This window comes from Eleutherodactylus coqui, chromosome 4 (assembly GCF_035609145.1).
Source record: "Eleutherodactylus coqui strain aEleCoq1 chromosome 4, aEleCoq1.hap1, whole genome shotgun sequence".
Lineage (NCBI taxonomy): Eukaryota > Metazoa > Chordata > Amphibia > Anura > Eleutherodactylidae > Eleutherodactylus > Eleutherodactylus coqui.
In genome coordinates this window covers 284,031,021-284,593,569 of record NC_089840.1, presented here as the reverse complement: position 1 = coordinate 284,593,569, position 562,549 = coordinate 284,031,021, and the positions used below count along the sequence as shown (strand labels likewise).

The 562,549-nt window shown below is 45.9% G+C and overlaps 12 protein-coding genes and 2 long non-coding RNA genes across 21 annotated transcripts; 8 read left to right on the top strand and 6 right to left on the bottom strand.

The window, feature by feature from the left end:
- Nucleotides 1-5,525: 5,525 nt before the first annotated feature.
- LOC136624453 (uncharacterized) lies at nucleotides 5,526-7,607 on the bottom strand. Its single transcript, XM_066598432.1, has 5 exons — nucleotides 7,264-7,607; nucleotides 6,485-6,664; nucleotides 6,272-6,395; nucleotides 6,125-6,189; nucleotides 5,526-5,754 (listed from the first exon to the last, which is right to left on the bottom strand). The coding sequence occupies exons 1-5, from the start codon at nucleotides 7,339-7,341 to the stop codon at nucleotides 5,536-5,538; spliced, it is 666 nt and encodes a 221-aa protein (XP_066454529.1). The 5' UTR covers nucleotides 7,342-7,607; the 3' UTR covers nucleotides 5,526-5,535.
- Nucleotides 7,608-29,510: 21,903 nt separating this feature from the next.
- LOC136624346 (oocyte zinc finger protein XlCOF7.1-like) lies at nucleotides 29,511-95,987 on the bottom strand. Of its 2 annotated transcripts, XM_066598283.1 has the most exons (7): nucleotides 95,936-95,987; nucleotides 93,603-93,735; nucleotides 93,136-93,315; nucleotides 92,923-93,046; nucleotides 38,797-38,861; nucleotides 38,324-38,426; nucleotides 29,511-31,125 (listed from the first exon to the last, which is right to left on the bottom strand). In XM_066598283.1, exons 2-7 carry the CDS (start codon nucleotides 93,678-93,680, stop codon nucleotides 29,672-29,674), a joined length of 2,004 nt encoding a protein of 667 aa, XP_066454380.1. In that variant the 5' UTR covers nucleotides 93,681-93,735; nucleotides 95,936-95,987; the 3' UTR covers nucleotides 29,511-29,671. The 2 variants fall into 2 exon arrangements, with proteins under 2 accessions (XP_066454380.1, XP_066454381.1); XM_066598284.1 differs by lacking the exons at nucleotides 92,923-93,046; nucleotides 93,136-93,315; nucleotides 93,603-93,735; nucleotides 95,936-95,987 and adding exons at nucleotides 38,944-39,067; nucleotides 39,157-39,336; nucleotides 39,950-40,247.
- Nucleotides 83,823-92,881, bottom strand: LOC136625007 (gastrula zinc finger protein XlCGF57.1-like). Its single transcript, XM_066598926.1, has 4 exons — nucleotides 92,877-92,881; nucleotides 92,776-92,830; nucleotides 92,307-92,409; nucleotides 83,823-86,806 (listed from the first exon to the last, which is right to left on the bottom strand). Exons 1-4 carry the CDS (start codon nucleotides 92,879-92,881, stop codon nucleotides 85,695-85,697), a joined length of 1,275 nt encoding a protein of 424 aa, XP_066455023.1. The 3' UTR covers nucleotides 83,823-85,694.
- Nucleotides 95,988-131,786: 35,799 nt separating the features above from the next.
- Nucleotides 131,787-150,811, bottom strand: LOC136624376 (gastrula zinc finger protein XlCGF57.1-like). The gene is made up of 7 exons (XM_066598343.1): nucleotides 150,766-150,811; nucleotides 146,548-146,680; nucleotides 145,943-146,122; nucleotides 145,730-145,853; nucleotides 145,583-145,647; nucleotides 145,110-145,212; nucleotides 131,787-133,372 (listed from the first exon to the last, which is right to left on the bottom strand). Exons 2-7 carry the CDS (start codon nucleotides 146,623-146,625, stop codon nucleotides 132,267-132,269), a joined length of 1,656 nt encoding a protein of 551 aa, XP_066454440.1. The 5' UTR covers nucleotides 146,626-146,680; nucleotides 150,766-150,811; the 3' UTR covers nucleotides 131,787-132,266.
- A 16,057-nt stretch (nucleotides 150,812-166,868) lies between these two features.
- LOC136624541 (uncharacterized) lies at nucleotides 166,869-169,315 on the top strand. The gene is made up of 4 exons (XR_010792334.1): nucleotides 166,869-167,133; nucleotides 168,468-168,611; nucleotides 168,896-168,994; nucleotides 169,089-169,315. It is a non-coding gene; the product is annotated as an uncharacterized lncRNA (long non-coding RNA).
- A 2,992-nt stretch (nucleotides 169,316-172,307) lies between these two features.
- On the bottom strand, nucleotides 172,308-173,494 carry LOC136624542 (uncharacterized). The gene is made up of 3 exons (XR_010792335.1): nucleotides 173,127-173,494; nucleotides 172,848-172,991; nucleotides 172,308-172,584 (listed from the first exon to the last, which is right to left on the bottom strand). It is a non-coding gene; the product is annotated as an uncharacterized lncRNA (long non-coding RNA).
- A 23,668-nt stretch (nucleotides 173,495-197,162) lies between these two features.
- On the top strand, nucleotides 197,163-204,294 carry LOC136626735 (zinc finger protein 502-like). Its single transcript, XM_066601742.1, has 6 exons — nucleotides 197,163-197,292; nucleotides 198,074-198,253; nucleotides 198,343-198,466; nucleotides 198,549-198,613; nucleotides 198,984-199,086; nucleotides 202,441-204,294. Exons 1-6 carry the CDS (start codon nucleotides 197,215-197,217, stop codon nucleotides 203,802-203,804), a joined length of 1,914 nt encoding a protein of 637 aa, XP_066457839.1. The 5' UTR covers nucleotides 197,163-197,214; the 3' UTR covers nucleotides 203,805-204,294.
- Nucleotides 204,295-243,084: 38,790 nt separating this feature from the next.
- On the top strand, nucleotides 243,085-254,859 carry LOC136624448 (gastrula zinc finger protein XlCGF71.1-like). 2 transcript variants are annotated; one of them, XM_066598427.1, is made up of 3 exons: nucleotides 243,085-243,306; nucleotides 245,116-245,235; nucleotides 254,057-254,859. In XM_066598427.1, the coding sequence occupies exons 1-3, from the start codon at nucleotides 243,177-243,179 to the stop codon at nucleotides 254,746-254,748; spliced, it is 942 nt and encodes a 313-aa protein (XP_066454524.1). In that variant the 5' UTR covers nucleotides 243,085-243,176; the 3' UTR covers nucleotides 254,749-254,859. The 2 variants fall into 2 exon arrangements, with proteins under 2 accessions (XP_066454524.1, XP_066454525.1); XM_066598428.1 differs by lacking the exons at nucleotides 243,085-243,306; nucleotides 245,116-245,235 and adding an exon at nucleotides 253,033-253,123.
- Nucleotides 254,860-280,054: 25,195 nt separating this feature from the next.
- On the top strand, nucleotides 280,055-503,892 carry LOC136624394 (zinc finger protein 547-like). The gene is made up of 6 exons (XM_066598370.1): nucleotides 280,055-280,209; nucleotides 280,491-280,670; nucleotides 280,760-280,883; nucleotides 280,966-281,030; nucleotides 281,401-281,503; nucleotides 502,434-503,892. The coding sequence occupies exons 1-6, from the start codon at nucleotides 280,132-280,134 to the stop codon at nucleotides 503,450-503,452; spliced, it is 1,569 nt and encodes a 522-aa protein (XP_066454467.1). The 5' UTR covers nucleotides 280,055-280,131; the 3' UTR covers nucleotides 503,453-503,892.
- LOC136624439 (oocyte zinc finger protein XlCOF8.4-like) lies at nucleotides 305,491-317,636 on the top strand. The gene is made up of 6 exons (XM_066598418.1): nucleotides 305,491-305,645; nucleotides 306,260-306,439; nucleotides 306,529-306,652; nucleotides 306,735-306,799; nucleotides 307,170-307,314; nucleotides 316,748-317,636. Exons 1-6 carry the CDS (start codon nucleotides 305,568-305,570, stop codon nucleotides 317,242-317,244), a joined length of 1,089 nt encoding a protein of 362 aa, XP_066454515.1. The 5' UTR covers nucleotides 305,491-305,567; the 3' UTR covers nucleotides 317,245-317,636.
- LOC136624481 (gastrula zinc finger protein XlCGF66.1-like) lies at nucleotides 329,806-331,098 on the top strand. The gene is made up of 3 exons (XM_066598464.1): nucleotides 329,806-329,950; nucleotides 330,565-330,744; nucleotides 330,834-331,098. The coding sequence occupies exons 1-3, from the start codon at nucleotides 329,873-329,875 to the stop codon at nucleotides 330,972-330,974; spliced, it is 399 nt and encodes a 132-aa protein (XP_066454561.1). The 5' UTR covers nucleotides 329,806-329,872; the 3' UTR covers nucleotides 330,975-331,098.
- LOC136625006 (zinc finger protein 79-like) lies at nucleotides 338,702-361,789 on the top strand. Its single transcript, XM_066598925.1, has 4 exons — nucleotides 338,702-338,834; nucleotides 341,641-341,826; nucleotides 349,382-349,567; nucleotides 360,966-361,789. Exons 1-4 carry the CDS (start codon nucleotides 338,702-338,704, stop codon nucleotides 361,460-361,462), a joined length of 1,002 nt encoding a protein of 333 aa, XP_066455022.1. The 3' UTR covers nucleotides 361,463-361,789.
- Nucleotides 387,294-536,058, bottom strand: LOC136624388 (gastrula zinc finger protein XlCGF26.1-like). Of its 6 annotated transcripts, none has more exons than XM_066598362.1 (7): nucleotides 535,928-536,058; nucleotides 534,364-534,496; nucleotides 466,221-466,400; nucleotides 466,008-466,131; nucleotides 465,862-465,926; nucleotides 465,387-465,489; nucleotides 387,294-388,858 (listed from the first exon to the last, which is right to left on the bottom strand). In XM_066598362.1, the coding sequence occupies exons 2-7, from the start codon at nucleotides 534,439-534,441 to the stop codon at nucleotides 387,822-387,824; spliced, it is 1,587 nt and encodes a 528-aa protein (XP_066454459.1). In that variant the 5' UTR covers nucleotides 534,442-534,496; nucleotides 535,928-536,058; the 3' UTR covers nucleotides 387,294-387,821. The 6 variants fall into 6 exon arrangements, with proteins under 6 accessions (XP_066454459.1, XP_066454458.1, XP_066454456.1 ...); XM_066598361.1 differs by lacking the exons at nucleotides 465,387-465,489; nucleotides 465,862-465,926; nucleotides 466,008-466,131 and adding exons at nucleotides 391,438-391,540; nucleotides 391,911-391,975; nucleotides 392,058-392,181; XM_066598359.1 differs by lacking the exons at nucleotides 465,387-465,489; nucleotides 465,862-465,926; nucleotides 466,008-466,131; ... (1 more) ...; nucleotides 534,364-534,496; nucleotides 535,928-536,058 and adding exons at nucleotides 391,438-391,540; nucleotides 391,911-391,975; nucleotides 392,058-392,181; ... (1 more) ...; nucleotides 393,061-393,193; nucleotides 394,601-394,647.
- Nucleotides 422,770-424,118, top strand: LOC136624497 (oocyte zinc finger protein XlCOF29-like). Its single transcript, XM_066598483.1, has 2 exons — nucleotides 422,770-422,880; nucleotides 423,536-424,118. Exons 1-2 carry the CDS (start codon nucleotides 422,803-422,805, stop codon nucleotides 423,779-423,781), a joined length of 324 nt encoding a protein of 107 aa, XP_066454580.1. The 5' UTR covers nucleotides 422,770-422,802; the 3' UTR covers nucleotides 423,782-424,118.
- Nucleotides 536,059-562,549: the final 26,491 nt, after the last annotated feature.

Genomic DNA, 562,549 nt, shown 5'->3' with positions numbered 1-562,549 from the left:
ACATTGGTGGATGGGGCTGCGGACTGCGGAGGTAAGGGTGTGGGTGCAGACCAGGAGACGGTAGTGCCTGTGTCCTGAGAGGGGGGTTGGATCTCAGTGGCAGGTTGGGGCACAGGGGAAGAGGCAGCGGTGCAAACCGGAGGCGGTGAACGGCCTTCGTCCCACCTTGTGGGGTGCTTGGCCATCACATGTCTGCGCATGCTGGTGGTGGTGAGGCTGTTGGTGGTGGCTCCCCGGATGATCTTGGCGCGACAAAGGTTGCACACCACTGTTCGTCGGTCGTCTGCACTCTCAGTGAAAAACTGCCAGACCTTAGAGCACCTCGGCCTCTGCAGGGTGGCATGGCGCGAGGGTGCGCTTTGGGAAACAGTTGGTGGATTATTCGGTCTGGCCCTGCCTCTACCCCTGGACACCGCACTGCCTCTTGCAACCTGCCCTGCTGCTGGCCTTGCCTCCCCCTCTGAAGACCTGTCCTGAGTAGGCATTGCAAACCAGGTGGGGTCAGTCACCTCATTGTCCTGCTGCTCTTTCTCCGAATCCTCTGTGCGCTCCTCCCTCGGACTTACTGCCCTCACTACTACCTGACTGCAAGACAACTGTGTCTCATCGTCATCGGCCTCCTCACCCACTGAAATGTCTTGAGACAGTTGCCGGAAGTCCCCAGCCTCATCCCCCGGACCCCGTGAACTTTCAAATGGTTGGGCATCAGCCACGATAAACTCCTCTGGTGGGAGAGGAACCACTGCTGCCCAATCTGAGCAGGGGCCCGAGAACAGTTCCTGGGAGTCAGCCCGATCCTGAGAATGTGTCATTGTAGTGGAGTGAGGAGGCTGGGAGGAAGGAGGAGCAGCAGCCAGAGGATTCGGATTTGCAGCAGTGGACGGCGCAGAACTGTGGGTGGACAATAGCTTGCTGGAAGCACTTTCTGCCATCCACGACAGGACCTGCTCACACTGCTCATTTTCTAATAAAGGTCTCACGCGTGGACCCATTAATTGTGCGATGAATGTGGGGACGCCAGAAACGTGCCTCTCTCCTAATCCCGAAGAAGTCGGCTGGGATACACCTGGATCAGGTGCTCGGCCTGTGCCCACACCCTGACTTGGGCCTCCGCGTCCTCGGCCGCGTCCACGTCCTCTAGGCCTACCCCTACCCCTCAGCATGCTGTATTACCAGTAATTCAGAAACAGAACGCTGTAAGAAATAATGTGGCGCAAGCCTGCTGTTAAACGTAGCCGGCTGCGTATGATTTTTTTTACGTTGTACACCCAGCACACACGTACCCAGAACGCTGAGGACTGTGAGAGGCAGGCCAAATAGATTTTTTGCCCTTTTTTTTTTAAGGAAAGGCCCACTGCGTATATTCAATCAATAATATATGTCTTCTGGCCCTGCCTACACAATTCTGTCCCTGGAGTATTACTGCAGGGCGCAATGCTCTGCACGGCCGATTTGGAAAAAAAAAAAAGGGCAACACTGCAAAAACCAGCCTCCACAGTACTGCACACGGTTAGATGTGGCCCTAAGAAAGACCGTGGGGGTTCTTGAAGCCTACAATCACTCGTAACACTCTCCCTGCCTAACCACCACTTCTGTCCCTGTAGTATTACTGCAGGGCGCAATGCTCTGCACGGCCGATACACCAAAAAAAAAAACGGGTGCAACACTGCAAAAAAAACAGCCTCCACAGTACTGCACACGGTTAGATGTGGCCCTAAGAAGGACCGTTGGGGTTCTTGAAGCCTACACTAACTCCTAACACTCTTCCTATAGCAGCTCCACTAAGACAGCTCTTTCCCTCAGCTATGTCAGACCTCATGTGTGGCGAGCCGCGGGAGGGGCCGATTTTTATACTCGGGTGACACCTGATCTCGCCAGCCACTCACTGCAGGGGGGTGGTATAGGGCTTGAACATCGCAGGGGGAAGTTGTAATGCCTTCCCTGTCTTTCAATTGGCCAGAAAAGCGCGCTAACGTCTCAGAGATGAAAGTGAAAGTAACCCGAACATCGCGTGGTGCTCGTTAAGAGTAACGAGCATCACGAACACCCTAATATTCGCCCGAGCATCAAGCTCGGACGAGTACGTTCGCTCATCTCTAAGGTTCATATTATAGGTTTATGTTACTCATGTTTTACCTTTCTATTAATTTAACACTTTTTATTGTATTTTTTTCTAATTGATGCTCATAACTTTCTCCACCTTTGATTTTATAACTCTTTGCAATTTGGACGCCTTTAGGACAAAAACAGCTTTTCCTTGCCATATTCTATGATATATTATCCCATGAGGACTATAAATGTGCTGCTGGTTCAGTAATAAGCATACTGAATCTATCTGAATAACATGTCTGAATGGAGCATACGCACGGAATTAAGTCTAGAATTTACCCAAAATTGTGTCTGGTCAGGCAAGCGTACGTACATAATTTGATGGCCATTTTTCTTCGCCTACGTGTCCGTATGGCATCTAGGATTTTTCTCATGTGTGCCAATCATGGGCGCAGGCAGGTACACACTTCTGGGTGGATAAGAGCTGCTGAGGCCCCCTGCTGTAAACTGCCCTGAACTGCACTGCAACTACAGTCTGCTGATCATGTACGGCTGACCGGGGAATAAAGACGCCTTTACAAGCCCGGCACCGCCATTATCAGTGGGCACAGATATGTTTGTAGCCATTCACTAACCCAGCTGTCTGTTACTTGTACCAAGATGTGGGAAGTTCCTACTGAGCATGCCCAGTCCTTCTGGTTCCAGCAGCAGAGGAGAGGGACATGATAATAGTACTTGCACATGTGCGGAGGCAGCACTGGGGACGGGGGGTCCAGGTCTGATAGAGTGATTGGATGTTGCAGAGACCCTGACATAGTGCATGGGGTATCAGCTGGGGGCAGATGGAAGGAGCAGCTGAATGCAGAATGAGGATGGCTTCTCCTTACACAGTGCCTGTGGCTCTACCAAAACATTAAAGGGGTTGTCCGGCCATAAACATTAGGTCTCATTACTTCTGTTTGCCCAATACAATGCACTTTGTAATATACATTGTGCATTGTAAATTAGGCAAACAGAAGTTATTCACTTACCTCTTGGCTGCCCCCCCCCCCGTGTTGCTCCTCGGTTGCCATGGTTCCTGGTTCCGACAAGTCTCTAGTCCTCTTCTTGTCGGGACGACCAGGGACGCGCCTCTCCAGCACAGCTCTGCGCATGTGCAGAAGAACTTCAGCCTGGGAAGCTCAGTTCTGCCTGCAGGGGTTGTGTGTCTGCTGGCTCTTCAACTCCAAGGTAAGAATGAGAGGAGGGGCGGGCTCTCGTGGGGGGATGGGAGGAGGGAGGGAGGGAGGGGGGAGGATGGATGGATGGATGTGTGCAAGTGGCTGTCAGAAGTCCCGGGGGGGGGGGGGGGAGCGAGCGGCAGTGATGTGTGTGTGTGCAATGTCAGGAGACCCGGCTGTCAGAAGTCCCGGGGGGAGGGGGGAGGGGGGGGGGTGCTGTTAGTGTACTTGTGTGTGGGCACTGTAAAGGGGGACTCTGTGGGGGAGGTCACAGGGGGGGCACTGTATAGGGACGCTGTGGATGGGGGGCATGTGGAGGGGGGCTACTTTGGAGTGCAGTGGGGGGACTCTGGGGGGGGGGGTGGCATGTGTAGGGGGGGTACTGCGGAGGGCACTGTGGGGGGGGGAATACTGGGGGGGCACTGTTGAGGGGGGACTGTGGAGAATGCTATGGTTGGGGGGAATGAGGGGGGCTACTTTGGAGGGCACTGTAGGGGTGACACTGGGGGGCATGTGTAGGGGGTACTGTAGAGGGCACTGTTTGTGGCACTGTGGGCGATCATTAGGGGGGCACTGTGGGAGAGTGCACTGTGGGGGGGGGGTCATTGTGAGGGGGGGTCGCCGTGGGAGGGGCACTATGAGGGCATGTGAGTGTGGGGAAATGTTTTGTTTCACTTTAGCAGGGTGGGGGGCAGTAGGTAGCCTTGCAGTGGGGGGCTGCAGGAGAGTTCTCTCTGGTCTCTCCCCCGCCCCTCTCCATTCACTATACACTGTGCTGCTGTTTACACTCATGCCAGGAAATTTATCCTGACATGAGTGTATAACGCAGTCTCCCCTGGCCACACCCCCTCTGATTATAGTATGCAGCAGGGGGCGGGGCCTGGGCGGGGAGAGACTGTAGAGCAGTTCAATAGAGGTGGGCATGTCGTGGGCGGGGCTAGGACGTGAGCTGAGGGAGGCCATGAAATCCTGCCTTTTCATGTCTCTTACTACCATCGGGAGCGCGCACACAGAGGCGCCATCTTTGAAAGCTGCAGTGAAGATCAGAATCTAAGGTAAGAAACTGACATTGCAGCTGATCTGCCGGCCGGTTTGAGCCCCTGTATGCTGTCTGTTACTATCCTTACTGAAAGGAAAGCAGCAGCATTATAAAAATTTTTACCCTGTGTGGCCGGACAACCCCTTTAAGGGGAAATAACAAACTGTATATATCAGAAATACTCCATAAGGGGCCACGAGGGCCCGACGTCCTGTAGTGGAAGCTGAGCTCACATCCCAGCACCATGCAGCCTGAAGAGCATTCGTCAGACAACCCAGAATCGGCAGGTCGGCCATTGGCACCCCGTTCTCTTCACAGATGAGAGCAGCTTCACAATGAGCCCATGTGACAGACATGAAAGCGTCTGCAGAGGATGGAGATCATCCAGATCTGATGTGTGATTGAGATGTTCCCTCAGTTCTTTTTAGCAGAAAATATTGAATGTTTAGGTTTACATAAAAATATTATATAACATTTACACTTTATTATATACTAGCTGATTACACGGCTTTGCCCATGTATTTTTTTTTTTAGACACGAAAAGAATTTAAACATGTGTGTATATATATATATAGTATTAGTTTAATATATTCGTATATGAGTAGGAGGTTGTCTGCGTAATATAATGGCATATGAGGAGGTCGTCTGTGTAATATTAGTATTTGAGGACGAGGAAGTTGTCTGTGTAAAATATTATTATCTGAGGAGCAGGTGGACTGTGTAATACTGGCGTAATTAAAAATCAAAAACTCCCCATCTTCCCCTGTAATTTTTGTTGCCAATAGCAACCAATCACAGCTCAGCTTTCATTTGTTATACTGCTGAGGTAAAATGAAAGCTGCACTGTGATTGGTTTCTGTGGGCAACACAGATTTAGTTTTGGACAGCTTTTATAAGAGTGGCTGCTGGGTTCATTTCTGTGTGGTACATAGTGGCTCAGTGCTGGTGGGAAGCTGCGTGGTAGTTGGAGCAGAGGAGGAGGTTGTCTGTGTAAGATATTATCTGGGAGCAGGAGGTCTGTGCAATATATTAGTATTAGAGGAGGAGGAGGTAGTCTGTGTAAGACTGAAATAAAAACCATCTGCTCAAGTACAATTCCGGCATTCGACACCTCTCCCCCCTGGGGTAGTGGGGTTGTCTTATCCCCCCCCCCAAAAAAAAAAATTGTCAACACGGAATGACATATATGTATCAAGTTTGGTTGAAATTGTTCCAGGCGTCCATGAGTTATGGTGGCGCATACACACATCCTATTTTATATATATAGATAAATTGTGGCTGAATAAGGGAATATACAGCTGAAAACCCCGACAACACAGACTCTTCTCTACATGCAGTCTCACCTGGGGGGTCATCTGTAGGAATCTCCTCCTTACACGGCTGATACCCCCTCACATGTGTCTCTGTAGCATCAATGGGGATCAGATCTTCCTCCAGTTTCACCAGCTGTGAAATAAATATTGTAAAAGTCATCACACAGTTGGAGAAGTCGTGTGGAAGGTTTTATATGGCCAGAAAAGGTCATTAATTAGTATGAGGAGCCGGAATGACATGACAGCAGTAGTGATCTGGGCCAAATAGCTGCAGGTCTCCTGTATAACTCCAACCTGTTGCTTCTTTATTCCAACCAGAAGTCTCCAGAACCAGAAAAAAGTGATAAGATGTGGAGATCTAATGTCTGCGGTCGGCTGTAATCCTGCCATCTCCAGCTTTCTCATTACACAAGTATCAATCATATAATAAGACTAAACACAAGACCTTCCCAGCCGTCCTACAGACCAGGGGGGAGATTTCATGAGACCTTCTCTCCATCTACCTGATCATCCTGTGGAAGAAGAGGCCGGGGACATCTCTCCGCTGCTGTTCTCTTACTGGATCTACCTGCAGAAAACACAGACAGCCACTGAATTTATTCTCTACATACAAATAATAAAGGCCGTGTGGATTTAGTCCTGTCTATTACCTGGTGATGGGAGGGGTTGGTGGTCCTCCATCATGACGTCCTTGTACTGATCCTTGTGTCCTTCTAAATACTCCCACTCCTCCATGGAGAAATAGACAGTGACATCCTGACACCTTATAGGAACCTGACAACACAATGATACCGTCATCACCCAGACACGTTATACCGCCATAGTGTTACAGTATAATCTCCCAGCATTCCCAGCAGTGTTACCTCTCCAGTCAGCAGCTCAATCATCTTGTTGATGAGTTCTAGGATCTTCTGCTCATTGATCTCCTCCAGTATCAGGGGGTGAGGTGGAGGCCCTGTGATTGGGCTCAGGGGTCTCCCCCATCCATCAGACACCGGGGCCTGACAGCCATCACTAGAAGTCTTCTTCACTACAGTGTAATCCTGTTTATGAGAAGACACATCCATAAATATCCCTGCAGACATTTCTAGAGTCCTCCCAGTCTGGTCCGGCAGTTATGTCGGCTCTTCACATCTGTGTTCATCAGTTCTGTTGTTCTATTCTGTTGGCTGTTGCTGCAATAGTTTCCAGCATTCCGGCCGTCTTCACACTTGGCTGCAGCATTTACAGTACAGGCCATGCGGGGAGATTTATAAAATGTCTTTCACGCGGTGCCGGTATTTTCTATAACAAATCTACTTAGTCTTTGAGAACTGCGGCAGATTCTAAATCCACAGCGAGACTATTTATACTACGGATTTATGCTGCGGATTTTGAACTCCTGAAGAACAAAGGATAAAATCCGCAGCAGTTTGGCAAGTAAGTCCGCAGCATAATACGAGCCATTAAGATACGGATTTGGCCAGTGCGGATTTACTGGGTAATAGCTGCAGGCTACCATTGTGGAACACCCGCAGTAATCACACTTCATGTGAAGGCGGCCAAAGGACTGAATCTGCAGTAAATCCTCGGCCATAGATGTGAACATAGACTGACAGAGATAAGAATGATGGAACGTGACATCATCCCCAGAATCTCTCACCTCTCCTGTAAGCTGGAAGAGTATCTCTAGGGTGAGGGTGAATATACTCTCCGCCATCTTGTCCCGGTTCCTGTCCATCCTTGTCGGGTCAATCAGGATAATTATCTGATATAGAAGATATCAGCCGAGTATCTTGAATGGGAAGAAGACGAGACAATGTAAAATCGAAGGGTCGAGATGGAATACACCCAAGTTTTCTAAAGGAATTAAGAGACATGATAGCTAGACAGCCATTTCTTATATTGACACTATTGAGACCGGGGTCATAGCACTGGATTGATGCATTGCCCATGTGGTTCCAATATGCAAAAAGGGGTCTGAAAGAGAGACTAGTAACTACAGACTGGTAAGTCTCGCTTCAATAATTGGAAAAATATTTGAGGGATTTCTGAGAGACGCCATCCTAGATTACCTCAAGGAAAACAACACCATAACCGCTCATCAGCATGGGGGAGGGGGGGGGGGTCGATCATGTCAGACCAATTTGATTAGCTTCTACAATGAAATACGTTCTAGGCTGGACCTGGAGAGTCTATTGATCTTGTATATCCATATTTCTCTAAAGCATTTGATACCGTGCCGAATAATAGGCTGATATATAAAATGAGGCAGCTCAGTCTGGGCAAAACCGTGTGCATCTGGGTAAGGAACTGGCTCAGAGATAGAAAGCAGAGGGTGGTAATAAATGGTTCATACTCTGATTGGGCGACAGGGTGTCACAGGGTTCAGTATTAGGCCCCATTCTGTTCAATATATTTATCAATGACCTGATAGAGGCACTGCACAGAAAAATATCAGTATTTGCAGATGATACAAAATTATATACGAAAATTAATACAACTGGAGACGATCTATGGCTACAAAATAACCTAGATAAGCCGGGGGCTTGGGTAGAAAAATGGAAAATGAAGTTCAATGTTGATAAATGTAAGGTTCTGCACATGGGCAGGAGAAACGGATGTCACCAATATACACTAAATGGGGTACTGCTAGGGAAAAGTGATATAGAAAAAGACCTGGGGGTACTAGTGGGCTGTAGATTTAACTGGAGAAATCAATGCCAGTCAGCTGCTGCAAAAGCTAACAAAGTCTTGGGGTGCATTAAAAGAGGTATAGGGGCGAGGGACGAGAACATTATCCTCCCACTATATAAGGCACTTGTCAGGCCCCACATGGAATACTGTGTACAGTTCCGGACACCGGTGCTCAGGAAAGATGTTGCAGTGCTTGAAGGGGATGAAAGAAGGGCAACTAAACTAATAAACGGACCGAAAGGACTGGAATACCCAGAGAGGCATCAAAATTTGGATTATTCACCCTGAAAAAAATACGGTTAAGGGGCGATCAAATAACTATGTATAAATACATTACGGACAATACAAGGATCTCTCCCATGATCTGGTTATACTCAGGACTGCGATGGTTACAATACGGCATCCTCTATTTCTAGAGAAAAGCAGGTTTCATCACCAACTGAGAAGGGGATTCTTTACTGTAAGAGCAGTGAGACTGTGGAACTCTCTGCCTGAGGACGTGACGATGGTCAGAGGAGTTTAAGACGGGACTAGATGCCTTTTTAGAGCGCTATGCTATTACAGGATATAGACATTAGCTGACCAACGGTGTTGTTGATCTCAAATGTTGATCCAGGGATTACTCTGCCTGCCATCATGGAGTCAGGAAGGAATTTTTTTCCTTCAAATGAGCTTGGCTTGTTGGGCTTCTTCTTGCCGTCCAAGGGGGAGGGGAGGTTTGATGCAGGAAGAATTAGATGAATATGGTTTTCATTAAGCCTAACATGCTATGTGAAGTAGAAAATCCCCTATAATAATACAATTACCGGACATTAACCCCTCTTCCCTTACGCAACACTGCTGACCCCGAACACAACCCCCTCCACACCCCACTGCTCGGCCCCCACTGCTGACCCGCAGTTCATTAGCACCATTATTAGCCATCTTCTGTCTTCCTGACTGTCAAGACTGCCACCCAGCACCGCGCTGTTCACAGCATTACCCGACTTGTCCCACGAACTCCAGACACACTGGGCGCAAGGCTGGAGAGGGGGCGGAGTCAGGTGATGCTGGGAACAGAGCGGCACTGGGTGATACATAGGGGGCACTATAACTAAGTGGGCCAACAAAGGCAGCCTTATAGTATAGTGGAGTCACAAAAGGACACCTGAATTATAGGGAAAGAGACATTACTGATTTGTCAGGTCACAGAAGATGCATTAGTACTACAGGGGAGTTACTGAGAGGTTAATTGGAGTAGCGTCAGGATGGACAGCGTGTGCAGAGACTAGTCATAACTGGAAGAAGCCTTTATGGCGGTCTGGGCCCAGAGCAAGAAGATAAATGTATGACCCCAAATCAGAGGGCACATCACCTGTGATCACTGAAGGTAACTGCACTGTATTCACTAATACTGGAGGTAACTGCACTGTATTCACTAATACTGGAAGTAACTGCACTGCAATCACTATCTCTGCCGCTGTGTTTGAGAGCTGTACTATCACTCTGAAGGGGTCAGTAAGCTTCCAACACTCAAGGATATATGGAATACAAGAACTTAATGTGCGCAAGGATTTTTGATACATTTCTGTAAAATTAAAAGCTGCTGATTACACTGGTTACACTGAATAATAGCCGCACGTCTCATTTTGAAGTTATTTAACTCCTTAGTGACCAAGCATTTTCTTCGTAACTCCTTTATTTATCCATCGATGTCACTGTATGAGGGCTTGTTTTTTGCGGGACGACTTGTATTTTTCAGTGGTATTATTAAATGTGCCGTATACTGTACTGAAAAACATTTAAAAAGTGAAGTAAAATGAAACAAACACATGAAATTCCGCTATCTTCCGGTGCGCCTTGTTTCTGCGGCCCATAAACTGCGACAAAACTGACATAACTTTGTTCTGTAGTTCAGTATAATTACTACGATACCAAACTTATGTGGTTTATTTTTTGCTGTACTACTTTTATTTTTTTTCAAAATCATTTAATTTAAAATAAAATTATTTTCTGTTGCCATTTTCTGCGATCAAAAACTTTTTTTTCCATCCCCATAGTTCTGCATGGGCTCATTTCTTGCGGGACGTCCTGTAGTTTACGTTATTACCATATTGGAATACATATGAATTTTCGCTCATTTTTAAATTACATTTTTTCTTGGAGACAGAATGACCAATAAGCACATTTTTGGGTTTTTAATTGTTTTTTTGGATGATGTTCACGGTACGGGGTAAATAATGCATTACTTTGATAGATCGGACCTTTATGGATGCAGCGATACTTAACATGTATTTTTGTTTTATGATTTTGATTCTTTAATTGAGTCTAACCAATGACCTGTAAAAACACAGTTCATTAATTACAACTTACTGGTGGATGATCTGCAGTCTTTACGCCACGTGGAGACATACCCTATATGTTACACAAACCTACCGTTATAGTGTTCAGTCAGCACGCGGTGTGTACCCTATATGTTACATTAACCTACCCTTATAGTGTTCAGTCAGCACGCGGTGCGTAGCCTATATGTTACACAATCCTACCCTTATAGTGTTCAGTCAGCACGCGGTGCGTACCCTATATGTTACACAAACCTACCCTTATAGTGTTCAGTCAGCACGCGGTGTGTACCCTATATGTTACATTAACCTACCCTTATAGTGTTCAGTCAGCACGCGGTGCGTACCCTATATGTTACACAAACCTACCCTTATAGTGTTCAGTCAGCAAGCGGTGTGTACCCTATATGTTACATTAACCTACCCTTATAGTGTTCAGCCAGCACGCGGTGCGTACCCTATATGTTACACAAACCTACCCTTATAGTGTTTGGTCAGCATGCGGTGTGTAACAGTGATTGTGAAATAGTTGTGCAATCACTTTTGTTATTCTTTTTATTAAGCAAGGTTAATCGAGTCGACTGGATTAATTGTAAAGGCAAATTTCCAAAAAATACAATACAATGGCAATTAGATTACATTATTCCCATTGAAAAACATGGCAGAAAAAAACAGATATCATATTTGAATTTAGCGCAAGTAACTACAAGCCGCTTATCTGTTACAAAAATTGTGTTCCACAGTGTAATCTTCATTAATCAATCCAACTGCAGTGAGGCTATATTCAAACGTGGAGCTTTAGGCCTGTTCACACGGGTGATGCGATATTGTGGCGGGAAAAATCGCAGCGATATCACATCGGTGGTGTAAGCAATATCGCAGCGTTTTCTGGTGGCAATATCGCAATTTTGTGGTGCCATAAAGTCGCACGTGGTGCAACAAAGTTGCGCGACTTTGTAGTACTACGTGCGAGGATTTTTGGGGGTGTGACTTGAAATATAACCCCTACTTCGAAAATCAGCCCCAGCTGCTTTAAAAAAAAAACAAAACAGATTGCTGAACAGGATTTAGGCTCATACCGCAATTTTGGAGCCTGGGATAGCTAAAACACCTGGCCGATGTCCTCCTGTGCTACTGAGGATTGAATAGAGTCCCCTCTAGGGCGGATCCGTGACCACAGGCACATACGGGACCCACGGCCTAGCGAGGCCTGCACATTCCCAGCCTTGATTACTGAAACTATCCAGGCATTCACTGCAAACGAGTAGACAGTAACAGCCTCACCTGTTAGCTGAGGAGCTCGCCGCGGACCCAACCATCCTCTGGGGAGCGGTGGTGAGGAGGAAAGTCACTACGGTGCTGTGCAGCTGCTTGGTTCAGCAGGAGAGAAGGAGAGGAGAGGCGTTGAGCCTGCTCCGCTGTGGAGAGGGGGAGTCTGCCGGCTCTGAGCCCATGATGACTGCAGCAGCTCATCAATCAGGGGGACCCTGGTTCTCACACCAGAGCATCAGGATAATGCTCTCCAAGTAATAGCCTATCTCGCTCATCAACCTCAGGAGACACTACAAGCTGCCACGGTGGCACAAGATGTATCCCAATTTCTTATGCCGATGTTTGACAAACGCGCCCTCTCACTTATAACCACAAATTCCCAGAAGATTACAGAACTAGAAAATAAAGTGGGTTCTTAGGAGATCTCAAGTCTCCAACAATCAATTACCATATGTTGAGAAATGGAGCAGAAACTGAAGGAGAAGCTTGAGGATTCGGAGAATCAAGACTGCAGAAACAACTTGCGCTTCATAGGTATCCCAGGGAACATCATGGGTTGTGAATTGCTTACTCTCCTGACGGAGCAGCTCCCTAAAGCTCTACCTCCAGACATACCCATTGATAACACCTGTATAGAAAGAGTCCATAGAATTGGACCCCACAGACCTCCAGATGCAGGAAACCAACGTCCCAGATGAGTAAAAGCGAGATATCTAAACTGGACAGTTAAGGAGAGGATCCTGAGAGATTACTGCGGTCAATCAACTTTACAGATCAGAGATTTCAAAGTGCTGATTTTCCAGGACTTTTGGCGCTTGTCTCCCAGAAACACAGGACCTTCTCCCCAATTTGTCGCTATCTTCACAAGAAAAATATACAGCTCCAACTCCTGCTCCCGGCCAGGCTTAAAACGCAACATAATGTTCAATACCTGATATACGATGACCCAAGGTCAGCAGGTCGATATTTCAACCTCAACAAAGATGGTCACCTGCAATAAAACAGGCTTTGGGAAACACTGACGTTCTCCAGTAGGCAAGAGGCTTAGAGCCGGAGATCACATTGACCCTTCAGGGCAGCAGTACCTTTTCTTTCTCTTATTTCATTTTTTTTGTATTCATTTTGATCTGGTAACTATACAACTAAGAATGTTAATGGTTAATTTTGATGGTTGTACTGTTCTGACGCCAAGATGTTTTTCCTCTCCGCTGCCTCCCAGGTTGAGCTGGCTGGCGCGTGGGTTCCTGACCTGCATCTATCTGATCCTACGTTGCTCGCTGGGATGATGGGGAACAAGGTAATAAATATTAACTTGACACACACTAATCCACTCTTGTCACTATGACAAACACCAGGTATACATCACAACAAGAATACATGAGCTCCATCGACATTAAAGGGGTTGTCCCGCGCCGAAACAGGTTTTTTTTTTTTTCAACCCCCCCCCCCCCCCCCAGTTCGCCGCGAGACAACCCCGATGCAGGGGTTAAAAAAGAACACCGGAGAGCGCTTACCTGAATCCCCGCGCTCCGGTGACTTCTTACTTACCTGATGAAGATGGCCGCGGAGATCTCACTCGGTGGACCGCAGGGCTTCTGTGCGGTCCATTGCCGATTCCAGCCTCCTGATTGGCTGGAATCGGCACGTGACGGGGCGGAGCTACACGGAGCCGGCATCCAACACGAGCAGCCCCATTGAAAAAAGAAGACCGGGACTGCACAAGCGCGGCTAATTTGGCCATTAGACGGCGAAAATTAGTCGGCTCCATGGAAACGAGGACGCTAGCAACGGAGCAGGTAAGTAAAAAACTTTTTATAACTTCTGTATGGCTCATAATTAATGCACAATGTACATTACAAAGTGCATTAATATGGCCATCCAGAAGTGTGTAGACCCACTTGCTGCCGCGGGACAACCCCTTTAAATTGGTTTCGTGGAATGTGACGGGCCTCAACACACCGATCAAGCATAAGAAGGTCCTCACTCACTTGAGGCGCCTTGGACCGGATGTGGTCTTTTTACAGTAAATGCATTGGCAGTCTGCATCAGGAGCCTCCTTGAGGGCCTAGACTCCTGCTATACATCCCAGACTCGTGGCGTGGCCATTCTCTTTTGAAGGGGCCTGTCATCCCCCATAGTAGAGGAGCTAATTGATGAAGAGGGTAGACATCTGCTATAAACAGTAAATATATACAATAAACAATATGCTTTCCTCAATATATATACCCCAAATCATCCAAACAGTAATTTTTTATCCAAAATTACCTCTTTTCTACTTCATAGACAGGACACACACTTAGTTGTAGGGGGAACTTTAACACCACTATTTGCCTAACCCTACACAAATACTCACTAAATGTGTCCCACATGCAACCCTCTAAAGATCTGGCCTATCTCATGGAACTGGGAATGCTTTGTGACCTCTGGCGCATGACCAGTACCACTTCCAGAGAATATACAGTTTATTCCTTGGCCCACCAGAGCTTCTCCAGGATAGATTTCTTTCTTATTGCACTCTCCCTATTTGAAAGGCTCTCCGCCATAGAAATACTACCCATAGCAATCACGGACCACGCCCTGATTAGTATGACCCTCATCGGTAGAAACTTAGCAGTAAGGATTAGAACCTGGCCTTTTCCATTACATCTATACAATTCAGAAGATTTTCACAAATACTTAAAAACACATTGGGCTAACTATTTGAACAACGATATTGAACACTTAAATAACACCCCTCTGCTTTGGGTGATGCCCAAACCAGCAATGAGAGGCCATGTGATAAGCTTCGTCTCATTTAAGCGGAAACAGATCAGGTCTCAATTCAGTAAACTCCAACATTCCCTGCTGACTGCACAGCGGCAGCTCGCCGCTCCCCTTCCCAACAAGACAAACTAAACAAACTTTAGAAGCTTTCGTGCAATGGCAGGCAGTTTGGCTCACTAAACTGGAACAGAATAAATTTTACCGCCAAGCCAATAAACCTGGCAGATTGCTGGCACGTATAGCAAACTCACAACAAAAACACAAACCAATCACATATCACAGACCCACGCACAGGGATGAGATACTCCGAACAAACAGACATAGAGGGGACCATATGCAACTACTTTGAAGACATCTATAGGGCAACACCCACTGACATGAAGAAGATAGACTCCTGGCAACAGTCTCTTGTATTACCCAAACTCACACCGGACCAGGTAGCCTTCCTGGAATCACTGTTCTCAGAACAGAAGATACGGGAGGTAATCATGGCTGCACCAAATAATAATACCCCAGGCCCCCAATGTAGTGAGTATTACAAGATCCTGCTGACAGAGATGGCTCTTACAGCAACCAAACTATTATATATATTCCTAAAATACACAGGTTGACTTGATTCTAGACTCCAGGACCAAACTCCTTCTTAAACCCAATAAAGATCCCTACTAGTCCAGTCCTATTGCCAATTTCCCTACTAAATAGTGATTATAAATTCCTGACAAAGGCTCTAGCCAGCCGCCTCCAAAGCCTACTCTCCACTCTCATACATCCCTCCCAATGAGGATTCACAATATGCAGACACTTCCAACAAAAATATATGAACGGCCATCGCTGCAACGATAGACGCTGGTAAACCGCACGCCCCTCAGATGTTACAACTTGCCCTAGATGCAGAAAAGGCGTTTGACAAAGTGCCTTGTCCTTTTTTAAATTCTACCCTACAACATGGGAAATTTGGAGCAAATTTTTACAATTTCATACAATATATCCAATCAGAAATAAACCCCACTTTCATGGTAAACGGTCATATAACCCAACCTATAGATATCGTTAGGGGAACTAGACAGGGTTGCCCCCTCTCGCCCCTACTATTTAATTTTTCACTGGACCCCCTACTTTATCATTTTCAGCCAGTGCCATTAGTACAGACAATCCAAGCGAGCCACCCTGATATTTCGGTAGCAGCGTTCGGGGAGGACATACTTCTAATCATTAACCCGTCTAAGTCTCTCTCACTGATCCTGCGGGACCTTCGGGAACTGGGCTCTCCGTTGGGATATTTTCTTAGCCTGGAGAAATTGGAGGCTCTATTGCTGAACGGCCCATCGCGACCGAGCTGGACTCATAGACACTCATATTTACATTTGACAATTGCTTTCACTGCCGGGAGGCGGGGGTGGGTCTCCGCCATTGCTTGTGGGACTGCACGGTACTTCACAACTTTCGGATCACAGGACACAGATTCACTACAACACATTTACCGTCGGCCTGTCTGTTTAACCCGACATGGGCAATTTTTTTCCTTTTCAATAATTTTTATTGGTTTTATAATAAACAAACAAAAATAAGAGAAATTTTACATATTTGTTGCGTTAGAATTAGAGATGAGCGAACGTACTCGTCTGAGCTTGATGCTCGGGCGAATATTAGGGTGTTCGGGATACTCGTTACTCGTAACGAGCACCACGCGGTGTTCCGGTTACTTTCAGTTTCCTCTCTGAGACGTTAGGTAAGAGACAAGAATATGTCCGGATACTGGGTTCTGTTTTGAGTGCCTCTAGGCGGGAGCCCCCCGAGAAGGATATAACAGACAGATGGAGTGAGCCCTTATAATAAAACCAGGAGTACTACAAATAAGACCTGTGTCATCACCTGTCTTGAGTTCTTTGAGGTGGTATCAGCCCCAAAGAGTGTAAGACAGATGGAGGTAGACTTTGAACTTCGCTTAGTGACCCGTCGTGATGGCCTTGGGGTGGTATCAGCCACGAAGGCTGGAGACAAAGGCGGGGAGGTTCTGCCTATGTGATGACATTTGTAGGAGACACCTGAGAATTAGTAATAACCAGGTGGATCATGGGAGGCTCACTGAGAAATGAGGGGGGAGGGTAAGGATGTGTTCAAGTGCCCACTAGGCAGATAGTCCAAGAAATAGAAAGCTCTCCTGTCAGATGCACTGACTACAATAGACTGACTTATAAATATCTTGATAGCTTAGACATGAAAGACAGAGAAGGAACAGATGACAAAACATTTTTGCATACACAAAGAATTGTGGACTGGAGAAGTGTAGAGAGATGCCTTCTGGGAACGAGATTGTGGTGAAGTGTATTCAGGAATTGAATGGAGAACCTAGGGCTGATACTGTAGGGTCAGCGGGTGCAGCCATGGATGGGTGCCAGAGTCAGTGGCAGAGGGAAAAAGAGATTATAAGAGTTAAAATGGAAAATCTTCAGAAGCAACTTCACGCTAAAACAATAGATGTCCAGGAAAAGAGAAGGATTATAACACACCTGAAAGGATTGGGCGAAGATATAGGACGCCGTATGAACAGCTTAAGGTCCAGCATAATAAGTTAATATCTGAACCTTTAGTGGCTCAAGGGGGAATGAGCTCTCCTTCTTGTTATTATTATACCCCGACACAATTAGTGGGTAGACATTGCAAAATGAGTAGATGCTGTAATGGTATGACTATGACAGACCTGACAGAGCAAAAATGTAAGACTATACAGACCTTTTATGCCAAAGGGCAGGTACACTGCTCTGAGATAGTGAAACGTAACCATCGAGAGATGGCAAGAGCGGTGGGAAATATTTCAGAAGTAACATTTAAAGAATAATAGGAAGCATGGTAGAGGAAGTGATGAAAAGAAAGGGGGCATTCACTCATTAAGTTGTTACAATAGTGTAAGGGTGAGACATCTAAAGAAAAAGTGTAGAAGCCCTCCCCCTTCAAAAAGAGTTCTAATTCAGAATACAGTGTTATACCTGATCAACTATCTGAGCTGGTGACAGAATTTCCCTTCGGATTTATTAACTGCATATCAAACAATAAACTTGAAAGTCATGCGGCATCATCCTCAGAGCAGTCTCAGAATGCTGAGGTTATTGCCCAGCAGCCTATAGGCAATGAAGTACCTATGTCCCAGCTGCACGATATGACTCCTGTACAAGACTGGGATGATGATGGGTTTCAGGTAGATACAAGTATACATATTACATTACTGGACCCAGAGGAGATCCCTAAGGCTGGGTTCACACAGGGCGGATTCTCAACGGAAAACCGTGAGATTTCCGGCGGGAGAACCGCTGCTTCAAAACCCGCGGTGGTTTTGAAGAGGCCTGGCGGCTTGCTCTTCCGCTGTGGCAGGCGCTCCCATAGAGGAGAGTGCAACCGCAGCGGAAGAAAAAAAAAAAAAAGAAATCTCGTCCACATGGCTGGCTAAACCCCGGGATTAGCGGCCGCATGCGGATTTGCCGCAGCAGAATTCCGGACGGAATTTCCGCGGCAAATCCGCCCCGTGTGAACCCAGCCTAAGTATTTCCCAGACCCATAGTAGAAAGAGATATGGATCTTTAATAAATAAAGGTTCCTAATTGGAGATGAGCGAGTATACTCGCTAAGGGCAATTGCTCGATCGAGCATTGCCCTTAGCGAGTACCTGCCCGCTCAGGAGCAAAGATCAGCTGCCAGCGGCGGGCGGGGAGCTGCGGGGGAGAGCAGGGAGATCTCTCTCTTCCCCCCGCTGACTGCCGCAAATCACCTGTCACCCGCGCCGGCAGCCGAACCTTTTCTCCCGAGCGGAGAGATACTCGCTAAGGACAATGCTCGCTCATCTCTATTCCTAATATTTGTTTAGGATAAATTTGCAGTTAATAAGGGAGGGGCTGTCAGCTTTAGAGGATTATATTAGATATTATATGACTGCTGTGTCCCGTGTTAAATCATATGGAATTGTTGTATAGCATATAAAATATACAAATGTACTCCGGAAAGTGATACCTTTAAGCTATAGCATGTATGAGCCCAAGTAGCCAAGGATAAATTGTGATAATAGTGGTTGAGGTGGCTATTTGCAGCCTCTCTAAGCTATGCTTTTTAGGTAGGTTGTAGATTCCCTAGGATCTTGAAGCATCTGGGCATAGCGCCATTCTTGTCTGAGGCTTACATTTTATGATTCTGACTCTCACAACCAGTAAGTGACCACATGAAATACGAGCACTTGGTTTGAGTGTAAAGTAAGCTGGGGAGCCCCAATTGTGTTGGAAGCTCTGTATAACCAGACAGAATGATGCTTGTAATGGCCCTTGGTAAATAAGTACTTCACCTATGCTAGAAATTATTGTAAAAGTGTGTGCAAAGATAATTGCAATGTACAAGAAAAAATTGTCGGTGCACGCCGCAGGGGAGTGGGCGGCTTTATGATTCCCTGTGGTCGTGATGCGACTTCGCCCTGCCCCTCTGGGAGGGGAGTTCTGCATATATACCTTGCTGGCCCAGACTCTGGTTACCAGTGTTTGGTTTTGATTTGTTTGCCTACACCTGCATTTATTGACCTGACTTCAGTGTGTTTGACTTCGGCTTTTCATTTGACTCTGCTTCTGTTTTTTCCTCCTGTACTCTGCACGTGTCTTCTGGTTTTGACCCAGCTTGTTTCTCGACTATTCTCTGTCTGCTTAGTTGTTGCTTCCAGTCAGCTACTCGGTGCTCACCTGCCGGTCTCCCTGTCCCATCTTCTTGGGGTTCCCTGTCACTAGTGCAGCACAGGGACCATTGACGAGTTGTCGCCCAGGGGCCTAGCCCAGGGGGGCAAGTAGGTAGGGACACGGGAGAGGGCTGGCGTAGAGATCCCCTGTCAATCTGCCCCTGCCAGTCCTAACAGAAACACTAGCCCATATTGATGCTGGGTATCCGGTTCGACCTTCCCGTTTGACCCCTGATATGGAGGCTATTGCTGCTCTTGTCAATCAAGTGCAAGTCTTGACAGGTATGGTGCAAGACCTGTCCACTCAGCTCCAGCAACAGGAGCAGACCACTACCAGTACGTTGGTCACAACTCCTGCAGGTCGGGGGTCGAACCTAAGATCTCTCTACCTGATGTTTTCGATGGTGACCGTAGGACGTTTTTCTCTTTCTGGGAAGCGTGCAAGTTGTATTTCGAATTACGTCCCTACTCGTCGGGTTCTGAATACCAGAGGGTGGGCATTGTTATTTCATGGTTGAGGGGTGACCCTCAAAACTGGGAATTCTAGCTACCTCTCAACTCACTGGCCCACTAATCGGTAGATGCCTTTTTTACTGCCCTTGGGCAGATTTATGGTGAGCCAGATAGGGCAGGTTACGCCATGAGTAAGTTATTGAGTCTTCAGCAGGGAAGATGTCCAGCGGAAGAATTCAGTTCCCAGTTTCGTCAGTTTTCTCACTGAAGTAACAAAAGGTTTCAATAATGACTTGTGAAAGACCCTATGAACCCTCCATGTAGCTGGCAAATCAAGTTCATAAGCGAGCGGATTTACTACCCGTGTGATGATAAAGGGACCCATGTAAGGCGGTGCCAGTTTCAACGACGGAACCTTTAATTTGAGATTTCTAAAAGACAAATATACGTTCTGTCCCACCCTGCAAGGTTCAGATACTGACTGACTTCACTACGCAACTGCATATGAGCCCCCATTGCTTCCAGATTCTTCTGTACTTCTTTCCATACTCCCTGCACCGCATCTGTGGCGACATCAGCTGTAGGACAGGCAGACGGAGTAGAAATAGCTATAAGGAAGCAAGGATGCTGACCATATACGCAACGGAATGGAGACACCCCAGTAGAGGAACAAGTACGGTTGTTTAGCGCAAACTCTGCCAGCGGCAGGAATTCTGCCCACTGATGAGCCTTTTCGCTAGCAAACAACCGTAAATATTGCACTAAATCCTGGTTCTTCCGCTCAGTCTGACCATTAGTTTGCGGGTGGAATGCTGACTAGAAGGAAAACGACGTTCCCAGGTTCCTACAGAAGGCTTGCCAGAATTACGCAACAAACTTAACCCCACGATCAGATACAATGTTCTCGGGCACCCCATGTAGACGAATGATTTCTTTTACAAAAATCTTGGCAAACTCTATAGCAGAAGGTAGCTTCTTTAGTGCCATGAAGTGTGCCATTTTTGAGAAGCGGTCCACAACAACCAGTATCATGGTGAATTTCTGAGACTCTGGCAGATCTGTGATAAAATCTACTGATAAATGCGACCACGGACGAGACGGCATCGGTAACGGTCTCAGGGGCCCCTCCGGACGCCACTGCCGACTTGTACTGTGTGCACAGACAGAGCATCCCTTAACAAAGTCGCAGAGCTCCCGCGACTTGCCTGGCCACCAGTAGTGTCTAGAACAAAGATCCAGAGTCCCCTGAACCCCCAGATGACCTGCGAGAACAGATAAGTGAGACTCTTTAATGACCCTGAGATGTAAGGTCTCTGGCATAAACCATCTGCCCTCCAGCACCCCGAGGGAGCGTCTTACTGACAACTCCGTAGACGAGGAATGAGATCAGATTCTACAGCTGCCACCACCACCTCAGGTGCCAAGATATTCTCTGGAGCCACTGTCTCACTTTCTGGCGAACTGAAACTCCGTGAGAGGGCGTCTGCCTTCACGTTCTTCTCCCCTGGAATATATGTAACGACGAAGTTAAACACCCACTTGGCTTGAGGAGCTGTGAGTCTCTTGGCATTGGTGAGATATACCAAGTTTTTATGATCACTCTATACAGTAATGGGATGCCTTGCCCCCTCAAGATGGTGACGCCACTCTTCTAGAGCCCATTTAATCACCAACAACTCACGACTACCCACAATGTAGTTACGTTCCGCCGAACTGAACTTCCGCGAGAAGAAAGCACATGGGCTATACCCAGGTCTCCTGCTGATCTCCTGAGACAGTACAGCCCCTGCCCCTACCTCAGACGCATCGACCTCAATGAAGAACGGTCGCCGCGTCAGGCTGTACTAGTACCGCGGCAGCAGCAAACGCCCTCTTGAGACAACCAAAAGCCTCTAGGGCCTCTGGTGACCATCTCACCAAGTCGGCCCCCTTCTTGGTAAGATCGGTCAGGGGCTGCGCATTAACAGAATAATTCTTAATGAATTTACGGTAAAAATTTGCGAAACCTAAAAACTGCTGGAGAGCTTTCAGGTTATCTGGTCTGACCCATTGGGAGATTGCTGCCACTTTATCAGACCCCATCTGAATCTCCGTGGGTGAAATCGCATAACCCAGGAAAGACACTTGTTTTGTGCCAAAATTGCATTTCTCCAACTTGACAAAAAGTTGGTACTCACGCAAACGGGTCAGAACCAGCCTTAGGTGCTGCACATGAGAATCCCAGTCTGGGGAGTACACCAGGATGTTATCGAGATATATGACCAAAATACCCCCAGGAAGTCATAGAAGACCGCATTCATAAATCCCTGAAACACAGTGGCGGCATTACAATGTCCGAAGGGCATAACCAGGCATTCAAAATGTCTGAACGAGGTATTGAACGTGGTCTTTCACTCATCTCCCTCTCGGATGCAAATTAAATTGTAAGCCCCTCTTAAGTCCAATTTGGAAAACCAGTGGGCCCCTACCACCTGATTGAATAAGTCAGGAATCAGGGGCAAGGAGCACTGGTTCTTCATGGTAATTTTATTCAAAGCCCGATAATCCACACAAGGCCTCAAAGTCCCATCCCTCTTCTCTACAAAGAAAAGACCCGCCCTGGCAGGGGACCTGGATGGCCTGATATGTTGTTTAGCCAGAGACTCTGAGATATAGGACTTAAGGGCTTCAAGCTCATGTTCCGACAAATTGGAAATGGCTCCCTTAGGGATGGGACTGTCGGGGATCAAATCAATGCCACAGTCCCACTCCCTATGGGGAGGCAAAGTCTCAGACAGGTTCTTGGAAAATACGTCATGAAAATTAGACAAATACTCCGGAATAAGTATGGTATCTACTGAACACATGGATCTAGTAGCTAAGTGACTATGACAGGACAACCCCCAATGTGTCAATTCCAAAGTGGACCAATCAAATCGGGGATTGTGCAGTGCCAACCAGGGCATACCAAGCACATCAACAGACATCCTTTCCATTAGTAGGAACAACAGATTCTCTGAATGGAGACTCTTGCTAACAAGCGCACACACACACAGACGCTTACTGACGGGCACGCACACAGACGCTTACTGACGGGCACGCACACAGATGCTAACTGACGGTCACGCACACAGACGCTTACTGACGGGCACGCACACAGACACTTACTGACGGGCACGCACACAGACACTTACTGACGGGCACGCACACAGACACTTACTGACGGGCACGCACAGAATATACTTATCAGCCCGCAACAGCAGCAGACTTCTCTTCAGCAGCAGCCGAATGACATCACCCTCATTGTTGGGACCTCTCTCCTTGCGGCAGCACTCTTTGGTCTGGTGCCGCTCCGCTACCTCTGCCTGCTGGATGGATCCTTCAGCGGGCAATCTCCCTCGGTCTCCTGGCAATGGTTCCTGTGCCGCTCCGATGTCTCCCTTCTGCGCTGCTTGCTTCTGGCGTCTGACGTCACTTCTGGTCAAATGCTTCCTGTCACGAGCACTTCAATATGATACTTGCATTGACTACTAATGTACCTGATGCCAGTAAGGCTTGTGTAGTTTTCGATGCCAGGGACACCTTCACTAGCACAGATGCTAATAGCAGCCACAGACACCCCGCTGGCACTGAGTTTGGTAGTGGCTACAGACACGCCCGCTGGCACTGATGCTTGCCGCGACTATATACATCCCCGCTTCCACTGATTCTTCAAGCGACTAGAGATGCCCACGCTGGCACTGATGCTTCCAGCGACTACAGACATCCTGGCTGGCACTAATGCTTCCAGCGACTACGGACATCCCGGCTGGCACTGATGCTTCCAGCGACGAGACACCCCCGCTGGCACTGGTGCTTCCAGCGACGAGACACCCCCGCTGGCACTGGTGCTTCCAGCGATAACCAGTATGGAAATCCGCTCTGTGCTGAACACACTGGCCCAGAGAACAGCTGATCAGTAGGGGTCCCTAGTGATGGGCTCCAACGATCTACTATTCATAACTGGTCTTGAGGATCGGCCATCAATAGTTTACAACTGGACGATCCCTTTAATTCTCAAATCAAACTCCGCTACAAATCTGTAATTCAGGATAAAACAAACTGTAACCAAAACGTTTGGCTGAGTAGGTGAGGAGTAACAGGCACCGGCCAGGAAGAGGACAACATAAAACATATGGGAGTGGGTTCTTATAGGCTAGCAATTACTTAATGCTAGTCTCTTAATTCTAGGTTGGCTGGTCTATAGTGGAGTGTAGGGGACAAAACATCTGTTCTGTGCTGCCTGAGGATGAAAAGGAAAGTTCAGACTTATTCTGGTGCAGCGATATCAATTATGTTTATTTTTTATTGCTTAGACTGCTACGGAAAAAGCATAAGTAGCAACGTTTCGGTCCCGGGATAGGCCTTTTTCAAGCATGCTTGAAATGCTTGAAAAGGGCTGTCCCAGGCCGAAACGTCGCTAATTATACTTCTTATGGAGATTTAAATAAAGAAGGCACAGGTTAGTGCTGAACCAGTTTTAACAAGAATCCCTTTGTGCTGCTACATCGTCAAATTTTTGATTCCTTTTAAAGCAGTTGCTCTGTAATTCCAGACTGTTGTGCCCTCTGAGGTCCTGCAGACTGCCGTCTAAGAGGTGGGGTGCCTCGTGTGTATATTGTGTACGTATATAAGGGAGTAGGGGGTCAAATACGCTTTTTAGGATGTAATATTGATCATATATCCTTAGGACAGCAATATCAGACCAGTGGGAGCGCAACTTCCAGGAGCCCTATCATTTTAGTGTCTTTGGCCTGTGAGGTCATGCTCACAGATCACATGGCCCGTGCATCTCTGTCCCATTGAAGTGAATAGGAATGAGATGCAATACAAGCCACAACCACTATGCAATGTACAGCGCTGTGCTTTTAAACAAGATGAAGGTGAAGATAGAAATTGTATTCATCTGGAAGGCATCCAAGTAATCCGGTCTCATACTTAAAGTTTAAAAGTAAAGTTTATTTAGAATACGGTTTACTAGTTAAAAGGTAAGTAAATAAGAAATACAAACAAGGACACCCTCACAAAAAAAAAAAAAAAAAGAGCCAGAATCTAATGAAACACCGTAATTGTTGTGTGTAAGGATGTTTTCTGGTTCTCCGCCATAAAGAGTCTCAATATTAACATGAGGAATTTTCAAGAAATCGGCAATTCAGCAACAATAAACATACAATAAACTTAAAGAGCTTCTTACATCTATTAGTTAAACATGTCTGCATCCCCCCGCACCTCATCAGAAAACCTTCTGGCCTAGAACATTGCTTTATCTTTACCATTTAGGCCTCATGTCCACGGGCAGATCGGATTCCGCATGCGGATTTCTACAGCGGCAGACCTGCGGAAACCATTTTCAGGAGATCGCGGATGTAATTGTTTTTCCGCACGGATAATCTGTGCAGAAAACAATCTGCCGCCCCCCCCCCTCCCTCCAGCCTTCTCCCCTTCACCCTAATTGATTTTAACTTTCCAATTCACAGTGCCTCCACAATTGTATTTGCGGATACACTGTGGATCATCCGCACCCATTGACTTCTTTTGAGCCTGTCCGCACAGAATCTGCACTGAAATAGAGCATGCTGCGATCTATTTTCCATACCAAATGGTCCGTACATCAAATCCACACGCTTAAATTCAGCTGCGGATGCCTATGCCTCCCTAAGGGCAGATCGAATTGCGGATCTTCCACACGGGTCACCCACAAATAATTCCACAAATCAAATCCGCTCATGGACATTGGGCCTAAAAGGGTTGTCACACTTCTAGCGGTTTTGCTGCAGGAAGCAGACAGCTCTGTTGGGGTGAAAATGTATAAAAGTGGCTATTTGCAGCCCGCCATCTTGTATTCGAACAGCTATGGATGTTCAATGTATAAATTATAAGGATTGGATAACGGAGTCTTATAGACTTGCTGGAACCATGTTAATATCTGGATATAGTATCTCCATTGTCTTGTGATTCTATTGTCTAATTAATCATGCAAATCTATCATCATTGTCTTCTGACTGAACTGGGCCTTATGTATATTTGGGGGTTAGTGCTGTCAGGGTTTTAAGAATCAGTTTTGTTTCTCTGATCTGCTCCCATTTGAGGAATGGCCACTTACGGCTGTGACCTTGATATTCTCAATACAAATAGACAATTAATAGATGATACTAAGTGTAAAAGACAGGAGAAGGCTCTGGAGAGTTAGTAGCATGATGGACCTGTGATGGGGAATGCCCTCTCACAGTGGGGTTCCCAAGACGCCCCTTGTTCTCTGACTTTTCACCGCTGCTTTTCCAGTTGATGCACAAAAGAGTATACCTAAGGCTCTTGGTGATGTGATTATTGATGTAACCATTATTTAATTATTTACAAGACATATATGCAGTATCACCTATTTTAGTCTATTACTTTGTTTTATCTTATAACTAGCTTACCCGTCGCGCGTTGCTGCGAAGACAGACAGACATACATACATTCGTTTTTATATATCTAGATAACAACCAATCACAGCGCAGCTTTCATGTTACCCCAGCGGTATAATATATAACAACCAATCGCAGCGCAGCTTACATGTTACCTCAGCTTTATAATATATAAGACCCAATCACAGCGCAGCTTTCATGTTACCTCAGCAGTATAATATATAACAACCAATCACAGCGCAGCTTTCATGTTACCTCAGCAGTAAGAGAAATAACAACCAATCACAGCGTAACCTTTATTCTGCCTCAGCAATATAAAAAATAGCAACCAATCACAGCGCAGCATTCATTTTACCTCAGCGGTATAATATATAGCAACCAATCACAGCACAGCTTTCATGTAGCCTCAGCAGTATAAGAAATAGCAACCAATCACAGCACAGCTTTCATGTTACCTCAGCAGTATAAGAAATAGCAACCAATCACAGCACAGCTTTCATGTTGCCTCAGCAGTATAAGAAATAGCAACCAATCACAGCACAGCTTTCATGTTACCTCAGCAGTATAAGAAATAGCAACCAATCACAGCGATGCTTTCATTTTACCTCAGCATTCTCAATATCCAGCAATTGTCTTGTGATACGTTCGGCGGATGCATTATTTTGTAGTTGAACACGCATCCCGTTGCTCGTAATGCCTTTTGCTTTCGTGCTTGAGATGGAAATCAAACGATCTTTGTCTGGGGGGCAGAACTGTTGACAATGCTCGCACGCGCGCCACCTATCGTAGGATAGTTGTACTATGCCAGTAATCTTCCCAGGAGTGTACTCAATGACTTCCCAAAGATTCATGGCGATTGGATGAATGGTGCAGTAATGAATAACGGACAGACAGACATACATTCATTTTTATATATATAGATGACATCAGGAAGTGAGAGAATTAAGATTCCGTACGTAAAATTTGGACGCTAATTCTTTTGCGCTTAGAATTTAATAATCGAGTTGGGACCTATTAACTTTTCCTATTTATGACAATCAATGCTCGTGCCAAATTTCAAATTTTTATGACATCGGGAAGTGAGAGAATTAGTGGCAATGATGGAAATCGAACGATCTACGTGGGGGGGGGGGGCGTAACTGTCGACGACGCTCGCACGTATGCTATTTATCATAGGATAGATGTACTATGCCAGTAATCTTCCCAGGAGTGTACTCAACAACTTCCCAAAGTTTCATGGCGATCGGATGAATGGTGTAGTAGCGCATAAAGAACAGACAGACAGACATTCAATTTTATATATATAAAAATTTGTATTAATAAATTGTGTTGCATCAGCCCACTTGTCCTTCTTTAAAGCCATACCTGAACTTGTTGCCTTTCGAATTGACAATACACTCTATACATTGTGCAGTGGGCTAGATTGGTTTTGCAGGCTTAGTACAATTCATTTCAGTAGTACTCAGCCTGCAGTACCAACCCCAAGCACTGTGCAAAGTACAGAGCTGTCTGCTTCCTGCAAAAAAAACAAAACGCTAGAAATGGGACAATCCCGTTAAAAAATACAAAGAGGGTGCAAAACAATAATATATTCCAGAGGTTGTTACATATAAGCAATCGGTTTTTGCAAAGCTATTTTGATTATAAAGGGAGATTCAAAAGTCAGGGACACCCAGCTTATCTTCTGAACAAAAAGAGATACAAGTGGGTAACTTTGTAAAACAATTAGATAGGTGGGTACAAACTTTTTGCCCTAATGGTAGTTCCTATTGGCTATCTTGTTGGCAGCCGTCTTAGATTAAGCCTAAAATACTTTCATAGAATAAGGATCATGGGATGCATGATTTATGAGCAGACTTTCATCAGAAAATGATAGGTGCAGTCATTTTTTTCAATATTTCCAACCAATTTGGAATTCTACATGATGTGATGTTGAGTATTAATAAAGTTATGTAAAATTATGTAGTGTGGAGGACAATGGCTGGATGTTCTTCAGGACACAAATGTCCAAATAGTTTGGGAAATATTGTGAAAGCACAATAGTTAACAATCCCTAAAATAAGGAAGAATGGGAAACATTTAAAGAAACCAGGATGGATGAACACAGAACTTGCACACATGTTAAAAATGAAGAAAAATATGTTAATCAAACGGAAAGAGGGCGGAATATCTAAAGAAGAATATAATGTGGCCCACAGAAACTGTAGGGCAAGTGTCAGAAAAGCTAAAACTAATAATGAATTGAGGCTTGCAACAGAGGCCAAAAGCAATAAAAAAGGATTTTGGGGGGTATGTCAAAAGCAAAACAAAAGTCAAAGATGCTATTAGATGATTACAAGATAAAAATGGTGAATTGGTTAAGAATGATGTTGAGAAGGCTGAACTTTTAAATTCCTATTTTGTATCTGTTTTCTTTCAGAAAGTAGATGGAACATCAGTTGAACTTCCCTGTGCTATTGGGGGGATAAAAGAATGCAGGATATGTATAAGCAGAAAGATGGTGAGGAACACTTAGCTAACTTAAATGAATTCAAGCACATACAGCACGTATGCAAGAACTTGGATGAGAATGGAGTAATTAACCAGACCCACCATGGGTTTGTAACAAACAAGTCATGCTACATTAATCTAATTTCCTTCTATGACAGTATGTATCACCGACTGGGTTGATCAGGAAAATGTGGTGGATATAGTTTATCTTGACTTTAGTAAAGTATTTGACAAAGTATCTAATACTATACTTATTGAAAAAATGACCAAATATGGGATTGACAAGGCAACTGTTAGGTGGATTCACAACTGGCTCAGTGAGCAGACTCAAAGAGTGGTCCTAAATGTCTGCACATCTACGTGGAAGAATGTATCAAGTGGAGTACCAAAAGGCTCTATCCTAGGCCCAGTGTTGTTCAAAATTTTCCTAAATGATCTGGAGGAGGGAATTGATGGGAAACTGATCAAATCTATTGACGACACACAGCTAGGGGGGATATCTAACACTAGGGAAGAGAGAGAGAGTATTCAAAAAGATCTAGAAAAGCTTGCATAGTGAGCAGCACCAAACAGAATGGTATTTAACAAGGAGAAATGCAAAGTCCTACATCTGGGTAACTCTGCCATTCTATAATTCTACGACACTAATTGCATGACTTTTCAGGTACCTGAAGATGCTCTTAACAATCCAGGGCACAAATTAGATCATCTTGATGGTCACTAACAGAAGTTCACATTAGGTGGACGAGGCTTTCAATCAAGATAACCCAAGAGGACAGCCAGATTCAAAATATTAATATGGTTTATTCCCTACATAACCTTTCTATGGTTAAAATGTTTTGATTGTCGAGAAAAATATTTCCCACATTCTGGACATGAATACAGGTTTTTTCCTGTGTGACTTCTCTGATGTTTAACAAATTCTAATTTATCTGTAAAATATTGTTAACAGTCTAAAGAAGAAAATTGCTTCTCCCTTGTGTGAATTCTTTGATGTTTAATTAGATTTGACTTAGAGGTAAAACACTTCCCACATTCTGAACAGGAAAATGGCTTCTTCCCTGTGTGAATTCTCTGATGTCCAACAAGACTTGATTTATGTGCAAAACACTTCCCACATTCTGAACAGGAAAATGGCTTTTCCCCTGTGTGAATTCTCTGATGTACAACAAGACTTGATTTATCGGTAAAACACTTCCCACATTCTGAACAGGAAAGTGGCATCCGCATTTTGTGATTTCTCTGATGATGTTTTACTAGACTTGATTTAGAGTTAAAACACTTTCCACATTCTGAACATGTGGAAAATGACTTCTCTCTTGTGTGAGTTCTCTGATGTCTAACTAGATGGGTTTTCTGAGTAAAACACTTCCCACAAACTGAACAAGAAAATTGCTTCTCCCCTGTGTGAATTCTCTGATGTTCAACAAAATTTGACTTATGGGTAAAACGTTTCCCACATTCTGAACAGGAATATGGTTTCTCCCCTGTGTGAATTCTATGATGTTCAACAAGATTTGATTTATTGATAAAACCCTTCCCACATTCTGAACAGGAAAATGGCTTCTCCCCTGTGTGATGTATCTGATGTTGAACAAGATGTGCTTTCTGGATAAAACACATCCCACATTCTAAACAGGAAAATGGTTTCTCTCCTGTGTGAATTCTCAGATGCTCAACAAGATTTGATTTATAGTTAAAACTTTTCCCACATTCCGAACAGGAAAATTGCTTCTTTCCTGTGTGAATTCTCTGATGCACAACAAGATTTGATTTAAAGGTAAAAGACTTTCCACATTCTGAACAGGAAAATGGCCTTTCCCCTGTGTGAATTTTCTGATGTTTAACAAGATGTGATTTATCTATAAAACGTTTTTCACATTCAAAACAGGAAAATGGTTTTTCCCCTGTGTGAATTTTCTGATGTTTAACAAGATGTGATTTATGTATAAAACTTTTTTCACATTCTGAACAAGAAAATGGCTTCTTCCCTGTATGAATTATCTGATGTTTAGCAAGATATGATTTTTCCGTAAAACATTTTTCACATTCAGGACAAGAAAATGGCTTCTTCCCCGTGTGATGTATCTGATGTTGAACAAGATGTGCTTTCTGGCTAAAACACTTCCCACATTCTGAACATGAAAATGGCTTCTCCCCTCTGTCAGCTGTTTCTTCTTCAACATCTCTTCCGTAAATGTTATGTTGCTTACTAGTGTGTGATGAATCAGAAGATGGAACCTCTATAAAAGGATCAGATGACAGATGTTTGCTGGGAAGGGCTGAGGGTACATCTGGGATAATGGCAGGCTCTTCATATGTATCTTGTATGATACCATCATCTTCCACTGTAGAACCTGAAGATATCAGATGTCCCTCGGATCTCCTGGTGTCGTCATCTGCCAAGAATTAAACAGATTTTTATATTTTTGAATATAACAATTATATTATTATTTTATTACATTTCTATATAAACTGTTCATACACATTGTGAACAAGACAGGTTACACAAATCCCGCGCTCCAAAGTCTGCCGGTCGGTAATCGGTAAAGATTATGTATAAGGTTTTACTCATTTGAATGAGGGGTTCGCTGACATTAGAGATCCTCCTCCAGGGTCCATTTTAGCCTCTGAATTATCATTTGTTCCTCTAGGTTTCTTTTGGAGAGTCAGTATCTTCCGCTGTTTATTCCATTAGCATAGGACAATAGATACAATACAGGAGATGCAACACATGTCAGAGGGCTAACAGAGACATGATAACAATCTAAGGTACTTCTTATAACTGGACGACCGGAAGTGTGTGCGTGCGTGCACCTGAAAGAAAGTGACCACCAAACTACATCCATGCGCACGCCTGACAGGAAGTGGAGGGAAATTTCTAGACACAATTCTGTGGCAATGCTCCGCTCACACGTTATTCACACAGATTTAGTATACTTATTAATGAAGCATCACCACATTCCTGAAAAGGATTTTATATGCATTAATACTCCAGAAACCGCATCCTTTTGTTTTTACCGAAAATCTACAAATTCCTTAGGAACTCCCCAGGACGCCCAATCACAGCCGAGATCAGGTCTATTACCAGTAATCTTTCAGAATATGTAGACCGCCATTTACGCTTTTTTATATACCTTCTGGGGCCCGACGGGTCACTGAATGTACCCGCTTTAAATTTTTGGATTTTACAGCGGTGGTCAGCATCTAATGAAATTAATGACACCAAAATCATCCTCCTGAGGTGAGGCAAACTGGTCAGAGTGTGGAGCAGGAAAAGCCTGTAGGCTAATTTACAGTTTCCTAATAGTTAATGTGATCCGTATTCCCTATACATAAAAAAGAAATCTTGGTATTTGTATAGCACCAACATATTCCGCAGCACTTTCAGGTAATCATTATTTATTACCCCCCACCAAGCTGGGTTCTCATTTTACCAACCTCGGAAGGTTGACCCAGCTACCTGAATCATGCGGGGATTGAAATTGCAACCTTTAGGTCATAGGCGAGAGCTCCGTCAGGGAGATGTAGTGCCCCTGCCCGCCTGTGCTTGTCCACGTGTCCGTTATTAAGTGGACCTTGGCAGTAACCGCGTTGGTGAGGGCGCGTACAATGTTGCGGGAGACGTGGTCGTGCAGGGCTGGGACGGCACATTGGGAAAAGTAGTGGCGACTGGGAACTGAGTAGCGCAGTGCTGCCGCCACCATCATACTTTTGAAGGACTCCGTTTCCACAACCCTATACGGCAGCATCTCCAGGCTGATAAATTTTGCTATGTTCACGGTTAACGCTTGAGCGTGCGGGTGAGTGGCGGCGTACTTGCGCTTGCGCTCAAACACTTGCGCTATCGACGGCTGGACGGTGCGCCGACAGACATTGGTGGATGGGGCCGCGGACTGCGGAGGAAAGGGTGTGGGTGCAGGCCAGGAGACGGTAGTGCCTGTGTCCTGAGAGGGGGGGTTGGATCTCAGTGGCAGGTTGGGGCACAGGGGAAGAGGCAGCGGTGCAAACCGGAGGCGGTGAACGGCCTTCGTCCCACCTTGTGGGGTGCTTGGCCATCACATGTCTGCGCATGCTGGTGGTGGTGAGGCTGTTGGTGGTGGCTCCCCGGATGATCTTGGCGCGACAAAGGTTGCACACCACTGTTCGTCGGTCGTCTGCACTCTCAGTGAAAAACTGCCAGACCTTAGAGCACCTCGGCCTCTGCAGGGTGGCATGGCGCGAGGGTGCGCTTTGGGAAACAGTTGGTGGATTTTTCGGTCTGGCCCTGCCTCTACCCCTGGACACCGCACTGCCTCTTGCAACCTGCCCTGCTGCTGGCCTTGCCTCCCCCTCTGAAGACCTGTCCTGAGTAGGCGTTGCAAACCAGGTGGGGTCAGTCACCTCATTGTCCTGCTGCTCTTCCTCTGAATCCTCTGTGCGCTCCTCCCTCGGACTTACTGCCCTTACTACTACCTGACTGCAAGACAACTGTGTCTCATCGTCATCGTCCTCCTCACCCACTGAAATGTCTTGAGACAGTTGCCGGAAGTCCCCAGCCTCATCCCCCGGACCCCGTGAACTTTCAAATGGTTGGGCATCAGCCACGATAAACTCCTCTGGTGGGAGAGGAACCACTGCTGCCCAATCTGAGCAGGGGCCCGAGAACAGTTCCTGGGAGTCAGCCCGATCCTGAGAATGTGTCATTGTAGTGGAGTGAGGAGGCTGGGAGGAAGGAGGAGCAGCAGCCAGAGGATTCGGATTTGCAGCAGTGGACGGCGCAGAACTGTGGGTGGACGATAGCTTGCTGGAAGCACTTTCTGCCATCCACGACAGGACCTGCTCACACTGCTCATTTTCTAATAAAGGTCTCACGCGTGGACCCATTAATTGTGCGATGAATGTGGGGATGCCAGAAACGTGCCTCTCTCCTAATCTCGAAGAAGTCGGCTGGGATACACCTGGATCAGGTGCTCGGCCTGTGCCCACACCCTGACTTGGGCCTCCGCGTCCTCGGCCGCGTCCACGTCCTCTAGGCCTACCCCTACCCCTCAGCATGCTGTATAACCAGTAATTCAGAAACAGAACGCTGTAAGAAATAATGTGGCGCAAGCCTGCTGTTAAACGTAGCCGGCTGCGTATGATTTTTTTTACGTTGTACACCCAGCACACACGTACCCAGAACGCTGAGGACTGTGAGAGGCAGGCCAAATAGATTTTTTGCCCTTTTTTTTTTAAGGAAAGGCCCACTGCGTATATTCAATCAATAATATATGTCTTCTGGCCTTGCCTACACAATTCTGTCCCTGGAGTATTACTGCAGGGCGCAATGCTCTGCACGGCCGATTTGGAAAAAAAAAAAAAAGGGCAACACTGCAAAAACCAGCCTCCACAGTACTGCACACGGTTAGATGTGGCCCTAAGAAAGACCGTGGGGGTTCTTGAAGCCTACAATCACTCCTAACACTCTCCCTGCCTAACCACCACTTCTGTCCCTGTAGTATTACTGCAGGGCGCAATGCTCTGCACGGCCGAGATACCAAAAAAAAAAACGGGTGCAACACTTCAAAAAGCAGCCTCCACAGTACTGCACACGGTTAGATGTGGCCCTAAGAAGGACCGTTGGGGTTCTTGAAGTCTACACTAACTCCTAACACTCTTCCTATAGCAGCTCCACTAAGACAGCTCTTTCCCTCAGCTATGTCAGACCTCATGTGTGGCGAGCCGCGGGAGGGGCCGATTTTTATACTTGGGTGACACCTGATCTCGCCAGCCACTCACAGCAGGGGGGTGGTATAGGGCTTGAACGTCGCAGGGGGAAGTTGTAATGCCTTCCCTGTCTTTCAATTGGCCAGAAAAGCGCGCTAACATCTCAGAGATGAAAGTGAAAGTAACCCGAACATCGCGTGGTGCTCGTTAAGAGTAACGAGCATCCCGAACACCCTAATATTCGCCCGAGCATCAAGCTCGGACGAGTACGTTCGCTCATCTCTAATGTTCATATTATAGGTTTCTGTTACTCATGTTTTACCTTTCTATTAATTTAACACTTTTTATTGTATTTTTTTGTAATTGATGCTCATAACTTTCTCCACCTTTGATTTTATAACTCTTTGCAATTTGGACGCCTTTAGGACAAAAACAGCTTTTCCTTGCCATATTCTATGATATATTATCCCATGAGGACTATAAATGTGCTGCTGGTTCAGTAATAAGCATACTGAATCTATCTGAATAACATGTCTGAATGGAGCATACGCACGGAATTAAGTCTAGAATTTACCCAAAATTGTGTCTGGTCAGGCAAGCGTACGTACATAATTTGATGGCCATTTTTCTTCGCCTACGTGTCCGTATGGCATGTAGGATTTTTCTCATGTGTGCCAATCATGGGCGCAGGCATGTACACACTTCTGGGTGGATAAGAGCTGCTGAGGCCCCCTGCTGTAAACTGCCCTGAACTGCGCTGCAACTACAGTCTGCTGATCATGTGCTGCTGACGTGGGGAATAAAGACGCCTTTTCAAGCCCGGCACCGCCATTATCAGTGGGCACAGATATGTTTGTAGCCATTCACTAACCCAGCTGTCTGTTACTTGTACCAAGATGTGGGAAGTTCCTACTGAGCATGCCCAGTCCTTCTGGTTCCAGCAGCAGAGGAGAGAGAACATCATAATAATACTTGCACATGTGCAGAGACAGCACTGGGGACGGGGGTCCAGGTCTGATAGAGTGATTGGATGTTGCAGAGACCCTGACATAGTGCATGGGGTATCAGCTGGGGGCAGATGGAAGGAGCAGCTGAATGCAGAATGAGGATGGCTTCTCCTTACACGGTGCCTGTGGCTCTACCAAAACATTAAAGGGGTTGTCCGGCCATAAACATTAGATCTCATTACTTCTGTTTGCCCAATACAATGCACTTTGTAATATACATTGTGCATTGTAAATTAGGCAAACAGAAGTTATTCACTTACCTCTTGGCTTCCCCCCCCCTGTGTTGCTCCTCGGTTGCCATGATTCCTGGTTCCGACAAGTCTCTAGTCCTCTTCTTGTCGGGACGACCGGGGACGCGCCTCTCCAGCACAGCTCTGCGCATGTGCAGAAGAACTTCAGCCTGGGAAGCTCAGTTCTGCCTGCAGGGGTTGCGTGTCTGCTGGCTCTTCAACTCCAAGGTAAGAATGAGAGGAGGGGCGGGCTCTCGTGGGGGGATGGGAGGAGGGAGGAGGGAGGGAGGGAGGAGGATGGATGGATGTGTGCAAGTGGCTGTCAGAAGTCCCGGGGGGAGCGAGCGGCAGTGATGTGTGTGTGTGCAATGTCAGGAGACCCGGCTGTCAGAAGTCCCGGGGGGAGGGGGGGCAGCGGCAGTGATGTGTGTGTGTGCAATGTCAGGAGACCTGGCTGTCAGAAGTCCCGGGGGGAGGGGGGAGGGGGGGTGCTGTTAGTGTACTTGTGTGTGGGCACTGTAAAGGGGGACTCTGTGGGGGAGGTCACAGGGGGGGCACTGTATAGGGACGCTGTGGATGGGGGGCATGTGGAGGGCGGCTACTTTGGAGTGCAGTGGGGGGACTCTGGGGAGGGTGGCATGTGTAGGGGGGGTACTGCGGAGGGCACTGTGGGGGGGGGGAATACTGGGGGGGCACTGTTGAGGGGGGACTGTGGAGAATGCTGTGGTTGGGGGGAATGAGGGGGGCTACTTTGGAGGGCACTGTAGGGGTGACACTGGGGGGCATGTGTAGGGGGTACTGTAGAGGGCACTGTTTGTGGCACTGTGGGGGATCATTAGGGGAGCACTGTAGGAGAGTGCACTGTGGGGGGGGGGGTCATTGTGAGGGGGGGTCGCCGTGGGAGGGGCACTATGAGGGCATGTGAGTGTGGGGAAATGTTTTGTTTCACTTTAGCAGGGTGGGGGGCAGTAGGTAGCCTTGCAGTGGGGGGCTGCAGGAGAGTTCTCTCTGGTCTCTCCCCCACCCCTCTCCATTCACTATACACTGTGCTGCTGTTTACACTCATGCCAGGATTTTATCCTGACATGAGTGTATAACGCAGTCTCCCCTGGCCACACCCCATCTGATTATAGTATGCAGCAGGGGGTGGGGCCTGGGCGGGGAGAGACTGTAGAGCAGTTCAATAGAGGTGGGCATGTCGTGGGCGGGGCTAGGACGTGAGCTGAGGGAGGCCATGAAATCCTGCCTTTTCATGTCTCTTACTACCATCGGGAGCGCGCACACAGAGGCGCCATCTTTGAAAGCTGCAGTGAAGATCAGAATCTAAGGTAAGAAACTGACATTGCAGCTGATCTGCCGGCCAGTTTGAGCCCCTGTATGCTGTCTGTTACTATCCTTACTGAAAGGAAAGCAGCAGCATTATAAAAATTTTTACCCTGTGTGGCCGGACAACCCCTTTAAGGGGAAATAACAAACTGTATATATCAGAAATACTCCATAAGGGGCCACGAGGGCCCGACGTCCTGTAGTGGAAGCTGAGCTCACATCCCAGCACCATGCAGCCTGAAGAGCATTCGTCAGACAACCCAGAATCGGCAGATCGGCCATTGGCACCCCGTTCTCTTTACAGATGAGAGCAGCTTCACAATGAGCACATGTGACAGACATGAAAGCGTCTGCAGAGGATGGAGATCATCCAGATCTGATGTGTGATTGAGATGTTCCCTCAGTTCTTTTTAGCAGAAAATATTGAATGTTTATGTTTATATAAAAATATTATATAACATTTACACTTTATTATATACTAGCTGATTACACGGCTTTGCCCGTGTATTTTTTTTTTTAGACACGAAAAGAATTTAAACATGTGTGTATATATATATATATATATAGTATTAGTTTAATATATTCGTATATGAGGAGGAGGTTGTCTGCGTAATATAATGGCATATGAGGAGGTCGTCTGTGTAATATTAGTATTTGAGGACGAGGAAGTTGTCTGTGTAAAATATTATTATCTGAGGAGCAGGTGGACTGTGTAATACTGGCGTAATTAAAAATCAAAAACTCCCCATCTTCCCCTGTAATTTTTGTTGCCAATAGCAACCAATCACAGCTCAGCTTTCATTTGTTATACTGCTGAGGTAAAATGAAAGCTGCACTGTGATTGGTTTCTGTGGGCAACACAGATTTAGTTTTGGACAGCTTTTATAAGAGTGGCTGCTGGGTTCATTTCTGTGTGGTACATAGTGGCTCAGTGCTGGTGGGAAGCTGTGTGGTAGTTGGAGCAGAGGAGGAGGTTGTCTGTGTAAGATATTATCTGGGAGCAGGAGGTCTGTGCAATATATTAGTATTAGAGGAGGAGGAGGTAGTCTGTGTAAGACTGAAATAAAAACCATCTGCTCAAGTACAATTCCGGCATTCGACACCTCTCCCCCCTGGGGTAGTGGGGTTGTCTTATCCCCCCCCCCCCCACCCCCCCCAAAAAAAATTGTCAACACGGAATGACTTATATATGTATCAAGTTTGGTTGAAATTGTTCCAGGCGTCCATGAGTTATGGTGACGCATACACACATCCTATTTTATATATATAGATAAATTGTGGCTGAATAAGGGAATGTATAGCAGAAAACCTCGACAACACAGACTCTTCTCTACATGCAGTCTCACCTGGGGGGTCATCTATAGGAATCCCCTCCTTACACGGCTGATCCCCCCTCACATGTGTCTCTGTAGCATCAATAGGGATCAGATCTTCCTCCAGTTTCACCAGCTGTGAAATAAATATTGTAAAAGTCATCACACAGTTGGAGAAGTCGTGTGGAAGGTTTTATATGGCCAGAAAAGGTCATTAATTAGTATGAGGAGCCGGAATGACATGACAGCAGTAATGATCTGGGCCAAATAGCTGCAGGTCTCCTGTATAACTCCAACCTGTTGCTTCTTTATTCCAACCAGAAGTCTCCAGAACCAGAAAATAGTGATAAGATGCGGAGATCTAATGTCTGCGGTCGGCTGTAATCCTGCCATCTCCAGCTTTCTCATTACACAAGTATCAATCATATAATAAGACTAAACACAAGACCTTCCCAGCCGTCCTACAGACCAGGGGGAAGATTTCATGAGACTTTCTCTCCATCTACCTGATCATCCTGTGGAAGAAGAGGCCGGGGACATCTCTCCGCTGCTGTTCTCTTACTGGATCTACCTGCAGAAAACACAGACAGCCACTGAATTTATTCTCTACATACAAATAATAAAGGCCGTGTGGATTTAGTCCTGTCTATTACCTGGTGATAGGGGGCGCTGGTGGTCCTCCATCATGACGTCCTTGTACAGATCCTTGTGTCCTTCTAAATACTCCCACTCCTCCATGGAGAAATAGACAGTGACATCCTGACACCTTATAGAAACCTGACAACACAATGATACCGTCATCACCCAGACACGTTATACCGCCATAGTGTTACTGTATAATCTCCCAGCATTCCCAGCAGTGTCACCTCTCCAGTCAGCAGCTCAATCATCTTGTTGATGAGTTCTAGGATCTTCTGCTCATTGATCTCCTCCAGTATCAGGGGGCGAGGTGGAGGCCCTGTGATTGGGCTCAGGGTACTTCCCGACCCATCAGACACCGGGGCCTGACAGCCATCACTTGAAGCCTTCTTCATTATCGTGTAATCCTGTTTATGGGGAGACACATCCATAAATATCCCTGCAGACATTTCTAGAGTCCTCCCAGTCTAGTCCGGCAGTTATGTCGGCTCTTCACATCTGTGTTCATCAGTTCTGTTGTTCTATTCTGTTGGCTGTTCGACATTTTACCAGCTGCAATAGTTTCCAGCATTCCGGCCGTCTTCACACTTGGCTGCAGCATTTACAGTACAGGCCATGCGGGGGAGATTTATAAAATGTCTTTCACGCGGTGCCGGTATTTTCTATAACAAATCTACTTAGTCTTTGAGAACTGCGGCAGATTCTAAATCCGCAGCGAGACTATTTATACTACGGATTTATGCTGCGGATTTTGCACCCCTGAAGAACAAAGGATAAAATCAACAGAAGTTTGGCAAGTAAGTCCGCAGCATAATACGAGGCATTAAGATACGGATTTGGCCAGTGCGGATTTACTGGGTAATAGCTGCAGGCTACCATTGTGGAACACCCGCAGTAATCACGCTTCATGTGAAGGCGGCCAAAGGACTGAATCTGCAGTAAATCCTCTGCCATAGATGTGACCAGAGACTGACAGAGATAAGAATGATGGAACGTGACGTCATCCCCAGAATCTCTCACCTCTCCTGTAAGCTGGAAGAGTATCTCTAGGGTGAGGGTGAATATACTCTCCGCCATCTTGTCCCGGTTCCTGTCCATCCTTGTCGGGTCAATCAGGATAATTATCTGATATAGAAGATATCAGCCGAGTATCTTGAATGGGAAGAAGACGAGACAATGTAAAATCGAAGGGTCGAGATGGAATACACCCAAGTTTTCTAAAGGAATTAAGAGACATGATAGCTAGACAGCCATTTCTTATATTGACACTATTGAGACCGGGGTCATAGCACTGGATTGATGCATTGCCCATGTGGTTCCAATATGCAAAAAGGGGTCTGAAAGAGAGACTAGTAACTACAGGCTGGTAAGTCTCGCTTCAATAATTGGAAAAATATTTGAGGGATTTCTGAGAGACGCCATCCTAGATTACCTCAAGGGAAACAACACCATAACCGCTCATCAGCATGGGGGAGGGGGGGGGGGTCGATCATGTCAGACCAATTTGATCAGCTTCTACAATGAAATACGTTCTAGGCTGGACCTGGAGAGTCTATTGATCTTGTATATCCGTATTTCTCTAAAGCATTTGATACCGTGCTGTATAATAGGTTGATATATAAAATGAGGCAGCTCAGTCTGGGCAAAACCGTGTGTATCTGGGTAAGGAACTGGCTCAGAGATAGAAAGCAGAGGGTGGTAATAAATGGTTCATACTCTGATTGGGCGACAGGGTGTCACAGGGTTCAGTATTAGGCCCCATTCTGTTCAATATATTTATCAATGACCTGATAGAGGCACTGCACAGAAAAATATCAGTATTTGCAGATGATACAAAATTATATACGAAAATTAATACAACTGGAGACGATCTATGGCTACAAAATAACCTAGATAAGCCGGGGGCTTGGGTAGAAGAACGGAAAATGAAGTTCAATGTTGATAAATGTAAGGTTATGCACATGGGCAGGAGAAACGGATGTCACCAATATACACTAAATGGGGTACTGCTAGGGAAAAGTGATATAGAAAAAGACCTGGGGGTACTAGTGGGCTGTAGATTTAACTGGAGAAATCAATGCCAGTCAGCTGCTGCAAAAGCTAACAAAGTCTTGGGGTGCATTAAAAGAGGTATAGGGGCGAGGGACGAGAACATTATCCTCCCACTATATAAGGCCCCACATGGAATACTGTGTACAGTTCCGGACACCGGTGCTCAGGAAAGATGTTGCAGTGCTTGAAGGGGATGAAAGAAGGGCAACTAAACTAATAAACGGACCGAAAGGACTGGAATACCCAGAGAGGCATCAAAATTTGGATTATTCACCCTGAAAAAAATACGGTTAAGGGGCGATCAAATAACTATGTATAAATACATTACGGACAATACAAGGATCTCTCCCATGATCTGGTTATACTCAGGACTGCGATGGTTACAATACGGCATCCTCTATTTCTAGAGAAAAGCAGGTTTCATCACCAACTGAAAAGGGGGTTCTTTACTGTAAGAGTGGTGAGACTGTGGAACTCTCTGCCTGAGGATGTGGTGATGGTAAAATCCAGAGGAGTTTAAGATGGGACTAGATGCCTTTTTAGAGCGCTATGCTATTACAGGATATAGACATTAGCTGACCAACGGTGTTGTTGATCTCAAATGTTGATCCAGGGATTACTCTGCCTGCCATCATGGAGTCAGGAAGGAATTTTTTTCCGTCAAATGAGCTTGGCTTGTTGGGCTTCTTCTTGCCGTCCAAGGGGGAGGGGAGGTTTGATGCAGGAAGAATTAGATGAATATGGTTTTCATTAAGCCTAACATGCTATGTGACGTAGAAAATCCCCTGTAATAATACAATTACCGGACATTCACCCCTCTTCCCTTACGCAACACTGCTGACCCCGAACACAGCCCCCTCCACACCCCACTGCTCGGCCCCCACTGCTGACCCGCAGTTCATTAGCACCATTATTAGCCATCTTCTGTCTTCCTGACTATCAGGACTGCCGCCCAGCGGTAATGTTCACAGCATTACCCGACTTGTCCCACGAACTCCAGACACACTGGGCGCAAGGCTGGAGAAGGGGCGGAGTCAGGTGATGCTGGGAACAGAGCGGCACTGGGTGATACATAGAGGGCACTATAACTAAGTGGGCCAACAAAGGCAGCCTTATAGTATAGTGGAGTCACAAAAGGACACCTGAATTATAGGGAAAGAGACATTACTGATTTGTCAGGTCACAGAAGATGCATTAGTACTACAGGGGAGTTACTGAGAGGTTAATTGGAGTAGCGTCAGGATGGACAGCGTGTGCAGAGACTAGTCATAGCTGGAAGAAGCCTTTATGGCGGTCTGGGCCCAGAGCAAGAAGATAAATGTATGACCCCAAATCAGAGGGCACATCACCTGTGATCACTGAAGGTAACTGCACTGTAATCACTAATACTGGAGGTAACTGCACTGTAATCACTAATACTGGAGGTAACTGCACTGTAATAACTAACACTAGAGGTAACTGCACTGTATTCACTAATACTGGAGGTAACTGCACTGTATTCACTAATACTGGAAGTAACTGCACTGCAATCACTATCTCTGTCGCTGTGTTTTAGAGCTGTACTATCACTCTGAAGGGGTCAGTAAGCTTCCAACACTCAAGGATATATGGAATACAAGAGCTTAATGTGCGCAAGGATTTTTGATACATTTCTGTAAAATTAAAACCTGCTGATTACACTGGTTACACTGAATAATAGCCGCACGTCTCATTTTGAAGTTATTTAACTCCTTAGTGACCAAGCATTTTCTTCGTAACTCCTTTATTTATCCATCGATGTCACTGTATGAGGGCTTGTTTTTTGTGGGACGAGTTGTATTTTTCAATGGTACTATTAAATGTGCCGTATAATGTACTGAAAAACTTTTAAAAAGTGAAGTAAAATGAAACAAACACATGAAATTCCGCTATCTTCCGGTGTGCCTTGTTTCTGCGGCCCATAAACTGCAACAAAACTGACAGAACTTTGTTCTGTAGTTCAGTATAATTACTACGATACCAAACTTATGTAGTTTACTTTTTGCTGTACTACTTTTATTTTTTTTCAAAATCATTTAATTTAAAAAAAAATTATTTTCTGTTGCCATTTTCTGCGATCAAAAACTTTTTTTTCCATCCACATAGTTATGCATGGGCTCATTTCTTGCGGGACGTCCTGTAGTTTACGTTATTACCATATTGGAATACATATGAATTTATGCTCATTTTTAAATTACATTTTTTCTTGGAGACAGAATGACCAATAAGCACATTTTTGGGTTTTTAATTGTTTTTTTGGATGATGTTCACAGTACGGGGTAAATAATGCATTACTTTGATAGATCGGACCTTTATGGATGCAGCAATACTTAACATGTATTTTTGTTGTATGATTTTGATTCTTTAATTGAGTCTAACCAATGACCTGTAAAAACACAGTTCATTAATTACAACTTACTGGTGGATGATCTGCAGTCTTTACGCCACGTGGAAACATACCCTATATGTTACACAAACCTACCCTTATAGTGTTCAGTCAGCACGCGGTGTGTACCCTATATGTTACATAAACCTACCCTTATAGTGTTCAGTCAGCACACGGTACGTACCCTATATGTTACACAAACCTACCCTTATAGTGTTCAGTCAGCACGCGGTGTGTACCCTATATGTTTCTGTGGTGGAAGTCCAGTATTCCTATATTTTGGATCGGTGGGCCTTGGCAGTAGACAGTTATCAATTTAACATTCTGTATACATATTTTGCTTTCTGTCTTGCTACAAATATAGTTCATGGCAGTTGTGCAATAGGTACTTCCGCTCATATGAAAGTATCTGTTTTATAATTCTGCTGACATGGAAACTTCTGTACTCAAAACGCTGACAAGATAATATATAGTATAAACACGTTACATTTTCCACCTGTTTCGCAATTTTGGAGGACAGTAACCCAGACATGGACAACCGCAGAAATTACCCAAGCAATTTTACTGGAAACGTATGCAAATAACATGGGAGGTTTGTGCAATTTATAGTTCATGATGTAACATCCAATCATATCGAAGGAACCCCACGTGGCTCCAAGACAACCCACTCATTTCATCCACCACCTGATGGCCAATCACAGATGACCGGAGGATGGAAGAATTGCAAGATGCTTATCCAATAATTAAACAATACGTTGTATCTATGTAATCTTTGACCTGCCCAGATGGGCGGAAATGTTAAACTCTTAAAATAGGCTACACGCCGATCATTAAAGTTAGAATTGAGGAAGCTATGCATGCTGAACCTCGTGTCAGTGTGAAAAACTTCTTATGCGCATTATCAATTCAGAATTAATATGGAAGGGTGTAAACATTCCAAATTGAGTAAGCCGTGATTCCGCAAAGGAATTCTACGACAGTGGTGGCCCGTACGGGGAGTGATCGACAGGTTCCATAGAATTCGGACAGAAGACACGGACATATGCGACCTTGGACTTGGTGGGCCCAAAATATCATCAGAACACGGTAAGATGAATTAATTATCTATACCTGTGTGGCTAAGTTCAGGCTCGCCTATGTACCGTGCCAGGCCGAATGATTTGGATCCGCATGACGACAGGTACTTCTTTAAGTCTCGATCACTCGATAAGAACCTGTCATAAGATATAAAAGGAATGTTTGCATGCCTGTTGTCTTGAGAGTACTAGTTAATTGGTGACATCAATAGCTGCCCCCGGGAGGGCCTGTACGGGGTGTTTCCACTCCTGAGGGAGGAGGGAGCCGTTCAGGTGGCCTGTCGCAGAGACTCAGCAGTCCTGAGGCCCGTTTGGAGGGCCCAGGGAGGGAGAGACTGCCAGAGAAAAGTCTGATATGGGATTTCCGCTCCTGCTAGGCCTGCTTGTAGGGTCCGGGAGAAGGGAGCTGTCAGACACGTATCCCGAGGGGCAGTGAGACTAAGCCAGCCGTACTGGTGCTCTGTCTATTTGTGTGTGTCCACAAATATTTGTTTATCGTGTAAATGTCCACGAGTAGATCCCTCCGTCTGAGGGTAGATTGATAAACTGTATAGCGACAGAAATGCTAGAAACTCTAAGGCGGGGCATATTGTGTCTGGCGTCTGAGGAGACTTCTATAATCATAAATCTGGCAGCCATGATTGAAATTGAAAGGCAACAAACATTATTACACCCTCCAGAAAAGTGTGGAAGGGGTGGAGAGTCAAGTTATCATTGATTAATCAAGCAATCTTTCTGTGTGTCCTACCTATATAAAGTTAGTGTGCTTGTTTGTTGTGTAGAGCTAATCCTGCTGAGTTGTTATATAGGAATAGTTTGTTTGTCTACAATATAGAATTAGTATCAGTCCTGCTCAACTGTGCCCGTAATTGTTTAGAAAGGAAAAAAAAAAAGAAGCTGCTAACTACATTTAAAAAGAGGAAGTGGAACTCTTAATAGAAGCGGAGCAATTCCTGTGCTGTAATAAATAACTACTGTTGGATGTTAAAACTACTGCGGATGGCTTGTTATGTAACCTAATCCTTCAGACAAATACATCCGTCATACAAATGTAAAAAGTTATATGCCACTCACATCCTGAGGGGGCTCTTAAGAATACAGACTGCGTAGCCCACCAAATCCCAATACACCGTGCCCACAAGAAAATACGTCTATGTTTGCCAAGTCCCCAATAGGTGTTTAGTCCCCAATTCAATTGTAACCACATACAATGTTAGGTGGTCACCGCTGTGACCGTAAGGTTACAACATAAGATTTATGCATTAGACGTTAGAATTTCCCTAAGAAAAGAGGAAGAGAAGGTAGGCTAAAATGGCGTCTGTATTAATACACAAAGACACCATTTTAGTGAATAGAGAGAATTGCAGTACATTACCAATCAGATGGAGATGCCCGGCATCTAAGACTGCATCTGCCCAGTCGCCGGAAGTCTGGGACAACAACTGTCTACTGTTGTAGAAGTAAAAATTAGCCGTTCTCCCTCTCGCTAGGCTGTCACGGGAGGGAGAGATTCTAAAAAGAGGAAGTTACTTGCCCTGTAGTCCCAGCACAAGTAACGTATATTCACAGACAATATAAAACAAATAAATAAACTACAGGGAGTAAGAGACGGTAGAGAAGCCAAGGAAGAGGAAACAAGCAGGTAACGATAAGGCCAGGTATCCACAGGAGGAACGGGGCAGATTGACCCGTAATTTGTAAAATGTAAATTGTGTGGTGCATAAGACTTTATCTTTATTGGGTTGTGATGTGTACCCAAGGACTGCCAAACATTGAATGAGAGAATAAGGAAGTAAGTGATTAGCCACACTCAGAGGGGTGGAGCTTGATGATGCAAGAACACGTCTCTTATCCAAGGAGGGGATAAGAATCATAGATAGCCAGAAGAAAAAGTTTTGTTTTTTCTCCTGTCCCAAACTCAGCTTTCCACGGTTCCTTACAAATTATGGGACACCCACAAGACAGGCATAGGGAAATTGGATGTATCAACCATGATAATATATACGAGACCCAGATACACACCCCTGAGTCAAACAGTATCCCCCTAGTTTATAAAAAAAAAAAAAAAAAAAAAAAAGGGGTGAAGGGTCAGCCATGCAGATTAGGTGCTGTGTGCCGATGCTTTGGAAAAAAACTGCCAACCAGCCACAATTACACTGTTAATTTCTCTTGCAGAAGGCTGTAAGGCCTGGAGGCCTCCAAAGACTAACCAAGTTCTGCAGGCCATACCTGTACATACACCCGTTGCCAAATTCCGCACCTTTCTGGGCCTTGTTTCATACTGCCGCCTATATGACAGTATTGACACAAAAGCACGAAGGACAACCACAGCCATGAGGGTGGATCCAGTGACTTGAGGAGCTCCCTCATCTGCTTGTGCGGTGGCAGCAGTACAGGCAATGGTTGACAAATCTTCTAAGTTGGTATTGGACTACCCCCTAGTGGTCCACACTCCAAATGACACCCAGAACATACTCATGCAAGTGCAACCCAAGCACTTATCTCTGGCCTATTAGATCCGACTACAATGTGCTCTTTCCATGCCTCCCCCAATATTGCTCTGGGCTTCCCAATGTTGTAATACCTTGAATCCGGCTACTCTTCTTTTAATCAGGTATTCCTGGGGGGAGGGGAGGCATAGGTGATTTGAGTATGGCAGATCAGCTATTTTTTAAATAGCATTATTGTAGTGATGTACACACTGTTAATGATGCATATTTTGAGTTTTCTTTTGTAGATGGTATCAGGGTGAGGATTGATGATTCCGAACCAGATATGCAGAGGTCACACAACAAGATGTCCTAAACGCAGAAGCTCTGCCTCCGCATGTCTCAGGGCAAGAAGCGGAACCGGAGGCCCTCACTGAGGCGTGTGGAGTGGTAGAAGGTAAGTCGGCAACTTTTTACACTGACTCCTGGAATGCATTTGGCATAGCTCATGATTATGGCCCAATATGGAAGGCCAGACAGCTTGTTATCTCAGTAGGACAGCCAATTAAGAATGGTGCAGCGGTGCAGAGTCTCATGGAAACCCTACTACTACTACCTGGCAGTGGAGAATCCACACCGATTTCTACAACGGAGAAGCGAGAGATGACACCCTCGCCGACAACACAGCAAAGGCAGCGGCCCTCAAGCCGTGGAAGAAAGAAGAATAGATACTGACAGCATGAGTCAGTGACAAAGACTTTGGACTTTGATAAAAACTTTGGACTTTGATAAAAACTTTGGACTTTGATATGTCAAGGACTTTACAGTTACAAGTCAACGACTAAGGAAAGCAGATGGGCTAAAAGACGGGAGCGACAGAACAGGACGGCGTATGGCGAACAATCAACAGAACTTGCCTACAGAGGTCCCTGTTCCCCCATTATGGCCCAACTGGTACCCAGAATCAAAAGCAGCGATGACGGCGACACTGAACAAGAATGGGTGACACCTGGGTTCTCTGTAGCTGCTGCATCATTTGTCCAGTTAGCATGATCTTTGCCATATGCGAGTCCGGACAGAAGTAAGGTGGCCATATAACACTTGCCTTGACCACTCTACCCATTTCAGAGATTGCCAATTTGACCACATTCAGCTCACACCTGTTGGGGAGTATGAATAGGTGCTTGTTGTTGCTCGAGTCTTTTTCAGGTTGGAGGCCCACCCGGATACTAAGGTAAATGAGCAGATAACCACACAGAAGCTCATGAATGAGGTAATCTGCAGATACAGGGTACCGGAAGTGAATGAGGTAAACGAAGGTACACAGGTGTTCTCTTCCAGACTCAGAGGCAGACACTGGGACACATATCTTGCAGCCTGGGGATTGGGTGCGCATCAAGAAGTTCCCCAGGAAGCACCCTCCTGAGCCCCGATTTGATGGCCCCTACCAGGTGCTTCTGACTACTGCCACAGCTGTGAAACTAGCCGAAAGACTTACATGGATCCATCCATGCTTCATACTGTAAGAAAGCTTCAGATCTGGGAGACCAGTCTTAGTTGTGCCAAGGACATTACTCTGGATAGGGCTAGTGAGAGAGGAGGGTGGCAACTGGAATCCTTAGTCGGAAGGATATGGGGGTATGGTTACCTTCTAGTATAACTCGTTCAATGCTCAAGTAGCCGCATATTCCTTCGACTATTGTACTGTGGTCCCGTGTCTTGAACTTAGAATGTTGCTTGGTTTTAATGCGGTTTTTTCATTAACCATGGGAGATCCAAGCCGGGAGACGGGGGGACTTACAGTCTGGGGACATACCGGTACGGGAGGACAGGTCCCTTAGGGAAGTTAAAAATAAGGGGTATGGTAGATGCAGCCGAATGGAAGCCTTCACTTAGTCCCATGCCCATAATTAACCCCCCCCCGCCGTAAGATAAAGACCTTGACGAACATGATGATCATAGCCGACCCTACCTTTGAGGACACCTTGACAGTAGCGACTGGCTACTCTGACCAGAATCTCTGGTTGGAGTTGATGAGGTACAATGCTAACAGGAGCAACAAGTCTAACTGTTGCGTGTGCGGTAGTGCCCGACTACACTCGGGGATGGTCCCCCTAGATCTCCCTGTAGTTGCTGAAGAGTGGTTTATTAGTCTCTTCATGAACATTTCCGCTAATTACACTGTTCGTGAGAAATGGAGGAAGGAATACTCTATAACTACTTAAGTGTTTTGCACCGGAGAGAGTATTACTGACTACCCTGGAAACTACACCTGCCAGGCAATTAGCCAGGGTAGAGGGAGATTTTTGGGGAACTCACCAGTATTTCCCTTGTTTAAAAAAGATGAAGAGCCAGTTCCGATAATGCCAACCAGGTACGTTACCAGAAGAATGGAGAAATGTACCAGTACTGCGCCTGCCTCAGTCTCATAAGATGGACTGTCAGTGGACTTCCCATTTGCCTAGGGAAAGTGCAGAAGACCTTAGGTTCCGGCGAGGGCACACCCTGTGGGGTGTTAACTCGTACAGATAGAGGGTATGGATGCCCGGAAATAAGCCCAGGGAATCCATGGCCTCCTTCTGAGGTGAGGTAGGGATCCCTCCCCTTCTAGGAGTAGGGACTTACGGGCAGTGGGAAAACCCTGACGCAAGGGTGAGGCGACCTGGACGTGTTCACCATTAGGACTATCTCCAGGAGGGACAATGGTGTGGGTGAAGATTAGGGAGTCCCACGCCGTGCGTACCTGTGCACACTACTAGTATGTACTTCTAGTACAACACATTAGAGTGAGAAGAGAGGCTCCTGGTGATAGTTTTGATCTACACGTATACATTGACATCATAGGATAGCCAAGGGGGGTACCTGACAAGTTTTAAAAATTAGAGACCAAGTTAAAACTAGATTCGAGTCCATTTTCCCGATCATTAGGGTAAATAAATGTTGACTGGATTAATTATGTTTATTACAATTAACAGCGGTTTATAAATTATACTAGAGACGCCTTATAGGGACTAGTCGACCAATAGAACCTACCTCGACTACGACTTTTCAAAATAGAATGGCACTAGGTACGATTTTAGCCAAAAAAGGGAGTGTCTGTAAGATGATAGGGGAGACTTGTACCTACATTCCAGACAAAACGTGACCCACAGGTAAAGACGCAGTTGCCATTAAGAAGCCACTAAAAAGAGCTAACCTTAGTCTGTTTTCCTCAGTTAGGTACCTAACAGGAGAAGGGAAAAATATAGAAAAATAAGCTTTGAAACATTGTGTATTTAGAACACTGTGATAGGTTTTCGCTAAGATTTTGCTTTATTTTATCTGCAGTGCACTCTGCTTATGTCCACGCAACATACCGGTGTTACAACGCCCCTGGTCCTGTTACCTTGCCGCCTCTGGAAAAGGGAAGTGGGAATAATCAGCTTGTAGCTCTTTCCTTCCAGACTAATATATATGATAATGCACTTACTAATAAGACAGGGGTTCAGTCATGTTGATCAGTTATTAGATAGTCCTGATTTTGCACTCTTGTTGATGAATCGAGGTAACGTCAAGAAGGCGGGGTCCTATACAAGTTATGCAGTGTTTACCTGAAATAGTGAAAGTCGCACCTCTCCTAACCTGATTATATTTGTCACCTTTATAGTCATCCTAATTTCTGTTTGTCGTTGCATACAGTGTATTCCGACCCTGATGACTGCCTGGTCTACCTGTCCCACTACGACGTCCAACAAAAAGCCCACTGTCAGCGCAACCGTCGTCATCATGGATCCAGAATGTGATGATGTCGAACCATCCTATACCCCCATGGCAGTAGTAGGCCCAGTCGTCTACAAAACAATGCGAGTCTAGGGTCAGCGGTGGGGGATTGGGGTGGGACGGAGCAGGGCGAGTTTAGTGAAACAGATAGTTTCAAGGGGGGTCTGTGGTGGAAGTCCAGTATTCCTATATTTTGGATCGGTGGGCCTTGGCAGTAGACAGTTATCAATTTAACATTCTGTATACATATTTTGCTTTCTGTCTTGCTACAAATATAGTTCATGGCAGTTGTGCAATAGGTACTTCCGCTCATATGAAAGTATCTGTTTTATAATTCTGCTGACATGGAAACTTCTGTACTCAAAACGCTGACAAGATAATATATAGTATAAACACGTTACATTTTCCATCTGTTTCGCAATTTTGGAGGACAGTAACCCAGACATGGACAACCGCAGAAATTACCCAAGCAATTTTACTGGAAACGTATGCAAATAACATGGGAGGTTTGTGCAATTTATAGTTCATGATGTAACATCCAATCATATCGAAGGAACCCCACGTGGCTCCAAGACAACCCACTCATTTCATCCACCACCTGATGGCCAATCACAGATGACCGGAGGATGGAAGAATTGCAAGATGCTTATCCAATAATTAAACAATACGTTGTATCTATGTAATCTTTGACATGCCCAGATGGGCGGAAATGTTAAACTCTTAAAATAGGCTACACGCCGATCATTAAAGTTAGAATTGAGGAAGCTATGCATGCTGAACCTCGTGTCAGTGTGAAAAACTTCTTATGCGCATTATCAATTCAGAATTAATATGGAAGGGTGTAAACATTCCAAATTGAGTAAGCCGTGATTCCGCAAAGGAATTCTATGACATTACATAAACCTACCCTTATAGTGTTCAGTCAGCATGCGGTGTGTACCCTATATGTTACATAAACCTACCCTTATAGTGTTCAGTCAGCACGCGGTACGTACCCTATATGTTACACAAACCTACCCTTATAGTGTTCAGTCAGCACGCGGTGTGTACCCTATATGTTACATAAACCTACCCTTATAGTGTTCAGTCAGCACGCGGTGTGTACCCTATATGTTACATAAACCTACCCTTATAGTGTTCAGTCAGCACGCGGTACGTACCCTATATGTTACACAAACCTACCCTTATAGTGTTCAGTCAGCACGCGGTACGTACCCTATATGTTACACAAACCTACCCTTATAGTGTTCAGTCAGCACGCGGTGTGTACCCTATATGTTACATAAACCTACCCTTATAGTGTTCAGTCAGCACGCGGTACGTACCCTATATGTTACACAAACCTACCCTTATAGTGTTCGGTCAGCATGTGGTGTGTAACAGTGATTGTGAAATAGTTGTGCAATGACTTTTCACACGGGTGATGCGATATTGTGGCGGGGGAAAAAAAAATAAAAAATCGCAGCGATATCACATCGGTGGTGTAAGCAATATCGCAGTGTTTTGTGGTGGCAATATCACAATTTTGTGGTGTTATAAAGTCGCACGTGGTGCAACAAAGTTGCGCAACTTTGTAGTACTACGTGCGAGGATTTTTGGGGGGGTGACTTGAAATATAACCCCTACTTTGAAAATCAGCCCCAGCTGCTTTAAAAACAACAAAACAGATTGCTGAACAGGATTTAGGCTCATCCCGCAATTTTGGAGCCTGGGATAGCTAAAACACCTGGCCAATGTCCTCCTGTGCTACTGAGGATTGAATAGAGTCCCCTCTAGGGCGGATCCGTGACCACAGGCACATACGGGACCCATGGCCTAGCGAGGCCTGCACATTCCCGGCCTTGATCACTGAAACCATCCAGGCAGGCACTGCAAACGAGCAGACAGTAACAGCCTCACCTGTCAGCTGTGGAGCTCGCCGCGGACCCAACCATCCTCTGGGGAGCGGTGGTGAGGAGGAAAGTCACTACGGTGCTGTGCAGCTGCTTGGCTCAGCAGGAGAGAAGGTGAGGATAGGTGATGAGCCTGCTCTGCTGTGGAGAGGGGAAGTCTGCCGGCTCTGAGCCCATGATGACTGCAGCAGCTCATCAATCAGGGCGACCCTGGTTCTCACACCAGAGCATCAGGATAATGCTCTCCAAGTAATAGCCTATCTTGCTCATCAACCTCAGGAGACACTACAAGCTGCCACGGTGGTACAAGATGTATCCAGATTTCTTATGCCGATGTTTGACAAACGATTGGAAGTGCCTTACACCTCTATCAACTGTGCCCTCTCACTTATAACCACAAATGCCCAGAAGATTACAGAACTAGAAAATAAAGTGGGTTCTCAGGAGATCTCAAGTCTCCAACAATCAATTACCATATGTTGAGAAATGGAGCAGAAACTGAAGGAGAAGCTTGAGGATTTGGAGAATCAAGACTGCAGAAACAACTTGCGCTTCATAGGTATCCCAGGGAACATCATGGGTTGTGAATTGCTTACTCTCCTGACAGAGCAGCTCCCTAAAGCTCTATCTCCAGACATACCCATTGATAACACCTTTATAGAAAGAGTCCATAGAATTCGACCCCCCCCCCCCCCCAGACCTCCAGATGCAGCAAACCCACGTCCCAGACAAGTAAAGCGAGATATCTAAACTGGACAGTTAAGGAGAGAATCCTGAGAGATTACTGCGGTCAATCAACTTTACAGATCAGAGACTTCAAAGTGCTGATTTTCCAGGACTTCTTGGCGCTTGTCTCCCAGAAACGCAGGACCTTCTCCCCAATTTGTCGCTATCTTCACAAGAAAAATATACGGCTCCAACTCCTGTTCCCGGCCAGGCTTAAAACGCAACATAATGTTCAATACCTGATATACGATGACCCAAGGCCAGCAGGTCGATATTTCAACCTCAACAAAGATGGTCACCTGCAATAAAACAGGCTTTGGGAAACACTGATGTTCTCCAGTAGGCAAGAGGCTTAGAGCCGGAGATCACATTGACCCTTCAGGGCAGCAGTACCTGTTCTTTCTCTTATTTCATTTTTTTTGTATTCATGTTGATCTGGTAACTATACAACTAAGAATGTTAATGGTTAATTTTGATGGTTGTACTGTTCTTACGTCAAGATGTTTTTCCTCTCCGCTGCCTTCCAGGTTGAGCTGGCTGGCGCGTGGGTTCCTGACCTGCATCTATCTGATCCTACGTTGCTCGCTGGGATGATGGGGAACAAGGTAATAAATATTAACTTGACACACACTAATCCACTCTTGTCACTATGACAAACACCAGGTAACATCAGAACAAGAATACATGAGCTCCATCGACATTAAATTGGTTTCGTGGAATGTGACGGGCCTCAACACGCCGATCAAGCATAAGAAGGTTCTCACTCACTTGAGGCGCCTTAGACCGGATGTGGTCTTTTTACATTAAATGCATTGGCAGTCTGGATCAGGAGCCTCCTTGAGGGCCTAGACTCCTGCTATACATCCCAGACTCGTGGCGTGGCCATTCTCTTTCGAAGGGGCCTGTCATACCCCATAGAATAGGAACTAATTGATGAAGAGGGTAGATATCTGCTATAAACAGTAAATATATACAATAAACAATATGCTTTCCTCAATATATATACCCCAAATCATCCAAACAGTAATTTTTTATCCAAAATTACCTCTTTTCTACTTCATAGACAGGACACACACTTAGTTGTAGGGGGGACTTTAACACCACTATTTGCCCAACCCTTGACAAATACTCACTAAATGTGTCCCACATGCAACCCTCTAAAGATCTGACATATCTCATGGTGCTGGGAAGGCTTTGTGACCCCTGGCGCATGACCAGTACCACTTCCAGAGAATATACAGTTTATTCCTTGGCCCACCAGAGCTTCTCCAGGATAGATTTCTTTCTTATTGCACTCTCCCTATTTGAAAGGCTCTCCACCACAGAAATACTACCCATAGCGATCACGGACCATTCCCCGATTACTATGCCCCTCATCGGTAGAAACTTAGCAGTAAGGACTAGAACCTGGCCTTTTCCATTACATCTATACAATTCAGAAGATTTTCACGAATACTTAAAAACACATTGGGCTAACTATTTGGACAACGATATCGAACACTTTAATAACACCCCTCTGCTTTGGGTGATGCCCAAACCAGTGATGAGAGGCCATGTGATAAGCTTCGTCTCATTTAAGCGGAAACAGATCAGGTCTCAATTCAGTAAACTCCAACATTCCCTGCTGAGTGCACAGCGGCAGCTCGCCGCTCCCCTTCCCAACAAGACAAACTAAACAAACTTTAGAAGCTTTCGTGCAATGGCAGGCGGTTTGGCTCTCTAAACTGGAACATAATAAATTTTACCGCCAAGCCAATAAACCTGGCAGATTGCTGGCACGTATAGCAAACTCACAACAAAAACACAAACCAATCACATATCACAGACCCACGCACAGGGATGAGATACTCCGAACAAACAGACATAGAGGGGACCATATGCGACTACTTTGAAGACCTCTATAGGGCAACCACCACTGACATGAAGAAGATAGACTCCTGGCAACAGTCTATTGTATTACCCAAACTCACACTGGACCAGGTAGCCTTTCTGGAATCACTGTTCTTGGAACAGAAGGTACGGGAGGTGATCATGGCTGCACCAAATAATAATACCCCAGGCCCCCAATGTAGTGAGTATTACAAGATTCTGCTGACAGAGATGGCTCTTACAGTAACCAAACTATTATATATATTCCTAAAATACACAGGTTGACTTGATTCTAGACTCCAGGACCAAACTCATTCTTAAACCCAATAAAGATCCCATACTAGTCCAGTCCTATTGCGTATTTTCCAACTAAAAAGTGATTATAAATTCCTGACAAAGGCTCTAGCCAGCCGCCTCCAAAGCCTACTCTCCACTCTCATACATCCCTCCCAATGAGGATTCACAATATGCAGACACTTCACCAAAAATATATGAACGGCCATCGCTGCAACGATAGACGCTGGTAAACCGCACGCCCCTCAGATGTTACAACTTGCCCTAGATGCGGAAAAGGCGTTTGACAAAGTATCTTGGCCTTTTCTAAATTCCACTCTACAACATAGGAAATTTGAAGCAAATTTTAGCAATTTCATACAATATATCCAATCAGAAATAAACACCACTTTCATGGTAAACGGTCATATAACCCAACCTATAGATATCTTTAGGGGAACTAGACAGGGTTGCCCCCTCTCGCCCCTACTATTTAATTTTTCACTGGACCCCCTACTTTATCATTTTCAGCCAGTGCCATTAGTACAGACAATCCAAGCGAGCCACCCTGATATTTCGGTAGCAGTGTTAGTGGACGACATACTTCTAATCATTAACAACCCGTCTAAGTCTCTCTCACTGATCCTGCAGGACCTTCGGGAACTGGGCTCTCCGTTGGGATATTTTCTTAGCCTGGAGAAATCAGAGGCTCTATTGCTGAACGGCCCATCGCGACCGAGCTGGACTCATAGATACCCCTTTTTATGGCAAGAGAACTCCATCTCATATCTTGGTGTACCAATACCCAAATCTTACCACAGAGTATATGCACTTAATATCAAACCGTACATCACAACCCTAGAACAGACTTTAGTAAAATGGCACAAACTTCCACTGTTATATAGTTAGAGTCCCCTTAATAAAAATGGTAGATTTCCCCCACCTACTATACCTACTCCATGCTCTCCCAGTCTACCTCACCCTCAAAGATGAAAAAAAAAATCAGCTACTTGATGCGCACATTCATTTGGAAGGGAGAAATAAAATACCGTTTGACATCTTGAGACAGCCAAGACTCAACAGTGGACTTAACCTTCCCAATATAAGACTATAGAAGTAGCGCCACTAATGCATATAATTATTGACTGGGTACAACATACTTCACTATTCATAGATGCAGACATGGAACAGAAATTCCTCCATGGGATTGCACTCCCTAATTTTCTACATTTCACATATATAAACATCCTAATAGACTTGGGGTGGCATGGCAAAAAGTACGAAAACTGACATCTTCACATCCGAACTATTCTACCTTCTTAACATTACTAAATAATCCCAGTTTCCAAAGCAACGCACCTCGGGGAGAATTCCTACGATGGAGGGCTGGAGGTATACTTAACATAGGCTGCTTATTACCAAAAAAGGGCAAAAGATTGTTAACCCTTCTAGAATTACAAGACAAATACCCACAAATTCACATAACTCTCTTTTCATGCTTTGAAAAAGTGCTCACCAACGTTCGACCACAGGAGGGATTGTTGCCTGATAACATTTATCTGACCCATCCCCCACACATGCGGAGGCACACAGCAAAAATATACAATCTCCTACATACGCCCACAAATCCCACTACTTCTCCAACGGTCATTAATAAATGGACCGCTGATATTCTGGATTTAACAACGTCCCATTTATTGAAGGCCTTGAAATATAGCTTGTGGGTTCTCCCCTCAAGCCGATACGTAGAAATGACCTTACAGGTTTACCACAGGGCATACATCACCCTGCCTCGGGGGATTTAAGATGGGAATATTCACAACCGATAATTGCTTTCGCTGCCGAGAGGCGGGGTTGGGTCTCCGCTAGAGATGAGCGAACCTACTCGTTTCGAGTAATTACTCGATCGAGCACCGCGATTTTCGAGTACTTCCGTACTCGGGTGAAAAGATTCGGGGGGCGCCGGGGGGTGGGGGGAGGCGTGGTGGAGCGGGGGGTAGCAGCGGGGAACAGAGGGGAGCCCTCTCTCTCTCCCTCTCCCACCCACTCCCCGCTGCAAATCCCCACTCACCCACGGCGCCCCCCGAATCTTTTCGCCCGAGTATGGAAGTACTCGAAAATCGCGGTGCTCGGGCAAAAAAGGGGCGTTAGAGTACATTAACCAGGACGAAATCAGATGTACAATAGGCAGTCGAAAACTATTACTGTTATGGAATCCTACCCAATGATACGCCAGCCCGGGTTGCCCTAGAACTTACCCGCAACCCCTGTCCCTACCTACTTGCCTCCACTCCTGGCTAACTCCAGGCGGGCAACTGGGCGGCGGTGCCTACTCTTGCTATGGACCGAGGAGGGATGCTGGCGTACCAAGATGGGACAGGGTAGAATACCGACAGGAATGGCAGATGAACAAACCAACAGAAAATACAAGCAGACCGAGGCAGATGGGATAACCTGGCAGATATAGCAAACAAGCTGACAACAGGAGACTGACAGAAACCAATAACTGGCAGTGAATGGACCTCACTGCCAGCCTTCTAAACAGAAGCCTCCGCTCGGGGCGGAGAGAGGGAGGCTCACTGATCCCGAGAGACATTATTGCCAGAATCCATTTCTTTCATACAAAAGATGACGTAATGTCAGCCGCTCGCAAACTAAATCAACTCCCAGCACCTTATGGAGACATATTTCTTTACACAGATCTATCACTAGCCACGATGATGGAAAGGAAAAGATTTTCTGCAGCTACTATGGCCCTGCGTCGAGCTAAGTTCCCATATAGATGGGGCTATCCTTCAAAAATTCTGATCCAAAGAGAAGATACCACCTATGTGATTCGTAAGCCGGACGATGCTGATTAACTATTCAAATCCTTGGACATAAGTATACCCATGCCTCAATGGCAGCAGCCAACTTCTAGGAAGCCACGAAAGCAAGATCAGGAATGGATTAAGAAGTGAATTTCCCACTGAGGAATTAGGTCCACACCAGTGTCTATCCCAGGTGGTTCCGGAAAATTCTCCAACAGGCAAACTTTCTCCGTCCCATCCATTGATCAGGCTCATAGCCTGCTAAAACTTTTTATTTCATTTTCCCCTCCCCGAGATGATTATTCAACATTTATTTCTTTAATAATAAAAAAAAAATATATGTCTACTAAGGTAGCAGTACTGAGTTACCAGTCTTACTTGTATTGGAAAGAGCAACAATTAATATGTTCCATAAGATATGTATTGTTTTATGCTGTTCTCCCCAGTTTTAAGTTTTGGTCTACTAAGCTATTTTCTCTAAACGCTAATGGGCTAAACTCACCATTCAAGAGATCCTCACTGTGGAGAGATGCTCTTGCTATGGATGCAGATATTATTTGCGCGCAGGAGACCCCCTGCGCTGCCTCCGCCTGTCCAAAATTCTTGCACAAAAAATTCCCAAAGATCCTCTTGGTCTGCTCCCCGAAAAAAAACAAGCAGAAGTTCGGATTACCTTTACAGACTTCTTACAAATTGAGATTATATCTCAAGATGCGGATACTAAGGGTAGATATCATAATGACAGGCTCTCTGAACTGTAAACCTTTTACCCTTGTGAACCTATATGCCCCTAATAAAGCTCAAATACGCTTCTTAAATAGAATTATCAAAAAGGTAAGGAGATGCGAGGTGGTACCCTTATTATATGCGGGGATTTTCATGCTGTCCCAGGCCAAAGGTTGGACTCAACGAGTATTTCTTTGAGGGCGGCTCCCTCGGCTACACGGTCAGGCATTGTAGGACACATTTAGATGCTTAAATGTTTCTGCTAATGAATTTAATTTTTATTCAGTAAGACATAAATCGTTTTCTAGAATAGATCTGATATTGGCAAATAAGAATTCTCTACCTCTTGTAACTTCAGCTCAAGTAGGGTTAACCACTTGGTCAGATCATGCTCCTGTAACAATCGATATTTCTATGGATAGTAGAGAGGAGAGAGCTAGACCCTGGAGAAATAACATATTTTTAATGAAGCTCCCAAACCATTACACTACCATTATGAGTGCCTTATAGGAATATTTTGAAAATAACCCAACTCCCGATGTAACTCCACTTACTATTTGGAATGCCCACAAGGTCCTTATTAAAATTAGCACCCAATACAAAAGAGAAAAATGCAGACAACTTAACACGCTCGTAACACAAAGATCTGATATAGAGGGTCAATAAGGCAATGCTCCCTCTGAAACTCTGCATAACCAATTATTTACCCAACAACAGAAACTTAGGACCCAACTTTTAGATAATTACGGCAGAGAAATGAGGTCCCGAACAACTTTTTATGCTTCAAACAATAAGCCCTTAGCAAAGGCGTAACTTGAAGCTCCCGGGCCCCCCGATGCAAAACTTGTAACAGGGCCCCCAACTATAATGCTTTACTCATAGTACTGGGTTCCCTATATGGAGAAGAGAGGCCTTATGGGCCCCCTAAGGCTCCTGGGCCCGGGTGCAACCGCATCCCCTGCACCCTCTATAGTTACGCCCCTGGCCCTTAGGGACGATGGCTAATCTTGTTAAAAAAAAGAATGCAAAAGGCGAAGGTCCCTTTTATTACAGATCCTCTCAACCAAGAAGTAAAGCTTTACCACCCTACACAAATTACAGAAGCTTTTCGGCAATACTATAATAAGCTTTATACTCTAAAAGACAATAAGACTCCTCCACCCTCTATCCAATCTATTGCAGAATTTTTGAAGGCAGTAAACCTCCCCTCTCTTACAGCAGCCCAACTTGACCGTCTCAATATTCTATTATCATCTACGGAAATCATAGATCCTATAAAAAACCTTAAAACCCCCCAAAAGCTCCGGGACCTGATGGCTTTTCTAATGACTATTACAAATTATTCTCAACTAGAGATGAGCGAGTATACTCGCTTGGGCAAATTACTCGAGCGAGCATTGCCTTTAGCAAGTACCTGCCTGCTCGAGACGAAAGGTTCGGGTGCCGGGGCGGGGGAGCAGTGTAGTAGCGGCAGTCAGCAGGAGGGAGCGGGGGAAGACAGGGAGAGAGAGATCTCCCCTCTGTTCCGCCCCGCTCTCCCCCGCAGCTCTCTGCCTGCCGCGGCACCCGAACCTTTTGCCTCGAGCGAGCAGGTACTCCCTAAAGGCAATGCTCACTCGAGCAATTGCCTTTAGCGAGTATACTCGCTCATCTCTATTCTCAACTCCACCTGCTACTCATATGTTCCTAGCCTTCAATCAAGGAATTGAAGAAAGCTCCTTTCTGAATGAAATGCTGGAAGCCACAATGGTAACAATCCCTAAACCAGGAAAGGAACCTACTTCACCGCCCAACTTTAGGCCCATATCCCTTTTAAATTGCGACATTAAAATATATATGCCACGGTCTCCCTAACTTAGAATCACACTGCAAATCTACTGTATTGAGCCGATCGATATCCTGGATTCATCATATTCAAAAATTAAGCTGTCCATAGATTGAATTTAATAAGCGAAGACCGCTTAAACCTCTACTCTTCGCTTCAGCCCTGGCAGCTTCTTTTTCCAAACTTATGGAATGACTCAATATCCTAAAATTGTCCGCACCCATGTTGGTCTCCTTGGAAGCTTGGAGTAATTTGATTCTAAATGCTGAAAAACTACACTCCGACCTCTCACAAACATTCCTCTTGAAACTCTGGAATATTTTATTCCTAACCTTCAACTTAAATGATGGATCAAGAAAGGTATACGCTATATCTCTGACCTTCTACCAAAATGACCCACTTCCCTTCTTGACTCTGTTGTCCAAATATTGCTTAGCAAGTATACATACATCCAAATATGCTCCTTCCTCCATGACCACTACCTCCAAGACTTAAAGGGGTTGTCCCGCGAAAGCAAGTGGGTCTATACACTTCTGTATGGCCATATTAATGCACTTTGTAATATACATTGTGCATTAATTATAAGCCATACAGAAGTTTTCAGAAGTTATTCACTTACCTGTTCCGTTGCTAGCGTCCTCATCTCCATGGTGCCGTCTAATTTTCAGCGTCTAATCGACGGATTAGACGCGCTTGCGCAGTCCTGGTCTTCTTCTTTTCTGAATGGGGCCGCTCGTGTCGGAGAGCGGCTCCGTGTAGCTCCGCCCCGTCACGTGCCGATTCCAGCCAATCAGGAGGCTGGAATCGGCAATGGACCGCACAGAAGCCCTGCGGGCCACCGAGGGAGAAGATCCCGGCGGCCATCTTCACCAGGTAAGTAAGAAGTCACCGGAGCGCGGGGATTCAGGTAAGCGCTGTGCGGTTTTTTTTTTAAGTCCCTGCATCGGATTTGTCTCGCGCCGAACGGGGGGGCTGTTGAAAAAAAAAAAAACCTGTTTCGGCGCGGGACAACCCCTTTAAAAGTCCCTGATATAATTTTTTTGATACTAAGTAACTCCCTAGCTAAATCAGTTACTTAAATTTTTATGATAAGTTGACAGGCAAATTAAGAATATCAGGGAAGACCCATCTACTAAATTGGGAAAGAGATCTCAGACAGAAAATCTCCATTGACCATTGGCTGAAACCTTTAGATGGGCAGGCCAGGCTTCACAGGGAGCTAATCTGGTTGAAACCCATTTAAAGCTGATACACGTTGGTACTTCACTCCATCTCAATTGGCTAGGGGAGGTTTGGTTGTCAATGATCAATGTTGGAGAGACTGTGGGCATCAGGGTTCTCTGCTACATATTTTTTGGACATGGCCACACGTAATTTCCTTTTGGCGAGAGGTCTATAAACTCATCCATGAAGTTTCGGGTCTGAGTATTCCATTTAATCCAAAAATAGCTCTATGGCTATTAGATCCAGGAAATATTCACCTACCTACTAAAAAATTATAGGACATGTGATGCTAGGCGCTAAACGTCTAATTGCCAGAAAGTGGAAATCTGAGTTAGTCCCAACAATTTCGGAGTTAATAAAATTGATCTCAGACCATAGCATATATGAAAACGTGTTAGCCCTTCGCAATAATGCCGTCTCAGAATATAATGAAGTGTGGAGTTCTTGGTTACTTCTCTTTCCGTATGAGGAATCTTTTGTAGACCTTGTTGTTTAGGTATACTCCTAATCTCCTTTGATCTCGCCCTTTGTTCCTTTCCAAACTCCCCCTCCTACCCTACATCCCTCCCTCCCCTTGACCCCCCTCACCCCCATCCCAGGCAAAATGTTTAAAGCATTTAAGTCTATTTAATACAAAAAATAAAATTTAAGGTCAGTTTAAATTTTGACTCCTACTTCCTGAGGATATGCTAAATAATAGACTCCTGCTAAAGCTTGTTATTACTTGAGATGTATTCACACGTTTTGTATCTACAGATTTATGCAAAAGACCAAGAAAAAATTATTGTTGAAAAAAAAATTAAATAAAAGTAATTTTTAAAAACTACAGCGTTTTTTGATGCAATTTTCGGCTGTGGTTCACAAACGTATCAAAATGATCCTCGGCGCCGTGTGAGATCGTCGCCTGAGGGCGTATTCACACCAGCACGCAGGTTTTATGTGATATGAGTCACACGAATATGAAAGCCGTTGTTTGGAATGTTGTATCTGTGAGAGTTTCCTTGTGACGCCGCACCCACTAAAGTTAGCGGGAAACACCTGTGATCCTTACACGTGGCTGAGTAGCGCAATTTCAAAGAAGCCGAGACCATCAGCCTCCGGAGAAGCATGTGGCACCAATGAGGGGGGCAACGTAATTACCGGCTTGTGAGATCAGTGGGTTCTATTCATAGAGTATTGTGCGGCAAATCTTCCCACAGATCCCTCGTGTGACAGCGGAATGGGAAGATTTGCCGCACAATACTCTATGAATAGAACCCACTGATCTCACAAGCCGGTAATTACGTTGCCCCCCTCATTAGAGTCCGGATCATGACTCACCAAGTAATCCTACAGAGCGTATAATCCAGGCAGCATCAGATGTATTCAAACAGTATTCATTCCTCCATAAAAAAACTGGCAACGTTTCGACCCGTGCAAGGGTCTTTATTAGAGATGAGCGAATGTACTCGTCCGAGCTTGATGCTCGTTCGAGTATTAGCGTGTTCGAGATGCTCGTTATTCGAAACGAGCACCACGCGATGTTCGAGTTACTTTCACTTTCATCTCTGAGACGTTAGCGCGCTTTTCTGGCCAATAGAAAGACAGGGAAGGCATTACAACTTCCCCCTGCGACGTTCAAGCCTTATACCACCCCCCTGCAGTGAGTGGCTGGCGAGATCAGGTGTCACCCGAGTATAAAAATCGGCCCCTCCCGCGGCTCGCCACAGATGCATTCTGACATTGTTCAGGGAAAGTGCTGTCTTGCTGGAGTTGCTATAGGGAGAGCGTTAGGAGTTATTGTAGGCTTCAAGAACCCCAACGGTCCTTCTTAGGGCCACATCTGACCGTGTGCAGTACTGTTGAGGCTGCTTTTTGCAGTGTTGCACTTTTTTTTTTTTGTATATCGGCCGTGCAGAGCATTGCATCCAGAGCATTGCGTCCTGCAGTAATTTTACATAGTCCAGGGCCAGTAGTGGTGATGCAGGGACAGAAGACATATACAGTCTATATAGGCAGTGGGCTTTTCCAAAAACATTTGGGAAAAAAAATCTATTTGGGCTGCCTTTGACCGTCCTCAGTGTACTGCGTCTCTGCTGGGGGTAGTTGTCCTAATTCATATGCAGCCAGCTAAGTGTTACAGCAGGCTTGCGCAAAATTCTTTCCTGGCTCTGTGTTGCCTGTTACATCACTGCTGTATTCCTGTCCACAGTGAAACAGTCTGCAGTAATTTTACATAGTCCAGGGCCAGTAGTGGTGATGCAGGGACAGAAGACATATACAGTCTATATAGGCAGTGGGCTTTTCCAAAAACATTTGGGAAAAAAAATCTATTTGGGCTGCCTTTGACCGTCCTCAGTGTACTGCGTCTCTGCTGGGGGTAGTTGTCCTAATTCATACGCAGCCAGCTAAGTGTTACAGCAGGCTTGCGCAAAATTCTTTCCTGGCTCTGCTGTGCGTTCCGTAAGCGAAGTCCCCCTTCAACCACAGGCCAATAAGCGGCACATTTAATTACAGCGTTCTGTTTCTGCACTACTGGTAATACACCATGCTGAGGGGTAGGGGTAGGCCTAGAGGACGTGGATGTGGACGCGGGCGAGGACGCGGAGGCCCAAGTCAGGGTGTGGGCACAGGCCGAGCTCCTGATCCAGGTGTATCGCAGCCGACTGCTGCGGGATTAGGAGAGAGGCACGTTTCTGGCGTCCCCACATTCATCTCACAATTAATGGGTCCACGCAGTAGACCTTTATTAGAAAATGAGCAGTGTGAGCAGGTCCTGTCGTGGATGGCAGAAAGTGCATCCAGCAATCTATCGACCACCCAGAGTTCTGCGCCGTCCACTGCTGCAACTCTGAATCCTCTGGCTGCTGCTCCTCCTTCCTCCCAGCCTCCTCACTCCATTACAATGACACATTCTGAGGAGCAGGCAGACTCCCAGGAACTGTTCTCGGGCCCCTGCCCAGAATGGGCAGCAATGGTTCCGAATCCTCTCCCACTGGAGGAGTTTGTCGTGACCGATGCCCAACCTTTGAAAAGTTCCCGGGGTCCGGGGGATGAGGCTGGGGACTTCCGGCAACTGTCTCAAGAGCTTTCAGTGGGTGAGGAGGACGATGACGATGAGACACAGTTGTCTATCAGTGAGGTAGTAGTAATTTCAGTAAGTCCGAGGGAGGAGCGCACAGAGGATTCGGAGGAAGAGCAGCAGGACGATGAGGTGACTGACCCCACCTGGTTTGCTACGCCTACTGAGGACAGGTCTTTAGAGGGGGAGGCAAGGGCAGCAGCGGGGCAGGTTGCAAGAGGCAGTGCGGTGGCCAGGGGTAGAGGCAGGGCCAGACCGAATAATCCACCAACTGTTTCCCAAAGCGCCCCCTCGCGCCATGCCACCCTGCAGAGGCCGAGGTGCTCAAAGGTCTGGCAGTTTTTCACTGAGAGTGCAGACGACGGACGAACAGTGGTGTGCAACCTGTGTCGCGCCAAGATCAGCCGGGGAGCCACCACCACCAGCATGCGCAGACATATGATGGCCAAGCACCCCACAAGGTGGGACGAAGGCCGTTCACCGCCTCCGGTTTGCACCACTGCCTCTCCCCCTGTGCCCCAACCTGCCACTGAGATGCAACCCCCCTCTCAGGACACAGGCACTACCGTCTCCTGGCCTGCACCCACACCCTCACCTCCGCTGTCCTCGGCCCCATCCACCAATGTCTCTCAGCGCACTGTCCAGCCGTCGCTAGCGCAAGTGTTGGAGCGCAAGCGCAAGTACGCCGCCACGCACCCGCACGCTCAAGCGTTAAACGTGCACATAGCCAAATTTATCAGCCTGGATATGCTGCCGTATAGGGTTGTGGAAACGGAGGCTTTCAAAGGTATGATGGCGGCGGCGGCCCCGCGCTACTCAGTTCCCAGTCGCCACTACTTTTCCCGATGTGCCGTCCCAGCCCTGCACGACCACGTCTCCCGCAACATTGTACGCGCCCTCACCAACGCGGTTACTGCCAAGGTCCACTTAACAACGGACACGTGGACAAGCACAGGCAGGCAGGGCCACTATATCTCCCTGACGGCACATTGGGTGAATTTAATGGAGGCTGGGACAGAGTCAGAGCCTGGGACCGCTCACGTCCTACCCACCCCCAGAATTGCGGGCCCCAGCTTGGTGGTGGTATCTGCGGCGGTGTATGCTTCCTCCACTAAACCACCCTCCTCCTCCTCCGCAACCTCTGTCTCGCAATCAAGATGTGTCAGCAGCAGCACGTCGGCAGCAGTCGGTGTCACGCGGCGTGGCAGCACAGCGGTGGGCAAGCGTCAGCAGGCCGTGCTGAAACTACTCAGCTTAGGAGAGAAGAGGCACATGGCCCACGAACTGCTGCAGGGTCTGACAGAGCAGACTGACCGCTGGCTTGCACCGCTGAGCCTCCAACCGGGCATGGTCGTGTGGGACAACGGCCGTAACCTGGTGGCGGCTCTGCAGCTCGGCAGCCTCACGCACGTGCCATGCCTGGCCCACGTCTTTAATTTGGTGGTTCAGCGGTTTCTGAAAAGCTACCCACGCTTGTCAGACCTGCTCGGAAAGGTGCGCCGGTTCTGCGCACATTTCCGCAAGTCCCACACGGACGCTGCCACCCTGCGCACCCTGCAACATCGGTTTAATCTGCCAGTGCACCGACTGCTGTGTGACGTGCCCACACGGTGGAACTCTACGCTCCACATGTTGGCCAGGCTGTATGAGCAGTGTAGAGCTATAGTGGAATACCAACTCCAACATGGGCGGCGCAGTGGGAGTCAGCCTCCTCAATTCTTTACAGAAGAGTGGGCCTGGTTGGCAGACATCTGCCAGGTCCTTGGAAACTTTGAGGAGTCTACCCAGATGGTGAGCGGCGATGCTGCAATCATTAGCATCACCATTCCTCTGCTATGCCTCTTGAGAAGTTCCCTGCAAAGCATAAAGGCAGACGCTTTGCACTCGGAAACAGAGTCGGGGGAAGACAGTATGTCGCTGGATAGTCAGAGCACCCTCCTGTCTATATCTCAGCGCATTGAGGAGGAGGAGGAGGAGCATGAGGAGGATGAGGAGGAGGGGGAAGAGACAGCTTGGCCCACTGCTGAGGGTACCCATGCTGCTTGCCTGTCATCCTTTCAGCGTATATGGCCTGAGGAGGAGGAGGAGGATTCTGAAAGTGATCTTCCATGAGGACAGCCATGTGTTGCGTACAGGTACCCTGGCACACATGGCCGACTTCATGTTAGGATGCCTTTCTCGTGACCCTCGCGTTACACGCATTCTGGCCACTGGGTGTACACACTGCTCGACCCACGGTATAAGGAGAACCTTTCCACTCTCATACCCGAAGAGGAAAGGGGTTCGAGAGTGATGCTATACCACAGGACCCTGGCGGACAAGCTGATGGTAAAATTCCCATCCGACAGCGCTAGAGGCAGAAGGCGCAGTTCCGAGGGCTAGGTAGCAGGGGAGGCGCGGAGATCAGGCAGCATGTACAGCACAGGCAGGCCAACACTCTCTAAGGCCTTTGACAGCTTTCTGGCTCCCCAGCAAGACTGTGTCACCTCTCCCCAGTCAAGGCTGAGTCGGCGGGAGCGCTGTAAAAGGATGGTGAGGGAGTACGTAGCCGATCGCACGACCGTCCTCCGTGACGCCTCTGCCCCCTACAACTACTGGGTGTCGAAGCTGGACATGTGGCCTGAACTCGCGCTGTATGCCCTGGAGGTGCTTGCTTGTCCTGCGGCTAGCGTCTTGTCAGAGAGGGTGTTTAGTGCGGCTGGGGGAATCATCACAGATAAGCATACCCGCCTGGCAACCGACAGTGCCGACAGGCTTACACTCATCAAGATGAACAAAGCCTGGATTTCCCCAGACTTCTCTTCTCCACCAGCGGACAGCAGCGATACCTAAGCAATACGTAGGCTGCACCCGCGGATGGAAGCATCATTCTCTATCACCATCAAAAACGGGGACATTTTTGCTTCATCAATCTGTGTATAATATTCATCCTCCTCCTGAAACCTCACTTAATCACACCGAACGGGCAATTTTTCTTAGGCCCACAAGGCTCAGTCATATAATTTTTGTAAACAATTTTTATACGTTTCAATGCTCATTAAAGCGTTGAAACTTTCACCTGAACCAATTTTTATTTTAACTGGGCTGCCTCCTGGCCTAGTTACCAATTAAGCCACATTAACCAAAGCGATTAATGGGTTTCACCTGCCCTCTTGGTTGGGCATGGGCAATTTTTTCTGAGGTACATTAGTACTGTTGGTACACCAATTTTTTGGGGCCCTCGCCTACAGTGTAATCCAATTAATTTTTTGCCCACCTGCATTAAAGCTGACGTTACATCAGCTGTGCTGGGCACTGCAATGGGATATATTTATGTACCGCCGGTGGGTTCCAGGGAGCCACCCATGCTGTCGGTCCACACAGAGTTGTAACTGCATGTGTCCACTTCTAAAGAACCCCAGTGTGACCGGGGCATGCAGTGTGGGCCGAAGCCCACCTGCATTTAATCTGACGTTAGCTCTGCTGTCCAGGGCACTGCAATGGGATACATTTATGTACAGCCGGTGGGTTCCAGGGAGCCACCCATGCTGTGGGTGCACACGGAATTCCCATTGCGGAGTTGTACCTGCCTGTGACTATTTATAAAAAACCGCGGTCTGACTGGGGCATGCAGACACCTTGACAGAATGAATAGTGTGTGGCACATAGGTTCCCCATTACTATGCCCACGTGTGCAGCTCCTGATGGCGGTGGCACAGGATTATATTTCTCATTGCTTCTGTACAGCATTGTGGGCTATCGTCCTGCCCCTTTTAAAGAGAGTCACTGCCTAGCCGTGCCAACCCTCTGCAGTATGTGCTTGCGCTTCCTCCTCATGGCAGACGCACTTATAAATAGACATGAGGGTGGTGTGGCATGAGGGCAGCTGAAGGCTGCGCAGGGACACTTTGGTGTGCGCTGTGGACACTGGGTCGTGCAGGGGGGGTTGGTCAGCATGTAACCCAGGAGAAGTGGCAGCGGAGTGTCATGCAGGCAGTGATTGTGCTTTGTTGGAGGTAGTGTGGTGCTTAGCAAAGGTATGCCTTGCTAATGAGGGCTTTTTAGAAGTAAAAATTGTTGGGGGGGGGGCCCACTCTTGCCGCTATTGTGGCTTAATAGTGGGACCTGGGAACTTGAGATGCAGCCCAACATGTAGCCCCTCGCCTGCCCTATCCGTTGCTGTGTCGTTCCCATCACTTTCTTGAATTGCCCAGATTTTCACAAATGGAAACCTTAGCGAGCATCGGCGATATACAAAAATGCTCGGGTCGCCCATTGACTTCAATGGGGTTCGTTATTCGAAACGAACCCTCGAGCATCGCGATAATTTTCGTCCCGAGTAACGAGCACCCGAGCATTTTGGTGCTCGCTCATCTCTAGTCTTTATCAAACTTGATAAACCTCACCTGTTATATACGGCTTTTGAAGGCATCGGGGAGTTTGTGCTATCCCTGAAGTGCTGCTGTTGACATAACCTGTGACTGTAAAAGGCAAACCAAATCTCCTGGCCTCACCCTCCCACCTTGCTTATCGCATACGACCTCCACCCCCCCTGCACCCTCTTACCACCCCCTGCTTCCTAATAATTTATCTGCACATGTAACTCCCAGCCTCCATAAATCTGCCCCCCAGTGCTGGTGACCCCACATACCTCCACCTGCAGCCGGACAGGAGCCGTGGGGTTGTTCTGTGCTTACAGGACTTGTGATGATGTCACCGTCATGTGATCAGTGTGTGGGAGGAGACAAGGGGTCACATGACCAGGTCTATCTGCTCAGTGGATGCAGGACTCTGCTGTGTGAGGATGTATTCAGAGAGTGGATGGAGCAGAGCCGAGCGTGTGTGAGATGGGGGAGTGGAGCCGAGCGTGTGTGTGAGACGGAGGAGCAGAGCCGAGCGCGTGAGACGGAGGAGCGGAGCCGAGCGTGTTTGAGACGGAGAAGCGGAGCCGAGCGTGTGTGAGATGGAGGAGCCGAGCGTGTGTGAGACGGAGGAGCGGAGCCGAGCGTGTGCGAGACGGAGGAGCTGAGCCGAGCGCGTGCGAGACGGAGGAGCGGAGCCGAGCGCGTGCGAGACGGAGGAGCGGAGCCGAGTGTGTGAGACGGAGGAGCGGAGCCGAGCGTGTGTGAGACGGAGGAGCGGAGCCGAGCGTGTGCGAGACGAAGGAGCGGATCTGAGCGTGTGCGAGATGTAGGAGCGGAACCGAGCGTGTGTGAGATGGAGGGGCGGAGCCGAGCGCGTGCGAGACGGAGGAGCAGAGCGCGTGCGAGACGGCGGAGTGGAGCTCAGTGTGTGTGAGACGGAGGAGCGGAGCCGAGCGCGTGTGAGACGGAGGAGGGGAGCCGAGCGCGTGTGAGACGGAGGAGCGGAGCCGAGCGCGTGTGAGATGGAGGAGCGGAGCCGAGCGTGTGTGAGACGGAGGAGCGGAGCCGAGCGCGTGTAAGATGGAGGAGCGGAGCCGAGCGCGTGTGAGACGGAGGAGCGGAGCCGAGCGCGTGTGAGACGGAGGAGGGGAGCCGAGCGCGTGTGAGACGGAGGAGCGGAGCCGAGCGCGTGTGAGATGGAGGAGCGGAGCCGAGCGTGTGTGAGACGGAGGAGCGGAGCCGAGCGCGTGTAAGATGGAGGAGCGGAGCCGAACGCGTGTGAGACGGAGGAGCGGAGCCGAGCGCGTGTGAGACGGAGGAGCGGAGCCGAGTGTGTGAGACGGAGGAGCGGAGCCAAGTGTGTGAGACGGAGGAGCAGAGCCGAGTGTGTGAGACGGAGGAGCAGAGCCGAGTGTGTGAGACGGAGGAGCGGAGCTGAGTGTGTGAGACGGAGGAGCGGAGCCGAGTGTGTGAGACGGAGGAGCGGAGCCGAGCACGTGCGAGACGGAGGAGCAGAGCCGAGCACGTGCGAGACGGAGGAGCGGAGCCGAGCGCGTGCGAGACGGAGGAACGGAGCTGAGTGTGTGCGAGATGTAGGAGCGGAACCGAGTGCGTGCGAGACGGAGGAGCAGAGCGCGTTCGAGACGGCGGAGCGGAGCTGAGCGTGTGTGAGATGGAGGAGCGGAGCTGAGCGTGTGTGAGATGTAGGCCGATGTAGTGAAGTCTTCACACCTCCCGCTCTGGTTAGGGACAGAGCAAGAAGGAAAGAAGACACTGCGTTGTTTAGGGCTAAAGTGAGGATAATATATACTATCTCTTAACACTTGGTGGGGCATTACTATATATGAGGCATTCAGGTGGCCAATATTACAGAGTGGAGGTCAGGTGGGCACTGTTATTTTGTAAGGGGGCGCTCACAGTCAGAATTATTACCTTAACAAACCACAAATGGGGGCATTATTATTGTCTAAGGGGAACAAGAGGGAACTATTTCTAGGATTCACACTGGGACATTATTACTTACAAGGGAGCACTACTGTGGCTATTATTACTGTGTGTGGGCACAAAAGGGGCATTATTATCATGGAGGGTCTGGCTAACTGCCATTGAAGAGGCTTGGGTCAAAGAGGTGATCTCTACCGGGTACAAGAGAGATATTTCCGCTACCCTCTTTAGATGTGCGCTCTGATTTGCCAGTCAGCATGTAATAAACTCCCCACCATCCACGACTTTTTTACTGCTAAATCCCTAATCTGCTAGCTCTAACAGAAACGTTGATACAGCAGTCTGACACGGCCTCCCCTGCTTCACTGTCCTATAACGGCCACATACCTCAGGATCGGAAAACAGGTATGGGGGAGGAGTAGGTGCTCCTCTCCCTGAAATGCACCTACCAGGTCATCCCCCCATACCCCCACTCACTTTCCCATCTTTTGAGGTACATATGCTACGGATTTTCCGTCCGCTTTCCATGTGAGTAGCAGTTTTATACCGCCCCCCCAGGTGCTCCTCGCATGTTTCTGGACCACTTTGCCACCTGGCTCCCCCAATTCCTCTCCTGCAAAATTCCAGCCCTCATCTTAGGTGACTTTAACATCCCCACTGATGATCCCATCTCGCCATCTGCCTCTCAGCTTCCTACACTCACCTCCCTTGGTCTCTTACAACTCACAGCCTCAACCACTCACCAGGATGGCAATACTCCTGGATCTGGTCTTCCTCCATCTCCGCTCTGCTTTCCACTTCACTACCTCCCCTATACCGTTCTCGGACCATAACCTCCTCTCTTTCTCTGTCAAACTCCCTAACGTCACTCCAGACCCACCTACCTACCGTACTTACAGGAACCTTCAGGCCATTCATACCCAGGACTTTGCCGAGTCCCTACAGTCCTCTCTGTCCCCTATCTCTCTTCCCTCCTGCCCCAACCTGGCTGCCGCACAGTAGAACACCGCCCCCTGGATGAAGCTGCACCTCCCCATGACACAAGCCATCTGATGCAGACCGCTGCAACCCTGGCTCACACCCCAAACGCTTTTCACCTGACAGTGCTTGAGAAGTGCTGAACGGTTGTGGAGAAAGTCGTAAACTCCACAGACTGTCTCCACTACAAATTCATGCTCAGAACCTACAACCTCTCCCTCCACCATGCCAAACAAGTCTACTTCACCTCTCTCGTCTCCTTACTATCACACAACCCTAAACGACTCTTTGATACTTTTCACTCTCTTTTCAGCCCTAAACCGCAAACCCCCCTGTAACAGAGCTCAGTGCTGAAGAGCTGGCTGCTTACTTCACAAAGGAAATTGATGACATCCGTCAGGAAATAACCTCCCAATCCCAGACTAGCCCTCATCCTAGTCTCATCAATATTGCTCCTGCACACCGACCAATGACAGAGGAAGAAGTCTCCAAATTGCTTTCTTCTGCTTGCCCCACTACCTGCGCTAGCGATCCCCTCTCCTCACACCTCCTCTGGTCCCTCTCCCCGGTGGTCATCTCCCACCTCACCACTATATTAAACCTCTCTCTGATCTCTGAGATCTTTCCCTCTTCTTTCAAACGCACCATCATATCCGCACTGCTAAAGAAGCAGTCTCTTGACGCGACTGATGCTGCCAAATACCGACCCATCTCAAATCTCCCCTTCACCTCCAAACTATTGGAATACCTGGTTTACTCCCACCTTGTAAGCTAGCTATCAGAAAACTCTCTTCCCGACCCCCTACAGTCCAGCTTCTGACCCATACACGTGACAGAAACTACCCTTACAAGGGTGTCAAACGACCTCCTGACAGCCAAATCGAGGGGCGATTACTACCTACTGATCCTCCTGGACCTCTCCGCAGCATTTGATTTTCTTGACCACAAACTCCTCCTCGGTATGCTTCGCTCCATCGGTCTAAAGGACACTGCTCTCTCCTGGTTCTCCTCCGACCTATCTGACCACTCCTTTAGCGTCTTCTTTGCTGGCTCTACCTCCCCTCCTCTTTCCCCTTGCTGTTGGGGTCCTGTATGGCTCAGTCCTTGGCCCCCTCCTCTTCTCCATCTACACAACCCCTATTGGACAAACCATCAGGAGATGGCCTCCAATACCACCTCTATGCCGACAATACCCAGTTATACACCTCTTCCTGTGACATCTCTGCACCTTTCCTCCAAAACATCACCGACTGTCTGTCTGCGGTCTCTAACACTATGTCCTCTCTCTACCTAAATCAGAACCTCTCAAAAACTGACCTCCTGGTGTTTCTGCCCTCTAATAGCCGACCTCATTCTGACATCTCCATCTCAGTGTGTGGCACCACCATAACTCCCAAACAGCATGCCTTGGGGTGATATTCGACGCCAATCTCTCCTTAACCCCCTACATCCAATTGTCTGGCCTGAACATGTCAGCTACACCTCAAGAACATCTCAAGAATCCACCCTTTTCTCACTGCGGACTTGCTAGAAACGCTCACTGTTGCTCTCATCCACTCTCGGCTTGATTATTGCAACTCGTTACTGATCGGCCTCCCTTGCTCCAGACTCTACCCCCTCCAATCCATCCTGAATGCAGCAGCCAGGCTCATCTTCCTGTCCAGCCGCTACTCGGACGCCTCTGTCCTGTGCCGGTCACTGCACTGGCTGCCCGTTAAATACAGAATTCAATTTAAACTCACTACCTTCATCCATAAAGTTCTCCACAGCGCTGCGTCACCTTACATTGCCTCCCTCATCTCAATCCATCACTCAGCCCCCACCGTCCGCTCTGTTAACGAAATCAGACTAAGTGCCCCTTTAATTGGAACCTGTCATTCCCGCCTCCAAGACTTCTTCAGAGCAGAAGTCTTCTGGAAAGCACCAAAGGCTATCCGGGCAATGCATGATTCACAAAACTTCAGGCGCGCTTTAAAAACATACCTCTTCAGGGAGGTATACCATATCTCCTAAATCAAACCCCTCTGTATGCCGCATGAGAACATGCTCCCTGACCTATTGACTGCAATCCCTGCTAGCCAGCATTAACTGCCCCCTGCAGTCACACAGTTTCTGCCTTCACACAGCATAATGTCTGACCATTGCTCTGGTTCCCACTCAGGTAAAGGTTCATGGAGTTCTGTTTGAACCTGTTGATCATCTCCAAGAAGGATGGCTCAGTCCGCCCCATGATGAACCAGAAATGCCTGAACCAGTATATCCATCCTCGCCATTTACAAATGGGTTCCCTCTGCTGTGTGATAGCTTTCACAGAGGACAATGAGTTCCTATTCTGGGGAACATTTGGGATAGTTACCTGCACATTCCCATCTCCTTACTATAGGGTTCCTCCACCTTGTGGTTCAGTCTGATGATTTCCAGTTTGTGGCGTTTCCATTTGGGTTGGCCATGGCTCTTTGTGAGGAGCAATATGTTTACATATCTCGTCAAACAAGAAAGTAAGAGTTGCCCTGCCCCTTTTATAGCATTTTAACCATGCCCCCACATTTTTTATATAGATTAATAACCACGCCCCCACACCCTTTTATAGCATAATAACTAGGCCCCCACACTATTTTTAGGTTAATAGTACCTTATATAGTCAAATTACATGCCCCTTCCACACCCACATTAGCATAACTAATTGTTCCCACCCCACAGCTGACCCACCCACAAATTAGCATAACTTAGCAGTTCAGTCCCAGCTTCTGGTGATAACCCCTCCCTATGATGTATTATTATACTTTGGAGTTATGCAGCCATTACATCCGCCATGTAATGTTTGGTAATGGGATTATCCAGCTCCAAGGCTTCTTATATGCAGCCCTCTCCATTTTTTATTCAGCTGTTATACTTTTATTGAAAATTATTTACTTCTGTGTCTTATGATTGAAATTCACACAGCAGACGAATAGAAAGGTTTAAAATCTTTATTGATCACTCAGCAGGATACAGAATAAAACAAAAGGTAATTGCTGTTCATAGAGGCACTTATACCGCCCAAATATCTAGATGTTCAGTATAATTTACAATGTTAATCGTGTTGTTTGCAGTAATGGAAGAGTTCTTTCTTTAGGTAGTAAACTTTCCTGTGTTATTCTGGGAGATGCAGAAGGGAATGCTGGGGTTCTGCGCTGCGGCTGGGCGGATTCAGAAGTAGTATTCAAATCTCGAGGTATTACAAGGAAGCATGCACATCTACCCTCAGATCTGGAGAAAGATTAACCAGGAAGCACAGATAAGATTGGCAAGATAATGTCTTACCATACAACTCTGTTTTTCAGTCTGTGGTTCCAGGTAGCTCTGCTCCATCGTCTGAGAATCGCGGTACAATGATCGTCCTTCTGTCATCCCAATCCCCACAGTTGGGCATCAAGTTTGTTAGGGAAATTCAACGGTTTCCTGATATGCTGTCGGGCTCCAAAGTATAGAGGTAAGTGACCGGTCAGGAGGATGCAGACACACACAGACCATGATGTTATGTGGTTTATTATGCCATATGCTAATCCTATATAAGATTTTACAAAGTGAGTGGCTTTATGCCAAATACACTTAAAAATACAATTAATAAGTAGAGATGAGCGAACGTGTTCGGCCACGCCCCTTTTTCGCCCGAATACCGCGAACTCCGAGTACTTCCGTACTCGGGCGAAAAAGTTCGGGGGGCGCCGTGGCGGCACGGGGGGTAGCAGTGGGGAGTGGGGGGGAGAGGGAGAGAGAGAGGGCTCCCCCCTGTTCCCCGCTGCTACCCCCCGCACGGCCACGCCTCTCCCCGCCCCCCGGCGCCCCCCGAACTTTTTCGCCCGAGTACGGAAGTACTCGGAGTTCGCGGTATTCGGGCGAAAAAGGGGCGTGGCCGAACACGTTCGCTCATCTCTATTAATAAGTATACATAGCAGTTTCTTAATACACATCAGTATACTATGGAAATACCCAATTTCATGTCCATGCATGGAAAACTATTGCGATTTTCCACTCATGGAGGAGAAATCATAGCATGTGGCAATTCTGCACTGGCTACGCATGGACAGCTTTTATTGAAGTCAATGGAAGCCGTCTGTCCCGTGGCCCTTCTGCAATCATTGCAGAAAGGTCATGGGGTCCACCTCCTCGCCTAGCGATGGCGCGGAATAATCTGCACTGTGCATGTGCGCCGACAGAACCACCTGCTCTCTATAGCCCTAGATATTCCACTTCTAGGACTAGATGATCAATATCCTTTATGGAACAACCATTTTGACTGTTGTAGCTTGCGTTGACAGTTAAACACTCCCATCTCCAAGACTTTTCCCAAGCTACACTAGTTCTATGGAGTACACTACCCCAGATAATACACACTTTTATGGGTATCCTAAAAACAAAACTCTTTACCCTAATTTAATGCCTCTCTCCTTACACCGCTTCTACATTCTCTGGATTTGGGCTTACACTTGCAATGTGTATCCATCAATGAATCACAGACAGCGCTCAGCTGTCATTCAATGGCTGAACGCTGCCTGTGATTGGCTGAGCGCTCAGCCAATAAGACCAGCGCTTTTTGGGGACGGGGTTTTATCAATCCCCTGCCTGCAGAACACAGAAGAAGGCTGCCATGCCAGAGAGAAAAGCTGGACTCATCTTCTAGGTGAGTATAATTTTTTAAAACTTATTTTTACAGCTAGTGCTGATTTTTTGGGGAAAGGCTCATATTTTAAGCCCTTCCCTGAAAAATCATTGCTGCGGGGGTTGCCTGCAATCCACTTCTTTCAATGGGGTCGCAGTAGTGCTGGCCCCATTGAAAGCAATGGGATAGCATCACGGACTTCTGCCATAGCTGTGGCAAAGGATTCCTTCATCCCCGCGGTCCCCTGTAACAGAAGTCTGCAATGTACTCCCTATGTTTTCAATGGGGCTGACGCTGATTCAGATATTGCTGATTTTTTTCTCAGCTTTGCGAAACTTAAGAATAAAAATCGCAAATGAGTATGGAACCATTGAAAATCATTTGTTTCATAATCATCGCCCTCGTATCGCAAGAAATAGTATCGCTAGTGGGTAGGCACTAGAGATGAGCGAGCATACTCGGTAAGGCAAATTACTCAAGCGAGTATCAGCATTTGTGAGTAACTGCCTGCTCATCCAAAAAGATTTGGGGGTGGCGGGGGGTTTTGAAAGAGCAGGCAGTTACTTGAAAATGCTGATACTCGCTCGAGTAATTTGCCTTACCGAGTATGCTCTCACATCTCTAGTAGGCACCCTTAAACATATGTGAGTGGGTTTCTTAAATGCTAGCAATTACTTAATGCTAGTCTCTTAGTTTATCATTCTAGGTGGGCTGGTCTATAGTGGAGTGCAGGGATAAAACATCCCTTCTGTGCTGCCTGACGATGAAAAGGAAAGTTCAGACTTTTTCTGGTACAACAATATTAATTATGTTTATTTTTTATTGCTTAGTCTATGTTATGGAAAGAGAGGGCTTTTTTAAAATTTATTTTTCTTTAATTTGACTAACTCCACATTTTTTAGTCCTCTTAGGGAACTTGATCTTGCAATTGTTTGAGCACCTCTACAATATACTGCAATACTTCAGTCATTGTAATTTTAACATTCACATATTAATTAAACAGGAAGGGCTTAATATGGTCAACTACATGGCAGCTCTGCAAACTTCCCATATACTCAGGGCTACCATGGCAAGCATCAGCACCCGACAACCACATTAAGGGGGTGATGGTGAATCCAGCAGACATTTACACGCCGCTGTTAGGATTGGCAGTGTAAGTAAACTGTTAACCAGCTGTGATCAGAGCTAGATGCGATCATGTTTGTTTGCAGTGGGTGTCAGCGGTTTCAGCCCATAAGTTTAGCTTATAGATCTAAGGCCTCATGTCCACGGGGAAAATCAGGCCAGCGTGGGTATTTGCTGTGGATTTCCACAGTGGATTTACTGTGTTTGAGCTTTGAATTTCCTTATTGGCATGTGGGAGACCGCGGGTTGCGTTTTTTTTTCATTCGCGGATGCACTGCAAATGGAAAAGAAGCCAAACCCCAAATAGTTGTCCAACCCCCTGGCCAATGCCTAGGAGCCATTTTACTTTACTTTCAGCATTGTACTCAGCAGGATGGCTGTCTCTAATGCCACTAGAAAGGCCCTTATTTCATGGCTGCTCTACTCCACATTTGTGGAGGATGACTCAGTAACAGAGGAGGAGGAAGTGTTGGCGGCGATACCCAAAAAACGCCGGTTTTGGGTGCATCCAGTAGTTAGGCAGCACCCTGAAGAGGGGCATTTTGCCACGCTATACCAGGACCTGCGGCTGGACGAAGAGAAATTTTCTGCTTTCTGCAGAATGTCAGTTGGCATATTCGACTCCCTTCTGGAGCTGCTGCATTCCCATCTTTCGCGTAAGGACACTAATATGTGGAAGTCCATATGTGAATATTTTCATTTAAATTAGGTGTTGTCCTATTTACCCTTCCCCATAGTATTTGCATGACCGCAGCCAGGTAACGCAGGTCGGCATCTCTAGTTGTGGTAATGCAGGTAAGCATGCCTAGGTGTGGTAACACAGTAAACATGCCGAGGTGCGATAATATAGCTAAGAATACCTAGGTGCGCTAATGCAGGTAAACATGCCGGGCTGGGGTAATGCTTTTAGGCATGCTACCTGCATTACCATTGTCCTTTATGCTTTGTTGACTTACATGCTTTCTCATTCAGCTATTTTCACATGTCTAAAATATTATCTTTCTTCTTGTTACAGATTCCTGGCCACAGGCAGCTCGTTTGCTGCCATGCACTTCAAATTTTTGCTTGGCCATCGTGCAATTACCCGCATTGTGACGGGGATGTACAAAGTCATCTGGGAACATTTAAAGAGAACCCAATTTCTGCCTCCCAGCAAGCAGCAATGGTTTGCTATTGCTGACAGATTTCAGCAAGCTGCGCAGTTTCCTAGCTGCATTGGGGCCTTGGATGGAAAACACATTTGTGTTAAGAGGCCGCCTCATTCAGGGTCCCGATATTTTAATTAAAAACATTACTGTGCGCCACATGGTGGTTGGCGACAGTGACTACCAGTTTGTAATGATGGATATCAAGGCTTATGGAAGCTCTGCTGATGCTCGCATCTTCAGAGCTTCCAGAATCGGCCAGCAGCTTCTTGCCAAGCAGCTGGCCCTGCCAGAGCCACAGTTGCTGCCTGTTTCTTCAGGTCTAACAGCCCCATTTGTAATGGTCACGGACGAGGGCTTTGGGCTAATAGAAGCACAGCTGCACCCTATGAGACAGGAGAAATCTTTAATCAAGAGATTAGTTATCTGGCTCTACATTAAGCCATATTAGAATAGGATTTGGCCTACATCGGCAATTGATAAAGGATTGAGACACATGCGTTAACATTATATGCATGTCTCTCTTATTTATCCCTCTCTGTGTGCTGACATGACACGTCGATAGAGGTCAATATAGTAACCAAATCGGACTGAGACTTATGTATTGACAATGTATTCATGAGTCTCATTCTGTCTATTGTGTCTAGATGATAACACATTGATTGAAGTTGATGATTCTATAATCTGCCTCATCACACATAGGAGCCTTTAAACAATTATCAATCATTGACTCAGTATCTAATTGTGGCTCACAAGTGAGAAGCAACAGGCTCTTCCTGAATCTCCCTGCTATGTGATGATTTAAAATATAAAGCAGAGTGATCTATTGTCTAAACCAGACTATTCAGGAGGGCATTAGTGCTCCCACTTTAATGCTCTATCATATCATCAAGCCCACTTATTGATCCATCCCTGTGTTACGGAGGACATCATTGTCCGTGTTTGAATAAATCAATGCAGATGATAGGCCTTCTCTATCTATTCTTACTAGCATAGATAATATTCTAACACATCCTATCACGCACACATTTTTTTACAACTATATTGAATAAAAGCTAAGTTTTATTTAGTGGTTCCCGTCGGTGAAAAAGGTCTCATACTGAAAGTTTAAAGAAAGTAAAGTTTATTTAGAATAAGTTTTACAAGTTCAAGGTAAGTAGGTAAGAAATATTTTGTGGAAATAGGAGACCCTCACAAAAAAGACAGCCAGAATCTAATAAAGCACCCCAATGGTTGTATGTAAGGAAGTTTTCTGGTTCTCCGCCATGAGGAGTCTCAATGTTAACATGATGAATTTTCAAGAAATCTGCAATTCAGCAACAATAAACATAAAAAAAAACTTAGAGATTATTACATCTATTACTTAAACATGTCTGCATCCCCCCGCACCTAATCAGAAAACCTTCTGGCCAAGAACATTGCTTTATCTGTACCAAGGACATTTAGGCCTCATGTCCACGGGTGGATCGGATTTCACACTCTCGGAAGATCACAGATGCAATGGTGTATCGGCACGGGTGCACTGCAGATCATCTGCAAGGAAAAAATCCGCAACTCCACCTCCCTAATTGATTAAAAAAGGCATTCAAATCCACAGTGCATCTGCAATAGTATTTGTGGATGCACTGCATATCGTCTGCACCCATTGACTTCTATTGAACTCATCCAGATGGAATCCGGGCTGAAAAAGAGCATGATGCAATTTGTTTTCCACAACAAACCGTCCGCAAATCAAATTCGCATGCTTAACCACTTCCCTACCGATGACGCAAGGGTATGTCATGGGCGTGAGGTACTTCCCGCAAAATGACGTACCCTTACGTCATAGGGATAGCGCAAGATCATGACAAATCTCACGCTATCCCGCAGCGGGAGTCGGCTGTTAGTGATAGCCGACCTCCCGCTGCAACAGAAGGGGGGGGGGGGTTAGGAGATGAGTCCCCCGCTGTTAACCCCTTCCCTGCTGCGAACTATGTAGATCACGGCATGGGAAGGGTTCACAGAGGGAGCGCGCCAGATACCGGCGTCCTGTATTGCCAAAGCCTGTGATCGTTCTATAAGCGATAAGGCATGGCAGGACAAAAGTCCTGCCATGCCTTATCACAGCGATCATCAGTGCTGTGCTTTAAGTTCCCAAGAGGGACACAAATACTGTAAAAAAAGATAATAAAGATGTACAAAAAAGTAAAATGTAAAAAAAAAAATGCAAAAAACATTTAAGATGCTTTTTCTCATATTAACATAAAAATGGTTAAAAAAAATTTAAATCCCACATATCCATAACTAATTTTTAGCATTCTGCCTCCCAAAAAATGCAATAAAAATGATCAAAAAAGTTATATATTCCCCAAAATGGTATCAATAAAAACTACAGCTTGTCTTGCAAAAAATAAGCCCTTACAGAGCTCCGTACATAGAAAATTAAAACAGTTACAGGACTTTGAATGCAGTGATTTAGAAAAAAAAAAAGATTTCCAAAAAAAAGGGTTTTTATCACAGAAAAGAGGAAAAACCTAAAAAAATACAAGAATTTTGGTATCGTTGTAATCGTACCGACCCGCAGAAAAAATGTATTGTATCATTTATGCTGCATGATTAACGCTGTTAAAAAAAAAAAATCTATGGCAGAATTGATGCGTTTTCTCTCCCTGTTATAATAAAAAAAATTAAAGTTTTACAATATAGTCAATGTACCCAAAAATGGCACCATCAAAAACTACAGTTCGCCATGCAAAAAAACAAGCCCTTATACTGCCGCTACGACAGAAAAGTAAAAAAGTTATGGCTTTTGAAAAATGGATATAAAAATCCGCCAAAAATCGTTGCATCCTTAAGCCCAAAATAGGGGTTAAATTTAGTTGCGGAAGCCTATGCTTCCCTATGGGCACATTGAATTGTGGATCTTCCGCGCGGGTGACCCGTGTGGATACCACAAATCAAATCCGCCTGTGAACATTGGGCCTAAACTTGTAGCTGTTTTGCTGCAGGAAGCAGACAGCTCGGTTGTGGTGAAAATGTATAAAAGTGGCTATTTGCAGCCCGCCATCTTGTATTCGAACAGCCACGATGTTCAATGTATAAATTATAAGGATTCAAGAATCAATTTTATTTGTTTGATCTGATCCTATTTGAGGAATGGCCACTTACGGCTGTGACCTTGATATTCTCAATACAAATATACAAGCAATAGATGATACTAAGTATAAAAGACAGGAGAAGGCTCTGGAGAGTTAGAAGCATGTTCAAAGAGTTGGAAGTGTTCAAACAAAGGCTGGACAAATATCTGTCTGGGATGATTTAGTAAATCCTGCACCGAGCAGGGGGTTGGACCAGATGACCCTGGAGGTCCCTTCCTACTCTACCATTCTATGATTCTATGTTGGACCTGTGATGGGGAATGCCCTCCCACAGTGTGGTTCCCAAGAGGCCCCTGTTCTCTGACTTTTCACCTCTGCTTCTCCGTTTGATGCCCAAAGCAGATGAAGTATACCTAAGGCTCTTGGTGATGTGATTATTGATGTAACCATTGATTAAGAATCGTTTACAAAACATATATGCAGTATCACCTATTTTATGTAACTTTATTTATTTTATCATTTATTTACTTGTATTAATAAATTGTGTTGTATCAACTGTTGTATGCAGGAGAAATCATTGAAGATGATGGAGGGAAGGCAAACCTATTAAATAGTTTCTTTTCAAGCGTATTCACAAACGAAAAGGAAATGCCACACGAGATGCAGGAGAATAAAATGAACCCCTCTAAAAATATCTCACACCTAACGAAGGAGGAGGGGCGGAACTGGTTAAAGAAGATTAAAAATCGATAAATCGCCAGGCCCAGATGGAATACACCCCCAAGGGTACTAAGGGAACTAAGTGATGTGATAGCTAGGCCGCTATATCTAATATTTGTGGATACTATCAAGACCGGGGTTGTACCATTGGATTGGCGCATTGCCAACGTAGTTCCAATTTACAAAAAGGGGGTCCAAAAGTGAGCCTGGTAACTACAGGCCGGTAAGTCTCACTTCAGTAACTGGAAAAATATTCGAGGGGTTTCTGAGAGACACCATCGAAGAATACCTCAAGGAGAACAACGGAATAACTCCTCACCAGCATGGATTCATGAAGGGTAGATCATGTCAGACCAATCTGATCAGCTTCTACGATCAAGTAAGCTCTAGGCTGGACCTGGGAGAGTCTATTGATCTCGTATATCTGGACTTCTCTAAAGCATTTGACACCGTGCCGCATAATAGGCTGATATATAAAATGAGGCAGCTCGGACTGGACGAAAACGTGTGTATTTGGGTAAACAATTGGCTCAGAGAAAGAAAGCAGAGGGTGGTAATAAATGGCTCATACTCTGATTGGGCCACCACTGCTAGCGGGGTGCCACAGGGTTCAGTATTAGGCCCCATTCTGTTCAATATATTTATCAACGACCTGATAGAGGGGCTGCACAGTAAAATATCAATATTTGCAGATGACACAAAATTATACAATATAATCAATGCAACAGAGGACAAGGTGCGGTTACAAATGGACCGAGATAAGCTGGGGGATCGGGCAGAAAAATGCCAAATGAAGTTCAATGTTGATAAATGAAAGGTTATGCACATGGGCAGGAGAAACGGATGTCACCAATATACACTAAATGGGAAAGTGATATGGAAAGGGACCTGGGGGTACTAGTGGATTGTAGACTAAACTGGAGTAACCAATGCCAGTCAGCTGCTGCAAAGGCTAATAGGGTCTTGAGGTGCATTAAAAGAGGTATAGGGGTGAGGGACGAGAACATTATCCTCCCACTATATAAGGCACTTGCCAGTATGGAATACTGCGCACAGTTCTGGTCACCGGTGCTCAGGAAAGATGTTACAGTGCTTGAGGGGGTTCAAAGACGGGCAACTAAACTAATACATGGAATGAAAGGACTGGAATACCCAGAGAGGCACCAAAACTGGGATTATTTACCCTGGAAAAAAGACGGCTAAGGGGTGATCAAATAACTATGTATAAATACATTAGGGGACAATACAAGGATCTCTCCCGCGATCTGTTTATACCCAGGACTGCGACAGTAACGAGAGGGCATCCACTTATTCTAGAAGAAAGCAGGTTTCATCGCCAACACACAAAAGGGTTCTTTACTGTAAGAGCAGTTAGACTGTGGAACTCTCTGCCTGAGGAGGTGGTGATGGCAAAATCCATAGATGAGTTTAAAAGGGGACTTGATGTCTTTCTGGAGCGGAAGGATATTACAGGATATAAATCTTAGGTTAATTGTTAATCCGGGTATACAGCTGGTAGGAACTATTAGGTTGATCCAGGGATTAGTCTGATTGCCATTAGGGAGAAGGAATTTTTCCCCCAAAAGGGTTAATTGGCTCCTGCCTCTTGGGGTTTCTTGCCTTCCTCTGGATCAACAACACAGGAGGATAAACAGGCTGGACTAGATGGACATTGTCTTCATTTGGCCTTACATACTATGTTACTATGTAACTCACTTGTCCTTCTTTAAAGCTGTATCCAAACTTGTTGCCTTTTAAGTTGACAATACACTCTGTACATTGTGCAGTGGCCTAGATTTATTTGGCAGGCTTAGTATAATTAATTTCAGTAAGACTCAGCCTGCAGTACCAACCCAAACCACTGCGCAATGTACAGAGCTGCCTGCTTCCTGCAAAACAAAAAAAAACACCTAGAAGTAGGACATTCCCTTTAAGAAATACAAAGAGAATGCAAAACAATAATACAATAATATATTCCAGAGGTTATTCCATATAAGCAATTGGTTATTGCAAAGCTATTTTGCCTATTGATTATAAAGGGAGATTCAAAGGTCAGGGCCACCCAGCATATCTTCTGAACAAAAAAAGAGATACAAGTAAGAAACTTTGTAAAACAATTAGATAGTTGGGTGCAAAGCGTTTTTCCCTTGTGGTAGTGCTTATTGGCCATCTTGTTGGCAGTCATCTTAGCCTAAAACATTTCAATAGAAAAAGGATCATGGAATAGATGATATAAAGGCAGACATTATCGGAAATTTGTAGGCGCAGTCATTTTTTTCAATACCTCCAATCATTTTGGAGTTATGGATGATGTGATCTTGAGTATTAATAAAGTTATGTAAAATTATGTAGTATTGAGGACACTAATTGCATGACTTTTCAGGTACCTGAAGATGCTCTTAACAATCCAGAACACAAATGAGATCATCTTGACGCTCAGTAATAGAAGTTCACATGAAGTGGCCAAGGCTTTCAATCAAAATAACCGAAGAAGACAGCAAGATTCAAAATATTAATATGGTTTCTTCCCTGCGTAACTTTTTTCTAAGCTCAAAAGGTTTTGATTTCCAAGGAAATATTTCCCACATTCTGAACATGAACACGGGTTCTCCAATCTGTGAGTTCTCTGATGGTTAACAAAATCTAGTTTATCTGTAAAATATTGTCAACAGTCTGAAGAAGAAAATGGCTTCTCCCTTGCGTGAATTCTCTGATGTTTAACTTGAGTTGATTTATGGGTAAAACACTTCCCACATTCTGAACAGGAAAATGGCTTCTCTCCTGTGTGAATTCTCTGATGTTTAACTAGATAGTTTTTCTGAATAAAACACTTCCCACACTCTGAACAAGAAAATGGCTTCTCACCTGTGTGAATTTTCTGATGTTCAACAAGATTTGCTTTATAGGTAAAACACTTCCCACATTCTGAACAGGAAAATGGCTTCTTTCCTGTGTGAATTTTCTGATGTTCAACAAGATTTGATTTATAAGTAAAACACTTCCCACATTCTAAACAGGAAAATGGTTTTTCCCCTGTGTGAATTTTCTGATGTTTAACAAGATGTGATTTATCTATAAAACATTTTTCACATTCAGAACAAGAAAATGGCTTCTCCCCTGTATGAGCTATCTGATGTTTAACAAGATTTGATTTCTCTTTAAAACATTTTTCACATTCAGAACAAGAAAATGGCTTTTCCCCTATGTGAATTTTCTGATGTTGAACAAGATTTGTTTTACGGCTAAAATACTTCCCACATTCTGAACAAGAAAATGGCCTCTCTCCTGTGTGAATTCTCCGGTGTTTAACAAGATTTGCTTTATCTATAAAACATTTTTCACATTCTGAACAAGAAAATGGCCTCTCTCCTGTGTGAATTCTCTGATGTTCAACAAGATTTGCTCTATCTATAAAACTTTTTCCACATTCTGAACATGAAAATGGCCTCACTCCTGTGTGAATTCTCTGATGTCTAACAAGATGTGATTTTTGGGTATAGCATTTGCTACATTCTGAACATGAATATGACTTCTTCCCTGTGTCAACCGTTTCTTCTTCAACATCTCTTCTGTAAATGTTATGTTGCTTAGTATTTTGTGTTGAATCAAAAGATGGAACCTGTATAAAAGGATCAGCTGACAGATGTTTGCTGTGAAGGGCTGAGGGTACATCTGGGATAATGGCAGGCTCTTCATATGTATCTTGTATGATACCATCACCTTCCACTTTAAAACCTGAAAATAACAGAAGTCCCTCTGATCTCCTGGTGTCGTCATCTGCCAAGAATTAAACTGATTTTAGTATAACATTACAATTATATTATTATTTTATTACATTTCTGTATAAAATTGTCATACAAATTGTGAAAAAGACAGGTTACACAAACCCCGTGGGACTCCAAAGTGTATCAGTGGCTATCCGGTAGCTATTATGTATAAGGTTTTACTTATTTGAATGAGAGATTCGCGGACATCAGCAAACCTCCTAAAGAATCCAGGTTAGCCTCTAAATTAGCACACGTCCCTCCAGGTTTCTATTGGAGAGTCGGTAGATTCCGGTGTTTATTCCATTAGCATTGGACAATAGATACAATACAGGAAATGCTACGCAAGTCACAGGGCTCACACACAAATCTGCCTCCTTTCACAAGCATATGACACAGAGCCATGTTAACAGTATGAGTTACTTCTTATAACTGGACGACCAGAAGTGCATACATGTGTACATCCAAAAGAGAATGGCCACCAAACTATATCTGTGTACACGCCTGACCGGAAAGAGAGAGGGAAATTTTTAGATGCAATTGCGTGCACATGCTCTGCTCGCACATGTTATTCACACAGATTTAGGATACTTATTAATTAAAAGCATTTTATATGCATTAATACTCCAGAAACCGCATCCTTTTGTTTTTACCAAAAATCCAAAAATTCCTAAGGAACTACCCAGGACGCCCTATCACAGCCGAGATGAGTCTGATTGCCATTAGGGAGTCGGGAAGGAATTTTCCCCCAAATGGGCTAATTGGCTCCTACCTCTTGGGGTTTTTGCCTTCTCTGGATCAACAACATAGGAGGATAAACAGGCTAAACTATATGGACATGGTCTTCATTCGGCCTTACATATGATGTTACTTCCCCCCCACTCCATGCCACTTCGCTCTCTGCCCCACTCCATGCCGCTTCTCTCTCTCCCGCACTCCATGCCACTTCTCTTTCCCCCTCTCTCTGCCGATTCTCTCCCTCCTCCATGCCACTTCCCTCTCCCCCATCTCCCTCCATACTGATTCTCTCTCCCTCCCCCTCCTTGCTGCTTTTCTCTTCCACCTCCATGCCGCTTCTCTCTACCCCCTCACATGCCACTTTTCTCTCCCGTCTGTGGCGCTTTTTCTTTCCCTCTTCTACATACCATTTCTTTCTCACCCCTTCTCCATACCGCTTCTCTTTCCCCCCTCTAGACTGCTTCTCTCCCCATGCCACTTTTCTTTTCCCCTCCCCCTCTCAATGCTGCTTCTCTCTCCCCCTCCATGCTGCTTATTAATCCTCCCCTCTCCATGCCACTTCTCTTTCCCCAGCTCTCCATGCCCCTTCTCTCTCCTCAGCTCTTCATGCCACTTCACTCTCCCCTACTTTCCATTACGCTTCTCTCTCCATTGCTCTCCATGCCACTTCTCTCTCCACTGCTCTTAATGCCACTTCTCTCTCCCCTGCTCTCAATGCCATTTCTCTCTCCCCTGCTCTCAATGCCATTTCTCTCTCCCCTGCTCTCAATGCCACTTCTCTCTCCCCTGCTCTCTATGCCACTTCTCTCTCCCCTGCTCTCTATGCCACTTCTCTCTCCCCTGCTCTCTATGCCACTTCTCTCTCCCCTGCTCTCTATGCCACTTCTCTCTCCCCTGCTCTCTATGCCACTTCTCTCTCCCCTGCTCTCTATGCCACTTCTCTCTCCCCTGCTCTCTATGCCACTTCTCTCTCCCCTGCTCTCTATGCCACTTCTCTCTCCCCTGCTCTCTATGCCACTTCTCTCTCCCCTGCTCTCTATGCCACTTCTCTCTCCCCTGCTCTCTATGCCACTTCTCTCTCTCCTGCTCTCTATGCCACTTCTCTCTCTCCTGCTCTCTATGCCACTTCTCTCTCTCCTGCTCTCCATGCCAATTCTCTCTACCCAGCTCTCCATGCCAATTCTCTCTACCCAGCTCTCCATGCCACTTCTCTCTCCCCTGCTCTCCATGCCACTTCTCTCTCCCCTGCTCTCCATGCCACTTCTCTCTCCCCTGCTCTCCATGCCACTTCTCTCTCCCCTGCTCTCCATGCCACTTCTCTCCCCTGCTCTCCATGCCACTTCTCTCTCCCCTGCTCTCCATGCCACTTCTCTCTCCCCTGCTCTCCATGCCACTTCTCTCTCCCCTGCTCTCCATGCCACCTCTCTTTCCCCAGCTCTCCATGCCACTTCTCTTTCCATGTCCCTTCTCTCTCCCTCCCTCGGTCTATGCTGCTTCTCTCTCTCCCCCTCTCCATGTCCCCACCCCTTCTACATGCCACATTTTTCTTCCCCTCTACATGCCCCTTCTCCCCCCCTCCTTGCCACTTCTCTCTCACCCCCTTTCCCTGCCAATTCTCTCAGCACCATCTCTCTGTCACTTCTCTCTCCCTCCTCAAAGCTACTTCTCCCTCCTCGCTGCTTCTCTCTCCTTTCCTCTCTATATCGCTTCTCAACACCCCATGCTGCTTTACTAGCTCTCCATGACGCTCCTCTCCCCCCTCTCCATGCTGCTTCTATCTCCCACCTTTCCATGTCGCTTCTCTCTCCTCCCTCTCCATGCCGCTTCTCTCTCCTTCCTCTCCATGCCGCTTCCTTCCCTCCTCCATGCCGCTTTTCTCTACCCCATATCCATGCCGCTTGCCTCTCCATCCCTCTCCATGCCTCTTCTCTCTCCCTCCTCCTTTATGCCGCTTTTCTCTTCCACCTCCATGCTGCTTCTCTCTACCCCCTCACCATGCTGCTTTTATCTCCCATCTATGCAGCTTTTTCCTTCCCTCTTCTACATACCATTTCTTTCTCCCCTCCTTCTCCATACCGCTTCTCTTTCCGCCCTCCAGACTGCTTCTCTCCCCCATGCCACTTTTCTTTTGCCCTCCCCATCTCAATACCGCTTCTCTCTCCCTCTCCATGCTGCTTATTACTCCTATCGTCTCCATGCCACTTCTTTCCCCAGCTCTCCATGCAACTTCTCTTTCCCCTGCTCTCCATGCCGCTTCTCCCTCCCTTGCTCTCCATGCCGCTTCTTTCTCCCTTGCTCTCCATGACGCTTCTTTCTCCCTTGCTCTCCATGCCGCTTCTTTCTCCCTTGCTCTCCATGCCGCTTCTTTCTCCCTTGCTCTCCATGCCGCTTCTTTCTCCCTTGCTCTCCATGCCGCTTCTTTCTCCCTTGCTCTCCATGCCGCTTCTTTCTCCCTTGCTCTCCATGCCACTTCTCTCTCCCCAGCTTTCCATGCCACTTCTCTCTCCCCTGCTCTTTCTGCCACTTCTCTCCCTCGCTCTCCATGCCGGTTTTTCCCCTTCCCCTCCAGTGTGTGCATCTCTGTGACGGCTAACCGATATCGGGTTGTGATTCACAGCCTGTTATTGCTCTCGCAAACCATCAAAAACCCCTGGATGCGAGGCATTTTCACATGGAAAGAGCCTCAAATGAAGAAATACCACATAGCAGAGAGAGAGAGAGAGAGGCAGAGCTACAGGGGATCTCCTATTTATCTTCCCATATTTGGAGATATACGGGTGAGCCTAAAGGATTTTGCCAAAAGCGAGGGTGATAGTGGGCGGTGCTATAGGGGGTTCTCATAGTGTTTCCTTTTTAGCCAAGAGAGGGAAAGGGAACTAGAAGGCAGATCTCTCTAACTCCACCCACTCTTTTGGCCAGAGATAAATCACTGAGAACCTCCTTTAGCCCCACCCCTCTTTAACCCCACTCCCTCTTGCCCCTGCTCTCGGGGACACACTTTAGCTCCACCCCTTTATATCTCCAAATATGGGAAGATCTCGAGAAGATTCCCTGTAGCTCCCCCCCCCTCTCCCTTCATTATGGGGGATTCCTTATACAGCCCTGTCCACTCCCGGCTGAGCTCCAGCCCAGAGGTAAGACAGGGGGGTGGTGTGTGTGTTGTGTGTGTGTCAGCAGCTTCTTTCATAGCAGCGCTCCAGCCAGCAGTGACCTTCATACTCTCCCTAGAGAGAGATGCCACAAGAGTGTGAACCTCGCTTTGCAACACTTGAATCTGCATAACGGTGCTGCTGGCTGAAACGCTTCTAAAATTACCATAGGGAACTTTAACAGGGTCCGATGGGTCACTGAATGTACTGAATCAAATTTTTAGATTTTATGGCAAAGGTCAACATCTAATGAAATGAATGACACCAAAATCATCCTCCTAAGGTGAGGCAAATAGGTCAAAGTGTGCTGCAGGAAAAAGCCTGTAGGCTTATTTATATTAGATTTACAGTTTCCTAAGAGGTAATGTGATCTGTGTTCCCTACACATCCCTCATACTTCATCCTGCTGTAGTGTATTTTAATGTATTTTTAAAAACCCTCACCAAATGGTAGAATTGCTTTTAATGCAGCTTTACTTAATATGATAATATGATTGAATACTTGTATTATTTAATAGTTTTATAATTATATACAGTTTTATATAATTTTAGAATTTTTTTAATATCTTGGTATTATAGGTTTATTTTACTCATTTTTAATATTTCTATTAATTTAACGCACTTTTTATTGCATATTTTTTTTAAAATGATGCTCATAATTTTCTCCACCCTTGATTTTATAACTCTTTACAATTTGGATGCCTTTGGGACAAAAATAGCTTTTCTTGCCATATTCTATGATATATTATCCCATGAGGTTTATAAATGTGCTGCAGCTTCATTAATATGTATACTAAATCTGAATGTCTATTCAGACCGGCGTCTAGAAATGACCCGGAATTGAGTTTCGCCAGGCAAGCGCACATATATAATTTGAAGGCCATTTCTTTCGCCTAAGTGTCCATTATGTGTGTGGGATTTTGCTCATATGTGCCCCCAAGCATGGGCGCAAGCATGTACAAACGTCTGGGGGGAGCTGCTGATGCCTTCTGCTGCAACTACAGTCTGCCGATCATGAATAAAGACGCCTTTACAAGCCCGGCACCGCCATTATCAGTGGGCACACATATGTTTGTAGTCATTCACTGACCCAGCTGACTGTTACTTGTACTATGATGTGGGAAGTTCCTACTGAGCATGCCCAGTCCTTCTGGTTCCAGCAGCAGAGGAGAGGGACATGATAATGGTACTTGCACATGTGCGGAGGCAGCACTGGGGACGGGGGTCCAGGTCTGAAAGAGTGATTGGATGTTGCAGAGACCCTGACATAGTGCATGGGGTATCAGCTGGGGGCAGATGGAAGGAGCAGCTGAATGCAGAATGAGGATGGCTTCTCCTTACCCGGCGCCTGTGACTCTACCAAAATGCTATGGGGGGGAAATAACATAACTGCTTGTATAGCTTATTGCTGTATATTCCACGATTATTACAGAACTGCTGACTGATTTGTACTTATTGCAGCCTGCAGGCACACGGCGAAGGACCGTCCTGACCTCACTATCCACAGCATCAGGACAGGGATCTGCTCCTTTGTGCAAGGAGGAACAGGAGAAGCAGCGCCAGAACCCTACAGAATGACCCTCAGCAAACCCTGACAACACAGACTCTTCTCTACATGTAGTCTCACCTGGGGGGTCATCTGTAGGAATCTCCTCCTTACACGGCTGATCCCCCCTCACATGTGTCTCTGTAGCATCAATAGGGATCGGATCTTCCTCCAGTTTCACCAGCTGTGAAATAAATATTGTAAAAGTCATCACACAGTTGGAGAAGTCGTGTGGGAGGTTTTATATGGCCAGAAAAGGTCATTAATTAGTATGAGGAGCCGGAATGACATGACAGCAGTAGTGATCTGGGCCAAATAGCTGCAGGTCTCCTGTATAACTCCAACCTGTTGCTTCTTTATTCCAATCAGAAGTCTCCAGAACCAGAAAATAGTGATAAGATGCGGAGATCTAATGTCTGCGGTCGGCTGTAATCCTGCCATCTCCAGCTTTCTCATTACACATGTATCAATCATATAATAAGACTGAACACAAGACCTTCCCAGCCGTCCTACAGACCAGAGGGGAGATTTCATGAGACCTTCCATCTACCTGATCATCCTGTGGAAGAAGAGGCCGGGGACAACTCTCTGCTGCTGTTCTCTTACTGAATCTACCTGCAGAAAACACAGACAGCCACTGAATTTATTCTCTACATACAAATAATAAAGGCCGTGTGGATTTAGTCCTGTCTATTACCTGGTGATAGGGGGGGCTGGTGGTCCTCCATCATGATGTCCTTGTACAGATCCTTGTGTCCTTCTAAATACTCCCACTCCTCCATGGAGAAATAGACAGTGAAGTCCTGACACCTTATAGGAACCTGACAACACAATGATACCGTCATCACCCAGACACATTATACCGCCATAGCGTTACTGTATAATGTCCCAGCATTCCCAGCAGCATCACCTTTCCAGTCAGCAGCTCAATCATCTTGTTGGTGAGTTCTAGGATCTTCTGCTCATTGATCTCCTCCAGTATCAGGAGGTGAGGTGGAGGCCCTGTGATTGGGCTCAGGGGTCTTCCCCATCCATCAGACACCGGGGCCTGACAGCCATCACTAGAAGTCTTCTTCACTACCGTGTAATCCTGTTTATGGGGAGATACATCCATAAATATCCCTGCAGGTTCTGTTCACATCTGTGTTCAGCATTTCTATTATTACAGAGTTTTCGATCTACTACATGGCAGACATTATTGCCTTATAACAAATTTATTTGGTTTTAGTCATTTTACCAGAAAAACAGCACAGTAAGCTGTAATACTTTTTCCAGCATTTATGACCAAATCAGCAATAAATCGTCAGCCGTAGATGTGAGCAGAGGCTGACAGAGATAAGAATGATGGAACGTGACGTCATCCCCAGAATCTCTCACCTCTCCTGTAAGCTGGAAGAGTATCTCTAGGGTGAGGGTGAATAAACTCTCCGCCATCTTGTCCCGGTTCCTCTCCATCCTTGTCGGGTCAATCAGGATAATTATCTGATATAGAAGATATCAGCCGAGGATCCTGAATGGGAAGAAGACGAGACAATGTAACATCATACAAAACCCCTGTAATAATACAATTACCAGGCATTCCCCCTCTTCCCTTCCGCACCTCCGCTGAGCCCCAACACAGCCCCCTCCACACCCCACTGCTCGGCCCCCACTGCTCAGCCCCCAGTTCATTAGCACCATTATCAGCCATCTTCTGTCTTCCTGACTGACAGGACTGCCACACAGCGCCACGCTGTTCACAGCATTACCTGACTTGTCCCACAAACCCCAGACATGCTGGGTGCAAGGATGGAGAGGGGGCGGAGTCAGGTGATGCTAGGAACAAAGCCACTCTGGGTGATACATAGGGGGCACTATCACTAGGTGGGGCAACAAAGCCAGCATTACAGCTTAGTGAAGGCACAAAGGGACACCTGAATTAAAGGAAAGGGACATTACTGATTTGTCAGGTCACAGAAGATGCATTAGAACTATGGGGGAGTTACTGAGAGGTTAATTGGGGCAGTGTCAGGATGGACAGAGTGTGCAGGGACTAGTCGAAGCTGGAAGAAGTCTTCATGGCGGTCTGGGCCCAGAGATTGTAGATAAATGTATGACCCCAATCAGAGGACACATCACGTTTGATTACTGAAGGTAACTGCACTATAATCCCTAAAACTGGAGGTAACTCCACTGTAATCTCTAATACTAGAGGTAACTGCACTGTAATCACTAATACTGGAGGTAACTGCACTGTAATCACTAATACTGGAGGTAACTGCACTGTAATCACTAATACTAGAGGTAACTGCACTGTAATCACTAATACTGGAGGTAACTGCACTGTATTCAATAATACTGGAGGTAACTGCACTGTAATCACTAAAACTGGAGGTAACTGCACCGTATTCACTAATACTGGAGGTAACTGCACCGTATTCACTAATACCGATGGTAACTGCACCGTATTCACTAATACCGATGGTAACTGCACTGTATTCACTAATACTGGAGGTAACTGCACCGTATTCACTAATACCGATGGTAACTGCACTGTATTCACTAATACTGGAGGTAACTGCACTGTATTCACTAATACTAGAGGTAACTGCACTGTATTCACTAATACTGGAGGTAACTGCACTGTAATCACTAATACTGGAGGTAGCTGCACTGCAATCACTAATACCGATGGTAACTGCTCTGTAATCACTAATACCGATGGTAACTGCACTGTATTCACTAATACCGATGGTAACTGCACTGTATTCACTAATACCGATGGTAACTGCACTGTATTCACTAATACTGGAGGTAACTGCACTGTATTCACTAATACCGATGGTAACTGCACTGTATTCACTAATACCGATGGTAACTGCACTGTATTCACTAATACTGGAGGTAACTGCACTGTAATCACTAATACTGGTAGTAATTGCACTGTATTCACTAATACTGGTAGTAATTGCACTGTAATCACTAATACTGGTAGTAATTGCACTGTAATCACTAATACTGGAGGTAGCTGCACTGTAATCACTAATACTGGAGGTAGCTGCACTGTAATCACTATCTCTGTGTACAGCTGGTGTGTTTTAGAGCTGTATCATCACTCTGAGGGGGTCAGTAAGCTTCCAACATACAAGGATACACGGAATACAAGACCTTCTTAATGTCCTTATAACCTTCATTAGTCAGTGAGAGCAGCGGCGGCCCGGACGGCGCCCCCTAGGTGAGCACTCCTTTTCTTTTCAGGTAGTGCAGCTAGCGCTTGCGTTTAGCGGTACCAAGTTGTGCCACGTTGTCAGCAGCGCTGAAACCACGGCTTATTCATACCAATGGGCGACGCAGGACTGAAAACGGCCAAAGATGGAGCGTGCATCGCTGTTAAAGTGCAGCAATAATGGCGGTATAACGCTCCCATTGTTCTCAGCAGAGCCTCTCAGCGGCTCGAGCGCTGCGGTTTGAGTGAAGTCTGTTCTATTTTTCGGCATTTAGCGCCCCTCATCACTGATCAGGTATGTTAAACCCATATAGGGAGCTGCAGCCGAAAGCAAGAGTAAGAACAGCTGTGTGAGGGAGGCCTAAAGGTAAATCTGTCCCTGTCACCGATAGCAGCCAATCACAGCGCAGCTTATAGCACTAACTGCTCCTCAGGAGAGCTGCGCTGTGATTGGTTGCTATGGGCTTCCATAAATCTGCCCCCCAGTGCTGGTGACCCCACATACCTCCACCTGCAGCTGGACAGGAGCCGTGGGGTTGTTCTGTGCTTACAGGACCTGTGATGATGTCACCGTCATGTGATCAGTGTGTGGGAGGAGACAAGGGGTCACATGACCAGGTCTGTCTGCTCAGTGGATGCAGGACTCTGCTGTGTGAGGAGGTATTCAGAGAGTGGATGGAGCAGAGCCGAGCGTGTGTGAGACGGAGGAGCGGAGCCGAGCGTGTGAGAGACGGAGGAGCGGAGCCGAGTGTGTGTTCAGTGTCCCAGAATGTCATCCTGGTCCCTTCCATAATTGTCCTGTCATTTTCTGTATGTGTTTTGCACAGCTGCAGCATCTGAAGGGTTAACTCATTGCCTGTCAGCTCTGCTGCTGAATGTATCTATCCTACTGTGTCATTTGGTGTAATTGAGGTTATAAAAGTGGGTGTCCGAGAGCGGGAGGAGAGTCTTCTTCAATCGGTGTTAGAGCAGGGTTCCATCTTACCTGCTACGGAGACTAGCACAGAGCCGCATGGAAGCACCTTTGGCTTCCAAGTGAGTGAAGATGGAGGAAGAGGAATGACATCCCGTAGCATCTGGAGTATGGATGATATAGGAGTGAGTCCACTTCAGAGAGAGAGCGAGCACAACAAATCCCAATTCACTAACCCAGGTACCCGTTTACACTACAGGCATTATCTTTCCTGTGTGGCCATCTGCCACTAGGATCCCCACACAGAGGTACAAGATAGTTACACCCACACAGAGAACGTGCGGGGTGCATCTAGGCGAAGCCTTTTTCTTCTAAGCAATTTTCTTGCCCGAGGGTATGTGGAGAGGTTCCTGTCTTTTTACCTCCTCCGGAGTGTGTATATATATATATATATATATATATATATATATATATATATATGTCCAGGACCGGGGACCTATAGATAACGTGGACGATAGGGCCGTATTGTTCCTGTGTATTTTTCCTCCCAACCACTGAGCTTCTGCCTGTAACTGTTACCGTCAATGTACCTGTAATTACTATCGTTCCTGAGGACCCGAGGTACGATACACTTGTCCGCCGCATAGGATAATGGTGTGGGAACGGTGGCGTCACGACGTAATATATATATTCTCCCCATTTCTCTTGCCTGTTGCAAGAATCTGGCGTCCCATGAACAGGATCTGACCTGATGTGCATAATTAAGTTAATGGACTTTTATTCAGTGGGGCCACCCAAGATGTCACCCATTATAGCTTTATGCTCCCCTCTATGACTCACTCCCGCCAAAGTTGCTTGGCACCAAAATAACAATGTCCTGGCATGGCACAAAGTGGGGGGAGACTACCCCTGCTTCATGCACTTGTTGGTGCCCACAGTGGGAGGAGCTAACTGTGGCTGCAGACCCCTGGGCCCAAAGCATTATTTGCCAGACTAGCAACAGAATGGATGCGGAGAAGATTAACCCGGCACCATCAGGAAAGAAATAGTGACTCCAGACAAGATCTCTCCAACCAGCCAGACCCCAGAAAGATACTGTTCGGGACGGCCCATGCAGTTATGTCTCCAGGGTGGCATCCCATCCTACGGGGGTTTTGAGGATCCTGGGGTACAAGTTTGCAGTAGTGCCCAAGAGCACTTGCAAGTTAGGGGAAGCTGCGCCCTCCCTTGTTTAGGGCATCTGCCATGGAGAAACTTTCTCCAGTCGCGCCACTCAGGACAGTGGCACGTAACAGGTGACAGCCTTTCTTTGGTCGCGTCACTAGGGATACACTCCTGAAGTAGTGCTGCCTCACCCTCTGGCTGGACCTCAGAAGAAGAAGAGGAGATCTTTGTGGCCCAAGTGATCCAGTGCTGTAAGAGCCGCTTCCTGTTCTAAAATGGACTCTCAGCCAAAAGAACTCTTTGCGTAAGAGACACTGCTCTGTGTTTTTGTTTTTTTCATATTTTTCCTGTATTTCATGTTTTTTCTAAGAAAGACTCCAACTGGAGATGAGCGAGTAGTGCCTTAGCCGAGTATCTCCCCGCTCGTCTATAAAGATTCGGCTGCCAGCGCGGGTGACAGGTGAGTTGCGGCGGGGAGTGGGGGGGGGGGGGGGGGGGGAGAAAGAGATCTCCCCGCTCTCCCCTGCCGCTCCCCGCCGGCCCCCGAATCTTTAGAGACGAGCGGGAGGATACTCGGCTAAGGTACTACTCGCTCATCTCTAACTCCAACGTACCAGAGACATTGCTAATGTTGTCCAGAGTTGCTTTAATGCACGGACTAGAAAGTTTATAAAGTTCTGCAACGTTCATTAATGTTTCGGTAAATGTGCAGGTGGAGTAAAAGGCGGATTCCCGTTTTAAAAGTCTATGTGCTTATGCTCTCTCTTAAAGTCACTTTTTTTAAAGTCATTCTTTATGCTTAAAGTCAATTTTTCTCTTAAAGTCTATTTGCATACTGAAAGTCATTGCATATTCATACTTAATTAATGTTTATAATGCACTCAATTTCATGCTAATTCTATGCAAATCCAAGTACAGTCACCTTGTGTATGGGACTGTGTGTATGGAATGATAGATCAATGTATATGACTAGAGGTCTTTTGTCCATCCCTTAGTCCACTCTTTTTGTGTTTGCAGCCAGTCATCAGCCTCTCTCAGGGGTTGGGGCCTTCCTACCACTTTTTCAGCCACAGACAGCGATATTGACTGAAGCTACTGACTGTTCTGATGCTTTTTTCTCTTTTTCCAGGGTATGGCCTGTGTTCTTTGTCTGCTAGTCACGTCTTCTCATTTTTGCTGTAGGTCACACAGTGTGTTTCATTGGGGCATAAACTCCAGACCTCCAGCTTGCCACCACGAATCCCAGGACAAGTGTCGCTCTCAGCTCCATCGGCGACCAGAGGCCCCCTATACAGGCTGTAGTTATGGGGCAGCGAGGAGTCGGAGGTTCTCTGCTCTATTTTTCTCCAGAATCGCACAATTTATAAAACCAGCCATATATTCTGCTCCCCCAGTCTCAGTCAGCGCAGCGTCTCCTTCCCTCCATGTGGCGCTGCTGCCCGGTGCTGGAGGCCGATGTAGTGACATCTTCACACCTCCTGCGCCGGTCAGTGACAGCAAGAAGGGAAGAAGACGCTGCGCTGATCGGGGATGAGGTGAGGATAATATATATTATCTCTAGAGAAAATGTATATGGAGAGCAGCATCAAGTAGAAGCTATTTCAAAAAGACATCCTGGAATCTTCAGGGAATCCAAATCCAATTATCATCTTTATTGAGTTAAAAACTCCATCAGCATGAACAACAAAACTTGCGACGTTTCGTCCTATGTAGAGGACTTTGTCAAGCATGTTAACACAAAGACAGAGACAGGAATATAAATGAACCCCCACCAATCATACAAAGCCAGAGGGTACAACCCCCGACTGTGGTGTAAACAGGATTGGACAGAAGAAGGGAGGTTCCCAGCACATCAGGTGTAATGCATAGAGGCCGAGATTACCTGAAACAAAAGTGTCAATGATGAGACAGAGGTGCAGCAGCATTGCCGGAAGTGCCATGTCCGGCATCTAAATGGGTCCGGTAGAACACAGCCATAGAGGCCTCACCACATCCTCTAATCATTGTAACTGGATGTGTGGGGAAGCAATTAAGGTGCGGGACACCCATATATACTAGATGTACAAGTATAGTGCATCACGAAACGTCACTTCCGGTCAAAACCGGAAGTGATGCGGCGGAGCTATACAACATGTATAATGGGTAACACCAAAGAAGCAGAGGATACAGTAGTGAAATGAAAGCTCATAGAGTGCATATTATGATGGTATTCAGTTGGAAAAGGACAGTAATCCATGCGCTACATCACTTCCGGTATCAGACCGGAAAAGGCATGTCCAGGCCGCAGGCAAGTGCTTGTTGTCATGGAAACCAATATAATCACCGCAAAAGTGGAGAATTAAGCCATAGTAGAGAAATTCCTGCAAGTATCACCAATAGGTGAACAGCATAAGGAATAAAGAGCCTATTGTGTAGAAAAGTATCTATATATACACATATATACACGTGCACATGTGCATATATATACACATACACAGTAACCTATGCTGGCATAGATAGTAGCATCTCCATAGCAGTATACAAAACCATAAGTATGCAGAAAGATATTTTAGGGCAAACGCCATTTGAATGCATATTAAGTGTTTATTGAAAAGAGATGGAGACCCTCTAGCCGGGTATACAAAGATATGGCAAGATCTTGAAAGCAAATATATTGGCGCCATTAGTGCAATAATAAAGAGAGCAAAAAAGGAGGGAGAAGGCCTCATGCAGAAAATCCACCCGGAATGTATGGAAAAGGGGAACCTCCTTCTTCTGTTAACCTGTGTACAAGACAAAACAAACCAAAATGAGCGAACAACATATAATTAAAAATATAAATGTTTAAAATGTTTAAATATATACAAAAATCAATTCTTACAGGTATGGAGTCACATTGTATTCGATATTAAGGCCCTTAGGCTGTAGGGCATCTAGCTGGTAAATCCACATGAGTTCACGGTATTTTAATAAGTGTTCACGATTGCCGCCACGTTTCGACTTTGGTATACTGTCGATGACGCAGAAACGTAGCTGGCTAGGCGTGTGGCCAGCCCCATTGAAATGTCTGGACACAGGTAAATCCATGTTTTTGGTCCTGATTGAACTTTTATGTTGAGATATCCGCTTCCTGATCTCGTTTATAGTTTCACCAATATATATTAATCCGCACGGGCAGTTAATCATATAGATAACATAAGTAGAGGAACATGTATACCTATTCCGTATGTAATATTTCTGTCCAGTGCTAGGATGGAAAAAGGTGTTTCCCCTGACTAAATTGCCACAACTGGCACAGTTCAGGCAGGGGAAGCAACCTCCTTCGCCCAACGTGGTACAATGGCCAGGGGTAGGGCGTGATGGATCTCTATTGGTGAGCATGACTTTATCCCGTAAATTCGGGCCTCTTTTGTAGCTCATTAGGGGGAATGATTGAAATTCTTCAATCTCAGGATGGCAAATTTTTAAGATGGACCAATGTTTTTTGATGATGGTACCAAATTGGCCACTCAAAGGGCCAAACGTGGAAACAAAAGCAATACGCTTAGAGATAGTGTCTTTATTCCTGCCACTCAGGGCAGAGTCACGGGGGATCACTCGCACATCATCTTTGAGTTGTGTGATCAATGTCTGGGGATAACCCCTCTGCAGAAATTTATTACACATAGTGTCTAAACGTTCTTCTAGATAGGGTTCGTCAACAATCCTTTTTAGCCGGAGAAACTGGCTCCATGGGAGCGAACGTAGCATGTTGCCAGGATGGCAACTGTCGTATCTAAGAAGGGTGTTGCGATCAGTGGATTTCACATGTAAATCAGTCTGAAAACCACATTCTGTGATATTAACGGTAATATCGAGGAAGTGTATCTATTGTTTGGATAAAGAGATGGTAAATTTAAGTTCCTCATGTATAGAATTAAGCTCATGAAAGAACTCCATGAGGGCGTCCTCTGTGTTGGTCCAAATGAGGAAAATGTCATCTATATACCTCCACCAGACCTGGACCGAGGTCCAGGCTGGGGAGGTATATACATGCATTTGTTCAAACGTATCCATGTATAGGTTCGCATAAGTGGGGGCCACATTGGTCCCCATAGCGGTACCCCGTTTTTGCAAATAGAAGTCCCCATCATAGAGAAACACATTTTTTGTAAGGATTCCCTGAAGATTCCAGGATGTCTTTTTGAAATACCTTCTACTTGATGCTGCTCTCCATGCACATATATATTATCTCTAAACACTCAGTTGGGAATTATTACTTTATTTGAGGCATTCATGGGGCAAAAATATAGTGTGGCACTCAAGTAGGGAACTGTTATTTTGTAAGGGGGCGCTCACAGGCAGAATTATTACCTAAACAAACCACAAAGGGGGCATTATTAAAGTCAATGGGGAAAGGAAGGCACTATTTCTAGGATGCATACGGGGGCGTTATTACTTTCCAGGGAGCACTACTGTGACTATTATTACTGTGCATGGGCACAAATGGGGCATTACTATCATGGGGGAGTCTGGCTAACTTCCATCAAGGAAGCTTGGGTCAAAGAGGTGATCTCTACTAGGTACAAGAGAGATATTTCCTCTACCCCACCATCATTTCTTTATTTTTCCTCCTCCCCAATCTCCCTCTCTTGCTTCAGCTTTCAAGCAAACTCTTAATTTGCTTTTGGGCCCAGCAGCCATTGTTCTGGTTCCCACTCAGTAAAGGTTCATGGAGTTCTATCTGAACCTGTTCATCATCCCCAAGAAGAATGGCTCAGTCCCCCCCTATGATGGACCTGAAACACCTCAACCAGTATTTTCCCGGCGTCATCCTGACGGCAGACATGGAGGTTGCACCTTGACCTCGTAGGGACAGGAAGCAAGAGACTTTAAAAGGCTCCTCCCGTCTCCCATTCACCAGTGCTTCCTGTCCCTACAGGGACATGCAAGAGGAGCTCCCTCCAGGGAGCTGCAGGATGACAGCTGGGGGAACGGTCCATAGGGCTGTTTTCCCCCCTCACCCTTTTCCAAGCAGGCTGACTGGAGGGATTGACGGTCCACAGGGCTGCTTCCCTTCTCATCTCCCCTCCGGAGAGTCAGCGCGGACCGGGAGCACGGCGGGCCACAGGTCTGACCGCCCGGGGTTCACCACCGCAACGGTCGGAGCGGCGGACCAGAGGTCCTTGAGTCCCCTCCTTCCTCCTCCAGCTCGGAGTTGTTTTTCAGCCGGGGAGAGCGGCGGGCCACAGGCTCAGATGCCTCTCTCCTCCAGGCATGCCGGCGCGGCCGTGCGCGGCGTTGGGGGGGCGGAGCCAATGACGCGGCGTGACGCGGTGACGTCAGACGCCGTCAGCTGACCCGGAACAGCGGGAGATTTGAAAATGGAGACCCCCCGACAAGCTTCCACTGACAGCACACCTTCAGAGAAGGATTTATCTGTCTACCTGGTTCTGTCTGCGTTTCTGCATCATGACTACAAAGGAACCAGAGATGGAAGCCCTGCAAACTGTAAGTGTTACTTGTTGCAGGAATGTTATGCTCAGGAATTTAGCATTGTGTGGGGGTTTTCCCTTATGTGCATGCATGTATATTCTGCAGGACAGGGAATCCACTCGGTCTAAACAGGACCTAAAGAAAAAACACAGGAAAGGCGCTCTGTGTCTTTAAAAAAAAAAAAAAAAAACTGGACGAGGCGTATAAAAAAGCCGCTATGCCCCGATTGTACCTCCAAGATCCTTACGGATGAACAGGCTGCATTCAGGGAAGATATTATATCCCTGGTTAGAGAGGAGGTCCGGGCATCAATTTCTAGTCTTCCCCCCCCAGCTCAGCGGAAGGAAGGGCCGCTAAAAGGGCGAGCCACATACCGCTAACGAGCTCACAGTTTGAGCAATCCCGGGGCGACTTGTCAAATGGCGAACTCTTTGACCGTCCCCCTGACGCCAGGGATGAGAATAAAAAGTACTATTTCTCATCTGGGGACCTGGTTGACCTGATCAAAGCAGTCAGGGATACAAGGAAGGTCGAGGATGTGGTCGAGCAGAGGTCCGTACAGGACGACATGTCCGGCGGGCTCAGACCAAGGAACCGCACAGTGTTTCCGATTAATGATACCCTGAAGAAAGTAATCACGTATGAGTGGGCTGCGCGGACAAACACCTCTATTTGTCCCGCGAATATAAAGAGAGACTCCGCTTTGCGGAGAAAGACGTGAGCATCTACGCACGGTCCGGGAGCACGGCGGGCCACGGGTCTGACCGCCCGGGGTTCACCACCGCAGCAGTCGGAGCGGCGGACCAGAGGTCCTTGGGTCCCCTCCTTCCCCTGCCACAGCTCGGCGCAGTGGTTTCAGCTGGGGAGAGCGGCGGGCCATAGGCTCAGATGCCTCTCTCCTCCAGGCATGCCGGTGCGGCCGCGCGCGGCGTCGGGCACAGGTGGCCATAATGGCCAAAAAGACAGCCCTGCCATTCAAGGACTCCTCTCATCTTAAAAACCCGATGGACAGGGTCGACGCCTTGATGAAACGGGCCTGGCAAACAACGGCCTATACGCTGAAGTCCAAGGTCGCAGCGACTTCTGTGGCAAGGTCGATGTTCCTCTGATTGGGGGAACTCGACGACCAGATTAAACAGAAGGCCTCTAGAGATGTGTTACTGGAATGCATGCCTCTACTTAGATCAGCAACAGGCGGTCTGGCTGAAAACATGGAAAGCAGATACGGCTTCCAAAGGAAGGCCGTGTAACATCTCTGTTTCATGGCCAGCACATGTTTGGCGCGGACTTGGAGGAGATCCTAAAAAGAGCTACCGACAGGACCCGCAGTTTCCCGGACCAAGCAAGAACGGGATTTCCCCACAAACCTCAGCCATCCTTCAAGCCATACCGAGGCAAAGGAAAGACGGGGTGCTGGTCCTACCCCAAAGGAGGCAGGAGTAAAACAAAAACAACCCCTTCCCCTGTAGGCGAGTACCAGGTGGGGGATAGACTGTTGAGCTTTCCTGGCCCCCACGCGATCCCCCGCCCTGCAGGGTATCTTTAGAAACGAAATTTCTAAGGTGCTACAGATGGGGGCGGTAGTCCAGGTCCCCGCAGTAGAACAGGGCTTGGGGTTCTACCCCTATTTCTGATCAAAAAACCGAACGACAGTTTCGGATGATCCTTAATCTGAAGGGCCTGAACAGGTTGATTACCTACAAAAGGTTTAACCATCAGGTCTGCAGTAACTCTGATCAAAAGAGGGGACTTTATGAGTACCGTCGATCTAAAGGACGCGTACTACCACGTCCCAGTCCTGTCGGAACATCACAAGTACCTGCGGTTTGCCATCAGGATGGGCAGCCGTGTACACCATTTTCAATTCCAGTGCCTACCCCTCGGAATTTCAACGGCACCCAGGATATTCTCTAAAATAGCGGCAGAGATGGTGGTGCATCTCCATGTGGCAGGCATAAACATTGTCCCATACCTGGACGATTTGCTGGTAATGGCATCCTCGCCGAAGATCCTCAAAGAGGATACCAGCCGAATCATCTCCCTATTTCAGAGACTGGGGTGCATAGTTAACTTCCCTAAATCTAGTCTTCTCCCCGAGACGCGAAAGACTTCCTGGGGGTACAGATAGACTCAGTGTCTCAGATCTTGTCTTTGCCCCCACCCAGGCAGGAAAACCTTAGGCTGGCAGCGCAGAAATGCGGCCAGAAGAAACAAATAACGATTAGGGACGCAACGAGGCTCCTGGGCCTCATGACCTCCTGTATCGGCATTATTCCTTGGGCCCAGGCTCACTCAAGGACGCTACAGAGAGCCACCCTGGGCAACTGGGACGGGGCAACAACCTCTCTGGACCGCAGAATGCCCGTGTCATCAGCGGTCACAAGGTCCCTCCGCTGGTGGCGGTCAACTGGCAACCTAGAGGCGGAGTCCCCATGGGTGACAGAGCCCTTCATCTCCGTAGTCACCAACGCAAGCCAGCCTGGCTGGGGAGCGCAAGTGGGGCAGCGTTTGCTCCAGGGCAAATGGGGTCCGACATTGCATGCCTAGACCTCAAATTCCAGAGAGCTTAGGGCCATCTGGGAGCATGTTAGGATCTTCTCGGATAACGGGACCGCCGTTTCACTTATTCACCACCAGGGAGGCACCAGAAACTTTCACCTGCTGAAATTAACAGCCCCGATTTTCTGATGGGCCGAGTCCACGGTACAGTCCTGACAGCGGTCCATCTCAAAGGATCCCAGACCCTGACAGCCGACTTTCTAAGTCAAAGAGGCCTAGACCCTGGGAATGGTCTCTGAATCAAGAGGAATTTCGTCTCATTACAGAAACCTGGGGCAGTCCACAGGTGGACCTGTTTGCGAGCAGCAAAAATTCAGAATGTCCCGGCTATTTTTCCCTAGATCCGAGGGACAAGTCCGAGGGGTTAGACGCTTTTTCCCATAGTTGGGATTTCAGTCTGGCGTACGCCTTCCCCCTCCCCCATACACCTGATCCCGAGAGTTCTTCAGAAGGTCCAGCAGAGCAACATCACGCTGATCCTGATCACCCAACACTGGGGGAAAAAAGGGCATGGTTTCCGGTGCTCCTAAAGCTCGCCATCTCGGAGCCAATCCGCCTTCCATCCAGGAAGGACCTTCTAGCGCAGGGCCCAGTTCTTTGCCCCAACCTAGAGAGACTGAACCTCGCAGTGTGGATATTGAGGAACAGACACTAAGACAAGGTCTGTCCTCCAGAGTTATCGCGACTCTACGCCAGTCCCGAAAAACCTGTAACCTCAGCTACTTATAATAAGATCGGGGAAAAAATTCTTCTCCTGGAGGGGGCTGGAGGTCTCCAATCTTGACACTTTGGTGGCGGAGATTTGGACTTCCTCCAGATAAAAACCTGAGACCACGAACCCTGGAAGTACAGGTAGCAGCGCTCTCAGCCATTCTAGACCAACCTTTGGCGGATCATAGACTGATCCGCAGGTTCATGAAAGCGGCGGAAAGAATGAGGTCAGTTAGCCGTAGTACAGTTCCCCCCATGGGACCTGAACCTAGTTCTCCAAAGCCTCTGCAAAGACCCCCTCAACCTATTGATCAGATTCCGATTAGGTTCCTCACGTTTAAAACTGTGTTCCTGGTAGCTATCACAGCAGCAAGGCACGTAAGCGAGCCCCAGGCCCTATCTTGTAAGACGTCTTACCTATTAAGCCAGGACGATAGGGTCATACAAAAAAACAGACCCCCGTTTTTCTTCCAAAGGTAGCCTCAAAATTCCACAGACAGCAAGGAATTATTCTCCCTTCCTTCTGTCAAAATCCCCAAAACGATAGGGAAAGAGACTACCATAGCCTGGATGCAAGGAAGGTCATCCTATGCTACCCAGAGCAGACATTATCCTTTTAGGAAGGCTGACTGTCTTTTGTTCAATTTCAGGGGCCAGGCAGAGGAAGAGCGGCTTCTAGGAGATCCATTAGCCGCCGGATAAAATCCACCATCCAGCAGGCCTACTCCGTCCTGCAACAGCGCTATCCCGGAAGGACTCAAGGCCCATTCTACCAGGGCAGTATCCTGCTCCTGGGCAGAGAGGGCTATGGCGACCCCGGACCAAATCTGTAAGGCAGCCACATGGTCCAACCTGCACACATTCGCAAAACATTACAGGCCGAATGCGGACCTCTCCTCCGATCTCTCTCTTTCGGGAGAGAGGTCCTGCAAGCAGTGGTCCCTCCCTAAGAGTTAATTTGGTATACTCCATGTCTGCCGTCAGGATGACGCCGGGAAAAGGGAGTGAATTTCTTACCGAAAATTCCCTTTTCCCGAGTCATCCTGACGGCACGTATTTCCCTCCCAAAAATTCACACGTTTATATTAACGTTTATGCGGGCACGAATCTGTAGCCCAGAGGCTCCTATGTTGGACATTTCCCTTCATGCGGTAAATTTGTGCATATTTCCTGTGTTTAAGTCTGGGTAAGCTACCCTCTTCTTGTTTATGTTCAAATGAAACTAACCATGTTATTTTTTTCGGAGCAAATAAATATCTTCCTTGGTTAACCGCGACATGTCCATGTAAGTAATTTAGAAGACACTGGTGAATGGGAGACGGGAGGAGCCTTTTAAAGTCTCTTGCTTCCTGTCCCTACGAGGTCAAGGTGCAACCTCCATGTCTGCCGTCAGGATGACTCGGGAAAAAGGAATTTTCGGTAAGAAATTCACTCCCTATCCATCCTTGCTATTTTCAAATGGAGTCCCTCTGCTGTGTGATAGCTTTCATGGAGGCCAATGAGTTTTTTTCCTTGGTGTATATTTGTGATGCTTACTTGCACATTCCCATCTTCTTCTCCCCACATCAGGGTTTTCTCCACCTTGTGCTCCATTCTGATGACTTCTAGTTTGTGGCACTTCCATTTGGGTTAGCCATGGCTCCTCGTGTTTTTACAAAGATGATGTCAGATCCTGCAATCCAGGAATATCTTGATGGCATACTCATAAAAAGCTCCCTCAAGGGACAAAAACCTGAAGAGTCTAAAGATCACTATGGAGACTCTTGCTGGCTTCCACTGGATTATCAACTAGCGTAGGTCCAACCTCATCTCTTCCCAACTCATTCTCTTTCTTAGGATGCTGTTTGACATGCCATCTGTATGTCTCCTCCCAGCAGACAAGGGTGTTCTCTGCAATCTGGAGTTCATCTCTTGGGGTAGCGTTCTCATCATCCACTTCAAATTCATATGAGGATTCTGGACAAGATGTTGACCCCAAGGGAAGTGATCACTTTTGCCTAATTCCATGCCAGACCCCTGCAGAGGATAATGCTTGCCACTTGGGACAGGTCTGTCATCCGCTTGGAGCATCACATTCAGCTCCCAGACCACATGTGATCTCCGTTATGGTGGAGTTTGTAAAACTGCACAATTAGGAGATATTTGAAATCTTCTATTTCTACACCTTGTCACCCGAGGGACTAAGCAAAGTGCTTGAGCATGTCAATTTTAAATATCTCTTGGTTCTCCTTTGCCTGCTCCCCATTTTTATGTTTTTTTGACCCAAGTTCAAGTATTAATAGGATGGGTGAGTGATTTGACCAAGTAGTATAGCCTATATCTGACGCCTGAATAAGGGAAAGGGTCCATCTATCCACCAGAAAGAGATCTACCCACAAGAACATTTTATGACATGGGGGGTAATAGGCATATACTTTAGAAAAAAAATTCAGACATCGAAATGTGTCCTACAAGTTTTGATTGTGTCATACATTCTGATCTGACATCATATGTAGGGGCTTGGCAGAAAACATTGCAACAGATTCATAAATGTGTTTTCAGTTCCATTCCAGATCCATCATCCTTGCAAGGTACTCATAACCTACAGGCAGGTGACTGAGTGACCATACACAAGCACGTCAGAAGGGCTTTGGAACTTTGTTTTGAAAGCCATTATTAAGTCCAATTAACCATTCCTACCTCAGTAAAGGTGCAAGGAAAAGAAACATGGATTCACGCATCGCACTGCAAACAGTTTGTAACTCACAAGGACTAAACAAAAGGAAATCTCTCACTTTCCTTTCCGTGTAGTTTGCAATGATTTCCATTATGTCCAGTGATCATGCCTAAGATAAAGGATGCAGTAACAAATTAATTGGGATTGTATCTGATCGTTGTATATGCTCTCATGCCCCTGTGTCAGCTAAGGCAATGCCATGTTTAGAATTCCGTTTAACAGAACAAGAACTACTCACAACTGTATATTGGGATCTTCCCTTTATCACTCTACCTGAGGAACAAAGTAGAACCGCTATCGCATTACCTGTGACTGGATGGACTAAGTATGCTTGGTGGCAGGTTAATATAACGACTAGAGATGAGCGAGTATACTCGCTAAAGGCAATTGCTCGAGCAAGCATTGCCTTTAGCGAGTATCTCCCCCGCTCGAGACGGAAGGTTCGGGTGCCGGCGCGGGGGAGCGGTGAGTAGCGGCAGTCAGCGGGGGGGGGGGGGGGGGGGGGAGGGAGAGAGAGAGATCTCCCCTCCGTTGCGCCCCGCTCTCCCCTGCAGCTCCGTGCCCGCTGCCGGCACCCGAACCTTCAGTCTCGAGCGGGGGAGATACTCGCTAAAGGCAATGCTCGCTCGAGCAATTGCCTTCAGCGAGTATACTCGCTCATCTATAATAACGACCAGAATGAATAAGATTTTTGAGTTAAAAGATCAAGATGGTGGATGGTCCAATAGACTGCTCAGTATTCTTGAAATGGGTAATGTACCAACTGCAGATGCAGATCCGTTTTTCCTTTCAAGATAAATTGGGGATTTTACGATCAGAAACCAACCTAGCAGCTAATGTGATTAAAAAGAGCCCACCAAGTCTCCCCAGAGAATTGCATAATTCCTCTTGGAGATATACCATAAAATTTCCTATAGGAGATGCACACAGTGTAGAGAATTAGGAGGATATTATAGATCTGGGGGAGTCAGAGAATCCCGACAGGCAACCAGTGAGGAGAAATCTGAAATACTAAGTCACACAGAAGATAGTCAGCCTGCAATGACCTGAAGTACAAAAGCTAACTATGAGGACACTACTAGTGGTAAAGATTACTCTTGGTGTTTATTTCCTAATACTGTGCTGTTAGCCTATATTGCAGATGCTTTTCTACATGAAAACCAGATGAAGCTCCCTGAGGGAATCTACGCGGTATGTGGTTATAAAGCCTATAGGTGATTCCACATGGGGCAGGGGAAACATGTACCTTAGCTAAGATGGAACCAGCAACATGGGTGTGCAAAAATGGTGAATTTCCCTACCAACACATTCCCTCTCACATCTATATATATAAAGACGAAAGCCTTCACTGACTGACTCACTGACTGACTCACTGACTGACTCACTGACTGACTCACTGACTGACTCACTGACTGACTCACTGACTGACTCACTGACTGACTCACTGACTGACTCACTGACTGACTCACTGACTGACTCACTGACTGACTCACTGACTGACTCACTGACTCGCCAAAAGTTCTTCAACTTCCCGATGTCGTAGAAACATGAATTTTGGCGCAAGCATAGATTATCTCCAAAATAGGAAAAGTAATTGGGTCCCAACTCGATTATTCAATTCTAGCGCAAAAGAATTGGCGTCAAAATTTTACGTACATAATCTAAATCTCTTACTTCCCAATGTGATAGAAACATGAAATTTGGCACGAGCATTGATTATGTCATAAATAGGAAAAGCTAATGGGTCCCAACTCGATTATTCAATTCTATGCGCAAAAGAATTAGCGTCCAAATTTTACGTGCGGAATGTAATTTTCTCACTTTCCGGTGTCATAGAAACGGGAAATTTGGCACGAGCATTGATTATGTCATAAATAGGGAAAGCTAATGGGTCCCAACTCCATTATTCAATTCTATGCGCAAAAGAATTAGCGGCCAAATTTTACGTACATAATCTAAATCTCTCACTTCCCAATGTCATAGAAGCATGAAATTTGGCACAAGCATTGATTGTGTCATAAATATGAAAAGTTAATGGGTCCCAACTCGATTATTCAATTCTAAGCGCAAAAGAATTAGTGTCCAAATTTTATGTACGTAATCTAATTCTCTGACTTCCTGATGTCATTTTATATGAAGGAAACGTCGCATGGTTACCTCCATGTGGTGTTTCCTGGGTAACGCAGAGAACTATGCAAAATGGTGAACATATGTTTTTCCTCAGTATCTCTAAAGTAACCACGACTTCATAAGATTTTCCATGTGAACACCAGATAAACACCAGTACCAAATTAACTCGGGCAAAGCCGGGTATATCAGCTAGTGTTATATAAACGTGATGCACCTGTTAAGGTGGTACATTTTGCTCAAATTCTCTGGACATGGAAAACAGGTGTAGTTTTAGGTGGGCCTATAGGCATGATGTTTAATACCCTGAGAAACACACACGATAGATGGACTAGGTGATGCTTTTGATGACACCACTGATACATTATTTAAGGTGCTTAAAGTTCAAAATTAATGCATTAAACAGTTAATTTTGTTTACTAATTAACACAGTGTGGTTCTGGATTACCTTACAGCCTCACAAGGAGGTCTATGTCAAATAGTCGGTCCATCTTGTTGTCATTACATTGATCCCTCAAGAACGTTGCAGATCACATGGTAAGAAGCTATACCATAAAGTTCATCTTATGGAGAAGCAGCATGGTCGGAATGGTTATCTTACTTGAATCTACTTAATTGGTTGAAGGGTTTTAGTGGAATGATATCTGGGGCTATGCATATGCTCTTACAGATTGTGCTTCTAATTCTTGTTGTTGTAATCATTGTTAAGGTTCTCATTGTACTGTTCCAGAAGATCATGGGCACTAATTGTAGATGCTATCCAGGAAAATCTTCAGTAAAACTTGTGGAGCAAACCACTCCTGATGTGCATGTTCTGACTGGTATGACGACCGCTAAGAAGTCATGTATCTTGTGCAAGAATTTGATAATTGCATGTACTGTGGACACCTACTCTCATCATAAGGAGCCAGAGAAGCTACATACATCATACAATTACTATTTGCTCCTATTTGATTACTATTGTACTTATATTCCTTATGGACTAACAGAATAACCATATAATATGTATCCAATATTTACACATATATAGATTTTAGGAGTTGTATGTTGGCTTAATTTCTCCCATTAATAAACATAGGGATAGAACAGGGAAAGTCAAAGCCTGAACCAGCTGGAGGGAATGGGGTTGAAGAGTCAGAAGAAGATCTCTTGATAATCCTTGGTGCAGGCTTTTGTTAGGAAGGGAAAGCAAGGGAAGCAGGACTACCTGGACTACTCCTACTTTACAACGGTAAAAGGAGGGAGTTGATAGAGAAATCTAGCTGTTTTACTTAACCGTACTGATGCCTTTAAGAGTTCCGGAGAGATATCCTTGCAATTTCTCCATTTCTGCATTAAAGGCATTAGTTATTATAACATGTACTTCTCCTAGACAAGAGGAAGCTTCCTGAATGCCAAATTACCATCAGGAGACAAACTTGAAGATGGCTGTCCGTGTGGGAGAGATGTACTCTATTGTCCAATCTATTTGGACAATCCGTTTTGTGTCTCCAGATGTTGGCTTGTTCTTGCCAGATCTAATCCATGTTGAACATTCTTCAGCATGGGAAGATTACTTTATTGCCAAGAATATATGTAACTTATACTTTGAATGACATCACATTGTGTAGCCCATCCTGTTTCTATACATTAGAGATGAGCGAACGTACTCGTCCGAGCTTGATACTCGTTCGAGTATTAGCGTGTTCGAGATGCTCGTTACTCGTAACGAGTACCACGCGATGTTCGGGTTACTTTCACTTTCCTCTCTGAGACGTTAGCGCGCTTTTCTGGCCAATTGAAAGACAGGGAAGGCATTACAACTTCCCCTTGCGACGTTCAAGCCCTATACCACCCCCCTGCAGTGAGTGGCTGGCGAGATCAGGTGTCACCCGAGTATATAAATCGGCCCCTCCCGCGGCTCGCCACAGATGCATTCTGACAGAGATCAGGGACAGTGCTATCTTGTTAGAGCTGCTATAGGGAGAGCGTTAGGAGTATTTTAGGCTTCAAGAACCCCAACGGTCCTTCTTAGGGCCACATCTAACTGTGTGCAGTACTGTGGAGGCTGCTTTTTGCAGTGTTGCACTTTTTTTTTTTTTTTTGGTATATCGGCCGTGCAGAGCATTGCGCCCTGCAGTAATACTCCAGGCCAGAAGTGCTTAGGCAGGGACAGAAGACATATTATTGATTGAATATAGGCAGTGGGCCTTTGCTAAAAAATTTGGGGCAAAAAATCTATTTGGCCTGCCTGTGACTGTGCTTAGTGTTCTGGGTCTGTCTGTGCTGGGTGTAGTAGTTCTACAAAATCATACGCAGCCAGCTAAGTGTTACAGCAGGCTTGCGCCAAATTATTTCCTGGCGTTCCGTAAGCGAAGTCAGCCTCCAACCACAGGCCAATAAGCGGCACATTTAATTACAGCGTTCTGTTTTTGCATTACTGGTAATACAGCATGCTGAGGGGTAGGGGTAGGCCTAGAGGACATGCACGCGGCCGAGGACGCGGAGGCCCAAGTCAGGGTGTGGGCACAGGCCGAGCCAGTGCGGTGGCCAGGGGTAGAGGCAGGGCCAGACCGAATAATCCACCAACTGTTTCCCAAAGCGCCCCCTCACGCCATGCCACCCTGCAGAGGTCAAGGTGCTCTACATTGTGGCAGTTTTTCACAGAGACGCCTGACGACCGACGAACAGTGGTGTGCAACCTTTGTCGCGCCAAGATCAGCTGGGGAGGCACCACCACCAGCATGCGCAGGCATATGATGGCCAAGCACCCCACAAGGTGGGACGAAGGCCGTTCACCGCCTCCGGTTTGCACCACTGCCTCTCCCCCTGTGCCCCAACCTGCCACTGAGATCCAACCCCCCTCTCAGGGCACAGGCACTACCGTCTGCTGGCCTGCACCCACACCCTCACCTCCGCTGTCCTCGGCCCCATCCAGCAATGTCTCTCAACGCAGCGTCCAGACATTGCTAGCGCCACTGTTTGAGTGCGAGCGCAAGTACGCCGCCACGCACCCGCACGCTCAAGCGTTAAACGTGCACATTGCCAAATTGATCAGCCTGGAGATGCTGCCTTATAGGCTTGTGGAAACGGAGGCTTTCAAAAGCATGATGGCGGCGGCGGCCCCGCGCTACTCAGTTTTTGCCACTACTTTTCCCGATGTGCCGTCCCAGGCCTGCACGACCACGTCTCCCGCAACATTGTACGCGCCCTCACCAACGCGGTTACTGCCAAGGTCCACTTAACTACAGACACGTGGACAAGCACAGGCGGGCAGGGCCACTATATCTCCCTGACGGCACATTGGGTGAATTTAGTGGAGGCTGGGACAGAGTCAGAGCCTGGGACCGCTCACGTCCTACCCACCCCCCGAATTGCGTGCCCCAGCTCGGTGGTGGTATCTGCGGCGGTGTATGCTTCCTCCACTAAACCACCCTCCTCCTACGTAACCTCTGTCTCGCAATCAAGATGTGTCAGCAGCAGCACGTCGCCAGCAGTTGGTGTCGCGCGGCATGGCAGCTCAGCGGTGGGCAAGCGTCAGCAGGCCGTGCTGAAGCTACTCAGCTTAGGAGATAAGAGGCACACGGCCCAGGAACTGCTGCAGGGTCTGACAGAGCAGACCGACCGCTGGCTTGCGCCGCTGAGCCTCCAACCGGGCATGGTCGTGTGTGACAACGGCCGTAACCTGGTGGCAGCTCTGCAGCTCAGCAGCCTCACGCACGTGCCATGCCTGGCCCATGTGTTTAATTTGGTGGTTCAGCGCTTTCTGAAAAGCTACCCACACTTGTCATACCTGCTCGGAACGGTGCGCCAGCTCTGCGCACATTTCCGCAAGTCCCACACGCACGCTGCCACCCTGCGGACACTGCAACATCGGTTTAATCTGCCAGTGCACCGACTGCTGTGCGACGTGCCCACACAGTGGAACTCTGCGCTCCACATGTTGGCCAGGCTCTATGAGCAGCGTAGAGCTATTGCGGAATACCAATTCCAACATGGGCGGCATAGTGGGAGTCAGCCTCCTCAATTATTTACAGAAGAGTGGGCCTGGTTGGCAGCCATCTGCCAGGTCCTTGGAAACTTTGAGGAGTCTACCCAGATGCTGAGCGGGGATGCTGCAATCATTAGCGTCACCATTCCTCTGCTATGCCTCTTGAGAAGTTCCCTGCAAAGCATAAAGGCAGACGCTTTGGAATCGGAAACGGAGGTGGGGGAAGACAGTATGTCACTGGATAGTCAGAGCACCCTCATGTCTATATCTCAGCACGTTGAGGAGGAGGGGGAAGAGACAGCTTGGCCCACTGCTGAGGGTACAGATGCAGCTTGCCTGTCATCCTTTCAGCGTGTATGGCCAGAGGAGGAGGAGGATCCTGAAAGTGATCTTCCGAGTGAGGACAGCCATGTGTTGCGTACAGGTACCCTGGCACACATGGCTGACTTCATGTTAGGATGCCTTTCTCGTGACCCTCGCGTTACACGCATTCTGGCCACTACAGATTACTGGGTGTACACACTGCTCGACCCACGGTATAAGGAGAGCCTTTCCACTCTCATTCCCGAAGAGGAAAGGGGTTCGAGAATGATGCTATACCACAGGGCGCTGGTGGACAAACTGATGGTAAACTTCCCATCCGACAGCGCTAGTGGCCGAAGGTGCATTTCCGCAGCCCAGGTAGCAGGGGAGGCGCAGAGATCAGGCAGCATGTACAGCGCAGGCAGGGGAACATTATCCAAGGCCTTTGCCAGCTTTATGGCTCCCCAGCAAGACTGTGTCACCGGTCCCCAGTCAAGGCTGAGTTGGCGGGAGCACTGTAAAAGGATGGTGAGTGAGTACGTAGCCGATCGCACGACCGTCCTCGGTGACGCCTCTGCCCCTACAACTACTGGGTGTCGAAGCTGGACACGTGGCCTGAACTCGCGCTGTATGCCCTGGAGGTGCTTGCTTGTCCTGCGGCTAGCGTCTTGTCAGAGAGTGTGTTTAGTGTGGCTGGGGGAATCATCACGGATAAGCGTACCCGCCTGTCAACCGACAGTGCCGACAGGCTTACACTCATCAAGATGAACAAAGCCTGGATTTCTCCAGACTTCTCTTCTCCACCAGCGGACAGCAGCGATACCTAAACAATACGTAGGCTGCACCCGCGGATGGAAGCATCGTTCTCTATCACCATCCAAAACGGGGACCTTTTTGCTTTATCTATCTGTGTATAATATTCCTCCTCCTCCGCCTGCTCCTCCTCCTGAAACCTCACATAATCACGCCGAACGGGCAATTTTTCTTAGGCCCACAAGGCTCAGTCATATAATTTTTCTAAACAATTCTTATACTTTATATTTTTTCAATGCTCATTAAAGCGTTGAAACTTTCACCTCAACCAATTTTTATTTTTACTGGGCTGCCTCCAGGCCTAGTTACCAATTAAGCCACATTAACCAAAGCGATTAATGGGTTTCACCTGCCCTCTTGGTTGGACATGGGCAATTTTTCTCAGGTACATTAGTACTGTTGGTACACCAATTTTTGGGGGCCCTCGCCTACAGTGTAATCCAATTAATTTTTTGCCCACCTGCATTACAGCTGACGTAACATCAGCTGTGTTGGGCACTGCAATGGGATATATTAATGTACCGCCGGTGGCTTCCTGGCACCCACCCATGCCGTGGGTCCACAGAGAGTTGTAACTGCATGTGTCCACTTCTAAAGAACCCCGGTCTGACTGGGGCATGCAGTGTGGGCCAAAGCCCACCTGCATTAAACATGACATTACCTCAGCTGTGATGGGCAATGCAATGGGATATATTTATGTACCGCCGGTGGGTTCCAGGGAGCCACCCATGCCGTGGGTACACAGGGAGTTGTAACTGCATGTGTCCACTTCTAAAGAACCCCGGTCTGACTGGGGCATGCAGTGTGGGCCGAAGCCCACCTGCATTAAGCACGACATTACATCAGCTGTGTTGGGCACTGCAATGGGATATATTTATGTACCGCCGGTGGCTTCCTGGCACCCACCCATGCTGTCGGTCCACACGGAGTTGTAATTGCATGTGTCCATTTCTAAAGAACCCCAGTCTGACTGGGGCATGTAGTGTGGGCCGAAGCCCACCTGCATTAAGCACGACATTACCTCAGCTGTGATGGGCAATGCAATGGGATACATTTATGTACCGCCGGTGGGTTCCAGGGAGCCACCCATGCTGTGGGTGCACACGGAATTCCCATTGCGGAGTTGTACCTGCCTGTGACTATTTATAAAAAACCGCGGTCTGACTGGGGCATGCAGACACCTTGACAGAATGAATAGTGTGTGGCACATAGGTTCCCCATTGCTATGCCCACGTGTGCAGCTCCAGATGGAGGTGGCACAGGATTGGATTTCTCATTGCTTCTGTACAGCATTGTGGACTATCGCCCCGCCCCTTTTAAAGAGGGTCGCTGCCTAGCGATGCCAACCCTCTGCAGTGTGTGCCTGCGGTTCCTCTGGCAGACGCACTTATAAATAGACATGAGGGTGGCGTGGCATGAGGGCAGCTGAAGGCTGGGCAGGGACAGTTTGGTGTGCGCTGTGGACACTGGGTTGTGGGGGGGAGGGGGTTGGGCAGCATGTTACCCAGGAGAAGTGGCAGCGGAGTGTCATGCAGGCAGTGATTGTGCTTTGTTGGAGGTAGTGTGGTGCTTAGCAAAGTTATGCATTGCTAATGAGGGCTTTTCAGAAGTAAAAGTTGTTGGGGGGGGGCACTCTTGCCGCTATTGTGGCTTAATAGTGGGACCTGGGAACTTGAGATGCAGCCCAACATGTAGCCCCTCGCCTGCCCTATCCGTTTCTGTGTCGTTCCCATCACTTTCTTGAATTGCCCAGATTTTCAGAAACGAAAACCTTAGCAAGCATCGGCGATATACAAAAATGCTCGAGTCGCCCATTGACTTCAATGGGGTTCGTTACTCGAAACGAACCCTCGAGCATCGCGAAAAGTTCGTCTCGAGTAACGAGCACCCGAGCATTTTGGTGCTCGCTCATCTCTACTATACATTTGTAACACGTACCTTTTTGGAGTTAATAAAAGGATGACAAGGGGCAGGCCAAGGCAGAGTCTGCTATCCTACAATGCAATTCAGATCTGTCTGTAGTCTGAGTACTTGTTAAAGGGTGTGCTCTCATGCGGCTTTTACTTCTTAATTTTACCTGATCTGGTGACTTCTTTAACAATTTCCCTGATACATTTATAAAATGTCTTTCACGTGGCGCCGGTATTTTCTGCAACAAATCCACTTAGTTTTGAAAACTGCGGCAGATTCTAAATCCGCAGCGAGACTATTTATACTACGGATTTATGCTGCGGATTTTGAACCACTAAAAAACAAAGGATAAAATCCACAGCAGTTTGGCAAGTAAGTCCGTGGCAAAATACCAACCATTTAGATGCAGATTTGGCCACTGTGTATTTACTGCATAGGCCAGATCGCCTATAGGACAAAGATAGAATCACACTAAGGAGTACAGAAACAAAGAAGGAACAAGCTGACAAGGATAAACAGAGAAGCAGACAACGGGAATAACAGACCACAGAGTACACGAACAAAGAACACAGAACACAAGCAGAATGCAAGGTAACTGCCGAAGCAGCAGCTGGACATGAAGTGATGGGAATGAATCTCTCAACAACACAGCAGCATGGTCTGAAGGGCCCAGGGCAGCTAAATTGGGGGAAATGATTAGAAAAGGTGCATCAGCTGAACAGAAGGCCAGAAGCTATTAACCCTAGGAGTGCTGGAAGAGAGTGAATATAAGCTCAGGGAACAGAGAGAATGGGACAACGCCCATGTCTGCCAGACACAGAAGCAGAAGATTGTGTCTGAACAGGGCACCTAACAAAATGTGTGTGTAAATTTCGATAAGGTACAGACATGTTTCATAAAATTATATAATTAAATAATGGTATATATAAAAAAATCATATATAATTATTATATATATGGGGATATATACAAATTCATATGAACTTTTAAAACCATGTGTAAATTAAAAAAATCTTTTTTGAATATCGTAGGAAATAGATGAGTGATATCAAACTCAGAGGTTTGGTCCTCTTGGGTGATCAGATGGAATATCCAATACATGTCCTTTTTGCGTAGGTTATTGTATTCACCTTCGGGAACTTCCTCTAGTTGTGTGAGGAGTATTTGTGAGGCATCTTTGTTATGATGAATAGCAAGGTGTATCTAAACTCCATGTTTCATAAAGCCATTTATAATGTCCCATCGATGTTTGTTCGCTCTGGTTCTTCGAGTGTTAATGTTGTGTCCTACGTATCTTAAGCCACAAGAGCATTCCAGAAGATAAATAATGTATTTCGAGCCACATGTCAAGAGGTTTTTTTATCCTATATTTTTTGCCTTTATTTTCCGTATCTAAGGGGATTTCCTTTCTCCTATGGCAGATATTGGTGCAGCATTTACAATTTTTATACCGCATTTGTATTCTCTACAGATTTGTTTATACCATATTTGGTTATTATTTGTTGTTTTTTCAGAAGGGAAGGTGCCAATATATTGCCTAGAGGTTTTTTTTAAAATTATTTGTGGTTTATTTTGGGGGTGTTTAGATAGGAAAGGATCACCTTGTAGGGTTTCCCATTGTCTACTGGGAATGTTTTTGATGTCCCTATGGTGTGTATTATATTGAGTAATGAACAGATTCAGATTTTTTTTGTATTATATTTTTTTATCTTAGTATCTTCCAGAATTTGAGATTATATTTTTTAGTTTTGGGCTTTTGTTATTGCTGATGTCAGCAAACTTTCTGGATATCCTTTTTGTTGGAACCAATTCTTTAAAAAATTTGGATTGTTCGGCATAATCAGAATCTCTAGAGCAATTTCTTCTTGCTCTACAGAATTGACTGTAGGGGACATTGAATTTCCATTTTTCATTATGGAAGCTTTTAAAATCTAAATAACTATTAGCATCTACTGTCTTTAAGTACGTTTTTAGTATGGACAAAATTATCTTAAATAAAAAGCTCCAAATTTAAAAACACCATACTACCAATACTAATGGTTTAACAAAAGCCACAGGGCATCACAAGTCACATGTCAAGGGTAGAGAATATTTATTTCGTACCACCCATATTAATGGCAAGACGTCCCTCCTATAGCATAGCAAATGAATAAAAAAGGAAAACTGGAGTGCAGGACTTATGAAAAAAATATATATAAATATATATTACATATAAAAAATGTATTAAAAAACCCCCCACAAAAATGGACATAAGTATAAAAACACATTAATTCTAAAAAATCCCTACATAATATGAATCCCAGAGAGCACAATACAAATCAGAATAAATATATTAACTAAATATGTCCAGGGCAGTAGCCATCAGTGCATTATAACTCCCAGCAAGGAGGAAAAGACAAAGTGCATGTTATAGATAGTGTAGAGAGTTTTAAATACCTAATAGTCACATAAGGCTCCCCAGGGTTCCACCTTAATGTGGGGACTACATTCACACATTCTACCCCTTAAATAGTGTCCAAATAGTTGAGCACACCTGTTCATAAATCACAGCAGTGTTCCTTCATTAAGGATAGCGTATCCTATGGGTGTAGCAATATGGCGCTCATTCAGGTTAATATATGCAGGAGTGACTAAAGTGACAGTAAGGGTGAACACCCACTTGCGTTTTTCTTGCGTGTTTTTTTCACGTGATATCGCTGCGTTTTTTAACGCGATTGTCAATGGGACTTTCTAATGTTAAAAACGCATTGCACAAAAATTGCAAAGCACCAACTTGTGATGCGTTTTTAACATTAGAAAGTGCCATTGACAATCGCGTTAAAAAACGCAGCGATATCACGTGAAAAAAAGATGCAAGAAAAACGAAAGTGGGTGTTCACCCTAAGAGATACGTTTTAATGGTGCCTGAAATTTGCAAATCCAAATTATTGTCATTAATATCATGAATTACATCCTGAAGGGTATTTTTTGGATCAAAATATCATCAATGAAACACTTATAGAATATTATATGGGAATCCTTCATCTGGGTCGCTTCCAATAGCCCCATATATAAATTTGCATAACAGGAAGCAAACGTGGTGCCCATCACTGTCCCTTTCATTTGGATAAAAAGTTCATTGTTATAAGTAAAGTATTTTGGGTTAAGATGAATTTAATGGCGTCCGTAAAAAAGCATTTTTGAGTAGCGGGCATGAGAGGGTCAAAGTCCAGGAAGTGATGTATCGCTTGTAGTCCTTTATCATGAGGATTATTGGTGTATAAGGCCTTAACATTGTGAGACGCCCAAAGATGTGTGCGCTTCCACTGCAGATCCTTGATCAATTCCAGAAGATGTTTTGTGTCTTTCGAATAGGCAGGAAGGTTAGGAGACAAATCTCTGTAGCCGTCGGTTGATATATTCTGATAGCTTACTTGTAATTGATCTCATTCCAGCTATTATTGGTCACTCAGGCGGATTTATAAGGGATTTGTGTATTTTTGGGAAGTGGACAAAATATGGCGTTTCTGAGGTATTGATACATATGTATCCCTCTCAGCTTTTGTTATACATTTTTCCTCAAATGCATTATAAATACAATGAAGGATGAGGTTTTTATAAAATCAAAGCCAGGATTATTGGCCAATTTCCAATAATATTTGCCATTTTCTAGAATGTTTCTTGCTTCTAGGTCATAAGCATGGTTATTTAGAATGACCGCTCTTCCACCTTTATTGGCTCCCTTTATCATAAGATTTTATTTTCTGAAAGTATTTTTAGTGCTCGTTGTGTGATAGATCAAGATTAGAATTAAAGGGGTTGTCCCGCGCCGAAACGGGTTTTTTTTTTTTTCAATAGCCCCCCCGTTCGGCGCGAGACAAACCCGATGCAGGGGTTAAAAAAAAAAAACGGACAGTGCTTACCTGAATCCCCGCGCTCCGGTGACTTCTTACTTACCTTGTGAAGATGGCCGCCGGGATCTTCTCCCTCGGTGGACCGCAGTTCTTCTGTGCGGTCCATTGCCGATTCCAGCCTCCTGATTGGCTGGAATCGGCACGTGACGGGGCGGAGCTACGAGGAGCCGCTCTCCGGCACGAGCGGCCCCATTCAGAAAAGAAGAAGACCGGACTGCGCAAGCGCATCTAGTCGGGCGATTAGACGCTGAAAATTAGACGGCACCATGGAGAAGAGGACGCCAGCAACGGAACAGGTAAGTGAATAACTTCTGTTTGGCTCATATTTAATGCACAATGTACATTACAAAGTGCATTAATATGGCCATACAGAAGTGTATAACCCCACTTGCTTTCGCGGGACAACCCCTTTAATAAGAAGTTTCTCAGTACTAAGCTTTCTTAGATGATTCAACACTTTGATGTTATCTATTTTTGGAGGCTCAGGAAGTTAGGATACAAAAGGACCCGGGGCTCTTATTGAGGTATCCAAATCTTAAATCTGAAAATATCTTTGTAAAGTAAGCTTCCTAATACAATCGTTAAGATCTATAAAAAGGTCAAAGAGGTCCAGGCCTCTAGAAGGGCTACATGACAGGCACTTTCTTAGAACATCTAACTTACATTGAGTCAGTGATTTGAAAGGTTAAAAACTCCTGTTCTTTTGGCTTCATCGTTGGTAATTATTTTGAGGTCAGATTTGCTTTTAGTCTATTTATGGTTTCCCCCTCGTTTCCTCCGCCTTCTCCAAGGTTTCTTTTCCTGGGGGATGGGATGTTTGTTTTGAGATAGAGTGATTTTTGAAGAAATTAGAGGCATCGTTGGTAGATTCTTCATTTGTGAAGGGGAGGAGGCGAGTGTGTGCATCCTACCATGGCACCGTAAAGTGATTACCAGCCGGGCAGCTGCGGCACAACAGTTGGTAATCACTTTAATGGTGACCAAATGTCCCAAAAGTAGGACAAATGTTGAAAAAGATTAAATCCCACAGCACACACAGGCAAATCCTTATTCTGACAGGGTGGATACAATGCCACTCAGGGAACTTGAATTATAGATCCTTTCAGAAGTCCAAAAGTAGTATAAAAAATGTGGCAGCATAAATGGTTTAGATTAAAACACTAAACTTTTATTTCTCCATGTCCTTAAAGATAAAACTATGTTTTGATAAAGCTTGATAAAGACCAAATGCAGATCGAAATGTAGCTTCATCTTGAAAGACATGGAGAAATAAAGGTTTAGTGTCTTAATCTTCACCATTTATGCTGCCAGATTTTTTAATGCCAAAAACGGGACTGTCCTGCCTAAATTGGTATGTCTGGTCACCTTAATATATGTATGTATTGGACATGTAGCCGGGGAATAGGCTAGCTCTGGGGTCGGCGGTGTACACTGCAGAGCTCCAGACTGGCACAATGAATCTCTGGACAAGTGTCACTCTCATATCTATAGGCGATCACAAAACACCTATGCTTGTTAATGCTGGGAGGGGTATCAACCTATACAAGATACAGTGTAATATTACTGAGTGGGGTAATATTACTGTGGGGTTATTACTCAGGGGATTAATATTACTACTGTGCAGGTTAATAGTATTAATGAGGGGTTATTGCTGCTGACAGGGTTAATGTTACTGAGGATGTTAATATTATTACTGTGGCTACTGTGGCGTTAATATTACTGTAGGAGTTAATATTATTACTGTGGGGGTTAATATTACTGAGGCATTTAATATTATTACCGGAGCTAATATTGCTACAGAGGGGGTTAGTACTACCGGGGCCACAATAGGGGTCGCCCATTACTACCGGGGCCGCTATAGGGGTCGCCTATTACTACCGGGGCCGTAATAGGGGTCGCCTATTACTAGCGGGGCCGCAATAGGGGTCGCCTATTACTAGCGGGGCCGCAATAGGGGTCGCCTATTACTAGCGGGGCCGCAATAGGGGTCGCCTATTACTAGCGGGGCCGCAATAGGGGTCGCCTATTACTAGCGGGGCCGCAATAGGGGTCGCCTATTACTAGCGGGGCCGCAATAGGGGTCGCCTATTACTAGCGGGGCCGTAATAGGGGTCGCCTATTACTAGCGGGGCCGCAATAGGGGTCGCCTATTACTAGCGGGGCCGCAATAGGGGTCGCCTATTACTAGCGGGGCCGCAATAGGGGTCGCCTATTACTAGCGGGGCCGCAATAGGGGTCACCTATTACTAGCGGGGCCGCAATAGGGGTCGCCTATTACTAGCGGGGCCGCAATAGGGGTCGCCTATTACTAGCGGGGCCGCAATAGGGGTCGCCTATTACTAGCGGGGCCGCAATAGGGGTCGCCTATTACTAGCGGGGCCGCAATAGGGGTCGCCTATTACTAGCGGGGCCGCAATAGGGGTCGCCTATTACTAGCGGGGCCGCAATAGGGGTCGCCTATTACTACCGGGGCCGCAATAGGGGTCGCCTATTACTACCGGGGCCGCAATAGGGGTCGCCTATTACTACTGGGGTTGCAATAGGGGTCGCCTATTACTACTGGGGTCACAATAGGGGTCACTTATTATTGCTAGGGCCTCAATAGGTGTAGCTATTACTACTGGAGCCACAAAAGGTATTGCTATTACTGCTGGGGCCGCAATAGGGGTCACTATTACTACTGGGGCCAATATGGGAGAGGCTATTACTACAAGGGGCTCACCAATATAGGGGGTCACTATTACTACATGGGGCGGATGTGTTGTGGAATTTACAGTAGCTGTAGCAGCACAGTGGATAAGATTTAAAAAAAAAAAAACATAAACACGCTGTGGAAAAAATCTGCAAAAAACCTGTGCAAATCTTGACATGTGGTGCGGGATTTAATTCTGCAGCATGTTAATTTTAAATATAATGTATAGCAATAGCCCATCCAGCACTTCAGCATTCCTCGGTGTATTTTTCTTAAGTGGCCCTGTCCTTTTTATACTGATAGAGGTAAAAATCATATGTTGTGATAAGCTACGCCCCTAACCCTTCCCCTTACCCCACCCTCTGTCCCTCTTTGGGGCTCCACGAGAAACTTTTGCTTTAAAAAGGGCTCCATGGCTCAAAACGTTTGGAAACTACTGCTGTATTGTATACAGACTGGAACAAGGAACCAGACACTAGTGTGGTACACAGTGGGAGTGGAGAAAGGGGAGTAGACGAGGGGCTGGTGATAAGTCTTTGGCTTTACCCAGAAAGAAACGAGATAGGACGATGAAACTTTACATTTATTCCACATACTCTCCACTGATGTCAACACACTTCTTACATCAGTATTCCAAGTTCTATAACCTTGCAAAAAGAAGGATTTTGGTTGTGCCTCAAACCAGTCACCCGTAGCAGCCATTGCATCAGAAATGGTGTGAAATTTGGTACTCTTGAGGTGTTTCTTCAGGTTTGGAAACAGATGATAGTCGGAGGGAGCTAGATCTGGTAAATAAGGGTGGTCAACCAGCTGGAAGCCTAGCTCCTCCAATTTTGCCATGCTCACTTATGAAGTGTGTGGAGGCGCTGTCTTGCAGGAATAAGATTCCTTTGCACAGCTCTCCGCGCCTTTTGGCCTTCAGCGCTGCCTTCAATTGGCCCAAAAGTTTAATGTAACACCTTGCATTGATGGTGGAACCATTTTGAAGGTGGTCCACTAGCAGCACGTCCTCCTTATCCCAGAACACAGACGCCATCACCTTAGTGGCTGAATTTCTTTGGGCGAGGAGAACTACTGTGCCTCCACTCTTTTGAGTGCTCCTTGGTTTCAGGGTCAAGTGGACTGGGAAGTTTTCACTCTGCATGCTTTTCTGATCTGTTGTCAAACATTTGAGGACCCACTTTGCAGATAGCTTCTTCATATTGAGATGTGCATGGATAATGACACAAACACGTTCACGAGAAATCCCCATGATGTTGGTCATTCCTTTTGCTGAAATTCGCCGATTATCTAGTATGAGGTTGTGCACAGCATCGACGATCTCCGGAACAACAACCTCTTGGTCGTCCAGGACGTTCCTCATCATTGGTGCTGAAGTGGCCTGTTTTATATTTGGCAACCCAGTTCTTAAATGTAGAATATGAAGGGCATTGTTCCCCCAATGTCTGCAACATATCACCATCAATATCCTTTGCAGACTTTCCTTGCAGAAACAAGAATTTTATCACTCCTCTGCTCTCATTTGCTGTGAATATCGCCTTAGACTCCGCCATTTTGTTTTCCTGCAGGCTTAGATCACTGTTGCCATAAGCTATAAACACAAAATTTCGAAAACATATATTAGACACATAAGGCTTTCATGTGATGTAACATTCATTACCATAGAAACAGAAAAAGAACACAAAGCCAAAGACCTATCAGCAGCCCCTCGTATAGCTATTTATATTTATGTTAGTGCATGGGAAAGATGTATTGAAATGTTACAATTCAGACAACCTCTTCAAATTAAGACATGAAAAATGTACAAGTAATCACATACAAAACTAGATCTTCTAAGGCTATATCAAAAGAAAACTGGAATTATTCCATCATGACAGCACAGATGGACGATGCCCCCACCTGAGCTCGTTGGGACAGGAAGAGGAGAGTTCTTAAGGCTACCTCCCACCACCATTCTCCAGTGACTTCAAATCATCACAATGGATACGTGGCCTAGTATTTTATTGCTGTTTAAAAAACCAACACAATGCTATGTTTACATGCACACTATACATTTATTTAAAAGGATGAGTAAGTATGTGCTGCCATGATGGACTCAGGGAAAAGGAGTTAATGGTAACAATAATTCCAGTTTTACCATAACGTCCATCATGACAGCACACATGGAGGCAATATCAGATCACCATGCTTTAGGGGGGAACCACTGTCTGGAGGACCTTCCGCCCAAAGGCTAGTTCCCTATTGAAATGGAGATTCAAGCAATAATGCTTTGAGAAAGTATGGACACTAGACCATGTCGTGGTCCTACAAATCTGCTCTGTCAAGGCTCCCCCACGTTCAGCCCATTAGGAAGCAAAAGCCCTAGTGGAATGCGTTCTTATCCCCTCCGGGGCCAACGGGCTTCTGGACTTATAGGCTTCCTGCACTGCTGTTCTAATCCATCTGGCTAGGATGTCCTTTGACGCTACCTTCACTTTGTTACATCACTGGAATTGAAGAAATAAATTATCGGACTTCCTAAACGCTCGCTCGTGAGACGTGTAAGTATGTCAGGACTGCACGACGGACATCAAGATTGTGTAGGTGCTGCTCTTTATCATCTTTAAAGTTTTGACAAAAGGAAGGCAAAACTATCTCTTGCTCCATATGAAAAGAAAATATCTTGGGGAAAAAAGGAACGATCTATCCTAAATACTATACGATCTTCCAACACTTTCAAGTAGGGCCCAGGACACGATAGATAGTGCCTGTAATTCGCCAATCCTTCTGGTGAATGTTATAGCTACTAAAAAGACTACTTTAATAGATAAATTCTTAAGAGAGACCTCCTGAATTGGCTCAAAGGGAGGTTCACATAGACTTTCTAGTACCACATTGGGGTCCCAAGTGGGACCTGATTTTCTCACAAAAAGCTTAAGTCTATCTGCACATTGAAGAAAGCTCTTCACTCATCTGTTCTCTATCAGACGGACATTCAAAAGGGAACGGAGAGCTGCTACCTTCACTCGCATGGTTCTAGGGCTAAGACCCTTGTCTAGACCCTCCTGAAGGAAATCTAGGATCCTCGTATGGTCAGGATTGTTCTTATCTGGACTACCAGGTCTATACCAATGGCAAAATTTCTTTCATATTCTAAAATAAATACCGGAGGTAATGCTCTTACAACTCTTCAAGAGTGTGTTTATTACCTTATGTGATAGCCCTGGACTCTTAATCTTTGTCTCTCAGTAGCCATGATGTTAATTTCAGAAACCATGTCCTCTTTGGCCAAGCTGGTGCAATGAAGATCACTGTAGCTCGGCATTTTTGGGTGCTGTGATGATGGACGTTATGGTAAAAATAGATTATGACAGAGAAAAAAAATAAAAAATGATTATGGTTTTTTGGGGGGGTTAAGGAGGTTATCCCACAAATTATATTCTTTAGTTTAATGAAGCCTATAATGAAACATATTTTTTTATTTACACTTAAGAAACGTTTTCATCCCCAGATATTCCAGGACTAATGTTAGATGGTGCCACCTGCTGTCTATATCCCCAGACATTTCACAACTAGGACTAGGACTGGGTGATCTGTGTGGAACAACCATTTTGACTGTTGTAGCTTGAGTTGATAAGCACCTTACTAAACCTCCCACTTCCATCTCCTTGACTTTTCATGAGCTGCGACAGTTATCTGAAAGGTGCTACCCCAGACAACAACCTCAGTTTTAAGTGTACCCTAAAAATGCAACTCTTCAGGAGGCCTGTTATATCCTCAAGGCAACCATCAGCACCCCACAACAGCATCAAGGGGGTGATGGTGAATCCGGCTGACAAATTACATGCCGCGGTTAAGATTGACAGTGTAATTAAGCTATTAAACAGCTATGATCAGAGCTAGATGCGATCATTGTTTTTACAGTGGGTTTCAGCGGTTTCAAACAGCTTGCACCAGTTAGTCACCTATTTTCAGCCCACAAGTTTAGCTTATACGGCCAGAAGTACAAGACATCCCTTTTAATGCACTTGCTCTGTAATTCCAGGCAGGCGTCCACTGTGAGGTTCTGCATAATATAAATATAGTAATATAGTGGCAAGGGGGTTTCTTGCCTGCGATTCGCAGGCCTCTCCATTTGGGAAGTATCACATCACAAGTAAAGACAGATGCTCCAGAATTTATTTCAACCCTCTGCAGGCCATTCTGATACTACACTCCTACATATCCCCTTTTCCCCCGAATGAAGGCTGTAGTCCTCAAACAGCTTTCACCTCTCCGGGGTTAAAACTCCAGACTCGGGGATCTCTCTGTACGGGGCTAACACTGCACCTTTCTTTAGGGTCTGTAACTGTCCTAGCTGCCACTTCATCTCTCTAAGGCTCAATTTCTTCCTGGACTACAACTGTCTCTCATTAACTGGCCTCTTTCCAGGTCCTTGTGTAGAGGCTGTCTCTGGCTCACTTTTGCTACTTCCTGCAATTTCTTTTACATGGCTTCCTTCACCAACAACTTCTGAGGCCTTTTCCCCAGTGTCTGCTTCTTCAGTGGCTTTCTCGGCCCTAGCCTCACCTCCTGCCTTCTCTTTAGTCTCTTGCACTTTAGAAGATTTCTCAGCCTCCATCTGTTGTTTAGTGCCTTTACCTTCATTCACAGAGGTGGTTTCCTCCCTCAAGACTTTGCCAGTCTTCACAACCTGTTCACCTGTAGCACTCAGGTCACTTTCAAATAATTTGGCATACTTCACTGCTTGTGTCTCATTTTCACAATTCTTCAATGGGAACTTTTGTTTTACTTGCTGTCTGAACTAGGTCCCAGTCCTCTCTAGTCTTTGAACCTTACTTCCAGCAACACAACTATTTGATTCACAGAGTTTCACTTTTGCGCTTAACTTCTTAGTGAACTTTTGAAACACAGTGAACTTTTCCTCTGACACCATTTTCAGCGTGTGTGACATGGTTAGCACTTTGACCTCTTTCTTAATGTTCTCCAATAAGGTCCTTGTTGTACAGATTGTTGGAACATGCTTTTGAGTTTTTCTCATACCAAAGCTTTCTTTTCAGCATCCATCTTGGTGTTAATCCAGTCTTGCATTTCAGTGCACACCCGCTTGTTAACCCGTTCTTTTGCATCTTTAGCAGACATTATTTTCTCCTCAGTAAGCCACTGTTCACACATCTTCTATTTCTTCTTCTAGCTGGACACCATCTGACATTGGTAACCACGCTCCACACAAATATCTTCTACTTCCTGCTGAAGACTCACTGTAAACTTACCTTATGGGTCAAGCTCAGTAAATTCACCATCCAAAGGCCGCTTGGCCATTTCCAAGGTTTTTTTCTCTTTTTCAGTTTGCCCCAACCGTTAGGACAGTTCCCCCATAACTAGAGCATGATTTTGTTTAAACTCCTGGATTTGAGCTTCATATTCTTCATCTTCCTCCTCTAATCTCATCTGTAGCTGGGACACCAGCCTCTCATGCAGGGCTTCCAGATTCACAGAGGATCTCACTGGTCCAAACAGGACCTCAGGCTTTCACCCCTTCCAGTTCTACTGAGCTGTAACTCTCCTTTGAGAGTTGTAGGAAGTGACACTTTTAACTTTATCTTCTGCCACACCCACAGATGTTAACCGTTTCTGCAGTACAGGAATGCCTAACACCCTATGCAGGCCATTCTGATACTGCACTCCCACAATATATTATATATATTCGTAAATATATATGGGAAAATGGGTCGAATTGGTTTTCCAGGACTTAATATTGATAAGGTTTCCTTAGCACAGCAATATCAGACCGATGGGAGCCCAACTTCCAAGACCCCTATGATTTGATTGTCCTTGGCCTGTGACGTCCTGCTCATAGATCACATAACCCGTGCATCTTTGTCCCATTGAAGTGAACAGGATTGAGATGCAATACAAGGCACAACCACTATGCAATGTACAGCACTGTGCTTTTAAACAAGATAAAGGTGAAGAAAGAAATTGTATTGATCTGAAAGGTGTCCAAGTAATCCGGTCTCACAGTGCAAGATTAAAAAAGTTAACGTTTAATTAGACTAAGCGTTACCAGGTGAGAAGGTCTCAGGCCTAAATACTATTTTGTCTTATCTACCACTTCTTGACACAGCTAAACAGGATTTTCTGGGCATACTGCTAGCAGTACAACTCAGCAAAATGTACTAATAGCATATCCTATTTAGCTGGAACCATCAATGTAATGTAACATTGGAATGTGAAAACTCAAGTTACTGTTCAATCTAAGATAACATCTCCAAGCAACAATGTATGTTTATGTGAAAACAAGTTTATCAGGCATAAGGGTGCATTGCCATGAACGTATATCGGCTCGGTATTCACGCCGATCCGATATACGTTGTCCTCGTGTGCAGGGGGGGGGGAGGATGGAAGAGCGAGGAGCAGGAACTGAGCTCCCGCCCCCCTCTCTGCCTCCTCTCCGCCCCCTGCACTATTTGCAATGGGGAGAGCTGGGGCGGGGCTAATTCACGGAACTTAGCCCCGCCCCTGCCCCTCCCCATTGCAAATAGTGCAGAGGGGTGGAGAGGAGGCAGAGAGGGGGCGGGAGCTCAGTTCCTGCTCCTGGCTCTTCCATCCTCCCCCCTGCACACGAGGACAACGTATATCGGCTCGGCGTGAAAACCGAGCCGATATACATTAGTCTGAATGCAACCTAAAGCCCACCCTGCATCATGTTACTATATAAGTTGTGACATATGTAAAAAAGGTAGATTGCTTTGCACATAGACCTGTCTGTGTCCATTGGTTTCTCACGGCGGCTGCCATAACCACCTCTGATTTGGAGCCTCACAGCATATTGACGGAACTATTTCACTAACAAAAGGTAAATGTAAGTAGGTAATAGATAAGAAATATGAGCAAGGAGACTCTCACAAAAAGAGAGAACGAGAATCTAAGGAAGCACTGTAATGGTGTTATAGTGGAAAGCCAGAAAACTTCCTTATGAGGAGTCTCAATGTCGATATGAGGAACTTTCAAGAAATCTGCAATTCAGTAACAATAAACTTCACTGCTTAGTGTCCTAGCCTGTTTTCTACTTAATGACCAGGCCAAATTTTGGAAATCTGACTTGTCACTTAAACACAGAATTACTCCATTAAGGTTTTGCATATCCATATTGTACTTTATTTAGGTGGTAAAAATAGACCAAGAAATATACAAAAATGATATTAAACCCACTAAAATTATGTAGTATGGTGGACACTTATTGCAAGTCTTTTCAGGTACCAGAAGATGCTCTTAAAAATTCAAAGCACAAATGAGATAATCTTGATGGTCAGTAACAGAAGTTCACGTGAGGTGGCCGAGGTTTTCAATCAAGATAACCAAAGAAGACAGCCAAATTCAAAATATTAATATGGCTTCTTTCCAGCATAAGGTTTCTATGGTCAAAACATTTTGCTTTCCGTAGAAAACATTTCCCATATTCCAGACACAAAAATGGTGCTCCCCTGTGTGAATTATCCAATGTCTAACAAGATTTGATATATAGCTAAAATATTTCCCGCATTCTGAACATGAATACAGATTCTCCAATCTGTGAGTTCTCTGATGTTTAACAAAGTCTAATTTATCTGCTAAATATTATTAACAGTCTTAAGAAGAAACTATCTTTTCCTCTGTGTGAATTCTCTGATGTTTAACAAGATGTGGTTTCTGGGTAAAACACTTCCCACATTCTGAACAAGAAAATGGTCTCTCTCCTGTGTGAATTCTCCGATGTTTAACAAGATTTGATTTCTGCGTAAAAGAATTTCCACATTCTGAACAGGAAAATGGCCTCTCTCCTGTGTGAATTCTCTGATGTGAAACAAGATTTGATTTCTGGGTAAAGCAATTCCCACATTCTGAACAGTAAAATGGTTTCTCCCCTGTGTGAAATTTCTGATGTCTTACTAGATTTGGTTCATCAGTAAAACATTTTGCGCATTCTGTACAGGAAAATAGCTTTTTCCTTGCGTGAATTCTCTGATGTCCAACAAGATATGATTTCTGGGAAAAAGACTTCCCACATTCTGAACAGGAAAATGGCTTTTTCACTGTGTGAGTTCTCAGATGTTTAACAAGATATGCTTTCTGGGAAAAATACTTCCCACATTCTGAGCAGGAAAATGGCTTTTTCACTGTGTGAGTTCTCTGATGTTTAACTAGATGTGATTTATAGGTAAAACATTTTCCACATTCTGAACAGGAAAATGGCTTCTCCCCTGTGTGAATTCTTTGATGTTCAACAAGATAAGATTTCTGGGCATAACACTTCCCGCATTCTGAACAAAAAAATGGCCTCTCTCCTGTGTGAACTCTTAGATGGTTAACAATCTCTGATTTATATCTAAAACACTTTCCACATTCTGAACATGAAAATGGTTTCTCTTCTGTGTGAATTCTCTGGTGTAAAACAAGATTTGATTTTTGGGTAAAGCATTCGCTACATTCTGAACATGTATATAACTCCTTCCCTTTGTCAAGTGTTTCTTCTTCAAAATCTCTTCTGTAAATGTTTTGTTGCTTATTATTCTGTGATGAATCAGAAGATGGAACCTCTATAAAAGGATCAGATGACAGATGTTTGCAGGGAAGGGCTAAGGATACATCTCGGATAATGGTAGGGTCTTCATATGTATCTTGCATGATATTATGATCTTCCACTGTAAAACCTAAAGATATCAGATGTCCCTCTGATCTCCTGGTGTCGTCATCTGCTAGAATTAAACAGATTTTAATATTTTTAAGCAAAACAATTATATTAATATTTTATTACATTTCTATATGAAATGTCCGTACAAATTGTGAACAAGACAGGTAACAAAAACCCGACACTCCAAAGTGTGTTGGTCGGTAAATGGTAGAGATCATATATGAGGTTTTACTTACCATATTGTCCGGCGTATGGGACAACTTTTTAACCCAGGAAAATCTTCTCAAAGGTCGAGAGTCATCTTATACGCTGGACTAACTACCTGTAGAAAAAAAAAAATCAATACTCACCTCCCGTGGCATTCTGTGATGATCTGCGGTGGTGCTGCAGGCTGACACTCCCTCCTCCACGCCGACAGAGCATTGCTTTCTAGATGCGGGGCTTGAATGCTCCGCCTTTAGAAAGCTAATGCTCTGATTGGCTAACTCAGCGTGGCATCAACCAATGAAAGCCAGCTCTGGGTTAAACAATCACAGCCATTCAATGACATCATTGAATGGCTGTGATGGGTAATGCAGCGCCAGACTCAGGTAGTTAGTCCGGCGAAGAAGATGACAGGTAGTTAGTTTCCCCATTGAAATTCATTGGAATGCATTAATGGCGTTTCAATGTGTTTCAATAGGGAAAAGTGCTTTGACATACAAGTTTTTTGCCTTACGAGCTCCGTCTAGGAACGGATTAAACTCGTATGTCAAGGCACCACTGTATATCCCAAACTCTAAATTTTAACTGGAAAAGTTGGGGGTCGTCTTATATGCCGGAATGAGGGGTTCACGGATATCAGCGAACCTCCTCAAGAATCCAGGTTAGTCTCTAAATTATCACCCGTTCCTCTAGGTTTCTTTTGGAGAGTCGGTATCTTCCAGTGTTTATTCCATTAGCGTAGGACAATAGATACAATACAGGAGATGCAACGCGAGTCGGAGGGCTTACTGACTAATCTGCCTCTATTCTCAACCATGTGACACAGAGGCATGTTAACAGTAAGAGGTACTTCTTATAACTGGACGACCGGAAGTGCGTATGTGCATGCATTCAACAAAAGGAAGACACTTTGTTTCGATGCCCGCTGGCCTGGAAGCAGAGGGAAATTTCTAGATGCAATTCTGTGGCAATGCTCTGCTCTCACATGTTATTCAGACAGATTTAGTATACTTATTATTGTACCAGCAGCACATTCCTAAAAAGGATTTTATATGTATTAATATTCTAGAAACCTCATTCTTTTATCTTTTACCAAAATACACACAAAACCCTTAGGAACCCCCCAGGACACCCCATCACAGCTGGGATCTGATCTATTACCAGTAATCTTTCGTAATATGTAGACCGCCAATAACAAATGTTTTATTACATACCTTCTGGGTTACCTGAGAGATACAGGACACAAAGCTTGATAAAAGATATCCTATGGAAAGATACCTACCTCTGGGCCTCCCTAGATGTGAAATTTGTAGACACTGACATTCCCCATGAAAAGGGGATTTTGGTCATTCAGTATTTCTTAAAGGGCTCTGTCACTATAAAAATAGAAAATATTTACCTATTCCTACCCAGGCAGCCTTCATACCGCATCTTCTCCTGGCTCCTGTAGCCCACTCTTCCCTCCATCCTTTCCCCTAGGTAACCTCACCTCAAGCCAGCTGATTTTTCTTCTTCCGGTGATGAAGCGTACATTGCCGGCATTCTTCTTCCTACAAAACAATGTACAATCTGTCACTAGTGATGTAGCGTTCATAGCCTAGCAGGGAGTGTCTAAAACTGCGCATGCGTGCTGTCTCTCTGCAATAGTATACAAACACTTTTGGTGAGACAGCGCTCATGCACAGTTTTGGCAATAGAATATCATTCCTTGCTAGGCAGTGAACGTTACGTCACTAGTGCAGAGCGTACAATGCCCAGCAGGGAGAAGAATGCCGGCAATGGACGCTCCATAACAAGAAGAAGAGGATCCGACCGGTTTGCGGTGACGTAACCCGGGGACTGGAGAAGATCAGCGAGGAGAAGGTGCTGTAAGACGATTGCCTGGGGAGGAGTAGGTAAGTATTGATTTTACGAATCATTTACGACTCTTTCAGATGTTGCATACGAAATTGTAAATACTGCCAGAATATTTATACAAAATGAAAATAAAAATTATATTTAAAAAGTCTTTTAATCTGTGGATCAATCTACATTATTTATCTTCTTGAGTGTTCATGCGCCTGAAATATGTGGGCCGAACAATAAACACATTACAGACCTGAGTGAACAAACGCGCTTTGAATATTACCAATGGCTTTGTAAACCACACTGTTTCTTGCCATTCTTTACACTTATGTGCCTGACCCCACAGGAAAAAATATCTTATGGAGAGATTGTAAAATTGCGCACTAAGGGGATTGAACACCTTGTCACCCGAGGGGCTAAGTGAAGCACCTGAGCATATTTCTGTTTTATGCCAATTATAAATATCTCTTGTATCTTCTCCCCCCCCTGCTTGTTTTTCGTATTTTTAGGTCTTTTAACCTTATTTTTATCTTTTTTATTTTACAATTATTTTGCCTCTCAATTTTTGGCCTGTTGACAAATATGCCTTTTCTTACCAATTTTATCATAATTTACAGTTTCCTAAGAGTTAATGTGAACTGTATTCCCTATACATACCTCTTAATTAATCCTACTGTAGTCTATTCTAAAACACTCAACAAGTGGAAGATATGCTTTTAATTCCTCTTTATACATCTTTACTTACTGTACTACTAGGTACATAGCGCTCAATGAGCACTGTGTACTAAGAAGTGAAAGTGAAAGTATTACTTCCCTTGCACAAACTGGCGATCATGTGACTGCCGGGAGCCTCCTGGCACAGCAGAGATGCATGGTCCTAGCAGCCCCTGATCAGCTCTGTCAGTGACTATTGTCACTACATGGGGTTGTTTTCCCCTGCAACTGGGGCTTCTATAAATGCAAAGTTTCAAGTAAAATAAAAAAAAAAAAAATAGACAATGTGAATGATCCACAGAGGTCTTATATGTCGTCACGGGGGTGATAGATGGTAAAAAAAAAATTTACAGAATAAAATAAGAAAAATTACCCCAGACCAAAGTCAACAAAAATCGTCACCGTATGCTGCCTGTAATTGAAAACTCTACATATTATATATCAAAATGTCCAAAACAAAATGAGCAACCAATTCCTATACTTTAAATTTACCAGTTTAAAATAAAAAAGCTTTTTACCCCCAATAAAACTAAAAAATAGAAAAAAAAGTAAGTGAGGAAAGATATAAAAATATAGCGCTACAAGTCACAAAGAAAACAAAATGCAGCACAATTATTTGGTAGCAGAAAAGAAAATAAATAAGACCGTAAAACCACCACATGGGTAAAATCCCTAAAAAGTGTCTGGTCCTTTAGGTACAAAACCGCCTGGTCCTAAAGGGGTTAATAGGAGAATATGATTTTATTATTTAAAAATGTTATAATTATTTACAATTTAGTTAGATTTTTTTAAATCAAAGTCCTTTTATTTTTTATATATTTTTACACCCTTATTGTAGCATTTTTTTTTTTTTTTTTCCAAATATTTTTTATTGGTTTAGTTCCGCAGTTACATGTATATAGCAATAATCAAACAATACAATCTATATTGACATAGCATCAACAGCGAGAAAGTTGCTAGGCATCATATGAGCTTGCAGTGCGGAATAAATTTTTTTTTTTAACCTAAAGAAAACAACGTTAAAACAGTTGTAACAAATAAATTATAACAGCTGTCGTTTTTCCAAAAAGCGCATCCACATCTTCCATCTAGAATCGAAGTTACCTCTATCGTTACTGTTATTTGCAAAAAATTTTTCGTAAACATAATGGTTTTTGATGGTGTCAATTAATTCAGCAGAGCTAGGAGGGTCGGTAGACTTCCACTTTCTTGTTATTATTAATTTAGCAGTGAGTAAACAGTGACATACCCATTTTCTATGTACGTGGGGAATAAGGTTACAGTTCAGTAAAAGCAGGCCCAAATTTGGGTCTTGGGGTAACCTAATGCCAGTTACCTCTAGGATCATCTGGAAGACCTCCTTCCAGTAAGTTTTAATCGGAGGGCATTCCCAAAAAATATGGAATATGGTCCCCTCCGCTCCACAGTTCCTCCAACATTGGCTGCTTAATCCAGGGATTCTTCTAGCTAGTTTAGATGGGGTGTAATACCATCTTGTGAGTAGTTTATAGTGTACCTGGATAACATTAGCGTTTAAAGTGGCTTTATTTGCCCACTCGAAGGACGTCAGCCATTGTGGTATAGTGAATTTTTCCTTTGTGTCTTTCTCCCAGTTAAGTAAGTGGACTTTTTTCATTTCGCCCATGTCTCCCGAGAGAGTGTTGTACCATTTCCTTGTGGGCATTTTCTGTGTGAGTTGGGGTTTCGAGAAAATTAAAGACAACTCGGCTGGAACCTTACATCTTCCCATCTGCTTTTTTTCTATGAAAGATTTTATCTGGAGGTACGTGAGGGTGTCGTTTGTTGAGAGGTTGTGTTTTTTCTTAAGTATTTGGAATGGAATTATTTTTTGGTCCTCCATAAGGTCCGAGACGAACCCGACGCCTCTAGCCGACCATCCCCTTATGGAAATCTCAGGTATAAAGTAGGTAAGTGTCTCTAGCGGGATTTTGGCAAGCGTTCCCAGTGGGGATTTCCTAAGTTTGTAGGTATATAAGTTCCAGGCCTGTAAAGAAGTCATCATAGGAGGTGAGTATGACTGTAGTTCCAGGGCCAGATTGAGGTTTGGGTTGTTGACACTTAAGATTGTGGCTTGTAAAAGAGTTGCCAAAGATCTATTACGGTTAATGTTTCTTTCCATAATAGTCCACGGCAGCTTCTGCGAATCCTCGAGCCATAGGGTCGAGTGTTTTATGCTGATTGCCTGGTAATAGGACCATAGGTTTGGTACTCCCAAGCCTCCCTGCTTTCGGTTGAGATATAAGATATTGGCTGCTACTCTCGGTCGTTTTCCATCCCAGATAAAATTTAATAGCTGTTTTTGAAAAGTATCTATGGTATTATATGGGATTGGGTATGTTAGGGTTCGAAAGAGATATAATATTTTTGGTAGTATGAGCATTTTATACCATGTGATTTTACCGAACCAAGATGGGTCTTTCTTTTTTAGCAAGTCTAATTCTGCGTGGACGGATGAGTGGAGAGGGTCGAAATTCAGGGGAATGCAATCTTTTAGTGGGTGGCATATTTTAATGCCTAAGTAGGGAATCGAAGGGGGCCACTGGTAGGAAAATTCTTTTTGTATGTCTGATTTTAAATCCGGGTTAACATTTATTCCTAGAATCTGAGATTTGCTCATATTAGGGCTATAGAGTGAGGCGTTTCCAAACTCCTCAATAATTTTTGATACTTCTCTTAGGGATCTCAAGGGGTTTGACAGAGTTAAAAGGACATCATCCGCGAAGAGGCCTATTTTATGAGATCTGTTACCTAGGGGGATCCCTGTAATCTCAGGGGAAGTTCTAATTAATTCGGCCATGGGTTCCATTGTTAATATAAATAGTACGGGGGACAGGGGGCAACCTTGTCTGGTCCCGTTAGTGATGTTGAAGGGGGTCGATAAAGCACCATCCACCAAAACTCTGGCAGAGGGGGCAGAGTACAGTGCCCTGACCGCACCCAGGAACTCCCGGTCAACTCCAAATTTCCTGAGAGCGCCAAATGCGTACTCCCAGTGGAGCCTGTCGAACGCCTTCTCCGCATCCAGGGCAAGGAGGAGAGAAGGCGCCCGACAGGCCTCCATTTTTGCAACCAGATTCAGCGCCCTTCTTGTGCCGTCCGCGGCCTGTCTGCCCCCCACAAAACCCACCTGATCACTATGTATAATGTCAGGCAGGATACGTGAAAGTCTCGTGGCTAAGATTTTGGCGTAAATTTTTATGTCAGTATTCAGCAACGAAATTGGCCTATAATTTGCTGTAGAGTCTGTTGATTTTCCTGGCTTAGGGATAGCAACGATGGTTGCTTGTAGCATCTCTTTCGGGAATTCTTCTTTGGAGATGGCTTCGTTGAATGTCGTTGCTAGGTGTGGGGATAGTGTGGGCATAAATAATTTATAATATTCGTTAGAGAAGCCATCGGGGCCAGGCGATTTGAAGTTTTTTAGAGTTTTTATGACTTTGTGTATTTCCTCTATGGAGATAGGTACATTTAATTTAGGGTTGTCTATTTTGGGGAGGTCTATTTTGGCCAAGAATTTGTTTATTATTTCTGTATTTGGCTGGGCTATAGATGTATCATCTTTTAAATTATAAAGTCTTGCATAGAATTTAGCGAACTCCTCTGCGATATCCTGTGGGTGGGATAATTTTGTTATGCGATCTTCAGCTTTTGTTACGTATGGGATCTTGGACTTGATCAGTCTCTTTTTTGCTAGGTTGGCCATCAATTTAGAGGGTTTGTCAAATGAAGAGTAATAGTTTGCCCGCATGAAATCTGTGGATTTGTTGTGTTCTTCAAGTAGGACGGATTGTAGTTTCCCTCTCAGGGACATTAAATTCCTCCGACCGACCTCAGTTGGTTGGTCTTGTAGTGCTTTTTCTTGGGTTCGTATTTGGGCCAGGAGGTTGTTTATCTGTGACTGTTTGTATTTTTTGTGTTGGGCGCTCATTTTTATTAAGATTCCCCTTATGAAGGCCTTGTGTGCGTTCCAGATTGAAAAGACGCTGGCCTCCGATTTAGTATTTATTTCGAAGTATTCTTTTAAGTGATTGTTAATTGTAGACATGTTGTGCGGGAGTTTTAAAAGTGCCACGTTATTTCTCCATATTTTAGCATTACCCTGACTTTCCCCCAAATTGACTGCCAGCATTATTGGGGCATGATCCGACCATGTGGTCAGTCCTATTTCAGAAGAGGTAGTTTTAGAGAGGGCCCATCTATCAACTAAGAACATGTCTATTCGGGAGAACGAGTTGTGTCTGGGTGAGAAAAAGGTGAATTCTCTCGAGGAGGAGTTTAGACATCTAAAGGTATCATATATCGATTGTTTATGTAACCATGGGAGTAATGTAGGGGCCGTTCTTTGTTTGTATGTAGTGTCCATAGTTTTGTCCGAGATTAAGTTGAAATCTCCGGACATGATCAGATCTCCCTCCTGAACTCTTCTGATTTTCCTAATTAATTTATTCAGAAACGAGATCTGGCCGTTATTGGGGGCATATACGTTTACGAGGGTAATAGCCTTTTCGTTTAGAGTGCCCACTAAGATAAGGAATCTACCTTTTATGTCTACAATTTGTTTGGATGCTACAAAATTTATGTTTGCTCTGAAAGCAATCAGCACTCCTGCGTGTTTCTTCGGGGCGCTGGCCATGAAAATCTGGGGGTAATGTTTGTTCGAGAAACTCACTTTCGAGTTGAGGAGAAAATGTGTTTCTTGGACACATAATATGTCAGCTTTGGTGCGGTTGGCGTCTCTCCACATAAGTGACCTCTTAAATGGAGAGTTCAACCCCCTAGCGTTCTGTGAGAGGATTTTAACTGACATGGAAGATGTAAGATAGGTGTGAAGTTGTGGAAGATTGAACACTTACTGCGCCTAGGTGAGTTGTGGAAGTTGACAGAGAAAGAACATCAACGTAGAGAACAAGGTTGACAGTAGAAATAATAAAACCGTCATCTATGCGTAGTATCGTCGGCATCTTGCGGTAACTCTGGACGATAAACAAGAAAAATAAACAGTTTAACACAACAAATGTTAAGGCAGGACTTAATACCTGCATATCTCGGAAGGCGATAACAATAGTCCACCTGAGATCGGCCACCTATCAGTTAGGTGTTATCATCATATGTGTCCCATATACTTAGAGTTGGTGTTTTCCTTGCATCCACCAGCAAGATTAGGTATGTACCACCCCGCGTGGAGTTAGATCAGGTCCAGTCATTGGTATTCCTCCTTGGTTTCTGCGGGGGAGACGGGTTCTGGTTGTCAGTTGTTGATAGACCCCACTTTGTTAAGAGCTTTTTGCCGACATCGAGAGAGGATATTACATGTAGGATGCCGTCTCTGTGGATCAGGAGCTTAGTTGGGAAGCCCCACTTATAGAGAATTTTGGCTGCTCTTAAGGAAAGCGTAACCGGTAGCAAGGCTCTTCTTGCCTGCATGGTTGCAGGGGATAGGTCTGCAAATATATGAATATCTGAGTAGGGCGAAGGTAGCGGGTTCGTTTTGCGCGTAACTTGCATCAGTGCCTCCTTCACGTGAAAGAAATGAATTTTCGCAATGATGTCTCTTGGTATTTTTTCTGGAATATGGTTGGGTTTAGGGAGTCGGTGAATCCTGTCTATTATAAGTTCTCGTTGGGGGGTAGTCGGGAGTAAAACAGAAATGAATTTCGTCAGGAAGTCTCTTAATTCGCTTTGGGTAACACTTTCCGGGACTCCTCTCATTTTTATATTATTACGCCGACTCCTGTCCTCCAGGTCGGCCATTTTGTTTTTCATAGTCGCAACTTCCTCTTTCAATGAATAGTGTGCATCTATCAGGGAGTTGTGTGACGCAGTCAGCTCTTTCATTTTATTTTCCACGTGGTCGGTGCAATCACCCAGCTCTTGTAGTGAAGAGTTAAATGACGCAGACATAGCGGATATGTCATTATGTAATGACCCCCTTAAAGCCAGTACCATATTCTTTATGAATTCTTCTGAAGCGGGTTGCTTAGAAGTGGGGACGCTAAGTATAGGGTCTTCATCTGCTTCAGCAGGCTGGGGTGATTTTTTTTTTGTCTGTTTAGTGGTTGGGGACTCAGGTGACATCCTCTGTCTCTGTTTAGCTGGGCTAGCAGAGGGAGTCGTGGTGGTTGAGAGAGAGAGGCTGGCGGCCGGCGCCATTTTGTTAGGGGTATCGGGGCTGGGGCGCGCTGCTGCATCGTTAGGACTTACCCCCTCCCGGAGGGATGCTCGGTTGTGCAGGTCCCCGGTGCCGTCGGTGATGCTTGCGGCTCCCTCTGACAGGTGCAGGGGGTCGGAGCGCTCCGGAGTCCCATCGAGCGGAGCTGCAGGAGAGGGAGATCTGCGCCTCGTGCTGGCAGGGTCTCTGTCGGCGCTGCGCGCCGAGAAAAAGTCTTTCACCCGCTGCGGTTGTGGCTTCAGCGGCTTCCTCTTGGTCATGGCTCCGAGCATAGAGGTTTCTTCTTGCCGTGGACGCTGTTTTTTCTCCTCTGGGACACTTTATATGTCGCTTTTTAGGTGGATGCCGACGGAGCCTAAAGCTTTGCTGCCGTCCCGGCTGAAGTCAGGCCACGCCCCTCTTATTGTAGCATTTTTTAATATATTGGCACTACAGGTTTATGTTACTCATGTTTTATCTTTCTATTAATTTAACACACTTTTTATTGTATTTTTTTCTAATTGGTTCTCCTATTTTTTTCTCCACCAATGATTTATGAATCTGCAATTTGGACGCCTCTGGGACAAAAATAGCTTTTCCTCGATATAGTCTATAATATAATATCCCATAATGATTAAATATGTGGTGCTGGTTTAGTAATAAGTCCACTGAATCTATCTAAATAACAAGTTTCAACGGAACATGTGCACAGAATTCTGTCTAGAAATGACCCAGAATTGCGACGGGTGAAGCAAGTGCACGTATATTGTAGGACGGCCATTCTTTTTCGCCCATGTGTCCGCTGGGTGCGCAGGCTTTTGCTCAAGTGTGTCCCCAATTATTGTTCCACTCACTTCTAGTGACCCAGTTATAATAAGTACCTCCTACTGTTATCATGTCTCTGCGTCATATGCTTGAAAAAGGTGGCAGATTAGTCAGTTACCCCTCCGACTCGCGTTGCATCTCCTGTATTGTATCTATTGTCCTACGCTAATGGTATAAACCCTGGAAAATACTGACTCCCCAAAAGAAACCTGGAGGAACGGGTGATAATTTAGAGGCTAACCTGGATTCTTGAGGAGGTCCAATGAGGTTTGTGACCCAATCAGGGATATAGTGGTGGAGTGGAGAAGCGCTACACTATTATAAAGGTGAACTAGGACCAGCGGTGTGGTGGCCGGTCTGTGATGGACTGTCTACACCGGGTGAGTCATATTTCTTTGCGGTTCTATTGATTTTACATTCCGCTTCTCGGGGCGCTGTCCGAAACTAATTGGTGAATATTATACAAATCCTAGTCTACTGATAACATCATCATGGGCCAATTATCTTGGCCAATAACTTACTTTTTGTACTTCCACATTGTAGGCTGTGTTCTGCGCTGATTTCCTCCCATGCGGTGATGGTAATTTCCTACCTCCAGGGGGCACTCATACAGCTTGTAAGATTACAGAGTGCAGGAGCCGTATGAGCCGTGGATAAGAGCTGCTGACGCCCCCTGCTGTAAACTACCCTGTACTGCGCTGCAACTACAGTCTGCTGATCATGTGCTGCTGACCGGGGAATAAAGACGCCTTTACAAGCCCGGCACCGCCATTATCAGAGGGCACACATATGTTTGTAGCCATTCACTAACCCAGCTGACTGTTACTTGTACCAAGATGTGGGAAGTTCCTACTGAGCATGCCCAGTCCTTCTGATTCCAGCAGCAGAGGAGAGGGACATGATAATAGTACTTGCACATGTGCGGAGGCAGCACTGGGGACGGGGGTCCCGGTCTGATAGAGTGATTGGATGTTGCAGAGACCCTGACATAGTGCATGGGGTATCAGCTGGGGGCAGATGGAAGGAGCAGCTGAATGCAGAATGAGGATACCAAAACATTAAGGGGAAATAACATAACTGCTTGTATAGCTTATTGCTGTATATTCCACGATTATTACAGAACTGCTGACTGATTTGTGCTCGTTGCAGCCTGCAGGCACACGGCGAAGGACCGTCCTGAACTCACTATCCACAGCATCAGGACAGGGATCTGCTCCTTTGTGCAAGGAGGAACAGGAGAAGCAGTGCCAGAACCCTACAGAATGACCCCCAGCAGACTACTGACCAAACTGTCAGAAACACTCCATGAGGGGCCACGAGGGCCCGACATCCTGTAGAGGAAGCTGAGCTCACATCCCAGCACCATGCAGCGTGAAGAGCATTCGCCAGAGACCCCAGAATTGGCAGGTCGGCCATTGGCACCCCTTTCTCTTCACAGATAAGAGCAGCTTCACAATGAGCACGTGACGGACATGAAAGCGTCTGCAGAGAATGGAGATAGGGATGAGCGAGCACCCAAATGCTCGGGTCCGCGTTATTCGAGTCGAGCTTTTCGTAAAATTCGAGAGGTCTACTCGAGTACCGAACCCCATTGACTACCATGGGAGACTCGAGCATTTTTGTATGTGGGCTGCCGGGTCCCGAGCTTTTTTTTTTGCCTCTGTCTCTCTCTCGCCAGCCAGCCAAAAAATTTACCGTTGACGTACGCGCTGCGTCGCGGCGGGGAGAGGCCAACGCAGGTGCGTCACAGCGGGGAGGAGCCAAAGACTGGGCGGGGTCAAACACAGCATAATGCTCGTTCGAGTAACGAGCACCATCGAATATGCTAATACTCGAACGAGCATCAAGCTCGGCAGATTACGTTTGCTCAACTCTAGATGGAGATCATCCAGATCTGATGTGTGATTGAAATGAATATATTGAAAATATGTTTAGATAAAAATATTATATAACATTTACACTTTATTATGTATTTTGGCTGAATAAGAGAATCTACAGCTGAAAACCCCGGACAACACAGACTCTTCTCTACATGTAGTCTCACCTGGGGGGTCATCTGTAGGAATCTCCTCCTTACACGGCTGATCCCCCCTCACATGTGTCTCTGTAGCATCAATGGGGATCAGATCTTCCTCCAGTTTCACCAGCTGTGAAATAAATATTGTAAAAGTCATCACACAGTTGGAGAAGTCGTGTGGAAGGTTTTATATGGCCAGAAAAGGTCATTAATTAGTATGAGGAGCCGGAATGACCTGACAGCAGTAGTGATCTGGGCCAAATAGCTGCAGGTCTCCTGTATAACTCCAACCTGTTGCTTCTTTATTCCAACCAGAAGTCTCCAGAACCAGAAAATAGTGATAAGATGCGGAGATCTAATGTCTGCGGTCGGCTGTAATCCTGCCATCTCCAGCTTTCTCATTACACAAGTATCAATCACATAATAAGACTGAACACAAGACCTTCCCAGCCGTCCTACAGACCAGAGGGAAGATTTCATGAGACCTTCTCTCCATCTACCTGATCATCCTGTGGAAGAAGAGGCCGGGGACATCTCTCCGCTGCTGTTCTCTTACTGGATCTACCTGCAGAAAACACAGACAGCCACTGAATTTATTCTCTACATACAAATAATAAAGGCCGTGTGGATTTAGTCCTGTCTATTACCTGGTGATAGGGGGGGCTGGTGGTCCTCCATCATGATGTCCTTGTAGAGAACCCTGTGTCCTTCTAAATACTCCCACTCCTCCATGGAGAAATAGACAGTGAAGTCCTGACACCTTATAGGAACCTGACAACACAATGATACCGTCATCACACAGACACGTTATACCGCCATAACGTTACTGTATAATGTCCCAGCATTCCCAGCAGCATCACCTTTCCAGTCAGCAGCTCAATCATCTTGTTGGTGAGTTCTAGGATCTTCTGCTCCTTGATCTCCTCAAGTATCAGGGGGCGAGGTGGAGGCCCTGTGATTGGGCTCAGGGGTCTTCCCCATCCATCAGACACCGGGGCCTGACAGCCATCACTAGAAGTCTTCTTCACTACCGTGTAATCCTGTTTATGGGGAGATACATCCATAAATACCACTGCTGACATTTCTAGAGTCTTTCCCATCTCTGGTCCAGTAGTTATGTCAGCTCTCTTCAAATTTCTTTCAAACAGAGCAATTATTTTCTATAAGAAATGCACTTATCCACTATTTATGCTACGGATTTTGAATCCCTGAAAAACAAAGGATAAAATCTGCAGCAGTTTGGTAAGTCCATGGCAAAATACGAGCCATTTAGATGCGGATTTTGCCACTATGTATTTACTGCGTAATAGCTGCAGGCTACCATTGTGGAACGCCCGTAGTAATCACGCTACATGTGAAGGCGGCCGAAGGACTGAATCGGCAGTAAATCCTCTGCCGTAGATGTGACCAGAGGCTGACAGAGATAAGAATGATGGAATGTGACGTCATCCCCAGAATCTCTCACCTCTCCTGTAAGCTGGAAGAGTATCTCTAGGGTGAGGGTGAATATACTCTCCGCCATCTTGTCCCGGTTCCTCTCCATCCTTGTCGGGTCAATCAGGATAATTATCTGATATAGAAGATATCAGCCGAGGATCCTGAATGGGAAGAAGAGGAGACAATGTAACATCATACAAACCCCCTGTAATAATACAATTACTGGACATTCCCCCCTCTTACCTTATGCACCCCCGCTGAGCCCCAACACAAACCCCTCCACACCCCACTGCTGACCCGCAGTTCATTAGCACCATTATCAGCCATCTTCCTGACGGACAGGACTGCCGCCCAGCACCGCGCTGTTCACAGCATTACCTGACTTGTCCCACAAATTCCAGACACGCTGAGCGCAAAGCTGGAGAGGGGGCGGAGTCAGGTGATGCTGGGAACAGAGCGGCACTGGGTGATATGTAGTGACCTGGACTTGCACTCTTGGATAGAAGTGCTTTACTTGCAAGTTAAGAGCAACTATACTAACTACCAGTTCATTTAACAAAGGGTAGCTATGCTGGACTTCATTTAATAAGAAGGAGTCAAAAACTAAAGAGTTAAGGTTGTTTAGGCAGTGTACGGTCATAAATCAGTTAGTTAGCTGCTGAGCTGTGACAAGCCTCGGAGTGAGGAAAAGGGCGGGGGTTCTGGCTAATTTCGAGTGACCCAATTTTTTATGATTAACAGTGTTAGAAGATGGAACTGAAGGGGCAGTTAGCAGTATGGAGTGAGACAGTGAAAGGGTCAGTTGGAGGACAGAGAGAAGCCAAGATGGCATGAAGGAAGTTGACAGCCATGTGAAGACCTAGTTTCTCCTTCAATGTCCTGATGCTATTAGAGACACATTATTAGAGATGAGCGAGCATACTCGATAAGGCAAACTACTCGAGCGAGTAGTGCCTTATTAGAGTACCTGCCCGCTCGTCTCAAAAGATTCGGCTGCTGGCGCGGGTGACAGGTGAGTTGTGGTGGGGAGCAGGGGGAAGCGGGGGGGAGAGAGGGAGAGAGAGATCCCCCCTCCGTTCCTCCTCGCTCTCCCCCGCCCCCTGCTGGCACCCAAATCTTTAGAGTTGAGCGGGCAGGTACTCGAATAAGGCACTACTCGCTCAAGTAGTTTGCCTTATCGAGTATGCTCGCTCATCTCTACACATTATGTAAACTTTCAAGAAATCCTGTGAACAGCTTTTCATATATTACCCTGATACTGAGAAAAACTGGTTATTTTCCCAAACCTGAAGTCCGTTCAAGCCAACTCTGCTTTCTACTGGATAACAGTTTCAGACAAGCAGTAGAAAACCTTGAGTACAGTGTTTCAGGAATGGCAAAACGGTTAGTGGAGTTGAAAAGGGGGTATTTCCTCGTCAGATCTCTCTGTATAGCTCTTTCTTAGCTCAGATTCTGCCTTCTCAAAGTTTGTTTATCCATGGATAAAGTGTTACACAGTATACATGCAAGTTGTACATGCAATTTCTGGTGCTTAAGATTAATGCAAACAACCACAGGCCCAAAAGTAAATGGTGTGCCTGTCATTTAGCTACATACGTGTGTTAGTCTTATTTCACTACCAAGCACTTTTAATCCAGGCACTGGCATCACGATCACCTAGTTCCATTAGTTATCCAGATCCTGTTGTGTACCCTCTTCGGTGTGCAAGATTACAAAGAGCATGCTGCACTCATCGCCACCGTGACATGGCTCCTCAGCTACAGCTTACAAACTGCTCAGAGAGTGTAGACCTCGTCCCACTGGTCGCCCATTGCAGATACATAGGGGGCACTACAACTAAGTGGGGCAACAAAGGAAGCATTATGGCTTAGTGGAGTCACAAAGTGACTCCTTAAGTAAAGGGAGAGAGACATTACTGACTTTTCAGACCACAGAAGATGCAATAGTACTATGGGGGAGTTACTGAAAGGGTTAATTGTGGGAGCACCAGGATGGACAAAGTGTGCATAGACCATTCATAGCTGGAGAAGTCGCCGTGGCATTCTGGTTTGGAGAAAGAGGATAAATAGATGACCCCAATCAGAGGACACATCACCTGTGATCACTGAAGGTAACTGCACTGTAATCACTAACACTGGAGGTAACTGCACTATAATAAGTAATACTGGAGGCAACTGCTCCATAATCACTAATACTGGAGGTAACTGCACTGTAATCACTATCTCTGTGTACAGTTGGTATGTTTTAGAGCTGTACTATCACTCTGAGGGGGTCAGTAAATACCGGCGTATGAGATCAGTGATGTTAAGGGTTAATCTTGTTTCTGAGTAACATAAGAAGAGGGACTTAGAAGTTCCTTATTTTAGTCCGGGCCTTGCACCAGATAAGGAACTAAGTAGTGATAAGTTTCCTTACTGACAGTTTGTGGCCGGATGCACTGGAACATAGCAGATGTGCTTTTTCAAGATAAGTGGTTTTTGCAAGAATGGAATGTGCTAATATTCTGTTTCTCAAACTAGTCACCTGATTAAGTAATTCTTTAAAGTTGCACCCTGTGGGCGACGGCCTATATAAGCTGTGTGTTTTTCTTAATAAAGCAGAACTCATTTGATTCACTAGGCTGTGTGTATAGTGGCTTCTTATGATTCTCCTCGAGTACGTACTATAGCTTTCCTTTGAATTTGGACTCAGGCAACATCAGCACTGGTCTCCGTTGAAGACCCTACACAGTGGGTTCTATTCACAGCCGCATTACAGGAATGTTACATGTGACGGGAGGAGATCCATTCACTTATTAACCCCCGAACAGCTGCATTACAGGAATGTTGCATGTGAGGGGAGGAGATCCATTCACTTATTAACCCCCAAACAGCCGCATTACAGGAATGTTACATGTGAGGGGAGGAGATCCATTCACTTATTAACCCCCGAACAGCCGCATTACAGGAATGTTGCATGTGAGGGGAGGAGATCCATTCACTTATTAACCCCCAAACAGCCGCATTACAGGAATGTTACATGTGAGGGGAGGAGATCCATTCACTTATTAACCCCCGAACAGCCGCAGTACAGGAATGTTACATGTGAGGGGAGGAGATCCATTCACTTATTAACCCCCGAATAGCTGCATTACAGGAATGTTACATGTGAGGGGAGGAGATCCATTCACTTATTAACCCCCGAACAGACGCATTACAGGAATGTTACATGTGAGGGGAGGAGATCCATTCACTTATTAACCCCCGAACAGCCGCATTACAGCAATGTTACATGTGAGGGGAAGAGATCCATTCACTTATTAACCCCCGAACAGCCGCATTACAGGAATGTTACACGTGAGGGGAGGAGATCCATTCACTTATTAACCCCCGAACAGCCGCATTACAGGAATGTTACATGTGAGGGGAGGAGATCCATTCACTTATTAACCCCTGAACAGCCGCATTACAGGAATGTTACATGTGAGGGGAGGAGATCCATTCACTTATTAACCCCTGAACAGCCGCATTACAGGAATGTTACACGTGAGGAGAGGAGCCACATTCACTTATTAACCCCTGAACAGCCGCATTACAGGAATGTTACATGTGAGGGGAGGAGCTACATTCACTTATTAACCCCCGAACAGCCGCCTTACAGGAATGTTACATGTGAGGGGAGGAGATCCATTCACTTATTAACCCCCGAACAGCCGCATTACAGGAATGTTACATGTGAGGGGAGGAGATCCATTCACTTATTAACCCCCGAACAGCCGCATTACAGGAATGTTACATGTGAGGGGAGGAGATCCATTCACTTATTAACCCCCGAACAGCCGCATTACAGGAATGTTACATGTGAGGGGAGGAGATCCATTCACTTATTAACCCCCGAACAGCCGCATTACAGGAATGTTACATGTGAGGGGAGGAGATCCATTCACTTATTAACCCCCGAACAGCCGCATTACAATAGAAAAACATGTCAAGAAAATGTCAGTTTATTTGCTGCAGGTATTGAATTCATGTCTTATGGAAATAAAGTTGGCGCAGAACCCGGTGACTTCCATCCTTATTAACCCGTTAATGACCGGAGCATTCCAACAGAGAAAGCTGCAGAAAACTAAGTAAATCTGTCCCTGTCGTCCGTAGCAACCAATCACAGCGCAGCTTCTAATACTAACTGCTCCTCATGAGAGCTGCGCTGTGATTGGTTGCTATGGGCTTCCATAAATCTGCCCCCCAGTGCTGGTGACCCCACATACCTCCACCTGCAGCTGGACAGGAGCCGTGGGGTTGTTCTGTGCTTACAGGACCTGTGATGATGTCACCGTCATGTGATCAGTGTGTGGGAGGAGACAAGGGGTCACATGACCAGGTCTCTCCGCTCAGTGGATGCAGGACTCTGCTGTGTGAGGATGTATTCAGAGAGTGGATGGAGCAGAGCCGAGTGTGTGTGAGACGGAGGAGCGGAGCCGAGCGTGTGCGAGACGGAGGAGCGGAGCCGAGCGTGTGCGAGACGGAGGAGCGGAGCCGAGCGTGTGCGAGTCGGAGGAGAGGAGCCGAGCGTGTGCGAGTCGGAGGAGAGGAGCCGAGCGTGTGCGAGACGGAGGAGCGGAGCCGAGCGTGTGTGACACGGAGGAGCGGAGCCGAGCGTGTGTGACACGGAGGAGCGGAGACCGAGCGTGTGCGAGACGGAGGAGCGGAGCCGAGCGTGTGCGAGACGGAGGAGCGGAGCCGAGCGTGTGCGAGACGGAGGAGCGGAGCCGAGCGTGTGCGAGACGGGGGAGCGGAGCCGAGCGCGTGCGAGACGGGGGAGGGGAGCCGAGCGCGTGCGAGACGGGGGAGGGGAGCCGAGCGCGTGCGAGACGGGGGAGTGGGAGCCGAGCGCGTGCGAGACGGGGGAGGGGAGCCGAGCGCGTGCGAGACAGGGGGAGGGGAGCCGAGCGCGGTGCGAGACGGGGGAGGGGAGCCGAGCGCGTGCGAGACGGGGGAGCGGAGCCGAGCGCGTGCGAGACGGGGGAGCGGAGCCGAGCGCGTGCGAGACGGGGGAGCGGAGCCGAGCGCGTGCGAGACGGGGGAGCGGAGCCGAGCGCGTGCGAGACGGGGCGGAGCCGAGCGCGTGCGAGACGGGGGAGCGGAGCCGAGCGCGTGCGAGACGGGGGAGCGGAGCCGAGCGCGTGCGAGAGGGAGGAGCGGAGCCGAGCGCGTGCGAGAGGGAGGAGCGGAGCCGAGCGCGTGCGAGAGGGAGGAGCGGAGCCGAGCGCGTGCGAGAGGGAGGAGCGGAGCCGAGCGCGAGAGGGAGGAGCGGAGGCGAGCGCGTGCGAGAGGGAGGCGCGGAGGCGGGCGCGTGCGAGAGGGAGGCGCGGAGGCGAGCGCGTGCGAGAGGGAGGAGCGGAGGCGAGCGCGTGCGAGAGGGAGGAGCGGAGGCGAGCGCGTGCGAGAGGGAGGAGCGGAGGCGAGCGCGTGCGAGAGGGAGGAGCGGAGGCGAGCGCGTGCGAGAGGGAGGAGGGGAGCCGAGCGCGTGCGAGAGGGAGGAGGGGAGCCGAGCGCGTGCGAGAGGGAGGAGGGGAGCCGAGCGCGTGCGAGAGGGAGGAGGGGAGCCGAGCGCGTGCGAGAGGGAGGAGGGGAGCCGAGCGCGTGCGAGAGGGAGGAGGGGAGCCGAGCGCGTGCGAGACGGAGGAGGGGAGCCGAGCGCGTGCGAGACGGAGGAGCGGAGCCGAGCGCGTGCGAGACGGAGGAGCGGAGCCGAGCGCGTGCGAGACGGAGGAGCGGAGCCGAGCGCGTGCGAGACGGAGGAGCGGAGCCGAGCGCGTGCGAGACGGAGGAGGGGAGCCGAGCGCGTGCGAGACGGAGGAGGGGAGCCGAGCGCGTGCGAGACGGGGGAGGGGAGCCGAGCGCGTGCGAGACGGGGGAGGGGAGCCGAGCGCGTGCGAGACGGGGGAGGGGAGCCGAGCGCGTGCGAGACGGGGGAGGGGAGCCGAGCGCGTGCGAGACGGGGGAGCGGAGCCGAGCGCGTGCGAGACGGGGGAGCGGAGCCGAGCGCGTGCGAGACGGGGGAGCGGAGCCGAGCGCGTGCGAGACGGGGGAGCGGAGCCGAGCGCGTGCGAGAGGGAGGAGCGGAGCCGAGCGCGTGCGAGAGGGAGGAGCGGAGCCGAGCGCGTGCGAGAGGGAGGAGCGGAGGCGAGCGCGAGAGGGAGGAGCGGAGGCGAGCGCGAGAGGGAGGAGCGGAGGCGAGCGCGTGCGAGAGGGAGGCGCGGAGGCGAGCGCGTGCGAGAGGGAGGAGCGGAGGCGAGCGCGTGCGAGAGGGAGGAGCGGAGGCGAGCGCGTGCGAGAGGGAGGAGCGGAGGCGAGCGCGTGCGAGAGGGAGGAGCGGAGGCGAGCGCGTGCGAGAGGGAGGAGGGGAGCCGAGCGCGTGCGAGAGGGAGGAGGGGAGCCGAGCGCGTGCGAGAGGGAGGAGGGGAGCCGAGCGCGTGCGAGAGGGAGGAGGGGAGCCGAGCGCGTGCGAGAGGGAGGAGGGGAGCCGAGCGCGTGCGAGAGGGAGGAGGGGAGCCGAGCGCGTGCGAGACGGAGGGGCGGAGCCGAGCGCGTGCGAGACGGAGGGGCGGAGCCGAGCGCGTGCGAGACGGAGGGGCGGAGCCGAGCGCGTGCGAGACGGAGGGGCGGAGCCGAGCGCGTGTGAGACAGGAGATAAAGCCCTAATGGTCACTTCTCCCTTTTTACTATTGTGAATTGACTCCTCTATGATCCCATGGGGTTTGAGCCTCTATTTGGTAATGAGCGTTAGATTAGGGACTGAAGTACTCCATAGCCCATGCAGGATCGCTGATCTAATCAACCTAAGCTCTCCTGTTTGAGACTAGCTAACTTTAACCTATTAAGGCTTGGGTCTTTTATCTTGAGAACAGATATTAAGGACCTATGGGCTTTATTTGCTGTGAGCTAGCTCTTGAATACATCTAGAGCAGTGATGACTAACCTATAGCACACAGAGCCCTCCCTATGGCACACATGGCAGAGACAGCACACAGAGCCCTCCCTGCTGGCACTATCACTACTGTTCACACAAGGTAGAAGTGCTGCAGAATGTCCTCAGCGGAAATTTCCGTGGCAAATTTCTCAGCATTTCTGCATCCAAAAGCAGTCAAAATCTGCACCCCGTCTATTCTGAAACTGCCCTGTCCTTTTAAGAACGGAGGTAAAAATCATAAGTCGTGATTAGCCCCGCCCCCTGACATGTTGGCACTTTGGGATAAATAAGCAGGTTTTATTTTGCAGTTTGGGCACTCGGTATCTGAATGGTTCACCATCACTGATCTAGAGTAATAATAAACTTTATTTGTATAGCGCCAACATATTCCGCAGCGCTTAGAGTAAGGTTGGGACATCGACACAAAAACATTAATCACGTTAGACACTGAACGCACGACGTTCTCCTTTTCTGGACGCGACCTTCAGGCGTTCAGCGCAGCCCTCCATCTGCACGTGGAAATGCTTTCATTTAGAGATCATTGCCCACAGCCATCGCGTTAGACGCAAGCGTTCAGAGCCTGTATCTAACGCGATGAACAAACGCATGTGGATAAGGGGCCGAAGACCCCACTTATTCTGAAAGTCGTTTTGCCTGGAGCAAACCTTATTGGGGACAAAGAGTCGCCTCACACTTTCCAGAAGTTTCTAGAACTTGTTTGTAAGTTCATTAGTGCCGCGAGCAAAACTACATCCTGTACAACACAAAGGGAAGGGCGGAAAATCTGGTCACCGGACCACAAGACAACCTTAGTCTAGAGCATGCTTGACAGGTCTGATCCATTGTGGTTGAACCTTGCACATATGCTCCACTTGATATAGGCTAATTTTCTCTCAGCAAATACATTCTTAGGGTGACTACCCACTACAGTTTTTTTTTTACTGTGAAATTCGCAGCATTTTTTTTCTGCAGGAGTCTATGGGACTTGTAATGTTAAGATCATACAAAATTGTGATTTACCGCAAAATTGCAATTTTGCGCGATTGCGATTTTAACATTACAATTCCCATAGACCCCTGCAGAAAAAAAACGCTGTGAATTTTGCAGTGAAAAAAACTTTAGTGGATAGTCACACTTATGGAGACAAAAGCTAACAACTAAGGCAATCTCTAATGAATATACGCAGTGCTAACTGGGGAATCAGGAATCTAAGAGACTCCCTCATCGTCCCTGCTCCGTTACATTGCATTGAAAAGTACTACTGGCAGGTACTTGGGAAACCTCTCTAATTGCCGAGTGATACTAAGGCCTCCCTCACTCAGGGCGTTTGCAGAAATGCTGCGTTGAAAACGCTGCGTTTACTGCAGATTCCGCCCCGTTTCAGCAGCGCTGGCATACTTTATGCCAGCGTTTTGGCTGCAATTTCAGCTCGGCTGAAAACGCAGCCAAGAATGCTGAAAAGAAAAAAAAAAGTAATACTCACCTAGCCGCTGCAGTCCAGGTCGCTTCCTCTGCACTCACAAGTCTATTGCCGGAGGCCGGCAAGCTCTAATTGGCTGAGACAGTCAATGAAGGGCTGTGATTGGGCATCGAGCAAGCGCCTACAACCAATCACAGCACTCTATTGCCGGAGGCGGGGTTCTCAAACCTGGCCTACGGCAATAGACTTGTGAGTGCAGAGGAAGCCCGGATCAGCGGCAGAGACCAGCGGCCGTGACCCGGACTGCAGCGGCTAGGTGAGTATTGCTTTTTTTTTTTTTCTCTACCTAGCTGGGACTGATTTTCTGGGCAGGACTTCTATTGCAAACCCACACCCCGAAAATCGGCGAGCGGTTAACGCTGCCAAAAACGCGGCACCAAGTGTTGCCGCGTTTTCAGCAGTGCTAAAACCGCTGCCCATTCATTTCAATGGGCGACGCAGGGCTGAAACGCCCAAAAATAAAACATGCATCACTGTCAAAGCGCAGCGTTGGAAGGCACTGCATTTTCAGCCCTGTGTGAGCAGCCACATTGAAATGAATGGGAGTGTTGTACAGCGTTTAGCGCTGGGCTGAAAAGGCAGCGCTAAACGCTGTATAAAACGCCCCGTGTGAGGGAGGCCTAAGTACTCAGACGTTCACATTGGATGGGTTCAGTCAGGAATACTATCTGTATCTGACTATTGCTAACAAAGGGAGATATTATGATTGTCTGAATTGACTTATTCCTTAAAGGGGTTGTCCCGCGAAACAAAGTTGGGGTATACACTTCTGTATGGCCATATTAATGCACTTTGTAATATACATCGTGCATTAAATATGAGCCATACAGAAGTTATTCACTTACCTGTTCCGTTGCTGGCGTCCCCGTCTCCATGGAGCCGTCTAATTTTCAGCGTCTAATCGCCCGATTAGACGCGCTTGCGCAGTCCGGTCTTCTCCGTGTTGAATGGGGCTGCTCGTGCTGGAGAGCTGCTCCTCGTAGCTCCGCCCCGTCACGTGTGCCGATTCTGGAATCGGCAATGGACCGCACAGAAGACCTGCGGTCCACCGAGGGTGAAGATCCCGGCGGCCATCTTCGCAAGGTAAGTAAGAAGTCGCCGCAGCGCGGGGATTCGGGTAAGTACTATCCTTTTTGTTTTTTCAACACATGCATCGGGTTTGTCTCGCGCCGAACGGGGGGGCTATTGAAAAAAAAAAAAACGTTTCGGCACGGGACAACCCCTTTAAATCTGCTGATTTCAGATCCTTATCCTTTCCTACATCAAAATATCCATATAGGATATTGGATCTGAACAGTGTCTGGGGAATCCATATACAGGATTTTCCAATAGCTGTTTCTGTCTGAGTTTAGTTGGATGTTTAGCAATCTACGTCCTTACACATTCTACACAATTATGAGTGAGGTTAACATAATGTATGTGTGTGTCTTAAGCCCTATCTTCTTATCTATAAACACTCAGTGGGGCATTATTACAATATAAGTGGGCATTACTACAGTACTTTATAAGTTGGCATTATTGCAACATAATTTGGCTGCTGAACATGACTACACCTCCCTCAGACGTGCCCTGGAAGACGCGGCACCCTGTGACCGGAGCCGTACACGGCAGACCTCGACAACCTTGGTTCACACCCACAACATGCTTTATCCAGCAAATGCTCTAGATGTGCTGAACAACTGGCGCAAATCGCAACACCCCACAAACCCATTTCAAATTTATGCTCAAAATCTACAACCTCATTCTCCACTGTGCCAAAGAAGTTTATTTCAACTCTCTCATCTCATTATCCCACAACCCCAAATGGCTCTTTGACGCTTTTCTCTCCCACGTCAGCCCCAAAGAACAGGCCCCCATGATGGATCTCAGTGATGGAGAGCTAGCCGCCTACTTCAAAGAAAAAAATTAATATCGAAAACCTGAAAATAAATCTCAAAACACTACATGACTACTCCTGATCCTGGCCTCTTCAGCATTGCATCCATCACTAACTCACTATCTGTTCTCGAACCAATAAAAGACGAAGTAGTCTCCAGACTGCTTTCTGCTGCTCACCCCACCACCTGCACTAGCGGCCCTCTTTCCTCACACCTCCTCTGGTGCCCTTTCCCAACTATCATTACCCACCTCACCACAATCTTTAACCTCTCCCTAACCTCAGGTATTTTCCCTTCCTCATTCAAATACTTCATCATATCCCCTCTGCTAAAGAAACAGACCCGACCGACGCTGACAACTACCAAACCATTTCCAACCTCCCATTCATCTCCAAACTACTTGAATTCCTGGTCTATTCCCACCTCACTCGCTTTCTCTCTGATAACTCTCTTCTTGAGCCCCTCTAGTCCGACTTCCACTCCCTACATTCGACCGAAACGTCACACACAAGTATCTAACCACCTGATGATGTCAAAATTGAGGGACAACTACTCCCTACTAATCCTCTTCTGACCGCTTTGCTGCATTTGACACTGTCGACCATGACCTCCTCCTAGCTATGCTTCACTGCTCTCTCCTGGTTCTTCTCCTACCTTTGACTGCTCTTTCAGCGTCTCCTTCACTGCCTGTATCCCCCCTCCCACCCCCCGCTGTTGGGGTCCCCCAGAGCTCGGTCCTAGGCCCCTTTTGCTGCTCCATCTACACAGGCCGACAAACGATCAATAGATTTGACCTCCCGTAACATCTTTGTACTCTTCCTCTAAAACCTCGCAGGCAGTCTGCTGAGGATTTTTGGGAGGGGGGGATGGGCTTGAAATGTAAGCCCTACCCCGAAAATTAGTCCTAGCTGCATTAAAAACAAACAAACAAATACATCACCTAAGAAATACTGTCTGGTGCCCTGCATCCTCTCCCCAGTTTCCAGCAGTTGTCTTCAGGCATCTCTTCCTGGTAAGGAATTTTAAAATGCCTGCCTCCAGGAGGGCTGCAACTGATTGGCTGAGTGCCAGGGGGCTCAGTCAATCAGAGCCAGCACTCAATGAACCAATCACAGCCATTCATTGGCAATGCAACAGGGAAACATGGGCTACAAAACATTGCAAGTAACGTGCATATCGCGAAACCCACAAGGTTTTTGTCTCGCAATGTGGCATGCTACAAAACCTCGCAAATATGAAGGAACCCATAGGAAAGGATTGGCTTCACATACATGCAATTTGTAACATTGTCGCAACGCAAGAAAATTGCGCGACTCTCGCCCCAGCGTGCAAGAGGCCTTACAATCTTAAAAACTAACCTCCTTGCCTTTACGCTCTCAACCAGCAAACCTCCCCCCAACATCTCCATATCAGTATTTGGCACCATCATAACCCACAGACAGTATGCCTGCTGCCTTGGGGTCACACTGAATTCTAACCTCTCCTTGAATGTGGGATTCAATCTCTAGCCCAAACATGCCACCTGCACTTCAGGAAAATTGCTAAAACCCATCCATTCCTCACTATGGACACGCTAAAGACACTCATTGGCACATTCCTTCATTCCTGACTCGACTACTGCAACTCACTGCTCATTTCTCTGGAGTGTTACCTTTCCTCTGGAATGCTCTACCCGAAAACATCCGTACATGTACGGAACTTCATATGCACCTTAAAGATGCATCTCTTCATAGAAACATACTGTCATGGCATATAAACTGTTAAAGTTAACTAGAATAAATGTGTGTATTTCTCATCTTGATTGACTTAGTGGAACAGGCTTAAAATCAGGAATTATATGTAGTGTACAACTGAAACAGGAAGATACAGAAACTTAAGTATACAGAATATGTTGACATGTTATGAAAAGCTTGACTACATCTGTTTTCTTGAATCAAACTCTTGACCACAAAAGTCTTACGAGTGGTAAGACTGTTTTATCAACAGACAGCAATATCTAATGGTCAATAGTGCTGCATGCGAGGTAGCCATTATTGTCGCGTCAGTCCCTTTGGGACATTATGGGTGTGGCATTTGTGCAGACATGCGCAGTTGGGCTGTGTAATACCATAGCGATGAGATGGGAGCCATTCTGTGGACGCTTCTCCTGGGATACACACGTGAGTTCTATTTTATTCTGATTTTATGGGGGTGGTTTCACTAGTTAAGGGATGTATTGTGTTGTATGTATAAGCTTGACAAAGACCACGGTATGTTGGTCGAAACATCGTTGATGGACATGTTAGATGTTTTTTTGTAATACAAATATGGAGTTCGTTTGACCTATACTGATCTACTTCTTGGATTCCCTGGTGCTGCCTATGCTCTATTTATTTTGGAGTATACGTTTGTGGATTTTTGGTGTCCGGATCCAGATTTTGGCGTGCATGGCAAGTACTCCCACACCGATCTGGTGTATATATTGTGTGGTGCTGCTGAGTCTCTCTATTGTTGAATATCCCTGCACATGTCCCAACTTCTTACACAAGCCTTTGTGGGAGTTCTCAAAAAGAACCTGAAGGACAAACTAAAAACCACATGTTCTGAATAATGCACTTTAGATGCTCAGGCTCTCCTCCAGGTTGCCCATAGTTTGGAGCTATCTACCTGTACTACAGTACTTGTAAACCAGCACAATCATGGACCTCGCAAACCCATCACCTGCTACAACTATGACAAACAGGGCCACATGCATAGGCAATGTAGGGCACCTCTTAAGGCTCAGAATGGACAGTCCAAACCGGACTGTCCTCCTCTGGCCATTAGGAAACAGGTAATTCAGTGTCTGTGCTCTTTGATGAAATCTGCCCTTTGCAAGTTTACAAATCCAGAAGGGGCCCAGCACTTATTGTATCTTTGACTATAGATTCAGAAGATCCTCTCCCCTTTCTGGTAATCACCGGAGCAGCCACTAGTGTAATACACAGCAGAAATGTTAACGAGAGTGACATCAGTAAACAAAACCTTTCATATGTAGGAGTAGATGGAACAGCAAAAAATACTCCCTTGTCCAAGCAATGAAAGTGAATCTGATTTGCTGCAGAAAATCTTCACTTCTTTAGATTTAAGGGAGGATGGGTCAGTTAAAATCACAGGTCAGTTAGCAGAGAAGGAAACCTGTATACTTGCTGCTTGTTGTCAATCTTCAGAAACACCTATAGCCATATGCACACCATTGTTGTTGGAGGAGGAGTTGGAACAGTGCCTACAACAAGTTCCAGCCAACCTCTGGAGCAAGGGAGCAGCGGATATAGGCAGACTACCAGTTCCAACAGTTCAGATCATGTTGAAACCAGGCGCCCCCTTGCCATATAAATCTCAGTGCTCACTATCCGTTCCACAAACAGAAACCATTTATAGTCATCTGGAGGACTTACTGCAAAATGGGGCAGTAATTGCAATGAAGTCACCCTGCAACACCCCTCTGTTTCCGGTCAAAAAGAAAGTTGGGACAACTTGCCCAATACAGAATGGTGCAGGATCTCAGAGCAGTCAATGAGACAAATGTCTTGGACATGCCCATTGTACCTAACCCACACACTTTGTTGGCACAATTCCCGCTCGGACTTGTTTCTATACAGTTGTGGATTTGGCTAACGCCTTTTTCTCAATCCTTTGCATGAAAACAGCTGGTATTTGTTTGCTTTCACATACAAAGGCAAACAATATACCTGGGTTGTGTTGCCACAGAGAGCTCAGAATTCACCCTCCCCGTTCTCATAGCTCATGGGTCAAGTGTTGGAAGGCTGGCGACCTGATTCATAGGCTGCTGTTTTGTTACAGTACGTTGACGACCTTTTCCTCTGTGCTCCAGAGAAAGCCACATGTGTGGAAGCTTTAATTTCTCTCTTTCAATTCCTGGAAAAGAATGGGTGTAAGGCATCAAAGAAGAAGCTCCAGTTTTGCTGTTCATCTGTAAGTTTTCTTGGACATTGTGTAATGGTAGGAGCTCGTGATCTCACCCCGGTCCGCAAATCTGCCGTTATGGACATTAAGGTACCCACTTCTGTCTCCAAACTATGTACCTTTCTAGGACTTGTTTCTTATTGTAGACCACGGATTGTGAATGCCTCGCAACTGATGCAGCCGCTGTATGACTGTATTAATAAGGAACCCTTCCAACTTACAAAGGAGGCCACCGACTCCTTGAACTAGCTCAAAACAGCCATCTTGGCAGCCCCAGCCTTGCCCAACTACGACAAACCCTTCAGGCTCTACTGCAACGAGAACAATGGACACGCAGCAGCAATCCTCACACAGCAGCATGGAGGGCACCAACGACGCATTGCCTACTACTGCAGCAGGTTAGACCCCATTGCTAGAGGATCACCTTTCTGTCTACAAGCAGTAGCGGCAGTCTCCAGGATGTTGGACAAGTCAGCGGACCTGGTTTTGGATCATGAGGTACAAGTGTTAGCACCACAGGACATTTGTGCCATTCTAACACAGGTTCAGCCCAAGCACTTGTCTGCAGCCTATCATCTGAGACTCCAGTGTGCCTTCCTGATGCCTGCCAACATCACCATCACCCGCTGTCAAACTTTGAATCCTTCCACTCTCTTACCAGAACAGGATGACACTGACTAAGCAATGCAAGAAGAATCTCACAACTGCGTGCAGCTCATGCAGATCGAAACATATGGGTTTGACTTCATCAAGGACACTATTACTCAGTTCCATTCTAACTTTGTTTGTTGATGGCTCCAGGTATGTTGTAGATGGACAATTCCACACTGGATATGCAGTCACCACACAGACCACTGTCCTTCATCAACAATCATTACCTGCACATGTCTATGTATGTTGGCATAAGACAAGACAGCCAATATCTACACGGATTCTAGATATGCCTTTGGCATTGCACACGACTACGGTCCAATCTGGAATGCTAAATTCTTCCTTACGTGTATGGGCCCGCCAATAAAACACCAGACACAAGTTGAAGCACTAAAGTCTGCTCTTGATGGCCATCCTCAAAGTCAAGGCACACACCTCAACTAAGTCTCCTCAACCTAAGGGTAATGCCTTAGCAGACCAAGCAGCCTTGCTGCCCCTTACACCGGCAGTTCTGCCCACCTGTCAACATCTTCTGTCTTTTCAGAAAAAAAGCATCTTCCCATGAAGTGTCGGGTTGGCAATCAAAAGAAGCCACTTCAGATTTCAATGGCATGCGGATATTTCATGGGAAGCCTTGTCTTCCCAAAGCCTTGTTTTCTGTGCTAGCCTCCATAACACATGGTCCTACGCATGCCTCTAAAATTGCAATGTGTGATCTTGTTTCTCGATATTAGTTTTTCAGTAGTTGCTGCCTCTTTCACTCAAGGATGTATGACTTGTGCATTCTCAATACACTCCCATGCCCTTGTACACCTTTCAGAGGTTGAAGACCAATACATACAACTTCCTCAATCTGGACCGTTTCAATATATCCTTGTACGTATTGATATCTTCTCTGGTTGGGTAGAGGCTTACCCCGTTTCTGCGACTACCGTCAAAAATACAGCCAAAAAACTTCTTTCTGAAGTGGTCTGTAGGTTTGGTGTTCCAGAAACCATTTCAAGTGTACTCACGTTAAATCAGCAGTAATGACTGAGATGGCAGGAACGTTAGGAATAGAACCGGCATTCTACAACCCTACCATCCTCAGAGCAGTGAGAGAGTAGAGAGGTTGAAGCAAAATTTTGAAACCAATAACTGAGTTGAACAAACCTTGGCGTGAGTGTTTTTCCTTGGCTCTCTTTTCAATAAGACACACAACCACCAAACAGACAGGTCTCAGCCCTTATGAGATTCTATTTGGCGCAGCAACTTGTTTAGGCCTATACTTTCCTCAGCAATTACAGTTTCAATTTGATATGTCACAATACATGCAGAAACTGACCTCTCAAATGACTAAACTGCATGGAAAGGTTTATGCTTCTCTTCCAGATCCTAACTCAGTAGAAGGCACACACTGCCTCAAACCAAGAGATTGGGTCATCATCAAAACACATGTCCGTAAAACTCTTGAACCTCGGTATGATGGTCCTTTCCAAGTCCTGCTAAACACTCCCACTTCTGTTAAGCTACAAGGGAAGTACAACTGGATAGATGCCTCGGACTTCAAGAAAGTACTTGAATCAAAGGAAGAATGAAGTGCTTTGTCTAAGTATCCTTACTTTGTTCCCCCATACCACTCTGTGCTGCTAACTCATGGTTAAACAACAAAAATGGGCAAAAACCCATATTCATATATGTTGATACCAATTCTACCAGTGTCACTATTAAGTTTGACTATTGTGAGTCAAATGAGCCTCTCAGTTTCAGCTAGAACCCCTAAACACTCCATATTATATTTGTGTAACCTCACTAGATGATTATTATTGTTCTTCCTGGTCTCGGACAGCATGGAACACAGGTACATCTTGGGGTTACACCCCCTGGCAAGCCACAGGCAGATATGCACCTTACATTTCCTAGAAAAGGAGGATCTTGTGAATGGTAGAAAGGTAATTGTCGACCTCTATGGATAACAATCAAAAATCCCCAAAAATATATACGGGTAATGTGGAGGGCCAAGGCCAGTTTTTCCTGCATAACAATAAAACCCTGTTGAAAATCCAACAAACTAAAAATCAAAAGGAGAAATGCCTGATTAATTCTATAAGAACTTCTGACCTACCATACGTGTTAGAGGACTTTAGTAGAAAATATCACTAGCAAGCAACAAACTGCATTAGAAATAGGCTATGGTGACTCCACTATTTGGCTACGCTGGGTTAGATTTACAGCTTCCAGCAGCAATAAAGCTGACTGCCAGACATCATCTCGGCACTGTTCCACTTGCAGTTAATAATTTGACCCATCCAGGAGCCATAAGATGTTTTGAGCACTTATTTCAGAAACAGGTATATAATGACTCTAGTCTATATGTATACTCTTGGCTAATTTGTTCCGCTTTTCAAAAACGACACCTCCAGTACAAGGTGTTAAATTTTATCCTGGTCCTTACACCTGCTTCAAGTCTGAATACGGCATCATTCACTTGAAGAATCTCCTAGGAGCATTTTGCCCTCTGAACCTAGAGATCACCATAACTAATGGGTCAGGATGGCAAACTATGTTCATCTCCACTGCAGGATGTCTGGTGGATTTTTGGTGATGATAGAATGTGTGCAACCCTGTCCAAATCTTGGAAAGGTAAGTGCTCACCTGCAAAAATACTCCTCCCCTTTTAGCTGTTCCCAGACAGATGGACAGGGCACACAATCACACCCCCACCATCCATTACCAAACATTACATGGGGGATGGAATGGCTTCATAACTCCAAAGTATAATAAAACGTCATAGGGAGGGGTTATCACCGGAAGCTGGGACTGAACTACTAAGTTATGCTAATTTGTAGGGCGGGTCAGCAGTGTGTGTGTGTGTGTGTGTGTGTGTGTGTGTGTGTGGAACAATTAGTTTCTTGTTTGATGAGATATGTAAACATATTACTTCTCACAAAAGCCACAGTCAATCCAAATGGAAGCGCCACAAACTGGAAGTCATCAGAGTGAAGCACAAGGTGGAGGAGACCCCAATGTGGGGGATGGGAATGTGCAGGTAACCATCCCAAATGTCCCCCAGAATAGGAACTCATTGGCCTCTATGAAAGCTATCACACAGCAGAGAGAATCCATTTGTAAACGGAGAGGACGGATCTACTGGTTCAGGTGTTTCAGGTCCATCATGGGCCGGCTGAGCCATCCTTCTTGGGATGATGAACAGTTTCAGACAGAACTCCATGAACTTGGAACAGAACAATGGCTGCTGGCCCAAAAGCAAATTAAGTTTGTTTGAAAGCTGAAGCAAGAGAGGGAGATTGGGGAGGATGAGATGGAAAGAAATGATGGTGGGGTAGAGAAAATATCTCTCTTGTACCCGGTAGAGATCACCTCTCTGACCCAAGCTTCCTGATGGCAGTTAGCTAGACTCCCCCATGATGATGATGATGCCCGTTTTGTGCCCACACACAGTAATAATTGCCACAGTAGTGGTCCCTTGTAAGTAATAGTGCCCCCTGTATGCATCCTAGAAATAGTGCCCTTTTGTTCCCCATATACATTAACTAGCTGATATACCCGGCTTCGCCCGAGTTAATTTGGTACTGGTGTTTATCTGGTGTTCACATGGAAAATCTTCTGAAGTCGTGGTTACTTTAGAGATACCGGAAAAACATATGTTCACCTTTTTGCATAATTCTCTGCGTTACCCAGGAAACACCACGGAAGGTAACCATGTGACGTTTCCTTTATACAAAATGACATCAGGAAGTGAGAGAATTAGATTACATACGTAAAATTTGGACACTAATTCTTTTGCACTTAGAATTGAATAATCGAGTTGGGACCCATTAGCTTTTCCTATTTATGACATAATCAATGCTCGTGCCAAATTTCAAGTTTCTATGACATCGGGAAGTGAGAGAATTAGATTTCGTACGTAAAATGTGGACGCTAATTATTTTGCGCTTAGAATTGAACAATTGAGTTGGGACCCATTAACTGTTTCTATTTATGACATAATCAATGCTCCTGCCAAATTTCATGTTTCTATGATACCAAGAAGTGAGAGAATTAGATTCCGTACGTAAAATTTGGACGCTAGTTCTTTTGTGCTAGAATTGTATAATCGAGTTGGGACCCATTAGCGTTTCCTATTTATGACATATTCAATGCTTATGGCAAATTTCATGTTTCTATGACATTGGGAAGTGAGAGATTTAGATTATGTACGTTAAATTTCGACGCTAATTCTTTTGCGCTAGAATTGAATAATCGAGTTGGGACCCAATTACTTTTCCTATTTATGACAATCAATGCTTGTGACAAATTTTAAGTTTCTATGACATTGGGAAGTGAGAGATTTAGATTCCGTACGCAAAATTTCGACGCCAATTCTTTTGCGCTAGAATTGAATAATCGAGTTGGGACCCAATTACTTTTCCTATTTTGGAGATAATCTATGCTTGTGCCAAATTTCATGTTTCTACGACATCGGGAAGTTGGAGAACTTTTGGTGAGTCAGTCAGTCAGTGACTTGTGGTTTAAGTAAAAATTCTGACTGTGAGCACCACCTTATAGAATAACAGTGCCCACCTGACCTCCACTCTATAATATTGACCCCCTGAATGCCTCATATGGTAATAATGCCAACTTATAAAGTCCTGCAGTAATGCCCCTTATATAGTAATAACGCCCCACTGAGTGTTTAGAGATAATATATATTACCCTCCCCTCAGCCCCGATCAGCGCAGCGTCTTCTTCCCCTCTTGCTGTCACTGACCGGCGCAGGAGGTGTGAAGATGTCACTACATCGGCCTCCAGCACCGGGCAGCAGCGCCGCATGGAGGGAAGGAGATGCTGCGCTGACTGAGACTGGGGGAGCAGAATATATGGGTGGTTTTATGTATTGTGCGATTCTGGAGAAAAATAGAGCAGAGAACCTCCGACTCCTCGCTGCCCCATAACTACAGCCGGTATAGGGGGCCTGTGGTCACCGATGGAGCCAAGAGCGACACTTGTCCTGGGATTCATGGCGCCAGGCTGGGGGTCTGCAGTTTACCACCCCAGACCCCAAATGCCAGCAACCCCCCGGCTACACGTATATTACATAAACAAACGTATCCCTCTGCGTACATTACATGCTCGGCCCCCCACCCCCCCGTCTCGCACGCGCTCGGCTCCGCTCCTCCGTCTCGCACACGCTCGGCTCCGCTCCTCCGTCTCGCACACGCTCGGCTCCGCTCCTCCGTCTCGCACACGCTCAGCTCTGCTCCATCCACTCTCTGAATACATCCTCACACAGCAGAGTCCTGCATCCACTGAGCGGAGAGACCTGGTCATGTGACCCCTTGTCTCCTCCCACACACTGATCACATGACGGTGACATCATCACAGGTCCTGTAAGCACAGAACAACCCCACGGCTCCTGTCCGGCTGCAGGTGGAGGTATGTGGGGTCACCAGCACGCATATTAGTAGTTTACGCTTCAGTTATTCCTGCTGCCGATTCCAGCCAATGAGGTGGCTGGAATCGGCACCATGTGACTTCCCATGGTGCACGAGCAGTACAGTTCAGCTGCCGTGCACGATGAGAGCTGTGCCCGCGCCTCACGTGACCGGTGACGTCACCGATACTTGAATTTGCCCGCGAATTCCGAGCGCTGGCATCTACAGAGGAAGCTGATGGTTGGAGCCTTTTATACTACTTTCAACGTGGGAGAGGAAGATTTCTGCGCTGTGTGGTGAGTACCTACCTGAGATTAATGCGCTGTGTGCTGAGTACCTACCTGAGATTTATGTGCTGTGTGCTGAGTACCTACCTGAGATTTATGTGCTGTGTGGTGAGTACCTACCTGAGATTAATGCGCTGTGCGCTACGTCTGGTGAGTACCTACCTGAGATTAATGCGCTGTGTGGTGAGTACCTACCTGAGATTGATGCGCTGTGTGGTGAGTACCTACCTGAGATTGATGCGCTGTGTGCTGAGTACCTACCTGAGATTGATGCGCTGTGTGCTGAGTACCTACCTGAGATTGATGCGCTGTGTGCTGAGTACCTACCTGAGATTGATGCGCTGTGTGCTGAGTACCTACCTGAGATTGATGCGCTGTGCTGAGTACCTACCTGAGATTGATGCGCTGTGTGCTGAGTACCTACCTGAGATTGATGCGCTGTGTGCTGAGTACCTACCTGAGATTGATGCGCTGTGTGCTGAGTACCTACCTGAGATTGATGCGCTGTGTGCTGAGTACCTACCTGAGATTGATGCGCTGTGTGCTGAGTACCTACCTGAGATTGATGCGCTGTGTGCTGAGTACCTACCTGAGATTGATGCGCTGTGTGCTGAGTACCTACCTGAGATTGATGCGCTGTGTGGTACGTGTGGTGAGTACCTACCTGAGATTAATGCGCTGTGTGGTGAGTACCTACCTGAGATTAATGCGCTGTGTGGTGAGTACCTACCTGGGATTAATGCGCTGTGTGGTGAGTACCTACCTGAGATTGATGCGCTGTGTGGTGAGTACCTACCTGAGATTGATGCGCTGTGTGCTGAGTACCTACCTGAGATTGATGCGCTGTGTGCTGAGTACCTACCTGAGATTGATGCGCTGTGTGCTGAGTACCTACCTGAGATTGATGCGCTGTGTGCTGAGTACCTACCTGAGATTGATGCGCTGTGCTGAGTACCTACCTGAGATTGATGCGCTGTGCTGAGTACCTACCTGAGATTGATGCGCTGTGTGCTGAGTACCTACCTGAGATTGATGCGCTGTGTGCTGAGTACCTACCTGAGATTGATGCGCTGTGTGCTGAGTACCTACCTGAGATTGATGCGCTGTGTGCTGAGTACCTACCTGAGATTGATGCGCTGTGTGCTGAGTACCTACCTGAGATTGATGCGCTGTGTGGTACGTGTGGTGAGTACCTACCTGAGATTAATGCGCTGTGTGGTGAGTACCTACCTGAGATTAATGCGCTGTGTGGTGAGTACCTACCTGGGATTAATGCGCTGTGTGGTGAGTACCTACCTGAGATTTGCGCGACGCCACCTGACGAAACCTGTCTTTTTTGGCAGATTTGTGCGCTACGTGTGGAGACGCGGCCACCCGAGATTTGTGAGCTTTTTTGCAAACTTACGTGTGGAGATGATCCTGACGTTTGGACGCGTTTTGAGAAGAATTTCGCTTCGCTTGCACACAAGCTGACATAACTCGTCGAGGTAAGATGCTGCATCTGCTAAAATTTTCATTGCGTGCATCTGCTCATACGTGCTTATTTTGCGCATATTTGCAGGTTTTCGCTTGCATATGTATGTACGCACGCGTGCGTGCGTGTGTGTGTGTGTGTGTGTGTGTGTATATAATATATAAAAATAAGATTCTTGATTCTTCTGACCAGGTTGGGGGAGTAGTGGTCAATGTAAGTGGGTGGAACGGATCTAGGGATCAGTAATACTGGTGTGATGTGACTGTTAACCTGCTGATTTTTCGTCATTTCCTGCAGATCTGACGTCCTTGAGAATGGGAAGGCTGTCCGACAGTGAAGAGACCCTCGACGTTCAGCAATCTTGAACCCCTTCGTTTTATGGACTGCTTTTTGCCGGTGACTCACCTTTTTTTTGGGGGGGGGGGGGTATTTTTGGATAGACTAAGCTTTTATTTATTTTCTTGCAAACTTTTTTCCTTCTTCTTTACAGGTGAGCTGATAAGTTATTTCAAGATTACCACACTGCGTTTGCTCACAATCACTGTTGAAGCAGCAGAGAGACTGACGGTCCTCGATGTTGGCTCAGTAGGACGCTTTCAAGATGGGCATGTTTGCAAATCGAAGTGATTCTTCCATTGTTTTTTCTGTGCCTTGTTGTACTTCGTTTAAGTGGTAAAAATGGGCAGTCAGAAGTTGGGTATATTTATTAAAATTAATATTGACAGTTTTGAAGACATTGTAATTTTTTAACATTTGCAAATGTTATATCTCATATGTGCAAGCATACTCTACAAATCCTTGCCAACATATTTCCATCTGTTCACTTTATTCTAGACCCACATTTGCAAAAACATCCTTTGTTTGGAACCATTTTGGAGACATTCAAGTTGAACCTCATTTTTCCTCATTTTGCTAAATCCTTTTTCCTCCACCGAGCCAAGATTGCAAAGGCTCGTGGGTGTCAGAATACATACCCCCTAAAATGACCCTATTTTACAAAGTACACCCCTTTGTGTTCACTGAGTGGTGTGAGGAGTATTTAGATCACACATTTTCAGGAATTAATGGAATTATGATAAAAAAAAATTATAATATGGCTTTATTTTGGCTAATGTGCTATTCTAAGTTTTTTTTCCACCAAAAATCATCATTTTCATGTGCACTGACACCCCAAAATGGATACCCCTGTTTGTATTGTTTTCAGAAATGTACCCATTGTGGCCCTAATGTTATGTTAGTATGTACAAATGGGACCCAAAATGTAATCCATGCAACTAACCCTGTGCTAAGGGGGGGGGGGGTCGACAGTGGCCCAACCTAAGCATAGACATCGCCCAAATAAGAGGGCGGCCCAGCGGTCTTCGGAACTGGGCCATAGCTGATCCTAGGAGCCACAGAACAGGACACACGCATGGCATATAACAGAGACGGAACAGAATACACAGAGATAGAAAACACTGCATACAGAAGCCAAAAATGCAACCACTACTAACAGATAGGCTGATTATAAAGAACAGGTATTACTTGACATTGTAGACAAAACGTGAAGCTAGCGGGCGAACTTCTAAGCTCCTGGTTATACCGCTAGTCCCCACACTAACCATGAGTCCAGGAGACCCGGACAATACTGCCCACTTGGCCTGTAGCAGCAGCCACAATGCATACTCGAGTATAGCCGATCCCAGTGTTAGCCGAGGTACCTAATATTACCCCTTGGCTTATACTCAAGTCAATAATTGACCCCAGGTTTTTGGGGTAAAAGTTGGTACCTTGGCTTATACTCAGGTCGGCTTAGACTGAAGTATATCTGATTACATACAAAAACCTAATGAAATAAGAGCAATCGTTGCATGCAAAGCATTAACCCTTTCCAATCCATTTATTTTTTCTCACCCATTCTCCCCAGCTCCAAATAAATTGGTTCTGGGGAGAATGGGTGAGAAAAAATACATTTTCCCTGCACCCTCCTGATCTGACAGAGTTCAGGAGGGTGCAGGGAGGGACCTGCTTACCTGTTCGGCGTCTTCCGTACTCCTTCTGCCTCCCGGCTCAGCGATCATGTGACTGCTGGGGTCAGGTAACACCGGCGGTCACATGATCGCCGGCCAGAATCTATGCATTACATAGCGCTAAGTAATGTGTAAAGGAGAAGGCAGAAAGGATTAAAATCCCTTTCTGCCTTCTCCTCGGGAGTCCTCGATGAGGACCAGTGCAGGAGTGCATCTGCACCCGATGTGCCTGACGATCGGGTGCAGATCCACTCCTGCACTGCAGTGTCGGGCCTGCCCCGACATTGGAGCTGTGGAGGGAAATTATGATGTCGGGGCAGGGCCGACATTGGACTGGAAAGGGTTAACAGCGGGAATCTGTTGTCTCACCCATCCCCTCTGGCTGTGGGAGGCCAACTGTCATTAGCAACAGTCTTCAGCAGTAGATGGTGTGGGCTCAGATCTGTAGGATGCAAATGCAAGTCCATTCCAGAAAGCTGCTTCCTAACATATACATACATTCACGTGCTGCGGTGGCAAGGGGTTAAAAGTGGTCCCTGGGACTCCAGTACTGATGATCTATGCGCAGTGAAGTGGTGACCTGCCTCCCAGAATCCCTGCCAATCAGCTGATGACGAGTGCGCACCGCTGCCACTTCAGTCTATGCCAGACGCAGCACCGTACATTTCCGGCTGTACACGCCTGCATAGGATTGCATTTCAATACGCAATCCTATGCAGAAGGCCGTGGTTTGTCTACGCGAAATCACGCGCAGGAAACAAACCGCGCCATGCTCTAATTCTGTGCGGGGTTCGCAAAGCCCCGTACAGAAACGCCACTCGCTGGCTGCCGGCTCTGCGCATATGCCGTCTGCTGGCACATGAGTCAGAGCTGCGGGAGCGGGCGAGTTCCGCACTGCTCGCTGCAGGCGCTCAGGTCGGGTCCCGTTGCGAGCAGCTGGATGCGACACGGCCGTCTGCAGGCAGCCTTAGGCCTCATGTCCACTAGAAAAATACAATCCGCGTAGAATCAGCTTTCTATTGTATCATTTTTGCATGCAGATATCCGCACACATTGCTATCAATGTGATAGCAATGTGGCCGATCCGCGGTAAAATGGAGCATGCCGCGTTTTTTTCTCCCACGCATGAAAAACGCAATTCTATTAAAATTCCATCCGCGGGTGCAAAAATCAGTTTAATGGACGGGATGGCCAATGATTCCCTAGGGGAAAATCCGCTGCGGAAACAGCTATTCCATTTTGCTATTGGCCATGAGGCCTTAAGGCTCCTTCCCACAGACGGATCTATTCAACCTAATAGCTCAATGCTTACGGTGCGGAATTTCACAGCGGAATTCCACACTGTAAAATCACCCGTCGCCACCCGCGGCATGCTCTATTTGCCGCGGGTGTACGCGCGGACGGCTTCCATTGCAGTCTGTGGAAGCCGTCCATTCACGCTATTTTCCGCTGTAGCACAGCGGAAAATAGCGTGAAACCGCGTCACATGCCGCTGCGGTGCGTCACGCGCTCGATTGCCCATGCGCACTGAGGCATCATGCGGGACTCCGGAACCGGAGGTAAGTATTGGGGTCTCTTGGGGCCGCCGTGATGGGCTCCGCCCCGGAATTCCATGGCGGAGCCCATCACAGCCATGTGCAGCCGGCTTTACAGCGTGGGTAATCAGGAGTTAAAAACATAAATAAGGTAAAACAGAAAAAGAAATTCAAATCACGTTTTATTATTTATTAAAAATGTGGATTTTACACCAAGTGTCATTCCCTGATAAACCAAAGGCCGCTGTGTTTGGGGATCTTTCCTGTTTACTCAATCGGTGTAAAATATTGCGCAGTTTTTCAGGATACTCCAAAAAGCTTATAAAAAAAAAAAGGGAATCACCGGCAAAAAGCAGTCCAAAAAACGAAGGGTTTCAAGATTGCTGAACGTCGAGGGTCTCTTCACTGTCGGACAGCCTTCCCATTCTCAAGGACGTCAGATCTGCAGGAAATGATGAAAAATCAGCAGGTTAACAGTCACATCCCACCATTATTACTGATCCCTAGATCCGCTCCACCCACTTACATTGACCACTACTCCCCCAACCTGGTCAGAAGAAATATATTACACACACACACACACACACACACACACACACACACACACACACACACACACACACGCGAAAACCTGCAAATATGCGCAAAATAAGCACGTATGAGCAGATGCACGCAATGAAAACTTTAGCAGATGCAGCATCTTACCTCGACGAGTTATGTCAGCTTGTGTGCAAGCGAAGCGAAATTCTTCTCAAAACGCGTCCAAACGTCAGGATCATCTCCACACGTAAGTTTGCAAAAAAGCTCACAAATCTCGGGTGGCCGCGTCTCCACACGTAGCGCACAAATCTGCCAAAAAAGACAGGTTTCGCCAGGTGGCGTCGCGCAAATCTCAGGTGACGTCCTCACCAGACGTAGCGCACAGCGCATTAATCCCAGGTAGGTACTCACCACACAGCGCATTAATCCCAGGTAGGTACTCACCACACAGCGCATCAATCTCAGGTAGGTACTCAGCACACAGCGCATCAATCTCAGGTAGGTACTCAGCACACAGCGCATCAATCTCAGGTAGGTACTCAGCACACAGCGCAGAAATCTTCCTCTCCCACGTTGAAAGTAGTATAAAAGGCTCCAACCATCAGCTTCCTCTGTAGATGCCAGCGCTCGGAATTCGCGGGCAAATTCAAGTATCGGTGACGTCACCGGTCACGTGAGGCGCGGGCACAGCTCTCATCGTGCACGGCAGCTGAACTGTACTGCTCGTGCACAATGGGAAGTCACATGGTGCCGATTCCAGCCACCTCATTGGCTGGAATCGGCAGCAGGAATAACTGAAGCGTAAACTACTAATATGCCACCAGCACTGGGGGGCAGATTTATGGAAGCCCATAGCAACCAATCACAGCGCAGCTCTCATGAGCAGCAGGTAGTGGTATAAGCTGCGCTGTGATTGGTTGCTGTGGGTGACGGGACAGATTTACTTTTAGACAGCTTGCGGCAGCTTTATCTGTGAAAATGCTGTTGGTCATTAAGGGGTTAATAAGGATGGAAGTCACCGGGTTCTGGCCCAACTTCATTTACATAAGACAAAAGTGACATTTTCTTGACATGTTCTTCTATTGTAATGCAGCAGTTCCGTGAACAGAACCCACTGATCTCACAAGCCGGTATTAGCGTTGCCCCCTTTCCCGCCGTGGCGCCGCATGCTTCTCCGGAGGCTGATAGTCTCGGCTCAGTGTGCGGCTATTTCTGCCTCGCTCGTGAATATGTCCGGATTTCTGTTTTAAAATTCGCATTGCTTTTGTAAATTGCGCTGCTCACGCGCATGTAAGGACCGCAGGTGTTTCCCGCTGACTTCAGTCGCTGCGGCGTCACGAGGAAACTCCCAGAGATACAACATACCAAACAACGGCTTTCATATTGGTGTGACTCGCATCCCATAAAACCTGCGTCAGTTTCCCGCTGGTGTGAATACGCCCGCAGACGATGATCTCACACGGCGCCGAGGAGCATTTTGTCATATTTGTGAACCACAGCTGAAAATTGCATTTAAAAAATGCTGTATTTTTTAAATATTTTCTTTTTTTTTAAGTTGCAGACATTTTCATAAAGTACGCATGTGGACATTGCGCCTTAGGCCGGCTGCACACGGCCGTGACGGGCTCCGCCGCGGAGCCCCTCACGGCGCCACCCAGAGACCCCATACTTACCTGCGGATCTGGCGTCCTCGCTCCTGCATGACGCTTCAGCGTGACGCGGTGCAGCGTCATGTGACACGCCGGCCACGTCACATGACACTCCCACCGCCGGCCGTGTCATATGACACAACGGAGAGGCGATTTCACGCTATCTTCCGCTGTGCTACAGCAGAAGATAGCGTGAACGGACGGCTTTCATTGACTGCAATGGAAGCTGTCTGCACGTACACCCGCGGCAAATAGAGCATGCCGCGGGTGAGAACGGGAGATTTCACGGTGCAGAATTCCGCACTGTGTGCCCTGAGCTATTAAGTTCAATAGAACCTAATAGCTGCGGGCAACGCAAAGGATTTCCGCCGCAAATTACGCGGCGGAAATCCGTTCGTGGGAAGGAGGCCTTAGAGTAGGAAATCCTACTGTCAACGCCCTAAACGAAAGGCCCATTTACACACACAGATAATCTTTGAAAAGATTGAAAGATCAGGGATCATTTTCCATAAAGTACTAATAGGCACTAATTGCTATCAGTACTTTATCAGTTACATTTGCATGCAAATGAGCTTCTGAGAGCTGTTGCAGAATTCAGCAGAAGGTCTTAGCACTGTAATTTGCTACATTGCTTAACCATGGGCTGCTAAGAGAAAACAATGTAATCTCTAGCTCCCCGTGGAGAATTCGGCACCATGGACAGCAGACACAGGATACAGTCGTGCTTATCAGCTGTTCTGCTGGAGGGGCCGACAGCTGATGCAATGTTATCAGCTGTAATCCGCTCTCCTCAGCAGAACACAGTGTGCAGTCCTGCTTATCAGTTGTTCTGCCGAAAGATTGTTTTCAAGCAGAACTGAAAACCGTCGTTCGGTAAAAAAACTGAAAGATGGGCACATTTAGACACAATGATTATTGCTCAGAAGATGGCTTTTGGGTGAATTTTAAGCAATAATCATGCCTAAATGAGCCTTAAATCCTAGCAGCTGAAACTCCCCCCCCCCCCCCCACACCCCCACCCCAACAAACACATACATAACCCAAGAAGTTCTGTTGGCTTCGCCGCGTCTTCTGCCTGGCAGTTGTCTTCAGGCATTTCTTCTGGTCAAGAATTGTAAAATCCCCGCCTCCAGGAAGTGCTGCTTCTGACTGGCTGTGCGTCACAGCAATGAATGCATGAATGGCTGTGATTGGTTCATCAAGTGGAGGCAGGTATTGTCGTGGAGCTCCTTTTGCGTCCAACGACTTACTCAATTAGGAATATTTACCCCCTTCCAGATTAATTCTGAATTGATTATGCGCATAAGAAGTTTTCACACTGACACAGGTTCAGCATGTATAAGCTTCCTCAATTCTGCTTTATTGTTGGACGCGCAGCCTCTTTTAAAGAGATTAACATATCTGCCCATCTGGGCAGGTCAAAGATTACATAGATACAACGTATTGTTTAATTATTGGATAAGCATCTTGCAATTCTTCCATCTGTGATTGGCCATCAGGTGGTGGACGAGATGAGTGGGTTGTCTTGGACCCACGTGTGGTTCCTTCGATATGATTGGATACTACAGCTTGAACTATTTATTGCACAAACCCCCCGTGTTATTTGCATACGTTTCCAGTAAAACTGCTTGGGTTATTATTGTGGTAGCTGCTTCAGACTGCGGTTATCTATGTCTGATTTTTAAGATTCTAAAGTTACAAAACAGATGGAAAAGTATAGCGTGTCTATGTTAAATATTATCTTTGTCAGCAGAGTTTAGGAAAAAGATGTTTCATTAAGGAAGTAGAAATATTGCATAAATGTAAGAACATATATCTATATTTGTATCAGAACAGAAGACAAACATGTAATTTGTTATACAGAATGTTAAACGTACAAATACAGGTTCACTGTCCACTACCAAAGGTCCACAGTCCGGAATATAGATATATTGGGTTTCCACTACAGACCCCCCTTGAAACTATCTGTTTCACTAAACTCACTACACTCCGTGTCCCTACTTTGTCCCACCCTAATCCCCCACCGTTGACCCTAGACCTGCATTGTGTTGTAGACTGGGGCTATCACTGCCATGGGGGTATAGGATGGTTCGACATCATCATATTCTGGATCCATGATGACGACGTGTGTGCTGACAGTGGGCTTTTTGTTGGACATCATAGTGAGACAGGTGGACCAGGTAGTCATCAGGGTCGGAATTCACTGTATGCAACAACAAACAGAAATTAGGACAATTAGAATGGCAACAAATATAGTTAGTATCTTTTTTATCAGAGTAACCACTTGTGTAGAACCCGCCTTCTTGACGCTACCTCGATTCATCCACAAAGAGTGCAAAATTAGGGCTATCTAATGCCTGATCAACATGACTGAACCTCTGCCCTATTAGTACGTGCATGATCATATCTATCAGTCTGGAAGGAAGAAACTACAAGGTGATTATTCCCACTTACCTTTTCCAGAGGCGGCAAGGTAATAGGACCAGGGGCGTTGTAACACCGGCATGTTGCGTGGCATGAGCAGAGTGCACTGCAGATAAAATAAAGCAAAATCTTAGCGAAAACCTATCACAGTGTTCTAAATACACAATGTTTTAAAACTTATTTTTTCTATTCTGCTGTTAGGTATGTACCTAACTGAGGAAACAGACTAAGGCTAGCTCTTTTTGGTTAGTGCGGTCAGCTTCTTTATGGCAACTGCGTCTTTACCCGCGGGTCACGTTTTGTCTGGAATGCAGGTACAAGTCTCCCCTTTTTGGCTAAAATCGTACCTCGTGCCATTTTATTTTGAAGAGTCATAGTCGAGGTAGGTCCTATTGGTCGACTAGTCCCTATAAGGCGTCTCTAGTATAATTTATAAACCGCTGCTAATTATAATAAACATAATTAATCCAGTCAACATTTTATTTACCATAATGATCAGAAAAATGGACTCGAATCCAGCTTTAACGTGGTCTCTAAGTTTTAAAAACTCGTCAGGTACCCCCCTTGGCTATCGTATGACGTCTATGTACACGTGTAGATCAAAACTACCACCAGGAGCCTCTCTTCTCATTCTAGTGTGCTGTTACAATGCTAGTAGTGTGCACAGGTACGCACGGCGTGGGACTCCCTGATCTTCACCCACACCAATGTCCCTCCTGGAGATAGCCCTGATGGTGGACAGGTCCAGGCCGCCAACACTGACCCTACACTACCTAGTGACAAGACTGGAAAGAACCACCGTACCTATGCAGAAAACAAGGATAGACCAACATGACAGGATAACTACAGAACACAGCAGAGTTGGATCGAGATAAAGTAACTATTGGGCGTAACCTCATTATCCTCAATGCTGTCTGACGGGATGTGGAGGAGCATAAGGGCTTTACCAAGGCACACTCCCCTGTCCAATTACCTACCAGACATGATGTCACATTATTTCACCTATGAAGTGTGTACCTTCGTTTACCTCATTCACTTCCGGTACCCTGTATCTGTAGATTACCTCATTCATGAGCTTCTGTGTGGTTATCTGCTCATTTACCTTAGTATCAGGGTGGGCCTCCAATCTGAAAAAGACTCCAACAACAACGACAAGCACATATTCATACTCCCCAACAGGTGTGAGCTGAATGTGGTCAAATTGGCAATCTCTGAAATGGGTAGAGTGGTCCAGGCAAGTGTTATATGGCCACCTTACTTCTGTCCTGACTCGCATATGGCAAAGACCATGCTAACTGGACAAATGATGCAGCAGCTACAGAGAACCCAGGTGTCACCCATTCTTGTTCAGTGTCGACGTCATTGCTGCTTTTGATTCTGTGTATCAGTTGGGCCATCATGGGGGACAGGGACCTCTGTAGGCAAGTTCGCCATACACCGTCCTGTTCTGTTGCTCCCGTCTTTTAGCCCATCTTGCTTTCCTTCCTCGTTGGCTTGTAACTGTGAAGTCCTTGACATATCAATGTCCAAAGTTTTTATCAAAGTCCAAAGGTTTTATCAATGTCCAAAGTTTTTACTACTGACTCATGCTGTCAGTATCTTTTCTTCTTTCTTCCACGGCTTGAGGGCCGCTGCCTTTGCTGTGCTGTCGGCGAGGGTGTCGTCTCTCGCTTCTCCATTGTAGAAATCGGTGTGAACTCTCCATTGCCAGGTAGTAGTAGTAGGGTTTCCATGAGACTCTGCACCACTGCACCATTCTTAATTGGCTGTCCTACTGAGATAACAAGCTGTCTGGCCTTCCATATTAGGCCGTAATCATGAGCTATGCCAAATGCATTCCAGGAGTCAGTGTAAAGAGTTGCTGTCTTTCCTTCTACCACTCTACACGCCTCAGTGAGGGCCTTCGGTTCTGCTTCTTGCACTGAGGCATGCGGAGGCAGAGCTTCTGCGTTTAGGACATCTTGTTGTGTGACCTCTGCATATCTGGTTCGGAGTCATCAATCCTCACCCTGGTACCATCTACAAAAGAAAACTCAAAATATGCATTATTAACAGTGGATTCTAATAACAGTTTTTGTCAGAATCTTGTTGCAAAGAATTTTTTTTTTAATTTTAAAAAATAGCTGATCTGCCATACTCAGATCACCTATGCCTCCCCTCCCCCGTTTGAACCGGAATACCCGATTAAAAGAAGAGTAGCCAGGTTCAAGGTAGTACAACATCGGAAAGAAATATTGGGGGAGGCATGGAAAGAGCACATTGTAGCCGGATCTAATAGGCCAGAGATAAGTGCCAATACCAACTTAGAAGATTTGTCAACCATTGCCTGTACTGCTGCCACCGCACAAACACAAAAGGGAGCTCCTCGAGTCACTGGATCCAAACTCATGGAGTAGTATCTCAGTGGCCGTGGTTGTCCTCTGTGCTTTTGTGTCAATACTGTCGTATGGGCGGCAGTATGAAACAAGGCCCAGAAAGGTGCGGAATTTGGCAATGGATGTAGGTACAGGTATGGCCTGGTCAGCAGCCTTTTGTTCCTCTGTCAGATGTCTATTTCCCTGGCTAAACAATGATCCAGGAGAACAACCTTTCTTGCAGAACTGGAGTTTATCTTTGGAGGCCTCCAGGCCTTACAGCCATCTTCTGCAAGGGAAATTAACAGTGAAATTGTGGCCAGTCGGCAGTTTTTCCAAAGCATCAGCACACAGCACCTAACATGTGTGGCTGACCCTTCACCCCCTTTTTTTTTTCTTTTCACTAAGCGGATACTGTTTGACCCAGGAGTGGGTATCCGGGTCTCATATATATTATCATGGTGGGTACATTCAGATGTATTATGATTAGAGATGAGCGAACGTACTCGGTAAGGGCGATTTCGCAATCGAGCACCACGATTTTCGAGTACTTCACTACTCGGGTGAAAAGTACTCGGGTGCGCCGGGGGCCGGGGAGAGGCGTGGCGGGGGTAGCAGCGGGGAACAGGGGGGAGCCCTCTCTCCCCCTCTCCCCCCCACTCCCCGCTGCAACCCCCCGCGCCACCACGGCGACCCTCGAATTTTTTCGCCCGAGTACGGAAGTACTCGAAAATCGCGGTATTCGGGCGAAAAAGGGGCGTGGCCGAGCACGTTCACTCATCTCTAATTATGATGGATCCGTTTGTAAAATATCAGTGCCAATAACAGAGACATGCCTTCCATCCGGCAGCCATATTTAAAATGTGATATTCTTTAAGAGAATTCATTATTAATTTAATCTGATCCTGCCTGCAATGTCTCATCAAATTTGAGACAGGAGAAAAAAACAAAACTTTTCCTGGCTATCTATGATTCTCACCCCCATCCCTCATACAAGGGATGTCCCATTACGTATTCTTGCATCATCTAGCTCCACCCCTCTGAATTTGGCTGATCATTTGCTTCCTCATTTTTTCATTCAACGTTTGTAGTCCTTGGATACACATCACAACCAAATAAAGTCTTATGCATCACACAATTTACATTTTACAATTTACGGGTCAACCTGCCCCGTCCCTCCTGTGGATACTAGGCCTTATCGTTACCTGCTTGTTTCCCTTTCTTTGGCTTCTCTGCTTAACCTAGATCTACCTCTTACTCCCTGTAATTTATTTATTTTAACTTCTATTAAATTTAACTATTTACACTAGTTTAAACTATTTAAATTTTAACTTCCCTGGGACTGCAGTACCAATGACTTCCTCTTTTTTAAAATCTCTCCCTCCCGTGACAGCCCCTCCCTTCTCTAATACAGAATGGAAGAGACAGGATTATAAGGTAGAACGTGGCTAATTTACTTTTACAACAGTTTTTGTCCCAGATTTGTTCCTGGTCGTCCCTCCGGCAACCGGGCAGATGCAGTCTTAGATGCCAGGGATCTCCATCTGATTGGTAACGTACTGCAATTCACATATTGTGTGCCAAAGGTTGCTGAGTGACTGAGATGATATTCTATCTTCTTATTTACTGAACTGTTATGCAACGTAACTGTTATATTGAACGCTGGTGTCCTTTGCATGTGTGGTATCGACGCCATTCCAGCGCGCCTTCTCTTCCTCTGACTGACATTTAGGGAAATTCTAACGTCTAATGTATAACTACTATGTTGTAACTTTACGGTCACAGCTGTGACCACCTAACATTGTATGTGGTTACAATTGAATTGGGGACTTGGCAAACATAGATGTATTTTTTTGTGGGCACGGTGGACTATGCAGTTTGTTACAGTTTGTAACCCTTGTATTCTTAAGAGCCCCCTCAGGATGTGAGTGGCATATAACTTTTTACATTTGTATGACGGACGTATAACAAAGATTCGATTACATAACAAGACATACGAACAGTAGTTGTTATTTGTCACAGCACATGAATTTACTTTCTCCTCTATCGCTTGGGTCTAATCCACCTGCTCTAACAATTTAGTACATTACAGACCTCCACCTGTGACCCTAGACACTGGTAAAAATGCACCTTACCATACTGCCTTTTAAGACAGTATAATTCATTACATTCCTTTATTCTATTAAACAAAGTTATTTCTTATATTCAGTGTTACAGCACTTCCCCCTAGAATATAAGGAAGTAAGGGGGTCTGAGGGGGGGGGGGGGGTCTGAGGCCGCAGATTCGAGCAAGCAGCCTTTCTCTCTCCTTACATTCAGTTAACCCTTTGTATGCATTCACTTACGGGCATACAATGTATCACAGCCTATACTTTCAACCATTCAACAGCAACACAGTTTAGCAATCCGCCTTTACTAGAAGGGATCCAATAATGCACATCTAACCTATAAAGTCCAAACCCACAGCGAGCCGCTGTGTACAGTGCATCAATCTTGGCTATAACCCAGCTAATGCGCTCTCATTGCCGACAATCCCTTCTTACAGTTTGAGTAGGACTGCTACTGATTCTATATGATAGACAATCAGACTATTCCTATATAGACAACTCAGCAGGATTAGCTCTACACAACAGACAAGCACACTAACACGGACAGATAGGACATTTTGAGCACACAGAAAGATTGCTTGATCAATCAATGATAACTTGACTCTCCACATCTTCCACACTTTTCTGGATGGTGTAGGAATTGACCTTCGTACAATGTTTGCTGCCTCTCAATCTCAATCATGGCAGCCAGATTTATGATTATAGGATTCTCCTCAGACGCCGGACACAGTATGTCCCGCCCTAGAGTCTCTAGCATTTCTGCCTCTACACAGGTTAATAATCTACCCTCAGACAGAGGGATCCACTCATGAACGTTCAAACGATAAACAAATATTTGTGGACACACACAAATAGACAGAGCACCAGTACAGCTGGCTTAGTCTCACTGCCCCTTGGGATACGTGTCTGACAGCTCCCTTCTCCCGGACCCTACAAGCAGGCCTAGCAGGAGCGGAAATCCCTTATCAGACTTTTCTCTGGCAGTCTCTCCCTTTCCTGGGCCCTACAAGCAGGCCTCAGGACTGCTGAGTCTCTGCGACAGGCCACCTGTACGGCTCCCTCCTCTCTCAGGAGTGGAAACACCCTGTACAGGCCCTCCTGGGGGCAGCTATTGATGTCACCAATTAACTAGTACACTCAAGATAACGGGCATGTAAACATTCCTTTTTTATCTTATGACAGGTTTTATTGAGTGGTCGAGACTTAAAAATTACCTGTTGTGCGGATCCAAATCGATCGGCCTTGACACGGCACATAGGCAAGCTTGGAGTCAGCCACACAGGTATAGATAATTAATTTATCTTACCGTGTTCTGATGATTTGTTGGGCCCGCCAAGTCCAAGGTTGCCTATGTCCACGCCTTGCGTCCGATCTTTTTGGAGCCTATCGACCACTCCCGTACGGGCCACCAACTGTCGTGGAGTTCCTTTTGCGTCCAACGACTTACTCAATTAGGAATGTCTACACCCTTCCAGATTAATTCTGAATTGATTATGCGCATAAGAAGTTTTCACACTGACACAGGTTCAGCATGTATAAGCTTCCTCAATTCTGCTTTATTGTTGGGCGTGCAGCCTCTTTTAAAGAGATTAACATATCTGCCCATCTGGGCAGGTCAAAGATTACATAGATACAACGTATTGTTTAATTATTGGATAAGCATCTTGCAATTCTTCCATCCTCGGGTCATCTGTGATTGGCCATCAGGTGGTGGACGAGATGAGTGGGTTGTTTCGGACCCATGTGTGGTTCCTTCGATATGATTGGATACTACAGCTTGAACTATTTATTGCACAAACCCCCGTGTTATTTGCATAAGTTTCCAGTAAAACTGCTTGGGTTATTATTGCGGTAGCTGTTTCAGACTGCGGTTATCTATGTCTGATTTTTAAGATTCTAAAGTTACAAAACAGATGGAAAAGTATAGCGTGTTCATGTTAAATATTATCTTTGTCAGCAGAGTTTAGGAAAAAGATGTTTCATTAAGGAAGTAGAAATATTGCATAAATATAAGAACATATATCTATATTTGTATCAGAACAGAAGACAAACATGTCATTTGTTATACAGAATGTTAAACGTACAAATACAGGTTCACTGTCCACTACCAAAGGTCCACGGTCCAGAATATAGATATATTGGGTTTCCACTACAGTATATTCTGGTTAGAAGATGCAGTGCAGCTGACAGCGTCTCTTAGTTGATGTATGTGGGTGTTTTTTTGGGCTAGGGCTTATATTTCAAGCCCTCCCTCCTCCCTCCGAAAATCTTTGCACATGGTGCTAAAAAGTCGCGCAGTTTTATGGAATGACATAAAACTGCTATATCGCCACCAGAAAATGCAGTGCTATCGCACAGACCACCAATGCGATATCGCTGTGATTTTTCCACAATGATATCGCGTCGCCTGTGTGAAGCAGGCCTAAAGCTCCAGGTGTGAATGTAGCCTCACTGCAATTCGATTGAGTAATGAAGATTATATGTTACTATAAGGAAAAATCCTTACGCACATTAAGAAGTTCTTGTATTCCATGTATCCTTGTATGTTGGAAACTTACTGATCCCCTCAGAGTGATAGTAGAGCTCTAAAACACAGAGATAGTGATTACAGTGCAACTACCTCCGGTATTAGTGATTACAGTGCAGTCACCTCCAGTATAAGTGATTACAGTGCAGTTACCTTTAGTATTAGTGATTATAGAGCAGTTATCTCCAGTTTTAGTTATTATAGTGCAGATACCTCCAGTGTTAGTGATTACAGTACAGATACCTCCAGTGTTAGTGATTACAGTACAGTTACCTCCAGTATTAGTGATTATAGTGCAGTTACCTCCAGTATTAGTGATTACAGTGCAGTTACCTCCAGTGTTAGTGATTACAGTACAGTTACCTCCAGTATTAGTGATTATAGTGCAGTTACCTCCAGTATTAGTGATTACAGTGCAGTTACCTCCAGTGTTAGTGATTACAGTACAGTTACCTCCAGTATTAGTGATTATAGTGCAGTTACCTCCAGTATTAGTGATTACAGTGCAGCTATCTCCAGTATTAGTGATTATAGAGCAGTTACCTTCAGTATTAGTTATTACAGTGCAGTTATCTCCAGTATTAGTGATTACAGTGCGTCTTTTCATATTTCAAATGTCTATGTGCCTTTAAATTAAATGTTTGTTTATTACTGATCCTTTATTCTGCCAGACAACCTGCAGCCTCGCTCTGACTCGCTGTCAGAAGCATTATTTTGATTGGGTATTTCATCACCCAGCAACAGGTCTGTGATTGGTGGAAGAATTGTAGTCAGAGTAATTTTAAGCGTCTGTATGCCCACAGTTGAGAAGAGTGATAGAGGAGAGGATATAAAGAGTAAGGATTACAACTGGAGCACAGCTGGGGTTCCTGTACTCATATACAGAATAATTTACCTCAGGAAATGTCTTGCCTGTAAAGATTTACCTCATGAAATGACTGACTTTATTGAAGACTGTTCTCAGAAGGAATAATCTGTTGTTTGTTGTTGTTGAAGTATACCGTTCATTCCTGCATCCTGAAATCCCTTTTTCCCACAGCAACATCTGCACTACAAATACCACATTAATACCATCGTCCAGGGGAAAGGATCATCCCTAGAGATGAGCGAGCACCAAAATGCTCGGGTGTTCGTTACTCGAGTCGAACGTTTCGTAATGCTCGAGAGCTCGTTTAGAGAAACATACCCCATTGAAGTCAATGGGCGACTCGAGCATTTTTGTATGGGACCGATGCTCCACATAGATAATGACTTGTGAAACACCAGAAAACATCATAAAGTCATGGAAACACCATAGAAACGGAAAGGGAAAGGCAGGGGCAGCATGCATGGCTGCATCTGAGGCTCCCAGGTCCCACTATTAAGCCAAAATGGGGGCAAGAGCCTGGCGGTCACCCCCTAAGAATTTACTTGGGACAGACCCTCATTAGCAAGGCACACGCGCTGGCACATCTTAGCTAAGCACCACACTACCTGCAACCAAGGACAATCACCGCTTGTGGGACACACCGCTGCCTCTTCTCCTGGGTTACATGCTGGCATTGCTGTCCAACTCTCCCCACGACCCTGCGTCCACAGCGCACATAAAATTTTCCCTGCGCAGCGGTCAGCTGGCCTCATGCCACACGCTTGCTTCATAGCCACATCACCCTCATGTCGATTTATAAGTGCGTACTGGATGAGGAGGAACCGGAGGCACATCCTGCAGAGGGTTGGCAGGGCTAGGCAGCGACCCTCTTTGAAAGTGTTGGCAATAGCCCACAATGCTGTTGAGAATTGATGATAAATTGACGTACGATCATCATGCCAATCCCATGCCAACTCCGTCACTAAATTGTCAGGAGCCACAAACGTTGGCATAAAGGGGACTCAGGTGCCAGCACTTCTACACATCTCCACAATGCAGCAATACTCTGTGTGGGATGCACGTGAGCAGGCCCAGGGTCAGGCTCGGTCCCAGCCTGAATCTTGTGTGGCCCAAGGTGCCGCGAGTTACATAGCAATGGGAAATCCATGTGTCCCCACACAATTCACTCTGTGTAGGTGTCAGATAGCTCAACACCGCAATGGGATGTCGTTGAGTTCCTTGGGCTCGCCTATGCTGTCGGTGCACAAACATGGTATTACACAGGAAGAAATCAGAGTGCCCAAACATGGCAGAGTTTCACCCCGCCAAGGACCTCTGCCTCAGCCCACATTTCTGCCCAATTCATTCTTTGTATGTGTCAGATAGCTGAACAACGCAATGGGCAGCCTTTGTGCACCCACAGTATAGGCGAGCCCCTGGAACCCAGGGACAAAATTAAACAGGAAGAAAAGAGCGTGCCCAAACAAGGCAGAGTTTTACCCCGCACAGGACCTCGGCCCACATTTCTGCCCAATTCATTCTTTGTATGTGTCAGATAGCTGACCAATGCAATGGGAAAGCCTTTGTGCACCCACAGCATAGGCGAGCCCATGAAACTCAAAGACAGTATTAAACACGAAGAAAAGAGAGTGCCCAAACATGGCAGAGTTTCACCGCGCCAAGGGCCTCAGCCTAGATTTCTGCCCTAGTCATTCAGTGTATTTGTGCCAGATGAGTAAAATACCGCAATGGAAAGTCTTTGTGCACCCACAGCATAGGCGAGCCCAAGGAACTCAAACATTATATTAAACATGAAGAAAAGAGAGTGCCCAAACATGGCAGAGTTTCACCCCGCCCAGGACCTCGGCCCACACTTCTGCCCTAGTCATTCAGTGTATTTGTGCCAGATAGGTAAAACACCGCAATGGAAAAGCCGTCTGCACCCCAGCCAAGTCAGTCAGTGTATTTCTGCCAGACAGGTAAAACAACTCAATGGGAAGTCTTTGTGCACCTACAGCATAGGTGAGCCCATGAAACTCAAAGATGGTATTACACATAAAGAAATCAGAGCGCCCAAACAAGGCAGTTTCACCCCGCCAAGGACCTCAGCCTCGGCTCACACCCTCAGTAATCGTTGGCATAAAACAGACTCGGATGCTAGTACAGCTGTGAACATCTCATTAAATCAGTAACAGTTGCTTTCATCGCTCCAAAGACTGGATGAACCACAAAGAAGTTCCACAGGCCATACCTGGCACAGTTGATTCTTCCCCCCGAGGACCTTGGCCTCTGCCCACACCCTCAGTAATCGTGGGCCTCAAGCGGACTCGGATGCTAGTGCAGCTGTGAACGTCTCATTAATGCAGTAACGCTCCTTTTGTTTGGCCCAAACCACTGTCTCAGATAACTGTGGTAACACGAGAGAAAATATATGTTGCGCACCGCTTATCCACAGACCCCAAGCAGGAGGAGGAGGTGGCATAATAAGGCCGAGAAACCATGACCGAGGTAGGACCTGCAATACTCTGTGTGGGAAGTATGTGAGCGGGTCCTGGGTCAGGCTCGGTCCCAGGCTCCACCTTGTGTGACCCAAGGTGCCTTGAGTTAAATAGCTATGGGAAATCTATGTGTTCCAATACACTTCATTCTGTGTAGGTGTCTGACAGCTGAACACCGCAATGCGAAACCTTTGTGCACCCACAGTATAGGCGGACCGCAGTAACATTTCTGTACCAAGAGTATAGGCGAACCCCTCAAACCTTTCAGTAGTAAGTGTATAAGCGAACCCTAGTAACATTTCTGTAGCAAGAGTATAGGCAGACCCCAGTAACATTTATGTAGCAAGAGTATAGGCGGACCCCTGTAACATTTCTGTAGCAAGAGTATAGGCAGACCCCAGTAACATTTATGTAGCAAGAGTATAGGCAGATCCCTGTAACATTTATGTAGCAAGAGCATAGGTGGACCCCTGTAACATTTATGTAGCAAGAGCATAGGCGGACCCCTGTAACATTTATGTAGCAAGAGTATAGGCGGACCCCAATAACATTTATGTAGTGTGAGGGGTTAATTCTGGTTTATGCTTTTAAATAGAGAAAGATAAGTGTATTTCACAGAATAATTATGTGTTTATAATTTGCGTCTTCTTCTGCTAAAGGTTTAAGCTTATACGTGTAAGGGCTAACGCTTTAAAAATGGACTACAAAGACTCCATTTTGTCTCTTTGCTTGTCTGCTATAATACACATATATATCTGTATTAATTTCAACTTTGCCTTGAGAAAAATGTTAGATTTCAGTTAGAATGATCCACCTGGAAATATTAATTGGATTACCGCTAGGTTTCTGTCCTGTTCTTATCTTTAAACAACTCTAGTTGAAACTTACTAACAAGCTTACAGGAATGTACCTCCCGATTAACACCTACACAGAGGAGGACACACTGATAAGAGGCTGAGATGTTTTAAATCAATATATGTGCTTATTAATTTTAAAGGAGATGTCTCATGAAAGCAAGTGGGGTTATATACTTCTGTATGGCCATATTAATGCACTTTGTAATATACATTGTGCATTAATTATGAGCCATACAGAAGTTATTTCACTTACCTGCTCCGTTGCTAGCGTCCTGGTCTCCATGGTTCCGTCTAAAATCGCCTCTTCTGGCGATTTTAGACGCGCTTGCGCAGTCTGGGTCTTCTTCTTTCCTCAATGGAGCCGCTCATGCAGGAGAGCGCTTCCGTGTAGCTCCGCCCCGTCACGTGCCGATTCCAGCCAATCAGGAGGCTGGAATCGGTAATGGACCGCACAGAAGCCCTGCGGTCCACCGAGGGTGAAGATGCCGGCGGCCATCTTCACAAGGTAAGTATGAAGACGCCGGACCGCGGGGATTCGGGTAAGTACTATGCGGTTTTTTTTTTGATCCCTGCATCGGGTTTGTCTCGCGCCGAACGGGGGGGCTATTGAAAAAAAAAAAAACCCGTTTCGGCGTGAGACATCTCCTTTAATTGTATGTGGCATAAAGCCACTCGCTTCGTAGAAATGTATAAAGATTGAATACATTGTACATTAAACAGGCATTTCTTTAGTTAGCACATACGGTGTGGTGTCCATTGAACTCCTCAGAGTATACTCACAAGATTCCAACAGATTGGGAAGCAGACAGCATCAGCTGACGGGTCCCCTTGTGACCCCCCACAGTAGCAAGAGTGTAGGTGGACCCCTGTAACATGTCTGTAGCAAGAGTGTAGGTGGACCCCTGTAACATGTCTGTAGCAAGAGTATAGGCGGACCCTAATAACATTTATGAAACTTTGAAAAATTGTAAAAAAATTTTAAACAGAGCCTTTTGGGCTGCAGAAAAATAGGCAGTTCAGCGTGATGACATGTTGTTTTAGGAGGAGGAGGAGTAATAATATCCGAGAGTGCTTGACAAAGCTAATTCCCCCTTTTTTCGTGGTGACAGAGGATGCATTTTTCTCCTGTTGCAGTGAAAAGAATCATTAGGTTCTGCTGCTTTCCGCCGGTGGAGAAGAGAAGTCTGGGGAAATCCACCGCCATTGCCATCTCCATTCTGGCATGCCACAAGATTGTTTTGGTGTCTAGGAACATAATTTAGCCTCTGTGCCTTATTGCCTAGATAAAAGGGATATAATCCTCTGAACCATGAAGAGAAATAAAGCGGATAAGATTTTACTGTATGCCGTTTGGATCAAAAACAACCAGTCCGCTGAGTCTAGAAACAAAGAACAAAAGTTTGCACAGATCCTCTGAGCCTCTCTGAAGAGAACAAGATGCCTCCCACCCTCTGAGCCTTATAGAGGAAAGGACGAGGTTGCAGATCCGCTGAGTCTAGAAGGGAAGGACAAGATTTACAGGTCCTCTGAGCCTGCCTGTATAGGACAAGATTTTATTTAGGAGAAGAACATATGTTTTTGTACCTTAAAAAGAGACTTTAAAAAGGTAACAGCCCATAAGGGGTTAATCAGCGATCTTGTGAGATTATAAAAGAGTGTATTAAAAAAAGCATCTGTATAATGTGGTTACAAACAAGATAGAAAAAAGTGTGTTGTGTTTACCACAGTAAAGAGAGACTAAACTATCTAACACTACTTAAAGGGGTTGTCCCGCGCCGAAACGGGTTTTTTTTTTTTCAATAGTTCCCCCGTTCGGCGCGAGACAAACCCGATGCAGGGATAAAAAAAACAAAAAACGGGTAGTACTTACCCGAATCCCCGCGCTCCGGTGACTTCTTACTTACCTTGTGAAGATGGCCGCCGGGAACTTCACCCTCGGTGGACCGCAGGTCTTCTGTGCGTTCCATTGCCGATTCCAGCCTCCTGATTGGCTGGAATCGGCACACGTGATGGGGCGGAGCTATGAGGAGCAGCTCTCCAGCACGAGCGCCCCATTCAACACAGAGAAGACCGGACTGCGCAAGCGCGTCTATTCGGGAGATTAGACGCTGAAAATTAGACGGCACCATGGAAACGAGGACGCTAGCAACGGAACAGGTAAGTGAATAACTTCTGTATGGCTCATAATTAATGCACAATGTACATTACAAAGTGCATTAATATGGCCATACAGAAGTGTATACCCCCACTTGCTTTCGCGGGACAACCCCTTTAATGGATTTACAAAGAAGTGCCAAGCAGTTCGAGAATTTTAACTGCAACAGAGTCACAAAATGGCGCCAGGCAGCTGAGAATTAATTGCTGCATCAGAAAGATAGAAAATAGGGGAGTCGGAATAATGCCTCCACAGTGCCACTTATTGGAAGGCACCATTCTTTCAAGCCAAAGTCAGACTCTTTATACAAGCCTTGTAACAATGACTGGGAATTAAAAGCCAGACTCCATGCACAGACAGCTGTTTCAGAGTATTTGCGCTTCATCGGTGTAAAGTAGGAGTCTGGCTTTGCTAAATTTGGCAACTACCTTGAAACAGCTGTCTGTGCATAGAGTCTGGCTTTGCTTTTAATTCCCAGTCATTGTTACAAATCTTGTATAAAGAGTCTAACTTTGGCTTGAAGGAATGCTGCCTTCCAATAGGTGGCGCTACAGAGGTATTATTCCATCTCCCTTATTTGCAGAGTTAGAAAATGACACTGAGAGGGTCAAAGTAGGGAGGAGGCAAACCCCCGCAGTAGGATGCTTCATGGAAGAGGAGAAACCCTGCCCCTAGGCAGATACTTACACTGTGAGCACAAAACGCTCCCCAAGGAGGATCAGTTACCACAGAGAAATAAAGGAGAGAAGACCTCCTAGATGTTCCTGCAGTAGAGGCAATGGAATGGGCAGCCATTTTACCTACAACACAGATATGGCTGTACCCTTCCATCCGGATTAAAGGGGTTGTCCCGCGCCGAAACAGGTTTTTTTTTTTTATTCAATAGGCCCCCCGTTCGGCGCGAGACAAACCCAATGCATGTGTTAAAAAAAAAAACCCGTTTAGTACTTACCCGAATCCCCGCGCTGCGGCGACTTCTTCCTTACCTTAGCAAGATGGCCGCCGGGATCTTCACCCACGATGCACCGAGGGTCTTCTCCCATGGTGCACCGTGGGCTCTGTGCGGTCCATTGCCGATTCCAGCCTCCTGATTGGCTGGAATCGGCACACGTGACGGGGCGGAGCTACGCGATGATGCGTAGAAGGGGGCGGAGCCAGAACTCTGCTCGTGCCGAGACCCAAGAGAAGGGAGAAGACCCTTCTGCGCAAGCGCGTCTAATCGGGAGATTAGACGCTGAAATTAGACGGCACCATGGAGACGAGGACGCCAGCAACGGAACAGGTAAGTGAATAACTTCTGTATGGCTCATATTTAATGCACGATGTACATTACAAAGTGCATTAATATGGCCATACAGAAGTGTATAACCCCACTTGCTTTCTCGGGACAACCCCTTTAAGTTTACTGTTTATTCAAGACTGTTGGGACTTTGATTATGTTATGAGGACTTTCTGCAACTTCCTGCCGAAAATATTTTGTAATGTTTAACAATACAATGATGTATTGTTAATGATGCGGTCCTTTTTTTCTTTTTCATTTTTTCCTCCCTACATTTAAAAAAATCGTAACTCCTCTATTAATCCATCGACGTCGCTGTATGAGGGCTTGTTTTTTGCAGGACGAGTTGTATTTTTCAATGGTGCTATTTAATGCACCATATAATGTACAGAAATTTTTTTTTTTAATTTTAAGTGGAGTAAAATGAAAGAAAAAACAACATTCTGCCATTTTTCAGTGCGTCTTGTTTCTATGGCGCACATATTGCAACAAAAAGAACATAACTTTATTCTATGGGTCAATATGATTACTACGATACACACCTTGTATAGTTTTTTTCTTTTGCTGTACCACTTATTTTTTTCAGACATTTAATTTTTAAAATTATTTTCTACTGCCATCTTCTGCGCACAATAACTGTTTTGTTTTTCCATCAACGTAGTTCTTCGAGGGCTCATTTTTTGCGAGACATGCTGTAGTTAACGTTCGTATCATTTTGGAATACATACAGCTTTTTGATAGCTTTTTATTGCTTTTTTCCTAGGAGACAGGGTGACTCGAAAAAGTGCATTTCTGGTGTTCTTTATTTTGTTTTTTGGACGAAGTTCACCATGCGCGGTAAATAATGCGCTACTTTGATAGATCGGACTTTTTGTTTTATGATTTAGATTTTTTTTTATGATAGATATGGCAAAAGGGGGGATTTAAACTTTTAACACTTTTTTTCTCAATTAGTAAAACTTTATTGATCTTTTAACTTTTTCTTTTTGGCCCCCCTAGGGGACCACAAGAAACGATGCTCTGATCGCTCCTGTAGTATGATGTAATGCATTACATCATACTGCAATTTGACAGGCAGTCTATCAAGCCACCCCACAGAAGGCCACCGGCTGCCATGACACCGGGGGATTTAAATGCCGCTCTCAGAATTGACAGCGACATTTAAAGGGTTAATAGCCGCGATCTGCGGCGCGGCTGAGTGCGGCTATTGCCCGTAGGTGTCAGCTGTAATAAACAGCTGACACCAGTGCTGTATGAAGAGAGGTCGCCCTGTGATCTCTCTTTATATATACCCCGACACTGCATGACGTAAATGTACGTCATATAGTGGGAAGGGGTTTTGTCAATACAATCTCTATTTTTTTTTTCAATAAATCTGCCCTGCCTAGCATAGGCTGTTGTAAACAACACATACAAAATGTTTTTTCTTTCAGAAGTCGTACTTACCTAGGCTCCATTTTTTTACCTCCATGTTTTGTTTACATCTTCAGCTGCTCCTGGAAGAAAGTCATCTCCCAGCACCCCTTGCTATGGTGACCACTTCAGCCGTCACAGAGCTACTTCCGCCCACTTCAATGCAGTGAATAGAACTGTGGAGTCCTACTTACTAGCACAGTGTACTAAAATCTACTGGTGTTCTTCCCTCGCTGTCTCCCTGAACACCCAACATTTCCCAAGGGCTTTGAGATATTTCTTGCAATCTTACAGTAATCACTCCACATGGTAAAAACAGGAAATACATGTCTGTCTTTTTTCCCTTTGCAATGTATTGTATGTATACGTAAATTTATTCATGCGTGTATATATATGAAGGTGCGTGCATGTGTGTGTGTGTATATATGTGTGTGTGTGTGTATGTATATGTATATGTGTGTGTATATATATATATATATATATATATATATATAATTACACACTGCATTGCACATATATGTTCCACATTAGCGAGCATACATGTGCTTACACCCAGATGTGGCACAAACTTGCGCTATACGCCTTGGAGGTGCTGGCCTGCCCTGCCCTGCCGCTAGCGTGTTATCAGAGAGGGTGTTTACTGCTGCAGGGGGGATTATCACAAATAAACGTACCCACCTGCCAACTGACAGTGCCGACAGGCTTACACTTATTAAGATGGACAAAGGCTGGATTTCCCCTGACTTCTCTTCTCCACTGGTGGAAAGCAGCTTAACATAAAGTATCTTTAAGCTGGAACTGGAGAACCATGCACCCTCTATCACCCCAAAAAAGGGTAGAAGTAGCTTGATCTATCCTTCTCTGATCTTCCTCCTCCTAAACCAGCATGGCAGCACGCTGAACAGCCAATTCTTCAAAGGGCCAAAAGGCTCTGTATAAACTATTTTTATCAGAGGGCCGCCTCCAGGTTCTTGCCCCCAATTTTGAAGAGGTTCACAACTAGAGTTCAGCAAACATGCTGGTTCCAGCGTCATACACCCAGAGAGTCCACAAATGTATCCAAGCACAGTGTCCAGCTATCTAAAACCAGGACAGAATGAATTGTCTTGGTTTGGCCACTCTAATTTCTTCATAGTACATGCTGTCTCTCCCTGGGGCACTGGTTAAAAGCGGAGGAGAGGAGGGGCTCGGACAGGCGCTAGCTTGCCTGTCGGTGGACTGCCACCTGGATCCCATTAAGCAAGTACAAGCTCTATGTTAAAAAAATATTTCAGCGGTTCACCTGCACTCTGGGTAAACAAATCTTTCAGGGGTACACCTATACTCCTGGTACACAAATGTTTCAGGGGTTCGCCTATACTCTTGGTAAACAAATGTTTCAGGGGTCCATCTATACTCTTGGTACACAAATGTTTCAGGGGTTCGCCTATACTCTTGGTACACAAATGTTTCAGGGGTTCGCCTATACTCTTGGTACACAAATGTTTCAGGGGTTCACCTATACTCTTGGTACACAAATGTTTCAGGGGTTCGCCTATACTCTTGGTACACAAATGTTTCAGGGGTTCGCTTATACTCTTGGTACACAAATGTTTCAGGGGTTCGCTTATACTCTTGGTAAACAAATGTTTCAGGGGTTTGGCTATACTCTTGGTACACAAATGTTTCAGGGGTTCCCTATACTCTTGGTACACAAATCTTTCAGGGTTTCGCCTATACTCTTGGTAAACAAATGTTTCAGGGGTTCGCCTATACTCTTGGTACACAAATGTTTCAGGGGTCTGCCTATACTCTTTGTACACAAAATTTTCAGGGATTCGCCTATACTCTTGGTAAACAAATACCCTGCACTCTCGCTCAAAAAATCTCACCTGCAATCTTGGTAAAAAAAATCTTTTTAAAATGGGTTGTTTTCTTCATTAAAAATGTAGAAGTACTGGCCTCTGAGTCCCCCCTATGCTGACGTTTGTGGCTAATGAAATGCTGTGATGCAGGTGGCATGGGATGGCACTTACAATCATACATTGATTTGTCAGCTATGAAGCACAATTTTAAAAGGGTCACACGGCGTACGGAAATGTATCCCAGCACGGTGTCCATCTTTGGCCACTAATTTCTTTACAGTTCATGCTGTCTTTCCCTGGTGCACTGGTTAACAAGCCCCAAGGGGAGAGGCAAGGGCTGGGACAGGCGGTAGCTTGCCTGTCAGTGGACCGCCACCTGAATCCCATGAAGCAAGTATGAGCTATCACTCAAAAAATCTTGCAGGTTTTTACCTGCACTCTTGGTAAACAAATCTTTCAAGGAAGACTTTTTGAAGTCTGACATACACACAAAAAAGAATTCCTAAACACTCAAAAGTGCTAGAGAATGGGGGTAGTGGGACCTGGGATGTAGCCCTCTAATTATGTAACCCTGTGAAGTGCCCTTGTAGCAATAAAGATCAATGCCACATACACACTTGAGCACTTCCTGGTTAGCTAGGTCCCATACCACACTGTTCCTATAGTGTTTCGGTGATTATCCTCGAATAATCTATGAAACAAATGTTCCACTTTTGATTGTACATATACTGGATCCAAAATTTCCAGTTTAGAATATATAGATGTTGCAGGTTCAACGCGTTTCTGCTACGATACAGTAGTTTCGTCAGGAACCTATCTAATTCAATAGTAGATATTCAATGATAGATAAACCACCCTTCTTATTCATAGACAAGCTAGATAGTGCCGTCTGAACTGATAGAGAGTGAGGAGTTATATTAGATGCTATAAGGCTGGAGCCTAAGTCGTAGAGCACACAACCCCCACCCCGATCCCTATCAGGGACAAAAATAATAAACTGGCCGCCAGCCTACCACTAAGGCTGGTGACAGCTGTGGACTATGGAGTAGGCGAAGGTGTGCGCCTTACCCCGTCTGGGATGGGGACAGCTGGATGCTGCGCTGGGAATAATTTCAGTACGCTGTGGACGCAGGCTCGTGCCTGCATCCTGGGAGGCATTGGACAGCAATGCCAGCATGTAACACAGGAGAAGAGGCAGTGGTGTCACCCGCAGACGGTGATTGGCCTTAGTTCCACCTAGTGTAGTGCTTAGTAGAGATGAGCGAGCACCCAAATGCTCGGGTCCGCATTATTCGAGTCAAGCTTTTCGTAAAATTCGAGAGCTCTACTCGGGTAATGAACCCCATTGACTACAATGGGAGACTCGAGCATTTTTGTATGTGGGACGCCGGGTCCTGAGCCCGTGTCGGCAGAGTATGTTTGCTCAATTCTAGTCTTAGCTAAGATGTACCAGCGCGTGTGCCTTGCTGATTATGGTCTGACCCAAGTAAATTGTTAGGGGGATGACCCTATCCATTTCTGGGGTGTTTCCATCACTTTCTGATGTTTTCAGGTGATTCACAAACCCTCCCCTATGCAGAGCATGGGTCACCTTGAAAAATGCTCGCGTCTCCCATTGACTTCAATGGCGTTCGTTACTCGAAATGAGCTCTCGAGCATTACAAAAAGCTTGACTCAAGTAACAAGCACCCGAGCATTTTGGTGCTCGTTCATCTCTAGTATTTATGTATGTATGTTCTGTTGTTCCGCCTCTAGATATAGATAGATACATAGAGATAGATAGATACTGAGAGATTGTGTTCCATTCATTCCTGCCTCCTGGAATCCCTTCTTGCCACAGCAACATTTTATCTATTTAAAGTCTTATGCCAGTTTATCCTTTGTGGAGAAGAGCTGAGCCACCGCCATTAGCATCTCCATTCTGGCATGCCACAAGATACATTTATCTTCTTTCTCCGAGGCCAGGCCACCATGTAGACTTCTTCCAGCTATGACTAGTCTCTGCGCACTCTGCCCATCCTGTCGCTGCCCCAATGGACCTCTCAGTAACTCCCCCATAGTACTACTGCATCTTCTGTGGTCTGACAAATCACTCATGTCTCTTTTCCTTTAATTAAGATGTCTCTTTGGGACTCCACTAAGCTATAATGCTGCTTTGTTGCCCCACTTAGTTATAGTGCCCCCTATGTATCACCCAGTGCCGCTCTGTTCCCAGCATCACCTGACTCCGCCCCCCTCCAGCCTTGAGCATAACGTGTCTTGAGTTCGGGGGACAAGTCGGGCAATGCTGTGATCAGTGCGGCGCTGGGTGGCAATCCTGTCAGTCAGGAAAACAGTAGATGGCTAATAATGGTGCTAATGAACTGAGGGTCAGCAGTGGGGGCCGAGCAGTGGGGTGTGAAGGCGGTTGTGTTTGGGCTCAGCGGTTGTGCGAAAGGGAAGAGTGGGGAGGATGTCCAGTAATTGTATTATTACAGGGGGTTTTGTATGATGTTACATTGTCTTGTCTTCTCTCCATTCAGGATCCTCGGCTGATATCTTCTATATCAGATAATTATCCTGATTGACCCGACAAGGATGGAGAGGAACCGGGACAAGATGGCAGAGAGTATATTCACCCTCACCCTAGAGATACTCTTCCAGCTTACAGGAGAGGTGAGAGATTCTGGGGATGACGTCACGTTCCATCATTCTTATCTATGTCAGTCTCTGCTCACATCTACTGCAGAGGATTACCTGCCAATTCAGTCCTTCGGCCACCTTCACATGAAGCGTGATTACTACGGGCGTTCCACAATGGCAGCCTGCAGCTATTATGCTGCAAATCCACATTGGCCAAATCCACATCTAAATGGTTCATATATTGCCACGGACTTACTTGCCAAACTGTTGCAGATTTTATCCTTTGTTGTTCAGGGGTTCAAAATCCGCAGCATAAATCCGTAGTATAAATAGTCTCGCTGCGGATTTAGAATCTGCCACAGTTTTCAAAAACTATGTGGATTTGTTATAGAAAATAACGGCAACATGTGAAAGACATTTTATAAATCTCCTCAAATAGGTGAGATGGAATAATACCTCAACAGTGACACCTGGTTGAAGGCAGCATTCCTTCAAGCCAAAGTTAGAATCTTTACACAAGCCTTGTAACAATGACTGGGAATTAAAAGCAAAGCCAGACTCTATGCACAGACAGCTGTTTCAGGATATTTTCCCTGTCTAGGTACTCTCCCTAAGGAGAAAAGATTTCTGACCCCCTTAAATCTCCTCCGCATTTCTTGTACTGTAAATGCTGCAGCCAAGTGTGAAGACGGCCTGAATGTGTGGAAACTGAGAAATACAGATGTGAAGAGACAACATAACTGCTGGACCAGAGACATGAAGGACTCTGGGAATGTCTGCAGGGATATTTATGGATGTATCTCCCTATAAACAGGATTACACAGTAGTGAAGAAGACTTCTAGGGATGGCTGTCAGGCCCCAGTGTCGGATGGATGGGGAAGACCCCTGAGTCCAATCACAGGGCCTCCACCTCACCCCCTGATACTGGAGGAGATCAATGAGCAGAAGATCCTAGAACTCACCAACAAGATGATTGAGCTGCTGACTGGAGAGGTGACGCTGCTGGGAATGCTGGGACATTATACAGTAACGCTATGGTGGTATAACGTGTCTGGGTGATGACGGTATCATTGTGTTGTCAGGTTCCTATAAGGTGTCAGGACGTCACTGTCTATTTCTCCATGGAGGAGTGGGAGTATTTAGAAGGACACAAGGATCTGTACAAGGACATCATGATGGAGGACCACAAGTGCCCCCCATCACCAGGTAATAGACAGGACTACATCCACACGGACTTTATTATTTGTATGTAGAGAATGAATTCAGTGGCTGTCTGTGTTTTCTGCAGGTAGATCCAGTAAGAGAGCAGCAGCGGAGAGATGTCCCCGTCCTCTTCTTCCACAGGATGATCAGGTAGATGGAGAGAAGGTCTCATGAAATCTCCCCTCTGGTCTGTAGGACGGCTGGGAAGGTCTTGTGTTTAGTCTTATTATATGATTGATACTTGTGTAATGAGAAAGCTGGAGATGGCAGGATTACAGCCGACCGCAGACATTAGATCTCCGCATCTTATCACTATTTTCTGGTTCTGGAGACTTCTGATTGGAATGAAGAAGCAACAGGTTGGAGTTATACAGGAGACCTGCAGCTATTTGGCCCAGATCACTACTGCTGTCATGTCATTCCGGCTCCTCATACTAATTAATGACCTTTTCTGGCCATATAAAACCTTCCACACGACTTCTCCAACTGTGTGATGACTTTTACAATATTTATTTCACAGCTGGTGAAACTGGAGGAAGATCCGATCCCTATTAATCCTACAGAGACACATATGAGGGGGGATCAGCCGTGTAAGGAGGGGATTCCTACAGATGACCCCCCAGGTGAGACTACATGTAGAGAAGAGTCTGTGTTGTCGGGGTTTTCAGCTGCATATTCCCTTATTCAGCCACAATACATAATAAAGTGTAAATGTTATGTAATATTTTTATGTAAACATTTTTTCAATTCTGCCAAAAATAATTGTGGGAACATCTCAATCACACATCAGATCTGGATGATCTCCACCCTCTGCAGACTCTTTCATGTCTGCCGCATGTGCTCATTGTGAAGCTGCCCTTTTCTGTGAAGAGAACGGGGTGCCAATGGTCGATCTGCCAATTCCTCATGGAGTGTTTCTGATAAATACAGCAATAAGCTATACAAGCAGTTATGTTATTTCCCCTTAATGTTTTGGTAGAGCCACAGGCGCCGTGTAAGGAGAAGCCATCCTCATTCTGCATTCAGCTGCTCCTTCCATCTGCCCCCAGCTGATACCCCATGCACTATGTCAGGGTCTCTGCAACATCCAATCACTCTATCAGACCTGGACCCCCGTCCCCAGTGCTGCCTCCGCACATGTGCAAGTACTATTATCATGTCCCTCTCCTCTACTGCTGGAACCAGAAGGACTGGGCATGCTCAGTAGGAACTTCCCACATCTTGGTACAAGTAACAGTCAGCTGGGTTAGTGAATGGCTACAAACATATGTGTGCCCACTGATAATGGCGGTGCTGGGCTTGTAAAGGCGTCTTTATTCCCCGGTCAGCAGCACATGATCAGCAGACTGTAGTTGGATCACAGTACAGGGCAGTTTACAGCAGGGGGCATCAGCAGCTCTTATCCACGGCTCATACAGCTCCTGCGCTCTGTATCCTTACAAGCTGTATCAGCCGTGGATAAGAGCAGCAGCTGAGAGCGCCTGCTGGTTGGAGGAAATTAGCACAGAACACGTCCTACAATGTGGAAGTACAAAAAGTAAGTTATTGGCCAAGATAATTGTCCCATTAGGATGTTATCAGTAGACTAGGCGCTCCACAAATTATTGTACCTGCAGTTAATGGAAAAAACCCTTTAACAACTGAATTTTTTTACATTCCTCCCAATTTATATAATACACCAATTAGTTTATGACAGCGCCCTGCAAAGGTGAATGTGAGAACAATAGAACCATAAAGAAATAAGACTCACCTGCTATATACAGTCGTCACAGACAGGCCGCCACACCGCTGGTCCTAGTTCACCTTTCTAACAGTGTAGCGCTTGTCCCCCCCACCACTATATTCTCATGGGGGTCCGCATAGATCGGGGAAGCATATGGGGGAAGTCCAGGGTATGCCAATACCTCAGCCGCAAGGCAGGAAAAGACAGGTTACACAAACTCCGCGCTCCCAAGTGTGGGGGGAGAGAAGTGGGTAGAGATTATGTATGAGGTTTTACTTACTTTAATGAGGGGTTCGCAGACATCAGCGAACCTCCTCAAGAATCCACGTTATCACACGTTCCTTCTGGTTTCTTTATCATAGAATATGTCAAGGAAAAAAAGCTTTTTTTTGTCCCAGAGGCGTCCAAATTGTAAAAAGTTATAAAATCAAGGGTGGATGAGCATCAACTAGAAAAAAATACAATGAAAAGTGTGTTAAATTAATAAGAAGGCTAAAAATGAGTAACATAAACCTATAATATGACCATCTTAAATTCTAAAGATAATATAAAACTGTATATAATTATAAAATTATTAAATAATACAATTATACAATCATATTATCATATTAAGTAAAGCTGAATTAAAAGCAATTCTACCACTTGGTGAGGGTTTTAAAATACATTAAAATACACTACAGTAGGATGAAGTATGAGGAATGTGTAGGGAACACAGATCACATTAGCTCTTAGGAAACTGTAAATCTAATATAAATAAGCCTACAGCCTTTTTCGTGCACCACAGTTTGACCAGTTTGCCTCACCTCAGGAGGATGATTTTTGTGTCATTCAATTTCTTAGATGCTGACCACCGCTGTAAAATCCACAAATTTGAGGTGAGTACATTCAGTGACCCGTCGGGCTCCATCAAAGTTCCCCATGTCAAGTATAGCAGCGCCTCAGCCAGCAGCACCATTATGCCGATTCAAGTGTTGCTAAGCGACGTTCATAGTCTTGTGGCATCTCTCTCCAAGGAGACTATGAACGCCTCTGCTGTCTGGAGCGCTACTATGAAAGAAGCGGCTGACACACACACACCACCCCCCTGTCTTGCCTCTGGGCTGGAGCACAGCCGGCTGCGGACAGGGCTGTATAAGGAATCCCCCATAGCGAGGGGAGAGAGCAAGATGGAGCTACAGGGAATCTCCTAGAGATCTCCACATATTTGGAGATGTGGGGGGCAGAGCTAAGGGGTTTCTATGGGAGACAGAGAGAGAGGGGGGCGGGGTTAGAGAGGAGCAGGGCTAAAGGATTCTTCTCTGGCCAAGAAAAGGGATGGGGCAAGAGAGATGGCTCAAAATGAATCACTATTTGAACCTCTAGCTCAACCCCTTATCACCCCTGCTCTCAGGAAAACCCTAAGAATTTGGTCCCTACAGCAAATAAGCCTAAAAGGTGTCTCGTGTAACTTGGGTAACCCAGAAGGTATGTAACAAAGCGTTGTAAATGGCGGTCTACACATTGCAATAGATTACTGGTAATAGATCTGATCTCGGCTTTGATTGGGCGTCCTGAGGGGTTCCTAAGGAATTTGTGGATTTTTGGTATAAACAAAAGGATGCAATTTCTGCAGTATTAATGCATGTAAGATCATTTTCAGGAATGTGGTGATGCTTCATAAGTATGGTATGTGGTATGCTTTAATAAGTATACTGAATCTGTGTGAATAACATGTGTGAGCAGAGCATGCACACAGAATTACATATAGAAATCACCTTCTGCTTCCGGTCAGGCGTGCACACGGATATAGTTCATTTTCTTTTGGATGCACACATGTACACACTTCCGGTTTCCCAGTTATAAGAAGTACCTGATGCTGTTATCATGTCTCTGTGTCATATGATTGATGAAGGCCGCAGATTTGTCAGTAAGCCCTCCAACACGCGTTGCATCTCCTGTATTGTATCTATTGTCCTACGCTAATGGAATAAACACCAGAAGGTACCGACTCTCCAAAAGAAACCTGGAGGAACGGGTGATAATTTAGAGGCTAACCTGGATTCTTAAGGAGGTTCGCTGTCAGCGAACCCCTCATTCAAATGAGTAAAACCTCATATATAATCTCTACCGGTGACCAACTAACACACTATAGAGCACGGGGTTTTTGTAACCTATTTTCTTCACAATTTGTACAGACATTTTATATAGAAATGTAATAAAATATTAATATAATTGTAATTATCAAAAATATTGCAATCCGTTTTATTCTTGGCAGATGACGACACCAGGAAATCAGAGGAACATCTAATATCTTCCGGTTTTACAGTGGTACATCATGGTATCATACAAGATATATATGAAGAGCCTGCCATTATCCCAGATATACCCTCAGCCCTTCCCAGCAAACTTCTGTCAGCTGATCCTTTTATACAGGTTCCATCTTCTGGTTCATCACAGATTAGTAAACAGCATACAATTTACAGAGGAGATGTTGAAGAAAAAACGGTTGACACAGGGAAGAAGTCATATTCATGTTCAGAATGTAGTAAATGCTATACCCAAAAATCATATCTTGTTAGACATCAGAGAATTCACACAGGGGAGAGGCCATTTTCTTGTTCTGAATGTGAAAAATGTTTTATACATAAAGCAAATCTTGTTGAACATCAGAGGATTCATACAGGAGAGAAGCCATTTTTCTGTTCAGAATGTGGGGATTGTTTTACCCAGAAATCACAACTTGTTAAACACCAGAGAATTCACACAGGGGAGAGGCCATTTTCTTGTTCAGAATGTGGGAAGTGTTTTAGCCGGAAAACAAGTCTTGTTCAACATCAGAGAATTCACACAGGAGAGAAGCCATTTTTTTGTTCTGAATGTAAAAAATGTTTTAACTATAAATCAAATCTTGTTAAACATCAGATAATTCATTCAGGAAAGAAGCCATTTCCCTGTTCAGAATGTGGGAAGTGTTTCAACTATAAATCAAATCTTGTTGAACATCAGAAAATTCACACAAGAAAAAAACCATTCTCCTGTTCAGAATGTGGGAAATGTTTTAACTATAAACCAAATCTTGTTGAACATCAGGGAATTCACACAGGGGAGAAGCCATTTTCTTGTTCAAAATGTGCGAAGTGTTTTAACTCTAAATCAAATCTTGTTGAACATCAGGGAATTCACACAGGGAAAAAGCCATTTTCGTGTTCAGAATATGGGAAGTGTTTTAACTCTAAATCAAATCTTGTTGAACATCAGGGAATTCACACAGGGAAAAAGCCATTTTCTTGTTCAGTATGTGGGAAGTGTTTTAGCCGGAAAACAAGTCTTGTTCAACATCAAAGAATTCACACAGGAGAAAAGCCATTTTCTTGTTCTGAATGTAAAAAATGTTTTAACTATAAATCAAATCTTGTTAAACATCAGATAATTCATACAGGGAAGAAGCCATTTTCCTGTTTAGAATGTGGGAAGTGTTTCAACTATAAATCAAATCTCGTTGAACATCAGAAAATTCACACAGGAAGTAAGTCATTTTCTTGTTCAGAATGTGGGAAGTGTTTTACTCAGAAATCCTATCTCGTTAAACATCAGAGAATTCACAGAAGGGAGAAGCCATTTTCTTCTTTAGACTGTTAACAATATTTTACAGATAAATTAGATTTTGTTAAACCTCAGAGAACTCACACAGGGAAAAACCTGTATTCATGTCCAGAATGTGGGAAATATTTTCCTCGGAAATCAAAATATTTTGACCTTAGTAAAGTTACACAGAGAAGAAACCATATTAATATTTTGAATCTGTCTGTCTTCTTGGGTATCTTGATTGAAAGCATCGGCCACCTAATGTGAACTTCTGTTACCGACCATCAAGATAATTTCATTTGTGTTCTGGATTGTTAAGAGCATCTTCAGGTACCTGAATACCTGAAAAGTCATGCAATTAGTGTCCTCAATACTACATAATTTCACACAACTTTATTACTATTCAACATCAAAATGGTTGGGGGTATTGAAAAAAATGACTGTGCCTATCAATTTCTGATGAAAGTCTGTTCTTAAATCATGCATCTAATGATCCTCTTTCTATTGTAGTGTTTTAGGCTTAATCTAAGAAGACTGCCAACAAGATGGCCAATAGGCAAAAACCTAATTGTTTTACAAAGTTGTGTGTAGAGATAAGTGTGCATGCTCGTTCAAGCATTAGCATACTTGAATGTGCTCGTTACTCAAGCCGAGCACCACGCAGTGCTCGGGTGCTCGAGAAAATGTCACCCTCTCCTCCCCACGTGTTTTCAATGGAGCCACGGCGGCTTCCAGTGGCTCCATTGAATACAATGGTCTGCTGGCACCCCTGAATTGTTTTACATATAAGCCCTTCCCTGAAAAACAATAATTTTTAGTGTAAAAAAAAAACTTACCCTTCGCCGCTGCCATGTCCCCTGCAGGGATGAAGAACACATCTGCCGCATGCAGATGTTTCCTTTAACCCTCGCTAGTAAAAATAATTCCCTGCTGCTACATCTGCCACATCTGTGACAGATGCAGCAGAGGAATTCTTCAATTCCCTCATGTGTGACAGCTGCGGTAGAGGATCCTGCTGCCGGCCCCCCAGTAATTGGATTTCAGGGAAGAGCTTTAAATATAAGCCCTTCACTGAAAAACCAGGAAAAATAGTGTAAAAACGTAAAAAAAAAAATAGATACTCACCTCCCTTCAGCTGCCTGGGCTCAGCCGCGTCTTCTCCGCGCTGTTCCCGGCTCTGTAGTGCTGATCTATCAGCAGGCGGGAATTTTAAATTCCCGGCTGCTGAAAGAGCTGATTGCGATTGGCTGAGCGGCAGATGTGTTCTTCATCCCCACGAGAGACACGGCAGCGGCGGAGGGTAAGTTGTTTTTTTTTACACTAAAAATGTTTTTAAGGGAGGGGCTTGTATGTAAAGCCCTTCTGTGAAAACAATTCAGGGGTGCCGGCAGACCATTGTTTTCAGCAGCCGCGGCTCCATTTGAAAATAATGCATAGCATGGGGCACCTTGAAAAATGTTTGAGTCGCCAATTGACTTCAATAGGGTTCGTTACTCGATCCGAGCTCTCGAGCATTACAAAAAGCTCGGCTTGAGTAGCGAGCGCCCAAGCATTTTGGTGCTCGCTCATCTCTAATTGTATCTCTTATTTCTTCAGAAGATATGCTGGGTGGCCCTGACTTTTGAATCTACCTATATAATCACTAATCAAAATAGCTTTGTAATAACCAATTGCTCATATGTAACGACCTCTGGAATATATTATTGTATTACTGGTTTGCATTCTCTTTGTATTTCTTAAAGGGATTGTCCCACTTCTAGCAGTTTTTTTTTTTTTTGCAGGAAGCAGACAGCTCTGTACATTGCGCAGTGGTTGGGGTTGGTGCTGCAGGCTGAGTTCTACTGAAATTAATTGTATAAAGCATGCAAAACAAATCCAGACAACTGCACAATGTACAGAGTGTATTGTCAACTTGAAAGGCAACAAGTATTGATATGGCTTTAAAGAATGACAAGTGGGATGTCACAACACAATTTATTAATACAAATGACTAAATGATAAAATAAAACAGTTACGTAAAATAGGTGATATTTTATGTAATGTATTTTTTCACGCGATTGTACATTGTGCGAAAAAATACGCTCATGTAAACGAACCCATTGAAATCAATGGGTTCTATTCACTGCTGGTTCTTTTACTGGTTCTTACAGAGGGAAGTCAGGATCCAAGCGTCATTTTCCACCAAAAACACTTGAATAGTAATGTTACGGCATGCCCAAATTGTTATCATTTTAACTAAAGGAAATGGTTCGTCACTAGAGATGAGCGAGCATACTCGCTAAGGGCAATTGCTCGAGCGAGCATTGCCCTTAGCGAGTACCTGCCCGCTCGAGAGAAAAGGTTCGGGTGTCGACACGGGGGAGCGGTGAGTTGCGGCAGTCAGCAGGGGGGAGCGTGAGGGAGAGAGAGATCTCCCCTCCGTTCCTCCCCGCTCTCCCCTGCAGCTCCCTGCCCGCCGCCGCCACCCGAACCTTTTCTCTCGAGCGGGCAGGTACTCGCTAAGTGCAATGTTTGCTCGAGCAATTGCCCTTAGCGAGTATGCTCGCTCATCACTATTCGTCACTTGAAAATGAGACGTGCTGCTATTATTCAATTTTACCAGTGCAATCAGCATGTTTTTTTCATTTTACAGAAACATATCCATTACTTTCTGTTATGAAATTTTTGTTTTTAATTTGTTGCACAATTGCTTAGGCCTCATGTCCACGGGCAAAAGAAGAATTAAAATCCGCAGCGGAGTTTAACTCTTCTCCTGCCCGCAGATCCGCACCCCATAGGGATGCATTGACCACCCACGGGTAGATAAATACCCGCGGATGGTCAATAAAAGTGATTTTAAAAAAAATGGAGCATGAAAAAATCTGGACCATGCTCCATTTTCATGTGGGTCTCCCGCGGGGACGGCTCCCGTGGGCTTCTATTGAAGCCTATGGAAGCCGTCCGGATCCACGGGAGACAAAAATCAGATTTTACTCACCCGCTCCGGTTCTTCTCTTCGCCGCGGCGCCATCTTCTCTCAGTCGCGGCCGGATCATTTTGCTTCGGGTCGGCGCATGCGCGGGGCACGTCACCGACGTCATCCTGCGCATCCGCCGGGCCGAAGAAAGAAGATCTGGCCGCGACACAGAGAAGATGACGCCGCGGCGAAGGAAGGATCCGGAGCGTGCGAGAGGTGAGTTTATTCTGATTAATTCTTCTTTTCAGCCCTCATGTCCGCGGGGCAGGAGGGACCGCTACGGATTCTCCATGGAGAATCCGTAGCGGGCCTGATTTTCCCCGTGGACATGAGGCCTTAGACTGGAATTTACAACTCCTGGAATCCCGTGTTGTACTTATGAAACGAGCGCTTAGCTTATATCTCCCTTACTGATGATTTTCTTGGAAGCTAGGCTTATATCTTCAATTAATTGAACTGGATCGGTAAAATACCAGTTGTAGGGGGTCTATTGCTGATTCAGACCCTGTTAGAAAATGTTGAGATTTAAAAAAAATAGCCTTTCAATGTCGGTTTGATCGATATTAATGCTCTTGTGAAAATTGCTGACCTTTCCCGACAATTCTGAGTGCATTTAAAGTGAAGTTCTATGCCAGAAGACCACATCTGTTTCCTGGTGGATTCGGGCTTTTGTATGTTTGTTTGTTTGACCATTAACAGGTGCATGTACATACTTTAATTAGCGTTTTTGCTGTCTATATTTGAATGCTTGCACACATAATGTTTTCTCTTTAGACATTCTCTCATTAGATAAACTACGCATTTTAATGTAATACTTTTAATTTTGGAGATGGAGCTTCAAAACGACAATAACCGAGTAGACGTCGTTACTTTTACTGAATCTGAACTAGGTACATATGTGCCGCTTACACAATTTTGTTTACATTGCACATGCATATTTTTTTTGTAATTTTCTTATCTATCATTTTCACAATTTTTACGCTGACCTTTTGGAAAATCATAAATATGAACTTCGACACTCTGCACTTCACGAAGTGTGATACCGCTTGGCTCCGAGATTGCGGAGGATGTTTTAAAGTTGACGATCGGCGTTACATTTATATACCGTATTTTTCGCTCCATAAGAAGCATCAGACGATAAGACACACCCACGTTTTAGAGGAGGATAAAAGGGAAAAATATTTTTAACTCACCCAGGGACAGTGCAGGGGATAGTACCGCATGACGGAGCAGAGGGAGTAGCAAAGCTCTGAAACATCGGAGCTCCATAACAGCAGTGATCGTGTACGGGGTGCGATTGGTGGAGCGGGGAAGCAGCAGTTCCCGCTGGCACTCGCCATCAATCAGCAGTACGTAGGGGGAGGCAATGCAGAGGAGAGATAACTAGTAAATGATTGCATTATGCTAAACTCGCAATCGCGACGACCTGTTTGAATTTCAGCACATTTTCTCTATAAGACGCACTGATTTTTTTCCCCTCAACTTTGGGGGGAAGAAAAGTGCATCTTACAGAGTGACAAATACGGTAAATTAGTGTGAAGATTTATACTAAATCTGCAGGCATGCAACTAAATATCCTTTTCTCATATAGAACCAGGATTGCCTGCTGTGATAGATGCAACAGAAGCCAAAAACTGTTCTAAAGCTGATGAAAACTTAAAAACATGGAGAAAACCTACTAAAGAGGTGAAGCAGCCAAAAAACCCAAAGAATGATCACACGGCCTTAACCGCTAAATCCTCTACTAAAAAGAATATGGCATCTGTGATGTTGTAATGACTGTGGATGTGGAACTACTGTGTCAAACTACCGGTGATGATGTAGGTGATGATCCAGTCCAGCATGGTTTACTGAGAACCCTAGCGTCGGAGGTAAGAGACCGGATGTATGAACCCTGTATGCAGATGGTAACTAGGGAAGGTATCTTGCCCTAAACTAATAACCAGGAGAGGGAAACCTTTGCCTATAAGCGGAGCATTCGTCCTGATAAGGACGACCCCACGGTCTTCTTCTAGGTGCTGAATGACCCTGTCGGGACAGAACACTTTTAAAACAAATGACAGAACAATACCGGGGTGTACAGAAGCAAAGGAGGTACAGACTGACAAGGATAAACATAGAAGTAGACTCACGGGGATAACCTACAGCTGGATACAAGAATGGAGGACCCAGAATAGGAGCAGAAAGCAAGGTAGCAAGGAAACTGCCAGAGCAGTGTCTAAACATGGAGTTATGGACATGAATCACAGTACAACACTGACTGAAAGGCCCAGGGCAGCTATATAGGGCAGTGATTAGAAAAGATACATAAGCTGAGCAGGAGGCCCAGAAGCAATTAACCCTAGGAGAGCTGGAAGAGAACAAATGAAAGTTCAGTGAACAGGGAGAGCAGGACGACGCCCATGCCTGCCAGACACAGAAGCAGAGGATTGTGTCTGACCAGTTTACCTAACAGATGCCCACTACCGTAACATCAGTACCTAATAGAATGATTCAACCAGGTACTTTGTGTATAGCATTAAATTCCTAAAAATCTTTATTAATATGTGGTTTACTACACAAATATCTATATAGGGTAATTTTAGACTGTCTGCACTAGTTATGGCTATCATGTCCAATGCTTTTCTCCTTTAAAACTTTGCATAATTAAACAAAGAACAATATGCAGATCTATTCCTCTTATAACTTACACGCATTGCTACATTGTTATTTCAGACATGGTGAAATGCAGTTTTTTAGCGTCTGTCATAACCACCAATTCTAGTTCCTGAACAGAGCATCTCTTTATGAGGGAACGCAAAGCCTGGACTACATGTCTAAAAAGCACAAAATGGAATCATCACTTACCCTGGATTATAAACAGCATTGTCAAACCCCTCCATCTCTAGTTCAAGAATGCACAATTACTTTGTTGGATAACAAAAAATTTTCTGTTACATGTGACACTACAAGCCCCTGCAGGAAACAGAGTTGTACATTTTCTACAACTTGGAATGCATGCAGTAGACAGGAACGCACATACCCAATTACATATATGCCACAACCTTGTACGGTCGGGCTCCCTGGGAATTTCAGGGTAAAATGTGCACTCGTGAGTTTTTTTAGTTCTTTGCCGGTGGTGACTTGGACAAAAGATTGTACTTTTATTGCTCGCAGTGTTAGTAGATACGACTCTTATTTTATTGTTAAGGAGTTAATTAGTGAAAAACTGGGGAAAGATGATTACTCAAGTGCATGGCTTTTCTGTGTCACATTGTCTGATTTGAACATGAGGTTCATAGATTTACTCAATTTCATACCTATGAAACTTAATAAGCTATCATGGATTGTTATGGGGTGCAAAAACATGATGCTTTTGATTTTAAGGCTAAGCTAAAAGCTTACTGCAAACAATATATTGAGGTTTTGAGACAGGCTTGTGAACGTTACAGAGATTATGTAATGGAGATGACTAAAAGTGTCAGTTTCAAAATACTGTGCAGAACGCAAAAATGTTTTAGTGAGAGGGCATGGCCTGCTGATGAGCATGTGAGATGTATTGCTCCCAGCAGCAGTGGCTTCTCTGCCACACTGATAGGAAAGAGGAAAATCCAGAACGGGCTGAAGAGACCCCCCAGGGTTGCAGGAAGGGAGCCTTGAGGCATTTCTCCGTGGCCCTGGAGACATAAGAGAGCACAAAGCGCTGGCCAAGATGGAGCTGCCGCTGGAGGGGAGGACACATGGGTCACGCGATGCAGGCACCGGACAGTGAAAGGAGAGAGGCAGTGCAGAGGCTCCCGGGGTGAATGCTGGTGGCTCTGAAGTAGGAAACGTGGTGAAAGGTGGAAATACTTTGGGCTCTCCGGCTGGCCGCACACCCGCTGCAGGGAGGAGCGGACGGAAAGCCCCGGGGAGGTCCTGCGCAGACCAGCCAGTCCACTTGTGCTGCAGCAACAACTGGCCCAAGTCCCTCTCTCTCACCTGATGGTGCCACAGGAGAACGCTCCCTACAACATACAAATGAGGAACTGGGGACCTCCACATTGTGGATGATGGGGAGATCCACCTGCCCCCTCAGGACCTCTTCCCAACGGCTGGCCTGGCTGGGGGCAAAAAGGTGGGGTCCCCTGCATGGACACTCAGGACACCAGGGTCTCTAGACTTTGCAGTAACTGGGGATCCCAAGATAGATCCAGCGTCCTCTGCTCCCATCCTGCCATCAATTTTAGTGAGGCATGGCCGGATTAGGGTCATAAGATTGGATTCCACACCCTCTGAACCCCCTCATGCCAAGAAAGAATGGGACTGGAAGAAACATCTTCGTGCCCTGCCCACCAAATGTGAGATCAACTATTTATTTCAAAAGATGGAATCCTCCTATAAAAAAGATATTGCTGCTTTACAACCTGACATCCGCCATGTATGCCAGAGGGTGGAGGTGATAGACGATACGTGCTTGAGAAAGGCACATTATTACGCTGAAATGTGTTGCTGAAATGCGTTGCCGTGGGCTAATTCAGCCCACTATATGTCTGACCTTTTTTTCCCGATCTACTGAGCGCAGAAATTTTTTCTTTTTAACCTGCCTGGATCTGCCTGGTTTCACGTCCCTCACCCCTCCCAAAAAAATGGAGGTGTGTCAATAGCACTCCATAGGGAGTTTCAGCACCAGATTCTGGACTCTAAAATAGATCCAGATGGGTGTTTTGTTTTTCTGAAAATTGATATGGCTGGTTCTGTTTTAACCCTAGCTAATGTTTATCTACCTAACCACGATCAGGTGTCTTGTGCCATCAGAGTTTTGAAGGCACTGGCTGAGTTCGCAGGAGGATCCAGAATTATCCTGGGTGGAGACCTTAACTTGGTGCTGAACTCAGTTTTGGGCACATCATCAGGTAGGACCTCTGTTTTCCCAAACAGCTTTATGCTTTCTCAAAAAAGATCTATACCGGATCCTTCATCCGTTGGTCAGGGACTACACCTTCCACTCCTCTATTCATAATTCTTACAGTAGAATTGACTTGCTCCTGGTCTCTCAGAGCCTATTAGACTGCGCCCGAGATGCTCCCAGGATGACTTTATTTGGTCTGACCATGCTCCAGTATTCTGCAAATTTGCTGGCTAGGGCAATTGCCCCAAGAGCTTTTCTTAGAGACTTAACAATTTACTTAACGACCCTTTGTGTGTGATGGATATTAAAAAAGGAATCACAGATTTTTTAGAATACCATCAATCTGATCCCACAGGGGCCCCCACACAGAGGGAAGCGCTGAAATGCGTTATCAGAGGGGTCTTGATTGCTCATGGATCAAGGCTCAAAAAGGAGAGATTAGCTGGTCTGCACAAGCTACTGCTGGCTTTGCAGACCAAGGAGGTAGCTAAAAAAGTTCCCAACAGGAAGTACTCAAAGCAGAAATCTCGGCCCAGAGGCAGTAAATTCTGGGAATCCTTGACCAATGGTTCCTGGCCTTTAGCGACAGGTTAAGCAGGAGATCCTTTGAATATGGGGACAAATGTGGCACATGGCTGGCTAGAGCTCTCCACCCCAGATCGCCTCGGACTCATATTTCTAAAATACAGGTCGGAGGGGTATGGTCCACTCCACTACGGACATTCTGGAAAAGTTCAAGAGTTACTATACCAAACTCTACAATATCGAGGGGGACTCGCAGTCTGGACACTAGAGTGTTGTGGACTATCTTTCACATAATGCCCCTGAAAAGATGACAGCCGATGAGTCAGAGGATCTGGAGATGGACTTCTCCGCTTCTGAACTGTCTGAACTTATTAAAAGTTTAAATTAAGGCAAAAGCCCGGGACCTGATAGTTTTACAGCCAGGTTCTATAAACTGTTTAGGGAGGAAATCTAACCCCTGCTGTTGAAAGCTTTTAATGTGGTGGGACACGGTTGTCCATTCCCGGCCCAGGATTTACTGGCACACATCAGTGTCAAGTACGCCTCGGTGTGCGGCAATTACAGAGCAATTTCTCTCCTTAATGTTGATATCAAATTATTTGCAAAAATGATTGCCTCGCGCCTCCAAGACACCATCCCACGCTTAATCCATAGGAAGCAGGTGGGTTTTGTTCCAAGCAGAGAGGCAAGGGACAATACCATCAAATCATTGTCCTTGATTGTGAGAGCCAAACATTCAAATAGCCCTCTGTGTCTCCTGGTGGTTGACGCAGAGAAAGCGTTTGACAGGGTCAGTTGGAACTTCTTCTCTGCCACCCTGGACAAAATAGGGGTCAGACCGTGGATTTTGGCTCTTTATCATAACCCTTCTGCCATGATCAGAGTCAATGGCTCCCTGTCAGACCCCTTCCACATACGGAATGGAACTAGAAAGGGAGCCCTTTATCCCAGTTCTTCTATGTCCTGACCATGGAGGCCCTTGCCAACGTCATGTGACAGAACGAGTCAATCTCAGGCTTCTGTATAAGGGGTAATGCTCTTCACGGACGACCTCCTGCTTTATTTATCTAACTCTTGTATCGGCTTACCAGTAATTCTACAGGAATTTAAACATTTTGACAGAATTGGTAAAAATAAATAAATGCTCAAAAGCCAGAGGTCTTGAATGTGGCGTTGCCGCAGATTGAGAGCCATTTCCCCTTTTGCTAGAGACATACGTCCATAATATACCTGGGTATACAATTACCTGCGGATGTCTCGCAAGCGTTTGAACTAAATTTTTTCCTATTCATTTCGGACTTGGACAGTGATCTTAATAAGTGGAAACGACTACTCCTCTCGTGGACTGGAAGAGTTAATGTTCTCAAAATGAATTCTTTGCCCAGGTTTCTCTACCTGTGCCAAACAGTCCCAGTAAGGCTCTCAAACATCTACTTGAAGCGGTTGTGCTCCTTGGTCACAGCGTTTGTGTGGAGAGGGAGAAAGCCTCGTATGCGTTATTCCCTGCTCACAAGGGTTAAAGAGAGGGGAGGCCTAGGCCTTCCCAACTTTGCCCTCTACTATAAAGCTAGCATTGCCAATAGCATACTGAACCTACTTAAGCCTGATAGTTCCAAGTTATGGGTGGAAACAGAACACGCTTTAGTCCCAGAGTTATTGCTGGATTCATTCTAGGTAAACTAGCTCAGTGTCTAACATGTCCCACTTTCTCTGTCAATTAGTTAAAACCTAGTCGGGATTTGCACTCGCCAATGGCCTGATCTCGATCCCTGGTCTCCAATCCGCAATTTGAAGCCTCCATGCGGGGTCCCCCCGTTTTAGGGCTTCCCGTGTCTCCAATGCCTCGCTTACGGGATGTAGTGTCGTGTTTAGGTCTAAAGCCCCTAGTGGAGATCACAGGAGAGAGAGAAGCCCTCCTGGCTCGTGGCTGCAATATTTCCAACTGAGGAGCTTTGTGGGGTCCCTGACTCCCCAAGAGAATCTATCTGGACCCCTCACACTATTTGAGCAAATTTGTGTATCTCCGGTTTTTCGGAGACATATGATTTCCAGGCTATACAAGCAGTTGCTGTCTTGGGAAGCTGAGGACAAAATCCCAGTTGTTTTGCCAACTGGAAAACAACAAGTTCGGATCCGGCTTTAAAGAAGGACAAGTGGGTTGATACAACACAATTTATTAATACAAATGAATAAATGATAAAAATAAAACAAAGTTTACAATGATTTTCTACAGGTATTCTCTATATGGCAAATGATAAAACATAAACCCTTTACAATACAAAAGACTTACAAAGACATACTTACAAATACAAACTGGATCCGTTAGAAGTAGGAGCTTTCCTTAAACACTTCTGCCTGGAGTTCATCTTTTCACTGGAGAAGCCACAGTGAAAAGCAGACAGGTTTCATGGACCAACACTGTAAGAGGTCGTCTTCACCTTACATGTACAAGATGCTTCTGATCTGCATTACAATTTGACTCCTATTTTATACACTAAAATTGCTTAGTTGTATGCCATATGCTCCAAGCTTTGTAACCAAGATGTTATCAATCTGAGACCCCCACCATCTGAAGTAGCCGGCTTCATTGATGAAAGGTTCAGAATCAACAAGACTCAATTCCCTAGACAATGATGATGGTATCACAGGATTAACATCCACATGAGTGTTCATAGCATTTTGTTTTTAAGGTACAAAATGGAGGATAAAGGAACATAAATAGCAAAATGGAGGTCTACAAATAGCCAATTATATTTGCACCACACCAGCCTACATAGAGACTTGGGAGAAAGAGTTGGGTTCATGGAAGGATTGAGAGAGGGCCTGGGTTCTGTGACATAAACTTTCATCTGATTGCAAATTACAAGAGTGAAATTTTAAAATCTTGTCCCGGTGGTATAGGACCCCAGACCACCTACACAATATATTCCCTCAGACATCACCCTTATGCTAGAGATGTAACAGGGACAGAAGCAATATGTCTCACATATGATGGGGCTGCCCACTGGTGGGTGTTCTGTAGAAGGAAGTGTTGGAGATCCACAACTGTATTTGTTTTTCGGGAGTTAAATTGACTCTAGAGATGGCCCTGCTCTCAATTTTCCCAGGTTCAATTAAGGCAGCTAAGCATGGATTGCGAAGATTCTTTATGCTGGCAACCAGAAGGATCATTCCCAGATTATGGGGGCCCACGTCATCTCCTTCAAGGGTTATGTGGGTGGAGCTCAATGATCTTATGCCCGTTGAAGAAATGAGGGCAGGAGATAGTGGCATCCACGAGGAGTTCTGCAGAACTTGGCAGGTGTGGATCTCCTTCCGGTCGTTAGATAGGTTCAAGACCTGGATAGATATCAGTCAGATCTTATATAGGTTACCAATGGATCCTGCTGCGACCCGGCCTGAGCACCACCTAATAAGGGGATTCGTTACGATAACCTAGCTGTTCCCCTCCACTTCCCGTGTAACACCCCTGTCGAGTGGTATTGGCTTTTGTTTCTTGTCTAATTTATTCATTATTCTATTAGCTATGCTCATGCTGTTGTTTCTTTGTAAAGGAAAAGCCTAGTTAGGGCAGTTACTAGCTTTCAGAAGCATTAGTAAGATCATTTCCCGTTTGTTAGTGATTCTATATTGCTTATCTGTAATGTACGATAAAAGCTTGACTAAAATCCTTTTGAACCAAAAATGTTCTAACGACACAGTGTGTTGACCCCATCCAACACATCACATGATTGGGAATTGAACACCAAACCAGAATCTATACATAGCTGTTTTGAGGTTTTTGACCCTCATTAGAGATGAGCGAGCACCAAAATGCTCGGGTGTTCGTTACTCGGGACGAAATTATCGCGATGCTCGAGGGTTCGTTTCGAGTAACGAACCCTATTGAAGTCAATGGGCGACCCGAGCATTTTTGTATATCGCCGATGCTCGCTAAGGTTTTCATTTGTGAAAATCTGGGCAATTCAAGAAAGTGATAGGAATGACACAGCAACGGATAGGGCAGGCGACGGGCTACATGTTGGGCTGCATCTCAAGTTCCCAGGTCCCACTATTAAGCCACAATAGCGGCAAGAGTGCCCCCCCCCCCTCCCAACAACTTTTACTTCTGAAAAGCCCTCATTAGCAATGCATACCTTAGCTAAGCACCACACTACCTCCAACAAAGCACAATCACTGCCTGCATGACACTCAGCTGCCACTTCTCCTGGGTTACATGCTGCCCAACCCTCCCGCACGACCCAGTGTCCACAGCGCACACCAAAGTGTCCCTGCGCAGCCTTCAGCTGCACTCATGCCACACCACCCTCATGTCTATTTATAAGTGCGTCTGCCATGAGGAGGAACCACAGGCACACACTGCAGAGGGTTGGCACGGCTAGGCAGCGACCCTCTTTAAAAGGGGCGGGGCGATAGCCCACAATGCTGTACAGAAGCAATGAGAAATATAATCCTGTGCCACCGCCATCAGGAGCTGCACACGTGGGCATAGCAATGGGGAACCTATGTGCCACACACTATTTATTCTGTCAAGGTGTCTGCATGCCCCAGTCAGACCGCGTTTTTTTATAAATAGTCACAGGCAGGTACAACTCCGCAATGGGAATTCCGTGTGCACCCACAGCATGGGTGGCTCCCTGGAACCCAACGGCTGTACATAAATGTATCCCATTGCAGTGCCCATCACAGCTGAGGTAACGTCCGATTAAATGCAGGTGGGCTTCGGCCCACACTGCATGCCCCAGTCAGACTGGGGTTCTTTAGAAGTAGACACATGCAGTTACAACTCCCTGTGGACCCACAGCATGGGTGGCTCCCTGGAACCCACCGGCTGTACATAAATATATCCCATTGCAGTGCCCAACACAGCTGATGTAACGTCAGCTTTTATGCAGGTGGGCAAAAAATTAATTGGATTACACTGTAGGCGAGGGCCCCAAAAAATTGGTGTACCAACAGTACTAATGTACCTCAGAAAAATTGCCCATGCCCAACCAAGAGGGCAGGTGAAACCCATTAATCGCTTTGGTTAATGTGGCTTAATTTGTAACTAGGCCTGGAGGCAGCCCAGTTAAAATAAAAATTGGTTCAGGTGAAAGTTTCAACGCTTTAATGAGCATTGAAACGTATAAACATTATTTACAAAAATTATATGACTGAGCCTTGTGGGCCTAAGAAAAATTGCCCGTTCGGCGTGATTACGTCAGGTTTCAGGAGGAGGAGGATGAATATTATACACAGATTGATGAAGCTAAAAGGTCCACGTTTTTGATGGTGATAGAGAACAATGCTTCCATCCGCGGGTGCAGCCTACGTATTGTTTAGGTATTGCTGCTGTCCGCTGGTGGAGAAGAGAAGTCTGGGGAAATCCAGGCTTTGTTCAACTTGATGAGTGTAAGCCTGTCGGCACTGTCGGTTGACAGGCGGGTACGCTTATCTGTGATGATTCCCCCAGCCGCACTAAACACCCTCTCTGACAAGACGCTAGCCGCAGGACAAGCAAGCACCTCCAGGGCATACAGCGCGAGTTCAGGCCACGTGTCCAGCTTCGACACCCAGTAGTTGTAGGGGGCAGAGGCGTCACGGAGGACGGTCGTGCGATCGGCTACGTACTCCCTCACCATCCTTTTACAGTGCTCCCGCCGACTCAGCCTTGACTGGGGAGCGGTGGCACAGTCTTGCTGGGGAGCCAGAAAGCTGTCAAAGGCCTTAGAGAGTGTTCCCCTGTCTGTGCTGTACATGCTGCCTGATCTCCGCGCCTCCCCTGCTACCTGGCCCTCGGAACTGCGCCTTCGGCCACTAGCGCTGTCGAATGGGAATTTTACCATCAGTTTGTCCGCCAGGGTCCTGTGGTATAGCATCACTCTCGAACCCCTTTCCTCTTCGGGTATGAGAGTGGAAAGGTTCTCCTTATACCGTGGGTCGAGCAGTGTATACACCCAGTAATCCGTAGTGGCCAGAATGCATGTAACGCGAGGGTCACAAGAAAGGCATCCTAACATGAAGTCAGCCATGTGTGCAAGGGTACCTGTACGCAACACATGGCTGTCCTCACTAGGAAGATCACTTTCAGGATCCTCCTCCTCCTCAGGCCATACACGCTGAAAGGATGACAGGCAAGCAGCATGGGTACCCTCAGCAGTGGGCCAAGCTGTCTCTTCCCCCTCCTCCTCATGCTCCTCCTCCTCCTCAACGCGCTGAGATATAGACATGAGGGTGCTCTGACTATCCAGCGACATACTGTCTTCCCCCGCCTCTGTTTCCGAGCGCAAAGCGTCTGCCTTTATGCTTTGCAGGGAACTTCTCAAGAGGCATAGCAGAGGAATAGTGATGCTAATGATTGCAGCATCGCCGCTCACCATCTGGGTAGACTCCTCAAAGTTTCCAAGGACCTGGCAGATGTCTGCCAACCAGGCCCACTCTTCTGTAAAGAATTGAGGAGGTTGACTCCCACTGCACCGCCCATGTTGGAGTTGGTATTCCACTATAGCTCTACGCTGCTCATAGAGCCTGGCCAACATGTGGAGCGTAGAGTTCCACCGTGTGGGCACGTCGCACAGCAGTCGGTGCACTGGCAGATGAAACCGATGTTGCAGGGTGCGCAGGGTGGCAGCGTCTGTGTGGGACTTGCGGAAATGTGCGCAGAGCCGGCGCACCTTTCCGAGCAGGTCTGACAAGCGTGGGTAGCTTTTCAGAAAGCGCTGAACCACCAAATTAAAGATGTGGGCCAGGCAAGGCACGTGCGTGAGGCTGCAGAGCCGCCACCAGGTTATGGCCGTTGTCACACACGACCATGCCCGGTTGGAGGCTCAGCGGCGCAAGCCAGCGGTCGGTCTGCTCTGTCAGACCCTGCAGCAGTTCGTGGGCCGTGTGCCTCTTCTCTCCTAAGCTGAAAAATTCTCAGGGGGTAGGCAGTAAAGTCAAACTAGGTAATTTAGGGCCCAATTCACAGACGTGACTAGTACTAAAAGTATAGCTTTATTGAAATAAGATTAAAATACGAAAAAAGGGCACAACACTAACAAACATACATTAACCAGGTGAGATAAACCACAGAGGTAATAGTACCTGTGGTAACCTGGATTGTGACACTCAATGAGTATTTTTATCTAAAATAACAAACACTTCACAAAAGCGAGAATCGAATAGACCCTCAAAAAATACAGGGGGGGGGGGGAGGGGGGGCTCGTTTGATTATGATTATAGATGAGCCTAAGGGAGTCCTTTAGGATCTCAAAACCCCCACTCAAACCCTGTAAAGGAACGTGTTGGGTAGATATCAATTTTATGATCTACATCGGGCATAAATAGCTCGATGCAGGTGCATAAATTAAGTTTTTTTGGGGGTCCTATAAGGACAATATTTGGCACGGTGCTATAATGCAATCACCAGGTACCAGTGCTCATGGACCAACCCAAAGTACACGATTTGCAATGAAGTCACTAAGGGTCAATTAGAGCTCAATATCTTGTAGTGGAAGTGTGTTTTCTCCAGGTATTAAGCATGAGACTGTAAATAGCCAGGAGAAAGTATATGTACAGTTGTACTCTCTCCTCTGTATGCTGAAAACAGCTGAAAAGTATTAATGCAGTAATGATATCTGCTTTTAGTCATTGATACGTGAAAACAGTACTTTGAACTCTACGCGTTTCACCACACGGTCTTTGTGGATCATCAGGAGATATAGTACTCGAACTTTAGATGACGAGATTATATATAATCATAGAGTATCATAGAGATTGAAGTAAACAATGAGCTCTCAGCTATGCTTATAGAGAAAATAGGTCACCTAAGGTAACTCAGTGACCTATTTTATGAATCTCAAAGAATAGAACCTAGCACTAAATGTAATTAACTCCTGCTCTCAAAATAAAACATCACGGGCTATTTATAAAACTGAGGGACTAAGACAACGATAGTCATGCGGTTTAGGATGTTCAGCAACCTAATGCTGACATCAATGCAGCACTATAGGGGAGGACAGCAATATGTGTCTTTTAACCCCTAGTCTTGGTTGTATACCAAACAACTAAGTGCTTATTCTAGAAGATAGAGTAAACCACAGAATTTGCAGCAAAGTCTATATCCCTAAACTCAATAATAAATTTCGAGGCAGACAAGTTAGTTTAAAGCCCTCAGGTAGTAACCAATGCCCTAATAGCAAAGAAAAAAAGAGAGCTCCAGCAGGAGCATAGTGGAGAGGATAACCCTTCGCCTTGATGGTAGGCTAGGGAAAACGGGAAATGCCCGGTTGGAGGCTCAGCGGCGCAAGCCAGCAGTCGGTCTGCTCTGTCAGACCCTGCAGCAGTTCGTGGGCCGTGTGCCTCTTCTCTCCTAAGCTGAGTAGTTTCAGCACGGCCTGCTGACGCTTGCCCACTGCTGTGCTGCCACGCCGCGCAACACCGACTGCTGGCGACGTGCTGCTGCTGCTGACACATCTTGATTGCGAGACAGAGGTTGCGTTGGAGGAGGAGGATGGTTTAGTGGAGGAAGCATACACCTCCGCAGATACCAGCACCGAGCTGGGGCCCGCAATTCTGGGGGTGGGTAGGACGTGAACGGTCCCAGGCTCTGACTCTGTCCCAGCCTCCACTAAATTCACCCAATGTGCCGTCAGGAAGATATAGTGGCCCTGCCCGCCTGTGCTTGTCCACGTGTCCGTTGTTAAGTGGACCTTGGCAGTAACCGCGTTGGTGAGGGCGCGTACAATGTTGCGGGAGACGTGGTCGTGCAGGGCTGGGACGGCACATCGGGAAAAGTAGTGGCGACTGGGAACTGAGTAGCGCGGGGCCGCTGCCGCCATCATACTTTTGAAAGCCTCCGTTTCCACAACCCTATACGGCAGCATCTCCAGGCTGATAAATTTGGCTATGTGCACGTTTAACGCTTGAGCGTGCGGGTGCGTGGCAGCGTACTTGCGCTTGCGCTCCAACACTTGCGCTGACGACGGCTGGACGGTGCGCTGACAGACATTGGTGGATGGGGCCGAGGACAGCGGAGGTGAGGGTGTGGGTGCAGGCCAGGAGACGGTAGTGCCTGTGCCCTGAGAGCGGGGTTGGGTCTCAGTGGCAGGTTGGGGCACAGGGGGAGAGGTAGCGGTGCAAACCGGAGGCGGTGAACGGCCTTCGTCCCACCTTGTGGGGTGCTTGGCCATCATATGTCTGCGCATGCTGGTGTTGGTGAGGCTGGTGGTGGTGGCTCCCCGGCTGATCTTGGCGCGACAAAGGTTGCACACCACTGTTCGTCGGTCGTCTGCACTCTCAGTGAAAAACTGCCAGACCTTTGAGCACCTCGGTCTCTGCAGGGTGGCATGGCGCGAGGGGGAGCTTTGGGAAACAGTTGGTGGATTATTCGGTCTGGCCCTGCCTCTACCCCTGGACACCGCACTGCCTCTTGCAACCTGTCCTGCTGCTGCCCTTGCCTCCCCCTCTGAAGACCTGTCCTCAGTAGGCGTAGCAAACCAGGTGGGGTCAGTCACCTCATCGTCCTGCTGCTCTTCCTCCGAATCCTCTGTGCGCTCCTCCCTCGGACTTACTGAAATTACTACTACCTCACTGATAGACAACTGTGTCTCATCGTCATCGTCCTCCTCACCCACTGAAAGCTCTTGAGACAGTTGCCGGAAGTCCCCAGCCTCATCCCCAGGACCCCGGGAACTTTCCAAAGGTTGGGCATCGGTCACGACAAACTCCTCCAGTGGGAGAGGATTCGGAACCCTTGCTGCCCATTCTGGGCAGGGGCCCGGGCACAGTTTCTGGGAGTCTGCCTGCTCCTCAGAATGTGTCACTGTAATGGAGTGAGGAGGCTGGGAGGAAGGAGGAGCAGCAGCCAGAAGATTCAGAGTTGCAGCAATGGACGGCGCAGAACTTTGGGTGGTCGATAGATTGCTGGATGCACTTTCTGCCATCCACGACAGGACCTGCTCACACTGCTCATTTTCTAATAAAGGTCTACCGCGTGGACCCATTAATTGTGAGATGAATGTGGGGACGCCAGAAACGTGCCTCTCTCCTAATCCCGCAGCAGTCGGCTGCGATACACCTGGATCAGGAGCTCGGCCTGTGCCCACACCCTGACTTGGGCCTCCGCGTCCTCGCCCGCGTCCACGTCCTCTAGGCCTACCCCTACCCCTCAGCATGGTGTATTACCAGTAGTACAGAAACAGAACGCTGTAATTAAATGTGCCGCTTATTGGCCTGTGGTTGGAGGCTGACTTCACTTACGGAACGCCAGGAAATAATTTTGCGCAAGCCTGCTGTAACACTTAGCTGGCTGCGTATGAATTAGGAGGACAACTACACTCAGCACAGACCCAGTACACTGAGGACAGTCACAGGCAGCCCAAATAGATTTTTTTTTACCAAATGTTTTTGGAAAGGCCCACTGCCTATATTCAATAAATATATGTCTTCTGTCCCTGCCTCACCGCTACTGGCCCTGGAGTATGTAAAATAACTGCAGACTGTTGCACTGTGGACAAGAATATAGTGGTGATGTAACAGCCAACACAGAGCCAGGAAATAATTTTGCGCAAGCCTGCTGTAACACTTAGCTGGCTGCGTATGAATTAGGAGGACAACTACCCCCAGCACAGACCCAGAACACTGAGGACAGTCACAGGCAGCCCAAATAGATTTTTTTCCCCAAATGTTTTTGGAAAGGCCCACTGCCTATATTCAATAAATATATGTCTTCTGTCCCTGCCTCACCACCACTACTGGCCCTGGAGTATGTATAATTACTGCAGGGCGCAATGCTCTGCATGGCCGATATACAAAAAAAAAAAAAATGTGCAACACTGCAAAAAGCAGCCTCCACACTACTGCACACGGTTAGATGTGGCCCTAAGAAGGACCGTTGGAGTTCTTGAAGCCTAAAATACTCCTAACACTCTCCCTATAGCAGCTCCGGCACCAACAGCACTTTCCCTCCTCTATGTCAGAATAAATCTGTGGCGAGCCGCGGGAGGGGCCGATTTATATACTCGGGTGACACCTGATCTCGCCAGACACTCACTGCAGGGGGGTGGTATAGGGCTTGAACGTCGCGGGGGGAAGTTGTAATGCCTTCCCTGTCTTTCTATTGGCCAGAAAAGCGCGCTAACGTCTCAGAGATGAAAGTGAAAGTAACTCAAACATCGCGTGGTACTCGTCTCGAGTAACGAGCATCTCGAACACGCTAATACTCGAACGAGTATCAAGCTCAGACGAGTACGTTCGCTCATCTCTAACCCTCATCAGTGTGCAGTAGGATCCAGCTTGACAAGTGAGAGGCCTGTGCCGTGGGGCGGGAAAGGTAACAGATGTCTGTGTATGGATTCTGCCTTTGTTTTTAATTCCGAATCATTGCTCTACAGACTAGTACAGAGGGTCAAGCATTGATTTGAAGGACTGCTGTCATCCAATAGGTGTCGCTGCAGAGGTATTGTTCCATCTTCCTTATTTACATGCACTAAAGGGGTGAAGAAAAAAGGAGGAAATATTTTTTACATGGGTGCGCGATTGTTAATGATCAACACATAGCGTTTTCATTGTAGCAGATGGGGCAGCTGTTGTAAAAGCATCCCTGAAATCCCTGTAGGGGCATGAGTGCCATGAAATGATTGAGAAGGATTCCAATCTTCAGGCATTTCTTTTTAAACTGCTATTCCCAGACCCACTAGACCCGCATGATACCCTTAATGGCAGAAGAACTAATGTTATTAAGCTCTACAACAGACTGCTGGGGAAGGCAATAAGTTACTATGGTTTGACCAGTCTGTATCCCTTCGTCAACAAAACAAAAACTTATCCTATAGGCCGTTCAGAGATCATTTATGAAACTTTAACAAAAGTTAAAGTGTATCTTCCAAGAGATTGTTTTTCTGGTACTGCTGAAGAAAATTAACAAGAGATTGAAGTTTCCCGTTTGTTACAGCTGTGCTATAAATTCCAGGTCGATCCCTGCACACATGGCGATGAGCAACGTTATCTGACAGATACATGGTGCACGATAGAACTGGAGATTGCCATTGAGAAAGGGTACAGGATAGCACAGAGTTACCAAGTCTGGCATTTTCCTAGAACAACGGATGATCTATGTGCACCCTACCTTAAATTACATCTTAGGGATAACAAGAGGCCTCAGGTTACTCTATCTGGCGCACGGAGGAGGTCAAGAAAAATCAATACATCGCCATCTATCTTGAAAAAGAAAGAATGCAATTACAACCTGACAGAATAGTCCTAAATTTGGCTAAAAGACAAATCTCCAAACTTTTCTTAAATTCTTTGGGTGGAAAGTTTGCACAGAGACCTGGTCTTCTGTGTTCCAGTATTGTGAGTAATCCTGCTGAGCTCTTTTGAGTTTGTACGTTACTATGAAACTTCAAACCTGAATCTTATTGATGATGATGAAATGGCCACAATCACCTGGAAATACACAAAAGAACATCCCACAATCAATTACCGCTTGTGCCGGACTAGAGCTGTACTCTTCTGGACAGACCACAGGAGAGGTGTCTTTATCATGACAGATTCAGTCATTTTTGTGCATCTCGAAGGTAAGTGGAATTCCCCATTAGGGTGATTATCTGGGTGAATTAACCAGTGAAATACCTGATGGTACAGACTAGAGATGAGCGAGTATACTCGCTAAGGCACATTACTCGAGCGGGTAGTGCCTTAGCCGAGTATCTCCCCGCTCATCCCTAAAGATGCGGGGGCCGCCGCAGGTGACAGTTGAGTTGCGGCGGGGAGAGAGAGATCTCCCCTCCGTTCCTCCCCCACCGCTCCCCTCCGGCCCCCGAATCTTTAGAGACAAGCGCGGAGATACTCGGCTAAGGCACTACTCGCTCGAGTAATGTGCCTTAGCGAGTATACTCGCTCATCTCTAGTACAGACATCACAGTTTGTATCTGCAAGACTCAAAACCTATGGCTACAAACTGAACACAGGTAAAACCGTTTAAAAAGTTAACCCCTTAAAGGGGTTGTCTCGAGGAAGCAGTGAATTTTTTTTTTTTGCCCAGTCCCCCTAATTAAGCATATATTAATAAGCCCCCCTGTAAATGACTTTTCTAGCTGGTTTGTACTTACAGTTCCAGCGTTTCAGCAACTTATAAAAATTTTCCCAAGATGGCCGCCGGCTCTTTTCCCATCGCTTGCTGTAGCCCGACGTGCGCGCTCCCGAGACGCTACCAGCTGTGTCTCCCTGACAACCAGACGCCCCGCAGCCGCCGACCGGACCCCTGGATTGAACGCGGCCGACCACGGCACACAGTCACCCACCGCCAGGCAGCAGGTAACCGGCGCTAGACCTCTGACAACAGACGAAGGCCCCCCCGGCCCAGCGGCAGCCCCCCCGGCCCATCACTTACCTGGGCGGCAGGACGGCAGGACAGCTGGACGGCTTCTCGGGACAGCTGGGCGGCTCTGCACCTTCCTCTAACAGAGGATGGTACAGAATGGCCGCTCCAGCGCGCTCCCGAGAAGTGACAGCTTGTTGCGTATGCGCAGAAGAGCTGTAGCGGCGAGCACACTGAAGCGGCTCGTGCTGAGAGCAGAAGACCGGACTGCGCAAGCGCGTCTAAAAAAGCAAGCTGCCAGCGAATTTAGACGGAACCATGGAGACGAGGACGCTAGCAACGGAGCAGGTAAGTGAATAACTTCTGTATGGCTCATATTTAATGCACGATGTATATTACAAAGTGCATTAATATGGCCATACAGAAGTGTATAACCCCACTTGATTTCGCGAGACAACCCCTTTAACCCCTTAACGACCAATGACGTACCGGTACGTCATGGAGCGTCGGGGTATGTATGAAGAGAGGTTGCGATGCAACCTCTCTTCATACAGTGCGGGCATCAGCTGTTTATAACAGCTGACATCCGCGGGCAATAGCCGCGAGCGGCCGCGCGCCCGATCGCGGCTATTAACCATTTAAATGCCGCTGTCAATTCTGACAGCGGCATTTACATCCCCCGAACGATGTTTGGGGGTCCCGCACGGCCCCCCCGCGGTGAGATCGGGAGAGCCGTGCATGTGTCATGGCAGCCGGGGGCCTAATGAAAGGCCCCAGGGCTGCCTTAGCAGACTGCCTATCAAGCCGTCCCCGTGGGGTGGCTTCATAGGCTGCCTGTCAAAAAGCAATATGACGTAATGCTATAGCATTACGTCATATTGCAGGAGCGATCAAAGCATCGCATCTTAAAGTCCCCCAGGGGGACTTCAAAGTAAAGTAAAAAAAAAAAAATCAATAAAGTTTTTTTTTAATTGAAAAAAAAAAAAGTTGTAAAAGTTTAAATCACCCCCTTTTGGCAAATATCTATTATTAAAAAATCTACATAATAAATTAAAAATATGTATTTGGTATCACCGCGTCCGTAAAAGTCCGAACTATCAAAGTACCACATAATTTTTCCCGCACGGTGAACATTGTCCGAAAAAAAAAATGAAGAACGCCAGAAATGCATTTTTTTAGTTACCCTGTCTCCCAGAAAAAACGCAATAAAAAGCGATCAAAAAGTCGTATGTATTCCAAAATGGTACTATCAGAAACTACAGGACATCCTGCAAAAAATGAAACCCTGCTCAACTACGTCGCCGGAAAAATAAAAAAGTTATTGCGCGCACAAAATGACCGCAGAAAATAATTGAAAAAAATTTTATGTCTTTAAAAAAAAAAAAAAAAAAAGAGGAGTATAGTAAAAAAAAACCTATACAAGTTTGGCATCGTAGTAATCGTACCGACCCATAGAATAAAGTTATCATGTCGTTTTTGTTGCCATTTGTGCGCCGTAGAAGCAAGACGCACTAAAAGATGGCAAAATGTCGTTTTTTTTTTCATTTTACTCCACTTAGAATTTTTTAAAAGTTTTTCAGTACATTATATGGTACTTTAAATAGCACCATTGAAAAATACAACTCGTCCCGCAAAAAACAAGCCCTCATACAGCGACGTGGATGGATAAATAAAGGAGTTATGATTTTTTTAAAGGGGGGAGGAAAAAACGAAAATGGAAAAAGAAAAATGCCCGCGTCATTAAGGGGTTAAAGGGGTTGTCCCGCGCCGAAACGGGGTTTGTTTTTTTTCAACCCCCCCCCCCCCGTTCGGCGCGAGACAACCCCGATGCATGGGTTAAAAAAGAACACCGCACAGCGCTTACCTGAATCCCCGCGCTCCGGTGACTTCTTACTTACCTGCAGAAGATGGCCGCCGGGATCTTCTCCCTCCGTGGACCGCAGCTCTTCTGTGCGGTCCATTGACGATTCCAGCCTCCTGATTGGCTGGAATCGGCACGTGACAGGGCGGAGCTACACGGAGCCCCATTGAGAAGAGAAGACCCGGACTGCGCAAGCGCGTCTAATTTGGCCATTAGACGGCGAAAATTAGACGGCAACCATGGAGACGAGGACGCCAGCAACGGAACAGGTAAGTGAAAAGCTTCTTATAACTTCTGTATGGCTCATAATTAATGCACAATGTACATTACAAAGTGCATTAATATGGCCATACAGAAGTGTATAGACCCACTTGCTTTCGCGGGACAACCCCTTTAAGGACATGGCCTATTTTGGGCATAGGGATGGAGCGATTTTTGGTGGATTTCCATCTCCATTTTTCAAAAGCCATAACCTTTTTTATTTTTCTGTCGACGCAGCAGTATAAGGGCTTGTTTTTTGTGTTGCCAATTGTAGTACTTACTAGTGCCATTTTCGGGTACATAGACTATATTGTGAAACTTTTATTAACTTTTTTATGATAGCAGGGAGAGAAAACACATCCATTCTGCCATAGATTTTTTTCGTTACAGCGTTAATCACGTAGTATAAATGACACAATACATTTTTTTTCTGCGGGTCAGTACGATTACAACGATACCAAAATTCTTATATTTTTTTGGTTTCTCCACTTTTCCGCAATTAAAACCTTTTTTTTTGGAAAGTATTTTTTTTCTATACTGCTGCATTCAAAGTCCTATAACTTTTTTATTTTTCCATGGACGGAGCTCTGTGTGGGCTTATTTTTTGTAAGATGTGCTGCAGTTTTTATTGATACCATATTTAGGTACAACATGGCTTTTTTGATCACTTTTATTGCGTTTTTTTGTGAGACAAAATGAAAAAAATAAGCATTTTGCCTCCATTTTTTTTATTTAATGCTTTTTGCCATCCGGGATAAAAAGTGTGTTCAATTTATTGTACGCATCATTACAGATATCGTGGGATTTTAATTAAAAAAGAAAAAACTTTTATGCTGATATGGGAAAAAGCACAAAAAAAATGGATTATACCTACCTGATAATCAGGTTTCCAGGAGTCTCCACGACAGCACCAATTGAGATTGCCTCCTCCTGATAGGACAGGAACACACTGAGAGGTTAAAAGCTCCCCCCCCTTCCCCACTTTCCTCAGTGGATTCTAACGAATTGCCGGGGTAGGAGCTCAACTTAAATTTCTTCCCTTAACCGGGGTTTTTTTGTTGATTATAAAATTATATTATATATTTATTTGTTTTTTATATTATATTCTATAGTTTCTTTCTATCCATTTAGGGGGGGAAGGTACGGGTGCTGTCGTGGAGACTCCTGGAAACCTGATTATCAGGTAGGTATAATCCATTTTTTCCCCCAGTCGTCTCCACGACAGCACCAATTGAGACGTACCAACTAAAGTTTGTTAGGGTGGGATTGCTGCCGAGAGGACTTTGCGGCCGAAGGCCATGTCCTCCTCCTGCTGCACTTTTACCCTATAATGTTTAATGAACGTGTGGGTTTTTTTCCAGACTGCGGCCTTGCAAATTTGCTCGACCGAGGCTGAGCTATGTTCGGCCCATGAGGATGCTACTGCCCTTGTAGAATGGGCTTTAAGAGCTAAGGGGATTTCCTTCCTGAGGGCCTTATAGGACTCTATGATGGCCAGGCGGATCCACCTGGCTATGGAGTTTTTTGCCGCTTTGTTCCCTTTATTTGGGCCACTGAACTGGATGAACAAGTTGTCGTCCTGTCTCCAGTGGCTTGTCGCATCTATGTAGCCTAGGACTGCTCTGACGTCCAGGCAGCTTAGGATTTTTTCTTCCTCGTTTTTTGGTTTGCTAAAAAATGAGGGAATTATTACGTCCTGGGACCTATGAAAATGTGATACCACCTTTGGCATGAAGGCAGGGTCCGTTTTAAATATTAATTTGGAACTTGAGATTTTTAGAAATGGGTGGCGAATGGACAGAGCCTGAAGCTCGCTAACCCTCCTTGCAGACGTGATGGCTACTAGAAAAACGGTCTTGATTGTAAGCATTTTTATGGGTAGTGCTTCGATCGGCTCGAATGGTTCCGCTGACATGGCCCGTAGAACCCAATTAAGGTTCCAGTCTGGAACAAGTTTTATGGGTCTAGGTTGTAATCTAGCTGCTGCTGTCAAGAACCTGTTGACCCATCTATTGTCCGCGAACTTTGTGTCGCATATGGCGCTAAGGGCTGCGACCTGGACCTTCAGGGTACTTGGAGAGAGGCCCATCTGTAGGCCCTCCGGCAAGAATTCTAAGATCAAAGGGATGCTCGGGATAGACTCCCCGGAATCCCTTCCGTCTCCATGAGGAGAACCTTCTCCAAACCTTCTGGTAGATAAGGTGGGTCGTCTTTTTTCTGCTGGACATTAGTGTTTCTACCACTCTTTGTGAGAATCCCTTCCCCCTTAGTGAGGATTCCTCAAGAGCCATGCTGTTAAGTGGAGTCTGTCTAAGCCCGGTTGGTTCAGTGGCCCCTGTGATAGCAGATCTGTCCAGGTAGGAAAGGTGACTGGGTCCTGGACACTCAATGTTGTCAGAAGAACTTCTCTTGGGCCAGAAGGGGGTCACCAGGATGAGCGTGCATACCTGGGTTCTGAAATGTTGTAAGACCCTGGGGATCAGCGGTATCGGAGGAAACGCGTACGCTAGCCCCTTTCCCCAGTCCTGGCCTAGGGCGTCTATTGCTGTAGGACGATCTCCTGGCCGGAGGGAGAAGAAATTGCCTACTTTGGCGTTCTCCCTGGTTGCAAATAGGTCCAATTGTGAGGTCCCCCACCGGTGGTCAGGATTCTGAATGCCTCCCGGGAGAGAGACCATTCTCCTGGGTCTATCTGCCTCTTGCTGAGGAAGTCCGCTTTTTGGTTTAGCGTCCCTTTTAAGTGGGTTGCCGTGATCGAAAGGATCCGGCCCTCTGCCCAGTGGAAGATTTTCTGCGAAATGTTTTGCAGGGCAGGAGACCTTGTGCCTCCCTGGTGCCGAATATGGGCGACCGTGGTGGTATTGTCCGACAGTATCTTTATATGCTGGTTCCGTAGCGAGTTTCCTAACTGCTGTAGGACCCACCATAAGGCCTGTAGCTCTCTGTAATTGGAGGATTGTTCTTTTATCCTTTGGGACCACGGGCCCTGAAAGAACTGGTTCCCCACATGCGCTCCCCATCCCCAGGCGCTTGCATCCGTTGTGATGTGCGTGGCTGGGTTTTGTAGCCAATGAACCCCTTCCTGCAGGTTCGCTGGGAATGTCCACCAACGCAGGGATGTTTTCACTGTGTTTGGGATATACATTTTTGTCCCTAGCGAGGACTGCTTTTTGTCCCATGCGGATAGGACGGAGGCCTGTAGAGCTCTGGTGTGAGCCTGGGCCCATGCTACTCCGGGAATGCATGACGTTAGGCTTCCCAGGAGAGACATGGCTTCCCGAATTGTGCATGATCATTTCTGTAGGAAGGATCTGACCAGCCTTTGGATTTTTTGTATTTTTTCCTCAGGCAGGCAGGAGCATTGTGATTCTGAGTTGAGCGTTATGCCCAGAAACGTCTTCTTCCTGTCGGGGTCTAAGCTGGATTTTTCCCAGTTTATGATCCATCCTAGAGACTGGAGGAGTTCTAGCACTATCTCTAGGTGCTTTGTTAGTAGTTTCCTGGACTCTGCTATTATTAAAATATTGTCCAGGTAGGGTATTATTAGGATCGACTTTTTTCTCAGGTAGGCAGCTACCTCTGCCATAATTTTGGTAAAAATTCTGGGTGCTGAGGAGATCCCGAAAGGCAGGCATCTGAATTGGTGGTGCTCTATTCCTTTGCCCATATCCACTGCGAACCTTAGGTATCTTTGGGACCCCTCGTGGATCGGTACGTGGAAATAAGCGTCCTTCAGATCGATGGACGCCATGTAGGCCCCTCTGGGAATCAACTTTATCGTTGAAGAGATGGACTCCATTTTGAATTTCCTGTACTTGACACAGGTGTTCAAAGGCTTCAGATTCACTATCATGCGGTGTTTCCCGCAGGGTTTTCTTACTAGGAAGAGCCTGGAATAATGGCCCTGAGTTTCCTCGTTTTGCGGTACGGGGGATATTGCGTTTAGATGTTGCAGGTCCCGAATGCTTTGCCTTAGTAAGTGTAACTGTCGCCCCGAGCCTCCTGTGATGATGAATTTCCTTCTGGGGAGGGACACCAGTTCTATCCGGTATCCCTGCTGTAGGATCTTTGGGATCCATGGGCCTTCGCAAATTGCGGCCCATTGGTCCACAAAGTTCCCCAGCCTTGCCCCTACGGAGCTGGCGTCAGGGTCTCTGCTTGGGCTCTCCCTGGTGGGGATTAAAGAGGATATTTCTCCCTCTGCCCCCCTTGGGGTAACTCCAGCGGCCTGTCTTGCCCTTGCCTCGGTAGGCCTCGGGCTGTTGCCCTGGGGTTCGGAAGAAGGTCTTCCCTCTCTGCGGCTTTTCTTCTGGGAATCCCTTCTTTTTGTCGGCCGCCTTCTCCAGGATTTTGTCTAGGTCTGGTCCGAACAAAAACTGACCATAGAACGGGAGGGCGCATAGTTTTATTTTTTGAGGCCAAGTCGCCTGACCATGATTTCAGCCATAGTACTCTTCTGGCTGAGTTGGATCGGGCTGTAGCTTTTGCCGAGAGTTTAACCGTTTCGGCCGCGGCATCCGCTAGAAAATTTGTTGCCATGCGCAGGATTGGTAGGGAATTTAGGATCTGTTTCCTTGGCGTTTTATTGTTTAAGTGTAGCTCCAGCTGTTCGAGCCATACCCCCAGAGTGCGCGCCACGCAGGTGGCTGCGATCCCTGGTCTAAGTATGCTTGCTGCTGCCTCCCATGATTTTTTTAGAAGGCCTTCGGCTTTGCGATCCATGGGATCTTTTAATTGTGCGGGTCCTCAAAGGGCAAGCTCGTCCTCCTAGCTACTTTGGCCACTGGGACGTCTACCTTGGGTATCTCTTCCCAGCTTGCGCAAACTTCCTCCTCGAATGGGTACCTTCTTTTTACCCCTCTAGCGGAGAAGGAACCTGCGTCTGGTTTCTTCCACTCCTTTTGGATAATTTTAATGATGTTTTTGTGGACAGGGAAGGTATGTTTACGCCTCTCCCCTAGTCCCCCAAATATCTCATCTTGCAGGGTGCGTGGCTCTCTGGGCTCTTCCATTTTTAATGTAGCCCTGACTGACTTAATTAATTCTGTTAAGCCGTCCTGATAGAAAAGGTATCTTTTGTAGTCCTCATCGTCTGAGGACTCCTCGGCCGCCTGTTCCTCTTGCTCCGATCCGATAGAACTCTCGGAGTCGGAAGGCTCGTCAGGAACATACGCCTTTTTCTGGCGTTTCGCTGGCGGCGCCAGCTGTGACGTTAGGGCTGATCGAACCTCCTCCTTCACCAGCTTCCTAACGTCATCCAGGAATCCCCCCGATTCCTCTTTGACTAGCCTAGCTACGCATGCCTTGCATAGAGGCCTCTGGTACGTAGCTGGCAGTCTCGTCCCGCACTCCACACATTTTTTGGGTTTTGTTCTGGGGGGGGGATGTCTTTTTTATTCCCCTGACAAACAAAGAGGGGAAAGTATTTTTTGCGGGTAACTATGCAATTTTTCCATATACAATACATTGGATTTTGCATTTTGTATTTTTTGCCGCACTGGCTACTTACGGCTGCTGAGGCTGAGGTTTCAGCTATCTCTGGGGCTGGAGCACTCATTACTATACCGGTGCTGCAGATACCCTGAGACCTGTAGTGCTGGTCCACCTTCTGGCTTCTCTCAGGTTCCTTATTTTGAATTTTCGCGCTCCTGCGCTAAGCCCCGCCCCCTCCGTGTGGCTCCTGATGCGAGCGTGATGACGTCACCACGCTGGGCACGTGACGCGACGCCCCGCCCCCTGCCGTCAAAGGGCTTTCTGGAGCGCCGCGCTGCCACTATACGAGGAGGAGGAGGGGGACTGAGGCTCCCGCTTTGAACCCCCCATGGGCCGCCGCGGGAGGAACCTGGCCCGGGGGGTTACAACCCCATGTGGCGTCCCGGGAGTCATCTGGCTGGGAAGGGAGGACAGGCTGACCCACTGCCCTCCGATCCGCCCGTGAGTAGGCTTCCGGCTGGCTTCTCCATCAGCCCCTCTCAGAGATCCTGCCTCCTGGCAGGACAGGAAGACACTGAGGAAAGTGGGGAAGGGGGGGAGCTTTTAACCTCTCAGTGTGTTCCTGTCCTATCAGGAGGAGGCAATCTCAATTGGTGCTGTCGTGGAGACGACTGGGGGAAAAGAGAGTTTTTAAACTTTTTTTTAAATACACTTTTCTTTTTATAACATTATTTTTAATCTTTTTATACTATTTGTGTCCCTGTAGGGGACTTACACCATAGCACCTATGATTGCTATGATAAGGCATTGCAGGATAGAAGTCGTGCAATGCCTTATCGCATGTTATAGCAATCATAAGTTGTAGAAATACAGGACACCACTAGCTGGCATCATGTTGCAACATGTCAGGCTCTCTGGCATTTCATTGCAAGAGACCGATGACGTCATGGAGAGAGCGCGCTCCCTCTGTGAACCCTTCACATACCGCAATATACATAGATCGCGGCAGAGAACAGATTAACTGCGGGGGTCGCTGCTGGACAGCTCGGGATCTCTTATGATCTCGCACTATCCACAGGACGTACATTTACGTCTTGTTGCATTAAGTACCCCCTCTGCCAGGACATACATTTATGGGAAGGGATTAGAGTAATAACTCTAAATGTTGATGACACCAACTGATTAATTCATGTGTTGGATGTGCAGACTTTTATTACATTTGTGTAGGAGTGGCTGGAGGTTCAATTATAGCATATAAGCTAGGCACCCAGCTTTCCTATTCATGTGAAGGTATTTTAGTCTAAAGAGTGGGGTCTGTGGAGCTAGGGACCAATCCATTGAGGTTCACCTTGACGTGGCAGATGGACATACATGGATTTGATTGAATCGTGCACTAAGCTCCCCCCTGCTGACAGCCGCTACTCACCGCTCCCCTGCGCCGGCACCCGAACCTGCAGTCTCGAGCGGGGAGATACTCGCTAAAGGCAATACTCGCTCATCTCTATTAAATATGCATCATTGGTGTGGATTTTGCCTGGAAATCGGCTGTGTATCCGCAGCTGATTTCATACTATGCGGCACTCCCCTCACCTCCTCCAAAGGCTTACCACTGTCAGCACTCCCTGGCTTTTGGTTCCCAATGGCCCGGTCAGGTGTGGCACCGCTGGTCAATAGTACAGAATTTGACTGGTCTTTGGATGTGGAAATGCAGAAGAATTTGCTCCCTGTCTCCATTGAAATGACCCTGTACGTTTTATGATAGGAATCAATGATAAGGACAGCACCTTGGACAGGAAGGAACAGGACACAGTCTAACTGCTGAGGGAATCTCCCCAATTGTTGAACCATACCTTTTAAATTGTTTCAACAATTTTCTATGATACTTTGAAGGCAGAGAATACTTATTGTCTCTCTATTCAAGTTCCCAGTCATTTGAATAATGTGACAGAGGTGTGGGTCATGTGACCTGAGACACTGCCCCCGCATCCCTGTATAAATCTCTCCTCCCCCGGCATCCCCACAGGAGCACACATAAGTGTTCCAAAGTAGACTCAGGTGATACTTGTGCTCTGGTGACAGGTCACTCACTCTTCCATTCCTGGTGGAACTCACCTTTGCATTCCATGGGAGTGAGTCACAGGTCACATGATGCGCGAGTCCTGAGCAGATCATCAAATGGCACCGAGATGGCTCGATACACCGCATGATGTTCCTATTCAATAAGTTCTTACTTTATTATTTAAAGCCTGAAGTGCTCGGCTCCGCTCCCCCGTCTCGCACGCGCCCTCGGCTCCGCTCCTCCGTGTCTCGCACGCGCCCTCGGCTCCGCTCCTCCGTGTCTCGCACGCGCCCTCGGCTCCGCTCCTCCGTGTCTCGCACGCGCCCTCGGCTCCGCTCCCCCGTCTCGCACGCGCCCTCGGCTCCGCTCCTCCGTGTCTCGCACGCGCCCTCGGCTCCGCTCCTCCGTGTCTCGCACGCGCCCTCGGCTCCGCTCCTCCGTGTCTCGCACGCGCTCTCGGCTCCGCTCCTCCGTGTCTCGCACGCGCCCTCGGCTCCGCTCCTCCGTGTCTCGCACGCCCTCGGCTCCGCTCCTCCGTGTCTCGCACGCGCCCTCGGCTCCGCTCCTCCGTGTCTCGCACGCCCTCGGCTCCGCTCCTCCGTGTCTCGCACGCCCACGGCTCCGCTCCTCCGTGTCTCGCACGCTCACGGCTCCGCTCCTCCGTGTCTCGCACGCTCTCGGCTCCGCTCCTCCGTCTCGCACGCTCTCGGCTCCGCTCCTCCGTCTCGCACGCTCTCGGCTCCGCTCCTCCGTCTCGCACGCTCTCGGCTCCGCTCTTCCGTCTCGCACGCTCTCGGCTCCGCTCCTCCGTCTCGCACGCTCTCGGTTCCGCTCCTCCGTCTCGCACACACTCGGCTCCGCTCCTCCGTCTCACACACACTCAGCTCTGCTCCATCCACTCTCTGAATACATCTTCACACAGCAGAGTCCTGCATCCACTGAGCAGAGAGACCTGGTCATGTGACCCCTTGTCTCCTCCCACACACTGATCACATGACGGTGACATCATCACAGGTCCTGTAAGCACAGAACAACCCCACGGCTCCTGTCCGGCTGCAGCTGGAGGTATGTGGGGTCACCAGCACTGGGGGGCAGATTTATGGAAGCCCATAGCAACCAATCACAGCGCAGCTCTCCTGAGGAGCAGTTAGTATTATAAGCTGCACTGTGATTGGCTGCTGTGGGCGACAGGGACAGGTTTACCTTTAGACCTTCCTCACCACGCTTTGCCGCGATTTGTCTTCCGCTGTTGGCCATACCTCCCTGCGGCTGACATCTGGCTGATATCTTATCACTGATGAGGTGCGCTAAATGCCGAAAAATAGAGCAGACTTCGCCCGTGCGGCTGTGCGAGAGACTCCATAGAGAACAATGGGAGCGTTATACCGCTATTAGTGGAAAATACTGCGATTTCAATCCCTGGGACCGCGGCTGCGGGTTTTTTTGCATGTGCAAAACATACGTTATAAAACGCAGTGTCGTGCGCAAAAAACAAGCCACAATGTGCGAATCCGGCGGCGCTGGTGTGACACAGGCCTGCGGCCGCTCACGGACGGGCGGGTTTACTTTGTATGTGTTGTGGCTAATGTATCTCTAATATCCGTATACACGGCCGTATGGTTCTCTTTCTGGTCTCAGAGCGCAGTCCGCGCCCCTTCTGTCCGTTCCGCCTCCGGTTTCGCACTAATTTATATTATTTTCTATTGAACAAATACGGATGTTTTTCCCCAAAACACAATCAAAGCAGTGATGGCGAATCCATCCTGATGACATGAGGCCACGATGTCCCCTGCACCCCTCCGTATTATTACACCCCCACATCTTTATTACATGGCCGCCCATTTCTGATTGTCCATCTAAAGTGGCGCTGATCATCGATCCGTTATCGGTCCTTACAATCACATTCTGCCCTCTTGCGATGTCTTTTAAGGTCCCACTGAACACAATGGGTGCGGCGTTCTGGGGAAACTCCCACAGATACAACATGCCGCTCATGGGGGGGAATCCATTAGAAGGAATGCGTTCCATATTTTTGCGAATTTCGTTGAAATCGCATCACATATAACCTGCGTGAGTTCCTCGCTGGTGTGAGTCCGCCCTCAGATGATGGTCACACGCGGCACCGAGGAATATCTGTATGAGTGTTTGATATGTTTGTGAACCACACCGAAAAATACATCAAAAACGCTTGTAGATAGAAAAAAAAATGACCTCTCTTTTTAACTTACAGACATTTTTTATAAAAGGATCGGACTGTTTAGAAACCACATCCATTATAATAATAATAACCTTGTTTGGGGGCCTTTTTTTTCTTAGCTGCTCTTCACAGACGCTTCAAAACCTCATCTGAAGCTCCTAGTGTGAATGTCGCCTCGCCGCAATGTGATTGGCTAATGAAGATTATAAGGACATTAAGAAGTTCTTGTATTCCGTGTATCCTTGTATGTTGGAAGCTTACTGACCCCTCAGAGTGATAGTACAGGTCTAAAACATACCAGCTGTACACAGAGATAGTGATTACAGTGCAGTTACCTCCAGTATTAGTGATTACAGTGCAGTTACCTCCAGTATTAGTGATTACAGTGCGGTTACCACCAGTATTAGTGATTACAGTGCGGTTACCTCCAATATTAGTGATTACAGTGCGGTTACCTCCAGTATTAGTGATTACAGTGCGGTTACCTCCAGTATTAGTGATTACAGTGCAGTTACCTCCAGTATTAGTGATTACAGTGCAGTTACCTCTAGTATTAGTGATTACAGTGCAGTTACCTCTAGTATTAGTGATTACAGTGCGGTTACCTCCAGTATTAGTGATTACAGTGCAGTTACCTCCAGTATTAGTGACTACAGTGCGGTTACCTCCAATATTAGTGATTACAGTGCAGTTACCTCCAGTATTAGTGATTATAGAGCAGTTACCTCCAGTATTAGTGATTATAGAGCAGTTACCTCCAGTATTAGTGATTATAGAGCAGTTACCTCCAGTATTAGTGATTACAGTGCAGTTACCTCCAGTATTAGTGATTACAGAGCGGTTACCTCCAGTATTAGTGATTATAGTGCGGTCATCTCTAGTATTAGTGATTACAGTGCAGGTACCTCCAGTATTAGCTATTACAGTGCAGTTACCTCCAGTATTAGCTATTACAGTGCAGATACCTCCAGTATTAATATTACAGTACACATACCTCCAGTATTAGTGATTACAGTGCAGTTACCTCTAGTATTATGGTGGCTTCACACGAGCGTGTTTTTGTGCATGCATACGATTAGAAACAATGCATTCCTTATGGTGTGTTCACATGTCCGTGTTTTACAGGTACATGCCTGTAAAAATAGGACATGCGTAGAGATGAGCGGGCATGCGCGTTTAAGGCTGCTACTCGATCGAGTAGCAGTCTTATAGAGTAACTGTGTACTCGCCCCGAGCAGCATGCCGGGGGAGAGTGAGAGAGATCTCCCTCTCTCCCCCCCCCCTCCGCTCCCCCTTCCCGCTGGCCCTGGCCGCCCCCTCCCGCATGCTGCTCTGGCGAGTACACAGTTACTCGATAAGACTGCTACTCGATCGAGTAGCAACCTTAAACGAGCATGCTCGCTAATCTCCAAAGATGCATGTACCATAGGGAATGCACGCATTGTCTTCAATGGAGCCGCGGCTGCTGCCGGCCTCCCTGAATTGTTTTCCGGTGAAGAGCTTTACATATAAGCTCTTCCCTGAAAAACAAGAATTTTAGTGTAAAAAAAAAATACTAAAAATTTTTAAATACTTACCTGTCCGCAGCTGCCATGTCCCCGCCGGGATGAAGAACACATCTGCCGGATGAATTCATGAATGGATGAGTGCTGCCTCTGATCAGAGGCAGCTCTCAGCTGTCATTCAATAGCTGAGAGCTGCCTCTGCTTGGTCACAGTGCTCAGCGAATCAGGGGCAGCACATTCAGCAGGCAGGAATTTTAAATCCCTGTCTGCTGAATACTCCTCACAGCAGTGCAGGAGAAGAGTCGGCTGGATGCGACTGAGCCCGGCAGCTGAAGAAAGATGAGTATAGATTTTTTTGTTATTTCTATCCCCATTTTTTGTTGTTTTTCAGGAAATGGCTTATATTTAAAGCCTTTTTCTGAAAAACAATTACAGGATGCCGGCAGCTGGATTCTGTGACAGCTGTGGTAAGGAATTCATTATTCCCTGCAGGGATGAAGAATTCCTTTGCTGCATCTGTCACAAATGTGGCAGGTGCAGCAAGGAATTCTTTTTCCTCACAGATGTGTTCTTCATCCCTGCGGGGGACACTGCATTGGCGGACAGGTAAGTTTTTTTAAAGCTCTTCCCTGAAAAACAATTCAGGGATGCCGGCAGACCATTGCCTCCATGGAAAGCAATGCAGGGACCGGCATTCACGTGTGTTTTTGCACGTACATGGGTGCGCACTTATATACGCACAAAAACACGCTTGCGTGAAGCCACCCTTAGTTATTACAGTGCGGTTACCTCCAGTGTTAGTGATTACAGTGCAGTTACCTTCAGTATTAGTGATTACAGTGCAGTTACCTCCAGTGTTAGTGATTACAGTGCAGTTACTTTCAGTGATCACAGGTGATGTGTCCTCTGATTGGGGTCATCCATTTATCTTCTTTCTCCGGGCCGAGAACCGCCATGAAGATGTCTTCCAGCTACGACTAGTCTCTGCACAATCTGTCCATTCTAACACCACCACAATTAACCTCTCAGTAACTCTACCATAGTACTAAAGCATCTTCTGTTGTGTGACATCCTTAATGTCTCTTTCCGTTTAATTAGGGTGTCACTTTGTGACTCCACTAAGCTATAAGGCTGCCTTTTTTGCCCCACTTAATCATAGTGCCCCCTATGTATCACCCAGAGCCGCTCTGTTCCCAGCATCACCTGACTCTGCCCCCTCTCCATCCTTGCACCCAGCATGTCTAGAGTTCGCGGTACAAGTCAGGTAATGCTGTGAACAGCGTGGCGCTGTGTGGCAGTCCTGTCAATCAGGAAGACAGATGATAGCTACTAATGGTGTTAATGAACTGGGGGTCAGCAGTGGGGGCCGAGCAGTGGGGTGTGGAGGGGGCTGTGTTGGGGCTCAGTGGTGGTGCGGAAGAGAAGAGGGGGGAATGCCCGGTAATTGTATTATTATAGCGGATTTTGTATGATGTTACATTGTCTCGTCTTCTTCCCATTCAGGATCCTCGGCTGATATCTTCTATATCAGATAATTATCCTGATTGACCCGAAAAGGATGGAGAGGAACCAGGACAAGATGGCGGAGAGTTTATTCACCCTCACCCTAGAGATACTCTTCCAGCTTACAGGAGAGGTGAGTAGTTCTGGGGATGACGTCACGTTCCATCATTCTTATCTCTGTCAGTCTTTGGTCACATCTACGGCAGAGGATTTACTGCTGATTCATCATAAATGCCGGGGAAAATTATAGAGCTTGTTGTTCTGGTAGAATGACAGAAACCCAATAGACCCAATTAGAAGGCAATCGTTTTTTTTTTTTGGGTGCCATTGATGTCTGTTATAGATTGAATCTAGAACTCTGATAATTGTGTTGTTTTGCCTCTGAAACAACAGAACTGATGAACACAGATGTGAAGAGCCGACATAACTGCCGGACCAGACGGGGAGGACTCTGGGAATGTCTGCAGGGATATTTATGGATGTCCTAATCACAGAAGATCCCTAAAATTAATTTTTATTGGTATATTTTTAAAACACAGGGCCTTTAGACAAACCAAAAATAAAGAAAAAATAAAAAAAAGACAAAAGTACTCATATGTGACAATAATCCAATGGGAAGGTTCTATATAAATTAGTCTCTAGTATCAGCCTCAATTTATTTTTAACTTTTGAATGGAGATCCCATAGAAAAAAGTCATCAACTGCCAGTAGTATCTAAACTCAGTCCCAGTTGTAGGGAGGTGATGATACTCAGACCAACTGTGGGTGTAGAGTCTTGTGGACTGGCTAACTGGAAAGAATATTTATAATTTTAGCCTAAACGTAAAAGTCATATCCTGATGTTCGGAAGTGTAAGTACAGTTCAGTGGAAAACCTCCTATATGGGGAGGATCCACTGAGTTGTATAGAAAAATTAAAATGTGGTTCGTATGGTTCAATGCATTTCAGTTGGATCTGCAACTCTTCAGGAACCAGGTGGTCAAGGATATAGGAAAAATGACTGAATAGGGGTCTGAGTCGCTCCCCTTAATTTCAGACAGAGATTTAAAGTCTGAATATGGCAGTAGTAACTACCAGTAAGGATGCACTATCAAGCATCAGGATACATGCTTGGTTAATATAAATTAGAAAATAGGTCTAGATGAGGTCCTAATGCTGTAGCAAGGATAAATGCCTAAGGGTCCAGATGATACGGCCCTTAAGAATGAATGTAAAGGAGAGCTCTGTTGATAGAGTTACACAGAGCTCCTATATCCCTTGCACTATTAAACAGCTAGCTCCAAACCCCCCTATAGATCGGGTATAGGCAGCTTAAATAGGACCAAATCTAAACTGCTCGGCCAGGTAGTTTCAAATGACCCAGATCTAAGCTGCTCTTTAAAGTACTAGCTAGATCCTAATGACCAAAATACTTAACTACCTAGAGTTAGAGCAGACATAAGGACAGGGAACAATACCGCATTAGGCTAGATAGATAGAGAGAGTAGCATGGCCTCCAGCCATGATGGTGGAGTGTTGGCCATATGGGGGGTTTTGGAGCTAGCTGTTTAATAGTGCAAGGGATATAGGAGCTCTGTTTAACTATCAACAGGGCTTTAATTATTAAGTTCCCTCTGCCTCTGTGAATTTCTCATCTTTATGGATGTGTCTCCCCATAAACAGGATTACATCGTAGTGAAGAAGACTTCTAGTGATGGCTGTCAGGCCCCGGTGTCCGATGGATGGGGAAGACCCCTAAGCTCAATCACAGGGCCTCCACCTCACCCCCTGATACTGGAGGAGATCAATGAGCAGAAGATCCTAGAACTCACCCAAAAGATGATTGAGCTGCTGACTGGAGAGGTGATGCTGCTGGGAATGCTGGGACATTATACAGTTACACTATGGCGGTATAACGTGTCTGGGTGATGACGGTATCATTGTGTTGTCAGGTTCCTATAAGGTGTCAGGACGTCACTGTCTATTTCTCCATGGAGGAGTGGGAGTATTTAAAAAGACACAAGGATCTATACAAGGACGTCATGATGGAGGACCACCAGCCCCCCCCATCACCAGGTAATAGACAGGACTAAATCCACACGGCCTTTATTATTTGTATGTAGAGAATGAATTCAGTGGCTCTCTGTGTTTTCTGCAGGTGGATTCAGTAAGAGAACAGCAGTGGAGAGATGTCCCCGTCCTCTTCTTCCACAGGATGATCAGGTAGATGGAGAGAAGGTCTCATGAAATCTTCCCTCTGGTCTGTAGGACGGCTGGGAAGGTCTTGTGATAAGTCTTATTATATAACTAGCTGATATATCCGGCTTCTCCAGAGTTATTTTGATAGAGGTGTTTATGTGTTTTTCACAGGGAAAATTTTATGAAGCTGTGGTTACTTTAGAGAAACCGAGGAATAAAATATGTTTACATATAGAGGAGTGTTAGATTCTCCTCGGGCTGCATGTACTGATGTCCCTCTGCAGAATTCGCCAGCCTTCCCACTCTCCTCACTTAGGAGCTAAAGAAGGCTTGTCCCAAATTACATGCTTGTACGACACTAGGAAGTTACATTACACAGGAGTGCACTGGCTTTTTCAATTAGCATTAAATAATTGAGTTGTGAACCCTTTACTTTTTCTATTTAGGACCTAAAGAGTGGTCGTGCCAGTATACGACAGTGGGAAGTTAGAGAATTAGTAGTTAGTCAGTCAGTGAGGGCTTTCGTGTGTGTGTGTGTGTGTGTGTGTGTGTGTGTGTGTGTGTATATATATATATCTCCAACCGCAGACATTAGACCTCCGCATCTTATCACTATTTTCTGCTTCTGGAGACTTCTGGTTGGAATAAAGAAGCAACAGGTTGGAGTTATACAGGAGACCTGCAGCTATTTGGCCCAGATCACTACTGCTGTCATGTCATTCCGGCTCCTCATACTAATTAATGACCTTTTCTGGCCATATAAAACCTCCCACACGACTTCTCCAACTGTGTGATGACTTTTACAATATTTATTTCCCAGCTGGTGAAACTGGAGGAAGATCCGATCCCTATTGATGCTACAGAGACACATGTGAGTGGGGATCAGCCGTGTAAGGAGGAGATCCCTACAGAAAACCCCCCAGGTGAGACTACATGTAGAGAAGAGTCTGTGTTGTCGGGGTTTTCAGCTGTAGATTCCCTTATTAACCCACAATACATAATAAAGTATAAATGCTATATAATATTTTTATGTAACATTTTTTTCAATATATTCTGCCTAAAAGAACTGAGGGAACATCTCAATCACACATCAGATCTGGATGATCTCCATCCTCTGCAGACTCTTTCATGTCTGTCACATGTGCTCATTGTGAAGCTGCTCTCATCTGTGAAGATAACGGGGTGCCAATGGTGGACTTGCCAATTCTGGTGTCTCTGGCGAATGCTCTTCAGGCTGTATGGTGCTGGGATGTGAGCTCAGCTTCCACTACAGGATTTCGGGCCCTCGTGGCCCCTCATGGGGTGTTTCTGGCAGTTTGGTCAGTAGTCTGTTGGGGGGCAGTTTGTAGGGTTCTGGCGCTGCCATAAAAAAACTAAATGAATTTTAATTAAAAAAATTAAACAAAAGTTTATATAATTATAAAACTTTTAAATAATAAAATTATAATATATTAACCCCTTAAGGACCAGGTTGTTTTGTACCTAAAGGACCAGACAGGGATTTTACCCATGTGGTGGTTTTACTGCATTTTTTTTTTTCTTTAAGCTACCAAATAATTTTGCAGCATTTTTTATTTTGTTTGACTTATAGCGCTATATTTTTATATCTTTCTTGCCTTTTTTTCCCCGTTTTTTTCGTTTGATTGGGGGTAAAAAGGTAAATAAATGATTTATAGTTGATTTATTTTAAACTAGTAAATTTACGCTGAAATAAAGTTTGGGAATAGGTTGCTCATTTTGTTTCGGACATTTTGATATATAATATGTATAGTTTTGAATTACAGGACACATACGGCGTCACCCCCGTGATGTCATATAAGACCTCTTATTCACATTGTCTTTCCTTTTTTATTTTACATGACACTTTTGCCCTGTAGCTGGGGCATCCATAGGAGCCCCAGTTATTGGGGAAAAACATTCCCCTGTAGTGACAATAGTCACTGGCAGAGTTTAGTCCTAAACTGGGAGCCTATTTCACTTGGCTTCTGCTTGCTTCAACTTTGCTTAGCTTACGTATTTGCTTAGTAGAGAGTCTGTCTCATATCTGTTTGTTTTTTCTCTGGACAGTTTTTTTTTTTTTTGCATATGTTTAGTAATATAACTAAGATTGTTTTGATTGGTGGTGGTGTCGGGGGAGGGCCTCCCCGACGTCCCTAGCTTCTTACAGCTTCTGGGTTGACGCCACCATGGTGCAGTCTGATCCTGACCTTAGCCAGGACCCCACCCTGGAAGATTGGGCTTCTGTACGCCAATCAACAGAATGCTTTTTTTTTCTGTCCTTATACCTTTATATCCCCTGTTTTTTTTGTTTTTTTTTCCCTTTTTCTTTTTCATATTGTCTTGGGGCTCGACTACCCTAAAGCCATTCCCTAAGAGCCTTTGGCGGGCTCCCTGACTAACCTTTTCATTTTGCACATTTAACGTCAGTTAATAACCCCGCGAAGAGGGGCCAGAACCAGGGGCACATGCACAAAAAACGTGTCCTGATTGCTCTCTTACAAGAGACGCGTTATAAGCGCAATAATTTTACCAAAGAATCCAATAAATATTTTACCAAATAATATCGTAGTGTTGATCCAGAGAAAAAGATCTGCAGCGTGTCTGTGGCTATTCATAGAAGCCTTCCACATCATTTAGTAGCTTCAAGAGTGGAACCCGAGGGTAGATATTTCTTAAACTGGAACTGGGGTATTGCATTTTAACAGTGGATGATATCTATTCTTCCAATACAGGTAAGGCTACATTTGCATGTCACCTACTAGGAGAGTTGACACAGTTTGCCGTGGGATCCAGTATCTTGCTTGGAGGGAACCTCAACCTTTCCTTGGATCCAGGTCTGGACACATCCTCGGGTAAGTCCAGTGCCTCCCTGGTGGTCTTGCGTAGATTGCGCAAACTACTGACTGAACAGGGACTTCAGCCATCAATCCACTGCTAATGGTTATGGGAGGTTGGACTATATATTTATATCCCACTGTCTTCTGAATGTGTTCTCTGGAGTATTTTTATATCCTATGGAGAAGGACTTAGGAAAGTGAGGTCTGGTAAACTGACATAGCTCTTTGATCAAGTAGACAGACTAGAGCAGATTAATCTGACACTTGCCCTCTTTTAAATGCTAAGATTTCGTTTCTCCTCCAGTAGACCTTGGCGATATTAGACCAGGCCTTTCTGTGTACGAGGGGCAGAATTAAAGAAGGGTTCTATGAATATGGCAATAAGTGTAGTAGCTGGTCTCTGAATTTCAGACAAATTTGTGTACCAAGAGTACAGGTGTACCCCTGAAAAATTGGTTTACCCAGAGTGCAGGTGAAACCCAGAAACATTTTTTAAAGATAGAGCTCGTTGTTGCTTAATTTGCTAACAGAGCCTGGAGGCGGCCCTCCGAAAAAATTAGTTTTAACAGAGCCTTTTGGCCTTTTGAAAAATTGGCTGTTCAGCGTGATGTCATGCTGGTTTAGGAGGAGGAGGAGGAGGAAGATCAGAGAGGGATAGACCAAGCTACTTCTCCCCTTTTTTGGGGTGATAGAGGGTGCATGTTTCTCCTGTTCCAGCTTAAAGAATCTTTATGTTCCACTGCTTTCCACCAGTGGAGAAGAGAAGTCAGGGGAAATCCAGCCTTTGTTCATCTTAATGAGTGTAAGCCTATCGGCGCTGTCAGTTGACAGGTGGGTAGGCTTATCCATGATGATCCCCCCCCCAGCAGCACTAAACTTCCTTTCTGATAAGATGCTAGCGGCAGGGCAGGCCAGCACCTTCAGGGCGTATAGCACAAGTTCATGCCACATGTCCAGCTTTGACACCCAATAGTTGTATGGGTCAGAGGAATCTCAGAGGATGTTGGTACAGTCGGCTACGTACTCCCTCACAATCTTTTTACAGTGTTCCCTCCTACTCAGCCTAGACTGGGGAGTGGTGACACAGTCTGGCTGGGGAGCCATAAAACTGGCACAGGCCTTGGAGAGTGTTCCCCTGCCTGCGCTGGACATGCTGCCTGCTCCTCCCCACTAGTTGGCCCTCAGAACTGCGTCCTCTACCGCTAGCGTTGTCAGATGGGAACTTTAGCATCAGCTTTTCCACCAGGGCCTTGTGGTATTGCATCACTCTCGTACTCCTTTCCACTTCAGGAAGGAGAGTGGAAAGGTTCTCCTTATACCATGGGTCGAGAAGGGTGAACACGCAGTAATCCTGGTGGGCCAGAATGCGTCTAACGCGAGGGTCACGGGAAAGGCAGCCTAACATGAAGTCAGCCATGTGTGCCAGAGTCCCAGTGCGCAACACATCGCTGTCCTCACTAGGAGGATGACTTTCTTGCTCCTCCTCCTCCTGTTCAGCCCATACACGCTGAACAGATGTGAGGGAAGTAGCATGGGTACCCTCTGCAATGTGGGAAGCAGTCTCTTCCCCCTCCTCCTCCTCCTCCAATACACGCCGAGAAACAGGCGTGAGGGTGGTCTGGCTATCAAGCGACATATTGTCATCCCCCATCTCCTGTTCTAACCGCAAAGGGTTGGCCTTTATGCTTAGTAGCGAACCTCTCAGCAGGCAAAGCAGCGGGATGGTTACACTGATAATAACCGCATCGCTGCTCACCATTTGTGTAGACTCCTCAGAGTTTCTAACACCTGACAGATGTCAGACATCGATGCCCACTCCTCTGTGAAGAACTGTGGAGGCTGACTTCCACTCCGCCGGCCATGTTGCAGCTGGTATTCTACAAAGGCTTTACGCTGCTCGTACAGCCTGGCCAATATGTGCAACGTTGGGCACATCACACAACAGTTGGTGCACTGGCAGCTGGTAGTCGGTGCACTGGTAGCTGGTAGCGATGTTGCATCTGTGGTGGGCTTCCTGAAATGGGCGCACACGCGAAGCACCTTGCTGAGCAGGTCAGACAAATGGCGATAGTTTTTCAGAAAGCGCTGAACCACCAAATTAAACACGTGGGCTAGGTATGGCACGTGTGTTAGTCTGCCAAGCTGCAGAGCCGCCACCAGGTTACGCCCATTATCACACACGACTATGCCTGGTTCGAGGTTCAGCGGCAAAAGCCACTGGTCGGTCTGCTCCATCAAACCCTGCAACAGCTCTTGAGCGGTGTGCCACTTGTCTCGCAAGCTGAGTAGTTTCAGCACGGCCTGCTGACGCTTCCCCACGGCAGTGCTGCAGCACTTCAAGCTACCGACTGCTGGTGACGTGCTCACACGTGGTAATTGAGAGGTGGAGGGGGTAGACGAGGAGGGGGTGTTATAAGCACAATAAGCCGGAGAAACCTTCACTGAGGTAGGACCCGCAATCCTTGGTGTTGGTAGAACGTGAGCGGACCCAGGGTCAGACTCAGTCCCAGCCTCCACCAAGTTCACCCAATGTGCCGTCAGGGAGATGTAGTGTTCCTGACCACCAGCACTTGTCCACATGTCCATGGTTAAGTGGACCATCCCAGTAACCGCATTGGTGAGGGCACGGTTTATGTTCAGTGAGACGTGCTGGTGTGGGGCGGGGACGGCGTAGCGGGAAAAATAGTGGCAACTGGGGACGGAGTACCGAGGGACCGCCACCGCCATCAGGTTGCGGAAAGCCTCCGTTTCTACTAGCCTGTATGGCAGCATCTCCAGGCTGAGTAGTTTTGCAATATGCACATTTAAAAATTGTGCATGCGGGTTGGTGGCCGCGTATTTCCGCTTTCGTTCCAACGCTTGGGCTAGCGACAGCTGAACGCCACACTGGGATACATTGGTGGAGGAACGTGGAGGTGATGGTGTGAGTGCAGGTCGGGTGGCGCTCGTGCCTGAGTCCTGGGAGGGGGATTGCTTCTCTGTGCCAGGTTGCGACACTCGGGAGGAGGCAGAGGTGTGACCCGCAGGCGGTGAATGGCCTTCGTTCCACCTTATGTGGTGCTTAGCTATCATATACCTGCACATGTTGGTGGTGGTCAGGCTGGTAGTGGTGGCTCCCCTGCTGATTTTGGTGCAGCACAGGTTGCACACCACTGTTCGTCGGTCGTCCGCGCTCTCAATAAAAAACCTCCAGACCTTCGAACACCTAGCCCTCTGCAAGTAGGCTTGCCATGAGGGGGTGCTGTGGGGAACAGTTGGTGGATTATTTGCTCTCCCCCAGGCCACCCCACTGCCTTTTCCAACCTGTACTGCTGCTGGTCTCGCCTCCCCCTCTGAAGCCCTGTCTTCAGTAGGCTTAGTAAGCCAGGTGGGGTCAGTCACCTCATCGTCCACCAGCTCTTCCTCTGAATCCTCTGTCTGCTCCTCCCTCAGACTTACTGCCCTAACAACAACCTCACTAACAGACAACTGTGTCTCATTCTCATCATCCACAAATAGCTCTTGAGACAGTAATTCGAAGTTCCGACCCTCATCACCCTGAGTCTGAGTGGAAGTTCCAGATTTAACCAGTGTATACCACTGATACCTAGCGCTAATTCACTGCCCACAGAGACTGGTAGATTTGAGAGGCTTTGATCAGGGCCAGAAAATATTTAACCAGTGTATACCACTGATACCTACGGCTAATTTACCGCCCACAGAGACTGGTAGATATGAGAGGCTCTATGCAGGGCCAGAAAAAATTTAACCACTGTATACTGTTGATACCTAGGGCTAATTTACCGCCCACAGAGACTGGTAGATTGAGATGGATTCTCTAGTTGTACCTACAATATATGTTCTGTACAAAATCCACAAAAGTCTTTTGTATCCAGCCGTGGCTCACTTTTCAACAATGTGTCAAAATTTTTGGACAAAGCCTTACATGAGTTCTTCACAAGTGTCAGATCATATATTAGGGAAACAAGCGACGTGCTCTCAAGATTAAAGGGATTGATAGTTTCCGGAGATGGGATTTTAGCATCTTTTGATATAGTCTCCCTATACACCTCGATAACTCGTGAAAAAAGGCCTAGAGGCAGTTGGACATGGAATTGTAACATCTGATTTCTCAGTTCAATGTGAATACATTATTCTCACATTGTTAGAATTCATTTTGACCAATAATAACTTTATATTTGGGGGTAATTATTACAGACAAGGAACCGCTATAGGCTCCAGCGCAACACCTGCGTAGGTTAACCTATACATGGGCATCTTTGAAGATGACTATGTGAATACGTCCACTCATTGGAAGCATGTGGTCTCCTGGTTAAGATACATCGATGACGTTTTCTTGATATGGACAGGTACAAGAAGTGATTTACTATAATTTCAAATGGGATTGAATGGAATATATCCTGAACTTCAGTTCACTTTGAATTATTCCAAAGAAAACCTTCAATTTCTGGATGTACTTGTTTCCAGACAGGATTACTTATTTGAGACAGATCTTTTTGTCAAACATACGGACCGCAATAGCCTGTTAGCATATCAAAGCTGTCATCCCCGTGCTACACTTGACTTGCTCCCATGGAGTCAAATACTCAGGGTGAGACGCATCACCAATGAGAGTAAGATCGATGTACATCTCTCACAAATGTGTAATAAATTTCTAAGTAAAGGTTACTCCAGGTCCCTGCTTACTGATTTTGTTCAAAAGGTCAAGAATATTAAACGTGAGACCCTATTAAAACTGACAAAGGATAAGGAGACCTTGAAATGGATACCATTTGTGTCCATTTTTGGCCCTGTTAGCAAAGAGGTTACAAGGATCCTGAGAAAACCCTGGCCTCTTCTTTGGATGGCCAACAATAGAGTTGATGAATTTGTGTCTGCCCCTGACATGCTTGACAAAGACCTCTAAATAGGTCAAAACGTTGCATATTTTATTGCTGGAGGTATAAAGATATTGGGTATTTACTTCTAAAAAGAGTTCCTGAGTGCTTATCGGTCTTGCTCTTTGTATGGTAACTATCCTGATGGGTCTTTAAGTCCAGACCTGGTTTCTAAGATCGTGCACCGCTTTTTACCACTCCTACCCATGGTGGACTTATTGGTTGGGCTGCTGTCTATCACATTGCTCTTCTCCTGTCATGTCCTACAGGCGGTGTTCCAACTTGGGCAATAAGCTTGTATATTCTGTTTTTTGCGAGTTTGATGAATACAGCAAGGTTAGCAACTTTTAAAGTTAACATGCATAAGTCTGAAATGCCTCTTTATTATAGAGCTGCAATTGGCAAGATGGTAGTAGATCTCCTACATAGGTAGACCTCCAAACTTTGGGTTGAATTAGAACAGGTCTCTGTCACAGGTGGAGCAGAGGGTCTTATATAGCTCAAGGGGGCTTGGGAGAACATTGAGTGAGTGTTTCACCTTTCCTGGGTTCTCTCTTAAGGATCTGGGATGGCTTTAAGCTCCAAAATGGTTTGATAACTGTTCCTGGCCCGTGGACCTCATTGATTGGGAACGAAAACTTCCCATTGGGAGATTCGGGTTTCCACTGCTAGACAGACTGAGGATGGTGACTCGTAGAATTAGAGACATTGTACGGGTAGATGGAATTAGAATGCTAGCCCAGCTCTTGAGAGATGGCGTGCCTGTGCAGGTACGTGGTTTCAATACCTGCAAGTGCGCCACTTCATACAGGGTCATGGTTCACTTATGGAATTGACTGCCTCACCCATGCCTTTCTAAGAACTATGCTCTTTCCCCTGGGATCCGAGGGGTAAAATCTCTGTGGCCTATGGTATCTTAGCAGCTGGGGAGGCACGGGACCCTGAGGAATGTTTCAGAGGCCATTGGGAAAGGGAGTTGAGTCACCCCCTGTCAGACAGGGAATGGATTAAATCCCTAACTGACCCCTAACTCTGTCTCGAGTGGACAGCATGAGTTAAATTACAAGCTTTGAGCAAGGTGATATCGTATTTTCACCCGCTTGGCTAGGATGTACCCTGGATCATCAGATAGATGCTGGAGGTGTCTGTAGGGGGTAAGCATGTTTACACACGTTTTGTGGTCTCGCCCAGACATTGCAGGTGTGTGGTCAGAGATAGTGGTCTTGTATAGCACGCTCAAAAGGAGCTCACTGGTACTCACTCCAGGCTCTATTGCAGATAGTAAAAGAGAAGTTCTCCGTTTTTTTTTTGTGTTTTTTTTTTTGTATTCTGGACATAAGGACAGGGATTCCTCGACTCTGGAAATCTCAGGCTTCACCAACTCGATTGAGTTGGGTGAGAGCCTTAGATGAAATTAGTTATATGGAGGAACTTCGTGCTAAGGATGATGCTAAATGGCTGGCATTTAATGCAATATGGGAGGTATGGATGACATTTCGCAGGTCCTCGGGTTTTGAACGGTGGCTTGTGAATGGAGATCTGCCAAGATAGGGGAGATAAGGAGGAGAGGGGGCGGGGGGAGGAAGGGAGGGAGGAAAGAAGAAAGCAATAGAGTCTGGGGAGTCTATTGTGATCTGAGGTTTTTTTGTTTTGTGCTGTTCTGCTTGGTGATGTTCGCTTTTGTTCCGTGTCATTATATATTTGTTTGTTTATTGATTGATTTATTTTCTCTTTTGTCCATTATTTTGTTTTTCTTTTCAGAGGGTTGAGTGTATTCCCTATTCTCTCCTTATTTCCTTTCTTGTCCCTTGAGCCCCCTTTTTTTCATAAAATGATCTCATTATGGAGATTTTCCTTTGAAGAAGAAATAATACTTGCTTATGAAGAATTTTTATGGGGTAACTATGTTTAGTAATTTAACTGCTGCCTTTTAGGCTGCTCATTGAGCATTTAGGTAGTCAGTTAGGTTCCAATCTAATATAGTATGGAGTCAGTAGTAATACATATTATTCTAAATCCAGTCTTCTAGTGTTGTAACTGGATTTTTATTGTTAGCCATAAGTTATATAATTTTGAGGCTTATGCCTATTAATTTGTAAGTATGTCCAGTGTAAAGTCTCTAATAAAACACATATTGAAATAAAATTGGCAAAAGAAACAAATATGCTAATGCGCTTCACTTAGTCGCTTGGGTGACAAGGTGTCCAATCCCCTTAGTGCGCAGTTTTACAAACTCTCCATATGGGAACTTTTTCAGTGGGGTCAGGCACATAAGTAAGGTGTTATGATGGTGTAAAGAATGCAAGAAACACTGTAGTTTACAAAGCCATTAGTAATATTCGAACTGTGTTTGTTCACTCAGGTCTGTAATGCATTTTTTTTGTTCGGCCCACATATTTTAGGCCACATGGACACTCGTGGAGATAAATAATTTAGTTTGAGCCACAGTTTAAATGATTTTTTTAATATAATTTTTATTTTCATTTTGTATAAATAGCTCCTTCCTGCTGTGGCAAATATTCTGGCAGCATTTACAATTTTGTATGCCACATCTGAAAGACTCGTAAATGAGCCCCATGTCTTCAATCCCGGGTCATCTCACTGCAAACCGGTCAGATCCACCTCTTCTTGTTTTAGAGCGTCCATTGCCAGCATTCTTCTTCCAGGTGGGCATTGTACGCAACATCACTAGTGACTTAATGCTCACTGCCTAGCAAGGAATGCCGATCTATTGCCGAGGCTGCGTATATGCATTGTCTTGACACAAGTGTTCATATTCTGTTTCAGAGAGACAGCGCCCATGCACAGTTTCAGCAATAGATCGGGACTCCCTGCTAAGTTATGAAGACTGCATTACTAGTGACAGATTGTACATTGTTCTGCAGGAAGAATTCCGGCAATGTACGCTTTGTCACCGGAAGAAGAATGAGACGGTTGGAAGTGAGGTGATCCGGAAGGGGCTGCAGAAGCCAGGAGGAGATTGATGGGGAGAAGGTGCGCTAAAAAGGCTTCCTACGGAGGAAAAGGTAAGTATTCTTTTTATTACTAGTGACAGAACCTCTTTAAGAAATACTGAATGGCCAAAATCCCCCTTTCATGGGGATTGTCAGTGTATACAGATTGTCATCCAAGGAAGCCCAGAGGTAGGTATCTTTCCATAGGATATCTTTTATCAAGCTTTGTGTCCTGTATCCCTTGGGTAACCTAGAAGGTATGTAACAAAAAGTTGTAATTGGCGGTCTACATATTACGAAAGATTACTGGTAATAAATCAGATTCCAGCTGTGATAGGGCATCATGGGGGGGCTCCTAGGGGTTTTGAGGATATTTTGGTAAAAAGAAAAGAATGGGGTTGTTGGAGTATTAATACATATAAAATCCTTTTCGGGAATGTGCTGCTGGTACAATAATAAGTATACTGAATCTGTGTGACTAACATGTGCGAGCAGAGCATTGCCACAGAATTGCGTCTAGAAATTCCCCGCTGCTTCTGGGCCAGCGAACACCCGTATATAGCTTGGTGGCCATTCTGCTTTGAATGCACGTATGTACGCACTTCCATTCGCCCAGTTATAAGAAGTACCTAATACTGTTATCATGTCTCTGTGTCATATGCTTGAGAAAGGAGGCAGATTAGTTAGTAAGTTTTCCGACACGCGTTGCATCTTCTGTATTATTTCTATTGTCCTACGCTAATGGAAAAAAACCACAGAAACATACCGACTCTCAAGAAGAATTTAGAGGCTAACCTGGATTCTTAAGGAGGTTCACTGGTGCCCACGAACCCCTCATTCAAGTAAGTAAAACCTTATATATAATGTCTACCGGTTACCGACTGACACACTTTGGAGCGCAGGGTTTTTGTAACCTGTATTCTTCACAATTTGTATGGATATTTTATATATAAATGTAATAAAATATTAGTTCAAAAATATGAAAATCTGTTTAATTCTTGGCAGATGACGACACCAGGAGATCAGAGGGACATCTGATATCTTCAGGTTTTACAGCAGAAGAACATGGTATCATACAAGATACATATGAAGAGCTTGCCAATATCCCAGATATACTCTCAGCCCTTCACAGCAAAGATCTGTCATTTGATCCTTTTATACAGGTTCCATCTTCTGATTCATCACAGACTAGTAAGCAACATAGTGTTTACAGAACAGATGTTGAAGAAAAAAGGGTTGACATATGGAAGAACTCATATTCATGTTCAGAATGTGGCAAATGCTATACCCACAAGTCCTATCTTGTTAGACATCAGAGAATTCACACAGGAGAGAAGCTATTTTCATGTTCAGAATGTGGGAAATGTTTTAACCAAAAAGCAAATCTTGTTAGACATCACAGTATTCACACAGGGGAGAGGCCATTTTCCTGTTCAGAATGTGAGAAGTGTTTTAGGTATAAATCAGAGATTGTTAACCATCTAAGAGTTCACACAGGGGAGAAGCCATTTTCCTGTTCAGAATGTGGGAAATGTTTTACCAAGAAATCAAATCTTGTTGAACATCAAAGAATTCACACAGGAAAAAAGCCATTTTCCTGTTCAGAATGTGGAAAGTGTTTTAGCCAGAAATCCTGTTTTGTTAGACATCAGAGAATTCACACAGGGGAGAGGCCATTTTCTTCTTCACACTGTTGACAACATTTTACAGATAAATTAGACTTTGCTAAGCAACAGAGAACGCGCAGAGGGGAGAACCTGTATTCATGTTCAGAATGTGGGAAATATTTTTTTCTATATATCTAATATTGTTAGTAGAGATGAGCGAACGTGTTCTTCCGAGCTTGATATTCGTGCGAATATTAGGGTGTTCGGGATGTTCGTTATTCGTAACGAACACCATGCGGTGTTCTGGTTATTTTCACTTCCTTCCCTGAGACGTTAGCGCGCTTTTCTGGCCAATTGAAAGACAGGGAAGGCATTACAACTTCCCCCTGTGACGTTCAAGCCCTATACCACCCCCCTGCTGTGAGTGGCTGGGAAGATCAGGTGTCACCCGAACATAAAAGTCGGCCCCTCCCGTGGTTCGCCTCAGATGCGGTGTGAGTTAGATGAGGGACAGTGCTGTTTGTACCGGAGCTGCTGTAGGGAAAGAATTGGTAGTTAGTGTAGGCTTCAAGACCCCCCAAAGGTCCTTATTAGGGCCACTGATAGCTGTGTGTTGGCTGCTGTTAGCAGTGGCAAATTTTTTTTTCTCAAAATCGCCTCTGCAGACCGTTGCACCTGGCATTAGGGACAGAAGTGCTGCATAGGCAGGGAGAGTGTTAGGAGTGAGTGTAGCCTTCAAGAACCTCAACGGTCCTTTCTAGGGCCATATTTATCCGTGTGCAGTACTGTCCAGGCTGCTGTTAGCTGTGCTGCATTTTTTTTTGCTTCTCAAAATCGCCTCTGCAGAGCATTGCACCCTCCATTGATACTGCAGGGAAAGAATTGTATAGGCAGGGCCACAACACAGTTATTATTCATAGAATATACGCAGTGCTGCCTTTTGGTGCCGAAAAACTGAAAACAAATCTATTTGTCCAGCCTCTGTCCATCCTAAGGGCGGTGGACACGTGTGAGCTGCGTGAACAACATTGCTAAATCAGACGCACCCAGCTACGCTTTACTGCTGGCTTCGCCATTTGCTTTCCTTAATTGGGAAAAAAATACCTGCTCTCCAAGAGTTATAATAACTCTGCTACCCTCACGTTCTGTGACACATAAGCAGGGACACAGCACAGTTATTAAACTTCTCATGTTCATTGAATATACGCAGTGCTGCCTTTTGGTGGAAAAAAACTGAAAACAAATCTATTTGTCCAGCCTCTGTCCGTCCTAAGGGCGGTGGAGACGTGTGAGCTGCGTGAACAACATTGCTAAATCAGACGCACCCAGCTACGCTTTACTGCTGGCTTCGCCATTTGCTTTCCTTAATTGGGAAAAAAATACCTGCTCTCCAAGAGTTATAATAACTCTGCTACCCTCACGTTCTGTGACACATAAGCAGGGACACAGCACAGTTATTAAACTTCTCATGTTCATTGAATATACGCAGTGCTGCCTTTTGGTGCCAAAAAACTGAAAACAAATCTATTTGTCCAGCCTCTGTCCATCCTAAGGGCTGTGGACACGTGTGAGCTGCGTGAACAACATTGCTAAATCAGACGCACCCAGCTACGCTTTACTGCTGGCTTCGCCATTTGCTTTCCTTAATTGGGAAAAAAATACCTGCTCTCCAAGAGTTATAATAACTCTGCTACCCTCACGTTCTGTGACACATAAGCAGGGACACAGCACAGTTATTAAACTTCTCATGTTCATTGCATATACACAGTGCTGCCTTTTGGTGGGAAAAAACTGAAAACAAATCTATTTGTCCAGCCTCTGTCCGTCCTAAGGGCGGTGGAGACGTGTGAGCTGCGTGAACAACATTGCTAAATCAGACGCACCCAGCTACGCTTTACTGCTGGCTTCGCCATTTGCTTTCCTTAATTGGGAAAAAAATACCTGCTCTCCAAGAGTTATAATAACTCTGCTACCCTCACGTTCTGTGACACATAAGCAGGGACACAGCACAGTTATTAAACTTCTCATGTTCATTGAATATACGCAGTGCTGCCTTTTGGTGGAAAAAAACTGAAAACAAATCTATTTGTCCAGCCTCTGTCCGTCCTAAGGGCGGTGGAGACGTGTGAGCTGCGTGAACAACATTGCTAAATCAGACGCACCCAGCTACGCTTTACTGCTGGCTTCGCCATTTGCTTTCCTTAATTGGGAAAAAAATACCTGCTCTCCAAGAGTTATAATAACTCTGCTACCTTCACGTTCTGTGACACATTAGCAGGGACACAGCACAGTTATTAAACTTAGATAATTCATTCACTAGAGGCAGTGGGGCCTTTCGTTTTCCAAAAAGGGCAAAAATTATATTTGGCCTGCAGTCTTGCGCCAATTTATTTCCTGCCTGTGAAATCAAATCACTGGTAATACAGCATGCTGAGGGGTAGGGGTAGGCCTAGAGGACGTGGACGCGGCCGAGGACGCGGAGGGCCAAGTCAGGGTGTGGGCACAGCCCGAGCTCCTGATCCCGGTGTGTCGCAGCCGACTGCTGCGCGATTAGGAGAGAGGCACGTTTCTGGCGTCCCCACATTCATCGCCCAATTAATGGGTCCACGCGGGAGACGGTTATTAGAAAATGAGCAGTGTGAGCAGGTCCTGTCCTGGATGGCAGAAAGTGCTTCGAGCAACCTATCGTCTACCCGCAGTTCTGCGCCGTCCACTGCTGCAAATCCGAATCCTCTGTCTGCTGCTCCTCCTTCCTCCCAGCCTCCTCACTCCACTACAATAACACCTGCTCAGGAGCGGGAACACTCCCAGGAACTGTTCTCGGGCCCCTGCTTAGATTGGGCAGCAGCGGTTCCTCTCCCACCAGAGGAGTTTATCGTCACTGATGCCCAACCATTCGAAAGTTCCCAGGGTCCGGGGGAAGAGGCTGGGGACTTCCGCCAACTGTCTCAACAACTTTCTGTGGGTGAGGAGGACGATGACGATCAGACACAGTTGTCTTGCAGTGAGGTAGTAGTAAGGGCAGTAAGTCCGAGGGAGCAGCGCACAGAGGATTCGGAGGAAGAGCAGCAGGACGATGAGGTGACAGACCCCACCTGGTGTGCAACGCTTACTCAGGAGGACAGGTCTTCAGAGGGGGAGTCAAGGGCATCAGCAGGGCAGGTTGCAAGAGGCAGTGCGGTGGCCAGGGGTAGAGGCAGGGCCAGACCGAATAATCCACCAAGTGTTTCCCAAAGCGCCCCCTCGCGCCATGCCACCCTGCAGAGGCCGAGGTGCTCTAAGGTCTGGCAGTTTTTCACAGAGACGCCTGACGACCGACGAACAGTGGTGTGCAACCTTTGTTGCGCAAAGCTCAGCCGGGGAGCCAACACCAACAGCCTCACCACCACCACCATGCGCAGACATATGATGGCCATGCACCCCGCAAGGTGGGATAAAGGCCGTTCAGCGCCTCCGGTTTGCACCCCTGCCTCTCCCCCTGTGCCCCAACCTGCCACTGAGATGCAACCCCCCTCTCAGGACACAGGCACTACCGCCTCATGGCCTGCACCCACACCCTCATCTCCGCTGTCCTCGGCCCCATCCAGCAGTGTAGTTCAGCGCACCGTTCAGCCGTCGCTTGCGCAAGTGTTCGAGCGCAAGCGCAAGTACGCCGCCACGCACCCGCACGCTCAAACGTTAACCGTCCGCATAGCAAAATTCATCAGCCTTGAGATGCTGCCGTATAGGGTTGTGGAAACGGAGTCCTTCAAAAGTATCATGGAGGCGGCGGCCCCGCGCTACTCAGTTCCCAGTCGCCACTACTTTTCCCGATGTGCCGTCCCAGCCCTGCACGACCACGTCTCCCGCAACATTGTACGCGCCCTCACCAACGCGGTTACTGCCACGGTCCACTTAACTACGGACACGTGGACAAGCACAGGCGGGCAGGGCCACTACATCTCCCTGACGGCACATTGGGTGAATTTAGTGGAGGCTGGGACAGAGTCAGAGCCTGGGACCGCTCACGTCCTACCCACCCCCAGAATTGCGGGCCCCAGCTCGGTGGTGGTATCTGCGGAGGTGTATGCTTCCTCCACTAAAGCACCCTCCTCCTCCTCCTCCTCCTCTGTCTCGCAATCAAGATGTGTTAGCAGCAGCATGTCGCCAGCAGTCGGTGTCGCGCGGTGTGGCAGCACAGCGGTGGGCAAGCGTCAGCAGGCCGTGCTGAAACTACTCAGCTTAGGCGATAAGAGGCACACGGCCCACGAACTGCTGCAGGGTCTGACACAGCAGACCGACCGCTGGCTTGCGCCGCTGAGCCTCCAACCGGGCATGGTCGTGTGTGACAACGGCCGTAACCTGGTGGCGGCTCTGCAGCTCGGCAGCCTCACGCACGTGCCATGCCTGGCCCACGTCTTTAATTTGGTGGTTCAGCGGTTTCTGAAAAGCTACCCACGCTTGTCAGACCTGCTCGTAAAGGCGCGCCGGCTCTGCGCACATTTCCGCAAGTCCCACACGGACGCTGCCACCCTGCGCACCCTGCAACATCACTTTAAGCTGCCAGTGCACCGACTGCTGTGCGACGTGCCCACACGGTGGAACTCTACGCTCCACATGTTGGCCAGGCTCTATGAACAACGTAGAGCTATAGTCGAATACCAACTCCAACATGGGCGGCGCAGTGGGAGTCAGCCTCCTCAATTCCTTTCAGAAGAGTGGGCCTGGTTGGCAGACATCTGCCATGTCCTTGGTAATTTTGAGGAGTCTACCCAGGTGGTGAGCGACGATGCTACAATCATTAGCGTCACCATTCCTCTGCTATGCATCTTGAGAAATTCCCTGCAAACCATAAAGGCAGCTGCTTTGCGCTCGGAAACGGGGGCGGGGGAAGACAGTATGCCGCTGGATAGTCAGGGCACCCTCCTGTCTATTTCTCAGCGCGTACAGGAGGAGGAGGAGGAGGATGAGGAGGAGGGGGAAGAGACAGCTTGGCCCGCTGCTGACGGTACACCGGCTGATTGCCTGTCATCCTTTCAGCGTGTATGGCCTGAGGAGGAGGAGGAGGAGGATCCTGAAAGTGATCTTCCTAGTGAAGACAGCCATGTGTTGCGTACAGGTACCCTGGCACACATGGCTGACTTCATGTTAGGATGCCTTTCTCGTGACCCTCGCGTTGCACGCATTCTGGCCACGACGGATTACTGGGTGTACACACTGCTCGATCCACGGTATAAGGAGAACCTGCCCACTCTGATTCCCGAAGAGGAAAGGGGTTCGAGAGTGTTGCTATACCACAGGACCCTTGCGGACAAGCTAATGGTAAAATTCCCAGCCGACAGCGCTAGTGGCAGAAGGCGCAGTACCGAGGGCAAGGTAGCAGGGGATGTGCGTAGATCGAGCAGCATGTACATCCCAGGCAGTGCAACAGTCTTTAAGGGCCTGGCCAGCTTTATGGCTCCCCACCAAGACTGTGTCACCGCTCCCCAGTCACGGCTGAGTCGGCGGGAGCACTGTAAAAGGATGGTGAGGGAGTACGTAGCGGATCGCACGACCATCCTCGGTGACGCCTCTGCCCCCTACAACTACTGGGTGTCGAAGCTGGACACGTGGCCTTAACTAGCGCTGTATGCCCTGGAGGTGCTTGCTTGTCCTGCGGCTAGCGTCTTGTCGGAGAGGGTGTTTAGTGCGGCTGGGGGAATCATCACAGATAAGCGTAGCCGCTTGTCAACCGACAGTGCCGACAGGCTAACACTCATCAAGATGAACAAAGGCTGGATTTCCCCAGACTTCTGTTCTCCACCAGCGGACAGCAGCGATACGTAAGCAATACGTAGGCTGCACCCGCGGATGGAAGCTACGTTCTCTCTCACCATCCAAAACGGGGACATTTCTGCTTCATCAATCTGTGTCTAATATTCCTCCTCCTCCTCCTCCTGCTCCTCCTCCTGAAACCTCACGTAATCACGCTGAACGGGCAATTTTTCTTAGGGCCACAAGGCTCACTCAAATAATTTTTCAGAACAATTTTTATAAGTTTCAATGCGCTTAAAAGCGTTGGAACTTTAACTTGAACCAATTTTTCGTTACACTGGGCTGCCTCCAGGCCTAGTTACCACTTAAGCCACATTAACCAAAGCGATTCACCTGCCATCTTGGTTGGGCATGGCCAATTTTTACTGAGGTACATTAGTACTGTTGGTACACCAATTTTTTGGGGCCCTCACCTACAGTGTAATCATAGTAATTTCTATGTTCTTCGCCTGCACTCATGGTACAGAAAGGTGTGTGGGGTTGGCCTACAGTTTAGCTACATAAATGTAACTTGTGCCTTGGCTATACTAAGGCTACTGAAATGGAACGAAGACTGCGCTCCCGCTATACTGCTGCTTCAGAATTGTTAATGGGGCCTGTCCTGAGTGCTACTATTGCTTACATGGAACGAAGACTGCGCTCCCGCTATACTGCTGCTTCAGAATTGTTAATGGGGCCTGTCCTGAGTGCTACTATTGCTTACATGGAACGAAGACTGCGCTCCCGCTATACTGCTGCTTCAGAATTGTTAATGGGGCCTGTCCTGAGTGCTACTATTGCTTACATGGAACGAAGACTGCGCTCCCGCTATACTGCTGCTTCAGAATTGTTAATGGGGCCTGTCCTGAGTGCTACTATTGCTTACATGGAACGAAGACTGCGCTCCCGCTATACTGCTGCTTCAGAATTGTTAATGGGGCCTGTCCTGAGTGCTACTATTGCTGACATGGAACGGACACTTGGAGAGGACACGTAGTGCCTCAAAAACATCCCCCTCCTCCTCCAACAGGGAAAACATTCTTGGCAAATGCCTTTGCATTGGTTCGTCTGGTGGCAGTCCAAGAATTTCACCTTTACCGACACAACAAGAGAGCCCCCACACCATCCCCCCGCCACGGCCCACTTAATCCTGGCCACATTCCGAAAACCAACAAAATACAACCGTGCTACTAGGTCCGCAGTCACCACCACATTACCACCAACGCGGTTACTGTTAAGGTGCATATAACCACGGACACGTGGAGAGGACACGTAGTGCCTCAAAAACATCCCCCTCCTCCTCCAACAGGGAAAACATTCTTGGCAAATGCCTTTGCATTGGTTCGTCTGGTGGCAGTCCAAGAATTTCACCTTTACCGACACAACAAGAGAGCCCCCACACCATCCCCCCGCCACGGCCCACTTAATCCTGGCCACATTCCGAAAACCAACAAAATACAACCGTGCTACTAGGTCCGCAGTCACCACCACATTACCACCAACGCGGTTACTGTTAAGGTGCATATAACCACGGACACGTGGAGAGGACACGTAGTGCCTCAAAAACATCCCCCTCCTCCTCCAACAGGGAAAACATTCTTGGCAAATGCCTTTGCATTGGTTCGTCTGGTGGCAGTCCAAGAATTTCACCTTTACTGACACAACAAGAGAGCCCCCACACCATCCCCCCGCCACGGCCCACTTAATCCTGGCCACATTCCGAAAACCAACAAAATACAGCCGTGCTACTAGGTCCGCAGTCACCACCACATTACCACCAACGCGGTTACTGTTAAGGTGCATATTACCAGTCTGACTGGGGCATGCAGACACCTTGACAGAATGAATAGTGTGTGGCACATAGCTTCCCCATTGCTATGCCCACGTGTGCAGCTCCTGATGGCGGTGGCACAGGATTCTATTTCTCATTGCTTCTGTACAGCATTGTGGGCTATCGCCCCGCCCCTATTAAAGAGGGTCGCTGCCTAGCCGTGCCAACCCTCTGCAGTGTGTGCCTGCGGTTCCTCCTCATGGCAGACGCACTTCTAAATAGACATGAGTGTGGCGTGGCATGAGGGCAGCTGAAGGCTGCGCAGGGACACTTTGGTGTGCGCTGTGGGGGGGAGGGGGGGCGGTTGGGCAGCATGTAACCCAGGAGAAGTGGCAGTGGAGTGTCATCCAGGCAGTGATTGTGCTTTGTTGTAGCTAGTGTGGTGCTTAGCAAAGGTATGCCATGCTAATGAGGGCTTTTCAGAAGTAAAAGTTGTTGGGAGGGGGAGGGGCCCACTCTTGCCGGTATTGTGGCTTAATAGTGGGACCTGTGAACTTGAGATGCAGCCCAACATGTAGCCCCTCGCCTGCCCTATCCGTTGCTGTGTCGTTCCCATCACTTTGTTGAATTGCCCAGATTTTCACACATGAAAACCTTAGCGAGCATCGGCGAAATACAAAAATGCTCTGGTCGCCCATTGACTTCAATGGGGTTCGTTGTTCGAAACGAACCCTCGAGCATCGCGGGAAGTTCATTCCGAATAACGAACACCCGAACATTTTGGTGTTCGCTCATCTCTAATTGTTAGACATTGGAGATTTCACACAGGGAGCAGCCGTTTTTGTGTCCAGAATGTGGGAAATATTGTGTACAGAAATCAAAACGTTTTGACAGTAGAAAACTTATGTTTGGCTGTCTTCTTGGGTTATCTTGATTGAAAGCCTCGGCCACCTCACATGGACTTCAATTACTGTTCATAACGATGATTTCATTTGTGCCGTAGATTGTTAAGAGCATCTACTGGTACCTGAAAAGTCATGTAATTAGTGGGGGGCGTGGCTTGAAGAGGCACCGAGACGGCTGCAATTGCATAGGCTCCGCTCGGTAGAAAGCACTTCCAGCAATTCAAAGCATTCTCCAGAGGAAAAACACTTTAGGAAAAGCTTTAAGAACATACCTGGACTGAAGCGATGTCCAGAAGAAGAGCTTCTAAAACGGCCCCGGCGAGACTGGAGTCTTTTTTCGTAGCGCGCGGGTCCCCCTCTGTAATGGCCGTGGAGAAGACACTGTCTTCCATGCGCTCAGAGGCAGCGCAAGGTGCCTGCAGCTGGACTGTACCGGAGGGTGAAGGAGAAGAATATAACATCGGAGGAGAGAGCCAGCGGCAGCGCTCAGCGGGACCCATCTCCAGCGAGACCTGTGAGGGAAAGGTCAGTACACACTGGAGATGACAGTCAGGGGGTTTCTACATTTAAGATGGCGCTGACCACGCTTACACAAAATAATAAATCTCCCACCAGCAGTCCAGAAAAACAGAGATAAAAGATGTCTCTGGACAGGGAATGTAAATTAGGCTCTGAACACATAAGCGAGCAAGGAGGAGGAAGTGGTCTGAACAACTTAGCAGCTTCTGATAAGCCAGCATCTGAACTTTATATAAAAGAGGCAGTGATGGCTTTAAGAGATACCATCCAGGCCGACATCTTGGTACTGACTTCTAAAGTAAACTCCTCAGTCCTAGACATTAATAATAAAATAGAAAAGAGTGAGAAAAAAATGGAAGAAATATTCAGTTCGCATAACTCGCTAATTGACGCGCACTATGAGCTGGAGGAAAAAGTCACCAAATTACAGCTCAAACTAACGGATCTAGAAGAGATAAAACATCAAAATAAGAGGAATACCCGAAAAAATAGCTAACGCAGAAATCTCAAACTATATTATACGTTTCATGCAGACTCTTCTCCCCAGCATACCAGAGCTAAAAATAGACAGAGCCCACAGGTTGCCACCTCCGAAATTTCTTAAAGATGACGTCCCCAGAGACGTTATTGCAAGAATCCATTACTACTGAACCAAAGAAGCCCTTATGACCACAACCAGAAAATTACAATCCCTGCCAAGCCCATACTCCAATTTACGTCTCTTCACTGACCTGTCTCAAGCAACCTTAAAGGCTAGAAGGAGCTTTGCAGCAATCACCGCCTCCTTAAGAAAAGCAAATATTTCATATAAGTGAGGATTCCCAACAAAGATCATAGTCCCCAAAGATGGCGCCCATCATACCCTTCAAGAACCAAAATCTGCAACAGGCGTCCTGAAATCCTGGGGAATAACCCCTCAAGACATATCTCCTCAACAAGCAAATAATGAAGCAAGGAAACGCCAACAAAATGAGAGCCGCAAATCCTACCTCCCGGAATGACTCATGTAAGAATCCCTCCGCTGAATACGGAATACTACTACATGAAGTGCCTGCCCGAAATAGCTGGACTTCTCCCCCCCCACTGATTATACAAGTTCTATCTTGCCATGTCCTTTTCAAACTGTTCGTTGTTTCTATCCTCCAAAGACTGAATCTCGAGTCTGACAAATTTCTGCCCTGCAGAATAACACGAATGGAGGACATTGGTTTCTTTGTTGTTTTGTTCCCACAGGCATCTGCGTATATCAAGCTCTCACAGGTCCACAGTTCTATCTCCATCTACCTCCAATATGGCTGTGAAACTCCGGTCACTCAACGCCAACGGCTTGAACTCGCCATTCAAAAGACGCGCTGCATGGAGGGAGGCGAATTTACACAACATTAATATAGTATGTATGCAGGAGACTCATTTGCCAGAAATAGACAGCAGTAGTTTGTCTCACAGATCATTTCCACAGATTGTATTTGCATGTGCCCAAAAAAAACAGGCAGGTTTTTTGATAGCAATTAGAGATAAGATTGCATTTACAATAGACATACAAATATGCGATCCAAAGGGGCATTTTATCATTTTAGTTGGCACCATAAAAGGCAAAAAAATAACCATAGTTAACACTTATGTACCAAACACAAAGCAAATAAACTTCCTAAACAAATTAATTTAAAAAATAAACCGGGTAGCACAGGGCCCAATATTGATAAATGGCTACTTTAATCTAGTCCCTGACAGCAACCTTGATTCCACAAACCCAAACATCAAAAGGAATGCCACCCTGGGGGAATGGATATACAAAAACGCACTATACGACACTTTTAGGTGTATCAAGGCCTCCGCAAAGGAATACTCTTATTACTCACCGAGGCATAGAACCTTCTCACGCATAGATCTATGCTTGACAGAAAAAAAACTTCTTGCCTCGATCTCAAAAGCTGAAATTGGCACGGCTACCTGGTCCGATCATGCTCCAATTATCATAACACTAAACATCAGAGGACTTGGCCAACCAAATAAATCATGGAGGAATAACACCTACCTAATGAGCCTACCAAAATACAAAGAAGAAATACACATCACCCTACAGGAATATTTTAAATTTAACGATACCACAATCAGGTGGATCCAGTAATCCTATGGAATGCCCACAAAGCATACATGAGACGTATCCTGATAAAAATTAGGTTCTAAATACAAAAAAGATAAAACCAAAAAAATAGACGATATCCTTACCCTGATCTTATTGACGCACCATTGTCCACTTCTGAAATAGCAGACACAATATCATCCCTAAAAAAACCTAAAGCTCCAGGACCCGACGGGTACTTGGTGGAATACTACAAAGTCTTTATAACAACACTATTGACGCACATGACTAACATGTTCAACACCACCATGCAGAGAGGCAATTTTCCCAAAGAAATGCTACAAGCAACAATTGTAGTACTACCTAAACCTGGGAAGGAGCCAAACACCTCAACAAACTTCAGACCCATATCTTTACTCAACATTGATGTTAAGATTTATGCCAAAACTCTCGCCCATAGAATGCTCGAAATTCTCTCAGGTATAATTCACTCAGATCAAATGGTATTTGTGAAGGGAAGACAAGCCTTGGATGGCACCCAAAAAATTTTGAATTTACTACACTCAATAGAAATATCTAAGACACCGTCAACCATGTTGGCCTTAGATGCCAAAAAGGCATTTGATAGAGTGCATTGGGGCTACGTCTTTTGGACTTAAAAAAAAAAACGATTTTTGGCGAAGGTATGATCCGTGCCATCCGGGCTTTATACTCCTCTCCCACAACCAAAGTGTTGGTGGATGGTACCTTGTCAAACCCTCTAACAATCACAAATGGTACAAGGCAAGGCTGTCCACTATCACCAATCTTATACGTCCTAGCAACAGAACTACTAGCGGAACTAATTTGTACATCCCCCAACATAAGAGGAATCTCGGTGAACCACAGACAATACAAAATAGGACTTTTTGCAGATGACGTAATTTTTACAGTCTCAACCCTTGGAATCCTTAAGATCTGCCTGCAAAATATTAGATCATTTTAGTAAGGTGTCTCTATACAAACTGAATGTAGACAAATCACTTATTCTTGGTCTGAACATTTCCAAAAGCTTAAAAAAAGCAATACAAATGGAATTCCCTTTCAAATGGAAAGAAAAAAGCATACCTTACTTGGGGGGGATAGCTTTGACACCATCCATTAAAAACTTAGAGCAAGAAAACTATCCTAAACGACTTAATTCTACCCAAAGAGAAATTGATCATTTGTCCAAACTAAACTTAACGTGGTTCGGCAAGATCATGTCCTATAAAATGAAAATCCTCCCACTGATACTCTAGTATTTCAGAGTTCTACTGATATTAATTTCTAACCCCACTATCAACAAATTCCAGAAACAATTAAACAACTTTATATGGAGTGGTAGAAGACCTCGACTAGCACTGTCAATACTAGCACTACACCGCAAAAATGGAGGGGCAGGCGTCCCCAACCTAAAAGCATACCATAATGCCATCCTATTAAACCAAACCAGGCAACTAACCACAAGTGACAATGCTATAGGCTGGTCCAACATAGAGAAGAACTACCTGAAAGACATTTTGGGACAAGCATTATTATTTGCAATATCTATAGAAAGTCTAACCTATCCCAAAATTAAAGACCCTCATTTTATAAGTATCCCCCCACCATGCAGGCCTCCATTCACACCTGGAGAGAACTCTAAAAAAAACAAATGGGTCCGTCCGGAGAAGTGAGCAAACCCCCATCTATAGAGACATTGATTATATTCATACCAAACCTTGATTTGCATACATGGAAGACTAGAGGCGTGAGATGGTTGAATGATCTCTTAACTCACAAGGAAATCAAAAAATTTGATGAACTACGACTAAACCATAACCTCCCTCAAAATGAGATATTCAAATATCTTAGAATCACCTCCTTTTTAAAGGAAACACCTATACATAAAACAAAGCTATCTACTATACTTATAAATAAAATTACTAAACCGCCTCCTGCGGGCAAATCCGAAACAAGATCATACTACGACATTTTAACCAACAACACGTTAATGACAAAAAAACATATATGTCAAACTGGGAACTCGAACTCAAAGAAAAAATATCTATTGATTCTTGGTCCAGATCGTTCAATCTAATATCAAAAGCCACCCAGGGGCTCAACATATTGGAAACCCAGACAAAACTATACCCCTTCATTGTTACAAAACAGATCAAACTTGGGAGATGGAATGTGTTGGAAAGAATGCGGCCAAAGAGGCACACTGACACACGTGTTTTGGTCATGTCCAAAACTAAAACTGTTCTGGGGAAAAGTATTCAGTCTCCTACAAAGTGTACTAAAAAGCCATATACCTAGAGATGCCAAAATGATCCTACTACTAATAGGCATTGAAAATCTCCCAAACCAGAAAAAATACCTGCTAGCACATTCCCTAATGACAGCCAAAGCCATAATAGCAAAACATTGGAAAAACCCAATTCCACCTGATATAGATGAGTTCCAGAGACGAATGGAAGAACAATATATATTTAAGAAGTGGTTGGCGTTTCGCAGCAAAAATATTAGACGCTTTAAGGAGACTTGGGACATGTGGAGAGAATTCTCTCAAAATGACACAAATATAACAAATCTGTAGATGCCACATTATAATGTTATTCTGTTATACTGTTGTAACCTTTCTCGGTGTTACGCTCGCAACAATTAATGTCATTAACAAAAGTCCAGCAAACCTTGAAAACTGTTGATGGACATGTTATTTGATAGATATAATGAAGATATACTGTTTCTCTTTTTCAAATGTAAGTCAAGTTCTAAACATACGAAATTTGTAATACTAACATAATTACAGCAATTCTTACAACTAGACTTTATTGTATGGATGTTCGTGACGCCATGTACTTGATACCTTGTACACTTGTTATAATCCAATAAAAACTTAATGAAAGAAAAAAAGTCATGTAATTAGTGTCTTCCAAACTACATAATTTTTTTTAATAACTTTATTAATACTCAACATCACATCATCCATAACTCGAAAATGGTTGTAGAGAGCTTTCTGATAAGGTGCGGGGTTATGCAGACACGTTTAACTAAGAAATATAATAATCTCTTTAACCCTCTAGTGACCAAGCCAGTTTGAGCCTTAATGACCAAGCTATGTTTTGGAAATCTTACATGTCACTTTAGCGTAGTATAACACAGTTAAGGTTTTGCATATCCAAGTGATTCTGACTTTGTTTTTTCACCACATATTATAGTTAATTTAGGTGGTAAAAATAGACCGATAGATTTGTGTATATTTATTAAAAGTGCCAAAATTGGGAACATTTTGAATTAAATTGTCATTTTTTTTTCCACATTTTCAATTGCAATATCTCAAATATGTGCAAACATACCGTACAAATTTTGCCGTGATATATATTTTCATCTGTTTACTTTATTCTGGACACACATTGGAAAAACTTTATTTTTTTAACCATTTAGTAGACGTACAAATTTAACATATGCTTTGTGTTAAATTTTGAGGAACACTTTTTTTTTTTATTTTCCTACACCAAGCCAAGATTGCAAAGGCTCATAGGTGTTAAAATGATAGATACCCCCCCCCCCCCATGACCCCATTTTAAAAACTGTATTCCCTAAGGGGTGTCAGGAGTATTTTGACCTCACAGTATTTTTTCAGGAGTGAATGTAATTTAGAGAAGGAAAAATAAAATGTCATCTTTTGCAAATATCTAATTTTAAAGGCATAATTTTTTTCTGTAGTGCACATGAAAATGATTATTTACACCCCCAAATGGATACCCCCATTTCTCCCATGTTCAGAAACATACCCATTATGGCCCTAATGTTGTGTCTGTATGCACAACGGGGCCCAAACCAAAAGGAGCAGCCAATGGCTTTCAGAGCAGATATTTAGCTTGAAGGTGATTTAGTCCCATTGCACGCCTGTAGAGCCCTTGAGGGGCCAAACTGAGAAAGAACCCCCACAAATGACCTCACTTTGAAAACTAGACCCATTAATGCAATCCGCTGAGATTGCTGGACCGTGCTGCTCCACCCAGGACAAAATCCAAGCTGTCTCCCCCATGGCCACAACGCTGCAGATGCCGTCCTGGTGATTGATACATGACACACCATGACATTGTCTGTATAGATCCATACTGGATACCCTGCGAGGAGCCCTTTCCAATGGCAAAGGGGAAAAAGACCAATCTGAGCACCAGGATATTGATGGGCAGGCTAGACTAAGATGTCGATCAACTCTGAACCTTTTGGCGAAGGAAAGCTTCCCTTCAGCTCAAAAGGCTGGTGTCCATAGTCAGGGCAAGCCAGTGATCTTGGAGGAAAGATCGACCCTGAAGGATCAGAGGGGAGTGAGCTACCATAACAGAGATCACATGTGGTCTCTGAGCTGAATATGAGGGTCTAAGAAGAGGACAGACCTGTCCCAAGTGGCAAGCATTATCCTCTGCAGGGGTCTGGCATGAAATTGGGCAAAAAAGATAACTTCCCTTGTATTCACCATCTTACCCAGAATACTCATATGAATTCCAAGTGGAAGAAGATAACGCTGCCCCAAGAGATGAACTCCAGATTGCAGAGAGCACCCTTGTCTGCTGGGAGAACACATGCAGATGGCATGTTAAACAGTGAGTTGGGAAGGGATGAGATAAGACTTAAGCTTGTTGACAATCCCGTGGAAGCCAGCGAGAGTCTCCATAGTGATCCTTAGACTCTTCAGGTTTTTGTCCCTTGAGGGAGCTTTTTATGAGTATGTCGTCCAGATATGGAATTCCACAACTCCCTGGATTGCAGGATCTGACATATTCCCTGTGGAAACACGAGGCGCCATGGCCAACCCAAATGGAAGTGCCACACTAGAAGTCATCAGAATGAAGCACAAGGTGGAGAAAACCCTGATGTGGGTGGAAAGATGGGAATATGCAGATAAGCATCCCAAATGAGCCTCGTGTGGTGCAGAGTGTAAGCTATCGCCCACGACCTGAAGGTTGCAAGTTCAATCCCCACATGATTCACGTAGCTGGCTCAAGGTTGACTCAGCCTTCCATCCTTCTGAGGTCGGTAAAATGAGAACCCAGCTTGGGGGCTTGGGTAATAAATAAATAATAATTACCTGAAAGCGCTACGGAATAAGTTGGTGCTATACTAATACAAAGAATTATTTTTATTTATGTCTACCAAGGAAAGGAACTCATTGGCCTCCATGAACGCTATCACACAGCAGAGGGAATTCATTTGAAAATGGCGAGGATGGATATACTGGTTCAGGCATTTCAGGTCCATCCTGGGGCGGATGGAGCCATCCTTCTTGGGGACGATGAACAGATGAACAGGTTCAGATAGAACTCCATGAACCTTTACCTGAGTGGGAACAAGAACAATGGCTGCTACATGGGATAACAGCATCATGGTCTGGTTTCTCGCCTGCTGCTCCATCGTTATCTGCATCTTCACTAAGGTGGTCGACTGAGCCCTCTTTCTCCTCTATGATCCTGGTTTGGCAAGTGAGCCCCCAGCCACGACTGACACCTTGCCCACGACTCTGGACCTCTGGACCATGATCACATGTAGTCACAGTAGGCTTCTGCTTGAGGGAGGTTGTATCATCTTCGGCATGACTGCGGCATCCCCGAACAGGCACTGATGTCCCACTTGATGGCCTTGCTGTCCCTCATGTCAGAACTTTAGATGAGCAACTGTAATTCTTCATTGTCACTAGAAGAGTCAACTGGATCACCCTTGGATTCCATAGCAGAGAGTTTATTCAATGCAGCAACGATCTCCGCTCATGTCAATCCTCTCTGACGATAAGCCATAGTGCAACACACAACACACCCATCACTCAGCTAGAGCAAACATACAAATGACAAAAGTTATGATTCATAGAAAAAAAATGTTTATGCTGTGCGGTTTGCCTACCTTACCCCTTGCTTGTTCTTCCAATTAGTGGTATTTGAGACCAAAAATTATCATAACATCAAGACAATGAAATCTAACAACAAAATGCAGTTAAAATCTAGATTAAAGTACAAACATTGCACTATAACTGTGAAGAGGACAAAAGTGTCCCCATGGTGGTTTTAGGTAAAAGTGGATTTTTTTAGGGGGGGAGGGATGTAGACTCTAAATGATGAAAAGTCACAAAAAACTAGCCATCAAAAATTAAACAAACGTCTAGAAGAGGCCGAATTTTTCAATTTCTATTTTGTATCTGTTTTCTTTCAGAAAGTAGATGGAACATCAACTGAATTTCCCTGTTGGGGGGATAAAAGAATTGGTGTATGTCTACATGTAATTACAGCTTTGTCTTACAAAATGTATTTTTGAATCATACGATGTTTACAGGTTTTGAACTTTGAGCCTTCTTTCATTTACATCTTGTCGTTCCTATAATTTTGTTACATATTTGATGCATCATGAATTCATGTATATGTAATATTTTTTTCTATTTTCCGCTCTGACATGTATGATTGCACGGTATCTTGTATAGGTTAGTGCCCGTAACAAGCAGTTATGCCCATAAAGCTAATTTTTACTTGTCTTTATCAATAAAAGAGAAGTCGGGCTCATTCCTGGTTGGAGCCTCTCCTTTATGGTAGAATGTCACGTCACACTCCAGTATTTAATCGCTACTTTCTGTCTTCATATCACACTCAGTTTTTGTAGTTGTTGGCATCTTTGAGCTGGCAGCACCTCCACAACGGTTTCATTTTTCTCCACCGCATCACTAAGTCCATTAAAACATATATTTCCTTTTACTTTCTTTGCACCAATGTCAAGAAATAAGTTACTTCCTCGCTAAATTTTCTATCATGTCTGATCCTTGCACATTGAACTGGATGGACCGGTAAAGAAATAAGATTATTAGTATAATTCATAAAGAAACATTTAAAACTACAGTGTAACTTTGTGACACCTATATGAGCCCTGAAATGTAGACAGCTAAGATTGATGGAACATGTCACTCCAAGCTGTCTCCCTCATGGCCACATCTGCCCTGGTGATGGATACATGACACAACCGTGACATTGTCTGTATAGAACCACACTGGATGCCCTTTGAGGAGCCCTTTCCAATGGCAAAGGGAGGGAAAGACCAATCTGTGCTCCAGGATATTAATGGACAGGCTAGACTTCTGAGATGTCCAGCAATCCTGAACTGTCATCCATAGTCAGGACAAACCAGTGATCTGGGAGGAAAGATCGACCCTGGATGATCAGAGAGGAGTGAGTGTTGTGTCCGCTGGGAGCACTAAAGCACCATGTCTCTGTGTGGACTGTGCAAGATTGTGTCCTTTTAAAACTGCAAATGCCCAAAGCATTTGTACTGACAAACTACACCTCTCCAGGCAAAGATGGTAGGACGCCTGTTGCTGAGTAATCAGGAAAAGTAGTGAACCCCTGTCTAAAAGCAGGGTGATCGTGCTGATAAGGACAGCTCCACTGTCTTCATCTTGGACCTGGCTATCCCTGATTAGGAACCTGGAGAGATGCACTAAATACGGGACATGACACCGTTCACACACACTGAACATGACAATTCACACCTCATGTCTGGCTACCTGCACAGACATAGAATGGTAGAGTTGGAAGGGACCTTCAGGGTCATTGGGTCCAACCCCCTGCTCAGTGCAAGATTTACTAAATCACCCCAGATATTTGTCCAGCCTTTGTTTGAACACTTCCATTGAAGGAGAACTCACTACCTCCCGTGGTAAACTTTTCCACTCATTGATCACCCTCACTGTCAGAAAGTTTTTTCTAATATCTAATTTATGTCTCCTCCCTTTCAGTCTCATCCCATTGCTTCTACTCTTTCCTTGTACAAATGAGAATAGGGCTGATCCTTCTGCACTGTGACAACCCTTCAGATATTTGTAGACTGCTATTAAGTCTCATCTCGGCCTTCTTTTTTGCAAGCTAAACATTCCCAGATCCTTTAACCATTCCTAATAGGACATGATTTGCAGACCGCTCACCATCTTGGTAACTCTTCTCTGACCTTGCTATGTCTTCTTAAAAGTGAGGTGCCCAGAACTGGACACAGTATTCCAGATGAGGTTTGACTAAGGAAGAGTAGAAGGGGATAATGACCTGATGTGATCTAGACTCTATGCTTCTCTTAATACATCCCAGAATTGTGTTTGCCTTTTTGGCTGCTGCATCACATTGTTGACTCATGTTCAGTTTATGATCTATTAGTATACCCAAGTCTTTTTCACATGTGCTGCTGCTTAGCTCAATTCCACCCATTCTTTTTGTGCTTTTTTCATTTTTCTTGCCTAGATGTAGGACTTTGCATTTCTCCTTGCTAAATACCATTCTGTTAGTCACCGCCCACTGTGCAAGCTTTTCTAGTTTTTAAATTCTCTCTCTTCCCTAGTATTAGCTATCTCTACTAGCTTTGTGTCGTCAGCAAATTTGATCAGTTCCCCAATTCCCTCCTACAGATCATTTATAACAATGTTGAACAACACTGGGCCTAGGACAGAGCCTTGTGGTACCACACTTGATACATTCTTCGACTTGGATGTGCAGCCATTTATGACCACTCTTTGAGTACGATCACTCAGCCAGCTGTGAATCCACCTAACAGTTGCCTTGTCAATCCCATATTTGGTCATTTTTTAAATAAGTTTATTATGAGATACTTTATCAAATGACATACAAAACACATTGCTATTCACACCAACACACATAGGTCATTCATAACACACAGAACAGGACTGAACATATGAGCAAGTCACCTGCACAGACATGCAAAAGACATTGCTGTTCATACCAACATACCAGGTTGTGCATGCACCATCGAAGAGGAACCCTACCCAGAACTCGCATGAATAAAGATGGTAAAACTATAGCTAGTCCAAGTGTCACTCCATGGGGAAAAAGTCAGCCACCATGCTGAGATACAGGGAACACTGTCATGCATCACCCACCTGACAAACACATCAGATGTCTGGAGGCCGCACCTGCCTAGGGGTAGGGAGAAACCCGCGAGTGCATGCACCTGTGTCATCACCATAACACTACTCAATTCATGCACCCCAGAATGCAAGGAGGAGAGGACCCGAAGCAGGTGTCCAGTCAGTCTTCAGGGAAGGAGAGAGACTATACAGACGAGCATGCATAACGCCAGCTCTGAGTTAAACACTAAAGTGACTAGCCTCAACAAGAGATGCTGTTTTGTATATGTAGCAGATAAGAAGGGACTGGCTGGTGGAAAATACCACACCCGGCCAGCTCAATTAACCCTCACCTGTGAAGCTGTGCTCATGGAAACCTGTAGAACCACAGGTCCCAGATGCAAAACCTTAACAGTGAGCTACCATAACAGAGATCGCACTCTGGTCTGGGAGCTGAATCTGAGGGTCTAAGGAGAGGACAGACCTATCCAAAGTGGCAAGTATTATCCTCTGCAGGGGTCTGGCATTGAAGTGGGCAAAAGAGATCACTTTCCTTGTGGTCACCATCTTGCCCACGATCCTCATACAAATTTAGAATGAAAGATGAGAACGCTGACTCAAGACATGAACTTAAGACTGGAGAGAGCACCTCCTGCCTGCTGAGCGGACACGTGTAGATGACATATCAAACAGCGTTCCCAGAAAGAGAATGTGTCCGGGCTCGAGCTCACAACCTATTGCAGTCTACTCGAGAGCTTTCTCCGCTAGATTACCATGACTGAAACCTAGCCTTGTTCTACATTTCCCAGCTACCTTTTCCCTGCCTTCTGGTCCTGACCCTGCCTTTGTTCCCAATTGCATTTACTTGCCTTGCCACTCCTTCAGTGCGTGATTATTGAGCTCTCAGTCTGTAATGAAGTCCCACTGCTACCAGCTGCTCTGTTACTACAACTGCGACTACCTGCTAACAACTCGGCTTCCACTTGACTACAATTCCTGTCTCACCCTTTGTACCGCAACCATGCCCACCTGCTAACGATCCGGCTTCTTCTCGACTATTCAACAGTCAGGCTTGGTTACTACAGCTGGGCTCCAATCCAGCGCTCGTAAAACCTTACAGAATGAGTTGGGAAGGTTTAAGCAATTAAGCTTGTTGACAATCCTGTGGAAGCCAACGAGAATCTCCATAGTGATCCTTAGACTCTCCATGTTTACATCATTTGAGGGAGATTTGAAAATGATGTTGTCCAGATATGGAATGTCCATGACTCCCATAGATCGTAGGATTCCAATGACTGCTGATGTGTGCTTTGTGAAAACACAAAAAGCCATGGCCAACCCAAATGGAAGTGCCAAAAACAAGAAGTAGTCAGACTGAACCGCAAGATGGAGGAAACCCTGATGTGGGGGAAAAATATGGTAATATGCAGGTAAGCATCACAAATGTACACCAAGGATAGAAAGTCATTGGCCTCCATGAAAATTTTCACAAAGCAGAGGTACTCAATTTGAAAATGGTGAAGATGGATAAACCAGTTCAGATGTTCCAGATCCATCATGGGGCGGACTGAGCCATCCTTCTTGGGACGATGAACAGGTTCAGATAGAACTCCATGAACCTTTACTGAGTGGGAACCAGAACAGTGGCTGCTGGGCCCAAAAGCAAATTAAGAGTTTGCTTGAAAGCTGAAGCAAGAGAGGGAGATTGGGGAGGATGAGATGTAAAGAAATGATGGTGGGGTAGAGGAAATATCTCTCTTGTAGCCGGTAGGGATCACCTCTCTGATCTAAGCTTCCTCGATGGCAGCCGGGCTCCCCCATGATGATAATGCCTCTTTTGTGCCCACACAAAGTAATAATAGCCTCCCTGGAAAGTAATAGTGCCCCCTGCATGCATCCTAGAAATAGTGCCCTCTTGTTCCCCATTTACATTAATAATGTTTAGGTAATAATTCTGCCTGTGAGCACCCCCTTGCAAAATAAGTGCCCACTTGAGCGCCAAGCTATGATATTGGCTCCCTGAGTGCCCCATAAAAAAGTAATAATGCCCCTATGAATGCTTCCTTATATGGCAACAATGCCAACTGATAAAGTACTGCAGTAATGCCCCCAAGACTGCCTGTCCACGGGCGTTGCAATATCCCACAGCGCATCTCCGCGGCCCGGGAGCAGGAGCCAGCAGACGAATCTCCACGGTGAGTCTATCTGACAGATTGGCTCACAAAGGAGAATCACTGCAATTTACAGCATGCTGCGATTTGCCGCCCACGAGCAAAGAATTGCTATAATTCTCCGCTTGTGGACAATTATTGCCGCACGGAACGCAATACAAAAACACCCGTGGACAGGCAGCCTTATATAGTAATAACGCCCCACTGAGTATTTAGAGATAATCTATATTATCCTCCCCTCATCCCCGATCAGCGCAGCGTCTTCTTCCCCTCTTGCTGTCACTGATCGGCGCAGGAGGTGTGAAGACGTCACTACATCAGCCTCCAGCACCGGGCAGCATGGAGGGAAGGAGACGCTGCGCTGACTGAGACTGGGGGAGCAGAATATATGGATGGTTTTATAAATTGTGCGATTCTGGAGAAAAATAGAGCAGAGAACCTCCGACTCCTCGCTGCCCCATAACTACAGCCGGTATAGGGGGCCTGTGGTGGCCGATGGAGCCGAGAGCGACACTTGTCCTGGGATTCGCGGCGCCAGGCTGGAGGTCTGCAGTGTACACGCCAGGCTCCCAGATCCCGAAACCCATCGGCTACACGTATATTACACAAACATACGTATCCCTCGGCATACATTACATGCTCAGCTCTGCTCCCCCGTCTCACACACACATGCTCGGCTCCAGTACTCCGTCTCACACACGCTCGGCTCCGCTCCTCCGTCTGACACACGCTCGGCTCCGCTCCTCCGTCACACACGCTCGGCTCCAGTACTCCGTCTCACACACGCTCGGCTCCGCTCCTCCGTCTCACACACGCTCGGCTCCGCTCCTCCGTCTCACACACGCTCAGCTCCTCCGTCTCGCACACGCTCGGCTCCGCTCCTCCGTCTCACACACACACTCGGCTCCGCTCCTCCATCTCGCACACGCTCAGCTCCGCTCCCCTGTCTCGCACACGCTTGGCTCCGCTCCCCCGTCTCACACACGCTCGGCTCCGCTCCCCTGTCTCACACACGCTCGGCTCCGCTCCCCTGTCTCACACACGCTCGGCTCCGCTCCCCTGTCTCACACACACGCTCGGCTCCGCTCCCCCGTCTCACACACGCTCGGCTCCGCTCCCCCGTCTCACACACGCTCGGCTCTGCTCCTCCGTCTCACACACTCTCGGCTCCGCTCCCCTGTCTCACACACACGCTCGGCTCCGATCCCCCGTCTCACACACGCTCGGCTCCGCTCCCCCGTCTCACACACGCTCGGCTCCGCTCCCCCGTCTCACACACGCTCGGCTCTGCTCCTCCGTCTCACACACGCTCAGCTCCGCTCCCCCGTCTCACACACGCTCGGCTCCGCTCCCCTGTCTCACACACACGCTCGGCTCCGCTCCTCCGTCTCACACTCGCTCGGCTCCGCCCTTCCCTCTCTCACACATGCTCGGCTCCGCTCCTCCGTCTCACACTCGCTCGGCTCCGCCCTTCCCTCTCTCACACACGCTCGGCTCCGCTCCTCCGTCTCGCACTCGCTCGCCTCCACTCCATCCACTCTCTGAATACATCCTCACACAGCAGAGTCCTGCATCCACTGAGCAGAGAGACCTGGTCATGTGACCCCTTGTCTCCTCCCACACACTGATCACATGACGGTGACATCATCACAGGTCCTGTAAGTACAGAACAACCCCACGCATATTAACAATTTTTGTAACAGCTCAGTCCTAGCAACCAATCATGTTGAATCAGCCCACCCATACAACCAATCAGGTTGCTGGAATTGTGAATCAGAACCAATCAGGTTGCTGAAGTTGCTGAATACGGCTGAGTTGTTACAGAAATTGATAATATGCCAACCCCACGGCTCCTGTCCGGCTGCAGGTGGAGGTATGTGGGGTCACCACAACTGGTGGGGGTGGTGGAAGGGGGGCATAGCAACCAATCACAGCACAGCTCTCCTGAGGAGCAGTTAGTACTATAAGCTGCGCTGTGATTGGTTGCTACCGGTGACAGGGACAGATTTACCTTTAGGCCTCCCTCACACAGCTGTTCTTACTCTCGCTTTCGGCCGCAGCTCCCTATATGGGTTTAACAGACCTGATCAGTGATGAGGGGCGCTAAATGCCGAAAAATAGAACAGACTTTACTCAAACCGCAGTGCTCGAGCCGCCGAGAGGCTCCGCTGAGAACAATGGGAGCGTTATACCGCCATTACTGCGTCACTAAGAGCGTTGTGATAATCGGGGAAATAAGCGCCTGTGTGAGGACGGCCTCAGGGGTTCTGAACAGCGGTCAGCGCTGCCTAAACATGTACAACGCTCCCATTCATTTCTGTGCGGCCGCTCACACAAGCGTCTTCAATGCTGCGCTTTAACAGCGATGCACGCTCCATCTTTGGCCGTTTTCAGTCCTGCGTCGTCCATTGGTATGAATAAGCAGTGGTTTCAGCGCTGCTGACAACGTGGCACAACTTGGTACCGCTAAACACAAGCGCTAGCTGCAATACCTAAAAAGAAAAGGAGTGCTCACCTAGGGGGCGCCGTCCGGGCCGCCGCTGCTCTCACTGACTAATGGAGATTATAAGGACATTAAGAAGTTCTTGTATTCCGTGTATCCTTCTGTGTTGGAAGCTTACTGACCCCTCAGAGTGATGGTAGAGCTCTAAAACACACCAGCTGTACACAGAGATAGTGATTACAGTGCAGTTACCTCCAGTATTAGTGAATACAGTGCAGTTACAGGTGACGTGTCCTCTGATTAGGGTCATACATTTATCAATCTCTGGGCCCAGACCACCATGAAGACTTCTTCCAGCTACGACTAGTCCCTGTACACTCTGTCCATCCTGGCACTACCTCAATTAACCTCTCAGTAACTTCCCTATAGTACTAATGCATCTTCTGTGACCTGACAAATCAGTAATGTCTATTTCCCTTTAATTAAGATATCCCTTTGTGACTCAACTATACTATAATGCTGCCTTTGTTGCCCCACTTAGTTATAGTGCCCCCTATGTATCACCCAGAGTGGCTCTGTTCCCAGCATCACCTCACTCCAGCCTTGTGCTCAGCGTGTCTGGAGTTTGCGGGACGAGTCAGGTAATGCTGTGAACAGCGTGGCGCTGTGTGGCAGTCCTGTCGGTCAGGAAGACAGAAGATGGCTGATAATGGTGCTAATGAACTGGGGGTCAGCAGTGGGGGCCGAGCAGTGGGGTGTGGAGGGGGCTCAGTGGTGTTAAGGGGGACTATGTCTGTTTTTGTATTATTACAGGGGATTTTGTATGATGTTACATTGTCTCGTCTTCTTCCCATTCAGGATCCTCGGCTGATATCTTCTATATCAGATAATTATCCTGATTGACCCGACAAGGATGGAGAGGAACCGGGACAAGATGGCGGAGAATATATTCACCCTCACCCTAGAGATACTCTTCCAGCTTACAGGAGAGGTGAGAGATTCTGGGGATGACGTCACGTTCCATCATTCTTATCTCTGTCAGCCTCTGCTCACATCTATGGCAGAGGATTTACTGCAAATTCAGTCCTTCAGCCGCCTTCACATGAAGCGCGATTACTACGGGCATTCCACAATGGTAGTCTGCAGCTGTAAAGTGCAGTAAAAACACATTGGCCAACAGAGATGTGAACAGAACCTTAGTGACTGAGGAATATAACTAGAGAGGGGAAAATGTCTGCAGGGATATTTATGGATGTATCTCCCCATAAACAGGATTACACGGTAGTGAAGAAGACTTCTAGTGATGGCTGTCAGGCCCCGGTGTCTGATGGATGGGGAAGACCCATGAGACCAATCACAGGGCCTCCACCTCGCCCCCTGATACTGGAGGAGATCAATGAGCAGAAGATCCTAGAACTCACCAACAAGATGATTGAGCTGCTAACTGGAGAGGTGACGCTGCTGGGAATGCTGGGACATTATACAGTAACGCTATGGCGGTATAACGTGTCTGGGTGATGATGGTATCATTGTGTTATCAGGTTCCTATAAGGTGTCAAGACGTCACTGTCTATTTCTCCATGGAGGAGTGGGAGTATTTAGAAGGACACAAGGATCTGTACAAGGACATCATGATGGAGGACCACCAACCCCCCCTATCACCAGGTAATAGACAGGACTAAATCCACACGGCCTTTATTATTTGTATGTAGAGAATGAATTCAGTGGCTGTCTGTGTTTTCTGCAGGTAGATCCAGTAAGAGAACAGCAGCGGAGAGATGTCCCCGGCCTCTTCTTCCACAGGATGATCAGGTAGATGGAGAGAAGGTCTTGTGAAATCTCCCCTCTGGTCTGTAGGACGGCTGGGAAGGTCTTGTGTTCAGTCTTATTATATGACTGATACTTGTGTAATGAGAAAGCTGGAGATGGCAGGATTACAGCCGACCGCAGATATAAGATCTCTGCATCTTATCACTATTTTCTGGTTCTGGAGACTTCTGGTTGGAATAAAGAAGCAACAGGTTGGAGTTATACAGGAGACCTGCAGCTATTTGGCCCAGATCACTACTGCTGTCATGTCATTCCGGCTCCTCATACTAATTAATGACCTTTTCTGGCCATATAAAACCTTCCACACGACTTCTCCAACTGTGTGATGACTTTTACAATATTTATTTCACAGCTGGTGAAACTGGAGGATGATCTGATCCCTATTGATGCTACAGAGACACATGTGAGGGGGTATCAGCCGTGTAAGGAGGGGATTCCTACAGATGACCCCCCAGGTGAGACTACATGTAGGGAAGAGTCTGTGTTGTCGGGGTTTCCAGCTGTATATTCCCTTATTCAGCCAAAATACATAAAAAAGTGTAACTGCTGTTTATTGTTAATTATGTAAAAAAACAATTCAATATACCCTGCTAGAATTAACTGTGGGAACATCTCAATCACACATCAGATCTGGATGATCTCCATCCTCTGCAGACTCTTTCATGTCTGCCACATGTGCTCATTGTGAAGCTGCTCTTATCTTTGATATAATTCTGGTGTCTCTGCGAATGCTCTTCAGGCTGCATGGTGCTGGGATGTGAGCTCAGCTTCCATTACAGGATGTCGGGCCCTTGTGGCCCCCCCATGGGGTATTTCTAATATATACAGCAATAAACTATACAAGCTGTTATGTTATTTCCCCCCCCCCCCCCCATAGCGTTTTGGTAGAGCCACAGGCGCCGTGTAAGGAGAAGCCATCCTCATTCTGCATTCAGCTGCTCCTTCCATCTGCCCCCAGCTGATACCCCATGCACTATGTCAGGGTCTCTGCAACATCCAATCACTCTATCAGACCTGGACCCCCGTCCCCAGTGCTGCCTCCGCATATGTGCAAGTACTATTATCATGTCCCTCTCCTCTGCTGCTGGAACCAGAAGGACTGGGCATGCTCAGTAGGGACTTCCCACATCTTGGTACAAGTAACAGTCAGCTGGGTTAGTGAATGGCTACAAACATATCTGTGCCCACTGATAATGGCGGTGCCGGTCTTCTAAAAGCGTCTTTATTCCCCGGTCAGCAGCACATGATCGGCAGACTGTAGTTGCAGCGCAGTACAGGGCAGCTTACAGCAGGGGGCGTCAGCAGCTCTTATCCACCCAGAAATGTGTACGTGCTTATGCCCATAATTGGGGGCACGCATGAGCAAAATCCTGCATGCCAAACAGACAGGTAGGCGAAAAAAAATTGACAAATTATATACGTACGCTTGCCTGACCAGACACAATTCTAGGTTATTTCTAGATATAACTCCATGTGCATGCTCTGTTCACACATGTTATTCATACAGATTTAGTATACATATTAATGAAACAGCACCACATTTATAATCCTTATGGGATAATATCAGAGAATATGTCATGGAAAAGCTATTTCATTCCCAGAGGCGTCCAAATTGCAAAGTGTTATAAAATCATAAAATCAAAGGTGGAGAAAATTAAAAGAGAATCAGTTGAAAAAAATACAATAAAAAAGTGTGCTGAATTAATAGAAAGATTAAATATGAGTAACATAAACCCATAATATGAGCATATTAAACAATTCTAGAAAAAAATGTGTAAAAGCATAAAAAACAAAAAGGACGTTGATTAAAAATATGACCTGATGACCCCCTAACACTAAGTCAGAGAACATAAAACTTTCAGCTCTTTTACAGTGGACTATTTAAGTATTTATTTCTCTAAGCATCTAGTATTCCTTTAAGTGCAAATTGATCACATCCATCTCTGTGCCTTGTCATATGTATGTGTGTATATATTTGCATGCCTCTTTGGATCTATTTCACTATGCCTGAGGAAGAACCCAGAGTAGTTTTGAAGGGTTGCAGTAACATCATGCATTCTTGTTAGCTATTAAAAGGTCTCATATCTGTATTGTAGGATTAATTTTGAGGAATACAGTTCAAATTCATTTTGTTGCGTTGCTACAATGCTACAAATCGCATGTATGTGAAGCCCATGCTTTCCTATGGGTTTCTTCACACATGCGATGTTTTGTAGCATGTTACAAAATGACACAAAAACCTCACGGGTCCGGCAATATGCTCGCGACTCGTGAGGTTTTGTAACTCATGTTTCCCTATGGAGCCTTCCTCTCTATTGCATCGCACGAAAACGTGGTTTGCGTGCAATGCAATGCAACTTTGACAGTAGCAAATGCTACTGTCAAAGCTATAATCTAAGCCCTAACCGCAGGAAAAAAAAAAAAAAAATACAAATACATCACCTCTCCCGAACTGTCAGCCCCGGCCGCAGCTTCTCCCTGGGTCCCCGCCACTGATCTTCTTTTCTGGCCGGGGAATCAAAAATCCCCGCCTCCTGGAAGCGCTGGCTGTAATTGGCTGACACTTAGCCAATCACAGCAAGTGCTTGATGAATGGCAGTGATTGAGCCAATCACAGCCATTCTTCATGCACTGGCTGTGATTGGCTAAGCGGCAGCCAATCACTGCCAGTGCTTCCAATAGCCGGGGATTTTTCAATCCCCGGTCAGAAGATGAAGAACAAGATCAGTGCCGGGACCTGGGGAGAAGCTGCTGCAGCGTCCCAGACAGTGCAGGAATGGTGATGTATACTTTTTTTTTAACCTTTACTTACAGCTAGAGATGAGCGAACGTACTCGGTAAGGCCGATTTCGCAATCGAGCACTGCGATTTTCGAGTACTTCACTACTCGGGTGAAAAGTACTCGGGGGCGCTGTGGGTGAGCGGGGGGTTGCAGAGGGGAGTGGGGGGGGGAGAGAGAGAGGGCCCCCCCCTGTTCCCTGTTGCTACCCCCCGCTCCACCACGCCCCGCCCCGCCCCACAGCGCCCCCGAGTACTTTTCACCCGAGTAGTGAAGTACTCGAAAATCGCGGTGCTCGATTGCGAAATCGGCCTTACCGAGTACGTTCGCTCATCTCTACTTACAGCTTATTTTTGGGGTAGGGCTTATATTTCAACCCCCCCCCCCCTCCCTGAAAATCCTTGCATGTGATACTACAAAGTCACGGTATTGCTGCAAGAAGACGCAGAGATATCACACGGTGCAGCGATTCGATATCACTGAGATTTTCTTGCGGTGATGCCGTGTCGCCCGTGTGCAGAAGGCCTCAAGGATTTTTATTTTCATTGTAGGAATACGGGTTCGGGAATGTAAACCAATAGGTTGTTTAGGTACACATGAGAACACGGTTCTATGACCCACGCCATTTAGTCTGCTTTTCTCAAACTCGAACCTTGCGATATTCTAACCACCGAGGTCCCTTTTATTGTTTAGCACATTGACACAGACAGAAGGATACAAAAGGGAAGAAGCATATATAAAATGGGTAGGGAATATGGAGTCCTATTCATTTCACAAACAGGACCCTCCCATATAATTAAGATGTTATCAATAGAATGTTTTCAAAATATTAAATATGGGTTCTCTTAGTCTTAGCTTCCACAAACAAGCCCATGTGGAGATTTGGGTTACTTGGTGCAAATTTGGTCCCCATCGCGATCCCCTTTGTTTGCAGATGAAATCTCTTATTGAAATTAAAATAATCATTGATCAAGTAAAATGAATGGCGTCTGTAATAAAATTCCTCTAGATAGACATCAGGGGATGCTGGATTAAGAAATAACGAATGGCCAAAATTCCCTTTTCATGGGGAATGTTGGTGTATAAAGATTTCACATCTAGGGAGGTCCGGAGGTCGGAAGCCTTCCATGGGATATCTTTTATCAAGCTTAAAAGGTGTCTCGTGTACCTCGGGTAACCCAGAAGGTATGTAACAAAGCGTTGTAATTGGTGGTCTACATATTCCGAAAGATTACTGGTAATAGACCTGATCTCGTGATAAGGCGTCTTGGGGTTTCCGAAGGAATTTGTGGATTTTTTGTTTAAAAAAGGATGCGGTTTCTGGAGTATTAATGCATATAAAATCATTTTCAGGAATGTGGTGATGCTTCATTAATAAGTATACTAAATGAGTGTGAATAACATGTGCGAGCAGAGCATGTGCACGGAATTACATCTGGAAATCTCCCTCTGCTTCCGTTCAGGCGTGCACACAGATATAGGTCAGCGGCCATTTTCTTCTACATTCTCACACAAAATATGTACTTCCAATGTGTATGAACATTTTATATAGAAATGTAATAAAATAATAATTGTTATTATTAAAAATATTAAAATCCATTTAATTCTTGGCAGATGACGACACCAGGCGATCAGAGGGACATCTGATATCTTCAGGTTTTACAGTGGAAGATGATGGTATCATACAAGATACACACGAAGAGCCTGCCATTATCCCAGATGTACCCTCAGCCCTTCCCAGCAAACATCTGTCATCTGATCCTTTTATACAGGTTCCATCTTCTGATTCATCACAGACTAGTAAGCAACATAACATATACAGAAGAGATGTTGAAGAAGAAACAGTTAACACAGAGGAGAAGTCATATTCATGTTCAGACTGTGGCAAGTTCTATACCCACAAATCAAATCTTGTTTGGCCTCTCCTCTGTGTGAATTCTCTGATGTCTTTTTCATGCTCTGAATGTGGGAAGTGTTTTACCAAGAAATCAAGTCTTATTGACCATCAGAGAATTCACACAGGAAAAAAACCATTTTCCTGTCCAGAATGTGGGAAGTGCTTTACCAAGAAATCAGGTCTTGTTCAACATCAGAAAATTCACACAGGGGAGAAACCATATTCCTGTTCAGAATGCTGGAAGTGTTTTACCCGGAAAGTAAGTCTGGTTAAACATCAGAGAATTCACACAGGGGAGAAACCATTTTCTTGTTCTGAATGTGAAAAATGTTTTATAGATAGATCAAGTCTTGTTCAACATCAGAGAATTCACACAGGAGTGAAGCCATTTTCCTGTTCAGAATGTGGGAAGTGTTTTACCCAGAAAAATAATCTTATTGAACATCGAAGAATTCACACAGGAGAAAGGCCATTTTCCTGTTCAGAGTGTGGGAAGCGTTTTAACAAGAAAGCACGTCTTGTTGAACATCAGAGAATTCACACAAGGGAGAAGCCATTTTCTTCTTCAGACTGTTGACTATATTTTACAGATAATTTAGACTTTGTTAAACATAAGAGAACTCACACAGGGGAGAACCTGTATTCATGTTCAGCATGTGGGAAATATTTTACCTATACATCAAAGCTTGTTAGACATCGGAGAATTCACACAGGGGAGCAGCCATTTTTGTGTCCAAAATGTGGAAATATTTTCCTTGGAAATCAAAATGTTTTGACCATAAAAAACTTACGCAGGGAAGAAACCATAATAATATTTTGAATCTGTCTGTCTCCTTGGGTTCTCTTGATTGAAAGCCTCGGCCACCTCACATGGACTTCTATTACTGACCATTTAGATGATTTAATTTGTGCCCTGGATTGTTAAGAGCATCTTCTGGTACCTGAATAGACATGCAATTAGTGTCTTCCATACTACATAATTTTACATATCAACATCACATCATGCCTAACTTGAAAATAGTTGAAGGTATTGAAAAAAATGTCGGATGAAATTCTGCACTTAAATCATCCATGCCATGATCCTTTTTCCATTGAAGTCTTTTGGACTTAATCTAAGACAGCTGCCAACAAGATGCCCAATAGGCACTATCACTAGGGCAAAAAGTTTGTCCCCACCTATCTAACTGTTTACAAAGCTTCCTACTTGTATTTCTTTTTGTTCAGAAGATATGCTGGGTGGCCCTGACCTTTGAATCTCCCTATATCATCAATATATATATAAAATAGCTTTGCAAGAACCAATTATTTATACATAACGACCTCTAGCATAATATCTTGTATAACTGTTTTGCATTAACTGTATTTATTGAAGGGATTGTCCCGCTTCTAGCTGTTTGTTTTTTTTGCAGGAAACAGACAGCTCTGTTCATTGCACAGTGGTTAGAGTTGGTACTGCAGGCTTAGTCTTACTGAAGTGAATGGTACTTAGCCTGCAAAAATAATCTAGGCCACTGAACAATGTACGGTTCTTCAGGCACGTTATTTATTCACACTTGTTGTGTGGTCACACGATTGTAAAATTTGCACTTATAGTGCGACCAAATTGAAAGCAATGGTAGACGATCACTATCTGTCCGGGACAGTCCAAAGAAGACCCTTCAGGATTCTATTCATTATATTAATGACAAAAAATTTCAGGCACTATTTCTAATGATAGTATGGTATTTTTAGATTTGAGGCTGTTAATTTTAGAGAATTTTGTCCACACTAAAACACACTTCAAGACAGTGGACTCTAATAGTTATCTAGATTTTAAAAGTTGGCATTATAAAATTATGTAGAATAAGAAGATGTTGCTCTAGAGATTCCAATCATTCCGAACAATCAAGTTTTTAAGAATCGTTCTAACATAAAGTTTATCCATCAAGTGTGCTGACATCAGCAATAACAAAAGCCCAAAGCAAAAAATAAATTCTAAAATCCTGGAAGATACTAAGATAAAAAAAGGATAATACAAAAAACAGCATTGGTTCTTTACTCAATATAATACACATGATGGCGACATCAAAAATCTTCTCCGTAGACATTGGGAAACCCTACAAGGTGGTCCTTTCCTATCTAAACACCTCCAAAATAAACAACAAATAATAAAAAAAAACTGGGCAATATATTGGTATCTTCCCTTCTGAAAAAACAATGAAAAACTATAAATAATAAACAAATATGGGATAAACAAATTTCTAAAGCATACAATTGTGGCATAAAAAACTGCAAATGCTGCACCAATATCTGCCATAGGAGAAAGGAAATCCCCGTAGATATAGAAAATATAGGATAAAAAAAACTCTTGACATGTGGCTCGAAATACATTATTTATCTCCTGGAATGTCCTTGTGGCTTAAGATAAATAGGACACAACATTAACACTCTAAGAACTAGAGCGAACAAACATCGATGGGACATTATAAATGGCTTTAGGAAACATGGAGATTAGATACACCTTGCTATTCATCATAACAAAGATGCCTCACAAATGCACCTCGCACCATTGGAAGAAGTTCCTGAAGGTGAATTCAATAACCTACGCAAAAAGGAAATGTATTGGATATTCCGTCGGAAAACCCTGCACCCAAGAGGCCTAAACGAAGTTTTCAAAAACCTCTGAGTTTGATATCACTCAATGATTTTCCATGATATCCAACATTTGTTTTGTTTTTTTTTACATACATATGATTTTAAAAGTGAAATATAATATAAATTTGTACATATCCCCATATACAATAATTCTATATATGATTTTTTAAAAATACGATTTAATTTATATTATTTATGGGGTAAAAATGTTTTTATTCGAAGCATTGCGTATAACAAACAACATATGATTAGCCGACCGTGAAATCAGATCAGTATAACTGCTAAGCACTGAACAGTTGGTAAGTCCAAAGACAAGAAAAGTCGTTTCAGGTAGTTAGTTGGCTAATCTTCAAACAGCCAGATCAGCGCGGGCTCGACAGCATAAACTATTAATACTGAGCTGAGTTGTCTGGTCTGTGCTCATCGGTCAGCTCAAGAATGTCTAGGTTGCTTCTTTAGTCTATAGAATCGAGTGAAATGTTTATAACACAACTATAACTCAAAAGGACGGGATCGCTCCAAAGCAATCCTTAATTTGGGGCAAGCATAAGAGGGTTGGAAGGAGGGGAAAATAGAATAAGAAGAGAGAAATAAGATGAAAGGAAAAGGGGGGTGAGGAAGAAAGTAGGGGGGGGAGAGATAGTAAGGGGGGAGTAAGTAGAGATGGGTATAGAGACAGAGGAAGGAAAAGAGAGAAGGGGAAGAAGATAGCGTCTCGCCGAAAAACCTCTGATAGGGTCCCTACCTCCAATCAAGCAGGCTAAACTCTATTTTTGATCTACGGGTCAAACCCGCTAGAACTATGGAAGGAAATCCATACCTCCCACGTGGTGTAGTGCGCCGACCATTTGTCGTTGTCTTTGGCTCTCAGCTCCTCCATGTGTCTAATTTCGTCTAAGGTCACTGCCCAGTTCAGGGGTGTCGGTATCATCTGGGATTTCCAGAGTCTGGGAATCACCGTCCTTATGGCTAGAAGGAAGAATCTAAGAATATTTTTTTTAATAGGGGAGATGGCTCCTGGCAGGATTGACCAAAGAACAATCTCCTGTGTAAGTGTTAAAGATATTCTTTTCACGATATTGTATAGGTCTGTTATCTCTGACCAAAGTCTCGAAATCCCAAGGCAGGAGCACCAGATGTGCATGAATGAACCCATCCTGTTCGAGCATCTCATTTATATTATTTATGGAATATGTCTGTACCTTTTATAGAAATTTACACACATATTCTTGGGAGGTATATATATATTTATTTAATTCCGACCATTTATAGGCTATAGATATCCTGCTCTGGCTAATAATGCATCCCCCTCCCTCTTTCCTTCTCCCTTTGCATGTTTCTCTTTTCCTTACTGTATGTAAAATGAATTACTATATCCTGGATGATACAGGATATATACACCATCCAACATACATACATAACTGATACCTTTATTGCTCATCATTAAGTCCACATCCATTAATTACATCTGGTTTGTCACATAATTCGTCTCATCTCTGGAAATCCTGGACTAACCACTTTTACTTATATTTATAGTCCCCTTTAGTAAAATCTATTAATATCCCTTTTCTGCTGTAGTTTTTACTCACTACGTCTGAATTACATGCAATTCGATTGTTTAACTTTTAGGAACAAGATTTTTTTTCTAGTAGATCCGTTTCTTTTATACATTTTCCATTTGAATGCATGTGGACTGCAGCATCACCCATGCATCCCATGTGATACAGATGCGCCTCACTTGACACTCATGTCATCACATGGGGCGTGTCCAATTGAGAGAGCACATGACACTTGGGACACACTAGGAATGCCCACTATATTAGGAGTGGAATGCAGTATTATATCTGTGTTACACCCAACAGCTGCTCTGCTATTGAATAAAATATTTACATAGAAAACTCTCAGACAATAACTACCTGGAGTCCTATCTTGTATCCTATATAATACCACTTAGCACACAGCAGCACTGGAAACTTTTCCCACTTTGTGATACTATTTAGTTTACTTTGTGATTACTCTGCTATCCCCTCCTCCCCTGACCTCTTCTGCTTAGTTCCACAGAAGAGGTCAGGGAGCAGAGTAATCACAAAGTGAACTAAATAGTAATCACAAAATAGGAAAAGACTACTGAGGCTACTGTGGGGGTCAGCATTTGTATTGACAACACTGTGGAGATCAATATTACTACTGAGGCCACTGTGGGGTCACCATTACTACTGGGGTCACTGTGGGGTCACCATTACTACTGGGGTCACTGTGGAGGTCACCATTACTACTGGGGTCACTGTGGAGGTCACCATTACTACTGGGGCCACTGTGGAGGTCACCATTACTACTGGGGCCACTGTGGAGGTCACCATTACTACTGGGGCCATTGTGGGGGTCAACTATTACCTCTGCGGCCACTGTGGGGGTTAACTATTACTACTGGGGTCACTGTTACTACTGAGGCCACTGTGGGGAACACTATTATTACTAGGGACACTGTGGGGGTTGCTGTCACGTAGACAGGAGGAGAGGGGCAATAATTATTTATCCTGCCTCTGTCCCCGATTACTCACTGTTTGACTATTCTGAGCGATTTGCCGCTACAAACTGTCATGGCTGAGCCTCAATCGATCACTCTAGCAGTATTGCAAGATTGGAGTCCTTAGAATACATGTGGATCTGTACCCAGCTTTCCTGGATTTATGCACGCATGCAAAGTCAAAGCTCAGTTCATGCCCTTGCTTTGTTCCAACCACTCTGTGCTTTGCAATGCTGTAAGCGTCTTACCAGCGCTGGATTGGAGTCCAGATGTAGTAGCCGAACTGGTTCCCTGGAGAGTGGTCAGAATAGCCAGAAGTCGTTATCGGGAGGACACGGTATGCAATACTAATGGATGAGATGGAAGCATAGTCAATGGAAGCCAAAAGTCAGCAGCAGAAGGTATCAATATGCAGTAGAGGAGTAGGAGGAATAGGAGCTTGATCAAGTGGTGGAACACAATAATCGTGCACTGAGGGAGTGGCAAAGCCAGGCATTTATAGGAACTGCAATCAAGACAAGAGGCAGGAACTAGGTAACTGGGAAATGTAGAACAAGGCTAGGTTTCAGTAATGGAATTGTCCAAGTGCTGGATTAGCCTAGGCGAAGAGAGCTGCCGACTGGGACACAAGAGGTTGTGGATTCAAGTCCTGACAAATGCCAACACAAATACACGCTGCAATCAGTAGTTTGTTACTAGCAAACTTGAACCCGATCTATGAAGTATGAACACAATCTTTTGTGTTGAGTTTGAGTAGTTTTTTAAAGCGGACACGGCTTAACCGATGAATTGTAGATTTATTCTAGACAAGGTCTAGCAGTTCAATATAGCGATGTACAAAAGATCTAAAAAATAAAGTTGTTACCTCGGAGTATAAGGAAATACCGTATTAATAGACAACAAGCAGTATTATGAAATAAACAGGAGAAATTAAAAGAAATTACCCTTCTTTGTGTGAAGTCACACAGAATTACAGGACAGTCTGCATGCGTAGTGCACTCCAAGGCATGAAGAACGCATTCAGTTTTAAAACTTCTGCAGAACCGCACACCCGCCGGCCTTCTCCTGTCATCACGGCAGGTTGAGTATATGTGGGGAAAATTTGTAGGAAGCACAGATTTGAAATCAGGAATTTACCAATCCATAGATACTAAGCGTGAATGATGAATTAGGCCCAGGTACGAAGATATCCGATTCTGGGTATTCTGGGTCTCAGACCCCAATGCGTGTCGATCTGTTTTATTCAGCTGGGACACCTGAGTTTGAAAATATATTTCATATCGGGATAGGCCAGAGGCTTAACTTGATGCTCTTGGGCCCCAGTGCAAAATCTGAAACTGGGCCCCCAACTATAAAGCTTCAGAAATAGTATTGGTTTGCAATATGGGGAAGAGAGACTTCATATGCCCCCTAGGGCTCCTGAGCCCAGGTGTGACCTCACCCTCCGCACTCCCTATACTTACATCCATGGGCTAGGCCCTTCACATGATCCAATAACATTTAACCCCTTTAGTGGCGGGTTTCTTACCCCCCTGTCATGCCCACCAGGGCAGGTTTTTTAAATGGGCCAGTCATTAAATTTCAACTAATTTTCCAGTCGCGTTCCAAGAGCCATAACTTTTTCATTTTTCCATTGACCCAGCCATATGAGGGCTTGTATTTTGCAGGACAAGTTGTACTTTTGATGGCATCATTTTTGGGTATATATAATTTATTGCCTAACTTTTGTACAAAAATTTGTGGGGAGATTGGGGGAAAAAAAGAAATTCTGCCATTTGTTTTTTGGATTTCATTTTTACGGCGTTCAGCGCGCAGAATAAATAGTGTGATAACATTATTCTCTGAGTCACATGATTCCGGCTATACCAAGTTTATGCAGTTTATTTATGTTTTGCTATTTTTGTACATTTAAAACATTTTTTTTTTTAAGTTTGATTGTGTCGCCACATTCCAAGAGCCGCATTAATTTCATTTTTCCATTGCCAGAGCTCTAGAAGGCCGTGTTTTTTTGCGGGATGAACTCCAGTCTTCATTTATCTAATTTTTTGGAACATGTAAAATTTTGATCACTTTTTATTCCATTTTTTCTAGTGGCAAGATTAACAAAATCTGTAATTTATTTTTATTTTTCACTGCATTCTCTGAGCAGTATAAATAATATATTAAATAGAGATGAGCAAGCACACTCGTTCGAGCATTAGGGTACTCGAGATGCTCGTTACTCCATTTCCTTCCCCGCATGTTTAGCGCCATTTTCTAGCCAATAGACATGCGGGGAAGGCATTACCACTTCCTCCTGTGACGTGCCAGCCCTATCCCACCCCACAGCAGTGAGTGGCTGGTGAGATCAGGTGATCACTGAGTACTTAAAGTGGTCCCGCCCGCAGCTCGCCTCAGACACACACTGGCAGAGGTTAGGGAAAGTGCTGCTGCTCATTCAGGGACAGTGTTAGCGTAGGTCCTGTCTTCAAGAACCACAACGGTCCTTCTTAGGGCTACATCTGACCCTGTGCATTACTGTTGTGGCTGGCTGGGAGCAGTAGTGCACAATTATTTTTTTTTTCATCTCGGGCTGTGCAGGCCATTTCATCTATAGCGTTCTCAGTCTGCAGTGTATTATACAGAGTATAGGAAAAGAGCTGCTGTTGATATAGGGAAAGTGTTAGAGTAGGATCCTGTTTTCAAGAACCCCTAACGGTCCTTCTTAGGGCTACATCTGACCGTGTGCGTTATACTTGTAGCTGGCTAGGAGTTGTAGTGCTTCCATTTTTGTATTACACAGCTAGGTCTGTTTGCAGCCTTTCAGTAATAGTTTTTTCAGGCTTCAGTGTCGTACAATACCGCTCTCATCGTGAAAGTGCACTCAAATATTTCCTAGCCTGCTGCGAACGGCTTAATTTATACCGTTTGTGTCTGCAGTGAATTAGACACAGAGCGTTGGGCCACAGCCACTTCTGTAGGGGAAGTTATATACACTATACAGTCCTCAAAGTCCTCTGTGCAAAACCCCAAAGCTCCTTTATTGGGCTACATCTGACCGTGTGCATTATACTTGTGGCTGGCTGGGAGTTGTAGTGCTTCCATTTCTGTATTACGCAGCTAGGCCTGTTTGCAGCCTTTCAGTAATAGTTTTTTGAGGCTGCAGTGCCGTACAATACCGCTCTCACTGTGAAAGTGCACTCAAATATTTCCTAGCCAGCTGCAAACGTTTTTCTTTATACTGTTCTGTGTTTGCAGTGAATTAGACAGAGGTAAACAGTACCGCTAAACAGTACTGTAATATTACCGGGGTCACTGCAAAGTATTTCGGCTCAGCCGCTGTGTGGAGCGTCTCACAATACCCTTTCCTTGGTGGGGTTGAGATAGCCGCAGTTACCAGCACTATCCACTGGCTTTAGAGTCTTCTCCCACTCCACACAGCCTTTATTATCTACAAGTCTCTGCGAGCACTAAATTACCCCTAGGTATCAGCGCAAGACAGCGGGTTACTTTTTTCAAGTCACAGCATAGAGCCTCTGCTATCTACAAGTCTCTGTGTGAAGTGAATTAAGCCACAGTTGTCAGTGCTGTACAGTGGGGCAATTTATTTGGGCCCTGCTCTATTCTTAATCCGCCATGATGAGGAGTAGGGGGAAGGATTGAGGACGTGGACGAGGACGCGGACGTCCAAGCGAGGGTGTGGGCACAGGCCGAGTTCCTGGTCCAGGTGAATCACAGCCGGCTGCTGTGGGATTAGGAGAGAGGCAAGTTTCTGGGGTCCCCAGCTTCATATCACAATTTATGGGTCCGCGTGGTAGACCTTTATTACAAACAGAGCAGTGTGAGCAGGTCCTGTCGTGGATGGCAGAAAATGCGTCCAGCAATGTATTGACCGCTCAGTCTTCTACACAGTCCACTACTCCCGGACTAGGGACTGCAACTCTGAATCCTCTGGCTGCTCCTTCTTCCTCCCAGCCTCCTCACTCCATAAAAATGACATATTCTGAGCAGGCAGACTCCCAGGAACTGTTCTCTGATCCCTGCCATGAGTGGGAAAAAATGGTTCCTCTCTCACCTGAGGAGTTTGTCGTGACCGATGCCCAACCTTTGGAAAGTTCCCGGGGTCCGGGTGATGAGGCTGGAGACTTCCGGTAACTGTCTCAAGAGCTTTTTGTGCGTGAGGAGGATGATGATGATGAGACACAGTTGTCAGTGAGGTAGTAGTAAGGGCACTAAGTCCGAGGGAGGAGCGCACAGAGGATTCGGAGAAAGAGCAGTTGGACGATGAGGTGACTGACCCCACCTGGTTTGCTAAGCCTACTGAGGACAGGGCTTCAGAGGGGGAGGCAAGTGTAGCAGCAGGACAGGTTGGAAGAGGCAATGGGGTGGCCAAGGGGAGAGGCAGGGCCAGAGCGAAGAATCCCCCAACTGTTTCCCAAAGCACCACCTCGCGGCAAGCCTCCGTGCAGAGGGCTAGGTGTTGAAAGGTGTGGATGTTTTTCAGTGAGAGCGTGGACGACCGACGAACAGTGGTGTGCAACCTGTGCTGCACCAAGATCAGCCGGGGAGCCACTACTACCAGCCTCACCACCACCAGCATGCGCAGGCATATGATGGCCAAGCACCCCACAAGGTGGGGCGAAGGCCATTCACTGCCTCTGGGTCACACCACTGCCTCTTCCCCTGTGCCCCAACCTGCCACGCAGATCCAATCCCCCTCCCAGGACACAGGCACGAGCGCCTCCTGGCCTGCACCCATACTCTAACCTCCACTTCCTACACTCCATCCAGCAATGTCTCTCAGCGCAGCGTTCAGCTGTCGCTAACACAAGCGTTGGAGCGAAAGCGCAAATACGCCACCACCCACTCGCACGCACAAGCTTTAAACTTGCACATTGCCAAATTAATCAGCCTGGAGATGCTGCCATACAGGCTTGTGGAAACGGAGGCTTTCAAAAAAGTGATGGCTGCGGTGGTCTCGCGCTACTCAGTCCCCAGTCGCCACTATTTTTCCCGGTGTGCCGTCCCAGCCCTACACCAGCACGTTTCCTGCAACATAAATCCTGCCCTCACCAACGCGGTTACTAGGAAGGTCCACTTAACCATGGACACGTGGACAAGTATTGGCGGGCAGGGCCACTATATCTCCCTGACGGCACATTGGGTGAATTTGGTGGAGGCTGGGACCAAGTCAGAGCCTGGGACCGCTCACGTCCTACCCACACCCAGAATAGCGGGTCCTACCTCGGTGCTGGTATCTGAGGTGTTTTATGCCACCTCCTCCAAACCCTCCTCCTCCTCCGCCACCTCTACCTCTCAATTAAGTGTGAGCATGTCGCCAGCAGTCGGTATCGCGCGGCAGCACAGCAGTGGGCAAGCGTCAACAGGCCATGCTGAAACTAATCAGCTGAGGTAACAAGAGGCACACAGCCCCCAAGCTGTTACAGGGTCTGACAGAGCAGACCGACCTCTGGCTTTCGCCGCTGAGCCTCCAACCGGGCATGGTCGTGTATGACAACGGCCGTAACCTGGTGGCGGCTCTGCAGCTCGGCAGCCTCACACACGTGCCATGCCTGGCCCACGTCTTCAATCTGGTGGTTCAGCAGTTTCAGAAAAACTACCCCCACTTGTCTGACCTGCTCAGCAAGGTGCGCCGCATCTGTGCACATTTTCGTAAGTCCACCACGGACGCTGCCACCCTGAAGACCCTGCAACATCGGTTTCAGCTGCCAGAGCACCGACTGCTGTGCGACGTGCCCAGATGCTGGAATTCTATGCCGCACATGTTGGCCAGGCTGTATGAGCAGCGTAGATCTATAGTAGAATACCAGCTGCAACATGGGCGGCAGAGTGGTAGTCAGCCTCCCCAATTCTTTACTGAGGAGTGGGCCTGAATGTCAGATATCTGCCAGGTCCTTGGAAACTTTGAGGAGTCCACCCAGATGGTGAGCAGCGATGCGGCAATCATTAGCGTTACTATCCTGCTGCCTTGCCTGCTGAGAAGTTCGCTGCAAAGCATGAAGGCCGACGCTTTGCGGTTGGAACAGGAGATGGGGGATGACAGTATGTCGCTTAATAGCCAGACCACCCTCATGTCTATATCTCAGCGCGTTTTGGAGGAGGAGGGGGAAGAGACAGCTGGGCACACTGCAGAGGGTACCCATGCTGCTTGCCTCTCATCTGCTCAGCATGTATGGGCTGAAGAGGAGGAGGAGGATCCTGAAAGTCATCTTCGTAGCGAGGACAGCAATATGTTGCGTACTGGTACCCTGGCACACATGGCTGACTTCATGTTAGGCTGCCTTTCTCGTGACTCTCGCGTTAGACGCTTTTTGGCCAACACGGATTACTGGGTGTACATCCTTCTCAACCCACGGTATAGGGAGAACCTTTCCACTCTCATTCCCAAAGAGGAAAGGGGTACGAGAGTGACGCAATACCACAGGGCCCTGGTGGAAAATGTGATGCTAAAGTTCCCATCTGACAGCGCTAGTGGCAGAAGACGCAGTTCCGAAGGCCATCTAGCAGGGGAGGCGCGAGGATCAGGCAGCATGTCCAGCGCAGACAGAGGAACACTCTTCAAGGCCTTTGCTAGCTTTATGGCTCCCCAGAAAGACTGTGTCACCACTCCCCAGTCAAGGCTGAGTCGGAGGGACCACTGTAAAAAGATGGTGAGGGAGTACGTAGCCGATCGTACCATGGTCCACCGTGATGCCTCTGCTCCATACAACTATTGGGTTTCAAAGCTGGACACGTGGCACGAACTTGCACTGTATGCCCTGGAGGTGCTGGCCTGCCCTGCCGCTAGCGTCTTGTCAGAGAGGGTGTTTAGTGCAGCTGGGGGAATCATCACGGATAAGCGTACCTGCCTGTCAACTGACAGTACTGATATGCTTACACTCATAAAGATGAACAAAGGCTGGATTTCCCCAGACTTCTCTTCTCCACCGGCGGACAGCAGTGTAACCTAAAGATTCTTTTCGTTGCAACCGGAGAAAAAAGCATTTTCTATCACCGGAAAAAAAGGGGAAATTAGCTTTGTCAGTCACTCTCGGATATTATTACTCCTCCTCCTCTTCCTCCTAAAACAGCATGTCATCACGCTGAACTGCCAATTTTTCGGCGGCCCAAAATTTTTTTTTACAATTTTTCACAGTTTCAAAAGTATTGATACTTCAACAGAAACCAATTTTTTTCAGAGGGCTGCCTCCAGGTTCTGTTACAAATTAAGTAACAGTGAGCTGTATCTTTAAAAAATGTTTCTGGGTTTCACCTGCCCTCGCGGTTGAGCAATTTTTCAGGGGTACACTTGTACTCTTGGTACACCAATTTTTCTGGCCCTCACCTATACTGTTATCTAACAAATTTTTCCGGCCTTCGCCTACACTCATGGTACACCAATGTTTCAGGGGTTCGCCTGTACTCTTGCTACAGAAATGTTACAGGGGTTCGCCTATACCTTTGCTACAGACATGTTACTGGGGTCCGCCTATACTTTTACTACAGAAATGTTACAGGGGTCTGCCTATACCTTTGCTACAGAAATGTTACTTGGGTCTGCCTATACCTTTGCTACAGAAATGTTACAGGGGTCTGCCTATACCTTTGCTACAGAAATGTTACAGGGGTCTGCCTATACCTCTGCTACAGAAATGTTACAGGGGTCTGCCTGTACTTCTGCTACAGAAATGTTACAGGGGTCTGCCTATACTTCTGCTACAGAAATGTTACAGGGGTCCTCCTTTACTTTTACTACAGAAATGTTACTGGTGTCTGCCTATACCTTTGCTACAGGAATGTTACAGGGGTCTGCCTATACTATGGGTGCAGAAAGACTTCCTAACGCGGTGTTTTACCTATCTGGCACAAATACACTGACTGACTAGGGCAGAAATGTGGGCCGAGGCCAAGGTCCTTGGCGGAGTGAATCTCTCCCATGTTTGGGCACTCTCATGTCTTCCTGTGTAATACCATCTTTGTGCACTGGAACTCAAAGGAACTAAAAGACTTCTTATTGCGGTTTTGAGCTATCTGTGTGGGGACACATGGATTTCCCATTGCTATGTAACTCAGGGCACCTTGGGTCACACAAGGTGGAGGCTGGGACCGAGCCTGACCCAGGGCCCACTCACATACTTCCCACACAGACTATAGCGGGTCCTGGTCATGGTTTCTTGGCCTTGTAATGCCACCTCCTCCTCCTGCTTGGGGTCAGGGGATCAGCACTGGGCAACATGTATTTTCTCCCGTGTTACCACAGTTATCTGAGACACTGGTTTGGGCCAAAGAAGAGGAGCGTTACTGCATTAATGAGACGTTCACTGCAGTACTAGCATCGGAGTCCGCTTTATGCCCACGATTGCTGAGGGTGTGGGCAGAGGCCTATGTCCTGGGGGAAATGCAACTTGCCAGGTTTGGCCCGTGGAATTTCTTCCTGGTTAATCCAGTCTTTGGAGCGATGAAAGCAACCACAACTAATTTAATGAGACCTTAACTGCTGTACTAGCATGGAAGTCCACTTTATGCCCACAATTGATGAGGGTGTGTGCAGAGGCCGAGGTCATGGGCGGAGTGAAAGTCTGCCATGTTTGGGCACTGTAATTGCTTCACGTTTAATACTTTCCTTGGGTTTTACGGGCTCGCCTATGCTGTGGGTGCACAAAGATTTCCCATTGCGGTGTTTTAGCTATCTGGCACAAATACACTGAATGACTTGGGTAGGGCACAGACGGCTTTCCTAGCGCATCGTTCAGCTATCTGACACCTACACATGGATTTCCCATTGCTATGTAACTCATGGCACCTTGGGTCACACAAGGTGGAGGCTGGTACGTCAATCTATCATAAATTCTCAACAGCATTGTGGGCTATCACCCACAATTTCAAAGAGTCTCGCTGCCTGGCCCTGCCAACCCTCTGCAGTGTGTGCCTCCGGTTCCTCCTCATCCAATACGCACTTATAAAGAGACATGAGGGTGGTGTGGCTATGAAGTGAGCGTGTGGCATGAGGGAAGCTTTTGTGTGTGCTGTGGACGCAGGGTCATGCGGGGGGTTGGACAGCAATGCCAGCATGTAACCCAGGAGAAGAGGCAGCGGGGTCACTTGCAAGCAGTGATTGTCCTTGGTTGCAGGTAGCGTGGTGCTTTGGCTAAGATGTGCCAGCGCGTGTGCCTTGCTAATGAGGGTTTGTCCCAAGTAAATTGTTAGGGGGATGACCTGGGAGCTTCAGATGCAGCCATGCATGCTGCCCCTGCCCTTCCCTTTCCATTTCTGTGGTGTTTCCATGACTTTCGCATGTTTTCCAGTGTTGCACAAGTCATCAGCTATGCGGAGCATCTGTCCCATACAAAAATGCTTGAGTCCCCCATTGACTTCAATGGGGTTCGTTACTCGAAACGAGCTCTCGAGCATCGCGGAAAGTTTGACTCGAATACCGAGCACCCAAGCATTTCGGTGCTCGCTCATCTCTAATATTAAAGTAATTCTACAGGCCAGTACAATTATGCCAATACCAAATTGTAATAGTTTTTTCTCTTTTTCACGACTTTTTCACACTTTAAAAATAAAAAAAAAAGTAATAATGTTAAAAATCACCCTCCTTTTGCCATATCTGTAATTAAAAAAATCAAAATCATAAAAGAAAAATACATATTTGGTATCCCTGCATCCGTAAATGTCCGATCTATCAAAGTAGCACATTATTTACCCCACACGGTGAACGTAATCCGAAAAAAAAATAAAGAACGCCACAAATGCACTTTTTCAATCAGCCTGTCTCCCAGAAAAAATGCAATAAAAAGCGATCAAAAAGTCGTATGTATTCCGAATTGGTACTAACGTAAACTACAGGACATCCTGCAAAAAATGAGCCCTCGCTGAACCACGTCAACGGAAAAATAAAAAAAGTTATTGCGCACAGAAGATGACCGCAGAAAATAATTTTTAAAAATTACATGTCTTTGAAAAAAAATACAAGTACTACAGCAAAAAAACTTTACAAGTTTGGTATCGCAGTAATCGTACTGATCCATAGAATAAAGCAATCATGTCATTTTTGTTGCAGTTTGTGCGCCATAGAAACAAAACGCACTAAAAGATGGCGGAATGTCATTTTTTTTCATTTTACTCCACTTGGAATTTTGTAAAAGTTTTTCAGTACATTATATGGTACAGTAAATGGCACCATTAAAAAATACAACTCGTCCCGCAAAAAAACAACAAGCCCTCAAACAGCGACATCGATGGATAAATAAAGGAGTTATCTTTTTAAACAGGGGGAGGAAAAAAAGGGGCATTAAGGGGTTAAATAATGTACTAACTTCCTTCTCTGGGTCATTACAACGCAGGGATACCACATGTGTAATTTTGTTTTTAATTTTTTTACAAAGTAAAGGTAGACAAGTGTTTTTTGTTTTTATTTTTTTTAATAATTTTTTTACTTTTTTTTTTGTCCCTTTAGGGGACTTCCACAGAGACCCATCAGAACCCCCTGATCACATTCTGGGGGTCCGATGGTGACAGCCTTTTACATGCTGCAGTCACATAGACTGCAGCATGTAAACGTTAACACAGCAGAGATCGGAGGATTTCTCGGATCTCTGCTGTAAGAGCTGGTGCCTGGTTGTCCTCTGACAGCCAAGCACCAAGCTCTCCCTGCCACAAAGACCATCAGTTTGCTTCTGACAAGCCGATGGTCTCTATGGCAACCTGTAAACAAACCAGTGCCGGAGCTTGAATTCAGAAGCGGGAGATTGCCGGCAGATCGGCAATATCTCCCTGCTTCTGATTTTCAAACTCTTGCACTGGTTCTCTGTGATCTGGAGCTCCCATAGAGATACATAGCCCGGAAATCTTCTGGGCTATATCGCTATGAGCAGTGGAGCTGGTCCCGGAAAATTTCTGGGCGTGCCACTCAAGGGGTTAATAAAAGATTCTTTTACTAAAAATATCAGCATTGCTTTATCTGTGTGAATGGACAAAGGTGTCACTCCATACCAGCAGGGGGTCATCTTAGCATTCCCTTGTCATTAGCTAGTTTTATAGCCAAGGTTTCCTGTAGTCACAAGACCTGGACAGCTGCAAGGGAGGAGAGGAAGATTGAATTCATTCAGCTTTCCTAGTATCCTGACAAATTACAACGCTAGCTAACTACATACAATGGCCACCATGCAGCCAGCCCAAAGCCTCTACATCACAGTATCTATCTCTCCTTTTTAGATGGACGATGGTGGTTGATTCCTACATATCACTTCCCTGTCACCTAGTAAGGGGGTGTAACTACTGAGGCCACTCTGCACATGGCAGCATAGCTCAAGCTGAGTTAGGGTATATATATATATACTCATGGTGGGAATGATGTGGAATGTCCACAGCCAAAAAAACTGTCCAAATCTGGAGCATTTGTGCGGATTTTCACTGGAAATCAGCGGCGTATCTCTGCAGCTGATTTCAAACTATATGGCGCTCCCCTCATCTCCGAAGGCTTCCCACTGTCGGCTCCGCTCCTCAGTCAAACCCGCGTTCAGCTCCGCTCTTCCGTCTCACACGCGCTCGGCTCCGCTCCTCCTTCTCTCACACACGCTCGGCTCCGCTCCTCCTTTTCTCACACACGCTCGGCTCCGCTCCTCCTTCTCGCACGCGCTCGGCTCCGCTCCTCCGTCTCGCACGCGCTCGGCTCCGCTCCTCCGTCTCGCACGCGCTCGGCTCCTCCGTCTCACACACGCTCGGCTCTGCTCCTCCGTCTCGCACACGCTCGGCTCCATCCTCTCTCTGAATACATCCTCACACAGCAGAGTCCTGCATCCACTGAGCGGAGAGACCTGGTCATGTGACCCCTTGTCTCCTCCCACACACTGATCACATGATGGTGACATCATCACAGGTCCTGTAAGCACAGAACAACCCCACGGCTCCTGTCCTGCTGCAGGTGGAGGTATGTGGGGTCACTAGCACTGTGGGGGGCAGATTTATGGAAGCCCATAGCAACCAATCACAGCGCAGCTTTCATGAGGAGCAGTTAGTGTTGGAGTATGGATGCACCGCAGTGCCCATCGCTCCCAATGGGTCCGGTTGCGGCAGCGCCCTCTGCACTAGGTGGTGGCAGCAGCGCCCTCTGTACAAGGTGGTGGCAGCAGCGCCCTCTGCACTAGGTGGTGGCAGCAGCGCCCTCTGTACTAGGTGGTGGCAGCAGCGCCCTCTGTACTAGGTGGTGGCAGCAGCGCCCTCTGCACTAGGTGGTGGCAGCAGCGCCCTCTGTACAAGGTGGTGGCAGCAGCGCCCTCTGCACTAGGTGGTGGCAGCAGCGCCCTCTGTACTAGGTGGTGGCAGCAGCGCCCTCTGTACTAGGTGGTGGCAGCAGCGCCCTCTGTACTAGGTGGTGGCAGCAGCGCCCTCTGCACTAGGTGGTGGCAGCAGCGCCCTCTGTACTAGGTGGCGGCAGCAGCGCCCTCTGTACTAGGTGGTGGCAGCAGCGCCCTCTGTACAAGGTGGTGGCAGCAGCGCCCTCTGTACAAGGTGGTGGCAGCAGCGCCCTCTGTACTAGGTGGTGGCAGCAGCGCCCTCTGTACAAGGTGGTGGCAGCAGCGCCCTCTGTACAAGGTGGTGGCAGCAGCGCCCTCTGTACTAGGTGGCGGCAGCAGCGCCCTCTGTACTAGGTGGTGGCAGCAGCGCCCTCTGTACAAGGTGGTGGCAGCAGCGCCCTCTGTACTAGGTGGCGGCAGCAGCGCCCTCTGTACTAGGTGGTGGCAGCAGCGCCCTCTGTACTAGGTGGTGGCAGCAGCGCCCTCTGTACTAGGTGGTGGCAGCAGCGCCCTCTGTACAAGGTGGTGGCAGCAGCGCCCTCTGTACAAGGTGCCCGCGATGTGAGGTCTAACATTGAATACAATGGGATAAACTCCGCCATCCTCCGCTGCAGCTGACCGCCACAGATGAGGATCCTTTTATCCCCGGAGTGATGCTATGCCATGAAAACATCCATTATCACGGGCATTACACATGGATGGGGGCGCAATATGGGGGCGGGATATATGGACACATATCGCACTTGCACATGTGAAGGTATCCTTAGGCTACTTTCACACGGCTGAGAGAGTCATGCGAGATTTGTGCAGTTCTGTGCAATGGAGTCATGTAGACGGGCGATGGTTTCGCGGCACGCTCTATCTTATTGCGCTCATCACAATGCAATGCCCATTGATTTCAAAGGGACCTTTAATTCCTCGCACGCCGCGCGATCTGCATGTGTGAATAAGTGTAAGCGCCGCGCTCTGTGTTGTTGTGCATTTGTGCAGGGAAATAGAATATATGAGAGCAATGATGCTGATCTGCCATTTCAATGTAAGTGAATGCGGGGGGGCGAGGGGGGGGGTTCATATACAATTACGCAGGATTTGTGCACATCCAAAATGTACCGTAAAAAGAAAACCACAAGCCACAATGTGCGAATCCGCTGACGGTCTCGGCTCAGTGTGCGGCTGTTTGCGCCTCGCTGTTGATTATATCCGGATTTCTCTGCATTACACTACATTCACAAATGTTCACGGCGATACAAAGCATTGCTTCTGTGAAATTGTGACCCTCGCAGGCGTGTCAGGATCGCAAGTGTTTCCCATTGACTTAAACACTGTGGAATAAATTGGCGCTATACGAATAAAGATTATTATTACTTTAATGGAAAACATCACATGATCATCCCCCGGTATCGAGCGCCATGCGATGTCCTTCAAGGTCCCACTGAGAACAATGGGTGCGGCGTTCTGGGGAAACTCCCACAGATACAACATGCCGCTCACGGGAGGGAATCCATTAAAAGGAATGAATTTCGTATTGGTCAGTTGCTCGCTGGTGTGACTCCGCCCCCAGATGATGGTCACACGCGGCACCGAGGAATATCTGTACTGAGTGTTTGATATGTTTGTGAACCACAGCCGAAAAATGCATCAAAAAATGCGTGTAGTTTTTCTAGTTACTACTTTTTTTTAACTTACAGATATTTTCTTAAAATTCCATGGAGTTTCTAACAGTCACAGGCTGGTTTTAAAAAAAAAATTGTGGGGGCCTTTTTTTTAACTACTTTACACAAGCACTTCAAACCCTCATCTGAAGGTCCAGGTGTGAATGTAGCCTCGCTGCAATGTGATTGGCTAATGAAGATTAGAAGGGCATTAAGAAGTTCTTGTATTCCGTGTATAAGGAAGCTTACTGATCCCCTCAGAGTGATGATACAGCTCTAAAACATACCAGCTGTACACAGAGATAGTGATTACAGTGCAGTTACCTCCAGTATTAGTTATTACAGTGCAGTTACCTCCAGTATTAGTTATTACAGTGCAGTTACCTTCAGTGATCACAGGGGATGTATCCTCTGATTGTGGTCATCCATTTATCTTCTTTCTCCGGGCCCAGACCGCCATGAAGACTTCATCCAGCAGCCACTGGGAGGAATTCTTGTCAGTCAGGAAGACAGAAGATGGCTATTAATGGTGCTAATGAACTGGGGGTCAGCAGTGGGGGCCGAGCAGTGGGGTGTGGAGGGGGCTGTGTTAGTGCTCAGAGGTGGTGCATATGAGAAGGTGGGGGGATGTCCGGTAATTGTATTATTACAGGGGGTTTTGTATGATGTTACATTGTCTCGTCTTCTTCCCATTCAGGATCCTCGGCTGATATCTTCTATATCAGATAATTATCCTGATTGACCCGACAAGGATGGATAGGAATCGGGACAAGATGGCGGAGAGTATATTCACCCTCACCCTAGAGATACTCTTCCAGCTTACAGGAGAGGTGAGAGATTCTGGGGGTGACGTCACGTTCCATCATTATTATCTCTGTCAGTCTCTGGTCACATCTACGGCCGAGGATTTACTGCCAATTCAGTCCTTCGGCCGCCTTCACATGAAGCGTGATTACTACGGGCGTTCCACAGTGGTAGCCTGCAGCTATTACGTAGTAAATACGCAGCGGCCAGATCTGCATCTAAATAGTTGGTATTTTGCCACGGACTTACTTGCCAAACTGTTGCAGATTTTATACTTTGTTTTTTTATGTGTTTAAATTTGACAACATAAATCCGTAGTATAAATAGTCTCGCTGCGGATTTAGAATCTGCCGCAGTTCTCAAAGACTAAGTAGATTTGTTATAGAAAGTACCGGCACCGCGTGAAAGACATTTTATAAATCTCCCCCGCATGGCCTGTACTGTAAATGCTGCAGCCAAGTGTGAAGACGGCCGGAATGCTGGAAACTATTGCAGCTGGTAAAATGTCGAACAGCCAACAGAATAGAACAACGGAACTGATGAACACAGATGTGAAGAGCCGACATAACTGCCGGACCAGACGGGGAGGACTCTAGAAATGTCTGCAGGGATATTTATGGATGTATCTCCCCATAAACAGGATTACACGGTAGTGAAGAAGACTTCTAGTGATGGCTGTCAGGCCCCGGTGTCTGATGGATGGGGAAGACCCCTGAGCCCAATCACAGGGCCTCCACCTCACCCCCTGATACTGGAGGAGATCAATGAGCAGAAGATCCTAGAACTCATCAACAAGATGATTGAGCTGCTGACTGGAGAGGTGATGCTGCTGGGAATTCCGGGAGATTATACTGTAACACTATGGCGGTATAACATGTCTGGGTGATGACGGTATCATTGTGTTGTCAGGTTCCTATTAGGTGTCAGGACTTCACTGTCTATTTCTCCATGGAGGAGTGGAGGTATTTAGAAGGACACAAGGATCTGTACAAGGACATCATGATGGAGGACCACCAGCCCCCCCTATCACCAGGTAATAGACAGGACTACATCCACATGGTCTTTATTATTTGTATGTAGAGAATGAATTCAGTGGCTGTCTGTGTTTTCTGCAGGTAGATCCAGTAAGAGAACAGCAGTGGAGAGATGTCCCCGGCCTCTTCTTCCACAGGATGATCAGGTAGATGGAGAGAAGGTCTCATGAAATCTCCCCTCTGGTCTGTAGGACGGCTGGGAAGGTCTTGTGTTTAGTCTTATTATATGACTGATACTTGTGTAATGAGAAAGCTGGAGATGGCAGGATTACAGCCGACCGCAGACATTAGATCTCCGCATCTTATCACTATTTTCTGGTTCTGGAGACTTCTGGTTGGAATAAAGAAGCAACAGGTTGGAGTTATACAAGAGACCTGCAGCTATTTGGCCCAGATCACTACTGCTGTCATGTCATTCCGGCTCCTCATACTAATTAATGACCTTTTCTGGCCATATAAAACCTTCCACACGACTTCTCCAACTGTGTGATGACTTTTACAATATTTATTTCACAGCTGGTGAAACTGGAGGAAGATCCGATCCCTATTGATGCTACAGAGACAAAACTGGAAGATGATCTGATCCCTATTGATGCTACAGAGACACATGTGAGGTGGTATCAGCCGTGTAAGGAGGAGATTCCGACAGATGACCCCCCAGGTGAGACTGCATGCAGAGAAGAGTCTGTGTTGTCGGGGTTTTCAGCTGTATATTCCCTTATTGAGCCACAATATATAATAAAGTGTAAATGTTATATAATATTTTTATGTAAACATATTTTCAATATATTCTGCTAGAAACAATTGCAGAAACATCTCAATCACACATCAGATCTGGATGATCTCCATCCTCTGCAGACTCTTTCATGTCTGTCACATGTGCTCATTGTGAAGCTGCTCTCATCTGTGAAGAGAACGGGGTGCCAATGGCCGACCTGCCGATTCTGGGTTGTCTGACGAATGCTCTTCAGGTTTCATGGTGCTGGGATGTGAGCTCAGCTCCCACTACAGGATGTCGGGCCCTCGTGGCCCCTCATGGAGTGTTTCTGATATATACAGCAATGAGCTAAACAAGCAGTTTTTTTACTTCCCCCTAATGCTTTGGTAGATCCACATTTTAACATTTATAGTTGTTTTTTTTCTAAGCTAGTAAATTTACGCTAAAATAAATTATAGGAATGGGTTGTTCATTTTGTTTCGGACATTTTGTTATACAATATGTATAGTTTTGAATTACAGGGCGGATATGGCGAAGATTTCGTTTGGCGACGGCTTTGGGTAATTTTTCTTTCCAGGTCATCATCCCGACGGCCCCATTTACATATGGAGGTTGCCCTCTGACCCAGGTAGGGACAGGAAGAGTTTAAAAGCACCTCCCTTTCCACCCATGCTTCAGTGTCTTCCTGTCCCTATGGTGGGACAGAGGAGCAGCTGCAGGAGAAGGAAGAAAACTTACCGCACGCTGTGCGATCCCCCTGGAGGGGTAGAGGTCGGGGCCGCACACTCACGAGTCCCTGCATCCGCGACCTGGGGCGCCGACTTAGCTGTAAGTCGCCTCAGCAGCGCAGGTCTCCCTCACGGAGCTCCTGGATCCTCGGCTCGCATAGCGGTGACGTCATCCGGCGTGGTGACGTCACGCGCTCGATGTAGGGGGCGTGGCTACCGGCAAGAACCTGGAAATGGCGCCAAATTCAAAGTTTCTCCCATCTAAAGCAGGCTCTACTCCATGGAGCTATCCTGCTGACTGACTAGAAGTGTCAAACAGCATGTCTACCCGCGACAGCTCAGCACGAGAGGGAGAAACAGACACCCTACAAGCCGTGAGTAGGCTATATGCCAAAAAACGGAATGCAAATTATTGCTGTACTGGATTGGATGCATATATGTTCCCCTTTTTCTCTCCCCTCTCCCCCATTGTGGTATGGATTAGAGTCCAAAGAGTAAGGCGGACCCCCCCCCCCAAAAAAAAACCCTATGCGAGGAATGCACAGGAAAGATACTAGCAGAGGCATCCGCTGTAGGATCAGGGCAGGCCTCTATGGCGTCCCTTCCCCAGGCTCAGCCAGGTCCGTCACGGGTCTCTAAAAGGCCAAGACAAACCGAATTGGCGAGCCCAATTTCCGGGAATCCCTGCAGCTCCTGTCTGAAGGAGAGCTAGAGGACCCGCCAGTACTTTTAGAGGATGAGAAAAAGTATTATTTCTCCTCAAATGACATTGCGCACCTCATCAAGGCGGTGAGGGAGACAATGCAGATAGAAGAGGATCACCCGCCTGGGACAGTGCTCGCTTCGGCAGCACACATACTAAAATTGGAACGATACAGATGCACACGCAAATTCGTGAAGCGTTCCATAAAACCAAGATGAAACGCTCGGCGGCCTCCGGTCAAGGAGAAAGACCATGTTCCCGGTCAACTAGACCCTACAACGGGTAATTGCCGATGAATGGCAGAAGCCTGAGAAAAGAATAGCGGTATCAAGGTGGCCAAGAAAACCCTCTTGGCCCCTGAAGATATCTCACAACTGTCTGATCCAATGGATAAGAACATAGCCTCGACTTCTGTGGCCAGATCGATGGTCCTATGGATAAATAGGCTGGAAGCCTCCATCATAGATCGGGCCCCTAGAGAGGAGTTAGCTGGTTGTCTTCCCCTCCTAAAAATGACTACCGTCTTTCTGACCGATGCATCAGCGGAGACAGTAAGATATGATGCACATTATGGCTGAAGACATGGGCCGCAGATGTGACATCAAAAAACAAGCCCTGCGCCATCCCCCTCTAAGGGGAATACATGTTGGGCCCGTCCTGGACAAGATCCTGGAGAAAGTCAGTGACAGAGCAAGCGACAGATAGCCTTACAGGAAACCATCCTTTCCGAGGCGCCAGCCACCTCCCGAAGTTAAAGGGAAGACTGGAAGATGGTCGTACCCCAAGGGAGGTCGGGTTAAGGAAGCTCAACCCTCTCCTGAACAAACAGGGGATAGATTAGCACGCTATCTAAGTCAGGGGCAGGGGATAACATCTAACCCCTGGGTACTCCGAATAATTGAAGCAGGGTACCGAATTGAGTTCCACTCTCTACCCCTTAGGAGATTCCTCATAACCTCCCCTGGGTCCCTACAAGAACAAGGGAACCTCATAAAAAGTGTACACGAACTCAAGGACTTAGGAGGCATTGCACAAGTCCCTGATTATGAAAGGGGTGAGGGATTCTATTCTCCCTTATTTCTAATCAAAAACCAAACGGTTCCATTAGGACTATCTTTAACGTTGAGGCCCTAAATAAATGTATTTCATATAAAAAAAATGTTTTAAGATGGAAACAGTGAGGTTTATCGTCTCACTAATAGACCGGAATACTGTAAAGTGCACTATGCATCCCAAAGATGCATACTGTCACGTCCCAATAGCTGCAATCCATTACAAGTACTTGAGATTCGCTCAGCAGGAGGGTGACAGGATCCAACATTATTAGTTTATGGCCCTTCCATTCGGAATCTCCACTGCTACTCGGGTGTTCACAAAGATAATAATAGAGATGGTAGCCTATTTCAGACGGAACCAAATCCGTATATTCCCATATCTGGATGACTTCTTGTCAGTGTCAAGGACAGAAGGACTATACTTATAGACCTATCTATGGTCTTGTCTACCCTAAACAGCTTAGGGTGGATAGTCAACAATCAGAAGACCGACCTGAGCCCTGGTACACAGAAGGTATACCTGGGTGTATTATTAGACTCCCACATCCAGGAATCTCGGCTTCCATCATCTAGGAGGAAGACCTCATCCAAAGAGTAACCTCCCTCTTTCAGGCTACGACGGTTTCTATCAGAAAAACAATGAAGGTGCTCGGCATCCTAAACAGCCTGCATACAGATAGTACCATGGGCACAAGCCCATACTCGACAACTACAAGGGTTCATTCTTGCCAGGTGGGACAGACGGCAGACCTCCCTGGATAGGAAGGTGAGCCTGTCCGTCCAAGTCAAAAAGTCCCTACGCTGGTGGACCTCGCAGAGGAACCTAAGCAAAGGTACCTCCTGGTCGCAAGAACCTACTATACCCATCACAACAAATGCCAGCAAAACAGGATGGGGAGCGCAAGTAGCCGACCTAAATCTACAGAGAATCTAGGACTCCAAAGTAGCTAAGCGCTCATCAAGTTACAGAGAATTAAGGGCAATCTGGGAGGCTCTTCAGGCAGCAGAACCTCCTGTAAGAGGAAGGCATATCAAAATTCTGACTGATAAAAGGACAGCTCTGTCGTTTGTTCGCCACCAAGGGGGAACGCGACACCCACACCTGCAACAACTGGCGATAAAAATACTCCGCTAGGCGGAGTCCAACGTGCTGTCTTTTCTCTCAGCAATCCATCTAAAAGGGTCCACAAGCGTTGTTGCCAACTTCCTGGGCAGACAAGAGCATCCTTCCAGGAGAATGGGGGCTGAACCAGCGAGTCTTCGACCAACTAAGTTGCCGGTGGGGAGAACCACAGATAGACCTGTTCGCCTCGAGGAAAAGTTCAAAATGCCGGGACTTTTACTCTCTGAATCCAAGAGCCAACCCGCGCGGGATAGATGCCCTATCCCAAAGCTGGGACATGGACCTAGCATACGCCTTTCCCCCTTTTCCCACTGATCCCTCACATCCTCAGGAAAATCTAGACCAGCCGGGTGTCAGTCATACTAGTTGCCCCTATGTGGGACAAAAGGGCCGTTCTAGTGTATTTAGAGGCTACCTGCTCTTTTCGCAAAAATAACCTCTTTTTCCAATTTCAGGGGTCGGAAAAAGGAAAGACGGCATCTAAGGGCACCATTGCGAGGTGGATCAAGACTGCCATCCAAGAGGCATATAAAGCCAGGGGCTTCGATCCCCCGGGGAAAAAATTAGAGCCCACTCCACACGCTCTCTCTCCTCCTCTTGGGCAGAAAAAGGCCAGGCGTCTGCCGAGCAAATTGCAAAGCAGCCACCTGGTCTAGCAACATACGTGTATTAGACATTTTAGGGTTAACGTCCAGTCGGACAAAGACCTGGGCTACGGACGAAAAGTCCTTCAGGCAGTAGTCCCGCCCTAAAGCCACGTATAATTTGGTATACTCCATATGTAATGGGGCCATCGGGATGACGACCTGGAAAGATACGGATTACTTACCGGTAGTCCCATTTCCAGGAGTCATCACGACGGCCCATAGTTCCCTCCCATATAGAATAATTAATGTTCTTTCAATGTAAATATGACCGAATGAAGGTAAAATTTGGTTTAGTAAACATTGTCCACCGTGATAATTTGTAAGTCACTAAAGCATGGTGGAAGGGGAGGTGCTTTTAAACTCTTACTGTCCCTACCTGGGTCAGAGGGCAACCTCCATATGTAAATGGGGCCGTCGTGATGACTCCTGGAAATGGGACTACCGGTAAGTAATCCGTATCTTTTTCATGTATATATTTTTATTTTATTCTGTAATTTTTTTAATGATTTTTGTATGTTTTTTTATCATTTAAGAGCACTGTGATGTCATAAGGAGGATCATTCACATTGTTTTTTTGTTTTTTTTAAATTGACACTTTTCTTTTCTACCTGGCATATCCATAGGATCCCCAGTTACCAGGGAAATCATCCCCCTGTAGGGACCATAGTCACTGGCAGAGCTGATCACGGTCTGCTAGGACCATGCAGCTCTGCTGTGCCAGGGAGCTCCCAGCGGTCAGGTGATCGCCGGCCCTCGTAGTGGAAATCATACTTTGGATGCAAAGTCTTGTCCGCAGTAGTCCCGCCCTGATTTTTTGTTTTGCTGATATGTCTCAGCTGGTGCTGTCATGAAGATGATAGGGAAAATTAGATTACCAGTAATCCTTTTTTCAGGAAGTCTCCACAACAGCACCCGTATATTCTCTCCCTTATTTTCTGTTTTCCATTTTAGTAATTACAGAATTAATTAAGAATATCTTATTTTTTTTTAAGTTAGATTCCTATCTCTTACTGGTTTGTTATATATACTAAGGAAGGGGGTGAGCTTTAAACTTCTCGGTGTGCTTCCTGTCCTATCGGGGGAAGATAATCTCAGCTGGTGCTGTCGTGAACACTTCCTGAAAAAAGGATTACCGCTAAGACTAATGTAACCTTTGGTAGCCATTACAACCGCAAGACTGATTGAGATACAGGCATTATCCTGTAGAGAACCCTACTTAAAGGTACTGGATAATAGGATAGTCATGAGACTAGATTCCTCCTTTTTTCCTCAAGTGGTGTCGATGTTCTACATGGAACAGGAAATAATTCTGCCCTCCTATTGTCAGGATTGTAAAAATGACAAAGAACGGCGTTTACACAACGTAGACGTCAGACGTGCAGTACTAACCTATTTACAAGTCTCACAAAGCTTTAGGAAATCAGACAACTTATTCCTTCAAATTCAGGGTCAGAATAAGGGAAAAGCAACATCAAAAGATACCATCGCTAGCTGGATCAAAACAGCAATTCAGGAAGCATACAAAGCCAGAAATCTGCCTTCCCCTGAGGGGATAAGAGTCACAAGGGCTCTCGCTTCCTCATGGGCTGAACATAGTGAAGCCTTAACGGAGCAGATATGCAAAGCTGCAATGTGGTCTAGTGTCCACACACTAAGTTCTAAGCATTATCGCTTAGTTCTCCATTCCAGTAGGGAGCTGGACTTTGGGCGAAAGGTGCTCTAGGCTGTGATTTTCTCCCTTAATGTTACCATTATAATCTGGTATTGCCTCTGTGTGTCTTGTCAGGATGGATGGAATGGTAGAACCAGAATTAATTTTACCGTTAATTTCTTTTCCATGAGTTCATCCTGACGGCACATACTTACCCACCCTGGTAAACTACTATATATTGTGCATGTAAACATAGTAGTACGTTGTTTTTTTTGGAAACAATAAAGAGATTGGGCCACCGATCTGTTGTGATAATTGGAAGCCACTGGAGAATGGTGGTAGGAGGCGGCCTTTTGAACTCTCCTCTTCCTGTCTTAACGAGGTCAAGAGGGCAACCTACATGTGTGCGGTCATCATGGACTCATGGAAAAGGAGTTAACGCTAACACTAATTCTATTTTTTTGTTCAGCCCACATATATCAGGTGCATGGACACTCAAGAAGATAAATAATGTAAATTGATCCACAGTCTAAAAGATTTTTTGACTATAATATTTTTTTTCATTTTGTATAAATATCCCCTTCCCGTTGTGGCAAATATTCTGGCAGTATTTACAATTTCGTATGTCATATCTGAAGGCATTGTAGATGCCCCCCAGCGCCTTGACACACACACGGATGTACCGGCAATATGCTGGGATAGGAGTTGGCATCTTCCGTTTGGGTGGGTGAGAGGGTGCTGGTATATTTTTGAGAGTTTTATTTCTTCGGATCACCACACAGTCAACTGGGAGATATTGTCAAATAGAAAGGGGTGACGCCCAATGTTTCGATAGGATGTTCCTCAGGTGGGAATGTTGAGTATTAATGCGGAATCTGAACAATGTTTTGGGGGTCTGGTCCTCAGTTTTCCCAGGTTTCTCTTGTGGATTCTCTAACTGGTCTTGTTGCGCTCTTAGCATAGCTGAACTCACCAGCATCCCTGGGTGCCCCTTCTTTTTTGAAATCTCTCTTTCAAAACATTAGATTGTTCAATTTCTCCTGATTCTCTGAAATTACCTATATAGTATATTGAGTTTCCATTTCTTGGCAGGGCTATCAATATGGGATTGGTTGTTGTCTTCTGGTGACTAGGCATTAAGGGATTCTGAATTAAGAAATATTGAATGGCCAAAATCCCCTTCTCATGGGTAATGTCGGTGTATAAAGATTTCACATCTAGGCAGACCCAGAGGTAGGAATTCTTCCAAGGGAAATCTTTTATGAAGCTTTGTGCCCCGTATCCCTTAAGGTCCATATATACAGGATGACTGTCGGGCAAACGATGTCCAACACTCGGCCATTTGTCCGCGCACCCGTGTTGTCAAAGTACTGAATGGCCACTGTTTTATGTCAATGGAGAGGGGTGGGGGAGAGAGAGGAGAGAAATCGCCTGCACTGCCCCGCCCACTGCTGGCCGCTCGGTGAGCGAGCCAGATCTGCTAACTCCTGTGTGACAGCACATGAGCGCGGACACACAGGGACAAGTGTCAGGCATTGTTTGCCCAACAGTCGTCCCGTGTAAATGGACCCTTAGGTAACCCAGAAGGTATGTAATTGTCGGTCTTCATATTACAAAAGATTACTGGTAATAGATCAGATCCTGGTTGTGATAGGGCATCCTCGGGGGTTCTTAAGAGTTTTCTGGGTATTTTGGAAAAAAAAAGTATACGTTTTCTGGAGTATTAATGCATATCAAATCCTTTTCAGGAATGTGCTGCTGGTACATTAATAAGTATACTAAATCGGTGAGAATAACATGTGAGAGCAGAGCATTGCCACAGAATTGTATCTAGAAATTTCCTGCTGTTTCCGGGCCAGCGGGTACTCGAATATAGCTCGGCGACCATTTTTTTGGATGCACGCACGTACAGACTTCCGGTCGCCTAGTTGTAATAAGTACTTTATACTATCATGTCTCTGTGTCATATGCTTGAGAATGGAGGCAGATTAGTCAGTAAGCCCTCCGACACATGTTGCATACCCTGTATTGTATCTATTGTCCTACGCTAATGGAATAAACACCAGAAGGTACCGACTCTCCAAAAGAAACCTGGAGGAACGGGTGATAATTTAGAGGCTAACCTTGATTCTTGCGGAGTTTCACCAATGTTCGCAAACCCCTCATTCAAATACGTGAAACTTTTGTAACCTGCCTTTTTCAAAATTGTATGCATATTTTATATATAATTATAATAAAGTATTGACCTCTTCCCGCTCCAGGACGTACTTTTATGTCCTGGAGCATCAGGGCATGTATGCAAAGAGGTCGCGGCGCGACCTCTCTTCATACAGCGTGGGCATCAGCTGTTTATTACAGCTGACACCCGCGGGCAATAGCTGCAATCAGCTGCACAGCGGAACGCGGCTATTAACCCTTTAAATGCCCGAACATCGTTGAGATCAGGGGGAGCCGTGCAGGTGTCATGGCTGCCGGGGGCCTTCTGAAAGGCCCCAGGGCTGCCTTGAGAGACTGCCTATCAAGCCATCCCCATGGGGTGGCTTGATAGGCTGTCTGTCAGAATGCAGAATGATGTAATGCTATAACATTATGCCATACTGCTGGAGCGAGCAAAGCATCGCATGTTGTAGTCCCCCAGAGGGACTTAAAAGAAAAGTAAAAAAAAAAAAAATCAATAAAAGATAAGATCAATAAAGTTTTATTAATTGTAAAAAAAGTAATAAAAGTTAAATCATCCCCCTTTTGCCATATCTATAATAAATCAAAATCATAAAAGAAAAATACATATTTTGTATCGCCGCGTCCATAAAAGTCAGATCTATCAAAGTAGTGCATTATTTACCCCGCATGGTGAATTTCGTCGGGAAAAAAAATAAAGAACACCAAAAATGCACTTTCAGTCACCCTGTCTCCCAGAAAAAACGCAAGAAAAAGCGATCAAAAAGTCGTATGTATTCCGAATTGGTACTATCAGAAACGACAGGACATCCTGCATAAAATGATCCCTCGCACAACTACGTCGACGGAAAAATAAAGTTATTGCGCGCAGAAGATGGCGTCAGAAAATAATTGAAAAAAATTAAATGTCTTTGAAAAAATAAAGAGTAGTATAGTAAAAAAAAACTATACAAGTTTGGTATCCTAGCAATCGTACCGACCCATAGAATAAAGTTATCATGTCGTTTTTGTTGCAGTTTGTGCGCCGTAGAAACAAGACACACTGAAAGATGTCAGAATGTCGTGTTTTTTTCGTTTTACTCCACTTAGAATTTTTTTCAGTACATTAAATGGCACCATTGAAAAATACAACTCATCCCGCAAAAAACAAGCCTCATGCAGCGACGTCGATGGATAAATAAAGGATTTATGATTTTTTTTTTAAATGGAAAAAAAAAGGGGGGCCGCGTCATTAAGAGGTTAATATAATTATTATATTCAAAAATATTAAAATCCATTTAATTCTTGGCAGATGACGACACCAGGAGCTCAGAGGGACATCTGATATCTTCAGGTTTTACAGTGGAAGATGATGGTAACATACAAGATACATACGAAGAGCCTGCCATTATCCCAGATGTACCCTCAGCCCTTCCCAGCAAACATCTGTCATCTGATCCTTTTATAGAGATTCCACCTTCTGATTTATCACAGACTAGTAGGCAACATAACATTTACAGAAGAGATGTTAAAGAAGAAACAGCTGCCACAGGGAAGAAGTCATATTCATGTTCAGAATGTGGGAATTGTTTTACCAGAAAATCAAATCTTGTTAAACATCATAGAATTCACACAGGAGAGAAGCCATTTTTCTGTTCAGAATGTGGGAGTTGTTTCACCCAGAAATCAAATCTTGTTAAACATCAGAGAATTCACACAGGAGAGAGGCCATTTTCCTGTTCAGAATGTGGGAACTCTTTTACGCAGAAATCACATCTTGTTAGACATCATAGACTTCACACCTGCTAGAAGACATTTTCTTCTTCAGACTGTTGACAATATTTTACAAATAAATTAGACTTTGTTAAACATCAGAGAACTCGCACAGGGGAGAACCTGTATTCATGTCCAGAATGTGGGAAATATTTTAGCTTCACATAAAATCTTTTTAGACATCGGAGAATTCACACAAGGGAGCCACAATTTTTGTGTCCGGAATATGGGAAATATTTTCCTCGGCAATCAAAACATTTTGACCATAGAAAATGTTTTGCAGGGAAGAAACTATATTAATATTTTGAATCTGGATGTGTTCTTGCGCTATCTTAATTGATAAACACACTCGCCCTGTAGAGTAAAGCCCCAGGGTCTGTGCAGGTGACAGCTCCCTGCTAACAGCCGACAGAGGTAGCCGAAAGCCTGGAGCCGTCGTGGGAGGCTGCAGCATGTGACCACCCAACCCCCCCCTCCCCGCTCACTCGATCACCATTATCCAATGTATAATGGTGATCGCATAAAAGTAAATAAAAAGTTAAATAAAGTTCCAGCTCCCCTCATGGATTGGATCACTGAGTGGAGCTGAAACTGCTCACCTCCATCGTCTGCGATGTCCCTCAGTGTTCTAGTCCTACTGGGTGCATGTACAGAAGGCCGGGGAGCCTGGTCAATTTAAAATCTCCATGCTCCCAGCTAGCAAGAGTAGCCAAGAGCAGGGAGATGTCATTGAAGTAAATGGAAGCTGTCTGATCCGCGGTCCTTCCTCAATGACATTGCTGAAAAGTCGCAGATTCCGCATTTTCGCCGGGCGATGATGCAGGAAAGTAGTTATTTAAAAAACAAAACTGTACTGCGCATGTCCGATGGCTTGCCGTGCAGACAATCTGCAGTACAGATGAAAACAAAAGTGTTAGGGTATGCGCGGACACCGCTCCTCCTAGGGCTGAATTCCACTGGAGGATTCCGAATGCAGAATTTGGCTCTGCTGTGTGCAGGAGCCCTAACTTTTATTTAAGATTTAGGGGATTCCAAAAGGTGGGAGTGATTCTTTTTAGGAAGTCCAATTTTTTTTTTCTGCACCAGTGTGCAAAGGGGCCTGGAGTTTATTCAGTTGTGCCCTGAAATCCAATTTGTGTTCCCTTCACAAAATGAAAATCCTATCCATGTATCCTCGATTGGGGCTACAATGGGGGAATTGTTGAACAAAGAAGGATTGCTATAAAATTTGTCATGCCTCTCTCCAGTTTTCCTTGCTTGAAACAAAGGAAATGGTCATGGAAATGACCTATATGAAAAAAATGTATTTTTCACATGCTTTGTACAAGTTTTTTGCAAAGAAACTATGGGGCCAGAACAGTACATGCCTAGATAAATCGGCTAAGGGTTTTAGATTTCAATATGGGTTCACTTGTTGGGGGCATTCTATCATTTTGGCACCTTGATGGCTCTACCAGTGAGCAATGGGACCTGAAATTTATTCAGTTCTGCCCTGAAAGCCAAAGGGTGTTCTCTCCATTGCAGGCCTAGCCATGTGTCCAGTAAGCAGATTGGGGCAACAATGGAGATGTTTCTGAATACAGAACAAACAAGGGTATCTACTTTGGGGTGTAAGTCTTCATTCAAATGTGTGCTGTAGAAAAAAAATCTTTTAAAAATAACACAATTGCCACCCCTAGATGAATTCAGTAATGGGGTCATTTGTGGGGATTCTCTATAGCTTTGACAGATCAAGGGCTCTACAAGTTTGCAATAGAGCCTGAAACACCTTCAAGCAAAATTACTCCTTTGTTGCCTATACTGTTATCTAACTAATTTTTCCGGCCTTCGCCTACACTCATGGTACACCAATGTTTCAGGGGTTCGCCTATACTCTTGCTACAGAAATGTTACAGGGGTCTGCCTATACCTTTGCTACAAATATGTTACTGGGGTCCGCCTATACTTTTACTACAGAAATGTTACTGGGGTCTGCCTATACCTGTGCTACAGAAATGATACTGGGGTCTGCCTATACCTGTGCTACAGAAATGTTACTGGGGTCTGCCTATACCTGTGCTACAGAAATTTTACTGGGGTCTGCCTATGCCTTTGCTACAGGAATGTTACTGGGGTCTGCCTATACTTCTGCTACAGAAATGTAACAGGGGTCCGCCTATACTTCTGCTACAGAAATGTTACTGGGGTCTGCCTATACTTTTACTATAGAAATGTTACTGGGGTCTGCCTATACTTTTACTATAGAAATGTTACTGGGGTCTGCCTATACCTTTGCTACAGGAATGTTACAGGGGTCTGCCTATACTTCTGCTACAGAAATGTTACTGGGGTCTGCCTATACTTCTGCTACAGAAATGTTACTGGGGTCTGCCTATACTTCTGCTACAGAAATGTTACAGGGGTCCGCCTATACTTTTACTATAGAAATGTTACTGGTGTCTGCCTATACCTTTGCTACAGAAATGTTACTGGGGTCCGTCTATACCTTTGCTACAGAAATGTTACTGGGGCTTGCCTATAATATGGGTGCACAAAGACTTCCTAACACGGTGTTTTACCTATCTGGCACAAATACACTGACTGACTAGGGCAGAAATGTGGGCCGAGGCCAAGGTCCTTGGCGGGGTGAATCTCTCCCATGTTTGGGCACTCTCATGTCTTCCTGTGTAATACCATCTTTGTGCACTGGAACTCAAAGGAACTCAAAGACTTTCCCTTGCGGTTTTGAGCTATCTGTGTGGGGACACATGGATTTCCCATTGCTATGTAACTCAGGGCACCTTGGGTCACACAAGGTGGAGGCCGGGACCGAGCCTGACCCAGGGCCCGCTCACATACTTCCCACACAGACTATAGCGGGTCCTGGCTTCTTGGCCTTGTAATGCCACCTCCTCCTCCTGCTTGGGGTCAGCGGATCAGCACTGGGCAACATGTATTTTCTACCATGTTACCATAGTTATCTGAAACACTGGTTTGGGCCAAACAAAAGGAGCGTAACTGCATTAATGAGATGTTCACTGCTGTACTAGCATCGGAGTCCGCTTTATGCCCATGATTGCTGAGGGTGTGTGCAGAGGCTAGGGTCATGGGCGGAGTGAAAGTCTGCCATGTTTGGGCACTGTAATTGCTTCACGTTTATTACTTTTCTTGGGTTCCTTTGGCTCGCCTATGCTGTGGGTGCACACAGACTTCCCATAGCGGTGTTTTACCTGTCTGGCACAAATACACTGAATGACTTGGGTAGGGTGCAGAGTGCAGATGGCTTTCCCCTTGCGGTTTCGATTGAGCTATCTGACACCCACACAGAATGAATTGTGTGGGGACACATGGATTCCCCATTGCTATGTAACTCAGGGCACCTTGGGTCACACAAGGTGGAGCCTGGGACCGAGCCTGACCCTGCTCACATACTTCCCACACAGACTATAGTGGGTTCTGGTCATGGTTTTTTGGCCTTGTAATGCCACCTCCTCCTCCTGCTTGGGGTCAGGGGATCAACACTGGGCAACATGTATTTTCACCCGTGTTACCACAGTTATCTGAGGCACTGGTTTGGGCCAAACAAGAGGAGCGTTACTGCATTAATGAGACGTTCACTGCAGTACTAGCATCGGAGTCCGCTTTATGCCCACCATTGCTGAGGGTGTGGGCAGAGGCCTATGTCGTGGGGGAAATGCAACTGCACCAGATTTGGCCCGTGGAATTTCTTCCTGGTTAATCCAGTCTTTGGAGCGATGAAAGCAACCGCAACTAATTTAATGAAACCTTAACTGCTGTACTAGCATGGAAGTCCACTTTATGTCCACAATTGATGAGGTTGTGTGCAGAGGCCGAGGTCATGGGCGGAGTGAAAGTCTGCCATGTTTGGGCACTGTAATTACTTCATGTTTAATACTTTCCTTGGGTTTCATGGGCTCGGCTATGCTGTGGGTGCACAAAGATTTCCCATTGCGGTGTTTTAGCTATGTGGCACAAATACACTGAATGACTTGGGTAGGGCACAGACTGCTTTCCTAGCGCATCGTTCAGCTATCTGACACTTACACATGGATTTCCCATTGCTATGTAACTCATGGCACCTTGGGTCACACAAGGTGGAGGCTGGTACGTCAATCTATCATAAATTCTCAACAGCATTGTGGGCTATCGCCCACAATTTCAAAGAGGGTAGCTGCCTGGCCCTGCCAACCCTCTGCAGTGTGTGCCTCCAGTTCCTCCTCATCCAATACGCACTTATAAAGAGACATTAGGGTGGTGTGGCTATGAAGTGAGCGTGTGGCATGAGGGCAGCTGAACACCGCACAGGGACACCTTTGTGTGTGCTGTGGACGCAGGATCGTGAGGGGGTTTGGACAGCAATGCCAGCATGTAACCCAGGAGAAGAGGCAGCGGTGTCACCCGCAGGTAGTGATTGTCCTTGGTTGCAGAAAGTGTGGTGCTTAGCTAAGGTGTGCCTTGCTAAGGAGGGTTTGTCCCAAGCAAAAATGGTTAAGGGGATGATGCCAGACTCTTGACCCCATTTTGGCTTAATAGTGGGACCTGGGAGCCTCAGATGCAACCATGCATGTGGCCCCTGCCCTTCCCTATCCAGTTATGTGGTGTTTCCATGACTTTCTGAGGTTTTCCAGAGTTTCACAAGTCATGACCTATGCGGAGCATCGGTCCCATACAAGAATGCTCGAGCTGCCTATTGACTTCAATGGGGTTCGTTACTCGAAACGAGCTCTCGAGCATTGCGAAAAGTTCGACTCGAGCAACGAGCACCCGAGCATTTTGGTGCTCGCTCATCTCTACTACCTACGCCTGTCCAAAAATATGGCATAAAAAATTCCCCCAATGCTTCTTGCTTGCTCTCCTAACAAACCTTTGTTGTGCTGCGGATGCAGGGTCGTGCGGGGGGTTGGACAGCAATGCCAGCATGTAACGCAGGAGAAGAGGCAGCGGGGTCACTCGCAAGCAGTGATTGTCCTTGGTTGCAGGTAGCATGGTGCTTTGCCTAAGATGTGCCAGCGCGTGTGCCTTGCTAATGAGGGTTTGTCCCAAGTAAATTGTTAGGGGGGTGACCTGGGTGCCTTAGATGCAGCCATGCATGCTGCCCTGCCCTTCCCTTCCCTATCAGTTTCTGTGGTGTTTCCATGACTTTTAGATATTTTCTGGTGTTTGGGATGTCATCAGCTATGCGGAGCATCGGTCCCATACAAAAATGCTCGAGTCCCCCATTGACTTCAATGGGGTTCGCTACTCGAAACAAGCTCTCGAGTATCGCGGAAAGTTCGACTCGAGTACCGAGCACCCAAGCATTTCGTGCTCGCTCATCTCTAATATTAAAGTAATTCTACAGGCCAGTACAATTATGCCAATACCAAATTGTAATAGTTTTTTCTCTTTTTCACGACTTTTTCACACTCAAAAACAAAAAGTAATAAATGTTAAAATCACCTTCCTTTTGCCATATCTGTAATAAAAAAATCAAAATCATGAAAGAAAAATACATATTTGGTATCCCTGCATCTGTAAATGTCCGCTCTATCAAAGTAGCACATTATTTACCCCACATGGTGAACGTAATCCGAAAAAAAAAGGACGCCACTAATGCACTTTTTCAGGCACCCTGTCTCCCAGAAAAAAAGCAATAAAAAGCGATCAAAAAGTCGTATGTATTCCGAATTGGTACTAACGTAAACTACAGGACATCCTGCAAAAAATGAGCCCTCGCTAAACCACGTCGACGGAAAAATAAAAAATTTATTGCGTGCAGAAAATAATTTTGAAAAATTAAATGTCTTTGAAAAAAAATAAAAGTAGTACAGCAAAAAAACTATACAAGTTTGGTATAATAGTAATCGTACTGATCCATAGAATAAAGCAATCATGTCATTTTTGTTGCAGTTTGTGCGCCATAGAAACAAAACGGACTGAAAGATGGCGGAATGTCATTTTTTTTTTCATTTTACTCCACTTAGAATTTTGTAAAAGTTTTTCAGTACATTATATGGTACAGTAAATGGCACCATTGAAAAATATAACTCATTCCGCAAAAAACAAGCCCTCATACAGCGACGGCGATGGATGAATAAAGGAGTTACGATTTTTTAAACGGGGGGAGGAAAAAAAAGAAATGGGGAAAAAAAGGGGCATTAAGGGGTTAACTAATGTACTAACTTCATTCTCTGGGTCATTACGACTCAGGGATACCACATGTGTAATTTTGTTTTTAATTTTTTTAATAATTTTTTTACTTTTTTTTTTGTCCCTTTAGGGGACTTCCACAGAGACCCATCAGGACCCCCTGATCACATTCTGGGGGTCCGATGGTGACAGCCTTTTACATGCTGCAGTCACAGACTGCAGCATGTAAAGGGTTAACACAGCAGAGATCGGAGGTTTTCTCCGATCTCTGCTGTAAGAGCTAGTACCTAGCTGTCCTCTGAAGGCCAAGCACCAGCTCTCCCTGCAACAGAGACCATCGGCTTGCTTCTGACAAGCCGAAGGTCTCTATGGCAACCTGTAAACAAACCAGTGCAGGAGCTTGAATTCAGAAGCGGGAGATTGCCGGCAGATCGGCAATATCTCCCTGTGCTGATTTTCAAACTCCTGCACTGGTTCTCTGTGCTCTGGAGCTCCCATAGAGATACATAGCCCGGAAATCTTCTGGGCTATATCGCTATGAGCAGTGGAGCTGGTCCCCGGAAAATTTCTGGGCGTGCCACTCAAGGGGTTAATAAAAGATTCTCTTACTAAAAATATCAGCATTGCTTTATCTGTGTGAATGGACAAAGGTGTCACTCCACACCAGCAGGGGGTCATCTTAGCATTCCCTTGTCATTAGCTAGTTTTATTGCTAAGGTTTCCTGTAGTCACAAGACCTGGACAGCTGCAAGGGAGGAGAGGAAGATTGAATTCATTCAGCTTTCCTAGTATCCTGACAAATTACAACGCTAGCTAACTACATACAATGGCCACCATGCAGCCAGCCCAAAGCCTCTACATCACAGTATCTATCTCTCCTTTTTAGATGGACGATGGTGGTTGATTCCTACATATCACTTCCCTGTCACCTAGTAAGGGGGTGTAACTACTGAGGCCACTCTGCACATGGCAGCATAGCTCAAGCTGAGTTAGGGTATATATATATATACTCATGGTGGGAATGATGTGGAATGTCCACAGCCAAAAAACTGTCCAAATCTGGAGCATTTGTGCCGATTTTCACTGGAAATCCTCCTCCGTCTCACACACGCTCGGCTCCGCTCCTCCGTCTCACACACGCTCCGCTCCGTCTCACACACGCTCGGCTCCGTCTCACACACGCTCGGCTCCGTCTCACACACGCTCGGCTCCGTCTCACACACGCTCGGCTCCGCTCCTCCGTCTCACACACGCTCAGCTCCTCTCCTCCGTCTCACACACGCTCGGCTCCGCTCCTCCGTCTCACACGCGCTCGGCTCCGCTCCTCCGTCTCACACACGCTCGGCTCCGCTCCTCCGTCTCACACGCGCTCGGCTCCGCTCCTCCGTCTCACACACGCTCGGCTCCTCTCCTCCGTCTCACACACGCTCGGCTCCGTCTCACACACGCTCGGCTCCGTCTCACACACGCTCGGCTCCGTCTCACACACGCTCGGCTCCGTCTCACACACGCTCGGCTCCGCTCCTCCGTCTCACACACGCTCAGCTCCTCTCCTCCGTCTCACACACGCTCGGCTCCGCTCCTCCGTCTCACACGCGCACGGCTCCTCTCCTCCGTCTCACACACGCTCGGCTCCGCTCCTCCCCTCAGTCTCACACACGCTCGGCTCCGCTCCTCAGTCTCACACACGCTCGGCTCCGCTCCTCCGTCTCACACGCGCACGGCTCCTCTCCTCCGTCTCACACACGCTCGGCTCCGCTCCTCCCCTCAGTCTCACACACGCTCGGCTCCGCTCCTCCGTCTCGCACACGCTCGGCTCCGCTCCTCCGTCTCGCACACGCTCGGCTCCGCTCCTCCGTCTCGCACACGCTCGGCTCCGCTCCTCCGTCTCACACGCGCTCGGCTCCGCTCCTCCGTCTCACACGCGCTCGGCTCCGCTCCTCCGTCTCACACGCGCTCGGCTCCGCTCCTCCGTCTCACACGCGCTCGGCTCCGCTCCTCCGTCTCACACGCGCTCGGCTCCGCTCCTCCGTCTCACACGCGCTCGGCTCCGCTCCTCCGTCTCACACGCGCACGGCTCCTCTCCTCCGTCTCACACACGCTCGGCTCCGCTCCTCCCCTCAGTCTCACACACGCTCGGCTCCGCTCCTCAGTCTCACACACGCTCGGCTCCGCTCCTCCGTCTCACACGCGCACGGCTCCTCTCCTCCGTCTCACACGCGCACGGCTCCTCTCCTCCGTCTCACACACGCTCGGCTCCGCTCCTCCCCTCAGTCTCACACACGCACGGCTCCGCTCCTCCGTCTCGCACACATTCGGCTCCGCTCCCCAGTCTCGCACACGCTCGGCTCCGCTCCCCAGTCTCACACACACTCGGCTCCGCTCCTCCTTCTCGCACACTCGGCTCCGCTCCTCCTTCTCGCACACTCGGCTCCGCTCCTCCTTCTCGCACACACGGCTCCGCTCCTCCGTCTCGCACACGCTCGGCTCCGCTCCTCCGTCTCGCACACGCTCGGCTCCGCTCCTCCGTCTCGCACACGCTCGGCTCCGCTCCTCCGTCTCGCACACACGCTCGGCTCCGCTCCTCCGTCTCGCACACGCTCAGCTCTGCTCCATCCACTCTCTGAATACATCCTCACACAGCAGAGTTCTGCACCCACTGAGCAGATAGACCTGGTCATGTGACCCCTTGTCTCCTCCCACACACTGATCACATGATGGTGACATCATCACAGGTCCTGTAAGCACAGTACAACCCCACGGCTCCTGTCCGGCTGCAGGTGGAGGTATGTGGGGTCACCAGCACTGGGGGGCAGATTTATGGAAGCCCATAGCAACCAATCACAGCGCAGCTCTCCTGAGGAGCAGTTAGGCTGGGGTCACACGGGGCGTATTTTCGTCGGAAATCTCGCGGTTTAAGCTGCGGCGGCTTTGAAGCGGCCCGGCCGCATGAATTTCCATTGCGGCCGACTCTCCCATAGAGGAGAGCGCGGCCGTAACATAAATAAACAAAAAACCGAATGTAAACAGACATGCTGCTTCTTTTGCGGCGGCCGCAGCTGCGGTGTCAACTGGACTTACCGCAGCGGATTAGCCGTCCCGTGTGGATGAGGTTTCTGAGAAACCTCGTCCACATGGCTGGCTAATCCCGAGATTAGCAGGCGAATCTGCTGTGGCAGAACTGCGGCAAATCCGCCCTGTGTGAATCCAGCCTTAGTGTTGGAGTATGGTCTCACACCGCAGTGCCCATCGCTCCCAATGGGTCCGACAGCAGCAGCGCCCTCTGTACTAGGTGGTGGCAGCAGCGCCCTCTGTACTAGGTGGTGGCAGCAGCGCCCTCTGTACTAGGTGGTGGCAGCAGCGCCCTCTGTACTAGGTGGTGGCAGCAGCGCCCTCTGTACTAGGTGGGGGCAGCAGCGCCCTCTGTACTAGGTGGGGGCAGCAGCGCCCTCTGTACAAGGTGGTGGCAGCAGCGCCCTCTGTACTAGGTGGTGGCAGCAGCGCCCTCTGTACTGGGTGGTGGCAGCAGCGCCCTCTGTACTGGGTGGTGGCAGCAGCGCCCTCTGTACTGGGTGGTGGCAGCAGCGCCCTCTGTACTGGGTGGTGGCAGCAGCGCCCTCTGTACTGGGTGGTGGCAGCAGCGCCCTCTGTACTGGGTGGTGGCAGCAGCGCCCTCTGTACTGGGTGGTGGCAGCAGCGCCCTCTGTACTGGGTGGTGGCAGCAGCGCCCTCTGTACTGGGTGGTGGCAGCAGCGCCCTCTGTACTGGGTGGTGGCAGCAGCGCCCTCTGTACTGGGTGGTGGCAGCAGCGCCCTCTGTACTGGGTGGTGGCAGCAGCGCCCTCTGTACTGGGTGGTGGCAGCAGCGCCCTCTGTACTGGGTGGTGGCAGCAGCGCCCTCTGTACAAGGTGGTGGCAGCAGCGCCCTCTGTACAAGGTGGTGGCAGCAGCGCCCTCTGTACAAGGTGGTGGCAGCAGCGCCCTCTGTACAAGGTGGTGGCAGCAGCGCCCTCTGTACTAGGTGGTGGCAGCAGCGCCCTCTGTACTAGGTGGGGGCAGCAGCGCCCTCTGTACTAGGTGGGGGCAGCAGCGCCCTCTGTACTAGGTGGGGGCAGCAGCGCCCTCTGTACTAGGTGGGGGCAGCAGCGCCCTCTGTACTAGGTGGCGGCAGCAGCGCCCTCTGTACAAGGTGGCGGCAGCAGCGCCCTCTGTACAAGGTGGCGGCAGCAGCGCCCTCTGTACAAGGTGGCGGCAGCAGCGCCCTCTGTACAAGGTGGCGGCAGCAGCGCCCTCTGTACAAGGTGGCGGCAGCAGCGCCCTCTGTACAAGGTGGCGGCAGCAGCGCCCTCTGTACAAGGTGGCGGCAGCAGCGCCCTCTGTACTAGGTGGCGGCAGCAGCGCCCTCTGTACTAGGTGGTGGCAGCAGCGCCCTCTGTACAAGGTGCCCGCGATGTGAGGTCTAACATTGAATACAATGGGATAAACTCCGCCATCCTCCGCTGCAGCTGACCGCCACAGATGAGGATCCTTTTATCCCCGGCGTGATGCTGGGCCATGAAAACATCCATTATCACGGGCATTACACATGGATGGGGGCGCAATATGGGGGCGGGATATATGGACACATATCACACTTGCACATGTGAAGGTATCCTTAGGCTACTTTCACACGGCTGAGAGAGTCATGCGAGATTTGTGCAGTTCTGTGCAATGGAGTCATGTAGACGGGCGATGGTTTCGCGGCACGCTCTATCTTATTGCGCTCATCACAATGCAATGCCCATTGATTTCAAAGGGACCTTTAATTCCTCGCACGCCGCGCGATCTGCATGTGTGAATAAGTGTAAGCGCCGCGCTCTGTGTTGTTGTGCATTTGTGCAGGGAAATAGAATATATGAGAGCAATGATGCTGATCTGCCATTTCAATGTAAGTGAATGCGGGGGGGCGAGGGGGGGGGGTCATATGTAATTACGCAGCATTGGTGCACATCCAAAATGTACCGCAAAAAACCTAGTGTCAGCAAAAAGAAACCCACAAGCCACGATGTGCGAATCCGCTGACGGTCTCGGCTCAGTGTGCGGCTGTTTGCGCCTCGCTGTTGGTTATATCCGGATTTCTCTGCATTACACTACATTCACAAATGTTCACGGCGATACAAAGCATTGCTTCTGTAAAATTGTGACCCTCGCAGGCGTGTCAGGATCGCAAGTGTTTCCCATTGACTTAAACACTGTGGAATAAATTGGTGCTATACGAATAAAGATTATTATTACTATGGAAAACATCACATGATCATCCCCCGGTATCGAGCGCCATGCGATGTCCTTCAAGGTCCCACTGAGAACAATGGGTGCGGCGTTCTGGGGAAACTCCCACAGATACAACATGCCGCTCGTGGGAGGGAATCCATTAGAAAGAATGAATTTTATATTTGTGCAAATTTTGTACGAATCACATAAAACCTGCGTCAGTTCCTCGCTGGTGTGAATCCGCCCTCAGATGATGGTCACACGCGGCGCCGAGGATCTGTAGTACTGAGTGTTTGATATGTTTGTGAACCACAGCCGAAAAATGCATCAAAAAATGTACCGTATGTAGTTTTTCTAGTTACTACTTTTTTTTTTAACTTACAGATATTTTTTTAAAATTCCATGGAGTTTCTAACAGTCACAGGCTGGTTTTAAAAAACACATGCATTTAAAAAAAAATTGGGGGGGGGGGGGGGGGCCTTTTTTTTCCCCTACTCTACACAAACACTTCAAACCCTCATCTAAAGGTCCAGGTGTGAATGTAGCCTCACTGCAATGTGATTGGCTAATGAAGATTATAAGGGCATTAGGAAGTTCTTGTATTCCATGTATCCTTGTGTGTTGGAAGCTTACTGATCCCCTCAGAGTGATGATACAGCTCTAAAACATACCAGCTGTATACAGAGATAGTGATTACAGTGCAGCTACCTCCAGTATTAGTGATTACAGTGCAGCTACCTCCAGTATTAGTGATTACAGTGCAGCTACCTCCAGTATTAGTGATTACAGTGCAGCTACCTCCAGTATTAGTGATTACAGTGCAGCTACCTCCAGTATTAGTGATTACAGTGCAGCTACCTCCAGTAATAGTGATTACAGTGCAGTTACCTCCAGTATTAGTGATTACAGAGCAGTTACCTTCAGTGATCATAGGGGATGTATCCTCTGATTGGGGTCATCCATTTATCTTCTTTCTCCGGGCCCAGACCGCCATGAAGACTTCATCCAGCAGCGACTGGGAGGAATTCTTGTCAGTCAGGAAGACAGAAGATGGCTATTAATGGTGCTAATGAACTGAGCGTCGGCAGTGGGGGCCGAGCAGTGGGATGTGGAGGGGGCTGTGTTAGTGCTCAGAGGTGGTGCATAAGAGAAGGTGGGGGGATGCCCGGTAATTGTATTATTATAGGGGATTTTGTATGATGTTACATTGTCTCGTCTTCTTCCCTTTCAGGATCCTCGGCTGATATCTTCTATATCAGATAATTATCCTGATTGACCCGACAAGGATGGATAGGAACCGGGACAAGATGGCGGAGAGTATATTCACCCTCACCCTAGAGATACTCTTCCAGCTTACAGGAGAGGTGAGAGATTCTGGGGATGACGTCACGTTCCATCATTCTTATCTATGTCAGTCTCTGCTCACATCTACGGCTGAGGATTTACTGCAGATTCAGTCCTTCGGCCGCCTTCACATGAAGCGTGATTACTGCAAGCGTTCCGCAATGGTAGCCTGCAGCTATTAGGCAGTAAATAAACAGCGGCCAGATCTGCATCTAAATGGTTGGTATTTTGCCACGGACTTACTTGCCAAATTGCTGCCGATTTTATACTTTGTTTTTTTATGTGTTTAAATTTGACAACATAAATCCGTAGTATAAATAGTCTCGCTGCGGATTTAGAATCTGCTGAAGTTTTCAAAAACCAAGTGGATTTGTTATAGAAAATACCGGCACCGCGTGAAAGACATTTTATAAATCTCCCCCGCATGGCCTGTACTGTAAATGCTGCAGCCAAGTGTGAAGACGGCCGGAATGCTGGAAACTATTGTAGCTGGTAAAATGTCGAACAGCCAACAGAATAGAACAACGGAACTGATGAACACAGATGTGAAGAGCCGACATAACTGCCGGACCAGACTGGGAGGACTCTAGAAATGTCTGCAGGGATATTTATAAATGTATCTCCCAATAAACAGGATTACACGGTAGTGAAGAAGACTTCTAGTGATGGCTGTCAGGCCCCGGTGTCTGATGGATGGGGAAGACCCCTGAGCCCAATCACAGGGCCTCCACCTTGCCCCCTGATACTGGAGGAGATCAATGAGCAGAAGATCCTAGAACTCACCAACAAGATGATTGAGCTGCTGACTGGAAAGGTGATGCTGCTGGGAATGCTGGGACATTATACAGTAACGCTATGGCGGTATAACGTGTCTGGGTGATGACGGTATCATTGTGTTGTCAGGTTCCTATAAGGTGTCAGGACTTCACTGTCTATTTCTCCATCGAGGAGTGGGAGTATTTAGAAGGACACAAGGATCTGTACAAGGACGTCATGATGGAGGACCACCAGCCCCCCCTATCACCAGGTAATAGACAGGACTAAATCCACACGGCCTTTATTATTTGTATGTAGAGAATGAATTCAGTGGCTGTCTGTGTTTTCTGCAGGTAGATCCAGTAAGAGAACAGCAGCGGAGAGATGTCCCCGGCCTCTTCTTCCACAGGATGATCAGGTAGATGGAGAGAAGGTCTCATGAAATCTCCCCTCTGGTCTGTAGGACGGCTGGGAAGGTCTTGTGTTCAGTCTCATTATATGACTGATACTTGTGTAATGAGAAAGCTGGAGATGGCAGGATTACAGCCGACCGCAGACATTAGATCTCCACATCTTATCACTATTTTCTGGTTCTGGAGACTTCTGGTTGGAATAAAGAAGCAACAGGTTGGAGTTATACAGGAGACCTGCAGCTATTTGGCCCAGATCACTACTGCTGTCATGTCATTCCGGCTCCTCATACTAATTAATGACCTTTTCTGGCCATATAAAACCTCCCACAGGACTTCTCCAACTGTGTGATGACTTTTACAATATTTATTTCACAGCTGGTGAAACTGGAGGAAGATCCGATCCCTATTGATGCTACAGAGACACATGTGAGGGGGGATCAGCCGTGTAAGGAGGAGATCCCTACAGATGACCCCCCAGGTGAGACTACATGTAGAGAAGAGTCTGTTGTCGGGGTTTTCAGCTGTATATTCCCTTATTCAGCCAACATATATAATAAAGTGTAAATGTTATATAATATTTTTATGTAAACCATTTTTCAATATATTTTGCTAAAAACAATTGTGGGAACATCTCAATCACACATCAGATCTGGATGATCTCCATCCTCTGCAGACTCTTTCATGTCTGTCACATGTGCTCATTGTGAAGCTGCTCTCATCTGTGAAGAGGACGGGGTGCCAATGGCCGACCTGCCAATTCTGGTGTCTCTGGCGAATGCTCTTCAGGCTGCATGGTGCTGGGATGTGAGCTCAGCTCCCACTACAGGATGTCGAGCCCTCGTGGCCCCTCATGGAGTGTTTTTGATATATACAGCAATGAGCTAAACAAGCAGTTTTTTTTACTTCCCCCTAATGCTTTGGTAGATCCACATTTTAACATTTATAGTTGTTTTTTTTCTAAGCTAGTAAATTTACGCTAAAATAGATGATAGGAATGGGTTGTTCATTTTGTTTCGGACATTTTGTTATACAATATATATAGTTTTGAATTACAGGGCGGATATGGCGAAGATTTTGTTTGGCGACGGCTTTGGGTAATTTTTCTTTTTCATGTATATATTTTTATTTTATTCTGTAATTTTTTAAATTTTTGTATGTTTTTTTATCATTTAAGAGCACTGTGATGTCATAAGGAGGATCATTCACATTGTCTTTTTTTGTTTTTTTAAAATTGACACTTTTCTTTTCTACCTGGGATATCCATAGGATCCCTAGTTACAAGGAAAATCATCCCCCTGTAGTGACCATAGTCACTGGCAGAGCTGATCACGGTCTGCTAGGACCATGCAGCTCTGCTGTGCCAGGGAGCTCCCGGCGGTCAGGTGATCGCCGGCCCTCGTAGTGGAAATCATACTGTCAGGAAACCAGGGAAAGCAGGAGTCAGGGGTCCCTGCAACATAGCCCACAACCCCTGTCCCTGCCTACTTGCCTCCACTCCTGGCTAACCCCAGGCGGGCAACTGGGCGACGGTCCTTACACTGGCTAAGGGAATGCTGGGGAAATACACAATCCCTGGAAACAGAAAACAAATGGACACACAAACAGACAACCACAGCGAAGCACAAAGGGAAAACCGCAAACCAGTCCAGGAGCAAGCCAAGGTCAAGCACTAAAAGTCAGTCCGGGGAAACACAGTACAGAAGGAGGAGACGAAGTCAGGTCAGGGGAAAAGCCGAGGTCAATACACTAGAAAACAGGAATCCAAGGTAACGCTGGTGAGTGCAAGGAAGCCTAAACAAACACTGGCAGTGTCAGGAAGCAACTGCAGGGTTTAAAAGCTGTCAGAGCTCCCGCCCCAGCAGCTGATTGGGGCGGAGCACCTGACAGCTGCAGGATGATCAGAGAGTGCTGGGAGAACCTCCCTCAGCACTAGCAGACCAGCCTAGGTCAGAAGGGAAGCAGCAGGCTGCCATGGAAACAGGGACACGGCGCCGGGCAGCAGCTGCAATGCTCCTAGCACCTCTGCGCCGTGTAGGAGTCGGGCGGCCAGGAGTGATGACCAGCGTAGGAGTCCCCCTGCGACGCGCACTCGCAGCAGGGGCGACAGCATCCGCCGTGTGGGCACGGCGACCCCGATAGCCACCCATCCTGACAGTACCCCCCCTCTTACGGGGGGACACCGGACCCCCATGACCCGGTGCTGGCTTGAGGGGGTAGGTCCTATGAAAGTGACGGACTAGCCGCGGAGCATGAACATCCTTGGCCGGAACCCATGACCGCTCCTCAGGGCCAAACCCCTTCCAGTGCACTAAATACTGGTAAGCACCCCGTACCCGCCTGGAGCCCAGAATTCGTTCTATCTCGAACTCCATCTCTCCTTGGACAAGGGTGGGAGGAGGAGGTTTGCGGGTGGGCAATACCGGGGGAACGAACCTCTTCAAGAGCGACTTGTGGAAGACGTTATGCACCTTCCAGGAGTCAGGTAAGGTTAGTTCATAGGCCACCGGGTTAATAACCTTGGAAATAGGGAATGGCCCGACAAAACGAGGAGCTAACTTGAGAGATGGTACCATCAACTTTAAATTTCTTGTGGACAGATAGACTAGGTCACCAATTGCAAAGGGGTCAGACAGAGTGCGTTTACCAGCACCTTGTTTCTGCAACTTCTCCTGCGATTCCAGTAAGTTCTTGCGAACCTGGACCCAGACTGCGTCCAGCTCCCCCGTAAAGGAATCAGCCGACAGGTTATCCGACGGCAAGGAGACAGATATGGTAAAGTGGGGATGGAACCCGTAGTTGCAGAAAAAGGGGGAAAACTGAGATGATGAGCTGGTATGGTTATTTATAGCGAATTCCGCCAAAGGCAAAAACTTCACCCATTGTTCCTGGTTGTCCGAGACAAACAGACGAAGGTACTGAATGAGTTCCTGATTCATACGCTCCGTCTGTCCGTTGGACTCAGGGTGAAAGGCGGAAGAGAACGACAGGTTAACATCGATGCGCTTACAGAATGCCTGCCAGAACCATGCCACGAACTGTACCCCCCCGATCAGAAACAATATCTTCTGGAACACCGTGTAAACGGACTATCTCCCTAATAAACAGGTCAGCTAGGTCCCTAGCTGAGGGTAATTTACTTAATGGGACAAAATGGGCCATCTTAGAAAATCTATCAACCACTACCCAGATGACGGTATGACTCTGCGACGGGGGTAAATCCGTAATGAAATCCATGGATATGTGCGACCAAGGTTTACATGGAGCTGGTAGGGGAAGAATAGGACCTTCACGGCGTCTTCTAACATTCTTCCCCCGAGCACAAACAGAGCAGGCCTTGACAAAACCCCGGACATCTCGGGACATCTGGGGCCACCAGTATAACCGGGAGCATAAATCCAATGTCCCCCTAATGCCAGGATGACCGGTCAGAACTGAGGAGTGTATCTCTTCGAGAACCCGTAGTCTCAGGGAGAGGGGAACAAACAGTTTGCCCTCCGGAAGGGCCTCCGGGGCACCTTGCTGGGCGGCATGTAGCAGAGATGAGAGACCGGGGGTTAAGGCCGCTAGAACCACTCCAGGAGAGAGGATCCCCTCTGGCTGAGAATCCACGGGTTCAGGCACATCGAAGCTACGCGACAACGCGTCGGCTCTAATGTTCTTCGACCCAGGCCAGAAGGTGACGACAAAATTGAAACGGGAAAAAAATAAGGCCCAGCGCGCCTGCCGGGCATTTAGTCGTTTAGCTGACTCAAGATACACCAAGTTTTTGTGGTCAGTGAGGACAGTAATCTGGTGTCTGGCTCCCTCAAGGAAATGCCGCCATTCCTCAAAAGCCCACTTGATGGCCAACAATTCCTTATTACCTATATCATAGTTACGTTCAGTGGACGAGAATTTTCTTGAGAAGAACGCGCAGGGTCGGAGGTTAGAGAGGGTTGCTGGACCCTGAGACAGGACGGCGCCCACTCCAAATTCAGAAGCATCTACCTCCACAATGAAGGGGCTGTTCAAGTCGGGTTGAACAAGGACAGGCGTGGAGGAGAAGGCTTCTTTAAGATTCAAAAAGGCGGTGACCGCCTCCGGTGTCCAGCTGCCAACCTCAGCCCCTTTCTTGGTTAAATCAGTTAATGGTTTGGCGATGACTGAGAAACCCTTAATAAATTTGCGGTAGAAGTTGGCAAATCCCAGAAAACGCTACAAAGCCTTCAGGTTAGTAGGTTGCGCCCAGTCTGTTATTGCCCTAACCTTCCCTGGATCCATCTTGATGACAGATGGAGTAATTATGTACCTTAAAAATGAGATCTCCTGGACCCCAAACAAGCACTTCTCGAGTTTTGCAAACAGCTGGTTTGCCCGAAGTCGGTTGAGGACTATCCGTAGGTGACAAAGGTGTGACTCCCAGTCAGCGGAGAACACCAGGATGTCGTCTAAGTAGATCACCAAGAATATGCCCATGACATCCTGGAATATAGCATTCATGAAACCTTGGAAGACGGCCGGGGCATTGCATAAACCGAAAGGCATCACCAAATACTCAAAATGCCCCAATGGCGTATTGAACGCCGTCTTCCATTCGTCTCCCTCTCTTATTCTGATCAGATTATAAGCTCCCCTCAGATCAAGCTTGGAGAACCATTTAGCTCCTGATACTTGATTCAGGAGATCAGGTATCAGAGGAAGAGAGTACTGGTTACGGACAGTGATCTTATTCAACCCTCTATAATCGATGCATGGCCGCAGGCCGCCATCCTTCTTCTCTACGAAGAAGAACCCTGCCCCAGCAGGAGACTCAGATGGGCGGATATAGCCCTTGGCCAAACTCTCAGAAACGTATTCCTTCATGGCTTCTCGCTCTGGTACAGTGATACCCCCCTTTGGAAGTTTAGCCCCGGGAATTATGTTGATTTTACAATCCCACTCCCGATGAGGTGGTAATGCATCGGACAGCCGTTTAGAAAATACATCAGCAAATTCGGACCAATAATGCGGCAGGGTCAGTTCCTTGCATTCAGTGGTATGGACCTGAACGGCAGGCATGTGGTCACTGCACCCTGCCCCCCATCGGACCAACTCCAGAGTCTCCCAGTTGATGACTGGGTTATGTACCTTTAACCACGGCAGGCCAAGCACCACATCCACTGATAAGTTTTCCATGACTAAAAAGGTACAAGGTTCTGTGTGCAAGGCCCCCACAGAAAACTTCAGCTCTGGAGTGACCCGACTGACATGTCCAGCTAATAAGGGTGTAGAATCAATTCCAGACACCTGGATGGGAGGATCAAGATTTCTTAACACCTTGGCTATGGGAGCAATGAAATCAAAATTAATGAAATTGGCAGTTGCTCCAGAATCTATGAAGGCTTCACGAGAAACATGGAAGGAATCAAACACAATAGAGCATGGTAATAACAACTTGGAACATTCTGGGGGTACCTAGGCTCCTAAGTGATCCTCCCGGACATCACTTAGGAGCGGAAGTCTTCCCAGTTGCGGCCTCTTCTCGCAGGATGCGACCTGGTGTCCTGGTTCTCCACAGTACAAGCACAGTTGGTTCTTGAGACGAAACTCCTTGCGTTGTCTGGCAGACATGGACCCCAGTTCCATGGGTTCCGAGGAAACAGCTGGTGAACCCTGGACGTCAGTCCTACGGGCTGATAACCCAAAACTGGTCTTGGGGAAGCATCTTGCCCTAAGGCGGCGGTCAGCTCTAATGGCTAGCGTCATGGCTTGCTCCAAACTATCAGGCTCAGGATACGAAACAAGGAGGTCTCTCAGAGCATCTGAGAGACCCGTCAGAAATAAGTCCTTAAGGGCTCGGTCATTCCAACCAGATTCAGCGCAATACTGTTGAAACTGAGAGCAATATTCCTCCGCTGCCAGTCTACCCTGTCGCAGTTCTAATAACCTGGAAACCACATACCCGGCCTGATCTGGCTCGTCATAGATCTGGCCTAACGCGGTAAAGAAAGAGTCCAGGGACTGCCTGATGGGCGAGTCGGCGGGCAAGGAAAAAGCCCAATTCTGCGGGTCACCTCTCAAGCGGGATATGACAACTCCCACTCTTTGGAACTCGGTTCCAGAGGAGTACGGACGCAGACTGAAATACAGCTTACACCCCTCCCGGAAGGAGAAAAACTGTCTCCGGTTCCCCCCCAAAAAATCAAGGAGGGTAGCCTTGGGCTCAAGCTTATCCGTCTGAGCAGGAGGCGGCACCGCTGGTGCGCTGGCCGCAGCCTGTTCCTGCTGGAGGAACCGTGCGATTAAATCTTGCACCCTACCTGTCAGGCTCTGCACCTGATTAGCTAGGGCTGAAACAGCCTCCATGGATGGACTAGTTTGGCTGGATGGATGTAGGAACCAGAAAACGTTTTGCGGACAGTGTTTCTGTCAGGAAACCAGGGAAAGCAGGAGTCAGGGGTCCCTGCAACATAGCCCACAACCCCTGTCCCTGCCTACTTGCCTCCACTCCTGGCTAACCCCAGGCGGGCAACTGGGCGACAGTCCCTACACTGGCTAAGGGAATGCTGGGGAAATCCACAATCCCTGGAAACAGAAAACAAATGGACAGACAACCACAGCGAAGCACAAAGGGAAAACCGCAAACCAGTCCAGGAGCAAGCCAAGGTCAAGCACTAAAAGTCAGTCCGGGGAAACACAGTACAGAAGGAGGAGACGAAGTCAGGTCAGGGGAAAAGCCGAGGTCAATACACTAGAAAACAGGAATCCAAGGTAACGCTGGTGAGTGCAAGGAAGCCTAAACAAACACTGGCAGTGTCAGGAAGCAACTGCAGGGTTTAAAAGCTGTCAGAGCTCCCGCCCCAGCAGCTGATTGGGGCGGAGCACCTGACAGCCCCAGGATGATCAGAGAGTGCTGGGAGAACCTCCCTCAGCACTAGCAGACCAGCCTAGGTCAGAAGGGAAGCAGCAGGCTGCCATGGAAACAGGGACACGGCGCCGGGCAGCAGCTGCCATGCTCCTAGCACCTCTGCGCCGTGTAGGAGTCGGGCGGCCAGGAGTGATGACCAGCGTAGGAGTCCCCCTGCGACGCGCACTCGCAGCAGGGGCGACAGCATCCGCCGTGTGGGCACGGCGACCCCGATAGCCACCCATCCTGACACATACTTTGGATGCAAAGTCTTGTCCGCAGTAGTCCCGCTCTGATTTTTTGTTTTGCTGATATGTCTCAGCTGGTGCTGTCATGAAGATGATAGGGAAAATTAGATTAGACTTACCGGTAATCCTTTTTTCAGGAAGTCTCCACAACAGCACCCGTATATTCTCTCCCTTATTTTCTGTTTTCCATTTTAGTAATTACAGAATTAATTAAGAATATCTTATTTTTTTTTTAAAGTTAGATTCCTATCTCTTACTGATTTGTTATATATACTGAGGAAGGGGGTGAGCTTTAAACTTCTCGGTGTGCTTCCTGTCCTATCGGGGGAAGATAATCTCAGCTGGTGCTGTCGTGAACACTTCCTGAAAAAAGGATTACCGCTAAGACTAATGTAACTTTTGGTAGCCATTACAACCGCAAGACTGATTGAGATACAGGCATTATCCTATAGAGAACCCTACTTAAAGGTACTGGATAATAGGATAGTCATGAGACTAGATTCCTCCTTTTTTCCTCAAGTGGTGTCGATGTTCTACATGGAACAGGAAATAATTCTGCTCTCCTATTATCAGGATTGTAAAAATGACAAAGAACGGCGTTTACACAACGTAGACGTCAGACGTGCAGTACTAACCTATTTACAAGTCTCACAAAGCTTTTGGAAATCGGACAATTTATTCCTTCAATTTCAGGGTCCGAATAAGGGAAAAGCAACATCAAAAGATACCATCGCTAGCTGGATCAAAACAGCAATTCAGGAAGCATACAAAGCCAGAAATCTGCCTTCCCCTGAGGGGGGATAAGAGTCACAAGGGCTCTCGCTTCCTCATGGGCTGAACATAGTGAAGACTTAACGGAGCAGATATGTAAAGCTGCAATGTGGTCTAGTGTCCACACATTTTCTAAGCATTATCGCTTAGTTCTCCATTCCAGTAGGGAGCTGGCCTTTGGGCGAAAGGTGCTCTAGGCTGTGATTTTTTTCTTGTCTTGTTACGCTCTTAGCATAGCTGAACTCACCAGCATCCCTGGGTGCCCCTTCTTTTTGAAATCTCTTCTTCAAAACATTAGATTGTTCAATTTCTCCTGATTCTCTGAAATTACCTATATAGTATATTGAGTTTCCATTTCTTGGCAGGGCTATCAATGTGGGATTGGTTGTTGTCTTCTGGTGACTAGGCATTAAGGGATCCTGAATTAAGAAATATTGAATGGCCAAAATCCCTTTCTCATGGGTAATGTCAGTGTATAAAGATTTCACAACTAGGCAGACCTAGAGGTAGGAATCCTTCCAAGGGAAATCTTTGATGAAGCTTTGTGTCCCGTATCCCTTAAGGTCCATATATACAGGATGACTGTCGGGCAAACGATGTCCGACACTCGGCCATTTGTCCGCGCACCCGTGTTGTCAAAGTACTGAACGGCCACTGTTTTATGTCAATGGAGAGGGGTGGAGGAGAGAGAGGAGAGAAATCGCCTGCACTGCCCTGCCCACTGCTGGCCGCTCGGTGAGCGAGCCAGCTCTGCTAACTCCTGTGTGACAGCACATGAGCGCGGACACACAGGGACAAGTGTCAGGCATTGTTTGCCCAACAGTCGTCCCGTGTAAATGGACCCTTAGGTAACCCAGAAGGTATGTAATTGTCGGTCTACATATTACAAAAGATTACTGGTAATAGATCAGATCCTGGTTGTGATAGGGCATCCTCGGGGGTTCTTAAGAGTTTTCTGGGTATTTTGGTAAAAAAGAAAAGTATAGGTTTTCTGGAGTATTAATGCATATCCAATCCTTTTCAGGAATGTGCTGCTGGTTCATTAATAAGTATACTAAATCGGTGTGAATAACATGTGCGAGCGGAGCATTGCCACAGAATTGTATCTAGAAATTCCCTGCTGTTTCCGGGCCAGCGGGTACTTGAATATAGCTCGGCGACCATTTTTTTGGATGCACGCACGTACACACTTCCGGTCGCCTAGTTGTAATAAGTACTTTATACTATCATGTCTCTGTGTCATATGCTTGAGAATGGAGGCAGATTAGTCAGTAAGCCCTCCGACACGCGTTGTATACCCTGTATTGTATCTATTGTCCTACGCTAATAGAATAAACACCAGAAGGTACCGACTCTCCAAAAGAAACCTGGAGGAACGGGTGATAATTTAGAGGCTAACCTTGATTCTTGCGGAGTTTCACCAATGTTCGCAAACCCCTCATTCAAATACGTGAAACTTTTGTAACCTGCCTTTTTCAAAATTTTGTGCATATTTTATATATAATTGTAATAAAGTATTGACTTCTTCCCACTCCAGGACGTACTTTTATGTACTGGAGCGTCAGGGTATGTATGCAGAGAGGTCGCAGGGCGACCTCTCTTCATACAGCGTGGGCGTCAGCTGTTTATTACAGCTGACACCCGCGGGCAATAGCTGCAATCAGCTGCACAGCGGAACGCGGCTATTAACCCTTTAAATGCCTGAACATCATTGAGATCGGGGGGAGCCGTGCAGGTGTCATGGCTGCCGGGGACCTTCTGAAAGGCCCCAGGGCTGCCTTGAGAGACTGCCTATCAAGCCATCCCCATGGGGTGGCTTGATAGGCTGTCTGTCAGAATGCAGAATGATGTAATGCTATAACATTATGCTATACTGCTAGAGCGAGCAAAGCATGGCATGTTGTAGTCCCCCAGAGGGACTTAAAAGAAAAGTTTAAAAAAAAATCAATAAAAGATAAGATCAATAAAGTTTTATTAATTGTAAAAAAAAAAGTAATAAAAGTTTAAATCACCCCCCTTTTGCCATATCTATAATAAATCAAAATCATAAAAGAAAAATACATATTTTGTATCGCCGCGTCCGTAAAAGTCAGATCTATCAAAGTAGTGCATTATTTACCCCGCATGGTGAATTTCGTCGGGAAAAAAATAAAGAACACCAAAAATGCACTTTCAGTCACCCTGTCTCCCAGAGAAAACGCAAGAAAAAGCGATCAAAAATTCGTATGTATTCCGAATTGGTACTATCAAACGACAGGACATCCTGCAAAAAGTGATCTCTCGCACAACTACATAAATAAACGGAAAAATAAAAAAGTTATTGCCCGCAGAAGATGGCGTCAGAAGATTGAAAAAAATTAAATGTGTTTGTGCGCCGTAGAAACAAGACACACTGAAAGATGGCGGAATGTCATGTCTTTTTCATTTTACTCCACTCAGAATTTTTTTCAGTACATTAAATGGCACCATTGAAAAACACAACTCGTCCCGCAAAAAACAAGCCCTCATGCAGCGACGTCGATGGATGAATAAAGGATTTATGATTTTTTTAAAGGAGGGAAGAAAAAACAAAATTGAAAAAAAATGGGGCCGCGTCATTAAGGGGTTAATATAATTATTATATTCAAAAATATTAAAATCCATTTAATTCTTGGCAGATGACGACACCAGGAGCTCAGAGGGACATCTGATATCTTCAGGTTTTACAGTGGAAGATCATAATACCACACAAGATACATATGAAAAGCCTGCCATTATCCCAGATGTACCCTCATCTCTTCCCAGCAAACATCTGTCATCTGATCCTTTTATAGAGATTCCACCTTCTGATTCATCACAGACTAGTGAGCAACATAACATTTATGGAAGAGATGTTAAAGAAGAAACAGCTGCCACAGGGAAGAAGTCATATTCATGTTCAGAATGTGGGAAATGTTTTACCAAGAAATCGCATCTAGATTCACATCTGAGAATCCACACAGGAGAGAAGCCATTTTCATGTTCAGAATGTGAGAAATGGTTTGCCAAGAAATCAAATCTTGTTAAACATCAGAGAATTCACACAGGAGAGAAGCCATTTTTCTGTTCAGAATGTGGGAAATGTTTTACCCAGAAACAACATCTTCTTAGACATCATAGAATTCACACCGGCTAGAAGACATTTTCTTCTTCAGACTGTTGACAATATTTTACAAATAAATTAGACTTTGTTAAACATCAGAGAACTCGCACAGGGGAGAACCTGTATTCATGTTCAGAATGTGGGAAATATTTTAGCTTCACATAAAATCTTTTTAGACATCGGAGAATTCACACAAGGGAGACACAATTTTTGTGTCCGGAATATGGGAAATATTTTCCTCGGCAGTCAAAACATTTTGACCATAGAAAACTTATGCAGGGAAGAAACTATATTAATATTTTAAATCTTGATGCCTTCTTGCGCTATCTTAATTGATAAACACACTCGCCCTGTAGAGTAACGTCCCAGGGTCTGTGCAGGTGACAGCTTCCTGCTAACAGCCGACAGAGGTAGCTAAACCCCCCCCCCCCCCCCACTCACTCAATCACCATTATCCAATGTATAACAGCGATCGCATAAAAATAAATAAAAAGTTAAATAAAGTTTCAGCTCCCCTCATGGATTGGATCACTGAGTGGAGCTGAAACTGCTCACCTCCATCGTCTGCAATGTCCCACAGTGTTTTAGTCCTACTGGGTGCATGTACAGAAGGCCGGGGTGCCTGGTAAATGTATGCCTTTCCTCTGATTCTTTTGATCTCCTGACGCAAGGTTCCCTAAGACATCAGAGGGTGGCAGGGTTGCATCTTGCAGCGTGACTGCTAAAAAATCCATTCCATGAGGTAAGGGTTTTTCGTGTAAAGTAGCGGATACGTCATTAGCTAGTATGAAGAATACATCAAATAAAATGCATTTAAGTCTGGTAGAAATTTTCTTCCTGGTGTAAGAATAGGCACTTGAATTTCTCATTGCCAGATTCAGTGATAATCTTGGAGTTCTTACAAGATCGAGCGGATCTGGGTCTCTCGCCTAGTGCGCTTAGGCTGCAGGTGGCAGCGCTTAGTGTATTTACGATACAAAGTTTTCAGAGGTGAGTTGGGTCGCTAGGTTTTTGAAAGTGACTGATAGACTAAAACCTAGAGTCTCTAATCTGGTTCCTTCTTGGAACCTGAAATGGGTTCTTTCTGCGCTGTCAGGGCCTCCATTTGAACCTATAGATTCTATATCAATTAAGTATTTAAACCTTAAAACTATTTTTTTGGTAGCTATTACCAAATCTCGTAGTTAGTGAGCTCCAGGCATTCTCAGTTCGAACACCTTTTTTCAGGGACACAGGACGTGAGATCATGTTCAGGTTAGACCTTTCCTTGTTACTAAAAGTAATATCTCAATTTCACAGATCCCAGGACATAATATTCCCCTCATTCTGTAACAATCCGAAGAATAAGGGACAATCCTTCCATTGCCCGGATGTCAGAAGGGCCGTTCTGAAATGTATTAAGTCCACAAAACAGTGGAGGAAGGATGAGAATTTGTTTCTGCAGTTCCTGGGAGATAACAGAGGAAGGAAAGCGGCCAAGAGTTCCATATCTAGGTGGATCTGTTCTACCATCACGTAGGCATATAAGGGGCTTAACAAACCAGCCCTAGAGGGGCTCAGAGCCCACTCCACCAGGGCAATGTCTGTTTCTTGGGCAGAGCAAGCTTCTGCATCCTTAGACCAAATATGCAGGGCTGCAGTATGGAAAACGTCACATACCTTTATCAAACATTATAGGGAAAATTAGATTAGATTTTCCTGTAATCCTTTTTTCAGGAAGTCTCCACAACAGCACCCGTATATTCTCTCCCTTATTTTCTCTTTTCCATTTTAGTAATTACAGAATTAATTAAGAATATCTTATTTTTTTTTAAAGTTAGATTCCTATCTCTTACTGGTTTGTTATATATACTGAGGAAGGGGGTGAGCTTTAAACTTCTCGGTGTGCTTCCTGTCCTATCGGGGGAAGATAATCTCAGCTGGTGCTGTCGTGAAGACTTCCTGAAAAAAGGATTACCGCTAAGACTAATGTAACCTTTGGTAGCCATTACAACCGCAAGACTGATTGAGATACAGGCATTATCCTGTAGAGAACCCTACTTAAAGGTACTGGATAATAGGATAGTCATGAGACTAGATTCCTCCTTTTTTCCTCAAGTGGTGTCGACGTTCTTCATGGAACAGGAAGTAATTCTGCCTCCTATTGTCAGGATTGTAAAAATGACAAAGAACGCTGTTTACACAACTGAGACATCACACTTGCAGTACTAACCTATTTACAAGTCTCACAAAGCTTTAGGAAATCGGACAACTTATTCCTTCAAATTCAGGGTCAGAATAAGGGAAAAGCAACGTCAAAAGATACCATCGCTAGCTGGATCAAAACAGCAATTTAGGAAACGTGTAAAGCCAGAAATCTGCCTTCCCCTGAGGGGATAAGAGCCACAAGGGGCCCTCGCTTCCTCATGGGCTGAACATAGTGAAGCCTTAACGGAGCAGATATGCAAAGCTGCAATGTGGTCTAGTGTCCACACATTTTCTAAGCATTATCGCTTAGTTCTCCATTCCAGTAGGGAGCTGGACTTTGGGCGAAAGGTCCTCTAGGCTGTGATTTTCTCCCTTAAAGGGGTTGTCCCGCGCCGAAACGGCTTTTTTTTTTTTTCAACCCCTCCCCCGTTCGGCGCGAGACAACCCCGATGCAGGGACGTACAGAAAGCTTACCGGAGCGCTTACCTTAATCCCCGCGCTCCGGTGACTTCTATACTTACCTGTGAAGATGGCCGCCGGAATCCTCTTCCTCCGTGGACCGCAGCTCTTCTGTGCGGTCCATTGCCGATTCCAGCCTCCTGATTGGCTGGAATCGGCACGTGACGGGGCGGAGCTACACGGAGCCCCATAGAGAACAGGAGAAGACCTGGACTGCGCAAGCGCGGCTAATTTGGCCATCGGAGGGCGAAAATTAGTCGGCACCATGGAGACGAGGACGCTAGCAATGGAGCAGGTAAGTAAAAAACTTTTGATAACTTCTGTATGGCTCATAATTAATGCACAATGTATATTACAAAGTGCATTAATATGGCCATACAGAAGTGTATAGACCCACTTGCTGCCGCGGGACAACCCCTTTAATGTTACCATTATAATCTGGTATTGCCTCTGTGTGTCTTGTCAGGATGGATGGAACGGTAGAAGCAGAATTAATTTTACTGTTAATTTCTCTTCCATGAGTTCATCCTGACGGCACATACTTACCCACCCTGGTAAACTACTATATATTGTGCATGTAAACATAGTAGTACGTTGTTTTTTTTAGCAACAATAAAAAGATTGGGCCACCGATCTGTTGTGATTGGAAGCCACTGGAGAGTGGTGGTAGGAGGCGGCCTTTTGAACTCTCCTCTTCCTGTCTCAACGGGGTCAAGAGGGCAACCTACATGTGTGCGGTCATCATGGACTCATGGAAAAGGAGTTAACGCTAAGACTAATTCTATTTTTTTGTTCAGCCCACATATATCAGGCGCATGGACACTCAAGAAGATAAATAATGTAAATTGATCCACAGTTTAAAAGATTTTTTTTTTTTCAAATCTGATTTTATTGAGGGTTTTTTTTTTTTTTTTTAACAATACAGGTGTTGCCTCCCTTTCTGGGAGACTTCATATAAATCGGCAATAATCAGTTATTACCGGAATAAACAACATATTATATATCATTGGCAATTGGTACAACAACTTGTTCAAAAAATGTTATTACATCCATTCCTATGCCAAGATTTTGAAGAATAACCATTATGAAAAACCTTGGGGGGGGGAAGGGTGGGTCAGAGGGATAACGGGGGGGGGGGGGGGGGGGGAGATAGGGCAGACCTTTGACTTCTCGTCAGGTCTATGTCCTTGTCCCTCTTGGTGCCTTCGTCGGAGTCGGCGCCTCCCGGGGCTGCCGCTGTAGTGTCCAAGTGTCAATGTCCGGGGCAGTTTAAAAGATTTTTTGACTATAATTTTTTTTCCATTTTGTATAAATATTCCCTTCCCATTGTGGCAAATATCCTGGCAGTATTTACAATTTCGTATGTCATATCTGAAAGCATCGTAGATGCCCCCCAGCCCCTCGACACACACACGGATGTACCGATAATATGCTGGGATATGAGTTGGTATCTTCCGTTTGGGTGGGTGAGAGGGCGCTGGTATATTTTTGAGAGTTTTATTTCTTTGGATCACCACACAGTCAACTGGAGATATTGTCAAATAGAAAGGGGTCACCTTGTAGGATCCCCCAATGTTTCGATAGGATGTTCCTCAGGTGGGAATGTTGAGTATTAATGCGGATTCTGAACGATGTTTTGGGGGTCTGGTCCTTAGTTTTCCCAGGTTTCTCTTGTGGATTCTCTAACTGGTCTTGTTACGCTCTTAGCATAGCTGAACTCACCAGCATTCCTGGGTGCCCCTTCTTTTTGAAATTGCTTCTTCAAAACATTAAATTGTTCATTAAAATCTAAGTCTGTGATTCAATTTCTCCCAATTCTCTGAAATTTCCCATATAGTATATTGAGTTTCCATTTCTTGGCATGACAGGTTTTGAAGTCTAAATAGATGTTTGAAATGGATTTTAGTACGAGTTCGGACCTGCTATGAATAATTGTAAATCTAGAAATACCAACTGATTTGTCATCAATATTGCGTAATAACACCAGACTTCATCTGTTGGTGTTAAGACCCAAATTTTAATTGCCAAAGGCAAAAATACCCATAGTTAATATACCCTAAAATATAATCTAAATACGTTATTATTTACAAAGACCGAGACAAGATCAAATAATATTTAAAATAAAGGGCAAATGGTGGTAGCAAAAGTTTGACCAACAGTCATCAGTTAGTATCACGTGTGTAATTCTGCATATAGACACAAAAACATAGGCCTGAATGGCTAAATTGCAAAAGCCTATGTAGAGATTAATAAGTCAGCACCACCAAAACCCTATTAAAAGCTAATCTATAGCCACCCCAAAATCTTTCTTCTTGCAGCGTCCTCAAGGGGAGCAACAACCAGGACTATCAATGTGGGATTGGTTGTTGTCTTCTGGTGACTAGGCATTAAGGGATCCTGAATTAAGAAATATTGAATAGCCAAAATCCCCTTCTCATGGGTAATGTCAGTGTATAAAGATTTCACATCTAGGCAGACCTAGAGGTAGGAATCCTTCCAAGGGAAAGCTTTTATGAAGCTTTGTGTCCCGTATCCCTTAAGGTCCATATATACAGGATGACTGTCGGGCAAACGATGTCCAACACTCGGCCATTTGTCCGCGCACCCGTGTTGTCAAAGTACTGAATGGCCACTGTTTTATGTCAATGGAGAGGGGTGGAGGAGAGAGAGGAGAGAAATCGCCTGCACTGCCCCGCCCACTGTTGGCCGCTCGGTGAGTGAGCCAGCTCTGCTAACTCCTGTGTGACAGCATATGAGCGCGGACACACAGGGACAAGTGTCAGGCATTATTTGCCCAACAGTCGTCCCGTGTAAATGGACCCTTAGGTAACCCAGAAGGTATGTAATTGTCGGTCTACATATTACAAAAGATTACTGGTAATAGATCAGATCCTGGTTGTGATAGGGCATCCTCGGGGGTTCTTAAGAGTTTTCTGGGTGTTTTGGTAAAAAAGAAAAGTATAGGTTTTCTGGAGTATTAATGCATATCAAATCCTTTTCAGGAATGTGCTGCTGGTTCATTAATAAGTATACTAAATCGGTGTGAATAACATGTGAGAGCAGAGCATTGCCACAGAATTGTATCTAGAAATTCCCTGCTGTTTCCGGGCCAGCGGGTACTCGAATATAGCTCGGCGACCATTTTTTTGGATGCACGCACGTACACACTTCCGGTCGCCCAGTTGTAATAAGTACTTTATACTATCATGTCTCTGTGTCATATGCTTGAGAATGGAGGCAGATTTGTCAGTAAGCCCTCCAACACGCGTTGCATCTCCTGTATTGTATCTGTCGTCCTACGCTAATGGAATAAATGCCAGAAGATACCGACTCTCCCAAAAAAAAAACTGGAGGAAGGTGTGATAATTTAGAGGCTAACCTTGATTCTTGAGGAGTTTCACCAATGTTCGCAAACTCCTCATTCAAACACGTGAAACTTTTGTAGCCTGCCTTTTTCAAAATTTTGTGCATATTTTATATATAATTGTAATAAAGTATTGACCCCTTCCCGCTCCAGGATGTACTTTTATGTCCTGGAGCGTCAGGGTATGTATGCAGAGAGGTCGCGGGGCCTTTAAATGCCCTGAGCATCATTAAGATCGGGGGAGCCGTGCAGGTGTCATGGCTGCCGGGGGCTTTCCTAAAGGCCTTGAGAGACTGCCTATCAAGCCATCCCCATGGGGTGGCTTAATAGGCTGTCTGTCAGAATGCAGAATGATGTAATGCTATAACATTACGTCATACTGCAGGAGCGATCAAAGCATCGCATGTTGTAGTCCCCCAGGGGGACTTAAAAGCAAAGTTTAAAAAAAAATAAAAAAAACGATAAGATCAATAAAGTTTTATTAATTGTAAAAAAAAAAAAAGGAATAAGAGTTAAATCATCCCCCTTTTGCCATATCTATAATAAATCAAAATCATAAAAGAAAAATACATATTTTGTATCGCCGCGTCCGTAAAAGTCAGATCTATCAAAGTAGTGCATTATTTACCCCGCACGGTGAATGTCGTCGGGAAAAAAAATAAAGAACACCAAAAATGCACTTTCAGTCACCTTGTCTCCCAGATAAAACGCAAGAAAAAGCGATCAAAAAGTCGTATGTATTCAGAAATGACAGGACATCCTGCAAAAACTGATCCCTCGCACAACTACGTCGACGGAAAAATAAAAAAGTTATTGCGCGCAGAAGATGACGTCAGAAAATAATTGAAAAAAATTAAATGTCTTTGAAAAAATAAATAGTATAGTAAAAAAAAAAACTATACAAATTTTGTATTGTAGTAATCGTACCGACCCATAGAATAAAGTTATCATGTCATTTTTGTTGCAGTTTGTGCGCCGTAGAAACAAGACGCACTAAAAGATGGCGGAATGTCGTGTTTTTTTCATTTTACTCCACTTAGAACTTTTTTCAGTACATTATATGGTACATTAAATGGCACCATTGAAAAATACAAGTCGTCCCGCAAAAACAAGCCCTCATGCAGCGACGTCAATGGATAAATAAAGGAGCTATGATTTTTTTTAAGGAGGGAAGAAAAAACAAAAATGGAAAAAAAAGGGGGCCGCGTCATTAAGGGCTTAATATAATTATATTCAAAAATATTAAAATCCATTTAATTCTTGACAGATGACGACACCAGGAGATCAGAAGGACATCTGATATCTTCAGGTTTTACAGTGGAAGATCATAATAGCACACAAGATACACACGAAGAGCCTGCCATTATCCCAGATGTACCCTCATCTCTTCACAGCAGACATCTGTCATCTGATCCTTTTATAGAGATTCCACCTTCTGATTCATCACAGACTAGTAAGCAACATAACATTTACAGAAGAGATGTTAAAGAAGAAACAGTTGTCACAGGGAAGAAGTCATATTTATGTTCAGAATGTGGGAAATGTTTTACCAAGAAAGCACATCTAGTCTCACATCAGAGAATCCACACAGGCGAGAAGCCATTTTCATGCTCAGAATGTGGGAAATGTTTTATCCAGAAATCAAATCTTGTTAAACATCAGAGAATTCACACAGGAGAAAAGCCATTTTTCTGTTCAGAATGTGGGAAATGTTTTACCCAGAAACAGCATCTTGTTAGACATCAGAGAATTCACACTGGCTAGAAGACATTTTCTTCTTCAGACTGTTGACAATATTTTACAAATAAATTAGACTTTGTTAAACATCAGAGAACTCGCACAGGGGAGAACCTGTATTCTTGTTCAGAATGTGGGAAATATTTTAGCTTCACATAAAATCTTTTTAGACATCGGAGAATTCAGACACAATTTTTGTGTCCGGAATATGGGAAATATTTTCCTCGGCAGTCAAAACATTTTGACCATAGAAAATGTTTTGCAGGGAAGAAACTATATTAATATTTTCAATCCTGATGCCTTCTTGCGCTATCTTAATTGATACACACTCACCCTATAGAGTGAATCCCCAGGGTCGGCCGAAAGCCAACAGAGGTAGCCGAAAGCCTGTAGCCATCGTGGGAGGCTGTAGCATGCGACCCCCCCCCCCCCCCGCTCACTCGATCACCTTTATCCAATGTATAATGGCGATTGCATAAAAGTAAATAAAAAGTTAAAGTTAAAGTTTCAGCTCCCCTCATGGATTGGATCACTGAGTGGAGCTGAAACTGCTCACCTCCATCGTCTGCGATGTCCCACAGTGTTCTAGTCCTACTGGGTGCATGTACAGAAGACCGGGCTGCCTGGTAAATTTATGCCTTTCCTCTGATTTTTTTGATCTCCTGACACAAGGTCCCCTAAGACATCAGAGGGTGGCAGGGTTGCATCTTGCAGCGTGAGGGCTAAAAAATCCATTCCATGAGGTAAGGGTTTTTCGTGTAAAGTAGCGGATACTTCTGTCAGGACAATGTCCGGGATATGGGGGTCCCTGAGATATCCCGCAACCCCTGTCCCTGCCTACTTGCCCCCCTGGGCTAACCCCCAGGGCGACAACTGGGCGGCGGTCCCTACCCTCACTAGGGAAGCGGGACACGGGAAGACAAACAGACACTGAGACAAAACAACGGTAGAATGGTCAGACAATCCGGGTTGGCAACAAGAGGGTACGCAGTACGGAGGGGTCAGGCAAAAACGTAGTCAAGTCCAAAAGCAGGTGTCAGGAAAGCCGGGGTCAAAAAGAGTAGTCAGGATAAACGCGGGTGCAGCTGGAGAACCAAACTAACACTGGCAAGGGCTGAAAGGAAAACACACATATTTAAATGCTGTCAGCGCTCCCACCCCAGAAGCTGATTGGGGCGGGGAGCCTGACAGCAGCAGGGCTAATCAGGGAGGTGCTGGGGGCACGCCCCCAGTCTTGCTGCACAGACAGTTACTAGGGAAGCCAGCCTGGTAGTCAAGTGACTAGAAGCACCAGCTGCCTCCCTAGCAACCCGGCGGCGACCAGTCTTACAGCGGCCCGGGGAGATCACAAGAACCGGGGCTCCCCTATGCCGCACTCCTGTAACCCGGGTGGCAGAACCGGTGGTGTGGGCACGGCGGCCCCGAGAGTTGCAGGTTCTGACAGTACCCCCCCCCCCCCTTCTACGGGGGGACACCGGACCCCCATGGCCAGGTGCGGGCTTAAGCGGGAAAGCCCTGTGGAATGACTGGACTAGGCGTGGCGCATGAACGTCCCTGGCAGGGACCCACGTCCTATCCTCAGGGCCAAATCCTCTCCAGTGGACCAGGTACTGCAGCACACCTCTAACCCGTCGGGCATCAACAAGCCTTTCTACTTCATACTCCAGTTCCCCCTGTACCAGAGAAGGAGGGGGCGGGTTCTGGGTGGGTAGAACTGGAGTCACATACTTCTTAAGCAAGCTTTTGTGAAAAACCTTGTGGACCTTCCAGGAGTCAGGAAGTGCCAACTTATATGACACCGGGTTGATAACCTGCGAAACAGTAAATGGGCCAATGAACCGAGGAGCAAGTTTCAGGGAGGGAACCTTAAGTCTCAGATTCTTGGATGACAATAAAACTTGCTCCCCGACCATAAAAGGTGCAGAGATAGTACATCTTTTATTTGAGTATTTACGCAGTTTCTCTTGGGAACCCTGAAGGTTCCTACGAACCTGGGCCCAAACTGTGCACAGTTCCTCAGAGGATATGTCAGCGGCCGGATTGTTCGAGACAAAAGGAGTAGAAAGCGAGAATCGGGGATGGAACCCATAGTTACAAAAAAAAGGTGACAATTGGGTCGACGAGTTAACATGGTTGTTAATAGCAAATTCGGCGAGAGGTAAGTAGTTGGCCCACTGATACTGGTTATCAGAGACAAAAAGTCGCAGGTACTGGATAAGTTCTTGATTCATCCGTTCCGTTTGTCCGTTACTCTCGGGATGGAAAGCAGAGGAAAAAGACAAATTAACGTTTAGATTTTTACAGAAAGCTCGCCAGAAGCGAGCGACGAACTGAACCCCTCTATCTGACACAATATCCTCGGGGATCCCATGTAACCGAACAATCTCCTTGATGAACATTTCAGACAGAAGTTTGGCGTTAGGCAACTTGCAAAGCGGAACAAAATGTGACATTTTAGAGAAACGGTCAACTATTACCCAAATGACCGTATTCCCCAGCGAGGATGGCAGATCAGTAATAAAATCCATGGACAAATGGGACCATGGCCTGGACGGAATGGGCAAGGGAAGAAGAGGACCCTCAGGACGTCTCCTGAGATTCTTCCCCCTTGCGCAAACCGGGCACGCGGACACAAATAACCGTACATCCTTGGCCATGTGCGGCCACCAATAGAGTCTGGATACTAACTCCAGAGTACCCCTGATGCCGGGGTGTCCAGCTAGGACTGAAGCATGTGTCTCCTCTAACACTTTCAATCTCAGTGACAACGGGACAAATAATTTGCCTTCCGGAAGGGCTTCAGGAGCTGATTGTTGAGCGGCGTGTATGAGAGGTGAAAGGTCGGAGGAGACAGCAGCGAGGACCACCCCAGGGGAGAGAATGCTCTCAGGCTCAGACTCGGAAGGTTCCGGAGAACCAAAACTCCAAGACAGGGCATCAGCCTTGACATTCTTAGAACCGGGTCTATAGGTCACAACAAAATTGAACCGAGAGAAAAACAAGGCCCAGCGGGCTTGCCGAGCATTTAACCTCTTAGCGGAATCTAAATAGGTGAGGTTTTTATGGTCTGTGAGTACTGTGATCTGGTGATGGGCTCCTTCCAAAAAATGCCTCCACTCTTCGAAAGCCCACTTAATAGCCAGCAATTCCCGGTTGCCTATATCGTAGTTCCGTTCAGTGGAAGAGAACTTTCTAGAAAAATAGGCACACGGTCTAAGGTTAGTGAGTGTGGAGGGACCTTGGGACAGTACCGCTCCCACACCAAACTCAGAGGCATCTACCTCCACCACAAAAGGGCAGGACAGATCCGGTTGTACTAGGACGGGCGCAGAAGAGAACGCCACCTTTAGGGTATCGAAGGCCCTCAGAGCCTCAGAAGACCAGGTACTCACATCTGCTCCCTTTCTGGTGAGGTCCGTTAGAGGTTTAGCCACCACGGAGAAGTCTTTAATGAACTTGCGATAGTAGTTGGCGAAGCCGAGGAAGCGTTGAAGGGCTTTCAATGAACCTGGCTGGGCCCACTCCGTGATGGCTTTCACCTTCTCAGGATCCATCTGGAAGTCGCATGGCGTGATGATATACCCTAAGAATGATATCTTTTGTACCCCGAAAACACATTTCTCGAGTTTAGCAAACAGCTTGTTATGTCTGAGTTGAGCTAGCACAGTCTGAACATGAGTATGGTGACTCGGCAAGTCGGAGGAAAAAATCAGAATGTCGTCTAGATATACAACAACGAACACCCCCATGATATCCTGAAACACTGAATTCATGTACCCCTGAAAAATGGTGGGGGCGTTACACAATCCAAAAGGCATAACTAGGTATTCAAAATGACCGAGGGGCGTATTGAAGGCGGTTTTCCACTCATCCCCCTCCCGAATGCGGATGAGGTTGTATGCTCCCCTGAGATCAAGTTTAGAAAACCATTGGGCACCAGCGACCTGGTTGAGGAGGTCAGGAATGAGTGGAAGAGCATACTGGTTTCGGACTGTGATTTTATTTAGCTCTCTATAGTCAATACAGGGCCGGAGACCCCCATCCTTTTTCTCAACGAAGAAAAACCCGGCACCCACCGGGGATTCTGAGGGCCGGATGTGCCCCTTGGCCAAGCTGTCCTGGATATAGTCCCTCATGGATTCTCTCTCTGGAACCGTAACATTATAAATGCGGCCCTTAGGAAGTTTGGCCCCAGGAATCAAGTCGATTTTACAGTCCCATTCCCTATGAGGGGGCAGAGCTTCAGATAATTGCTTGGAGAACACGTCAGAAAACTCGGAGAGGTAATCTGGTAGGGGACTCCCCTCGCAGGTGGAGATTCCCACCTTCACTGGACAAAGGTGGTTGGCACAGCGGGGACCCCACTCTACCAGTTCCAACGTGTCCCAATTTACTACCGGGTTGTGCTCCCGGAGCCAGGGGAGGCCTAGGACGACGTCCACAGACAAATCTCTCATCACCAGAAAAGTGCAGGTTTCAACGTGTAGGGCTCCTATAGTAAACCTTACTTCAGGGGTAACCAGATTAACAACCCCTGCTTGCAATGGAGTGGAGTCCACTCCTGAAACAAAAATCGGAGTCTCTAAACGTAACAAAACCCCGGACAGTTGAGCAACGAAATTAAAGTTAACGAAATTAGCAGCAGCCCCAGAATCAACGAAGGCTTGCCCAGTACGGTGGAAAGCATGAAATTCTAGGGTGCAGGGCAATAACATTTTGGACAACACAGGGAGTACCTTGGCTCCTAAACAGTCCTCCCGACAACTGCCTAGGAGCGGAAGTTTTTCCTGCCGTGGCTTCTTAGCGCAGGTTGCAATGCGGTGACCCAGCTCCCCACAGTAGAAGCAGAGGTTCTTCTTCAGGCAGTATTCCCGTCGTTGCTTGGGGTTCATGGCTCCCAGCTCCATGGCCTCGGTGGTGGGAGGTAAAAAGGTCGGGTCAGTCGAAGAAGTGGGCGTGGGGAGTGGGGTGGTCCGAGCGGCGTGTCTGGCCCTCAAACGTCGGTCGGCCCGAATAGCCAGCGACATGGCTTGCTCCAGGGTTCTAGGCTCCGGGTGGGCCACGAGTAGGTCCTTAAGACCCTCAGACAGACCGGTCAAAAATAGGTCTTTTAGGGCGGCATCATTCCACCCGGATTCTGTACAATGTTGGCGGAATAGAGCGCAGTAGTCCTCCGCCATCTTGCGACCCTGGCGCAGGGCCAGAAGCTTGGAGACTGCGTAGCCGGCCCGGTCGGGTTCGTCATAAATTTGACCCAAGGCGGAAAAAAAGGCGTCAAGGGATAGTCGGGTGGGAGAGCCAGCTGGTAACGAGAAAGCCCAATTTTGGGGCTCTCCCCTCAGGCGGGTAATTACGATTCCCACTTTCTGGTATTCAGTACCAGAGGAGTGGGGGCGGAGATCAAAGTAGAGCTTGCAGCTCTCTCTAAATGCAAAAAACTGACCTCTCTCTCCGGAGAAGCAATCCGGAAGCGTGGCTCGAGGTTCTGACATTGTTCCTGGAGCGGAAGGGGGCTGCATGGGACCTGCAGCTGCCACTTGTTCCTGTAGCTGCAAGCGGGCTGTTAGGTCCTGGGCAAGGGTCGTAAGGACCTGGACCTGGTTCGCTAAAGCCGCCACGGCCTCCATCGAGGGGCTCAAAGTTGCCGGGCGGATGCAAGGGTCTGACCTTCGTTCGGCCAGTGTTACTGTCAGGACAGTGTCCGGGATATGGGGGTCCCTGAGATATCCCGCAACCCCTGTCCCTGCCTACTTGCCCCCCTGGGCTAACCCCCAGGGCGACAACTGGGCGGCGGTCCCTACCCTCACTAGGGAAGCGGGACACGGGAAGACAAACAGACACTGAGACAAAACAACGGTAGAATGGTCAGACAATCCGGGTTGGCAACAAGAGGGTACGCAGTACGGAGGGGTCAGGCAAAAACGTAGTCAAGTCCAAAAGCAGGTGTCAGGAAAGCCGGGGTCAAAAAGAGTAGTCAGGATAAACGCGGGTGCAGCTGGAGAACCAAACTAACACTGGCAAGGGCTGAAAGGAAAACACACATATTTAAATGCTGTCAGCGCTCCCGCCCCAGAAGCTGGGGGCGGGGAGCCTGACAGCAGCAGGGCTAATCAGGGAGGTGCTGGGGGCACGCCCCCAGTCTTGCTGCACAGACAGTTACTAGGGAAGCCAGCCTGGTAGTCAAGTGACTAGAAGCACCAGCTGCCTCCCTAGCAACCCGGCGGCGACCAGTCTTACAGCGGCCCGGGGAGATCACAAGAACCGGGGCTCCCCTATGCCGCACTCCTGTAACCCGGGTGGCAGGACCGGTGGTGTGGGCACGGCGGCCCCGAGAGTTGCAGGTTCTGACAACGTCATTAGCTAGTATGAAGAATACATCAAATAAAATGCATTTAAGTCTGGTAGAAATTTTCTTCCTGGTGTAAGAATAGGCACTTGAATTTGCCAGATTCAGTGATAATCTTGGAGTTCTTACAAGATCGAGCGGATCTGGGTCTCTCGCCTAGTGCGCTCAGGCTGCAGGTGGCAGCGCTTAGTGTATTTACGATACAAAGTTTTCAGTGGTGAGTTGGGTCGCTAGGTTTTTGAAAGTGACTGATGGCACTATTTATTGTACCATATAATGTACTGAAAAACTTTTAAAAAATTCTTAGCGGAGAGAAATGGAAAAAAAACGACATTCCACCATTTTCGGTGCGTCCTGTTTCTACGGCACACAAACTGCAACAAAAACAACCTGATATTTTTATTCTATGGGTCAGTATGATTACTACGATACCAAACTTATATAGTATTTTTTTTGCTGTAGTACTTGTATTTTTTTTCAAAGATATTTAATTTTTTTCAATTATTTTCTGCGGTCATTTTGTGCGCGCAATACCTTTTTTACTTTTCCGTCGACATAGTTCAGGAAGGACTCATTTTTTGCGGGATGTCCTGAAGTTTCCGATAGTATCAATTTGGAATACATACAACTTTTTGATCGCTTTTTATTGCGTTTTTTCTGGGAGACAGGGTAACTAAAAAAGTGTATTTCTGGCATTCTTTATTTTTTTTTTTCAGACGACGTTCAGCGTGCAGGAAAAATAATGCACTACTTTGATAGATCGTACTTTTACAGACGCGGCGATATCAAATACATATTTTTATTTTATGATTTAGATTTTTTAGTAATTGATATGACAAAAGGGGGGTGATTTAAACTTTTATAACTTTTTTTCTTTAACAATTAAAAAAACAATTAAAAGAGCAGACTTTAACATGTGATGCTTTGATCGCTCCTGCAGTACGACGTAATGCTATAGTATTACGTCATACTGCTTTTTTACAGGCAGTCTTTCAAGCCACCCTGTGTGGATGGCTTGATAAGCAGTATGCTAAGGCAGCCCTGGGGCCATTCGTTAGGCCCCCAGCTGCCATGACACCTGCACGGATCCCCCGATCTCACCGCGGGGGGGCCGTGCGGGACCCCCCTGAACGCTTCGGGGGATTTAAATGCTGCTGTCAGAATTGACAGCGGCATTTAAAGGGTTAATAGCCGCGAACGGCCGAGCGCTGCTATTGCCCGCGGGTGTCAGCTGTAATAAACAGCTGACGCCCGCGCTGTATGGAGGGAGATAGCGGCGCTACCTCCCTCCATACACGTCCTGCAACAGCAGGACGTAGTTTTACGATAGGGCTGTCACTAAGGGGTTAAACCTTAAAACTATTTTTTTGGTAGCTATTACCAAATCTCGTAGTTAGTGAGCTCCAGGCATTCTCAGTTCGAACACCTTTTTTCAGAGACACAGGACGTGAGATCATGTTCAGGTTAGACCTTTCCTTGTTACCAAAAGTAATATCTCAATTTCACCGATCCCAGAACATAATATTCCCCTCATTCTGTAACAATCCGAAGAATAAGGGACAATCCTTCCATTGCCCGGATGTCAGAAGGGCCGTTCTGAAATGTATTAAGTCCACAAAACAGTGGAGGAAGGATGAGAATTTTTTTCTGCAGTTCCTGGGAGATAACAGAGGAAGGAAAGCGGCTAAGAGTTCCATATCTAGGTGGATCTGTTCTACCATCACGTAGGCATATAAGGGGCTTAACAAACCAGCCCTAGAGGGGCTCAGAGCCCACTCCACCAGGGCAATGTCTGTTTCTTGGGCAGAGCAAGCTTCTGCATCCTTAGACCAAATATGCAGGGCTGCAGTATGGAAAACGTCACATACCTTTATCAAACATTATAGGTTGGATGTTCGGGCAGATGAAGACTTAGCCTTTGGATGCAAAGTCTTGTCCGCAGTAGTCCAGCCCTGATTTTTTGTTTTGCTGATATGTCTCAGCTGGTGCTGTCATGAAGATGATAGGGAAAATTAGATTAGACTTACCGGTAATCCTTTTTTCAGGAAATCTCCATAACAGCACCCGTATATTCTCTCCCTTAAAGGGGTTGTCCCACAGAAGCAAGTGCAGTTATGCACTTCTGTATGGCCATATTAATGCACTTTGTAATATACATCGTGCATTAAATATTAGCCATACAGAAGTTATACACTTACCCCCTTCGGTGCTGGCGTCCCAGTCTCCATGGCAACTACCAAACTTCTCCTCTGGTCGCCGCAACAGTCGCGCTTGCGCAGAGAAGAATCCTCTTCTGGAGGGTCCGGGTTCACGAGCTGCGTCCTGGCTCCTCCCCCTTCTCAGCGGCATTGCGTAGCTCCGCCCCCGTCACGTAGTGCCGATCAGCCAGTGAGGTGGCTGTAATCGGCAGTGGAGCTCAGACTGGAGAAGAACATCCACGGTGCACCATGGGAGAAGACCCGCAGTGCACCATGGGAGAAGACCAGCGGTGCACCTTGGGAAATGACGGCGGCCACCTTGGAAGAAGATTTTTATAACTTCATGAAGCAGCTTCATGGTGAGTAGAAACGCTCTAAAAAAACGATTTACATGGGTAGTTTGTGATGCTTGCTTAACATGGGGGACTGGGGTGTGAAAAATGTTTCGTTTTGGCCGCGGGACAACCCCTTTAATTTCTGTTTTCCATTTTGGTGATTTCGGAAGTAATTAAGAATATCTTAGATTTTTTTTAAGTTAGATTCCTATCTCTTACTGGTTTGTTATATATACTGAGGAAGGGGGTGAGCTTTAAACTTCTCGGTGTGCTTCCTGTCCTATCGGGGGAAGATAATCTCAGCTGGTGCTGTCGTGAACACTTCCTGAAAAAAGGATTACCGCTAAGACTAATGTAACCTTTGGTAGCCATTACAACCGCAAGACTGATTGAGATACAGGCATTATCTTGTAGAGAACCCTACTTAAAGGTACTGGATAATAGGATAGTCATGAGACTAGATTCCTCCTTTTTTCCTCAAGTGGTTTCGACGTTCTGCATGGAACAGGAAATAATTCTGCCCTCCTATTGTCAGGATTTTAAAAATGAGAAAGAACAGTGTTTACACAACGTAGACGTCAGACGTGCAGTACTAACCTATTTACAAGTCTCACAAAGCTTTAGGAAATCAGACAACTTATTCCTTCAATTTCAGGGTCAGAATAAGGGAAAAGCAACATCAAAAGATACCATCGCTAGCTGGATCAAAACAGCAATTCAGGAAGCATACAAAGCCAGAAATCTGCCTTCCCCTGAGGGGATAAGAGCCACAAGGGCTCTCGCTTCCTCATGGGCTGAACATAGTGAAGCCTTAACGGAGCAGATATGCAAAGCTGCAATGTGGTCTAGTGTCCACACACTAAGTTCTAAGCATTATCGCTTAGTTCTCCATTCCAGTAGGGAGCTGGACTTTGGGCGAAAGGTGCTCTAGGCTGTGATTTCTCCCTTAATGTTACCATTATAATCTGGTATTGCCTCTGTGTCTTGTCAGGATGGATGGAATGGTACAACCAGAATTAATTTTACCATTCATTTCTTTTCCATGAGTTCATCCTGACAGCACATACTTACCAACCCTGGTAAACTACTATATATTGTGCATGTAAACATAGTAGTACGTTGTTTTTTTAGCAACAATAAAGAGATTGGGCCACCGATCTGTTGTGATAATTGGAAGCCACTGGAGAATGGTGGTAGGAGACGGCCTTTTGAACTCTCCTCTTCCTGTCTCAACGAGGTCAAGAGGGCAACCTACATGTGTGCGGTCATCATGGACTCATGGAAAAGGAGTTAACGCTAAGACTAATTCTATTTTTTGTTCAGCCCACATATATCAGGTGCATGGACACTCAAGAAGATAAATAATGTAAATTGATCCACAGTTTAAACGATTTTTTGACTATAATATTTTTTTTTCTCTATTTTGTATAAATATCCCCTTCCCGTTGTGGCAAATATTCTGGCAGTATTTAACAATTTCGTATGTCATAACTGAAAGCATTGTAGATGCCCCCCAGCGCCTTGACACACACACTGATGTACCGGGAATATGCTGGGATAGGAGTTGGTATCTTCCGTTTGGGTGGGTGAGAGGGTCGCCGCATCCGTAAAAGTCAGATCTATCAAAGTAGTGCACTATTTACCCCGCATGGTGAATGTCGTCGGGAAAAAAATAAAGAACACCAAAAATGTACTTTCAGTCACCCTGTCTCCCAGAAAAAACGCAAGAAAAAGTGAACAAAAAGTCATATGTATTCCGAATTGGTACTATCAGAAACGACAGGACAGCCCGCAAAAAATGAGCCCTCGCACAACTACATAAATAAATGGAAAAATAAAGTTATTGCCCGCAGAAGATGGCGTCAGAAAATAATTGAAAAAAGCAATCGTACTGACCCATAGAATAAAGTTATCATGTCATTTTTGTTGCAGTTTGTGCGCCGTAGAAACAAGATGCACTAAAAGATGGCGGAATATCGTGTTTTTTTCATTTTACTCCACTTAGAACTTTTTTCAGTACATTATATGGTACATTAAATGGCACCATTGAAAAATACAACTCGCCCCGCAAAAACAAGCCCTCATGCAGCAACGTCGATGGATAAATAAAGGAGTTATGATTTTTTTTAAGGAGGGAAGAAAAAACAAAAATGGAAAAAAAAGGGGGCTGCGTAATTAAGGGGTTAATATAATTTTTATATTCAAAAATATTAAACTCCATTTAATTCTTGGCAGATGACGACACCAGGAGATCAGAAGGACATCTGATATCTTCAGGTTTTACAGTGGAAGATCATAATGGCACACAAGATGCATATGAAAAGCCTGCCATTATCCCAGATGTACCCTCAGCCCTTCACAGCAAACATCTGTCAGCTGATCCTTTTATAGAGGTTCCACCTTCTGATTCATCACAGACTAATAAGCAACATAACATTTATGGAAGAGCTGTTGAAGAAGAAACAGCTGCCACAGGGAAGAAGTCATATTCATGTTCAGAATGTGGGAACTGTTTTAATAAGAAATCAAATCTAGTCTCACATCAGAGAATCCACACAGGCGAGAAGCCATTTTCATGTTCAGAATGTGGGAATTGTTTTACCCAGAAATCAAATCTTGTTAAACATCAGAGAATTCACACAGGAGAGAAGCCATTTTTTTGTTCAGAATGTGGGAAGTGTTTTACCCAGAAACCACATCTTGTTAGACATCAGAGAATTCACACTGGCTAGAAGACATTTTCTTCTTCAGACTGTTGACAATATTTTACAAATAAATTAGACTTTGTTAAACATCAGAGAACTCGCACAGGGGAGAACCTGTATTCATGTTCAGAATGTGGGAAATATTTTCCTCTGCAATCAAAACATTTTGACCATGGAAAATTTTTTGCATGGAAGAAACTACATTAATATTTTAAATCTTGATACCTTCTTGCGCTATCTTAATTGATACACACTCACCCTATAGAGTAAAGCCCCAGGGTCTGTGCAGGTGACAGCTCCCTGCTAATAGCCGACAGAGGTAGCCGAAAGCCTGGAGCCGTCGTGGGAGGCTGTAGCATGCGACCCCCCCCCCCCCCCCCGCTCACTCGATCACCATTATCCAATGTATAATGGCGATCGCATAAAAGTAAATAAAAAGTTAAATAAAGTTCCAGCTCCCCTCATGGATTGGATCACTGAGTGGAGCTGAAACTGCTCACCTCCATCGTCTGCGATGTCCCACAGTGTTCTAGTCCTACTGGGTGCATGTACAGAAGGCCGGAGAGCCTGGTCAATTTAAAATCTCCATGCTCCTAGCTAGCAAGAGTAGCTAAGAGCAGGGAGATGTCATTGAAGTAAATGGAAGCTGTCTGATCCGCGGTCCTTCCTCAATGACATTGCTAAAAAAGTCGCAGATTCCGCATTTTCGCCGGGCGATGATGCAGGAAAAGCAGTTATTTAAAAAACAAAACTGTACTGCGCATGTCCGATGGCTTGCCGTGCAGACAATCTGCAGTACAGATGAAAACGAAAGTGTTAAGGTATGCGCGGACACCGCTCCTCCTAGGGCTAAATTCCACTGGAGTATTCCGAATGCAGAATTTGGCTCTGCTGTGTGCAGGAGCCCTAACTTTTATCTAAGGTTTAGGGGATTCCAAAGGGTGGGAGTGATTCTTTTTAGGAAGTCCATTTTTTTTTCTGCACCAGTGTGCAAAGGGGCCTGAAGTTTATTCAGTTGTGCCCTGAAATCCAATGGGTGTTCCCTTCACAAAATGAAAATCCTATCCATGTATCCTCGATTGGGGCTACAATGGGGGAATTGTTGAACAAAGAAGGATTGCTATAAAATTTGTCATGCCTCTGCCCAGTTTTCCCTGCTTGAAACAAAGGAAACGGCCATGGAAATGACCTATATGAAAAAAATGTATTTTTCACATGCTTTGTTCAAGTTTTTTTGCAAAGAAACTATGGGGCCAGAACAGTACATGCCTAGATAAATCGGCTAAGGGGTTTAGATTTCAATATGGGTTCACTTGTTGGGGGCATTCTATCATTTTGGCACCTTGATGGCTCTACCAGTGAGCAATGGGACCTGAAATGTATTCAGTTCTGCCCTGAAAGCCAAAGGGTGTTCTCTCCATTGCAGGCCTAGCCATGTGTCCAGTAAGCAGATTGGGGCCACAATGGATATGTTTCTGAATACAGAACAAACAAGGGTATCTACTTTGGGGTGTAAGTCTTCATTCAAATGTGTGCTGTAGACAAAAATCTTTTTAAAATGACACAATTGCCACCCCTAGATGAATTCGGTAATGGGGTCATTTGTGGGGATTCTCTATAGCTTTGACAGATCAAGGGCTCTATAAGTTTGCAATAGAGCCTGAAACACCTTCAAGCAAAATTACTCCTTTTGTTTTGGACACAGTTGTGCATACAGACATAAGATTATGGACACAACTGGTATGTTTCTGAACACAGGAGAGACAGGGGGATCCATTTTAGGGTGGAAATCCTCATTTTCATGTGCACTACAAAAAAAAAATACTGTCTTTTAAAATGATATAGTTGCAAAAATATGAAATTTTATTTTTTCTCCTCTAAACTGTATTAACGCCAAAAATAAATTGCAAACGTGGCTTGGCATAGGAAAACAAAATGTTCCTCAAAATGTTAATAATGTTAAATTTGTACGTCTCCCAAATGGTTAAAAAAAAGACAATTTTTCCAATGTTCTTCCAGAATAAACTAAAAAAGATAGAAATATTTGTACAGTATGTTTGGACATATTTGACAATTGCAGTTGAAAATGTGAAAAAATTAAAATTTTTAAAAACTTTTTCCAATTTTGGCACTTTTACCATCTAAACGAAGTACAATATGGGTCAAAAACAATGTCAGAATTACTTGGATATGCAAAACGTTTATGGAGTTATTCTATGTTAAAGTGACACTTGTCAGATTTCCAAAATTTGGCCTGGCCATTAAGGTGAAAACGGGCTTGGTCACTAAGGGGTTAAGTTTATTGTACGCTTATTGCTGAAATGCAGATTTCTTGAAAATTAATTATGTGGACATTGAGACTCCTTGTGGTAAAGAGACAGAAAACTTCCTTACATACCACCAATATAGAGCTTTATTTGTTTCTCATGCTCTTTTTGTGAGGATCTCCTTGCTCGTATTTCTTAACTATTACCTACTTACCGTTAACTTGTAAAACTTAGTTTAATTAAACTTTGCTTTCTTTAATCTTTTACTGTGAGACCGGATTACTTGGACACCTTCCAGATCAATACAATTTCTATCTTCACCTTTATCTTGTTTAAAAGCACAGCGCCGTACATTGCATAGTGGTTGTGCCTTGTATTGCATCTCAGTCCTGTTTACTTCAATGGGACAGAGATTCACGGGCCATGCGATCTGTGAGCATGATGTCACAGGCCAAAGTCACAAAAATTATAGGGTTCCTGGAAGTTGGGCCCCCACCGGTCTGATATTACTGTCCTAAGGATTCATAATCAATATTAAGTCCTGGAAAACGTATTTGACCCCCTTCTGCCATATATTTTCGAATATATAATATATTCTGGGAGTGCAGTATCAGACTGGCCTGCATAGAGTGTTAGACAGGCATTCTGGTACTGCAGAAAAGGTTAACAGCTGTGGCAGAAGCTAAAGTTAAGTGTCACTTTCTACAACCCTTAGAGGAAAGTTACAGCTCAGTGGACCCATTGGGTTGTGCACCCTGGACTTTGAATATGAACTTTGTGTATGCTGCACATGAACTGTTTGCTATGTTGAAATAAATGTTTGCGGGTGCCAGATTTACAAGAAAGTACTGTTGCTGAAGCATCTATCTTCACATGCAATACAACATTTTCTGGATGGAGAGGCCAGTGGTCCACAGGCAAGAAACCCCCTTGCCACATTTGGTGGAGGGTGCGGGTACACAGACTGGCACACAAAGCTGCAGAGAGCAATGCGTACAAATGGCTGTTTGCTGTGAGCAGTCTGCTGGATGCTGTAAAAGAGGCAGGAGGCTGAAAACTCCAGTTGCTGAGGAGCAACAAAAGTTGCAGTGAAAGTGCCAGGAGGCCGAAGCTGTGGATGCCTTGGAAGGGCAACAAATGACAAGCAGAGGACGTCTGCGAGAGAAAGCAAGTTGGTGAACTTGTTGTTCTGTTGTGTTTTTTTATATTGACTGTGTAGTCAAGATGGTGGTGGTCATGAAAGAATGCCAAAAAGAACCTTGCTGGGGACTATAAATTGTGTGGACTTTTACCCCACAGTTTCTTTTCTGGAGTTATTGCAATTTAGAGGAGAAAAAACTAAATTTAATATTTTCACAAATATGTCATTTTAAAGTCTTTTTTTTTTTTTCTAGAATGCACATGAAAATGAGGATTTGCACCCCAAAATGGATACCCATGTTTGTCCTGTGTTCAGGAAGCTACCCATTATGGCCCTAATCTCCTCTGTATTCACAAGGCCCAGGAGCAGCCGGTGGCTTTCAGATCAGACATTTTGCTTGAAGGCGTTTTAGGCCTCATTGCCCACTTGTACAGCCCTTGAGCAGCCAAAACGACAGAGAATCCCCCAAAATGACCCCATTTTGAAAACTAGACCCCTTATCAAATTCATCTAGGGGTGTACTGCATATTTTGACCACTACAGTTTTTTTTAATGAATCTAAGCAAAGCAGAAGGAAAAAATAACTATTTTCATTTTTTTGACAATTACATAATTTTAAAAACCGTTTTATTTGTACAGCACACACATGAATGAAGACTTTCACCCCTGTTTGTTCTGTGTTTAGAAGTATACCCATTATGGCTGTAATCTCATGTCTGTATGCACAACGGGGTCCAAATCGAAAGGACCATTAAACTTCAACTTTTTAAAAACTTTTATGTGATTGCCATTCTCTGTTGGATAATGGTGATCATATGGCTGTAGACTGCTCCCACAGCCCTCGGTCACTCCTTCAGGCTCTCTGCTACCTTTTTTAGCCAGGGAAAGGGGATTTTAAATTTCCCAGCCCTTCCCCCAGCTTCTGCGCTTATGTCCACCATTTTGCCGACTGGCGCATACCTTGAAGTTGAAGAAAGGTCCACGGCTAAAGATCCCATCCAGGGACATCGCCGAAGACCTTAGGTAAGTAATTTCACCTCATGGATCGGTGATGGGAGGTGAAATTTTAACTTTTTTTTCCTTTTGACCTTTACGCGATCTCTGTTATCCATTGGATAGCGTTGAGCTCATGATCAGGGACCCCATACCATGGCCCTCCATGAAATCTCTAGGCTCTCGGCAATGTTTGCAAGCCAGGAGCAGGGAGATTTTAAATTATCCTGACAATCCGCAGCTTTTGCGCATGCGTCGACTATTTTGGATGCATGGATAAATCCCGGGGACCTTAGTTCTGTAATTCCATAAAAATTTAACTTTTTTAATATTTTTTTTACACGTTATTTTACTTTACATCATTGCTGTTATCCAGTGAATAATGGCGATCATGTGACTGGGAACCACATACAGCCGTCCTTGGTGATATCTCTCTGCTCTTGGCTACTCAGGCTTGCTGGGAGCTGAGAGATTTTAAATTTCCCGGGCCATGGCCCTTCTGTGCACACACCCAACATTTACATCTGGCGTGTATGCGCAGAAGACTGTCCTGGAAGGGCCAGAACATTGTGAAACATCGCGGAGGACGGAAGTGAGTACTTTCAGCTCTCCTCATGGATCTGATCCATGAGCAGAGCTGCAAGTTTATCATTACTTAACTTTTTTTACACTTTTATGCAATCACCATTATCCATTGGATAACAGCGATCGCATGACCAGGGGGGAATCACTCCCCATGCCCCCCCCATGACGGCTCTAGATTGTTGGCTACCTCCTACAGCCAACAGCATGGAGCTGTCACGTCCACAGCCCCCCCGCAGCTTTTATCCTCAAGGCAAGCTGTTTTTATGGCCCTGAGGATTAAAGCGCACAAAGCCAGGACATAAAAAGTCAATGGGGTGGTCACTAAGGGGCAAAGGATAATGAGAGTCTTAGGAGATTAGCTAAAGAGGAAGTTGATCACAGATTGTTGTGGAAGGCAAAATCTGCGCAGTGTGAACAGGACTGTAAGAAACTGCGGATAAGAGCTTAAAGGGGTTGTCCCGCGCCGAAACGTTTTTTTTTTTTTTTTAAACCCCCCCCCCCCCCCCCCGTTCGGCGCGAGACAACCCCGCTGCAGGGGTTAAAAAAACAACCCGCACAGCGCTTACCTGAATCCCGGCGGTCCGGCGTCTTCATACTCACCTGCTGAAGATGGCCGCCGGGATCCTCTGTCTCCATGGACCGCAGGGCTTCTGTGCGGTCCATTGCCGATTCCAGCCTCCTGATTGGCTGGAATCGGCACGTGACGGGGCGGAGCTACACGGAGCTACACGGAGCCCCATTCAGAAAAGAAGAAGACCCGGACTGCGCAAGCGCGGCTAATTTGGCCATCGGAGGGCGAAAATTAGTCGGCACCATGGAGACGAGGACGCCAGCAACGGAGCAGGTAAGTATAAAACTTTTTATAACTTCTGTATGGCTCATAATTAATGCACAATGTACATTACAAAGTGCATTATTATGGCCATGCAGAAGTGTATAGACCCACTTGCTGCCTCGGGACAACCCCTTTAAGGGTTAAAGATGACGTTGCAAGCTAGAAAGTGATTCTACAGATGCACGGAATCAAAATACAGATTTGTATAATCAAGTTGCAGCGCTGAACATGCAGTTAGCCCAGAGAAATGGTGAATGGGATTTGCAGACAGCGGAGTTCAAAGAAAAGCTGGAAATAGAGAAAGCTGCTTGTAGTCAGGCAGAGAAGCAAGCAGAGCTCTTGAAAGGCATATTGGGTTACAAGGAAAACCAGGAAGCCCTGCATGAGAGGCTGGTGTCCCAGCTACAGATGAGCTTAGATGAGGAAGCTGAAGAATATGAAGCTCAAATCCAGGTGCTTAAACAGAATCATTCTCTCAGCACTCAGCCAATCGGATACAGCCCTTTCAGCAGGCGGGGATTTTAAATTCCCGTCTACTGAAACAGAGTCAGAGCAGTGCAGGGAGAAGACCTCCTTTTCTCTAGGCACATTCCAATCCCCCCTAGGACGTGGAGAATGAACACCTTCCTAATAAGAATTCCACATTATAAGGAAATTAAATTGGAGAAATTGAGGAACTATTTTAGTTGGAATGCCACTTCAGGGTCTTATCCCATTATGGTCTGGCTTGCTCACAAGGCCTACATGAGAGGAATTCTCATGAAATTAGGAACCAGCTCAAGTGGAGCCCCTCCCGGATGAATTTTTACAAGCAACTATAGTTACCTTCCCAAAACCTTGCAAAGAACCGAGCTCCCCTGGAAACTTCCACCCCATCTCTCTACTAAATATAAATGCAAAAATACATGCCAAAATAATTGCCAAACGTCTTCTTAGTATCCTACACAGTGTAGTACACTCCGATCAAGTAGGTTTTACAAAAGGCAGACAATGCCCAGATAGAGCACACAAAATGATAAATTCAATGCACAGTGTAGAACAATCCCATTCTCCAACAGTCCTATTGGCACTGGATGCTGAAAAGGCCTTTGATAGAGTTCACTAGGGTTTTTCATTTGCGGCTCTTAAAAAATTTGGTTTGATAGAAAATGCAATCAGGACAATTAAAGCACCATACACCAACCCAACAGCCAAGGTACTAGTAGACAGAACTCTATCAGGGCCTTTTAATATTAAAAATGGCATCAAACAGGGATGCCCATTATCCCCCTCCTCTTCAACCTAACTATCAAGCCTCTGGCTGAACTAATCAGCATTAACCAAAATGTGGAGAGTATTAATGCTGTTCTCCACCAGCACAAATTAGGCTTATGTGCCGATGATATTATTTTGAGACTGTCCAAACCCCTTCAGTCTTTGAGAGAAACATGTAAGAGTATTAAAGACTATAGCAGATTTTCATATTATAGCTTAAAGGGGTTGTCCCGCGCCGAAACGGTTTTTTTTTTTTTTTAAACCCCCCCCCCCCCCCCCCCGTTCGGCGCGAGACAACCCCGATGCAGGGACCTAAAGAAAGCTTACCGGAGCGCTTACCTTAATCCCCGCGCTCCGGTGACTTCTATACTTACCGGTGAAGATGGCCGCCGGGATCCTCTTCCTCCGTGGACCGCAGCTCTTCTGTGCGGTCCATTGCCGATTCCAGCCTCCTGATTGGCTGGAATCGGCACGTGATGGGGCGGAGCTACACGGAGCCGGCATCCTGCACGAGAGGCTCCATAGAAGAAAGCAGAAGACCCGGACTGCGCAAGCGCGGCTAATTTGGCCATCGGAGGCCGAAAATTAGTCGGCACCATGGAGACGAGGACGCCAGCAACGGAGCAGGTAAGTATAAAACTTTTTATAACTTCTGTATGGCTCATAATTAATGCACAATGTATATTACAAAGTGCATTAATATGGCCATACAGAAGTGTATAGACCCACTTGCTGCCGCGGGACAACCCCTTTAAATACTAGCAAATTAAAATATTTCGAGTTAATATTATATCTAACCCTTTTGACTGGCAGGTAGATAAGTTTTCCTTACTTAGACATCCAATCTTTCCTTGGAAATTTTTTTTGACCCCTTACTGATATCTTTACAACAAGACCTAAACTTATATTGTATAAATCACATTACCTCTCTTGGCTAAGTAAAATCTCAGTTTACAAAATGATGATGCTCCCCAAACTGCTATATATTTTCAGATCCCTCCCAATTGCAGTACCCAAAAATATCCTTAAAAATGAAAAGGCAAATTACAGACTTGATATGGGAAGGAAAGAAACCTAGGGTGGCATTAAACATTTTAGCATTATGAATGGGAAAAGGGGGAGTGGGTGTGCCGAAACTGGAGGCATACCATATAGCCTCAATTTTAAATCAAACCAAGTACTATCTAGCCTCAACAAAAGGAATAGGTTGGCAGGAAATTGAAGAAACAATGATAGGTCAAAGGTCCCTATGTGCCCTACTGTGGGCAATCACCATGTGTTTTTTTAAGATTCACTAAAAATCAGTAATCCAATATTATCCCCTACAATACTTGCCTCTTTAGAAAACTGGAAACACTTTATTCAAAGTCTAAGCGCCGTATCCCAACTAACCAAATCTATTTCGGCTATAGGAAAACTAGAATTTTATATCAAAGACATGTCTCTAACCACATGGAAATCAAGGGATATCCCATCTAGATGAGATTCTGGAGGGGACTGATGTCGTAACCTTTGACACTCCAAGGAAAAAATTCAACCTTTCGGAGGGCAAAAGGTTACGTTACTTCCAGGTACGTTCCTTTATGCATTCAACAAATATACATAAAATTAGTTACCCAAAATGGCTCTTAAACTTTTAAAAATAATTACCCCAACAAATCCCATCTAGGAGAGATTTATGACTTTCTAACTGGTAACCATGTGATTGGCCAATAGGAACATATGCTAAACTGGGAAAAAAGTTGAAGGCAGTGTTCACTGTGGAAACCTGGGAGGCCGCATCACAGGCAACCAAGGGAGTAGGAATACTAGAGGTATATATCAAAATTATTGCACACTGGCACTTGACCCCTGTTGCCCTAAAAAACAGGTTTAAGAGAGGACAACCAATGTTAAAGGGGTTGTGGCATGCAGGCTCACTTCATCATATAGTTTGAGATTGCCTTTGTCTGAATACTAATTGGAGGGGGATATTCAAAATGTGATAGAATGCACTTATTGTATGGGAAGTCTTGCTTCTGGAGACCTCCTAAAGATATTCCCAAGAAGAGTACTTGTCTTAGAGGTTCAGTAAAAAAAAAAAGTTTAATATTCCAAAGACAGGTAAAGAAATAGATGAGGTTTGCAATGCATTTCTGACCGTCTGCCACTCCGTTATCAAGCAAATCCTAAAGGTTTTCTGTTCCAGTAAGCTCCCATACTGGAACAAAAAAACTTTGAAATTTGTTTAATAAAGGGACGGCAGAAGTTTTGAAATGTGTCTCAAACCTTATCTATTTCTGTACCTGTATTTTGAATATTAGTTTTTTTTTTACTGAACTTCCAAGACAAGTACTCTTCTTGGGAATATCTTTAGGAGGTTTCCAAAGTAAGACCTCCTATACTGTAAGTGCATTCTATCCAACACCTACCTACTCCTTACCCTGCAAGCACCTAATCAATTTTCTCTATTGATTCACAATGCTATATTTTAGTAATTCTGACTTTTATGGACATGAAATTACCAATTAAGGTTTTTTCTATTTTATAAAAAAATGGGAGAAATGATGTTTTGAATCTTAAATTTTTCTTTTTATATTTTAACAAATATTAATAAACTTTCTTAAAGTTATGATTTTTTGTACAATATATTGCAATACTTTTGTATAGCAGTATATTGTTCATTTCATTCTAGCCTATTAAAGCCTGCCATGTGAATCTATCCACTCCCCCCAATTGTATTGCATCGAAAAGCTGGGCAAATAGGGTATAAGAGGCAGACCCAGCCTCTGGCTAGTTGGCTGCAGCTTTGACCATGGCAACCAAGGGTCCCAGAGTATCCCAGTGTGAAAACATTCTAAAAGCATAGAAAAATGTTAATGGATTTAAATATTTTTTCTATGTTGTCACGCCCACTGCCAGCGAGTGGTAACTGTGTTACTGGAACAAACACATGGGAACTGCTAACTCCACAGGTCCCGGAAAGCAAATAGTTAATGGAAACGAGAAAATAAAATAAAAGGGAACTCTCCCTATGAACATCCCTGCAAGTGCAAATTACGGACCATTTAGACAACGATTATCGCTCAAAATTCAATCAAAAGACAGCTTTTGAGCCATAATCATTGTGTGCATTTACACTGCAAGATAATCGCTCAAAATTCGCTTTAATGGCAGTTTGAGTGACAGTTTTAGTGTCCACTTTGCATGTCTGTAAATGAAGGCACACACTGAATGCAGAAGACTAGCGGGACTGCTATCTTCTGCATACAGCTGCTGTCTTCTTGGAGCGGGGTATGCCCTCTGCATACTCCTGCTGTGTTCACAAAGCACTCAGCTGGTATACATCTGTGCACTCCGAGCGGGGTATACAGAAGAAAGCTGGAACGCTTGTCTTCTGCATACTTCTGCTGTGTTCTCAGAATAGTAACAATAGTATCAGTGGTATCCCACTGAGAACTCAGTGAGCGATCATGATAAGCTTGCTGAAAGACACCTGTGAGCGAACAGTTAACGACAACTGTTCGTGTGTTTAGACCCAACGATTCTTGCTCAAAAGAGGGCTTTGAGCAAATTTATTTCCCGAAATGTACCTACCAGGTTATCCTCCCGTACCCTCACTCACTGTTCCATAGTTTAAGGTACATATGCTATGACTTTTCCGTCCGCTGTCCATGTGAGAGGCAGTTATCAGCAGCCCCCCAGGTGTTCCTCGCCTGTTTCTGGACCACTTTGCTGCCTGGCTCTCCCATTAGCTATCTTGTGAAATTACAACTGTCATCTTAGGTGAATTTAACATCCCCACTAATGACCCCATCTCCCCATCTCCCTCTCAGCTTCTATCGCTCACCTCCTCCTTTGGTCTCTCACAACTCACAGCCTCTCCCACTCATAGGGATGACAATACTCTGGATCTGGTCTTCCTCTGTATCTGCTCTGTCTCCCACTTCACTAGTTCCCCTCTCCCACTCTCTGACCCTAACCTCCTTTCCTTCTCTGTCAAGCTTCCTAGGTTCTCCCAAGACCCTCCTAACTTCCGTACATACAAGAAACCTCAATCAGTTCACACCCAATACTTTGCTGAGTGCCTACAGTTCTCTCTGTCCCCTATCTCTCTCCTCTCCTGCCCCAACCTGGCTGCCACACATTACAACAGTACTCTCAAACTGGCCCTGGATGAAGTAACACCCGCTGTCACCCAAGCCATCTGCAGCAGACCACGGCAACCCTGGCTCACGCCTCAAGTGTGCTTCATCTGGTGATGCTCTAGATATGCTGAACGGCTGTGGAAAAAGTTGCAAATGTCCACAGACTTTCTCCATTACAAATTTATGCTCAGAACCTTCAACCTAGCCCTCAACCATGCCAAACAAGTCTACTTCCCCTCTCTCCTCTCCTCACTATCTCACAACCCTGAACGTCTGATACCGTTCACTCCCTTCTCAGCCCTAAACCGTAGCCCTCCCCACTGTGATGGATGTCATCGCCGAAGAGCTGGCTGCTTACTTCAAAAACAAAATCGACGACATTCGGCAGGAAATAACTTCCCAATCTTAGCCTAGCCCCAACCCTAGTCTTCTCAGTAACAGCCCCTGCTCTTTGTCTGTACTCAGATCAATGACAGAGGAAGAAGTCTGCAGATTGCTTTCCTCTGCTTGTCCCACCACCTGCGCTAGAGACTCTCACCCCTCACACCTCCTCCAGTCCCTCTTCCCGGTGGTTATCTCCTATCTCACCCCTATATTCAACCTCTCTCTGACCTCTGTCATTTTTCTCTTCTTTTTCAAACACTCCATCATATCCCCTCTGCTAAAGAAACTAACTCTGGACTCTACTGATGTTGCTAACTACCGACCCATCTCCAACCTCCCCTTCATCTCCAAATTACTAGAACACCTGGTTTACTCCCACCTTATAAACTATCTATCACAAAATTCTCTTCTTGACCCTCTACAGTCCGGCTTCTGCCCCAACACTCAACAGAAACCGCCCTTACAAAGGTGACAAATGACCTGACAGCCAAATCGAGGGGTCACTACTCTCTATTGATCCTCCTCGATCTCTCTGCAGCATTCGACACCGTTGACCACAAACTCCTCTTCAGTATGCTTCGCTCCATCGGCCTTAAAAGCACTGCTCTCTCCTGGCTCTCCTCTAACCTATCTGACCGCTCATTCAGTGTCACCCTTGCTGGCTCTACCTCCCCTCCTTTTTCTCTTGCTGTTGTAGACCCCAGGGCCCAGTCCTTGGCCCCCTCATTTTCTCCATCTACACAGCCCCAATTGGACAAACAATCAGGAGGTTTGGCTTTCAGTACCCTCTCTATGCTGACGACACCCAGTTATACACCTCTCCCTGTGACATCTCTGCACTTTTCCTCTAAAACATCACCGACTGTCTGTCCGCTTTCTCTAACGCTATGTCCTCTCTCTACCTAAAACTGAACCTCTCAAAAACTGACCTACTGGTGTTTCCGCCCTCTGCTAACCGACCTCATCCTGACATCTCCATCTCGGTGTGTGGTGCCATCATAACTCACAGACAGCATGCCCATTGCCTTGGGGTCATATTCGACTCTGATCTCTCTTTTACTGCCCACATTCAATCTGTGGCCCGAACACGTCAGCTGCACCTCAAGAACATCGCAAGAATCCGCCCTTTTCTCACCATGGACATGCTAAAAACACTCACTGTTGCCCTCATCCACTCTCGCCTTGATTATTGCAACTCGCTGCTGATTGGCCTCCTCTGCTCCAGACTCTACCCCCTTCAATCCACCCTGAATGCGGCAGTCAGGCTCATCTTCCTGTCCAGCCGCTACTCGGATGCCTCTGCCAGTCACTGCACTGGCTGCCCGTCAAATACAGAATTCAATTTAAACTCACTACCTTCATCCATAAAGCTCTCCATAGCATTGCGCCGCCCTACAGTGCCTACCTCCTCTCAATCCACCACACAGCCCGGACCCTACGCTCTGCTAAAAAAATCAGACAGAGCCAAATTAATCCAAACCTTTCATTCCCGCTTCCAAGACTTCTCCAGAGCAGCACCAGTCCTCTGGAATGCACTACTGTTTGACCATTGTTTGTGTATAGCATCCAACTCTCCACCCCGCCATACTGTGCACATCTGGAGCCCCTTTACCTTCTGTATCACCCCATTATTTGTAGTATGTAAGCTCATTGGAGCAGGACACTCACCCCCTTCTGTTTCCATCAACTGATTACTATGCAACCGTGGTTTTTGTATTTTTGTCTTTCTGTATCCCCCTGCTTTTGTAAACGCTGCAGAATATGTTTGGCTCTATATAAATAAAGATTATTATACAGAAGGATATTAAAGAAGCTGTTTCCTCCATCCATAACAATATTATAGCTATAAGTGAACGCACCTCTCACCTTGAAGAGAGAAAGGAGGACTTTGTTATAGCTCATAATACCCTGGTGGATGCTCACAATGAAGCAGAAGATGACATCGCTGCAATTAAATTAAAGCTGGCGGATCTGGAAGATAGATCGTTGAGGAACAACATCCGGTTTAGAAACATTCCCCAGAAACCATAAGTGATTCACAAGCAGTGGAATTTCTCACCAACCTCTTTGTTGCAATAATTCCCAATGCACCACAATCTGACCTCCTGATCAACAAGGCTCACAGGGTACCTAAACTTAAAAACCTCCCAGCTACTATACCCAGAGATGTTTTTGCAAGACTGTACTTCTTTCATTTCACGCAGTGCCAGTATCATATGTTTTATAAAATCTTCCGTGGCAGGAAGATTAGACGATGGGACATTTAGAGTTAAGTCCTCCTCTAATTCAAGCTCCCTTAGGGCTGGACTGGTAGGTGGGGAGAGACGGGGACGTTCTCAGGGCTCGCAGAAGGGGTATGGAGAGCAGGTGGGGAGTGGGAGCCTATCGGCGCCATTTTGAGGCTGTTCGGAGAATCAGCAGCGCGGCCCTCAGCCACTTCACTCACCCGGCGCTGAGATGGGATCAGCTGCGGCTCTTCTCTCAGAGGCTCTGGACTGTCAGTGCGACCCGCTCCGTCGGTGGGGAGGATGGGTAAATTCTCCGCACTTCTTGAGGAGCTTGTGGATAGGAGGGAGCTATCCTAGTCTGGCGGCCCTGGTCTTCTCGGGCCGCGGGCGGTAAAAAAGTCAGAGACTTTACCGAGTGGGGTCTTAACGCTCCTTCTCTTCGGCATTATCTTCAGAAGGGCTTCCGAGCTGCTGCAGAAGATTTCTGTATGGCTGGGAAAGCTTTGGGTTGCTCGGCCGGCTAAATGCTAGCGGAGCTCCGGACTATGCGACTGTCCCGGTCTGCATCCAAGCCACGCCCCCAGAAAAGGTTTTTTTTGAGACTGTGTCTTCTGCCCAGAGCTTAGGCCATAGGGCACGCCTTGCAGAGCTTTCAAATGCTGCGTTTTTGTTTTTTTAATGAAAGTGTACGCCTCTTCTGCTGCCCTGCCAGCTTCAGATGGTTTCCTAGCTATGGGAGCCATAGGCACATTGGGCGTGCCACGGAGGCGACTGTTATAATGGTTTCTGGGAGACTACAGGCAGTCTTACATAATTTCATGGGGTGTTTCAGCTGGGCTTCAACAAGGTGGTTGCTTGTAAATCAATTATAGGCACTTTACTGCAGAATTCCAAAGTTTTTTTTAAACTCTATGGAAGATAGCCAGCCTTTTACAAAGTTGCTCCTTTCTGCTTCAGCTGTTGGATTTAAGGTTTTGTCCTTCTACCTGTGACTCTAGTATCACAGATATCAGTTCTACTAGGTGGATCTTTATATATTATATAATATTTTCTCTTTTGTGTAGAAAGCAAGGAAACTGCTGAGCGAAACTTGGGATCTCCTGTTTACTAGACATGTGTTATAATGTAGCTTAAAGGGGTTGTCCCGAGAAAGCAAGTGGGGGTAAGCACTTCTGTATGGCCATATTAATGCACTTTGTAATATACATCGTGCATTAAATATGAGCCATACAGAAGTTATTCACTTACCTGCTCCGTTGCTGGCGTCCCCGTCTCCATGGTGCCGTCTAATTTCAGCGTCTAATCTTCCGATTAGACGTGCTTGCGCAGAAGGGTCTTCTCCCTTCTCTTGGGCCTCGGCACGAGCGGTGTTCTGGCTCCGCCCCCTTCTACGCGTCATCGCGTAGCTCTGCCCCGTCACGTGTGCCGATTCCAGCCAATCAGGAGGCTGGAATCAGCAATGGACCGCACAGAGCCCACGGTGCACCATGGGAGAAGACCCGCGGTGCATCGTGGGTGAAGATCCCGGTGGCCATCTTGGTAAGGTAAGTAAGAAGTCGCCGCAGAGCGGGGATTCGGGTAAGTACTAAACTTTTTTTTTTTTAACCCATCCCTTGTGTTTGTCTCGCGCCGAACGGGAGGCCTATTGCAAAAAAAAAAAAAGCCGTTTCGGCGCGGATCAACCCCTTTAAGGTATAGCGCCACATTCCCTCAGGGTGCTCCTAAATACAGGTCCTTATTTGCTGGTCTAGAGGGACCCAGTTGGGGTTAGAGACTGGTTCTCTGACCATCTGGTGAAGATTACTCAGCTCTGTCATGATTAGCCTTCCCCAAGCCTTAACTATGGAGTTTCCTCCTGCATTAACAGGAAAATGCCATTTTATCAAACATCCATTATACCAAACATATACTATGAGTTTTTGTTCAAATTAACTACTTACCGTGCTTTGGCTATGAAGTTTCATCCTGCAATAACAGGTGAGTGCCATTAGGCAAAGAGCTTTTTGTCCAAGTGGACTACTTACAGTTTGCAGATTTCCCCTACTACTTCCATGAAGGAGATAAAGAGCTTGAATCCCGTAGGAAAAGCTCTCAACGATTCAAATCTAACGCCTTACTTTGAATTTGGCATGCTGACGCCACCGGAGCGCATCTTACGTCATTGCGCATGGTGCCACACCAAATCACCACTCAGAGCCGGTGGCCGTGCCGATGCTAGATGCTGGGAGGGACCTAAGCACAAGATGCAGAAGCATTTCTTCACCGCTGCCGCTCTCCCAAGCGGGCCGGACCTGGACTCCTGGTGTTGAGTAAAAATCTTCGGCCATCCTCCAGCACTGAGAACTCCCTCTGTGTCCGTTGGGACAGGAAGAAACACTAGAGATGGATGTTGGAGTTGGCCTTAAGTACTCTCCTCTTCCTATCCCAACGAGCTCAGGTGGCGGAACATCCATGCGTGCTGTCAGGATGGACATTATAATAAAATCATATTTTTGCAAATATGTAATTTTAAAGTGCATTAGTGATGGCAGATTAAACCAACGTTTTTTACAACTTTTACGTGATCACCATTATCCATTGGATAACAGCGATCAGGTGACCAGGGAGCGCTCACCATGGCCCTCAGTCACTGCTCAAGGCTTTCGTCTATCTTTAGTAGCTAGGAGCACGGGTTATCCGCTCCACCGCACATCCACTTTGCAGCTTAGGCACTTGCTTTTAGCCTTCAGGCAATGCTTCCTGGTCAGGGTTTTCAAATACCCGCCTTCAGGAAGCACTGGCCCTGATTGATTCTCAAGCGCCTCAGTTGAGCCAATCACTGGAGCGCTCGATGAACCAATCTCAGTCATTCAATGCGATGGCTGTGATTGGTTCATCAAGCGCTGCATTAATTGGCTGAGCCATGGCGCTCGAGAAACAGTCGGAGCCAGCACTTCCTGGTGTGGAAGGGGGAGGGATGAAACCCCTGAATAGGAAGCATTGCCTAAAGACTGCAGACAAGTGCTTGGGTCCTTGGAAGGAGGAGTTCAGGGGAGCGGACAACGCCTGTATATGTTTTTGGTTTTTCTAATGCAGCTAGGTGTTATTTTAGGGACAAACAGTAGGATTTACTACTCTAAAATTTGCATCACACCTCATGAAAACCGTGTTTTCGTGCTATGCAATACAAAGGAATGCTCCATAGGGAAACATGAGCTACGAAACCTCCCAAATCGTGGCAATATTCAGCATGCTGCAATATTTTTATTTTTTTTTGTTTCAAAGTATTTTATTAAGTTTTATTTTAACAATGTTTAATCTAACATGTCCCCTTGCAGGGGGTCTTACACATCATGTAGAAAATATACGTGTCTTTAAAGGGGTTGTCCCGCGCCGAAACGGGTTTTTTTTTTTTTCAACCCCCCCCCCCCCCGTTCGTCGCGAGACAACCCCGATGCAGGGAAGTAAAGAAAGTTTACCGGAGCGCTTACCTTAATCCCCGCGCTCCGGTGACTTCAATACTTACCGCTGAAGATGGCCGCCGGGATCCTCTGTCTTCGTGGACCGCAGCTCTTCTGTGCGGTCCACTGCCGATTCCAGCCTCCTGATTGGCTGGAATCGGCACGTGACGGGGTGGAGCTACACGGAGCCGCTCTCTGGCACGAGCGGCTCCATAGAAGACTGCTGAAGACCCGGACTGCGCAAGCGCGGCTAATTTGGCCATCAGAGGCCAAAAATTAGTCGGCACCATGGAGACGAGGACGCTAGCAACGGAGCAGGTAAGTAAAAAACTTTTTATAACTTCTGTATGGCTCATAATTAATGCACAATGTATATTACAAAGTGCATTATTATGGCCATACAGAAGTGTATAGACCCACTTGCTGCCTCGGGACAACCCCTTTAAGATTATTTTAAGCTTGAGTTTTCTACTGTAATACAAATTTAGAGACATTTGTAAATAATAAAACATTTAACATAAATAATAAACATTTGTGACTCCACATTGGTCGACCTCATTGGTAGGCTTGTTTTGCTTGTGTGTTATTGTCCCCCCCTCCCCTCCTTTCCTCTCCCTCTCTCACCCCCTCCCCCGTCTTCCCTCTTGTCTGATGTATTTAAACATTCGTTTAAGTGTGTTTCCCTGTTCTTAGGTTCTGGTCGTTCTCTCTTTACAGTCCCCCCCCCCCCCTCTCTCTATGCTTTCTTTATTCGCCACCTCTGCCTTTTTACCGTGGGGTGGGGTATTCTCAGCATACGTATATTCCTCTTACGCGCTAAGAGGTCTAGCTAGGCCTGGTATTTCCAGGTATTCCGCCCATGGTCTCCAGGTTTTTAAGAATAGTTCCATGTGGTCTTCTCTCATGGCTGTTAATTTCTCATAGAGCATCATTCGTGATACCCTAGCGGTTATTGGTTCTAGAGAGAGATTAGGTTTCAGCCATTGAGATGCAATGTATATTCTCGCAGCCATACATATCTGCTGGGAGAGTTTATGTGGTTGGTTGTTGTAGCCTAGTGGCTTGTCGGCTAGTAGGCAAACGGAAGCCACTGGGCGAAACTCCTTATCCAGAACGCTAGAGATAAGTCTGGAGGTTTCTTTCCATAGCTTAGCTACCCGTGGGCAGGTCCACCAAATGTAGGTCATTGTGCCCAGGCTGTTGCAGCCCCTGAAACAGTTCGGGGAGGTCGAAGGGGAGTATTTTTGTTTTATTGCAGGTACTATATAAGATCTGTGTAAAATTTTAATTGACGATTCTGCAAGGGTTAATTGGTGGCTCCCTTTTGTAATAGTGGTGCAACAGTGCTGCCAGCGTGGTAGGGACAGAGAGATGCCAAGATCTGACTCCCAGCGTATCATATATGGTAGTTTGGCATCCCTAACTGGCTTGTTCATATTAGAGTAGAGTAACGATATGAGGCCTGGTTGGAGTGGGGCCCATAAACATGTTCTTTCGAATGGCGTGGGGACCATTGGGGGATCTGTGGAGCTGATCAAGGAGTGGAAGAAACTGTAGATTTGTTTCAGTTCGAACCAGAGGTGACCTGGGATTGTGTATTTTTCAATCAGTTGCCGAGGAGGAATAATTTTGCCCCATGACATGAACTGGTGAACTGATGTGAGATGGTGAGTTCTCCACCATTGATAGTTTTCTTCTCGTAAGCTTAAAGGAAAGGCTTGGTTGGGGATAACTGGAAGTAGTAGGGAAGTTTTCGAGATCAGAGCGTATTTGAATCTATTTCTCCTCCATATTAGAAACTGGTGGTAGGTTAATGGGGTCAGCTGACGGATATTTGTGGCTTTCCAGTTTCTGTCCCAGAAGATGGTCTTTAGCGTTACTGGAGCCAGAAGGGCGGTTTCTATATCTACCCATAAGGGTCTTTTGTTTCCTGCTGACATGGAGGGAATTTGCGCTAGTTGGGCAGCTGTGTAGTATTTTTTTAGATTGGGTACCGATAGTCCTCCAAGTCTCTTGTGGAAGTGCATTATTTTTTGTTTAATTCTGGGTTTTTTGTTTTTCCAGATAAAGTGGGTGATGGAGTTTTGCATCTCTTGTAGGTCTCTTGCGGGGATTTCTATTGGGAGGCATCTGAATGGGTAGAGTAGACGGGGTAGGATGTTCATTTTTATTGAGTTGATGCGCCCCATCCATGAGATGGCGTGCTGTGTCCAGTTTTTCAGATCGGCTTTTAAAGTAGTAAATAAGGGCGGGTAGTTCCATTTGTAGAGATTGTCTAGGTTGTGGGTGAGTTTGATGCCCAGGTATGTGATGTAGTGTGGGCAAGCTTTGAATCCGAAATTTAATTCTATCAATTTCTGGGTATGCGCAGGTATGTTGTGAAAAAGGGCTTCTGTTTTTTCCATATTGACTACCAGTCCTGATATCTCTGCAAAGGAGTCCATGGTTTTTATTAGATTAGGTAGGGAGGTGAGTGGTCTCGTTGGGATGAGGAGAATATCGTCCGCAAATAGGCTGACTTTGTATTCTTTATTTTTTAATGGCAGGCCGGCTATATTCGGGTTATTTCTGATGAGCTGGGCAAGGGGCTCCATTGCCAGGACGAATAAAGCTGGGGACAGGGGGCAGCCTTGCCGAGTTCCCCTCTGTACTGAAATTTTGTTTTCTATGGATGTTGGTAGTTTTAATTCTGCTGAGGGGGTTGAGTATAGTGTGCGCAAGGCTGTAATGAAGTTGCCTTGAATGCCTACCTTTTCCAGTACTTTAAATAGGTAGTCCCATGAGAGGCTGTCAAAGGCCTTCTCGATGTCTAGGGCCAGGGTTAGCAGTGGTGTTTTGTGGGAATTAGCTGTGTGTATGAGATTTAGGACTTTTCTGATATTGTCTGGGGCTTGTCGGGAGGGGATGAAACCCACCTGGTCTTTATGTGTCAGGGACGGGAGGTAATTGTTTAGTCTTTTTGCTAGGATGCTGGTCAGGATCTTATAGTCTGTGATTGGTCTGTAATTTTTAGGTGATGTATGGTCTTTATTTGGCTTGGGGATGATCGTTATGTGTGCTTTTAGGAATTCGTTGGGGGTCGGTTTGCCTAATAGAGTGTCATTATAGAAGCGTGTTAAGAGGGGTGTAAGGGATGTGCTGAATTTTTTATAATACAGTGCCGTTAGTCCGTCCGGGTCTGGTGCTTTTCCTGGTTTTAGGAGTTTGATCGTTTCTTCTACTTCCTCTATTGTAATATATTGACCTAGGTTCTCATTTTGATATTCTGAGAGTCTTGGGAGTTGTATATCTCTCAGGAAATCCTGGGGGGCTGAAGGGGTTTTTTGAGACTTGTATTTATATAACTTATTATAGAATTTTAGGAACGTGTGTGCTATTTTATCTGGGTTTGATGTGCATGTCCCCTTATTTGTTCTGATAGAGTGAACAGAGTTAATCTTTTCTTTTGCTCTTAAACACGCTGCTAGTAGCTTATCGGGTTTGTTAGCTAGTTTAAAGTAGGTTGCTTGTGTCCATTGCAGAGCTTTTTCCGCCTGGGATGTATAGAGCAGGTCAATTTGGAGTTTAGTGTCCCGTATATTTTTTGGTATGGGCTAGGCTTGGGCGTTGCTGGTTGGCCGCTTCTAATATTGTTAAGCGTCTTTCCAGGGCTTGTAGGGCTTGCGATTTTTCTCATTTTTTTAATCGAGGCGATTTTAGATATCTGTCCTCTCATGAAGGCTTTGTGTGCCAGCCATATCCAAATCGGTTGAGATGCCTCAGTATCATTGAAGGTCATGAATTCATTTAATTTCTCTGAGATTTGAGCATGGGTTATAGGGTCTTTTAATAGGGATTCATTAAGTCTCCATCTGTTGGTGTGTGGTCGGGGGGGGTAAGTTTACAAAATGTGTGAGGACGATGTCATGATCTGACCATGCGCAGGGGATATGTCTTGCTTGTGCAAGGGAGGGTAGGAGGTGAGTTGACACCAATGTCCAGTCAATACGTGAATATGATTTGTGTGGTGCTGAGAAAAAAGTGTAGCCTCTGTTCGTGCCATGGGCCTCTCTCCAGCTATCCGCCAGCGCTAGTTCTTTTAGTGTTGCATTTTTTGCAGCCCTTTGGGAGGGGCTAATTTTATCTTGGCTATGTGAGGAGCGGTCCAAGGTGGGAGAGATGACCATGTTAAAGTCCCACATCCAGTAGACAGAGGCTTGGGGTAGTGCTTTAATTTTTCTGGAAATATACAAAAATAGTTTGTAGGGGTTGTTAACCGGGGCATATAAGTTCACTATAATTACCTTTTGTTTGTGCAGTATACCTTGTATTATAACGAATCTGCCCGAAGAGTCCAGTTCCGCTTTGTCGACTATTAGAGGGAATGAATTGTGTAGGAGGATTGATACGCCCTGATGTTTTTTTTTGCTGCTACCGAGGAATAGAAGCGGGAGTATTGGGGGTGGAGATATCTGGGGGCGGAGGAGGATGAGAAGTGAGTTTCTTGGAGGCAAATAATGTCAGGTCTATTCTTAATATATTGCATAAACGCTTTTTTCTTCTTAAGTGGGGAGTTGAATCCCTTGACGTTATGAGATATTATGGTCACCATTGTAATGTGGAGGGGAGGGGCTGGGCACACTTATGGTTTTGTTGTGATGTTTGGGGGCTAGTGTGGTAGTGAATAGTGTGTCTACCCAGTGTTGAGCCACTTTTTTGCATAATAAGTAACATAAAACATAGTGTAACAAGGGTCAGAATATTGACCCGTATTGGGTTCCAAAACCCAAAAGTTCCCAAACTGGGCGTCCCTCCTAACATTTGGAGGGAAGCATCCATAGTTTGGAAGGGAGAGGGTATCAAGTAACTCCGCCCCGTCCCAGTGCTAAATCACATTTTAGTGGTAACAGAAGTGAATACAACTTTGGTTTTAGTCTATTGAACTTAGACAAACTAAACATTCCACAAACTCTGTAGTTTATCCTGTTCAGTGCCTGCCCGAGTGATACCCACGCGCCCCCCTCCCCCCCCCCCCCCGCATCTTGATACTAAGTGCGGTCTTTTTATATCTGTGGGGATCTTATACGTATGGTTGGGGTGCCGCCGTGGCCTCCCCCAGGCCTACACCGACAGGTCAGCAAATTTTTGCTAGATATCATGACCTGTAGGTCAAAGTTCCGTAAACGACATCACTCAGATGAAAATGTCCATAAACATATGTATGGGGGACCATTTGTACGATTTGGCGTCCTGCTAAGTGTGGCGCTTTGTTTCTAGTGGGCTAAGCAGAAAATTGGTGGGCCGTGAGGTGTCCCCGGTCCCTCGACAGGGGGCCTGGGAGGACTCCAGCCCATTCAAAAGTCATTTGACATAAAATGTAAGTGATACATATCTGTCTCAGGCTGTCCGGTCTCGATTTTCGGCTGGTGCTGCCCTTCGTTGTGGGTTCCCTGCCGTGGTCTAGGAGCGAGTTGGTCTTTGTAATCTGGGAGGTCTGGACAGTTCGTTCTCGAAGGCGATGTGTTCTTCCTCCAGGACGCGCTTTCCTTCTTCCAAGGATCTGATTGAGTGGGTCCTTTGGTTGATGCAGACCAATAGAGCAAAGGGAAAGTTCCACCGATATCTAATATTCGCCTGTTGTAGGGCTGAGGTGATTGGTCTCAAGGCTCGCCGTTTAGCTAAAGTGGATGGGGCGAGGTCGGCAAAGATTTGGACTGATGTAGGGACTCCGGGGAGGGAGTCCAAGTTGCGTGCCGCTGCCAGCAGTTGGTCTCGCATCTCGGGGTAGTGTAGTTTGAGTACTGTGTCTCTTGGGAGGTCCGAGTTAATCGGTTTGGAGAGGGCACGGTGTATTCTGTCCATACGGAAAGATTCGTGCGCCACTTGGGGGAGAAGAGCAGAAAATAGGTTTGTTGCAGCTTCTTTTAAGTTGGTAATTGATTCTGGAAAACCTCGGATGCGAATGTTGGCTCTTCTGCTTCGGTTTTCGAGGTCCTTGCACTTTAGTTCAAGGGCCTCCACTCTTTCAGCATAGTCATCCCCTCTCGTTCTTTCTTGGTCTAGCGCGTCGATGAGGTCGTCGGTTTTCTGTTCGAGATCACTGGTGCGCTGTCCCAAGTCATTGATTTGTTTGGAGATGTTGTGTACTGCAGTCTGTAGTTCCTCGCGGAACAATTTTTTGATGTGGGTGAGGAGTGCGGTTTCTGAGGCTGAGAGGTCCGGGGTTTGCGAGGTGCTGGATGAGTCGTTGGTCTGACTTGCAGCGAGTGGATTCTCGGGACTCGGGGTAGGTGGTGACTGCTCCATTTGGGTCAGCGGAAGAAACTGGTTGCTTGAGAATAATTCCAGCAGCGTAGATTGAGATGCTGATGTTTGTCCTTTGTTCTGTCTGCTGACTCTCCTTGACATAGTATATCTTTGTTGTTGGTTGCTATCTAGTTTGGTGGTATTTGGTTCTTCTGTCCTGGTTTATTGGGACGGGGCTGGAGCGCAGCTCATGGAAGGGCCGCAACCATTCCACTGGCTGCGTATGAACCCGGGTTTATGTGGGGGGGGGAGGGGTGTCCGGCCACAGGTGTTTCTGTGCAGTCTTTCAGTTAAGTCTGGATATGCAGAGTATGCAGTTGTTTATAAATGGTCACTGCTGGTGTTGCTCTGCTCGGGACCGGTTTTAATTTCGGTGGGGGAGCGAAGTTCTGGTTGCTTGTTTCAGGTATGGGTCTCTTGTTTATTTAAGGAAGTTCTGTTGTTTGTGAGAGACTTTATGCAGTTAGTTCTGTTGGTATGTGGCTGCTGCTTTGCTGGACAGTAGTGCACTCCTTTTATTTCAGGTCCCTTCTGCTGGGCTGCTGTGAGTTTCAGTGGGAGCTGTGATGGGATGCACTTATTTGTGTGCTCTTTGCTGTTTATCTAGCCTCCGTTATCTCCTGCTTTTTTGTAGTCTCCTTTTTTTTCATGGGATGCTGCCGCTGGCTGCCTGCTGTGCTGTAAGCCTTCCTTTCAATCTGTGCTTTCCCACACTACAGGGTAATAGAGCTGCCGGCTCCCTGGGTCAGGGCGATATGTCCCCTTATCCCTCTTCTCACCTTCTACAGATGGCTCTCGTTGCACTGTACTCAGTGCCTGTCGGGGGAGGCGGGGGGATGGGCGCAGCGTCCGCGCTGTGTTTTCCCGCTCCTCCGGTCTTTGTGGCTGGGAGGAGGGGGGGGGGGGGGGTCGAGGGTAGTATCGGGTTCCCCTATACCTCCGGTAGTAGGTCTGGTGAGCCTTTATCTTCAGCCGCCCGTTGGTCGCTCTTCCGGTCCGCGCCGGCCTGCGGCGTCCCAAAATTTAGGCCAGGGATGCGGTGGCAGTAGTAGGCCTTGATCCGCGCTCTTCTCGGAGCTGGTCGGGAGAGGTGTCTTTCTACTCCTCTCGTGCCGGGCAATGCAGCAGGGCGAGTCTGCGCTTCACCAGAGGAGTATAAAAGGATCGCCCGGTCCGCTTTTCTGTGCCTGCTGTGGAGCCCAAGCAGCGTGCGACTTTCCTCTTGCACGGCTAGCTCCGCCCCCCGCTGCAATATTTTTTTTTAATCGCAATGTAGCAGCCTATAAAAGGTTGCTAATGTACAAGGAACCCATTGGAAAGCATGGGCTTCACATACATATGATTTGTACTGCTGTTACATCACTAGAAAAAAAAAAAAAAAAAAAAATCACACGATTTTGTTGCCTGTGTGAAAGCGGCCTAAAGCCCAGACACCCAGGAAGTGAAAACAAATATAAGTGGTCATTAAAAGGTTAAAAAATAGTAAAGTTTAAGCAGCCTGAGGTTTACATGCCAAAGGTAAGAGAGAGCGAAAATCTAATGAAGCGCCGTAGTAAAGGTTTTGTAAGGAAGTATTCTGGCTCTCCGCCATAAGGAGTCTCAATGTTAACATGAGGAATTTTCAAGACATCTGCAATTCAGTAACAATAAACATACAATAAACTTAAAGAGCTTCTTACATCTATTAGTTAAACATGTCTGCATCCCCCCGCACCTCATCAGAAAACCTTCTGGCCTAGAACATTGCTTTATCTTTAACATAGGCATTAAAGGGGTTGTCCCACTTCTAGCTATTTTGCTGCAACAGCTCCCTACATTGCGCAGTGGCCTAGATTGGTTTTCAGGCTCAGTACCATTCACTTCAGTAGGACTTAGCCGGCAGTACCAACCACAACCACTGCAAAATGTACGGAGCTGTCTGCTTCTTGCAAAAAAAAAAAAAAAAAAAAAGCAGCTAGAAATGGGACAATCCTTTTAAGAGAATGCAAAACAGTTATACAAGAAAATATCTCAGAGGTCACTACTAGAGATGAGCGAACGTACTCGGATAAGCACTACTCGTCCGAGTAATGTGCTTTATCCGAGTATCGCTGTGCTCGGGGCTAAAGATTCGGGGAGCGCCGCTGCTGACAGGTGAGTTGCGGCGGGAAGCAGGGGAGAGCGGGCGGGAGAGAAGGAGAGAAAGATCTCCCCTCCGTTCCTCCCGGCTCTCCCCCGCAGCTCCCCGCTCCGCGGCGCTCCCCGAATCTTTCAAGACGAGTACAGCGATACTCGGATAAAGCACATTACTCGGACAAGTAGTGCTTATCCGAGTACGTTCGCTCATCTCTAGTCACTACATATAAACAATTGGTTATTTTGATTATTGATTATATATGGATATACAAAAGTCAGGAGCACCCAGTGTATCTTCTGAACCTAAAGAGATACAAGTAGGAAACTTTGTAAAACAATTAGATAGGTGGGTGCAAAGCTTTTGCCCTTGTGGTAGCGCCTATTGGCCTTCTTGTTTGCAGCCGTCTTAGATCAAGCCCAAAAGACTTCAATGGAAAGAGGATCATGGGATGGATGATCTAAGGGCAGATTTTCATCAGAAATTTATAGGCGCAGTTATTTTTTTTCAATACCTGCAACCATTTTCGAGTTATGGATGATGGGATGTTGAGTATTTATAAAGTTATGTAATATGGAAGACACTAATTGCATGACTTTTCAAGTACCCGAAGATGCTCAATCCAGGGCACAAATGATATCATCTTGATGGTCGGTAACAGAAGTTCACATGAGGTGGCCGAGGCTTTCAATGAGATTCAAAATATTAGTATGGTTTCAGTACTATAAATATTCTCAATTGTCTGAAGAAGAAAACGGCTTCTTCCCCGTGTGAATTTTCTTATGTTTTAGAAAATTTGATTTATGACTAAAACACTTCCCACATTCTAAACAGGAAAATGGCTTCTTCCCTGTGTGAATGCTCTGGTGTTCAATAAGAGTTGATTTCTGGGAAAAACACTTCCCACATTCTAAACAGGAAAATGGCTTCTCTCCTGTGTGAATTCTCTGATGTGCAAGAAGACTTGCTTTCTGGGCAAAACAAATCGTACATTCTGAACAAGAAAATGGCTTCTCCCCTGTGTGAATTCTCTGATGACCAAGAAGATGTGGTTTCTGGGTAAAATTCTTCCCACATTCTAAACAGGAAAATGGCTTCTCTCCTGTGTGAATTCTCTGATGTGCAAGAAGACTTGCTTTCTGGGTAAAACAAATCGTACATTCTGAACAGGAAAATGGCTTCTTCCTTGTGTGAATTCTCTGGTGTTTAATAAGAGTTGAATTCCGGGAAAAACACTTTCCACATTCAGTACATGAGAATGGCTTCTCCCCTGTGTGAATGCTCTGGTGTTCAATAAGAGTTGATTTCTGGGAAAAACATTTCCCACATTCTGAACAAGAAAATGGCTTCTCCCCTGTGTGAATTCTCTGATGACCAAGAAGATGTGGTTTCTGGGTAAAACCCTTCCCACATTCTGAACAGGAAAATGGCTTCTCTCCTGTGTGAATTCTCTGATGTGCAAGAAGACTTGCTTTCTGGGTAAAACAAATCCTACATTCTGAACAGGAAAATGGCTTCTTCCTTGTGTGAATTCTCTGGTGGTCAATAAGAGTTGAATTCCGGGAAAAACACTTTCCACATTCAGTACATGAATATGGCCTCTCTCCTGTGTGAATTCTCTGATGTCTAAGAAGACCTATTTTCCGGGTAAAACAATTTCCACATTCTGAACAGTAAAATGGCTTCTTCCCTGTTTCAACTGTTTCTGCTTTAACATCTCTTCTGTAAATGTTATTTGTCAGATGTCCCTCTGATCTCCTGGTGTCGTCATCTGCCAAGAATTAAACAGATCTTAATATTTTTTATTATAACAATTCTATTAATATTCTATGACATTTCTATATAAAATGTCCACACAAACTGTGAAAGAGACAGGTTACACAAACCCCGCGCTCCAAAGTGTGTCGGTCGGTAATCGGTAAAGATTATATAGAAGGTTTTACTTCCTTGAATAAGGGGTTCGCGGACATCAGCGAACCTCCTCAAGAATCCACGTTAGCCTCTAAATTATCAGACATTCCTCCAGGTTTCTTTTGAAGAGTCGGAATCTTCCGGTGTTTATGCCATTAGCGTAGGACAATAGATGGGGGTTGAAAGACTAAACAAAAAGCTTGAGCATATATGTTTCTCATGTCCATTTTAACGAACTCCGTTCTTTTTTAACCCCCGTTTTTAGTTTAACCTTATAATTTTTTGCTTTTTTATTTAACAAATATGCCTTTTTTTTACTAATTTTATTATGATTTACAGTTTCCTAAGAGTTCATTTAAACTGTATTTAAACAAGTACCTCGTAATTAATCCTACTGTAGTATATTTTAATATACATTAACCCCTTAGTGACGGAGCTTTTTTGCTTTTTCCATTTTTGTTTTTTCCTACTGCATTTTAAAAAAATCGTAGCTCCTTTATTTATCCATCAACGTCTCTGTATGAGGACTTGTTTTTTGCAGGAAGAGTTGTATTTTTCAATGGCACTATTTATTGTACCATATAATGTACTGAAAAACTTTTTAAAAATTCTAAGCGGAGAGAAATGGAAAAAAAACAACATTCCACCATCTTTCGGTGCGTCCTGTTTCTACGGCGCACAAACTGCAACAAAAACAACCTGATATTTTTATTTTATGGGTCAGTACGATTACTACAATACCAAACATATATTTTATTAATTAATATTATTATGTTTTTTTTTAAAGATTATTTTCTGTGTGTTCCTGAGCACAATAACTTTTTTATTTTTTTGGCGACATAGTTGTGTGAGGGCTCATTTTGTGCGGTACGTCCTGACGTTTCCGTTGGTACCATTTTCGCATACAGTTGACTTTTTGCTCGCCTTTTATTACATTTTTTTCTCGGCGATAGGGTGACCAAAAAAGTGCATTTCGGGCGGGTTTTTTTTTTTTGGACCACGTTCACCGTGCGGGGTAAATAATACATTACTTTGATAGATCGGACTTTTACGGACGCAGCGATACCAATTAGGTATTTTTGGTTTATTATTTAGATTTTTTTATTGCAAATATGGCAAAAGGGTTTTTTTTTCCTTTTTTTTTTTTTTTTTTTTTTTTAATAGCTAAAATTTAATTTTTATTTTTTTTTTTACACTTTCTTTCAGTCCCCAGGGGGGACTTTAACATGTGATGCTTTGATCGCTCCTGCAGTATGATGTAATGCTATAGCATTACGTCATACTGCTTTTTCACAAGCAATCTATCAAGCCACCCCACGGAGACGGCTTTATAGGCAGTCTGCTAAGGCAGCCCTGGGGCCTTTCTAAAGGCCCCCGGCTGCCATCACACCCACACCGCTCCCCTGATCTCACTACGGGGGGGACCGTTTGCGACCCCCGAACATTGTTGAACAGAATTGACAGCGTCATTTAAAGCGTTAATAGCCGCGATCGGCCGAGCAGCCGATCGCGGCTATTGCCCGCGGGTGTCAGCTGTAATAAACAGCTGACGCCGCGCTGTATGGAGGGAGATAGCGGTGCTATCTCCCTCCATACACGTCTTGCAACAGCAGGACGTACAAGAAGACGATAGCGCCATCATGTGCTGCTGACCGGGGAATAAAGACGCTTGTAGAAGGCCGGCACCACCATTATCAGAGGGCACACATATGTTTGTAGCCATTCACTAACCCAGCTGACTGTTACTTGTACCAAGATGTGGGAAGTTCCTACTGAGCATGCCCAGTCCTTCTGGTTCCAACAGCAGAGGAGAGGGACATGATAATAGTACTTGCACATGTGCGGAGGCAGCACTGGGGACGGGGGTCCAGGTCTGATAGAGTGATTGCATGTTGCAGAGACCCTGACATAGTGCATGGGGTATCAGCTGGGGGCAGATGGAAGGAGCAGCTGAATGCAGGATGAGGATGGCTTCTCCTTACACGGCGCCTGTGGCTCTACCAAAACATTAAGGGGAAGTAACATAACTGCTTGCATAGCTTATTGCTGTATATATCAGAAACACCCCATGAGGGGCCACGAGGGCCCGACATCCCATAGTGGAAGCTGAGCTCACATCCCAGCACTATACAGCTTAAGCATTCGACGGAGACCCCAGAATTGGCAGGTCGGCCATTGGCACCCCGTTCTCTTCACAGATGAGAGCAGCTTCACAATGAGCACATGTAACAGACATGAAAGAGTCTGCAGAGGATGGAGATCATCCAGATCTGATGTGTGAGTGAGATGTTCCAGAAATTGTTTATAGCAGAAATTATTGAAAAATGGTTTACATAAAAATATTATATAACATTTACACTTTATTATATATGTTGGCTGAATAAGGGAATATACAGCTGAAAACCCCGACAACAGACTCTTCTCTACATGCAGTCTCACCTGGGGGGTCATCTGTAGGAATCCCCTCCTTACACGGCTGATCCCCCCTCACATGTGTCTCTGTAGCATCAATAGGGATCGGATCTTCCTCCAGTTTCACGAGCTGTGAAATAAATATTGTAAAAGTCATCACACAGTTGGAGAAGTCGTGTGGAAGGTTTTATATGGCCAGAAAAGGTCATTAATTAGTATGAGGAGTCGGAATGACATGACAGCAGTAGTGATCTGGGCCAAATAGCTGCAGGTCTCCTGTATAACTCCAACCTGTTGCTTCTTTATTCCAACCAGAAGTCTCCAGAACCAGAAAATAGTGATAAGATGCGGAGATCTAATGTCTGCGGTCGGCTGTAATCCTGCCAGCTCCAGCTTTCTCATTACACAAGTATCAATCATATAATAAGACTAAACACAAGACCTTCCCAGCCGTCCTACAGACCAGAGGGAAGATTTCATGAGACCTTCTCTCCATCTACCTGATCATCCTGTGGAAGAAGAGGCCGGGGACATCTCTCCGCTGCTGTTCTCTTACTGGATCTACCTGCAGAAAACACAGACAGCCACTGAATTCATTCTCTACATACAAATAATAAAGGCCGTGTGGATTTAGTCCTGTCTATTACCTGGTGATAGGGGGGGTTGGTGGTCCTCCATCATGATGTCCTTGTACAGATCCTTGTGTCCTTCTAAATACTCCCACTCCTCCTTGGAGAAATAGACAGTGACGTCCTGACACCTTATAGGAACCTGACAACACAATGATACCATCATCACCCAGACACGTTACACCGCCATAGTGTTACTGTATAATGTCCCAGCATTCCCAGCAGCGTCACCTCTCCAGTCAGCAGCTCAATCATCTTGTTGTTGAGTTCTAGGATCTTCTGCTCATTGATCTCCTCAAGTATCAGGGGGCGAGGTGGAGGCCCTGTGATTGGGCTCAGGGGTCTTCCCCATCCATCAGACACCGGGGCCTGACAGCCATCACTAGAAGTCTTCTTCACTACCGTGTAATCCTGTTTATGGGGAGATACATCCATAAATATCCCTGCAGACATTTCTAGTATCCTCCCCGTCTGGTCCGGCAGTTATGTCGGCTCTTCACATCTGTGTTCATCAGTTCTGTTGTTCTATTCTGTTGGCTGTTCGACATTTTACCAGCTGCAATAGTTTCCAGCATTCCGGCCGTCTTCACACTCGGCTGCAGCATTTACAGTACAGGCCATGCGGGGGAGATTTATAAAATGTCTTTCACGCGGTGCCGGTATTTTCTATAACAAATCTACTTAGTTTTTGAAAACTGCGGCAGATTCTAAATCCGCAGCGAGACTATTTATACTACGGATTTATGTGCGGATTTTGAACCCCTGAAGAACAAAGGATAAAATCTGCAGAACTTTGGCAAGTAAGTCCGTGGCAAAATAGGAGGCATTAAGATGCAGATTTGGCCACTGCGTATTTACTGCGTAATAGCTGCAGCCTGCCATTGTGGAACGCCCGCAGTAATCACGCTTCATATGAAGGCGCCTAAAGGACTGAATCGGTAGTAAATCCTTTTCCGTAGATGTGAACAGACTGACATAGATAAGAATGATGGAACGTGACATCGTCCCCAGAATCTCTCACCTCTCCTGTAAGCTGGAAGAGTATCTCTAGGGTGAGGGTGAATATACTCTCCGCCATCTTGTCCCGGTTCCTCTCCATCCTTGTCGGGTCAATCAGGATAATTATCTGATATAGAAGATGTCAGCCGAGGATCCTGAAAGGGAAGAAGATGAGACAATGTAACATCATACAAAATCCGCTATAATAATACAATTACCGGACATTCCCTCCATCTTCCCTTCCGCACCCCCGCTGAGCCCCAACACAGCCCCCTCCACACCCCACTGCTCGGCCCCCACTGCTGACCTGCAGTTTATTAGCACCATTATCAGCCATCTTCTGTCTTCCTGACTATCAGGACTGCCACCCAGCACTGCACTGATCACAGCATTATCTGACTCGTCCTGCGAAATCAAGCCACGTTGTGCGCAAAGCTGGAGAGGCGGCGAAGTCAGGTGGTGCTGGGAACAGGGCGGCACTCGGTGATACATAGGGGGCACTATAACTAAGTGGGCCAACAAAGGCAGCATTATAGTATAGTGGAGTCAGAAAGGGACACCTGAATTATAGGGAAAGAGACATTACTAATTTGTCAGACCACAAAAATGCATTAGTACTACAGGGGAGTTACTGAGAGGTTAATTGGGGCAGTGTCAGAATGGACAGAGTGTGCAGGGACTAGTCGTAGCTGGAAGAAGTCTTCATGGTGGTCTGGGCCGAGAGCAAGATGATAAATGTATGACCCCAATCAGAAGACATATCACCTGTGATCACTGGAGGTAACCGCACTGTAATCACTAATACTGGAGGTAACTGCACTGTATTCACTAATACTAGAGGTAACTGTACTGTATTCACTAATACTGATGGTAACTGCACTGTATTCACTAATACTAGAGGTAACTGTACTGTATTCACTAATACTGGAGGTAACTGCACTGTAATCACTATCTCTGTGTACAGCTGGAAGGTTTTAGAGCTCTACCATCACTCTGAGGGGGTCAGTAAGCTTCCAACACACAAGGATACACGGAATACAAGAACTTCTTAATGCCCTTCTAATCGTCATTAGCCAATCACATTGCAGCGAGGCGACATTCACACGAGGAGCTTCAGATGAAAGGCCGCCGTTTGTTTTTCTTTAGTTTATACCTTTTTAGTGCCGGCGGTGACCTTCAGACTCCCAGCAACCTTAAAACATTATCTGTGCATTACATTTTTCTCTTTTATCTCCATGCATTTTTGATGCATTTTTCGGCTGTGGTTCACAAACATATTAAACACTCAGTACTAATGATCCTCGGTGCCGCGTGTGACCATCGTCTGAGGGCGGAGTCACACCAGCGAGGAAATCATGGGAGTTTTGTGTGATACAATTCGCAGGAATATGAGATACATTCTTCTTAATGCATGTAATTCACGGGGCGACATCAGGGGCTTCAGTACCGTCATCTGATGGGTGGGAGCTTATAACACTACCTGCTCTTCAGGAGAGCTGCGCTGTGATTGGTTGCTATGGGCTTCCATAAATCTGCCCCCCAGTGCTGGTGACCTCACATACCTCCACCTGCAGCCGGACAGGAGCCGTGGGGTTGTTCTGTGCTTACAGGACCTGTGATGATGTCACCATCATGTGATCAGTGTGTGGGAGGAGACAAGGGGTCACATGACCAGGTCTCTGCATGCGGAGGGCGGGGCAGGACTCTGCTGTGTGAGGATGTATTCAGAGAGTGGATGGAGCGGAGGCGAGCGCGTGCGAGACGGAGGAGCGGAGCCGAGTGTGTGTGTGAGACGGAGGAGCGGAGCCGAGCGTGTGCGAGACGGAGGAGCGGAGCCGAGCGTGTGCGAGACGGAGGAGCGGAGCCGAGCGGGTGCGTGACGGAGGAGCGGAGCCGAGCGCGTGCGAGACGGAGGAGCGGAGCCGAGCGGGTGCGAGACGGAGGAGCGGAGCCGAGCGGGTGCGAGACGGAGGAGCGGAGCCGAGCGGGTGCGAGACGGAGGAGTGGAGCCGAGCGCGTGCGAGACGGAGGATTTGGTTTCCTAATCTTTGATAACCTGCTGATTTTCCGAACGCTCTTCAGTTATTGGTGCTGCGATCTCTTTGGTTTGCTTTCCTTGGAATAATTTCATTGCTTTTGTAATAAACCCGCAATGTTGTGAAGCCGTCTGCTGGCCGTCTATCTGTACGCCGATGGTAGATCTGCCTACCATTCGGTCCGCAGTGTCGGCTCCAGCTTTGGATTTGTTCGCACTCCTAGTGAAGTAGAATCTGTAATGCATTGGATTCATAGTTGAATAAATATATGTAATATCATAATGGAAAAAAAGGTTTTAAAAGCTCCGGAGAAAACGATTACAATAAATATTTGTATTTGTCTCAGAGAACATCGAAACACAACGAATGGCCGTTACCCACAATCCTCTCCGAGCGCGTGCATGCGTGACCCCTGAATTCTATCTGTTTACACATTCTAGAGCAGCTCTAACATGTGTGGCTGCCCCGGGTGCGAAACAACTTTGGTAACTCTGAGGGCGTACAAAGGGTTAAGCTCTTCTAAAAATATGCATAGGAAATGTAAACGGAATGAAAAGGAATTGCGTAAGCGGCATAGATTTACCCGGATCAGATTCTATAACAGTTACAGCGACGTCTACTCGGTTATTGTCATTTTGAAACGCCATCGAAAATTAAAAGTAGAACATTAACCCTTTCCAATCCAATTTGTATCCTGGTTTTCCTAGGAGGCTTACTCTTTTTTTGCCGTTATACAACGGCGCTATCTGCTGGCTAAAGCCAGTACTGCATGAGGTGACACATTGGATAGGCTGTGACAGCAGAGAGGCTGGCAATATACAGTAAGAGAACCCCGACGGGCATCTTCCAACGTCGGAGCTGTACAGCCTTAAATCATAATGTCTTCAGAGGTCAGACAGTGGATTGGAAAGGTTAAAAATGTAGTTTCTTTTCTAACGAGAGAATGTCTAAACAGGCAATATGTATACAGGCATTCAAATGTAGGCATCTAAGAAGGTCATTAAAGGGGTTGTCCCGCGCTGAAACGGGTTTTTTTTAAAAATTCAATAGGCCCCCCGTTCAGCGCGAGTACTTACCCGAATCCCCGCGCTGTGGCGACTTCTTCCTTACCTTAGCAAGATGGCCGCTGGGATCTTCACCCACGATGCACCGCGGGTCTTCTCCCATGGTGCACCGTGGGCTCTGTGCAGTCCATTGCCGATTCCAGCCTCTTGATTGGCTGGAATCGGCACATGTGACGGGGCGGAGCTACGAGGACCAGCTCTCCGGCATGAGCGGCCCCATTCACCAGGGAGAAGACCCTTCTGCGCAAGCGCGTCTAATCGGGCGATTAGACGCTGAAATTAGACGGCACCATGGCGACGGGGACGCTAGCAACGGAGCAGGTAAGTGAATAACTTCTGTATGGCTCATAATTAATGCACGATGTACATTACAAAGTGCATTAATATGGCCATACAGAAGTGCTTACCCCCACTTGCTTTCGCGGGACAACCCCTTTAAGTATGTACATGTACCTTGTGATGGTCAAATAAAATACAAAATACCTCATCCACCGTGTCAGGAAACCGATGTGGTCTTCTGGCATTGAACTTTGCTGTAAATACACTCTAACAGAGAACTGTCAGGCATGTCAGCAGTTCCACCAGAGCACCAATATCAATCACACCCATATTGAAGACCATCTCAATATTCTAATTGGGGATGAATCAGTAATACACATCCACAGCTATTATCTTGCCTATCAAGTCCAGCAGTAGCCGTTCTTAAACTAAGCCAATGACGATGTACGCATAGCTTCCAACAAACCCCTATTGTTATCAGCTCCGCATTTTTCACAAGCGTCCTAATGAGCATGAGAATGGAGTATACAAAGAGAATGTACTTGCTGCCAAAACATGAACTTATCAAGATAAGACATGCCGCTACAACCACGTCTAACATACGTCTAGATGCTATCCGTTGTCTTGATAATGAAATTAGTGACATTTTACAGCGCCGTGACCTTCCAGATGATGTGAAAATTAAAAGATACTTCGTACTTGATACTGTGACAGGAGTTTCCTTCATCCCCGCGGGGACCGCTGCTGTCGGTCCCATTGAAAGCAGTGGTTTTTGGCAAACCCTGCTGTATGATTTTTCAGGGAAGGGCTTGAAATATAAGCCCTTCCCTGAAAAATCATCTATAAGTGTTAAAAAAAAAAATTACTCACCTCTCCACCGCTCATACGCGTCCTCCGGCTGGCTCCCCGACACTGCTGCCCAGCACTCCTGAAAGGCCTGTGCTGATTGGCTGAGCGCTCAGCCAATAACAGCTAGTGCTTAGCTATTCATTCCTGAATAGCTAAGATAGTGCTATATATATTTCAAGCCCTTCCCCGAAAATCATACTGCGGGGTTTGCCAAAAACCACTGCTTTCAATGGGACCGGCAGTTGTGGCAGAGGATTCCTTTATCCCCACGGGGATGAAGGAAACTCCTGTCACAGCTGTGATAGAAGTCTGCGGTATTGTCCATATCTTTTCAATGGGGCTAGCGCAATAGAGAATTATCAATAAGTTATATTTTAGGGCGATAACAAAGAATCTAATCAGTAAAATACTCCTGTATGAATATAAGTGATTCTTCTGCTACAGTGAAACACTACAGCTAACTAGTACCCCAGGACTTTTCCATATCACTTTTCCTTAGCGGTACCCCATTTAGTGTATATTGGTGACATCCGTTTCTCCTGCCCATGTGCATAACCTTACATTTATCAACATTGAACTTCATTTGCCATTTTCCAGCCCAAGCCCCCAGCTTATCCAGGTCCGTTTGGAGCCGTACATTATCCTCCGTTGTATTAATTATATTGTATAATTTTGTATCATCTGCAAATATTGATATTTTGCTGTGCAGCCCCTCTATCAGGTCGTTGATTAATATATTTAACAGAATGGGGCCTAGTACTGAACCCTGTGGCACCCCGCTAGTGACGGTGGCCCAGTCAGATTGCGAATCATTTATTACCACCCTCTGCTTTCTATCTCTGAGCCAGTTCCATACTCAGATACACATGTTTTCGCCTAAACAGAGCCGTTCCTTTTTTCTATATATTACCCTATTATATGGCACGGCCTCAAAAGCTTTAGAAAAATCTAGATATGAGAGATTGATAGACTCTCCCAGGTCCAGCCTAGAACTTACCTCGTTGTAGAAGCTGATCAAGTTATTTTGACATGATCGACCCCTCATGAACCCATGCTGGTGAGGAGTTATACTGTTGTTTTCCTTAAGGTATTCCAGGATGGCGTCTCTCAGAAACCCGCTCAAATATTTTTCCAAACTTAGAAATGACTTACCGGCCTGTAGTTACCAGGCTCTCTTCTTGACCCCTTTTTGTATAATGGGGCCAAATTGGCAATGTGCCAATCCAGTGGTACAACCCCGGTCTCAATGTATTCCCTAAATATAAGAAATAGGTGTGTATCACGTTACTTATTTCCCTTAGAACCCTTGGGTGTAATCAATCTGGGCCCGGTGATTTGTCGATTTTAATCTTTTTTAGCCAGCTCTTCACTTCTTCCCATGTTAGGCAGGTGATATTTAGTGGGGGGGGGGGGGGGGGGTAATTTTGCCCCCTTGCTTCTTGTGTGCCAATTTTTTTCTCTTATGAATATACTTGAGAAAGAACTATTTAATAGATCCGCCATCCCCCCCCAATCATCTTCTCTGAATCCTCATTGTTTGTTAAAGGGCCAGTACTTTCAGTCCAAATCCTTTTACGGTTTATATATTTAGGGTTATTTTTGCTCTCTTTGGCAATCAGTCTCTCTGCCTCCTCCATGGCAGTTTTTAGCTTTCTCTTACATAGTTTTTTTTACCTGTATGTTTTTAGCACGTCTTCCTTGCTTTCTTGTTTTAGTAATTTAAATGCTTTCTTTTTTCACTTATTTGCCCCTTACAGTCTTGTCGAGCCACATTGGTTTCCTTCTACATGTAGTTCTTTTGTTTTTGAAGGGTATGAACTGCTCACATGAGGCAATTAGGATGTTTTTAAACTCTTCCCATTTGCAGCCTGTACTGTTATTATTGAGGACACTGTCCCATTTAATGTTGCCAAGAGTTATTCTAAGCTGATTAAATTTTGTTTTATAAAGTTATGTTGTGTGTACATTATCTTCACGTATACGGACCCCTGCCTGTACATATACGTTTTTTCGGTTGCACTTAAAATCCTTTTCAGGAATGTACTGGTTAATAAGCCTACTTAGTCTTTCTGAATAACATGTGCGAGCAGAGTATTCCCACAGAATTGCATCTGGAAATTTCTCTCTGCTTTCGGTCAGACGGACACCCGGATATAGTTCAGGGGCGATTTTCTTCTGGATGCACGCACGTACGCACTACTGGTCGCCCAGTTATAAGAAGTACTTCAAACGGTTAACATGTCTCAGTGTCATATGCTTGAGAAAGTAGGCAGATTGGTCAGGAAGCCTTCCGACACCCATTGCATCTCCTGTGTTGTATCTATTGTCCTATGCTAATGGAATAAACACCAGAAGGTACCGACTCTCCAAAAGAAACCTGGAGAAGGTGTGATAAATGGGGCTTTAGCCTATAAATTATGTGGGACAAATGCCGGGCAAACGATGATGACAGAGCGGCCAGCAGAGGGACAGGGCGGCTGAAGGAGATTTCTCCCCTTGCGCTCCCCCCACCTCTCTCCATTCACTTAACATAGCAGCCATTCACTACTGAATGGCTGCTATTTACACTCATCATTCAGGATCATCCCTCAACGTTTAGGCTCCATAATAACCTGAACGATGAGTGTAAATAGCAGCTGTTCAGTACTAAACAGCTGCTAGGTTTTGTTTTTTTAAGGAACTTTTATTTAGCCAAAATAATTAACAAGTAAGCAGAGGCAACTGGCACTGCAGGTGCCCAACATAGTGGTACAGTACATTGGATAGATACAGAAAAATCATCATTACCTATGCATATACGTACATTCCTCATGACACATAATATTTGGCTAGAAATTTATATTTTATCTTTATCAGCTGTTGCTAATCAACAGAATCACAAAAAAAGGAGAGACTCTATAACCACGTGGCGTGACTCTTAAAAAAAAAACTAATAAAAATTAGCTTAAAAGACAATTTCCAGTTTAATAAAATTACCTTTTTGGCGGAAAAAAACCAATTCATATATTGTGTGAGTAACTGTAGCCACTGGTAGGTCCGCAACAAGCCCAAAGAGACGCACTCCAGGGTGCATGATCCTTTGGGTCAAATGTGCTTCCACTAACGCGAGGACACCCCTCCAATAGTCTTGCAGGATGGCACACTCCCAAAACACATGCATGACAGTTTCATCCGCAGCCAGACATCGTGGAAATATTGCCGAAGAGCGCAGACGCATAATGTGCAGCCTGGAAGGTGTATAGTATATGTGGTGCAGGAACTTGACTTGAATGAGTCTCTCTCTAGCGCTAACAAAAGGAGAACCCTTTAGTATGTCCTCATCTTCCCCCGACAGCAGATTGGGAAAAATCAGCCACCCATTTCTGCGTGACCTTCTATTGCATTAAAAGGGGATAGAAGCTAGACAGTGGTTTAACAAGGTTGAACATCTGCGCCAAGTCCTCCAGCCGCGTCAGAGACATTGAGATAGATAAGCCCTCAAATTAAGTCCTGACTACATCCCGCAGATGGTAGTATCTAATGTAAGAATACTCAGGCAGCTCATGGGTTATCTGCAACTGCAAGAGTGTGCAGGAAGCACCTTCACCAACTATGTCAGCCAAAAAGCCATCACTGCCCACAGGTATCTCCACTCTACTGAGTCGAAGGCCTTTGCTTGGTCTATAAATACCAAGGTGCGCTTCCCACAGCTAGTGTGCTCATTAGAGTGAACGTGCTCGTTTAGGGCAATTACTAGAATGAGCATCGCTTTTTTCGAGTAACTGCCTACTCAGGTGAAAAGATTTAGGGGGTGGCAGGGTGGAGCGAGTGGTAGCAGGGGAAAACTCCCCCCCACCACCACCCCTCCGGCGCCCCCCGAATCTTTTCACCCGATTAGGCAGCTACTCGAAAAAAGCGATGCTCGATCAAGTAATTGCTCTAAACAAGCACGTTCACTCATCCTCCAGTGCTCATACATCAGGTGGTTGAAAAGTTGCCTTAAGTTCATGTCTGTGCTTTTTCCAGGTATGACTGGTCAGCATGTATGATTTACCCAAAAACTGACTTTATGCATGTTGCCAATATTTTCACAAGGATTTTTACGTTATTATTAAGGAGTGAAATGGCGCGGTAAGAGCCGCAGTCTAGAGGGTAAGTGACCGTTTTTATCTGCCCGATTGAAAACCTAGTAACGGGAACAAAGAAGTTTCTTTTTTGTATACTCAATAAGCAGCAGTTTATATTCCCATCGCAGGCCATTAAGGGCCAAGGAAGTTTCCGGGGAAGGATCTGCTATGTGTTTGGCCTCTGCTGAGTCAAAACGTCACCCCAAGTCCAATCAGGTGACCCGCAGGGACCTTCTATGTCCAGTTATGGCAGATGCAAAGAGAAAGAGAGAAAAAAAATGGTGGGGGTTGGGGTTGAGAAGCCAATTTAGTACATCCCCTGGAGGCTCAAAGAAATAGGACCGATTTGTCCTTGATCACCTTCAGCCTAGCACGGTATAACATGGCATAAACAAGCTGTTTTGAACGCAGCACTTTCTTTGCTTCTGTGATTTTTTGTCTCCTCTGCTGCACCTCTAAGGAAAAGTCTGGAAAAATACTTACTGTTTGCCCTCCCACCGTCAGTGGATCTTTCTCACGATTGAGTGCCAGGATTTTGTCCCCGTCCCTGTAATTAGGCAGCTTGGCTATGAAGGTAGCGGGGGGCCTCCAGGCGGCAGAGCTCTAGATGGGATACAGTGGGCTCTTTCAATGTAGAATAAAGGTTAAAGTGAGTTTGGACCATATGCCTGCTTGAGGAGCGATTCCAGGAAGTCACAAGGACTTCTGTCCTCAACTCCCTCTGGCAAACCTATGAATCTGAGGTTGCATCGGCACAGACGATTCTTCATGTAATCCAATTTCTTCTACTGTGCCATGAAGCTGGAGTTGAGGGTCTGCACCCGATCCGAAAGTGGTGTAACGGTGTCCTCTAAGTTAGAGACTCTCGTCTTGACCTCTGTCGTGCGTTCCCTCAGTGTTTTGACATCTGCACAGAACAGACTGAAGTCCGATTGCAAGGCATCAATTTTCTCTGTGATGGAAGAGCGGGATTATGTAATTGGTTTTAAAATGACGGCAATGTTGGAACGGGTACAGGAGGTGAAGCTGGTGTGGCCCTCTCAGAGGATATGCCTTGTGCACTGCGGGGTCCACAGAAGTGCTGGGTCGGGCGTACTGTTGCAGCTTGGTAGTTATTTTAGCTTGTTTATTGGGCGCCATATCACTAGAAGGTCACAGTATTGACAGATACAGATATCCGCAGGCTTGAACCTATAAAGTTTCACAGGGGGATTCATATGCAGTTTAATTGTTAGTGCATAACTGCTGGGATACAGCTATAGTGTAGTAATGTCAGTGCAACGCTGCCGCACCACTACCAGATGGCAGCCCAAGAGACAGTCTATAAGTATATATGGAACAGTCCTATAGAATAGGAAAGCCACTAGTACAGATGCAGCTGCATGCCCGTGTCCTCTTCCACTCCACAATCCCTGGATCATTAAACAAGGGGTGAGGCAAATGGGGTGGGGTGGGGGAAATCAGCTGCACTTATTTGCTCTGGGGTATTGTGCTTCTCTTGGAGGGACTTTATGCAGTGTTCCTCCTCTCCCTCACTGCTCCTCCACTGCACTCCCTCCTCCACAGTGTGCCCCTCTTCTCTCCTGGGGATACTGATAAGGAATTATTTCTCCCCGTCTCCCCTCTCGAAGATGGCTTCTGGCAGGGGGGGGGGGGAGGATGGGGGGGTCCAGGTCTCCTTAATATACCTGGTGGCGCTGGTAAGGAGTCTGCCCAGAAGGGAGTGCACACCAAGAGCCCTTTAGGGGTTCTACACTGCCCTCACACAGTCCAAGGGTCTTCAGCCCTTCTATCCTACCAGGGCCAGGCAGTGGGGACCTGCAGGCTGGGTGATGTCAGGCCGGGGTTTCCACCGGAGCTGCCACCGCCGGCAGCAGCAGCATTGCTCTCCCGGTCCGCAGCAGTGAAGGACAGGCAGACTATTCACCCCTGGCAGATACCTCCTATACAGACCCCACTCCGATCCGCTGAGCGGGGGAGGTTCCAGCCAGGCACTACCAGCCGCCGATGCCCAGCACGCAAGTCCAGGGTTTATCAGGCCTAGGAGGACGCAGCAGATATCCTTCACAGAGGAGACCTTAAAAGGTCTCTACATGTTCCGCAAAGGCTGGGGAAGTCAGTACCGGGCGCAAGAAGGCTGCCCTGGATCCCGTCTGTGCAGGATGTCTCCGATTGTGGCGGCTGCAGAGCGGAGCTTCCCCGAGCGCGTCTTGCCCCTTTTGCTGCTAGGCCACACCGAATGGATGTTATGTTGAGTAAATGGAGAGGGGCGGGGGGAGAACAAGGACGGGAGCAAGTACACGCAGGGACGAGTGTTGGGCATTTTTTGCCCAACATTCTTCCCATGTAAATCGGGCTTAACTTGGATTCCTGAGGAGGTTTGCTGATGTTCGCAAGACCCTCATTCAAGTAAGTAAAACCTTCTACTTAATCTTTACCAGTTACCCTCCCACACATTTTGGAGTGCAGGGATTTTGTAACCTGTCTTCTTCGCAATTTCTATGAACACTTTATATAGAAATGTAATAATATAATTGTGATAATAAAAAATATTAAAATCCATTTAATTGGCAGATGACAACACCAGGAGATCATGGTATCATACAAGATACATATGAAGAGCCTGCCTTTATCACAGATATGCCCTCAGCCCTTCACAGCAAACATCTGTCATCTGATCCTTTTATATGGGTTCCATCTTCTGATTCAACACAGACTAGTAAGCAACATAACATTTACAGAAGAGATGTTAAAGAAGAAACAGTTGTCACAGGGAAGAAGTCATATTCATGTTCAGAATGTGGGAAGTGTTTTGCACCTAAAGTAAATCTTGTTGAACATCAGAAAATTCACACAGCAGAGAGGACATTTTCATGATCTGAATGTGAGAAATGCTTTAAGTTGATAGGACATCTTCTAATATATCAAAGAATTCACACAGGGGAGAAGACATTTTTCTGTTCAGAATGTAAAAAATGTTTTACAGATTAATCAACTGTTATGTCCAACCAGGATGCGCTGGTTCTGTCACCCGCAGATCTCCCACAAATGCAAATAAATGAGTAACAAAACAGGGATAAAACCAAAATATGGGCAACACTGTCCCTATATAACCTAACACAGGGAAGGGGCCCTGCTTGAACAAAGGGTGATTGCCCCAATAAGGATGGTCTTGACTGCGTGCCTTGGCTCTTAAATGATCCTACGTGGGAAAGGGAAAATAATACAAGAAAAACCAAAACAAGAAATGAAAACAAGCACAAAAACTTAGCTTAAGATGCAGCAGGTAACTGAACGATCCAGGACCAGAGCTCTGAATGCTAGCTCAACCAGACAGAGACTGAAAATCAACGGAGCTGAGTATCAGCCCAGGTAAAATAGTCCTAGTAATTACTCACAGGTGTGACTAAGCACATCACATCTTATACCCCACCCACTGGGCCAGAAGAAGTAGAAACCTCTCAAAAGCCAGCACCAGATTTCTCAGCAAGGCAGAAATTCCAGAACTGCTACAACAGTACCTCCCCTTTCAGAAGGGGCCCCAGGACCCTTAGGACCAGGTCGATTCAGTCTGTGAAAATTTTTCACAAGCCGATCCACATGGACATCTGCCGCCGGTACCCATGTCCTTTCCTCAAGACCATAACCACACTAATGCACTAGATACTGTAGTGATCTCCTTACTAGATGAGAGTCCACTATGTGACTTATCTGAAAATGAATATCCCCATCAACTACCACCGGGGCTGGCAGAGTTGAACCATTTAGTGAATCAACAAACTTCTTTAATAGAGACTTATGAAACACATTAGTTATTTTCATCGAACTCGGAATCTCCAAACAAAAAGACATAGGATTAATTTTTTCCATAATTTTGAAAGGGCCACTAAAACATGGACCTAATTTAAAAGACTGTTGGTTGATCTTTATGTTCTTAGTTGACAACCACACCAAGTCTTCCACCATGAAATTGATCCCCTCAAAATGTCTATTATACGCTACCCACTTGAAATTTTTAACCGTCCTTTGAAGATTTTTCTGAATATCTTATCACAACACCTCAATGTTAGAGAACTCATTCTCCTCAGGTACCTTCGGCACTTTCTTAGAAAAGGGATCAAAACCTGGATGGAACCTATAATTACAAAAGAAGGGCGACGTCCCTATAGATTCCAATGATCTATTGTTAAGGGCGAATTTAGCTAGAGGCAAAAACTCCGACCAATCCACCTGGTTCTCTGAGACATAACACCGCAAGTATTGTTCCAGGCTCTGGTTACATCTCTCAGTTTGTCCATTAGTCTCTGGGTGATATGCAGAGGAAAATGAGAGCTTAATACCCAACTGAGAGCAAACAAAACGTCAGAACCTGGAAGCAAACTAAATCCCACGATCGGAGAGGATATTTGCTGGTAACCCGTGCAATCTCACAATGCAAGTAATGAACAATCTGGACAAGGTTTAGCATTGGGAAGACCGGGACGAGCAACAAAATGACACACCCTAAAACAATCCACTACAACCCAGATAACAGTATTACTCTCTGAAAGCGACAAACGTGTAATAATAATAATGATCTTTATTTGTATAGCGCCAACTTATTCCGCAGTGCTGTAATGAAGTCCATAGACAAATGAGTCCAAGGTTTCACAAGTACTAGTTAACCCTTTCTAATCCAATTTGTATCCTGGTTTTCCTAGGGGGCTTACTCTTTTTCTGCCGTTATACAACAGCGCTATATGCTGGCTAAAGCCAGTACTGCATGAGGTGACACGTTGGATAGGCTCTGACAGCAGAGAGGCTGGCAATATACAGTAAGAGAACCCCGACGGACGTCTTCCAACATCAGAGCTGTACAGCCTTAAATCATAATGTCTTTAGACGTCAGACAGTGGATTGGAAAGGGTTAAGGCATCAACCTCCCAGCAGGGGAATTACAAGTCAAATTAGTCCTGACACAAAGCTCATAGGATGAGAAAAAGCTGAATACATCTCGTCGCAAAGACAGCCATCAAAAAATTCTTGTAACTTACTGGTATTATTAATCCCCGGATGACTAGCCAACACAGAACTATGTACTTCAGAGAGCTCTTGCAACCTCAAATGAACAGGGACAAATAACTTTCCCACAGGAAGACTTGAAGGAGTTAAATCCTGTGCTTCACGGACCTGCTCCTCCAAATCTCGTGAAACCGTGGACACCACAACCACCTCTGAAAGAATGAGCATGGGAGGTTCGTCCAAAATCAACGGAACAAAACTCCTGGAAAGAGCGTCGGTCTTAACATTTCTACTGCAAGGATGGTATGTAACCAAGAAGTCAAAGCGCTTAAAAAATAGTGATCACCCCACCAGTCTCGGGTTAAGTTTTTTGGCTAACTCTAGGTAAATCAGGTTTTTGTGGTCCGTAAAAACAGTCACATTATGCTGAGCCCATTCTGGGAGGTGCCGGAACTCCGCAAACGCCCACAATCACCAACAGCTCTCTGTCACCAATGTCATAATTCTGCTCAGAAGTAGAAAATTTACTTGAAAAAAAGCACAAGGACGAAGATCTTGCAAAGTACTTGTTCCCTGGGATAGCACCGGCCCAACCCAAACTTATGAGGCGTCAACCTCCACTACGAACAGTCTGGATGAGTTTGGTTGCACTAGAACGGGAGACGTCACAAAACATCTCTTCAAGGCATGAAAGGATTGTAATGCCCTGGTGACCATTTAGCGGGGAAACAATCCTTCATTATTATATCAGCCAATGGTTTGACCACCACCGAAAATCCTCTGATAAACTTCCAATAATAATTTGAGAAACCCAGAAACTTCTGAAGCGCCTTCACATTCTCTGGTAAGACCCAGTACCGCACTGATCGGACCTTCTCCGGATCCATCTTGAAACCTCTTGGAGTAATAATGTGTCCCAGAAATGGGATCTTATTTTTGTGTCTGGAATGTGGGAAATATTTTCCTCAGAAATCAAGAACTTTTGACCATAGAAAACTTACACAGGGAAGAAACCATATTAATATCTTAAATCTGGCTGTCTTCTTAGATTATCTTAATTGAAAGCCTCGGTGTTACATGTGCTGCTGGGATCTGTAGTTCTAGGCTTCCTAGCAGCACAGCTCCACAGGAGGTGGAGGGTTAATTGATTGAGATGGCTGGGTGTGGTACTTCCTTCTAGCCAATCTCCTGGGTCTGTGCTCACATATAAACCCAACTCTTGGTCAGTCTCTGTATGGCCCCTAAGGTGAGCAGTCATGAATGCTTGTCTGGGTAGGTTTGCAGTGTGATCTGGTTTATGTCCGTTTGTACGTTTAAATTCTGTCAGTTTTGTGTTGGTTTGCTGTGTGACCTGCAATCTGTGTCCTGTTGCAGCGTGTTGTGTGAACTCTGTCCAGTTCTGCTTGACTCCTGGTTAGTGTAGGGACTAGCAGTATAACCAGGAGCCGTGAAGTGGCCCGCTAGCTTCCACATATTGTACAACATGTCAACTGCCTGGTATTTATATTCAGCTTCCTATCTGTTACTAGTGGTTGCATGTTGTATGCGGTGTATTCTGGGGCATGTGAATGCATCCTGTTCTGGTGCGTGGCTCGTAGGATCAGCTAGGGCCCAGATCCGAAGACCGCTGGGCTGCCCTTATTGGGGCAATGTCCCCGCTTAGGTAGGGCCATGTCTACCTCCTTATTGCCAGGGTCAGTTGCTTGAAACCCGTGTGCCCCTTCCTTGGTCACGATCGTGTGGGCCCCATGCTTTGTCTGCCCACACGATCGTAACACTCGGCCACCTCATGTGAATTTCTGTTACTAACCCTCAAGATGATCTCGTTTGTGCATCTTCTGATTCCTTGAAATACATGCAATTAGTGTCTTCCATACTATATAATTCTACATGGTCAATGAGCGATATCAGCAGCACCCACCAGAAAATAAATCTGCTTACTGCAGCTCAGATACACGCCTAGATCAGGGAGCTGGAGCCTTGCTCCCCACAGAATCCAAGTGTGAAGAATAATAGACGTCAAGCAGCATCCAGAATGTGAATTAATCCATAACGGACATTCTTCATTCCTCCAATAACATCTGCAGATAGCAAAATTTCGATCCCAAGGACCGGGATATTTCTCAAACTAACAAATAGTGACAAGCTATTATTAAGTACACACACCAACATAGAACAGCCCACTCCTTCAGCCAATCCCAGGCCTAATATTTGAATCAATAACATGTGCGTTACAAAGTGTTACTCCAACCGTTCAGTAGCGTCATGGCATACCCACTGCGCATGGCAAAGGCACGGCTATGATGACGGACAATCCGGCTTTTTGCCGCAAAGCCCACCAGGAATAAAGAATGTCCGTTAGGCATTGATTCACGTTCTGGATGCTGCCTGACGTCTATTATTCATCACACTTACATAACGTTAATCAACATCACATCATCCATAACTCGGAAATGGTTGCAGGTATTGAAAAAAATGACTGAGCCTACGAATTTCTGATGAAATTCTGCCCTAAAACCATGCATCCCATGATCCTTTTTCCAAATGGCAAATCTTATAGGAAATTGACCAATGATCCTGGGTTTGGTTTAAAGAAAAAAAACCAACAACAACAAAAAAAATTTCCTCCATTTAAGGCCTCATGTCCACGGGGAAAATCAGGCCCGCTACGGATTCTCCATGGAGAATCCGTAGCGGGTCCCTCCTGCCCCGCAGACATGAGCGCTGAAAATAGGAATAAATAAGAATTAACTCACCTCTCGCACGCTCCGGATACTTCCTTCGATGCGGCGTCATCTTCTCTCGTCGCGGCCGGATCTGCTTTCTTCGGCTCGGCGGATGCGCAGGATGACGTCGGTGACGTGCCCCGCACATGCGGCGTCCCGAAGCAAAATGATCCGGCGGCGACTGAGAGAAGATGGCGCCGCGGCGAAGAGAAGAAACGGAGCGGGTGAGTAAATCTGATTTTTGTCTCCCGCGGATCCGGACGGCTTCCATAGGCTTCAATAGAAGCCCGCGGGAGCTGTCCCCGCGGGAGACCCGCACGAAAATGGAGCATGGTCCAGATTTTTTCATGCTCCATTTTTTTAAAAATCCCTTTTATTGACCATCCGCGGGTATTTATCTACCCGCGGGTGGTCAATGCATCCCTATGGGGTGCGGATCCGCGGGCAGGAGAAGAGTTAAAATCTGCTGCGGATTTTAATTCTTCTTTTGCCCGTGGACATGAGCCCTTAATCATATTGCATTTGAGGAGAAATGTATAACAAAAGCTGAGAGGGATACATATGTATCAATGCCCCGGGAATGCCACATTTTTTCCACTTACCAAAGATACACAAATCCCTTATAAACCACCCGGACGACCAATAATAGCTGGTATGGGATTGATTACAAGTAATATCGACCGACGGCTACAGAGATTTGTCTCCTACCTTCCAGCTTACTTGAAAGACACAAAACATCTTCTGGGATTATTCAAGGATCTGCAGTGGAAGCGCACATAGCTTTGGGCGGCTCTCAACATTTAGGTCTTATACACCAATAATACTCATGATAAAGGACTACAAGAGATACATCACTTCCTGGACTTTGACCCTCTCATGCTCGCTACTCCAAAATGCTTTATTCTTGATGCCATTAAATTCATCTTAACCCAAAATACTTTACTTATAACAATGAACTTTATATCCAAATGAAAGATACACCTTGCTATTCATCATAACACAAATACTCCTCACACCACTGGAAGCAGTTCCTGAAGGTGAATTCAATAACCTACGCAAAAGTGATGTATTGGATATTCCGTCGGAACACCCTGCCCCCAAGAGGCCTAAAGGAGGTTTTAGAAAACCTCTGAGTTTGATATCACTCAATGATTATCATTCTGCGATATTCAAAATTGATTTTTCCTTACTGCATGGAAAATTGCTTACTATAACCTGGATGATACAGGATATATACATCATCCAACATACATAACTGATACCTTTATTGCTCATCATTGAGTCCACATCCATTTATTACATCTGGTTTGTCACATGATTCATCTCCTCTCTTGAAATCCTGGATTGAGCACTTTTCCTTATATTTATAGTCCCTTTAGTAATATCTGTTAATGTTCCTCTTCTGTTTTAGTTCTACTCGTTATGTCTGGATCGCATACAACTCGATTTTACAACTTTTAGGAACAAGATTTTATCCAGTAGATCAGTTTCTTCTATACATTTTCCATTTGAATGCATGTGGACTGCAGCATCGCCCATCCATCCCACATGATACAGATGCGCCTCACGTGACACCCATGTTGTCACATAGGGGCGTGTGAGAGAACACGTGACACTCAGGACACACCAGGAACGCCCCCTATATTACATGTGGATTGCAGTATTATCTCCATTCCACCCAACAGCCGCTACATTTAGAGTAAAGCAGGTTTCATCACCAACATAGAAAGGGGTTCTTTACTGTAAGAGCAGTGAGACTGTGGAACTCTCTGCCTGAGGACGTAGTGATGGCAAAATCCTTAGAGGAGTTTAAAAGGGGACTTGATGTCTTTCTGGAGAGGAAGGATATTACAGGATATAAATCTTAGGTTAATTGTTAATCAGGGTATACAGGCAAGTAGGAACTATTAGGGGTTGATCCAGGGAACAGTCTGATTGCCATTAGGGAGTCGGGAAGGAATTTTTTCCCCAAAAAGGGTTAATTGGCTTCTGCTCTTGGTTTTTTTTTGCCTTCCTCTGGATCAACAAAACAGGAGGCTAGACAGGCTGGACTAGATGGACATTGTCTTCATTCAGCCTTATGAACTATGTTACTATGTTACAACAGCCGCTCTGTTATTGAGTAACACTTACATAAACTCTCACACGATGACTACCTGGAGGGCGACGCCGCATGGATCTGCTGTGTGACGTCACCACAAAGCATCCAGCTCCACTACAGGAACCTGACCTGCCTCCATATTACACCACTATAAAAGTAAGTTACCTATTACATTGAATCAGGCTTGAAAAAGGAGTTACCAATACTGTGAAACGCGCTGCAGGCTATTCATATCCTTATAGTGTTAGTTCTGTAGCACATCTGTATGGCTTTTATTTGTTATGTATGTTTGGAATAAACTACTGGAAAATCCCCACAACATCTGAAGCAATGCCTACTGGTATACCAGGATTGGGGGACTTGATGGCATTTAAAGGGGTTTTCCCGCGGCCAAAACGAAAATTTTTTCACACCCCAGTCCCCCATGTTAAACAAGCATCACAAACTACCCATGTAAATCGTTTTTTTAGAGCGTTTCTACTCACCATAAAGCTGTTTCATGAAGTTATAAAAATCTTCTTCCAAGATGGCCGCCGTCATTTCCCAGGGTGCACCGCTGGTCTTCTCCCATGGTGCACTGCGGGTCTTCTCCCATAGTGCACCATGGATGTTCTTCTCCAGTCTGAGCTCCACTGCCGATTACAGCCACCTCACTATTTAATGCACGATGTATATTACAAAGTGCATTAATATAGCCATACAGAAGTGTATAACCCCACTTGCTGCCGCGGGACAACCCCTTTAAGCCCCCTGTGAAGTAAGTCCTATCTTGTATTCTAAATCATACCACTTAGCACACAGCAACGAGTACTTTGTGATTACTGTGCTATCCCCTCCTCCCCTGACCTCTTCTGCTTAGTTCCGCAGGAGAAGGGAGGAGGCGCTGCAGCAGGCGCACACACTTCAGCCAGCAGCAGCACTGAAGACCAGAAGGAGGGTTGGTATATGGGTTTGCTCCTCCGTCTCCCACACGCATCCTCACACAGCAGAGTCCGGCATCCACTGAGCAGAGAGACCTGGTCATGTGCCCCTTGTCTCCTCCCACACACTGATCACATGACAGTGACATCATCACAGGTCCTGTAAGCACAGAACAACCCCACGGCTCCTGTCCGGCTGCAGGTGGAGGTACGTGGGGTCACCAGCACTGGGGGGCAGATTTATGGAAGCCCATAGCAACCAATCACAGCGCAGCTCTCATGAGGAGCAGTTAGTGCTATAAGCTGCGCTGTGATTGGTTGCTGAGGGCGACAGGGACAGGTTTAGTTGTAGACAGTTTGCTGCAGCTTTCTCTATTGGAATGCTCTGGTCATTAAGGGGTTAATAAGGATGGAAGTCACCGGGTTTTGCGCAAACTTTATTTCCATAAGACGTGAATTCATAACCTGCAACAAATAAAGTGACATTTTCTTGACATGTTTTTCAATTGTAATGCGGCTGTTTCGGGGGTTAATAAGTGAATGGATCTCCTCCCCTCACATGTAACATTCCTGTAATGCGGCTGTTCGGGGGTTAATAAGTGAATGGATCTCCTCCCCTCACATGTAACATTCCTGTAATACGGCTGTTCGGGGGTTAATAAGTGAATGGATCTCCTTCCCTCACATGTAACATTCCTGTAATGCGGCTGTTCGGGGGTTAATAAGTGAATTGATCTCCTCCCCTCACATGGAACATTCCTGTAATGCGGATGTTCGGGGGTTAATAAGTGAATGGATCTCCTCCCCTCACATGTAACATTCCTGTAATGCGGCTGTTCGAGGGGTTAATAAGTGAATGGATCTCCTCCCCTCACATGGAACATTCCTGTAATGCGGCTATTCGGGGGTTAATAAGTGAATGGATCTCCTCCCCTCACATGGAACATTCCTGTAATGCGGCTGTTCGGGGGTTAATAAGTGAATGGATCTCCTCCCCTCACATGGAACATTCCTGTAATGCGGCTGTTCGGGGGTTAATAAGTGAATGGATCTCCTCCCCTCACATGTAACATTCCTGTAATGCGGCTGTTCGGGGGTTAATAAGTGAATGGATCTCCTCCCCTCACATGTGACATTCCTGTAATGCGGCTGTTCGGGGGTTAATAAGTGAATGGATCTCCTCCCCTCACATGGAACATTCCTGTGTTGCGGCTGTTCGGGGGTTAATAAGTGAATGGATCTCCTCCCCTCACATGGAACATTCCTGTAATGCCGCTGTTTGGGGGTTAATAAGTGAATGGATCTCCTGACCTCACATGTAACATTCCTGTAATGCGGCTGTTCGGGGGTTAATAAGTGAATGGATCTCCTCCCCTCACATGTAACATTCCTGTACTGTGGCTGTTCGGGGGTTAATAAGTGAATGGATCTCCCCCCTCACATGTAACATTCCTGTACTGCGGCTGTTCGGGGGTTAATAAGTGAATGGATCTCCTCCCCTCACATGTAACATTCCTGTAATGCGGCTGTTCGGGGGTTAATAAGTAAATGGATCTCCTCCCCTCACATGTAACATTCCTGTAATGCGGCTGTTCGGGGGTTAATAAGTGAATGGATCTCCTCCCCTCACATGGAACATTCCTGTAATGCCGCTGTTCGGGGGTTAATAAGTGAATGGATCTCCCGACCTCACATGTAACATTCCTGTAATGCGGCTGTTCGGGGGTTAATAAGTGAATGGATCTCCTCCCCTCACATGTAACATTCCTGTAATGCGGCTGTTCGGGGGTTAATAAGTGAATGGATCTCCTCCCCTCACATGTAACATTCCTGTAATGCGGCTGTTCGGGGGTTAATAAGTGAATGGATCTCCTCCCCTCACATGTAACATTCCTGTAATGCGGCTGTTCGGGGGTTAATAAGTGAATGGATCTCCTCCCCTCACATGTAACATTCCTGTAATGCGGCTGTTCGGGGGTTAATAAGTGAATGGATCTCCTCCCCTCACATGTAACATTCCTGTAATGCGGCTGTTCGGGGGTTAATAAGTGAATGGATCTCCTCCCCTCACATGTAACATTCCTGTAATGCGGCTGTTCGGGGGTTAATAAGTGAATGGATCTCCTCCCCTCACATGGAACATTCCTGTACTGTGGCTGTTCGGGGGTTAATAAGTGAATGGATCTCCCCCCTCACATGTAACATTCCTGTAATGCGGCTGTTCGGGGGTTAATAAGTGAATGGATCTCCTCCCCTCACATGTAACATTCCTGTAATGCGGTTGTTCGGGGGTTAATAAGTGAATGGATCTCCTCCCCTCACATGTAACATTCCTGTAATGCGGCTGTTCGGGGGTTAATAAGTGAATGGATCTCCTCCCCTCACATGGAACATTCCTGTAATGCCGCTGTTCGGGGGTTAATAAGTGAATGGATCTCCCGACCTCACATGTAACATTCCTGTAATGCGGCTGTTCGGGGGTTAATAAGTGAATGGATCTCCTCCCCTCACATGTAACATTCCTGTAATGCGGCTGTTCGGGGGTTAATAAGTGAATGGATCTCCTCCCCTCACATGTAACATTCCTGTAATGCGGCTGTTCGGGGGTTAATAAGTGAATGGATCTCCTCCCCTCACATGTAACATTCCTGTAATGCGGCTGTTCGGGGGTTAATAAGTGAATGGATCTCCTCCCCTCACATGTAACATTCCTGTAATGCGGCTGTTCGGGGGTTAATAAGTGAATGGATCTCCTCCCCTCACATGTAACATTCCTGTAATGCGGCTGTTCGGGGGTTAATAAGTGAATGGATCTCCTTCCCTCACATGTAACATTCCTGTAATGCGGCTGTTCGGGGGTTAATAAGTGAATGGATCTCCTTCCCTCACATGTAACATTCCTGTAATGCGGCTGTTCGGGGGTTAATAAGTGAATTGATCTCCTCCCCTCACATGTAACATTCCTGTAATGCGGATGTTCGGGGGTTAATAAGTGAATGGATCTCCTCCCCTCACATGTAACATTCCTGTAATGCGGCTGTTCGAGGGGTTAATAAGTGAATGGATCTCCTCCCCTCACATGGAACATTCCTGTTATGCGGCTATTCGGGGATTAATAAGTGAATGGATCTCCTCCCCTCACATGGAACATTCCTGTAATTCGGCTCTTCGGGGGTTAATAAGTGAATGGATCTCCTCCCCTCACATGGAACATTCCTGTAATGCGGCTGTTCGGGGGTTAATAAGTGAATGGATCTCCTCCCCTCACATGTGACATTCCTGTAATGCGGCTGTTCGGGGGTTAATAAGTGAATGGATCTCCTCCCCTCACATGGAACATTCCTGTGTTGCGGCTGTTCGGGGGTTAATAAGTGAATGGATCTCCTCCCCTCACATGGAACATTCCTGTAATGCCGCTGTTCGGGGGTTAATAAGTGAATGGATCTCCTGACCTCACATGTAACATTCCTGTAATGCGGCTGTTCGGGGGTTAATAAGTGAATGGATCTCCTCCCCTCACATGGAACATTCCTGTACTGTGGCTGTTCGGGGGTTAATAAGTGAATGTATCTCCCCCCTCACATGTAACATTCCTGTACTGCGGCTGTTCGGGGGTTAATAAGTGAATGGATCTCCTCCCCTCACATGTAACATTCCTGTAATGCGGCTGTTCGGGGGTTAATAAGTGAATGGATCTCCTCCCCTCACATGTAACATTCCTGTAATGCGGCTGTTCGGGGGTTAATAAGTGAATGGATCTCCTCCCCTCACATGGAACATTCCTGTAATGCCGCTGTTCGGGGGTTAATAAGTGAATGGATCTCCCGACCTCACATGTAACATTCCTGTAATGCGGCTGTTCGGGGGTTAATAAGTGAATGGATCTCCTCCCCTCACATGTAACATTCCTGTAATGCGGCTGTTCGGGGGTTAATAAGTGAATGGATCTCCTCCCCTCACATGTAACATTCCTGTAATGCTGCTGTTCGGGGGTTAATAAGTGAATGGATCTCCTCCCCTCACATGTAACATTCCTGTAATGCGGCTGTTCGGGGGTTAATAAGTGACTGTAGCTCCTCCCCTCACATGTACCATTCCTGTAATGCGGCTGTTCGGGGGTTAATAAGTGAATGGATCTCCTCCCCTCACATGTAACATTCCTGTAATGCAGCTGTTCGGGGGTTAATAAGTGAATGGATATCCTCCCCTCACATGTAACATTCCTGTAATGCGGCTGTTCGGGGGTTAATAAGTGAATGGATCTCCTCCCCTCACATGTAACATTCCTGTAATGCGGCTGTTCGGGGGTTAATAAGTGAATGGATCTCCTCCCCTCACATGGAACATTCCTGTGTTGCGGCTGTTCGGGGGTTAATAAGTGAATGGATCTCCTCCCCTCACATGGAACATTCCTGTAATGCCGCTGTTCGGGGGTTAATAAGTGAATGGATCTCCTGACCTCACATGTAACATTCCTGTAATGCGGCTGTTCGGGGGTTAATAAGTGAATGGATCTCCTCCCCTCACATGGAACATTCCTGTACTGTGGCTGTTCGGGGGTTAATAAGTGAATGGATTTCCCCCCTCACATGTAACATTCCTGTACTGCGGCTGTTCGGGGGTTAATAAGTGAATGGATCTCCTCCCCTCACATGTAACATTCCTGTAATGCGGCTGTTCGGGGGTTAATAAGTGAATGGATCTCCTCCCCTCACATGGAACATTCCTGTAATGCCGCTGTTCGGGGGTTAATAAGTGAATGGATCTCCTCCCCTCACATGGAACATTCCTGTAATGCCGCTGTTCGGGGGTTAATAAGTGAATGGATCTCCCGACCTCACATGTAACATTCCTGTAATGCGGCTGTTCGGGGGTTAATAAGTGAATGGATCTCCTCCCCTCACATGTAACATTCCTGTAATGCGGCTGTTCGGGGGTTAATAAGTGAATGGATCTCCTCCCCTCACATGTAACATTCCTGTAATGCTGCTGTTCGGGGGTTAATAAGTGAATGGATCTCCTCCCCTCACATGTAACATTCCTGTAATGCTGCTGTTCGGGGGTTAATAAGTGACTGTAGCTCCTCCCCTCACATGTACCATTCCTGTAATGCGGCTGTTCGGGGGTTAATAAGTGAATGGATCTCCTCCCCTCACATGTAACATTCCTGTAATGCAGCTGTTCGGGGGTTAATAAGTGAATGGATCGCCTCCCCTCACATGTAACATTCCTGTAATGCGGCTGTTCGGGGGTTAATAAGTGAATGGATCTCCTCCCCTCACATGTAACATTCCTGTACTGCGGCTGTTCGGGGGTTAATAAGTGAATGGATCTCCTCCCCTCACATGTAACATTCCTGTACTGCGGCTGTTCGGGGGTTAATAAGTGAATGGATCTCCTCCCCTCACATGTAACATTCCTGTAATGCGGCTGTTCGGGGGTTAATAAGTGAATGGATCTCCTCCCCTCACATGTAACATTCCTGTAATGCGGCTGTTCGGGGGTTAATAAGTGAATGGATCTCCTCCCCTCACATGTAACATTCCTGTAATGCGGCTGTTCGGGGGTTAATAAGTGAATGGATCTCCTCCCCTCACATGTAACATTCCTGTAATGCGGCTGTTCGGGGGTTAATAAGTGAATGGATCTCCTCCCCTCACATGTAACATTCCTGTAATGCGGCTGTTCGGGGGTTAATAAGTGAATGGATCTCCTCCCCTCACATGTAACATTCCTGTACTGCGGCTGTTCGGGGGTTAATAAGTGAATGGATCTCCTCCCCTCACATGTAACATTCCTGTACTGCGGCTGTTCGGGGGTTAATAAGTGAATGGATCTCCTCCCCTCACATGTAACATTCCTGTACTGCGGCTGTTCGGGGGTTAATAAGTGAATGGATCTCCTCCCCTCACATGTAACATTCCTGTACTGCGGCTGTTCGGGGGTTAATAAGTGAATGGATCTCCTCCCCTCACATGTAACATTCCTGTAATGCGGCTGTTCGGGGGTTAGTAAGTGAATGGATCTCCTCCCCTCACATGTAACATTCCTGTAATGCGGCTGTTCGGGGGTTAATAAGTGAATGGATCTCCTCCCCTCACATGTAACATTCCTGTACTGCGGCTGTTCGGGGGTTAATAAGTGAATGGATCTCCTCCCCTCACATGTAACATTCCTGTACTGCGGCTGTTCGGGGGTTAATAAGTGAATGGATCTCCTCCCCTCACATGTAACATTCCTGTAATGCGGCTGTTCGGGGGTTAATAAGTGAATGGATCTCCTCCCCTCACATGTAACATTCCTGTAATGCGGCTGTTCGGGGGTTAATAAGTGAATGGATCTCCTCCCCTCACATGTAACATTCCTGTAATGCAGCTGTTCGGGGGTTAATAAGTGAATGTACCTCCTCCCCTCACATGTAACATTCCTGTACTGCGGCTGTTCGGGGGTTAATAAGTGAATGTATCTACTCCCCTCACATGTAACATTCCTGTAATGCGGCTGTTCGGGGGTTAATAAGTGAATGGATCTCCTCCCCTCACATGTAACATTCCTGTAATGCGGCTGTTCGGGGGTTAATAAGTGAATGGATCTCCTCCCCTCACATGTAACATTCCTGTAATGCGGCTGTTCGGGGGTTAATAAGTGAATGTGTCTCCTCCCCTCACATGTAACGTTTCTGTAATGCGGCTGTTCGGGGGTTAATAAGTGAATGTAGCTCCTCCCCTCACATGTAACATTCCTGTAATGCGGCTGTTCGGGGGTTAATAAGTGAATGGATCTCCTCCCCTCACATGTAACATTCCTGTACTGCGGCTGTTCGGGGGTTAATAAGTGAATGGATCTCCTCCCCTCACATGTAACATTCCTGTAATGCGGCTGTTCGGGGGTTAATAAGTGAATGGATCTCCTCCCCTCACATGTAACATTCCTGTAATGCGGCTGTTCGGGGGTTAATAAGTGAATGGATCTCCTCCCCTCACATGTAACATTCCTGTAATGCGGCTGTTCGGGGGTTAATAAGTGAATGGATCTCCTCCCCTCACATGTAACATTCCTGTAATGCGGCTGTTCGGGGGTTAATAAGTGAATGGATCTCCTCCCCTCACATGTAACATTCCTGTAATGCGGCTGTTCGGGGGTTAATAAGTGAATGGATCTCCTCCCCTCACATGTAACATTCCTGTACTGCGGCTGTTCGGGGGTTAATAAGTGAATGGATCTCCTCCCCTCACATGTAACATTCCTGTACTGCGGCTGTTCGGGGGTTAATAAGTGAATGGATCTCCTCCCCTCACATGTAACATTCCTGTACTGCGGCTGTTCGGGGGTTAATAAGTGAATGGATCTCCTCCCCTCACATGTAACATTCCTGTACTGCGGCTGTTCGGGGGTTAATAAGTGAATGGATCTCCTCCCCTCACATGTAACATTCCTGTAATGCGGCTGTTCGGGGGTTAGTAAGTGAATGGATCTCCTCCCCTCACATGTAACATTCCTGTAATGCGGCTGTTCGGGGGTTAATAAGTGAATGGATCTCCTCCCCTCACATGTAACATTCCTGTACTGCGGCTGTTCGGGGGTTAATAAGTGAATGGATCTCCTCCCCTCACATGTAACATTCCTGTACTGCGGCTGTTCGGGGGTTAATAAGTGAATGGATCTCCTCCCCTCACATGTAACATTCCTGTAATGCGGCTGTTCGGGGGTTAATAAGTGAATGGATCTCCTCCCCTCACATGTAACATTCCTGTAATGCGGCTGTTCGGGGGTTAATAAGTGAATGGATCTCCTCCCCTCACATGTAACATTCCTGTAATGCAGCTGTTCGGGGGTTAATAAGTGAATGTACCTCCTCCCCTCACATGTAACATTCCTGTACTGCGGCTGTTCGGGGGTTAATAAGTGAATGTATCTACTCCCCTCACATGTAACATTCCTGTAATGCGGCTGTTCGGGGGTTAATAAGTGAATGGATCTCCTCCCCTCACATGTAACATTCCTGTAATGCGGCTGTTCGGGGGTTAATAAGTGAATGGATCTCCTCCCCTCACATGTAACATTCCTGTAATGCGGCTGTTCGGGGGTTAATAAGTGAATGTGTCTCCTCCCCTCACATGTAACGTTTCTGTAATGCGGCTGTTCGGGGGTTAATAAGTGAATGTAGCTCCTCCCCTCACATGTAACATTCCTGTAATGCGGCTGTTCGGGGGTTAATAAGTGAATGGATCTCCTCCCCTCACATGTAACATTCCTGTAATGCGGCTGTTCGGGGGTTAATAAGTGAATGGATCTCCTCCCCTCACATGTAACGTTCCTGTAATGCGGCTGTTCAGGGGTTAATAAGTGAATGGATCTCCTCCCCTCACATGTAACATTCCTGTAAGGCCGCTGTCACACGGGGGATCTGTGTAGATTTGGCGCACACAATACTCCGTGAACAGAACCCACTGATCTCACAGGCCGGTAATTACATTGTACCATTGTGAGACGATAGTAAGCGGCGCTCCGTGTTCTTACACATTTGCGCAGGGTAACAGCAGATATGACAGTATCTCGCTGCTCCGTTATCTCGCTGCTCCGCCATCTCGCTGCTCCGTTATCTCGCTGCTCCGTTATCTCGCTGCTCCGTTATCTCGCTGCCCCGCCATCTCACTCCCCGCACTGCAGCTGGCGGGTTTTCGTACTTTCATATTTGCACAATTTGTTTACATGTAAAATGTACCACAAAAGAATCGCAGCTTCGGCAAAACCTCGAGCCACAATGTGCGAATCCGGCGGCGCTGGTGTGACAGAGGCCTGCGGCCGCTCACGGACGGGCGGGTTTACTTTGTATGTGTTGCGGCTAATGTATCTCTATTATCCGTATACACGGCCGTACGGTTCTCTTTCTGGTCTCAGAGCGCAGTCCGCGCCCCTTCTGTCCGTTTCGCCTCCGGTTTCGCTCTCATTTATATTCTTTTCTATTGAACAAATACGGATGTTTTTCCCCAAAACAGAATCAAAGCAATGATGGCGAATCCATCCTGATGACATGAGGCCACGGTGTCCCCTGTACCCCTCCGTATTATTACACCCCTATATCTTTATTACATTTCTGATGCCTCTGGATGTCCGTCCCCCGCTGCCCCCGCCGTCTATTCTAATATATAACGCCTTCTGGTTTTATATAGTTCTAAACAGATAAGGGTGGCAGAACGTAGAGCGCTTGAGAGAGGGGCGGACAATCGAAACATTGCATCCGCATGTCAAGACGCTGCCCCCTCTGTGGCACCACATGCTTCTCCGGAGGCTGATGGTCTCGGCTCAGTGTGCGGCTATTTCTGCCTCGCTGTTGATTATATCCGGATTTCTCTGTATTTCGCTACATTCACAAATGTTCACGGCGATACAAAGTGTTATAGATTACAGACCGCGTTGCTTCTGGAATGATCATCCCCCGGTATCGAGCGCCATGCGATGTCCTTCAAGGTCCCACTGAAAACAATGGGTGCGGCGTTCTGGGGAAACTCCCACAGATACAACATGCCGCTCGGGGGAGGGGAAATCCATTAAATACAATGAATTTCGTATTCGTCAGTTTCTCGCTGGTGTGAATCCGCCCTCAGATGATGGTCACACGCGGCACCGAGGATCGTTAGTACTGAGTGTTTGATATGTTTGTGAACCACAGCCGAAAATATTCATCAAAACCGCATGGAGTTGTTAAAAAATTACTTCTTTCTTTAATGCACAGACATTTTCTTCAAATTGCTGGGACTTCTAAAAGTCACAGGCTGCTTCTAGAAACCACATGCTGCTCCTTACAGACTCTTAGACCCTCATCTAAAGCGTCAGGTGTGAATGTCGCCTCGCTGCAATGTGATTGGCTAATGACGATTAGAAGGGCATTAAGAAGTTCTTGTATTCCGTGTATCCTTGTGTGTTGGAAGCTTACTGACCCCCTCAGAGTGATGGTAGAGCTCTAAAACATACCAGCTGTACACAGAGATAGTGATTACAGTGCGGTTACCTCCAGTATTAGTGATTACAGTGCAGTTACAGGTGATGTGTCCTCTGATTGTGCTCATCCATTTATCTTCTTTCTCCGGGCCCAGACCGCCATGAAGACTTCTTCCAGCTACAACTAGTTGCTGCACACTCTGTCCATCCTGACGCTGCCCCAATTCACCTCCCCCATAGTACTAATACATCTTCTATGAACTGACCAATAAATAATGTCTCTTTCCCTTTGTGCCTTCCCTAAGCTGTAATGCTGCCTTTGTTGAACCACCTAGTTATAGTGCCCCCTATGTATCACCCAGAATGGCTTTGTTCCTAGCATCACCTGACTCCGCCCCCTCTCCATCCTTGCACCCAGCATGTCTGGGGTTTGTGGGACAAGTCAGGTAATGCTGTGAACAGCGTGGCGCTGTGTGGCAGTCCTGTCCGTCAGGAAGACAGAAGATGGCTGATAATGGTGCTAATGAATTGGGGGTCAGCAGTGGGGGCCGAGCAGTGGGGTGTGGAGGGGGCTGTGTTGGGGCTCAGCTGGGGTGCGGAAGGGAAGAGGGGGGAATGCCCGGTAATTGTATTATTATAGCGGATTTTGTATGATGTTACATTGTCTCGTCTTCTTCCCTTTCAGGATCCTCGGCTGATATCTTCTCTATCAGATAATTATCCTGATTGACCCGACAAGGATGGAGAGGAACCGGGACAAGATGGCGGAGAGTTTATTCACCCTCACCGTAGAGATACTCCTCCAGCTTACAGGAGAGGTGAGAGATTCTGGGGATGACGTCACGTTCCATCATTCTTATCTCTGTCAGTCTCTGTTCCCACTACGTCAAAGGATTTACTACCGATTCAGTCCTTCGGCCGCCTTCACATGAAGCATGATTACTACGGGTGTTCCACAATGGTAGCCTGCAGCTATTATGCAGTAAATACGCAGCAGACAACACAAATGTGAACAGAACCTTAGTGACTGATGAATATAACAGGAGAGGTGAAAATGTCTGCAGGATTCTAGGCCAACTCTCCATCTAATTAATCAGAGGTCTGTCTCGGGTGCGAGGATACACTGAGAACAGACCCTGAAAATAGATATATGGTGTCCGAAAAATACCAAGTGAACAGAGAGTGATGGCACACAGCTTCCAGGTCATAGCAGGTCTAAGTTAGGTTTAGTATGTGTTTCCATCTTTTTTTATTTTTGGTTAATTTTGTTTATCAGTTTTGAGGTTATATCCATGCTGCAATTTACCGATAGATAGTCACGATGTGATCCAGAAGCACGAACTGATCTGGACTCCAGAAAAACCAAGAATGACTGCCTAGCTGTTGTAATCTGGGATGTATCTCGTTTGTTTAATAAAAACATTTACGAAAATGTCTGCAGGGATATTTATGGATGTATCTCCCCATAAACAGGATTACACGGTAGTGAAGAAGACTTCTAGTGATGGCTGTCAGGCCCCGGTGTCTGATGGATGGGGAAGACCCCTGAGCCCAATCACAGGGCCTCCACCTCGCCCCCTGATACTTGAGGAGATCAATGAGCAGAAGATCCTAGAACTCACCAACAAGATGATTGAGCTGCTGACTGGAGAGGTGACGCTGCTGGGAATGCTGGGACATTATACAGTAACGCTATGGTGGTATAACGTGTCTGGGTGATGACGGTATCATTGTGTTGTCAGGTTCCTATAAGGTGTCAGGACTTCACTGTCTATTTCTCCATGGAGGAGTGGGAGTATTTAGAAGGACACAAGGATCTGTACAAGGACATCATGATGGAGGACCACCAGCCCCCCCTATCACCAGGTAATAGACAGGACTAAATCCACACGGCCTTTATTATTTGTATGTAGAGAATGAATTCGGTGGCTGTCTGTGTTTTCTGCAGGTAGATCCAGTAAGAGAACAGCAGCGGAGAGATGTCCCCGGCCTCTTCTTCCACAGGATGATCAGGTAGATGGAGAGAAGGTCTCATGAAATCTTCCCTCTGGTCTGTAGGACGGCTGGGAAGGTCTTGTGTTTAGTCTTATTATATGATTGATACTTGTGTAATGAGAAAGCTGGAGATGGCAGGATTACAGCCGACCGCAGACATTAGATCTCCGCATCTTATCACTATTTTCTGGTTCTGGAGACTTCTGGTTGGAATAAAGAAGCAACAGGTTGGAGTTATACAGGAGACCTGCAGCTATTTGGCCCAGATCACTACTGCTGTCATGTCATTCCGACTCCTCATACTAATTAATGACCTTTTCTGGCCATATAAAACCTTCCACACGACTTCTCCAACTGTGTGATGACTTTTACAATATTTATTTCACAGCTGGTGAAACTGGAGGAAGATCTGATCCCTATTGATGCTACAGAGACACATGTGATGGGGGATCAGCCGTGTAAGGAGGGGATTCCTACAGATAACCCCCCAGGTGAGACTGCATGTAGAGAAGAGTCTGTGTTGTCGGGGTTTTCAGCTGTATATTCCCTTATTCATTCATAATATATAATAAAGGGTAAATGTTATATAATATTTTTATGTAAACATTTTTTCATACTAGACTGACCCGCTGTCCGCTACACAAACATAAAATGTTTCAAACATAGTGGTGGGGAACTTCTAAATCTGCTGGTTAGGTGATTATTTGGAGTGACACTTTGTATTAGGAGCAGATATCTAATATAAAAAAAACCTACAGGTCTCTTTCTCTGTTGCTCTCATTCCCTCTCTCTCTGTGTCTCTCTCTCCCTCTCTCTGTCACTCTCTGTCTGTCTGTAGTTTTCTATTGCTATCGCTCTCTATTTGTCTCTATCGCTCTCTCTCTGTCTTTATCTCTTGCTGTCTGTCTCTATTGCTCTGTCTGTCTCTCTATCACTCTCTCTCTGACTATCGCTCTCTATCACTTTCTCTCTGTGTTTCTTTGTCTCTCTTTTACTCACTGTCTGTTTGTTTCTCTCTGCCCTTCTATCGCTATCGATCTGTCTGTCTCTTTATCTATCTCTTTTTCTGTCTATCGCTCTCTATCGCTTTCTCTGTTTCGCTGTTTCTCTCACAGCTTCTTTTCCTCTCGCTGTTTCTCTCTCTTGCTGTCTCTCACTCGCTGTCTCTCTCTCACTCGCTGTGTCTCTCTCATTTGCAGTCTCTCGCTGTCTTTCTCTTACTCTCACTCTCTCTCGCTGTGTCTCTCTCGCCGTCGCTCTCGCGCTCTATTGCTCTCTCGTTCTATTGCTCTCTCGTTCTATCACTCTCTGTCGCTCTATCGCTCTTTCTGTCGCTCTATCGCTCTTTCTGTCGCTCTATCGCGCTCTTTCTGTCGCTCTATCGCGCTCTTTCTGTCGCTCTTTCGCGCTCTTTCTGTCGCTCTCTTTCTGTCGCTCTGTCGCTCTCTTTCTGTCGCTCTGTCGCTCTCTTTCTGTCGCTCTGTCGCTCTCTTTCTGTCGCTCTGTCGCTCTCTTTCTGTCGCTCTCTTTCTGTCTCTCTTTCTGTCGCTCTCTTTCTGTCGCTCTGTCGCTCTCTTTCTGTCGCTCTGTCGCTCTCTTTCTGTCGCGCTCTTTCTGTCGCCCTGTCGCGCTCTTTCTGTCGCCCTGTCGCGCTCTTTCTGTCGCCCTGTCGCGCTCTTTCTGTCGCCCTGTCGCTCTCTTTCTGTCGCTCTCTTTCTGTCGCCCTGTCGCGCTCTTTCTGTCGCTCTGTCGCTCTCTTTCTGTCGCTCTGTCGCTCTCTTTCTGTCGCGCTCTTTCTGTCGCCCTGTCGCGCTCTTTCTGTCGCCCTGTCGCGCTCTTTCTGTCGCCCTGTCGCGCTCTTTCTGTCGCCCTGTCGCTCTCTTTCTGTCGCTCTCTTTCTGTCGCCCTGTCGCGCTCTTTCTGTCGCCCTGTCGCGCTCTTTCTGTCGCGCTCTTTCTGTCGCGCTCTTTCTGTCGCGCTCTTTCTGTCGCGCTCTTTCTGTCGCGCTCTTTCTGTCGCCCTGTCGCTCTCTTTCTGTCGCTCTCTTTCTGTCGCTCTCTTTCTGTCGCTCTCTTTCTGTCGCTCTCTTTCTGTCGCTCTCTTTCTGTCGCTCTCTTTCTGTCGCTCTCTTTCTGTCGCGCTCTTTCTGTCGCCCTGTCGCGCTCTTTCTGTCGCCCTGTCGCGCTCTTTCTGTCGCCCTGTCGCGCTCTTTCTGTCGCCCTGTCGCGCTCTTTCTGTCGCCCTGTCGCTCTTTCTGTCGCCCTGTCGCTCTCTTTCTGTCGCCCTGTCGCTCTTTCTGTCGCCCTGTCGCTCTCTTTCTGTCGCCCTGTCGCTCTATTGCGCTCTCTCTCACTATCTTTCTATCACTCTCTCTTTCTATCTATAGCTCTATGTGTTTCTTTGTCTCCCTTTTGCTCACTCTGTTTTTCTCTGTGTCTCGCTATCGCTGTCTCTGTCTGTCGCCTCTCACTGTCTTTCTCTCTCTCTTGGTGTCTCTCTCTTCTTCTTGCTGTCTCGCTGTCGCTGTCTCTCACTGTCTCTCTCTCTCTTGCTGTCGCCTTCTCTCTCTCTTTCTCACTGTCTCCCTTTCTCGCTGTCTCTTTCTGTCTCTCTCTTGCTGTCTCTCTCACTGTCTCTCTGTCTTGCTGTCTCTCTCTGTCATGCTGTCTCTCTCTCTCTCTTGCTGTCTCTCTCACTGTCACTCGCTCTTGCTGTCTCTCTGTCTTGCTGTCTCTCTATGTCATGCTGTCTCTCTCTGTCTCTTGCTGTCTTGCCGTCTGTCTCTCTATTGCTGTCTGTCTGCCGCTGTTGCTTTCTTTCTGTCGCTGTCTCTCCATTGCTCTTGGTTGGGCAGTGTATGGTGCAGCTTAGCAGTGTATACTATGTTGCTTAGCAACGCTTCACTCCTTCCAGCGCATGCCTGAAGCACAGCAGTGCTCCCACAGACTTAACATTGAAACTTTCACCCTGCCTGACAGTCCCTGAATGTATTAATGGCAGTGCCGGCCTTCTAGAAGCATCTTTATTCCCCGGTCAGCAGCACGTGATCAGCAGACTGTAGTTGCAGCGCAGTACAGGGCAGTTTACAGCAGGTGGCGTCAGCAGCTCTTATTCACGGCTCGTACAGCTCCTGCGCTATGTTACCTTACAAGCTGTATGAGCGCCCCCTGGAGGTAGGAAATTACCGTCACCGCATGGGAGGAAATCAGCGCAGAACACGTCCTACAATGTGGAAGTAAAAAAGTAAGTTTATTGGGTAAAGTAATTGTCCCATTAGGATGTTATCAGTAGACTAGGCGCTCCACAAATTATTGTACCTGCAGGTAGTGGGAAAAACTCTTTAACAATTGAATTTTTTTACATTCCTCCCAATTTATATAATACACCAATTAGTTTAGGACAGCGCCCCGCGGTGGTGAATATGTGAACAATAGAACCATTAAGAAATAGGACTCACCTGGTGTAGAGAGTCCGTCACAGACAGGCCGCCACACCGCTGGTCCTAGTTCACCTTTCTAACAGTGTATCGCTTGTGCCCCCCACCCCTATATTCCCGTGGGGATCCGCATGGACCAGGATCTGGGGGAAGTCCAGGGTACATCGGTTCCTCAGCCGCAAATCAGGAAAAAGACCGGTTACATAAACCCCAAAGTGTGCGGAAGAGAAGTAGGTAGAGATTATGTATGAGGGTTTACTATCTTGAATGAGAGGTTTGCGGACATCAGAGAACCTCCTCAAGAATCCAGGTTAAGGCCCATTTACACGGGCCCATGATCGCTCAGACGATAGTTGGAGTGACAGCTTTGAACGATCATTTTGCATAAACTATTAAGTAGCTACTCAGCTACTTAAGAGCAATTTAGTGTGCAAATGAAGCTTTAGTTGAAAGCAGTTATTAGCCCTAAGGCCTCATGTCCACAGGCAAAAGAAGAATTAAAATGCGCAGTGGATTTTAACTCTTCTCCTGCCCGCGGATCCGCATCCCATAGGGATGCATTGACCACCCGCGGGTAGATAAATACCCGCGGATGGTCAATAAAAGTGATTTAAAAAAAAAAAATGGAGCATGAGAAAATCTGGACCATGCTCCATTTTCGTGCGGGTCTCCCGCGGGGACGGCTCCCGCAGGCTTCTATTGAAGCCTATGGAAGCCGTCCGGATCCGCGGGAGACAAAAATCGGAATTTACTCACCCGCTCCGGTTCTTCCCTTCGCCGCGGCTCCATCTTCTCTCCGTCGCGGCCGGATCTTCTTTCTTTGGGCCGGCGCATGCGCGGGGCACGTCACCGACGTCATCCTGCGCATCCGCCGGGCCGAAGAAAGAAGATCCGGCCGCGACGCAGAGAAGATGACGCCATGGCGAAGGGAAGATCCGGAGCGGGTGAGAGGTAAGTTAATTCTTATTTTTATGCCTCATGTCCGCGGGGCAGGAGGGACCCGCTACGGATTCTACAAGGAGAATCCGGAGCGGGCCTGATTTTCCCCGTGGACATGAGGCCTAAGGCTCTTATCCACATTCACTTTGTTCTCCGAAGGTAAACAATATTATCAGCACTACCCGGGGAGAACTGCTGATAAGGCTGAAGGTCAATTTTTAGGTTGGACTGAATTTAACAATCAGCTAGCAGTGCACGATGGCCGTGCGCTTAGACGCAACGATTATCCGTCAAACGATCATCGCTCCGTGTAAACGGGCCTTTAGCCTCTAGAATATCCCCCGTTCCTCCAGGCTTCTTTTGGAGAGTCGGTATCTTCCGGTGTTTATTTCATTAGAGTAGGACAATAGATACAATTCAGGAGATGCAACGCGAGTCGGAGGGCTTCCTGACACATTTGCCTCCTTCCTCCAGCATGTGACACAGAGACATGATAACAGTATGAGGTACTTCTTATAAATGGGCATCCAGAAGTGTTTATCTGCGTGCACCCATGTTCGGAGGCTCACATGAGCAAAAACCGACACGCCAAACCAACACGTGGACGGTAAAAAAAATGGCTGCCAAACTATATACATGCACTCGCCTGACCATAAACAGAGGGTCATTTCTGGACACCATTCCGTGCGCATGCTCTGTTCGTACATGTGATTCAGGCAGATTCAGTATACTTATTACTGAACCAGGACTACATTTATAGTCCTCATGGGATAATATATCATAGAATATGGCAAGGAAAAGGCAGTTTTGTCCCAGAGACCTCCAAATGCAAAGGGTTTTAAAATTAAGGGTTCCCACGGGAGAGCGGCATATGGGGCTGTGACTCCGCCCCCATTGCGCTCTCCATCCATATTAAATCCCTGAGAATGTGATGAATTTTCATGTCACAGCATCCTCGCATCACTTCAGGGAAGATGCGGTCCCGCCACTGCTGTTTTCAGTGGGAGATCTTGCATCCCATCACTTGCACCTAGCAGGTGGTGCAATGCTGCCCCCGGCTCCAGTGAAAATAATTGGCGCTGTGATGCTAGAGCACGCACCAAGATAGAAGATGCCACGATTTGTTTCCTGCATCACATCCCGGTGCCATGCAGGAAAACATTGTTCATGTGTATGACCGTATTAAAAGGAATGGGCTTCATATTCGTGTGAGTTACGGGTCTCACAACGCACAAATCTCGCATTATTTCGACACCCGTGTGAAGGCGACTTTAGGGTAAAGAAAATGATAAGAGAATCAATATAGAAGTGTATGAAATCATCTTATCATATTAAGTTAAGATGTATAATAAGGACTTAAAAGCAATCCTACCACTTGGTGAGGGCATTAAAATACATAAAATACACTACAGCAGGATGAAGTATGAGGTATGTGTAGGGAATACACTTCAAATTAACCCTTAGGAAGCTGTAAATAATAAAATGAGTGAGAAAAGGCATATTAGTTAAAGGGCAATAGAATTATTAAGAGGCAATTAAAATAAAAAGTAAAACATTTATAAGGTTAAAAAACCTAAAAACGGGGGACAGTGGAAAGAAGAACCAGGAGATATTTCACATTAAAACGGGTTATGCAGAGGCAGCACCAGGGGCAGAGGGAGGGCTCACTGCGGGACATGGCCACCACGGCCAGAATTATAAGGTTAAAGAACTTAAAAACGGGGAAGGGGGGGTGAAGAAGAACGGAGTTATTTAAAATTGACATGAGAAACAAATCTGTCAAGCGTTTTATTTAGCCCCTCGGGTGACATGGTGTACAAATGGAAAATGTTAAACTTCTTCTTAGTGTGCAGTTTCACAAACTCTCCATAAGGGATTTCTCCAGTGGGGTCAGGCACATGTGATGGTGTAAAGAATAGCAAGAGACCCTGTGGCTTACAAACCCATTGGTGATATTCGAACCGTGTTTCTGCACTCGAATCTGTAATGCGTTTATTGTTCGGCCCACATATTTCAGGCCGCATGGACACTCATGGAGGTAAGTAATATAGATTGATCCATAGTTTAAAAGATATTGTAGAATATAACTCTTATTCACATCTTGTATAAATATCTCCTTCCTGCTGTGGCAAATATTCTGGCAGCATTTACAATTTTCTATGCCACATCCAAAAGCGTCGTGTATGCCCCTCACTCCCCCCCGCCACACACACATGGATGTACCTGGAATATGAGTTAGGATCTTCCATTTGGGTTGGTGAGAGGGTGCCCAGTATATTTTTCAGTTTTATTTCTTCGAGTACCACTTGAGGTCGACTGGGGATATTGTCAGATAGAAAGGGGTCACCTTGTAGGATCCCCCAATGTTTCGATAGGATGTTCCTCAGGTGGGGATGTTGAGTATTAATGTGGATTCCGAACAATGTTTTGGAGTTCTGCTCCTCGGCTTTCCCAGGTTTCTGTTGTGGATTCTCTAACTGGTCTTGTTGTTGCGCTCTTAGCATCGCTGAACTCACCAGTACCCCTGGGTGCCCCTTCTCTTTTAACATGCTTAAAATCCTTTTCAGGAATGTGCTGCTAGCTCATTATTAAGTATACTCTATAATAAGTATACGTGTAGCATGTTCACAGAATATTATCTAGAAATTTCCGTCTGCTGCCAGTCAGGAGTGCGACGAGATATACTTCGGCAGCCATTTTCTTTTTGATGCACACACTATGCACTTCTGGTCGTCAAGTTATAAGAAGGAACTGATACTTTTATCATGTCTCTGTGTCATGTGTTTGAGAAAGGTGGCAGAGTAGTCAGTAAGCCCTCCGACTCGCGATGCATCTCCTGTATTGTATATATTGTCCTACGCTAATGGAATAAACACCAGAAGGTACCGACTCTCCAAAAGAAACCTGGAGGAACGGGTGATAATTTAGAGGCTAACCTGGATTCTTGAGGAGGTTCGCTGATGTCCGCGAACCCCTCATTCAAGATAGTAAAACCTTATACATAATTTCTACCCACTTCTCTCCCGCACACTTTAGAGTGCGGGATTTGTGTAATCTGTCATCTTCTCAATTTGTATGGTCATTTTATATAGAAATGTAATAATATATTTGTTATAATAAAAAATATTAAAATCCGTTTAATTCTTGGCAGATGACGACACCAGGAGATCAGAGGGACATCTGATATATTCAGGTTTTACAGTGGTACATCGTGATATCATACAAGATACATCTGAAGAGCCTGCCATTATCCCAGATGTACCCTCAGCCGTTCCCAGCAAACATCTGTCATCTGATCCTTTTATAGAGGTTCCATCTTCTGGTTCATCACAGACTAGTAAGCAACATAACATTTACAGAAGAGATGTTAAAGAAGAAACTGTTGACACAGAGGAGAAGTCATATTCATGCTCAGAATGTGGGAAGTGTTTTACAACTAAATCAAATCTTGTTAAACATGAGAGAATTCATACAGTAGAGAAGCCATTTTTGTATCCCGAATGTGAGAAGTGTTTGAAGTTGAAAGCATATCTTCTAGGACATCAGAGAATTCACACAGGGCAAAAGCCATTTTCCTGTTCAGAGTGTGGAAATTGTTTTACCCGGAGAACAGATCTTCTTAGACATCAGAGAATTCACACAGGAGAGAGACCATATTCATGTACTGAATGTGGAAAGTGTTTTTCCCAGAAATCAACTCTTATTGAACACCAGAAAATTCACGCAAGGAAGAAGCCATTTTCCTGTTCAGAATGTGAAAAATGTTTTACAGATGAATCAAATCTAGTTACCCATCAGAGAATTCACACAGAAGACAGGCCATTTTCCTGTTCAGAATGTAGGATTTGTTTTACCCAGAAAGCACATCTTCTTACACATCAGAGAACTCACACAGGAGAGAAGCCATTTTCCTGCTCAGAATGTGGAAAGTGTTTTAGCCAGAAATCAAATCTTGTGTATCATCAGAGAATTCACACAGGGGAGAAGCCATTTTCCTGCTCAGAATGTGGGAAGTGTTTTAGCCATAATTCAAATCTTCTTAAACATAAGAGAATTCACACAGGAAAGAAGCCATTTACTTCTTCAGACTGTTAACAATATTTTGAAGATAAATTAGACTTTGTTACACATTAGAGAACTCACACAGGGAAAAAACCTGTATTCATGTTTAAAATGTGGGAAGTATTTTAGCTATTCATCAAATCTTGTTAGATATCGGAGAATTCGCACAGGGGAGCGACCATTTTTGTGTCTAGAATGTGAGAAATATTTTCCTCAGAAATCAAAACTTTTTGACTATAAAAAAATTACAGGGAATAAACCATATTATTTTTAATCTATCTGTCTTGGTTGTTCTTCAATGAAAGCCTCGGCCACCTCATGTGAACTTCTGTTACCGACCATCAAGATGATCTCATTTGTGCCCTGGATTGTTAAGAGTATCTTCAGGTACCTGAAAAGTCATGCAATTAGTGTCTTCCATACTACATAATTTTATTAACCCCTTGAGTGGCGGGTTTCCTACCACCCTGTCAGACCCACCAGGGCAGGTTTTTTTAAAATAGTCTAATCATTGCATTTCAACTAATTTTGCAGTTGCGTCTCAAGAGCCATAACTTTTTAATTTTTCCATTGACACAGCCATATGAGGGCTTGTTTTTTGCGGGACAAGTTGTGATTTTTTTTAAACGGGGGAGGAAAAAAAGAAAAAAAGGGGCCATGTCATTAAGGGGTTAAATAATGTATTAACTTCCTTCTCTGGGTCATTACGACGCATGGATACCACATGTGATTTTATTTTTTATTTTTTACAAAGCAAAGTGAGCCAAGTGTTTTTATAATTTTTTTAAATAATTTTTTTTAACTTTTTTATTTTTTTTGTCCCTTTAGGGGACTTCCACAGAGACCCATCAGGACCCCCTGATCGCATTCCGGGGGTCCGATGGTGACAGCCCTTTACATGCTGCAGTCACATGCAGTCAAGGGTTAACACAGCAGAGATCGGAGGTTTTCTCTGATCTCTGCTGTAAGAGCTGGTACCTAGCTGTCCTCTGACAGCCAAGCACCAGCTCTTCCTGCCTCAGAGACCATCGGCTTGCTTCTGACAAGCCGATGGTCTCTATGGCAACCTGTAAACAAAGCAAGAGACTTAGAAGCAGGAGATTGCCGACAGATCGGCAATATCTTCCTGCTTCTGTTTTTCAAAGTCCTGCACTGCTCTGTGTGGGTCTGTGCAGGCAGAGCACACTGCCACAGCTTGTGGCATTGTGCTCTGCAGCTCCCATAGTGATACATAGCCCAGAAATCTTCCGGGCTATATCACTATCGGCAGTGGGACTCGTCTCAGAAAATTTCCCGGCGTGCCACTCAAGGGGTAAATACTCAACATCACATCATTCATAACTTGGTTCCCTTTTTTCATTGTATATGGCCAGCAGCCTAGGATTCCCCTGCCTATTTCCGCTACATCTGAAGTTCCAGCAGCGGCTTCATCTGTAGATTGATATTCCAATGTTGGCTTAGAATTTTACCTATTTCTACATGTTGTATTTCATGACAAATAATCTTGATGCACATTTTATCTCCTCTTCCTGAGTTGGTTGTGTCGTAATTCAATGCTGTGTTGTAGCTTTTACTTTACCTGTGGGGTATCTTTTTTTTCTTTTAATCTTCTCTTTAAAGTCGAAGATTGGCATATAAAATCTCCTACTTCCGAACAGTTTCTTCATACTCTGACAAACTGTGTATTAATTTCCATATTTTTGCATGGCAACTTGCATAATTGAGGTAGCTATTCATGTCCAAAAAGACAACTGTGGATTGACTGAAACTTCCTGTGAATTCTAGACCCCAAGTATTTGCAGGTCAATGGCTGTGATCCCTTTTATTGTGTGGTATATTTGAGTATAGAGCCGTGACATCTAAGGGGCATAAGATGTAGTTATGTTGCCATTGCAAATATTTTAATGCTTCCTGGAAATCTCCCGTATCTTTAGTATAAGCTGGTAAGGAGGTTACAATTCTTTGTTGCTGATGGCCTATGTATTCTGACAATGCGAACCCATATCTGCTATAATTGATCTCGCTGGTGGTTTTGCTCCGTTCTTATGAATTTTCAGCAAAAAATAAAAATATGGTGTTTCCGGTTGCTTGATTTAATATATAATTTTTCTTATCTTTAGGCCGCCTGCAGACGAGCGGAAATTCCGCCCCTGGACGCCTGCATAGGATTGCATTACAGCACGCAATCCTATGCAGACGGCCGCGTGAGATTTCGCGGCATGCTCTATTTCTCGAGGAGCCCCGCACAGAAACTTCACTCACCGGCCACCGGCTCCACTCTGCGCATGCGCCGGCAGGAGAGGGCCGTGGGAGAGGTGAGTGCCGGCGCTGCTCTCTGCAGGCGCTTGGGTCGGATCCCGCTGCAAGAATTCTCGCAGCCGGATCCGACCTTGCCGTCTGCAGGCAGCCTTAGTGAGGCAATTTCTAAAGATGACAGCATCTAAAGATTGTAACTTAAGCACAATTTTATTGGTGGGGTTATGGTCAAGTCTGCCATAATATTCTATATCACTCAGAATTCTCGTTTCTTCTGGCTCATAATAATTCAGATCCAGAATTACTTTTGCCACCTTTTATCTGCTTTTTTATTACAATTTGGTCATGACTGGACAAATCGCAAAGAATGGTCTTCTGTTTTTTATGGAAATTGTTTGGAAAAATTGTTTTTGAATCACACATCAACTCAGATGCAACATGTCCCTTAACCCTTTCCAATCCATTTATTTTTTCTCACCCATTCTCCCCAGCTCCAAATAAATTGGAGCTGGGGAGAATGGGTGAGAAAAAATACATTTCCCTGCACCCTCCTGAACTGACAGAGTTCAGGAGGGTGCGGGTGCTCACTGCACCGTGGGGGATCCTGCTTACCTGTGCGGTGTCTTCCACATTCTCCTTCTGCCTTCCGGCTCGGCGATCATGTGACCGCTGGGGTCAGGTGGCATCCAGCAGTCACATGATCGCCGAGCCCGGAGACAGAAGGGAGAATGCGGAAGACACCGGACAGGTAAGCAGGTTCCCCCACGGTGCAGGCTCCCGGCTCGGAGTTCATGTGACAGCTGGGGGTCTGGTGACACCGGCGGTCACATGATCGCCGACCGGAATCTCTATGCATTGCATAGCGCTAATTGGGCGCTATGTAATGTGTAAAGGAGAAGGCAGAAAGGGTTAACAATCCTTTCTGCCTTCTCCTCGGGGGTCCTCGAAGGGGACCAGTGCACAAGTGTATCTGCACCCGATGTGTCTGACGATCGGGTGCAGATCCACTCCTGCACTGCAGTGTCGGGCCTGCCCCGACATCGGAGCTGTGGAGGGAAATTATGATGTCGGGGCAGGCCCGACATTGGACTGGAAAGGGTTAAAATCCATTTTCTCCACGGCCACCCAGACTCTTTCCCTCCTAGTTGCGGAGCTGTCAGCGATAAACATGAAGAAAGATTCCACCAGGATATTTCTGTAATGGATCAAAGATATCAGGGCTGTTGGAATGCAGCAATGTTTGCGGATTACTACTGGTCGGCATGTTGGGATGCTCCAGAACTCACAAGAGGCGAGCCAAAAGAAAACGATCTCATGAAGTTACAACATGATTCTCATCACACTAAACGACCAGACAGGAATTCTTCCTTCAATTTAGAACTCTTAGAATGTAACTGTCATTAAAAGAAATTTCAAATGCACTTTCAATGTTGTTAGCATATGTAATTGAAATGCATAATTTTCTCTTAATCTATTAAAATAACATACTTCCACCTATTGTATATCACGGAAACTAGAAAACTCTTTTCTTTGTTATATTAGTTTTTCTCACCCCAAAATTAGTAAGATGTTAAAGAAACATTCCAATTTTTTTTTTTGTGGGCCAGTGTACTAAGTGTTTGTTAGTACTATTCCTACTCGCGGATCAGTCGGACTCGCAGCATTGGGCTTCGGGACCTCCGTCTACCAGGATCAGCTGCTAATCTCACCAGCAAGTTGATACAGTGGGGTCACACCTGCCAGCTAACTTATTCTTCAACACTTTCAGTAATTTATTTATTACCCCCACCAAGCTAGATACTCATTTTTCCGACCTTGGAAGGATAGAAGACTGAGTCGACCTTGAGCCGGCTACCTGAACCATGTGAGGATTGCTTTTTTTACTTACCTAAGGGATATGAAACACCCTTTAAGCTTGATAAAAATATCCCATGGAAGGATTCTTATGTATGGGTTTCCCTACATGTGAAATCTTTACACTCCAAAATCCCCCATGAAAGCAGGATTTTGGTCTTTATTGGTTTTCTTAAACTAGGATCCCCTAATGTCTATTCACCAGAAGAATTTTACTGCAGACACCATTCATTTTTTTGACCAATAATGATTTTACTTACAATAAGAGATTTTATCTGCAAACAAAGGGCATCGCGATGGGGACCAAATTCTCACCAAATTGCGCAAATCTCTACATGGGCATGTTTGAGGAAGATAAAAAAAACCACATATCTTTTGCAAATGTTTTATTGATGACATCTTAATTATATAGGATGGCCCAGAAGTGGACCTCTAGAAATTTATTTTGGATCTTAAAACCAGCGCATGGAGTCTGGTGCTTTTAGGCAAAATTTAGGCCAATCAGATGGTATTTTTAGATTTACAATTTTTCAAATTTTAGGGCCAAATTTACACTAAAGCCAATTTTAAAACTCTCAATGCAAACAGGTATTCAGACTTCAAAAGCAATCATGCCAAGAAATAGAAACTCAATATACTATTGGGGCAAATTAGGAGAAATTCTATAACAGACTTAGATTTTAATAATCTAATGTTTTAAAAAAGTGTTTTAAAGAGAAGGGGCACCCAGGGGTGCTGGTGAGTTCAGCTTTGCTAAGAGCTCTACAAGACCAGTTAGAGAATCCACAACAGAAAGCTGGAAAACTGAGGACCAGACCTCCAAAACATTGTTCAGAATCCACATTAATACTCAACCTTCCCACCTGAGGAACATCCTATCGAAACATTGGGGGATCCTACAAGATGACCCCTTTCTATTTGACAATATCCCCAGTCGACCTTTTGTGGTGTCTGAAGGAATCTAAACTCTCAAAAATATACTGGCACCCTCTCAACCACCCAATCAGAATATCCCAAATTATATTCCAGGTACATCCATGTGGGCGGGGTGCGATTAGAACGCTTTTGGATGTGGTAATTTGTAGCACGAGAGATAATACATGCCGACCAATGCTGATCCCCAGACCCCAAGGAAGAGGAGGTGGCACAATAAGCCCGAGAAACCATGACCAAGGTAGGACCCGCAATACTCTGTGTGGGAAGTACGTGAGCGGACCCAGGGTCAAGCTCTTTCCTAGCCTCCACTTGGTTGACCCAATGTGCCATGAGTTACATAGCTATGGGAAATCCATGTGTCCCCACACATTTCATTTGGTGTATGTGTCAGCTGAACAACGCAATGGGAAACCTTTGTGCACCCACAGCCTAGGCAAGCCCATGAAACCCAAAGACAGTATTACACATGAAGAAATGACAGTGCCCAAACATGGCAGAGTTTCACGCCGCCCAGGACCTCGGCCTCGGCCAACACTTCTGCCCAAGTCATTCTCTGCATTTGTGCCAGACATCTGAACACTGCTATGGGAAACCTTTGTGCACCCACAGTATAAGCGGACCCCTGAAACATTTCTGTAGCAAGAGTATAGGCGAACCCCTCAAACCTTCCTGTAGTAAGTGTATAGGCGGACCCCTGTAACATTTCTGTAGCAAGAGTATAGGCAAACCCCTCAAACCTTTCAGTAGCAAGTGTATAGGGGGACCCCTGTAACATTTCTGTAGCAAGAGTATAGGCAAACCCCTCAAACCTCATCATAAAGGGACACCTTAATTAAAGGGAAAGGGACATGACTGATTTGTGAAGCCACAGAATATGCATTAACTATGGTCATGTTACTGAGAGCTGTACCATCACTTTGAGGGGGTCAGTAAGCTTCCAACATACAAGGATACATGGAATACAAAACCTTCTTAATGTGTGCAATGATTTGTCCTTATAACCTTCATTAGTCAATTTAATTCCAGTAAGGCTACATTCACAAGTGGTGTTTAACATGAGTTTTTAAGCATCTGTGAAGAGCAGCAAAAGAAATTAAAGCAGGCACCCAAACAGCCTGTAACTTTTTTGTTACAATTGTGTGGGCAAACTAAGCACGGGGCCCACACGATCGTACCCAAAGAGAAATGGATGCACGCACACAGGTTGCACCAGGGTCACATGGGTTTCAGGCAACTGACCCTGGGCTACAGGGAGGATGACATGGCCCTACCTAAGCGGGGGATTCGCCCCAATAGAGGGCGGCCCAGTGGTCTTCGGATCTGGGCCCTAGCTGCTCCTAGGAGCCATGCACCAGAACAGGACGCATTAACAGGCCACATGACAGGGACTGAACAACAGAATACACAGAGCCAGAAAACACAGCATACAGCAGCCAAAGTGCAACCACTAGTAACAGATGATAGGCTGAATGTAAATACCAGGTATTAGTTGACATTTTGTACAAAACATGGAAGCTAGCGGGCCAACTTCACGGCTCCTGGTTATACCGCTGGTCCCTACATTAACAAGGAGTCCAGCAGACCCGGACACAGTTCACACGGCATGCTGCAACAGGACAGGACACAGATTGCAGGTCATACAGCAAGCTAACACAAAACTGACAGAAAAAAAACATATAAACGGACATGAACCAGCACACACTTCACACAGATGAAACTCACAGCAAGTCTATGTGGGCTCATACAGGGGGATAGACAGTCAGCCCCTGTGCTGACAAAGGGAACTGTGTCAGGGATTCACCAACTGAAACACAGAGAGACATAAGACATTTGGAGGCCGCACCCGTACAGGGGGATGGAAGGGGGAGCTACATGTGCTGCAGACCAGGACTGTCCAAACCGTCTAGGGGAAGCAGAGAGACACAACCAGATCTATTTTCAACCACAGATCTGAGTGGGAACATAACAGATACATCCAAACAGTACAAGACCAGATTCAGACTGACAAGAGCTGGGTTTATATGTGCTGAAGGCTAAAGGGAATTGGCTGCTGGAGATTACCACACCCAGCCAGCTCAATTAACCCTCAACCACCTGTAGCTGGGCTGCTAGAAAGCTTAGAACTACAGATCCCAGCAGCACATGTAATATTTTTACAATCTCATGCAATTTTTAGAAAATGTCAGCAAATTAAAAAACAAGTAATTTTAATAAACTACATATGTTTTTCTATATAGCATTTGGCTGTTCACAATCTTTTGAAAAAGTCAGTAAAAATGATCCTTGGTGCCATGTGTGAACATAGTCTAAGGGCTTATTCACGCCACTGAGAAACTCACGCAAATTTTCTCTGAACCTTTTTTTTATTATATTTTTTTATTTACTGTTAATTATAATGTTACAAGAAAAAAAAAGTAACAATAAGAATAATAAAAATGGCGGTACATTGTATCATAAATATAGACATCTTGTAAGCATATATATAGACATACAAAATAGCAGAAAAGAGCAACAGACACGATAAACCTCATGACAAGAGATAACTATGCATAATGCAACATTACATTGTTTCCCTGAAACTTTCATCTTTTTGCCATGTATTAATTATCTTTGTTGTTGTAGCTTGCTGTGTAATCCCCTGTATCCAGAGGAGCTGTGAAACCGCTGCTGCTAGTGCTGCCCCCACCATGAGCCTGTTGGACAACAAGCACATATTCATACTTCCCAACAGGTGGGAGCTGGATGTAGTCAATTTGCAATCTCTGAAATGAGTAGAGTAGTCTAGGCAAGTATTTTGTGGCACTTTTACTTCTGCCCTGGGTTGCCTATGGCACAGATATTGCAAGACTGGACACATGATGCAGCAGCTACAAAGAACCTGTCCTCATTCAAATGCCGATATCATTACTGCTCCTGATGGGTGCGTCTTTCCGTGCATCAGTTGGGCTATCATGGGGCACGGGGACCGTAGTAGGCAAGTTCTGTTGCTTTTTAGTCCATTTTTCCTTTTCTTCCTTGCTAGCTTATAACTGCAAAGTCCTTAGCAAATTGTCCAAATTTTTATCAACGTCAAAAGTTTTTGTCTCTGACTTATGCTGTCAGTATCTTCTTTCTTCCACAGCTTGAGGGCCACTGCCTTTGCTGTGCTTTCTACGAGGGTGTTGCCTCTTGCTTCTCCAGTGTAGGATTTGGTGTGAGCTTTCACGTTGAGGACTGCCACTTTGTCAGGTAGAAGTGGGGTCTCCATGAGACTCTGCACCGCTGCACAATACTTAATTGGCTGTCCTGCTGAGGTAAGAAACTGTCTGGCCTTCCATCTTGGGCCGTAATCATGAGCTATGCCAAATACATACCGGGAATCAATGTAAATGTTTGCCGTTTTACCTTCCACCACTCTACACACCTCAGTGAGGGCCTTCAGTTCCACTTCTTGTGCTGTGACATGCGGAGGCAGAGCTTCTGCTTTTAGGACATCTTGTTGTGGGACCACTGCATATCCAGTGTGGAGTCGTCAATCCTCACCCTGGTACCATCTACAAAAAGCTCAAAATATGCATTGTTAACAAGGGTTCCAGTAACTGTTTTTAAAACCTGAATTTTCTTGTTGCATCAATGCTATACAATCATGCTGATATTCTATTTCAAATAGATCACGATCTTATTGAAAAAATTTTTAAAAATAGCTGATCTGCAATACCTAGGTCGCCTATGCCTCCCCCTCCCCCATTTGAACCAGGATACTCAATTGGAAGAAGAGTAGCCGGGTTTAAAGTTAGTACAACATTGAAAAGAAATATTAGGAGGCATGAAAAAGCATAGTAGCCGGATCAGACAGGCCAGAGATAAGTGCTTGGGTTGCACTTGTGTGAGTATGCTCTGGATGTCATGAGCATACTCACACAAGTGCAACCCAACTTATCTCTGGCCTGTCTGATCTGGCTACAATGCTCTTTTCATGCCTCCTAATATTTCTTTTCAATACAAAAATGAAATACAGGAGGAAATATAAGGGTGTTGTCGAGTAGACTTCCTGAAAAAAGGATTACCGGTAAGTTTAATCTAACTTTTCCCTATCATCTCCACGATAGCACCAGTTGAGACATGCCAGCGAAACAAAAACTAGGACAGGACTACCGCGGACAGGACTTTGCATCTAAAGGCTAAGTCTTTATTTGACCTATAATGTTTACTAAAGGTATGTGGTCTTCTCCACACCACAGCCCTGCATATTGTCTGTAGATGCAGAGGCCTGCTCTGCCCAAGAAACAGACATTGCCCTGGTGGAGTGGGCTTTGAGTACCACTGGGGCTAGTTTAAGAGCTTTATCAGCCTCCATAAAGGCTGAACGAATCCACCTAGATATAGAGATCTTTGCCACTTTTTTCCCTTTGTTACCCTCCAGGAACTGAAGACACAAATGCTTATCTTTTCGCTATGGTCTTGTGGAATTGATATACTGTAAGACAGACCTTTTGGACATCCAGTCAATGGAACTATTATATCCTGGGATTTGTAGAATTGTGATACCACCTTTAGTAAAAAGGAAGGGCCTAATTTGAACATGATCTTATTCTCTACAAAAAGGTTGTTGAACTGAAAAAGCCTGGAGTTCACTAACTCTACGAGCTGTAATGATGTCTACTAGAGAGATGGTTTTAAGAGTTAAATGCCTAATTGATATTGAATTCAAAAGTTTAAAGGGACGACCTGAAAGTTCTGAGAGAACTCAATTTAGGTTACAATAAGGAACTAGATTAGAGACTTTAGGTTCAAAGGCGCCTTTAGAGACCCAACTCATCTCTGATTACCTAGTATCATAGAAAACACTAAGCGCTGCAACCTGTACCCTCAGTATGCTAGGTAAGAGACATATCTACCACCTTGACCAAAAAACCCTTGTCTAATAAGATGAATTTTTCAACAGCCAAGTTGAAAGATGCAGGCCAGCTACATTCTGGTGCCTCAGGGGACCTTGTGTCAGCAGATCTTTGCGCAATGGTAGGAATATAGGATTGCTGACACTTAGTTTTTTTATCATGGAGAACAAACTCTTTTTGCGCCAGCAAGGAACTACTAAAATCAGAGTACAACTTTTGTGTCTGAACTTTTGTAATACCCTGTGGATTAAGGGAATTGGAGGAAAAGCATAAAAGCAATCCCTAACCCCAATTCTGCACTAGTGCATCTATAGCCACTGGATGGTCTCCTGGGTTAAGGAAAAAGAAGGCTCTTACTTTTTGATTCTTCCTGGTGGCTAAAATAATCTATGCGGGGAACCACCCACCTACGCACTATATCCTGGAACATTTCTTGTGAAAGCGACCAGGTTCCCTGGAAATAAGTATCACCTACCTGGGCCCCCACCACTGAGTGCTGGGATCTGTTGTAATCCATACCTTTGGTTTTGTGAACCAATCTACACTTTTCACTAAGTTGGTCCCTAATAGTCACCAGTGGAATGACCTTTTCACCGCGCTTGCTATCACCAGTTTTTTGTCCAAAGAGGTCTGTCTCCTGTACCACACTGCCAGAAAAAAGCTCTAGAGTGTTCTTGAATAGAATTGGGCCAAGGCAACTGCTGGAGTACAAGCTGTTAGATTCCCTAACCAAGACATGGCAGCTCTGATGGTACATGTTTTCCGCCTCAGGAATTGTAAAATCCTCAGCAGGAGGTCCTGTTTCCGCACTAGGGGGAGGAACGAACGCTGAGTCCAGCGTGATACCCAGAAACCTTTTCTGCTGATTGGGTGCAGTGTTCAATTTCTTCCAATTTATTAGCCGGCCCAGATGCTGCAGAAGCTGGATGTTATGGAAACATGGGATAGTAGAAGATCGTGATTTTAGGTTTAGCCCTTGAGGATCCTGCTATGGATTTGTTCACCTATTAAATACATAAGGTACTAGATACCTGTGCATACAGCAGACAATGTGTATGAGGTGCCTCATAGGGCTACTTACAACACCAAAGGTTGCAGCCAGTACAGGGGTTTCAAAATGGTAAAGAGTGGACCAGGCAGCATCAGATGTAATATAGAAAAATTTGCAAAACTTTATTCCTCCATAAAAAGAAGACCAGCGACATTTCGGCCACTGCTTTGGCCTTTTTCAAGCTTAGTACAGGGGTTTCAGTCACTGGAGAAATCCTTACCAAGGGAGCACTGTAGGATTACTTTCTTTAAAGGATTGGACATCTTCCGCAATTCAGAGGTTACAAGCACCAACTTCTGTCCTCTCTCAGTCCCTTTTGAATCTGCCACCATCACGTGCCTCCCCCACTGGCACAGCCACGTCGCTGTGATGTCAGCAACAAGCCTGAACCCACCCCCGACACTATGCACAATGACGCGACCCTGCTAACGGAAGCTGGTCAAGCCAGACATCACTTATCACCAAATTCCAGGGCAAGAAGCGACCAGCCTCCAGCAAGCAGTAGGGGAGACAGTAGGTACAGTCTGTAACTTAGCCCCTCTTACGCTAGGGTCCGCGGTTGGAAGGAGACCGGCCTAGGAGGACAGCCCTGTTACCTCAGCCGACTGAAGGAGATGATCCAGGTAGGGAGCGCTTATCTCTTTCTAGCCACACCGATCCAGCACATGTCATGCTGGGACCCCTCCCACCTCTCGGATGACCATCCTCTGACAGGACAGGAAAATACTGAGGAAGGTAAAGAAGGAGGATCCTTAATCCACTCGGAGTGTTTCTTGTCCTAACAGGATAAGATCATCTCAACAGGTGTAGTCGTGGAGACGATAGGGAAAAAATAATTTGTTGTTATTATTGGGGCCATAAACATTAAAAAGACTAAATTCATCTAAGGAATTTTTCAAACATATGAAAAAGTCTACCACTATCATCCTGCCTAATTATGAGACGAAAGCCCTCACTGACTGACTTGCCACTAATTCTCTAACTTTCCAATGTCATACAAACATGACATTTTGCACAAACATGATTTAGATTCTAAATAGGAAAAGTAAAGGGTTCCCAACTTGATTATTCAATGCTAATTACAAAACTAAGTGCACCTCTATGTAATATACCTAATCTTATTCCCTAACTTCCCGGTGTCGTACAAACCGGAAATTTGTCACAACCATTCTGTACATTGTAATAGGAAAAGTAAAGAGGATGCAACTTCAATATTCTATTCTAAGCATAAAAAACTGCGAAAACCCACAATTCATGGCATAGTTCTTTTCTTTGAAACCATAAAGCCTAGGGAAATTATTTGTACACTGAGGAAAATCTACCTTACCTCTATGTGTATATACTCAGAACAATCTAATGCTCTTCTATGTGTATATAGTAAGGAGAATCTAACTGACCTCTGTGTGCATATACTGAGGAGAATCTACCTCACTTCCATGTGTATATACTGAGGAGAATCTACTTCACTTCCATGTGTATATACTGAGGAGAATCTACCTCACTTCTATCTGTATATACTGAAGAGAATCTACCTCACTTCCATGTGTATATACTGAGGAGAATCTACCTCACTTCCATGTGTATATAATGAGGAGAATCTACCTCACTTCCATGTGTATATACTGAGGAGAATCTACCTCACTTCCATGTGTATATACTGAGGAGAATCTACCTCACCTCCGTGTGTATATACTGAGAAGAATCTACCTCACCTCCATGTGTATATACGTAGGAGAATCTACCTCACCTCTCTGTGTATATACTGATTAGAATCTACCTCACCTCTGTGTATATACTGAGAAGAATCAACCTCACTTCCCTGTGTATATACTCAGAACAATCTAATGCTCTTCTATGTGTATATAGTAAGGAAAATCTAACTGACCTCTGTGTGCATATACTGAGGAGAATCTACCTCACTTCCATCTGTATATACTGAGGAGAATCTACCTCACTTCCATCTGTATATACTGAGGAGAATCTACCTCACTTCCATCTGTATATACTGAGGAGAATCTACCTCACTTCCATCTGTATATACTGAGGAGAATCTACCTCACTTCCATGTGTATATACTGAGGAGAATCTACCTCACTTCCATGTGTATATACTAATTAGAATCTACCTCACCTCTGTGTATATACTGAGAAGAATCTACCTCACTTCTATGTGTATATACTGAGGAGAATCTACCTCACTATCATGTGTATATACTGAGGAGAATCTACCTCACTTCCATGTGTATATACTGAGGAGAATCTACTTCACTGCCATGTGTATATACTGAGGAGAATCTACCTCACCTCTATGTGTATATACTGAGGAGAATCTACCTCACCTCAGTGAGTATATACCGAGGAGAATCTACCTCACCTTCATGTGCATATACGTAGGAGAATCAACCTCACCTCTCTGTGTATATACTGAGGAGAATCTACCTCACCTATATGTGAATATACTTAGGAAAATCTACCTCACCTCTATGTGTATATACTGAGGAGAAACTACCTCATATCTATTTGTATATACTGAGGAGAATCTACCTCACCTCTATGTGTATGTACTGAGGAGAATCTACCTCACTTCCATGTGTATATACTGCGGAGAAGCTACTTCACTTCCATGTGCATATACTGAGGAGAATCTACCTCACCTCTCTGTGTATATAATGATTAGAATCCACCTACCCTCTGTGTATGTACTGAGGAGAATCTACCTAACTATCATGTGTATATACTGAGAAGAATCTACCTCACTTCCATGTGTATATACTGAGGAGAATCTACCATAGGGCTTAGTCAGACGGGCGTTTTTTGCCGCGATTTGCGGATCGCATGACGGATGCGCATCCACAAATCGCGTGACCGGTGCGCGCAAGTCGCCCGCAAATCGCCCGAAAATCTGCTCCTAGCCACGTTTCATTAGAAACGGGCCGGAGCTGTCCAGCGCATTGCATTCAATGGAGACGGCAATACAGCCGTCTCCATTGAAAGCAATGCGCTGCGGGCGAGCCCGGGATGAATTGTCGGTAAGGGCTTAAATATATAAGCCCTTACCTGCAATTCATCCTAAAATGTGTTAAAATAAAAAAAAATTGCATTCTCACCTTCTGCCGGCAGCTCCGAGTGGCCGTCCTGCAGTGGGTGTGAAGGGGGTGTGAGTCAGACCTGCCCACTGATTGGCTCAGTGCTGAGCCAATCAGAGGCATGCCTCACTCACACCCATTCATGAATTCATGAATGGATGGGAGTCAGACCTGCCCCTGATTGGCTCAGCGCTGAGAGGCAGCAGTCACTCACCCATTCATGAATTCATGAATGGGTGTGTGAGTGAAACCGGCCTCTGATTGGTCAGGCTGTGACCAATCAGAGGCAGATCATTCAGCAGGCGGGGATTTTAAAGCCCCGCCGGCTGAATAGTGCCGAGAAGCCGTTCAGGAGAACTGACAGCGGCCGCGGCTGGACTCCGGCTGCAGCGGAAAGGTGAGTATACAATTTTTTTTTATTTTAACACATTTTAGCATGAATTGTAGGGAAGGGTTTATATATTTAACCCCTTCGCGACAATTCACCCCGCGCACGCCGGCAGCCCATTGCTTTCAATGGAGCGGCTGTATTGCCGCTCCATTGAATTCAATGGGCAAACATCGTTCTTCTCTGCCACAGCTGTTACAGCTGTGGCAGAGAATGATTTGTCTTTATGTTCTCAATGGGGTCGGCGCTGCTGCCGCCGGCCCCATTCAGCGCATATACGGAAGCGAACAGGAATCGCAGATCGCAGATAGGTGCGATCTGCGATTTTTTGTTCTATAATTTTTCGGACGAGCGCATAAAAAGCGCTCATGTGTCCGATACCATTGCGAAGCAATGGTTTTAAAAAATCGCCGGACGCATGCGCAAATCGCGGCAAAAAACGCCCGTCTGACTAAGCCCTTACTTCCATGTGTATATATGTAGGACAATCTACCTCACCTCTCTGTGTATATACTGATTAGAATCCACCTAACCTCTGTGTATATACTGAGGAGAATCTACCTCACTTCCATGTGTATCTACTGAGGAGAATCTACCTCACTGCCATGTGTATATACTGAGGAGAATCTACCTCACTTCCATGTGTATATACTGAGGAGAATCTACTTCACTTCCTTGTGTATATACTGAGGAGAATCTACTTCACTTCTATGTGTATATACTGAGGAGAATCAACCTCACCTCTCTGTGTATATACTGAGGAGAATCTACCTCACCTATATGTGTATATACTGAGGAAAATCTACCTTACCTCTATGTGTATATACTGAGGAGAAACTACCTCACCTCTATGTGTATATACTGAGGAGAATCTACCTCACCTCTATGTGTATATACTGAGGAGAATCTACCTCACTTCCATGTGTATATACTGCAGAGAAGCTACTTCTCTTCCATGTGTATAAACTGAGGAGAATCTACCTCACCTTCGTGTGTATATACTGAGGAGAATCTACCTCACCTCTATGTGTATATACTGAGGAGAATCTACCTCACCTCTATCTGTATATACTGAGGAGAATCTACCTCACCTTCATGTGTATATACTGTGAGACGGTGACCGGCAAGGTGCTGGAGGGCAGGTATGTTTCGCCTAGGATGCTCTCCTATGCTGCTTTGGGGAGCACTTGGGCAGATATATGCCACCAAGCAGCCTGGGCTCGGTGGAGGAAGCCGGCAGTATGGTGTCAGTAACATTAAATTACTGACACGTTGTAGTGTGTAAGTGGCTCCAAGCCACATAATCCGGGCCGGCTTTTCCTGGAGTGGTCAAAGCGAAGGGTGGGATGACCACTCCCACGTACCAGGTGAGGCTGGTACCAGGCCTTATAAAGCCTGGAGAGAGAGAGCTGAGACCTTTGCAGGTCTGAGAGTCCTGGCTGGCTGTGCGCGGGAGCCATTTGTTTACCAGTGTATAGACAGGGATGATCCATGTTTAGTAAGTGCTCAGATGAACAGGATTTACTTTATGTTGGCCTGAAGTTAAGGCCTGTATTTTGCTTTGTTTGCACTGAAATAAACCCGGGCGGAGCCTGGACTAAAGACTTTATCCCAAGTGTCACTGTCTCTGACTGCTTATGCCCAGGTTGCTACCGCTCCTAAACGCTAATCCCTCATATATGGTGTTTGGATGCGGGCAGCGGTCTTAAAGAGACATACACCAATTAATGGACATTTTGCTGCAGCAGCTGGAGAACAGTTGCTACGGGCAACCGCCCAAGAGAGATTGACTGGAGAGTGCTGTGGCCCCTATGTCCTGGGTGAAAGCTGCAACGGCGCAGCAACCCGATACGGCCAAGATGGACGATCTGATGAAACAGCTGACGCTATTGACGGCGACCCAGCAAAAGGTCCATGAGGAGACCATGAGAGCTCAGGCCGAGACTAATGCTCTACTGGTGGAAGCCAATCGTTTAGCCTTGCAGGAGCAACAGCGGGTCAACCAACAACTGCAAGAGCAACTCCTGGCGGTGGCACAAAGTGTGCAGAGGTCGGCTGGTTCGCTCCCCACCACCCGTACCGCGGTACACGCGGCCTTACAAAAGATGACACCCACCGATGACATTGAGGCCTATCTCGCGGTATTTGAAAGAGTGGCAGAAAGGGAGAAACTACCGGCACCTCAGTGGGCTGAGGTAGTAGCGCCTTTCCTGACGGGAGAACCCCAAAAAGTCTATTTTGACCTCGGTGAGCAGGATGCCAAGGACTATAATAAGCTCAAAGGTGAGATCCTGGCACGCTTGGGCGTGGACGCCCATGTGCAGGCCCGACACGTACACGCCTGGACTTTCGCTGACGACCTGCCAGCTCGCTCCCAGATGTACGACCTGTTCCACCTGGTGAGAAAGTGGCTGCAAGCGGAGGAGTCGTCCCCGGCAGAGATCGTACAAAAAGTGGTTCTGGACAAGTTCATCCGCTCGCTGCCCCCCGCGATTCAGCGCTGGGTGGGACAAGGGGGTCCCCAGGACGAGGACCAACTCGTGAGCCTCGTCGAGAGGTATAAAGCCACGGAGGACCTATTGCAAGCCGTGCCTCCTGGACGTTCCAACCCCGGGAACAGCAAGTCGGCTGGAGCACCTGGTAAGACTGTTTCATATGTAAGGGGTGTCAAAAGTGTCCCAAGGGGAGGCGGCTCAGAGGGGGATCGTTTGGGGCAGAGGAGGAGCCCCAAATGGACAATAGAACCCCAAGGAGACCGGGCCCCCATACGATGTTGGCGCTGTCATGAGCCCGGGCATCTTGCTGCCAACTGCCCCTCACTGTGGAACCCATGGACTGTGACTCTGCCCGGCGGAGGTCGATGTTCGCACGGCCAGTATGTTCTGCAGAGACTGCGTCAGAGACTGGTCGACCATTATGTCACATAAAGGTGAATGACTTTGCGGTGACAGCTCTACTGGACTCAGGGAGCTTGGTTACGCTGGTGCACTCCAGCCTGGTCGATCCCACAACCGTCACCGGCCTTCGCATGGGGGTTGTGTGTGTGCATGGGGACACCAAAGAGTATCCTATTGCCCTTGTAAGACTTGAGACTCCGTGTGGACTTGCCTCCCATGAGGTGGGCGTCGTAAAATCCTTAATGCACACCGTGATCCTCGGGAGAGACTTTCCCCTATTTTGGGACTTGTGGCGACACTGAGAGTCGTCTGCAAATAAGGTTCATGATGATGCAAATGTGTATGATGTGTGTCCAGAACCGTTTGACCCTGAGGGTACGGTTCCAGCAGTAGGGGTGACCCAAGAGAATGGGGATAACTTTCCCTTAACAGTACTGGCGGGTGAGACGGAGGTACAGGACGAAGTGGTCGCTATGCCTGACTTAGAGGTTTCACGTGCCAATTTCAGAACAGAGCAGCTCCAAGACCCCACCTTAGTAAAAGCCAGGGAAAATGTTAAAGTAATAAATGGGGAGCCTCAATTCCCAGGGGCTGGTACTGTGTTTCCACACCTGGCAGTCAACCAAGAATTGTTGTATCAGGTTGACAAGGTCCGTGGGGAGGTTGTGGAACAGCTGGTGGTACCTCAGTCCTATCATAGGATGGTCTTAGACCTGGCGCACAAGCATGTGCTGGGAGGTTATCTCGGGAGCGAAAAGACTAGGGAACGCGTCCTTCAGCGTTTTTTCTGGCCCGGGGTACATGGTGATGTAAAACGTTACTGTGAGTCGTGCCCGGAGTGTCAAATAACAGCTTCTATGCCCCATTACCGGAGCCCCTTAGTGCCCTTGCCCATCATAGAGGTGCCGTTTGAGCGGATCGCTATGGACCTAGTTGGGCCCTTGGTAAAGTCTGCCCGGGGTCACCAACATATATTAGTGGTTGTAGACTACGCCACCCGTTACCCCGAAGCCGTTCCCTCACGCAATACGTCCTCCAAGGGTATTGCAAAGGAACTACTTCACATGTTCTCCCGCACGGGCATATCAAAAAAGATCCGGATGGACCAAGGAACCCCCTTTATGTCAAAGGTCATGAAGGAATTCTGTAAGCTGCTGAATATTAAGCACTTACGGACGTCTGTGTACCACCCACAGACGGATGGTCTGGTTGAGAGACTTAATAAGACCCTAAAAAGCATGCTAAAAAAGGTAGTCAATAAGGATGGGAAGGACTGGGACTGTCTGCTGCCATATTTAATGTTTTCAATCCGTGAAGTCCCACAATCCTCCACTGGGTTCTCTCCCTTTGAATTAGTTTATGGTAGACATCCCCGGGGGCTCCTTGATGTAGCCAAGGAGACCTGGGAGCACGAGTCCACCCCCTACAAGAGTCTTATTGAACACATTTCCCTCATGCAAGATCGAATTGCGGCGGTCATGCCCATTGTTAGAGAACATTTACAGCAGGCTCAAGAAGCCCAAAGCCGGGTATATAACAGGTCCGCCAAGGTGAGAACCTTCAACCCTGGGGATCGGGTACTAGTGTTGGTGCCCACCCTAGAATGTAAATTCCTAGCAAAATGGCAAGGGCCCTATGAAATAATCGAGAAAGTCAGAGAGGTAAACTATAAGGTGAACCAGCCGGGTAGGCGGAAACCGGAACAGTTGTACCATGTAAACCTAATTAAGCCATGGAAGGACAGAGAAGCCCTGACTGCAGTGAGCACCCCCCATGGTGGGGTCCCAGAGGTGTGTGTATCAGGGTCCCTGTCCAAATCCCAACAGCAAGAGTCGAGGGAATTTATACAACGTAATTCAGATGTGTTCTCCGATATACCAGGGCGTACTGGTGTCATAAAACATGACATTATAACTGAACCAGGGGTAAAGGTTCAGTTGAAACCGTACAGGGTTCCAGAAGCCCGCAGACGAGCCATCTCAGAGGAGGTCAAGAAAATGCTAGACCTCGGAGTAATTGAGGAGTCGAAAAGCGAATGGTCCAGCCCTATCGTGCTGATACCAAAACCTGATGGCTCTTTACGCTTCTGTAATGACTTCCGGAAGCTAAATGACGTGTCAAAATTTGACGCATACCCAATGCCGAGAGTGGACGAGTTAATTGAGAGACTGGGTCATGCCAGATACTTTTCCACTCTTGACCTTACCAAAGGCTACTGGCAGGTTCCCCTTACCGAGAGGGCAAAAGAAAAGACTGTGTTTGCCACACCAGAAGGGTTGTTCCAGTTTACCTGCCTATCCTTCGGTTTGCATGGAGCTCCAGCGACCTTCCAAAGGTTGATGGATATCATACTCAAACCCCACCGTCAGTATGCATCAGCATATTTAGATGATATCATCATCTTTAGTGAAGACTGGGACAGCCATCTACCCAAAGTACAGGCAGTACTGAACTCCCTTAGAAAAGCAGGACTCACAGCAAACCCAAAGAAGTGCGCCCTGGGTCTTGAAGAAGCACGATACCTGGGGTATATAATAGGCAGGGGTATTATAAAACCCCAGGTCAATAAAGTTGAAGCCGTTCAGGACTGGCCACAACCCACAACTAAAAAGCAGGTGAGAGCTTTTTTAGGCATTGTAGGGTACTATAGGCAGTTCGTACGAAACTTTGCTAGCATAGCAGCACCCATAACAGACTTAACCAAGAACAGTAAGTCAGTCATGGTCAAGTGGAACCCTGACGCAGAAAAGGCGTTCCAAGAGTTAAAATGGGCCCTCTGTAGACGTCCAGTGTTGGTCACACCCAATTTTAAAAGGGAATTTATTGTCCAAACCGACGCGTCCGATGTGGGACTGGGAGCAGTTCTGTCCCAAAAAGTAGAGGGAGAGGAACATCCTGTAATTTATCTGAGCAGGAAGCTCACGCCACCGGAAAAAAATTACAGTATCGTTGAGCGGGAGTGCCTAGCCATCAAGTGGGCCCTGGAATCTCTAAAATACTACCTTCTAGGTCGGCACTTCAGGCTGATCACAGACCACTCCCCCTTAACCTGGATGTCACAGGCAAAAGAAAGAAATGCCATAGTCACCAGGTGGTTCCTGACCTTTTTGGTAGAGCACAGGGCCGGAAAGCTACAGGGCAATGCCGATGCCTTATCAAGGACGCATTGCATGGCGGCAAAAGGTGTCCGACCCCACAGGCTCGAACAGAGGGGGAGGGTATGTGATACGGTGACCGGCAAGGTGCTGGAGGGCAGGTGTGTTTCGCCTAGGATGCTTTCCTATGCAGCTTTAGGGAGCACTTGGGCAGATACGTGCCACCGAGCAGCCTGGGCTCGGTGGAGGAAGCCGGCAGTATGGTGTCAGTAACATTAAATCACTGACACGTTGTAGTGTGTAAGTGGCTCCAAGCCACATAATCCGGGCCGGCTTTTCCTGGAGTGGTCAAAGCGAAGGGTGGGATGACCACTCCCATGAACCAGGTCTGATACCAGGCCTTATAAAGCCTGGGCCTGGAGAGAGAGAGCTGAGACCTTTGCAGGTCTGAGAGTCCTGGCTGGCTGTGCGCGGGAGCCATTTGTTTACCAGTGTGTAGACAGGGATGATCCATGTTTAGTAAGTGCTCAGATGAACAGGATTTACTTTATGTTGGCCTGAAGTTAAGGCCTGTATTTTGCTTTGTTTGCACTGAAATAAACCCAGGCGGAGCCTGGACTAAAGACTTTATCCCATGTGTCACTGTCTCTGACTGCTTATGCCCAGGTCGCTACCGATCCTAAACGCTAATCCCTCACAATACGTAGGAGAATCTACCTCACCTCTATGTGTATATACTGAGGAGAATCTACCTCACCTCTATGTGTATATACTGAGGAGAATCTACCTCACCTCTGTGTGTGTATATACTGAGGAGAATCTACCTCACCTCTGTGTGTGTATATACTGAGGAGAATCTACCTCACCTCTGTGTGTGTATATACTGAGGAGAATCTACCTCACCTCTGTGTGTGTATATACTGAGGAGAATCTACCTCACCTCTGTGTGTGTATATACTGAGGAGAAACTACCTCAGCTCTATGTGTATATACTGAGGAGAATCTACCTCACCTCTCTGTGTATATACTGAGGAGAATCTACCTCACCTCTATGTGTATATACTGAGGAGAATCTACCTCACCTCTGTGTGTGTATATACTGAGGAGAATCTACCTCACCTCTGTGTGTGTATATACTGAGGAGAAACTACCTCACCTCTGTGTGTGTATATACTGAGGAGAAACTACCTCACCTCTGTGTGTGTATATACTGAGGAGAATCTACCTCACCTCTGTGTGTGTATATACTGAGGAGAAACTACCTCAGCTCTATGTGTATATACTGAGGAGAATCTACCTCACCTCTCTGTGTATATACTGAGGAGAATCTACCTCACCTCTATGTGTATATACTGAGGAGAATCTACCTCACCTCTGTGTGTATATGCTGAGGAGAATATACGAAAAGGCTGTAAAGTACATACGGAAGCGGCCATAGACTGCAGGGATGGAGCCTTTAAGGCTAAGTTGGGGCTACAACCTGCAGTCTGGGGCTACATTTGAGTAAAAAGGGGTGTTATCTTTAAAGTGAGGAGAGATGAAAGGGGTGGCACATTCTGCAGAGGGACATATTTACATGCAGTATGAGGAGAATCTAATGCTCTTCTACGTGTATACATATTTTATTCCTGGTTCCTCTGAAGTAACCATGGCTCCATAAAGTTTTCTATGTGAACAACAGGTAAACACCTGTACCAAATAGAGATGAGTGAATGTACTTGTTTAGGGCAATTACTCGATCTAGCATCGCTTTTTTCGAGTAACTGCCTAATCGGGCGAAAAGATTCGGCAGGCGCCGGGGGTGAGCGGGCTGTTGCAGGGGGGAGGGTGGGGGAGAGAGAGCGCTCCCCCCTGTTCCCCACTGCTACCCCCCCCCCCCCCCCGCTCCACCCCACCGCTCCCCGAATCTTTTCACCCGAGTAGGCAGTTACTCGGAAAAAGCGATGCTCGATCGAGTAATTTCTCTAAACAAGCATGTTCGCTCATCTCTAGTACCAAATGAAATCTGGCAAAGCCAGGTATATCAGCTTAAGTTTGTATATAAGGGAGAAGGGGGTTGAATAAATTTCCAGGACTTAATATTGATTATGTATCCTTAGGGCAGCAATATCTGACCAGTGGGATCCCAACTTCCGGGAACCGTATCATTTTAGTGTCCTTGGTCTTTGATGTCATGCTCACAAATCACATGGCCCGTGCATTTCTGTCCCATTGAAGTGAACAGGATTGAGCTGCAATACAAGACACAACCACTATACAATGTACAGCGCTGTGCTTTTAAACAAGATAAAAGTGAAGATAGAAATTGTATTGATTTGAAAGGCATCCAAGTAATTCAGTCTCACAGTGTTAGATCACTCTGATATTGCTGTCCTCAGGATACTTAATCAATATTAACCCCTTAGTGGCCAAGCCTGTTTGCACCTTAATGACCAGGCCAAATTTTGGAAAAATTACATGTGTCACTTTAACTTAGTATAAGGGCGCATTTGACCGTATATCGGCTGGGTTTTCATCCAGGCCAATATACGACGTCTCTCTCTGCAGGGGGAGGAGGCTGGAAGAGTCAGGAGCAGTGCACTGAGCTCCCGGCCTTCGCCACTATTTTTTCATTGGGACGGGAGGAACGGGGCAAAGTTTCATGACATAGTTTCCCCCCATCCTGCCCCTCCCATTGCAAATAGTGGCGAGAGGCAGAGAGGGGGCAGGAGCTCAGTGCACAGCCTCCCCCCGCTGCAGAGAGGGACGCCGTATATCAGCCGGGCATGAAAACCCAACTGATATATGGTCGTCTGAATGCGCCCTAACTCTGTAATTCTGACATTGGTTTTCGCCGCATACTGTACTTCATTAGGGAGGTAAAAATAGACCAGTAAAATTTGTGTACATTTATTAAAAAGGATCAAAATCAGGAAATATTTTGAAAAAATTGGCATTTTCTCACATTTCCAACTGCAGTTTGTCAAGTATGTGCAAACACGCTGTAAAGGTTTTGATGAGCTACATATTTCCATCTGTTTACTTTAGTCTGGAAGCAGATTTGAAAAACTTTAGTTTTTTTTTAAACCTTTTTGGAGATGTACAAATTTAACAGTAATTATTAAACTTTTGAGGAACATCTTGTTTTCCTACACCAAGCCAATATTTCAAAGGCTCATAGGTGTCACAATGATAGATACCCCCAAAAATGTTAAAAAATACACCCCTTAATACCTTCACTGGTGTCATTAGTATTTTGACCCCAAGGTTTTTTTTCAGGAGTTAATGCAATTTAGAGGAGAAAATATAAAATTTCATATTTTTGCAAATATGGCTTATTTAAAACTTTTGGACGGGGGAGGCTGCGAACTCCATCTATCTTTACATCCTGTTTGGGGATTTCAGGTAGTAGTTTGTGCATAAGATGTGTAATGAACCTTTGGATTTCTGTGGCTGCAATGCTTTCTGGCACCCCCTGGAATTTCACATTATTCTTTTTGTTTCTGTCTTTTAAATCTGTTAGTTTGTTTTGTAGTTTAGTTACTGCCTCTTCCAGTTCGTAATGAGCATCTAGCAGTTCATTATGGGATTTTACTACTTCTTCCAGTTTGTTCTCTGTGTGCTCCATTCTGTTATTTACCTGCTGCAGTGAGCTTTTGACACTGGATGCTAAACACCTGACCTCTGCCTGTAGGGTGACACTGAGTGCCTTGATAGCTTCTTTAACCCCTTAACGACTGCCAATACGCCTTTTGACGGCTTGCATCGGCGGTCTATGTAAGAGGAGAGATCGCGGGGTGACCTCTCTTCATACAATGTGGGCAACAGCTGTTTATTACAGCTGTCACCTGTGGGTAATAGCTGCAATTAGCCGCACGGCTGATCAGCATATCAACCCTTTAATTGCCGCTGTCAGTTCTGACAGCGACATTTTAATCCACCCAAACGATGTCCAGGGGTCACGCAGGCAACCGTGTGTCTGATCTATCAAAGTAGTGCATTATTTACCCCAAAACAAAAGAACGCCAGAAATGCACCTTTTTGGTCACCCAGTCTCCCAGAAAAAACATGCAATAAAAAGCAATCATTAAAAAAATGTTATGTCTTTGAAAAAAAAAATTAAATACAAATTTGTATCGTAGTAATCATACTGACCCATAGAATAAAGTTATGTCATTTTTGTTGCAGTTTGTGCGCCGTAGAAACAAGACGCAATGAAAGATGGCGGAATGTCTTTTTTTTTTTTCATTTTACTACACTTGGAATTTTTAAAAAGTTTTTTAGTACATTATATAGTACATTAAATAGCACCATTGAAAAATACAACTTGTTCCACAAAAAACAAGCCCTCATACAGCGAAGTTGATGGATAAATAAAGAAGTTATGGTTTTTTAAAAGGGAGAGATGAAAACAAAAATGGGAGAAAAAAAAAAGTCCCGCATGCTTAAGGCCGGCTGTCCACGGGCGTTGCAAAGTCCAGCGACAGATCTCCGCCGCGGGAGCCGCCGCCCGGGAGCAGGAGCCTCTGCCGAATCTCCGCCGGTCAGCCCTATCTGAGAGTTAGGCTGGCCATGGAGAATCGGGGCAATTCGCAGCATGCTGAGAATTGCCCGCCACGAGCGGAGAATCGCAATGCTTCTCCACTTGTGGACAGGGGTTGGTGCTTTCCATAGCAATGCTATAAAAAGCGTCGGCCGGCGTGATTCGCCAGCGATTTATCACCGGCGAATACACTGCCGTGGACAGGGGGCCTAAGGGGCTAATGAATGATTCAGTAGTTGGCGTCTCTGAGGCAGGGAGGTCATCAAAGCTTTCTGCTCCCTCTGCCATATTTGTAATCCCTGATAGTGATGACAGTCTGGGTCTTTGTTTTTCTTGGCTGTCAGAAGGGGAGCCTGTCTTGTTTGTCTGTGGGGCTGATGCCATCTTTGATTTGATACTGCTGTTTAAGGGCGAGCACCCACTGGCGTTTTTTTACCTGCGTTTTGCGTTTTTCCTGCACAGGCATAGAGATAACGTGTTCCTGTCCACTGGCGTTTTTTTTGCGTTGCGTTTGCGTTTTTAACATAGGTACTGTCAGTTGCATATGTGTCCCTATTTTTCTCCTAATGCACCCATGAATGTCAATGTAAATTATCGGAAAACGCAGCGAAAACGCCGCGAAAAACGCGAGAAACGCGGCGAAAACGCTGCGTTTTTTCCCCGCGGAGAACGCAAACGCCAGTGGGTGCTCGCCCTCACTCCAGTCTCTCCTGCGGCACCTTTCTCTTCCCCTCCTCCTGCTGGTACATTACCCTTTGGGCTTCTCTGTCTTTCTTTGTTTACTTTAGCTTCTCTTCGGTCTTCTGCTGTGCCTTCAAAGGGGAGCGAGAAGTGGCCATGTCTGTGTCAGCTATAGCTGAGGGAGACCCACGGGGCACAAAGAACTCTTCTAAGCGCAGTGGATTCCCCCTACTCGGTTTTTACGCGTCATCTCTGCAGCCTGGGGCACAAGGTGAGCCCCTGTCCCTGTGTCTCTCGCCACTCACTGCCCTGCATACAGTTTTCGGAGTGCTGATGCCAGCAGAGCTCACGCAACTGCTGTCGTTCTGCTCGCTTTCAGGCCACACCCCACAATTGAGATAATCTTGATGGTCAGTAACGGAAGTTCACATGAGGTGGCCGATGCTTTCAATCAAGATAATAAAAGGAGACACAGATTTAAAATATTAATATGGTTTCTTACCTGTGCAAGCTTTCTGTGGTCAAAAATTTTGATTTCTGAGGAAAATATTTCCCACATTATGGACACAAAATTGTCTGCTGCCCTCTGTGAATTCTCTGATGTCTAATAAGTGCAGCGTGCGAAACCTTGCGTGCGAGCTGGGCAGGTGTCTGGAGCGGAGCAGGTAGTCACTAACCTTGTCACGGGGCAATAACACACCTGGGCCAGTAGGTCCACATGAGCAGGGCTCAAAGGACCCCACTGAGGAGTGGGGTTGGTAATCTAAAATAAAGTCACTCGTGACGCCAGCACCTTTGTTAGTGTGAATGAAATAAAGACGTGATAGCAAATTCAAAGGTATAAAAATTTACTATGCTTCTTGTGTCAGTTCGTGAGGTAGATTTTCTTCACAGCAATTACAGAGGAGTATAAGACATGGCAATGAGACTTGTACTGGTATATATGTAGTATTTAGTAATACAGGGGAGAAGAGATTAAAGTAGCTATGCTATGTGCGGCTACAATGGACCAAAACTGACTAAATAGAAATGCTGAAATACTGCTAAAATGATTTCACTGTACAAACATAGAACCGCACAATGGCCGCTGACACCGAGTGTAATAACTGATCCCAAAATGGCGGCTAGTAGTGATCTGATCTGGCTTCTAGTGAGACCGGACTATCATACATCAGGCCCGTATACAGGTGCCAGGCGTGCACCGGACAATCATACATCAGGCCCGTATACAGGTGCCAGGCGTGCACCGGACTATCATACATCAGGTCCGTATACAGGTGCCAGGCGTGCACCGGACTATCATACATCAGGCCCGTATACAGGTGCCAGGCGTGCACCGGACTATCATACATCAGGCCCGTATACAGGTGCCAGGCGTGCACCGGACTATCATACATCAGGCCCGTATACAGATGCCAGGCATGCACCGGACTATCATACATCAGGCCCGTATACAGGTGCCAGGCATGCACCGGACTAACATACATCAGGCCCGTATACAGGTGCCAGGCGAGCACCGGACTATCATACATCAGGCCCGTATACAGATGCCAGGCATGCACCGGGTATCACACATCAGGCCCGTATACAGATGCCAGGCATGCACCGGGTATCACACATCAGGCCTGTATACAGGTGCCAGGCATGCAGCGGACTATCATACATCAGGCCTGTATACAGGTGCCAGGCATGTACCGGACTATCATACATCAGGCCTGTATACAGGTGCCAGGCGTGCACCGGACTATCATACATCAGGCCTGTATACAGGTGCCAGGCATGTACCGGACTATCATACATCAGGCCTGTATACAGATGCCAGGCATGCACCGGACTATCATACATCAGGCCCGTATACAGATGCCAGGCATGTACCGGACTATCATACATCAGGCCTGTATACAGGTGCCAGGCATGTACCGGACTATCATACATCAGGCCTGTATACAGATGCCAGGCATGCACCGGACTATCATACATCAGGCCCGTATACAGATGCCAGGCAGGCACCGGACTATCATACATCAGGCCTGTATACAGGTGCCAGGCGTGCACCGGACTATCATACATCAGGCCCGTATACAGGTGCCAGGCATGCACCGGACTATCATACATCAGGCCTGTATACAGGTGCCAGGCGTGCACCGGACTATCATACATCAGGCCCGTATACAGGTGCCAGGCATGCACCGGACTATCATACATCAGGCCCGTATACAGGTGCCAGGCATGCACCGGACTATCATACATCAGGCCCGTATACAGATGCCAGGCATGCACCGGGTATCACACATCAGTCCTGTATACAGGTGCCAGGCATGCACCGGAGTATCATACATCAGGCCCGCTTCACTCTCTGAGGCACCCGGTAGCTTCTGATCGTTCCCGCATGGGAGCACAACCACCAGCATCCAGTCAGGACGGCGTCTCCTCACAAAGCCTCCTACGCACTTCTGGTCCATGGCTAATCTAACCACCTGTGTCCCCACAGCACCCACTAGCTCCTCCCCCTAGCTTGCTCAACCACACAGAAACCTCTATGCACTGGTCTCCCGGCAACCAATCAGCAAATCTAAACACAGTGTTGCCGGGAAGATTATACATGAAAGAAATAATGATGCTTTACACAAAGCACAGTCGCAGGAACAGAATAAAACATGGCTAACTGCCTGTGGTCCCTGCAGCGCCACGCTCCGGGCCACTACACAAGATTTGATGTATATCTAAAAAATCTCCAAAATTCTGAACATGAATACAGGTTCTACTCTGTGTAAGTTCTCTGATGTTTAACTAAGTCTAATTTACCTTGTTTTCCTGAACATAAGTCGTAGCTTGATTTTTTTGGGAAGCTTGAAAAATAAGCCCTACTCCGAAAATAAGATTGAGTTACACTACATTAAAAAAAGAGGAACACATTATCTAGCAAGCTCGGTCCAGGTCCTCCCACTGCTCTCTGGCGGTCCACGGCGCTACTTGCAGTCCTCAGCCATCCCAGAAGATTACTTCTTGGTGATAGGATTCATAAATCCTGCCTCCAGGAAGCAGTGGCTCTAATTGGTTCTTGAGCACTGCTCAGCCAATCAATGCAACGCTGGAGGAACCAATTACAGCCATTGAATTGGTACATCCAGCACTGCATTGATTGGCTTAGCAAAGGTGATAAAACCAATCAACAGCCATCACGTTGCAGATCCAGGATTTATAAATTGGCTTTGCTGCACACAGACAATTCCTAAATTCCGCCTCTAAAACATGATGGCGGTGTATTGGTTGAGAAGCGGTGGAAGAACCAAACAATGCAGCGCTGGATGAACCAATGTGATGACTGTGATTGGTTCATCTAGCACTGCATTGATTGGCTGAGCAGCGGTCGAAGAACGAATCGCAGCCATCGCATTGTGTGGGCAGGATTTACGAATTGGCCAATCAATGCTGCGGCTCAGCCAATTCATAAATACCGCCCCCCAATGCGATGTTTGTGATTGGCTGAGCAGCTGTCGAAGAACCAATCAATACAGTGCTCAATAAACCAATTACAGCCATTTCACAGGTCAATCGAGTACTGCATGGATTTTCTGAGTAGCGCTTGAAAACCAATCAGAGCCATCACTTGCTGTGGGCAGCCAAGGACTGCAAGAAGCGCTGCAGACCGCTCAAGAGCAGCGGGCGGGACCTGAACAGAGCTTGATAGGCAAGTATAATAAGACATCCCCCAAAAATAAGACCTAGTGCCTATTTTGGGGCAAAAATTAATATATTACAGTAGCTTATCTACGGGGAACACATCATCTGTAGAGATGAGCAAGCACGCTCGGATAAGTCAATTACTCTAAAGAGCGTCGCTCTTCTCAACTAACTGCATTCTTGTTTAAGCTTGCTCGGGGGAGCGGCAGGGGATAGCGGGGGAAAGAGTGAGAGAGATCTCTATCTCTCTCTCCCCCACTACTCCCAGCCATTCCCCGCTCAACCCCGCCGCCCCCCTGCGCACGCTCGGACAAGAATGCAGTTACTCGAGAAGAGAAAGTTCGCTCAAGTAACTGACTTATCCAAGCGTGCTCGCTTATCTCTAATTATCTGTAAAATATTGTCAACAGTCTAAAGAAGAAAATGGCTTTTCCCTTGTGTGAATTCTCTGATGTTTAACAAAATTTAATTTATTTGTAAAACACTTCCCACATTCTAAACAGGAAAATGGCTTTTCTCCTGTGTGAGTTCTATGATGTTTAACAAGAATTGATTTATGGTTAAAACATTTCCCACATTCTAAACAGGAAAACGGCCTCTCTCCTGTGTGAATTCTATGATGTTTAACAAGATGTGATTTTTGGGTAAAATACTTCCCACATTCTGAACAGTAAAATGGCCTCTCTCCTGTGTGAGTTCTCTGATGTTTAACAAGATTTGATTTAGTTGTAAAACAATTCCCACATTCTGAACAGAAAAATGGCTTCTCCCCTGTGTGAGTTCTCTGATGTTCACGAAGTTTTGATTTCTGGGTAAAACATTTCCCACATTCAGAACAGGTAAATGGCTTATTCACTGTCTGAACTTTCTGATGTTCAACAAGATGTGTTTTCAGGGCAAAATGATTCCCACATTCTGGACATGAATATGACTTCTCCCCTGTGTCAACTGTTTCTTCTTTAACATCTCTTCCGTAAATGCTATATTGATTACTAGTCTGTGATAAATAAGAAGATGGAACCTCTATAAAAGGATCAGATGACAGAAGTTTGCTGGGAAGGGCTGAGGGTACATCTGGGATAATGGCAGGCTCTTCATATATATCTTGTATGATACCATGATGTACTACTGTAAAACCTGAAGATATCGGATGTCCTTCTGATCTCCTGATGTCGTCATCTGCCAAGAATTAAATGGATTGTAATATTTTTGATAATAACAATTATAATATTATTTTATAAAATTTCTATACAAAATATCAATATAAATTGTGAAGAAAACGTGTTTCATAAATCCTGCGCTCCAAAGTGAAGGAGGGTAAGCGATGAAGATTATGTATAAAGTTTTACTTACTTGAATGAGGGGTTCGCAGACATCAGCGAACCTCCTCAAGAATCCAGGTTAGCCTCTAAATTATCACCCGTTCCTCCAGGTTTCTTTTGGAGAGTCGGTACCTTCTGGTGTTTATTCCATTAGCGTAGGACAATAGATACAATACAGGTAATACAATGCGTGTCGGATGGCTTACTGACTAATCTGCCTTCATTCTCAACCATATGACACAGAGGCATGTTAACAGAATGAGGTACTTCTTATAACTGGACGACCGGAAGTGTGTACGTGCGTGCATGCAGAAGAAAATGGCTGCAGAGCTATATCCGTGCGCACAGCTGACCGGAAGCAGAGGGAAATTTCTAGACACAATTCCGTGCGTATGCTCTGCTCGCCCGTGTGAAGTTAGCTTTAATTTTATAACCCTTTGCATTTGGAGGTCTCTGGAACAAAAGCCTTCTCCTTGACATATTCTATGATATACTACCCCATAAGGACTAGAAGTGTGCTGCTGGTTCAGTAATAAGTATACTGAATCTGTCTGAATAACAAGGGTGAACAGAGCATGCACACGGAATGGGGTCTAGAAATGACCCTCTGTTTATGGTCAGGCGAGCACACGGATATAGTTTGGCCGCTATCTCTTTACCACCCACGTCTCCATTCGGTGTGTGGGCTTTTGCTGATGGGTGCCCCCAAACACAGGCGCACACATGTATGCACTTCTGGGTGCCCAGTTATAATAAGTACCTCATACTTTTATCATGTCTCTGTGTCATATGCTCATGAAAGGTGGCAGATTAGTCAGTAAGCCCTCCGACTCGCGTTGCATCTCCTGTATTGTATCTATTGTCCTACGCTAATGGAATAAACACCAGAAGGTACCGACTCTCCAAAAGAAACCTGGAGGAACGGGTGATAATTTAGAGACTAACCTGGATTCTTGAGGAGGTTCGCTAATGTCCGCGAACCCCTCATTCAAGTAAGTAAAACCAAGTTGTGTAACCTGTCTTTTCCTGCCTTGAGGCTGAGGTATCGGCATACCCTGGACTTCCCCCATATGCTTCCTGTTAGAAAGGTGAACTAGGACCAGCGGTATGGCGGCCTGTCTGTGACGGACTGTCTATAGCTGGTGAGTCCTATTTCTTCATGGTTCTATTGTTCTCACATTCACCTTTGCCGGGCGCTGTCCTCAACTAATTGATGTATTATATAAATTGGGAGGTATGTAAAAAAATTCAGTTGTTAAAGGGTTTTTCCCATTAACTGCAGGCACAATTATTTGTGGAGCGCCTAGTCTACTGACAACATTTTGATGGGCCAATTATTTTAACCAATAAACTTACTTTTTGTACTTCCACATTGTAGGACGTGTTCTGCGCTGATTTCCTCCCATGCGGTGATGGTAATTTCCTACCTCCAGGGGGCGCTCTCAGCTGCTGCTCTTATCCGCAGCTCATACAGCCTGTAAGGTTACAGAGCGCAGTAGCTGTACGAGCCGTGGATAAGAGCTGCTGACGCCCCCTGCTGTAAACTGCCCTGTACTGCGCTGCAACTACAGTCTGCTGATCATGTGCTGCTGACTGGGGAATAAAGACGCCTTTACAAGCCCGGCACCGCCATTATCAGTGGGCACAGATATGTTTGTAGCCATTCACTAACCCTGCTGACTGTTACTTGTACTAAGATGTGGGAAGTTCCTACTGAGCATGCCCAGTTCTTCTGGTTCCAGCAGCAGAGGAGAGGGACATGATAATAGTACTTGCACATGTGCGGAGGCAGCACTGGGGACGGGGGTCCAGGTCTGATAGAGTGATTGGATGTTGCAGAGACCCTGACATAGTGCATGGGGTATCAGCTGGGGGCAGATGGAAGGAGCAGCTGAATGCAGAATGAGGATGGCTTCTCCTTACACGGCGCCTGTGGCTCTACCAAAACATTAAGGGGAAATAACATAACTGCTTCTATAGCTTATTGCTGTATATATCAGAAACACTCCATGAGGGGCCACGAGGGCCCGACATCCTGTAGTGGGAGCTGAGCTCACATCGCAGCACTTTACAGCTAGAAGAGCATTCGCCAGAGACCCGAGAATTGGCAGGTCAGCCCTTGGCACCCCGTTCTCTTCACAGATAAGAGCATTTCACAATGAGCACATGTGACAGACATGAATGAGTCTGCAGAAGATGGGGATCACCCTGACTACACAGACTCTTCTCTACATGCAGTCTCACCTGGGGGGTCATCTGTAGGGATCTCCTCCTTACACGGCTGATACCCCCTCATATGTGTCTCTGTAACATCAATAGGGATCAGATCTTCATCCGGATTCACAAGCTGTGAAATAAATATTGTAAAAGTCATCACACAGTTGGAGAAGTCGTGTGGAAGGTTTTATATGGCCAGAAAAGGTCATTAATTAGTATGAGGAGCCGGAATGACATGACAGCAGTAGTGATCTGGGCCAAATAGCTGCAGGTCTCCTGTATAACTCCAACCTGTTGCTTCTTTATTCCAACCAGAAGTCTCCAGAACCAGAAAACAGTGATAAGATGCGGAGATCTAATGTCTGCGGTCGGCTGTAATCCTGCTGTAATCCTGCCAGCTCCAGCTTTCTCATTACACAAGTATCAATCATATAAACACAAGACCTTCCCAGCCGTCCTACAGACCAGAGGGGAGATTTCATGAGAGCTTCTCTCCATCTACCTGATCATCCTGTGGAAGAAGAGGCCGGGGACATCTCTCCGCTGCTGTTCTCTTACTGGATCTACCTGCAGAAACACAGACAGCCACTGAATTCATTCTCTACATACAAATAATAAAGGCCGTGCGGATTTAGTCCTGTCTATTACCTGGTGATAGAGAGGGTTGGTGGTCCTCCATCATGACGTCCTTGTACAGATCCTTGTGTCCTTCTAAATACTCCCACTCCTCCATGGAGAAATAGACAGTGATGTCCTGACACCTTATAGGAACCTGACAACACAATGATACCGTCATCACCCAGACACGTTATACCGTCATAGTGTTACTGTATAATGTCCCAGCATTCCCAGCAGCATCACCTCTCCAGTCAGCAGCTCAATCATCTTGTTGGTGAGTTCTAGGATCTTCTGCTCATTGATCTCCTCCAGTATCAGGGGGTGAGGTGGAGGCCCTGTGATTGGGCTCAGGGGTCTTCCCCATCCATCAGACACCGGGGCCCGACAGCCATCACTAGAAGTCTTCTTCACTACCGTGTAATCCTGTTTATGGGGAGATACATCCATAAATATCACTGCAGACATTCCCAGAGTCCTTCATGTCTCCAGTTATGGTCAACAATTAGTAAGATTTTCCTCACATCTCTGTTCATCATCTCCGTTGTTCTACTCACAGGAGCAGAAGAACAAAAGGATCAGAGTTTTGGTTCTGTTAGATGACAGCCAATAATGACCCGCAACAACCTCCGATTGCCTTATAGTAGACCTGTTGGGTTTCTGTCATTCTACCAAAACAACCGACTATTATTTTTCCAGGCATTTATGATGAATCAGCAGTAAATCCTCTGCCGTAGATGTGACCAAAGACTGACATAGATAAGAATGATGGAACGTGACGTCATCCCCAGAATCTCTCACCTCTCCTGTAAGCTGGAAGAGCATCTCTAGGGTGAGGTTGAATATACTCTCCGCCATCTTGTCCCGGTTCCTCTCCATCCTTGTCGGGTCAATCAGAATAATTATCTGATATAGAAGATATCAGCCAAGGATCCTGAATGGGAAGAAGATGAGACAATGTAACATCATACAAAACTCCCTGTAATAATACAATTACTGGACATTCCTCCCCTTTCTCTTCCACACCACCGCTGAGCCCCAACACAGCCCCTCCACACCCCACTGCTTGGCCCCCACTGCTGACCTGCAGGTTCATTAGCACCATTATCAGCCATCTTCTGTCTTCCTGACTGACAGGACTGCCACCCAGTGCCGCGCTGTTCACAGCATTACCTGGCTTGTCCCGTGAACCCCAGACAAGCTGTGCGCAAAGCTGAAAAGAGGGCGGAGTCAGGTGATGCTGGGAACAGAGCGGCACTGGGTGATACATAGGGGGCACTATAACTAAGTGGGGCAACAAAGGAAGCATTATACAAAGGGACATCTTAATTAAAGGAAAAGAGACATTACTGATTTGTCAGACCACAGAAGATGCATTAGTACTATGGGGGAGTTACTGAGAGGCTAATTAGTGTAGCATCAGGAAGGACAGCGTGTACAGAGACTAGTCATAGCTGGAAGAAGTCTTTATGGGCCCAGAGAAAGAAGAGGACACATCACCTGTGATCGCTAAAGGTAACTGCACTGTATTCACTAATACTAGATGTAATTGCACTGTAATCACTAATACTGGAGGTAACTGCACTGTAATCACTAATACTGGAGGTAACTGCACTGTAATCACTATCTATGTACAGCTGGTATGTTTTAGACCTGTACTATCACTCTCAGTGGCTCAGTAAGCTTCCAACACACAAGGATACACAGAATACAAGAACTTCTTAATGTGTGCAAGGATTTGTCTTTATAACCTTCATTTGTCAATCAAATTGCTTTAAGTGAGTTTTAGAAGTTTTATGCAATTTTAAGAAAATTTCTATGTCTAAAAAAAAAGTTTTAAAAGCTACATGTGTTTTTTGATGCATTTTTGGCTGTTTAAAGACTCAAAGATAGTCTAAGGGCTTATTGACAGTACAGAGAAGTCGAGAGAGTGTTATGCGCGTCACACGAATATGAAAACCACTCTTTTGAATGGATTTCTCCCCGCGAGCGACTTGTTGTATCTGTGGGATTTTTCTCGTGACGTCGCACCCACTGAAGTCAGCGGGAACCAGTTTCAATCCTTACACATGCATGAGCAGTGTAGTTTCACAAAAGTAATGCGATTTTTAATCTAAAACACTTTGTGTCGCTGTGAACATTTGTGAATGTAGCAAAATATGGACATATTCACCAGCGGGGCACAAATAGTCCACACTGAGCCGACTCCATTCACGGAGTATTGTGTGCGGCAAATATTCCCACCAGATCCTACCGTGTGACAGCGGCCTTACAGGAATGTTACATGGGAGGAGGAGATACATTTACTTATTAACCCCCGAACAGTTAGTTATCACGCTTGGACAACGATAGTCCGTAGTGCCAGATCTAGAATGACCACGACCGAGAGCATTGTTCCATTCATTTGGAGGACGTACCGTTGCCTATCTGTTGCACCCATGAGCGCTACGGATGACCAGGAGGCCTCCGCCATCCATCAGGGGGTCGTCTCTTGCTTTTCCTGGCAATAGCTACGGTTAGAGCACCATGGGCCGGAACAGCTTCTGACAAGCGTGCAACATGACCAAAAAGTGCGAGTCACCTACTTGTTATTTTTTCCGTGATTGACTCAAGCCCTGTGCTAGCCTTCATCTCGCTGTTTCTGATGAAGTCAAACCAATGGACACCGAGAATCTGGCGTTGGCATCGCATGTGAAAGGACTCCAGATGCTCAGTGGTTTGTGACAGCAAAGTCCAAGTCCGAGCCGTACAATAATATTGGCATTACGCAGGTCTGGTAAAAATCTAATCTTAGTCCTGGGTGTTATGTTCTGCCTCTGCCAGAGTTTTTTCAGGGACCTCATCACCGAGGCTGCCAACGCTATTCTCTGCAGAATGTCTGGAAGTGCCCTCCCATCTGTGTGCTGAATGCTTCCGAGGTACTTCCTTACAGCGTCAACTCCCTGGCCGTTTACGTCTAGGTCCAGAGGGATTGTGCGGGCTCCTAGATTCTGCAGCTTGGTTTTTTTGCCAGGAGATGTGAAGCCCAAGACAGGATGCCTGAAAATCAAACTGTTTCAATGAGTGTCTAAGATTAGATGCAACATCCAAGAGTGCAACATCGTCGGTATAGTCCAGGTCGGTGAAGTGGTACTCTGGAAGATTTACCCCATTAAATTGGACAATATGCTGAAGAATCCAGTCCATGGCCCTGCAGAAGGGTGCAGGAGCCAAGACGTAACCTTGTCGAACACCAGACGAGGTCTCAAAACTAGCAGAGGTTGAACTGTTGATACGGACTTTGGCGAATGTGCCCTGATGCATGTCTTTTAGTAGGTTTAGAAGGGATGTGGGGACGCCAACGCCACGCATGACCTTCCAGAGGGCTATTCTTTTGACCGAGTCGAACACCCCCTTCAGATCAACATAAGCGAAGAGGAGCGGTTTGTTAAATTCTCTGTGTATCTCTGAGAGGAGCCTAAGAGCGAGTATGGTGTAGCGGCCTGCCGTGAAGCCTGACTGCTGGGGTCTCTTTTTGGAGGTCAGCAAGGGTTCTACCCTTGAGAGTAGAACGTGCGCGAAGACCTTGCCGGGAACCGAGAGGAGCGTTATCGGTCTGTAGCTAGTGCATGCTGTTTTTGGGCCCTTCCCCTTTGTACAGGGCGAGGATGATGCCCTCCTTCCATTTGACACGGCCTTTCCTACGAGACCAGATGCGCAGAAATAGTTGATGTAAAGCAGTGCTTATTGACCTAATTGCACATTTCAGCAGTTCAGGTGGAATTCCATCTGAGCCAGCGGCATGTCAGTCTCTAATTTTCTGAATAGCAGAATGGACCTCTTCCATTGATGACGCATCCGTAGGCACAGAATGGTCATCCACAGCAATAGATGCGAGGTGATGGCACGGATTAGCCAGTGGATGGTTTAGAGTGGATGAGAAATATTCCCGCCAACATTGAAGTGTCTCGTCATGATTGGTACAAGACCTGCCATCGGATTTTTGGATTGGCGTATGCCGGCTGGTTCCTGAGGACCCTCGGATTCTGGTGACTCCTTTGTATGCTGCTCTTAGATTGTTTGACTTCAGATCCTCCTCAGCTTCATCAGCCAGAGCATTATACTACCGCTCCCTGTTTTTTTGGTCTTTGCCTGGAACACGCCCTTCAGCCTCTTAAATTCCGCTTGGTCATTTTTAAGGCAGGCTTTCGCCTTCGCTTCAAGGACCTGCATAGTATCATCCAGGGCTGCCTACGGAGATGCCAGTATCCGAGAACAGTCTTTGCGGCTTCACGGATAGCATCTCTTGTGACATTCCAAGCTGCCTCTGGTTCACCTGGAACATGGAACCGGTTCTCGATTGCGATGGATTTTCTCTCAGGGCGTCAATGTGTAATGAAGGTTGTGATCTGGTCTTATGGGGCGTACGGAGTGGAACTGCTATTTCGCCAACAAGCAAACGGTGGTCTGTCTTTGCTGGAGCCTCTGCCCGCGGTATACTCGACACGATTTGACAGAATTGCAATGGCAAATGAGTATATGGTCCAGCTCCTTTTTTTTAGTCTATCGTTGGATATCCAGGTAAACCTATGAAAGCCACATCTCTGGAACCAGGACCCCGCCACAGCGAGACCCATTGAGGCACAGAATAACAGCATCCGGTGTGAATTGTTGTTGGTTGGGCCTTCACCAATGGGTCCAACGTCTTCGTAGCCAGGAGTCATGGGGACCTGTGTTTGCATTCAGGTCACTGAGCACTATGAGTACATCATGTGGATGGACGGACTGCACTGTGGCAGCAAGCTGGTCGTAAGAGGCATCTTTGTCTGCAGCTGTGTGTTCTTCAGCTGGTGCATATGCCACAATGATGGACATGTGACCATGACGACGAACAAACCTGGCATACAGCAGACGTGGAGAGATCGGATGCCACATTACCATGGACTGATTAATGGGAGGGCATTACAATAGAGAACATATCAAGAGAATGTGACCTTATTGGTTGCAGATTTTGAATTCCTGTCTTATGGAAATAAAGTTGGCGCAGAACCCGGTGACTTCCATCCTTATTAACCCCTTAAGGACCTGGTCAACTATATAGATAAAGCTGCAGAAAAATGTCTAACAGATAATCTGTAGCAACCAATCACAGCGCAGTTTATAGCACTAACTGCTCCTCATGAGAGCTGCGCTGTGATTGGTTGCTATGGGCTTCCATAAATCTGCCCCCCCAGTGCTGGTGACCCCACATACCTCCACCTGCAGCCGGACAGGAGCCGTGGGGTTGTTCTGTGCTTAAGGACCTGTGATGATGTCACCGTCATGTGATCAGTGTGTGGGAGGAGACAAGGGGTCACATGACCAGGTCTATCTGCTCAGTGGATGCCGGACTCTGCTGTGTGAGGATGTATTCAGAGCTCTCTGTAGCTGATACTTGTTGGAATCGTCTCTGTGCTTTGAGGTGAAGCCATAATCCCAGGTATTAGCCCAAATCAGGCAAAGAGCAAAGCTTTACAGGACTGTCTGCATTATCAGAGAGATGGTGAATTAAGGCACTTGGCTTCTGAATACCTAAGCAGGTGATGAAGAGTTCCAGTCGACACAGTAGTGATAGCGGCGCTGGGCCTTGTAGTTCCATCAGCCCTTACTACGCAGAGTACGTTGCTATCCTAGTAGGATAGTTCACTGCTCTGTACCTTGGGGTATCTGCTGGCTATCAGAAAGATTGGCGATCTCTACACTAAATATATCAAGTGTTAACTCACTTAGACACCCTTCAAGCCCAACTGCCAGCCCATGCATACCCTCCACTGACTCCACCATCCACGACTATTTCACTACTAAACCCCTAAATCTGCTAGCTCTCATAGAAATGTGGATACAGCAGTCTGACACGGCCTGCCCTGCTGCACTGTCCTATAACTGCCTGCAGTTCTCGCATACCTCAAGCCCGAAAAACAGGCATGGCGGAGTAGGTGCTCTTCCCTCCCCAAAAGGCACCTACCAGTTCATCCCCCCCCATACCCCCACTCACTTTCCCATCATTTGAGGTACATATGCTACGGCTTTTCCGCCCGGCTGTCCGCTCGTGAGTAGCAGTTATCTTCCGCCCCCCAGGTGCTCCTCGCCTGTTTCTGGACCACTTTGCCACCTGGCTGCCCCACTTCCTTTCCTGCGAAATTCCAATCCTCATCCTAGGTGATTTTAACATCCCCAGTAATGACCCCATCACCCCATCTGCCTCTCAGCTTCTATCGCTCACCTCCTCCCTTCACAACCCACAGCCTCTCCCACTCAAAAGGATGGCAATACTCTGGATCTGGTCTTCCTCATCTCTGCTCTGTCTCCCACTTCACTAACTCCCCTCTTCCGCTCTCTGACCATGACCTCCTCTCCTCTGTCAAGCTCCCTAACATCTCTCTAGACCTACCTACCTACTGTACTTACAGGAACCTTCAGACCTTTCACACCCAGGACATTGCTGAATCCCTACAGTCCTCTCTGTCCCCTATCTCTCTCCTCTCTTGTCCCAACCTGGCTGCCGCACACTACAACACCGCTCTCAAATGTGCCCTGGATGAAGCAGCAGCCCCCCCCCCCCCCCCCGTGACCCATCCGATGCAGACCGCGGCAATTCTGGCTTACCTCTCAAACGCGTTTCATCTGGCAGTGCTCTAGATGTACTGAACGGCTGTGGAGAAAGTCGCAAACATCCGTGCAGCCCCTAGTCACAGATCTCAGTGCTGGCTGCTTACTTCAAAAAGACAATTGATGACATCCATCAGGAAATAACTTCCCAATCCCAGAATAGCCCCGACCCTAGTCTCATTAATACTGCATTTAGCTCCTGCTCACTGCCTGTACTCCGACCAACGACTGAGGAAGAAGTCTCCAAATTGCTTTCCTCTGTTCTCCCCACCACCTGCGCTAGCGACCCTCTCTCCTCACACCTCCTCCGATCCCTCTCCCCAGTGGTTATCTCCCATCTTACCACTATATTTAACCTCTCCCTGACCTCTGGCATCATTCCCTCTTCTTTCAAACACACCATCATATCTCCACTGCTAAAGAAGCCGACTCTTGATGCGACTGATGCTGCCAACTACTGACCCATCTCAAATCTCCCCTTCATCTCTAAACTATTGGTACACCTGGTTTACTCCCGCCTTGTAAGCTATCTATCAGAAAACTCTCTTCTTGACCCCCTACAGTCCGGCTTCCGATCCCTACACTCGTCCGAAATTGCCCTTCCAAGGGTGTCAAATGACCCCCTGCCAGCTAAATCGAGGGAGATTACTCCCCATTGATCCTCCTCGACCTCTCTGCAGTATTTAACACTGTTGACCACAAACTCCTCCTCAATATGCTTTGCTCCATCGGCATAAAGGACACTGCTCTCTCCTGGTTCTCCTCCTACCTATCTGACCACTTATTCAGCGTCTCCTTTGTTGACTCTACCTTCCCTCCTCTTCCCCTTGCTGTTGGGGTCCCCCAGGACTCGGTCCTTGGCCCCCTCCTTTTCTCTATCTACACAGCCCCTATTGGACAAACCATCAGGAGATTTGGCCTCCAATACCACCTCTACGCCGATGACACCCAGCTATACACCCCTTCCCGTGACATCTCTGCACCTTTCCCCCAAACATCACCGACTGTGTCTGCTCTCTCTAACACTATGTCCTCTCTCTACCTAAAACTAAACCTCTTTAAAACTGACCTACTGATGTTTCTGCCCTCTACTAACTGACCTCATCCTGACATCTCCATCTCAGTCTATGGCACCTCCATAACTGCCAGACAGCACGCCCTCTGCCTTGGTGTCATATTTGACTTAGTTCTCTCCTTCACCCCCTACATCCAATCTCTGGCCCAAACATGTCAGCTGCACCTCAAGAACATCGCAAGAATCCACTCTTTTCTCACCGTGGACACGCTGAAAACGCTCACTGCTGCTCTCATCCACTCTTGGCTTAACTATTTCAACTCGTTGCTGATCAGCCTCCCCCGCACCAGACTCTACCCTCTCCAATCCATCCTGAATGCGGCAGCTAAGCTCATGTTTCTGTCTAGCCGCTACTCGGACGCCTCTGCCCTGTGACGGTCACTGCACTGGCTGCCTTTTAAATACAGAATTCAATTTAAACTCACTACCCTCATCCATAAAGCCCTCTACAGCACCGCACCGCCCTACATTGCCTCTCTCATCTCAATCTATCACCCAGCCCACACCTTCCACTCTGCTAACGAACCAAACTGAGTACCCCTTTAATTCAAACCTCTCATTCCCGCCTCCAAGACTTCTCCAGAGTAGCAGCAGTTCTCTGGAATGCACCACCAAAGGTTACCCAGGCAAACCAGGACTCACAAAACTTCAAGCATACTCTAAAAATGTACCTCTTCAGAGAGGCATACCAGATCTCCTAAACGAAACCTCTCTGTATGCCGCCTGATAACACTGATCCCTGACCTTTTGCCTGAAATCCCTGCTAGCCACCATCAACTGCCCCCTATAGTCACACCGTCTCTGCCGTCACACGGCTTAATGTCTGACCATTGTCCATGTGTATAGCATCCCTCACTCTCCACCTCGCCATACTGGGCACATCTCCAGCCCCTTTACCTTCTGTATCACCCCATTACTTGTAGTATGTAAGCTCGTTGGAGCAGGACCCGCACCCCTATTGTTTCCATCAACTGATTACTATGTAACCGTGGTTCTGTAATTTTTGTACTTTTGTCTTTCTGTATCCCCCTGTCTATGTAAGCGCTGCGGAATATGTTGGCCCTATACAAATAAAGATTATTATTATTAATGTGTAGACAAAAAACAATCTCCTTCTTTCTGCCACATGCCAGAAAGTATCACTGATTATCGGATGCCTATATATTAGTAGGGACACAAGTATTTGTGTATCTGTTATAAACAATATAGAAGAATCGGATTCCTATATTTTGCAGTTTTTTTTCTATACAGACACTTGGTATCAGAGTCTATCTGTATGTTATTACCTGCCCCCACACTCCATGGGTATCCAGCAGAAGTGTGGGAGATAAGACACTAGTCTGATGGAGAATCCGGAGCGGGCCTGATTTTCCCCGTGGACATAAGGCCTTAGAAGTTTCAACATGTTATTTATTTATGTATTTTCCTATATCCAATAAGCAATTAAAAATAGCAAAGAAAACCTTTTGATATGCTTGGTTTGTTGTGTATTCATTTCTCCTCGTTTCTTTCTATATTATCCTATATTATTCAACTAAAGTGGAATGCGAGTTCACCCATAAACACCAGACTTTTTCAAACTTACCAGGACATCCTCTATGCTGATAAATCACCTTTTCATATGGGATTATCATATCAACCAATCTTCTCCAGGATGAAACAGTAGGCGATCTCACCACCATCCATCTCATTGCCACCGTTTTCCTAGCCAAAAATAGTGTTTCTCTAATGAATATCTTATCATGATAAGTCCACGCCTCTTCATCTATCAATCCAAATAATGCTATCTTTGGGTTTAGCACCAGAGGAACTGGCAAAAGCCTGGACAAAAAGGTAAAAATTTCTTCCCAGAAATTCTCAATATTGGGACATTTGCATATTAGGTGCCAAATGTCTGCATTTGGTCGATGACATCTATGACAGGATGTTGCATTAGTTCTACTCATCCTGCACAGTTGAACTGGTGTAAGGTATGCCTGGTATATAATATATAATTGTCGGTGACACCTGTAAATGTGATCCCATTATTTCCTGTCAATTCTCTGGTGTCAATGTGGGAATATTCGTTTTCCATTTATCATAAAAAGGCAGTGGCTCACGTTCTATTTCAGCTGATAACAAATGTGTGTAGAGTATTGATATTAATTCCTTAGGTCCCTGTGTTTAAAAAATACCCAGTATTGGATATTTAGAAATTTTGGTAGAATTTGGTGGAAATTGGGCATTCAGTGTGTGTCTTAATTGGAAATATCGAAAACGTTGTAGTTCAGGCATTTGTTAATTCTCACGTAATTGCATATATGACAATATTACATTGTCCTCGTATACATCTCCTAATACATTTATTCCCAATGTGATCCAGTATCTTACATCTTGTAGTAGTTGCAGTGAGGGAAGAGTGGGATTTCCCCCATAGGGGAGTATCTGTCATTACATCAGTAAACTGCTGAATATCCTTGGCAGTGCGCCACACTGATATGGCCAATCTATTTAAAAGGTATAAGTCTAGATGTTTTAGTATATTTCGGATGTTCCAGGAAACCAATCACATTTTGCCCTGCTACCTCATTAGCTAGATAGCAATCAGTTGATGGCATCTCTTCCCATATAAACCAGGATCGGAGGTTACGCAATTGTCCAGCCAAATAGTATAATTTAAAACCCGATAACGCCAATCTGGCCTGTCTCTTAGAGCTTTGTAAAGTAGTAAGTTTAAGCTTGGATCTTGATGGTCCCCAAATGAATCTAATAATAAGGGAGTTTAGCGTTTGGAAAAATTTCTCTGGAACCTTAACTGACATATGTTGTAGGGAGTACAAACACTTCGGTTGGATTGCCATTTGAATCAAATGTATACAGTTTGCCACAAACAAAGGTAATCCCGACCAAATCTTTAATTTATCTCTTATAGAGACATGCAGCGGGTTTAGGTTTTTAATGATTGTATTTTCATGGTCTTGTACTATACTAACCTCTAGATATTTAAATTTAGAAACTTCCAATCAGCCACTAGTAGATACACAAGCGACCATAACTGGATTTCAGGCTGTATACATTATTGCTGATTTAGACCAATTTATATATAGTCCAGAATGTTGTGAAAAAAGATTGATTATCTCAAGAGCTCGTGGGAAATAATACAAAAATTTACAAGAAAAAAGCCCTGGTGCTCCAGCCGTTTGGTATATGGTAAAGAGAGGAATGAAAAGCAACTTACTTCGTAGGGGTGTCAATGCCTGTGACACCTCTAAAATCCAAGTATGCGTACAGTATTATAGATGAAATGCAGATTTGTGAAGTTCCAAGAGGGAAATGTTTATTAGAACATGCTGCAACACGTTTCGGCTATTTCAAATAGCCTTTATCAAGCATACATAAAATTGCAATAATAGGTCATATTTATATATAAAAAGATAAGAGATACCTTATGGTGTATGGTCGGCTTGTTGGACGGGCCTGTGCAGATAGGGCAGCCCCTTCCGGGTCACGTGTTCAATGTCACAGATTGCGTCAGGGGGAGGGGTTTGCGGGAGGGGAGTGGTCTACAAGCTGAATGGATATAATGCATTACTGCTGGTCATAAACAATGTATTGGACCAACTACATGGATTCATAGATGAACATATCCCAGATCGAATAGATACAGAGACGCTGTGCTATAACATAATGACGCATGGATGCAATAATTTGACAAAGATCACATGTTCAGTCACATGAGGAACGCTAGGTTATGGGTGAGCGTAATGACGTGGGGCGTGGTGACGTATCATGAATGACATGACCAGTCCCATTAGAATATAGGCAGATGAGAGGACGCTCAATTGTTACGTCATGACGTATAGACGTAATGACGTAAAACGGGTCATGGGTAACGTGACCAATAATATTAAAGTTCAGTCGAACAGAGGAGCGCTCGGTTATAGCGTCATAACAGGGAGACATAAGGATGTAATGACATGATATCTTCTTGACTGAACTTTATGTTATAGCACAGCGTCTCTGTATCTATTCGATCTGGGATATGTTCATCTATGAATCCATGTAGGTCCAATACATTGTTTATGACCAGCAGTAATGCATTATATCCATTCAACTTGTAGACCACTCCCCTCCCACAAACCCCTCCCCCTGCCTCCCCTGACGTAATCTGTGACCCGGAAGGGGCCGCCCTATCTGCACAGGCCCATCCAACAAGCCGACCATACACCATAAGGTATCTCTTATCTTTTTAAATATAAATATGACCTATTATTGCAATTTTATGTATGCTTAATAAAGGCTATTTGAAATAGCCGAAAGGCGTTACAGCATGTTCTAATAAACTTTCCCTCTTGGAACTTCACAAATCTGCATTTCATCTATAATACTATATGCAAACTTGGATTTTAGGGGTGTCACAGGCATTGACACCCCTACGAAGTAAGTTGCTTTTCATTCCTCTCTTTACCATATACCAAACGACTGGAGCACCAGGGCTTTTTTCTTGTAAATTTTTGTATCTTGTTTCCTCTGGTACATATCCTGCCTAGAGTCACCCCGTGATGCTCTCCCACCCTGGGATGTCTTCTTGACCAGTCCTTTGGATTTATACCTGATACCGTCTGCTTCCTTGGATATTTAGACGAAACCGTCACCCTTCTTCCAGGGTACGGTTACGTCTGGGGTAAGTCCTCACATATCTTACGCCATACAAAAAAAGCGCCATTTCTCTCCACCTTACAACTGGAGCGCCACTAATCTCACATTTTTGCTTTATCGTGGGAAATAATGTTCTGGATTTCTGAGATAAAGAACCATATTGTCCACATACAACCACATTGTGCTTTCTCTATCTGCCCATTGCACACCTGTGACTGTAGGGGTACTGAGCAAATGAATGACCAGTGCATCTATCACTATTACAAATAAGGCAGGGGATAGTGAACATCCCTGACATGTGCCTTGTGACAATGTAAATTTCGCCGATAGTATACCGTTTAATATCCCATTAGCCATACGTGATTTATATAACAATTCAATCCATCACAAAAACCATGGTCCAAAACCAAAACGAATCAGGCAAGCCTCCAAAAAATTCTATTCCAACAAGTCAAAAGCCTTTTTGGTGTCTAGTGACGCAATCGCCCAGGGCATATTATGCCGTCTACCTAGCTGTGCAATTGTCTGAGTTCTATTTATTGTAGTTGATTTTCCAGGCATAAAACCCGTCTGATCTTAAAGAATTATAGAGAGAATTATTTTATTAAGTCTAGTGGCTAGTATTTTAGTCAGTATTTTATAGTCTATGTTAAGTAGTGATTTTGGTCTATAAGAATCGCATTCAGTGGGTTCCTTACCAGGTTTTAACAACACTATTATTGATGCTTCATAAAAAGAGGGTGGAAGGGGAGTTCTCTTGATATGCCTGTTGCAGAGTGTCATATAGTACTGGAGAGAGATGATCCATAGATTTACGATATACTTCCAAAGGAAGGCCATTTGGTCCAGGAAATTTGCTTAACGCCATTTCTTCTATTGCTTGTTGAATTTCTTCTGATTCGACTGGGGCCTCTAGTAAATCTATCTGTTCAGTTGAAAGGGATGGGAAGACAAAGTCTGCAAGATAACTCAAATGGTCTGTAACCGATTTATTACCCAAGGAGGTATACAACAATGGAATGAGCATCTCTAAGTATCTGCCCATCAACTGCTTTAATTTTAAGTACAAAATTAGATAGACCATTCTGTTTGATGTGTTTGGCCGGGAGATGACTGGACTGATTGCCCATCTCCAAAAAATTGTTTAGTGAAAAAGAGTTTCCTTTTAGCTTTAACATGCAACTGCTGCTTGTAAAGACAAGTCAATCCTAACCAATTTGTTTTTTTGGTATCTGTGGGGTTTGTTATATACTGTCTCTCTGCATCAGCTACCTGTTGTTCTATCAGAATATCAGCGTGAGAGGTAGTTCTTTTGATATAAGATATAGTTGATCTAAAACAACCTCTAAGATAGGCTTATAAAGTATCCCATTTTAGTGGTTCCCGTGTTTCTTCCTCATGTATTTGAAGAAACATAGATATCTGATGTGGTATATAGTCTTGTGGTCCTATCGATTTTAACCAGAAAGGGTTAAGCTTCCAAGTAGGGGAAAAATATTGTCCTGGGAATTGTAGATTGAGAAGGATCGGGCTATGGTCCGATATCCCTCTAGTACCAGGAGTTACTGATGTTAAATAAAGAGTAAGCATTGGGGAGCTGAATATATAGTCTATGCATGACAAAGACCCTCTACCAGGGGAGTAACAGGTGTATTCACATATATCTGGGTTTTTAAAGCGCCATAAATCTACCCATCCCACTCCATCAAATATCTGCTTCATGGATGACTCTCGGGTAGTTGCAAGTATTTGTTGTAGATTAAATTTATCTTTGATAGGGTCCATAATCTGATTAAAATCCCCCATACATATGACCTCAGCCAATGGGTATTGATGGTCAAATGTTACTGCTGCTTCTTCTAGGACATAGGCGATATCATGTGGTGGGTGATAAATACATAAAATAACATATTGTCTAGCATTAAGTTCAGCGTGTTCAAAAACAAATCTACCTTTGGGATCTTTACGGGCGTTTATCAGATTCCATCGTAAATTACAGTGAACTAGGAGAGTAGCTGACTACCAAATGGAGGAGTGAATAACACCTGTGCAGGACACCAATAAAACAGACACTCACACTACCTCTTGATAATGAGGGCGGGTGGCTGCTTGGTGTATACTCCCACACATAGTAGATACAGCTACCTGCATGGTGAGAGGATGCATCTATATGCATTCCTCACTCAGTAAGTAACGGCCATTTTCTGTGATTGTTTTTAATTTTTTATTTCCCCTTCTGTGATGCATTTATATTAGTGTAGGGACCCACTACAACGCAAGGAACCGTGAAGTGGTTAGTGGGCTCATGTATCTTGGCCAACATCCAACCAATGCCTTGCATTTATTCACATACAGTGTGGCTTTAAGCCTCCAGGGGGAGCCCAGGGTGGCAGTACCAATGTGGTTCACTGATGGAAATGCAGGGCAACCCGCCGAATTATCATGGCATCATTAATAGGTTGCTGGTCTGCATGGTGAACTACATATATCAGAATGGTCTGGCACCCTGTATCCACTATGTGTGGGAGTATACACCAAGCAGCCACCCCCCTCATTATCAAGAGGCAGTGTGAGTGGCTGTCTTATCGGTGTCCTGCACAGGTGTTATTCACTCCTCCATTTGGTAGTCAGCTACCGGGATGGTGAGAGGATGCATCTATATGCACTCCTTACTCAGTAAGTAACGGCCATTTTCTGTGATTGGTTGTAGACACCTTAATATCAAATAGGGTGGACAATAGGGGGCCTGTGTCCGGCATGCTATTATTTATTGTGACAATCATTTCTTGTCAGCGTTCTTGTAGGCAGCTCAACATGTTTTCTGCCGCCCATTGGCTCCCCTCCCCCAAGACATCTGAAGGCAATTAAGAATCAGGAATAATAATAATCCTGCATCTATCATGCATAGATTAGGAATCTAAAGAGAAAATCTCCCCTCTCAAGAACAACGAAATACCCGCTTAACCAACATCGGCTCTCCCCCCTCCCTCTCCCTCATTTGTAGATATAACAATGGAGACCTCGCTTGAACACTACTTTCCCCTCTGAAACTATTCACAGCCTTGCAGGATATGCCATAGAGTACGGAATTCCATGTTGTTTAAATTTCTTTTAATGTCAATGAACGTGGCTCTTTGTTTCTGTAACTAAGGATCCTGGCCAATAATGGTCTTGGGGGTGTTCCAGATACAGGTGGTTTCATTGGTACTCTGTGGGCTCTCTCCACCACAAACATAGATGAGAGCACGTCGTCCCCTAGCGTCAATGTTAGCCACTGCTCTAAGAAAGTTTCTGGGGTTGAACCTCCCTTTTTTTCCGGTAGACCAATGATACGGATATTGTCTCGCCTCAGCCGATTTTCCAGATCATCTGTTTTAGAATGACATTGGTTGGCTTTTTTAATTGCCGTTTGTGTCATAGCTGGAAGTGGCTGTATTTTATCTTCCACCATAGACTCTCTCCTTCATCACCTGCATGCGCTCTCTCACATTTTGTAAATCTTGGCAGAGTAAGTTAACATCAATTTTAATTTCTTCGATTTTCCCTGTCAGTGATGCTTTACAGGCGTTAATAGCTTCAAACACTTGGTGTACTGTTGGGTTCAGGTTCTTGGTTTGGTTCTGCATCAGCGGTTTTAGTTTTAACAGGTGTAGGTCTAGCCAGTTTAGGTGCTAGTTCAGAGGTATCAGCTCATGAAAAGTCCTTTAATTTGTCCATTGTAGAAGTGTTTTTGGCACGTGTACTCATATTTGCATACAGTAAGTTCTTTATAGTTATACTTGTATGGATATATAAAGTATGGCCTGATATTGAGATTTCTTGAGAGAAGAGAAAAAGAAAAGCCTCGAAAGTTCTCAATCACATGAGGAAGCTTGCAGGAGCAGCTAGTATTTAATGTCTCCTGAGTGTTATTTATATGTGAGGTGCACCATTTCCAATCCGAGAGGTTGGCGATCTGCTGGAGAGGAACCCTAACTTGCTTATCTTATCATCTTTCTTAACAACTATGCTTTCCTCCACTGCCATCATTCTCTTTGATATGTTTTATACATCATGGCTGAGGTGTTCTATCGTTTCCTGTATGCAGCCTACTTGTTGCTCTAATGAATTTAGAGCATTATTACATTAATTAGCTGCGCCCCGGATATCACTCAGTGTAGGCTCTTTTTGTTTGTGATGCAGGTATATTCACAGAGGATCTATGTGCTCTGGGATCCTCTGTCAGGCATGCCTCCTCCCCTTCATGCTCCATCATCTCCAGCTGACTCCCAAAATATTTCCATTACTCACTGCTGCTACAGTGGCAAGATCCTGCATCGTGGCATCGCTATCCATCAGTGTGAATGTCCTCTCTGCCAGAGGGCCCACTCTAGCAAACCTTGCCAGCTTTACAGCAGAGTCTCCAGCACCAGCTTCATTAAGCATGCAGTCTTCCTCCCTCTTCACGCTAGCGCTATCTTGGTGCTCAATACTGCCAGATTCTCCCAGCTTGTGGTTTTCTTTACATTGGGTCATGCCATCCTGCAGTGACAGGAGAGCTCCTCCAGCTTCTGCAGGGTAAATAGGTAACTTTATGTGCTGTAGGGCACGATTTTATCCAAGTGTGCATTAGAGAATATATAGCGGGAGCTCACACTTGGTGCATTCGCCCACATTCTCCACTAGGCCCTATCTATCCCTTTCCCTCCCTGACATGTATAATTGCATAGTATCTTGTATAGGTTAGTGCCCCTCCCAGCATTAACAAGCAGTTATGCCGTAAAGCTCCTTTTTACTTGTCTTTATCAATAAAAGAGAAGTCGGGCTCATTCCTGGTTTGAGCCCCTCCTTCATGGTAGAAAGTCACATCACACTCCAGTATTTAAACAAAGTATGGTCTAGGCAGCATCAGATGTATCCAAAATATTTTCTTTATTCCTCCATAAAAAACTGGCGACGTTTCGACCCGTCCAAGGGTCTTTATCAAGCTTGTTTAGGATTTCTGCTTTGGGTCATGATCCGGACCCAGGCTGGGCTCTGCAGTTTTTCCCTCCTCGCCTGCTAATACGGCCTTGAGAGACACCAGGGATTTTGATTTATCTCTTAAGTGCTGCTGCTGATATAATTGGGAAAACGATACACTCCAGTATTTAATCACTTCTTTCTCTCTCCGTATCACAATCAGTCTTTATAGTTGTTAGCAACTTCTCCGGGCCGGCAGCACCTCCACAATGGTTACACTCTTGTCCACCGCATCACTAAGTCCATATAGACATACTTCATTTTTCTTTCTTTGCACCAATTTTAAGAAAGAAGATACTTCCTCACTTAACATTCTATCATTTTCCGATCCCTGAACATTGTTCTACATGGACTAGTAGAGAAATAGGAGATTATTAAAATTGTTCATAAAGAAACATTTAAATCTACAGTATACATTAGTTACACCTATATGACCCCTGAAATGTGGTCTGCTGAGATTGCTGGATCATGCCGCTCCACCCAGAACAAAATCCAGGCTGTCACCCTCATGGCCACAGATGCCACCCATGTGATTGATACATGACACAACCGTGACATTGTCTGTTTAGAACCACACTGGTCTTTCCTTTCCTATTAGAAAAGGCTCCTCGCAAGGCATCCAATCTGAGCGCCAGGATATTGATGGGCAGCCTAGACTTCTGAGATGTCCAGCAATCCTGAAGTGTGTGATGAAGGAAAATTTCCCCTCAGCTCAGAAGGCTGGCGTGCATAGTCAGGATAAGCCAGTGATCTGGGAGAAAGGATCGACCCTGGAGGATCAGAGGGGAGTGAGCTACCACAACAGAGATTCTCACACATGGTCTGGGAGCTGAATGCAACAGACCAAGAAGAGACCAAACCTGTCCTAAGTGGAAAGAGTTATCCTCTGCAGGGGTCTGGCATGGAATTGGGCAAAAGAGATCACTTCCCTTGTGGCCAACATCTTGCCTAGAATCTTCATATAAATTCGGAGTAGAAGATAAGAATGCTGCCCCAAGAGATGAACTGCAGATTGCAGAGAACAACCTTGTCTGCTGGGAGGACACATGCAGATGGCATGTCAAACAGCATCCCCAGATAGATAATGATGGGGGAAGGGATGAGGTTGGACTCTCCAGGTTTGCGTCTGTCAAGGGATCTTTGATGAGGATGCTGTCCAGATATGGAATGACCACAACTCCCCCGAATCGCAGAGATCACCTCTTTGACCCAAGCTTCCTCAATGGCAGATAGCCAGACTCCCCCATGATAATAATGCCCATTTTGTGCCCACACATAGTAATAATAGCCACAGTAGTGCTCCCTGGAAAGTAAGAGTGCCCCCTGTATGCATCCTGGAAATAGTACCCTCTTCTCCTCCATATACATTAATAATGCCCCCTTTGTGGTTTGTTATGGTAATGGTTTTGCGTGTAAGCGCCCCCATAGAAAATAACAGTGCCCACCTGACCTCCACCCTATAATATTGACCCCCTGAATGCCTCATATGGTAATAATGCCAACTTATAAAGTCCTGCAGTAATGCCTCTTATATAGTAATAACGCCCCACTATATATTACCCTCACCTCATCCCCGATCAGCGCAGCGTCTTCTTCCCTTCTTGCTGTCACTGACCGGCGCAGGAGGTGTGAAGACGTCACTACATCGGCCTCCAGCACCGGGCAGCAGCGCCGCATGGAGGGAAGGAGACGCTGCGCTGACTGAGACTGGGGGAGCAGAATATATGGATGGTTTTATAAATTGTGTGATTCTGGAGAAAAATAGAGCAGAGAACCTCCGACTCCTCGCTGCCCCATAACTACAGCCTGTATAGGGGCCTGTGGTCACCGATGGAGCCGAGAGCGACACTTGTCCAGGGATTCGTGGGGCCAGGCTGGAGGTCTGCAGTGTACGCTACCCGACCCCCAGAGCTAGCAACTCCCATATATGCTGTCCCTGAACCCCAGAGCTAGCAACCCCAGGCAACATGTACATTACACACACATACATATCCCTCCGTCTCACACACGCTCAGCTCCGCTCCTCCGTCTCTCACGCGCTCGGCTCCGCTCCTCCGTCTCACACGCGCTCGGCTCCGCTCCTCCGTCTCACACGCGCTCGGCTCCGCTCCTCCGTCTCACACGCGCTCGGCTCCGCTCCTCCGTCTCACACGCGCTCGGCTCCGCTCCTCCGTCTCACACGCGCTCGGCTCCGCTCCTCCGTCTCACACGCGCTCGGCTCCGCTCCTCCGTCTCACACGCGCTCGGCTCCGCTCCTCCGTCTCACACGCGCTCGGCTCCGCTCCTCCCTCTCACACGCGCTCGGCTCCGCTCCTCCCTCTCACACGCGCTCGGCTCCGCTCCTCCGTCTCACACGCGCTCGGCTCCGCTCCTCCGTCTCACACGCGCTCGGCTCCGCTCCTCCGTCTCACACGCGCTCGGCTCCGCTCCTCCGTCTCACACGCGCTCGGCTCCGCTCCCCTGTCTCACACGCGCTCGGCTCCGCTCCTCCGTCTCTCACACACGCTCGGCTCCGCTCCCCCGTCTCGCACACGCTCGGCTCCGCTCCTCCGTCTTTCTCACACACGCTCGGCTCCGCTCCTCCGTCTCACACACGCTCGGCTCCGCTCCTCCGTCTCACACACGCTCGGCTCCGCTCCTCCGTCTTTCTCACACGCGCTCGGCTCCGCTCCTCCGTCTCACACACGCTCGGCTCCGCTCCTCCGTCTCACACACACTCGGCTCCGCTCCTCCTAGGTATTCAGAAGCCAAATGCCTAAATTCACCATCTCTCTGATAATGCAGACAGTCCTGTAAAGCTTTGCTCTTTGCCTGATTTGGGCTTCACCTCAAAGCACAGAGATGATTCCAACAAGTATCAGCTACAGAGAGCTCTGAATACATCCTCACACAGCAGAGTCCTGCATCCACTGAGCGGAGAGACCTGGTCATGTGACCCCTTGTCTCCTCCCACACACTGATCACATGACAGTGACATCATCAGAGGTCCTGTAAGCACAGAACAACCCCACGGCTCCTGTCCGGCTGCAGGTGGAGGTATGTGGGTTCACCAGCACTGGGGGGCAGATTTATGGAAGCCCATAGCAACCAATCATAGCGCAGCTCTCATCAGGAGCAGGTAGTGCTATAAGCTGCGCTGTGATTGGTTGCTACAGGCGACAGGGACAGATTTACTTTTAGACAGTTTGCTGCAGATTTATCTGTGATGCTCCCGTCATTAAGGGGTTAATAAGGTTGGAAGTCACCGGGTTCTGCGCCAATTGTGACATTTTCAGAGGAGAGAGCCAGGCAGCATATATTGGTGCAAAGCAGAAGAGCTTTTTATTCTCCCATTTGCAGAAAGCTTAAGGAAACATCACCAAAGTGCAGACATCCAAAGCCACAATGACAGAGTGTCCCACTTGAGTGATATCGTAGTACTGCAGGTGCACTCTTCATACTAGAAATGGGGACATTTTCTTGACATGTTTTTGTATTGTACTGCGGCTGTTCGGGGGTTAATACGTGAATGGATCTCCGCCCCTCACATGTAACATTCCTGTAATGCGGCTGTTCGGGGGTTAATAAGTGAATGGATCTCCTCCCCTCACATGTAACGTTCCTGTAATGCGGCTGTTCGGGGGTTAATAAGTGAATGGATCTCCTCCCCTCACATGTAACGTTCCTGTAATGCGGCTGTTCGGGGGTTAATAAGTGAATGGATCTCCTCCCCCCCTCACATGTAACATTCCTGTAATGCGGCTGTTCGGGGGTTAATAAGTGAATGGATCTCCCCCCCTCACATGTAACATTCCTGTAATGCGGCTGTTCGGGGGTTATTAAGTGAATGTATCTCCCCCCCTCACATGTAACATTCCTCTAATGCGGCTGTTCGGGGGTTAATAAGTGAATGGATCTCCTCCTCTCACATGTAAGATTCCTGTAATGCGGCTGTTCGGGGGTTAATAAGTGAATGGATCTCCTCCCCTCACATGTGACATTCCTGTACTGCGGCTGTTCGGGGGTTAATAAGTGAATGGATCTCCTCCCCTCACATGTAACATTCCTGTACTGCGGCTGTTCGGGGGTTAATAAGTGAATGGATCTCCTCCCCTCTAATGTAACATTCCTGTAATGCGGCTGTTCGAGGGTTAATAAGTGAATGAATCTCCTCCCCTCACATGTAACGTTCCTGTAATGCGGCTGTTCGGGGGTTAATAAGTGAATGGATCTCCTCCCCTCACATGTAACATTCCTGTAATGCGACTGTTCGGGGGTTAATAAGTGAATGGATCTCCTCCTCTCACATGTAACATTCCTGTAATGCGGCTGTTCGGGGGTTAATAAGTGAATGAATCTCCTCCCCTCACATGTAACGTTCCTGTAATGCGGCTGTTCGGGGGTTAATAAGTGAATGGATCTCCTCCCCTCACATGTAAGATTCCTGTAATGCGGCTGTTCAGGGGTTAATAAGTGAATGGATCTCCTCCCCTCACATGTAACATTCCTGTAATGCGGCTGTTCGGGGGTTAATAAGTGAATGGATCTCCTCCTCTCACATGTAACATTCCTGTAATGCGGCTGTTCGGGGGTTAATAAGTGAATGAATCTCCTCCCCTCACATGTAACGTTCCTGTAATGCGGCTGTTCGGGGGTTAATAAGTGAATGGATCTGCTCCCCTCACATGTAGGATTCCTGTAATGCGGCTGTTCAGGGGTTAATAAGTGAATGGATCTCCTCCCCTCACATGTAACATTCCTGTAATGCGGCTGTTCGGCGGTTAATAAGTGAATGGATCTCCTCCCCTCACATGTAACATTCCTGTAATGCGGCTGTTCGGGGGTTAATAAGTGAATGAATCTCCTCCCCTCACATGTAACGTTCCTGTAATGCGGCTGTTCGGGGGTTAATAAGTGAATGGATCTCCTCCCCTCACATGTAAGATTCCTGTAATGCTGCTGTTCGGGGGTTAATAAGTGAATGGATCTCCTCCCCTCACATGGAACATTCCTGTAATGCGTCTGTTCGGGGGTTAATAAGTGAATGGATCTCCTCCCCTCACATGTAACATTCCTGTAATGCGGCTGTTCGGGGGTTAATAAGTGAATGGATCTCCTCCTCTCACATGTAACATTCCTGTAATGCGGCTGTTCGGGGGTTAATAAGTGAATGGATCTCCTCCCCTCACATGTAACATTCCTGTAATGCGGCTGTTTGGGGGTTAATAAGTGAATGTATCTCCTCCCCTCACATATAACATTCCTGTAATGCAGCTGTTCGGGGGTTAATAAGTGAATGGATCTCCTCCCCTCACATGTGACATTCCTGTAATGCGGCTGTTCGGGGGTTAATAAGTGATTGGATCTCCTCCCCTCACATGGAACATTCCTGTAATGCGGCTGTTCGGGGGTTAATAAGTGAATGTATCTCCTCCCCTCACATGTGACATTCCTGTAATGCGGCTGTTCGGGGGTTAATAAGTGAATGGATCTCCTCCCCTCACATGGAACATTCCTGTAATGCGGCTGTTTGGGGGTTAATAAGTGAATGGATCTCCTCCCCTCACATGTGACATTCCTGTAATGCGGCTGTTCGGGGGTTAATAAGTGAATGGATCTCCTCCCCTCACATGTGACATTCCTGTAATGCGGCTGTTCGGGGGTTAATATGTGAATGTATCTCCTCCCCTCACATGTAACATTCCTGTAATGCTGCTGTTCGGGGGTTAATAAGTGAATGGATCTCCTCCCCTCACATGGAACATTCCTGTAATGCGGCTGTTCGGGGGTTAATAAGTGAATGGATCTCCTCCCCTCACATGTAACATTCCTGTAATGCTGCTGTTCGGGGGTTAATAAGTGAATGGATCTCCTCCCCTCACATGGAACATTCCTGTAATGCGGCTGTTCGGGGGTTAATAAGTGAATGGATCTCCTCCCCTCACATGTAACATTCCTGTAATGCGGCTGTTCGGGGGTTAATAAGTGAATGGATCTCCTCCTCTCACATGTAACATTCCTGTAATGCGGCTGTTCGGGGGTTAATAAGTGAATGGATCTCCTCCCCTCACATGTAACATTCCTGTAATGCGGCTGTTCGGGGGTTAATAAGTGAATGTATCTCCTCCCCTCACATATAATATTCCTGTAATGCAGCTGTTCGGGGGTTAATAAGTGAATGGATCTCCTCCCCTCACATGGAACATTCCTGTAATGCGGCTGTTCGGGGGTCAATAAGTGAATGGATCTCCTCCCCTCACATGTGACATTCCTGTAATGCGGCTGTTCGGGGGTTAATATGTGAATGTATCTCCTCCCCTCACATGTAACATTCCTGTAATGCTGCTGTTCGGGGGTTAATAAGTGAATGGATCTCCTCCCCTCACATGTAACATTCCTGTAATGCGGCTGTTTGGGGGTTAATAAGTGAATGGATCTCCTCCCCTCACATGTAACATTCCTGTAATGCGGCTGTTCGGGGGTTAATAAGTGAATGGATCTCCTCCCCTCACATGTAACATTCCTATAATGCGGCTGTTCGGGGGTTAATAAGTGAATGGATCTCCTCCCCTCACATGTAACATTCCTGTAATGCGGCTGTTCGGGGGTTAATAAGTGAATGGATCTGCTCCCCTCACATGTAACATTCCTGTAATGCGGCTGTTCAGGGGTTAATAAGTGAATGGATCTCCTCCCCTCACGTGTAACATTCCTGTAATGCGGCTGTTCAGGGGTTAATAAGTGAATGGATCTCCTCCCCTCACATGTAACATTCCTGTAATGCGGCTGTTTGGGGTTTAATAAGTGAATGGATCTCCTCCCCTCACATGTAACATTCCTGTAATGCGGCTGTTCGGGGGTTAATAAGTGAATGGATCTCCTCCCCTCACATGTAACATTCCTATAATGCGGCTGTTCGGGGGTTAATAAGTGAATGGATCTCCTCCCCTCACATGTAACATTCCTGTAATGCGGCTGTTCGGGGGTTAATAAGTGAATGGATCTCCTCCCCTCACATGTAACATTCCTGTAATGCGGCTGTTCAGGGGTTAATAAGTGAATGGATCTCCTCCCCTCACGTGTAACATTCCTGTAATGCGGCTGTTCGGGGGTTAATAAGTGAATGGATCTCCTCCCCTCACATGTAACATTCCTGTACTGTGGCTGTTCGGGGGTTAATAAGTGAATGGATCTCCTCCCCTCACATGTAACATTCCTGTAATGCGGCTGTTCAGGGGTTAATAAGTGAATGGATCTCCTCCCCTCACGTGTAACATTCCTGTAATGCGGCTGTTCGGGGGTTAATAAGTGAATGTACCTCCTATTAGTGATTACAGTGCAGCTAGCTCCAGTATTAGTGATTACAGTGCAGTTACCTCCAGTATTAGTGATTACAGTGCAGTTACCTCCAGTATTAGTGATTACAGTGCAGTTACCGTCAGTATTAGTGATTACAGTGCAGTTACCCTCAGTATTAGTGATTACAGTGCAGTTACCGTCAGTATTAGTGATTACAGTGCAGTTACCTCCAGTACTAGTGATTACAGTGCAGTTACCTCCAGTATTAGTGATTACCGTGCGGTTACCTCTAGTATTAGTGATTACAATATTTCACAGAGTAGGCAGAGCAAAAAGTCTCCAAGTTTAACTTGAGTAGCCCTTTCACAGTGGTGAGTTGAATTAAAAAATATAATTTTTATTTTGAACTTTTTAAAAATGCACATATAGGGGCACAACACATAAAACAACAAAAACAAAAAAAGTAAGTAAGGGGCGTGGTAAATACCATCCAACCACACCGTCACTAAAGATGGGCATCCAATTGTGCTGTGTGTGTGGGTGTTTGTGTGATCTGGTCACCGGCGACCACGAAGTTTTTTTGTCCTGCTTAAAGCCGGTAATGTATGAGGCAGGGGTATATTGGTACTTGGGGTTTGTGAGATAATCCCCAGTTGTTTTGGTCTTTTTTATTTATAAAGCCCACACACCGTAGATGGATGCAATTTTTAGTGATTTGAACGTTCGTTTCTTCACAATTCTTTTTTGCCCCCCCCCCCCTTTTTTTCAAAGGAGGGTAGAGGTACCTGACCAATTCCTAAATGGATAGTCGGAATTGGCCTTGGCCGTAGGGATCATCTCCCGAGGTTGCTAGATATGTATGATGCCAACCTCCAGAGAGAGTCTCCCGGTTAGTATAGGACGGCCTCGCCTCTATAGATAAGGGTCGTAGTGTAAATACTTGACCCAAGCGTATTCGAATTTCCCTTTTTAGTATGCTGATTCTCGTATTTAATTGCTCGACGCGTTTCACCACTTCAATTCTCGTGGATCATCAGGAGCATTATAAATCGGGATTGAGTAGAGACAGTATAGATGATATCATGAGGTCACCAATAGACCAATTGATAAAGAAACGAATATCTTAATTTTTGGAGGGCCTGTTCATGCAGCAGGTTTCTCAAAGGATCGGGTCTAGCCTGGGTAGAAAGTTCGATACTCAAATTTCTCTTATTGACAAAAGCAATAATTTGAGATTTGCCAGAGATAGCGTATCCTAATGACCCAAATCAGCCTTGAATGCGAATGTCTGGCGTGGGGTGTTCAGGACTGATACGGGAATGTTCAAGCTGCTACTACTCACAGAAACATACCATAGGGATGCAGTATTATGCTGTGAGTAAAGTAGTATTGGAGCAATCCGTCTCTGTCCAGAGATTGGATAGCCGGTTCGTCCTATGCAATATGCATACTGGGACGCTAAGCCGGTATCGCAAGGGTTTTTGTGCCTGTGCTTATTCAGGACACATATCCCCAGGTGAGGAAAAGGAGAGAAGCACTAGCCCCCTGCTTCTCTATAGAGAACACCCCGTTCACCAATCTGCTGCTTCTTTAGCTATCACATAAACAGACTAGTGGTTTACTAGCCTGTTACGTGTAGGAGCTTATCTAACAGAACCCGCCCGAGTTTCTTTTCCCAGAGTGTCAGAATTGACAGAAGAAAAGGATGGCTACAAGATGAAAATAACAAAAGTTGGTGTCCATAGCCCAGATGGTAGGCTAGGGAATGAGCTCTGGATGCAAGGTGCTTGCCTTATATAGTGCAGTGCCCTCCTTCAAGAGGGTGTGATCAGTTTGTCCACCTATCAAGATAGACTACGCCCCCTTGTGTACACATCATGTGGATGGGAAGGGCTCATTTGTTTTTTATTAGACTCCATGTAAACCCAGCACTGGATCGGGAGTCCTCAATGGTTACTGGAGTGTGGGTCCTCTGATGTTGTGGAAACGATCGTCCCTCAGGGCTCCTCTCCACTGGCGACGGCGATAATCGCTGCGAGAAAATCGCAATGCCAAGATCGCATCGCCGCAAAACCGCAAGTTTGCAATTGCGCTGCGATGCGACGCGACATCCGCCCCGCCATTACGCTGTGTGTGCGAGAGAAAAACGCAAAACGCTGAAACAATCCCCCTGCTGCGATTTTTAATCCTCGCATCGCAGCCTGCCCCCAAACATCGCCAATGGAAAGGCTGCCACAGAACCACACGTGCAGGACCTTCCCCCGAGAGCCCGCACTCTCGCATCGCACTGAAAACGCACAACTATCTCGCCAGTGGAAAGGAGCCCCCAGTGTAACGATCGGCGCGGGCTATGCCTCTACTGATGTGGTCTATAGGAAAGATCAGAGGGGGCCCGTTATTTTGTCCCCGCCTCCTCGGTATTTGCTGGCCAATCCGAGTCCGGCTTAACGTCAGGGGGTGTGTACTCCCGTGACGTGTGTCGTGGTGCCATGACAACCTGAGCGACGCTGGATCCAACCTCCCTCCGTAACATCAGGCATGTGTATTGCGCAGTGTAGCGGACACAGGGCCGGACTGGGTCTGTTATTATCAGTCGCGGCGCTCGTATAGGTCCGTGCACTCAGGTGGGCCGTGGATCGCGTCCTACATACCGCCCCCCGACGCACAGCGCTGCAGAGACGTGGGGGGACGTCATGACGCGCGGCGTCTCGTGGGACGCATCTGCGTCTCATAGCAGCGAGACCTCACGTCCTGGTGACGTGACGTCACGATGTAACGCGTAGTGACGTCACCACGCGTGCCGCATCATCGGGACAAGCGGCTCAGTGTGGGGCCGTTTCTCAGGACTCTAATTGGCGTGCTGTCATAGCGTTATCGATGGGGGGGTGTGGCCACCTACGGGCGCTCACGGTGAGATGCAAAGAATGCATCTGATCCGTGATGGATACCCCGAAAAGACCAAGAATAGTCTGACGGGTCCGTGAGGGATAATAGGATCAGTATGTTCAGGGCGAGTGATGGACTTCACAATATTCACTATATTATCCAGAGTTTGAAGTGTGTAAATAAAGATGTTTGTCAACAAGGTTTTTTCTTTTTATTGCAGATGCTCCATGGGAAAAGACCCCGTGTTGGGTGTTGTTTGTATTTAATAGGTCCTCTTTGATAATACAGTAATAGATATTACAGGATTCATTTAGTTAGTTTTATATTTGTGACCCAGAAATTTAAGGTAAGTATAATACGATCTTGATCCAAAACATAAAGATAGCGGCGGATAATATGGTAAAACCGTAAGATTTGGTAAGGGTGAATGATGGACCATCACTTGTGGTCTTATTTATAGTGTCGCATGACGACCATGGATGGAGGTTGATTCAGAATTATAGTTTTTAGTTGTAGTTGTGTGTTTTCAGTGCGATGCGAGAGTGCGGGCTCTCGGGGGAAGGTCCTGCACGTGTGGTTCTGTGGCAGCCTTTCCATTGGCGATGTTTGGGGGCAGGCTGCGATGCGAGGATTAAAAATCGCAGCAGGGGGATTGTTTCAGCGTTTTGCGTTTTTCTCTCGCACACACAGCGTAATGGCGGGGCAAATATCGCGTCGCATCGCAGCGCAATCGCAAACTTGCGGTTTTGCGGCGATGCGATCTTGGCATTGCGATTTTCTCGCAGCGATTATCGCCGTCGCCAGTGGAGAGGAGCCCTGAGGGACGATCGTTTCCACAACATCAGAGGACCCACACTCCAGTAACCATTGAGGACTCCCGATCCAGTGCTGGGTTTACATGGAGTCTAATAAAAAACAAATGAGCCCTTCCCATCCACATGATGTGTACACAAGGGGGCGTAGTCTATCTTGATAGGTGGACAAACTGATCACACCCTCTTGAAGGAGGGCACTGCACTATATAAGGCAAGCACCTTGCATCCAGAGCTCATTCCCTAGCCTACCATCTGGGCTATGGACACCAACTTTTGTTATTTTCATCTTGTAGCCATCCTTTTCTTCTGTCAATTCTGACACTCTGGGAAAAGAAACTCGGGCGGGTTCTGTTAGATAAGCTCCTACACGTAACAGGCTAGTAAACCACTAGTCTGTTTATGTGATAGCTAAAGAAGCAGCAGATTGGTGAACGGGGTGTTCTCTATAGAGAAGCAGGGGGCTAGTGCTTCTCTCCTTTTCCTCACCTGGGGATATGTGTCCTGAATAAGCACAGGCACAAAAACCCTTGCGATACCGGCTTAGCGTCCCAGTATGCATATTGCATAGGACGAACCGGCTATCCAATCTCTGGACAGAGACGGATTGCTCCAATACTACTTTACTCACAGCATAATACTGCATCCCTATGGTATGTTTCTGTGAGTAGTAGCAGCTTGAACATTCCCGTATCAGTCCTGAACACCCCACGCCAGACATTCGCATTCAAGGCTGATTTGGGTCATTAGGATACGCTATCTCTGGCAAATCTCAAATTATTGCTTTTGTCAATAAGAGAAATTTGAGTATCGAACTTTCTACCCAGGCTAGACCCGATCCTTTGAGAAACCTGCTGCATGAACAGGCCCTCCAAAAATTAAGATATTCGTTTCTTTATCAATTGGTCTATTGGTGACCTCATGATATCATCTATACTGTCTCTACTCAATCCCGATTTATAATGCTCCTGATGATCCACGAGAATTGAAGTGGTGAAACGCGTCGAGCAATTAAATACGAGAATCAGCATACTAAAAAGGGAAATTCGAATACGCTTGGGTCAAGTATTTACACTACGACCCTTATCTATAGAGGCGAGGCCGTCCTATACTAACCGGGAGACTCTCTCTGGAGGTTGGCATCATACATATCTAGCAACCTCGGGAGATGATCCCTACGGCCAAGGCCAATTCCGACTATCCATTTAGGAATTGGTCAGGTACCTCTACCCTCCTTTGAAAAAAAAGGGGGGGGGGGGGCAAAAAAGAATTGTGAAGAAACGAACGTTCAAATCACTAAAAATTGCATCCATCTACGGTGTGTGGGCTTTATAAATAAAAAAGACCAAAACAACTGGGGATAATCTCACAAACCCCAAGTACCAATATACCCCTGCCTCATACATTACCAGCTTTAAGCAGGACAAAAAAACTTCGTGGTCGCCGGTGACCAGATCACACAAACACCCACACACACAGCACAATTGGATGCCCATCTTTAGTGACGGTGTGGTTGGATGGTATTTACCACGCCCCTTACTTACTTTTTTTGTTTTTGTTGTTTTATGTGTTGTGCCCCTATATGTGCATTTTTAAAAAGTTCAAAATAAAAATTATATTTTTTAATTCAAGTCACCACTGTGAAAGGAGTATTAGTGATTACAGTGCAGTTACCTCCAGTACTAGTGATTACAGTGCAGCTACCTCCAGTACTAGTGATTACAGTGCAGTTACCTCCAGTATTAGTGATTACAGAGCAGTTACCTCCAGTATTAGTGATTACTGTGCGGTCACCTCTAGTATTAGTGATTACAGTGCAGTTACCGTCAGTATTAGTGATTACAGTGCAGTTACCTCCAGTATTAGTGATTACAGTGCAGTTACCTCCAGTATTAGTGATTACAGTACAGTTACCTCTAGTATTAGTATTAGTAATTACAGTGCAGCTACCTCCAGTGTTACTGATTACAATGCAGTTACCTCCTGTATTAGTGATTACAGTGCAGTTACCTCTAGTATTAGTGATTACAGTGCAGTTACCTCTAGTATTAGTGATTACAGTGCAATTACCTCCAGTATTAGTGAATGCAGTGCAGTTACCTCCAGTACTGGTGATTACAGTGCAGTTACCTCCAGTACTAGTGATTACAGTGCAATTACCTCCAGTATTAGTGATTACCGTGCGGTTACCTCTAGTATTAGTGATTACAGTGCAGTTATCGTCAGTATTAGTGATTACAGTGCAGTTACCTCCAGTACTAGTGATTACAGTGCAGCTACCTCCAGTACTAGTGATTACAGTGCAGTTACCTCCAGTATTAGTGATTACAGAGCAGTTACCTCCAGTATTAGTGATTACTGTGCGGTCACCTCTAGTATTAGTGATTGCAGTGCAGTTACTGTCAGTATTAGTGATTACAGTGCAGTTACCTCCAGTACTAGTGATTACAGTGCAGCTACCTCCAGTATTAGTGATTACAGTGCAGTTACCTCCAGTATTAGTGATTACAGTGCAGTTACCATCAGTATTAGTGATTACAGTGCAGTTACCTCCAGTATTAGTGATTACAGAGCAGTTACCTCCAGTATTAGTGATTACAGTGCAGTTGCCTCCAGTATTAGTGATTACAGTACAGTTACCTCTAGTATTAGTATTAGTAATTACAGTGCAGTTATCTCTAGTATTAGTGATTACAGTGCAATTGGCTCCAATGTTAGTGATTATAGTGCAGTTACCTCCAATATTAGTGATTACAGTGCAGTTACCTCCAGTACTAGTGAATACAGAGCAGTTACCTCCAGTATTAGTGATTACAGTGTGGTTAGCTCCAGTGTTACTGATTACAATGCAGTTACCTCCAGTGTTACTGATTACAATGCAGTTACCTCCAGTATTAGTGATTACAGTGCAGTTACCTCTAGTATTAGTGATTACAGTGCAGTTACCTCTAGTATTAGTGATTACAGTGCAATTACCTCCAGTATTAGTGAATGCAGTGCAGTTACCTCCAGTACTGGTGATTACAGTGCAGTTACCTCCAGTACTAGTGATTACAGTGCAGTTACCTCTAGTATTAGTGATTACAGTACAGTTACCTCCAGTACTAGTGATTACAGGGCAGTTACCTCCAATGTTAGTGAATACAGAGCAGTTACCTCCAGTGTCACTGATTACAGTGCGGTTACCTCCAGTGTTACTGATTACAGTGCGCTTACCTCCAGTGTTACTGATTACAGTGCAGTTACCATCAGTATTAGTGATTACAGAGCAGTTACCTCCAGTATTAGTGATTACAGTGCAGTTACCTCCAGTATTAGTGATTACAGTACAGTTACCTCTAGTATTAGTATTAGTAATTACAGTGCAGTTACCTCTAGTATTAGTGATTACAGTACAGTTACCTCCAGTACTAGTGATTACAGGGCAGTTACCTCCAATGTTAGTGAATACAGAGCAGTTACCTCCAGTGTCACTGATTACAGTGCGGTTACCTCCAGTGTTACTGATTACAGTGCGCTTACCTCCAGTGTTACTGATTACAGTGCAGTTACCATCAGTATTAGTGATTATAGTGCAGTTACCTCCAATATTAGTGATTACAGTGCAGTTACCTCCAGTACTAGTGAATACAGAGCAGTTACCTCCAGTATTAGTGATTACAGTGCAGTTACCTCCAGTATTAGTGATTACAGTGCAGTTACCTCCAGTACTAGTGAATGCAGTGCAGTTACCTCCAGTGATCACAGGTGATGTCTGCTCTGATTAGGGTGATACACTTATCTTTTTTCTCTGGGCTTCTTCCATAAAGACTTCTTCCAGCTATGACTAGTCCCTGCACACTCTGTCCATCATGAGGCTACCCCAATTAACCTCTTAGTAACTCCCCTGTAGTACTAATGCATCTTCTGTTGTCTGACAAATACGTAATGTCTCTTTCTCTTTAATTAGGCATGTCCCTTTGTGACTACAGTAGGCTATAATAATTCCTTTATTGCCTCACTTATAGTGATAGTGCCCCCTATGGATCACCCAGTGCTGCTCTGTTCCCAGCATCACCTGACTCCGCCCCCTCTCCAGCCTTGTGAGCAGTGTGTCTGGAGTTTGCGGGACAAGTCGGGTAATGCTGGGAACAGCGCGGTGCTCTGCATCAGTCCTGTCAATCAGGAAGATGGAAGATGGCTAATAATGGTGCTAATGAACTGCCGGTCAGCATTGGGGGCAGGAAAGTGGGGTGTGGAGAGGCTTGTATTGGGGGTCAGCCGAGGTGCTTAAGGGAAGAGGGGGGAATGCCCGGTAATTGTATTATTATAGCAGATTTTGTATGATGTTACATTGTCTCGTCTTCTTCCCTTTCAGGATCCTCGGCTGTTATCTTCTATATCAGATAATTATCCTGATTTACCCGACAAGGATGAAGAGGAACCGGGACAAGATGGCGGAGAGTTTATTCACCCTCACCCTAGAGATACTCTTCCAGCTTACAGGAGAGGTGAGAGATTCTGGGGATGACGCCACGTTCCATCATTCTTATCTATGTCAGTCTCTGTTCACATCTACGGCCGAGGATTTACTGCAGATTCAGTCCTTCAGCCGCCTTCACATGAAGCGTGATTACTCCGGGCGTTCCACAATGGTAGCCTGCAGCTATTACGCAGTAAATACGCAGGGGCCAAAATAAATGTGAACAGAACCTTAGTAACTGATGAATATAACTGGGGAGGTGAAATTGTCTGCAGGGATATTTATGGATGTATCTCCCCATAAACAGGATTACACGGTAGTGAAGAAGACTTCTAGTGATGGCTGTCAGGCCCCGGTGTCTGATGGATGGGGAAGACCCCTGAGCCCAATCACAGGGCCTCCACCTCGCCCCCTGATACTGGAGGAGATCAATGAGCAGAAGATCCTAGAACTCACCAACAAGATGATTGAGCTGCTGACTGGAGAGGTGACGCTGCTGGGAATGCTGGGACATTATACAGTAACACTATGGCGGTATAACGTGTCTGGGTGATGACGGTATCATTGTGTTGTCAGGTTCCTATAAGGTGTCAGGACGTCACTGTCTATTTCTCCATGGAGGAGTGGGAGTATTTAGAAGGACACAAGGATCTGTACAAGGACGTCATGATGGAGGACCATCAGCCCCCCCTATCACCAGGTAACAGACAGGACTAAATCCACACGGCCTTTATTATTTGTATATAGAGAATGAATTCAGTGGCTGTCTGTGTTTTCTGCAGGTAGATCCAGTAAGAGAGCAGCAGCGGAGAGATGTCCCCGGCCTCTTCTTCCACAGGATGATCAGGTAGATGGAGAGAAGGTTTCATGAAATCTCCCCTCTGGTCTGTAGGACGGCTGGGAAGGTCTTGTGTTCAGTCTTATTATATGATTGATACTTGTGTAATGAGAAAGCTGGAGATGGCAGGATTACAGCCGACCGCAGACATTAGATCTCCGCATCTTATCACTATTTTCTGGTTCTGGAGACTTCTGGTTGGAATAAAGAAGCAACAGGTTGGAGTTATACAGGAGACCTGCAGCTATTTGGCCCAGATCACTACTGCTGTCATGTCATTCTGGCTCCTCATACTAATTAATGACCTTTTCTGGCCATATAAAACCTTCCACACGACTTCTCCAACTGTGTGATGACTTTTACAATATTTATTTCACAGCTGGTGAAACTGGAGAAAGATCTGATCCCTATTGATGCTACAGAGACACATATGAGGGGGGATCAGCCGTGTAAGGAGGAGATCCCTACAGATGACCCCCCAGGTAAGACTACATGTAGAGAAGAGTCTGTGTTGTCGGGGTTTTCAGCTCTATATTCCCTTATTCAGCCAACATATATAATAAAGTGTAAATGTTATATAATATTTTTATGTAAACCATTTTTCAATATATTCTGCTAAAAACAATTGTGGGAACATCTCAATCACACATCAGATCTGGATGATCTCCATCCTCTGCAGACTCTTTCATGTCTGTCACATGTGCTCATTGTGAAACTGCTCTTATCTGTGAAGAGAACGGGGTGCCAATGGCCAAGCTGCCAATTCTGGTGTCTCTGGCAAATGCTCTTCAGGCTGCATGGTGCTGGGATGTGAGCTCAGCTTCCTCTACAGGATGTCGGGCCCTCGTGGCCCCTCATGGGGTATTTCTGACAGTTTGGTCAGTAGTCCGCTGGAGGTCTGTAGGGTTCTGGCGCTGCTTCTCCTGGTGCTCCTTGCACAAAGGAGCAGATCCCTGTCCTGATGCTGTGGATAGTGAGTTCAGGACGGTCCTTCGCCGTGTGCCTGCAGGCTGCAACGAGCACAAATCAGTCAGCAGTTCTGTAATAATCGTGGAATATACAGCAATAAGCTATACTGTTTGGCGCACATATTTCAGGCCATACGGGCCCTAAAGGAGATAAATAATGCAGATTGGATGATAGGTTTTAGCTTGAATTTTGCCCCAGAAAATGTATAATTGTAAATTTAGAAATACCATCTGCTTGGCATAATTATTGCCTAAAAACGCCAGACTTCATGTGTTGGTGTTAAGATGCAAAATTAATTTCCGGAGGTCCATTTCTGAGCCATCCCATATAATTAAGATGTCATCAATTAAATGTTTTTAAAATATTATATGTGGGTTTATTATTTTCCTCAAACATGCCCATGTAGAGATTTGTGCAACTAGGCGTGGATTTGGTCCCCATCGTGATCCACTTTACTTGCAGATAAACAGTCATTGTAGGTAAAATACTTTTTGGTCAAAATTATTGGTGTCTGCAATTACATTCCTCTGGTTAATAGGAATTGAGGGATCCTAGGTCAAGAAATATTGAATGGCCAAAATACCCCTTTCATGGGGAATGTTAGTGTATGAAGATTTCACATCTAGGGGACGCCTAGAGGTCGGAAGCCTTCCATAGGATAACTTTTATCAAGTTTAAAAAGTGTCTCTCATTCCTTAGATAATCAAGAAGTTATGTAACACAGCTTTGTAATTAGCGGTCAACATATACCAAAAGATTATTTCTATCCAGTTCCGGCTGTGATAGGGCATCCTGGGGGTTCCTCAGGAATTTGTGTATTCTCCTCAGGCAACATGTACTGATGTCCCTCTGCATAATGTGCCACCCCACCCAGTCTCCTCATTTAGGACCTAAAGAATGCTTGCATCAAATTCCACGGTTGTACGACATCGGGAAGTTACATTACATAGGGGTGCACTTACTTTTGCGATTAGCATTGAATAATCGAGTTGTGACCCCTGTACTTTTCCTATTTAGAACTTAAAGAATGGTAATGCCAAATTTCATGTTTGTTCAACATCGGGAAGTCACATTACACAGAGGTGCCAATACCTTTGCAAATGGCATTGAATGATAAAGTTGTGATGCCTTTACCTTTCCTATTTAGGACCTAAAGAATGTTTGTGTCAAATTTCATGTTTGTACGACACTGGGAAGTTACATTACATAGGGGTGCCAATACTTTTGCACTTAGCATTGAATAATCAAGTTGTGACCCCCTTTACTTTTCCTATTTAGGACCTAAAGAATGCTCCTGCCAAATTTCATGTTTGTATGACATCGAGAAGTTAGAGAATTAGATTTGGTACATTACAGAGGAATGCCAATACTTTTGCACTTAGCATTAAGTAATAAAGTTGTGATGCCTTTACTTTTCCTATTTAGGACGTAAACAATGCTCCTGCCTAATTTCATGTTTGTACAACATTGGAAAGTTACATTAGACAGGGGTGCCAATACTTTTGCAATTAACCTTGAATAATCAAGTTGTGACCCCTAGAATTTCCTATTTAGGGCCTACAAAATGATCCTGCCAAATTTCATGTTTGTACAACACTGGGAAGTTAGAGAATTAAATTTAGTACATTAAACAGGGGTGCTAATACTTTTCCACTTAGCAGTGAATGTTTGAGCTGTGACCCCATTACTTTTCCTATTTAGGACTTTAAAGAATGATCATCCAAAATTTCATGTTTGTACAACATCGGGAAGTTTAGTGGCGAGTGAGTCAGTGAGTGAGGGCTTTCACCTTTATATACATATAGATGTAATAAAATATTATTATAATTGTAATGTTATGTGCAAAAATATCAATCTGTTTAATTCTTGGCAGATGACGACACCAGGAGATCAGGGGGACATCTGATATCTTCAGGTTTTACAGTGGTACATCATGGTATCATACAAGATACATATGAAGAGCCTGCCATTATCCCAGATGTACCCTCAGCCCTTCCCCACAAACGTCTGTTAGCTGATCCTTTTATACAGGTTCCATCTTCTGATTCAGCACAGACTAGGATGCAACAAAAAATTTACAGAAGAGATGTTGAAGAAGAAACAGTTGACACGGGGAAAAAATCATATTCATGTTCAGAATGTGGCCAATGTTATACACAAAAATCAGATCTTGTAAACCATCAGAGAAGTCATATTGGGAAGAAGTCATTTTCCTGTTCAAAATGTGGGAAGTATTTTACCCAGAAAACACATCTTGTTCGACATCAAAGAACACACACAGGAGAGAGACCATTTTCATGTTCTGAATGTGAGAAATGTTTTGCACAGAAATCAAATCTTCTTGAACATCAGAGAATTCACACAGGAGAGAGGCCATTTTTCTGTTCCGAATGTGGGAAGTGTTTCACCAAGAAATCAAATCTTGTTGAACATCACAGAATTCATACAGGGGAGAAGATATTTTCCTGCTCAGAATGTGGGAATTGTTTTAATCATAAATCAAGTCTTGTTGAACATCAGAGAATTCACACAGGAAAGAAGTCATTTTCCTGTTCAGAATGTGGGAAGTGTTTTACCCAGAAATCAAGTTTTGTTAGACATCAGAGAATTCACACAGAAGAGAGGCCATATTCATGTTCTGAATGTGAAAAAGGTTTTAAGTATAAATCAGATCTTGTTGATCATCAGAGAATTCACACAGGAGAGAGGCCATTTTCCTGTTCAGAATGTGGGAAGTTTTTCATCAAGCAATCAAATCTTGTTGAACATCAGAGAATTCATGCACGGAAGAAGCAATTTTCCTGTTCAGAATGTGGGAATTGTTACAATCATAAATCAAGTCTTGTTGAACATCAGAGAATTCACACAGGGAAGAAGCCAGTTTCCTTTTGAGAATGTGGAAAGTGTTTTATTCATAAAATACATCTTGTTAGACATCAGAGAATTCACACAAGTGAGAAGCCATTTTCATGTTCAGACTGTTGATAATTTTTTATAGATAAATGAGATTTTGTTAAACATTAGAGAACTCACAGATGTAAAAACCTGTATTTATGTTCAGAATGTGGGAAATATTTAAGCTATACATCAAATCCTGTTAGACATTGGAGAATTCACACAGGGGAGCAGCCATTTTTGTGTCCAGAATGTGGGAAATATTTTGCCCGGAAATCAAAACATTTTGACCATAAAAAACTTACGCTCGGCTGTCTTCTTGGGTTTTTTGATTGACAGCCTCGGCCACCTCACGTAAACTTCTGTTACTGTCCATTAAGATGATAACTCCAAAATGGATGCAGAGAGCTTTCTCATAAGGTGGGGGGTGATGTAGACATGTTTAACTCATTGATATAAAAATCTCTTTAAGTTTATTGTTGCTAATTTGAGATTGCTTGAAAATTCCTCATGTTGACATTGAGGCTCCTTATGGCGGAGAACCAGAAAACTTCCTTACTAGAGATGAGTGAGCACCAAAATGCTCGGGTGCTCGTTACTCGAGTCGAGCTTTTTGTAATGCTTAAGAACCTGTTTCAAGTAACGAACCCCATTAAAGTCAATGGGACACTCAGCCAATCACAATCAGAGCTACCAGCAGGCGGGGATTTTAAATCCCCGGCTGCTGACAGCTCAGAACTACAGAGCCAGGGACAGCGCAGAAGTTGCGGCTGAGCCCCAGCAGGTAAGTATTGATTTTTTTTTACGCTATTTTAAATAGCTTTTCAGGGAAGGGCTTATGAAGCCCTTCCCTGAAAAACCATTGACAGCTGCCGGGGTCCGCGGTGACTTCTGCCAATCACAATCAGAACTACTAGCAGGCGGGGATTCTAAATCCCCACCTGCTGATAGCTGAGATCTACAGAGCCAGGGACAGCCAGGAGAAGACGCAGCTGAGCCCGGCCGCTGAAGGGAGGGGAGTATGTTTTTTTTGTTTTTTTTTTAACACTTTCCTTTGTTTTTTAGGGAAGGGCTTATATTTAAAGCCCTTCCCTGAAAAACATTTCAGGGGTGCAGGCAGCAGGATCCTGTTTATTCCCCGCAGGGATTTAGAATTGCTCTGCTGCATCTGTCACAGATGTGTCAGGTGCAGCAGGGAATTCATTTTCCTTGCGGGGATGCAGGAAACATCTGCTGCCTGCGGCAGATGTGTTCTGCATCCCCGCGGGACATGGCAGGGGCTGAGAGGTAAGTTTGTTTTTTTTACACTAAAATCTTTCTTTTTCAGGGAAGGGCTTATATGTAAAGCCCTTCCCTGAAAAAGAATGCAGGGGTGCCAGCAGACCATTGTTTTCAATGGTGCCGCCGGCAGCAGCCGCGGCTCCATTGAGAACGTGGGGAAATTTTTATCGAGCACCCCGTGGTACTCATCTCGAGTAACGAGTATCTCGAGTAGGCTAATGCTCGGACGAGCATGCTCGCTCATCTCTATTCCTTACATGTCAACATTACGGAGCTTCATTAGATTCTCCCTCTTTTTGTGAGGGTATCCTTGTTCATATTTCTTATCAATTACCTGCTTACCTTTAACTTCTAAAACATATTCTAAATGAACTTTACCTCCTTTAATCTTACACTCTGAGACCGGATTACTTGGATGCCTTCCAGATCAATGCAATTTCTATCTTCACCTATTTCTTGTTTAAAAGCAAAGCGCTGTACATTGTATAGTGGTTGTGCCTTGTATGGCAGCTCAATCCTGTTCACTTCAATGAGACAGAGATGCACGAGGCCATGTGATCTATGAGCATGATGTCACAGGCCAAAGACACCAAAATAGGAGGGGTTCTAGAATTTGAGCTCGCATTGATATGATATTGCTGTCCTAAGGATGCATAATCCATGTTACAGAAAAGAAATAAAAATTACTTCAAAAGAGGGGGATATGTTAAACACAGAAGCCCCCTCCTAGTGATGGTAAACCGGGTCATTAACTGGGTGGTGCAGATGGAGTGTTCCAGCAGATGCACAGATTGCTGTAGATTTTGGTGGATTATTTAATGTAAAGTACAAACAGGTATCGGTAGTAGCAAAGCGTTTCAGTGCACAATTGCACCTTACTCAAGCCATACATACACAGACAAAACAGACCTTTCTATATCCAACATAATTTACCCAGTACAATCCTGTTGGTCAGAAGCGTGGGTCACTAGCCGAGCATCTCCCGCTCACTACGGCAGAGGGGAGCGGTCCAGTGGTGATGTCGCAAGAAGACGTCATCACGCTGACACACTGCTGTTTTCTCTGCGGGTCATTGAACTGGAATGCATGGTCATCAGCTGATTACTGTTTAACTGAGGTGCGTTCTTAGACATGGGAGCGTACTCTATTCAACTTTATCTATAGGGACATAGATCTTTGAACAAACAAAGAATCTACTTCAATAAGCCTATGTGGCTCATAATCACTAATGATATAAATCAATAAAAACATTAAATCAATGGGTTAGATATATAGATCTTCTAAGATAGAATTAAAGTATATTTTTAGAAAGATGAAAAGACCTGGATTATCATATGTGAAAAATGATATGTGCTTCCCAAATCAATTTGTTCAGATGCTCTTCTATCTTAGTAACACTTGATGCACACAAAATAGGTGTCAACCACACTTCATGGTATAAAATAAATATAAAGCTCATCTTCTATTAAATGTTAATACTAGATTAAAAATAAATTCAAAGCTACCACTTTTCGCTTATTAAAAAGCAGAATAAATGCCCACGTTATAAAAGATGTAAAAAAAGGATTCAGTCTGGTAGCAGGATATATTTAATAACCATGGTTACATTTTCCCTAAAATGTTGTTAAGGCCCCGGGGCGACAGGGTTACCTAATTTAAAAATCCAGAACATTTCTCTGCTCTTTAAAAGAAAAACATTCCTGATTTCCCGCTCTCCGATGGCGTGATTTTTTTAAAGCAGAAAATTCCTGATAATTTTAAGAATGTCTAGGGACACTGTGGTTTTAAAAAAAAGTTAAGTATGTTAGCACGGTGCTTGTTTAATCTTGTCCATAAAGCATTTATTGTGCGACCCACATAGCAGAGACCAGATGGGCATTCTAACAAATAAATAACATAGGTCATTCCGCAATATAAAAATTCTTTTAATCTAAAAGGGCGCGGACCATTCCGCAATGAGACTTCTTTTCTTTCATGGTTTATACTTCTGCACCACTTACATCTACTTAGACCACATCTGAATGCCCCTTATAGGGGGTCTAGACTGTGGAAGTACTTTATTTTTAATGTTACGCCAACCTTATTGTGTCGACGGGAAAGGGCAATGAGATTTGTAATTGTTTTATTCCTCCGAAATGTCACTAATGGTTTCTCAGATTCATTTTGTAGAAATGGGTCTTCTTTCACGATATTCCAATGATGTTGTAGGAGTCTCTTTATTGCCACGTGTTGAGTACTATATTCAATGATGAACAAGGACCCAAGTTTGGGTTTGTTCTCAATGTCCCCAATGTTCCTTCTGGATGGAGCTTTCACGGGATTATTATCCAAAGCTTTTGGATAAGCTGCTTCAACCAATTGTGTTGGGTAGTTCTTTTCTTTAAACCTTCTTTTCCCCAACCAGGTAACACCATCATACCTACTATTGCTGAGGGAAAGCCCACTGCACACGAACTTTGCACCCCCCAGATATGCAGGCCTGTAGTTTTGCCTTAACTTTGACTTTTATGTTTGTCTCTATGCTGTGTCTCTTTCGAGACAAGGGCGGTATGGCTACGGCCGTGACCCTCGTCGTCGTGATGGGACGTAAGGCCATACCCTATATTCCTATTTGTCTGTTATGGTTCCTTATGGTTAAGTTCCCAGAAAATGCACACCTCCGCCTAAGCCAAATACAGCTTATTTTCTATAAGCCACAATGACCCTAAATATCCTTTCTCTTAATGTAAATGGGCTAAATTCCCCATAAAGATGAACCTTAGCATGGAAGGAAGCGCCGCTTCATAACACGGAAATTCTCTGTTTGCAGGAGACTCATTTTGCTGCCACCGTGACTCCCAAGATGACACACAAAGAAATTCTGCTCCAGTTGACAATGTCTACCCAACTACTAGATACTAAAGGCAGATACATAATACTTTTGGGCACCTATCACCATATTAAATACTTACCCGCCTAACATGAGACAAATTAATTTTATGTTCATGGGGAAAGCATGGAGGTTGGTAAAGGGAAACGTATTTATATGCGGTTACTGTAACCTAGTACCAGACAAAGTGTGTGACTCCACAGCTTCAGAATGATGTACTGGTCTAATTCTGGGTCTCTGGTTACAACGCGAGGGACTGTGTGATACATACAGATGTCTAAATGCATCAGCTAAAGAATATACTTTCTTCTCTGCACACCACAGGGTTTTTTTCTAGAATAGACTTATGTCTGGTAGACAGGGAGACTTTGCCACTGATAATCTCCTTTAAAATCGGCACTTGTCCTGGTCGGACTGTGCACCAACAATGACCTCATTTGCAATAGGGAATAAATACTCCCACCCTACAATGTGCAAAATGAATTCTAAAGATTCCCAAGCACAAGCATTTAATCTCTAAAGCCATCAAACAATATTTTGCCCTTAATTCAAATCCCGAAATGGACCCGCTGACTGTCTGGGCAGCCCATAAGGCCTACATGAGGAGTATTTTTATACAGTTTGTGTTATGGTATACTACCCTTGATATGCCAGGCCGGGTGCCCTGGATCTCACCCGCAACCCCTGTCTCTGCCTACTTCCCTCCACTCCTGGCTAACCGCAGACGGGCAACTGGGCGGCGGTCCCTAATCTCACTAGGGACCGAAAAAGGGACGCTGGCGTACCTGGATGGAAAAGGTAGAATGCCGACAGAAAAGGCAGATGTAAATAACCAACACGAGCAATACTAAGCAAAACTGAAAGGACAAAAGGTTTCAATAATGACTTATGAAAAACCCTATGAACCCTCCATGTAGCTGGCAAATCAAGTTCATAAGCAAGCGGGTTTACTACACGCGTGATGACAAAGGGACCCACGTAACGCGGTGCCAGTTTCAAAGACCGAACCTTCAATTTGAGATTTCTAGAAGACAAATATACCTTCTGTCCCATCCTGTAAGGTTCAGATACTGACAGACTCCTCCCACTACGCAACTGCATACGAGCCCCCATTGCTTCCAGGCTCTTCTGTACCTCTTTGCATACCTCCTGCAGCGCATCTGTGGTGACATCAGCTGCAGGGAAGGCAGACGGAGTAGAAATAGCTGTAATGAAGCAAGGATGCTGACCACATACGCAAAGGAATGGAGATACCCCAGTGGAAGAACAAGTACGGATGTTTAGCGCAAACTCTGCCAACGGCAGGAATTATGCCCACTGATGAGCCTTTTTGCTAGCAAACAACTGTAAATATTACACTAAATCCTGGTTCTTCTGCTCAGTCTGACCATTAGTTTGTGGGTTGAATGCTGACGAGAAGGAAAGTGACATTCCCAGGTTTCTACAGAAGGCTCGCCAAAATTGCGCAACAAACTGAACATCCTGATCAGATACAATCTTCTCAGGAACCCCATGTAGATGAATGATTGCTTTTACAAAAATCTTGGAAAATTCTGCCACAGAAGATATCTTCTTTAACACCACGAAATGTGCCATTTTTGAGAAACTGTCTACAACAACTAGGATAGTGGTGAACTTATGAGACTCAGGTAGATCGGTGCTGCCGCTGACGTTTACTGTGTGCACAGACAGGGCATCCCTTACAAAGTCGCGGATCTTCCGAGACATGCCTGGCCACCAGTAGGGTATAGTACGAAGATCCAGAGTCACCTGAACCCCGGATGGCCTGCGAGAACAGATAAGTGAGACTCTTCAATGACTCTGATACGCAAGGTCTCTGGCACAAACCATCTGCCCTCTGGCACCCCTTAGGGAGTGTCCTGCTGACAAATTAGTAGATGAGGAATGCGATCAGATTCTACAGCTGCCACCACCACCCCAGGTGCCAAGATATTCTCGGGAGCCACTGTATCACTTTCTGGCGAACCGAAACCTTTGTGAGAGGGCGTCTGCCTTCATGTTCTTCTCCCCTGGAATATATGTAACGACGAGGTTAAACCTGGCGAAAAACAATGCCCACCTGGCTTGACGAGCTGTAAGTCTCTTAGCATTGGCGAGATATACCAAGTTTTTATGATAAATATACATGGTAATGGGATGCCTTGCCCCCTCAAGATGGTGACGCCACTCTTCTAGAGGCCACTTAATCGCCAATAACTCATGATTACCCACGTCGTAGTTACGTTACGCCGAACTTAATTTCTGCAAGAATAATGCACATGGACTATACCCAGATCTCCCGCTGACTTTCTGAGACAATACAGCCCCTGCCCCACCTCAGACGCATCGACCTCAATGAAGAACGGTCGCCGCGCGTCAGGCTGTACTAGCACTGGGGCAGCAGTAAATGCCCTTTTGAGACAACTAAAAGCCTCTAGGGCCTCTGGCGACCATCTTACTAAGTCGGCACCCTTCTTGGTAAGATCGGTCAGGGGTTGAGCAATAACAGAATTATTCTTAATGAATTTACGGAAAAAACTTGCGAAACCTAAAAACCGCTGGAGAGCTTTCAAGTTATCTGGTCTGACCCATTGGGAGATTGCTGCCACTTTATCAGACTCCATTTGAATCTCCGTGGGTGAAATCACATAACCAAGGAAAGACACTTGTTTAGTACCAAAAATGCATTTCTCCAACTTGACAAAAAGTTGGTACTCATGCAAACGGGTCAGAACTAGCCCCAGGTGCTGCACATGTGAATCTTAGTCTGGGGAGTACACCAGAATGTCATCGAGATATATGACCAAGAATACCCCCAGGAAGTCATGGAAGACCGCGTTCATAAATCCCTGGAACACAGCAAGGGCATTACAAAGTCCGAAGGGCATGACTAGACATTCAAAATGTCTGAACGAGGTGTTGAAGGTGGTCTTCTACTCATCTTCCTTTCAGATGCGAATTAAATTTAAGCCCCCTTTAAGTCCAATTTGGAAAACCAGTAGGCCCCTACCACTTGATTCAATAAATCTGTAATCGGGGCAAGGAGCACTGATTTTTCACTGTAATTTTATTCAAAGACCGATAATCCACACAAGGCTTCAATGTGCTATCCTTCTTCTCTACAAAGAAGAGACCTGCCCCGGCAGGGGACCTGGACGGCCTGATATGTCATTTGGCCAGAGACTCTGAGATATAGGACTTAAGGGCTTTGGGCTCACGCCCAGACAAATTGAAAAAAGCTCCCTTAGGGATGGGACTGTCGGGGATCAAATCAATACCACAGTCACACTCCCTATGGGGAGGCAAAGTCTCAGACAGTTTCTTGGAAAATACGTCATGAAAATCAGACAAACACACAGGAATATGTATGATATCTGCTGAACACATGTATATAGTAGCTAAGTGACTATGACAGGACAACCCCCAATGTGTCAATTCCCGAGTGGACCAATCAAATTGGGGATTGTGCAGTGCCAACCAGGGCATGCCAAGCACTACATCAATGGACATCCTTTCCATTATCAAGAATGACAGATTCTCAGAATGGAGAACACCCACAGTGAACTGTAAAATGGGAGTCCTCCATTGTACAACACCTGCATACAGTGGGGTAGAATCAATACTAGTGAAGTGTATGGGAATCTTTAACGCCGAGAATTCAGTCATCGGAGGTCTGACAAAACTTAAACTAATCAAATTGGCGGCAGCACCCGAATCAATAAAAGCTTGACCCGACCAAGTGAAATTCCGGAAGCCAATCTGACAAGGCACCAACAACTTAGGGAGTACCTGTGATCCTAGGCAATCCTCCCAAAAATCGCCTAGTATCTGAGGTTTTCCGCCGGTTCAGACTGATGTTGTAGACGCTTCTGAAGACAAGTTGCTACACGATGTCCGGCTTTCCCCCAATAGAGGCAGAGACGAGTCATCCGGAACCATCACCGTTCCTCGGGACTTAGCTGGTCCACTTCCATAGGCTTGGCACCAGAAGTTGGCATGGAAGAAGTGGGAGCGGGTCTGCTGGATTCCCTAGCCTTATGGACCTGATGCTCTTTTCTAGATCTCAGCCTCCTGTTAGCTTTGACCCCCAATTCCATTGCATAGAGTGTCACGGGAGCGGGATGAGAAATGAGTAGATGCTTGTCATGTCTCGAGGGGCTCAAGATACTGAGCCTTGGCGGCTAACAGCGCCCTCTGAGGCAGCCCTGATCGGAGATCCGGCGGCTGAGGCAGTGCAGAGAGATCGCCCGGTCGGCACTAACCTCATGCGCTCGGTCCGCGCAGCCGGTGGCGCAAACAGCAGGCAGCATAGCAGGTTGTCCCTCAGGTAAGCTGGATAAAGTGGTGGACTCGTCAGGTGCCCGAGCCAAGCAGCCGCTCTCTCCTGCAGCACGGAGCACGGCCGGAGCTTCCCCAGATGAGTCGGGCGCAGCGTGGAGATCCAGCTTCCCGCGGCCACTAGCGTCTATAGCAAGGTCTGCACCCACAAGTTCTTTATGTGAGTTGACCGCGGCAGGGGGAGCCCCGCGCGCCCAGTCCGGGCGGCCGTCAGCCCCGCCACCCGCGACCGCGGTCGGAAGATGCGTGTGTGCAGGAGCCAGAGTCAGAGTCCTCCTAACTATAGGTGGTGGGGATAGGTTTTGTTCTCTGCCACCGCTCTCATCTTCCCCGGTGGATCCGGGCAGGGTGCTTGATTGCGTCTTCTTTCTTGTGGAGCACGGGAAGTCAGGGCCGCCATCTTTAAGCACCTCTCCCAGGCCTCGGGTGGTGTAAAAATCCGTGAGTTTCTTAGGCAAAGACTTGTTTGCCCTTCTAGGCATGTTGTAAGAGGTTGGTGATCTTCCCAGAGCAGGAAATGTGTCTTTAGAGCTGGTTTTAAGTCGCTTTTCTCAGTCGCTAAGCAGGTTAGGAGGAGAGCTGTACTAACGTGCGTCCATCCAGCTCCCCTTCCAGGCCACGCCCCAGAAATGAGTAGATGCTTGACAGCGTCAGAAAGACCCACAAAAACACATCTTTAAGGGTGCTATCGTTCCGAGACGTTTCACCTACATACAGTGTAAATTTAGAGCAATAGTCCTCTACCCACTGCTGCCCCTGACGTATAGACATGAGATGAGATACCGCCAAACCCGCATGGTCCAGGTCATCAAAAATACCTTCAAGTTCCCGACAAAAACAAATCAACTGACTGCAGGCAAGCCGAACTCTCGGGTAAGGAGTAGGCCTATGTCTGGGGGGGACCACAAAGTAAGGACATAATCAATCGAAACTTCTGGGATTCTGAGCCAGAGGAGCGCGGCCGCATCCGAAAATACAATCTACATGCCTGCTAAAAAAAAAAAACTTGCTCCTCTCCCCTGAAAATACCTCAGGAAGAGGACACTTGGGCTCAGGAAACATGCACTAACTCCCGCTGCTCCTGGGCCACCATACGACTGGACAGGTCTTGGATCACAACCACTAAAACCTGTAACTGACTTGTGAGGGTACTCATGGCCTCCATTGGAGAGCAATTTTAAGGGCCAGTTATTATGTTACGGTATACTACCCTTGATACGCCAGCCCGGGTGCCCTAGATGTCACCCGCAACCCCTGTCCCTCCTGCTTGCCTCCACTCCTAGCTAACCCCAGGCAGGCAATTGGGCGGCGGTCCCTACTCTCACTAGGGACCGAAAAAGGGACGCTAGCGTACCTGGATGGGAAGGGTAGAATGCCGACAGAAAAGGCAGATGTAAATAACCAACACGAACAATACTAAGCAGAACTGAGGTAGATGGAACAACCTGGCGGATAATAGCAAAGTATAGCAGACAAGATAACAGAGACAGGAGACAAACAGAGGCAGACTAGCTAGCACACTGAGGGAAACCAATAACTGGCAGTGATTGCAAGTCTCTGCCTGACCTTTGAACAAAAGCCTCCGCCCAGGGAGCTCGTGCACGGTAGCTGCACGCACAGGTGTGTGTGCACACTGTGCCGAGCGCCACCAGCACCACGCCGGCCAGGCACCCGCACCCCGGGCAGCCTGACAACAAGCCAGGGGACGCGCCCGACTGCGGGACCCTGCACACCACCGCCCAGGAGGACCATCAACTGCCGTATGATAATAGTTTGGGTCTCAGTATAAAAAAGAAAAAGCAGCTACTACTGAACATCTCCTATTTCAGACTCGTAAAACAGAAGGAAAAATGCAGGTAGCCCCATCAGACTCCCTCACTGACCAACTTTTTAGTCTAGGGGCGAAGCTACGTCAATCTTGCATAAGCAACTATAAGTAATTGCGCCAATACAGGGCTTCCCTCTATTCATCACTAAATAAACGAAGATGCTGGCCAATTGGGTTAGGAAGAAATTTGCTAAAACTAGAGACCCCTTCATTTGGAGCTCAGATAAGAAAGACCATAAAATCTCCCATTCTAAGAAAATTGTGGATGTCTTCAGGACATATTACAGCAAGCTGGTTAATCTAAATGATGATAGGTAAGTCTTTCAAGTTTCTCCAACCCATATAGCAGTTTTTTTGCAAAAAATTCACCTCCCCTCTTTGTCCCCAGAACAAAATGCTTTTTTGGGGTCTCCTCTGCCCCCCTCAGAACTAAATGAGACATCTGCATTCCTAATAGCCCTTGTTTCCTTTGAAAAAGCCACAAAGGTGGTGAAACGTCAGGAAGGACATCCTGGTTTTAGCTCAGATTCATAGACAGCAAACCTAGAGCTGATGGTCAGTCAGATTCGATATGGCAGAAACTTGTCAGTGCTAGTCAGCAGAATGGTATTGAGTAAGCTAGCATATCACTGGCAGCAATCAGCCTCCCTTTGGATGGCTAGTCAATATGCTACTCATGCTAACCTATAGCTGATAGTTAGATTAGACATGGCAGTAATATAATCAGTGCTGGTTAATAACTATAACAGCATTGAGACAGCTAGCTAGCATTTTACTGACAGCACTCAGCCCCTGATGGCTGGCCGGTCTATATGGTACTGTTGGAGCTTGGCCCCTACTGGCTCATCAGTATATATGCTATTTAGATAGCTAGTTGTTATTATACCTTGACTATCGCACTGGCTTCTATCCACCGGAATATATCAAGGCAAAAATATATAGCATCTTTGCATTGAGATTCTACTAGACCATTTTGATTCCTATTACTCTATAGCATACAGGGCTGTTATTTGTACACCCCTAACACAGCGATATTAACCCTTTACGTGCTCTTACGGTCAAGAGTTTATTTATATTTCAGTGAAGCAATTGCTTACATCTAAATGATCCTATTCTAATTAATGCATGCCTGCTAATGTGGTAATTACATAGGGAGAAGAAATATATTCTAGTACTAGATCCGTATATCTACTATACTGACTAAGACCAATAACAAACCTTTTGTTCTGAAAGTCATCAGCTGTTACTAACACAATAAGGTCGGTTGTCATACAAAGATATCTAAACTCTATAGGTCTACCATCCTGAAGATTTTAACTTCACAGTGATGTATGATTGTCCACCAATTAATAAAGATTGGACATTTTAGTAATCATGTTTATGGTGTAAAGCCCCATTTACACTGATAGATGATCGCTCAAATAATAGTTTGAGTGACAATTTTGAGCGATCATCTTTGCATACTTTATAGTAGCTAATTAGCTACTATAGTATATGCAAGAGGAGCAGGACTAATAGAACAATACAGCTGCTTTGCATATGCAAACAGCTGTAGTGTGCTCTGCTCTTACAGTCCATATCCCACTGTGAATTCACAGCAGGACACAAGCACAGAGAATCTTATCAGTGCAGCAGACTGATAACAGCCTGCTCCACTGAAAACAGCTGATAGCTCAATTCTTGCAAGCTAGAATTCAGCGATCAGCGAATCATGCACAAAAGCAGCACAATGTCCATGCATTTAGACAAACGAGAATCGCTCAAAAGATGTTTTTAAGTGATTCTCGTTGTGTCTAAAAGGACCCTAGCCTATGATTGTATTTGTTAATAGTTTGCATCCCTAAAAGCTCAAAGGTCCCCGGAGCCAAATGAATTTGCCGAGTATTAAAATTTTTTTGCTCCCTCTCTGTTCCCCTTTCTATTTGAGGCCATGAACTCCGCAGTGTGTCAGGGTAGATTACCGTAGGAAATGTTGCAAGCTACGCTAGTGACTCTCCCCAAGCCTGGTAAGGATCCTACAAACCCTGCGAATTTCTTTAGAACATTTTTATTTTGTACAGGCTGAATTCAGAATATTATTGACATGTAAAGTACTTTTTTGAAAATTGTTGTACAAGTTACATGGTACATGCATGAAAACTTTCTAAATTATGTCCTGAATTTCCCCCCCCTTTTTAATACAGTAACCTCAACACTACACAAAACAATAAAACCAAAACTTGCTCTCTATACATCTATTTGGTATATTTTGAAAGCCATACATTCCACATTTCCTTATATTTCAACAAATTATTGGATCGAGTTGCCATCAATTTCTCCATTGAAGCATGAGAGATCAGCAAATCACAGAAGTCTTCTATTCTTGGGGGCAGCACTTTTTTCCATTGTTTGGCTATTAGATAAGATGCAGACATAAAAATATGTCCCATCATTTTGTAAGTGGGTCATGTATCCCTTCCATGTGTAAAAGAAGGAGGGCGCTTTCGGGTCATTTGGCGATATTGAGGTTTGAAATATTTTTGATCATAAGCAATATTTCTTTCCAGTAAATGGTTAAACATGGCAGTCCCAAAAAACGTGGAGCGGAGAACCTTTACCACTGCAACCGGGGAGGGATCAAGATTTTTGATCAGGTATTTCCAGGCATTCAGAGAGGCCTGTACCATGGCGGACAAATCAGGGTCTATAGTATTGAGTACAGGGACTTTTCTGAGAAGGGATAGAATATAAGCCACCAGTAGCGCCCCCAAGGATCTCTGCTTAGATGCTTCCTCGATTACTAATCAGCCCATATCTCTAGCCAAGGATGACCAGTATCTCGTCTGATTTATTATTGCATCCTTTTGATATGCCTCTATTTTTCATGCCCCTACTCCGCCTTTACGCATTCTTAGGGATGGAATATTTAGAGCTACTCTGGATTTCTTTCCCCCCAGATAAAGTGAGCAAATTGTTTATAATTTTTTAAGAAGTTTAATGGGCAGCACAATCTGGGGAGATCTAAAAACATTCAAGAGCTTAGGGAGTGTCATCATTTGATAAATTGCAATTTTGCTGAGCCAAGATAAGTACTGGGACTTGTATGAGTCTAGCTCTCCCCGCAGAGAATCCATCAAAGGGTTGAAATTTCTTTCTACTATCAAATTTAAGGGATGGGACAAAATAATCCCCAAATAGGGAATGCTATCCTCCTGCCACTCGAAGGGGAACTCTTTCCTTATGGCTTCATGGTGGCTGGGTTAAATATTAAAGGGGTTGTCCCGCGGCAGCAAGTGGGGTTATACACTTCTGTATGGCCATATTAATGCACTTTGTAATGTACATTGTGCATTAATTATGAGCCATACAGAAGTTATAAAAAGTTTTTCACTTACCTGCTCCGTTGCTGGCGTCCTCGTCTCCATGGTTGCCGTCTAATTTTCGCCGTCTAATGGCCAAATTAGACGCGCTTGCGCAGTCCGGGTCTTCTTATCTTCTCAATGGGGCTCCGTGTAGCTCCGCCCCGTCACGTGCCGATTCCAGCCAATCAGGAGGCTGGAATCGGCAATGGACCGCACAGAAGAGCTGCGGTCCACGGAGGGAGAGGATCCCGGCGGCCATCTTCAACCGGTAAGTAAGAAGTCACCGGAGCGCGGGGATTCAGGTAAGCGATGTGCTGTTTTTTTTTTAAGTCCCTGCATCGGGGTTGTCTCGCGCCGAACGGGGGAAGGGGGGGTTGAAAAAAAAAAAAACCCGTTTCGGCGCGGGACAACCCCTTTAATTCCCAGAATTTGGGACTCGGTGGCATTCAAGCTGTAATAAGACACTTTACTATACATCTGTATAACCTTCCAGAGCTCCCTCAGAGACTAAAGAGGTTTGGTTAAAGTCAGGATGATATCATCCACAAATGAGCCTGATTTATGGTTATGGAAACCTGCGGTAACACCCCGCACACACATGTTGGTACGGATCAGGTATTCAATAGCCACAGTGAAAAGTACAGGGGACAGTTGGCAACCCTGTCTTACCCCATTGGAAATATTAAAAGGTCTCAAAAGTGTTCCATCAACCAGGACTCTAGCTGTAGGGGAAGAATAAAGATCTTTAATTTTATAAATCGCGGTATTTCTCATGCCAAACTTTTTAAGGGCTAAGGAAGCAAAGTCCTGATGGACCCTATCAAAGGCCTTTTCAGTGTCCAACGTTAGGAACACAGTGGGGGTACGAGATTGTTCTGATATATAGATCAAGTTTATAATTTTGAGTGTACTGTCTGGCCCTTGCCTGTTCTTTGTAAACCCTAGTCAGAGTGGATAACCTTGGGGAGAATATTCAGTAGGCGATTAGCTATCAGTTTAGCATAAATTTTAGCATCTGAATTTAGCAAAGAGATTTGGTGGAAGTTACTCGGGGAAGTAGACTCTTCTCCCGGTTTTGGTAGGGTCACTACTGTAGCTTGCAGACATTTTTCTGGAAGTGACTAGAGATGAGCAAGCATACTCATTAAGGACAAATACTTGAGCGAGTATCGTCCTTTTCGAGCATCTGTCTGCTCGTCCGCAAAGATTCGGGAGCCGGCGGGGGTGAGCGGTGGGTTGCGGGAGTGAGCAGGGGTGAGCGGGGGGGGGGGAGAAATCTCCCCCCTGCCAGCACCCAGATCTTTGCGGACGAGCAGGCAGTTACTCGAAAGGGACGATACTTGCTCGAGTATTTGTCCTTAACGGGTATGCTCGCTTATCTCTTGAAGTGACCCTTCATCTGCAGCTAAATTTAATGTTTTTAGTAAACATGGGGACAAATATTCTGAAAAACTTTTATAGTGATCATTTGCAAAACCCGTCAGGACAGGTGCCTTTAGGGGCTTCAAAGATTTTATTATCGAATCTAACTCTAAGGAAGTGAAAGGGTCTCCAATATCTTATTGTCTTCCTTAGATATAGTCTGCAAAGAAATCTGGCTGAAAAGGTCTTCTAAGCTTTCTGGTGTTTGAGGGGGAAAATTAGGGTGATTTTTTTAAATTATAGAGATTATTATAATAAGCCCTAAAAGTGTCTGCGATTTACTTAGGATGTGTAATCTGAATCTTCGTCCCCTGGGGTCCCATAAATAAGGAATGCTAGTTTTGAGTTCTCTCTTCTTTACCTGTCTGGCTAAAATTTTTGATGGCTTACCCACTGCTGCGTACATATTTGTCTTGAGCCTGGTTAATTTCTTGTCAAATTTGCTAAAGAGGAATTGACATAGTTTTTCCTCTAAATTGGAAAAGGTGCTTATGTGCGTGATCTGAGGGAGATCTCCGTAGATCATTCTCAGACCCACTTAGGACTTAAACCAGGAATAGCATTGCTCTTAAAATAGTTCTTAATCTCATCTAATATAATTTCTCTATATTTAGGTATTTTCATCAGGAATGTATTCATTCTCCAAGATTTAGGATGTGAATACTCAGGTCCCAAAGAGAGGGTGGTAACACAGGGAGCATGGTCGGAGCACGTGGCTGTTCCCAACTTAGAGGCCGACACGGCTGGTAATAGTGATCTATTTACAAGGCATAGGTCTATCCTGGAGAAGGATCTGTGGCGGGCTGAGTAAAAGGAAAACTTACGTGATGAGGCGTTCTTGCAACGGAAAGGTCATATAATGCTTCCTTTTTGCAACCAAGGACCAAGCGAGGGCATATGTCTATTTTTTAATCCCCAGCCAGAGGAGGAAGAAGATGATCAGTGCCGGGACCCGGGGAGAAGCTGCGGCGGTGCCCCGGACAGCGCGGGAGAGGTGATGTATACTTTTATTTTTTTTTGTTCTTTAGTTACAGCTTATCTTCGGGGTAGGGCTTATATTTCAAGCCCCCCGCCCCCCCACTGGAAAATTCTCGCATGTGATGCTACAAAATCACAGTATTGCCGAGAGAAGACACAGCAATATGGCACAGTGCAGTGATGCGATATCGCTGCGATTTTCGCACGGCGATGCCATGTCGCCCGTCTGAAGGAGGCCTTAGGGTCTATAATTTGGTTCTTGACATTAAAACTTAAGGTATTTCTTATGGCGATAATTACTCCAGCCTTTTTCTTATTTGCATTGGCTGTGAATATGGAATATAGAAAAATTTGCATATTTCATGATGCAAGGTGTAGAGGCTTTGAAATGCAACTCCTGTAAACACGCTATGTCCACTCCAAATTTCAACGCTTCTCTACAAACGGCTCTTCTCCTAAAGGGAGAATTATGGCCCCTCGTATTAAGGGAGAAAATATTTATTGACATTTACTTTTCGAATATATTGCAGTAAAATGTGGAGAAGGCTCAGTAGTCGCATTTAGAGCAATAAACATTACTAAACAATAAAACAGAAAACAAATAGAGCATTGTGAGGACCTATCAGACAATGGAGGTGAAGAAGGTTCGTTGATGAACTGAAGAACGTTCTCAGATGTAATCCTGAATTGAGCACATTTTAAAATAAAGCAGAAGTTTTCACAAAAGCCTTGTGTTTCCAGATTTGAATTTCTTCGTATCAGACAATACGACCTGTCCTCAATCGGAGGGGGATGAAGGGGGTGGAAAGTTTCTCAAAGTACAGCAGCTTCCTATACTTTTCATAAAGAATCTGAGGAAAGGAAAGTAGGAAACAAAATCAACAAGCTTATTTTCTTCTGTTCCAATCGGAGTTGTTCCTTGAAGGCTTGGAATTTTGGGAAGCCCCTAGGTCTGGAGCCAAGGAAATGTCCCAGGTTTTGAGGATCTCCTCTCCGGATTCCAGATTATGAATGGGTTTTGCCATCCTTATTTATTAATTTTATGGGAAACCTCCATTTTTAGGGGATGCCATCTTGTCTAAGGGCCATTGTTATGGGTAAGAGGGATCTTCTGGATTGCTTAGCTAACTGAGATAGATCCGAGAACAACTTAATATCAGAAAAAGGGGTCGGAATTTGGAACATCCTTGTTGTTGATATTAAAGCCTCCTTGAGATGGTAAATATGAATAGGGGCAATAGTGTCCCGGGGCATTGCTTCTGGTAGAAAACTGGGTTTTGAAAGTCTGTGAATTCTATCTATAACAAGGCCTCCTGGAGGGGTGTCGGGGAGGATCTTTAGAATAAGATGTTTGGCATAGTCTTGTAGATTTTCTGGGGAGACAGACTCAGGGAGACAGACTCCCCAAAATTTGACATTATTTCATCTGCTTTGATCCTCAATATCTGCCACTTTCGCCTTTAATTGCTATACCTCATCCTTCAAAGAATAATGGGCGTCAATTAAATCATTGTGTGATTTGAGATCTTGCATTTTATTCTCAGTATGCTCAACTCTTTCTCCCAAATCCTGGACCGATTTAGCAAGGGATGAACACGTGATTTTCATGTCTGCTTGGATAGAGTCGCTCAGGGAGAGGATGATGTTTTAGATCTCCGAGCCTCCGAATCAAGCATGCAATTGCCTTGCAAAGCACCGTGTTCCTCCAAGAAATTGTGTTGCATTCACTTATCAAAACAAACAGATACAAGATAGGTTTAGTTTATTCTGTGGACATTATTGTATGTTTATATTATATCACATGGCTAGGGGAATGTCTTATAAAGAAAAGTTTTAGATTTCTTTATAAATGATTTTGAAAGAAATTATCAGATAGCAACAGACTTTGTGAAAATTAAGTTGTTGTTATTGTTAGCCGTTTAGTTGTTCACGGCTCTCGGTAACCCTAAAGACAAGCTCCCTCTATGTTTTTTGGTTTTGCACTGCTTCTTTCACTTGTGTGATATCCAGGCCAGGTCTGACAGTGGCATTTAAATCCCCCGAACGGCCACTGCGCATGAGATCGTAGGGAGCCGTGCAGGTGTCATGACAGCCGGGGGCCTTCTGAAAGGCTCCAGGGTTGCTTTAGCAGACTGCCTATCAAGCAGTCCCCATGGAGTGGCGTCATAGACTGCCTGCTAGATTGCAGTATGATGTAATGCTATGGTATTACATCATACTGCAGGAGCGATCAAAGCATCGCATGTTGTGGTCCCGTTTACTTTTCCTATTTAGGACCTAAAGAATGCTCCTGCTAAATTTCATGTTTGTGCGACATCAGGAAGTAAGAGAATTAGTGTCGAGTCAGTCAGCCAGACAGTGAAGGCTTTCACCATATATTATTTTTATATATATATATATACACACACACACACACACATAGATTCATACACATATACACACACACACATACGTATACAGTAATATCAGACTGGTGGGAGCCCAACTTCCAGGAGCCCTATAATTTTAGTGTCTTTGGCCTGTGATGTCATGCTCTTAGATCACATGGCCTCGTGCATCTCTGTCCCATTGAAGTGAACAGGATTAAGCTGCAATACAAGGTACAACCATTATACAATGTACAGCACTAAGCTTTTAAACAAGACAAAGGTGAAAATAGAAATTGTATTGATCTGTAAGGCATCCAAGTGATCTGGTCTCACAGTGTCAGATTAACCCCTTAGTGACCAACCCTTTTTGCTCCTTAATGATCAGGCCAAATTTTGGAAATCTGACATGTGTCACTTTAACATAAAAAAACTCCGTAAAGGCTTTGCATATCTAAGTAATTCTGACATTGCTTTTCACCACATATTGCACTTCATTCAGGTGGTAAAAATAGACCGATAAATTTGTGTATATTTATTAAAAGCACCAAGATTTAGAAAATTTGAAAAAAATTTCATTTTAACTGCAATATGTCAAATATGCGCAAACATACTAAAAAATTTTCATGAGATAAATTTCCATCTGTTTACTTTATTCTGGAACACATTTGAAAAACTTTACGTTTTTTTAAGTATTTATGAGATGTACAAATTTAACATTACTTATTAACATTTTGAGTAACATGTTTGTTTTCCTACACCAATCCAAGATTGCAAAGGCTCGTAGGTGTCAGAATGATAGATATCCCTCAACATATTAAAATACACCCCTTAATATATCACTGAGGGTTGTCATGAGCATTTTGCCCCCACAGTTTTTTTTTCAGGAGTTAATGGAATTTAGAGGATAAAAAATAAAATTTCATATTTTTGCAAATTGCATTGGTGAAGGGAGATTAAACTTCAACTTTTTTAAAACTTTTACATAATTGCCATTATTCATTGGATAACGGCATTCAGTAGCCAGAAGCAGGGAGATTTTAAATTTCTTAGGCAATTATCAGCTTTTGTGCTTGCGCCCGCCATGCCGACGGGCACATGTGCAGACGCCGAGGAAGGTTCGGCTGATAAAGGGGCCTTAAGTCAGTAATTTCATTTCCCCTCATGGATACGATCCGTGAAGGAAGATGAAACTAACTTTTGAAACTTTTTTTTAAACTTTACATGATGGCCGTTATCCACTGGAGCCACAGACTGTGGCCCTCCCATGGTAGTTTCAGACTCAGGGAGCTGTTTCACTCACAGACCATGGGGCTTTACTCTACAGGGCCAGAGTGTTTTTACAGCCCTGTTGATTAAAGCCCAGACACACATGACGTGGAAACACATATGGGTGGTCACTAAGGGGGTTAAAGAAAGTAAGGTTTATTTAGACTTTTACAAGCTAAAAAGGTAAGTAGGTAATAGATAAGAAATACGAGCAAGGAGACCCTCACAAAAAGAGAAAGCAAGTATCTAATAAAGCACCATAATGGAGGTATGTAAGGAAGTTTTCTGACCATCCGCCATAAGGAGTCTTAATGTCGATATGAGGAATTTTCAAGAAATCTGCAATTCAGATGCAATACACGTAAAGAGATTATTATATCTATTAGTTAAACATGTCTACATGCACCTTGCTTTCTCTTTAACAGTGGTTGTCCCACTTCTAGCTTTTTTGCTGCAAGGAGCAGACAGCTCTGTACATTATGCAGTGGCCTTGATTGGTTTTACAGGCTCAGTACCATTCACTTCAGTAGGACTCAGACGGCAGTACCAACTCCTAACACTGTGAGCAATGTACAGAGCTGTCTGCTACCTGCAAAAAAACAGCTAGAAGTGGGACAATCCCTTTAAGAAATACAGAGAATGCAAAACAAGGGTATATCCCAGAGGTCGTTAGATATAAGCAATTGGTTATTGCAAAGCTATTAGATAGGTGGGTACAAACTTTTTGCCCTAGTGATAGTGCCTATTGGCTATCTTGTTGGCAGCCGTCTTAGATTAAGCCCAAAAGACTTCAATGAAAAAAGGATCATGGGATGCATGATTAAAAGGCAGACTTTCATCAGAAATTGATAGGCACAGTCATTTTTTTCAATACCTGCAACCATTTACAAGTTATGGATGATGTGATCTTGAGTATTAATAAAGTTATGTGAAATTATGTAGTATGGAAGACACTAATTGCATGACTTTTCAGGTACCAGAAGATGATATTAACCATAAAGATTATCTCATTTGTACCCTGGATAGGGCAAAATGAGATAATCTTAATGGTCGATAACAGAAGTTCATGTGAGGTGGCCCAGGCTTTCAATCAAGAGAACCCAAGAAGACATCAAAACAGCCATCACATAGGTTCATTGAGGGCTGCATTGATTGGCTGTGCAGTGCTTGAGAACTAATCGGGACGGAACCAGCAGGAGGGAACTACACCAAGCTTGCTAGGCAAGTATAAAAGACATCCCCCAAAAATAAGAACTAGTGCCTCTTTTGGGGCAAAAATTAATATGATAGAGTCTTATTATCAGGGAAACACGGTATCTGTAAAATATCGTCAAAGTCTGAAGAAGTAAAGGGCTTCTCGTCTGGGTGAGTTCTCTGATGTGTAACAAGGTTTGATTTAGTTGTAAAAAATTTTCCTCATTCTGAACAGTAAAATGGATTCTCTCTTGGGTGAAATTTCTGATGTTTAACTTGATTTGATTCATCTGTAAAACATTCTGAACAGAAAAAAGGCTTCTACCTTGTGTGAATTCTCTCATGTTTAACAAGACTGGATTTATAGGTAAAACATTTCCCACATTCTGAACAGAAAAATGGCCTCTCTCCTGTGTGAATTCTCTGATGTTTAACAAGACTTGATTTATAGGTAAAACACTTCCCACATTCTGAACAGTAAAATGGCTTCTCCCCTGTTTTAGTTCTCTGGTGTCTAACAAGATGTGATTTCTGAGTAAAACAATTCCCACATTCAGAACAGAAAAATGGCTTCTCTCCTGTGTGACTTCTCTGATGTCTAATAAGATGTGATTTTTGGGTAAAACAATTCCCACATTCTGAGCAGGAAAATGGCTTCTTCCCTGTGTGAATTTTCTCATGTTTAACAAGATTTGATTTAGTAGTAAAATATTTCCCACATTCAGAACATGAATATGGCCTCTCTCCTGTGTGAATTTTCTGATGTTCAACAAGATGTGATTTCTGGGCAAAACACTTCCCACATTCTGAACATGAATATGACTTCTCCCCTGTGACAACTGTTTCTTCTTTAACATCTCTTCTGTAAATGTTATGTTGCTCACTATTCTGTGATGGCTCAGAAGATGGAACCTGTATAAAAGTATCAGATGACAGATGTTTGCTGGGAAGGACTGAGGGTATATCCGTGATAATGGCAGGCTCTATATATGTATCTTGTATGATAGCATTATCTTCCACTGTAAAACCTGATGATATTAGATGTTCCTCTGATCTCCTGGTGTCGTCATCTGCCAAGAATAAAACAGATTTTTATATATAACATTACAATTATATTAATATTTTATTACATCTATATGTATATTTTAATATTTTTGATTATAACAATTATATTATTATTTTATTACATTTCTATACAAAATATGCATACAAATTGTGAAGATGACACGTTACAAAAACCCCACGCTCCAAAGTGTGGGTGGGTAGGACAATAGATACAATACAGTAAATGCAATGCATGTCAGAGGGCTTACTGACAAATCTGCATCCCTTCTCAAGCATATGACACAGAGACATGTTAACAGTATGGTTACTTCTTATAACTGGGCTACCAGAAGTACGTACGTGCGTAATTCCAGAAGAAAATGGCCACCAAACAAGATCCATCTCAGGTGTGCAGCCTGACTGGAAGCAGAGGGAAATTTCTAGATGCAATTAATACGCTTTAATACCAAACATTCCCACCTGAGGAACATCCTATCGTAACATTCAGGGATCCTACAAGGTGATCCTTTCTAACTGACAATATCCCCAGTCAACCTTACGTGGTACCTGAAAAAATAAAACTCTCAAAAATATACTGGCACCCTCTCACCCACCCAAATGAAAGATCCAAACTCACATTTCAGGTACGTCCATGTGTGTGTTGGGGGGGGGAGGGGGGGGGCATTTATAACGGTTTTACATCTGGCAAACAAAATTGTACACAATTATACAAAATAAAAATTATATTATACAAGGTCTTTTAAACTTTGGATTAATCTGCATTATTTATCTCCTTGAGTGTCCATGCGGCCTGAAATATGTGGGCTGAACAATAAATACATTACAGAGTGTTCCCCAAAGAAGCCCCAATAGTTATAGTGACTCCCACAGTAGCTCTCAAAAGAAATAGTGCCGCCCATGTCGGCCCCAGTAGTAATAGTGTCCCGCACAGTAGCCCTCATTAGTAATAGTGTCCCCCACAGTGGCCCTCAGTAGTAATATTGTCCCCCAAAGAAGGCCCAGTAGTAATAGTGTTCCCCAAAGAAGCCCCAGTAGTTATAGTGACTCCCACAGTAGCTCTCAATAGAAATAGTGCCGCCCATGTCGGCCCCAGTAGTAATAGTGTTCCCCACACTAGCCCTCATTAGTAATAGTGTCCCCCAGTGGCCCTCAGTAGTAATAGTGTCCTCCAAAGTGGTCCTCGGTAGTAATAGTGACCCCCACAGTGGCTCTCACTAGTCATAGTGACCCCCAAACCGATGAAACCCATGAAACTTACCCTCTTCCTGATCTACAGAGAACCGCTGCTTCTCCACTTCTTCGCGCTGATGCGGGAGGAAGTGTATGTGCACCCGCAGCAGTGCCGTTTCCCTTCTCCTCTCTTCTCGCGAAACTAAAGAGGAGAGGTCAGGGGAGGGGGGAGGAAGATCCCGGATGCACAAACTGAACATCTGATGTCAGTGTGTGCATCTGCCATGGCACTGCAAAGTGATTACCAGCAGGGAGTTGCAGCACTCCAGTTTGTAATCACTTTGGTAGCCAGAAGTGCTGGAAGTGGGACAAAGACGAGACAAAAGTCCCAAAGGCGGGATAAATGGCTGTCCTGCCAGGGGGCCAAAAGTGGGACTGTCCCGCCTAAATTGGGACGTCTGGTGACCTTATAATAGTACTTGTACATGTGCGGAGGCAGCACTGGAGGACAGGAGTGATTGGGTGTTGCAGAGACCCTGACATAGTGCATGGGGTATTGTTAGAGATGGGGTTACCACTGGGAGCGCCGGTGTCTGGGTGAGGTGGAACGCTTGTCCTGGAGCTGCGGGGCCCGGGGGTTTCCCCGTTCTGTTTTTTGGTTGCGGCGGCCGGCAGCGTGCCCTGCATCATGCGCTGGCGCGCCTGTCCGCCGGTCGGCCGCGCGGCACTCTGGTTGGTGCGCGCCTCGAGGGAGAGGCGATCTTGTGATTGCCTCTGGTGTCATGTGACTTCTCGACGCCCCTCTGGGCAGGGAGTTCTACTTATATACCTGGCTGGGCCAGACACTGGTTGCCAGTGTTTGGTTCTGACTCAGTCTGCCTACACCCGCATTATTGAGCTGACTTCTTGTGTTCTGACTTTGGCTTTTACTCTGACTCTGTTTTGGTTTGTCCCCCTGTACAGCGCACGTGTCTTTCTGGTTTGACCCGGCCTGTTTCCCGACTTCTCTCTGGTTTGCTTAGTTGTTACGTCTTGTCAACTATGCGGTACCCAACTGCCGGTCTTCCTGGCCCTCCTTCTTTGGGGTCCCTGTCCCTAGTGCAGTGCAGTGACCATCGCCCAGTTGTCACCCTGGGGCCTAGCCCAGGGGGGGGCGAGTAGGTAGGGACACGGGAGAGGGCTTGCGTAGGGACCCCCTGTTCTCCTTTCTCTGCCAGCCGTAACAGAAACACTGGCCCATATTGCTGCTGGGTACCCGTTTCGACCCCTGATATGGAGGCTGTTGCAGCACTTGCCAACCAGGTGCAAGTCTTGACTGGTTTGGTGCAGGACCTGTCCACTCGGCTCCAGCTTCAGTAGCAGTCCGCTACCAGCGCTTCGGGCGCAACTGCTGCATTCCTGGGGTATGTGGTCAGGCATAAGGTCTCTCTCCCTGACATTTTTTCAGGTGACCGTAGGACGTTTTTCTCATTTCGGGAAGCGTGCAGGTTATATTTTGAGTTACATCCCCACTCGTCGGGTTCAGAATACCAGAGGGTGGGCATAATTATTTTACGTTTGAGGGGCGACCCTCAAAGCTGGGCATTCTCCTGACCCATGGCCCCGCCAATCGGTAGATGCCTTTTTTACGGACCTTGGCCAGATTTATGACGAGCCAGATAGGGCGGGTATGCCGTGAGTAAGTTATTGAGTCTCCGGCAGGGAGGGCGTTCCATGGAAGAATTCTGCTCCCAGTTTCGGCAGTTTTGTGTGGAGTCAAGGTGGAATGACCACGCTTTGAAAGATTTATTTCTTACTAGGTTGTCTGAGTCAGTTAAAGATCTGTTGCTGTCGCACCCTAAACCCGAGATGCTAGAACAGGCTATGACTATCGCGGTAAAGGCTGACCATCGTCTTAGGGCCCGGAGCAAGACTCGGACCGAACTGCCCGTGACCTGGTCCGAGAATCCGCCCTTGACCTCAGCTATCAACGAAGTCGAGGCAATGGAGGTGAGCTCTATGTTCCTAAAGGAGCGCAAGGAATTTTGGTTCAGGAATCGACTATGCCTTTATTGTGGAGGTCCTGGTTATCGGGTCACCAACTGCCCCAAGAAACAGCTGCCGGAAAACTTCCACTCCTAGGTGATGTCCAGAGGGATCGCCTAGGAGCTCAGGTACTTCCGGAATGTTCCAAATTGTTTGTGCCGTTCTCCATTTCGTATAGTGTTCATCACCTCAATGGTTGGGCCTTTATTGATTCGGGGGCTGCCGCGAACTTCGTTAATTTTGAATTTCTCAAGTCTATGTCTGCATGTCTTTTACCGGTAAATCCTCCTATCTGGGTCTCGGGTATTAAGTCAACTCTGTTGTCAGTGGGGTTAATCAGTACAAGGACTCCTGAACTAGTTTTTTCTGTAGGGTGCGATACATTCTGAGGTGTGTTCATTCTTGGTGATGGAGAGCTTTTCCGTGGATTTAGTCCTCGGGTTACCTTGGTTCCGGCTTCACAATCCCCAGTTTGATTGGTCCACCTCTGAACTAATGCAATGGGGGCAAGGTTGCAGTGAGCATTTGGTCTCAGTTCAGGTGCATTCCACTGAGTGTCAGGTAAAGGGGCTACCTCCGTATATTGAGGATTTTTCTGACGTGTTTTCGAAACAACTGTCTGAGATGTTGCCTCCGCACCAGGAATGGGATTGCAAGATCGATCTTATCTCCGGGAGCAAGATCGATCTTATTCCTGGGAGCAAGATCCCCAAGGGGGGATATATAATATAATGGTCCCAGAATGCGAGGCTATGAAGGAGTATATTACAGAAAGTCTCGCCAAGGGACATATACGTCCTTCCGAATCACCTGCAGGGGCAGGGTTATTTTTCGTGGAGAAGAAGGATAGTAGCCTTCGGCCCTGTGTTGCTTATAGAGCCTTGAACAAGATAACCACCAAGAATCAGTACTCCTTACCCCTGATTCGTGACCTCCTCACCCAGGTTGTAGGGGCCCGTTGGTTATCCAAGCTCGATCTTCAGGGAGCCTATAATCTCATCTGTATCAGGGAGGGGGATGAATCGAAAACAGCGTTTAATACTCCTTTGGGGCATTTTGAATGTTTAGCCATGCCATTAGGGTTATGTAATGCACCAAATATTTTTCAAGGTTTTATGAACACCATTTTTCACAACATCCTGGGCACGTACCTGGTTGTATATTTGGATGACATTCAGATATTCTCTTCTGATTGGTAGAGCCATGTTAAGCATTTACGGACTCTTCTTTCCCTCCTTCGAGCCCATCACTTGTATGCTAAGTTTGAGAAATGCCTTTTTTGGGGTACAGGAGATTGCTTTTCTGGGATATGTCATTTCTCCATCAGCCATCCAGATGGACTCAGACAAGGCCATCACCGAAAGGGTGCAACCTGCCAACTTAAAGGCTTTACAACGCTTTTTGGGGTTCGCAAACTTTTATCTGAAATTTATTAAGAACTTTTCAGTGGTGGCCAAACCCTTGACTAACCTGACCAAAAAGATGGCATGGGTTGATTTCTGGTTGCAGGAGGCGGTTAAGGCCTCCACACTTCTCAAGAGGGCCTTTTCCACAGCACTGGTTTTGGCCCAGCCGGATTTAGATCGCCTGTTCATCATTGAAGTGGATGCCTCTGAACATGGTGTTGGGGCAGTCCTCTTGCAGGACTCTTCCGTCCGACCTTGTCTCCAACCCTGTGCGCTCTTTTCCAGGAAGTTCAATCAGGCGGAACGCAACTATGATGTTGGCAACAGGGAATTATTGGCCATAAAATGGGCATTTGATAAATGGAGACATTTCTTAGAGGGTGCTCGTCATACTATTACGGTCCTCACGGACTATAAGAATTGTGTTTATCTGGAGTCCGGCAAGCACCTGAATGGTCGTCAGGCTAGGTGGGCAATGTTTTTTTCACACTTCAATTTTGTAGTTACATATGTGCCTGGGTCCAAAAATGTCAAAGCTGATGCTTGGTCCTGCAACTTCGGGGTATTGGAGGTAGAGGAGCCTCAGACAGAGGGTATTTTGGGCCCGGGCGTGATGGATAGCTGCTCTTACGTCCGACACTGCTGCTCTACTCCGGACGGCTCAGCAGTCCGTTCCCGAATGCCTCTCTGAGAGGAGGTTATTTGTTCTCAGGGCCTTGCGGCTTCTCATACTGGAGGAAGTTCATTTGTCGGTCTTAGCAGGTCATCCAGGAGTCCAAGGCACCCTGAAGCTGTGTGGTCGTCTGTATTGGTGGCCACAAATGTCTTGGGAAGTAAGGGAATAGTCCTGCCCTTTTTGTGCCCGAAGGAAGAGTGTACGGAGACTGCCTGAAGGTCTGCTTCTTCCTCTCCCCGTCCTGGAGAGACCATGGACCCATCTGTCGATGGATTTTATTACCGACTTGCCTGAGTCCCAGGGGTGCTCGGTCATCTTGGTGGTCATCGACAAATTTTCCAAGATGTCACATTTTACTGCCCTCAAGAAGCTTCTGTCCGCTCCTGAGCTAGCCATCATATTTATCAAGGAGATTGTCCGCCTGCATGGGGCTCCCAAGGATATTGTTTCCGACCGGGGAATCCAATTTGTTGCCCAGTTTTGGAGGGCTTTTCGTAAGGGTATCAGTATCGGGTTGTCATTTTCCTCTGCCTTCCACCCAGAGTCCAATGGGCAGACAGAACGTATGAACCAGAAACTGGTTCAGTATCTCAGGATATATGTGAGTGATTGTCAGAGTCTCTGGGTCAATTATCTACCGTTGGCTGAATTTGCCATCAATAACTACACACATTCGGCGTCTGGCGTTTCTCCCTTCTTCTGTAATTTTGGTTTTAATTTCAATTTCACAGTGTCCTTCTGCAGACACTCGGGTCCAGGACCTGCGGGAGGTGTAAGAGAAGGTGCGTGGCAACTTGGAGCAGTCCAGGGGTGCGATATTAAGGAGGAGCAGAAGTACCTGTATCCTTTCGGAACCTTTTTCTGTGGGCCAGTTAGTGTACTTGTCTTCTAAGAATTTGAAATTAAAAGTGCCCTCTTTGAAGCTGGCTCCCTGATTTGTGGGCCCTTTTCCAGTCACCAGAGTGGTTAATCCTATGGCGTACACGCTGGCCCTGCCGGACATGTGGAGAATTCACAGGGTTTTCTACAAGTCGCTCCTTAAGAGGTACGTCCCTCCAGTGGTGCGTGGGCGCGTCTGTCTGTTGGTCGGCCGCATGGCACTCTGGTCTGACTCTGTTTTTGGTTTGTCCTCTGTACTGCGCATGTGCCTTTCTGGTTTGACCTGGCCTGTTTCCCGACTTCTCTCTGGTTTGCTTAGTTGTTGCATCCAGTGAGCTACGCGGTACCCACTTGCCTGTCTCCCTGACCCTCCTTCCTTGGGGTCCCTGTCCCTAGTGCAGAGCAGTGACCGTTGCCCAGTTGTCACCCCAGGGGGGCAAGTAGGTATGGACATGGGAGAGGACTGGCGTACGGACCCTCTGTCCACCTGTCCCTGCCAGCCATAACAGGTATCTGCTGGTGGCAGATGGAAGGAGCAGCTGCATGCAGAATGAGGATGGCTTCTCCTTACACGGCGCCTATAGCTCTACCAAAACATTAAAGGGAAATAACATAACTGCTTCTATAGCTTATTGCTGTATATTCCACAATTATTACAGAACTGCTGACTGATTTGTGCTCGTTGCAGCCTGCAGGCACACAGTGCTGCTCCTTTGTGCAAGGAGAATTAGCATCAGAACCGCACAGAATTACCACCATCAGACTGCTGACCAAACTGTCAGAAACACTCCATGAGGGGCCTCGAGGGCCCGACCTCTTGTAGTGGAAGCTGAGCTCACATCCCAGCACCATGCAGCTTGAGGAGTATTCGTCAGACAACCCAGAATTGGCAGGTCGGCCATTGGCACCCCGTTCTCTTCACAGATAAGAGCAGCTTCACAATGAGCACATGTGACAGACATAAAAGAGTCTGCAGAGGATGGAGATCATCCACATCTGATGTGTGATTGAGATGTTCCTGAAATTCTTGAATATTAAAAAAAAAATATTTACATAAAAATATTATATAACATTTACACTTTATTATGTATTTTGGCTGAATAAGGGAATATACAGCCGAAAACCCCGACAACACAGACTCTTCTCTACATGTAGTCTCACCTGGGGGGTCATCTGTAGGGATCTCCTCCTTATACGGCTGATACCCCCTCACATGTATCTCTGTAGCATCAATAGGGATCGGATCTTCCTCCAGTTTCACCAGCTGTGAAATAAATATTGTAAAAGTCATCACGCAGTTGGAGAAGTCGTGTGGAAGGTTTTACATGGCCAGAAAAGGTCATTAATTAGTATGAGGAGCCAGAATGACATGACAGCAGTAGTGATCTGGGCCAAATAGCTGCAGGTCTCCTGTATAACTCCAACCTGTTGGTTCTTTATTCCAACCAGAAGTCTCCAGAACCAGAAAATAGTGATAAGATGCGGAGATCTAATGTCTGCGGTCGGCTGTAATCCTGCCATCTCCAGCTTTCTCATTACACAAGTATCAATCATATAATAAGACTGAACACAAGACCTTCCCAGCCATCCTACAGACCAGAGGGGAGATTTCATGAGACCTTCTCACCATCTACCTGATCATCCTGTGGAAGAAGAGGACAGGGACATCTCTCCGCTGCTGTTCTCTTACTGGATCTACCTGCAGAAAACACAGACAGCCACTGAATTCATTCTCTACATACAAATAATAAAGGCCGTGTGGATTTAGTCCTGTCTATTACCTGGTGATGGGAGGGGCTGGTGGTCCTCCATCGTGACGTCTTTGTACAGATCCTTGTGTCCTTCTAAATACTCCCACTCCTCCATGGAGAAATAGACAGTGACGTCCTGACACCTTATAGGAACCTGACAACACAATGATACCGTCATCACCCAGACACGTTATACCGCCATAGCGTTACTGTATAATGTCCCGGCATTCCCAGCACTGTCACCTCTCCAGTCAGCAGCTCAATCATCTTGTTGGTGAGTTCTAGGATCTTCTGCTCATTAATCTCCTCCAGTATCAGGGGGTGAGGTGGAGGCCCTGTGATTGGGCTCAGGGTTCTTCCCCATCCATCAGACACCGGGGCCTGACAGCCATCACTAGAAGTCTTCTTCACTACCGTGTAATCCTGTTTATGGGGAGATACATCCATAAATATCCCTGCAGACATTTCTAGAGTCCTCCCCGTCTGGTCCAGCAGTTATGTCGGCTCTTCACATCTGTGTTCATCAGTTCTAATGTTCTATTCTGTTGGCTGTTCAGCATTTTACCAGAGAAATGACAGCGAGCTGCAATAGTTTCCAGCATTCCGGCCGTCTTCACACTTGGCTGCAGCATTTACAGTACAGGCCATGCGGGGAGATTTATAAAATGTCTTTCACGCGGTGCCGGTATTTTCTATAACAAATCTACTTAGTTTTTGAAAACTGCGGCAGATTCTAAATCCGCAGCGAGACTATTTATACTACGGATTTATGCTGCGGATTTTGAACCCCTGAAGAACAAAGGATAAAATCAGCAGCAGTTTGGCAAGTAAGTCCGCAGCATAATACGAGCCATTTAGATGTGGATTTGGCCGCTGCGTATTTACAGCATAATAGCTGCAGCCTGCCATTGTGGAACGCCCGTAGTAATCTTGCTTCATGTGAAGGCGGCCGAAGGACTGAATTGGCAGTAAATCCTCTGCCGTAGATGTGACCAGAGACTGACAGAGAAAAGAATGATGGAACGTGACGTCATCCCCAGAATCTCTCACCTCTCCTGTAAGCTGGAAGAGTATCTCTAGGGTGAGGGTGAATATACTCTCCGCCATCTTGTCCCGGTTCCTCTCCATCCTTGTCGGGTCAATCAGGATAATTATCTGATATAGAAGATATCAGCCGAGGATCCTGAAAGGGAAGAAGACGAGACAATGTAACATCATACAAAATCCGCTATAATAATACAATTACTGGACATTCCCCCCCTCTTCCCTTCCGCACCCCCACTGACCCCCAACACAGCCCCCTCCACACCCCACTGCTCGGCCCCCACTGCTGACCCCCAGTTCATTAGCACCATTATCAGCCATCTTCTGTCTTCCAGCATTGCCTCACTCGTCCCATGAACCCCAGACACACTGAGCGCAAAGCTGGAGAGGGGGCGTAGTCAGGTGGTGCTGGGAACAGAGCGGCACTGGGTAAAATATAGCAGTCACTATAACTAAATGGGGGCAACAAAGGCAGCATTATAGCTTAGTGCAGTCACAAAGGGACATCTGAGTTAAAGGGAAAGAGACATTACTGATTTGTCAGACCACAGAAGATGCATTAGTACTATGGGGTAGTTACTGAGAGGTTAATTGGGGTAGCATCAGGATAGCCAAAGTGTGCAGAGTCTAGTCATAACTGGATGAAGTCTTTATGGCGGTCTGGGCCCGGAGAAAGAAGATAAATGGATGACCCCAATCAGAAGACATATCACCTGTGATCACTGTTACCACTAATACTGGAGGTCACTGCACTGTAATCACTAATACTGGAGGTAACTGCACTGTAATCACTATCTCTGTATACAGCTGGTATCTTTTAGAGCTCTACCATCACTCTGAGGGGATCAGTAAGCTTCCAACATACAAGGATACACGGAATACAAGAACTTCTTAATATGCGCAAGGATTATTCCTTACAATCTCCATTAGCCAATCACATTGCAGTGAGGCGACATTCATAAATGGATCTTTAGATGAGGTTCTGAAGGGTGTGTGAAAAGCAGCATAAATTTAAAAAAAACATGTGGTTTTTAACAAGTCGGTGACTTTTAGAAGTTCCATGCAATTTAAAAAAAATGTCTGCAAATGAAAAAAATTATTTAAAAAATCTACATGTGTTTTTCGGCTGTGGTTGACAAATATATGAAGAACTGATCCTCGGTGCCGCGTGTGAGCTCAGTCTAAGGGCTTATTCTCACCACCGGGAAACTCACATTTCTTTAAATGGATTTCCTCCAGCGAGCAGCATGGTGGATCTGTGGGAGTTTCCTCAGAACGCCGCACCCACTGAAGTCAATGGAAACACGTGCTATCCTTACACGGTCGTGAGCAGCGCAATTTCACAGATGCTTTATATCCCCGTGAAAAAACTGCACGTTGAGAAGTATGATACTGGGCGGAGCTTCTCGGCTCAATATTGCGCCGCCCGTGAGAATGTAGCGTAATACAGAGACATACAGATATATTCACCCGCGAGGCGCAAATAGCTGCAGACTGAGCCGAGACAATCTGGAGAAGCATGCGGCGCCACAGAAGGGGGGGGGGGGGGGGGAAATCGCAACGTAAATACCTGCTTGTGAGTGAACACATTGAGATCAGTGGGTTCTATTCATAGAGTATTGTGTGCCAAATATTCCCACAGATCCCCCCGTGTGACAGCGGCCTTACAGGAATGTTACATGTGAGGGCAGGAGATATATTTATTGTTCTGTGCTTACAGGACCTGTGATGATGTCACCGTCATGTGATCAGTGTGTGGGCGGGGACAAGGGGTCACATGACCAGGTCTCTCCGCTCAGTGGATGCAGGACTCTGCTGTGTGAGGATGTATTCAGAGAGTGGATGGAGCAGAGCCGAGTGTGTGCGAGACGGAGGAGCGGAGCCGAGCGTGTGCGAGACGGAGGAGCAGAGCCGAGCGTGTGTGAGACGGAGGAGCGGAGCTGAGCGTGTGTGAGACGGAGGAGCAGAGCCGAGCGTGTGTGAGACGGAGGAGCGGAGCTGAGCGTGTGAGACGGAGGAGGGGAGCCGAGTGTGTGTGAGACGGAGGAGCGGAGCCGAGTGTGTGCGAGACGGAGGAGCAGAGCCGAGCGTGTGTGAGACGGAGGAGCAGAGCCGAGCGTGTGTGAGACGGAGGAGCGGAGCTGAGCGTGTGTGAGATGGAGGAGCGGAGCCGAGCGTGTGCGAGACGGAGGAGCGGAGCCGAGCGTGTGAGACGGAGGAGCGGAGCCGAGCGTGTGCGAGACGGAGGAGCGGAGCCGAGCGTGTGAGACGGAGGAGCGGAGCCGAGCGTGTGAGACGGAGGAGGGGAGCCGAGCGTGTGTGAGACGGAGGAGGAGAGCCGAGCGCGTGTGTGAGACGGAGAAGCAGAGCCGAGCGTGTGTGAGACGGAGGAGCGGAGCCGAGCGCGTGTGTGAGACGGAGAAGCAGAGCCGAGCGTGTGTGAGACGGAGGAGCGGAGCTGAGCGTGTGAGACGGAGGAGGGGAGCCGAGTGTGTGTGAGACGGAGGAGCGGAGCCGAGTGTGTGCGAGACGGAGGAGCAGAGCCGAGCGTGTGTGAGACGGAGGAGCGGAGCTGAGCGTGTGTGAGACGGAGGAGCGGAGCCGAGCGTGTGAGACGGAGGAGCGGAGCCGAGCGTGTGAGACGGAGGAGGGGAGCCGAGCGTGTGTGAGACGGAGGAGGAGAGCCGAGCGCGTGTGTGAGACGGAGGAGCAGAGCCGAGCGTGTGTGAGACGGAGGAGCGGAGCTGAGCGTGTGAGACGGAGGAGGGGAGCCGAGTGTGTGTGAGACGGAGGAGCGGAGCCGAGTGTGTGCGAGACGGAGGAGCAGAGCCGAGCGTGTGTGAGACGGAGGAGCGGAGCCGAGCGTGTGTGAGACGGAGGAGCGGAGCCGAGCGTGTGTGAGACGGAGGAGCGGAGCTGAGCGTGTGTGAGACGGAGGAGCGGAGCTGAGCGTGTGTGAGATGGAGGAGCGGAGCCGAGCGTGTGCGAGACGGAGGAGCGGAGCCGAGCGTGTGAGACGGAGGAGCGGAGCCGAGCGTGTGAGACGGAGGAGCGGAGCCGAGCGTGTGAGACGGAGGAGGGGAGCCGAGCGTGTGTGAGACGGAGGAGGAGAGCCGAGCGCGTGTGTGAGACGGAGAAGCAGAGCCGAGCGCCTGTGCGAGATGGAGTGACACACAAACCCCTCTGTACTCTGCCTCCCTGTCCTACTGACTGTAATCCCTGCTAGCCACAACCAACCACCCTTTGCAGTTACACGGATTCAGCCACCACATGGCTTAATGTCTGACCATTGTTTATGTGTATAGCATCCCACGCTCTCCACCTCGCCATACTGTGAAACAGTTCAGAAAAAGAAAGTTCACCTTCAGAGGTGTCACAGCATAATTAATAAAACCAGGAACGCGTTTCGGTCGGCGTCCGACCTTGGACACCCTCCTCTACCTTCCGAACCAGCCCATTATCTGTAGTATGTAAGCTTGTTGGAGCAGGACCCTCACCCCTACTGTCTCCACCAACTGATTACTAGATGTAACTGTGGTTTTTTTTTGTAGTTTTGTCTTTCTGTATTTCCCCTGTTTTGTAAGCGCTGTGGAATATGTTGGCGCTATACAAATAAAGATTATCTATCCAGTATTTTGGGTTTTAGGGCAGGACCACATGCCATGTAATTGGCATGTCTGCGGTTGAGAACATTTAGGGCATGTAAACAAGCGGTTCAGGGCATTAGGGTGGGGGAGGGGATGTCAAACTGTGGGGGGTCAAACTGAGACCGTTGAGCTGATGCTGTCTGCTTCCAAATTGGTCTTTAGGGGTGAGTACTCAGACGACACAAATGGACAGCCACATGCACGATGGGAATGCCATTAGTGAAGTGAAAGTTTATTCAAAGTTACAGATGATATAGGAAAGGTTTGCTGACGTATTGATTTGATTACTGCGCATGCCCCAGGCATGCATAACATCTGCAGATTTTAATTAGCAATACACATCTTTCAAAGAAGTCTCCTACATGAGCAATACATCAATGTCCGGTGACAACTGTATCAAAACAAAATGTTCCTGTATGCTTCTTACTAGAAGGGAGTGAGCTTTCTCAAGGAAAGAAGGCATGGGAGAGAGAAAGCTGATAAGACATATGTGAACATATTCAAGGTCATTATAATTGGAATCTAACATCTTTCTAGGTAAAAGGTGAAATTTAATACAGATGCATGTATTAAAGCAAAACAAGCAAAGAGATACAAAATGGAGTCGCTGTAGTCTATTATTAAAGACTCGACCCTTACACGTATAAACTTAAACCTTTAGCAGAAGAAGATGCAAATTATAAACACATCAGTATTCTGTGAAATACACTTATCAATTTAAAAGCATAAACGTGAATTAACCCCTCACATTCCCCCGTTTTGGACATGGAGTCAAGACAAGTATGACTCCTAGTCCATAAACACGTGATTCATATCGGCGAAGAGAAAGCTTTTTCAGTACATTTAGAAATACATGAAATTATAACCTTAATTGCTCTATAAATGCATAATAAAATCATCACAACTTGTAATATACTTCGTAAAATCCCCATAAACCAACCTCCTGAACCAGAAAACCAATTGGCAGGGTTCAAAGAACTAAATGTGTTACCCCACCAGCTATTTCTGGTTTCTGAGTTTTCATTTGTCCATGCAAACAGTTCTTTTGACGGAACAGGAACAGCCAAGAAAGGAAAACCAGTGGCACCAGGTGTGTGTTCAAGTCCAACAGTACTTGGTGGTGTCTAACAAGGTGGTTCTGGGCATTGTCCCTTTGCACCCTCTCACAAGGGCGAAGCATGGAGTGAGGAGTCCAAAAGTCCATCAATAAACAAAATGTCCTTCATTTTTGCTTCTCATGGGGGGGCAAAGGTAGGGCGTGAAAAGTCCATTAGTCCCAAAACAAACAACAATTCCTTCAACCTTTACCAAAGTAGGTGCGATCAGCAGGACTCGATAGGGCCCCTCGAGTCCGGGCCCTAGGGTTTCCGGACACGCCTCTTTACGACCACCCAATTTCCAGGTAGTAGGGAATGAGATCCCTCTAGGTTGTCTGGGCCTGGAATGGGAGAAAAAGACTAGATTCTGGGTTACCATTAGTTGGTCATACAGGTGCTTTACACATCCGGCTACTATGTCATAGCCCTGCTGTAGGACCTGTGGATGATACAGCCCCAATCTTGGCATAGAGCCAAACAACACTTCTTTTAACTTAAGCGTACCATTTAGTCTTTTAACTTTGTCTAAACTCTGCAGGTGTGAAGTGTGTACCTTTGTTTGAGTCAATCACTTCTGGTGCCCCATCTCTGCAGGTTACCTCATTCATCAGCTCCTGTGCGATTACCTGCTTATTTACTTTGGTAACCGGGTAGGACTCCGACCTGAAAAGACATCAACAACAACAAGCATGTATTCATACTTCCCAACAAGTGGGAGCTGAGTGTAGTCAATTTGCAATCCCTGAAATGGGTAGAGTGGTCTAGGCAAGTGTTATGTGGCAAATGTACTTCTGCCCTGTTGCTTACGGCAAAGATCATGCAAAATTGGACAAGTGATGATGCAGCAACTACAGAAAACCCAGGAGCCACCCGTCCTTGTTCAAGCGTCGACATCATTGCTGCTTTGAACGGGGTGCTGGATGAGGCAAGCATCGCCGCCATGCTGAAGGAGGTGCTAGAAGGCCTGGAGTACCTGCATAAGAACGGCCAGATCCTCAGGGATGTTAAGGCTGGGAACATCCTCCTGGGTGAAGACGGCTCCGTGCAGATTGCAGATTTCGGCGTCAGCGCGTTTCTAGCCACAGGAGGCAACATTATCAGGAATAAAGTCAGAAAGACCCTTGTGGGCACGCCATGCCGGACGGCACCAGAGGCGACGGAGCAGACCAGAGGACACGACCTCAAGGCGGACTTCTGGACCCCCGGTAGGTGTGTCTTTCCGTGCATTCGCTGGGCCATCATGGGGCACAGGGACCGTGGTGGGCAAGTTCTGTTGACTGTTCGCCATTCACCGTCCCATTTCTGCTGCTCCCATATTTAGTCCATTTGTCTTTTTCTTCATTGCTGGCTTGTAACTGTAAAGTCTTTAGCATATCAAAGTCCAAAGTTTGTATCAAAGTCCAAAGTTTATATCAAAGTCCAAGGTTTAGTCAAAGTCCAAAGTTATTGTTAAATTCTTCTTTTCTTCTTTTCTTCCACGGCTTAAGGGCCGCTGCCTTTGCTGTGTGGTCTGTGATGGCGTTGCCTCTTGTTTCTCTGCTGTAGGAATTGGTGTGAGCTTTCCACTTTGTCACCGCTGCACCATTCTTAATTGGCTGTCCTGCTGAGGTAACAAGCTGTCTGGCCTTCCATGTTAGGCCGTAGTCATGAGCTATGCCAAATGCATACCGGGAGTCAGTGTAAATGTTTGCCGTCTTACCTTCTACCACTCCACACGCCTCAGTGAGGGCCTGTAACTCCACTTCCTGTCCTGGGACATGCGGAGGCATTCTGCTTTTAGGACATCTTGTTGCGTGACCACTGCATATCCAGCGTGGAGTCGTCAATTACCCTGGTACCATCTACAAAAACAACTCAGAATATGCATTATTAACAAGGGCTTTCAGTTAACATAAAGAAGAGACAGTGTCTGCAATTGCATCTTCCTGGACATGTGCCAGGGGGTACTGACGGACCAAGGGGGCTAAGAGCTTGTTCCTCTGCGTACGTAAGAGTGAGGACGGGTAGAGGTGTCGCTTGGTCTGCTGCCATCCGACATAAGGTCGGGTGACTTTCAGACCCGGGGTGTATACGAGCCTCACCGGACAGGTGAAGTTTGATACAACCTCCCAAGGGTCCCATCACGCAATTCTCAATATGCTTTCAGGACCTTCCAGCATAAGGAAGCGCGTGAGGTATCGTGACCCTTTAAACATAACCTCAAGCGGTTCAGTTTCTGCCAGCTGAATTGGCACTTCTGAAACCCCTTGCACCGATTACCGCTAGACAATCAGGCTGGTATTCTATTTCAAATAGATCATTACCTTGTTGTAAGAAATTAAAAAATGTAAAAATAGCTGACCTGCAATACCTAGATCACCTATATCTTCTCTCCCCCCCTTTTTGAACTAGGGTACTTAATTGGAAGGGTAACCGAGTTCAAGGTAGTAGCAACAGTGAGAAGAATGACAAGAGTACATTGTAGCTGGATTTGACGGGCCAGAAATAAGTGCTTGGGTTGCACTTGCGTGTATATGCTTCGGGTGTCATGGGGGTGGGGGGGGGGTGAGGACCACTAGGGGGAGTTGGTTCAAGACCAACTCCGAAGATTTGTTAACCATTGCCTGTACTGCTGCCACCGCACAAACACATGAGGGAGCTCCTCGAGCCACTGGATACAGCTTCATGGAGTAGCATCCAGGTGGCCGTGGTTGTCCCCTGTGCTTTTGTGTCAATACTGTCGTCCCCTGGCCAGAAAATTCCGTACAGAAAAGAATAAAGGATAAAGTGTAAAAGGGTGAGAGAGGAAAGAATGATTAAAAGGCAATTATAGAGTAGTTGTATAAGAGCGGAAACAAAGTGGACCCATGGGCGGCAGTATGAAAACAAAGCCCAGAAAGGTGCGGAGTACAGGTATGGCCGTCCGTACATTTCTTCTATAGAGTATTCTCAGAAACAGTATAATTGTGACTTGTTGGCAGGCTTCCAAATTATCAGCACACAGCGCCTACATCACACATTAACTCTCATCCGTTCATGCAGTCAAGTCTCATTCAAATATTAGTAAGAGTTCACACAGGACGTAACGCGTATGATGCAACTGTCCTCATCTTGCAAACAAATGCATTCAATCACTCCCACCCCTCCCTGGAATCAGTCAAACTTTAACTGTCTGTAATACCAGAGAAGTATACCAGATTCCACAACAACCACTTTGTAAAACTAATGAAAGGAACACACATTTAGCAATTATGCACACGTCCGACCAGTTACAGAACTGACATTTACACAACGAACAGCAAAAACAGTAAGATTCACTGGATTCATTACGGGTTTTATTCTATTCAAGCAAGCAGGGTTACTCGTGCAGTGTTCTCCGCTCTAATCTTTGGCCTTGAGAGGCACGCATTCCTTCTCTGTAAACTCTCACTATACCCCCCTTTAGGAGACAAGGGGGGGCGACTTGCAGCTGCGGCTTTTCACAAGAAGTATACATTAACCCTCTATCTCTCTTATATTCTTCCATTTTCAAAACCATACAATTCACACAATACATTCAACGTCTGTCTTTCTTCTATGACTTTGAATTTTCATCTCTCTCTGGAACAGAACAATAACTAAAATTTTTGGAAAACAGCCAGAATATCCAGGCTCCAAACCACAGATTCTTCATTTTCAGCAACAAGAAAAAACTAATATTTCTCTGCACAGACCATCAAACCCAGACGGCAGAGGAATAGTTAAACACATAAAAGAAAGGACAAATAAGAACGTATAGATTACATAACATGAAGACATACAGACAATATTGGTTATTTGACACATAATTATCCACAGATTCTGCATGAACTTGCTTTATGTCCCAAAGGAACACAAACTATAAAAGAATTCCCTTTTTTCTTCTTCTGATAATTACCGTATCTACACGTGCCTTACTCCATCTATCTAACATACGTTACCCAACTTTGGCTTATCTCTGAATCTTTTTTGAGACTTGTGGGTCTCAGATTCCCAAAATTCTAACTTGCTTTTTTCAACAACTTGCTAGATCCTCTCCCCACGGCTAACTTGCTTTGTCTGTCCTTTGTTATTTCTCTAGCTGTTTCCATATAGGCATACTCCTTGCCTTAAACATTTCTACTATTTCACATGAATTTTTGAGACAGGATTTGTAGCCCCAGTGTCTATAAGGAAGGGCACTTCCTCACTTCATATGGAAGCAGGCTCAAAAGTCTGAGTGCCTCTATCCTCTGTTTCCACGGTAGGGATACTGGGGCGGGATCGCCGGGGCTTATGAAAGCAATCCCTGGCCAGGTGGCCTATCTTGCCGCAATTATAACACTTGCGTGTTCCTCTATGGAGTCTGTCCCGGAGCTGGACCTTCCCCTCCTGGTTGCTATAGTATTTAACCGCCACTGCGGGCCGCTTCTCATCCATAGCAAACCCTACTGCCTTTTTATACAAGTCTCTGGGCTTGGCTTGTCGCCAGTCGGGGGTGCATGCTTTTATTTTATCTGCCAATGATGGGCCAATACCTTGCATGAACGCTTCACACATCATTGGGTAGTACACTTCATCTGCACAGAGGGTGAGACCCATGTCTCTAGCCTTCGTTTCTAGTCTGCCAAAATAGCATTCAATGGTTTCATTCTTTTCCCGTTTACACATAGTTAAAGCTGTTTGTTTTTGTAAAGGGTTTTGTTGTCCACACCTGGGACAATGCCAATAAGTTTTTTCTCTTTGGGGCTCTTGTCTGGCTGGATCAGGCACCGGGGATGCATACACAAGTATGCCCTCATTCCTCGGTTCACAATCCCACCGTTCTACGTTTACCTTTCTACTCTATTTGATTATGGCCTCTATTCCTTTATCTAGACCGACGTCTTTGAGAGCTACGCAATGACGCGCACAAGGGGGCGGAGCCAGAATGCCGCAGCGAGCTGAAGGGAAAAGACCCATCTGCGCAAGCGCGTCTAATCCGGTGATTAGACGCTGAAACTAGACGGCACCATGGCGACGGGGACGCCAGCAACGGAGCAGGTAAGTGAATAACTTCTGTATGGCTCATATTTAATGCATGATGTATATTACAAAGTGCATTAATATGGCCATACAGAAGTGTATAACCCCACTTGCTTTCGCGAGACAACCCTTTAAGGTGTGACTCCCTCCATCTTTGGTGCATGATAGTTTTCTTCACTGAAGCCCAGCTGTAGTGGCCCATTACACCATCCTGGTCCCCTCCATAAATGTCATACATGTTTTGTCCTATGTACATACACTGTGCAAAGCTTGTCCTGTTATATCCAGTGTGTGTGCTGCACAGCTGCGGCGCTTGAGAGGTACAAGTGAAGTTATAAATGGGAGAGGTTGAGAGTGGGAAGAGAGTCCATCTTCAGGAGGAGAGAGTGCTAACACAGAACCGCATGGAAGAACCTTCAGCTTCCATGTAGATGAAGATGGAGGAGGAGCGACATCCCATAGCATATGGAGTATGGATGTGAGAGGAGTGAGTCCCTTCAAGACACAGATACAGAGCCCACTATCCAGTTCCTAAAACAGGTACCGGTTCACACCACAGACTTTTCTTGTACGGCTGTCCGTCATTAGGATCACCGCACAGAGGTACTTGATTGAGATACCTACGCATCTGCTGTGCGGTGTGTATATTGGCTAAGCCTTCCTGAATATTTGTTTTTTGTCAGTGTGTACGGAGTGACCCCTATCCCCTTCCTCCTCTGCAGTGTCCCCAATCCAGGACCAGTGACATACAGATAGCAAGGACTGTAGCGCCGTATTTATCCTCTGTATCCTCCCTACCTCTGAGTTATAGCCTGTAACGAATTGAATTGTACCTGCATTACCAGTTTATACAAGTTAATTTTCCAAGTAAAGAGCTATACTGGGCCCTAACCTAGGGACCCGAGGTACTATACACAGGTCTCTGTGTTTATTATTCCACTGCATAGAATAACGGTGTATGGGAATGGTGGCGTCACGAGTGATATCTACATCAACTCCCCTCATTCCCTTTTATTGGCACTCCCTGCCAAAGGAGTGTCTAAGTTGGCCTACGATCCTACTCTGGCCCTGGCTACAGGTCATTCCTCAGGGACCAGAGCCTGGCAAGTGCGATCATGACAAGACAGCACTTATCCCTCCCAGCTCTTCATGTTTAGCCAGGTGCCCAGTGTCACCCCTCTTGGGTGTTGCACTATATAAATAAAGATTATTATAATTATCTATCCAGTATTTTTGGATCTTAGGGCAGGACAACATACCATGTAATAGGCATGTCTGCGGTTGAGAACATTTAGGGCATGTAAACAAGCGGTTCAGGGCATTAGGGTGGGGGAGGGGATGTCACACCATAAAGGGCTCTCTGTATTAGCTTAAGGTGTGACTCCCTCCATCTTTGGTGAATGATAGTTTTCTTCACTGAAGTCCAGCCTTCAAGTATTTTCCTACCAAACTCAGGGTATTCTAGTTCTCGGTCCCATCTTTGAAAGAGAAAGGGGTAATCTTTATCCCCATGATTTTTTCTAATGTGAAAGTACAAAATAGAGACTGTGTGTTTCTAATGAGAAGTCTATAAAAAAGTCTAGTGTATTCGTGACATGTTCCTTTGCTGTATTAATTAGTCTATCTTTTAAAAATGCCCAAGGCATACATGGAGGAACTCAGCGCGAACAATGACAATAAATTCTCCAGCTTTTGGTCTATTTGGGCTCCCTGGATATAACTCCGTGTGTAAGCCCCATCTACGGATGGAAACTAGGGAAGGTATCTTGCTGTGAACGGATAACCAGGAAAGGGAAACTTCTGCCTATAAGCAGAGCACTTGTACCGATCAGGATGAGTCTACAGTTTTCCTCTAGGCGCTGACTTACCCTGGTGGCCAGAACAGCTATAGGACAAAGATAGAACAACACCAGGGAGTACAGAAACAAAGAAGGAACGCGCTGACAAGGATAAACAGAAGCAGACAGCGGGAATAACAGACCACAGAGTACACGAACACAGAACACAAGCAGAATGCAAGGCAACTGCCGAAGCAGCAGCTGGACATGAAGTTAAGGGAGCAAACGCTAAACAACACTGCAGCAAGGTCTGAAACGCCCAGGGCAGCTATATAGGACAGTGATTAGAAAAGGAGCATCAGCTGAACAGGAGACCAGAAGCTATTAACCCTAGGAGTGCTGGAAGAGAGTTAATATAAGCTCAGGATACAGAGAGAATGGGACACCGCCCATATTTGCCAGACACAGAAGCAGAAGATTGTGTCTGAACAGTGCACCTAACAGTACCTCCCCCTTATGCCCCCTCTTACTGCCAGTGACCGCTTCTCCGGTCCATAACCCTTCCAATCCACTAGGTAAAAGGTTTTGTTCCCGACTTTCTTAACATCAAGAATATTTTTCACCTTGAAGATGTTCTCCAAACTAACTCGAGTGGCATCTGGTCTGGGATTTTTGGAAAATCTATTGAGCACAAGTGATTTGAGGAAATAGACATGGAAGGAGTTGGGGATATGCAGGGAGGGTGGGAGTCGCAGCCTATAACAAACAGGATTAATTCTCTCCAACACCTCAAACGGACCCAAAAATCATGGGGCGAGCTTATAAGATGGAACTTTTAGCCTTATATGTTTGGAGGAAAGCCATGCTTTATCCCCTGGGACAAACTGTGGGGAGGACCGACGCCTGCAATCAGAAAACTTCTTCATGGAAGCGATTAACCTTGGTCTCCTGCCAAATCTTTGCAAAACTCTCTGCTGAAGAAGCTGCTGCTGGAACCTCGGAAGTCATGGAGACTGGCAGGGGAACTCTGGGTTGATGCCCATACACTATAAAGAAGAGAGAAGTCTTCGTGGAGTCGCTGACATGCTGGTTATGACAAAACTCCGCCCAGGACAGAAGACTGACGCAATCATCCTGGTGAGCATTGGTAAAATAGCGGAGATATCCCGTCAGGATCTCGTTGGTACGCTCCACCTGCTGGTTACAATGTGGGTGATAAGCCGAAGAGAACTCTTATGATATATCTATCAATTTACAAAGAGATCTCCAAAATTTAGATGTAAATTGCACCCCTCTATCTGACACAATATGCTTAGGAAAGCCATGGAGGCAGAAAATTGAATCAATGAATTTCTCGGCAAGTTGAATGGCGGACAGCAAACAGAACAGAGGCACAAAATGGGCCATTTTAGAAAATCGGTCCAGTACTACCCATATAACAGTACAGCCACTGGACGGAGATAAATCTGTAATAAAGTCCATGACAATATGCTGCCATCGAGCATCAGATATGGGTAATGGACACAAGAGCCCTGCAGGTCTCAGTTTCTGTGGTTTATACTAGGCGCAGGAGGTATAGGTGGACACAAAATCGCAGTGGCCCTTCATCATGGACGGCCACCAGTACCAATGGCGAATTAACTCGCTGGTCTTGTGTTGCTCAGAATGACCAGCTAATTTGGAACAGTGACCCCAAGATAGGACACCTCTCCTCTTGGCATGAACATCTTCCCTGGTGGGATATCCTTAACCCGAACAGGAGCTACGGTCACCAATCTGGCAGGTTCAAAGATGAATTGTGGAGCCTCTTCAGTGTCGTTACAGTCAAATGCTCTGGATATGGAGTAGAAGTGACAGCATATATGATGCAGTAAACATTTCTTTATTCCTCCAAATGTTAAAAGAATACAACATTTCGACTCCAAAAAGTCTTTCTCAAGTATAAAATCACAGTGCATACATACACATTTATATAACAATGAGACATAGTCAACAAATCAGGATATAGATTAGGTGTCCCCACCTTCCACACTTGGGACCACCTGGACCAGGAGTTGTCATGGTGCCCGTACTCTCCCTCCATGCGTCTGTAAAGTGCTATTGTGCATGCGCAGCCTCACTGCATGCACAGCACGATCACATTATCAATACTGGATATCGTGATGCTTCAATTCCAATAATCTACTGCACATATATAATGCATTCCTCACGGTGGCAACGCTTAGTATACACATATTACATCATTGCCGCACATGCGCAAGGCATAACTCATCCCCACACGGTGCAATTGGATCCCGAAAGTTACAGCACATCTATTCCTAAGCAACTATCAATAATGCATAGTTCAAAATTGGCATCATAATGACCATACAATATTATTAATTACTCTAATCACTCTAGACATGAAGTGAAGGGAACAAACTCTCAACAACACTGCAGCAAGGTCTGAAAGGCCTAGGGCAACTGATTAGAAAAGGAGCATCAGCTGAACAGGAGACCAGAAGCTATTAACCCTAAGAGTGCTGGAAGAGAGTGAATATAAGCTCAGGAAACAGAATGGGATGACGCCCCTATTTTCCAGACACAGAAGCAGAAGATTGTGTCTGAACAGTGCATCTAACACCGTGCTTCCCCTGTCCTGAACATATAACTCCTTAGCGGTCTTGTATCTGCAAATGAACACAACTTGTCATTAACAGCCTCGGGACTTGAAATTTCGCTGGACATCTCTGCCCTCCGCACTTATCACAGAGACTCTCCGTTTTTGTTTCTTTTTTCTTCCTGTTCTTTTCTTAAAGTCTTCTTCTTCTTTTCTTCCTGCTTTCTTCTTTGCCCTCCCCATTTTTCATTACGGTTGTAAGCATCAGCGGACCAAGGCGTTGGTAGCAGCAGGAGACTCAAGCATAGAACCACAGAGAATCCAACACGCTGACCACTGTTAATGTTACTGCATGGATGCAGTAGCTTGGTTAGATTAACACTGTACATGACATACCTGCACTGTACATTCATGTTTATTGGATTTGAAACCTTAATAAAAACATTTTGAACCATAAAAACTCTGGAAGCTGCCCATACAGAAAGAAGTGGGATGGAGGGAGGCCATAAAGCAGCTGGAGCTCTGTGAAAGACATATACCTAGTCTCTTGGGGATGTAATAGTTCTGATACCTTTTTAATATTCCTACTATGCCAGTTTATAAAAAGCTTATTATTGCAGCCTGCACTAAATTCTGGGTGATTCCCCAGGTGCATATGTTTTGTGAAAAGGGTAGCCCATTTGCCTTCCATAAGGTTTTTCCATGTTACAATGGTATATTTAGCCAGAAGGGATCTCTTTGGGAGTTTACAAAAGCTTGTATGTAGTTAAAGGGGTTGTCTCACGGAAAGCATCAAAATGTTACCTTACCCCATTCCCCCTATCACCCCCCTGGCATAAAATAGCAAATTAAAGCGGTTTTTAAACCGCTTTCTACTCACCGATCTGACGAAATAAGGACTTTAAAAGATCTTCTCCTCAAGATGGCCGCCAGTACTTTCCCAGGGATGCACTGCGGTTTTCTCCCATGGTGCACCGCGGGTCTTCTCCCATGGTGCACCATGGGCTCTGTGCGTTCCATTGCCGATTCCAGCCTCCTGATTGGCTGGAATCGGCACACGTGACGGGGCGGAGCTACGCGATGCGGCGTAGAAGGGGGCGGAGCCAGAACGCCGCTCGTGCCTGGACCGAGCAGAAGGGGAGAAGACCGCACAGCGCAAGCGTGTCTAAAAAAGCAAGAAGACATCAGAATTAGACGGATCCATGGCGACGGGGACGCTAGCAACGGAGCAGGTAAGTGAATAACTTCTGTATGGCTCATATTTAATGCACGATGTATATTACAAAGTGCAATAATATGGCCATACAGAAGTGTATAACCCCACTTGATTTCACGAGACAACCCCTTTAAGCATTTAAACACCATGGGCGGAGAAGATTGGTTTCCAAACTATGGTTTAAGAATTAGCTGGTGCCTTGCAACCAGGAAATGAGTAGCAGAAGAGGAGACTTGCTCAATTATAGCTATGGATGTCTGGAAAATGTATTCCACCGCTATCTTTGAGAACATAAGTTTATTTGGAGAAATGCAAGGAAACTTGTTCCTCCATATAAAGGCAAAAATGCCTGACTGAAGTTTTCGCACGTCATCCTGTTTTAACAACAATGGATTAGTTTGCAGCCGGTAAAGAAGTCTTGAGAAGCTAAGCAATTTAATATGGTGACATCTTCCTACAAGGGATACTAAAATTATGGTTACCAACAGAGGATAATTAAGGTTATAATTAGATTCAGGGGTTCTTCCTATAATTCTTCCCAAATATTTAATGGATGTGGTTACCAGCTTAATAAGTTTTTTGGGAGGTCAAGACTATGTATATGCTCATGGGGAGATATCTAGTATTTCCCATTTTGAAGTGTTGACTTTGAATCCTGAGTGTCTCCCGGAAGTGTCTAGAAAGCAAAATATTTTCATAAGGTCTTGTTCTGGTCAGGCCAAAGCAAGACGGATGTGATCTGCAAAAACATTGATCTGACAGTTGCGTTAGATATTTTAATACCTTCTACCTTCTCAGCATCACCCTCTATGACATGTAGTAGCTGCTCTATGGCAATGTTAGAGAGTAATGGCATCAGTAGACACCCTTGTCCCGCTCCTTTTTACTGTGGAAATTTGGGTGAAAGGAAGCCTGGTGTATATTGTGCTAACGACAATGGATACAAATTACAGAAATAGAAGCAAAAAGGTCCTTCAAAGCCCATCTCGCTCATTACCTCCTCCAATCATCTTTAACATATATTGTCAAAGACTTTTTCAGCCTCTATTGTTAGTATTGCTGGGGACAGGTGTGATAGTAGATGAAGTTTAATATCATCAATGACTTGTCAGTAGTTTGCGGATATTGGCGATAGCCGATTTGCCCTTAATAAGTCCCACCTGACAAGGTGAGATCAGACGAGGCAGAATGCCACCAGTCGGTCCACCATAATCTTGGCAATGAGTTTTAAATCTGCATTTATTAATGTATAAAATCACAAAAAACAAACAAACTGAAATCTAACTTTTATTAGTACTACTAGTACTATTAAAACGCAGAATGGACTAACAAATAAATCAGGACCCAAATATATTGCCCGGATTTATGGATTTTCATCCAGGAATAATATACAAGAGCCGATATCTGCTCTCCTTTTAGATAACAGTACCTAGAGAGGTGTATATGTATCTCTATATATACATGATTGTAAATATAATATATAGATGGGGACACACAGTCCCAAGATGAACGAATACAGAACAATTCCTCTCTTGATGAGGTTAACTATCTATTTGCACCTGAGAATCAATAGAACAGACAGTCCTGATAAGGGAAGATCAGTAGACGCAGGCAATCCCAAATTCCAAGGGTTTGTAACCTTTCAACTTTCCAATCTCTAGATGGTTATTCCAACTCAGTAAATACTGGAGACTCCAAACTTTATGTCCCCCAGTCTAAGCCGGTATACAGTCATAGGCTCCAAGGCATTATCGTTCTGCTCTGCTGTCATCAGAAAATATCACTAGAAAGTCACTTATAAATGATAGAATCCTACATAAGTAAATAATATAAATCACCTACTATTGGATATACTGCACTATTATTTCACTATACTATTATGAGAGGGCACAAGCAAGTTTATTTGTGTAGGTGGGGGCAGTAGCGCACATTCTATTAAGGATAGCTCCCATACATTTCAGTATCCCAGACAGGGGCGTAACTATAGAGGATGCAGGGGATGCGGTTGCACCCGGGCCCAGGAGCCTTGGGGGGTCCATAAGGCCTCTCTTCTCCATATAGGGAGCCCAGTACTATGAATAAAGCATTATAGTTGGGGGCCCCGTTCCAGGTTTTGCATTGGGGCCCAGGAGCTTCAAGTTACGCCTCTGATCCCAGATATACCCAGGAGTTGTTGCATCAATAAAATCATGTCAGCAAATATCTGCTGGATGTTATCACTCTTATCCCATCCATCTGTTGTTAGATGACATCAACAGGTTTCTTTATACTTATCTCTCTACAGATGAACTACAGATAATTAATCTGTCAGAGAGAATTCCCTCTGAGGATGAGATGAAAGTATTGAGAAAAAGTCTATTATTTACACCGACAAATAAATATGATTCTTTCAGTTGGATTAAGGATATATAACGGTTTCTGAGAAAATTAAGATGGCGCAAGTTCATTGCGATCAAAGATCGCAATAAGTGTTTGGAGTTGGGTATTAGAGATGAGCGAACCTACTCATTTTGAGTAATTACTCGATCGAGGACCGCGATTTTCGAGTACTTCAGTACTCGGGTGAAACGATTCGGGGGGGGCGGGGGGGGGGGGCGTGGCGGAGCGGGGGGTAGCAGCGTGGAACAGGGGGGAGCCCTCTCTCTCTCCCTCTCCCCCCCACTCCCCGCTGCAACCCCCCACTCACCCACTGCGCCTCCCGAATCTTTTCGCCCGAGTACGGAAGTACTCGAAAATCGTGGTGCTCGGGCGAAAAAGGGGCGTGGCTGAGTAGGTTCGCTCATCTCTAGTATTGATCCAAGAGAGATAGACAATCTCAATGTGTTGGAATAGCTGTCTATTAAGGGCAAAGGGACTAGGTGAAAGTCCTTTCATGAGTTTAAAACCTAAAAATATGAGCACCTCCCCCTCAGTTGATTGCCCCGATATCAACATATTTGAAACAATGGTATTTGAAGAACTATCAGTACTTTCTAGAGACAAGGGCTATTGTTTTCAAAATCTGTCTGGTGAAGAAAAGAAGGCTCTGCTTTCTATTGAAAGAGATAAAATGATTATCATCAAGCCCTCCGACAATGGGGGCAATATAGTGATTCTTGATCAAGTGGCATATAAAAACATGTGCCTTCGCATCTTGGCCGATGCGTCCAGCTATAGGAAACTAATGCATGATCCAACAGATCGTTTCATAGAAGAGCTGAAACCTATCTTGCTGCCAGCTAAAGAGAAAAAATTACTTGGTGAAAAAAAGTTTGAATAAATATATATCCTCGGCTAACCCAGATTGCAATGTCTTATGGGTAACCTAAAGTACACAAGGGTCTTACCCTCTTGAAGGTGAGACCCAATGTATGAGGTATCGATAGCCTTACTCAAAATTGCAGTGAGTGTACAGATATAATCCTAAAACCATTGGTGGAAGCATTACCTTCCTATAGTAGGGACACTACAGACGTGTTGAAACGACTTGACAGTCTATCAGTCTCTAATGATGTAAAGTTGGCAAGCTTGGATGTGGAATTGCTATATAGTGCCATCCCACATTCGGGAGGAATTGGAGCTGTACAATATCTCCTCAACCAAAGAGGGACGCATTTCAGACCTCGCAATGAATTTATGATTGATTTACTTACCTTCACTTTGGAACACAATTATTTTCTTTTTGATGGGATGTATTTCCACCAGCTCAAAGGTTTGGCAATGGGGATTCCATGTGCCCCCATGTTAGCCAATTTATACCTGGGCTGGTGGGATGAGCTTCATGTGTTTAAAGAGTCCAATCAAATCTGGACAACTAAAATCGAATTGTGGATGAGATTCATTGATGATATTTTTATCTTATGGTCTGGATCTTCTGATGAATTTCAGGGATTTGTAGCTCTCCTGAACCAGAATAAGTTGGTCTTCAATCCGCACCTCATCAGAAAACCTTCTAGCCAAAAACATTATTTTATCTTTAGCATAGACATTAAATGGGTTTTCCCACTTCTAGTTGTTTAGCTGCAAGAAGCAGACAGCTCTGTACATTGTGCAGTGGCTTAGATTGGTTTGTAGGCTCAGTATCATTCACTTCAGTAGGACTCAGTCGGCAGTACCAACTTCGACCACTGTGCAAGGCAGAGAGCTATCTGCTTCCTGCAAAAAAAAAAAAAACAGCTAGAAGTGGGACAATCCCTTTAAAAAAATACAGAGAATGTAAAACAGATATACAAAAAAAAATATTCCAAAGGTTGTTACATATAAGCAATTGGTTATTACAGAGCTATTTTGATTATCATATATATCTATATCTCTATACTCTCTAACTTCCCGGTGTCGTACAAGCGTGAAATTTCTCAAGAGCATTCTTTGCATCCTAAATAGGAAAAGGAAAGGGGTCACAACTTGATTATTCAATGCTAAGTGCAAAAGTATTTGCACTCGTGTAATGTACCTAATCTAATTCTCTAACCTCCTGATGTCGTACAAACATGAAATTTGGCAGGAGCAGTCTTTAGGTCCTAAATAGGAAAGGTAAAGGGGTCACAATTCGATTATTCAATACTAATTGCAAAAGTAAGTGCCCCCCTAAGAAATGTAACTTCCTGGTGTCATGCAAGCATGAAATTTGGCATGAGCATTCTTTACATCCTAAATAGGATAAGTAAGGTCCTAAATAGGAAAAACAAAGAGGTCACAACTTGATTAGTCAATGCTAATTGCAAAAGTAAAAGCACCCCTATGTAATGTAACTTCCTGGTGTCGTACAAGCAATAAATTTGGCATGAGCATTCTTTAGGTCCTAAATTAGGAGAATGGGAGGGGTGGAACATTATGCATAGGGACATCGGTACATGCAACCTGAGGAGAATATAACAGTCCTCTATGTGTATACATATGTTGTTCCTCGGTTCCTCTAAAGTAACCACCACTTTATAAAATTTTCTATGCGAACAACACATAAACATCTGTATCAATTTAACTCGGGCTAAGGTACATCAGCTAGTGTGTGTAAATATATATATATATATATATATATATATATATATATATATAATATATATATATGCGAAAACCCTCACTCACTGACTCACTCGCCGCTAATTCTCTAACTTCCCGGTGTCGTACGACTGTGAAATTTGGCAAAACCATTCTTAAGGTCCTAAATAGGAAAAGTAAGGGTGTCACAACTCAATTATTTAATGCTAATTGCAAAAGTAGGTGCACCACTATGTAATGTAACTCTCCAGTGTTGTACAAGCGTGAAAAAGGGGTTTTCCATCAAGGGTAAAAACTGAGGACAGTGGGATGGGTGGCACATTCTGCAGAGGGACGTCGCTCTTCTCCGTGTTGTGGGAGTGCAGCATCAGAATGGCCTGCAGAGGGCTAGACATAGACATACTGGTACTGAGAGGGTTAACACCTTTTGGGTGTGGCAACTAGCAAAACATAAAAGTCAATTCCTGCCAGACTCAGAGAGGAGCGAGTACTAGCTCAGTGGAGCTGAAGGGCTGCTAGCCGGAGGTCCAAGTTGGACCAGCGAGATCCTTGGGGGAGGGGATCTGTTTGGGAACCGTCGCTAGTCTGAAAGAGGAGGATGCCCTGTAGACGCCCGGTGGGGTTAGCGATGGTGGTCCAGTGGCTTTGTGACCCCTAAGATTATGGACTCTCCTTATGCTTTACATGTTTGGAATGCTGTGAAATAAAACTGGCAGGCACCGGATTTTCAAGAAAGTTTAAGTCTCCTGGAGTCTATCTACACATGTGGTGCACCATTTCCCTGATGTTGAGGTTGGCGATCTGCAGGCGAGTACCCCCTTGGCACAAAATGGAGGGTAACGGAGAGAAGATAGAGCCAGTGCAGGAAACACTGAAAGAGTGGTCAGAGAGGTAGGAGGAGAACCAGGAGAGAGCAGTGTCCTTTGGACCAATGAAGCGAAGCATAGCAAGGAGGAGGTCATGGTCGACAGTGTCTAATGCAGCAGAGAGATCAAGGAGCATTAGTAGGGAGTAGTCGCCCCTCGATTTGGCCATCATCAGGTCATTGTGTGAGGGCAGATACTTTTGTGAGGGGCTTTCGGTCGAATGTATGGGGTAGAAGCCGGACTGGAGGGAGTCGAGGAGAGAATTATCAGAGAGATGAAGGGGATGTTCGATATGAGTCGGCAGTTGGCAGCATTGGTCGGGTCAAGGGTCAGTTTCCTTAGCAGAGGGGATATGATGGAGTGTTTAAATGAGGCGGGGAAAATACCAGAGGTCAGGGAGAGGTAGAAGATGGAGGTGAGGTGGGTAATGACAGCCGGGGAAAGGGACTGCAGATGGTGTGAGGGAAGAGGGTCGCTAGAGCAGGAGGTGGGGCGAGCAGCGGAGAGCAGTCTGGAGACTTCTTCTCTGTCATTGGTTCTAGTATAAATAGTAAGTGATGGATGCCGTGCTGAAGCAGCCGGGATCAGCGGTGGCCGTTTAGTGTTTGGGGATTTCTTTTTGGATGTTTTAGATTTTTTCTTTGAAGTGGTCGACTAGCTCTCCAGCACCGAGATCCATCATGGGACCCTGTTCTTGGGGGCTGAGGAGGTGGAGGAAGGTGTTGAGGAGTAATTTGGGGTTGTGTGATAGTGAGGAGACGAGGGAGGTGAAATAAACTTGTTTGGCGTGGTGGAGGGCGAGGTCGTAGGTTTTGAGCATATATTTGTAGTGGGTGAAGTCTGCGGGCTGTTTGGGTTTGCGCCACAGTCGTTCAGCACACCTAGAGCATCGCCAGATGAAGCGCACTTGGTGTGTGAGCCAAGATGGTCATGATCTGCGGTGGACGGCTCGGGGCACGGGGGGTGCCGCTTCATCCAGGGCGCGTCTGAGGGAGGTGGAGTAGTGTTCAGATTACGGCATGAGAGGAGGAAGATGTGGGACAGGGAGGACTGTGAGATCTCGGCAAACTGCTGGGTGCGGATGGTAATAACGCCCCCTGAGGGTTTGATGTAAAATATATATTGTGCTCCCCCAATCCCCGATCAGCGCAGCGTCTGCTTTGTGCACAAATATATGGTTCCCAGCATCCATACTAAACACACAATACACACACTCGGCTCCGCTCCTCCGTCTCGCACTCGCTCGGCTCTGCTCCATACACTCTCTGAATACATGCTCACACAGCAGAGTCCTGCATACACGGAGCCGAGAGACCTGGTCATGTGACCCCTTGTCTCCTCCCACACACTGATCACATGACGGTGACATCATCACAGGTCCTGTAAGCACAGAACAACCCCACGGCTCCTGTCCGGCTGCAGGTGGAGGTATGTGGGGTCTCCAGCACTGGGGGGCAGATTTAGGGAAGCCCATAGCAACCAATCACAGTGCTGTGACACAGTGTGTTGCTATGGGCGTCAGGGACAGATTTACTTTCAGGCTGTTTGCTGCAGCTTTATCTATTGTAATGCTATTGGTCATTAAGGGGTTAATAAGAAAGGAAGTCACCGGGTTCGGCGCCAACTTTATTTCCATAAGACGTGAATTCATAACCTGCAACAAAAAATTGACATTTTCTTGACATGTTTCTCTATTGTAATGCGGCTGTTCGGGGGTTAATAAGTGAATGGATCTCCTCCCCTCACATGTAACATTCCTGTAATGCGGCTGTTCGGGGGTTAATAAGTGAATGGATCTCCTCCCCTCACATGTAACATTCCTGTAATGCGGCTGTTCGGGGGTTAATAAGTGAATGGATCTCCTCCCCTCACATGTAACATTCCTGTAATGCGGCTGTTCGGAGGTTAATAAGTGAATGTAGCTCCTCCCCTCACATGTAACATTCCTGTAATGCGGCTGTCCGGGGGTTAATAAGTGAATGGATCTCCTCCCTCCACATGTAACATTCCTGTAATGCGGCTATTCGGGGGTTAATAAGTGAATGGATCTCCTCCCCTCACATGTAACATTCCTGTAATGCGGCTGTTCGGGGGTTAATAAGTGAATGGATCTCCTCCCCTCACATGTAACATTCCTGTACTGCGGCTGTTCGGGGGTTAATAAGTGAATGGATCTCCTCCCCTCACATGTAACATTCCTGTAATGCGGCTGTTCGGGGGTTAATAAGTGAATGGATCTCCTCCCCTCACATGTAACATTCCTGTAATGCGGCTGTTCGGGGGTTAATAAGTGAATGGATCTCCTCCCCTCACATGTAACATTCCTGTAATGCGGCTGTTCGGAGGTTAATAAGTGAATGTAGCTCCTCCCCTCACATGTAACATTCCTGTAATGCGGCTGTCCGGGGGTTAATAAGTGAATGGATCTCCTCCCCCCACATGTAACATTCCTGTAATGCGGCTGTTCGGGGGTTAATAAGTGAATGGATCTCCTCCCCTCACATGTAACATTCCTGTAATGCGGCTGTTCGGGGGTTAATAAGTGAATGGATCTCCTCCCCTCACATGTAACATTCCTGTAATGCGGCTGTTCGGAGGTTAATAAGTGAATGTAGCTCCTCCCCTCACATGTAACATTCCTGTAATGCGGCTGTTCGGGGGTTAATAAGTGAATGGGTCTCCTCCCCCCACATGTAACATTCCTGTAATGCGGCTGTTCGGGGGTTAATAAGTGAATGGATCTCCTCCCCTCCCTGTAACATTCCTGTAATGCGGCTGTTCGGGGGTTAATAAGTGAATGGATCTCCTCCCCTCACATGTAACATTCCTGTAATGCGGCTGTTCGGGGGTTAATAAGTGAATGGATCTCCTCCCCTCACATGTAACATTCCTGTAATGCGGCTGTTCGGGGGTTAATAAGTGAATGGGTCTCCTCCCCTCACATGTAACATTCCTGTAATGCGGCTGTTCGGGGGTTAATAAGTGAATGGATCTCCTCCCCTCCCTGTAACATTCCTGTAATGCGGCTGTTCGGGGGTTAATAAGTGAATGGATCTCCTCCCCTCACATGTAACATTCCTGTACTGCGGCTGTTCGGGGGTTAATAAGTGAATGGATCTCCTCCCCTCACATGTAACATTCCTGTAATGCGGCTGTTCGGGGGTTAATAAGTGAATGGATCTCCTCCCCTCCCTGTAACATTCCTGTAATGCGGCTGTTCGGGGGTTAATAAGTGAATGTAGCTCCTCCCCTCACATGTAACATTCCTGTACTGCGGCTGTCCGGGGGTTAATAAGTGAATGTAGCTCCTCCCCTCACATGTAACATTTACACATTAAACATTAAAGGGGTTCTGACATGAAGAGGATAAATAAGCTCCTCCCCTTGCCTGGCGGGGCCGATCATCAGTGATGTCCTCTGCATCTTTTATCTTTCCTTGCAGCTTCTTAAAGCAGAGCTGGAGCAGACAAAATGACCGCTTCCGGCTCTGCTCCGTCCATGAGCCACTTCCTAGGTCAGCGGACGGGCCCCACGTCACAAGCAGTGCTTGCTGTGGGCGGCCCATCCGTCCTGGCTCAGCGTCAAGGGCTTCTTTCTTCTGCGCATGCGCGCGATCCCAGAGGGGGGGAAGGGGCGGCCCGTCCTGACTGACGTCAGAGGGCTCCTTTCCTCTGCGCATGCGCGCGATGCCGGAGGGGAGGGCGGTACGTCCTGACTGACGTCAGGGGGATTCCCAACAGCTCAGCAGAAATCAGCTGAGGAGAGGCACTGCCGTCAGTCTGCAGCTGCTTATATACGGATCATGGGGCTGATTTAGACTGAGGCAGCTGCACAGTGCTGATGGTCTTAAGGGCTTCTTCAGATGACCGTATATCGGCTCGGTTTTCACGCCCAGCCGATATACGGTGCCCTCGTCTGCAGGGGGAGGAGGATGGAAGAGCCAGGAGCAGGAACTGAGCTTAGCTCCGCCCCCACCCCACCTCTCCCATTGCAAATAGTGGCGAGGGGCGGGAGCTCAGTTCCTGCTTCTGGCTCTTTCATCCCCCCCCCCTCTCTTTCTCTACACTTGTCAAAACCCAGCAGAGGGCCACAGGCTGTGGATTTTAAAAGGGTAAAGTACAGTAATATTCACAGATACTCAGGTGAACGGCCACAGAAGTGATTAATAGGCTGGGTTCAGGGCGGAGATCTCGCGGTTTGGCCGCAGCGAAGAACCGCAATATTTCTGCCCGGAATCCGCAAGCGGATTTACCGCGGCGAAATTCAAGACGGAATTTTTGCAGTAAATTCGCCCAGTGTGAACCCAGCCTTAGTGTTGCTGTCGTCATCAATACGGCATTCCTGCAAATACACAGCAGAGCTGCGCCCTCAATTTTACTGACAGGTGTGTGTGTGTGTGTGTGTGTGTGTGTGTGTGTGTGTGTGTGTGTGTGTGTGTGTGTGTGTGTGTGTGTGTCTGTGTGTGTCTGTGTGTGTCTGTGTGTGTCTGGGTGGGGTGGGGGGGTAAATGGCATGCTACGACGGGGTCCTCGTGCATTGGAGGGGGTTTCTTAAGAATTTTTTAGGGGTTTATGGTGCTTTTTCACCGGACGACCTGTCAGACGCAGTTGCTTGACAGGTCGCCCCAGCGATGTCCGCTCCCTTGTAAAGTCACAGGGAAGGCAGATCGGGAATTGTTCTGGTTCACCTTAGAGATGGAGATTAGAGATTAAGAGATGGAGATTATCGCTAATCTCCGTCACTAGAAATTAGAGATAGAGATTACAGATAGAGAGACATAAAGAGAGAGATAAGAGAGAGAGACATTACAGATATATATATATGAGAGAGAGAGATTATATACAGAGAGAGAGAGAGAGAGATTACAGAGAGAGAGAGAGAGAGAGACAGATTGCAGAGAGAGAGAGAGGGGCAGAGAAAGCAAGACAGAGAGAGATTGCAGAGAGAGAGAGAGAGAGAGAGAGAGAGAGATTGCAGAGAGAGAGAGAGAGAGAGAGAGAGAGAGAAATTACAGAGAGAGAGAGAGCGAGATTACAGAGAGAGAGATGCAGGGGACAGCACTGCTTTGCCTACAGTTAGGCCGCCTGCAGACGGGCGGAAATTCTGCGGCGGTATTTCAGCGGAATTTCCTCCTGTGGAAGCTGCCATAGGATTGCGTTAGCAAACACAATCCTAGGCAGACGGCTGCGGTTTGTCCGCGCGAAATCTCGCACGGCAAAAACAAACGGCAGCATGTTCTATTCCGTCACTCACCGCATGCGCCGGTGGCCCAGCAGCCGGCACATGAAAGACCAGGAGCTGCGGGGCGCGGGTGAGTACGCTCTGCTCTTTGCAGGCACTTGGGTCGGGTCCCGCGGTGAGAATTCTCGCTGCCGGGTCCAACCCAGCCGTCTGCAGGCGGCCTTACACTGTGTCTGCTAACAGCAATAGAACTGTCCGCAGCTTCACATTGTTAGCTCCGCCCACAAGCATCACATGACTATTTGTGGGCAGGCAGGCTGGCTGTTCTCTCCACGGCAACCCTGGAAGGAGGAAGCTGTGTTCAAGCTCAAAGCCTGCTGGGAGATGACCCCCAGCTGCACAACAACAACAGCACATGCTGATAACAAAGGTAAGCATTAGCTAAAGCAAGCCATAAATCGTGGGTTCCCTGTGTCCATTAGGCCGACCAGGGAACACCGGATGCTAAAACATAAAAACGTCATTCGTGTCAGAACCCCTTTACTTTTCCGCATTTTGAGGAACACTTTGTTTTCCTGCACCAAGCCAAGTTTGCAGCGGCTCATAGGTGTCACAATGATAGATCCCCCCCAAATGACCCCATTTTATAAACTGCACCCCTTAATGTATCCACTTAGGGGGGTCGTGTGTATTTTGACCCCACAGTTTTTTTTAGGAATTAATTCAATTTAGAGGAGAAAAAATAAAACTTTATATTTTTGCAAATATGTCATTTTAAAGACATATTTTTTCCCTATAGTGCACATGAAAATGAGGATTGACCCCCCAAAATGGATCCCCCTGTTTCTCCCGTCTACAGAAATATACTAATTGTGGCCCTAATCTTCTGCCTGGATGCACAACGGGGCCCAAAATGTAAGGAGCAGTCGGTGGTTTTCAGAACAGAAATTTTACTTGAAGGCGTTTTAGGCCCCATAGCACTTTTGTAGAGCTCTTGAGCGGCCAAACCCAAAGAGAACCCCCACAAATGACCCCATTTTGAAAACTAGACCCCTTACCGGATTTATCTAGGGGTGTGCTGCCTATTTTGACCCCACAGTTTTTGAATGAATTCAAGCAAAGCAAAAGGAACAAAATGTGATTTTCGTTTTTTTGTCAATTCTGTCATTTTAAAAACAGCTTTTTTTGTACAGCACACACATGAATGAAGACTTACACCCCAAAATAGATACCCCTGTTTCTCCCATGTTCAGAGACATACCCATTGTGGCCCTAGTCTTATATCTGGATGCATAATGGGGCCCAAAATATAAGAAGTAGTCGGTGGCTTTCAGAACAGAAATTTAGCATGAAGGGGATTTAGGCCCCATTACACACTTGTAGAGCCCTTGAGTGGCCAAAATGACAGAAAACCCCCACAAATGACCCGATTTTAAAAACTAGACCCCGTAACAAATTTATCTAGGGGTGTACTGTGTATTTTTACCATATAATTTTTGAATAAATCTAAGCAAAGCAGTAGGAAAAAATTACAATTTTCATTTTTTTGGCAGTTGTATCAATTGAAAAACTGTTTTTTTTGTACAGCACACATAGGAATGAAGACTTTCACCCCAAAATGGATCCCCCTGTTTGTCCCGTGTTCAGAATCATACCCCTTGTGGCCCTAATCTACTTAAAGGACACATGGCAAGGCCTGTAATGGAAGGAGCACCCGTTGGATTTCAGGGTACAACGGAATAAATTCCTGGCCCCATTGCCCACTTGTGCGGAATAAAAATTGGCACGTTAAAAAAATCCCCCCCCCCCCCCCCCCCACACCCTTTTCGG

Coding starts and splice junctions, on each gene's coding strand:
- LOC136626735 (XM_066601742.1), top strand. CDS start 197,215: ATGGAGAGGAACCGGGACAAGATGGCAGAGAGTATATTCACCCTCACC. Junction 198,254..198,342: donor TTGAGCTGCTGACTGGAGAG/GTGACGCTGCTG, acceptor TTGTGTTGTCAG/GTTCCTATAAGGTGTCAGGA. Junction 199,087..202,440: donor TCCTACAGATGACCCCCCAG/GTGAGACTACAT, acceptor TATTCTTGGCAG/ATGACGACACCAGGAAATCA.
- LOC136625007 (XM_066598926.1), bottom strand. Junction 92,410..92,775: donor TTCTTCCACAGGATGATCAG/GTAGATGGAAGG, acceptor TTTATTTCACAG/CTGGTGAAACTGGAGGAAGA. Junction 86,807..92,306: donor TCCTACAGATGACCCCCCAG/GTGAGACTACAT, acceptor AATTCTTGGCAG/ATGACGACACCAGGAGATCA.
- LOC136624481 (XM_066598464.1), top strand. CDS start 329,873: ATGGATAGGAACCGGGACAAGATGGCGGAGAGTATATTCACCCTCACC. Junction 329,951..330,564: donor TCTTCCAGCTTACAGGAGAG/GTGAGAGATTCT, acceptor CCCAATAAACAG/GATTACACGGTAGTGAAGAA. Junction 330,745..330,833: donor TTGAGCTGCTGACTGGAAAG/GTGATGCTGCTG, acceptor TTGTGTTGTCAG/GTTCCTATAAGGTGTCAGGA.
- LOC136625006 (XM_066598925.1), top strand. CDS start 338,702: ATGAGACTAGATTCCTCCTTTTTTCCTCAAGTGGTGTCGATGTTCTAC. Junction 341,827..349,381: donor TTCTGATTCATCACAGACTA/GTGAGCAACATA, acceptor AATTCTTGACAG/ATGACGACACCAGGAGATCA. Junction 349,568..360,965: donor TTCTGATTCATCACAGACTA/GTAAGCAACATA, acceptor AATTCTTGGCAG/ATGACGACACCAGGAGATCA.
- LOC136624497 (XM_066598483.1), top strand. CDS start 422,803: ATGGAGAGGAACCGGGACAAGATGGCGGAGAGTTTATTCACCCTCACC. Junction 422,881..423,535: donor TCCTCCAGCTTACAGGAGAG/GTGAGAGATTCT, acceptor CCCCATAAACAG/GATTACACGGTAGTGAAGAA.
- LOC136624439 (XM_066598418.1), top strand. CDS start 305,568: ATGGATAGGAATCGGGACAAGATGGCGGAGAGTATATTCACCCTCACC. Junction 305,646..306,259: donor TCTTCCAGCTTACAGGAGAG/GTGAGAGATTCT, acceptor CCCCATAAACAG/GATTACACGGTAGTGAAGAA. Junction 306,440..306,528: donor TTGAGCTGCTGACTGGAGAG/GTGATGCTGCTG, acceptor TTGTGTTGTCAG/GTTCCTATTAGGTGTCAGGA.
- LOC136624376 (XM_066598343.1), bottom strand. CDS start 146,625: ATGGAGAGGAACCGGGACAAGATGGCGGAGAGTATATTCACCCTCACC. Junction 146,123..146,547: donor TCTTCCAGCTTACAGGAGAG/GTGAGAGATTCT, acceptor CCCCATAAACAG/GATTACACGGTAGTGAAGAA. Junction 133,373..145,109: donor TCCTACAGATGACCCCCCAG/GTGAGACTACAT, acceptor GTTTAATTCTAG/CAGATGACGACACCAGGAGA.
- LOC136624394 (XM_066598370.1), top strand. CDS start 280,132: ATGGAGAGGAACCGGGACAAGATGGCGGAGAATATATTCACCCTCACC. Junction 280,210..280,490: donor TCTTCCAGCTTACAGGAGAG/GTGAGAGATTCT, acceptor CCCCATAAACAG/GATTACACGGTAGTGAAGAA. Junction 281,031..281,400: donor TTCTTCCACAGGATGATCAG/GTAGATGGAGAG, acceptor TTTATTTCACAG/CTGGTGAAACTGGAGGATGA.
- LOC136624453 (XM_066598432.1), bottom strand. CDS start 7,341: ATGGACAGGAACCGGGACAAGATGGCGGAGAGTATATTCACCCTCACC. Junction 6,190..6,271: donor CCAACCCCTCCCATCACCAG/GTAATAGACAGG, acceptor TGTTTTCTGCAG/GTAGATCCAGTAAGAGAACA. Junction 5,755..6,124: donor TTCTTCCACAGGATGATCAG/GTAGATGGAGAG, acceptor TTTATTTCACAG/CTGGTGAAACTGGAGGAAGA.
- LOC136624388 (XM_066598362.1), bottom strand. CDS start 534,441: ATGGAGAGGAACCGGGACAAGATGGCGGAGAGTATATTCACCCTCACC. Junction 466,401..534,363: donor TCTTCCAGCTTACAGGAGAG/GTGAGAGATTCT, acceptor CCCCATAAACAG/GATTACACGGTAGTGAAGAA. Junction 466,132..466,220: donor TTGAGCTGCTGACTGGAGAG/GTGATGCTGCTG, acceptor TTGTGTTGTCAG/GTTCCTATAAGGTGTCAGGA.
- LOC136624346 (XM_066598283.1), bottom strand. CDS start 93,680: ATGGAGAGGAACCGGGACAAGATGGCGGAGAGTTTATTCACCCTCACC. Junction 38,862..92,922: donor CCAGCCCCCCCTATCACCAG/GTAATAGACAGG, acceptor TGTTTTCTGCAG/GTAGATCCAGTAAGAGAACA. Junction 31,126..38,323: donor TCCTATAGATGACCCCCCAG/GTGAGACTGCAT, acceptor AATTCTTGGCAG/ATGACGACACCAGGAGATCC.
- LOC136624448 (XM_066598427.1), top strand. CDS start 243,177: ATGACTTTTACAATATTTATTTCCCAGCTGGTGAAACTGGAGGAAGAT. Junction 243,307..245,115: donor CCCTACAGAAAACCCCCCAG/GTGAGACTACAT, acceptor CTTCCAATACAG/GTAAGGCTACATTTGCATGT. Junction 245,236..254,056: donor AGGTCTGGACACATCCTCGG/GTAAGTCCAGTG, acceptor AATTCTTGGCAG/ATGACGACACCAGGAGATCA.